Source organism: Aedes aegypti, chromosome 3 (genome assembly GCF_002204515.2).
Source record: "Aedes aegypti strain LVP_AGWG chromosome 3, AaegL5.0 Primary Assembly, whole genome shotgun sequence".
NCBI classification, from domain to species: domain Eukaryota; kingdom Metazoa; phylum Arthropoda; class Insecta; order Diptera; family Culicidae; genus Aedes; species Aedes aegypti.
Window position 1 is genome coordinate 171,456,223 of NC_035109.1, and position 487,587 is coordinate 171,943,809.

At 38.4% G+C, this 487,587-nt stretch overlaps 4 protein-coding genes and 1 long non-coding RNA gene across 7 annotated transcripts; 4 read left to right on the forward strand and 1 right to left on the reverse strand.

Annotated features, from left to right (window-relative positions):
* The first annotated feature begins 1,674 nt into the window (after positions 1-1,674).
* LOC5568650 (sodium-coupled monocarboxylate transporter 1) lies at positions 1,675-14,127 on the forward strand. Its single transcript, XM_001652434.2, has 7 exons — positions 1,675-2,294; positions 2,361-2,586; positions 4,719-4,770; positions 12,636-12,703; positions 12,780-12,934; positions 12,987-13,617; positions 13,672-14,127. Exons 1-7 carry the CDS (start codon positions 2,056-2,058, stop codon positions 14,074-14,076), a joined length of 1,776 nt encoding a protein of 591 aa, XP_001652484.1. The 5' UTR covers positions 1,675-2,055; the 3' UTR covers positions 14,077-14,127.
* A 10,344-nt stretch (positions 14,128-24,471) lies between these two features.
* LOC5568638 (sodium-coupled monocarboxylate transporter 1) lies at positions 24,472-70,218 on the forward strand. Of its 3 annotated transcripts, XM_001652433.2 has the most exons (10): positions 24,482-24,720; positions 24,838-25,013; positions 28,164-28,596; positions 28,661-28,820; positions 49,449-49,514; positions 49,587-49,638; positions 49,709-49,776; positions 49,842-49,996; positions 50,060-50,690; positions 50,753-51,260. In XM_001652433.2, the coding sequence occupies exons 3-10, from the start codon at positions 28,310-28,312 to the stop codon at positions 51,179-51,181; spliced, it is 1,848 nt and encodes a 615-aa protein (XP_001652483.1). In that variant the 5' UTR covers positions 24,482-24,720; positions 24,838-25,013; positions 28,164-28,309; the 3' UTR covers positions 51,182-51,260. The 3 variants fall into 3 exon arrangements, with proteins under 3 accessions (XP_021706833.1, XP_001652483.1, XP_021706832.1); XM_021851141.1 differs by lacking the exons at positions 24,838-25,013; positions 49,449-49,514; positions 49,587-49,638; ... (2 more) ...; positions 50,060-50,690; positions 50,753-51,260 and adding exons at positions 51,349-51,414; positions 51,503-51,554; positions 68,740-68,807; ... (1 more) ...; positions 69,334-69,714; positions 69,775-70,218 and having other exon boundaries at positions 24,472-24,720; XM_021851140.1 differs by lacking the exon at positions 24,838-25,013 and having other exon boundaries at positions 50,753-51,264.
* A 17,221-nt stretch (positions 70,219-87,439) lies between these two features.
* On the reverse strand, positions 87,440-103,117 carry LOC5568640 (proclotting enzyme). The gene is made up of 5 exons (XM_001652431.3): positions 102,738-103,117; positions 102,568-102,656; positions 102,416-102,479; positions 102,243-102,345; positions 87,440-88,237 (listed from the first exon to the last, which is right to left on the reverse strand). Exons 1-5 carry the CDS (start codon positions 102,801-102,803, stop codon positions 87,501-87,503), a joined length of 1,059 nt encoding a protein of 352 aa, XP_001652481.1. The 5' UTR covers positions 102,804-103,117; the 3' UTR covers positions 87,440-87,500.
* Positions 103,118-128,102: 24,985 nt separating this feature from the next.
* LOC110679301 lies at positions 128,103-128,816 on the forward strand. Its single transcript, XR_002502373.1, has 3 exons — positions 128,103-128,441; positions 128,509-128,621; positions 128,703-128,816. It is a non-coding gene; the product is annotated as an uncharacterized LOC110679301 (long non-coding RNA).
* Positions 128,817-170,588: 41,772 nt separating this feature from the next.
* LOC5570885 (cardioacceleratory peptide receptor) lies at positions 170,589-487,087 on the forward strand. Its single transcript, XM_021850737.1, has 9 exons — positions 170,589-171,554; positions 302,524-303,231; positions 313,633-313,764; positions 429,670-429,826; positions 465,564-465,761; positions 473,715-473,810; positions 473,930-474,094; positions 474,173-474,464; positions 486,232-487,087. The coding sequence occupies exons 2-9, from the start codon at positions 302,623-302,625 to the stop codon at positions 486,482-486,484; spliced, it is 1,902 nt and encodes a 633-aa protein (XP_021706429.1). The 5' UTR covers positions 170,589-171,554; positions 302,524-302,622; the 3' UTR covers positions 486,485-487,087.
* Positions 487,088-487,587: the final 500 nt, after the last annotated feature.

Sequence of the window (487,587 nt, forward strand, 5' to 3'; positions counted from 1 at the left end):
CAGCACGAAAGGCAGTACCGGACGGCGCGTATACATTGCAGGGAGTTGTATTTTGCACTCGCACGGTATGGACGTGCTCTTTCTAGTCTGCTCAACATTGCACACGACGTTATAGCCTGGCAAGATGAGCTGCTCGTTCTCCACTTCCTGCAGAAAAGCGATGTTTATCTCCGAGTTACGAAGAAATGTGCTTAGGGCATTGAGTTTGGTTGGATTGGTGATGGTGTTGATGTTTATCGATGCGATATTATAACTGTGGAAAGCCATTAGATCTGGGTAACCATCTCTTCGTCTGCTTCGTCTTCGTAGTTTTGTCGCAGCTTTTTCCCTACGAAACGACCACTACGACGCTTGCTTGTCGAAGTAGAAGAATTGTTGGTTGCATTACCGTCACTCGCTTGACGTGGAGGTTTTCGGCTTGTTGAAGGTTCATTTTGCGATACAGTCGTTCGGATATGAGGATCTGTTGACGGTTTCTGAAAGTGATGCCATCGGGGAAGCAGGCTGCGGCGGCTCTCTTGCTCGATGGAGGTGGTCCGTGACAATTTGCCTTTTTGGAATTCACTCCAAATAGTTTGGCAAACGGCATTTTGGTTTTTGTGGCAACGACTTTCACAGTGCTGGGAAGGGTCTCGGAATGTTTGGCCACGTTGGCGTTAGTCTTTTGAACAAGCAATTTCTTGTTTTGTACGCAAGAGATGCCATTGTGCACAAACTCTCCACAGTTGTGGCACGTCTGTAACTGCCCGAAATAAACAACATTTGTAGCTTGTCTATCTATGGTGACGTAGCTTTGAATGTTGCGTTTCACAATCATGCGAGCAATACGAGTACCGGTCGGAAGACCAGCAAAGCGGTATTTGCTGTCCCATAGCTGTTCGGTGACAGAGAGAACTTCTCCGTAGCTGCTGAGAAACTCAGATATCTGCTCGTTCGAAATATCGTCGGAGAGATCGGTCAACTTGACCTCCACGGATCCGTCCTCAAGCGTGATCCGTAGTTTGTAGACTTTGCCATTTACCTCGGTTTCATTCTTGTTATCGTGTTCAGCAACGATTTTCTGCACAAGCTCGAGGTTAACAACCTTCACGAAGGCGCAGCCGAGTGCCTTGTTCATATTGAAGGCCCAGTACAGGAATCGACACCATGAACGGCGAGCACAAAACGCGAAACGATGATGGAACAAGATCGGAAAACAATATCAATAGCTTGTGTGAGGCTTCCATCGAGAAATACGACTGCTCGGCATGGAAGTTGAATGCTAACTGACAATGGTTGTCTAACTAACAATCCTTCCCTTCCACGATGGTCATAAGTACGTGCCTATTATTGACTTTTAGAATTTGAGCTTTCAATATGTGCTTGATAAGAATAGTAAGCTAATCCTAAGTCTTGTCTGAGTTCCGTGCAATTCCGCGGAATTTCGTTTCGAAGCGTGTTTGACGGAATCATTCGGTATTTCGCATACCCTTATTTTCGAATGTTCATAATCCTAACAAATATCCTCAATTCAATTCAAAATGACTATGATCATCCTACACGTGACTTCTTCATGTTTTTTTTTAGTTTGTATTACTTCTTAAACTAACAGAAATAAATGACAATATTTTTGTATAATTTCTTAAACAAACATTTTCTTCCGGAGTTAATGTAATTGCCTTTCATCTCTTTCGTCGCTTCAAACGATTTCTCCACTAGTATCCGTGGCATATCAGTTCACCGAGTTTCGCCTTTTGAGCCCCCATTAACTATATTTAGCAAAAAAAAACACGTGAGCTTACATCGTAATGGAAAAGGTTGAAGATTCACAAGCGGGATGCTGGGCGCTTTCTTTTATCAGTGTACACTGTACAGCGTCACAATAGGTACATGACGCATTAATCCGTCCATAAATTTGAACCATTTGCGAAAACATCCAGCTGAGTTGAGCAACTTGTCCGGAAATTTTTCGCTGAATCAGTTTATCCAGAACACGGCAGTGTAACAACAGCATCGGGTGATTTGAGTGCTTTCATAGGCTTGATGTAATTACGTGTATAAACGAGATCGATTACGATGGAAGGCTTAAATGTTCAAGATATTAGCCGATCGCTTCAACGCTTTGGGCTTGTCGATTATGTGGTGTTCTGCGGAATGCTGGTGGTGTGTATTGGCATCGGAATTCTGTTTGGGTGGAAGGATCATACCAAGCATGCCAGACGCCAAAGTCTCCGTCGGGGTTCGGAAGCACTCGACTATCTGGTTGGAGGAAGACGAATGAAGATTTTTCCGGTGGCAATGTCGTTGGTGGCAAGGTAACAGAGATTTTGTAGTGCGTTCTTATTTTCTTAGTATTCTACCTTGAATTTCAACGATTTCAGTTTCATTTCCGGAATCGCACTTATGGGTGCGTCTACCGAAACGTATTTATATGGGATGCAGTTTGCGTACATATTCTCCGGGATCATAGCAATGTGTGTCGCAATGTATTTTATTTTCTTGCCCGTGTTCCAAGGACTTCAAATAACGTCGGTGTATGAATATTTACAGATGAGATTCGATAGAAGAATACGTTTGCTGGGGTCGGTGCTGTTTACAGTAGCAACAGTAAGTGTTTTTAGGCGTGCACACAGGACAACCGTAATGTTACAACTTGAGAATACGTAGAACTAGTTTTTTCATCTATTTTGAGTTGATATAAACATAACAATTTCATCATTATATTTTGTATTAGAAATCGAAAAAAATCTAGACTACCTTGTGAAAAATGCGGAGCATGCTTTGTAAGTTGATGCTTCTCCAGTCCATCACAAACACATTTCTCGATTACTTTTTCAAATCGACGTAAGTAACTTTCATACGGTTTTAAGAAAACTAATTGAGAAGAATCACAACCTGTCTTCTAAAACTGTTTTAAAATGAATCACCTTTTTAATATTTTTTCGCCGTATACATCGCTCAAATTTTGCATACATACAGATCGCGTTCAAAAACTAGGTAGTTTCTATTATTTTCAACAAAAATAATTATAACAAAATGATAAGCCGTTTCATACAGTTACTTTCGACGTTTTTCTACCAGTGTAAAATCGGCTCAAGTAGTGTTTTGTTTTTATTCGTGTTTAAGTCACTTTGTCTCTCTATACAGCGGGGCGGCGAAAGTAGAGTTCTGTTTGATCCTTCGACCTTGACGCTTGCTCCTGGGCAGTGCGTCAAGAAAGCCCGAACAGTTTTTTTTTTTTATTCTTTTTCGGTCGCGCGCTTATTTTTTTTCCTGAGTGCTTTTTTATAGCCGAGCAAACGAGTGAAGCCGAAAGTGGATTGTGGCTGCTCAGTCAAGGATAACGGATCAATTGGTGAGCTCGTTTCATGCTACTATTTCTAATCTATAAAATATGTATGACTGCACATTGAATCGTTACAATGGTGGGATGTAAATATGATTTTTCAACAAACTATGGATGGTTCGTCACTGTGAGTGTCGACACAAACTCTGATTCATGATTTATTTATGTTTAACATTTTTTTTTCAGAACACCTCTTATATACCTTTATTTTTGTAATTAAAAAAACTTTGAATGGTTCGACACTACAAGTGTAGACTTGCGAAAGGTTAACTTTATTCAACAAACTTTGGATGGTTCGCCACTGTAAGTGTCGGCATAATAATAAGAGTGTTCTATGATGTCCCCACCAATCGAGTTTTTTGTTTCTTTTCAAATGAGTAAAATATAATAACACATGCTGTCGTCCTGACAAATGTAGGAATGTTACATTTAGGTATTTGTTCAACAAACTTTGAATGGTTCGTCACCTCAAGTGTCGGCATAATTTTCCTCTACATAGAAATTGTTCATATCAAATGAAAATATTATATTTACGTATAAGCATGTATATATCTCACAAATCATTGTTTATCATGGTCTAATCGCTTATCAAAGTGAATCCTATGACCCAACGATCCTCCCCATTAACAACCATCCCTCCCAGTAACCTTTGTGGAGATGCAGAGGCAAACACGGTCTCCAAAAAGCAAAGGTTACACACTAACATTCCTTCCCCCAATCCCACCTGACTGCAAGGACGTGGCCGGCGCCGTTATTGACCCTGTATAAATAGAGGCACTGAATTATGCACACTGAAGAAGATTATGGCCAATCCCAGCCGAACTTCTAGTTGATTCTTTGTGCATTTTCACTGACTTCGGTCAATCACGGAATAGCAACCATTGATATGTGTAGTCAGTCTAAGCTAAGCTAAGCTAAGCTAAGCTATACAGCGGGGCGGCGAAAGTAGTGATTAGGTTGCGAAAGTTGAAAATCTTACTTTCGTCGTTTTGTAAATCCGGAAATTAAACGTTCTAAAAGTGAAAAATCTAGTTGGGTAGGAGCGGAACATGTGGAATTTCGCCTGCGAAACACGTAGGATCAATAAAGTAAGTTTATTCACTTTTTTGACTTGAGACTATTTGAATAATTTTTCGAGATTTCGACTTCTGTTTGAAAGCGATTAAGATACAGTTGATTCTGCTTTACCTATGAGTGGGGTAAATGCACGAAAATTGGAAAGAACAACAAAAGCTCTGGTTTGGTCGTTATTAATTGAAAATTCTTTCATCCTGAAAAAAATAATTGTTTATCCTACGTCGGTGTTTTTAAATTCTACATAAATGAAATGAGTTGTGAACCTATGGTTGTCAATACATAATAGTCTCTTATTTTAATTATATTTGTTTTACAGCTGTTACATCTACCCATAGTGATATTCGTTCCAGCATTAGCATTCAATCAAGGTAAGTGTTTCATTTTATTAAATTGTCGTTATTCCATTTTGTTTAAATGAAACGAAATGGTTTAGAGCACACATTTTAAATCCGTACAGTGTTCTGCTATGAAAATTTAATCTATTAGTCATCACCAGGAAATAATCAATAGATCCATTTTTCAGCGTGATCGATTGGTGGTAAGACTTGTGCATTTGAAATTTCTAGATCTGATTTTGTTTTATATTCACCTTAAGGCTAATTCTTCTTCATCATTCAATCTTCGAACATGAAACCATGCATCGCGATATGGGCACTTAAAAAGAAAATAAGTTATGAACAATTAAATTGGGAAGTTCAAGGCAATTCCAGCCTTTCCAAGGATGACTTCATAAATTCTTGCTGTAATTGTCTCAGAAATTGTTTGGAGAATTCCTCTAGGGATTTCTAAAGAATTCTCTAGGGACTTCTTCATGTATTCCTTGTTTTTGTTCACTGTTGTTCATATATTTTTTCCAACGATTTCTAAGTGATTTCCAGGAATTCATCAACAGATTTTCTCCTAAGGATCTTCAGGGTTTCCTTTCGTGGATTCATCTTAGGCTTCCTGTAGAAAGTTCTGCAACAAAACATCCATAATTTTTCGCACGGATTTACATATTTACCTCTAGAAATGCTACATGAATTTTTGGATTTTTTTTCGAGGGAGCCCAAGAAAAATCGAAGAAGAAACTTCAATCCATTTTGGAATCATCCAAGAGTTTCTCTTATAATTGTTTTAAGACTTCTCCCAGGAGAAGCAATATGAAAGGTATTTTTAAAGCAATTTCTGATAGATTTCCAAGAAGCAAAACAAAAACTAGCCTCCAAGACGAGGAACTGTACTGTCCATAAACGCATGTCAGTCCCATGTTTGCTGGATTTCCTATTCTCTTGGGACAATTATGCGTTTATGGGCAGTGTTTGAAACCCACGAGGAATCCCTGGGGAAATTCCTTAAAGACTTCCAACAAGTATTGCCTACAGGAATTAATGAGGGAATTTAAAAAGTAGTTCTTAGAGAAAACTATGAAGTTACTTTTGAAGAAATCTCAGCAACTCAGAAACTGCTGAAAGATTATAGAAGTAACGGCTTGAAGATTTCCTGGCAGAATATTTTAAGTGTAACATCTGGTAGGGAATCGGATTCTAAACGGCAATTACTGAACGAGTTCTTGGAGAAGTTACGGTGAAAAATCCAGAAAAACTTAAAGATTTATTTCTGAAAAAGACCATAGACGGTATCTGAATTATGGTGCTATTTCTGGAGCAATTCCTGGTGGAACTCTCAGAAGAATCAATGAAAAAAAATCGTGTTGGAATTCATGGTAAAACTCCTGTGGAAACTAGGGAAGAATTAAAAAAAATCACTGATGGAATTCTTAAAGCAATCTCAGGTTAAAGTACTGGACCAATCCTTTACAGAATTATTGAAGAAAAACCTTGTCGAATATCTTGGAAAATATCTTAAGGAATCCCTGGTGGAACTTTTAGAGGAATACCTTGTAGAATTTCTTCAGGAATATCTGGTGGCACTTCTGGAGGAATCCCTGATACAATTGATAGTGAAATCCTTATATGAATTTCTGTAGGAATCCTTCAGTGACGTTCTTGAAGAATACTTTGCGGGTTTCCTGGAGAAATCTCTGGCAGTTTGCATAGAACAATTCCTGAAAGGATTCCTGAGAGGAATTTTTAGCGAAATTCCTGGAGAAATTACTGCCAGAATTCCATAAAAATTACTAGCAGAAATGATGAAGGTTTTACTGGTGGAGTTTCTGAAAGATCCCCAGGTATAATTTCTGGAAGAATCCATGATGAAATTGCTGGAAATATTTCTGTTGGAGTTCCTGAGGTTATTGGTGGGATTACTGAATTTATCTTTAGTGGGTTTGGCAAAAGACCACTGTTTATACAACTTTCAGCGAAATTATATGGCGAGATTAAAGTGGAATTTCTTAAAGAATAGCTGGTAAAATCCTTGAAGAAATTTTTGAATGAAGCCCTTGAAGAATTTCTGAAAGAGTACCATTGATAAACTTTGAGGAAGACCGTTCTCTGGTGGAACCGTTGAAGTAATTTTCTGGACAAATTGTGAAGTGTTTACTGAAGAAATCCCCGGCGGAACTACTGGGGCTTTCCTTAACCGAGTGGTTAGATTCCGCGGCTACAAAGCAAAGCCATGCTGAAAGTGTCTGGGTTCGATTCCCGGTCGGTCCAGGATCTTCTCGTAATGAACACTTCCTTGACTTCTCTGGGCATAGAGTATTATCGTACCTGCCATACGATATACGAATGCGAAAATGGCAACTATGGCAAAGAAAGCTCTCAGTTAGCAACTTTTTTTTTCTATCTTTATTAACGAGATTTTTAGCCCTGGGCTAGTTCATCTCGGGACCAACGGCTTTACTTCCCTTCCGAAGGAAGTCGTCACGGAATTTTTTAGTGACTATCTCGGGGATGGGATTCGATCCCAGGTCCGCGGCGTGAGAGGCGTGTGTTCTAACCCCTACACCAGGTCCGTCCCCCCAGTTAGCAACTGTGGAAGTGCTCTTAAGAACACTAAGCTGAGAAGCAGGCTCTGTCCCAGTGAGGACGTTAATACCAAGAAGAAGAAGAACTACTGGGGAAACTCTGGGAGAAATGCCAGGGGTAATTCTCGGAGAAGTCTCCGGAGGTGTTCCTGGAGGAATTTCTGGAAAATGTCTGAATTTCTTTCTGGGTGGAATACTTGAAGAAATCCTTGAAATAAATTCTGGAATCCATGTAGAAATTCTCGAAAATATCTTTTATTCTTTGACGGAATGATCTTGGAGAAATGTCATGAGATAAACATTAAGTAACTTATGAAGAAATTTCGGATGGAATCCTAGAAAAAATTCCAGAGAATTCTCGGAGGAACCCCTTGAAGAATCTCTGGAGAAAATCTATGAAGAAATTTCTGGAAAATGTCAAGGTGAAATCTATGGAGGAGCAATTTTTGGACAAATTCCCGAATGAGTTAAAGGAATTCTGTGGAGAAATGCCTAAAAAAACCCTGTGAAGTCCCTTTGGGATTTCTTGGAAGAGTTCCAAGAAGAGTCTAAGTCCTTTTTGAAAATATCTAAAATGTTTCGTAGAGAAATTTCCGAAGAAATTCTCTGAAGGATTTACTACATTCTCTGGAAGAGTTTTGGAAAGAATCATTGAATCATTTACTGTTGAAATATTCCTAAGGAAATTCGTTAAGAACTCTCTGAAAGAGGTTTTGGAGTAATTCCTGAGAAAATCCTAGGACAAACTCCTAAAAGAATACGTGGAGGAATACCTAGAAAAATTGTAGAAAGAATTCCTGGAGGAATCCCTTGAGGAACTCTGAAGGAATGCCATGGAGAATTCTCGGAGGAATCTCTGGACGAATCCTTGAAGGATTTGGTAAAAATTGAATTCAGATATATGTCCAGGAGAAATCTTCGAATTCCTAGAAATATTTCAAATATTTCCCAGAAATATTTCGAAGAATTGAAAAAAAAAAACCTCCAGTAATTCATCCAAAGATGTCTTCAAACAATTCTCAAACCCAGACAACCAGAACAATTTACGCAAAAAGTCGTTTACATGTGCAAATTACATCACACCCGCACAACATGGTGAATGAAATCATTTGATTGATGAATTTCCTCGCATAGAATGCTAGTTTTCTGTGTTTATCAGTGCATTTTATTTCGTTCCGTCTAAACGTTCAAAGGAAGTCGAATCAATCCGTAGCAAATCAACTTTGCTATCATAAACTAAGTTGTAAAAGGTTACAGATTAATTCGTTATAAAATCTGCACACTCGCATTGTATGTCAATTTTCATCATATAAATTATGCACATATATTGCCTCCACATTTGTATGTACGCATAATGCTTTTTGACGACATCTTATACGGAGTCTTAGCACATTTGAGCATCGCATAATGCAAAAGGTGATTTCGTTACATTTACATTCTGGTTGTCTGGGAAGAGATTCCTTCACAGATTTCCTTATTAAACCCCATACAGAAACAATGTACCCTGGACAGATACATAATACTGAAATGCCTGAATTGTTTCTGTAGGGGATTCATAAAGAAGTCTGTGCAGGAAATATTTCTTGGAGAAAACTTTTAAGAAAATCCTTAGAGAAAGTAGTATAATCCCTGAAGAAGTTTTCGAGAAGAATTCCTTTCCCTGAAGGATTTTATTGAGGAATAGTGTAGAGGTTCAATAGAGGTTCATTTACATGGGGAATTCCTGATAAAATCATTGGTGAATCCCTAGAGGAATCTCTACGGGTATTTTTGCTGGATGAATCTTTGGTATAATTTCTGGAGTATTCTCTGGAGGAATTCCGGGTTATTATTTCTTGGTGAATTCTTTGAAGAAAACCTTGAAGTAATTACTGGAATAACCGGAAATAGAAATAGAAAAAATTCATGAAGGAATCACTGAAAAATTTCCAGGAGAAATGCCTGGAATATCCTTTTAAGAAATCCCTGGACAAATTGAAGGTGTAAATCATAGAAGAATCTCTGCAGGAATTCTGGTGAGATTCTAGAGGAATTCCAGGGGGAGTTCTCGAAAGAATCCTTGGAGAAATTTCGAGAAAATATCTTAATTATGTCAAGGTGAAATCTTTGAAGGAATTACTGAATCAAAAGATTTCGAAAATAATCTCTGAATTATTAGGCGGTGAAATTTGACTAGAGAAATTTCTTGAAAAATCGCTGAATCAGCTTCTAGACGAATTCTTGAAGGAATTCTGTAGAAGAATCCCTTGAGAAATTTCAGGACTCCCTGATGGAACGCTCGTAGAGTCCTTTCGGTATTTTTTGGAGGAATCTCTGGAGAAATCTGTGGAAGAATTTTAGAGTCTCTGGAGAAATCCTTTTAGAAGTTTTTAAAAATTATCTGAAATATTATGTCAAGGTAAAATTTTTAGAATAATTACTGAAATCCTTGGAGGAGTTTTCAAAATGATCTCTGGATTATTTTGCGGCGAAATTTTCCTAGAGCTATTACTTGGGAAGGATTTTCCAGAGGAATTCCTGGAGAAATTGTAGTAGGAATTCCTGGAGCATTCCTTGATAGAACCTTAGAGGAATCTTAGATAGAACCCTCGAGAAATCTTTTCGAAAATCATAGGAAGAATTTCTGGTCGAATCTGTGGAGAAATTTCTGCATGTATCCTTTGAGGAATTTTTAGAAAATATCTGAGTTATTTCGTGGTGGAATCTTTTAGGAAATATTTCAAGGAAACACTTGAGTGCCTAAAGAAGTTTTCAACATTATCTTTTAATTATTTCCTGACAATACTTCCCTAGAGATCATTGGGGCTTTTCTTAGCCGTGTGGTTAGAGTCCGCGGCTACAAAGCAAAGCCATGCCGATGGTGTCTGGGTTCGAATCCCGGTCGGTCCAGGATCTTTTCTTTTGGAAATTTTTTTGACTTCCCTGGGCATAGAGTATCATTGTACCTGCCACACGATAGACGAATGCAAAAATGGCAGTTTAGGCAAAGAAAGCTCTCAGTTAATAACTGTGGAAATGCTCATGATAACACTAAGCTGAGAAGCAGGCTCTGTCCCAGTGAGGACGTTAATGCCAAGAAGAAGATCATTGAGAAATTTCTGAAGAAACTTCTGGAGAGGTTCCTGAGGGAATCTATGGACAAATTCCTTAAAACATCTCAACAGGACTGTAATGAAAAATCCCTAGTGGAGTTCTTTGGAGAAGAAATTCTTGGAGGAATTCCAGGTGGAACTCTGGAGCAGTTCCAGGTAGAGTACCCTGAAAGAATCCGTTGATAAATTTCTGAAAAATGTCTGCACTATGTCTAGTTGAAGGAACTATTGAAATCATTTGAAGAGTCCTCAAAAAAAGATATCCCTAAATTATTTCATGGTGGAATTTTCCAACAAAAAATTCTTGAGAAATTGCCTTGAAGAAATCCTTGAAGGAGCTCTGAATAAATAAAATGAAGAATTCTTTGGAGAAACAGCAGGAGGAATCTCTGGTGGAATTCTGGAAGAGTCCTTTTGATTATTCTCGTAACAATCTCTTAAGAAATCTGAGGTTTAGCCATACCGAGGCTGGTTGCCTATAACATTGTTAGGGTCGGCTAGGAGAAACAGTTTGCTTACGTTACTTATGCTATACAGGTCGGACTCGATTATCCGGAGTATCGATTTTTTTTCACTCCGGATAATCGAATCCTCCGGATAATCGAATCACTATGAAATAAATTGTTATTTTTGACTAAACAACTTAAATATTATCTTTTTTCGTTGTTTTATATATATGATACTTTGCCGTAGCCAGAATTTTTTTCTAGGAACAGCAGGGGTCTTTACAAGAAAATTTTGACCAGCATACACAAAAAACAATTTTTCAAAATCCCCTTTTCTTAAATACGTTCCAACCTGCAAAACCATTCATATTGTATATTGCAATACCAAATTATCTCAGATTTATGCATAAAAACTGAAAAAAGAACATCAGAAAACACATTCCGGATAATCGAGTCTAAAATTCCGGATAATCGAATCCCGGATAATCGAGTCCCCGGATAATCGAGCCTCCGGATAATCGAGTCCGACCTGTATGTGTTAAGTGCTACAGTCGCCTCTCCACATCTCGATATCGATGGGACCATCGAGATAGGGAGAGATCGAGACAAAGAACTTTTTTTTTATGAATACTAGATTCAAAAACACTCCGTTGCCAAGAAAGTAATATACAAACAGACGACATTTTAATTTTAATTTGTTTTGAATCCCAAAACTTTGGTCTAGTAACCTTCAATATTGGTCATATCGACATACGGAGAGAAAATTGAGAACGTAAAATCAACAGAAACACACGTTTTGATTCATATTACGGACACTTAAGGCCTGTTTGAAGTATAAGCCATCTAAATGCATATAAAGTAAACAATGCTATATGACATCTCAGCGTAATCATGCTATCAAAACACTTACTTTTCGAATGGTAGGTGAAGATTTGAATTCCACAACTTAAACAAATATAAATAAATAGAAATGCGTACTTTCTTCATGATTCTTAATCCGAACACCACTTCACTTTTGCTACTTATTCCGGACGCTTTGATTTGATTTCCGGACAGCTCGTGAAAAGTAAGAAATGTTGAATCGTTGATTAAACACTACAAGCTGTTAGAAAAACGTCAGAACTAGTTGAGCATTGCAAATTTTCATTGATTGCTATGCGAAAAGCTTATTCAAACAAGTCTCTAAATTGGAAGCTTTTGAACAGAAAATTTTTAAATATTTCAATTGAAACCTTTTCCATACAAAGTTGAGTGTCCGGAATATGAAGCTGTTCGGAATTTGAATCAGAACGGTATGGGGATATCGAGATAAGGAGGATATCGAGATATGGAGAGTGAAAATGTATGCAGACTGAAGGGACTTATGAAATCATCGACATAGAGAGAGAGATATCGAGATGTAGAACATCGAGATGTGGAGAGTCGACTGTATATGCACTAGCCGCTCCCCGAAGAAATACCGTAACTGGTTCTAGCGATTGCTATAAACGAATAGTTTAATAGTGGAAGATAGAAGCATATGAGAGACACAACTACAAGTTACGAGGAAGGGGCGGGCCTGGGATTGAATCCATGATCTTCTGCTTATAAAGCAGAAGCAGTGGCGCTTAGACCACCAACCCCGTCTCGAAATGTACTGAAATCTCAACTATATTTGAAGTCTAGCTCATTTAAAAAAGTTCTATTTTTTTTCATGTAGCTACATTGAGTTGTATAAAAAACAACCAAAATTTCCAGTAGATTTTGTTTTTTTTTAAACATCGTTCTTTATTCTTTAACTTTAGTTTCAGGTGTTAACGTTCACTTTATTACCTCCGTTGTGTGTACAGTATGCATCTTTTACACGAGCGTTGTAAGTATGAGCTATTTCATGTGATTGTAATACGGACATACAGTTAGAATTCATATTGCATGGTCCTGATTTTCAGGGTGGCATAAAGGCAGTCGTTTGGACAGATGTAGTGCAGACCATTGTCATGGTGGGGGCTCTTATTTTGATAGTTTTGAAGGGAACAGCCGACATCGGTGGACTGGGAGTATTGATCGAACGAAATTTAGCTAGCGGAAGAATTGAGCCACCCAAGTAGGTAGAGATCTTTCCCAAGTATCTCAAGTTTTAACACGTATTTTTTCAGCTTTAATTTAGACCCCACAGAACGCACTACAATTTGGGCTATTTTCTTCGGCGGTGGTTCATTTTGGATAGCAAAAAACTCGATTCACCAAATGATGATCCAGAGGTATCTCTCGCTGCCATCTCTAGCCGATGCTCGTAAGGCATTGATTCTCTTCACGGTTGGAATGATTTGTCTGATGATGACCTGCTTCTACAATGGTTTACTAATCTACGCTACATTTCACGACTGTGACCCCTTGACAACCAAGCTGGCAAAGGAGAAGGATCAACTGTTGCCTATTTTGGTGATGAAAGTTTTTGGAGATTATCCCGGAATGGCGGGACTTTTCATTTCAGGAATTTTCAGCGCTTCCCTGAGCTCTCTATCGACTGGATTGAATTCTTTGGCAGCAGTTGTCCTGGAGGACTTTGTTAAGCCGTTTATGGGAAGTGAACTGACGGAGCGCCAAACCCGTTATCTGATGAGAGGAACGGTGCTACTGTTCGGTGTCATTGCAGTTGCTCTTGTGTTGATTGTAGAGAAACTTGGCACGGTTCTTCAACTTTCGATGAGTTTGGTTCCGATATCGTTGGGACCATTGCTGGGAGTGTTTCTTATGGGCATGCTACTTCCTTGGATCAACGCGAAGGTAGTTTTTGTGTTTTTAAACTATAAAAATATAATTCAAAATATCGTTTTTCAGAGTGCTCTTGCTGGAACTTGCACAGGCTTGTTGACTATGTCATATATAGTCATCCGTGCACAAATATCTATTGCTATGAAGGAGATTTCGCATCCCACAAAACCCCTGTCAGTTGATGGCTGTACATACGCTTTCAGTAATATCACAGAGACAGTAAATGGTTCGAATCACATTATAGTAGACAAATCCATCCACCACGTATCATTTCTGTATTACACATTGATTGGAGTTAGCAGTACGGCTGTTTCAGGTTTAATTTACAGCTTCATCTTTGGGCGACAAAAGCTTTCCGAAATGGACCCACTGTTAGTGGCTCCTTTTTTGAGGAACACAGTTTTTCCTAAGCAACCCACCCCTATCACTGCCGTCGTTCATAGTTTCGAAAAAGTTGACACTAAACTGTAGATAAGAGCAAACCTTTAAGAACAAATAAAATTGAATTGCTATGAAACCTAATGCTGTCGTGTACCGCAGAATTTGTGAAATTCATTATTTTACGGTATATTCTATTTAGGTAAAACAGCTTGAAACTAGCTGGGGCCCAGATAGCCGTAGCGGTAAACGCGCAGCTATTCAGCACGACCAAGCTGAGGGTCGTGGGTTCGAATCCCACCGGTCGAGGATCTTTTCGGGTTGGCAATTTTCTCGACTTCCCAGGGCATAGAGTATCTTCGTACCTGCCACACGATATACGCATGCAAAAATGGTCATTGGCATAGTAAGCTCTCAGTTAATAACTGTGGAAGTGCTCATAAGAACACTAAGCTGAGAAGCAGGCTTTGTCCCAGTGGGGACGTAACGCCAGAAAGAAGAAGAAGCTTGAAACTCATGATTAGATGTCAGAAGATGGCTTCGATAAGCTAGGCTGTGCGAATCAAGCGATAGGTCCATCTACCTTCAGTAGAGTTATTCAATTCTTGCTGCCAAGCGTTATCTCTCTAGGGATCGTGCATAAATGATGAGGCATTTAGAGGGGAGATGTGGTTTCACAAATTTATGTCGTATCAGATATCAGAAAGCTGGCTCTAGAGGTACGTTCTCTGTTAATTGAGAGATTTGTGCCATCGCCATATTTGAGCCTATTTTATCATCTACCCGATGGGGAAGGACAGGAATGGGAAAGATGGGAGGAAAAAGCGGTGGGATCAATGAAGAGAGAAAATCGCAGTGGGTTCAAACAACGCCATAAACAGGGCACTGCAAAACGTATGAGCGTAATGAGAGCCTGTAGCTCATTACCACAGTGGGTTAAACATAACGCGTATGTTTAACAGTATGTCCTGTTCGTCCTGAAGATTCAGGTTTCTGCATTGTATGGTTTGGTCAAAATGGTCAAAAACGGAATTTCTCCAAAAAGGGCTTCGTGTAACCTGTGTCACTTTCTCTGGAGTGGCCAGATCAGATGGTACCGAGTTTTTCTTCGTTTATTGATATGCTAATTAGAATTAATGAAGATTGAGACGTAGGGCGGATTGTTTTACTCATAAAACAGAAATGTCACTGAAAGGGCCCTGGCTGAACCTGTGTTAGGTGCTCTGGAGTATGGATGAATCGATGAATACTCGATACTTTTTATTCGATACCAAGTAAAATTGGAATCGATACTTTTTAGAGCGATACCAAGTAGGTATCCTGAAAAAAACTACTTGAATCGAACAGATACTTTATAATGTACAATTTTGTAAAGACTGGTGCAACCACAACGCGAGAAATTCCCAAAAATATTGATAATTTTTGTTTGAAAGTATTTTTATTATATAATTAAATCTACAGTTCAACCTTTTGAAAAATGATTATCGAAATCATTTTGTTCATTGTTTTTCTCTTGAAAAAAATTACTCATATGATTCAAGTAGGTATGGATATTTTTGATTCAATATTTTGTTGGTATCGATATTTTCATCCGATAATACTTTCAAGTTAAAGTATAGATACCTTTATGGTATTTTTTTTTCCAGTGTCGGGGACATATTACCACTGCGACCATTTATTTGATCTTTTGTGGTGTCATCCTCTTTGTTTTTGCCGCGATGAGAGGACTCATCACTATAAGAAGTGACTATCCACCCATCAGTTGGCGTGTATCCCAATCAGGTACTGCATTTCGTATAAAACTTAGTACCTGTTTGGGATGAGAGCTCCAGATTTCCCAAGGCTCTAATAAACCTTTTTCAAGATATCTACAACGCTTACGGTAAAGTGCAACACACTCGCACATTAAATGTTCAGAGCTCTTACTCTCCAACTTGCAGAAGCGACACTTATCCTCCTGCAACTTTCCAATTATTTTTAAGTGGTATTTACTAGGACAGTGACCTGTGATTAGTCCAGTATAAGTACTTAACTCATGTTTATTCAAGTTTATTAACCTTAGTGTTTTTCTGGCGTCCGGTTCTATGAATCGTTTCGCCTGACGGGAATCGGATGTATTGGTCCAGGTAAGTTTTATCTTTGTCCTTTCTAAATTCTTTAATTCTAGTTTAAAACCACATGGAGCTATTCCAAAATAAGGCTCAGGTCCAATAAATTGAGTGGATGACCCTATTTTAGCTAGCTGATCAGCTTTCTCGTTCCCTTCTATTCCGCAATGACCAGGAACCCAATAAAGATTGACCTTATTGCGACAGGACAACTGCTGCAGTAGCATGGTGCATTCCTAGACCAGTTTAGATGTATAAACGTTCGACTTTAAAGCATTGAGAGCTGCTTTACTGTCCGAACAAATACAGATATTAGCATTTTTATAGCGCCTTTTTAGACAGATGTCGGCACATTCTAAGATGGCAAAAATTTCCGCCTGAAAAACTGTTGGCCAACAACCTAGTGGTAGTGAAACGTTTACTCCCGGGCCAGATATTCCCGCACCAACAAGGTTATCTTGCTTCGAGCCATCTGTAAAAAAGATTGTTGAGCCAGAACGGAAGTTCGGTTGTCCCACTTCCCAGTCCTGACGAGTTATATCAGGAACACAAAAGAGATGATCGAAAAAGTTTCGCTTCATCATGCAATCTTCGCTTATTGAAAATATTGGATTTATATTTAATGTTTTTACGATGCTCATATGTCCTTTGAGATCGCTATCATTAATAGTAGAGGACCTTCTGAGTCGTGAAGCATTTTTAACAGCATCCATTTGTATAAAATCTTGCAAAGGAGGTAGATTCAACATTGCGTCCAAAGCTTTAGAAGGAGTGCTACGCATCGCCCCAGTTAATGCAGCTGTAGCCAATCTTTGCAGCTTGTTCAATTTGGATTGAGTTGAGATTTGTTTGGTTTTTTCCCACCAAATAACAGATGCATATGTAATAGTCGGTCTCACAATGGCTGTATAAATCCAAAGTATCATCCTTGGTTTTAGTCCCCATTTTCTACCAAAAGTTCTTTTGTAGTCCCAGAAAGCATTTCTTGCTTTTTCTATCTGTTGTTCAACATGTCTGTTAAAACTGAGCTTACTATCTAAGATAACTCCAAGAAATTTTACTTCTGAAGACAGAGACAGTCTAACATCTCCTAGTTTTAGACTCGATATGGAGATTTTGCGTCTTTTAGTAAACGGTACAATTGTGGTTTTGTTAGGGTTAACGTTTAACCCTTCATTTTGGCACCACCTTAAAGTGTAGCTCAACGCAGATTGCATTCGATCAGAAACGATTGCATCATATTTTCCACGAACAATAATGATGATATCATCCGCGAATCCAATTACTTCAAACCCTTGATGCTGCAGTTTTATAAGAAGATCATCAACAACTAGGGACCAGAGGAGGGGAGAGATAACTCCGCCTTGGGGACAGCCTTGAACAGCTCTTACCCTTACAACTGAATCACCAAGATATGCTGATATCTCTCTTTTTGACAGCATCTCTTCTATCCAATCAATAATACTTTTTGAAAAACCCCGACTTCTCATGGCTCTGCCAAAAGTAGTTCTTTGTAATCAAAAGTTTTCTCTATTTTTGTAACTAAGGAATGGAGAGCCGTTGTCGTGGATTTGCCAGTCTGATAGGCAAATTGAGCTCTATTTAACGGTTTATGCTTAATTATATCTGATTTAATATACTCATCAATTAATTTCTCCATTAATTTTAAAAATGTGGACGTAAGACTTATTGGCCTAAATGATTTCGGCAATGTTTTATCCTTTTTATTTACTTTGGGTATAAACACCACTCGGACTTGTCTCCATTTGGTTGGAATATACCTTAATAGAAAGCTGCACTTGAATAGGGTCAGCAGGGTAGGAATATTTTTTTCCTTGCACTTCTGCAAGTGTATTGGAAAAATTCCATCTAATCCTGGGGTTTTAAATGGATCAAAAGTGTCCAATGCCCATTCTATCTTAGAATATGTAAATATATGATCCGCTAGATCTGAAGCTTCTTCATTGGACATATCCGATCCATTTGATAAGCTAAATGTGCTAGTTTGATCAGATGAACATGGTAGTGACCCTGGAAAATGAGTTTCCATCATTAATTCTAGAGTTTCTTGTGTATTTTCAGTAAATGACCCGTCGTTCTTTTTAAGTGTTCCGAGATCGTTGGTATGGTCTTTAGAAAGAACCTTTTGAAGTCTTGCAGTCTCAGGAGTACTATCTATGCTTTCACACATGTGTCTCCAATTTTTCCGCTTTGATCTTCTTATCTCTATGTTGTAATTGGTTAAGGCCTCTCTATACTGAGACCAGTTCGATGTACGTTTTGCCCGAATGCTCGTAAACTAGAGCATTTCTTCTTAGTTTATCTAATCTATCATTCTACCAAGGAACATCTCTACTAGTAGAGCGTACCTTTATTGGACAGCTTTCATTATAAGCCACCATAATAGAAGTAGTAAGGCAGTCAGCTGCCTTTTCAAGTTCAACGGATGTATTAATGATGTTAGAAGTTGACTCATTTTGTAATCGTAACCGAGAATCATAAAGTTCCCAATTGGTTTTTCGGGGATTTCTAAACGTTTCCCTTACTATATCTTTGGTAGCAAATTCGAATAAAATTTGCCTATGATCTGATAGCGATATTTCATCAGATACCCTATACCGATACTTTATGGTATCGTTTCATCACTACTCTGCAGTGGCCGCATAAGTTGATACCGAGTTCATTCGTCTTATTTTTTTTCTTGTTATCTTATTAAAGAATTTTATCTTATTCTCTTTTATATTTTTTTTTTGTTTTATTGACAAGTTCTCTCAAATTCATGAAGATTAGGGCGTCGTACGATATGTTTGGTACCAACAAGTAAATGTCCCCAAATAGGAACTGGCCACAGTGTTTCGGAACGAAACATTTGCTAATTACCGTCAAACGAGGGGCAACTTGGGATCTGGTAACTTGGAACCTTCCATAGCCGTGTGGTTAGAGTCCGCAGCTACAAAGCAAAGCCATGCTGAAGGTGTCTGGGTTCGATTACCGGCCGGTCCCGGTCGATTCGAAAACTGGTAAGGTGGGCACTTTATTTTGCCTATCAGTGTATACATTTTTTCCGAAACCTGTAAGCAACATTACCGATTTTGTCAATAAAAATAAAAAATGCTTTTTGCGTAACGCGAAACCATTTGCAGAACCCTGTTCGAAGATAAACGTAACGCGGCGCTCATAAAATGAAATCAATGAGATTCTGCAACAATAGACCATTTCCGTGAAATTTTTTTAATGGCTTGTATGCTTTCTGTCAATTTACTGAACAAACTTTCCCAAGGAACCCATATATTTTGAAGCCCCTAACTATTGAAAAACAATGAAAAACTGGCGGCACGACTGTACGCCCCACGGTCCCATACAATTAATTTCTCTCCGATATTTATCCGACCCCTTTTTCTCCTATGATTTTTTCTCCACGTTGTGGTGAATATTTGATCAGCTGATTCGAGTCAATCATGACAGATACCTTTATTTATGTTTTCATCCGCCACTTCCACCGTGGCTGAAATCAACAAACCCATTCCGGAAACCATCTCGGTGCTTCTGCTGGTCGTCAATTTTTTTTTACTTTGGTTCCTCCACCGGAATTTGTAAGGTTATTATGTGCGCTCGAGCACTTTCCATCGGGAGAAGAGATCCAGCACAATGAAATCCTTCATGACAACGGTGGGTATCCTTTTCATCTCCATCGCCTGTGGCTGCTGTGGTGCTCCGCTTACTCATGCTCGGTTTTGTGGTTGGCTGAGGTTGCGAAGATTTTGCTGAAATCCGGAAGAAGAGGTCCTGTTTGGATTCCTGCAGCTTCCAATGGAATCTAGTAATTCAAACAGTATGCTGTCGCAAGGTGATATCTTCGTCCCCAGATTGCCGCCGGGCACAGGGCCGAAGGGGAGCAGAACCCTTCTCGAGCACTTTCGCGGAACACGGCAGAGGCTTCCGGCGGGAAGATGAAGGGGATATATGTTGTGGTCGAGGATTTTTCGGGGAGACCTATGATAGTGATAAAACGGGGAAGAATGTATGGTCTTATGGTTCCGGAACATAAGCGAACATGACGACATAAGCAACAGAATTGCTGGCCGTGAATCTCAAATTTCTCCATTTTGTCGTGTCGTTTCGTGTGCTTGATTTGACATTGACATTTCGTCATATCTACAAACACTCAACGCAGGGGTATGATTGAAAGTTGTGGAAAAATCTCCACTTTGTTTACCCACAGGGTTGAAACAACTGTGCCGCACTACCCAAAATGTGGTGAATTCTCAATTTTTCAAAAATTTATAATAAAATCAGGAGTGCATATAAATTAGATCTGAAAGCGTCAACAATCATTAAAAATTATTCTCTTTCGTAGAAAAATATAAAAATAGGGGGTAAGGTCTGACGGAAATGGTCTATTCAATATTTCCTTCCAGTTTGAAGTCACACTCTGGTTTTTATCAATACATAGAAGGATTGCCTAGAGCAGTTATAGGCGATTAAAGAGTGATATTTGAAAAAGTGCATTTCAGCGATGGTGTCGCGTTACGAAATGCAACTGCTTTTAGTATATGGTAACTTATACAGTGTTAACTTTCAAAATGAATGTCATTACATCAAGTACATTTAATATGCAAAATATAAAATCTGTTTAATCACATGGTCACAAGGCATATTTCCGAGAACTGGCCTAATTTTATAATGAAAGTCGGTTCCTCGTGGTGTCGCGTTACGCTGGAATGTGTCTCAGAAGAACGTGTATGTCAATATCACAATGCCAAGACAAAAGAACTCAAAGCTTAGTTTTGAAATGCTTCAGATGTACCAGAATGCTTTTTCAAATATATAAGCTGCTATCGTCGACGAGGTCAGCATGATCGGAGCGGATGTACTGAATACTATACACACGCATCTGCATGATATTACCGGAAATTATGACGAACCGTTCGGTGAAATCACCATCATTTTCTGCGGGGACTTACGGCAACTAGCACCGTAAATGCAAGAGCCGTTTACAAGCCAACTGGAAACTCTTTTCATGGTGCTCTTTTTTGGCAAGTGCTTAATTTCTTCCTGCTTGTCAAAGTTATGAGGCAGCCCGATGTTGAATTTTCCAGTATACTAACCAAGATTGTTAAAGGCCAGAAAATGACTGCTGATGAAACTAAATTGATCGCGAGTCGATTCCGTACTGTCGGATGGTGCAAGCTGAATATGCCATCGGAACATGGATGTCGAGCAGTACAATAACGAGGCGCTAACTGATCAGGATACACTGGAGTGTTCCGCCGATGACGTATTTACGGGATATAGTGATGCCGCCTAGTTAGCAAGTTCTTCAAGCTCTACAAGATGAGCGTCGTTGAAACCGGTGGATAACCGTATTTGCTACGACTGTTATTTGGTAGATTGTACCCCGCTTGGTATAAGGTCAGTTTGGAATAATGGCCTTTTGGCATAATGATTGACTCACATTGAATATCGTCATTTTCGAAACTTCTACCGAGATCAACACCTCCGAGCCCAAAGTAATAATTGTTCGTAGGTTCTCAATAAGCGTGGTGGTTGTTCAGAGATATTTCAAGCTATGAATATTAAAAATGGTAGTGACATTAGAGAGCATTACTAAATAAAACTCATGACTGGTCTGATGGAAGATCTTTTCGGAATAATAAGTTTCTCCACATCCCAGAACACAAAGTATCTTTGAGCTTTTTACGATATACATATTTGTAAAAAGTAATTTGGCAAAGATAGTTCGCAGTTATTAATAAAGGGAACACTCATAGAACACTCATTTCACTGCTGATCAAGCTATGTTCCAGTTTGGACGTTACACTTGATGAAAATTACTTGGTAAAAGAAGGGAACATTTATTTGCAAAATATAAAAAGCTCTTATCAAAAGATCTGCAGCAAAATGCAAAAATTGCCTTTATACGAGAGCAGATTATTTTTTGTTTAAAACGTTAAATGCTCTAACGCAAAAAAAAAAATCTTCTCACAGCATAATTCAAATGAACAACACATTTTTGAACGAAATTATTTGTGGGAAAAGTTTTGAACGATTCAATATAAATTTTAATTTTGGAAGTGTACATTAGAGTGATGCAAATTTTGAAATGTTTGCTCCCCTATGCTTAAACGATTTTAATTATGGTAAAAAGCATCCTCACAAAATTTGAAGTGATTCGGAAGAAATTTGACTGTGCACACGCCATTTGAAGTTTATATGAAGATTACTATGGAAAACGCCAATCTTTTGTGTTCAGCTCTCTATCTCTTCATCATAATATTTTATGGAAAAGTGAACAAATTCTTCTAATGTGAAATCCTCCCAGCTACAACATTGCCGAAGACCACTTTTTGATTGGACCTCAGGATAAATTGTTATTCATCATCATAAAGTTGGTCTGCATGTAGCATGCTTCACCAACTGTTCGGCAGGCAACAGTGGTGCTATCGGCGGGAAGAATAGATCAAAGTAATCCAGGCTACTATGTTCTACAGCAAAAAAGCAGTGTTGCTCTGAAAGTAATTGAATGATCATCTCAGCAAGGTTTAGACTTTGTTATCAATAATAACAAATTATCCTTACGTCCCATCGAAATGTGATTTTCGGCAAAGTTGTAGTTGGGAAGTTTTCACACGAGATGAATGTGTCCACTTTTCCATAGATTATTATGACGAGCAGTTAGAGGACTGAACACAAAAGGTTTGCCTTTTCAATAGTAATTTCCATATAAACTTCAAATAGCGTGTGCACAACCAAATTTCTTCTGAATCACTTCAAATTTTGGGAGGATCATTTTCATCATAATTAACATCGTTTAAGCATAAGGGAGCAAAAACTTCAGAATTTGCATCAGTCTAGTGTACATCAAAAACACTGTCTATTATCGAAAGAAGGGAAAATTTGTGATTGAAATAATATTTTTCCAGCATATCTCGAAAGGATATCACGTGTTTGCATAAAAAAATATGTTGATTATTGGCAGGTTCTAGAGAAATTATCATTCTAACAGAACATCTTGCAAGAATTGATAAAACAGCAAAATATAAAAATGGTTGACTTTTATCTAATACAATAATACAATTTGAAACAATATAAATATAACGAACAACCTATTTTTACAAGAAGATAAAATTAATGGTTAAACCAACAGAATATAGGACGCCAAAAATTATTGCGGCATAATGAAAGAAAAGACATACAACATTGTGTTCAGAATCATCGAAGTGATCATCGAAGGATTCGCGAAATAATTCGATATTGACATTGTACGTCGAAGAAGTGTTCTTCGCCCGCCCACGTAAGAGCAAGCTACGCGATCAATATATCAAACACTACTAAACGATCACGGCACCTTTTCACTACGACGCGCAACATGTTTGATCCTGCCCTCATCGCCCGCTCCCACAGGAGCAAGCGTTAAGGTCAAAGGATCAAACACTATTCGAAAAATGTTGTCAAGATTCTATTGATGATTTATTGAAGAAGTCTTCAAAGGAATTTTGTGAAATTTTCGTAGAGATTTTATAGGGGGGTAAAATCAAGGGTTTTGGAATCCGGAAGAAATTTTAGAACATATTTTGAAATATCCCTGAGGACTCGATGGAGAAACTCGAGCTACTCCCTGGAAGGATTACTGGAATACATTATTAGAATAGTTATTGAAGAAATTCCCTGAAAAAAATATGTGGAATATAACAAAGAATCCCAGAAGGAATTTTAAAATAATTTAACAAACTTTGCAGAAACCTTTCATGTTTCATAACTGATTTTTGTCAGATTCCCCACATGATTCATCGCGGGTTGTAGATAAGACCTTCGAATCTGATAATCTGGCAGTAGTCTCATTTTTGGTTTAACTCCAAGTATTATGCAAAAAGACCATTATGACGCAATTGAACATAAACATGGATGCTTCTAAAAATCGTGATCGTGTGGCAGGCACAATAAAAAACTCTGCTCTGTGAAGTCGACAAAATTTTCAACCCGAGAAGATCCTCGACCACCGGGATTCGAACCCACGACCATCTGCTCGGTCTTGCTGAAAAGCTGCGCATTCACCGCTACGGCTATTTGAGCCCCTAATCGCCTCACTTCAAGGTTTATTCTCTGCATTCCTCGCATCGCCATTGAGTCCAATCATCCCATTAGCTACTCTGATTCTTCCGGGTTGAACAACTATAGCCCAAAATTTTCAAAGCGAAACCGTCTGCCAATCATGCACTCATCACCATTCATGCAACGTGTGCCCCTCTACTTGAGCCTGAGTCTACGTCGAGTTGATGGGACATATGGACGGAATGGCGCGGACGTTGTATGTTGACTTGAGGAGATAGGTCGGCTGGTGATCATATTTTACGTCCGGAGACAGTAGTGTCGCGCGCGTTATCACGACAGTAGGCAAACTATCGTAAATCTCCGGCCCAGAATCCGTCGACACACGGATCGACGACGACGATGATGCTGCCAAAGTGACTGCGACTGGTGACGCTGGCTGACTGCAGTGGTCTAGTTTGCACGGGAACATTCGCCGGGGTGGGTGAAACGTTTTTTTTTTTTGAAAGGATATCAATGAGCCTGCGGGTTTGATACGCTGAAGTTTCCAGATTGTGATAAGTGTAGTGTATTGTAACAGGTAATAATCGGTTTTAGACAATTTTGATCGCGTAATCAATAAAAACCTTCGTTTTCTAATCGCTGAAGTATAATTGCCTGAGATTATTTGTAATTGATCGGTTCTATTCGGTTTCAGAAATATTTAGTCGTCGAAATGTGTTATCAGTAAGCATTCGAAAATAGTTCTAAGTTGGAAGGAGTTTACCCATTTTAGTTTAGTTCGTTAGCTTTTGCTGTTTTGACCACAAATTGTTACTCTGTTAAACAATATATTTTGATCTGTGAGACCGGCAAAGATATAAATTGAACAAGGTAGGTATGACGTAGGGCGTAGAATGTCCTATATGAAGATATACTATGGAGTACAAAATTACACTACGAGCATGTTATAAGCCTGGATATACATGTTCACAGTTTTTCTTTATTATTGCATAGTGCGTAATATGAATCAAAACGGTATGAACCCTCTAATACCCAGCCCCGCCTTTAGACCGGATACCTTTTGGATTTTTGTGTATTGTTCTCAGAAATCATGATTAATTTATTTTTGGCATAAACCTTGGGCCATAATACGCGTTTTAGGAAAATTTGATACGATTTTCGAAACATTTTTCTATGTTTGAAAAATGTTTGGAACACTGTTTTATATTACAACCTAAAAATACCTGGGTCTAATATAAAGTGTAATACAAAAATTTGTACATTTTATATGTTTCTACAATCAACCTAGCACAGAAGAAGAGCCTGGTGGAATTGAAATGATTTCAAATCGATTTTTCCGTTACTTCCACGGTAAACCAAATATGTCCCTGAAAAAAAAATATTTATATATTTTCAAAAGTAGGGTTTCGTTCTACTTCATCGTAAGAGCTACTATTCGTCGTATCAAACATACAATGTTCCACTACGGCGGATATTCAAACTTACCTGCAACATAGATTCATTTTCCAAATGTAATTTTGTGAAAACTTTTATGATTCGTCCACCTGTACACCAAAACTGCAATGAAACTACTGTATTTCTATAAATAACTTCAGTTCAATTAGGGCAAACGCTCCCTTAGTGGAGGTAGCTCCAATAGTGGAGGTAGTGTGTTTTGGCATGTTTCGCGCTAATAAATGATTATGTGATATTTTTGTATTATGTACGATGCGAAAATGATACAAGTAATCGAATAATATTCATGAAATTTAACCGTAAAACCATTTAAAACAATTATTTTGCTTAATTTTTTTGCTCCTTTGCACCTAAAGTGGTGCATCAGTACCCATAGTGGAGGGTCCCATAAGAAATCAATGGTTTGCGCCACTAAAGGAACCATCCTTAAAATATACCTCCACTAAAGGAACAGTGTTCCTATTATTGGTGCAGGGCTTTTTGCAGGGAAATTTCAAATGAATCGTGATTTTTATACATTTGAATGATAGAAGGATTTGAGATCTATCGAATGATACGTTAAAATCATATATTTCATGATCTTAACACCGTGTTTTAGCAGTTTTCCCTTAGGTGCACCACTAATGGTACACTTGCCCTACCCACTTTACACTTTTTCACTGAAATCGCATGGACGAACACGATTTGAGAGAAATGCTTAGCGATCGAAATCAGTCACACCACTTTCCAACACAAGTTTCTTCCCGCCCCGTGGGTGACTTGCTTCACCGGGCACTTATTTTCACTATGGAAAACCTTCGTACTTCTTCACTGGAGGATTTCATTCCAATCACACGCCGTAAAACTTCAATAAATCACCAAATTTTACGGAATTTTCTCAACCGCCGCGTATAATTTAGAATGTAAACAAAGTTCAATCCGTCGCACTGAGAAAAAAAAAGCTTGTGCGCATCAATGTGTGCGCGACGCTCGACGTAAAAAAACGGTTCCTTTGATTGTGTTGTTTTCGCTGTACTGTGAGCAAATGCCATAATTGTACGGTCAAAAGGAATTGTGTTCATATATTTGGGCTGAATTTTTATGACGAACAATTAGTTTTAAAGGAAATTAGTATATTCCGTCATGGTGAAGGAATGGAGGGAGATGCCCGTAGATCTATGTATTCTAGTAAAACATTTTATTATAGCGTTGATATATTGTGTTTTAACCACTCAATACATCACAGTAAGACGAATCTGGAAACTGATTGCGACGGAGTTGAAAACGATACGACGGATTGAGAATACGGTAAGATGTATTTACTTTGCATTATTTCAAAAAAACAGATCAAGATTTATCAAAATGTTATTGTACAATGCTAAAGCCGTTTTGAGAAAGAATTGTTTGGCATCGGTTTGTATCAGCATCATTCACTGCAATACTGGGAAAATTGCAGTTCTCACAGATCAATGCTTAATACGATGGATACTAGCACATCACCCTACTGCAAAAACTTTTTTTTTATTATTGACAAAAATCGGTACCCAGAAGATGCTTCAAGAAAAAAATGAAAAAGGATAGGAACTCAAAAATAAAAATGAGAAAAATCAAAAACCAAAATTCATTAGTTTGTGAATAAAAATAAATCATTGTCCAAAACGTGTTTAGATCGATTAAAGATAGCGAAATATTTTCATGGATTGTTATGGAAATATCATATTAAAACGAGTCTTCAAATTGGGAACTTTTGAAATTTTGAAACATTTCAAATGAAACCTTTCCCATACAAAATTGAGTGTCCGGAATTTGGATCAGAACGGTACAGCTGAGCTCGTGAAAATCAAAAACTAGGTGTGTACATACATTGAGTTAATACCGTCAAGCTACCATTCACCGTGCATTTAAAAAAATACAATTTTCCCAAATAATTTAAAGCGAACTAGAACTCCAATACGATGCGTGCAATTATACCATAATTCAGGAAAAAATCTAAAATTGGTGATTCATAACAAAAAATTATTCAAAAATTGTGTTAAAAATGTCATGATAAGGTCGCGTCGTACCGTTCTATGGGACCTTTGCACGCTGGTGCACCATTTACCGTGCGTCTAGTTTTACTCATGATTTAATTTCGTATCTTGAAGAAACGTTGTTGGTGGAGCAATCATATTGCTAGTAGTGTGCAAACTCATTTTTAAGAATATTCAAAAGTTAAATCACAATAAAAGCCATAAAACGTTGATAAAATAGCTTAACCATTAATGACTTTGCTTATTTTAGACCTTTCATCTTTAGCAGAATTCCCAAGATTAGGATAACAAACTAGAATTACGTCAAACGCATCCTATAGCTTGTTACTTCTAATCGTACAGTGCCCTTTTTTGGGAAGAATAGTAGTTAGTAACAGCATCGCGAAATAGTTAACTAGGAATCTTGTTCAAATATTTAGTGATAAACTTGGTTAATTATTGTACATGACTTTTATTTTGGACTGTAAACAGAGTCGCATGACGTAGAATCTAGCTTTGACGCCGGCCACCGAAGAACATCCAAATATAAATCATATTTTTTATCTTAATCGCACAGGTTCCTACCGCAAATATAAACGCATGCCGTCTTTCAAAATCTCGCATTTGCAACCAAGTGTTCGTTATCTGCACATGTGAATCGCTTGCGGGCGATCACTATCATCCACAGAACAGCTGATTCTATATCACACAAAGAACTTCACAATGGCAACGGAAGGACCTGACACGCTGAATCCCTCGTTGATGGACACCGGACATGGTCAGAATGTGGACGACCTCAGTAGATCACTGCAGCGATTCAACTGGCCGGATTACCTGGTCTTTGTGCTGATGTTGGTGAGCTGCATATTCATAGGGATTTACTTTGGCTACAAAGATCACCAGAAGCACAAGAATAGGAAAACCGCCCGAAGGGATTCAGAAGCACTGGATTACCTGGTGGGTGGGAGAAAGATGAAAATTTTCCCGGTAGCTGTCTCATTGGTGGCCAGGTGATGAGGATGAGGGACGTCATGGGACGTTTGCAACACTAATCGACTTATTTGATCATTTCAGTTGGATTTCTGGCATTTCATTACTGGGGACATCGACGGAAATCTATGTGTATGGCACTCAGTACTGCTATATCGTTTTTGCCATTGTACTGATGGGATTCGCGATGCACTACATTTTCCTGCCAGTTTTTCACGATCTGCAGATAACATCAGCGTACGAGGTAAATATTGAATGTACTGTTTTAGAGGAAAGTTCTTTAACGGAAGGGAAACAAATCTTTAACATGCTCGTCTAGACTAACGCGTTAAAAGAGCAATCCTTTGCAAAACAAATCTTCTACAGTATTTCACATGACTCGAAGTATGTATTTTAAACGGGGTAGCATTGATCAGAATGACCATCCTCGTAAAAAAATCTAATCAATATTTTTTGTTGAATTATTCATAGCATGAATGATATTTCTCTTTTTTCATGAACTTATAAAAGAAACTTTTGCAAAAATTTAGTTTAGTTGCGAAAAAGTGAAAAATTTTAGAAACAATTATTTCTTTGAATATAGATGACACAACCGCAGATTAATGCCGCACATAATTTCTACAAAAAAAAAACGATTCTGTTGTCAAAATATTATAAGTGTGTTCAATCAGTAATACTATACGAATTACTATAATTACCACGTGTTACGGCGAAAATGGGGTTCTATGAGACTCAAAGCCGAATTCTCCTGAGATTGCAACCTTTGATTAACGAGAGAGAAACAGCTAAAAGCTGGAATTTATTATCGTGATTATTCTAATACATGTTCTACATTTAGATTTAGCAATACTTACAAAAATAAAATCGGTCTTAGCCGATTTTGAAATATCATCCACAAATGACCGTAACAATTTTCTGATTCATCTGCGACAATAGTTTTTTTAAAGGTTAAAATTATTAATTTATACAAATTAAGGTTACTTACTGCGATAGATTATGTGATTTGTAGGATAGTTTAGATTTTTTCAAATTGCAGGCATTTTTACCATTAGATCTAAGCAAATTTGGCATTTAAACAAATTATACCAATTATAGAATTCAACTTGACGGGATTACAATCTCATTAGCTTCAATTCACTCAACTAGTTTAATTTCACATCTCTCTTCTCATTCGTTCTCTTGAACGACAATGTCAATCTGATGCTACGGCCTAGCACAGCAGTTTTGGCAGCAACACCACGGTTCAAGATTTTTAATTTGAAAAAAGTTCAAAATGTAATTAACTTATAAGAGTTTGGACTTAATATTCGGCTTTCATTATGTTAGCAAGTAACGAGACTTTTTATATCATCCCTCATTTATATTGATGATTAATGTCACCCCAAAGCAGCCAAACACAAAAAATCGCCTAATTGTTTTATACATACTTCAAACTTTCTGAATTGCATATAGTCATGAGCAATAGGTGGCAGTACTCGTTTTGAAAGTGCGACATTTGCATTTTCAGAACGAATTTTTAAGAAATATTGAAAAAACTGATAAATGTTACTCCGGATCACAGTACGACTGGTGTATATGGAAGGGCCCTGAGACGAGACTCGTGAAGACGGTCTTCTTTTTCTGGGATTGCTTAATTTTTTTCTTATTCCACTCTGTATTTACATCAATCATGCGCAAGCCGTTCAAACTTTCACATGGACATCTCAGCTAAAATATATTGCGTTTTTTTCACAGCGAAGCATCAATAGGCTTTTGAGTGAAATTTTATGCTAACAGACGTAGCAGACATTAGAAAAAACTAGCCTTGTCAGCATCTTTGGAAAAACTGGAGCAAAAGCGGAGCGCTGACTGAGATCTTTAATAACAGTTTATTTCGAATACAATACTTTCCACCTTTTCAGCTATAAAAACGACAGGCTGCATTTGACGTTTTATGACAGTGGAATCTGGGCTGCATATGACGTTGATATTTTTCCACTTCGCGAGTCTCTCTCAGGAAGGGCCCATTTAAAAACTCTATAAAGCTAAAGGGTGTCCTTAAAATGTTATATAGCATAGAAACAAAATAAAAAAATCGATTTATAAAACAACATTTTTTTTGCGAGCCACAATGCAAGACGTGAAACGTGTCACAATTTAACATGCAAGTTGAAAATGGCGCTGAATTGACAACTGTTACCTGGAGCACATGGTATCAGGTATCAGAAGGCCGGCTCCAAAGGCACGTTCCCCACCAGTTGGGAGATTTGTGCCATCGCCATATTTGAGCCTATTTCATCATCTACCCGATGGGAGAGGAAAGGGAAGGGAAAGATGGGAGGAAATAGGAGTGGGGTCCCTTGAAGAGGGAAGATCGCATAAGCGAAATGAGAGCATGTAGCTCCATACCACAATGGGTTCGAACAGCGCCCTAAAAAGGGCACTGCAAAACGCATGAGCGTAAAGAGAGCCTATAGCTCATTACCACAGCGGGTTAAGAATAACAGGATGTCCTGAAGATTCAGGCTTCTGTATTCAGTTTCACTTAATAAGTGTTTACCAAGTAATTGGAATCGCATTTGCGCAAAAACTGGACAGTTACATATCAGGTGATACGAAGTTCCATAATCGGAGTCACAACTATCACACACAAATGAGTCAGCACGCTGAATATTTGCCATGTGATAGTTGAGTCGGCAGTGGCCTGTCAACGCTCTGACCAAGAGACTGCAATTCTGCTTTGACAGATTTGTTAAATACTTCGCCACCTTTGGAGATGGCTCAGTAATATACAATTTTGTTTGACGACACGACTCCAAACTATTCCAATATTGCTTGTGCTGAGTTGCCGCCCAAGAGTTTATCTGAAGCTTCACCCAGCACTTCGAAATTGGAATAGCCGGCTCAGGGCCAATGAAGTCATGCGATGCTCCATCGCGAGCTAGCTCATCAGCCAATTCATTTCCAGCGATGGAAGAATGGCCTGGTACCAATACAAGGTTTACAGAGTTGACTGAATTCAGTTCCTCAATTTGAGTTCGACATGCGATAACAAGCTTCGACCTTGAGTTGGCAGAAGCGAGAGCTTTTATAGCAGCCTGACTATCTGAACAGAAGTATATGACTTTACCCATTACGCGCTGTTGAAGTGCTGATTGCACTCCACACATAAGAGCAAATATTTCCGCCTGAAAAACGGTGCAGTTTCTACCAAGTGAGTAAAACTGATTCAGCCTTAGCTCACGAGAATATACTCCTGCACCAGCTCTACCTTCAAGAAGGGAGCCATCAGTGTAACATACTATATTGTTTGATATACTTCTTTCCAAATAGCCAGACGTCCACTCTTCCCGTGAAGGGAATTGTGTGGTAAATGTCCTGTAAGGAAAGTGACAAGCAATTGTGAGATCACTTGAAGCAAGCACAATTTTGTCCCAATTCACCAAAAGTGGAAACAACGAAGTGTGTGTAGATCTACGATTCACTGGATTTTTCTCCAGTAGATCCAGTACCCATAAACGGTAAGAGCAAGAAAGTGCTTCTTGTTTAAGATATATGTGTAGTGGCACAACGTCGAAAAGGGCCTCGAGCGCTGCTGTGGGAGTTGTAGAGAACGCACCAGACATCGCCATCAAGCACATCCTTTGGAGATGGTCCAATTTTGATTGGATTTTTCTCACTTCGCCCTTTTGCCACCACACAAGACATCCATATGCCAATATTGGTCGAACAACTGTTGTGTAAATCCATTTGATATATTTGGGTTTGAGGCCCCAAGTTTTACCAAAGGTTCGCCGGCATTGACCGAAGGCCATACAAGCTTTTTTGACTCTGAAATCAATGTGAGCTGTCCATAAAAGTTTGGAATCTAGAATGACTCCGACATACTTTACTTGATCAGTCACATTAATCTCAGTGCCAAAAAGACGTAAAGGTCGAATTCCATCGCGGTTTCGTCTTTCCGTAAAAAGAACAATAGATGTTTTATTCGGGTTAACCGATAGGCCATATTGGCGACACCAACTCTCGACTACCTGAAGAGCACTTTGCATCAGGTCGAATAGGGTGCTTATGCACATACCAACTATCAGAGCTAGGTAGTCGTCGGCAAATCCATAAGTTGGAAAACCGCAATTATTGAGTTGCCTCAATAGCGTATCTGCTACAAGATTCCACAAAAGTGGTGACAAGACTCCCCCTTGGGGGCATCCGCAAACACTCAATTTTCGAATCGCTGCTTGACGCAATGTCGAGAAGAGATGTCGGTTTTTGAGCATTTGATGAATCCAATTGGTAATCATTGTAGGTAGCCCATGGTTTCGTGCGGCTTCCAATATGGCATCGAAAGACACGTTATCAAAGGCACCCTCAATATCCAAGAAAACACCCAAGCACGATTGCTTCTGAGCGAATGCTTTCTCGATATCGTATACAACTTTGTGTAAAAGAGTCACAGTGGACTTTCCAGATTGGTAAGCATGTTGATTCACATGAAGAGGCATGTTTGCCAAATAAACATCACGGATGTGATGATCGATAATGCGTTCCAGACATTTCAGAAGAAAAGAGGTCAGACTGATTGTTCTAAAACTCTTCGCTTCTTCATACGACGCACGTCCTCCTTTTGGGATAAACTTTACAGTAATATCACGCCAGGATCTGGGAATGTACCCGGTAGCAAAACTGCTTACAAGTAGCTTTTTCAAAACATGTTTGATAAACGCAAATCCCTTTTGGAGCAGAACAGGATAAATCCCATCCGCTCCTGGAGATTTGAAAGGGGCAAAACTATTAAGTGCCCATTGAATCGATTCAGTAGTTACGATATTGCGAGCCGAGGCCAGAGACTCGTAACTACATGAAAAGACATTTGGTTCATCCGTAGATGCTATGTCCACACATCCGGGGAAGTGTGTATTGAATAAACATTCTAAAACTTCTTCATCGGAAGAAGTAGAGTCACCATTAGGTAAGCGAATTTCGTTCACTTGGAAATCCTTAGATTTTGCAAGAATTTTGTTCAACCGACTGACTTCACTCAAACTGGAAACATTTGTACAAAGGTTTTTCCAGCCGGATCGTTCAGCAGAACGAAGAGCCTTCTTGTAAGCCTTGCAAGCTGACTTGAACGACTCTGATCCAGCTGAACGGCGTCTGTTCCAACTCCTTCTACATTGTTTCCTGAGTCTAGTCAGATCGGAATTCCACCATGGGGTCCCTCTTGTAGTCTTTACAGACCGCAGAGGACATGCTTCTTCAAAAGCTTCCATAATGTAGGATGTTGTAGTATCAACGGCATCATCCAGATCACTTGGATTTTTAATGGACGGAGAATATCCATGAAATTTGGTCGCAACCAATTCAATGTAGAGTTCCCAGTTTGTTGACCGGGGATTCCTAAAACGCAAAGTCTGCGCAGTTACATTTGAATGTTCAAAGAAGATGTAGCGATGATCAGATAATGATTCCTCATCTGATACATGCCAATTCGTCAACTCGTGACTGATTCTATTCGAGCAGAGCGTTATGTCTAACACTTCTTCTCTATTAGAAACCATGAAGGTTGGGCGATTGCCTATGTTAAGTAATCCAAGGTCTGTACTACTTAAGTATTCCATCAGACTGGAGCCTCTCAAATTGATATCCGAGCTGCCCCAGATGATGTGATGAGCATTGGCATCACTGCCCACAATCAGCGGAAGGCCTTTTGTTACGCAGTGTACGACAACTCGTTTGAAGTCATCCGTTGGGGATGGTTCATCATGTGGTAAATATACCGAACAATAGACGTATTTCCTGTTGAGGTCACCAACAGAAACATCGATTGTGACAGCACATACATCTCTGGTAGTTAACTCAGAAATGAGTGTAGCAACGATTGCTTTATTAACGAGCACGCATGCGCGGGGCATGGAGCGCGAGTTTGCCATTTCAAGCTTGCTAAAAGTAGCAAAAACTGGGTCCACAAGGTTACCTAGATAGAAGTTCCCTCTACGAAAGTAGGGTTCTTGAACTAGCGCCACTTGGGCTGCACCATTTTGCATGAGTCTGCAAAGATTGATCGTTGCTGTTCTTTTATGCTGAAGATTGATCTGAGCTAACCTAACCGTAGCCACTACCCAAACTAGGCAGGATTAAGCTTTTTGCAATCTCAGCACGAAAAAGACCAGCAACGAAAAAACCAGATCGGTATCTATTTAAAGTCGCCAAAGGCGAAAGAGCACAGAATACACTGTGTAAAACGCATAATGCGAATCCATATAGGTGATAATTTAAATTAAATGTCAACATATTCATAATCCCACCCTTATTAAGCCTCAAGATAGAGACTGAAGAAGGGCAGCCGATTATCTCGGAGAAACACAAGGTCACCTGCACCATTGCTCCGGGTAGCACAGGAAGGACTCAATACTGTGGAGGGCACCCTGGTACCCCACAGGCTCCGTTTGCGGTTAGGTTTTATTTAGACCCCCCTAACCATTCATTCTTAGGCACGGTACGCATCACACCATAAATTAGGGGTCACCTGTGAGGTGGACTTTTACCACCGGAACAGGCAGTCCGTAGTGTTAATTCTTAGCCAGTTGAAACAACCGCTACCGACACTACGCGGCTATCTAGGCTGCTCGGGAAAAGGAGGTTAATATTGATGATTAACTCCTGACGGGCCCAAGCAGACTAGCCTTGTCAGCATCTTTGGAAAAACTGGAGCAAAAGCGGAGCGCTGACTGAGATCTTTAATAACAGTTTATTTCGAATACAATACTTTCCACTTTTTCAGCTATAAAAACGACAGGCTGCATTTGACGTTTTATGACAGTGGAATCTGGGCTGCATATGACGTTGATATTTTTCCACTTCGCGAGTCTCTCTCAGGAAGGGCCCATTTAAAAACTCTATAAAGCTAAAGGGTGTCCTTAAAATGTTATATAGCATAGAAACAAAATAAAAAAATCGATTTATAAAACAACATTTCTTTTGCGAGCCACAATGCAAGACGTGAAACGTGTCACAATTTAACATGCAAGTTGAAAATGGCGCTGAATTGACAACTGTTACCTGGAGCACATGGTAAATAAAAATAACAATATATTTTGTACTAAATATATTCCGTATCATTGTATACTTAACTTTGTAGAAAGGTACCCCCTGGAAAAAAAAACTTTTCCTAAATGAGCTATGACGGAAGATCCCACCTACCCCGGATTCTCACTTGCCCCGGTTCTATTTAGTTTCCAAATCCTAAAATTTTTGAAAAAAAGATCTTGTTTTTATTGAACAACACGACAGAGCGTGTTCTAACTACCTACTACTTTGGCAAATTTTCCCGCTCAAATAACTGCTATTCAATTTTTAAATTATAATTTAAAAAATGGGTTTAAATTTGAACCTTGACACCTTTGATCATCTTTGACATTCACTTAATCGACAAAAGTACCATATAGGCTCAACTTTTTACCACTGGGGTTGTTCCTATCTGACATTTTGGAATGGACACGGAAAGCAAAATATGCCCAAAATTCGAGTTTAAGCCAAAAGTTGAGGCAAAATATTAAAAAAAAATGTATTTTTGGCCGTATACCAACTTGAAGCTTTTAAAAATTGAGTAAAAATGGGTTTTTACTTAAGAGTTTGGCACTAAAATTGGGACAGGGCCTTAGGACTTTATTGTCACAGTTCTTAAAAACTGAGATTCAGTTTTCAATTTCCATAGGAATTATAGTGACGATTTAAGCAAGTAAAAAGTTCGGATTTCAAACGGAGTGAGGAGGAAGAACAACGAAATAATTTTATTTTAAAAAGTGCTCCGCGAGACAAAAAGGCTGAAAACCTCTGATCTAGACAAACTCATTAGAATGGAGTTCTTAGATGAATAATTAGAAGGAACCCAGGCAAATCTTTCTGGTGAATCCGTCAAAGAAATTCATATTAGAGTCTTTGAAATGATTTTTTTTTTGTAAAATTCCGTAAATCCTTTTGCGGGTTCCAGATTGTTCTCTCTAGAGCACTTGATGCTCCACGACACTTCATAGCACACATACCAATGCTCTCGAATATGAATGCTTTGAAATGCATTTTCAAGTTATACATTAAGCCAGAGTCAAAAGCTAGTAGCCAGAAGTTGATTTACCGTATAAAATGCCCAAGATTCTGGCTTAGCTTCTGATACTTTGAATTGGTTAAAATCTGAATGACAAATAGTAAAAACCAGAAATTTTTCTTTTTTCATCATTACATTGCATTGTTTTTCTTATTTTCAAAGGGTTGTTTAAAGACAAAATTTAGTAACCGAGAGATTTTTTAATTCAATTCAAAAACAGTATGTTGTGGATGGTTGGTGTGTTCTGAAAATTCAACATATCCAACAGCGTAACTTTGTCGAACATATTATCAACCAAGATATTTGATAAGTGTGGTACAAGTTTTAATATACAAGTACAAGTCTCAATTAAAAATAAATGTAATAAGCGTCATGGTAGTTTGAATACTTTCACTAAAAATGTTATGGAGTTCGATTGAGATTTGCAAATTTTTTGCTTTCTTGTTGGTTTTAGAACTTTTGCTCCACATTAGTCTCGAAATATTTCCACACCGGTTTGGCAATAATTGGTTTGAAATAATAAATTTCAAAACTGTTGTAACTTAAACAAGGTAGGTAGATATTTTGAAACAGCAAAATTGTGGCAAATGTGTTTGAAACTTACTGTATGGTATTTATATGTTTTAACTGTTAAAGTTTTTCTGAAAATATTGATATTGTAAATTCAACTTTAATAACCTTTTGGTCACTTACTTTTTTCTTCAAACAATTGTCTGAAACTTTATGACAAATGACTGCAATTAAATAAATTAACAACGGAAAAAAATGTCAGGATATTTTTAGTTCGTCATTTAAATTTTGACCAATTCGGATAAACAGAAGCTGAGATTCAGAGCCTCAAACTTGCACATTTTATATGGGAGAACTTTTATCACTGACTGTACCTTACGTGCGTACTAAAGCAATCCCTTTGAACACATAACAAAACAACTGTTTATGATGAAATTTTTATCGATTGGTAACTCGTTGCACTATGTGAAAAAAGGTAGCAAACCGACGAAGAATTCTGTATCTTGTGAATGCAACGCGTAAAACTTGAGAAGGTAATCGTATCTTTTGCAAAATTGTCTGAGGAATCGAATGAAAGTGGTTCTGATGGACTCATGGCTTATTATCATGCCCATTCTACCCAAATTCCAGTTACATTCCCGCAATACATCGCGTAATCGATCATGAACACAAATTCATGTAGGTTATTTAATTTTACACGATTTGAAATGTAAATTTGCGATAATCATTCCCTTTTTGTGCATGTGAATTATATAATGATTTGTCATCAAAGATTTTTCTGAGAATTTTGGAATGTTAGCTAGAAATTTATGGAAGAATTTTGAGATTACAGCAATTATGAAATTATGAAGTTCCTAGTTTTCAAGATTCCAGTACTGAGAATTTGATGAAATAGCGGTAGAATTTTGAGTTTCCTGTGTGAGTAAAAAAAAAAACGGCGGGTCGAACTCCGATGATGGATATGGAATTCTTAGAATTTCTGTGGTATTCTTGTTATTTCGGTAGGTTTCCTGGTTGAAATAAGATTTTTTTTTTGCATTTTAACATTCGGACATTCAAAGGTTTATACTATAATTGAAGATTTCCTCTGAAATCCCAACTGAACTGAAAATCAAAGATATTTAAAGTTTACATGAATTCCAAATATTCGGACCAGAATTTGTAGGAATCTCACTGAAATCTCAGAGACTCTTACAGAAATACCGTCTTAAAGATACCCGAATAATTTCAAAAGATTAATTGCCAGATAAAACACCGAGTGTACAACATTCCCAAAAGAATCACATAATGGCTTCCAGAATCCCAGAATTGTTACAACAAATCTAGAATACCTATTGGAAACCCATAATTACTATAGGGGTTCCAGAATTTCAAAGGAAATCAGGGAATCTTGGGTATAATTTGAATTACTTTATAAATAGCTGAAATCCATCCGACATCCGAGAATTCCTAAGCAACACCATAATTATCGTAATGCCAGATTGAACATAATTATAGAAATGAGTATCTTCGTACCTGCCACACGATATTCATATATCGCATTAACAATAATAACACTAAGCTAAGAATAAGGCTGTCCCAGTTGGATCGAAACGCTGGAAAGAATACCAGATCTCTCAAATAAATACAAAATTCCTCACCGGAATCTTAAAATTCTTTTCGAAATATCAACATCTCTACGGAAATCTCAAAATACCTTTCGAAATATCAAAGCTGACATCGTTTTCTCATAATATTTACTCAAATTTTAATTATTCCATTCATTTCAACAATCTCAAAGCATGAGTAGCAATTTCTGAAGCTAACTACCAGTAGCTTTGTAGTAAATGCTACCGTTATTCATAGCAACGCGTTGTTTGTAGTATCCCGACTAGAGGCTTGTAACAAAAATATAATAAAATTTTATCAGAATATGATATGCATATCATATTATGATATAATTTTGTTAGGCTCCGCTATCCGTAGAACATAATAAAACAGAAATATAACATAATGTGTTTTATTTCCCTTTAAGATATTTTTTTGTTCATATTTAACAACTTTATAACAAAATAAATAGATAGTTATGCATTTCAATAATATACAATATTATTGTATATCGATTATAATTTTGATACTTTGTATCAAACATTATAACTTGGTTTGATATGTTTTTGATAGAATTAAAACACATTTTGTTATGTTTATGTTACTATTCATACACTTTTTGTTATAATTTTAGTTATTTTAACAACATCCTGCATCAAGTTTGTAATAACCGAAAAAAACTTATAACATAATAACATATGCTGATATAATTTTGTTATGTACAGTTAGTCGGGATGTTCGAAAGGTGTAGAAAGAGAAATGACACAAACATGTTCCACTTGTGTTCCACATATGTAGCGTCTACGGTTGTGCTACTTTTTCCCGAATGTCGTTTCCCCGAATGTCGTTTCCCCGTACGCCAGTTCCCCGAATGCCAGTTCCCTGAATATCCCGTTTCTCCGAATAACTCACTTCCACGAAAAGTTTCTTGAACTCATAATTTTCATATCTTTATACATTTCAGGGTGGTGAACGTACTGGTCATCTGATTTGTACCCTTCTTTATCTTTATCTCACGAGTTTTACCGTCCTCAGAATTTTCGGCAACATGTGTATAGCCAAGAATATTTAAATACCTCCTTCTTTAGATTGCTTGTCGTTCTTTCTAATTCACCATCCTGCCACTAAAATTTATTATTGCGCCTATTTGTACAGCTCCTCTTTTCGGGGAAACGGGTCATTCGGGGAAATGGCATTCAGGGAAACAGGTCATTCGGGGAACCGACATTCGGGGAAATGACATTCGGGGAAAAGTAGCACAATCAGCGTCTACTACTGATAATATAGTAAACTCAACTTTACTACATTTTATTCATACCGCCAATTGAAATGACATTTTCAATACGAAAGGAGTCTTAGAAAGTTAATGCTGTCATGAAAAATTAGCGCACGTATCGTTATCACAATCATTTTGCCCAAATTCTCCATTTTATCAGGCTTTTTATATTATATGCAGGGGATTATTAACAACTAAAATAACGTTTTCTAAGTGAAAACAGTGCAAGAAAATTTGTCCAGGAATTGTAACTGACTCATTTTGCCCAAATTCCCTTTTTATCAGATCTTTTTATACTTTGACTTCTCTTATCATATGCAAGGAGGCTGATTATGATCTGTTGGAATAACGTTTTTATAACGATAACAGGTAAAGAAACTATATGCAGGAATAAAATCAGATCACTCAAATCGATATTGAGTATACTTTACTTTTATTCTCCATTTTGTCAGGTATTTGTATGATCTATCGTATTATATGACGGCGAAACCGTTCATGAACTATTGACATAACGTTTTTCAAGCGATGACAGTCTAAGAAAGTAAGTACATGAATTAAAACTAATCACAAGAATCGGTATCATGCTCATTTTACCTAAATACCTCTTTTTTATTGTGCTTCTCATATTATATGCATGCAAACTGTTTATAAGCTATTCAAATAATGTCAAATAAACGGTTTTACCGCCATCTAATACGATATATCATGAGAAAAAAACTCACATTAAGAGGAAATTGGGTAAAATGAGTATGAAAGCGATTCGTGCGGTCAGTTTCAATTCCTGTACTCACATCTCTACATATAATATAAGAAGTCCTACCAAACAACGGATAAATTAGGGAATTTGGGTGAAGTGAGCATGGTAGCAGTTCGTCCGGTCAGTTTTATTTAATTCCTACTACTCACTTACTCAGACAATTATCGTTTAAAAAATGTTAATTTAATACCTTCAATACGATTTATCTGCATATAATATGAGACATCATTTTAAAACCTGCTTAATTATGGAATATGGGGAAAAAATCATGATAACGATCCGTGTGGTTAGTTTTAATTCTTGCACTTCCTTCATACACGTTATTTTATCATATAATATTATAAATCAAATGAAAAACCTGATAAAAAGGGAAATTCGGGCAAAATGGTAATGATAACGGTCCGTGCGGTCATGTCCAGCAAATTTTCGGCTTGAAACACTTTTTATTTGTTCAGATTTGTGCTCTTGAAAATTGAAGGGGCATCTTCACTTTAATACATTAAAAAGCGTCGCCTGGATGAAACGGAATGTGAAGAAATGGAGCAGCTGCATCGTTCACAAGAAACGCCAAAGCTCTACGAGAAGCTTAACGCATCCCGAAAAGGCTTCGTGACGCGGGCCGAAATGTGTAGGGATAAGAATGGAAGTATCTTGACGGACGGTCGTGAGGTGATTGAAAGGTGAAAGTAGCACTACGATGAACACCTGAATGGCGCAGAGAACGCAGACGCAGATGGTCATGACAGCGGAGGAAATGACAACGTCAGCACGGCGGATGAAGAAAATCAACCTGTTCCCATATTGAGGGAAGTTTAGGATGCCATCTACCAGCTCAAGAACAGAAATGGCTGCTGGTAAGGATGGAGCTGAACTCATCATAATGGGCCCGGAGAGGTTGGTCACCTGTCTGCACCGGCTGACTGTCAGAATCTGGGAAACGGAACAGCTGCCGGAGAATGGAGGCAAGGGGTCATATGCCCGAACTACAAGAAGGGCGACAAACTGGAATTTGGAAACTATCGTGCGATCACTATCCTGAATGCCGCCTACACCGTCGTCTATCACCAATAGCAAATGAGTTTTTGGGAAGTTGGTTTCAGCTGGTTTCATCAACGGTCGCTTGATCGGATCAAATCTTATCTGTAAGGCAAATCCTCCAGAAATGCCTTGAATACCAAGCCCCAACGCCTCACCTGTTCATAGATATTAAAGCGGATTATGATAACATCGACCGCAAAGTACTATGGAAAATCATGGACGAGTTTAGCTATCTCGGGAAGCTCACAAGACTTATAAGAGCAACGATGGATGGTGTGCAGAATAGCGTGAAGATTTTGGGCGAACCATTCAGTTCGTTCGAATCCCGGACAGGAGACTTCGACAAGGTGGTGGACTTTCGTACCTGCTGTTCAACATCGCGCTTGAAAGTGTCATGTGGAGAGCCGGATTTAATAACCGAGGTACGATTTTCACAAGATCCATCCAATTTGTTTGCTTCGTGGATGATATGGATATTGTCGGCAGAACATTTTGAACGGTGGCAGACCTGTACACCCGCATGAAACGTGAAGCGACAAAAGTCGGCTTTTTGGTGAATGCGTCAAAAACAAAGTACATGCGGAACCGAGCGCGACCGAGCATGCCTAGGAAGCAGTGTTGCGATAGACGGGTATACTTCTGAGGTGGTTGATGAGTTCGTTTACCTCAGGTCCTTGTTAACGGCTGATAACAACGTTGGTCGTGAAATACGGAGACGCATCATCAGTGGAAGTCGCGCCTACTATGGGCACCAGAAGAAGCTGCGATCAAGAAATATTCGCCCCCGCCCCCGCAGCTTACTAAGCTCTACGGCGAACTTTGTATCCAGATGGTGGCGAAAACCGGAAGGATGCGTTGGGTAGGGCATGTTGCAAGACTACCGGACAGCAACCCTACAAAGATGGTGTTCGCGTCGAATCTGGTTGGTACAAGAAGGTGAGGAGCACAGTGAGCGAGGTGGCTTGATCAGGTATAACAAGAAATGGAGAGCGTTGGCCAAAATTGAAGTTGGTGGGACAGAGCCATGGACCGAGTAAATTGGCGTATCATCGTTTACGAGATTTTATCAAACAAATTGATGTAACACCAAGTAAATAAGTAAATAGGATGAGCACACGAGACATCATCCTGCTTTATTTTTTGCTCCCTTTATACAAATTTAGACGTTTTAAACCTAAGAAAGCATATATTTCCAAATTAGAATCAACTGTTTAAAAACAATTGAAATTTATGAAAATGTGACCAAGTCAAATCACACTTCACGATATTAGTTGAAATTGCATGATCAATTTACGCGTGTCAAAAAAATCCGTGTATCAAACGAAATTGTGATAGGGTAATTTTCCTATTATTGCGGTATTCCCTATTATTGCGGTATAAGAATTAAACCGTCATTATTAATCGAAAACTCTATTTTCTATAGATATTATTGAAGATGATGAAAACTTATAGTATTCCCAAGCTGTGCTAGATAAATGCTTTGAAAACTAAACGATTTTGATCGTTGGAAGAACAGTTTTAAATGATGCATCAAGAAAAGCCTATATTTTTAACCAGTCCCTCTATCTACGGACGGGTATTCATAAGCGTGAATTTTTAAGTTTAGAACTAAAACAATTATATGCAGCGGGTATATCAGTTCAGTATGGATGTACCGTTTTGATTCATATTACGGACAGCTTCAAATTCCGGACACTCTCGTTTGTATGGGAAACATTTCACACGAAATGTTTCAATTTTCGCCGTCCAAAAGTTCTCATTTTTGAGGCTCGTTTTATTAGGTTTTTTCCATAAATATCATTGCAAATTTATAATGCCCAACTACCTTAGACGTCTCTTAAGTGGTTGAACGATTTCAATTGATGATTAGACTGTTCCATTAATGATTATCATGAGCTGTCCGTAATTCGAATCAAAGCGTCCGGAATATGAGGCAAAAGTGAGGGAGCGTCCGGAATAAGAATCATGAAAAGGTCACACGTTTTGAATTATTAAAAATTATTCAAGTTGCGGATGCGTATTCTTTACCCACCATCCGAAAGTTAAGGGCTTCCGACGCTCGATAACACTAAAAAATCATACAGAATGATTTATTTTGTATGGTCCAAGCTGGGTTATACTTCACTAAGGCCTTAAGTGTCCGTAATATGAATCAAAACGGTAGTTACATGATAGATAAAAGTTGTATATTTTTGAGAAAAAGCATATACCGCAATAATAGGACAATGAATATAAGAGTGGTTCAAAAAATCGTTTTTGCTCCACACCGCTAATTCGATTCTAGATCAAATTCTCCCAAAATTTGAGCTCATTCGGATGAAAATTAAGGCTGCACAAGCCCTTCAAAGTTTATATGGGAATTACTATGGGAAAAGCAAGCAAATCATTCAACTGGTCAAAGTATTAGCTCATGTGCTCTTGGGGACTAGAGCTACATTGATAATGTAAGATTCATTCATCAGCTACAACTTTGCCGAAGACCGTTTTCAAATCGGATGCCTCAGTAATTAGTTATTGATTTTTATATGAGTTGTAAAACTTTGGCTATAATTTTTGGGCTGATCTGCAGGCATCCCTGGATATATGCAGAAAAACATAGTAGCCATGATTTATGTGTGCTATCTTTCGCGGCAGGTGCAGCAATGTTGCCTGTTCAGAAGATAAATGAGCACTGTAGAAGAATTTGCGATTGGATATAAATCAATAACTAATTACTGAGACGTCCGATTTGAAAACGGTCTTTGGCAAAGTTTTTTTTTTTGCTTTATTAACGAGATTTTTAGCCCTGGGCTAGTTCATCTCGGGACCAACGGCTGTACTTCCCTTCCGAAGGAAGTCGTCACTATAACTTCTATGTCATAAGTGACTATCTCGGGGATGGGATTCGATCCCAGGTCCTCGGCGTGAGAAGCGTTTGTTCTAACCACTACACCAGGTCCGTCCCCTATATTTGGCAAAGTTGTAGCTGATGAATGAATCTTACATTGTCAACGTAGCTCCAATCCCCAAGAGCATATGGGCAAATACTATGACCGATTGACTGTTTTGCTTGCTTTTTCCATAGTAATTCCCATATAAACTTTGAAGGGCTTGTGCAGTCTCAGTTTTCATCCGAATGAACTCAAATTTTGGGAGGACACTCAGAATTCAATCCTGAATCGATTGAGCGGTGTGGAGCAAAAACGATTTTTTGAAAAAAAAAATTGTGGTTATATTTGGGTCAAAAAATTCATTTTCAATATAATCACAAGTGGTCTCAGATGAAAGAACCTTGCCTATTTACATTAACATTGTCCAGCTGGTGTCTGGCCATTTGGCCGATCGCCATTTGGCCAAATGCCGTTTGGCCGAATGCAATTTGGCCGAATGCCATTTGGCCGAAAGGGTCATTCAACCTTTAGTTCAGCACGAAGCTGTGAACAACAGCGTCAAGAATCTGAGGTGATGATTGAATCGCCACTGGATTACCAACGGTGTAATAAGGTTTCAAGTGTTTTTAATAATTTCATCAGAAATTTTTCGTACTTTTAAACAAAGGCTATTCTTTCGAATTATACTGGTTCCATTACCATCGGTAATAGTTTAGCTTATATTTTAATTGGGAGTTTTTCCTTCTTTAAATAATCGGTAGTTCTTTGTAGTTGTACTGATGAAATGATTATATGCATTACACTTGCTTAAATTTTCATAAGATATTTTTCCTTCTTTTGATCATAGGGTTTTCTTTCAAGAGAGAAATATTTTCCATAGTTATTGGAATTACAGCTTATAATAAGTTTTATTCAAAACGTCTTTTTTTAGCTCAAGGGTTAACTTAGGTGAGATGTTATTCTCCTCCAAGATTAAGATTACAACATGAGAACTGAACACTGCACCGTTGCTTGAGTATAGCAATTAACGACTCGACGAACACCTACGTCAATGAAGCACACTGTTTCTCCATTTTGAAAAGAAGAAGCCAAGACTTGTTGATGCCAGAATTATGACATATATTACTTAGTACGGTTTGAGAGATCGAAGCAAGCCGATCAAGCAGAAGAACGAATAAGTTTTAAACCGTTTTAATCACTGTCAAAAGCTAACTACAGACGCGATGCCAAAACATCTGCTGGTAGCTATCACCGCTGGCATCGAAGTGAACAACTGCTTACATTTAGGATCTTTCAGCACTGACTGTTTCTTCAACTAACACTTAAAAGCTTATGTATATCAATGATGATTTATCTTTTTTATGAATAAGCTGAGTAAATTTATTGGAATTCATCATAAATCCATGCTAAATGTAGTTCACTTTTGTTTTCAATTTCGTCTAAACGGCATTCGGCCAAATGACCATTTCGGCCAAACGGCATTCGGCCAAATGACCCGGAACCGTCCAGCTACAATGGAAGAGGAGACGAAACCGGCAGAAAATCATTCGATTCTGTTAATATGTTTTCGAATCGTAACATAAGGTAATTAATTAGTTTTCTTTATAGATATGTTCAAAATTACAAAAACTGACAGTACCGTGTAGTGTCTATAACATGGAGGGAGCATAATTTTAATGCCAGAACATTGTGTGACATTGAATGTATACTGAATGTAATAAAATCTTTGATTTTTGGTAAGGTACCGTGGGGCAAGTGGGATTCAGTTAACATAGTTGGGAATCTCCAAATTCTAGAGACCTTAAATTAAAACAAATGAGGTCGTATATATTTTTTAGCTTGACTCCCACCAAAAATGAGCAGTATACTGAAATTGATTTTTTTTTTGTAAAATTGAAGAAAAAAGTACAGAAAAAGTTTTTGAAAAACGTCTCCTTACTTTTTACTTGCCCTACAGGTGGGGAAAGTGAAAAGTTTATCGTTTTGAACAATGAATTCAAAAACAACCAGTTCAAGATTTCTATTACCTTTAACATTTGTCCCAATGAACAAAACACGTAAACAAAGAAAATTTTATTCTTGTTACTTTAATTTTCTTCTGTTCAATTATGTTTGTTGAAATGAATCGACAACATTATAACTGCAACATTTTCAATGTTAGTTCTTACATTATGGGACAGCAATTACATTTCTGCACCGCCCGGTTTTTGTTTTTAAGAAAATCGCATATGACGTCGGATAACTCTTCAAAAGAAATCAAACGGAATCCTTCAATAAAGCATTTAGAAACTTTTTTATGTGGATACACCTATACCCCATTTTTTATGTTTTGAACTAGCTTTACATAGACATTCCTCAAGTTGTTCGTGCGTTCTCTTATATTGGAACGTTGCAATCAACGTCTTCCTTTTAATCGGCTATCCGAAGTAAACATATTAATATCGTAATATTTGGCAACCTTTTTTTAGAGATGTTCCATGATTTGGCCATGGTAATAGCATTTAACGCTTTGAGTATAGTGTTTCTTGAATTATCAACACGTTCTGTTGTTCTATGATAATTGTGAGCCTTGTATAATTATAGCTACCTTAAGAGATAACACAAATTCAATCTCTAATGAGAAACTTTTCACTTGCCCCACGTGATTAGAAAATTGACAATTTAGTTATTTTTAGGTCTATGTCGAATTAATTCTAAAAACTTTTTTTATTGCTGTTTAAAACTGCCAGGGGACAACTTAGAAATAGTACAGAAAATTATTTTCCTCAACTTTTTTCCACTGAAAATATTATGATAAGATTGCACGCCGCTAACTTGCTACGAAGTAATAGTTGACAGGTTAACAATATTTCGCTCTATTATGCAATAATGGCTGAAAAATCTAAGAAATCTCTTACCCATCGTAATGTTCTCAATGGCCACAAAGGATTACGCATGATTTTAAATTACGTTAATTCACATTTTCAGTAAAATATACAAATTATTTTCACTTACCTCATTCACCCACTTGCCCTACGGTACCTTATACCGCAATAATAGGACGGCACTACCGCAATAGTAGGACGAAATACCGCAATAATAGGACAGAAGAAGAGCTTCAGAGTTATGTTAAAAAATGTACACACCGAAAAAATTTTAGATTTACACGTAACGTAAGTTTAGCTTTAATCATGCAAAGCTATTTCTCATGCATTATTCAATGATAAAACCTACAAGCACATCTATTATATACAACATTGCTAGCAAAATCTTTAATATTGGACACGAAACGTCTTATCTTAAAGAATGTTGCATGCAAAACGGCTCGGTTTACATGATTTTCACGCTGAAAATTCAATGATAAATAATGCACATCAAATAGCAAGCCGTCAATTTATCCATGTGCATTATATATGACAGAATATTCAGCATAGAATCATGTAAACCGAGCATTCTTGTTTGCAATTTCACTTTCTAGATGCAAGAAGGCATGCAATATTGGCGAATGTTGGATAGAAGATCATGAAATGTTTCAGTTTCTCTCAAGATTGCAAGCATTTTCGAATGCAATGAGACAGTTTACATTATTAATCATTGAATATTCAGTTATAACTCGTTTAACATGATTATCAATAAAGTTTACGAGTCACGTAAATTTAAGATGTTTTTGCTGTGTATGTTTGATTCCAAAATTTACTTTTTTACTTCACTATACTCCAGATAAAGGATAGTTTTAACAGTTCAAAATGCAAAACACTACAATATTTAGGTTTTGGACACTGGAATACGATTTTAACTTTAACACCGTGCTTAAGTCCTCCATAATAGGACGGATACCCTAAAGAATAGATGCTGTTCATAACAATTTAGCTTCATTCTGTGCTCCGCGATCCAAACAGCCTTGAAACCCCCGGGAATTACAATGAAGGATATATCGTTACAAACTGTAACAAACATAGGTTGATCGATTCGGCACTTCTTATTATCGATATTCGACTTTTTCGCGTTTTTTTTCAATGGCCTTCGTAATGTCACGTTTCACTCAAAAATTTCAAGTTAAAGATGCGGTGGGTGTCATAAACGAAAATTCCCAGACAACGAAAATGTACGTGTAACGAAATCACCTGGAGGCTCTGTATGTGCAAAATTTCACTTATAAGATGTCGCGAAAAGGCCTTCTACATACAAAAGTGGAGGCGTTATACGTGCATATAATATGAGATGAATAATAGCATACAATGCGAGAGTGTAAATTTTCTACCGAACTAACCTGTGATCTTATGCGGCTTAACTTATGATAACGAATGTTGATTTGACAGCTGCTACGGATTGATCCGATTTTCTTTGTACGATTGTACGGGGAGACACAAAATGTAGAAATGAACTCAGAAATAAAGCGTTTTATGCGAGAAAACTCATCAATCGGACGATTATATCCACCGTGTTTTGCGGTTTTGATGTAATTTGTATTAATAAACGATTTATTACGTGAACTTTCATGCGACTTTTGGTTGTCTGGGTTATTTCGTGAAATATGTGAAACTACATTAAATGTCGTAAACCTAAATCCTGCTTACGTCCATGATAGCACTAACTTAAACAATTTGACTTTTGACCTAGCTGGACCCTTAGAACTTCAACAGAGGTCAAACTGATCAATTATACAGAAACACCCGAAGCTATGTTTCAGTTGATCCCATCACATGCACACTTCCCTTCAAATATCTCAATCAAAGTTGTCCCACTTCCTTATCTCACATTTATTTCAATTGCAGTACTTGCAGCTACGGTTCGACAAAAGGATGCGACTGATTGGATCCATCCTTTTCACAATGGCTTCGGTATGTGCCTACTTAAAAAAAAACCTTTTTCGCATCCAATTTACAAACTTCGTTCTTGATGAATATTTCTAGATACTTTGGCTACCAATCGTGGTGTACGTTCCCGCTTTGGCATTTAATCAAGGTAAAATTGTTAAATTTTCTAAATCATTGCTCCATAATTCTCCATAACTATCATTATCTTCCTTTGACAGTGTCGGGAGTGAATATTCACGTCATCACGCCCATTGTTTGCTTGGTGTGCATTTTCTACACTAGTGTGGTGAGTTGTTATGAAGAGTTATTTCACGATTAATTTAAGTCTTAATCCAACTTTCCTGATTTCAGGGTGGACTTAAGGCCGTTGTTTGGACTGATGTGATCCAAACATCGATCATGGTTGGAGCAATGATCATCGTCATCATCAAGGGAACATTGGATGTGGGTGGCCTTGGAGTGGTCATTGAACGGAACTCATTGGGCCAACGATTTGACAAACCAGAGTAGGTTCCATACAATTCAAGACAATTTTTAGTTTGATCATTTTTATATTATTCAAATTGTAGCTTCAATCTGGATCCCACCGAAAGAAACACATTTTGGAACTTGTTCATTGGTGGTACATTTTTCTGGACGTCCACAAATGCAACCAACCAGAATATGATCCAGCGCTATCTTTCTTTGCCTAGTTTGAAATCAGCTCGGAAGGCATTATTGCTGTTCCTCATCGGAACGACTGCAGTACTTTCACTTTGCTGCTACAACGGGCTGCTAATCTACGCCATGTACCACGACTGTGACCCCTTAAGTACTGGTCTAGCTAAGGCAAAAGATCAGCTGGTGCCCTTGCTAGTGATGGAAGTCTTGGCCATCTATCCCGGTCTTGCTGGACTGTTTGTAGCTGGTATTTTCAGTGCCGCTCTTAGCTCACTGTCTACCGCCCTCAACTCACTATCCGCAATTGTACTGGAAGACTTTTGCAAACCGTTCGTAAAGCGTCCTCTGTCCGAAATCCAAGTGCGATATCTTATGCGAGTGACCGTGTTGATCTTCGGAGCCTTGGCCGTGGTGCTGGTGATGGTCGTAGAAAAAATGGGAGCAGTTCTACAACTATCGATGAGTTTGGGACCTGTAACTCTCGGACCCCTGTTCGGACTTTTCGTCATGGGAATGTTCTTCCCTCGAATCAATGGAACGGTAAGTCGATTAAGATTTCAAGTTTTCAGAATAAGATCCTCATGAAACTCGTTAAATTCCAGTGCGCCATAATCGGAACAATCGGAGGACTTGCCACCATGTCGTACATCGTCATCCGGTCGCAGATTTCCATAGCACTCGGAGAAATGGTGTTTGCCGAAAAGCCAGTTACCGTGGAAGGTTGCGCGTATGATTTCACTCCCCTGAACCGGACAGTTTCGTTCCCTCCGGATGGTTCAGGTACCCACGTGGAAAAGTCGCTTCACCACGTGTCGTTCCTTTACTACACGCTGATAGGGTCCCTGGTTCCGACAGTCATTGGCTATTTGAGTTCGATCGTTATGAGCTTCACTGTGGGTCTGAATCCCGAAGATCAACACGTGGACCCCCAGCTGCTGGCACCGTTCATGCAAAAGTACTATCAACCGAGCAAAGTGAGAAACATGGCGGAGGTCATACACGAGTTCGAGACGAAAGACATTCAGCTTTGAGCGAATGAAAGCTATAGCAACTGTGATTCGGTGTGAATGTGATTTTATTTTAAGCGAATAAAGTATACCGTGACTGGAGAATGAGCGAGCTTTCGAGCGATTCGTTGAGAGAAAGCCTTTTGGTTTTGCTTTGAAGCGTTTGTTACAAAGCTTTCCGTACTTTTCAGTATTTGCAGATGCGGTTCGACAAACGGATGCGAGTTTTTGGATCAGTACTCTTCATGGTGGCATGTGTAAGTAGTTCCGAATGTTGGTATGATTCGTTTCAATTTTCGATGAAATGTAATGATTTTTTATTGTAACAACCATATATTGTTTCAGTTACTTTGGATGCCTGTTGTAATTTATGTACCAGCCCTCGCTTTTAATCAAGGTAATTTAAAATTTTCCGATTTTCAAATTTGCAAGTCAAGTCCGAGAAGGGTGATGTAAGGAACCGGATCATACTCATATTTTTTTACACCCCCACTGGGTCGTAATGCCTGTTTCTCAGCTTAGTGTTCTTATGAGCACTTCCACTGTTATAAACTGAGAGCTTTCTTTGCCAAATTTTCCATTTTCGCATTCGAATATCGTCAGGCAGGCACGATAATACTTCATGCCTAGAGAAGTTTCTCAAAGGTTATTGAGCTGATATTTGGCTTCAAGGCTTCCATAATCCGATTACGGGTTGTTAAAATTTCCTTAGGGGTCATGCACAGATTACGTCACGCTCCGAGGGGGTCAAGCCAAGTGAGGGAATTATTACAAATATTTCGGAGGACTCATACAAAAAACGTGACGAAGGGGGGGGGGGGTGGTAAAAAAGTTGAAATTAAACGTAACATAATTTGTGAACAACCCCTTTTACACAGCTCGAATAACACAATAACACATGTAAATTTCCGAGGCATATAATGCACATAATTAGAGTGAGGGATATCATGGATATTTACTAAATATGTCATGTAAACTTCAATTACACTGTTCGACAAAAAAGTCGATCTGAATGCACAGAGACCGGACACCGCGGGCTTGAAAGTATAAAAATAAACAAAAATAATGGCGTTTTCAGAATGTTCGTGTTTGCCCCAGGTCATTTTTAAAATATACTTGAACTTTTAGCATTTTTTATTTAAAAATCTAATTTAATCAATAAACCGACACAGTGTTTTATATTCAGGACAATGGAATTCATGTGCCATACAATGTTTTCAACTTCAAATACAATATGAAGAGTTGTAATAAGATTTGCAGGGAGCTCTCCCCCCTTATTTTGTACCCTCCCCATTTTTAAAGTATCACAAATGATGGAATATTTGATATACAGGGGGTTGTCAAAATAACTGGAACAGGAAAAATTGGGCCAAATTTGGAATGCTGTAACTTTGACAAAAAATGTCATGAAATCCAGCAGGACCCGGTGTCATATAACAATATAACATAGTGGCATATAACAAATTTTTACATGATTTCAGATTTAAATTTACATGACATCATGTTTACATCGCATAAATCATACTGACATGACGTGTAGTCTGCATTATTCTTAACAGTGTAGTTCCTTGTCCAACGATGGCGATTGACACTGATTCAAAACGAATAGATATCGATCGCTATCGAAAAACACTGAATAGTTGACCGGGAAATGACGTAGCATTTTTTGTCAATTTTTGACACCCCTTCCTCCATCGTAGCCTATTTTTTGATACCCAATAAATGATTTGTCACAAAATCATAGGCTCCCTAAAATGCTACGTAATTTTTGAATGGTATAATGCGTCGTATTGAAGTGTTACTAACTGCAAAGTTGCAGATAATTCAGCCGAGAAAAACCTCCAATGCCAAAGTGAAACATGGAAGTGCCCAAGTAGTTCTTTGCCCATAAAAGCATAACTGGTCCATATGGAATAAGTAGGCATTGAAAACAGCCCTCAAAGTTTGAAATTTGTCTTCTCATATAAATGTTCATAATTTTCTCGTATATTTAAGGCCATAATCATTCAGCATCTCCGCCTATATAACTTATTTTGCTTCTATTGATCACCAAAAAAATATAAACTTGAACACAAATCACGTTTTGCAGCTGCTATTTGGTTTAAAAAATTCACATAGACTGTTTTGCCTTTATTTTCCAATATGGTACTGCACCAACTTTATAGTTTTACACATGTTCAAACAAAGTGTGATTATTTTTATATGCGTAATACAGTATATATTGTTTATTTATTTATTTATTTATTTATTTCGTCAATCAATAGTAGACTACACATTTGCTTAATTCTATGTTGTATTATATCTTAAGGAATTAAAATATTGTCTTAGCTTTGTTCGCGACATGGTCAGATCAATTTCTGTGCAATGCTGATTATAAAGAGACATCATTCGATTCATTGGGCCGAATTTTGCATAGTTAGTTCGATGATTATTTGATGCAAACAAATTCCGATTTCTTAACTGTCTAGTGGGCGTGTAGAAATTCAAACATGATAAAAGATTGGTGGAATCAATACGCTGCGATACAATATCATTGATAAATGAAATCATGGCTATTTCGCGACGCTTATTTAAGGTTTGAATATCGATAAGCATGCATCGAGCCTCGTATGACGGCAGTGGAAACGTTGTCCAGCCTAATTTGCGTAAGGCATATAAAAGAAATTGCTTCTGTACTGATTCGATTCTATCACCATGTATTTTTATATGCGGAGACCACACAATACTACAATATTCTAGAACTGATCTTACATAAGCAATGTACAAGGTTTTAATCGTATATGGATCCCGAAAATTGTAGCTAAAACGCTTAATAAAGCTCAACATATTGGTTGCTTTATGGATAATCGTATTATAATGATCAGTAAAGGTAAGTTTAGAATCTAATATGACACCTAAATCTCTAATCTTATCGCACTTTTGAACAATTTGATTTCCTAAAGAGACAGTAATCTGTGGTGTATTCCGTTTTCTGCTATATGTGATTAAATTACATTTTTTGACGTTTAATTAAAGTAAGCTTTTGCTACACCATTTATCAAATATACTTATTTCATTCAGATAAATGTCGCTATCTTTGTTGCTATTGATTTCCATATAAAGTTTCATATCGTCGGCATAAATCAGAATTTTAAGATGTTTAAGCACATATGAAATATCGTTAACAAATAATATAAATAACAATGGACCTAAATGCGAACCTTGGGGAACTCCTGATGTAACGTGAACAGGTTTAGACATTTTTCCCTCAAATCTAACTATTTGTTGGCGATCTGTTAAATAAGATTCAATCCAGTTGAGGAGTCTCATCGCAATTCCCATTTTATTGAGCTTGAAAATCAACATAGGAATGTCTAGTCTGTCAAATGCCTTACTAAAATCGGTGTAAAGTGCTTCGACGTGGTTACCTCTATCTATTGCATTCAAAGTGTAATTTACAAATTCCAAAAGGTTTGTTGTAGTAGAACGACCTTTATAGAAACCGTGTTGTGTATTCGTTATTCTATGTTTTATTTGGCTGAACACATTTTTATTTGTAATTGATTCAAATAGTTTTGGAATGGATGAAATAATAGCAATTCCACGATAATTTCGAACATCAGATTTTCTACCAGACTTGTAAATGGGTATGAGATACGATCTTTTCCATTCTTTTGGAAATCTGCTCATTTCAAGTGACTTGTTGAATAGCCAAAATAATGGTGCTGTAAATTCATTAGCTAAGTTTTTCAGTAAAATAGGTGGGATTCCATCTGGCCCTGATGTTTTGGTGGAATCTAAATTCTTCAGTCCTGTTAAAATGTCTTGTAAAAGTATTTGACTTACACCGATATCGCTTGTAAAATCAGGAAAATTAGAAAAATATTCAAAGTCACGATCTTTATCCGAAAAGTTAGTAAAAGTCTCTTGGAAAAAAGTAGCAAAAAGATTGCACATACCATCTGGATTATCAGCTGCTCTATCATCCAATGTCATTTTAGATGGAAAATTGTTAGACTTCATCTTCGATTTAGCATAATTGAAGAAATTCCTAGGGCAAGATTTTAAATCATTTTCTATTTTTGTGTTGTACTCTTCAAGCGCAGCGGATATTGCTTGATTAAGTTGGTTGACAATATACAAATAATTTTCTAAACTTTCTCGAGATTTTTGTTGCCTGTAAATTTTATGAGCCTTTTGCTTACGATTTATTAAACTACTTATTTGCTTATTAATCCAAACAGGGTTTTTCGACCCATTTCTACGACGTCTTCGCAATAAAGGAACTTCCATTTGAATAATTTCCGACAAAATTGAATAAAAATCCATCACTGTGATTTGTAAATCTCCCTGGTTTTTCAAAACGGATTGCCAATCTATTCTATTTAATTTTTGTTTAATTCCGTCATAATTAGCGTTTTTATAATCAAAGAAATTCTCAAAGTCACAGTTGTCAGAATTGTGATTATTGTGAACAAAAATTGAGTACTCAATAGCTGTGTGAAATGCTTCATTTTTCCATAGTGGAGAAACAAATTCATTCACACAGAAATCATCCATAATGTTTGAGAATAAGAAGTCCATATAACAGTTTTGCCGGTTTTTCACAATATACTAAAATTTCGGTAGCATTTGCTTCTGAAGAAGTTGATGGTAACACATCCCTTTGCATAACATTATTTGAAAGTTCAGATCTATTATTAGATACATTGTCATTATTTAAAATATTAACAACTAGTTGTTCATCAGCCACGATTGGATCGTCAGGGTCTACGTCTGAGGACTGCGTCAAGTTGATCGAAAACACGTTTTTTCACAGGAGCACGAGGAACAATGCTGCGAAAAGGAGTTTCTTAAGGCAGGACCAAACAACCAGTTCGAACTAGATGTTGAGCACGAAGGGAATGCATCATCGACAGGATACGGATTCAAAATTTCGCCTCTCTGAAATTTGATCCCACGTTGCTTAACTGGAGGCTTGGAAAAAGTCAGCTTTGCTGTTGCGAGTAAATCCTTATCCGAGGAAAGACTATTAGAAACCGCTCCATTGCTTCTGCGCTTCATGTTGCTATCGTTGTAGTTGAACCATTTTTGTGAAGTATTGTTTTTCATATTTTCGCGTTCATTTTTACTTCTGGTGTGCTTGGAGGGAGTTTTTGAAAAAATGGAGTTTGTTTTTCGATTGGTACTGTTGTTCAGACATGTTAGTTGCTATTAAAAAAGGTGTTGTCCCGAAAATCCATATGGGACAGTTAAGCTTGTATGGGCAGTTCTGTACCCTAATAGGATGACCACACCTACCGGATTAAACGGGAGAATGCCGTTCTCAATACCATATCGGACTGTCCAATCGTTCAATTGAAAATGCTCAATTTGTCCTGTGTTTTTGCAAATGAAGCACAGTCCTAAGCTATTTTTGCAAGTTCGGCATCCTAATCATGGATTTTTCTTGAAATTTCCCGTATGTAAAACAGAGCCAAACTTGATTTGTAAAAACCTCTCATTAAAATTATATATCATCCCCTTAAGCATAATATTTTACAAGAACTTTTTTGAGTTTGGGCATACGATTCTACATGAGTTAATGGAGATCAATTTATCATTTCTATATATAAGAATATCTCACATTACTGGACCCTAGAAGATTGTTATATTTTGAAGAATCGTAAGTGAGTACAACAAGTGTCCTAGTTCATCCAAAAACTTCCTGGAATATATACTTGTAATGTACTGGCGTATTCAGCGATCTTTCGATGTTTTTGATATGGCACATGCCCTTATCTATTCATAGCAGAAAAATGAGTATTGTTATAATTTTTGCCGATGTCCTAGGTCCTCCAAGGACTTCATCGAGTATAGGCTTTAGGATCTACAAGCATGATCAATGGTCTATAGATAGTTTTTTAATGGTACAGTCTTTTACCATTTATCTTAGTCATCGGAATATGTTATTGGTTTGTACGGATATTTTTGATCCTCCGAAGACTCCACTGAATATAGGCCTTGGGATACACAACCGTAATAAGTAATTCAGGCCAAATTTTTAAAATCTCCAAAGGTCCTTAACCATGCATGTGTGAAATGTATGTAGGCCTTAGGATCTACAAGCGTGATCAATGATCTATCAACAGTTTTCATCTATGGTACAGTCTCTTAAGCATTTATTTAAGTCATTGGTGTGTTTTGTTGGTTTTTACGGATCTTATTGAATACACAACGTAACAAAAATGACATTTTTGCATGTCTCAAGGATCAAATTATGTGTCTCTAGTAGGTTTGGGGTTGCTGTATCTGATGCCGCTCTCAGAAATGTTTCAGCATGTCACAATTTTTAGCTACAGATCACCAAAGTTGTATAAAACACTGTTTTCATTGCTGTTTACGTGAAATTTAAAGTATGTTCTGTCAAACTTTTTTGTGATCTAATCTACCAAAAGTGCAATAAGTTTAACTTTTATTTCAGATATTATTTGGTTGAAATCGTACGTTGAAATTCAGATTATATCGATTTTTTCAACATGCTTGCCATCTCCATAAACAATTCTTCGTGACTCTTGTATGGTCAAATTCAATACTTTCCTAAACCATAAAAAAGAACTTTGAGCTTCGAAAGTATTATAAACTTTGTTGATAATAATTGTTATACACATGAAGTTTGAATTCAGTGGCAAATTAAACGAATAAATTACCATACAATCTGTCAAACTTTCATGCAAGTTGGTTGAAATAGGCAATTTTTGCTTTTTCAACAGTCAATATCTCAAAAACTAGATGTGCTATGATATTTCTGAAAACGGCAATGAATTCAGCAACCCTTAATTTGGTAAATTGCGGTATTTTGGTGCTTGAGACAAAAACGTGTTCCGCAGTGATATAGACCCTGGGATGTATAACCGTAATAAGTTATTTAATAAGTCCCTAACCATTCATGTGAGTAAACGGTGTATTGTATTGATTTGTGTAGATGTGTTTGGTCTTCTAAGATCTCTATCAAATATAAGCCCTATGATCTACAAACGTAACCAATTATCAATATATAGTTCTTTTATATTGCGAAGGCCCCTAACTATCCGTATTAGTAAACGAAGAATTGTATTGAGTTGTGTCAATGCCAAGGGACTTCCAAGAACTCCACGGAATATAGGCCTGAGTATCTACAAACGTAAGTAGTTTATATTGACACTTAGTTATGGTATATAATCTTAACTCTTCATATAAGCAAATGTACTGATCTGTACTGATGTTCTTGAATTTACTTCGTTAAAAAGTGACATCAATTGAATTTGCTTAAGAAGAGAATTGGTTAATTGAAATTTTAGTGAATTGGGTTCCAAAATGGCGTGGGACATCGATTTTTGCCATCCCCCCTTCGTGTCCGTTCAGGAAATACTCAAATTGTAAAGATTTTCAACGATTTTCGCCAACCGGAGGACATTCCATTACATAATTTGCAACATAATTGTCTAAACTCAATTTACGCACTTCGTTAAAAAGTAACGTAAATTGAATTTACTTCGTGAAAAAATGACGTAAATTGAGTTAGCGTAAAAAAATACTTCGTAAATTGAGGTTTTAAGTACCGTAATCCGGGGGAACATTGATCATTTTTTTGAATATTTCTCAAATTTTTCGTTTGAAAATGCAGATATTGCAAGCTTTATATTTTTAAAACAAGTACTGCCACCCATAGCTCGTGACTATATACTACATTTTGTTTTTTGAAAGATTTAAGCATGTTTAAAAAAATGTTTTAAGTGATTTTTTGATTTAGCTGATATGGGGTAACATTGATCACCTATGTAAACAACGTTCGGTTATACTGAAAATGTCGTTACTTACTTAAACCATGGCCCCTGAAGCCGAATATGAAGGTCAAACGCTTACAAGTCATTTACTTTTTGAGTTATTTTAAAATTAAAAACACTTCGAACCACGGAATACGCCTAAAGGTAGGCAATTTCCTAAGGGAATTCTATATTCTTTACAGTAATTCGTTAATATTGCCTAATTGAGCATACTTATAAAAATTTTGACAACGGAATCGTTTTTAGCGATGCCATTTTTAGTAAGAACCGCATTTTCCTTGCTCATATCATTTGCAGAACTTATGTGAGACATGAATCTTTGGTAATGTCATCCTTAACCTTTGAAATCATTGTTTCGAAAAGTTTACAAATTTACGCATAATGTAAACGCAATTTTCGCAAAAACCCTCACTTACATTACCTTATGAATATAAGAAAGAGAAGCACCATTCGTGATTTGGAAATGTTCCATCAATAAATGATGATACGAGCTTTTTACGAGATGAGTCATTCCGATCAATGTTACCCCGCTGATCAAAGATACCCCGGATTACGGTATTTATAAAGTATTACCGCAGTGGCATACTTACTGGATTGGGCATAGCCATCAATTTTTTGGTTCGGATTCCCTTACAATTGCTGACATTTGCTTCAGTGAAGTGAAATATGAATTGTAAATATTTGGCTTTGAAATAAGGCCCTACTTGTGAAAATAACGCAAGCGTGGTAAAACCGACCACTGCTGATGGGGTAAGACCGCCACCCCTTATTTATACCAACTAAAATGTCTAAACCATTTTTAAAGTTGTAACTTCGTTGTCCATTATTATTCAAGTAAAATTAAATCAATTTTGGTAAAAATACAAGCCAAATTCAGATATTTTTCCAAAATATTAGTTTCTTAAGATGATCTCAGTATTGTGAATTAGTTAACTCTAAAAATGATTCAATATGCACGTTAATCAATGTACAATTCATAAAACATTATACTTTTTAGAATCACATGGAACTGATATATTTTTTCGAAAAATTTGGTCCAAAAATCGCAGTGGTCGCTTTTACCCCGTGGGTGGGCGGTTTTACCCCGTCGCTAAATATAATCATGATAAGAAATAACTTTTTAAAGCCTCAAGAAACAAATAATTTTATACAAATACAACATATTTTTATATTTTTTGATCCTGCCCAAGGCTTCAAACATCGACATGCTGCGTCGAAAAAGGATTTATTGATTCTTGATTTTGACACGTGAATTAAATTGATAAGGCGGGCGGTCTTTCCCCGTCTTCCCCTAGATGTCCATTTGGCAACATTTTTAAGATTAGAACACTTATTTTCAGGTCTCCTGCCAAATGCGATCTTATGGGTTGGCCATAGTAGACGTAATATGCAAATTAAAAACCTTTGGAAGTACGGGATTTTATTTTCGCTTTGCTTCTTCTTGCTTGGCATGGCATCCTCACTGGGACAGAGCCTGTTTCTCAGCTAAGTGTTCTTATGAGCAATAGCACTGTAATTAACTGAGAGCTTTGTATGCCAAAGTGGCCATTTTCGCATTCGTGTATTGTGTGGCAGGTACGATGATACTTTATGCGTAGGGAAGTCAAGTCCATTAGGAAAAGATCCTGGACCTACCGGGAATCGAACCCAGACACCTTCAGCATGGCTTTGCTTTGTAGCCGCGGACTTCAACCACTCGACTAATGGTAGATCTCAAATGATTTTGCTCTCGCTGAAGAGTTTATAAATTACAGTCACCCCACAGTTATGGATAGCACACAGATATGGATCAGAGATGGATTAAAACGGGAATATCTCGTCAAATAGAGTTGTAATTATGCAGAACACATTTTTCCTACGTGAACCATAGATCTGTACAGCATCGAAATTAATTGTAATATGCTCAAGCATTTTTCTCCCGTTTGTAGTAAATAAAATGTCAATCGTATTCCCAGAAGCGTTGATTCATAACTGTGGGGCACTAAACACCATACCACAGTTATGAATCAAAGATAAGACGATTCCGAAACAAACGCCAAAAAGTATGCTTTCACTAGCACACCATTCGATTACCTCGTAGATAAATTGCTGTTATAGGAGTTTGATCCATAATATGAGTCGATTTGATCCATAATACGGATCCTCCTCTCCCTCTGATCCACATCTGTGGGATGGACATCGTTTGAAATTTCTATCCAAATCGACACTTTTTCATACAAAACCGCGAATTTTGAGGTGTATTCTCAAAAACAACTATATTCTGCAGTACCAGGGAGGTTATTCTGTTTTATACAGCGTCATTTTGTTCTGAAAAATGACCCTTAGTTGATCCATAACTGTGGGGTGACTGTATTAAATTATCTTGCATGCAGCTGCGTAGGCAATTCTTTTGCTTTTCATGTGTTTAAGAAGAAGTTTTCACACACCCAGAATTTCAAATTTAGTTTTGTAGATATTCTAGAAGATGAAATTAGGTACCGTAAAACGGGGTATCTTTGATAGCGCGGGACCCACCACATACAGTCACCCACAGTTATGGATCAACTAAGCGTCAATTTTCAGAACAAAATATGATTAAAAATCATAGACGTTTTGCAGAACAAAATCACCACCAAGGCAGTGAAGAATACAGTTGTTTTCGAGAATATTGCGAGCGATTGTTTACGAAAAAGTGTCATTTTTTATAGAAATTTCAAACGTTGTCCTTCCCACTGATGTGGATCAGTAGGAGAGGAGGATTATGGCTCAAATCGACTTATATTATGGATCAGAGCACTATAACAGCAATTTATCTGCGCGGTAAATTAATGGCGTGTTAGTGAAAGCATATGTTTGGGGCCATCCATTAATTACGTAAGGGGTCATGGGGGGAGGGGGGGTTTGAGAATTCTTACGCGCCATACAAATTATTTTTATATTTCATACTAAAAATCTTACCATGGGAGGAGGGGGGGTTGAAAAACCGCCAAAAATGTCTTACGTAATTAATGGATCGCCCCTTTTGGCGTTTACTTCGAAACCGTCTTATCTTTGATTTATAACTGTGGTATGCTTTTCAATGCCCCACAGTAATGAATCAATGATTCTAGGAATATGGTTGACATTTTATTTTCTATGGACGGAAAATATACGTTTAGGTATAATATAATTGAATGCGATGTTGTATAGATGTATGGTGGTAAAATATGTTCTGCGTAATTGTAACTCTATTTGATGGGATATTCTTAATTTAATCCAACTTTGGTCCATATCTACGTGCTATCCATAACTGAGGGGTGACTGTACTAAACGAAATAAGATGATATATGGTGATCAGTTAAGCAAAACGAATGCAAAAGTAAAGAATGTTAGTCTTACACTTCATGTCAGAGCTATTTTCGAAACGTTTACAAACAATCTGTTCTACAGTCATTATTTGATGCAGTTACAATAGAACTGAAGTATGGTCTCAAATCTCTTAGCGAAAACGATTTTTAGAAACTGGGACCATTTTTTGATCTAAGTCAGAAATTTCCTTATAACGTTTAACGCCTAGAGGTATGCAATGCACTATAAATGTTACGCAATTCATTCTATTTTGTTCGATTTGTCAAAGTAACCCCAAAACAGAAAACCGACTTTCGATTATATGAAAAATTATGTATCCATTCAAAATAAATGTTTTGGCAATCTATCAACTGAAGTTGATAGCTAGGATCACAGTACTTGTTTTAAATATAAATTGTAATTCTTAGAAATAGCATGCATAAATATTCAAATTTTCTTCGAAAAAACTATCATAGTTACTGCGTTTTACGGTACCCCGATAGTTAGAAACATGGTTCAGACTCCCGGATTTGTAAAGCGGAACAATGAAGGCCATTTTCAATGTAGCCGGAAATGTCCTCTCACGAAGGGAACAATTGAAAATGTATGTTATTGGAATATACAATGATTGGATGAATGGATGATACTTTATGCCCTGGGAAGTCGAGAAAATTTCCAACCCGAAAAGATCCTCGACCGAAGGGATTCGAACCCACGACCCTCAGCTTGGTCTTGCTGAATAGCTGCGCGTTTACCGCTACGGCTATCTGGGCCCCATTGAAACATATTGGGCAATAATCAAACGGCATCTTAAGAAGGATGGAAAAGAAGCAAGCTCTATCGATTTTTTCAAGAAAATGTGGTCAGCAGTTCAAAAAGCAGTTCGAAAAGTTCCAAAAAAAGTTGTGAGGAATTTTATGGGAGGTATCAAAAGAAAAGTAAGAGCATTTTCCAGCAATGCTCAATAAATGTTCAAATTTATGTGAATTTGATCGAAATTACGTTGATTTCCATGTATTTTAGGTAAACTCATGAATTTGTTCGAAAATAAACAGTTTACTGTAAAAAACACGTGTCCACTCTCTTAAATGAACATTCCTTATATGGGGGTGTTATATGCAAATACCAAAAGATTTCAAAGATAACGATACTGAATGTTCACCAAAGTTGAAGAAAGTGTTGCGTGCTATACAGTCGGTCAAAACACAAATGTTATATGGCTGGTAACACTGTTCAAGAAGAATTAACTTTTGTTTAGCGGATATCTCAAGATCCTGACCACTTAGAATGATGCTTCGGCAAAGTTGTTCAGTAGCTAAAGCGCTATCATTATAAAAAACATTGAATTCGGAATATTGCCAAACAAAAAATTTCATGCTTGCTAGCACTGTCTGATAACAAAATCCCGAAGCAAGTTCCACATCTACTAGCGCTGCATGTTGGCAAAATCTTCAAGTCCTTGAGCTACTGAACAACTTTGTCGAAGACGCCATCTTCCTAAGTAGTCAGGATCCTGAGATTTCAGAAAAACAAAATTTCGATGCCCACTAGCGCCACCTAGTGGCAGAATTCCGCATTTCAATGGCTAACGCATATTACCCCATAATCTACTGAACAATTTTGCTGAACATCATTACCCTTTATTTTGATTACTTTTTAAGATATTGATCATTTATAAAAACGGTCGTTAATCTGAATTTCAGTCGTAAAAAGTGGTCGTAGAAAGAACCATCGCAAAAAGAGGTTGGAATGTATTACGTTTGAAGCGTTGATCCATAATTGTGGGGCATTGAAAACCATACCACAGTTATGAATTAGAGTCAAGCGTGTGGTAGAATAAGGGCGTAAGTCGCATGTTCGATTTCTCTTCATCGATATTCTGTTCTGTGAATGAAGGTGACAAGATGCGAGTCTGTCAGCCTATCTTCATCTTAGGACGCAAGATTGTATCGCTGCCAAGCGGTTTGAAGTGAAAAAATGCTGACAAACTTGCATCTTGTCACTTTTATTCACAGAAGAGAGGATCGATGAAGCGAAATCGATCATGCGACTTACGCCGTAATTCTAGCACACGCTTGAAATGATTACACGGAGACGGAATTCAACTCAATTTTGGGTTGTTTCAACGCAATTCCGTAGTTGAGCCCAATAACTTAATTTTGGCTAAATTTCCAAGGTCCCCACTAGGTAGTTTGGCTTTAATTCCATTAGAAAAATATACTCAATTTTGGGTTGATTTAACGCAAATTTGAGTTCTTTCGACCCAAACATAAGAAAAGTTGCATTTACCCAAATTTGGATTATTGGGCCAAAGTACCCCCATTGGGTAGATGCAGCTTTCTCTATTTTTGACAACATTCGTGTGGGAGAAAGAGAAAACCGAGAGATTTTGGGTTGAAACTATAATCGATATACTTAATTTTGGGTAAAGCTAACTCAAAAATTAGGTAAAAATATTTCTCCGTGTACGAAACAAACGCCAAAATGTATGCTTTCACTAACACACCATTCGTTTACCTCACGGATAACACAGCGTAAGAGAAATTTCATTTTTGCGTGTCTCAAGAATCAAATAATGTGTCTCTAGTGGATTTGGGTCTGCTGAATCTAATGCCGTTCTCAGAAATGTTCAAGCACGTCACAATTTTAAGCTACAGGTCGCCGAAGATGTATAAAACACTGATTTCATTGATGTTTACATCAAATTTAAACAATGGTTTATCAAAAAATATTATGATCTAATCTACCAAGCATGCCAAATAGAACTTTAACTACCATTTCAGATATAATTTGGTTGAAATTGCACGATGATTCAATTGAGGTTAAATCGATTTTCTCAACATGCTTGCAGTCTCCATATGAAATTCTTCGTTTCTCACATATGGAAAAATAAAATACTTTTCTTAACCAACAAAAAATAAATTTTGAGCATCGGAAGTATTATGAACTTTGTTGGTAAGTATTATTATACACATGAAGTTTGAGTTCTGAGGCAAATTAAGCATATAAATTGCCATACAAGCTGACAAACTTGCATGTAACTTGGCTGAAATATTCAAATTTAGCATATTCAACAGCCAATATCTTAAAAACTAGACGTGCTATGATATTTCTGAAAATGGCAACCCCTAATTAGGGGAAGAGGTGGTAAAATGAACACCTTAAGGAAATCATCTTGTTTCTGGTAGAAAACAAGTGTCTGGAACCAGAGATGGTCGAGTCTCGGGTTTGAATATATAAAAACTTTCGGGTTCGGTTTCGGGTCGGGTTTAAAAACTACAAAATTATCGGGTACGGGTCGGGTTCGGGCTTGAAAAAAGTCGGGTTTAGTCGGGTTTGGTGAGCATTATAAACATAGTAAACCAACCTGAAAGCTTCCCTATGTATCAGAAACAATGAATTTATTATCTATTCGAACTCAAGTTTCAATCGGGTTTTTCTTAGAAAACTTTTTCGGGTTTCGGATCGGGTTTGAACAGCGAAAATTTTTCGGGTTCGGGTCGGGTCCGGGTTTGCAGAAATAAAATAAGTCGGGTACGGGTCGGGTTCGGGTTTGCAAAATGTGAAACCCGACCATCTCTATTTGGAATCAGCGCGGAAGAGAGGATGTCTGGAAAATATTATCACTTATTTGTATGAACAAATGTTTTTCTCACCTGCAAGTCCAAACGTCGATTTGATTCCACGCACTTCATTATTAATAAAACATCAGAACATTGCTTTAACAACTCAGCCAAAAAATTTATTTTGTTCCTGGCTTCTACAACACAGATTTCGAATTCAAATCTGTAGTTTTATCAGTTGAAAATCAAATGTTTATCACTTTAATTTTGGCCAAATCAGAGAAATATACTGCGCTGCAGAACTATATCGATAATAGTTTAAAATTCTGTGGTTTTTCGTGCACTTGTTATGTACAATAAAATAAGCTTAAATTTCAATTGAATTTGTGTATGTTTAAACAAAAAATCCATAATAAAAATCAATTCAAATTCGCCACTTTATGGATTAACTACCCAAGAAACAATTCAGTGCAATTGATAAACATGTATGCTTAACTAGTGTTCCACAATAGCCGTGGCAGTTTAACAAGAGTTAATATTGTACAAAGCAACGAATAAATGTTGCATACAGTCTAAGCGGCGCTTTAGTTCCTCAATTTTATATCATTTCATAATTGATCGAATAAAAGTTTAAACTGTGGTGGCAATGTACATCATTAAATATGTTTTCAAAGTAATTGAAAAAGAGATGGTTTTGTAAAATAAGATGCTGTTGTTCAATATGTGGCACACAGAATAACAAGCACATTCAATGTTTAACAACATTTGCTTAGTAACTGTTCATAGCTTTAGTTAAATCACTTGATACTGCAATGATCTGATGTTTATAATATTTCGTACTTCCAAATCGAGATTTTTTTTCAGTAGTTTAATACTTACGTGCTCGGGCTTGTTACGAATCATAAGAATAAATCTCATTTTCTATGCACAGATGTTTTTTTAATTGACAATCACGCAACTAACAGATGATCAATGGATACACGACTACGGAACAATTTTTGCCTTAATAAAAGTTTATCTGCGCTGTTTTATCAAGCTATCCATTGTTTAATGATAGTCGTACCTAAAATGACATTATTATTCAAGTGTTATTCGCCCAAAAATGGAGAATCTGTTCAATAACAACTTTTTCATTGTACATGTTTGTTCAATGGGCTTACTTCGGCTATTTGACAGTAGTAACATTATAAATAGACTCTTCAATGTTTATACAACGTTTAAACCACCAGTTATCCATCGAATATCCAAAAATGCTTGTTCAGTGTTTGTCTAATACGGTTGTATAACAAGTAATTACTTAATTGTGGAAGAAAAGTTGTAGAAGTCAATATTACCCAACATCACCGTCATTCAAAATAAAAGCCCAAATACAGTATTCATTCAACCACATGTTTATATAAAGTGATTGTTCGTCTTTTATTGAACCGTAATAAAGCTGATAGCTTTGATAAGAGTTGTGTCTGAGACCTTGTCACTAACAAGGTTTAACAATGGTGTTTAGACGATGTTTGAACAACACATTTACGATAACCTGTTCGATAATCTTGCTGAATCTTTAAATACTGCTTTGAACCTGCTGTTGTGTGTAACCTTGGTTGGAGCAGTGGAAATGCAAGTGCCTGCAAATCGGAAGGTCCTGAGTTCGAGCCCCGGCATCACAACAATGTTTATTAATTGAAATTAAAAAAATCGTTCTAGGTACACAGATATGTGTATGGAATAAAGTGTATAAAAAATACGAATATTTTTCCTATATCTAGTTAAAATAAATGTTGAAGAAGCATCAAAGAAACTTCGTGTGGTACGTTTATACAATCAATTCTATAAATAAATATGGTAGCTATACCAGTCGCATAAAGCACCAAAACAGACTGTGTTCAGCATGTTTTCTGTTGAACTAATGCTGAACAAAGCCTACTATTTTGTATACCCGTGATCATAAGTAATAATGGCATCCATAACTTTTCTTCCACAATTAAGAAACAACACGTCATAAAATCCTGTTGCATAAACACTGAACAAGCATTACTTTATGTGCTATGGATACCTTGTGGTTGAAATGTTGAATAATCATTGCCATGGCTGCGTATAATCTTACTACTGTTGAACAGCCGAGGTAGGATTATTGAATAAACATGTACTATATAACATTGATAAAATGGTTGTTGTTGAATAGATTCTCCATTTCTGGGCGAATAAGGCTTGAATAATAGTTTCATTGTAACTAAGTCGATTATTAAGCAACTAATAGTTTAATAAAACAGCTCTGAGGAACTTTTCTTAAGGCAAAAATTGTTTCTTGGGTATATGAGCTAAAATTTTCAAAGGTTCTTTTCCTAATAGCAATGCATAAATCTGGGAGGCGATTCATGGAAATCAACTGTTTCATATCTCATCCATACTGAGCTGGGTCAGTCTATTTTTGGCAGATTACTACGGATTGCATGAGTTTCCAACATTTTTTCCAAACCAGATGTCGCCATCTTGGATTCCAAAATGGCGCCGGACATCGATTTTCGTCATCCCCTTGTTGTGCCAGTTCCGAAAATACCCATATTACATGGGTTTCCAACGGTTTTTCCCAACCGGAGGTCAATAATTTCCCACATAATTGTCTAAACTCAATATACGCACTGTGTAAAAAAAGTGATGTAAATTGAGTTTACTTCGTAAAAAAAGTGACTTAAATTGAGGTAGCGTAAAAAGACTTCATAAATTGAGGTTTTAGTGTAGTTTGAAATACACTCAAACGATCCCGCCCTACTTGACCTATATTGCTTAATCCAAGATTGACACCGATTTCTTGAATATAGAACATATATGTTTTTTAAACAAACGAAGTTGTATATATTTTGTGTTTCGAATTTTATGAAAGCTTTGCTTTTCAATGCAGTTATAGGTAACCATAAATAACCTTCTCTATTTTCAGTCACTGGAATAAACATCCACACGGTTACACCAATTGTTTGTCTGATTTGCATTTTCTACACAAGTGTGGTAAGCAATTTCATCAATTTCAATATACATCACTATTTTCAAAGTTTTATTTTTTCAATTTCAGGGTGGCATGAAGGCCGTCGTCTGGACGGATGTCATACAATCGGCAGTGACGTTGGGCGCCATCTTAGTCGTGCTAATCAAGGGCGTCATCGACATAGGGGGTCCATCTGTTGTGCTGGAGCGCAATTTAGCAGGAAAACGCATTGAAGCACCCATCTATGACCCGAATCCAACGTTGAGGCACTCTGTGTGGACAATGTGGATTGGAGGTAGTGTTTGGTACACGTATGGGGTTTCCTGCAGCCAGGACATGATCCAGCGTTACTTGTCTCTGCCGACGTTGGACCACGCGAGAAAGGCTTTGCGAGGGTTCATTTTTGGTATGATTTTGGTGATCGTGCTGTTGTCTTCAATTGGAATGCTCATTTATGCTACATATCACGATTGTGATCCATTGACTACCAATGTGAGATATGATGAGTGATTCTTAAAATCGACGAACTTATATCTTCTCATTCTACAGCTTGCAGCAGCAAAGGACCAGCTGTTGCCACTGTTTGTGATGGACATATTCCAGAACTACCCAGGAGCTGCAGGAGTTTTCGTTGCTGGCATCTTCAGCGCTGCGCTGAGCTCATTATCTTCGGCTTTGAATGCACTTGCCGCCATTACATTCGAAGACTTTGTCAAACCCTACTTTGAAGATAAGCTAACCGAAAAACAAATAGCCATTACCTTGCGAGGGTCGGTTCTCATCTTTGGAATCATTTCAGTTATTTTCATTTACGTCGTTGAACATCTGGGTGCCGTAATGCAGCTGACGATGACCCTCAGTTCAACTTCGGGAGGGCCTCTGTTTGGTTTGTTTGTGATGGGAATTCTCATGCCGTGGGTCAATGCTACGGTAAACAATGTCCGAATCATAACGCCTTCTGATAGTAATAAAACCATTTATTTTTCGTAGGGAGCACTTTACGGTGGCCTTGCAGGATTTCTGTCCATGTGCTATCTATGCTTCAGGTCGCAAGCATCAATGGCAACGGGACAAATAATCTACAGTACCAAACAGATGGATGTTTCCGGATGCCTCTATCAGTATTCAAACGTTACCAAACCGGATCCCACGTTCGACGAAATGGAAAAATCTATCCATCACATATCATACCTATACTTTACGCTGTTTGGGACCATAGTTTCGTGCACTGTGGGATCTTTAGTAAGTCTGCTTAGTAACCATGTGGATTCAGAACCAATTGATCCAAAGCTGTTGGCACCTTTCATAAGAAGATTCATCGAAAAACACACAAAACCCCAAGAAAAGTATCCATTGAATAGCCCAGTTCAGAGTGAGAACATAAATATGGATATTCATCAGCCGGAATAAATGAGATAAATTTCAAATCAGTCATTATAAATATGTTTTTCACCCTAAGCCTCTGAGTTAGTTTAGTACTGTTAGTTTGTCGCCCATATTATGACAATCAGACGGTGCAGACAGGCAGCCAACCTCTACGGGTCCATTATGATTTTTTTTATCAGTATCACCTCAAACATTACATTCATTCACAGCGAAATAGCGCCACGGTGTGCCAGAAACCGTTATTAACAGAAAGAAATGTCCATGAGTTCGGCACCTACCATTCGAAAGATATAGTATTCAATCATCTTCTCCGTGAATTTGAAAATATTCTAACGAGGGAATCGAAAGTTATAGTGATATGAAGGTTTAAAGCTATTTTGCATGGGATATTCACATGTTTAAAAATATTCCTCAACTTTGCATCATTATTGACTTGTAAACAAGCCAACTAACCATCAGCTTTGCATTAAGCATTCAAAAGCCAAGCATCTTGCCTGTAAATTTGAAATCATTACGTCGAGAAAATCTGAAGTTACAGCGATTTGTATATATACCATTATTTCTATGAAGTCTAAATTAGAGCTTTTTTATGGCTTTTTATATTAGTGCACAGAATTTACAAATAAAAATGTCCATATGACTGACACTCGGCATTCAAAAGATGATTGTTCAAGCATCTTTGCAGCTAGTTTAAGAATACTTTATTTAGAGACATTACTACTAAAGTACTTTGAAGTTTTAGACCTATAATAAAGTAAATTTTGAGTATTCAATTACCACGTTCAATGTTTTTACCACTACTAATTGCAAAAAATTCTTATCAATATGTTGATCAATGTGATTTAATAGCGTGATTGACCGCCTACTGTTGCTTCTTCGTTATTACAAGAGCAACTATACATGCACAAGGAACCAACGGATGTTACTTAGGATTAGTCGCAGCACTCTCAGTGTGTAGGTAATGGAATTCTCATTCCTTGTATTAAGCAATACCGCGTCTTGCTGCGTCCGAATACATGTCAATTCAGTATCTAAAGGAAAAGTCGACGCTTATAGTATCCAATAATTACCCAAGAAACAATTTTTGCCTTAAGAAAAGTTCCTCAGAGCTGTTTTATTAAACTATTAGTTGCTTAATAATCGACTTAGTTACAATGAAACTATTATTCAAGCCTTATTCGCCCAGAAATGGAGAATCTATTCAACAACAACCATTTTATCAATGTTATATAGTACATGTTTATTCAATAATCCTACCTCGGCTGTTCAACAGTAGTAAGATTATACGCAGCCATGGCAATGATTATTCAACATTTCAACCACAAGGTATCCATAGCACATAAAGTAATGCTTGTTCAGTGTTTATGCAACAGGATTTTATGACGTGTTGTTTCTTAATTGTGGAGGAAAAGTTATGGATGCCATTATTACTTATGATCACGGGTATACAAAATAGTAGGCTTTGTTCAGCATTAGTTCAACAGAAAACATGCTGAACACAGTCTGTTTTGGTGCTTTATGCGACTGGTATAGCTACCATATTTATTTATAGAATTGATTGTATAAACGTACCACACGAAGTTTCTTTGATGCTTCTTCAACATTTATTTTAACTAGATATAGGAAAAATATTCGTATTTTTTATACACTTTATTCCATACACATATCTGTGTACCTAGAACGATTTTTTTAATTTCAATTAATAAACATTGTTGTGATGCCGGGGCTCGAACTCAGGACCTTCCGATTTGCAGGCACTTGCATTTCCACTGCTCCAACCAAGGTTACACACAACAGCAGGTTCAAAGCAGTATTTAAAGATTCAGCAAGATTATCGAACAGGTTATCGTAAATGTGTTGTTCAAACATCGTCTAAACACCATTGTTAAACCTTGTTAGTGACAAGGTCTCAGACACAACTCTTATCAAAGCTATCAGCTTTATTACGGTTCAATAAAAGACGAACAATCACTTTATATAAACATGTGGTTGAATGAATACTGTATTTGGGCTTTTATTTTGAATGACGGTGATGTTGGGTAATATTGACTTCTACAACTTTTCTTCCACAATTAAGTAATTACTTGTTATACAACCGTATTAGACAAACACTGAACAAGCATTTTTGGATATTCGATGGATAACTGGTGGTTTAAACGTTGTATAAACATTGAAGAGTCTATTTATAATGTTACTACTGTCAAATAGCCGAAGTAAGCCCATTGAACAAACATGTACAATGAAAAAGTTGTTATTGAACAGATTCTCCATTTTTGGGCGAATAACACTTGAATAATAATGTCATTTTAGGTACGACTATCATTAAACAATGGATAGCTTGATAAAACAGCGCAGATAAACTTTTATTAAGGCAAAAATTGTTCCGTAGTCGTGTATCCATTGATCATCTGTTAGTTGCGTGATTGTCAATTAAAAAAACATCTGTGCATAGAAAATGAGATTTATTCTTATGATTCGTAACAAGCCCGAGCACGTAAGTATTAAACTACTGAAAAAAAATCTCGATTTGGAAGTACGAAATATTATAAACATCAGATCATTGCAGTATCAAGTGATTTAACTAAAGCTATGAACAGTTACTAAGCAAATGTTGTTAAACATTGAATGTGCTTGTTATTCTGTGTGCCACATATTGAACAACAGCATCTTATTTTACAAAACCATCTCTTTTTCAATTACTTTGAAAACATATTTAATGATGTACATTGCCACCACAGTTTAAACTTTTATTCGATCAATTATGAAATGATATAAAATTGAGGAACTAAAGCGCCGCTTAGACTGTATGCAACATTTATTCGTTGCTTTGTACAATATTAACTCTTGTTAAACTGCCACGGCTATTGTGGAACACTAGTTAAGCATACATGTTTATCAATTGCACTGAATTGTTTCTTGGGTATAGGAACTAAACAAAATATGAGGCTTGTTTCATATACATATTTTGAAAAACACGAAACAAGGTTAATTTCTACAATAAACTCCTACTAACTATTAATTGAACAAACACATATATAAACGTATCCCCTTCGCTGTCATGAACAAAATGTGAATCATCATATTTAACTTATTTAAAACACTAGCATAAAACCGATCTCACTAGTTGATAATCTAACCTCGACTGAGCAACATGGTGCCACTTTCAAATTGTTCAGGTTCGCCAATATGCTTATTTGTGCCATAACGAAACACTGCCCCGCAAAACGCGCAGAAATGAAACAAAATTCACAAAAACGAACCCATTTGCTTATCATTTAACGAAACACTGCATTTCTTCAATGTAAGATATAAGTTGAATGCAAATATGTTAAGTTAATTTGTGTAGCAATGATAAAATGTGTGTTGTGAACACTATTTTAGACGATTGAAAAAAAAAATCTCAATGACTCCAAAACTTCAAAGTACTCTTGTTATGTTGTCTTTTGATAACATAATCTAAAACTAACTGCGAAGATAATTGACTACTATATTTATTGAATGCCAAGGGTCAGTCCTATAGACATTTTTATTCGCAAATTACGTACACTTTCATAACTAAGGCATATAAATCAGCCCTAATTGAAACTTCACAGAAATAATCATAAAAATACAAATCACTGTAACTTCAGATTTTCTCGACGTAATGATTTTAAATTTGCAGAGAAGGTGCTTGGATATCACATGTTTCGAATGTTTAATGTTAAGCTGGTGATAACTTGGCTGGTTTACAAGTTAATAATAAAGAACCGTTGGGGAATATTTATAAGCATGTGAATTTACCTTCCAAAATAGCTCAAAACTTTCAAATCACGATAACTTTCGTTTCCCTCGTTTGAATATTTTCAAATTCACGGAGAAGATGCGTGAATACTATATCATTCGAATGGTAGGTGCCAAATTCATGGACATTTTTTTCTGTTAATAACGGTTTCTGGCACACCGTGAGCGCCTCTGACCACGTTAGGCGGTACCCTTTGTTTCTTCATTTGAATAAAAAAAAACCTGGGCTAAGGGCTGTTTTGATTTGGTGTTGGTAAAATTTGTATATATCATTGGAAGGAAGCGCGCCTTCCGGAGCAACGTCCTTTTTTTACATTTTTGCCACGTTTAGTTAATGTTTTAAAACCCACACTTAAGTTAGAATATTTTCTAAATAGACACTTTATAAAATCATCAATTGCATTTCAACCATCAGATTAACACTGAATACTGATTCTCATTAAAATAAGTCCGTCATACAACTCACTCTAGGAGTTGAATCAAACGGTATACTTTGCGCACTCGTGCCCATCACAAATATTAGACTGAATGTAGAACCTGTGTATTATAACCGTATATTTTAATTAAGTCAAACGTGACTCGACATTAGTTTTAATTACGTCATGTGATGCAAGCTGGTCATATCTGACGACTATCCAACATCAACCTGCATTACTGCGGAGAGATATGCCTTTGAAAAAACTGGATCGATGGATAACAAATTGTAATGCTTTTAAATGCATATAAAATCTGCTTTAACGGTCGATAATGTTGCCATAAAATAGTTTTAAAGGCGTCTCAGGCGTGAGCCACAGCCTGATCCAGAAAGCACTTGGGGAATGACGTTGATTTTTGTTGGCTCATTCTCCGATCCGGACCAAGTTATAAAAATGTTTTCACTTTCGTCAACACCAACCTTCAGAGCAGAGCGACAATACCAATTTATATAGATGTACGGTATGATGAAAGAAAAAAATATATTTTTTTGTATTTCATGTCTATTCATGTTTCGCTGAAACCAGTAGCCTATGAAGAAAAACATAGATAAAAGTTACATTTTAGTGATAATATCATGAAATTTAGGGCCTTTTTAACTTTATAGAGACATCTGCGACCTTCAAGCTACGCTGAAGATGTCTGTGTTTGATTCCAATTAGGGTGATTTATGTATTTTGGACAGGCCAAGGATATGTCTGGAAACGAAAAACGATTGATTGCATTAGATACTAATATTTTACTACGTAATGTTAGTTATATGCTTAATGTCTCATTGTACTTTGAGTTTCTGGGGAGACAGCGTTTTTGGCGGACTGTCTGTTATACATTTCGGACACCAAATATACATTTTGGACACCCTCATGTGGATATAATTTGGACAGGGGCGTTATCTCAATATCCATGCAATGGTTTCTCAAAAAGACGGTCATATTATAACATTTTAAGAGTCTGCATGTGACTTATGCATTTTTTCGCTTATTGGGTATGTATATTTGTGGTACCGTCATTGGGGGTGACAATGGGTCAAAAAGGGATATGTGCGATTTATTTTTTGAATATGTTCGGTTCCGAACGTTTGAATTTTGTTTTGCCTTGTTTTATTTTTTTTTGTTTTGTTATTCCCTGTCATAAAATCTATGTTGATTAGTTCCCTTTTCCCCAAAACGCAATAAGAAACGTAACCACTTATCCCAATTCCTCATTCATAGCTCCCTTTTCCCATTACTGTTGTCTAAATTCAATACCTTTCTGATATTAGCTATAAGTAAAGTAACAACCATCAAACATCAAAGTAAGCTTCTCCCGATTAACTCTCCATCGTTTTTGTTTTGTTTGTTTCGTCATTTACATGTAATGGGAGGAGCCTAACACCTGTCAATTGAATCTCCCGACAGAGAATGTATTAGTATATAAGTAATCCACATTGCGCAGAGCGCATCATTCCGAATCGAACTGCCGTTGTGAACGGTTGCGTTGTCTTTTTGAGTTGCGAGACACAAGTTCGAATTCTCCCCCGTTCGTGTGCGAAGTGCACCTTTCGCGATTTCCCGCTCCGGCGACTGCTCTCCGGCGCTATCCTACCTCCTAGGGGTGGCTAGCCAAAAGGCATCTCTGCAAGCAGAGCAACCGCGGCCCATAGCGATGGGTCGCAACAGGAAGCAAAAGGCGGACTCCGCCTCGATCCCCGCCCCGCTGGCCGACAGTGGGCAGACCAGCGCGCCGAAACGCGCAAGAAATGAGGATGCCAACCCGGCGGCGTTCAGCAGGTTGCTGGCAAACAACAAGTTTGCCTCCCTGCCTGTGGACCAAGCCCCCCCGGGCGCGAAAGTTCCCCCCCTCTTCACGGCGTCGAAGGACCTCTCGGCGCTCCGGTCCAAGCTAGCGGCCAACAACATCCGACCGCTATTCAAGCTGTGCCATACCGGCACTAAGATCATGTGCGCCTCCGGCGCCGATTACGACAAGGCCGGCAAGCTGCTGAAGGCAAAAGGGGTGGAATTCTACACCCACGATGCCCCCGGCAGCAAGCCGTTGAAAGTTCTCGTCCGAGGGCTGCCGGAGTTCACCCCGGAGGCAATCGTGGACGAAATGAAGGCGGCTGGACTCAAGCCGACGAATGTGTTCCCCATCCGGAGAGCACAAGGAGGACGACATCGGGACCAGCTCTACCTGGCCCACTTGGAGAAGGGGTCCACCACCATGGCGGGACTGACGAGGGTGAGAGCGCTCTTCAACATCGTCGTTGAGTGGGAGCGCTACCGCCCGAAGAAACGTGATGTGACGCAGTGTGGCAACTGCCTCGCGTTCGGCCACGGGACGAGGAACTGCCACATGAAGCCTCGCTGTGGCAAATGTGCCGGCGCGCACGCCACGATAACATGCCAGCCAATGGAGGAGGGCATCGAGCCGAAGTGCACCAACTGTGGCGCCAACCACGAGGGCAGCAGTCGTAATTGCCCTAAACGAGCGGAGTTCCTGGCAATCCGCCAGCAAGCATCCGCCAAGAAGCTGGGACGGCAACGCCAGCGCCAACCACCTCCACCGCTGACTGAAGAGCACTTCCCGACGCCCCGCTACCAAGTGCCCAATCTGCCACCGCTTCCACCAACCCACCGGCAGGCATCCCGCCAGCCGACCCCTTCCGTTCAGCATCGCCTCGCGGCCGCCGCCGCCGCCCCACCGGTGCAGAATGCGCCCCCTCCTGGATGGGGGAATCCTGGACGCAGTGCCCCCGGCACTCCTCCCTCCGACGATGGCTCCCTGTATACTCCGGAGCAAATGTTGGAGTACACCAGGGACTTGTTCCAACGGCTGCGCGCCTGCCGTTCCAAGTCGGAGCAGATCAACGCCGCCAACTCGGTGGTATTCGCCTTCCTCGCCAAATATGGCCCGTGAGGCCACCACCAAAATCCTCAATTGGAACGCTTGCTCCCTCCGGAGCAAAAGCCGAGAGTTGTCCGCCTTCCTGGACCAGGAAGGCATCGACATAGCCATGATCACGGAGACGCACCTCAAGCCGGAAGTTAACATCTTCATCCCCGACTTCCGGCTCGTGCGGCTTGACCGGTGCGGATCCGAAGGTGGAGGCGTTGCGGTTGCTCTGCGGAGGAACGTAAACTGCACCCTGCTGCCGAGCTTCCAACTCCAAGTCATCGAGGCCGTAGGTGTTCGGGTGGAAACCTCCATCGGCCCAATCACGATCATCGCGGCGTACTGCCCGAAGCAAACCAACATCAACGACGGAACATCGGCGGCCCTAAAGCAAGACCTCGCCAAACTGACACGGCGGCAGGGGCAGTTTATCCTGGCTGGCGACCTGAACGCAAGGCACGAGACCTGGGGAAACCTCCGGCGAAATAGGAACGGCCTCATCCTACAACAGGACCTGGAGGAAGGCCACTACACCATCCTGAGCCCGGATTCACCCACCCGCCTGAGCCGGTCCGGGGCCCATGCGACCATTGATATCTTCCTGACCAACATGGCCGACAACATCTCCCAACCGGTCGTTCACCAGGACCTGAGCTCGGACCACTACCCGGTGGTGGCAGAAGTTGGTTCCCTGGTCAACCGGCATCGGGTCACCCGGCGCAACTACCACCGTGTCGACTGGGGCCAATTCCAGCGGTGTGTCGACGCTAACATCCAGTACGAGGCTCCCCTGGCGTCCGCTGAAGACATCGACCGGCACCTGCAGAGCGTCGAAGAGGCCATCTCCGTGGCCCGAGAACAGCATGTACCAGCATCTGGTCAGGTGAGCAACACCCTTTTTATCGATCGTGTTACCAAAGATCTCATTCGTTTAAGGAACACCAAACGCAGGCAGTACCAACGCTCTGGTCTGCCTGCGTTGAAAAGCGAAGTCAATCGCATATCCAAAATAATCAAGGCCAGAATGGTGGACCTCAGGAACGATGATTTTTCCAACAAGATCCGCTCTCTCCCAGATTGTGCTAGGCCATTCTGGAAGATGACCAAACTTTTAAAATCCAAACCCAGACCTATTCCACCGTTGATCCCATTAGACAACACCGACTCTAAGGATCGCTTGATAACCCCTGCAGAGAAGGCTGCTGAAATAGGTCGGCATTTCGTCAGCTCCCACAATCTAGGGCTAGACATTCCTAGCCCACACGAAGCTGCTGTTTCCGAACACGCAGCTAACCTACACCAATCTCCCAACGACTTCTCGGAGGAGTTGGAGATCACTGCTGACGAGTTGCTGGCCTATCTCAAAACATCCAAAAACATGAAGGCCCCAGGTTTCGACAACATCCTGAACTTGGAGCTCAAGCAATTGAGTCTCCAGTTCTTCCAACATCTGGCACTGATTTTCAATCAGTGCCTTCGACTTAGCTACTTCCCCTCGTCGTGGAAGTCAGCAAAAGTCATCCCCATTAGGAAACCTGGGAAGGATCCTTTTTCCCCCAAAAGCTATCGACCCATCAGCCTTCTCTCAGGGTTATCAAAGCTTTTTGAAAAAGCGATCAACAGACGGCTGCTTTCGGCAGCCGATCAAAACAACATCTTGCTCGAGGAACAGTTTGGCTTTCGTTCAACCGTGCACCAACTGACTCGAGTAACCAACATCCTCAGGCGGAACAAGTCCCTTGCCAAATCCTCCGCCATGGCGTTGCTCGATGTTGAAAAAGCATTCGACAACGTCTGGCACGACGGCCTGGTGTACAAGCTGCACCGATACAATCTTCCCACCTATTTGGTGAAAATCATCAAAAATTATCTGTTTAACAGGACGTTCAGGGTTTCCCTCAATGGAGTCAACTCAGACCCTCACAACATCCCCGCAGGTGTTCCACAGGGCAGTATTTTAGGTCCCCTACTATACAACCTGTTCACCTCGGACATGCCTCAGCTCCCTGAAGGCGGCTCTCTGTCACTGTTCGCTGACGACACATCAGTCGTCTACAGCGGCAGATTCACGAGAGCACTAACATCTCGACTCCAGAGAGGTCTGAACGTCTTGTCAGATTATTTGAACAGCTGGAAGATCTGTATCAACGCAGCGAAGACCCAGGTCATCCTCTTCCCCTATTCCAAATCCCCCAGACTTGTTCCGGCTAAGGATTGTAAAATCACCCTCGGTGGATCAACGGTGGAATGGTCTGATGCAGCCGACTACCTTGGGCTAACGTTAGACAGCAAGCTCCTCTTCAGACAGCAGGTTGACAAAACGGTCATCAAAAGCAACATCTTGCTAAAAGCACTTTATCCACTCATCAACCGGAAGTCAACTCTGTCTTTGAGGAACAAGCTTGCTGTTTACAAACAGGTCATTCTTCCAGTAATTGAATATGGCGTACCAATCTGGGAGAGTTGCGCTAAAACCCACCACCTGAGGCTCCAGAGGACCCAGAATAAGTTCCTCCGGATGATCCTCAACAGTCCACCGAGAACGAGGACAACCGAGGTCCACCGTCTGGCTGAGATCAAAACATTAGAGGAACGCTTTGGTGACTCGATCGAAAAATTCAGGGCTCGTTGCCACCAATCTGGCCAGCAGGTCATCCGGGACCTCGTTCCCCCCTAGGTTATCAAATTTTTTGTAGTGTAAATAGTAGTAGTTAGGTTATCAAATTTTCTTTTCTTTTCTTTCTTTAAAACTACCAGAGCCTTAAAGGCCGATTAATTACACTAGGGTAAAACCAAATCTATTTCAATACAAAACCAAAAATCAACAAAAATTAAAGCTGAAGGACCTGAAGGTCAAACACTTAAAATGTAAAAATTGTTACTATGTAAAAAAAAAAAAAATTGACAAATAAACATGAATTTAATGAAAAAAAAAAAAAAAAAATGCAGAGCGCATCAGTTTTGTTGTATCAGTCGAAGAAGTAACATCGCGAATAAACGAAAACTTGAAGAGAAGCCGGATTTTTCATTCTCCAGAGAGCACCGTCCGATTTTGATTCCGCTGCCAAAACTGCTTTCCGTTGCTGCTGCTGTTGAACCCGTTGCCGCATTACAGTCCACCCGTCATTGAAGAACACCCGGCAAGGCAATACGCGTTGGTCCCCTCATTCCGATCCACAGTTAGATCCCACCAGTGGTAGTCTACTGCGGACACCGGTTTGATTGCACACGGACAACCGATTGCAAGCCATAGTCAATCCCGCCGCTGCTGGAGCATCGCCAGTAGCAGGATTTGACTGCCAGCTGAGAGACCTTTCCCCGGATTTTTTACGTTGTGCACCGCACAGAATAACTATCGCAATTTAAGTCCAATAAACTTCAAATTTGGTGTGTATGTACTTTGATGGTACATTAACAACTGTTCAAAAAATTAAAGACAAATATTTATTTACAGCGGCACCACAAGTGAATGAAGAATGACCAAATCTCACCCCATAGAGGGGGTGACATTGGGTCACTGTAATAAAAATAACTTGTTTTTGAGAATATGATTTCAAAACCATTCACAACTGAAAAATATTGATAAAAAACGATGCAAACAAGACAAAAAGATATCTAAGATGTTTCACAAGTATGATAAACCCACTTAAAGAAAAATTATACAGAGCTATGAGAAAAAATATGTAAACCCAACATTTATCGTCAAGTTTACATAAATTTTCTTGATTTTTCCCTCAAATTGTCTTCAAAGTCTCATCCCCATTGCTATAAAGCCCATTCAGTTTCCCCAAAGGTGTACTGAAACAGTGATTATTTTGAACCTTCGCAAATAGTTAAATTTCGGTGCGACATTCCACGATCAATAAATTTCAGGCAGAAGTTGACGTCATAATCCCAGTATTTCAGCGATCCAACTCATTTGTACCAGAGTTGCACAATATCAGTCATATCGGCTGATGGCTGATGGACTAAAACTGTCAATATCAGTTCCGAACTATCAATATCACTTTGATCTGACAACCAAGAGCGGTGATGCGACATCGCACTCTAGATCACAATCACTGCAGAATGAGTGACCACGTGGTAATTACCCACGCTATTAATGTTTTTCAGTGACCAACACACAGTTTTAATCCGTCTGCAGCACTGTCAAGAATATCGTACCGATAAATTGCCATTTTAATTGCTTAATTTAAGGCTAAACTTGACCCATCAGTGATATCCATAGTCTATCGCCATCAATGTACTGGTGATGGAGTAGACAGCATGATGTTGATGTGATACGGAATGATTAGAATTGTATCGCAGTCGGCCTGTACAAATCAGCAAATTTCAAGCGGTGATAGTGACAGCAAGCAACTCTGATTTGTACTTCCGTGAGATGTTTCTATTATATGAAAACACTGATAAACAATCAAATTTAGAAAAAAAACACCCTTTTGATAAAAATTTACGATGTCGCTGGGCACGAAACACAGTTGCTGGTTTGAGAAGCTTTCAAAATGCGTTGTATTGTTATTCAATGCACGGAATACTCAAGTAGGCTTGTTTGATGTTTCAGAGATGCTGTATATAGAAAGAATAAACACATCTTAATGAAAAAAGAGAACACTCGGCACCGTAAAATGTGAAAAAAATGGACTTGGAATTTCATTTACTATCGTTCTTGCTTGACCCAATGTCACCCCCATTTTCAACGTTTTAGACATCGTACCGAAAAACAATATTTTTTTGTGGGAAAATCAAACAGATTCCGGAAAATACCTGTGATGTGTAATGAAAAGGGGCCCAGATAGCCGTAGCGGTAAACGCGCAGCTATTCAGCTAGACCAAGCTGAGGGTCGTGGGTTCGAATCCCACCGGTCGAGGATCTTTTCGGGTTAGAAATTTTCTCGACTTCCCAGGGCATAAAGTATCATCGTACCTGCCACATGATATACGCATGCGAAAATGGTCATTGGCATAGTAAGCTCTCAGTTAATAACTGTGGAAGTGCTCACAAGAACACTAAGCTGAGAAGCAGGCTCTGTCCCAGTGGGGACGTAACGCCAGAAAGAAGAAGAAGAAGAAGTGTAATGAAAAGACTTTCAACATTCTACTAATACAACGATAGAGGCTAGAGTACATGCATGATACTTTTTACAGGAGAAATTTAATGTTGTAAATTTTATGTAGTTTCAACTTGCAAGTTTATTGATGTAGTAAACAAAAACTACTATTTCTCAAAATGTATATTGTTATGAATTAAGTGTAATAATATGTTCTCTAACATATGAATTATTAATTTTAGTAATATCAGCGTTATTAGCTGAAATATTTCACAAAACATATTTTTCCGTTTTGACCCATTGTCACCCCCATCGACGGTAATCAATAATTTCATTTAATGCAATTATATATCATCAGATCCACCAAAAACGCCTGTAAGTATGCATCCATGCGACATTCCAGTGCGTTTCATCAGATGGCCAAATTATATCAACTGGACAAAACCCGTGATCTATTTTAGACACCACCTGATGTATGCCTTATATACTCATGTTAAGATTTTAGATGAACTTAGGTTAAATTTTAAACATATTTTATCATATTGCCACTTTTAAACCTTTAATGAATGACAAGTTTGAGCGCTATAATTATATTTAATGCATGTTCTTGAAATGCACATCCTCTTGCATTCGTAGGTTTCACAGATGTTCTGTTGATACAATTTACAATTTTGATATTTTTGAAGCCAATTTGTATTTTTTATGAAAATGGTCATCATGAATAAGTAGCATAGTGTATTAATAATGCAAAAGATGATTTCCCGTACATTTATTCCTCATCATCTCATTGAAAATAAGCATAGAACGATTAGCTTGTCCAAATTATATGCATGTCCAAGTTATAAACGTTATCCTATATAAAAAAAAAGTTGTACACAACATATTTTGTTTGTTGTGTTAGAAGCACTCTGAGGTGGTAAAATAACGTTATCACATTTAACGTACTCTAAGGCAAGTGGGTTAAAAAATTAGAGCATGACAGAAAATTTGTTCAAAGTGACTTTAAGATAAAATTATTTTCTAAATGTAATGGACTCTGTCACATTCTGGCAGTATATTTGCTGGTATGTGCATGAATGGAAATAAATTTTTTCAAAGTTTTGACATTAAATCTTTATGAACAGAATTCGTTCCGATAAGTGATGCAATTCATGTAACCTCAATTCAAAAAGTTATCTATCAGTGCGTCGACGAATTATTCAATGGTTATTTTTGATATTTGGAACAAATTAATGAAAGAATGTGTATCTAAAAATGGTAAAAAATAAGTATAACGGCTTTTGCCGACACTTATAGTGACAAACTATTCATAGTTTGTTAAACAATTACATAAATGTAACTGAAGAATGCAGCGCGGGCTGCAATGCTGCAGCATGGTACGCGGCAAAACGTGGAACGATTCAGGCTGAAGCGGAAACAGCAAACCCGCCTATTCCGGGACAAAAAGCGCCGCCTGGAAGAGGGGGAATGCCAAGAGATGGAGTTGCTGTACCGTTCTCAAGAAACGCGGAAGTTCTATCAGAAGCTCAACACATCTCGCAAAGGCTTCGTGCCGCGAGCTGAGATGTGCCGGGATAAAGATGGGAGCATCTTGACGGACGGACGCGAGGTGATCGAAAGGTGGAAGCAGCACTACGATGAACACCTGAATGGCGCAGAGAACACAGGCACAGAAGGTCAGGACAGCGAAGGCGATGGCTACGTTAGCACAGCGGACAGTGGAAATCAACCAGCTCCCACGATGGGGGAAATTAAGGATGCCATTCAACAGCTCAAGAACAACAAAGCCGCTGGCAAGGATGGTATCGGAGCCGAACTCATCAAGATGGGCTCGGACAGGTTGGCCGCTTGTCTGCATCGGCTGATAGTCAGAATCTGGGAAACGGAACAGCTACCGGAGGAGTGGAAGCAAGGCGTTATATGCCCTATCTACAAAAAGGGCGACAAACTGGAGTGTGAAAATTATCGTGCAATCACCATCCTAAACGCCGCCTACAAAGTGCTATCCCAGATTCTCTCTCGTCGTCTATCACCTATAGCAAACGAGTTCGTGGGAAGTTATCAAGCAGGTTTCATCGACGGCCGCTCGACAACGGACCAGATCTTTTCCGTGCGGCAAATCCTCCAGAAATGCCGTGAGTACCAGGTCCCTACGCACCATTTGTTCATCGATTTCAAGGCGGCATACGATAGTATCGATCGCATAGAGCTATGGAAAATCATGGACGAGAACAGCTTTCCCGGGAAGCTCACAAGATTGATCAGAGCAACGATGGACGGTGTGCAAAACTGCGTGAAGATCTCGGGCGAACACTCCAGTTCGTTCGAATTTTCCGCGGGAACTACGACAGGGCGACGGACTTTCGTGCCTGTTGTTCAATATTGCGCTTGAAGGTGTCATGTGGAAAGCCGGACTTAACAGTCGAGGCACGATTTTCACGAGATCCGGACAATTTGTTTGCTTCGCGGACGACATGGATATTATTGGGAGAAAATTTGAAACGGTGGCAGATTTGTTCACCCGCCTGAAACGCGAAGCAACAAGAGTCGGGCTAATGGTGAATGCGTCGAAAATAAAGTACATGCTGGTTGGCGGAACTGAGCGCGACAGGGCCCGCCTAGGAAGCAGTGTTACGATAGACGGGGATACCTTCGAGGTGGTGGACGAGTTCGTCTACCTCGGATCCTTGCTGACGGCTGACAACAATGTTAGTCGGGAAATACGAAGGCGCATCATCAGCGGAAGTCGTGCCTACTATGGGCTCCAGAAGAAACTGCGGTCAAGAAAGATTCACCCCCGCACCAAATGCACGATGTAGAAAACGCTCATAAGACCGGTAGTCCTCTATGGGCATGAGGCGTGGACTATGCTCGAGGAGGACTTGCAAGCTCTTGGGGTTTTCGAACGCCGAGTGCTAAGGACGATCTTCGGCGGCGTGCAGGAGAACGGCGTGTGGCGGCGAAGGATGAACCACGAGCTCGCTCAACTCTACGGCGAACCCAGTATCGTGAAGGTAGCTAAAGCTGGAAGGATACGCTGGGCAGGGCATGTTGCAAGAATGCCGGACAACAACCCTGTAAAGATGGTGTTCGCCACGAATCCGGTCGGAACAAGAAGGCGTGGGGCGAGGCTTTATCAAGATAATTGATGTAAAGCCAAATAAGTAAGTAAGTAAGTAAGTATAAATGCAACTTTGAGAACAATCAGTTTAACTGAGAAATGTTTTTTTTTTGTTATATTTTTTGTAATTTTAACTACTAATCAGTAAATTTGCAACATTTTGTTGAAAACCGTGCTGAAAAACAAAATCTGCAGAATTGTATGCTGTATTCCACTGATCAGGTTCACTTACTTGTACATTAGGGTGCGGCTTATTTTTCAAAAGTTCTCAAAACCAAAAATTCGTATGCTCTACTGAATTCTAATCACATTAAAAGAGAAACCTCAAAATCTGGGCCAAAAATATTAAAATTTAGAGGTGGCACAAGCGTCTTGAAGGTAAATTTTCAGGTTATGAAAAATGACCTTCAGTGAAGTAAACATAACTTTGTTATTTTTCAACCGATTTTGAAACTTTTAGCATCAATACCTTCAAAATTAAATTTATGAAAACTCTATAGAACATCAAATTTGTCTAAAATCAAGAATAGTTTTAGTTACAAGTTTTATTTATTCAAAATTTTTCCTCATTTTTCTAAAAATTAAAACTTTGTTTGACCATAACTTTATGATTACTTAACCGATTCCAAATCTTTTTACACGATTTTGAAGTTAATTCAATTGGTATCAAACATCACATTTCACTAAAAAATGTCTTGATCAAGTTTTTCAGCAAAAACTGAAAAAAACATGATTTTTTAACGAAAAATGCCAGTTTTTTTTTAATTTTTTGCCAGTTTAATATTATCTCTAAAGCTGGAACTGGTTTTTCTCATTTGTTTAACCTTTGTGAATGACTTTGCAATAATTTTTAAATAATTCTGCAACAAAAATATTTTTGCGTATGTAAAAAATATATATGCACTATTCAACTCGTAATTAAGGCAAGATGCTTTATAAATTTAAGTTTAATAGAAAAAATGCAATTTCCGGCGAAAAAAAACTTAAATCTATATAAATAAAAATGGAATGGTGTTTGTATGTCACGAAATGACTTACAAACGGATCAGCGGATCTGAATGATTATCTCTCCATTCTGTTTGTCACGGGTTCCGACTTGTTTGTGTGTATAAAAATCCTAGGATATTCATCGGGAAAGACGAAAAACGAGAGTGAACGGAACTGCCATTTGGTATGGAACAAACCATAGCGTTTTTCAACAGCCTACTTGATGGCAAGACGAAGTTTTCCGGGACCACTAGTAATCAATAAAAATTTGATTTTTTCATTGAAAAATCATGTTTGTGGGTAGTTTTTGTTGAATAAATAAGTCAAAACCATTTTTTAGAAAAATGTGTTGTATGAACAATTTAAAAACAAATAAATTTGCTACAAAAGCCTGGAAAAAGATTCGGAATCGATTGAGTAATTATGAAGTTATGGTCAAACACAAATTATTTTTTTAGTAAAATGAGGAAAAATTTGGATAAAAGTATTTTTAACTAAGACTAGTTTTGATTTTAGACAAGTTGGATGTTCTACAAAGTTTTTAGAAATTCAATTTTGAAGGTATTTATGCTAAAAGTTTCAAAATCGGTTGAAAAATTACAAAGTTATGATTATTTCACTGAAGGTCATTTTTCATAGCTTGAAAATTCAAGACGCTTGCGCCACCTCTAAATATTAATATTATTGGCTCATATTTTGAGGTTTCTCTTTTAATGTGATAAGATTTCAGTAGAGCATACGAATTTTTGGTTTTGAGAACTTTTGAAAAATAAACCGCACCCTATTGTACATACAGTATCATCGTGCCTACCACGTGATAAATAATGCAGAAAATGGCAAATTTGCCAAAAAAAAATATTTAATTACTGTGGAAGTACTCATAGAACATTGATCTGACAATGAGAAAATCTCTTTCCGATAGAGGAACAAGCTAAAAAGAGAAAGAATAAGGAGCATGATATTTCCTATTTGAAAAAAGCAGGAATACAGACGTACACACAAAATAGTATACATTAATTACTGAAAACTAAGTACACAACTAGAACCTAATCTACAAATAAATCAACGTGATACATTTTTGCAATCTCCCCGTCGATCCAATCACGATAGTAAGGAACATTAACGTAAACTCCAGGAACACCTCGTGCTCCACAGCGGGCTCCAAATGCCACCAACCCCACCAGGTAGTATTGATTCTCCGAGTTCGGTATCCTGCAGACCAGAGGTGATCCACCGTCGCCCCGGCATGCATCTTTACCGGATTCACCTCCCGCACAGAGAAAACTCTCGTGCAGTTTGAAGTACGGACTGTGAAGTATTTTGCTCAGTATCTGCTCGCATTCATCCCTTGGCACAATCGGAAGCTTAGTCCGCTTCAAGATCGATGAATTCCTTCCGAGGGTGTCCTCTCCCCAACCACAAAACACACACTTCTTTTTGTCGAAATTTGCATTCTGAGGCGGCAGGCATACCGTGCCTACGACTTCCGTGAAGTGGACATGATCGTTGAGAAACAGAATGGCGATGTCGTTATGTAACAGTTCGTCGTAGTACTGAGGATGGGTGATCGTTTTGAGTACAGTCCGGTCCTGTGGTGGATAGATTTCCACCATATTTTCCAAATCCCATTCGCCGAACCGCACCTTCAGTTTGTCCGTTTGGATGTTCTCGATGCAGTGAGCAATGGTGAGCACCACCTTAGATTGAATCAGCGTTCCGCCACACATGTAGACTTCGTATCCAGCATCGATCACGAACACGAAAGCCATCCATGGGAACTCTCCTAGGAATGATAAAATATTCGGAATTAGATTATAATGTCAATAATTTGGCTTTGTATCAATGCAAAACTTTTCTATAATATATCGCTTTCGGCAACTAAAGCTGTTGCCGTTGATTTACTCCTCTACAAGCGATATCATTTTTTTATCACAAGAAAAAACAAAGTTAAAACGCAATAGGGTGTCGGTACCAATGATTGTAATGTACCACTATATTAGACTACGGAATAAAACGTATATTGTTCAATTAAAACGACATGCGCTATTTTTGATGGATAGATCGCCTCCAGTTTGGTCGATTTGCCAATTTTCAGCTTTTTATTTTATCAAAAAGTCATATAAATTATTAAGTTTTCGCAAAAAACCCTCCCTTGCTCCAATAGTTGCCGTCGTGTTCCAGTAGTGCATCAACTGACGGAAGCGGTGTTTTAATTAGATATATATAAATTAGGAAATGTCACATAGATGATCTTTATGCTTCATTCGAAAGCTTTTAGTTGCTGCTCCGAGGAAAAATGTTAAACCTATGTAAAAATCCACTATTTTGTTAAAAATTGCTTGAATCATTCCCGAACGTCAACTACTGGATCACTAGCGCAACTACTGGATTACGTGTACCAATAGTGGCTCAAGCGATTTTATGCTCAAAAAATAATTTTATCATTCTTTTTATATTTTTACCATATAAAAGAGGTTGAAATCTATCTGGTAATGCCAAAAAATATATGTAAAGGCGTTTCATTATGATTTTTCTTAGGTAATCCACTATAGGCAGCGGCACCCTAATTTTTTTTTATTTTTCGATATTTTTACACAAACAAAAACAAAAAAATATTTGATTCAAATGCCAAACACTGTGTGCGTCCTGTCTCATATTCGCGACTACGAAGCTGCTGATATTTCTTCGGTTTTTCGTGAAAAAAACAAGGCGAGATATATTTTTTGCTTTTTTTACTAGTTTAAATTACCTCGAACGCGAGGATCATCACTATTCCCGTAGTACACCCGATTCTGTTTTTGCACGGATTTTTTTTTACACGGCCGTGCAAAAAAAGTTTCCATACAAAATTTTCCGACAAAACCTTATTTTTGCATGAAACGTCGAGAAATGGTGTTACTTTTTTTACACGCTTTTTGAAATTTTGAACTGAAAACTTTTTTTGCACGGTACGCATCCCCCGTGCAAAAACAGAATCGGGTGTATAAAAGATGACGTTGAAGATATATTAGATAGATGACGTTGAAATTGAATTGAAATTGACTGCGTTCGGAATGCATTTTGACTACCGTAGTGTATATGACGATGCATATCCTTCCATCCGGAAGTCACAGAGAGCACATGATTTCAACAAATTCGGTGAGTTTTTTTCCATTTTGTATGAATAGCATTATTACCTATAGAAATAGGGTAAAAATTCACATGTTATTCGTTTAGTTTTCACAGAACCCAATGTGTATTGCAGTCTCGCGAACGGGTTTATTTTTTTTATTCATTTCTTTTGTAGTTGTTTAGAAATAACCAATGGGCAATGTCAGTACAGTATAGTACAGTACCTTGTTTTGACAAGTTTTTATTATATACAAACTGTATGGGAGACAAAAAAAAACAAATCTATTAGACGTAAAAACCATCTAAAAATACTGTTGTGAAGTTTGAAAACAGTAGAATCTTTTAGTATACCTACCCGACTAGAGGTAGGTAATTTTGTTATTTATTATAAAATTGTATCAGAATGTGATATGCATATCTCATTATTGTATACTTTTGTTAAACACCGTTATCCACAGAAAATATTGTAACAAAAATATATCATATTGTGTTATATTTTTTGAATATGTTTTTTTTTGTTTGTTTTTAACAATTTTATAACAAAATCAAATACAAATCTGTGCAGTTTTTGATGAAATATATTGTTTTAATTTGAGGAGAATGAAAGAAAAATCTCTTGGTTTTGTAAAACAATCCAAGCGGTAACAAAAAGTTATGATCTTAATTTAATTATTGACTAATTGCAAGTGATTAAAAAATGACTTGTTGCGACTATAATTGCTTAAATTGCTTAAATCCAAACATACATTTTTCTGCCTATTGCACGAATATGAAGTTTTATTAGAATTTTTATATATGTACAGTCAACTCGCCCTAACTCGATATTGAAGGGACCCCAGTCAACCAAAATGTACGTATAACGGAATCACCTGGAGGCTTTGTATGTGCAAAATTTCACTTAAAGGATGTCGCGAAAAGGCCTTCTACGTACAAAAGTGGAGGCGATATGCGTGCATTTATTATGTGATGAATAATAACATACAATGCGAGTGTATACATATTCTACCGAACTAACCTGTGATCTTATGCGACTTAACATATGATAATAAATGTTGATTTGACAGCTGCTACGGATTGATTCGACTTACTTTGTACGAGTGTATGGGACGAAGCAAAATGTACAAATGAACTCAGAAAAAAAGTGTTTGAAGCGAGGAAACTCATCAATCTGTCGAGTTTATCCACGGTGTTTTGCGAGTTTGATGTAATTAGTATGAATAAACGAGTTATAACGTGAACTTTCATGCGATTTCTGGTTGTCTGGGACCATCGAGTTAGAGAGGTATCGAGTTACATAACACAAATCTAGTGCAACTACGATCCAAGGGACCGTCGAGTTAGCCATAAAAACCAACTTTTACTATGGTTTTCTAACTCGATATCGAGATATGAAATATCGAGTAAGGGAGAGTCAACTGTAATTGATAAAAACACTGGTTATAACCATATAAGTTTCTGTCTATTGCACGGAATATCATGTTTTGTTAGAATTTTCATATAGTTGATCAAAAAGCTCGTGACTTAATGAGTTACCCCGTATAGTATACAGTTTTATAATTTTGATAGTTTGTATCAAAAATTATAACTGGGTTTGATATGTTTTTGATAGAATGAAAACACATTTTGTTATATTTATGTTACAATTCATACAACTTTTTGTTATAAATTTAATTATTTTAACAACATCCTGCATCAAAATTGTAACAACCTATGTTCGATAGAATATTCATATCATAGTAACATAAGCTGATATTGTTTTGTTATGTACCCATAGTCGGGTAACTCAAAACCGACTAAAATGATCCTCACCCCGCATTTGGGTCCCTCAATTTTGATACGCTAAAGAGCAACATTTTAGTTATTTTAACTTCATCCTTTGTCTCATGCTAACAGCCGTTATTAGAAAAAAAAGTTTTAACTAAATATTTCCTATATACAGTCATCGTTCTGTTATAAGGTACCGCGGGGCAAGTGGGTAAATGAGGTAAATGAAAACAATTGATATATTTTACTGAATATGTGAATTAACGTTTTAAACTCATGCGTAAACCTTTGAGGCCATTGAGAACATTACGATAGGTAAGAGATTTCTGAGATTTTTCAACCATTATTGCATAATAGAGCGAAAAATTGTTAACCTGTCTACTGTTACTCCGTAACATGTTGGCGGCGTACAATCTTATTTTAATATTTTCAGTGGAAAAAAGTTGCGGAAAATAATTTCCTGTACCACTTTTTAGTTATCCTCTGTGACAGTTTCAAACTGCAATAAAAAAAGTTTTAGAATTAATTCTACGTAGACCTAAAAATAACTAAATTTAAACACCGTCAATTTTCTTATCAGGTGGGGCAAGTGAAAAGTTTATCATTAGAGATTGAATTTGTGTTTTCTCTTTAAGTAGCCATAAGTAAACATGGTTCGCAATTATCATAGAAAAACATAACGTGCTGAAAATTCAAGAAACACTATACTCAAGCGTTAAACGTTATTAGAAATCATGGAATTTCTCTAAAAGATGTTGCCAAACATTACAATATTAATATGTCAACTTCGGGCAGCCAATTAAAAGGAAGACGTTGACTGAAAAGTTGCAATATTGGAGAACACACGGAAATCTCGTGTAATGTCTTTGTAAAGCTAGTTTAAAACATAAAAATGGGGTATAGGTCTATCCACATAAAAAGATTCTAAATACGTTATTGAAGGATTCCGTTTAATTTCTCCCGAAGAGTTATCCGACGTCATATCCGACATTCTTAAAAACAAACAACGAGCGGTTGAAATTCTACAGAGCAGTAATGCAATTGCTGTCCTATAATGTAAGAACTAACATTGGAAATGTTGCAGTTATAATGTTGTCGAATCATTTCAACTAACATAACTGAACAGAAGAAAATTCAAGTGAAAAGAATAACATTTTCTTTTTTTTTGCATGTTACCTATGTCATTGTTCATTGGGAAGCCATAATAAATGTTAAAGCTAATAGAAATCGTGAATATAACTGTTTGTTTTTGAATTTATTGTTCAAAACGGTAAACTTTTCACTTGCCCCACTTTTGGGGCAAGTGAAAAGTAAAGAGACATTTTCAAAAAAAAATGTCTGTATTTTTTTCTTCAATTTTTTATAAAAATCAATTTCAGCATGCTGCTTATATTTGGTGGGAGTCGAGCTAAAAAATATACACGACCTCATTTGTTTCAATTTAAAGTCTCTAGAATTTGAAGAATCTCAACTATGCAAATTCCATTACCCACTTGCCCCACGGTACCTTATACAGTTTCCCGCTCATGGCAATAACCCCAATTCCTGCAGTTTTCATACATCCAGGAGGATTCCCTGATTCATGATTCATGACGTTAGAGATTCCTTATATCACCTTAAGGCTTTTCGGGAAGTAAATGCAACATGGCTTCCACCACAATCATTGATAATTATTTACCAACACATACAAACAGAAACTATTTCAGAATTAAATTAGTAAAATAAATGATTCACCCCTGGTATATCCTCACAAAATTCTAATGCATTGAAGTGAATACTCTGTTGAACTCATTGAAAACTGTTTTTTCAAATTACTTTGAGATATCAGCTTAAAGCTTAATAGAAGCCAACGGTTCACTCACTGCTTCTTTATGTTTTTCTTAGCACAACAGCACGTCCCGATTTCATGACAACAATTAAATTGGTCAGTTTACCTAATATTTCCATTGGAACACTCTAGAAAACTATATCACTTCACTTGTTATACTGCCATGCTTGAGTTAACCTAATTTATATATTGATTAATTCACTAGATTTAATAATTTGCCTTCTAAACTTCCATGGACAAAACCAAAATATAATTCCATTTTCATTCATGACATACACACTATATGATCTAGTATAAGTGCAAAAAGATGTAAACAATCATTGATCATTGTAACCAGTGTTGCTAGAAAAATAAATTACAAAATAATTGAACATTAAGTTAAAACCCAATCATCTCTATTTTGTAATTTATTACAAAAATTTGATTGTGGAACTTCGTTTTAAATTTCTGAATTTATGTTTAAAATTGTGAATATGAGGCAGAAAAAAAAACTTTTTCGATGGATGGTACGATATTATTCGGTAAATTGGCAACGCTTGCATCCAGGCACTTGCGACAGGAAAAAGTGTCAACAAAAACAAATAATAACATGCCGAGAGTTTCAAAAAAGAGGAGAGCCGGGATTTTATCCTGGATTACCAGGAATAAACACCCAGAGGACAACCCGCCGGATGAAATCCGTTTAAATACATCCGTTGCGATTCGTGATACCGACCCGGATCTATTGGAAATCGCTCAACCAGAGGCAGAAATCGATGGTAAGTTTCCTTAGAATTCCAAAAACGTTTTGTAATGGCCTTATGTTTCAGCCTGGAGCACTGAATTCAGTAATGTTCCTGATGCATCACAGTGGTTGGAAGATGTGCCCCTTCCCCTTCAGAACATCGGGAACCACAAAGAAAATTGCAGCCCCCGTAGTGATTGTGAACTTGCAGAATATGTTAACAGTTTGGCATACTCTAATGCAATGGGTGATGAAGAGCTGGAGCTGCTTCTAGTGCCATCGTTAGAGAATCCCATGGAACCGATTTTTGCAAATTTTTCCGAAAATTTGTTTGCTGATTTTAATTTGAAATCACCGGATGAGCTTGATGACGCAGGAAAACGTTTGGAATTTCATACGAAAATCGATACATTTCCGAGCCAATGGATTATAGATGCTGAATTACCATCGCCGATTCTTAGTGGCGGCCAAGAAGAAAGTATGAGCACACCGGCAACCTACTCGAAAGCTAATGAACGTAAGCAATTAATCGGATCGGACATCAGTTATGGACTTGATCAAACGGCGAGTCTCGAAACAAACCATCTAGTATTGCCAACATCATCGGTGACCGCGTCAAGAGAAGCGCTGGCTGAAAATTATATTCACTTAGTCGTAACAGACAGCTCCAGCAAAAATCAAGGTAAAATTGTATTTCTTTTCTAACGAGTGTCGATGTTTATATTATTATTATTTTTTAGGCAACCGGCTTCAAAAAAGTGACAGCAATCAACATGCAAAAAGAACGGGTTGGAATTTGAGTCGATCAAAAACAACTATAATTTCAATTCCCGGTCGACCTTTAGGAGCATCCAGTTCTTTGAATATGGACTGTTACTGCGAAGCGTGTCTGAAGAGTGCTGCGCAACATCAGAAGCCACAATTTAATGAGACTACAACATCCACAAGTGTAGAAAGCATTGATAAATCAATCGAAGCCAAGATGAAGGAAATTTATGCGGAATTGAACGTTGATAAACTTCAATTGCATCCAGGAGCACAGGATGACAAACCATCTTATGCTAACGCGCCTGACCGATTCAACTCACACAGGTAAGAGTTTACTAATTGTGTAGCAATAGAGCTCATTAGTTTGAAAATATGCACAGGGAGTATGGGGTTGTGACCTATTTTTTAATAAGAGCTTTTTGTAAAGTGTTTGTACTGTACACTGCCCATGTTCACATAGTCGACGTAAGCGCCAATATGACCAAAATGCATTTTTGCATTGATATGAGTTCTTTACCTAATAATACACTTGTTGGACATGCGAACAGCACTTTTTTGTTTCGCAATACAGGTCGGACTCGATTATCCGGGATTCGATAATCCGGAACTTCAGACTCGATTATCCGGAATATATATTTTAATGTTCTAGTTCAGATATTCAAGTTCGTGTATCGCAGATTTCATTTTTTCTTTTAGTGATTCGATTATCCGGAGTGAGAAGGAAATCGATACTCCGGATAATCGAGTCCGACCTGTATTTGAATTATAAAAAAACGAATTTACATGAGCACATATACCAATTTATCCGAGCGTACACATGGTTTGCCTAGTGTTTATTCGAAAAGTTTAGCGTATAAATCAGGTTGCTATAACAGTGACCTGGTGTTTACGTCAATTCGTCCATATAATCATTTGATTTATTAAATTCACTAGTTAGACGGTTAAAATGCAGATTACAAGAGTAAGAAATTAATCAAAAAGTCTCCTCCAGTAGCTTTTGAATTTCAATCTTTAGCAAATGCACAGATAATTTGATCGAAATTGTTGAAATATTCATGCATGTAACTGGGAACACCAAAACACATTTTCTCAGCAATGATGCAATGGTGGTTACGTCGACCATGCGAACATGAGCAGTACAGTAGTCACATTATTACGAGTCACCCACTATTATGGGTAATTCCCATTTGAATCGCATGTGCAACAAGGTGACTAATAATTGTGATTAGATGACCCATAGTAGTGCGAGTAGTGTGCTATTCAGTAGTCACTATAATGGGTTATTTCCATCCAACACTGAGAGAGAGGAAACAGCTCACTAACAGTATATATGTTTACTTGCCTTCTTTGATTTCTTTCTATCATTTTTGGGTTGTGAACAACGGTTAGATTAGCATAATCAGTGTCAAAACCATATTCACACCTCAGCATTAAAAAAGGACATGAAAGAACACAAATAGTAGTATGGGAACACTCAACTATATTTAAATATTCATTTTTCAACTATATTTAAAATCTATTTTATTCTGACGAATGTAACGCTCTGCGCTTCCAATGTATAGTTTTAGTGACCTTTAGTAACAGGTTCGCCTTGACTTTTGGCAGCTCGAAATCTAAGTCAAATGTCTCATTTATCTAGATGAGTAATTATAGTGTGAACAGTGTACTATACAGTAGTCACACTATTACGGGTCACCCACTAGTATGGGTCATTTCCATTTAAATTGCATGTGAAACAGATTGATTAATAATCGTGACTAGGTGACCTATAATAGTGTGAGTGGTGTACAGTGCAGATGCGATTTTTAGATTTTTGTGAATGAACTGTTTGTATCATCAAGCATTTTTGATGATAATCATATTTCATTCAAATCTTAGTTATGTGACGACGGTTGAAAAATTTAAGGCACATAGTAGTTTTCATTATTTATTTCCTCCGTTTTTAATCTACATCTATTTGTCTGTGTAGAAGCATTGGGGAACCCGCTATAAAAGCAAAATATGTCCACTAAAAGCATTTATCTGTGGGAAGGTTCCTATAGAGTTGTAATATATGAATAAAATAAGCTACGGGTCCTATTCCTTCGTAATTGCATATCTAACCTATGTACTAGCTGTAATTGCATAGTTGTCCCAAACGATTCTTAAACTTATAATTGTAATTTGTATTGTAAATGTAAGATTTTTACACCACTGTTTTTTGCAGTTACAGATGCCAAGCGATTAATGGAGACGAGTTTACTCAAATCACAATTCCAAAATGGAAAAGCCTTGAAGGACGTCGAATTGTAGATTATAATTATTTTATTCAGTGGGTTGTAATGGCTCAGGCAACTCACTCGCGATTTTGTTGCGGTGTTTTATGTCCTCGGCAAGAAGAAGTTAAATCGATGTGTTCAAAGTTGTGGCTGATGTGTAATGTATGCAATTATATTGTGAAAGGATCTTCTGAAGAACCAAGTCGTGGTACCAGGCTAAGGTTCTGTACAGACTGGGCGATTCTAAATAGTGGCTCTACATATTCTATGGCGCAGGAAATGTTCTCCTTTATGAACATACCGTTCATGGACAGAAAAACGTTTTTTAAGGATGAACTCGCGATGGATACTGTTCTGGAAGCTGCATTACAAGAATCAATGAGCAAAGCAATTGAAGAAGAAATCAATCTTGCCTCTCGAGAATTACCAGAAAAACAAATAACGGACGATTCGCCTATCAACCTTTGTTGTGAATTGGATGGATCTTGGGGGCTGAGAAGTAACGGACATAGGTATAGTTCGGCTTCTGGCTGTGCTGCACTTATTGGCACCCGAAGTAAAAAGGTTGTGTACATCGGCACGAGGAATAAACGATGTTCGGCGTGTAATCGCAACACTGCCAATAAAAGTGCAACTGAGCACAAATGTTTTAAAAATTATTCTGGATCTTCAGGAGGGATGGAGAGTGATATCGTTATTGATGGATTTAAGACATTGTTTGAGAAAGGAGTTAAATTCACAACCATAATAACTGATGGTGATTCCACCACTGTATCTAAATTGAAAAACAGTTGTTCGTATGGCCATGAGATAAGACATCAATTATGCTGCAATCACACTATGAAGAACGTTGGAAAAAAGCTTCGAGAAGTATGATGTAGGAAACCTTTACAACAACACACGGTGTATATTATATTCTATATATTCTAGATAAAATGTCCCAAACAATTTGCTGATCATTTGTCAAGCCGTATCGAACGTATAACGAAAGGCGCTAGAAGTGCCATTAAACACTGTGCCGATTCAGGGTCTGAAGACATTGAAGGACTACGATGTGACATTAGAAATGTGCCTTACCATGTGTTTGGTATGCATAGTGCTTGTCGCGACTATTTTTGCAAACACAAGAATGAATCTGATGAAATTCCCAGCATTATATCTGATTTGCAGAAATGTGGAGTGTGGGACAAAATTTCAGTTATTATGGAAAAACTAGCATCAAAAGCAGAATTCTTGTGTGAGAACAAAACGAGCAACTTGTAAGTATTCTAGTCATTTTTCGCTTATTATGTTATTCACTATTTTCTTCTTCATCTTGACATTATGGGCTCACTGGGACAGAGCCTGCTTTTTAACTAAGCGTTTATATACAATTCCACAGTTGTTAATTTAGAGCTTGTTAATTACTTTATAGGGCTGAAAATTTGTTCTGTCGTCTCTGTAAGTACAATGTCGGAAAGCGGATTGACACTATGAGTCGTGGATCGTATCAGAGACGCGTCCATATAACTGCTCTGATGTGCAACGAAAACTATGAATGGCATAATACATACATGGAGAAGTTTACGGGTGAAGCACCGGGTTATTTTACCAAAAAGATGTTTGTTGAAAAAGCACAATCGTTAGAACGGAGTAGGAAATCTCAGAAAAATCCCAATAATAATCGACGGTCGAAACATGTACAAAAGGAAAAGGATACTGATTATGGAGAGGCAGCAGTCGAAGCAGCAGAGATTACTGCACTCGAGCAGTCAGTTGTTGATGTTGAAACAATGCGACAGAAATATCAGGTAATGCAGCAACAGGAAAAACACAGACATGTAAACGACACATTCACGTTTCTGACCAACACTATATTTTAAACGGGTAATTCAAATATGCCGTAATATACAAACTAATTCGTCTATATGTCTGTAAATTAAGTATATAAATAATATTATATTGATATTTTCAGTTGCATAATGTCACAAAACTAAGACTAGATAATTGCCTAACTATAACTGAAATGGAGGATCTAGCGAAGGGACGTATCTTGTCAAAATTTATACCTGAAATAATAAATGCACGGGATTCAACAAAATGGAAGAAATGTGATACATTACTCCAAACCACCAATACCTGGAATTTCTTAAAGTCAAACCGAGCTGTGGTTGGACTTGTGCTACGAATTTTGAAGGAAGAACATGCGCTCGATCTAAAAGAAGGCCACATGTTCATTGATCCCTGTCACGAGTTCTTGTGTTGCGTTCCGGATGGTAATTTGATTCACTGATCTTGAATTGACTTATTTATAATATTTAATGTTCAAATTGCAGCGGTCTCTGCAGATGGATCTATTATACTTTTAATAAAGAAAAAGGACTCCTCTGGGGATATAAGAGAACAAGCCGCGACAACAAAAGGCGTTTTAGGATGCAAGCTGAAGAACGGAGAAGTTATCTTAGATCGTAATACAAACATCGAAATTCAAGCTGCCATGCACATATCGTCAAGCGCAAAGTGCATAGTGTTTCTTATGTTGGGGACAAATGTTGCAAACCATCTTCTAAAGATCGTAGATGAAGAAGGTTCATTCTTTACGTCTAAGATTGAACCAAAGGTGAAAACCTTTTTTGAAGATTATTACTTAAAAAAACTGTTTGATAAACAAATTTGTATTAGGCAGTGAGGTTAAATATGAACCAAAATGGATCTGAATAGAGCAATAAACTACAATACACGCAGGTGTAACTGTTTCAAACTTACAATCTTTGTCTCTGCTGAATCGAAACTGAAACCTAAATTTTCGCTAAATCTTGGCCTCAATTTTATTCTAAAAAGCAGTTTACTCTTCTTTTTCGTCTTCTTCTTTCTAGTGTGACGTCTCAATTGGGACAAATCTTGCTATAACAATTTTACCTTAGTGAATCGTGCATCGTAAATCTCTAGCACGATGCTTTGAAATGAAAAGTAGTTGATTTTAAACATCATATCTCTTGCGAATTTGTATTGAGGTAAAATACAATGCATGCACGATGTGGATTTAATTATGGGAAACATTTATTTCTACTTTTTATTTGCAATGCTGTTATGTTAGCAACGTTGAATCCAAGAAATGTTTGATTTTATTGAGATTGAACAGTAGTGCAAATCCAAGAGCAGAACTATCGATACCAAACGTGATGATTTTTATTGTATGTCCAAGATAATTATTCCTAGATTGATTGGAAGCCCTCAATGACTCCTTAAGAAATTAAAGATTGAATTTATAGAGCAACTTTTGGGGAACTCTTTAAATTATTGACCTAAAACTACTAGAGAATTCGACGAATATCTGAAAGATTGCCATAAAGGTAAGTTTCGCTGCAGAAATAAGCGTACCTCTGAAGAAATCACTTCAATTGCTAAAGAAAAAAAAAATGGTAGACAAGATCTCATCACATTTGATCGGAAATATCTACAACTTTGCTGAAGATACCATGTAACTATTCCTTGATTTTTTTGAGTTATGTCAATTATAAAAATTTGTCAAAAAAAATCATATGTTGAAATTCAATTTATGTCTGTAGAACTGTGAAAGTTTTATTCAAATTGGTTCGTAAATACCTCAGATCTAACCCTCTACAGTTGAGCATTTTTTGCGGAAAACTGAAAATGTTACAAATGTTTTGTCCAATACTGTATCTCTTTAGCTGGACATTTGCGTTTCATTTGCCACTTAATTTGATACTTGTGTGCATAGTTAGTTATGTAGATAATTGACTTTATTATGTAAAGCATAAACCTCTGCTAGGTGAATTAGTTTTCCATGGATTGTTGTGGTAAACACAGAAAATGACAGCTTTGTTTGCTTCAAAAAAAAATCAAAACCAATGCTACGCCACACACACAGTCACAAAGTTAATGATTACTATTGCACCAATACATAGCCAATGCAATAAATCGAGTGCCTCCCCGTGTCACCTTAACGAAACTACTACATCTGTAGGGATTGACTTATGATCAAGTTCTAGTTCTATTAGAATTGCTACCTAAAAATCATTTGTTATACATATAGATTTGAGGGATAGCAATTTTTGAAAAACTGAATTGAACTCAAACACATGATTATTTTTCGTTCTATGATTTTTGATATCTTTTTTTTCTTGGCATTACGTTTTCAGTAGGATAGAGCCTGCTTCTCAGCTTAGTGTTCAATGAGCACTTTCACACTGAGAGCTTCCCTGGCTTAAATTGCTATATTCGCATTCGTATCGGTTTTGATTTCAAGGAGTTTAGGGTTGAGTCCAAATGTACACAGAACTCAACATTCATCACAAAATCCTTTAAAAACCAGTTTAGGCGTATATTGTGTAGTAAACTAAATTTTCTTTAATAATGGCAATAATGGTCGAAAATCTGAAGAACTATATTTCCAAGATGGATGATTCTGAGATGTTCTGTAAATTAAGCGATGTGCAATACCCTATAAGCATTATTTAACCTTACCTGGTCGTTTGTTTTGAAAACAATTCTTAGAAGTCAACTTCGAGTAAATAATAGAAGACCTTAAATTGTGACCAAACATTTTCTACAAACAAGCCGATTAACGGCAAACGTATTACGAACTGAATTCAATCTTGTTACTAACTGATTCAATTAACGATCTTTTGATTTTACAGTTTGTTAAGAAGTTAACCTATTTGTACCGGTACCAATGGTTGTGGATGTACCAGTAGACAGGATAGCACAAGAATTGAAAGTATATTTTCAATTCAAACGGAATATATTTTGCAGAGTAGCTTCGATTTGCTTAATTCCAGCTTTTATCTGACTAAAAAGTCATATAAATAAATATGTTTTTGCAAAAAATAGCTCGCCTGCATTAGTAGTTGCCATTGTAGATGAAGAAAGCAAAACAATCAAAATATAATTGATTATTATGCGCCATTCAAAAGATTTTGATTGCTTCTACAGATGGTAAATGTCAAACATATGTGAAAATCACCTATTTTGTTCGAAATACCTTGCATCTTTCCAGAACTCTGGAGCACTGTCCAAACTTTTGAAACATGTGTATCAATATTGGCTCAAGCGAGTTTATGTGTAAAACAATACTATCGTTCTTTTCACATCTTTCTCTTGTTGGAAGAAGTTGATATCTTTCAATTGATGCTAAAAAACATCTATAGGACATTTCGTTATTTTCTTATGAATTTTGTTCTTAGATGAAGTAGCCCAGGGCTAAAAAAATCGTTAAGAATGATAGAAAAAAATGTTCTTAGGGTATCTCCTAATGGTAGCGGTACCCTAGTTGTCCATACTGAAAAGACAATGAAATGTATATCAACGTACTTACGCATGATCTACAACATACCGTATCTAGACTGGAACTTATCCTGAGGCACCGGTAAATTCCCAATACCATTGTTATTCCGCGCAGCGCATACCAATTCCCTTTCGTCCGGCGCTTCGAACTTCTGCAAATGCAAATAAGAAAACAGCATTCTACACATGAGCGGGCTTCTTATCAGCAGGAGAAGATCATACCGGTTGCCGCACAATACGCTCGAATGGACAGCATTTCAAACTTTCGCTTCGACATTCATCTGAGCTGAAGCAAGGAAAGGAAAACATAAACAATCAGGTCGCGTGTGGAATCGGATTGACATGCGTTTTTTTTCACCATTCATAAATTATACCTGAAAAAGTTAAGATGAATCTCGTCGTAGACGTTTTCGCTTACTGGTCGACACAGCTCCGGAAGAATGCAAAGGCCGCCCAAACATTTCTGGAAGTAGGGTAGAATCAGACCTTGAGCAAGTTCATATTTCAGAATCACTGCTCAGCTGGAATACAGCCTCGCACTTACCCGATTCGCTGGAACTGTTACAAAGAGCTGCAACAAGGTCACCAGCAGACTCAATCGAAACTGCATCTGTTCGATAACGGGTGGCAAAGAGTTCACACTCGGCTTATCGTTAAATTTTCGCTTGCTGCCTTGTCTGCTGACGTTGCACACGCATTTTCACCTCAAAAGTCCATAGAATAGGGCTAATTAGCGATGAATTGCTATGCATTGACGTGATTGAGGTCGAAACTTGGTCAAAAATCCACTCGCTGGATCTCCAAATTCCACGAAGTCTCAGGCACACGCTGAAAACACTTCCGTTCTGAAGATGCAAATAGCAAAACGATTGCACGCTGTTACTGATGTGCTCTCTGCTAAACGACTGATGAATAACTGAACGCGAGTTGCGTCGTCGAAGGAGCGTCAAGGGATAATGGATGCGCCGCGTGAATGTTAATAATCACAGTGAATAAAGTTGTCGGTGGACAAAACTTACTCAAACAATGTATTACGGTTTGAAATGCTGAGGTTTGCTATTCAATTTATTTGAATCTAGAAATAAATCAAATTTTTACATTCGAAATATAAAAAATTACGAACGTTTATTTAAAAATTTATTGAGTTAAAAACATTGTCCTTGCTTTGTGATCATATGAATGGAGCATAGTTATAATGAACGAAACCACGCGAGCGACGCCGATCTAAATTCCTTATCACTAGCTCAACGTATTCATCTGCATGAATGTTTCTCTGCTTTCGCCAATAGCAACGTTTTTGGAGGTATAAATTGTTCAACTGGTGTTTGTAACGTTTTCTTATGTGATATTCCGTGATGGACCAGAGCCGGAGGGTCAAACAATAAACCATAAAAAAAATCAAAATTATTCTCATTGAACAAGATTCAGTGACCTGATTTATGTAGGAACCAACAATGGTATATTATCATATTGAATGGAATGCTGGTCCAACTCCGATCGGTGTGGTCTCAAGATTAGCATCACAAAGAAGATGTACTGAAGTGCTGGAGGTTAACTTAGGTCCGAACGTGACGAAGTAGTATTGATATGTTATTTGATTAGTGGATTGCACGGTGTCTATTTTTATGCAATTTTACAACAAAAAATCAATATGTCTTAAATTTGAACCGATGAAAGCCAATAATTTCCTTGTTCGGGGAACCTATTTAGCGCATATTTATTTATTTTTCTAAATTTTCTAGTCGAGGGTCTTTTTTTCATTTTTCAAAAACTGTAAATTGATTTAGATAAAGGAAGGGTTAAAAACTTTTGTTGAAATCTTGTAGATTATGCTCTAGGCCTCAAAAGTCATTGGCATGGGTCGACCCTGGCTGGGATCCCAGCCTACTTTTATCCAGTGTTGACATTTGTATTGACTTCACAACTACGTAAGTCAAAATAACTCTCACTTTTCAACTAGTGGTTTGTAACTCTTAAGAGGAAAATAACCATCATCGTTTTACAAATTTTCAAAACAAGTTTTTTTGTTCAAATTTGAAGCAATGTTCATGAAAATCTATCATTGCATTACACATGCTATACATAATGCAATGATAGATTTTCATGAGGGTTTCTTAAAAATTGAACGATAAAACTGGTTTTTCATTTTTGATGATTGCCAATGATTGAATGATGGATTCTTGAGCCTTAAGCAATCATTATGTTTCTTGTTTTTACTGGGACCAAATTTATTGCTCAGCTTATTGTTCTATAAGGACTTCTATAATTAGTAGCAGAGATCTTTCTGTGTAAGGTACCCCGGGGCAAGTAAGAATCCGGGGTAAGTGTGACCTTCCATTATAGCTCATTTGGGAAAAGCTTTTCAAGGGGGTATTCTTTTGGAAAGTTGAAGATACAGGTCGGACTCGATTATTTTGAGTAACGATTTTTTTCACTCCGGATAATCGAATCTTCCGGATAATCGAATCACTAAAAGAAAAATAAAAATCTGCGATAAAAGAACTCAAATATCATTTTTTTTTTTCATTGTTTTATTTATATGATGCAGTGGCCTAGCCATAAATTATTTCTGGCAGCATTTGGGGTCTTAAGAAAAAAAAGGAAATTTTGACATTGAAAAAAATCCCTTTTTCAAACCACCCTTTTCTTAACTACGTTCGAAAATGCTAAACCATTCATATTGTATATTGCAATATTAAAATTTTCTCAAACTTGTACATAAAAACTAAAAAACAAAAATATCAAAAAACATACTCCGGATAATCGAGTTTAAAATTCGATTTTCCGAATCCCGGTTAATCGAGTCTGACCTGTACAATGATATGGGTGGTAAATGACTGGACAATGCATACCATTGGTACTTCGCGTACCTGCAGGTATAAAATAGACCCCATTTGTGGTCCTTAGCCTCTTTCCAGTAACTCCTATCTCTACCTCCCCGTGGTGCCGCCTGGGGTACGAGTAACCGTAGGGAAGATCGAGTAACCAACCCTGCCTGAGCAGAAGAAAATAACTTCTGAATACCAAACTAAGGTATTCCATACCAGATAATTTCCAATACTTACAACCTGAATGAACCCATAAGAGGTAAAATACCTCAAATAATATCTCAAGCATATTCTACGAACACCAAACTGATAACTAGATCAGGCATTTTAATACCTCAATAATACTTGATGGATTTTCAAATAAAAGTGAAATTTTTCAATAGTAGTTCAATACCTCCAGCAGACCTCAATAGGTGTTTAATACCTCAATGAAGTATTTTTGATTGTTTTAAAGATTTTTTCAATACCATTATAATACCAAATTGAGGTATTGACAACTGAACAATACCTAATTTTGGTATGATACCAAAATATGGTATGCATAAGTTATTGGGGAATTATTTGTTCCTGCTCGGGTGGTGTGACCTTGGTCGTATGCTGACAGGGAAGGGGGGCTCCTCTCTTCTGAGGGTGTAGCTTATCAGAGCGTCTGTTCTCCATGTTAGGAGCGGCTGGTCATCGTTCTAGTGCCAGCGTGAGACTCTAAACAGTGCTGTGCACGATGATCCTCCGGCGATACAGGGGGTTGGTGCAGGCCTTACAAGCCAGCCGTAAAAATCATCAGTACAGGAAGCATACAATGTAAATTCGTACCGGAACTAATACGAAGTGAATCAATTCTAAATCACTTGAATATGAAGTGAATCAGTCCTGCATCATTTGAATATGAAGCCGAATCATTTGAAAATAAAGAGAATCAAACTTGAAACACCTGAATATGAAGTGAATCAGACATGAATCACTTGAAATCACTTGAACATTAAGGGTCGATTTCTTCACCTTCGCTTAAGCCGTAAACCAAGCTTACCCATATGATTAAACTAGGTTTAAAGCCTAAGCAAGGATGAAGAAATCGGCCCTAAGAGAATTAAACCTGAGACAGTTGAATATGAAGTGAATCAGATAGGAATTACTTGGATGTGGAGCGATTCAAGCATGAATCATTTGAATATAAAATGCATAAAACCTGAATCACTTTAAAATGAAGTGAATCCGACGTAAACTACTTGGATATAGAGCGAACCAAACCTTTTCCTTCTTGTTGGATTTACGTCCTCACTGGGACAGAGCTTGCTTCTAAGCTTAGTGTTCAATGAGCACTTCCACAGTTATTAACTGCGAGCTTTCTTTGCCAAAGTTGCCATTTTTGCATTCCTACATCGTGTGGCAGGTACTATGATTCTCTATGCCCAGGGAAGTCAAGGAAATTTCCATTACGAAAAGACCCTGGACCGAACGGGAAACGAACCCAGACACCTTCAGCATGGCTTTGCTTTGTAGCCGCATAAAGAGACAATCAAACGTGAATAACTTGGATACGAAGTGAATCAAACCTGAAACACATGCACATGCAATGAATCAGACATCAATCACTTGGGTATGAAGTGTATCGAACATGAATCACTTGAATACAAAGTCAATCAATCCTGAATCACTCGGATATGAAGTGGTTCTTACTTGAAGAGTTTGAATATGATGTTAGTCAGGATGGAACAACTTGACGGCAAAATTATAACTCAAACGGCTTGCTTTTCGGATGCTCATGACTTCTCAACCAATTTAGCCGAAGACTCGAACTTTCTGTCTCATCGGGTCACAAGATAGAATTTGTATGTTTGTTTAAAAAGTTTACTAGTGCCACCTAACGGCAAAGTTAAGAACCAAATTGTTTACCTGCCAGATGTCCTTGCTAATCTGAACAACTTTGCCGAAGACTGGAACGTCTTATCTCATGTGGACTACAAGATAGAGCTTGCTAAACATGTTCAATTTTACATGCACACCTACCGGCAAAATTTTGAATTACACTGTCTGTCTTCAGAGTATCCTTGACTTACTGAACAACTTTGTCGAAGACTCGAACTTTCTATCCCTTGTGGACCACAAAATAGAACATGTTTAAGTAGTTCAATTTTACATGCTCACTTGCACCACCTAGCAGCAGAATTACGAACCAAACTGTTTGTCTTCCAGATTTCCTCGACCTTCTTAACAGACTCAAACATTCTATCTGCTGTGGATCACAAGATAGAACATGCTTAAATTGCTTAATTTCCCAAGCACACAAGCGCCACCTACCAGTGAAATTACGAGCTAAACTATTTTCCTTTCGGATGCTCTTGATATGATGAACAACTTTGCTGAAAACCGCACCATAATAGATCATCCGCATCTTGAGATATAGCCTCAAGAATGTTCCTGTTATGAGGTGATGCTAAACTTTCCAGGGTGATTCATATTCAGCTGTGTGTCGCAATACTTTTTCGAGCGAGTGCGTATTTATGACGGGTAGTGTACGTCCATACAATTGGAACATAACAACAGAAAGTAGAAGAATAACCGATACAATTAAATTTTAAATCGAAAGCCACATTTTGCACACTAATTAAGGTATTAAAAGGCACAAAGCATGTGGTCAAGAACCGCCCATAGCTCGATGATCATGTTCCAACACGCAAGGTGAGAAAAAGCTTTAAACGTATGAGCGCGATAAGATGTCCAACTCTCCAGCCCGAACCCCAGTGCTACATTCGAGCGAGAGCCAAAAAAGGCAATGAAGTTGTTAATCATAATTTATAGCGCTAAATTGAGCTGCGTTCGGTGTTTTACGGTTCAACAGGTAGGCACGCTTCGCACGCTGGCTGGCTGGTTGCGATGAATTCCCAAAATGCAGTGACCGAGTGCTCAGACTCATATCCACCTACCCTTCATTTAGCTTTAACACAGTGGTTCGCAACCTATTGGAATATGCGACTCCCTTTGAAGTGTTGCAAATATCTCGTGGACTCCTCAAACGGACGTTCTGGAAATTAAAATTGATGGAAGCTTTTCAAAGGTCTAATTGTGATATCTGTTGAGTCACCCTAATCAAACCCTTGAAAAAAAAATATATGAGTAACTTAATTATTTCAAAAGACAGGATAACATTTCACAAAATATGTAATTATAATCTGGTTATTCTACTATCACATGTCTTAGGTCTTACTGATCCTACTCACTCAACTCTCATGAAATCTATAAAAAAAACATCCATGACCAGTGATATTCAAACCCACGACCTTCAGCTTGGTCTTACAGAAAAGTTGCGCGTTTACCGCTACGGTTGTGGGCCCCTCATATTTCTTTATAAATTAAGTAACACGACACATATCTACAATGGATTTGCAGATCCTCTGGGAAGCCGTTTTGGCTCCCTTTGGGTCCGCGGACTACCAGTTGGGAAGCCCTGCTTCAAAATATTGCTTGGAGGATGAAAACGATAAATCGTTGCAACCGGACTCCGGCTCGAGCATGACTCGAACGCGGACGCAGGTAATTTGGCGCCGGATGGATTTTTGACGCCTCGTTTGAGTGATTACCTTGCGCTTACGGATGCGGCAGGAGGCGTGTCACTATTTCTACGATTCCGTGGCATCCCGTTTTATTCGGGACGGATTTATTTTTAGTGTCGTCGATTTCGCTATGCTGGGCCACAAGATCTGTGCCACCGATAGCTATATGTTTTATCAATACGTATCTCCACATTTCCTTTTATGCTTGTTTACGTTCAATTAGAGCTAGCTCTTCGAATTTGATTGCCGAATGCGGTTCATTGAGGGAATCAATTTCGGGCATCGCGCCAATCCATCACCGCGGGCTGAGAAGAGGAGGCCAATCGGATGGAAATCGGTGATTGATTGTATTCAGATGCATGACTTGTTCCACATGGACACATCTCGTGCCAAAACAGAGTCTAGACACTATCTGTATCTAGTAGTTAGACGATAGTGTGACTAAGCATCGTTTATTGAGGCAAACGAACGCGGGCACTTCTTCGATTAGCATATTTCTCAATGTCAGGAATGTGCGAGTTGACGTGGATAAGCAACAAATGTACGAGTTGATGTTCATTCGTTGCTTGGAGAAATAATTTGGACTGTGAGCACTGAATTGGATTTCAATAGAAATTTATCTTTCTGTAGCTTCTTGATATTGTAAAAGCAGAACGAAAGGAATCCGTGACGGATATGCATTTCATATACAGTCGACTCATCATAACTTGATATTAAAGGAACCTGAAGCCAATACCGGCATTGAAAGAGAAAAACCAAATTATTACTAACTAATTGCGAAAAAGCTCAAAAACTTGCTATGCAGTTTGGAAGCGCGCACTATTTTAATTTAGGACTTACTAGTCCAATAGAAAATCAAGTTACTCAGGACCAGGGATTGAATCCTGAGAAAATTGAGAGAATCTCTCACGTATCGCTCTCTGTAACTATCATACCATGCTGCACATTATGAGAGACTGTTTATCGTATACTGCTACAACTTTGATCAGATTGGGGGGATAGTAGTACATGATAAAACCCCTCTAAACATGCTCCAAGCCTGGGAGGCACTATTGCTATTGGAAGTTCGTGGTTTGTTCATCGTGCCAGTAAAGAAAAACACCTATCCCCAACGGTAAACAAGCGAGAAGAATGGATTTCTCGCGTTGAGTATCATACAGGCGTATCTACAGTGATCGATTTCTCTTCGTCGATTCTCTCTTCTGATCAGTACACGAAGTTCAATCTATTTTGGTAACATTTTACGATGCACCATGATTAAGGACGATGAGTTTTTTCTACTAAATGGGAAATATTAGTCGAAAACAGTCGCCCAGCTGAGAAATTGGCTAAAGAGAAAATCGATGAAGAGAAATCGATCATTGCAGTTACGCCCTTATGATACTGAACGCGAGATTTTATCATAGCTCTCTCTTTGGGGCTCTCGCTCGCTACTTCCATTTGTCAGACTTGTTACACCTTGCGATATAATGACGATCGTGGACCGCAACAGATGGGATGTTTTTCTTTGCTTGCTTTGATCGTGCTTCATTCTCAAATGAGAGCGAATTCTGCAATGCCTGCTCAGGACTTCGAAAATATGCTCAATCAAGAGAACGTTTTCGAAAATTTCTTGGAGTAAAAACTGTAAAACATGAGCCAAAATCCATGGCCATCTACCCTTTCACAAATAATGCATTACTCAATATAACATCGAAAAAAGTTGGATGTTTGAATTGTCCCTTATTTTAACATTCCGGATTCGATCTAACAATCATCATCATCAAGTAGCAGACATCCAAACCGGAGATTCCAATGGATCCGTTTTATTATCGTTGAAATTATGAAATTGTTTTATGGTAATTGGTTTTCGGTGCATACTTTTTCCTTTTTTTTCCCGACGGCTCAGTCTGCTGGAAAGCTAGCGCGCGACGAAAAAAAAGCTCATGAAGATGTTAGTCGAAAGACGGTTCACGAAACCAGTAGACAAATAATCGTGGGGAAGGACAATAAAACTGCAGTTAATGGCAAATCAGAAGACCATCAAAGTGTACAATTAAAAATGTTTTATCTAAAGTGTGAGAGTATTCAATTGCGGGGGTGGAGCGTGTGCTTCTTCCTTTACGATTTAGAGAAACCCGAGACGGCGAACAACAAGGAATGCATCGATTGAAACGGCTTGGCTTGCGATGTCTTCTGATGGGATGTGTGTTTTTTGTGAAGATGGTGTTTTATCATCAAATCTTGAAACGCGCTGGGACGCGATCATCTGCAACGATGGTTATAAATTACCTGAATGGCGTATTGTGATGTCAGCAGGATTTATAATCATATACAGTGACAAGTGTTGCATGAGATGAAAATCGGATTTACTAAAAGGTTAAATGCACACAATTGTATGGACAAATGCTCCGAAATCTAAAGTTTCAAGCACTCGAAATCCAGCAAAGGAATGAGTTCTGTGTAAGACAACTTTATCATCCTAATTTGGTAAAACAAAAAACATTTTGTTAAGTCAGATGTGAAAATATTGTACAATATTGGTCCCAAAATGCTGCCTTGAGGAACACAAGCTCTTACAGAAAGTCTTTCAGACTTGGAGCTCTGATAATTAACCAGAAGTGTTCGATTTGAAAGATAACTTTGGATTATTCTAACAATGTATGTAGGAGTATTGAAGTTTTTTTAATTTTACAATCAAGCCTTCATGGCATACACTGTCGAATGATTTTTCTATGTCTAGAAGAGCAAGGCCATTAGAATTGCCTTCAGATTTGTTGGAACGGATCAAATTTTTTACATGTAAAAGTTGATGAGTGATCGAATGTCAATGTCGTAATCCAAACTGTTCATCGGCAAAAAATAAATTTTCATTGAAGTAGACCATCATTCTGTTAAAAATGATCTTTTCAAACAATTTACTGATGGAGGAAAGCAAACTGATTGGACGATAGCTCTAACTGATAGATTTTTATCTGGTTTTAAATTTTGTCGAAAAAATATGCCAACTGAGAATGATAAGCTACTTTCTGGAAGTTTCTTGATTAAGATGTAGAAAATTCCATGATCGCCAGGGGCTTTCATATTTTTTATTTTTTTTTTTAAATAATAGTTCTCACTTTTTCCAAATCAGTCTCCCAGGAATTTTCGAAAACGTTTTCTTGATTGAGAATGTTATGTTATGATTTTCTATTGGACTAGGTCCTACATTGAAATTGTGCGTGCTTTCAAACTGCATAGTAGGTATTCGCAATTGGTTAGTCATAATTTGTTTTCCTCTTTCAATACCGATATTGGCTTCTGAGGTTTTTTTTTTTATTTTAGATAATTTCCAGAAGGGCTTAAAGCCAGGGTCCAATTGAGAAATCTTATTTTCAAAATGTTTGTTTCTTAATTGTGAAAAAAGTGTCTTGATTTCTGCAAATCCCGCCATATAATTTTCATAGCAGAATCGCGAATGCGTTGAAATTGCCTTCTACTCATGTTTTTAAGAGAAGAGTTTAAGATCATCGTCTATAATCACGGATTCAAATTTTACTTCAAGTTTTATTTGTAAATAAATGTTAACATCAAGATTCGAGTCAATATATGTTTCATATATATTCCAGTCGGCTCGAAAATATTTGAAAGTGGAGCTGCACAGTGATTTTTTTGCCGATTTCGTGATCGAAATAGAATAGCGTCTAAACTGTTGGTTTTAGTGAAAAAGTTTGTTCAGAGAAGTTTCTTGATTTGTAAAAGCGCTTCTTTTGACACTAGCGTCCAGGTGATTAAATCACCTAAAAGTGAGATACAAAAATATTTTTTTTACCTGTTCGAGATAGACGGTCGGTGTCTTCAGCAAAGTTGTAGCACATGTTAATTCAAGACACTTTGTCAAAGACACCAAATTTCTATCTCTTATACATTACAAGATATGTAATTTTATCTTAAAATGACCCTTAAAAATCAAAATTTTAGTATAACTTTTTTCCTAAATTTTTTACATTTTTTGTGTCTTCTACAAAGTTGTTCAACTACCAAATCTACATGTTTTTGCTGAACATTGCAACTTGCTATCTCTTATGATAAAATAGTTATTTTCAAATAATCGATTTTTATATGGCTTTTTTGGACTAATAGCATTAGTTTGGACGCAGATTGACGCACATAGCGATTTGCGATTCTGAAAGGACTGTTTTTTCACTTTCAAATGACACTAATAACTTTTGGCCAGAAGCGGTCTATTGATTTTTATGTTTAAACTAGTTAAACCATAAAAATGCATTTTTTTACGCTATCACGACTTTTTTCTCGTTTTCATAACGTTATTTCATATATAAAATATTGGATTTGATACGTTATGATCATTTATATAATTTTTTATATACTACCTCATCCACAAACTTCATTTAGCATGGAAATGCTTTTATTTTTTTTTATTTTTGTTTAAGTCATAACGTTTGACCCAACTTTTGACTCTCGATAGAGCGTAACGTAATTTGTAAACGGTGCCATTCGTTTGTTACGCAACTTTTATTTGTGACGCTACCATGTAATGTCTTTGTTCCTTTCAAAATCTCGCGATACGCAGCATAGCTAATAAAAATCCTCTTTGTGTTATACAAATTCTCCTATGATATAGGAACAAAATTTAAAAAAATATCGAGAATAATATGTGTGCTGACACTTCTATAGTGAATGTAAATTTCACTTATACTAATACAGACAAAGTAAATGCTGATTTGATATAAAACTGTAACAGTAAACGCCGATTGGACATGAATCAGAACTTTAAGGACATGTAGGAATGAAATGGCCTCCTCACACATACAAACACATTTTTTCTCAAAATATTTCACTTACCTAATATTATTCACTCCCAAATTGCATTGCTAACTGTACATCAGAACACTGTTATGTTACCATTATTGTAGTTAAAGTAACTCATAACTAGCCAAATTTCACAAATCGTGCTAATTTTCAACACGAACGACGAACATTCTCTCGTTTGTTTATACTTACTCACCCGCTAACGAAAAATACTTTTCGCCCAATTTTATCATTTCCGCTACACGTAAAACTCCGTACTCAGTTTACTTTCATTAATTATTTATTGAAAGACACCTTCTCATTGATTTCTGATGGATACAACATAAATCTTTATAGATCCGTGCTCAAAACAATCACCCGTTCTCAACTTTCCGCTTTTTTTTATTTTTCTAATATCAAGTCAGCTGCACGCTTGCAGTGCTGTCAGGAATGTTGATGGTTACGCATGATATCAAGCAATACTATTCAGTTGAAATTAAAAAGACTGGAACTGATGCTGGGATTAATGCCAACGGAGTCTTATTAATTGTAACTACACTATTACCAACTAGTAAGAGAATATATTTTGTGTACCACTACTTTGAAACGGAAGTTTACGGATTCAAAGGAGTTTCACCTTAAATTCAGTGCATATTATTGAATTCTGTTATAACTGTTAGAAGCTCTGTGAATTCAGTGAGAACTGTTGAAAAATGTCTGGTCCAACAAATACACGTATAAATTTGTTAAAAATTAGTTGTGCCATTCCTTATTATCATGATTTATCATTTTCATTTGTTTGTTTAATTTGTTTACCGGCAAAACAGACCGATGATGCTCCGAGTAGGAGCTATAAAATGCATTTTTATGGTTTAACTAGTTTAAACATAAAAATCAATAGACCGCTTCTGGCCAAAAGTTATTAGTGTCATTTGAAAGTGAAAAAACAGTCCTTTCAGAATCGCAAATCGCTATGTGCGTCAATCTGCGTCCAAATTAATGCTATTAGTCCAAAAAAGCCCCATAAAAATCTATTATTTGAAAATAACTATTTTACCATAAGAGATAGCAAGTTGCAATGTTCAGCAAAAACATGTAGTTTTGGTAGTTGAACAATTTTGTAGAAGACACAAAAAATGTAAAAAATTTAAGAAAAAAGTTATACTAAAATTTTGATTTTTAAGGGTCATTTTAAGATAAAATTACATATCTTGTAATGTATAAGAGATAGAAATTTGGTGTCTTAGGCAAAGTGTCTTGAATTAACATGTGCTACAACTTTGCTCAAGACACCGACCGTCTATCTCGAACAGTTAAAAAAATTATTTTTGTATCTCACTTTTAGGTGATTTAATCACCTGGCCGCTAGTGTCAAAAGAAGCGCTTTTACAAATCAAGAAACTTCTCTGAACAAACTTTTTCACTAAAACCAACGGTTTAGACGCTATTCTATTTCGATCACGAAATCGGCAAAAAAAATCACTGTGAGCTGATAGGATTGAGAATCGCTCCTTGGTATATTTAAAATGTAACAGGGACATGATCAGAATCAAAATCAGCATGAGTAATCAATTGGCTACAAAGATAACTAGAGTCGGTTAAGACCAAATCAATAGTAGAAGGATCTCTGGAAGAGGAAAAACATTGAAAACATTATTCCATGACCGATGTTTGGCATTAAAGTCACCAATGAAAAAAATTGACTTATTAAGAGCCAATTTTCGCTAGTCAGTTTGGAGCAAATTAACTTGCTGTCCAGAGCAATGAAAAAAACAAATAAGCAGCTATGAATGTATATTTACCAAGCTGTGTTCCAACAGAAACACCTAAAGTTTAAAAAACTTTTGTTTCAAATGACGAAAACAGTTGATGTTTTATACGCCTATGAATGATGATTACAACTTCCCCACATTCCCTATCAAGTCGATCATTACGATAAACAAAAAAGTTAGGATCTCTTTTGAGTCTAGATCCAGGTTTTAAATACGTTTCATTAATAACTGCTATATGCACGTTATTAGCTTAAGAAAATTAAACAGCTCGTCCTCTTTACCATTCATAGAACGAACATTCCAATTTACAATATTTAAATTATTATTTGGATCCATTAGAAAAACGTAATCCAATACAATTTGATTAGTAAATTTTACATCGACTTGGGACTGCTTTAGTCATAGTGGTGGCTTTGAACATTGCATCAATCATTAGATTCAATTGTTCAGTTAGAAAATTGAAATCAGATGCATACATATCACTTGAAGTGGGTACATTATCTGATGATTTTCCGTTAGAATTCTCGGTAGACGAATAGGCGGAGTAGAAGTTTCCTGTGGCGGCAGAGTTTTTTTTTCATTTGATTTGAAACAATTAGAACGGGTACTTGTAGTATGAAAAGAGGAGGAGTATACATTACCTGCTACGGTATCGGCAAAGAATTTTCCTTGTCCTTCTTAATTAAAAGATTCGAACGGCTACCCAACGGATTATAATTAATTTGTGAATGAGCATGATTATGATCAACCTGATGGGTATGATTCCCAATCAAGCGATCGTTAACTGAAAAATGAGCATTGTTCGATACTCTACCAGGGAAATTATGGAAACGACCGTTATCGTAACGCATTCATGTTCATCTTCCTGGCACGAACCTCAACGACTCGCCTACGCGAAGGGCAAGCCCAAAAAATTGACTTATGATTGCACCCGCAATTGGCGCATATATCCTTTCTTCCATTGTTGCCACGTTTGGTGACAGTTTTAAACCCCACTTTTTTTTGGAGAATGCAGAGATTCACTCATCTTTTTGTTTGTAGTTGCAACCCCAAGACGGTCTCCACCGCTAGCATTCACAAACAGGTCCAACGAAAAATCGAAGGCACGGGTCCAAACAAGGATCGTAATGGGATCAATAGTATTAGCATTAGCATTACCATCAACTCGTGTAGGCCTAAGCGAAAGAAAATTGACTAAAACTCTCACCGCTCAGCGAATGCCAAATTGATTTCAATTATTTTTTGTCAGTCTACTCGTACACATATCTAGTTTCTAATGGTGGTCAAAGAATCTCGGGAATGTTCCTGTGGCCGGAGTTCTTGCGGTGAATCACTGGGTCAGGTCGGGTGACAAGGGTGTTGTGCTTCTACGCCCCTGGAGGTAGGCGTATTTTAAGTCACAGGTAATTTCTAGGATCGGCTATAATGTGGTCTCTATATCAAAAAGTTTTGAGAAAAACGCATCAGCGTAAACCTTCTGATAATCGATTAAATTGTTGATTTATGATAAAGTGAACAATAGGGTCCTAAAGCCCTGTCTCAATTTTATTACCAAACGCTTAAGTTTAGGGCAGAAACTCATGTTTACTCAATTTTTAAATGATTTTCATTGGTTTAAGTACAAAACACATTTTTTTTTATGATTTTTGAGATTTTGTCACACCCCTTGGTTTAAACTCGAATTTTGGGTATATTTTGTTTTCCGTGTCCCTTCCGAAATGTCAGATAGGAACAACCCCAGTGTTAAAACTATATGCCCTGTGGCATTTTTGTCGAAAAAGTGAATGTCAAACAAGATCACAAGTGTCAAGGTTGATATTTGGAACCATTTTTAAAATTGAAGTTAAAAAATAATATAGCCATTATTTGAGCGGGAAAATTTGCTAAAGTAGTTGCAAGAACATGCTCTTTCGTATTATTGAATAAAAACGAGAATTCATTAAACATTTTAGGACCCAATTTATATATATAATATATATGTTAAGATACATCTGTGTCAAGCTTATGGGAACGCATTTTATTGAACTATTATGTTCGATCTATACTTATAGAGATATCAAACGGTTTAATACCTAACAAATCTGGAGCCGGTTCTTCAGGACATTAAGGTCACACCCAGCTATCTATCAATCGATTAAGTCTCAGGTTAAACGGATGTTTGGTTCTCCAGATTCGTGCTCTTGAAAATTTGAGGTTTGGCTTCGATTCATCTTCACCTTAAGTTTGAGTGGCAGCATCTGGTACACCCTAAATGATGCAAAACTATTAATTTATAATGTTGAATATCAGATCTCAATGATTTATGTAAAATAAAATGAATGTAATTGGAAATAAATAAAGATAATTTGGCATGTCCCAAAAAATCGCCTTTTTCTGCCCGACTCCACCCAGTGACCCACCGCAATAACTCCGGCTACAGGAGTATTCCCGAGTTCCTCCGGTCATTTCTAGAAACTAGATATGTGGGCCAGTATACTGACAAAAAATTCTCTGAATTCATTAAGTATTCGCTGAGTGGTAAGGGTTTTAGTATTTTTGCTTTCACACAGGCCTATACGAGTTAAACATTTCTCACAAATTCGTAGGTGGTACAGTCCTAGACCATTGTATGAGAGTTGCCTCCTTCTCGTCCTTTACCAAAGTCAGAAATTTGGGACTAACCTTTAACTCTTAGACAAGATTGACGCATCCTCATAATCGAGAGCTGTCCTGGCCACGTCCTTGCGAAAACTGGGGAATGGAAAAGGATGATTGATTGAACACCTACTTAAGAAAGATGCAGAGAACTCTACGACCTCTCATAGGTGTTAGGATGATGTGCTAGTATCCTTCGTATTGAACTTTGATCAGCGAGAACTGAAATTTTCCCAGTATTGCAATGAATGATGCTGATACAAACCGGTGCCAAACAATTATTTCTCAAAACGGCTTTAGCATTGTACAATAAAATTTTGATGAATTTTGGTAATAATGTAAAGAAAACCATTTCCCGGAAACCCGTTTCCCATACATACAACTTTATTTTTCTCCCATATTGAGCTGGGCCAGTCTAATGACCATAGAGCTGAGAAGCAGTTGAAACGTCATGCCAGAAAGAAAAACAAGAAGATGATACCAATTGAAACACTATCACATTAAAGTTCAAGCTAGTGTCTCATTCCAAAGATGGGGAACGAGTTAAAGGAAGCGTCACAAGTCTTTTAAAATTGACAAGAAGACAGTTGGTCCAATATGTCAAAATTGTGCGTGACATAATTTGTGTACAATCCAGGATTGCAAAAAGTCATAGAATTCACGCTACAGTAGCCAAGCAGAGTAAATCATAGTCAGTGAAGCCAGTGAAATTCAGCCTATCGGTGCTGTAGGCAAAATGCCTAGAATGTAGTAAAACACCCGTTGCTAAAGGCAACCTAAAACTACTGTAGAAAAATATTATATTTTCCAGAGCATTTCCCGCATTTACAGCCTTCGATGACACTAATGATTTAGAATATTCATGCACCATCATCAAAATAGGCTTCATGATGAGATTCACGTTTTCAAACTACTGTAGTGAGAAGAGCTACGTGAGTTTCGTGACATTCAAGCCTACTACTAATACCATTCCCAGCCCTGATATAATCCAATTACTCAATAGAATAACCTTAGTTTGAAAGAAGGGAAAATTTCTTATATTTAATATTAGCAGCCTTCTCGCCAAAAATGTTTCTGTCGGTATGATTCGGAAGAACGGCAAATTTTCAAAAGAAGGGTGCATTTCTATGAAAATGGCAGTGGCTATAACTGAAATTTATGTTGATGGAATTATTTATCAGTTTGAACATTATTAATTGTTCAAATAGCATAACTCAAAAGAACATGTATGGAAGAAGGGCAATTATCCTATGAAAATGTAGACAGTGGAACAATAATAATTAAGCCAGAATAACACGAAAATGGACTGGGCAAAAATTTTCTCAAAGGCTGCACAAAAATGATATAGAGGCTTAAAATGTCTTGAGATTATTTAGTCTTGAAGTAAGTTTACAGCTGGAAACCTTTCTAAGGGAAATGAAATCTAGAAAATTAGTCTACATTATATATAAATAGACTTATCAATCTTGCAGTCAAAAATCCTAACTGTTGAAAATTTTGATCCTTTAAAAAACTGAAAATATGGTGGATAGCATCATGATTATATATTCTTTCAAATTCAAATATTTTTTCACGGTTTCCGCAGGAATATGTGAAATTAATATGCTACTAAATTAGCCGGTAAAACTGCTTTTCAAATCAAAATATTATATATAAGGACAAAAGCTGAAATCACGTTGCCTGTTGCTAAATTTTTAAATTTTATAATAGTTATATTCAACATAAAAAATGAGGATGCAATTAAGCATTGACATGTCAATGAAATATTACCGCCATGCGGGGTGACATTGGGCATAGAGGTGACTTAAATCATTCTTTTCGATGCATTTCGTGGCTGGTATGAACGTCGAAAATCTAATCTATGACAATCTAGTGTCTCTTTCCATAGTATTCTTGGGGCTTGCCACATTGTTTTCATAGTTCTGATATTACTTAGCTTTAAAAAATGATAAAGAACCGGAAATTACTTATTTTATTTATCATCGAGCAGCTTTTCGGGAAATGGGCCATTTCGGGAAATGTCTATCCGGGAAATGATTTCCGGGAAACGTCTTTTCGGGAAATGGTATAGAACCAAAAAAATGCATCTTGCCGTATTCTCAATCCGTCGTATCGTTTTCATTTCGGTCGCAATTAGTTTTCAGATTCGTCTCACAACTTACGGCTCACTGTTAGATAGTGAGTGGTCAAAACACAACATTTCAACGCTCTAATAAAATGTTTGACTAGAATATATAGATCAACGGGCATCTCCTTCCATTCCTTAAGCATGATGGAATATACTAATTTCCTGTAAAATACTTTGTATGTTATCAAAATTCAGCCCAAATATTAAATATTGGCGTCAAAAAGTCACTGACCTCTGGCTAAGTAGATATTCTACAACAATACTTTTTCATCTCCGTAATGTCCGATACTACCTTAAGAACAGCATTCTAATATCACATATAAACTGTCGGAATGATGTTAGAGGATAATAGGGGAACTGGGGGTAATATGCCCATAGGGGGCAAAACGCGCCACCATCGATTTGGCCGAACGATGTGTTTTAGAATGCTTTTTTTTACCCTAGATCATAGAAAATGGATAGAAATGCTTTTCCTAATATGTTTTCATGTGGTTTTCTCAACCAAATCGATAAAATCGTATAAAAACGTTTTTCGCTGTTTTCGTTGCAATTTTGTGCGATTTTCAATGTCATTTTTTAGGTCGATAAACAACCAAATTTCTGGAACTATTGCCGAGAGCCAACTTGTGCACTGTCATAGTTTGTATTACGTGCAAAACATATGTTAAATTTGCCCTCAAAAAGCTTATTGAAGGACCTAAACTTTAATCAACTCTGGGGGCAAAACGCCCACCCCTATTTCATAACACCAAAACAGCCGTTTGAATTCAAATTCTACCAAACGTAATGGCACGTTGAAGTTACGCAAAAATTGGAACCTTACAAATGTACATTTTTCGCATCAGCATGTATACTATTATTGAACAATAACATCTGAACAAACGCCCGGATGTATGCAACTCATATACAAGCATGATTGTGTGCGTTCGTTTACAGCATGACTAACGCCGAACTCAAGCGGGGCGTTTTACCCCGCAAAACAATACATATGCAGTTAAGCAAGCATTTTTAAAAAAATAATTTATAATCCCCAGAAAAGTTAAAATGGATAGATGTTTCTACTATTTGGTAGAAAACATATTTGTCTATCCGACCATAATTAAAAAAGAGCATAAAATAATGTTTTTCACATCTAAAATCGCTGTTCTCCTTAACGTGGGCAAACTACCCCCAGTCCCCCTAAGGATAATTGAGAATTAAAATTTTGTTTAAATTATATCTCTTTTCATTTTATCGTTCCAGAGAGCGAGTAATGGCGCTTAAGCCTAGGCTATGATAAGAGCCAGAACACTAGGAGGAAATTCCGGTGTTCCAACCCCTGGACCATCTGATAACTATGGAGTGCAAATAACCATTCTTAGCAATACCATTCCCAACGATCATAACCTGGTCGAATCACTCGCTTATGGTGAATCCTAGACCATCATTCACACACCCACTCACCCATCTATATCCTTGATATCTATGAGGGCGTCGGTGAGTCGCTGGCCTCTCGCTAAGTAGATATCATATCATCATTATCCTTTCCTATCCCAGTAACGGAGAAGATGGGCGTGGCCGGCAATGAAAGTTCTCATGTCTTCTCAACTCTGAACTCTAATTGGATGGCTATTCATTCCAAAATAGCCCTCCATAAGCAATTGGAATTAGATTGAGAAAGCAAAAACATGAAAGCTTTCAGTATGCAATCTACGAATTACTCCATTACTACGCAACGCAACGCAACGCAAAATTCAGCCCAAATTTATGAACACGATTCCTTTTGACCGAACAATTATGGCATTTGCTCACAATGTTACGAAAACAATACAATCAAAGGAACCGTATTTTTAGGTCGAACATCGGGCACATATTGATGCGCACAAGCTTTTTTCCTCAATACGACGGATTGAACTTTGTTTACATTCTCAGCTTCACGCGGTCGTTGAGGAAATTTCATAAAATTTCGTGAATTATAAAACTTTTACGGCGCGTGATTGGAACGAAATCCTTCAGTGAAGAAGCACGAAGGTTTTCCATAGTGAAAATAAGTGCCCGGCGAAGTAAGTCATACAGGGGGGCGGGAAGAAACTTGTGTCATGAAGTGGTGTGACTGATGACGATCGTTAAGCATTTCTCTTAAATCGTGTTCGTCCATGGGATTTCGGTGAAAAAGAGCAAAGTGGATAATTGAACTGAAGTTATTTAACTAAATACAGTTGTTTTATTGCATTTTTTTGTGTACAATTTTTCGAAGCATAATAGCATTCACAAAAAAAAACACTTGGAAAATTAATCTATGTTGCAGTTAAGTTAGAATATCCGCCGTAGTGGAACATTTTAAGTTTGATACGACGAATAATAGCTCTTACGACGAAGTAGAACGAAACCCTATGGCATGTTGTGGAATGCTGATGGAAAGGGTAGTACCATATGATACGTTCGGTAGACGTTCTGGCCGACAAATGGTTAATATTTACGCTTTGTAATCATGCGCTTCTGATCAGAACAAACTCACCAAACTTATTTTTTGAAACTCCTCTGAAATCCGGCGCTCATCTAATGATGAATCACCGCTCGAAAAATCGACATTGAAACCTCATTTTTTGAATTAACACGCTCAACACACGCCGGAGATAAAGAAGAACGAGTCGCGCGAAACGAATTCACTTGCTGAAGCCATCACAGAATACACTCGAACAAAACACAAGCAAATCGAATAAAAGCAGAAATAAGACACTTTAAACACTTTGAAAAATATATTTCCATAGAACATTTACACGTGGCATAGCGCCATCCGAAGAATTTGCTGAAAACCAGCTGCATTGAGAAAAGCAGCTTGCTGCGATCCTCAGGCGGCGCTTTGGGGTCATCAGGATCGTAATGGGATCAATAGTAGAATAAAAACTAGTACTGAAAAGTACTGTTTTTGTAGCAGTGAACAGTACTGTTTTATAACATTAGGCAGCTTTAAAAATATCCACGAGCAGAGAGAATTCGTGTACGCAAAGGTCGAAGGTTCGATTCGCATCGAAATTTCCATGTTTTGCTTAACCATGTAAAAATGATTGATTTGGGACCGGATTCATGTTCTACTATTACTGGACTGTCAGGGATTCCATCAATAATAATGATCGTAGAAGAGATTGTTTGTAAGGGTTCAAAAAATGCTAAAATCTCATCAATTTGCAATGTTGGAATATGAAGCTGCAAATGTTATCGCTTCCAACGAAAATAGTTCTGACATGAAGTGCCATACTAATACTCTTTACTTTTGCATTTGTGTCGCATAACTGATTAACCGAAATTATGTTATTTCGTCTAGTATGTTGTGGATCGACTATCAAAGTTACACGCTTTATCAATATTATCCTGCTTACGATACTTAAATTCAAAGTTTAAACCCTCGCCAAAGAATGATTGTTTCCAACATTAAATGTAGGTTTCCCGTGCAGTTAATGTAGCACAACCAACCTACAGTATTTATCGTCTCGTTTCGTCTCATGACAAACCACATTTTATACAACTTTATGCAATTACTCCATCGAAATAATTGGGAATGCATTGTGAGCCACTCGACGAAGCAAAGGGTCAATCTGGCTCGAGCCTCCAGCCAAAATATCAACCAAACACTGAGGGATCAGGTTTTTTCTTCACTGTCCGAAATTCAAGTGCACTTAAAACGGGTTCGATGTCACTATCCCACACACGCCAAACTGCAGCACCAAGAAGCCACAAAAATGTCTTGAGCCGGCTTCGCTGAGGATGCTTTTGTAAGAGAGTAAAAAAAAACACACTTCTCAACCGGATTAAGATCGCTCGCCAGATTACTGAATCGTAATAATTAATCCTCATTTAAAAATATTTATGACACCAAACTGTCATTGCATGTCCTGAATGAGGTCTTGTTTTGTTCGATAAGATTTTATTTTTATTGGCTGATTACGGTGGATGTGGGGTTCGTCAACGGATCGATCGCTGACTCAGCTGTTTCGGTTAGCATCTGCCCATGAATGGAAAAGGGCAGTCAAATTAACAAGCATTCAAAAAAGAAAAAAACTTCCGTTTTATTTAAACAATGTTAAAAATAGCGAATAAAATGATGAGAAACAAGCAAAAGTTTAAACATAATTTGCAATGAAAACTTGATATAAGTGTCATCAGTAAAATTTTAAATTAGCAAAAGAAAATGGAATAGCGACACTTCAAAAATAAATAAAATTAGCGCTAAAAACATTAAATAAATCAAGGCAAAAGTAATAATTATCACTAAAAATAACAAATCATTAAAATGCATGATTAAAAAAGAGCATTGCAAAAATTGAAAAACTCTAGAGGAATCGTAAAAATAAGCACAAGAAAAATCCAATGAAAACTGTGAATCTGTTAATATATATTTTATTTATCATCTTTTAAGTGCATTTTCATTCTGCTGCTTTGCATTTCTTTTGGAGAAGTGTTTATTTTCAGTTTTGTTTCGATTTTTTTTAATTTGGAAATGCTGATTTTCGATGTTTTATTTCTATATTTTGCGAATCTCTTGACAGAAAATATATTCCTAACGCTATTTCAGAATTTAAATTGATAGTTTCTATCATATTATTCTATCGACTGCTTCTGGTTAAATTACTGATGGTTACCCTTTTACTAAGGCATGAAAACATTTTTCCCAATAAAAAATTTATGCGACGAGCTTGACTATGCATCTTGGATACATCTCTAAGCAGTTTTGTCAACTCGGTTAACTTCCACGACACCGAATGGATGGGCGCCATTCTTTGAATTATGACATGCTTAGCATTGTATGCAAAACGATCTCCATTCAATTTGTGGCACTATTTATCTTCGTGGGAATTTTGTGCTGTGTCGTAGAAGAAGGTAAATCGTGAGTGAATTTTACCTTCTCTTCCAAATGGATACAATAGGACAGGCCTTCGCCATTGTTGAAGGTGGCGTTAAGAATAGTTGAAAGATTCTTGTCAACTCGAGCATCTATTTATTGTGGATAGCAGTGCGCGGATAAAGTAGAAGAATAAATTACTATGGATGAGGAACGTCAACAGTTCTCTTCAACACTATGTCACCGTTATATTTTTTCAATTGATTAATGGATTTTTGCATTCGATATGCTCTACCAAAAAAAAGTTGCTGTTAAGGCTATGCTGTTTCATAATTTGTTTTTATTAGGTGATACATTAATAATTTTCAATGAAAAATATTATGGAGTTTCCACTGTTTTTAAGATCGTTACACATTAACCTATATTTCTAATCAAACCAAAACTTATTGGAACACTCTTGGCAAATTCTCGTGGAATTAGCAATACTCCTGGCTAGTTTTTTCAATTCTTCATTGGTGTCATTCCAAACATTACATTGATTTCTTATATCTAGGTGTTCTTTGTTGGGCAACACCATCATTCTTATTTGGTTAAACTAAATTAAGCATTCATTAACATTTTGTTAACAACAAATTACATTTCATTTGCCATAGCATTTCAGAAATAATGCAAATTACTTTATTTTCTCAAACCAATTCAATCAAAATCTTCAAACTGTAATCCCACATAATTGAAGCTTCACAAAAAAAAATGTCACATTGGCTCTAAGAAATATGATCTATCATCAATCCGTCTGCTGCGTTGATCCCATATGACGTCGAGCTCTAGAAAAAAGCGTCACCAAACAAACCTTCAATCTTTTTCAGAAACAATCATATCATCAGAAGTGGCTCTCGTCTCAAGCTGACTGACTGCTTTAGAGTTGGAAGACTAGTAGCAACCAGCATCTCCAATTTAGCCACTCTCGCCCGGCAGTTCCAGTACCACTGTTGTGGCTCCGGCTCGGTGGTCATCAAACTGTCATATGCAGCACAGCAAGAAGTAAAATATGTGCGAACGAACATAGCAAAACATAAATTCCAATCCTTTTGAGTCGTCAATCGGTCTTTCGCCGATAACGAGCACGCTCTCCGACGCGATGTTGCTCAAATGCTCACTGCTGACTCACTCTGGGATGTTATGTGGTGGTCTTCAAATAAACGTCGTTATAGGCGGCTCTCAGCAGCGATGCCAAATTTACGGATTTTTTGGTTTTACAGAATCGAAGACTTACTACGACTTTACGGATGCTATAGATACAATCTACGGAAGTCTTGTTTTTCAACGAAAATCCAATGTAAATCTGTGAAAAGGATTACAGGGTAGACAACGAATCGGTAAAAATACGGGAATACTCGGGAATTTTAGGTACCATCGTGTGGGGTGACATTTGGCCAAGATTTTAAAGCAAGCTAAAACCAGAATAATGAAAACAATGTGGCAAGTTTCTAAAATACGTAACAAATAGCCACTGGATGGTCATGTATTAGTTTTTTGACTCCCGTACTAGCCATGAGATGCATCGAAAAAGGCGATCAAAGTCATCCCGCATGGCGGTATCTGATGTACTGCTTAAACTTGTTTGACTCTATGTTTAAATTTGAAATCACAGTAACTTCGACATTTAACATTATGAATTGACAATTTATGGTAGACGAAAGAGCCAAATGAAGCAAAAAAAAAATCTTAAGGCTTTGCACAAGATTTTTTCCCCAAAATTTTCTGGCGGTTCCTTTACAGATTCCACCAGGAATTTTTCACTGATTTCGTATTGTTTTTCATAACTTTTTTGTTTGGAAATTCTTAAATCTAATTCTTGAAAAAATCATCCAAGAAATTATCGGATGCCACGCATTGTCATGGAACAATTTTGTAAGAAACAATTTATTTTTTTTCCATAAATTCTTTTATTTTTTTCACTTATGGTTTGTGAAGAACTAATGTACAAAACTCCTAGAATTTTCAAAAAAGCCATCTTCTTTCTCTTCTTGGTATTACTTTCCCATTTGGACAAAGCCTGCTTCTTAGTATAGCGTTCTAAGAGCACTTCCTCAGTTATTAATTGAGCTCCCTTCCAAATTTGTCATTATCACATTTATACATTGTGTGACAGGCACGATGTTACCATATGCTCAGGGAAATAGAGAGAATTTCAATTACGGAAAGATAATGGACTGACCCGTTCTCCTTAAGATATACCTATCCTAAAAAAACTCAGTATGAGCCTCCGGTTGATCTCCTAAAGAATTTCGTTCAACATAAAAATACGGACGGACTGTTACGTCAACTGTATGTTTCATAATTTTGTTTCTTTTGAAATCGTTCAAAAGGTTTTTAAGCAACCGGTATGAAAGCAAACAGTTTGATATATTATGTCTTGAACAAAAAAAAATTCTGACTGGTTCAAGTTTGACCAGACAATGGAATGCGATTTCCTCAACTGTTGAAATACACAAGGAGGCTTCTGTTCACCATCACGCAGGCTACTGAGTGATAATGAAACCTGCTAGCACTTCTTTTTCATTCAAATCTAGGTATGCCTTTTTTATCTCATTCACTCATAGCTACCTTTGAAATTCTATCATCATATGGTTCCGGGTTCGTTGGTTGAACGCCATTTGGCCGAATGTCATTTTGCCGAATGTCGTTTGACCGAAAAATGACTCTTATGAGAAATTATAGTTAGCATGTCAGAAACAAAATGTGAAGCTCATATCTTGTCTAGGATTCCAAAAGCCATACGTTACACTGTGGAACATGTTTTTGTCTCAACCACCAAAGTACCGCTTTTTTCTTAATTCAGGGTTGCTGAAGCCATTGCTGTTTCCAGAAGTATCATAGCAGTCTAGGTTTTGAGATATTGACTGTTGAATATGCAAAATTTTACTATCTCATACAACTTGCATGCAAGTTTTCCAGCTTGTATGGCAATTTATTTGCCTAATTTATTACAGAACTCAAATTTTATGTTGTTCCATCCTTCGCATGACAATTTATTGAGGAACTTCGTACAAAAATAGTTTCATACTCCTAAAAGCAACATAAGAAATCATAAGAAAAAGGTAAATTTTTGGAGTTTTGAAAAACTGCTAAAGTTTTGTACGTATGGGTCTCGATTTCTGAAAGTTTTAAGGATTCCTCCTTTACGAATTAAGTAAATTTTTCGAATTTAATTTAAGTTAAAATTTTACAACAGATTTAGAAGAAAGATGTTTAAGAAACTTTAGAAGTTCTTCCAAAACTTTTTTGTATCTGTAACTCGTGAAATTATTGAGTTATTTATTGAGCAATTCCAAGAAAAAAAAATACTGAGGTGTTCCTGGAGTAGCTTTTTAACCAACCACACGGGAAAAAAACTGATCCTATTATCATGATTTACGAATCATGAAAATTATAAATTGCTCTTGGGACGAAATCATGATTCAGACTCATGATTTTTGAAGCTGAGCTACCACTATCATGATTCAGAGCAACCATTTTCATGAACTCCAAATCATGACCATGAAAAGCGTTACGCACACGGTGCACCTGTCAAAACGTGTTTAGCAAAGCTTGTGCAAAGCATAGTTGGCTGCGCATTTTTTTTAAAAAAAAGTTCACTTTTATTGCCGGTTTCCTGCGCCGCTGTTGCTCTACTGTCGTTCCTGCTCTACTATTCCGTTCCTGCTCCGTTGATATCGAGCTATTCCGGCTCTGCAGAACTACCGGTAAGTGAAAAAAACGCATGCAATTCAATACAAATGCTGACAATTTTCCACCGTCTTCTCTGTTTAGCCGTTTCATTCTGTTCCTTTCCTGCCGTGGCTGTTGCCCGTTCCGGCTCCTGTGTACCCGTTCCGGCTCTGCATTGAGGGAAAATTCTTCCGGCTCCGCTCTACTAACTACCGGTAAGTGATACAAAATTAATCCATTTTTGCGCCTGTAATCGAAATCCATTTTGACCATTTTCCACCGTCTTCTCTTTTTAGCCGTTTTATTGTCCCAGTGCCACTGTCGCCATTCCCGCCGCGGCTGTTGCCGTCCAATAGGTGCATCCGTTCCGGCTCCGCATTGAGTGACCAGCTCCGCCCTACCAACTACCGGTAAGTGATACAAAATTAATGTATTTTTGCTCCTCTAATCGAAATCAAATATTGACCATTTTTCACCGTCTTCTCTTCCGTAATAGGCTCCCGATTTTGTTGCCGTTCCGGACGTTTCGTTTTCAGCCTTGGCTGGTTCCGCCCAGTAGGTGTTCTCGTTCCGACTTCCCCCACGACTACCGGTAAGTGTTACAAAATGAATCTATTTTTGCATCTGCAATGGAAATCAAATGCTGACCACTTTCCACCGCCTTCTAATTCGTAATTAGCTTCCATTTCCATTGCTGTTTTGGGTGCCCCATTCCCACTCCTACTATCCTGTCCATAATCATATAGTCGACGTAAGCACTACTGTAGTTTTCAACACAATCTCTGTTGTCTAGCAACAAATAATACAAATTTAAATATTTTTATCAGGCAGACATTCAATCTGCAGCTCCACACATAATTGTCCCATGTTAGTTTTTGACTCTTTCTTTCTGTCTCGACGTTCCTACTAAAATTTGGCCTGCCTCTTCAACTCAGTGTTCCTTTAGCACTTCATAGTAATTAATTGAAGAGATTTCTTTGCCTGCCATTGCACGAATAATTATTGTACATTGTGTGGCAAGCACAATGATAATCTATGCCCAGGGTGTCGAGAAAAATTCTTCCTCGACCGGATCGGGAATCGAACCCGTCGTCTCCGAAATGGCGATCCAAAGCCTTAACCACTACGCTACCTGGAGACCCAAAGTAACTGCATATCAGCCCCATGATGGAATTGAACTGACCAGGAATCATCATAAGGATCTGCTTTCGAGGTCATTCTATTTTTCTATAATTTATTATAATATTCTAACTTCATTGTAACTGTAACTTTATTATCGTACATACATTATTGACCCAATTTTGTCAGCTCCTGTTTGGAGAACATGTTTTGCTCTCCTTTAAAATTTAAACATATTTTTCAACTTTTTATCGCTCTATTTTTTAGTTTTCGAAAGCAGTTTGATGATGAACCAAAAAGATTTGGAAAATTTTCATTTGTAAAATGATGACAGCATAAAGATTGTCGCAAAATGGAGCTGACAAAATCGGGTCCATGTTGTATATTGGCTAATTATAAGTGATTTTTCAAACATTTGCATGAATTATGTAGTTTGAAACTTTGATAACGATTTTCTCAATGCCAACTTTTTTCATATGGAACTGTTTTGCAGATACTGGCAATACATTACACAAAAACAATCTAATAAGAAGAATTTGAATGCTTGATACGGCTGACAGGTGAACTGTACATTGCATCCCATTCAAGATATTTGAAAAAAAAAAAACATCGTTTATAATAACTCAAACATAGTATTTTATCGAAAGGCGCAGAAGTTCGGAAGCATAATGGAGCCGAAGTAGAAAAAACATCGTTAAAAAGTTGAATGCAGTTCTCTGTCTAAGCCAATCAGTTCACAGAACAGAGGTGAGTTATTAAACGAATTAGAAAGTTGGTGAGAAAATGATTAAGTGAGGGACTTAGTGAGAATATGGGTAATTGGGTGAGTTAGTGAGAAAATGAGTTTGTGAAAAGTTCAGGGAGAAAGTACGTTAGTAAGAAAGTAAATTGGTTGGTGGGAAATATGTTGATGAGAAACTGAGTTTGTAAAACAATATGTTGGTGAAAAATTGAGTTGATGAGAAAGTGAGTTCTTAAGAAAGCAAGTTAATAAGAAAGTGAGTTCGTGAGAAAGTTAGTGGGAATATGAGTTATGGAGAATGCGAGTTAGAAAAATATGAGTTAATGAGAATATGAGTTCAAGTCAGTTGATGAAAAATGAGTTGGGAAGAAAGTGAGTTTGTGAGAAAATGAGTTGATAATAAAGTGAGTTGTTACAAAGTAAGTTGATGAGAAAATGAGTTGGTGATAAATAAGTTAACGAAAAAGTAAGTTGGTGCGAAAATGAGGTAGTGAGAAAGAGATTTAATGAGAAAGTTAATTGGTTAGAAGGTAAGTTTGTAAGAAGTTAAATTGGGTAAGACTAAGGTGATTTCTAACTCACTTTTCAATCTCATTTTTTCACCAATTCACTTTCTCATAAACTCATCTTCTCGCCAACTCATATTGTAACCAATCCACACTCTTTCCTATAAGCTCACCTTCGTACCAATTCACCAACTTACTAGTTTATTTTCTCACCAACAGGTATTCTCATCAATTTACTTTCTTATTGACTCACTTTCCACCACCAACTTTCACCAACTCACTTTTTACCAACTAATTTTCTCTTCAACTTACTATCTTGCCAACTCACATTCTTACAAAATTATTTTTTAACCAACTCATTTTACCCACAACTCACTATCTTATCAACGCACATTCTTGAGTTGAGAAAGTGAGTTAGAAAATAAGCTGGTGAAACGGGAATGGAAAAAAGAAGTTGGTGAGATACTGAGGTGAAGATGAAGTTGAGGAGAAATAAAAATTTTAGTTAAAAAGTAATAGCATAGGCATAAGCATAAGCATATACAGTGTTCGTTCGATTCTGGTACGGTTCATTTTAGGCACTGCTCGAATTTTGCACGGTTATATTTTGGCAATTTTGTTTTTCGATTTTTACACGGTTAGAATTGGGCAACATAACTGTTCGATTTTGGCACAGCATCTCCACAGTCGTCTCGGGAAGGAACTTATGTTACTAAGGTAGGATAGGCGATGAATCAGAGAGTCCTATGGCTGGCGATATGATCCACCAAAAATATAATCTCCACGATAATTGTGATCCAAACACAAACACGATTTACCTTGACCTGATGCTCACCCCACGCAGGGGCAATGAAAACAGGATAAGGGAGCGAACAATCCCCGCTGCTAGAGATACCGAAAGATGTAAACAAAACATACGTCCGAACTATTCCGCGTGAACTAATTGCGAAGAATGTGAGTCAGTGAAACAGTGAGATAATGAGAAAGTAAGATGGTGAGAAAATGAGTTGGTGAGAAAGCAAGTTGGCGAGAAAGTGAGTCGATGAGAAAATGAGCATGTTAATTGATGAGTAAGTAGGTTGAAAAGTAAATGAGTTGATAGAGTGAGCTGGTGAGAAAGATTGTTGGTGAGGAAGTGATTTAGTGTGGAAGAGAGATGGTGAATCTTGAGTTGGTCATTTAATCACAAACTATATTGTAAAAAATTGTAACAGGCGCGTATTTCAAGGACTACTTGTGTTCTTCTTCAGTGTATTCCCTAGTAACATCTGTTAGAGTTTCTTACAATATAGTAGAATTAAAAGGAAGAGTTATTTCGTAATAATTATTTTAGCATTCCACTTAAATGCTAAATCACAATTTAAAGTTTTATGATACAACGTGCTTAACAATTCTTTCGGGTTATCATCTTTATCATATTCACGTTATCGTTGGTGTATAACACATTTTTATTAGGGAAATGCTTGCACACAAATGTATGTTTCTGAGGTACTTTATAGGAAGATACATGAGAATTTTTACGTTCGTGTGAAGACTGAACTGAAATATATCTTAACGTTTTGCTCAAAAGCTGGAAAACAAGCGCTCACTGGGTTTTATCTCAATTTTCCAAGCCTGCCCAGACACCTCCAAGGAAAAACTGAGAATATGTTCCTCCTCCAATTCGTATATTCAAACGTTGAAAATCACTCTCCAACGATGTGGTTCTGCACACCTTGATTGATGAAATTATCCACCTAGAAGAAAACCCCATAAAATTTCGCGTGCAAGATAAAGAAGAAAGCATATACTTTTTGTTTGGGGGCCTACGAGGTGACAATTTAGGGCTCAATGGCATTTTGGACTACAGTAAGTCATTTGTCACCCTTGCAGAATATGCTCTATGAATTTAGAGAATATGAGAACATCAACGGTCGACAATGCTTCATTGTATCGTACAGAAGAATCGTACAACATGGCGCTTGAAAACGGAAAGTTTTCTGAAACAGGAATAAAAAAAATTCGATATTCAATACTATTCCCAACTTCCACGTCACCGACCTGAAAATTGTTGATTGCATGCATGACTATTACGAGGGATTTGCTCATGATGCTCTTGCTAGCTGCATTTCCGCTTTTATTACGAACGGATATTTTTCCTTACATATCCTGAATCAAAGAGTGCAACGTTTCGATTTCGATGTTAATCAGAGAAAAGTCATTCCCCCCGGAAATCAAGCAGGAGCATTTGGAGTCTTGTAAATTCAAGATGTCGGCGTCGCAGATGAAGTGTCTCGTGGACAACATTACTCTAATGATTGGAGATTTGGTACCTGCAGTTGAGGAATGGCGATTTATTCCTACACAGTGTGGATCAAAAGCTTTCGATTGATGTAAAAAAAGTTCTTATTTCATCAATAATTTTGTATAATAAAAAATAGTTTCTCTCAGTAGTGCTACTATAGGAACAATAGGTTAACTATAGGCGCAAGGGAGCTCAAATTTTAAGCAAAACTAATTATTTCGATCATTTTTTGAAAAAAATCAAGCTGTGTATAAATGGTACTTAGATTAATAGCTCCTGACCTTCATGTCAAAAAATATTTTGAAAAGATTTATAGCAAAACGGCCGTAAAAAGCCACTAGTGCGACTATAGGGGACTGTCCACTAAGGGAGCACCGACCCTAATATGTAATGAGAAACATTGAGTAAGTATGGTTTCTTTTACTTCATTATAAAAATAAGTATTCTGAGTCTAATATCCTTGTTATTCTTAGGCCAGTAGAAGTTTACACGGAATGAAAGTTGTACTTCCAGAGAAAAACAGTTGTATTGTTTGAACAATATCTATATATATAAAAATGAATTTCTGTCTCTGTCTGTCTGTCTGTCTGTCTGACCGCTATAGAATCGGAAAATACTGGACCGATCGGCGTGAAAATTTGCATACAGGGGTTTTTGGGGACGGGGAAGGTTTTAAAGGTAGTTTGGAGCTCCTCCTCCCTCTGGAAAGGGGAAAAATAATGTGTAAAAGTGAAAAAAATATTATTTTTCTTTTTAGAATTAGTCCGTTTGTTGTATAAAGATAATGATTAAGTGTAATATAATTTTACTTGGGTCTCCAGTTAGCCTAGTGGTTAAGGCTTTGGATCGCCAATCCGGAGACGGCGGGTTCGATTCCCGGTCCGGTCGGGAAATTTTCTCGACTCCCTGGGCATATAGTATTATTGTGCTTGCCACACAATGTACAAATCATGCAAAGGCAGGCAAATAAAGCCGATCAATTGATAACTGTTAAAGTGCTCTACTACTGTAAAAGTACTCTCTACACAAGTTGAAGAGGCAGGCCAAGTTCCAGTAAGGAACGTCGAGCCAGTAAGAAGAAGAAGAATATAATTTTACTTGCTTCAAATAAAACTATACCTTGTATTCATAGTGACAGAAGCCCTAATAAATGTAGTTAATATCAGCACAGAAAATCATGATTATCGACCATCTGCATATTCTGGATGTTACACATTCTTCTTCTTCTTCTTCTTTCTGTCTCAAACATCCCCACTGGAACTTCACCTGCCTCTTCAACTTAGTGTTCATGAGAACACAATTATATCAATTGTACCACATAATTTATAGCTGCACTTCATAACAAAGTTGTCTTTGAGTATAGTTTTATGCTTTATTATTTAATTTCGTATTTACTTTTTCTTTTTTTATACAGAACGCAGGTGATATAGATCGAGCGGCGACTGAACCATCTCCGCGAAAAATTTGGGGAATCATCGCTACAACCTCAAATTGTCGCAGTGGGCACGAGCAACTCAACAAAAGCAACGATGGTTATTTTTGGCGGCGCGGAGTATATCGCAGATAATATTGTGCATGCTGTATGCATTTGTATGCATACTCCGGACTGCAAACCGCTGTGGCTCTTTGTTCAGTCATACCTGTTCAAAATCCCGGCGTCCATTATTGAGCTCCCGAAGAGCACACGTGATTTGCTAAAAGGTATAGATAATTAAACTGGAAGATCTTTTTTTTTCTTAAAATAATCTTTTTTCAAGTGAAAAGAATAGAATAAATGAATTAAACTCAAAACCCCAAAATATGTTTTAAATAAATGTTGTACTCACAAATAGCTTAAGGTGAAGGTGCAGTGCGTTTACTTTCAAAACTATGCATTTTGCCTCGCGTTTTCTCGAGCACAAATCTGAAAATCTGCCTCAATCTGAAAATGTACCACAATGTTTACTGCGAGTGAGCGAGCAACGAGTTATATTTTCAGCTTCATAGACCTGCTGGATGATCAGATTTATGATCATGGGAATTAGAGCGGAATGAGAGGCGGCCATTGTGATAGTCATTTTTAGATTTCACAAACCATGTCCTTAATCAGACCGTCACACAGTAGTTTAGTCTGCAAAAAATGACAGACAAAACCTCTAGCTCAGTGCTTCCCAAACTGTGCGCCGCGGCGCCCTGGGGCGCCTTAAATCTTTTTCAGGGGCGCCGTGGGCCGATTAAAAGTAAGGCCTGGCAAACCTTCTCAACTTATGTTATAATTGTATTACATTGATCGAAAGCATCAGACGAAAGTTGAATACGAAAATCGAACAAAGAAGACAATTAAGCTGCTCGCCACAGAAGTTGAATGCAACTTTTTGGGAGTGAAAACATTAAGATAGCTTTGAGATATCGCTCACCAGTTAAAAAAAAAATTAATATCTATGTTCAAAGTTTTTCAAATTCCATATTCCAAATTTATGTTGACAAACATTGTAAAGGTATATACAGTAGACGTTCGGTAACTGCAACATGTTTACGTTTCACTTAGCGAACGAAATTCGATAACTGCAACGACTGACAAACGTCAACAACCCATCAACTGACGTAAAATGAACGTGAAATTCATTCGACTGTTCATTTGGGCTAACAGGGGCTAACATGGCGCACCATTTTGACGTTTGGTGGTGCGATAACTGGAGAATTGTTGCAGTGCTGGATGGAGTTACATTGTGTTGTTAAAAGCTCCACTATGATTTTTTCATCTTGCTTGCTTGCTCTTCCTCTGTTTACCTGTGTTATACTACACATTTTCATAGAAACGGAAGAACTTATGTTATTAATTGTTCAAGAGAATTGCAGCCCTAGGCTGGTTCATTTCTGCGATCATATGTCAAAAAGTAAACTAACCTGGAAAATGCCATAATTTTTATTCTCCTTATCAAAATTAAAGTCGCTTAGTTATATCGAGAAGGGGGTTTCACAACACTGGGAGAAACAATTTAACTTTTCTTATTTCTTATTCTGATGCAAAAATGTTAACCATGTTAAAATCTTTCGCAAATGTAAAGACATTTTTATAGCCTCGAATTGAAAGGAATCCTTTGACGATTTTTTTAAATCCTGCTTCGATCAAAATTTGTCGTTTTTTTCTATTTTTATGCTTTTACAATACAAGCGGCGCAAATTTAGCAAGAATTTAAAGTTCACTACAGGATCCAGAAACACCAGAAACTGTGATAGTTCAAAATATAATTTAAAATTTTTTACAGATTCCTATTTTTGTAAAAAAATGTGCAATTGTTTTTCATATCAATAATTTTATTGAATTATCAAAGAACGTGCTTTTTGCAAAAGTAGATTTTGTTCTAGCATGAAAAGTCTGGCAGAAACTTTGTCGAAAATATTTATATTTTTGTATAAAATGATAATAGTGCGCCGCGCTTCTGATAAAAAATGTCAAAGGGCGCCGTGATTACAAAAAGTTCGGGAACCCCTGCTCTAGCTAATCCATATGTAGTTACTAATAGCTGATATTACCAGTTAGGAATACTACAAGCAACTACTAAAGGTACTAAAATGACAGGTAACTTCTTAAATTTAGTACCATACACTTCTAGTCAAAAGTTTGAGGTCACCCCTTGAAAAACATGTAAAAGTTTTATGGTCATATCTCTGCGAATTTATATCCGATTTCAAATCTTTTAAGCTCATTTGAAAGATAAGGAATGAAACTAATTTTGTACAAAGTTGGCAGGCAATATTTTTTTACATTTAATATATGAAAAATTGACACAAAAGTCATTTTGGTCATCGACCAAAAGTGTTGGGTCACCCCTTAGTATGAAGCAGCCCATAAAAGTTTTAAGTTCATTTTCGTAAGACTTATAATGAGTACTATTCATTATCCTTCACCAGCAGTGTAGAAATATAATTTTGAAAAAAAAATGATAGAGATATGAACGAAAAATTGTTACATTTTTTATGAAAGAGACTCAAAACTTAAGGATTGCAACATACTAAGGGGTGACCCAAAAATTTTATCAATGACATCAGTTGATATTTTTTGGAATACCTTTTTTCCTAGATTTTTCCGCCATGATCTCTTAAAAGTGGCTGAGAGGGTATAGAACTAGGCTTCTATTACAACCTTCATCTCAAAATTTGGTAGGCGCAATTGAAAATATCAAAATTTTGGGTCATTTTTCCATACACTATATGGTCGATGGCCAGTCAGACCGGACCATGTATTTTTCAATGATTTTAGAAAAATGTCCTTCATGCACTTGGGATATCACATCAAACGCTTTATTTTCTGAAATACCATAGTTCTTTTATGTAATAAAACATCTCTAACAAAATAGCATCGAAAAATTCAGAGTTGTCAAAATTGTTGCTTGTCTACACCTGTCCAAAATATCGCCTAGTTCACTCTGACTTAACACCGACCATATGTAAAAATTATTATCTGCAAACTATGTACAAAGTTTAATTCTTTATCTTTCAGATGAGCCTAAAGGATTTGAAATCGGATGAAAATTCGCAGAGATATCACCATAAAACTTATATATGTCTTTCAGGGGGTGACCCCAAACTTTTGACCGGGAGTGTATGTAGGTACTCTATGTGTAGTAGCATTTACCAAAGAACAAACCTTCATCATTTCAATAAACAAGAAAATAATACAATATTATCTACAAATCACCAAACATGAAAAGTTAACTTTACGCACAATAATAGTTAAAATATTATTCTGTCTTTCACACTACAGTAGTTCTTTACAATAAATGAAAGTATCAACGCAATTTCGTCGTTACATCCACCTCAGAGTCATTAGCAATGCGCACCAAAAATCATTATTCCAAATTTCAAAAACGTGATTTGGTTTTATGGTGCCAACAAATTCAACCAGAATCATAAATGATGCGAACCCAAAATCATGATTCCAAATCCCAGTATCATGATTTCACTTTATGGTCCGAAAATATAATGATAATCATAAACGATGCGCACCAGAAATCATGATTTGGGATCCCAATGGCATGATTTAGCTGCATGATCCTGTAAAAAACGACCGGAATCATAAACCATGCGCACCTGGAATCATGATTCTAAAGCCTAAATATATGATTTAGCTTTATGGCGCTTGCAAACCGGACCAGAATCATAAAGATGCGCACCGGAAATTATGATTCCAAATCCCAACATCATGATTTAGCTTTATGATTCTGCCAAAAGTATAACGCACTGACTGCGTTACGGGTGCACCGAATCATGATATCATGCTTTCGAATCATGGTGTATTTTCATAAACTGAAAATACCCTAGGCTCCAGAAATCATGAGTCTTTTTTTATGATTTTGGGATCCGATTTTTACCCGTGCATTGCAATGGAGAGTGGATAGATTTCTAGATGTCATTATGGAAGAATCCCGGAATTTCCATTGAGAAAAAATATTAAGTAATTTGTAAAACCTAAAACGATAGCTAATGAAATTTCTGGAAAACTGTTTCGAGGAGTTGAAGAAAAAATTGCAAAATCCTTCAGTAAAACTGTTCAAATATTTCTTGAAAAATATCCTAGAAGAGTCGCTAGTGCTGTTCAAAGACAAAAATATCGGGATAATATCTAGATTGACTTCTTGTGAAAATTGTAATTATTCCGACTGACATTACTACTGTAAAATAAGAATTTTTAAGGATCCCCCACGCCCCCTCTAGAAAAAAAATTTAGCTACGCCTATGTTGTGGATTAGATCACAATAAAAGTTTTGTTTAGAAGAACAAATTATCTATAAAGAAAATTTAAGCAGATAAACTCAAGTAATCTCATTACATGTATGTGTTGAAACAATTGCTTGTGACTTCAGGAAGGCAAAAATTTCAAATTAAAATGTTAGTTGCCTTGATACTAATAATTATAAGTTCGGTAGTAATTGCAAAGAGTATCAGTTTGAAATTTTTACACAGGTTTTTAAAAAATGTTTGTTCTAGCATAAACATCTGTTATCTGTGATCAAACGAACAGGGAGGATTCCTTTCATCAGTCCACAAGCTACTAACCAATACTGCTACTAGCCACACACTTAATTTAAAATGCCGAATATCGACTAATTTTAACTGAGATTCGCACAGCCAAGTACCGTTTTGACTCATATTCCGAACACTTAAGGCCAACAGTGACTTCAAATGCATCTGATTGGCATAAATTAGCTGATATTTGTGAAAAATTTAATTTCTCCGCAAAGTCTAACTGTTAGCTGTTGGGTGTACCGATAATAATGTTGATTTCATTAGTTTTAGTATTGTTTTTACGTAAAAGTATGGAACAATATTTTGATTCAAATGCCGAACACTGTGTAAATTATGTCTCATATTCCGAACACCTTGATTCAAATTCCGAACAGCACGAATAAATCGTATTCAAATAAATAATTTCACAAATAATAATAATAAATTTATCTGAGCTTGTTCTACTGGTCTCAAACTAGAGAATCATCACTACTCCCGCGGTATAAATTATATTGGAGACATTAAAATTGAATTGCAATTGACTGACATTTCCTTGTCATTTGGTGACATATTTCAGCGAAACATTTTAACCAAATCGCCATACAAAAACCGAGTGTTCGGAATATGAGTCTGTTCGGAATTTGAGACAAAACGGTAGTCGACAAACAAATTTATTGGGATCTCAGGAAATAAAAGCCGAATATCAGTAAACTGTGCTTTGTTGCTAAGCAACCGGACAAACTGTTACCTGAATCTCAGTTAAAATTGGAAAACCCAGAATCCCACAGCCGAGTTCGTGAAAAACATCAAAGTGTGCAGCATTTCTCTTTTGTTCAAGACTTGGTAAGCATTTTCAATGTTATTAGCTAACTTTACAATTCTAGCCCACTGATATCCCACTACAAAGTATGTGATGCATCTACTCTTTAACACATACATAATAATTTAGATTGCTTTTTTTACGTTTACTATTCCATATAATATTAGTTTAATTATGTAAGTCAAACCCACGGTATCAATGTGCTGCAAATCTGGCATCACTGGCTTTTAGCCGAAGTTACAACTTGGGGAGCAAAGCAAACGCAATCAGCATCGTGAAAAAAAATATTTTGAGAGCATTGAGACTACGGAAACCTCATCTATCTCAACCGGCCAGGGCGGACAATTCCCCCATATAATGTAATCATACCAAATGGTACGTTTTCCGACCGAACACGAGGAGCAGGTTCACCGTTCTGATGAAGACGTTTGTCTGCCACATGTGTTCTCTGAATTGCGCCTCTGCAGCGAGAGAGTGGATGAAATATTTCAGTTGATATATTTCAAACGTCGCGCAACAAGTTTCCGACGCTCATTTCAGTCAATCTCTCCTGGGAGAATACGATCGCATTTTATACGAATTCAGCGTGAGGGATGTTTGAAGATTATGCTTATTGGTGCTGGCACGTGATAGCCACACGATTCTCCACTTGTCGGTTAGTAAGAGAGAAATGAGCAAACGACGGCCAAGCACATGTGGAGCAACGGCATGTAGAATAAAAACGCCGAGCAGCCGCAGCATAACCCGACCTTCCGCAATGAAGAGTTGCTTCCGAACCGGTTTGGGGCCGAGAGATATCAAGAAAGCACAATGATTGCGTGTAAATGGACTTATAATGAGGCTCGACTTTATAATGCAATATTTAATTAAAGTGCACGTTAACAATCTGAATAGGAAAAAAAATAATTGGATTACAATTGGTGATTAGGATTGAAGTGGGTGCTTTGTTGATTGTTCAACACAACATCTAGTTTGCTGCCTTCGTGACGAAGCATCAATCAATCAAATTAATAATGTAAATGATATGGCTTGAATGGGAAGTGGTAAAATCAATTAACTATCAATTTTGTTCTGTATGATTTAAACACTAACCAGAAGTTGCGATGCGTAGTAACGGAGCATGACCAAGCTGAGGGTCACGGGTTTGAACCCCACCGGTCGAGCATCTTTTCGGGTTGGAAATTTTCTCGACTTCCCAGGGCATAGAGTATCTTCGTACCTGCCACACGATATACACATGCAAAAATGGTCATAGTAAGCTCTCAGTTAATAACTGTGGAAGTGCTCATAAGAACACTAAGCTGAGAAGCTGGCTTTGTCCCAGTGGGACGTAACGCCAGAAAGAAGAAGTAACGGAGTACTTCGAAGATTTCGTGCTAGGAGCTTCCAGTCTTATTTCAATAGAATATTTGGGACTGCATGGCTATCGGATCATAGTTCGCACATCTTTTCCGTTGCAGGGTTAGGGAAGGATAATGAAGATGTGACATCTACTCAATAAGAGGCCAACTACCTACCAACGCCTTTATAGATATCAAGAGCTTGGGTAAGTGGGAAGGTAGTGGTCAAGGATTCACTAGAGGCGAGTAATACGTCCGGATAACAACCGTTTTGCTACGAAAGGTTATTTTCGCGCCATAGTTTTTTATAGGTTCTAAACCTTAAAGGCTCAAGGGTTGGAACACCAGAATGTGTTCCTATAGTGATCTAGCTTTTATTATAAGCCTTAATAAGTGCCATTGCTCTTCGATCTAACCTTCCCAGTATAATTAATTCGATACCTCGTACTCATTATGCAGTTCAAATGCTCTATGATTTTAACCTTTCGGTCGTCACGCAAATTTTTGTAACGCGAGTAGTTGCGCGTTGTACTTTGTACAACACCCTTGATTTTGCGAATAACTCTGGAGTCTGACTACTTAGTAAGATGATGTCTTCGGCAAAATTGTTCAGTAGCTCAAGGGCTTTCATTATTTTCGCCAAGAATCACGGAATTTTGCCACTAGGCAGCGCTAGTTAGCAGGAAACTTTTGTTTCGCAGATCTCAGGATGCTTACCACTTAGGAAAATAACGTGTGTTATTCGGTGGCTCAAGGACTATCATTGTTTGAACTAGTTGATTCAAAATGTTGCCACCAGGCGGCGCTAGTGAGCATAAAACATTTGTTTCGCAAATATCTCAGGAGCCTGATCACTTAGAAATATGGCGTCTTCGGTAGAGTTGTTCAGTAGCTCAAATTCTTTCTTTGTTTAATCCTTAAAGTTCGAGATTTTGTAAAATATTGGTAGTCCCTGAGCTTCTGAACAATTTTGCCGAAGGTGCCTGTCTAAAAAGTCAAGATCCTGCAGTATCCACAAAACAAAAATTTCATGCTCACTAGTGCCACCTGGTGGCAAAATATCCTATTTCTTGGCTCAAATAATGATAGCTCTTGAGCTACTGAACTACTTTGCCGAAGGCACTAACTTTCTAAATGGTCAGGTACCTGCGATATCAGCAAATAAAAGTTTCATGCTTACTAGCGACGCCCAGTGATATTCCTTAACTTACTAAACAACTTTGCCGAAGACGCCATCCTTCTAAATGGTCAGCATCCTGAATTACCTGCAAAACAAAAGTAAAACTTCCATGCCCACTAGTTTCTATATTATCTGGATTTTGAGATACACTTAAACCTCAATTTACGAAGTCATTTTTTACGCTACCTCAATTTAAGTCACTTTTTTTACGCAGTGCGTAAATTGTGTTTTGAAAATTCTGTGGGAAATAATTGACCTCTGGTTGGGGAAAATCGTTGGAAACCCATACAATATGGGTATTTTTGGAATGGGCACGACGAGGGGATGACGAAAATCGATGTCCGACGCCATTTTGGAATCCAAGATGGCGACCTCTGGTTGGGGAAATCCGTTGGAAACCCAAACAATATGGGTATTTTCGGAATAGGTACGATGAGGGGATGACGAAAATTGATGTCCAACGCCATTTTGGAATTGAATCAACAAGGCTACCAAAATGAATGACGGGCTACTTAGCCTTACGAGTTTAGATTTTATGCTATAAATAAGTATCATCAATGTACAACTACTTAAGTTTGTAGATACTCAGGCCCATATATCGTGGTCCTCGGAAGTACAAACACATCGACACAACTCAATACAACACTTCGTTTGCAAATATGGACAGTAAGAGGCCTTTGCAATATTGAAGATCTATCTATTGATGATTGATTACGCTTGTATATCCTTATGCCCATATTCGATAGAGATCTTAGAGGACCAGGGACATCCGCACAAATTCATACAATACACCGTTTACCCACAAGAATGGTTGAGGGCTTTTGCAGTACTTGAAAATTACCTTCTAATCACTTATTATGGCCGTAGATCCAAAGGCATTTATTCAATGGAGTACTTGGAGCACCAAAATCATCCGTATAAATCAATAAAATATTCCGTTGACTTGAATTAAGAGACTGTGCCATATTAAAAAACTACCTATAGACCATTGATCACGTTTGTTGATTCAAAAGCCTATATTCAATGAAGTCCTTGGAGGACCCAGGACATCCACACATATTATTACAATACACCGTTTACTCACATGAATGGTTAGGGGCCTGTGGAGTAATTAAAAAGTAACCTCTAATCTCTTATTACGGTCGTAGATCCCAAGGTCTATATTCAATGAAGTCCTTGGAGGACTTAGGACATCCGCACAAAATATTACAATACACCGTTTACTCACATGAATGGTTAGGGGCCTGTGGAGTAATTAAAAAGTAACCTCTAATCTCTTATTACGGTCGTAGATCCCAAGGCCTATATTTATTGGAGTCCTTAGAGGTCCTAGGACATCGGCACAAATTATAAAAATACTAATTTTACTACTATGAATAGATAAGGGCCTGTGCCATTTAAAAAAAACATCAAAGGATCGCTAAATATGCCAGTACATTGCAAGTATATATTCCAGGAAGTTTTTGGATGAACTAGAAAACCTGTTGTACTCACTTAATTACCAAAACTTGGATCTGACAATACAAACGCTTCTTAAAAATGTAACAATCTTCTAGGGTCCTGTATTGTGAGACATTCTTCTATATAGAAATGATAAATTGATTTACATTAACTCATGTAGAATCATATGCCCAAACTCCAAAGAGTTCTTGGAAGACCTTAACTTGCACACATTCTAGCCTGATTTAGAACCCAATGTATTAATAATATGTTAATGGCGCTAAAAGAGCATATTTTTTTTTCTAAATAATATAAATTAATTTCATACAAGTAGACTCCAAACGGCAAAACCTCGTTTTACGAACTGAGCTCCCTCGTTTTACGCACTGATTCAATTTACGCACCAACTCAATTTACGCACCCCCGATCTAGTTCGTTAATTGAGGTTATAGTGTATACCAATTTCAAACTGTGATTTGCTTGAACCGTATATAGTGCGTTCGTTATTATGCGACTTCCATGTACATTTGTAGATATTACCGTATTATAAAGGTTCAAACTGTAAATAAAAACTGTCGAGTATTGTTCTTAAGAAGATTCTTGAGGAATACATTTTGGTTTGGTGTCGATAAATATCTTTGTTGCAAAATGATATCATAGGGGGGTCTGTAGCCTTGAGGTTACGCTTCCGCTTCATAAGCGGAAGGTCATGGGTTCGATTCCCAGCCCCTCCACAAAAAACCCGTCCAGTCACCAGAAGACGCCTCACGGAGCACATCCATCCTCCGTCAGTATCAGATGGTGACTGAGACAAACTGACCCTCTTCGCAGGCAGCTAGCCTCACTAATAGCAGAGCTCTCTCCTACCTGCTCGTTGTGAGAATTAAAGAGTAGGAGAGAGTGAAACTAGATGTAAATATAGATAAGGTGAAAATAGATCTGTATCGATAAAGCAGATACAGATCAACTGAGTCCGGCACAGTAGTGGCCACGAGCACGGAGCGCCTTAAAAAAAAAAAAAAAAAATTTTATCATATAAATCACAACTGTTGTACAAAGTACAACAGCACGACAGCCCGAAGGTTAATGAAGTTTAATTTGGCTTGTTTACATACATTTACATGAGCGTAGCCAGAGGAGGGGGGGCTGTCTTATGCAAAAAAAAAATGAAATCGACTAATTCGCTATGAAATTTATAATACTGTTTGAACTTTTTAAAGTTTGTTTTCAGCATTAATAACATTTCGTCATTAGAGTTTTCATTCATTCATTCAATTGAGTTTTCCCGGGAATCCCGTTTCCCGGGAAATGATTTTCTGTTTCCCGGGATTCCCGTATAATACAAAGCAAAATACAAATCAAAACCGTGTTTTTACAAAACTTTTACATTTTTGCTGTAATAAGTGGATCAAAATTTCTAATTAAATTCTAATTTAATTAATTATTTCGTTTATGAAAAATAATTTTTATTAGTAGTGCTCAGCAAAAATGTGTATCTTTACTTCCTCTGCAATTCTTCTGAAGACCACATTCACGTAAAACTGAAAATAAAAAGTTAGATCAAAATAACTGATTTTTTGGGTCCACCCTAAGTTAAAACTTTCAAAGTCAATTTACTTAGCTCAAATGAAGAGTTAGATCAAAAGTGTTTTCGACAAAGTTGTTCAAAATAAAATTGTCTAAAAGTTTGCAGAAGAGTGCAGCCACGAGTTTCATCAAACAAAAAAGTTTGAGTCAACATTTTTACTTAAACAAGGACCACCCTATTCAACTTTTTTCTTAAAAGATGCAAAACTCAATTACGAATAACTTCTCTGAAGACATCGAACGTCTAAAATCGACGAGAACAGAGAAAACACTTTTTTCCGGCTAAATTGTCGATTCGGTCCATTGTGCATGCTTGGAGTTAATTTAAAAAAAAAAAAATCAATAACAAATAAATTTTGCAGGAAATAATATATGATTTTTTTTTAAGTTCTCTCAAAGATAATTTTGGGCATAATCTCAACAAAAAAAAATATAAATTTTTCAAGAATTTCTTAAACAAGCTTGAATAAACACCTAACAATACATTAACAGTATTTCTCAATCAATCCTTGGAGAAATTCCGAATGTAGTTCCTGAAGCAATTCAGTAGGATATATTGGAAGGCACGTGGTGCGAAGTATGATGTATCATAAGTTAATGTTTTTGGAAAATATTTAGTGGTATCCAGGAAAAAATGAAATCATTGGAGTCGTTTACGGAGGAATCTCTACTACAAATTTTAAAATAGAAAAAGGGATTTCATGCATTTTGTCGAATTCGATTGAATACATCGAGAAGTTTTCGAAATAATCTCTTTAAGAATATAACTTCTCGGAAGGGGAAATGAAAAACAAATTTTGGAAAAAACTGGAACAGCTCTATTGGAATTTTAAAGATTTTCAAGGGATTTTCTGTCCATTTTTTGAAGGAATTATTGCTAGATGCATGGAGTAATATCTGGTGCTGATACAATATATCTGGTGCTGATATATTCATTGCAATAACTGGCTAGGCTGAAATAGCCAGCCAATAGGATCTTTTGACTTCCTTAAATCTGGATTTTTTCAAGGTGTTCAATAGATCTGTTACTCGGCTAACCAATAACACCAAGACGCGTTTCGAATTCCATGTTACCCGCTTTGAAAAAAAAGAATGGATGTCTACCATATTTTAAACTTTAATGCAAAAAGGGTACATAAGTTATGTAAAAACGAACGTTTTGAGTGATATTTATGAAACGGAGAAATAAATTTCCAAATGGAAATCCTGGCTACGCCCATGTACACTTATTCAATCATTCCCCATGGAGTACCCATAATTAACCTATTCTCAGCCAAAGATGAAAAGCATTGCGTTGACATCAGTATATTCTCAATCAGACTCATATAACGTAAACTTGCTCATTATCGACAGCTATATCTTGTTTTAACAGATTGAGTTAAAATATTTTTTTCATCTACAGTTTCTAGTTAAATTTCACTATTTGAGTTGCCTATCGATAGGTACATTTATCATAATCATATTCATAGGTAGTAAAAAAAGTCAGGCAGCTATTTCAGGTTGATAGTAATCATTAGAGAGCCACAAAACTATGAATTCCTGTATTTTTCTCAGCAATGTCAGCAAAGCAGCTGACAAAGATTTGCAAGCACAAATACATTTTAATCAGATGTTTCATTTATTTAGTTAACTTCTAAACATATTACACTGAATCAACAATTTCACGCCACAATACACGGTTCGTGGCCGCATCTCTCCATCCTCGGTTCTGCCCCACGCTCGCCAAATCGATACGCACTTGATCCGCCCACCTAGCTCGCTGCGCTCCACGCCTTCTTGTACCAACCGGTTCCGAAGCAAACACCATCTTTGCAGGGTTGCTGTCCAGCATTCTTGCAACATGCCCTGCCCATCGTAGCTTTCCAGCCTTGGCCACCTTCTGGATACTAGGTTCGCCGTTGGGCGAGCTCGTGGTTCATCCTTCGCCGCCACACACCGTTTTCCTGCACACCGGTGAAGATCGTCCTAAGCACCCGACGTTCGAAGACTCCAAGGACTACCGGCCTTATGAGCGTTTTGTACACTGTACATGGTACATTTGGTGCGCGCGTTAATCTTTTTTGACTGCAGCTTCTTCTGGAGGCCATAGTAGGCCGACTTCCACTGATGATGCGCCGCCGTATTTCTTGGCTAACGTTATTGTCAGCCGTCAGCAAAGATGCAAGGTAGACGAACTCGTCGACCACCTCGAACGTATCCCCGTCTATCGTAACACTGATATCTAGGCGAGTCCTGTCGCGCTCGGCCCACCAGCTAGCATGTACGTTGTCTTGGAAGCATTCACCACCAGTCCAACTTTTGCTGCCTCGCGTTTCAGGCGGGTGTACAGGTCTGTCACCTTTTCAAATGTTCGGCCGATAATGTCCATATAATCCGCGAATCAAACAAATTGACTGGATCTCGTAAAAATCGTACCCCGGCTGTTAAGCCCGCCTCTCCGCATAACACCTTCTAGCGCAATATTGAACAACAGGCACGAAAGGCCATCACCTTGTCGTAGTCCCCGGTGGGATCCAAACGAACTGGAATGTTCGCCTGAAGCCTTCACACAATTTTGTACACCTTCCATCGCCGCTCTTATCAGTCTCGTGAGCTTCCCGGGAATGCTGTTCTCGTCCATAATTTCAATCTGATGTATTGTGGTTTTTTTATTGCTCTTAAAATGGTAATGATGACCTCCTGGAGATTGGGCCACTTTAATTATTATTAGTTTTATTAAACTTGTCTCTACAATCTCTTACAGTGCATCATAAGACTTGAAATGTCACTTCTGCTGCAACAGATAATCAGAAGTACACAAAAGACACATAGGAGGTTTTGCAGAAGTTCCCTAAGCACCTATAAACGTTACCAAGAGTTTTCCAGGACGTTTTGATGTTTTCTTGTTGGAATTCGCAGGTTCCCACAAGTTTCTAATGATTTCCATGAGATTTCAAAGAGATTTGGTGGGGATTACCAAATTGTTTTCAGGAAAAAATGAGGATTCCTTAAGTAGGTATCAAATGATTTCAAAGGGTCCGAAGATGTTGTGGTGTAGTGATGAATTTGGTAGTAGAAATATTGAATAACACAATATGCAATGATGAGCTTTATAATCAAATAAACATATCTTCATTCTTGTTTAGGGCCATTCAATTTCTTGTTTAGAACAATCCAACTTTCGACTGAATTCGATTAGTGAGAAATCACGGCCCATTTGGTTTAGCTGGCGTTAATAAGAATGCTATTTTTTTATTGAACGCGCATTCGAACACAAAAAAGAATAGGAATTATTTAACAATAACAATTATAAATGTCATCTTTTGATATTTTAGATTTCGTACATATCACACTATTTTCATTCATCATACGAAATATTGGTACTTGACTCAATCTTTGTGCACAAACTTTATTAAATATTCGTGAAATAGATGTTCGTCATTTAAATAACGATTTCACTACTTTCCGTTTTGATTTCCCTAGACTGAGAAAGCCATAAATCACAGTCAAAATCCTTCCAGTCGAGTATCCTAGATCTATACAATTAATTAATCGAAATGCATTTTCAGTGTTGTTTCAGTCAGGGTTGGGAAATATTTTGAAATTCATTCTACAGTAGCCAAGCAAAGCAAATCACAGTCAGCAAAGCCAGTGAATCTCACGCCCATCGCTGCTGTAGGCAAAAAGCTTCGAAAATAGCAAAATACCCGTTGAGTACATTTAGATTCTTCATAAATCAACAATTTCACGTGCAGGTTTCCTGTTCTTTTCAATCCCACAAACACGTAAGATTCCTGAATAAATACAATAGTGAAATTATTGTATAAAACAATCAACCCATTCTCAAGCCTCCACTAGTTGGCTCAGAATCACGAGTTAGCTTCACGAGGAAACCTCAATACTTGAAAAACGCTTAAGAAAAGAAATATCCGTTATTATTTGGTTTAATTTAATTTAAAATCATAACACTTACGGAGCTTAAGGGTCTATTTTGTAAATCGAGCGGATTCATGTGACTCGTCTGTAGTCACTGTCGATCAAAGTAAGCATGCATATTTCAGATGTCACCCATCGACTCCCATAGTAATCCAGTCACATAGAGTGACACCTGTCGATAAACTCGAGTGACAGAGCCGAGTCGAGCAAAATTTAAGGTCGACGGTGACTCCAGTCGAGTAGTTTTTGGTCGACTCGACTTATAAAATAGGGCCCTTAATATTGCATATCTTACCTAAAAATCAGAATTCAAATTAAAACTCTCCTGAGAAGATTCCACCCCATAACACCGAATTTCATTTCTCTGAATGTCATTAACCCGAGTATCATCATCCTGACGCAGAGAAAATGACTGGTGAGCACGGATTTGATGGAGATTTTTTTCTGTTAATAACGGTTAGGGAAGCACCGTGGCTGCATTTCTTGATTTTACATACTTCAATAACACTAATAAATAAATGTTTAATGATTTAGGAAATTCATGCACCCAACATAGGTTACTTGATGAGATTCAAGGTTTTGAACTACTGTACTGGGAAGAACCACGTGAGTATCTCGAAATTCAAGCCTTCTACTACAGTCGACTCTCCACATCTCGATGTTCTACATCTCGATATCTCTCCCTATGTCGATGATTTTTTCGGTCCCTTTATTCTGCATACATTTTCACTCTCCATATCTCGATATCCTCCTTATCTCGATATCTCCTTATCTCGATGTGATTGTCGTTCCCAATTTTCTCTTCGTATGTCGATATGCCCATTATCAAAGGTTACTAGACGAGATTTTAGAGATTCAAAACAATTTGCGAAGACGAAATGACATCTGTTTGTTTTTGATTTTCCTGGCAACGGAGTGATTTTCAATCTAGTATTCGTTAAAAATTTGTTCTATGTCTCGATCTCTCCCTATCTCGATGGTCCCTTCGATATCGAGATGTGGAGAGGCGACTGTATTATCATTCCCAGCACTGGTTTCAGTGTTTTCTCTATTGATGGGAGACGATTCAATAAAGATATTATTCAAGGATAGTCAAGAAAGAAAAAATAATTTTATCCACTTTATGACCAAAAATGTAGGTGGAAAAGCTTTCCCACATATTTTGTCGATTTAATCTATACAATTTTTACAGTACCTCCAAGGGGTCCAAATTATCAAATTTGGGAGGCTTAACTTGAAATGTTTGTAGTTCAATAATTATGAGCCGCTCTAATCCATATGCATCGTCAAATTGACACTAGAGCACAGAGCTGGCAGAGCCTGCTTCTCAGCTTAGTGTTCTTATGAGCAGTTTCACATTTAATAACTGAGAGCTTTCTTTGTCAGTTGACCATGTTGCATGTGTATACCGTGTGGCATATACAAAAATATTCTATACCCTTGGAAGTCGTGGAAATTTCCAACCCGAAAAGATGCTCGACCGGTGGGTTTCGAACCCACGACCCTCTTTTTGGTCTTGCTGAATAGATGCGCGTTTACCGCTACGGCTATTTCGGCCCCCAAATATGCAATAATACCAAGAACAGTTCTATCCGCTTATGAATGAGCAACAGTCATCAACATTTCCACCGAGAAGATCCACGTTGGGTGTGCTCTGAACAGTGTGTTGCTTCCTACGTTTCAACATGTGAAACAAGCTCTGCTCTGCGTAAAGCTTCGTGGAAAATGATGTATTGATGCTGCTCTCTACCCACACAGATTATCTACACAGATGGACGCACTTCCATTGAATCGTATTGGTTCAATTGGTTACTAAGTAACTGATTTGCATCATTTTGAAGAAACTATAGCGGCAATACGTATTCATTTTCGAAAATGCGAGAAAACAAATACGTAATGAGCTCGTTTGAAGGGTAAATCTAAGAATTCAAAAGTTTCTTCCAAACAAAAATTGGGTTTAAAACTGTCACTAAACGTGTCAAGAATGGAAGAAAGGACGTTTCTCCGGAATGCGAAGTTTCTTCCAAGGGTGAAATGGATAATGTTGATAATTGCGTCGAAATGAGCAATCAGTTCGATGCTCTAGACCGATTTTCCGAACACCAAATCGAAACAGTCTCTAGCTCAGGCTCACTGATTCAAATGAGGAAGCAAAGAGTGCCGCCTATCGTGGTCGGTTGTTCTGAATTTGGGGGATTTAGGCAGGAGATCTTGAACTCCATTAAAGGAATCAAGGTCTCCTTTCAAATCGTAAAGAAAGGAGACTGTCGCGTTTTGCCGTAAACTCTTAAAGATCGCGAACTTCTTCTCGAACATCTTGAAGAGAAGAAGCACATTTTTTTTATTTATGACGACAAAACTGAACGTTTGGTAAAAGTAGTCTTTAAATATTTCTCATGTGACTGGAGAAGCGCTGAAGAGATTAAAATGGAATTAATGATTTACTGGGATTTTCCCCAGTCCAAATAATCATTATGAAAAAGAGAACCCAATCTGACATTGTTCGGAAAGGGCTTTCTCAAGAATATTATTTAGTTCACTTAAACAAAAAAGATCTGAATAATTTTAAAACTTTAGAAAAAGCTAGACTTATGTTCGATGTCTGGGTGACATAGGAACATTTCTAGAAACCTGGAGGAAATTACCAGAACCCCACTCAGTGCCGTCGGTGCCAGAAGTGGGGCCATGGTACAAAACATTGCCGCATGGATGCAAAATGCATGATTTGCGGAGATTCTTCTCACGCTAAGGACGCCTGTCATGTGAAGGAAGATACCGATAAGTATATATGCGCAAATTGCGGGGGCAATCATGAGTCGTCGAGGCTCGTGCTAGGCAGATGAAAGATAATGTCCGTTACGATAACGGTCGTTTCCGGAATTTCCCTGGTAGAGTATCGAACAATACTCATTTTTCAGTTAACGATCGCTTGATTATGAATCATATCCATCAGGAAGATTATTATCATGCTCATTCACAAACCAATTTTTATTCTTTGGGTTGCCGTTCGAATCTTTTAATTTTAAATGTATCTACCCATGAAAAATCCTTTGCCGATATCGTAGCAGGATTTTTGAACTCTTCCTCTTTTCATACTACGAGTAACCATTCTAATTGTTTCAAATCAAATGGAAAAACCCTGCCGCCATAGGTAACTCCTACTCCGCCTCTTCGTCTACCGTAACGGAAAATCATCAGATAATGTCCCCACTTCAAGTGATATGTCTGCCTCTGACTTTATTTTTCTAACTGAAGAATTGAATCAAATGATTGATGTAATGTTCAAAACTACCACTATGACTGAAGTAGTTCAAATTAGTAATGATCGACTTGATGAGGCATGTGGGGGAGTTGCAATCATCATTCATAGGCGTATAAAACATCAACTGTTTTCGTCATTTGAAACTAAAGTTTTTGAAACTTTAGGTGTTTCTGTTGAAATACAGCTTGGTAAATATACTTTCATAGCTGCCTATTTGCCTTTTCAATGCTCTGCACAGCAAGTTAATTTGCTCCAAACTGACTTGCGAAAATTGACTCGCAATAAGCGAAATTGGTGACTTTAATGCCAAACATCGCTTCTGGAGTAATTCGCAAGGTAATTCCAACGGCAATATTTTATTTGATAAGTGCTCTTCAGGATATTTCTGAGGAGAAGGCAATTCAAACGCGCTCGCGATCCTGCTATGAAAAATATATGGCAGGATTTGCAGGAAGAAACCAAAAAACGTTTTTCACAATTAAGAAACACAAATTTTGAAAATAAAATTTCTCAATTGGACCCTGGCTCTAAGCCCTTTAGGAAATTATCTAAAATTTTGAAAAAAAAAACTCAGAAGCTTATACCGGCATTGAAAGAGGAAAACACATATTTACTAACTAATTACGAAAAAGCTCAAAAACTTGCTATGCAGTTTGAAAGCGCGCATAATTTAATTTAGGATATGTTCGAAAATTCCTGGGAGACTGGAAAAAGTGAAAACTATTATCGACAAAATCAAAAATATGAGAGCTCCTGGTAATGATAGAATTTTCTACATCCTCATCAAGAAACTTACATGAAGTAGCTTATCATTTTAGTTGATATATTTAACAAATGTTTTTAATTAGCATATTTTCCTGACAAATGGAAAAATGCTAAGGTTGTACCAATTTTTAAAACCAAATTTTCAGATTCGCCATTCAGATTCATTTCATAAAGCATATTCTGGGAAAATTCTTCTAATTATTCCGAAAGAATAACCATTAGAGTCTTTAAAGATATTCCTTTGGAGAGAAGAAAGAGAAAAATAGAGACTTAGGAAATCATTTCGGTTAAAATAAAGGCTTCTGAGACCTTCCGTTATTAATGAACTCTTTAGAGGCTTACATTGAAATAGAGACCGAATCTCTAAAAAGAGACTTGCTACCAGTGTTAAACTTTTTCGTAGTCCGACTGGAACGCGGCTCGACTGAAATTATATTTCATCTTAGTTGTTATTAATAATTCGTAACATCATTACTTACAATTTAGTTTTCCTATGGTTGAGCGTATTGAACCTCAAACTGGTATGATGCGATTGATATTTTCGACCTGATACAATTTTGTGTCTCCATAAATTCACAGTTCTTGTTAACAATTTTAGTTATATTGATACTTACAGTCAAATATTTAGGACCATTGACTAGAGAGACTACAAAAGCTGATTTTATTTCGAGGAATGCCTGAACCTATACGAAGCAATTGATGCATCAGCGATATGATAAGGAGTAGCGTTAAGTATATATTTTTTGATTATACATGCTCGAATTCACACTATTGATTTCGATAATCGATAATATAAACTAAGAACTCAATTCAGTGCAATTCACGGTTATTTAAGAGAGTAGTTTAAGAAATTGTGCGTACAAATCGTCCACGCTATAGCTAACTAATGATAATTCTCTATTGTTCTTTCTGCGATCGTTGCGGTGACGTGGATAGCGATCGTAGTAGTAGTAGTAGTAGTATTTTGAACGACTGCGAATCCAAAAAAAGGGCGTATTCGTTAATCGCGTCAACAACCAGCTTTGAAATAATGTTGATAGAAAGATTTTCACCTTGCTTTTAAAATTCCAATTGTAAAATAGTATAAAACACTTGAAAAGTAATAGTTCTTCCAAACGAAAAATATTATTGTTCACAGCTTAATAGCAAATACAACAGTCAAATCTCTCAGTGCAATTTCTCAGCAGTTTTAATAGAGTAAAGTGAATTTTTGGTTTGTGAATGCCGCATATGAGTTTATGGCCTACCAAATTTCATCAGAATCGATTGGAGGACAGCTGAGAAACTATAGTGGGCGTAAAATAAATGGTAGAATCTAGTAGGTATGGGCCATGTCACCCTCTTTTGAAACTTACTAAAAAACGAGTTTGAAGTTTTTAAAGCAATTTTTCATTCAATACAAATGGGAGTCAGAAAAATACGAGCCAATTTTCAGTGAGACGAATTCCATGTATAATCGGACAGTTACATAACTCGACCATCTTCGATTTGCAGTAAATTTTGAACGTGTTTTTGGTATGGTAGAATAAGTGTTTTCCATAGAAAAATTGATCATTTTGACTCGAGACTAACTTTTGAAATTGGCCTATAATTTTTTGCATGCAACTTATTTGAAAATTCTAACTCTGTACTTATTTTTCTTGATGGAGAATCGCGAATAACTAATAAAAATGGTCTATTTCATCATTTAATTTGTATTTTTCTCCATTAAATTTAAGATAATTCGGAAATGACTACTTCTAGAGAAGTGATCTAGCTAATCATTATGGTTCTGAATAATTTCAAGATTCCTAATCAAACGTATATTTTGTCATAAAAAAAAAATCAAAATTTTGAAAATCGGCGGAAAGTTGTTCTTAGAAAAAAATTAATATAGAATTTTTCCATCATGAAACTTTGTCCCAAACATCTGTTCACTATCAAGATTCTATGACGAAAATTTAATAAATATAAAAAATGGGGTTTTTGTGTAATTTAAACATTAAGTTTTATTTTTGAATTTTGATTGAAAAAAAAAAAAAACAAATAATAGTTATTTATGCAACAAGGTGCAAAATGATGATTTTTTCAGCACGAGTTGTACATTTATCCAACGAGCTTGCCGAGTTGGATAAATACAACGAGTGCTGAAAAAATCGAGTTTTGCAACGAGTTGCATACAACATTTTTTGCGATTACGAAAAATGTCGTTACCGCTGGATTAATTATTGGAGCATAAACATGTTTCAAGAAATCCCACATGTGCATCAATGCGTAGTAACAACTCAGTATTCCTCAATCAGGTAGGCCTTGAAATGATTGTCACAAATTTTCACATTTCCGTTGCTGACTATATTTTCAGGCTGATCAGGTAAGATGCCGCTTATAATTTTCTAATAATAAGATAGCTATTTTTCATGTGCTGGATTGCCTACATAAACGGCTGCATAAACATCCCGACTTTATTGAGAATGAACCAACAAACTCTACTGTCTCCTCTATGTCCGCAAGATGATCGTGTTCCAATTGGCTTCCGATTCTATATTCGTTGCACTCTCCAAATCCGGCTCAATTCAGATCGTGGGGGAATCAGAACCTATATACAATGTTGAGCCATATTATAAGTCATTCAAGTGCTGAATTGTCTATAAACCCACCAAATTGTCTACGTGAACGCCAATCGCCCCATAAAGCTCCCGTCTTTTTTGTAGTAAACTTTCATATTCTACCGCCTCCCTCACTCAATCCCTCACAGTCAACTAACTAAAAGTCAATTCGGTTCGTCAAACGGATGTAGATTCAGAACCTAGTTGACTTAGCCATTGAGACATTCAGAACAATTGAATAAATGACGTATGGATGCAATCCGACGTCATTTTGATAATTCCCAGAACAGTACTGAAAAGTTCTACTTTTCGATACTGATTTCAGTGCTGAAAAGTAGCACTTTTCAGCACTGTTTTTTTCGATAGGAAATGTAGGCCGTTATGTTGTCCATTTTCTTGATAAAAAGTAGGCTGATTTGCAACGGAATTGCAAAAAATATTTTTTTGCAATTCCGTTGCAAATCAATGAACTTTTCATTGAGAAGTTGATCAACATAACGGCCTACTTTTCCTACTGAAAGAAACAGTGCTGAAAAGTGCTACTTTTCAGCACTGTTTTCGGTGCTAAAAAGTAGCACTTTTCAGTACTGTTTTGGTAGGCGTCAACCGAACAACCCAGTCTCTTCATGCCATTAGTGCTTATTTGCGTGGCGTGTGAGTCGAGACGAGTCGTTCTCACCTCGGGTGATGTGAGGTGACTATTGTTAATCCAATCGGAGCGAGTCGACAATTGTCCCTCATTCGACTCGTCTCGCCTCCATGCCGCGCAGAATAAGCACAATTACATCTGATTCTAGATCCGTTGTGCGATCTGATTCCGACAGAGGCTGTCCATTAATCACGTGATCAGTTTTTTGGGATTCCAGGCCACCACCTTCGTGGTCATTTGTCCATACAAAAATTTTAAAATTTGTGTGGACCGAAATCATTTGCCAGACCCCCCCTCTCTCCATGAATGACCACGTGATTTATGGACGACCCCACACAGGCTGGCGATTCTGATTTGGAATCGAATTGTCCAACATTTGTAATCAGCTACTGTTTGTGCTGTCTTATCATGGGTAGGTAATACTGTATCACAGCCTACGGGATTGAAAAATATTGAATTGATACTACGCATGGATGTGTGCCCACGTGGGTTCTCTTGAAATGTTTGTTTGTGCTTTTAGAGTTCATCCAGCTGAAATGGCATTTTTCGAAATAGCAAAAAATGTTGTAGGCAACTCGTTGCAAAACTCGATTTTTTCAGCACTCGTTGTATTTATCCAACTCGGCGAGCCTCGTTGGATAAATGTACAACTCGTGCTGAAAAAATCATCATTTTGCAACTTGTTGCCTAAATAACTATTCGGTGTACTTTTTTTTATGGTCCAACGGTTCGCTACAACTTCTCCATAGAATATTTTTCTCTTAAATCAACAGTTTCGGATTGAAAAAAATTCAAATAAGGCTGATCTCTTCTTCTTCTTATTTGGCTTTACATCAATTATCTTGATTAAGGCTCGCCAATTCACTCGGTTCATGGCCGCTTCTCTCCATCCTCGACTGTGACCCGCGCTCTCCAGGTCCTGGTGCACCTGGTCAGTCCACCTAGCTCGCTGCGCCCCACGCCTTCTTGTTCCGACTGGATTCGTAGCGAACACCATCTTTACAGGGTTGTTGTCCGGCATTCTTGCAACATGCCCTGCCCAGCGTATCCTTCCAGCTTTAGCCATCTTCACGAAACTGGGTTCGCCGTAGAGTTGAGCGAGCTCGTGGTTCATCCTTCGCCGTCACACGCCGTTCTCCTGTACGTCGCCGAAGATCGTCCTTAGCACTCGGCGTTTGAAAACCCCAATAGCTTGCAAGTCCTCCTCGAGCACGCCTCATGCCCGTAGAGGACTACCGGTCTTATGAGCGTTTTGTAAATCGTACATTTGGTGCGGGGTGAATCTTTCTTGACCGCAGTTTCTTCTGGAGCCCATAGTAGGCACGATTTCCGCTGATGATGGAATAAGGCTGATACAAATATTAAATTTCTCTTATGTCCGAGACCACTTGGAAGGTACGACCCCTCTCGACAAAAAATAAAAATGAAAAAAAAAGTTATATATTCAAATTTTTATTTTTAACAATAGTTGTTGGACTTTTTTCAATCGGCCTCTTGACCATTATTTTACTTGTTTTTTACTTTAAAAATTTGAAAAAAAAACTAATTTATGTCAAAAAATGATGAATCTCTTTTTGTCCTCTCAAAATATTCGGATGTAATTAATATTTGTATCAGCCTTAGCAGCATGCAAAATTTAAAGGCCATTTTCAAAAGTTATTCTTAAGTCAAAAAGATCGATTTTCTATGGAAAATACTTATTCTACCATACCAAAAACATGTGCCAAATTTAATCCAAATCGAATTCATCATGAATGTTACTTTGTTACATTGAATGGAAAACCAGCTAAAAATACCAATGGATAGCTTGAAAACAGCAGATAGCTCAGAATACTTAGCTCAAAACCAATCAAAATGTCATTTACACTCCTTTACGTTCGGGCACCTCATGTGTATTTCATACCTGTGAAACCTTAAATTCTAAATATTAGACAGGCTAAGCTCAGTATGGGAGAAAAATATAGTTGTATAATTCCACGCGGCCCCACAGGATTATATCTTAGGCTTAAAAGAAGACTTCCTGAAAATTTCAGCTCATTTGGTCGTTCCATGCCACCTGCATTTCAATTGAAGTTAATATGGGATTTCCAACTTGAACATGCTGCACAAGGCGCATGCATATATGTGATTGGACGGGAGTGCTGGCCTAAACCTAACTTTCAACATCTAAAATGTTAATGAAAAGGAGGTTATATTCTGATACAATCTTCATTAGGGTGTCAACTAGCGTATTTGTCATTCTAGGCCCAATTGAATGCGATCAATTGGTGCGATCGTATACTAGGGAACAAAATAATGACATACACTCCCGTGCAAAAGTTTGGGTTCACCCCTTGAAAAATATACAAAAGTGTTTTGTTCATATCTCTGTGAATACGCGTCTAATTGAAACTCTCTAAGCCGCATTCGAAAGGCAAAGGGTTATTCTTACTTCGTATGTATTTTTCCAAAAACATTTTTTGAATTTTGTATGCTGAATTTTTAACTCAAGTTGTTACATTTTTTAAAAAACACGCTGAAAAAACATAGCTAGTTTCCTTAGCATTGGATCGACCAACATTTTAAAACAAGGTGTCATTAGAATCGTAATCTTATATTCTTTGAAGAGCACTCACCAATTTTTTGCGGAAAAATCTGAAAACTATTCAAAATCATTGAAACAGTCATTCAAGTCATCGTGCAAAAGTTTGGGTTCACTCCTCAATATGATGCAAATCGTGCAAAAGTTTGGGTTCACCTGAACCACACGCAAAACATTTTTGTCAATATCTCAGCCATTTTTAACCGATTTTAATGAATCATAGCTTTTCCAAACGCAAATAATGGTGCGTACCTGATTGGTTTGATATTTTACATATTTTTCGTGTTTTAAGTAAGTTCAAGTGTACCAAAACTTTTGCACGATACACCATACTGAGGGCTGAACCCAAACTTTTGCACGATGTGGAGATCTCCTTGCAATATTCTGTTTCACTATAATAACGTTAATATTTGCTCAAATAAGCATATTGTATTCTTTAGAAGAATTAAAAATGAAACAGAAAATATGACTGAAACTAAAACAGTTCGTTCTATGTCTTGATAAAAAATGGGAAAACATTGTTTTTCCAAATCGATGAAGCCTAGATTTTTATTCAACTAATTAATCTTTTAATTTTTGACGTAGAAGTACGTCTTTCTTCTCTATACAGGAGTGAAATTGGAATTTCAAAACCAAGAGCGTTACGCTGGCATGAAATATTTTAAACGCTTATAACTTCTCGCTGGTTTAACGAAATTTCTTAATTAGCACCTCAATCGAAAGATAAGACATCAAAGCTTCATGTCGTTTACTTACTGAATCCCACATACCTGTCCAAATAGTTTAATAACTGTTTTAAAATAGAACGTTGATTTCAAGCAAATCTATAAATAGGGGTGGCTAGAGAAAATTTGACGTCATTTGCTTTTCACTCTCCGATTGGCTCGCATCTCAGCAGGCGACAGATCGGCTTGCTCTGACCGGGCCTGCTTCTCAGGCACAGACATCGATAGCGAAGGACCTCCCCGTTTGTCTTGCTTCGCTCAAATCAAACTGTCGAGCGAGCGAGAGAAGATGCCGTCCGAAGCCAAAGCCATCACCGATGCCGCCGCCAAGAAGAGGAAGCAGTCCACAGGAGAATTTGCGGTTGAACTGTGAACACGGTCGGGCGAGTCATTCTCGCTTTGTGGTTCACCGCTTGTTTGCGTTCACCCAGCCATCGTCATCGCCGCCGCAAATTTCATCGGCCGAGGAGCTGTTGACCCGCGCTTCAAAATTTCGACTCGTGATGAAATCATCATTGGTGGTCAAGAAGCAATCCCGTTAGGAGCAAATACCAGAAGCCCCCTGAGTTTTGCTGGTCCGAGCAGTGTTATTGATCCGTAACAACATCGAAGCTAACAAAGCCATCGGTTCTTTTCAGAGCCATCAAATTTGTGGAAAAGAGTTAAAAGAGAAATATTTCCGACTTTATATATATAACTTCTAATATGCCTAAATCAATTTCACGGCTTCATACAAAATTTCATTGGTCATGAATAATTTATGGCTCAACCATTTTAGATTGTACTCGCGGACGCTGCTGCAGTGCCGTCGGGGTGAGTGCTCAACATTTCACAACGATTGTAAAATAGAGTGGCTTTTCCAACAGCGCCTTTTATGTTCCATATTTTATGGGAACACTTTGATTAGGAAAATTATCCCATGTAACAAAATTGCGACAAATTTAGAATGCTTTTGATAAGACATTCTCATTGAACAATTGTAATAATTTTGGCACCCATGGATCCGAAATTTACCGTCATAATAAAGAAAACTATTAATTATCAATAGCTCGTATTGAATATTTAGGGAATGTCAATCATTCCAACAATTCATGTTCGAGCAATTTCTCACGTATTAGTATTCTCCGCAATTTTCAATTAATTCCAAACCCAACGCATTATTGGCACATACCCATTTCCCAGATTGGTCGATCAGAAAGCGAAGAGTACAAAAGGGAGGAGCATCATCTGCTATTCCAAGGTTATAAAACATGCTGCCTTCGTTGGATTCAGTTTCATTCCATTTCCGCTTTCGAGCTGGTAAGATCTCTTGCTTAGCGAGAAGTACCTCGCTGCTAGAAGCCTGCTGAGCTGTTAATCCAGAATCTGGTTTGTGAAATCGCTCAAGATTTCAAAATTGAGCTACGTTTCCAGATTTCAACTAAATCCCTGTGATCCGCTACCCTGTTGCTTTTGTGCACCCATGAAATATTTAGCTGGTTTGTCGAATAAACAAAGAACTTATTCACATCTTCTTCTTCTTCTTCTTCTTGGCATTAACGTCCTCACTTAGACAGAGCCTGCTTCTCAGCTTAGTGTTCTTATGACACCTCAACAGTTATTAACTGAGAGCTCTCTTTGCCAAAGTTTCCATTTTTGCATTCGTATATCGTGTGGCAGGTACGATTATACTCTATGCCCAGGGAAGTCAAGAAAATTTCCATTACGAAAAGATCCTAAACCGACCGGGAATCGAACCCAGCCACCTTCAGTATGGCTTTGCTTTGTAGCCGCGGACTCTAACCACTCGGCTAAGGAAGGCCCCAACTAATTCACATGCATTTGAAACTTTTTCAATATTCCATACAAAATGACCAACTTTGGTAAGTTAGATCTCAGTTATTTATGGAAATATTTTCGAATGAAACTTTCACAGAACATCAGATGTAACTTGAGTTTTAATATATATATTTGAATATTTTTTCCAATCACAAGTTTATAAGTAATAACGGTTTGACTAAACTGTAATTTTCGACGAAAAATTCAAAACTTTTTATCTTAAAATTTCATAGCCTTACACAAAAACTGTCTTCAGCAAACTTATTCATCTCGTCAAAGTCTACAACTTTGCTGAAGATACCATGAAGCTATTCCTTCAATATGTTTAGTTATGTCAATTATAAAGAATCGTCAAAAAATTCATTTTAGTCAAACCGTTACTTCTTTTCATCGTGTGATTGGAAAAATCACTCAAAAATATATGTTAAAATTTAAGTTATGTCTGATATTCTGTGAAAATTTCATTCAAATCGGTCCATAAATAACTAAGAGATAGTTTATCAAAGTTGGTCATTTTGCATGAAAAATCAAAAGAGTAGCAGTTTTTTTTTCGCAGCGAAGAATCACACCATCAACGAAAATAGCGCGAAAGCAATAACCAATCGCGTGCGAGTAGGAACGGAGTGACGAAACAACCAAGCGAGAACCCCACCACTCGCCATCGGTGAACGGAGCTCGGGCAAATAAAACCACTTGTTCTGCTCCCAGCTCATTCACAAATCGAACGGCATAACGAACGGATCAAGCAGCGGAGCAGCAAAGAAGAGCGCGTGAAAGCCACAGCAGTGTGCGAGTAGCGAACGGAACCAGAGAGCAACGAAGCTAAAGCAACAACTGAAAATTATTCAGTGGACGGATTAGTAGTCAGCGCCAATCGGCGACCTGTTGGAAAGTAACGCCAGCGAAATATACACCATCTGCCTCTCCTTACCATTCAAATTCTTGTACTTGATGAATTCAATGAAATGGTTTGGTTTGGCGATGGAGCAAAGAGTTATTTAGGATGATTTTACTTGACAAAGAGTTGTTGATAAATATTCCAATGAAAAAGAGTTGTTTTGAAAAAGTTCACTTTTAGCAGATTTTTCCTCGGAAAATATATGTTTTACCAAAGAGTTGTTAAGGAAATTCCTGCAGCAAAGGGTTGAGTTTCTCCCCACGAATATTTCCAGCCAGGACCAGTCATGGCTCCCGCTTCCAAAATTCTCGAGTACGGAAATTGGAAAATGTATTAAAATTGCGACAGATTTTAAATACTGTTAAAAAAACTGTTTCTTGACCAAAAAAAAACTATTGATCTAAATTGATTTTTCTACATGTTGTCTATTGCGTTAATCTGAGAAACAAGCTATATGAAATTGATGTCTTGGCAAGGGATGTACAAGATGAGCATTATGCTGTTATTGCATCACGACGGCACTGCAGCAGCGTTCTCGGATCATCCTAAAATTGTCGTATTGTCGATTATTCATGACAAATCAGATATTGTATGATGCTACGAGATGAATTAAGAGATTATAGCAAGTATGTGGTAAGCACATTAAAAAATATTACTAGCTATACTGTGTTTATCATGAGAAGTTCTTACTAGCTCGAAAGTGTAAATGAAATGAACCGAATCCTGTTGTTGTTACAGAGGGATTTTAATCCGAAGGTCATTCGTCCCTTAAATGAACCGAATCTGTCGAAGATAGTATGTTTTACATAATTTGAATTGCAGACGATGCTCCTCCCTTTCGTATTCTTCGCCTTCTTCTGATTGACCAATCTAGGATAAGATACATGAAGTTGATGTCTTGGTTAGGGATTTACATATCTTGGAAAATTCACATGCGCGTTCGTATGTACAGTAAAAATATCAACATTATTTTAACAGCTTACAATAAATTAAAATCACGCATGTTTTGGTTTCGTGTAAATTTAAAATATTTCTGATCAATGTTCAATGTGTTCTGATATATACTATGACATTTGCAATAGACTAACTTGTAGAAAAATTTCAGATCACTAGTTGCTCATTACAATTGGTCAGGAAACAGTTTATTGAACAGTATTTAAAATCTGTCGCAATTTTAATACATTTTCCAATTTCCATACTCGAGAATTTAGGAAGTGTTCCCCCATTATATGATAAATCAACGATGCTGTTAGAAATACCATACAATGCTGAGTAGTATGATGTTATTACGGTCCGACGGTGCTGCAGCGGTAAATTCTCAAATTCATGTAATTATGTGGGGTAAATGATGTGAACCAAATTATAGTATACCGCGATATTTAGATCATTATAGATAAATCAGTAAATATCATCCAATAAACCCTTTTATGAACGTATGTTGGCCCTGAAAAGGGCCGATTGAGCTTGGATGTTGTGACCACGAGTTTACCACGAGTCGAAATTTAGAAGCGCGGATCGGTCAACCTAGAAATCTTGAGCGATTTCACAAACCAGATGCTGGATTGGCAGCTTGAAGATTAACAGCTCAGCAAATTTCTAGCAGCGAGGTACTTCTCGCTGAGCAAGTTCGGAGGAGCTCTCACCAGCTCGAAAGCGGAATTGGAATGAAACTGAATCCGACGAAGGAAGCATGTTTTATAACCTCAGAATAGCAGATGATGCTCCTCCCTTTTGTGCTCTTCGCTTTCTGATCGACCAATCTGGGAAATGGGTATGTGCCAATAATGTGTTGGGCTTGGAATTACTTGAAAATTGCGAAGAATGCTAATGCGTGAGAAATTGGTCGAACATGAATTGCTGGAAAGGTTCACATTAACTTAATATTCAATACGAGCTATTGATAATTAATAGTTTTCTTTATCATGAAGGTAAATTTCTGATCCATGGGTGCCAAAATTATTACAACTGTTCAATGAGAATGTATTATCAAAAGCATTCTAAATATGTCGCAATTTTGTTGCATGTGATAATTTTCGTAATCAAAGTGTTCCCTTAAAATATGGAACATCAAAGACGCTGTTGGAAAAGCCACTCAATTTTACAATTGTTGTGGAATGTTGAGCACTCACCCCGACGGCACTGCAGCAGCGTCCGCGATTACAGTCTCAAAATGTTTAGTCATAAATTATTCACGACAAATGAAATTTTGTATGAAGCTGTGAAATTGATTTAGGAGTATTAGAAGTCATATATAAAGTCGGAAATTTTTCTCTTTCAACTCTTTTCCACTAATTTGATGGCCCTGAAAAGGGCCGATGGCTTTGTTAGCTTTGATGCTCTTACAGATAAATAACACTGCGGGATGTTATCAGTTGATTGCCATGGTCAAACGGGGAATCCTCATCTCAAATGTATAAATTTGAGCAAGTTATTTGCTTATACGACGAACCGAAAGTTTCGTGGCGTGGATGGCGCACAACAGTAACAGGTAGTGGATCACCGGGCTTAAGTCGAAATCTGATGATGGCGGCGATGACGATGGCTGGGTGAACGCAAACAAGCGGTGAAGCACAAAGCGAGAATGACTTGCCCGACCGTGTTCACAGTTCTACCGCAAATTTTCCTGTGGACTGCTTCCCCTTCTTCTTCTTCTTGGCGGCGGCAGCGGTGATGACTTTGGCTTCGGACGGCATCTTCTCTCGCTCGCTCGACAGTTTGATTTGAGCGAAGCAAGACAAACGGGGAGGTCCTTCGCTATCGATGTCTGTGCCTGAGAATCACGCCCGGTCAGAGCCAGACGATCTATTGCCTGCTGAGATGCGATCCAAGCGGAGAATGGAAAGCAAATGACGTCAAATTTTCTCTAGCACTCCTATTTATAGATTTGCTTGAAATCAACGATCTCTTTCAAAACAGTAATTAAACTATTTGGACAGGTATGTGGGATTCAGTAAGTAAACGACATGAAGCTTTGATGTCTTGTCTTTCAATTGAGGTGCCATTCAAGGAATTTCGTTAAACCTGCAAACAGTTATAAGAGTTCAAAATATTTCATGCCAACGTCAGGCTCTTGGTTTTGAAATTCCAATTTCACTCCTGTATAGAGAATTTTCATTTTACTTTCAAACTGTGCGGCATAATCAAATGCAAACGCATTCAGTTTCCGATGGTTAGTGCCTGTGCTTTTACTGTTCATAAGTCGCAAGGTGGAACTTTCCCCGAGGTCGTGTACGACTATGACAAAAGCCAGGATCAGCAATTGGTATATGTTGGTTTGTCGCGGGTTACTTCATTGCAAGGACTATTTTTGACAAACTCTACTTTTTTCAAGTTCCATCACGCCAAAGGCAGCAATTCTCCCAAGAGGGTTGACTTAAGGAATGAGCTGCAGCGCTTAGGCAATCGCTTTGAGACGAACTGCGTGAAATACTGGATCATAGCGGCCAAACCTGCATATTGATGAGTATCGATGTACAGAGCCTAAATGCTCATGCAATGGATATTGCTACAGACCAAAGCACTGGACCGATTCTATCGATTCTAACGATCGAAGCACCCGAGCTATCAAACATCTAATCTACTGGATGAGTTTGGCGAACTACAGCTGGAGCCAGAAACCGATCACCCAACCAAGCAACACAAGGAAGCAACGACCAAACAAACAAATTCAATCATCTGGCCTTATTCCTGGAACACCAAACACTGGTTCTCGGAACCACAGAACGACAAATGGTTCTTTTCCGGACTACCAAAATGAGTCCAAAAAGAGTTAACTTCTGAAAACTTCATCCGATCAATAACAACACAAAACTAGCACACTTACAAATTCATACACATGACAAATCAAATTATTGATCATCGTAGTTCTACGTCAACCCCGCGGTAATGTAATAGACATTACCCACCCCAAATTTTTTTATTCATACGTTGAATAGTTTGAACACGGAAACAATAAAATATTCACTATTGAAATCTTCACATAATTTGTTTTATTGTATTTATCAGGAAAATTTTTAATTTCTTAGAAACAATTTATTATTATCATATTAATGTTTTACAGCTGAATCATCTATTTATAACCTAAGTTTAATACGTCAGACAAAAAAGTTTGATAGAAAAACTATTTGTAATTTTTTTACTCTACTCTTTTATACCAAAATTATTAAAAATGCTACGTCCACTAGGTATGACCCCTCCCTCCCCCTCGTCACACATCGTCACACATTCGTGAGTACCCCCTCCCTCCTAAAATGCTACGTCATTTATGGACGACCCCTTACGAAAAGATCCTTGATCGACCGGTAATCGAAACCAGACACCTTCCGCATGGCTTTACTTTATAGCCGCGGACTTTTACTACTCGGCTAAGGACGACCCCTTTTTCTTTTTCTTAGATGTAAGATGAAAAAAATATTGAAATAATCGAATTTATCCATGAAATTCAATCATAAACCTTTTCAACACAATAATTTTGCTAAAAAAAAACGGTCCTTTTTTTATCTCTAGTGGTGCACCAGTACCGTGAATGGAGGATCCCATAGGAAATCGATGGATTGTGCCATTGAAGGAACCATGCTTAAAACATACCCACGGTGTCTTTGTGGAGTAACTTTATTACAAAAAAATAGGTAAGTCTGAAATTTCGAACTAAAAACAATTAGACTTTGCTCTTTCATTTGCGACCAAAACATTTTTTTTTATTTTGTGTGAAGTATTCATGGATATGTGTTTTTGTACCGACACACATTGCGTTGAACATAGATACGGGACAAACTGCAAGATCAAACCATTTGAACACCTTGGCTTGGGAGGTAAAGTTGTTCTTGCTCAAAAGAGCTGTAATAAGCATAAATGACATATGATATACGCATAATTGCAAAACTGTCTCAAACGTCATTTTAGTTATTGTCCACGAAAAACCTTAAAAATCGTTCCTAAATTGATCATAATGATGTAAGAAGTTAATAGGAAATATTTTTAATAGGTGAAGATGCATCGATATCAAATCTCGAATTTTCAAGAGCTTGTTTGTAGAACCTGGCAACCTTTTGCGTTGAACATTTTATTGATTAGTCACCACCAGCGAGTGACCAGTGAGTTGTGCTTCTCTAGACTTGTGCTTTTGAAAATTCGAGGTTTGGCTTCTATGTATATTCACCCTTAAAATCATTGATAACCGAGTATGTAGCTCGTTGTTATTAAGCAGATAAACGGACCAAAATAAAAACTGTCACCGCTGGGAGACAGAGGAGGATCTTCTCTTCGTCGTAGCATTATTGTGAAATAAAGTGTTAATCCATTCGTTTGCTCAGTAATAACAAGCTATGGCTTTTAGGACGAGATCATAAATTATGCGAGATTTCTCTTTTTACTCGTACAAATACAAAAGTGACTTATCCGCCTTTCAAACAACACAATTTCAGTTATTCGAATTAACTAGTAGAGGGCTTCGCATGTGATATACCTTGTTATAAGGCATGTAATATACTTGCCCAATGGTGCTGAAAAATACGCTAATTTGGATGGTATTTGAGAAGTTTCAAATCTTATATTTTTTATGTTATTTTCTTAATGGCACAGTGCTTATGAAAAGATCAGAAACTAACATCATGAGGCTAAAATGGGTTTGGGATTTTTGTACTTGTTTGCAGTACTATAACCCCATATTAACCCCTCTACCGGCAGCTTCATTTTTTCAAAATATTCAAATCGCGACAACTTTTTTGTTTCTCAATATTTTTGAAAAAAATTTCCACAACTTCTCAAAAAACTCTCTTATTTTCAGAATCTGTATCGGTTTTGAGCATTGGTCATCTATATTTGGAGATATTCCAAAATTCCTTTGAGGAACCGACGCATAGCCATAACTCTCGAAATTATCTCTGGCTACAGATTTTTTCTCATATTCGGTTATTCGCTTTTCAAAACTAAACTTTGATGAAAGTCTATTGTGAAGAAATTAAACAAATCGGTGTAACTGTTTTTGAGCAATGAGCTTTTATGTTTTTGGTACCACTCTAGCCGTAACTAGATCTTGAAAACTTTTTAAAACATCATATTGAAATTTTATATGGGAAGTGTCGGTCCCCCAAAGAACACCGAAATATTTTTAAAACCAGTTGACCAATGGTCAATACCGACATAGATTCCAAAAGTAGAAGAGTTTTTTGAGAAGTTGTGAAAAAATGGTGGAAAATATAGAGAAACAAAAAAGATATCGCGATTCAAATATATTTTTGTGCTGAAAAATGAAGCTGCCGGTAGAGGGGTTAAGCTAAATAATAGCAAACAAACTCATGAATATCTCTTCTGCTATCTGTCGAATTAAATTTCTCTCTTCAGCAAATTTCTTTATTATGGTTTGAAGAATAAGCTTTTACAATGGGATAATAAGTTTGTACTTACATTACAGTACAAGCATGTTTGGAACATACCTCAAAATTTCTTCATAGTAATTTCCATATTAACCTACATTGTCTTTGGGCCACCTTAAATCACCACCTAGAAAGCTGCGAATTTCACAGAACACTATTTTTATAGAAAGGATAGTAAGGAACATATGTGAGATTGAATTCTCAATCATTTTTTAATTTTGAACCGCCCTAATGCACATAAACACATAGATAGGCAAATTCAAACATATGTGCAAGTCTCTCGAAATCAAGCAAAAAAAAAATACTCTGGACCCCCCGACCGATTATTTTCGTTTTAGCAGCAAATGAACGCGAGAAACCTAGACTTTATTGTGGAGAAGTTTCAGACTTACCTATTTTTTTGTAATAAACTTGTTCTACGAAACACACCGTGATACCCCTACTAAAGGAAGCGTGTTCCTATTATTGATGCTAGGATTTTAGCAGGGTAATTTTGGATGAATCGTCATTGTCATACATTTGAAATCTATCGAATGATACTACCGGGTACCCCCGTTGGTTTCACCACATTCAATCTGAACACTTTTTAATCTGTACCCCGCTAATTTGCACATCGTTCAGATTAAAAATGATTCAAACGTCATTTGGCTCATGGAACGGAGTGAAGTGAGATAGAATGCTGTGGAACGGAATGAAGAATCAAAACAAAACAATGCAAGAAGTAACCAGAGACACATTTCTAGGGTGACTAGATGTTCAAAATAAAAATGAACCCCGATGGTTTGCATGAGGTACCGTTCCGAGCCGAAGAGAATGATAGATTTTGTATATTATATACATACATTTTAACAGTTCGTTGGAAACTGGGGACGGCTTTTCCTGGCATTGAACGCAAAGAACAATTCCGACTTTTTAATAATAATATAGTAACAGGTGGTGTCAATTTTTTTTATCGATTTCGGTATAAGAATTGTTTCAAACATTACTTCAATTCGATCGATCGATGTACCATTGGTGGAAAAACAGCTAAAATATATAATTAAGGTGACTTTAAAACGAAGCCAAACTTTGAATTTTCAAGTGCACAAGACGAGAGTATCTGACAACAGTTCGCGTTGAAAACCAATAAAATTGCTTCCTTGCTGGTGGTGACCAATGGGATAGATTTTCTACGCGGAGCGCTGTTTGGTTCTCAAGTCTTGTGCTCTTGAAAATTTGAGGTGTGGCTTCGTTCTATAATCACCTTAAAATAATGAAAATGTTATTTTATACTGTGCACCCCCGCAATCGAAATCGATAAAAAAAATTGACACCACCTGTTACTATATTATAATTAAAAAGTCGGAATTGTTCTTTGCGTTCAATGCCAGGAAAAGCCGTCCCCAGTTTCCAACGAACTGTTAAAATGTATATAATATACGAAATACATCATTCTCTCCGGCTCGGAATGCTGCCGCCCCGTGTGTTGCGATTTGCGATTTGTTTGTTTTGACCGATCGTGGCATCATCCCGGGCCAGCCAGTCATCGTCGGAATCGTAATCGGAGGAGAGATGACGACGACGACGACAACGTTGGCGAAAAACCATCAGTCGCTGTCGTGGGATCAAGGAATAAAGACGTCGTCGTCGCCCGGTCTGTATGAGTGAGTGCGTGGTGGACGACTCAACGAGTTGCATCTCGCAGCAGCAGCAGCAGCACAGTGTTCTCTCGACTCGACCACGCTGCCGCCCTCCAATGGGTTGCGGCTTTTCTTTTTTGGCTACCGACTAACGGACAAACGTCGCTCGCTTGACGAAGAAAGACATCGGCGAGGTGCTGCAGAGTGCAGAGGACCCAATCCATACCGTTGGTCGCTGGTGGCGCGTCAGTCAAGATTTTGCGGTCTCCGTCGATGGTTGGAGCGCGCCGTGGACAGAACAGAACCAGAAGCGCGCCCTCGGGGTTCCAAATCGATTTATCCGCAGAACGGATGAAGACGACAAAATTGACGCTGGTCATGGTTGAGTCTTGAGTCCGCTGACGGTGAATACGAGTGTTGTTTATGGTTTGGCATGATGGGCTAATGCGCCATGTGAGTGAAAACGGGGGAAATTCTTCTGTCGTGAACGACATAAAACGAAATTGGTTCTTCCGGTCATTTAGAGCAGTCGTCGGTTCACCGAAAGCGACAGGCGTCGTTAAGTGATCGATCATACAGAATTACGGTGATTTAAACAGTGGAAAAAGTTGTTTACCGAAAAATATGGAACGTGATTTCAGAAGAAAGTAAATGGAAGTGTGGAATATGCTTGAATATAATCCAGTACTGGGCAGTGGGAAGATGCAGTAAACCTAATGTTTTTAGATGATATCATCTAGATTATGGAAGTCGCCAGTTTATAAAAGTGTTATGCATTTAACAATCTGATGTAAGAAGCAAATTAAGTGATTTGGAAAACAAATACATACGAGTGTCCGGATTTAATCAAAGTGCGACAAAGTTTAAATGATAAATCATTGAAAAGTGGTAGATTTACACTTTGAAGTTCACGTTTCAGAATAAGTGATGAAATAATAATTCAAAAGATGGGTGAGTAACATCGTTACATAAGATCTTCAATTTAAGGAAATATTTTAATTTGTCCAAATGTTTAATTTTTAGAAAAATGAGTGAATTTAGATGAGTTCAGAAGCATTCGACGGCAAATTTGATTAAGTTCCAGCAACTTACTCTATGCCTATTAGCCACCGGATACCGGAGATATTCGAAATTTTCCAAGGTCATGTCTCAATCATATTTTTCTGCCGCATGTTTTTTGTGCGGTGTTAAGATGTATAGATGTTTACAATTTATCTAGAAAATAGAATCAATTAAAAACTGAATGCGGGCGGACACATTATGATTCGTTGAAATCTTCCGATATACAGTCATTTTCGTAAAATTGGATCCGGAAATTATCCAAAATTATATCCAAGTTGACATTAAACTTTAAGATGATGATTCTGGAAATACAGTACTGACCCGATTTTGTCAGCTCCCGATTTTGTCTGCCTCCGATTTTGTCTACCCCCGATTTTGTCAGCTTTTTGACCCGATTTTGTCAGCCTGTTTTAAATTTATCAAAAAATTGTTTTCGCCATGTTTTACCACATTTTCATTAAAATTGATGATGATTTTTCATATCACGCACGCATGGGCGTAGCCAGAGGGGGCAATGGGAATGCCTCTTCTCCTTTGGACGATGCTAAAAACAATATTGCGAGAATTTATCATGTGTTTGTTTATTCACAACTTCATTTTATGTAATTTATGAATACTTCTGCGCTAAAAACCCAGCAAAAAAAAATCCATGAAAACTAAAGAAAATTTCTTGGTTTTCATACAGTAAGAAATATTTTTACATACATTCCATTTCCAAACATTGAGTTTTAAAACAATGTTTAGGAAAAATTATGTGAAAACTCCGTATGAAACATTCTTTGAATTATACTAAAATGAATTCCAAGAAGAGCTTCGAGGCAATTATTTATGTTATTTCGAAGGAGTTTCTAAATCAAGAGGAATTTTAATATGAATCTCTCTAGGAACTTCTGTGTTCTGTGAGAAATTTTTAGATAATTCATTGATCATGTATAACTAGGAACTCAGGTTGATTCCATTTGTCTTACTGGACAAAGCAAAATTGCCGATCAAAGGGACCACAACGAATCGAATCTTTGGAATTTTTCCAATAGGTAAATCTGCAAGACTTTAAATAGACCCGTCACTCAACATTGAAATAAGACGCGTTTAGGACTTTACTTAGCTTACTATGAAAAATACGGTGGGTATCTTGTATACTTTTATGTTTCATGCAAAAAGAGTGTAATGTATAATGATCGTTTTGTCGTGAAAATCGTGAATGAAATGTTAAGAATCGATCTTCTCAAAAACCAAACCCCCCCACTGATGAAAAAAACTTGGCTATGCCAATGGTCATCGACCCCTTAGGGACCGTCCAAATATTACGTAACGCAACAGGGGGAGGGAGGGGGTCTTACATAGTGTTACGGTTCATACAAAAATTTAAAATTTTCTATACAAAAGTTGTTACGTGGAGGTGAAAGGGGGTCTAAAATTGACAAATTTTGCGTTACGTAATTTTTAAATGAACTCTTAAATGTCCATACAAGTTCTTGACGCGGTTCACAAGCAATCATTAACACGTCGAAGTTTGAAAAACAGGAACATAATAAAATTACCCGATTTTGTCACGTTCCCCATTTTGTCAGCCTAAAATTCATCGAGGGGCTGACAAAATCGGGTCCTCACTGTATATTCAGAACAACATTCCCCGGGGCACCTGGAACCTGTTATAGAGTTGTCATGGCAACCATTGGTTCTGGCTTTCGGAAGCATCACCTTCAACAATTTAGAAGTCTGTCTGACTTGATATGGTTCGGGACATGTTCCTAACAGGCTGCTTTCCCTAGAGCACCTAGAACCTACTATAGAGCGGTCAGCGCATCTTAAAGTTCTGAATATACTTCCTGAAGCATATATAGTGAGGAACCGATTTCGTCAGCCCCTCGATGAATTTTAAGCTGACAAAATGGGGAACCTGAAGAGATCGGGTCATTTTGTTTTGTTCCTGTTTTTTTTTCTAATTTTGACGTGTTACATGGTTACTTGGACTTTTAAGGAGGCGTTGGATATGGGCGTAGCCAAGTTTTTTTATAAGGGGCTCCCCTCCCCCCTTATCGATTCTTAACACTTTATTTACGATTTTCACCCCAAAACGACCACCAAACGACATGATTCGTTATGGTCCCTTTGATTGGCAGTTTTTCTCTGACCAGTAAGACAAACGGAATCAAACTGAGTTCCTAGTTATAGTAAATAATCGTTCAATTGTCGATGAATTTATTCCAGAGCACTAACATTCATAAAGAGCATCGTAATAAAATTCCTCTATTTTTTAACTCCTTCGAAGTAGCATAAAAAATGCCTTGATACTCTTCTTGGGATTCTTTTTAATTCAAAGAATGTTTCATCTGGAGGTTTCCACATAAATTTTCCTAACATTATTTTAAAACTTACCCAGAAGCATTTAGAGCGTTTAAATAAAAAGATTTTCATGAATCCTAGGTCAAACTTCATCATGAATATCCTAAGAAAGCTTGGGGGATCTTATAAAGAATTTATGAAGTTATTGTAGGCACAATCCAAATAAAACTTTAAGAACCAAATTTTGAAGGAATATCTCGAGACATATTGAACAAAAGAAAAATGTAAGAATTTAACAAGGAGTAAAAGAAGATAATTATTGAAGTAATCCCTTCAAATATAAAATAATTCTATAGGAATTTTGGGTGTAGTTTGTGGTCGAGTTCAACAGAGAATGCATGAAGAAACTTTAATTTAGACTAAAAACCCGTTCAATGTACTTTGTTTCTGGAGGTTTAGGGACAAAATGTCGAAAGATAAAACGTCGAAAGTGATGAATTTTCAACATTGTTTGCCAGATCTAATTCTCTCAGATCGGGGTCGATTAAATATGGTATGAAAAAGGTTTGGCACATAATAAAATATTTATTCTTTCGGAAATGAATCATTCGTTCAAACAATTTCGTATCCTTCAATTTTTAACTTTTCGACGTTTTGTCATTCCGACGTTTTGTCCTTTCGACGTTTTGGCATTCGACGTCTTGTCACCTAACCGTTTCTGAAACAATTTAAAAAATTATGTTTTAAACATTAAAAAAAAAAAGGATTCTGCCGGATTCTATTGATTTATTTTTGAAATAGTACTCAGATAAATTTCCGGAGGAATTCAGTTTTTTATCATGAGCTCTGCTGTGTGAATGTCGTTTTTTTTTTCAATTTACTATATTAGGTTTTTATGGAAGAATTCTAAGAAGCATCTACAAAAATACCTTAAATTTTTTGTTGAGAAATCTCTGGAGAACTTCGATTTACTCACAAGAATTATTTAAAGAATAATTTCAGCAATAATTGGAGAAACACGGTTGAGATATATCTAGATGAAAATAAATGAAATCCTGAGAGGAATTCTTAGGGAAAAACGAGGAGCTTCTTCTAATTACTTCAATGACACTATTCTGTCGACAATATATTTGCAGAAACTTTTTTTTATTTTCAACAGATTTGATAAAGCCTTCGAATAATTCCTGGCAAGATATTTTTCAAAAGGCTGATTGTTTCCTGGATTCCATAAGTTTTCAAATCTATCATGATGTTATTATTGCATAAATACGAACGCTGGAAACAGTCTTTGAAACATTCAAACACAAGATTAGTTCCCTAATAAAAGGCATTGCCATGGCCCCTCTGGCTACGTCCATGCGTGCATCACATGAAACATCATCATCAATTTTAAAGTAAACGTGGTAATACATAACGAAAGCACTTTTTTGACAATTTTAAAATAAATTGACAAAATCGGGTCAGTAGTGTACTTGACTGAAAATACAAACATGATTTTCAACGAATCTTAATGCATTTGCTAGCATTCAGTTTTCAATTGTTTCTTGTTTCTAGATTGTAAACATATATACAAAAGTACATGCGGCAGGAAAATATATCTTCGAATATCTCCGGTGTCCGGTGGCCAATATGCATGGTCAAGAATGTTAATGGTACGAGAAATTTGCTGTCAAATGCTTCTGGATTAATCCAGTTTAACTCATTTTTCAAAAAGTTATATGTTTTTGAATTTTGGGCAAAAAAAATCCATGGAAAAATCTATCAAATCAGCATCAGGCAACGTGATTTTAACATATGTCTTTATATTTGATATTCTGATTTGAAAAACAGCTTTATCGGTCAATTTAGCAGCACAGTAGTATGACATGTTCCTGTGAATCCCTATATTTGCAGTCATTCCTTCAACAGATACACAGTAAACAAATTTTCATCGAAGAAATTTAAATTTTGAAAATTAAACCTGCTCTTGATGTTTCGATGATGACGATGATTACGCTGATGGATTCTTGAACGTCCTTCTTGAGCACTCCTACAATGATTATCTGCAAGCATTCCTAGTCAATAGACAAAGAAACTTTAGAACTACTATTTTAACCCATTGAAAACTCTAGAGCAGTTCGATGGAGTCACCCAGATATAAATTTGCCAACTCCCAAAACATAACTGAAGTATATTACCGAAGTGCTAAAAAGAAGCACTTTTCAGTACCGTAATCCGTGAGCAAATTGATCATTATATTACAACATTTTGTTATGCTATCCATTGGAATTCAAATATGTTCAATATTATTTCGACAACATAAGTACCTGTCATCGATTTTTTATGGAATAATATTTGACATTTGATTTCCTTCGAACTCAGCAGGTTATTAGAGAATAAACGGTTTTATAAGCGACCAACTACGATTGTAATGCTGTTTGATTGCAAAAAATCTTACGAGCATTTTACTTTCGAATTAAGGGGAAAGATTTTAAATCCGCAACATAAAAAAAATAAATAAATTGAAATGTGTGATTTTTCATGATTATTATACGGGGTCGTCAATAAATGACGTAACATTTTAGGGGGGTCTTTACGAATTTGTGACGATGTGTGACGATGGGGAGGGAGGGGTCTCTACTAGTAGACGTAGCATTTTGAATCATGTCGGTAAAAATTGTAGCACTGAAAAAAATCATTGACAAACAGTAATTAATCACTTTTTTTGGTTGAGTTTTGAAAAGGGGTTTTAATATGATGTTTCAGCTTCAAAACAATCATTTACTAAGATTACAATTTTTAATAAAATTTTCAATTTCCGTAATATATGCAATCCAATAAATTTTGAAAATATGATATTATGCTCGTGTCTAAATTTATCAATTGGTGAACAAACAATTTAAAGTTAACTATAAAACAATGCTTCATCGACATGAAAAACATTGTTTTTTCATTTGTTATCAAGACATAGAATGAACCGTTTTAGTGTTATACTTATTTTGTGTTGGAGTTTCATTTCTTCAAAAGAATATAATATGCTTATCTAGGTAAATATTCATATTATCACAGTAAAACAAGATATCTATTCAGTGAATAATGTGTTCAACGTCGTAGAAGATCTCCGCCCAAGCAACTCATCGATTTGTGTTGACATATCATCGTTCTTGGTGGAATAGCTTGAAGAATAACGAAGAAATCAAATTCGAGTGTTATAGAAATTGCCCTATCAATTATCTAAACCACTCAATTTTTTCATTATTTGTAGCTGTAGCATCAGCAAAAGTACTACAAATTAAATTGAACCTATATGAAACTGGAAAGCAAAATTATGTTACTCAAACAGGAAATAAGTCTGTTTAAAACTGTTTCCAAATGACTTTCGACTGGGGAGTGACTGGTGTAGTGGTTAGAACTCATGCCTCTCACGCCGAGAACCTGGGATCGAATCCCATTCTCGAGAAAGTCATTCATGACGAAAATGTTATCTTAAATCTCGTAATAAAGATAAAAAAAAAGACTTTTGAGCGCACCGGTATATCAAACTACTATTCGTCAGATTATCCTGACGTTTCACTCAAAGTAATTATTAAATTTCTTTTTCCTTTTTTATGGTTCCCTTTTAGCCCACTTGTTGAGGAAAACAAATATAATTGTAGAGGGGGGGGGGGGGGTGAAAAATGCTACGTAATTTATGGACGGCCCCAATCGAACGCTTCCTTACTTTTGCCTTTAGCTCTAGACACTTTGATTCGAATTTCGGAAACTCATGAATATCATAAAAAGAAAAGCCGTAAGCGTTTTTGTTTTTTTTCTCCATAGTGATTTCTACTATAAAGAATAATAAAACAAAAACGAATAGAAAAGTCTAATTATCAATAGTGTTGGGTTACCGGACCCTTCCCAACATCAAATAGGGGGTAATTTATTGCACTTTATTGTTTGGGTGACCAGGGTTTGGAGCCATACCGTTCTTTCCTGGGGTCCAAAACATCTTCTTTACTCACAATATTACAAGCGCATAGTCCAACACTTAAAACGTTTATTATTCACAAATTTTAGTATATTATTCCACATATATTAACAGGTAATTTACAGCTAACACTTAACATAAAACACATTAAAATTCGTTTTGGCTCTTCTCCTACCGTCCTAGCTAGAGCCTACTGAGGAGTAAAGATCCAAATTAGGTGACGATCATACTGATGACGTCATTACTTTACTTGCTCTATGGGAGCAGAGAAATATTCCTAGGAGAGATTTCAATCATTTACCAATGATGTAGCTAGAGTGGGTGGGCTTACTCCCAAACAAATGGAAATAGCCAAACAACTTAAGAGACGTCTAAGGCTATGAGGCTTTATAAATTTTCGTAACTATCCATGGAAAACGCTTATAAAAACGAACCTCAAAAGTAAGAATTTTCAACGGCAAAAATTGAAACTTTTCGTGTTTCTATACAAAGTATGAATCAAAACGGTACTAAAAGTGGATATTCTTTTACATTTTTATAATCGCTTGCGCCAATATAGGTACATCGTTCCAGTAAATGCGCTAGAGCTCTATTAGTATCTGTTCGGTAATGATGCCTCGATTTTCAATCAAAATAGTTGATTTTCATATAGGGAAAGTGCACTAGTTATGGCTATAGTGATTCCCTATTTGGCCATATATATTTTCTCTAGCACTTTCTCCTTTTTATTTTTTTAAATGTTTTATCATCAAGATATATATATGATATCAAACTATTCAAACACACAGAATGATAAAAAATTGAAGATAATTAAATTACCAGGTATGGCGAAATAGGGAACCATTATGTCCATATTTGGTACACCTACCCTATGAGTAACATGTTTCCCTCGATGCAGCAACTGAAATCTTTCGAATAATGCATACAAATCTCGCGTTAAGTATCATAAGGGCGTAACTACAATGATTAATTTATCTTCGCTGATTTTCTTTTCAGCTAACGACTTGGGCAGGCGACTGTTTTTGATTGCTATTTTTGATTCACTAGAAACTACTCATCGTCCTTTATAATGCTGCATGGTAAAATATTATGAAAATTGATTGAATTTTGTGTACTAATTCAAAGAGAAAATCGACGAAGAGAAATCGATCACTGCAAATACGCGTGCATGATACTAAACGTGAGAAATCATCTTTAGGACTCTTCTTCAACTTTATATTACTGGAACACGAAGGCGACTACTGGCGCAAGTGAGCTATTTTTATGCGAAAAGTTAATTATCTTTGTGATAAAAATCTTACATTCGTCAAACTTGGCACTTAACTACAATACGACTACGGTTCAAACCCACCGGTCGAGAAACTTTTAGGAAGGCAGTATCTTTGTACCTGCCACACGATATACATACAAAAATATGGTCTATTGGCAAAGAAAGCTGTAAAAGTATTCATGAAAACATTAAGCTGACAAGAAGACACTCTCCCAATTGGGACGTAACGCCAGAAAGAAGAAGAAGCCGTTTAATTCCAAAGTCAAATCCATTGGTACATCCACAACTATTAGTACTGTCATCATACAATTGATGAAATACTTTAAGGCATAGGTTCCCAAACTTTCCGGATGCAGGACCCACCTAGCCCGTAAGCTAACTTTTCGCGACCCACCAAAATGAAACAGTAAGATAAAAGTTTTTGTAGAACAATGCTATTGTTTTTCAGCTTTTATGTTTCAGTGATTGACAATCGTTTCGCATGCTTTCCCAAAACAAACTAAAAATGAAATATATTAATATCAAATTGAGCTAAATAGAAATGTATATCAAAATAATATTTTAATTTGTTTATACCTTAAAGTAAAATAAGGGTCATCGATGAAAATTGAAGATTTTTTGGAGAATATTTCTAGCAACGTAATTAAATTTATTTCATTGATTCATTTTGTTTCCTATTTTTTCGAGTGATGTTATGGATGTCAACAAATCATCCGTTGAACTTCATGGAGAATAATTGATGATCTCGCTCTAAAAGCCAATGGTAATCGAGTGCGTAGCTCGCAGTTTTAAGCAAACGAATGAACTGAGATAAAAACTGTCACTATTTGGATGTAGGGGAGATCTCCTCTTCATAGCAGCATTTTTAAATAACTTGTAAATTCATTCGGTTGCCCAACAACATGCTACACACTTGGTTACCAATGGCTTTCAGGGCGAGATCAAAAATTAAGCGAGTATTAAGATGAAATATTAAAATCCATACGCTTCCTAGCTTTGGTTTCGTTCAGATTTTTTTTTGGAAAATAGTTCACCTGGTTAAAATTTTATAACTTATCGGAAATTTTTCAAATATCGTTTGATTTATCGATTCAAATTTTATGGTTAATATTTAAGTTAACTGGAGTGTTGGAAATTTAAAACTTCTTGAGTTAGTCTATGTTTCGATAAATACTTTGGTTTCATGGAGAGTTATTGATCAACTAAAATTTTTGAGAACTATAGATAATTTTTCAAATATTAAAATCTCTCGAAAAAAAAACTGGCTGGCTTGTCCTAAACAAATATTCCATACAAACCATCAAAATAGAGTTTGTTGCAATCCTGAACGTGATGCAGAATCTTCAAATGGACTATGGCTTAAAACTTTAGCTTTCCTTCTTCAAACTCAACCTTGTGCAAAATAAAATTATTGTCTTGGTAACTTTTGTAAGACAGTTTACAAGTTTTTTAGTATACGAAATGGTAGGCGAAAGAACACGAAACAAGAAATTTTTTCGCGACCCCCCTGGTAAACGCTCACGACCCCCCAGGGGGTCGCGACCCACAGTTTGGGAAACTATGCTTTAAGGCTAAGTAGCCCGTCATTCGTTTTGGCAAAAATGATGACTTTTCAGCTTGCATTTCAAAGTGATAAAACTCAGTCTTGATAGTTTAACCTTTCGGTCGTCGCGCGAATTTTTGTAACGCGAGTAGTCGCGCGTTGTACTTTGTACAACACTGTTGGTGTTGCGAATATCCCAGGATTCTGACCACTTAGAAAGATGATGTCTTCTGCAAAATTGTTCAGTAGCTCAAGGGCTATCATTGTTATAGCCAAGAAATTCGGGATTTTGTCACTAGGCGGCGCAAGTGAGCATGTAACTTGTGTTTCGCTGATCTCTGGATCCTGACCACTTAGAAAGATGGCGTCTTCAGCAAAGTTGTTTAGTAAGTTAAGGACTATTATTGTTCGAGCTAGTTGATTCAAAATTTTGCCACTAGGCGGCGCTAGTGAGCATAAAACATTTGTTTCGCAAATATCTCAGGAGCCTGATCACTTGGAAAGTTGGCGTATTCAGCAGAACTGTTCAGTAGCTCAAATTCTTTCTTTGTTTAATCCTTAAAGTTCGAGATTTTGTAAAATAATGATAGTCCCTGAGCTTCTAAACAACTTTGCCGAAGGTGCCTGTCTAAAAAGTCAAGATCCTGCAGTATCCACAAAACAACAACTTTAAGCTCATAAGCGCCGCCTGGTGGCAAAATATCCTAATTTTTGACTCAAATAATGATAGCCCTTGAGCTACTGAACTACTTTGCCGAAAACACCATCTTTCTAAGTAATCAGGCTCCTGAGATATCTGCAAACAAAAGTTTCATGCTCACTAGCGCCGCCTAGTGGCAAATTTTTGAATCAACTAGCTCGAACAATAATAGTCCTTAAGTTACTAAACAACTTTGCTGAAAACGCCATCCTTCTAAATGGTCAGGATCCGGAAATATCTGTAAAACAAAAGTAAAACTTCCATGCTCACTAATGCCACCTAGCGGTCAAATTCAGAATCAAATGAGGTACCATCAGATAGCGCTTCACCTCCAGAACAATTTTACTAAAGACCCCAAGTTTCTATATTATTTGGATTTTGAGATATACCGATTGCAAACTGTGGTTTACTCGAACCGTACATAGTGCGTTCATTATTATGCGACTTCCATGTATTTTTGTTGATTTTACCGTATTATAAAGGGCCATACTGTAAATAAAAACTGTCGAGTATTGTTCTTAAGAAGATTCTTGAGGAATACATTTTGGTTTGGTTTCTATAGATAACTTTGTTGCAAAATTATAGCATATAAATCACAACTGTTGTACAAAGTACAACAGCGCGACAGCCCGAGGGTTAAATTGACTTCAAAAAGTATCACTGTACGCGCTAACATGCATAAAGTATGCTGATACTTTTTCAGCTGTGTCAGTGCAAATCCAACTGATTTTCTTTGATTCTTAATCATGAGATGAATTAGCAATAATCATCAACGACGCGAATCAATGACAAAAGGTCGAAAGACACAAGGTCGAAAGGACAAAAGGTCGAAGAACAAAATAGAAGGGACAAAAGGTCGAAAATATTTTTTCAAAGAAGGAAAAATTTCCCACCAAGCAAAACACTTTCGACCTTTTGTCCTGTTGACGTTTTGCATTTCGACCTTTTGTCCTTTCGACGTTTTGTCTTTCGTTTTTTGTCCATAAACCTATCCACATAGGGCAAATTTACCATTCTTGGTGCACCTAAGGAAAACAGATAAAATATGCGGTTAAATTCCTGAAATATGTGATTTTAACGTATTATAGTTGATAGATTTGAAAACCTTCTGTCATATGTATGAAAATGACGATTTATAAAAAAATTCTCAGTAAAAATCCGTTCACCAATAATAGGAACTCTTTTCTGGCGCAATCCATAGATTTCATAGGGGCTGTCCATTAATTACGTAAGACAATTTTAACCGTTTTTAGACCCTCTCTCACTTCATAGTAAGATTTTTGGTATGAAAATTAAAAATAATTTGTATATGACGCGTAAGAAATCTCAAAGCCCCCTTTTCCCCATAAACCCTTACGTAATTAACCCCTCTACCGGCAGCTTCACATATCACTGCTAAAAAAAATATTCCAATCGCGATAACTTTTTTTGTTATTCGATATTTTTGCACCAGTTTTTCACAAGAACTCTTTTAGAATATGTGTCCATATTAATAATTGGTAATCTGGATCCGCAGACATACCAAAATTCATTGGGGAACCGACACGTAGCCATAACCAACGTAAATGCGAGTAAATATGAAAAAAATAAGCTATTTGGTGCATCCCTATCAAAGTAGACTTAAGATTAAGATTTTTGAGAAATGTAGGTACAAAAAATGTTTTAACTAGAGGCCTTGTTTTTAAGTCTCCCGTGAGTGAAAGTATTCCAAGTAGCACGTGAAAATTCTTCCAAAGAGATGCGTTCCAAAAATGGTTTCAAGCACGTATCAATAAAAGCATCTGTAGCTTACCTAGTTCTAGTTCGATTGCATAATCGATTGCATGCATATCAAAAGCTCATAAAGTTTCATTGCCGTTCCAAAGAACATGCATTTCACTTCGTGTTTGATGTTAAACCTTTCTGATACTTTTAAATAAAGTTGTAAGCAACAAGCTTCGATTAGGCAATGTGATAGCTATAGTGCATTGGCGAAATAATTGTTTGAAGAGCTGGTGGAGTAATAGGTAGAGGAGAAGATTACTGATCTTGAAGTCTGAAGTTCGATTCTCGTTTACATTTTTGTTTTCATTTTTTTCAATTTTGATTAGTTTTAAGAGATGATTTTATTCTTGAGTTGAAACAAGCTGTGCAAATGTTTCGAATATTATTTCCTTCTATTTTCATTGCATTCCATTGTTCGATACCATGGTCGACAAATTTCTTGAAAAAAAGTGTACTTTGAGTCCCTGGTGCAAAAATTATTATCATGTAAAAATGTTATCATACATATTCGGAACGGAGGGACAGTATACGTGAGATTGAAATAATCAAAGACAAATTAAAGACCCCCATGTCCCTTGCAGTTGCCCAAAATTTTATGGTTCATAAGGTAATCTAGAATGCCGTTCAAAGTGTACTGCGATCTGTCAAACTTGGGTACCTTTTGCACTACCGAGGGACCAAATGCAGTACTAGAAGTGGTACCCAATCTGAGCCCGAGTGGGACGGACCTGGAAATAATGATTTGTCCACATTTCGTTCAAAATATAGTCATACTTTCGAAATAATAATAGTAATGATTGTATTTCATCATACTTGCGTGATCCATTTTTTTTTTCATGTTCAGATTCAGTTAGAGTAAAGTGGGGCAAAAGTTCGAACGGGGCAAGAGTTTCTTTTTAAGATTTCTAGCTCAAATCAAATCAAAACTTAGAAATGTCATGGTGGTTCAAATGCTATTCAAGTAAGAGACTTTCACTCCAAATATCATAAAAATCGATTAAGATTTGGAAAAGTTATGGCTATTTGTTGTTTTTTGACGTAAATATTGTAATATTTGGTCAAACTTTCGATGCATGGAACCAAATGAAGATAAAATATTTTTCAATATTTTATGTAAAGGCGTTTCTAGGCCTATCATAAGGATGCTTTGACGTGTATTAGTTTTTCCATAAATAGTTGGAATCAATTTTTGGCCCGTAGCGGGGCAAAAGTTCGAATCTGCGGGGTAAAAGTTCGACCCATGTATAAACCCACGGAAAATTTTTCAAATTTCCTTAAATCTACATATTATCTTCAAATTTTGCGAAATTTGCCTGATCGTGCGAAAAATGTCACAAATATTTTACATTTTCACTTAGTTTTGCGAAAAACTGCTATTTTTTGGGTGTATTGCAACTACCGGGTTAGTGGGTGGGCATTTTTTGATGAAAATTTAGTGTGTATTTTTCGGTAAACATAAGTTTACGGCTGGTATAAAATATGCCTGGCATAAAAGTATTGATATTTTGTGTTTTAGCCAACGAACTTTTGCCCCACACTAGATTCGAACTTTTGCCCCACCGGTGGGGCAAAAGTTCGTTTAAGACAATCAATTTTGAAACTGTTATAACTAAAAATGGGTAAATATTTTCACACAAATTTGTTCAGCAAAGTTATAGCCAATATGTTGAAGGTTCGCTGTATGGTGTTTGTTTTGTTTCATCTGCTATTATTTTCCTGGAAACTTTGATTATACCACTAATGTCGAAGTTTTGCCCCACCTTACTCTATGTTCAAATATAAGATGATACGTAATTTTTTTGTAGAGAAAAAAGGGGCAAAAGTTCGAACCTAGTGGTATAATCAGTTTCCAGGACAACAATTGCAGTTGAAACAAAACAAATACCATACAGTGAACCTTCAAGCTATTGGCTATAATTTTGACGAATAAACTTGTGTCAAAATATTTTCCCATTTTTAGTTATAACAGTTTCAAAATTGATTGCCTTATACGAACTTTTGCCACAATATTAATATTATGATTGCAGAGAAATACACACTACATTTTAATCTTAAAAATACCGAAAACAGGGTTAATTATAATACAGTGAAACCTCCATGAGTCGATATTGAAGGGACCATCGACTCATGGAAATATCGAGTCATGGAACAGCAATCCTTTGGAAAGCTGCTTCTAGGGACCATCATAGTAACCATGAAATTTTGTTTTTAGTATGGTTCCATGAGTCGATATCGAGTCATGGAACATCGACTCATGGATGTATCACTGTATACCCAAAAATAAACAGTTTTTCGCAAAACTATAGGAAATTGTTAAATTTTGTTAACGTTTTTTTTTTTGCACGATCAGCCAAATTTCGCTTAATTTGAAGATAATATGTGGATTCTAGGCAATTTGCACCTATTTCCTGAGTTTATACATGGGTAGGGTTACCATTCGTCCTGGTTTAGCAGGACATGTCCTGATTTTTTAAATTCTTATGAGGTGTCCTGATTTACTTGTTATATTCTAAGTTTTGTCCTGCTTTTTTTCTGCTAGCCTAACAGCAAAACACAGCAATAATGTTTAAATAGCATTTATCACAAAATCCAGTTTGAGTTTTGTGTTTCAGTGATTGACTTCAGCTGTATGAGTAGTTTGGATAAGTTTTCCATTGTATCCCAACAGCTTCAGATTCAGTTGATGTTCAGGTACTGACAATAGATGAAAGTTTAAGCCAAAGTGTGGCAAAGAGGAGTCCTCTCGCGATTTTTTGACTGACTCTCTAATAATTACCTTGAAAAAATTCTCTTCAGATATCCATCAAAATCATTGATGGGCTTCTGTCGAGAGTGTGGCGTATTAGGAATCTATACTCATACCCGCCAATGAGGAGTTTCTTGAAATTTTTTGAGAAATACAACGAATCATTTAAAAGCTGGAATTGGATTGCTTAGCGAAGGAAAAGTTGCAGTTTTAAAAGCTTGATATAAAGAATACATTTTTCTAAGTATAAAACAATTTTATTACAGTTCAATATCATGATTTTGATATTATCAATGATTAGAGGTGATTTCAAACTGTAGACTCAATGTCATTTCAATTCACTTAATGATAGCTCATCTCAAAGTAAAATTTAGCAAGGAATGGTTCAAAAGTGATGATCATACTGATTTCAAACGCGTTTCAAAAATAGTTCCAGAGTACGAAAAAAATTGAAACTTTGGATTCTAGTTCAATTTTTAACGTAGAATCAAAATGTGTCAAAAACTGGATGCCGCTGAGCAAGCCAATTAATTGTGTTCAACAAAACTAATATATTTATACTTTTTAAAAGGAATGAAATGTCTCCTTCATTTGTTAATAACAAGACAGCAAAAAATAAATAAAAAAAAACATATTGTCTAAAATTTTTATTATTCCGACCATTCATCTGTCTTAATTTCTCAAGATTATCATTAAAATTTCTTCAGAGAGTGATCAAATCTTTTACATTACATGTCTTCAACATTGAAAATTCAAAAAAGATCTTTGCTATCGATGATGTTTGAAATTCGAGTAAAAACGAAACTAACTCTGAGGTAAAATGTCCTGATTTGGAATCTTTAGGAGGTGGTCACCCTATACATGGGTCGAACTTTTGCCCCGTTGATTCGAACTTTCGCCCCACTATGGACCAACAATTGTTTCCAAGCGTTTATGCAAAAACATTTACATCTCAAATAATCCTTTTAATAGGCCTAAAAACGCCCTTACATAAAAGATTGAAAAAGATTTTATCTTTATTTGGTTTTATGCAACGAAAGTTTGACCAAAAGTTACAATATTCACTTCGAAAAAACAACAAATAGTCTTAACTTTTGCAAATCCCAACCGATTTTTATGATGTTTGGAGTGGAAGTATCTTACTTGAATGACATTCGAACCACCATGACAATAATGAGTTTTGTTTTTAGTTGAGCTAGAAATCGTAAAAAGAAACTCTTGCCCCACTCGAACTTTTGCCCCACTTTACTCTATTGGTTTTCAAACATCCATAGAGTAAGGTGGGGCAAAAGTTCGACCTTAGTGGTATAATCGAAGTTTCCAGAACAACAATAGCAGTTGAAACAAAATAAATACCATACAGTGAATCTTCAACATATTGGATATAATTTTGCTGAACAAACTTGTGTCAAAATTTTTACCAATTTTTAGTAACAACAGTTTCAAAACTGATTGTCTTAAACGAACTTTTGCCCCACCGATGGGGCAAGAGTTCGAATCTAGTGTGGGGCAAAAGTTCGCTGGCTAAAACACAAAATATCGATACTTTTATGACAGGCATACTTTATATTACCCGTAAACTTATGTTTGCTGAAAAATACACACTAAATTTTCATCAAAAAATTGCCCAAAACCGGGTGAATTATAATATACCCAAAAATAGCAGTTTTTCACAAAACTTAGTGAAAATGTTAAATTTTGGTAACATTTTTCGCACGATGAGGCAAATTTAGCTAAATTTAAAAAAAGTATGCGGATTTTAGGCAATTTGCACTTTTTTTATTAGTTTATACATGGGTCGAACTTTTGCCCCGCTGATTCGAACTTTTGCCCCACTATGGGCCAAAAATTGTTTCCAAGCATTTATGCAAAAACTAATTCACTTCAAAGCATCCTTATGATAGGTCTACAAACGCCCTTACATAGAATATTGAAAAAGTTTTTATCTGTATTTGGTTCCATGCAACCAAACTTTGGCAAAAAATTACAATATTTACGTCAAAAAACAACAAATAGCCATACCTTTTCCAAATCTCAATCAATTTTTATGATATTTGGAGTAAAAGTCTCTTACTTGAATAGCATTCGAACCCCCATGATAATAATGAGATTTGTTTTGAATTGAGCTAGAAATCCCAAAAAGAAACTCTTGCCCCACTCGAACTTTGCCACGTCATGACAAAATGAAGAAGGTGAAAATATTCCAAACATTTGTTCAAGGCTGCTTTTTTCAAAACAATAAAAAGTGGATTACTTATTAACTATTTTATGTATTCATTTCTTACCGATAAGTGACAATGTCAAAACGATATCCATCTAGAGCTCGTTCCGAACTTTCATTGATATGTAACATTGACCATCCCGAAAGGCTACAATTTATCAATAAACACAATGCTCAAAATCATTATTCACTGACCTCACTCGCGCAGAATAATGCCTCCATAATGATCATTATTATGCAAATAATTATTCCTCTCTGTGCCTTAATTGACGCCGACGTGGGGTTATCATGTGAACCCGTTTTCCGAACTCTCTCTCACCTGCTTGGGAAGGGTAGGTATATGGTACGTTTTTTGTCGAATAAAAAGCAGAGAAGCGACGTACTGCCAGTCATGTAAATCACGTGTCGAATCCTTCGCTGGACAGCCGTTTAACTTTTTGACGAGCAGCCAGCCAGTTTTCGAAGTTTGAATATCGTTTTCCTCGAAGCGCTGCTGCAGAGTTGCCTTGACACGGAAGCACGTTGCCATGCACATGAGAAGAATAATTGCGGCGAACTCTCAACCCATGAGATGTCGGCTATAACTGCCACGTTTATTCGCTTGTTTGGCCCAAAGAACGAACGGAACGTCAAAGTTACTCGACAGTGCTGTTGAGCTCTAAAGAGCGCATATAAGCAGCATTGGTACCTATGTTTATCTTAAGGTGGCCCATTTTATATGGAAAAATCGTACTTAAAAATCGTCAGTACAACACTTCCAAATTTGTTTATTTGGACTCCCAGAAGCTACTGTGAAATTTTAAGCAAAAATCGTCATTTCTAAACGAGCTTAAAGTCTGTATGGAGAAACCGATTAAATATCTGGGAAAATTGTTATAACTATATTTTTATCAAAAATTGCACTGAAGTTTCAACTGTGACTTCAAAATTCTGAGGTCAAAAGAGAAGAGACTGTAACAATCTGGTTAACCGCAAGACTTTCGTCAAACTTTAAAGCGGAATTTGAGGCAATGGTGCCATAGGGGCAAGTAGGCGATCACTAATTTTTATATCGAGGAGTAAATGTTCTTTTTCTCTTTAAATTCAACAGGCAGTATGAGTCTGAATATGATGCAAAAATCGTTTCGTTTATCGTAATGACGTATCAAACATCAACTATTTCGACATTTGAAACCGAAGATTTTGAATGTTTGGATATTCTTGTTGAAACACAGCTTGGTAAATATACTTGAATCGCTGCCTATTTGCCTTTCCAATGCACTGAGTGGCTAGGTTTTTGCTTCAAAATGACTTGCGGAAATTGACTCGCAATGAGTCAAAATTTTTTGTCATTAGTGACTTTATTGCAAAACATCGCTCATGGAATAATTAGCTAAGTAATTCCTACGGCAGAACTTAATTTGATAAGTGCTCTTCAAAATATTTCTCAATTCAATACAATGATAGTTCTACTTGTTTTTCCTCTTCTAGAAACCCTTCAACGATTGATTTGATCTTAACTGGATCTAATCACCTTTGTAGTCAACTGGTTACTCAAGCTGATTTTGACTCTGACCAGGTCCTTGTTACATTCCAAATATCCCATGAATCGGTTCTCAATCCTATCCAACTCCACTTCCATTTATTTTCGAGCCAGCTGGAATACATATGAAACAGAAATCGATAGTGATCGTGATGTTAACATTTCTTTGCAAACAAAACTTGATATTGACAATGCTCTCAAAACTTTAAGAAATTTCATTGTTGAAGCAAGGGGCATTACAAAATCCGTGATTATAGACGATGATCTTAAAACTCTTAATCCGTCTTAAAAACGTGAGGAGAAGGCATTTTCAATTTCTCTTGGCTCTAGTAGAGTTGACGGTTTCCAACCAACAGTTCCTGGATCTTTACGGGCCACCCTACTTTACCTACAATACCTACTTTAGTCGAGGACTAAAGTTTGGTCGTTAAATTTAATGCGTGCACTTTCTTCGCCGGAGCAAACGAAACCGAAGGCGAAGACGACGACGAGCAAAGTGAATTGTCGTCGCGCGAAACATGATTTATGCTAATACGACCGAACGGGCAATAGCGTGGAAGTAATCTTGCGTGTGAGAGTGGTCAGCTGGAATGAACCTGTTTGTAGGTCGATTTTTGGTGAACCGTGGTTTGTTGAACTTCTACGCTGTTTAAGAACTATGAATAGCCTTATCGGCTGTCATTAATGATGAGCTTTTAGTGGGAGATTTCAAGGCAGAGAGCAGAAAAGTAATAGACTTAACACGTACGTATCTTAAAATCTCATAAACTACAAAACTTTTTGAACAATACAAAGTGCATTTTTTTAATTAAATTTATTGATGTTTTTAACAAATTATGAATTGATTAACCTTTAGGTTACCGGTAAACTGGTTTGTGACGATCGATGCTACTCGGCCTGGTCCCCGACGGTGGAGCTAGCCTACTCCGGCTACGCTCTTCTTCATGCTTCGATACTGGCCGCTGGAGTGTCGAAGTCGATTAAGCAATTCCGGTTGGAGGGTGGATTCCGGTTCACTGGCGCCCCGACGACTCAAGCCAATGATACGCTACGTACTACTCAGAGTAGTCCCCGGCGGTGGATCTATCCTACTCAGACGAAGATTTCCCCGGCGGCGAAAGATTTCCCGAACCGATGCTATCCGGGCAGATGCCGAGGTCGGTACTGCGATTCCGGTGGTGGGAAGTTTCCGGTTCACAGGCGCCCCGACGACCATTTGCCGGTGCTGTTTCGCGAATTACTCAGCTAGACCCCGGCGGTGAACTCAGCTCCGACTCGACGTTGGTCGGCCAAGTGCCAGGGTCGGTTCTACAATACCGGTTGGAGGATGACTCCCGGTTTGCAGGCGCCCCGAGGACTTTTAACCGATACTACGCTACGCCTGCTCTACTTGGTCTAGTCCCCGACGGAGGATCTAGCCTACTCCGATTGCGACCCAGAGCTCTCTGGTCTTCACGCCATCTCTTTTGCAACAACGACATAATCGCCGATATTCCCATGTTCACCGCATTCCAGGTGCTTTCATGTTCTGCACGATGTTGTTCGGATTTAGGACGCTGGCGGTTTCTAGCCCAATCTTGCTTCGTATATCCTTGAATCGAGAGCAGTCGAATATAACATGCTCCGGTGTCTCCTCGATATTTGGACAGGCAGGACAATGTGGAGATTTGGCGTGTACGAATCTGTTCAGATATTTCCGGAAGCAGTTAACTTCTCCATGTTTTCTGGTCGTCCACACCGACACGTTAGGAATGAGTCTGTGGGTCCACCTTCCTTTCTCCGAGTTATTCCACTCCTGTTGCCACCTGACCATTGTGTCCAACTTAATGGTATTCCTCACATTCCTAGTGTCCCTTTGCTGGTAGCATGCGATGTCCTTAGCCAAAGTTATGCATATGGGGATCTTTCCGGCGATAACGCACAGTGCCTCCGACGATATAGTGCGGTAGGCACTAGCCACCCGTATAGCCATGAGCCGGAACGTACCTGCCAGCTTATCTCGGTTACGTTTAGTTTCCAACGCTGTACCCCAAGCCAGGACTCCGTACCTCAATATAGACGATGATACTTTTCGCAGGTGTAGTCTACGTGGCTGTTGAAGTTTAGCCTGTCGTCGACCATTACTCCAAAGTGCTTTAGAGAGCGTTTCGATGGGATTGCGTGTCCTTCGACGTTGTTCTCCAACTGCTGAACCGCCTTGCAGTTGCTGACCAGCACCACCTCCGTTTTGTGATGAGACAACTGCAGCTTAACTCCAGTCATCCACGATTCAATGGTATCTAGTGATCCCGCATCCCGATTACCGCAAGAACGACGACATCTGCGAACCCGACGATCTCGACTCCATTCGGCAGTGACAAGGTTAGCACTCCATCGTACATCATGTTTCACAGTATTGGACCAAGTATGGATCCCTGTGGAACTCCCGTCGTTACTTTTATTGACATCCGTCTCTGGTTTGTGTCGTAAACAAGTACCCAGTTCTGAAAGTAGCTTTGCAGAACTTTACACAGATATTCGGGAACCCGCATTCTGTGTAGGGCTGTGGCGATAGCCTCCCAACTGGCACTGTTGAACGCGTTCTTAACGTCTACCGTTTCCACTGCGCAGTATCGATTGACTCTCATCTTCTGCTTGGATGCATTCTCCGCGCACGCGATGACTGTCCGTGTAGCATTCACTGTTGAAGTCTTTTTATGGCATCCGAACTGCCTTTCCGACAACAGCTGCACACGAGATCCATTAATTTTAACGATCACGAAACCCTCGTATGAGCGTTCGACTACTTCTTGGGTAGAATATCGGCCCATTACTTGGAACGTCGCCGTTTCTACTCTGTCTGCTACCCAATTGCCGTAATCGGGAGGAACCTGATACGGTTCTGCAATGATCGCAATGTCGCACTTTGTTTCCGTTGTAGACTGCCACAACAGTTGTTGTGCGGCGTCGTAATAATAGAGGTTCACCTGCGTCATCTTCATCATCGTTACTGCCCTGCCTTCGCCTTCTGATATTTTGGGTATTTGAAGCCACCCGTCGTATGGGCGTTACCATCCTCCGCTTTACATAGCATGCACACCTAGGTGTCCTTAGGTCCCATTTTCACCACATTTCCTTCAGTGTTCGGACCTGTCTGGGCCTTTGCAGTGTATTTCCCGTTGGGCGAAATCCATGCATCCGAGGTATCAATTTCAGCGGGCAAACCGACCATCCCACCTTGTTTTTTTTTTTTTTTTTTTTTTTTTTTTTTTTTTTTTTTTTTTTTTTTTTTTTTTTTTTTTTTTTTTTTTTTTAATGGCCCACCAACTATCCCAGCACCAAAAAGCTCTACAGAGCCCCCTGGTAGCGGACACCATATATTAATAACGATAAAAACAAGACAGAGTAACATTGAAATAGGAGTAGTAAAGTCAGTTGAAGTTCCAGTGGATAAAAATCCTTTGAAGGAACTCCGGAGATATATAGGAATACAGTTATGATTATGGTTATTAGATCACACTAAACAAATTCATGAATCTTTTCTTTTAAATGCATTCTCAATCTGCTTTTGAAGATGTTTCTGTTATTTACTGATTTTAAATAATTAGGCAGTACATTGTATTTTTGTGGACCAATGAAAGTAATCCTTTTTTGTCCAAGAGTGGTTTTTGCCTGAGTTCGCAATAAGTGATGTGCTTGCCGAATGTTTTGCAGCTGATTATTTAACATGATTGGTAGATTATTATGCGTATTATCATTATATACTGCATCATAGACAAATAGGCAAGTTTGAAGCTCACATAAACCACGAATAGGAAGAATGCAATGATTTCTATTTGTATAAAGATTGACTGTGGAATACAAAGGAGAGAAATCGAATATATGTTTTAGGTAACGATTTTGCAAAGTTTGCAGTCTTTTGAGTTTAGATTTGCAAGCGTATCTCCACATTATATTCAAATACTGTAATAAGGAATGAATGCAAGCATAATAATACTTTAACAAGGCAGCCTGAGATACAAATGATTTAACTCTTCTGATAGAACCACAGAGAATTACAACTTTCTTCTCAATGCTCTTGATGTGTTTATACCATGAGAAAATTGGATCCAAAACAATTCCCAAATATTTAAATTCCGAGACCAGCTCAATAACTATGTCTTTTAATTTTGGATGATTTCTTGGTACGGGTTTCTTCCTTGGTGAGTGGAATAACATATATTTGGTTTTTGCTAAATTGAGCGAGAGAAGGTTCAAACAAAAATAATCATTGAGTATGCAAAGATCATGTTCAACGTGCGAAACAATTTCATCTGTGGATGCTCCGGGGTAAAACAAAGCAGAGTCGTCGGCAAAAAGTCTTGGTATTCCTTTTAGATCGAGCTTCCCAATGTCGTTGATGTATACAAGAAACAGAAGTGGACTGATGTTGCTCCCTTGTGGCACTCCTGTATTTAATCCTAAAGTTTTGCTAGTTTTGCCCTCAACTGCTACAAATTGCTTCCTATTGGTTAAATAACTACCAATGAGACGATTGGGAAGACCTCGAACACCACAGTATTCCAATTTTTTCAATAAAATGTTATGGTTCAGAGTATCGAAGGCCTTTTTCAAGTCAATGAAAAGTCCTCCAACTATTTTCTTCGCCTCTATTTGTTTTATTACATACAGCCCTGTAGTCCTGCTTAGTCGCGCTTAGTCGACGACTAAGAAGCTTTCTCAGACTTTTTTTTTACAAATTTCGCTCAAATTCATAAAAAAATAAAAATTTTGACATATTTGCAAGAATATTTGCTGCTTAACGCCCTTGATGACATCAACCGAAATTTTTAGCTGTATCAACGCCCTAGTGTAATTTGAACTTATCTGACGTAGATCTCTGCGAAGTCATAAGCGTATAAACGCCCTGTAGAACATCAATCAAAATTTCTTAACTGTATTAGCGCCCTGTAGCATTTTGACCTTATCTCACATAAATCTCTGCGAGGTCATGAATGTTAACGCCCTATAGGAAACCAACATAAATTTTCTCGCTGTGTCAACGCCCTGGTAAATTTTGACTTAAGTTTACGTAGATTTTCGCGAAGTCATGAGAACTTTATAGTCCAGTAGACTATTATACGAAATTTTCTAGCTGCATCGGCGTCCTGTAGTAGCGCCCTTATATCACGTGTATTTTTGCAAGGTCATGAATATGTTAATACCCTGTAACAAATCAATCAAATTTTACCAACGCCCTGGTGAATTTTGGGCTTATCCTACGTAAATTTTTACGAGGTCACTAGGAAATCAATTCAAATTTCCTAACTGTATCAGCGTCCTGGAGTAGTTTGCTCTTGTCTCACGTAGAACCTTGCGAGTTCATAAATAAATTAACGAATTGTTTGACATTAACCGAAATTTCCTAGCTGTAACAACGCCCTGGAGTGATAAACCTTATCGCCCTGGAACGATGTAATCTTAACTCACGTAGGTCTTAACGAAATCATGAGTATCTAAATTTTCTTGCTGTGTACGCTTACGCCTTGGTGAATTTTAACTTTATCGCATGTGGATTTTGGAAAATCATGAGCATGCAAATGCTCTGGAAGACATTAATCGAAATTTCCCTGCTGTTTCAGCGCCCTGGAATGATTTAGCCTCATCTTACGTAGATTTTTGTTAATCTTACGTAGAACATGTTAACTCTCTGTATGATTTCCATTAAAATGTCCTAGTTATATCAACGCCCTGGTGAATTTTGATCTTATCGAACATTGATTTTTGCGAGATCATGAGCATGTTAATGCCCTGTATGACTTCCATCCAAATTTCCTTGCAGTATCTTCGCCCTGATGAATTTTGATTTCACTTCACGTAGAAATTTTTGCGAAAGCAAGAGCATTTTGACGTCCTGTAGGACTCTATCCAAAATTTCCTCTGCTGTTTCAGGGGCCTTTAATTAGCTTATCTTATCTAGATCATTGCGAGGGCATTAACATGTACGCCCTGTATAATTATAATCGAAATTTTCTAGCTGCATCAACGTCCTGGTGAGTTTTGATCTTATCTCACATAGATTTTTTGAAGTCATGAGCATTTTAACGCCCTATACGACATCAATCTAAATTTTCTAGTTGTATCAGCGTCTTGAAGTGTTTGTTTTTATCACACGTTGATCTTTGTGATGTCATGAGCATGTAGTCCTACAGGAAATTAATCGGAATTTTCGAGCTGAATAAACGCCCTAGTGATCTTTGACCATATCTCACGTAGATTGTTGTGAAGTTATAGAATGCTTTGTATCACATTAAATTTTCTAGCGATATCAACGCCCTTGTGAATTTTGCCCTTATCTCAAGTAGATTTCGAGGTTATAAGCATGTTAACGCCCTGTATGACTTCCATCGAAATATCCTAGTTGTATCTACGCCCTGAAGAATTTCGACCTTATCTCACTTAGATTTTTACGAAGTCACGAGCATTTTAACGCCCTGTAGGACATCAGGCTAAATATTCTAGCGCTCCGAAGTGATTTAACTTTATCTCACGTAGATCTTTACGAGGTCATGAGTATGGTAATGCCCTGTACTACATTATTCGGAATTTTCTAGCTGCATTCACCAGGACATAAATATAAATATTCGCGAGTAAATGAACATTTTGTTGCCCTGTAGGACAGCAATCGCTCTGAATTGTTTGACCTTATCACACGTAGATCTTTACAAGGCCATAAGCATGTCAACGCCCTATAGGACATTAAAAGAAATTTTCGTATTATTAAGTTTGTTTTTTTGCCACAATTAGCATTTATTTTAACACTGTGTGCTAAAATTGGATCCAGAAATAGTATCCAGGTGATTTCTAAAGTCTATTTCATGATTAAATTGCATTTAAAATTGATATTGAATGATGTGCTTTATAATTACCCCAACTTTTCTTATGCTTGAACACAGGTTGCACATGAAAAAAAATGTTGGACATGACGATACATTAAACTGCTTAAATGGTACAATGATTAACAAATTACGAGTGGAATTATGGGAAATATCCTTGTGCTCAGGTGGGCTTCAAATTACGGCCACTCTACTTTATATGGGAAACATTTCACGTGAAATATTTCAGTTTTTGTAAAACTCAAGTTCTCACTTACCAGGCTCGTTTTAATAAGAATTATTTATAGATATCTATACAAATGTATAATTCCCAGCTGCTTGAGACGCCTCTCTAGTAGTTTGACGATTTCTTTTTCTTGTTCACATGAGCTGTCCTGAATTCGAATCAAATTGGCCGGAATATGGGGCAAAAGTTAGGAAGTGTCCGAAATAAGAATCATGAAGAGTCCACATATTTTTATTTATTTGAAATTGTTTATGTTGTTGAATTGAAATCTTCACCCACAATTCGAAAGTTAAGCATTTTGAAGGGTCGATGACGCGAATTTATCAAACAGATGATTTATGATGATTTATTTTATATTCTTTTGATGAGTTATACTTCACTGAGGCCTTGAGTGTCCGTAATAGAAATCAAAACGGTAGAGAAAAGAAATAAAGATCTAAAACATATATCTAAAATTTACCCCTGGAATACCATTAGCTCATCATATATAGCTTTTGTAAGGTCTAACCAATAACAGCAAGCTATTCATTAGATGTGCAAATATCAAAATTTGCAATGGCTCCAAATGGCCAGAAATAAAATTTTGATGTTATCTTTAGATCTTTTATCTGTTATTATGTCAATCCTCAATAAGTGTCAAATCGAAAATTTTCGAATTATTCATACAAAAATTGCTCTAAGCATTTAATTCATGAATTTTTCTTTAGGAGTTCTGTCAAAAAATGGTATAAATGTTTTTCTTAGAATTATGTCACAGTTTCCTCAATGTACTTTTCCAAAAATAATTTTATTCAAAAAAAAAAAACTCCTCAAAAATCATGTGAAGAATTTCTTCCGTAAATTCCATTTTAAAATTCCTCAGTAACATTCATATAAAATCCAAAGCAAATCGTTCAATTTCTCTGGAAAATACCTTCCGAGCTACTGAAGTATTCGCTGAGTAATTTTAGGAGATGTGCTTGAAAAAAATCTCGGGTGAGTAAATGAAATTTATGAAATTTTATCTAGGGCTTCCCTAAACGAGACGTAGTCCTAGAGCGAAATCCTAGGCGAAATCTTTGAAAATTTCCGGTATGATGTTTGGAAAAACAGCTAGTAATACTTGATAGAACCCAGATAGCCATAGCGGTAAACGCGCAGCTTTTCAACAAGACCAATCTGAGAGTCGTGGGTTCAAATCCCACCGGTTGAGGATCTTTTCGGGTTGGCAATTTCACCGACTTCCCAGGATATAGAGTGTCTTCGTGCTTACCACACGATATACACATGGAAACATTTTCACCGGCCAAAAAAAAATCTCAATTAAAAACTGTAAAAGTGCTCAGCTGAGAAGCAGGCTTTGTCCCAGTTGGGACTTAATACCATAAAGAAGAAGAGTATTTGATCATTTGTTTCCAATATTTCTGGACAGGGCTAGGGATGATAACTAGTTGGCCTAAATTTCACGAAACTAGAGTAGTTTAAATGCATTAATCTCATCAAGTAGCCTTTATTCTGCGCATTAGATTTCCAAAACAATCGTATCCATACAAGTTCTGGGTTGTCTCGAGCAACCGGTGCTGAAGAAATTGTTGGAGAAATTAGTGGTGATATTGCAGGAAAACTCCACAATTTTTGCAAAATTCATGAAATTTGTAAGTTTTTGGAGAAATCTAAAGATAATTCTGAAATAATCACTGAATAAGCTTCTGAACATCTCTCTATCATTTTTCGAGTAACTTGTTGGTAATTTAATCTGGATCTGAACAATGGTACGATCGACGATGAGGGTTTTCGAAGAATTTATAGGGTAACCTTAAAATTTCATGTAAAAATCCGAGAACATACAACTCACTCAAGATTAATTTTTGTTGTATGCAAGACATATCTGTTAACTGGAACTGTTTCTTCGAAATGCAATTAAAGTTCCTCGGGTGGAAAGTTGTATTAACAAGCTATTTTTTTCCTTATTTATCTCTATTTAAGTATTTGTGATACTTTTATGGCGAAACGCCCTCATAAACGTCAAGGAATAGAAGCGCCCTCTAGGCTATCAAGACGCCCCCCTTCAAAAAGTGACGACTAAGTAGCTCAAATTTTACGACGACAGGGCTGATTACATAGTCGACTAACTCTACCACTGCAGAAGTGGTACTGCAACCTTGCCGAAATCCGTACTGGAGTGGATTTAGAACATTATGCAGCTTGAAGAATTGTATTATCCTGTTCACGATAAGCTTTTCGAAAATTTTGTTAAATACTGAAAGTGTGGAAATTGGACGATAGTTGCAGGCTAAGTTAGGATCCCCGGACTTAAATATCGTAGTTACCTTGGCTATTTTTAGACAATCTGGATATTCTCCTGATGTAATAATTTCGTTGAACATGTTGGATAAAATTGTTGAAAATTTGGCATAGTTCATCTTAAGTATTGATGGCGGAATATTGTCTGCACCGGGACATTTGTTAGAATCTAGATCGTTAATAAGGGAAATCACTTCGTTGGGATTAGTGGGACGCAGGAAAATGGAACTATTTATAGGTGTAAGATGATTAAATGGATTTGTTCCTGGGAGTCTAGGGATTTTCCTAGCCAACTCCTCTCCTACTGTCGTGAAGTAATTATTGAGAATTTCACAAGATTCCTCTACAGAGCTTGATGGAACATTTTGTGCATTATTGATACAAATTTTCTGTTTTTCTTTTGTTCTTCCAAAAATTTGATTGATATTGCTCCACAATTTCGAATGGCATGTTGTGTTCAATAACTTTTCAAAGTATTGTTTTTTACAGGCAATTTTGGTATACTGCACCTTTTTACTTATATGATTCAACATTGCTTTAAGATTAGCGTCGTTCGGGTTGCGTTTCGCCTTTTTTAGGTAACTATTTTTAATCTTTATCAACACCGAGAGATCAAAGGACATCCAGGGACAATGGTTTATTATTTTAATTTTCCGCGACACAGTTTTTGTGCAATGATGTAAAATGTCATTGTAAACATTTTGTATTCTACTCAGTGTAGCCGATACATTATCAATAGCATCAATTGTATTTAGGAATGTTTCAAATTCAAACTCTGCTTGCCGATGGTTTACTATGGTTTTTGTAACTGTTGTTGATTTTCTATCCACAGATGTTTTTATAGATGAAATAATTTGCGTGTGATCACTTTTATCTTAAAATATCGTATCATTTCGAATGCGTTCTACGTCATCCAACCGACAAAGTACGTGATCCAGCAGATTGTTACTAGACGGTCTTGTTGTGAAGGTGTTTGAACAAACCAAGCCGTACGATTCTATTAAACTTCTATATTTCACGACAATATTATTATGCGTGAGGTTAATCGGAATGTTGAAATCACCTAGCATGGAACATACATGATCTTGATTAGTATTATTGATCCAATCTTCGATTTTGTCCAAAAAACAGTTTACATCATATGACGGAGGTCGATAGACTCCATGTATTTCATATTGATGTTCATGAACTTTCAGCTCAATATGTATATGGTGTAAGCCATCCAAAGTTTCTGATGCTATCAATCTGTAGTTTATTTGATTTGAAATATACATTGCCAGACCACCACTCGAAGAGTTTCTACAAGAGAAAATAGACTGATATCCTGGTATACCATATAAACACGTATTTTCCGCTTTAAGCCAAGTTTCGCTAATGACAAGTACATCCAAAGGGACATCACATTGGTCCAAAAATTCAAGAATAGAATCAAATTTGTCTAAATTATTCAACCCTCTTATATTCCACTGAAAAAACCTTAAGGATTTTTCTGTTTTATTAGAATAAAGTTTATTAAAATCATCTATTGAGTAATGGAAATAGTTTTGTAATGAATTAGCCATTGTAATTGACATGAATATGATAACTGATAACAACATAGGCACATCGAAATTTGATGAAACTATTTGAGCAACTTGTTCAAGTCAACTCTATTGCGAATTTCATGGGGTTTAGAGTTTTCATCTGTTTTTTGCCAAAATGACGCCACCTCTACCTTGCCAGACATACTTTAGATTAAGTTTTCCTTGAGCCTGTCGCAATTCATTTAGTAAGTAAGTTGATAATGGAGTGAGCTCATCGCGAATTGTAACTGTAGTAGTTTTGTTTTCACACATTAGCTTGGGATCAACCATAGTTGAAACCAGTTGACCAAACTGTTTTTTCTTTTCGAGAACTACATCTTTCGATTTTTTATCTTTAAAAACTATCCTGATTGGTGACATTGCATTTTTATCATTTGCCTGAATTCTGGCTACAGAAACTATCGAGTGGTTGTATGATTCAACTCCTATTGGTTCAAATATTTTCTTACAGATGCCGGGTAGGTTTTCAGTTTTTTTAAAAGGGACACCCAAAATAACTGCATTATTCATTAGGGATATTTTGTTTTGCTTATCCATTTCCACCTCCGTTTTGTAAACCAGAGCCGTCAAGGAGCTTTGTGACGATCTCATCTCTTCAATTTCCTGTCTTAATCGAATGTTTTCTTTCTTAAGAACATCGAAATCAGTCAAGATAGCTTTGAATTTTGAAGAAAGGAATTCCTGAGACGATTCGATTGCACAAGTAACAGCTTTTACTTGTTCTACAACAGTCTGCATATTGGCACGCACAGCACTTTTAGGTTCTTCTAATAGCTTGGACATATCCTTACTATTTTGCATCCGCGAATTGATAATGCGTTCGTACATGCTTGAGCATTTGCTAGAACAAAAATGAAATTTGCTCTCATTTTGCTTGATAGATCTGCCTAAATTTTTGGGACATTTAATGTGTATTTTTGTGAAGCAATATTTGCACGCAATCAATTTATTGTCATCTGGCTCGATTTTGTGACAATTGTTGCAAAGATTTTCTGAGTTCATCTTCAAAAACAGATACTTAAAAAGACAAAAATAAACAAAAACAAAGTGGAATGTGTATACACAACACATGCAATATCAAATACAAAAATCAAAAGGAATGTAATATATATGACCAAAACACAAACGCGAGCATCACTTGGTGTACACAGCTGCAAATATCAGCGATCTAAATTGCAAAAACAGTATCTCTGACTGAGTGTGACTTCAATGTGTTTTCTGAGTGGTTATAGGGTCTCTACTATAAATTATCAATCTAAGGTATGTTCGGTGTACTCACTAAGATCCCACGAAGCTACTCACTACTAAAGTTTCAATGTATAGCTAGGCACACCCTTTCCATGACAGTGTCAAATCTACTCTACAAATACAACGGCCGATCGCTAGTAATGGAGCCAGAACCATACATGCGTATCGTGTTTTTCAACGACACCTCACGATGTACATGCGACGTACTAAGGTATAGCTTTTCCGTTACAATGTTAAATCTACCCCGATGGCGAATTTGGCTACTTGTCCGTAGAGCCAGAACCTCCTAGAATATTGTTTTGGTGGACAACACTACGAGAAGTACCTGCGTCGTACTTGGGCAGGGCTAGCATCAATCGAACCTCTTTCGTTTTCACAACACGGAACTAATACAAAGTGTGTCCATCGAAGCTCCACCAACAACAGCAACAACAGCAACCACTATCAGCCAGAATGCACTACTACTAATTGTACATTGTTATCAACGTTTTCAAGAAGATTTAATTTTATTTTGCATTTTACATCACTTTAAGTAGCAGCATGCATAAATCATTAACATCATTGATGCGCTTGTCCATTTAACTTCACTATTCAACACCAATATTAAATTGGTGGACTTTAACAGAATCGACTAGTTTTTTTTGGCTGCTGTGACTGGTAATCGGATCGTCGCTATTTGCATACCCCCGTACGCTCTCCTTAGCCGGATGCACTACGGTGCTTCTTCCAGGTCACATTGAGACAACAGTGCAGCCCTCACGTCGTCTTCTGTTGTGATCTCGTCCAGTTCTCTACATTCGATCATTGCCTCCTGGGATAAGGCTTTCACGCTTGCCTGATTGCCCTGCGACTTCGCGACGAGCTCCTGGCAGGCCAAACTCTTGAGCGATGGATCTTTTTCGAGCTCAAAAAGCATGTCACCTTTCTGCACGCTAAGACAGCTTCACGCAGTTCATATGTTAAAACTACACAGAATGAGGCAACCAATGCAGGACTGGCTGGCTGAGTGAAAATTCTGTGTAAGTCGCACTCATGCTGTGTGTAGCCGATGTGTTAGCCATTGGCTGTGCGCGGATCGATGGAAATGGAAATGTCAGTCATCTCCCGCGCGGCAGCAAACAGTTAGCCATTGGTAGGGTGAGAAGTTTTTCGGGATTTTTTCTGGCGAAAATCCACAAAATGGTCGCAAATGTGAGAGTTGTTTTCCCATTTGCTTCCACTTCGGCTATTCCAATGAAAAAATCTCTGAAAAACTTAAAAAATTGGAATGTTTTTTCATGTTTTAGAAGCAAAACAAAAATGGAAGCGAATTCCGCATTCCAAGCGTTCCTCCTCTGTGCGCAATTCACTCATTCGGTTTGTTTAGCACCGTTTGCACAAAACTGTGTACAGCCCCCTTTGCACAGAATCTGCGCTGCATGAAGATAGGCCGATTTTGTGCGCTCGGCACTCATTTCTGAGTCTAGCAAGTTTAGGGTGATTGCTCCTAGGCGTGTCCTGTGCAACGGCTGTTGCAGTCACCGAAATCAATGCTCTTTCGGCTTTTTCCGCTCTACTCCGCAATCCCTCTTGTCCGCGTTCTGCGGCTGTAACGGCCGACTTGATGCTCGTGACCAGCTGCTTGATCCTGAGGTGGACGTTGGTTTTCATCTTGACGAATTCATAGAGTTCATTGACCTTCCTCTTCACTTCCGACAACGTTGACTTCTCATGCTGCCAATCGTCTTTAACAGTGCTACTCCCCGACTTTGGTGTGAACACTTGATTCAGAAAGCCTGCATCCCGCTGGTTTCCCGGTGGCTCACTTGGATTGAATTTTCGACGCATCGGTGATGATCAAATTTTTAGTCAATAGCATGTCGTTTTTAAGATCTGTGCTCTTGAATATTTTAAATTCGATTTTGTTTTATCTTCAATTCAAAGATCTTGGCTGATTAAGGCGAAGATGAATCGAAGCCAAAACTCAAATTTTCGAGAACACAAATCTGGAGAACCGAACATCCGTTTGAGCAGAAAACTTAATCGATTGGTCACCACCAACTAGGAACCAATCGATTAAGTTTCCAGCCCAGATGGATGTCTGGTTCTCCAGATTGGTGCTCTTGGCAATTTGAGGTTTGGCTTTGATGCTTCCTCACCTTAAACAACCACCGCTGGTATTCACCATAGAGTAAGGTGGGGCAAAAGTTCGACCTTAGTGGTATAATCAAAGTTTCTAGGAAAGCAATAGCAAATGAAAAAAAAAAAAAACAATTACCATACAGTGAACCTTCAACATATTGGCTATAATTTTGCTGATCAAACTTGCGTCGAAATATTTATCCATTTTCAATTATAACAGTTTCAAAATTGATTATCTTAAACGAACTTTTGCCCCACCGGTGGTGCAAGAGTTCAAATCTAGTGTGGGGCTCGCTGGCTAAACACAAAATATCGATACTTTTATGCAGCCATTCCATGAAAAACCGATCTAGTGGGTCTCCGAATTCCATGCAAATTTGCTATTTTGTTCCTTATCCGAAATAAGGATACACGTATTTTTGGATTTTTTTGATTAGGGTGACCACAAAAATAGCGATTTTGCAAAATTTTTATTTTTTAAAAAATATAACTTTTGAACCGTTTGACCGATTTTCAATCTTTTTGGACGAAATGAAGGCTAAAGATTTTGACTTTTCGGAAAATTTCACAAAAATTGTGTTTTTTACATGAAAAAACTCAATAGTTTCCGTTTTTTTCGTGTTTTGAAGGCCTCGGGATCAAAGGGGCTATTGCTGCTCTCATTTTTTTCTTCAAAGTTCAGAAAATTTTACGTAAACTGTCAAATTTTCAGCGATGTATGTTTTTTAGTTTGTGAGATATATTTTTTTGAAAATAAAAAATCAGTCATTTTTTATCGGCACACACTGTAGATCTTAGCGCATTAGATTTGTAATGTTCTAAAAAAAAATCATAACTTTTGAACAGCTCGAACGATTTCCAATCTTTTTTTATGGAATGGAAGCTTAAAGTCTCAACTTTTCAGAAAAAAAAAATAAAAAAAAATAGAAAACTTTGAAACAAAAATTTTTTCACATTAAAATTTATGAAAATTTCTAAAAAAAACTAGAAATTTTTATATTTTTTCACGTTAAAACATATTTTTATCAGATTTTTCAATTTTGTCTGAATAGTTGAAATTTTAAGCTTTCATTCCATACAAAAAGATTGGAAATCGGTTTAGCTGTTCAAAAGTTATAATATTTTTTAAACATTACAAATCTAATGCGCTGAGACCTACAGTGTGTGCCGATAAAAAATGACTGATTTTTTATTTTCATAAAAATATATCTCAAAAACTAAAAAACATACATCGCTGAAAATTTGACAGTATACGTAAAATTTTCTGAACTTTCAAGAAAAAATGAGAACAGCGATAGCCCCTTTGGTCCCGAGGCCTTCAAAACACGAAAAAAACGGAAACTATTGAGTTTTTTCTTGTAAAAATCACAATTTTGTGAAATTTCATATTTTTTCTGAAAAGTCAAAATCTTTAGCCTTCATTTCGTCCTAAAAGATTGAAAATCGGTAGAACGGCTCAAAAGTTATAATTTTTTTAAAAAATAAAAATTTTGCAAAATCGCGATTTTTCTGGTCACCCTATTTCGGAAATGGTCACCCTAATCAAAAAAACCAAAAATACGTGTATCCTTATTTCGGATAAGGAACAAAATAGCAAATTTGCATGGAATTCGGAGACCCACTAGATCGGTTTTTCATGGAATGGCTGTATGACAGGTATACTTTATACCAGCCGTAATCTCATGTTTGTGGAAAGATACACTCTATATTTTCATCAAAAAATTGGTGGGGAATGGGGGGTGGGGAGATGTAAAATTTTGGTGACATTTTTCGCACGATTTTGTAAAATTTGAAGATAATATGTGGATTTTTGACAATTTGCTATTTTTTCCGTGAGTTTATACATGGGTCGAACTTTTGTCCCGCTGATTCAAACTTTTGCCCCACCATGGGCCAAAAATTGCTTCCAAGCATTTAAACAAAAACTAATACATCTCAAAGCATCCTTATGATAGGCCTAGAAACGCCCTTTCATAAAACAATTAAAGATATTTTATCTTTATTTGGTTCCATGCAACGAAAGATTGGCCAAAAATTACAATATTTACGTCGAAGAACAACAAAGAGCCATAACTTTTCCAAATCTCAATCGATTTTTTATAATATTTGGAGTGAAAGTCTCTTATTTGAAAAGCATTCAAATCACCATGACATTTATAGTTTTTGGTTTGAATTGCGCTAAAGAAACTTTTGACCCACTTTACTCTAAAGGTTGTACTGGAAATTTAACCCAGAAACATTCTGCAAGGCTTTACTAACGGACGTACTACATGGATAAGGAAAGCAATGGAGATAAAAAATTGGCAAAGACAAGCAAACCTTAGTTTATTTTAACCAAAACTTCACTTGAAATTTTGCTCAAAAATGTATTTTGCTTTTTCTCTCTGCGTTTGTTAAAATAATGTAAAATTAAAAAAAAAGTGAATATTTGTTTGCAACAACCATTCCATTCGATGTTTCGTTTTAACAGTTTCTGAAACAAACGGTGGTAGGTAATTAAGCATAAAATCGTTTGACATAAAGTCGTTTGGCATAATGAGTCTGCAACCAATTTTCCAATTTCCAATTTCCAATTCCTCATTTTTTTTTTGATGACATCAGGCTTGTTTTGGAGTCAATTGATACGAAATGACGAAATGACAATTGATACGAAATGAAATTTATCCAGAAAGAAGGGTTTTCAAATATTAATGCTTCTTTTGAGTTTCGCTATTGGAACTTATTTTTGCACTGAAGTTTTTTATATATTTAGCACAAATATACCCTTCTTTTCATGGTTCTGTTTTTTTCTAAATATAATGTAACTATAATTATAGGTATGAAGACTGTTGATTTAAAATATCAATATACTTCTTCTTATTTTATGTATAGGCTGTTCTTTGGAGCTTTATTTTTTAAGTATTTTTTTGTTTTTGTTTCAAAAGGGCGGCAATCGATAACATTGATCTGCTCAAATTTTCAGCGAAAAGATAAATCGATTACTGCAGTTACTTCGATGGGTTGTGCTACTTTTCCCCAAATGTCGGTTCCCCGAACGCCAGTTCTCCGAATGCCAGTTCCCCAAATTTCCCGTTTCCCTGACTAGCCCACTTCCCCGAAAAGTTTTTAGCACTCATATTTGTCGTATGAGATTGGAATAAGATTTCAATTTCTAATGTCTTATTAAATAAAACACAAACTTCACATCTTAGGAATGTAGTACTTCCCTTATGTTATACACTATCTGAAAGTTTAGGGTTCAATATTTTTATCGAGCACGAAAAAAGTGTATTTCAGACAAAAAAATTAGAGCAAGCTTAAGTTTTGTTAACATGACAAATATTTCAAGTAATGTTAACAAAACATTTAGTTCGGTCAAAACTAATCCCATAGTATTATTGTTTTTTAATGGTTAAAAAACAATTCATATGGAAGATTGGAAATTAAAAAAACATTTCGTTTGTTTTATAACATACAGAATTTTCCCGTGAAGCAGTTAATTCTCCAAAGGAGTTTCCTGATGTTTCCGACTCACAATTGAGCAACCCACGCGGGCACTTTCAACAATAATTAATGTTCGCCACAATAAAAAAATACTTATCTTGAGCTCTCATGTTGATATGCCTATTAGATTGGCTCAGCTGAGCGACACACATGCTAAATATTTATTTCAATCGACAGCATTCGGGCGGTTTCTGTGAAAACCGTCAACATGGTAACTTGCACGATAGGGTGGTTGTTTCAAGTTGGGTAATTTTTTGACCGCAAAAAACTCAACAATAGCACCTTAAAATATTAAATTACAATAATCAATCATTGTTTTAATTTTTTGAAAATATATTGAATGTGGACAAGTCAGTAAATTTTGTTTGCTTCATATAAGCATACAGTGCATTTTTATCATTTCAAACAGCCGTATTTCAATGAAACCTTTACCAGTATGATCTCAACAGGTTTTATTTTTGAAATAGGTTACCCCAACGCTTTAATTTCATGATAGTTGAAGAATCTTGTTTTTATTTATTGAGAATTTTCATAACTCTGATCGTCTTAGTTTCTGTGTAATGTTTAAATATTACATAAGTTCTGCTTCAAATATTTTTGTATGAATCGATAAAAAAATGTCATTTGGAGTTTTAATTTACTTCGATATCTGTGCAAGTTACTTCAAACATGAAGTAGAATTCAAGAAGGTTTTCTTTTCAAAAAGTTTGAAGAAGGTTTTTTTTATTGTGATTAAAGCCAAGTAAAAATGTCATAATTACAACATTCACCCTATCTACCAATCACAGCTTGTATCCAAAATAAAATCGAATTGTGAAGGAAAATGGTCATGGCATTTCCTGTGAAAAAAAAACCCGTGGCACGCGAGAGGTCATCAAAATAGGTCCAGCAGGAAATAAAAAGTGCGTGATACCGCTGTTGCTCCCATGGTAGCAAAAAGCTCACCAAATGGTCATCCAGTGGCGATCCACTACTGTCGTAAATCATGTTATTTGAGAGAGCACAATATAACCTCGATTACATTTTCGCACATATGACACAAACAGCCGTAAAATACGGTGGAATAGCATACTTTTTCAAAATTTGGCAACTATTTAGGATAAGATGAACGTAAAATTCATGGGTGAATTGTTTAGGCTTCACAATATTTGCAGATTCAGTGCACTGGATGATTTTGCAGAGTCTATTCATGATCTGTTGACTGCCTGCAGTGTCATTCAATGATTCGTACTTGATTTCTGAAGGCGTCCTGTATTTTTTTTTAATGATTTCTCCAAGGAATCCATTAAAAGAGGCTCAGGATCTATCTTGACATTTCACGAAGATTTCTCCAGGAATTTCGTCAAATATTCGTCCAAGAAGGTAAATACATCTTTGAGTATTCTATCAAAGGTAATAATGAAATAACTTCATTACTTTTTTCAGAGGTATTTCTTGTCGTGTTTTTTTCAGGAATCGTACCCAGAATTCGTCTAAAATTAATTCAGGGATAACAGGGATGATATGTTTTCTGGAATAATTTTAGGATTTACTTTTGAATATATTTCAAAACTAATTTAACGCTTGTCTTAAGTTATCCTCAGAACATTTCACTCTATGAATATTTCATTGGATCCCTTTTTTGACAAAATTCTCAGGAATTCTTAAGGTAAACCTCAAATTTTCAAGAGCACAAATCTAGAGGCAACCGTTAATGCTGAAAATTTAACTCACTGGTGATGACCAATCGATCAAATTTCAAGCGCGAAAGGTTATCAGGTTCTCTAAATTTGTGCTTTTGAAAATTTGAGGTTTGGCTTTACAATACGTTCGAACATTAGTTAAATGTAACCTTTGAGGACAGAGCGTTAAAGGAGTTCATTAAGGATTTTTACTTTATCTCTTTTATAATAAACATCAGTAACTTTTTCAGTAATTTGGATACTTCTTTCTGTTCATCTCTCCAAATATTTTTTCAAGAATTTCTGCAATGGTAACTCCAGATAATCCTCCACACTCTGACTTACAAAAGTATTGAGAACTGCTGTAGCTCTCAATCCTAACTTCAGAGGAAATGAATCTCTTTAATCTGCCGATTTTATTTCCCCCCATTCAGACATATTGAGCGTTTGTTGCATGATTGAACTGATTAGTCGCCCATTCTAAACGTCAGCCGCACAGAAGCCACGATTGCCACACATCAATAATAGGCGAATCCGATGCTCACCGCATTTGTGACGGATAAAACCGGCCATAAATATTTAAATATACGACCATGGGGAACGCGTTGCTGCTTAAATGGCAAGAACGAATGGATACCGAATCGAACACACAGCGGAGAGCAAGCTCATAAAGAAACGATATTAGCACCTTTCACCGCCTTTCTGTCGAGGGTTTCTACCAAGCTTGTCGTCATCGATTCTTTCGATTACAGTGCTGACCCGATTTTGATCGTCCCTGATTTGATCTACCCCCGATTTTGTCATCCAATTCAGGAAATGGAAAATATGTTTGTTTTATTTCTGTTTTACCAATCCAGAAATACAATTTTGTTGTAATTCTGTGGTCGGAATTACAACAAAATTGTATTTCTAGATTTATTTAAGATTTCAACTAGGAATTTCTTCAAAAAGGGGCTGTCCGTTAACCACGCGATTTTTTTATAATCCCCCTCCTTCTCATGGTCATTTGTCCATACAACAATTTTGAAATTTGTATGGACCGTGGTCATTGGTCAAAAAACGGGTCGCCACTGCATTGACTTTTCTCCCAGCAGCGCAGACTTCGAAGATTGGTGTGGCCGTTCCGAATCAAAGCGTTTTTTATTGCTCGATTGGTGTTTTTGATTGGTGATGGTTCTATCAACCCACGTGAAGTGATTTGCGTTTATGGCGTTTCATTTAATCACCTGGGTTTCGGTTTGGAGGAACATTGATCTGCCATCGATTCGTGGATTCGTTGATCTTCGGAAGAGACGTTTAAACATCATTTGCTTATCTCCGCACACATCGAGTGTCCAAACTAATCTTGAATTATTTGACTTTGGTACCTACGACTCTTTTGCTCAGAATGATGATCTCAGTGGTAGGTCCTTTGTACTGTTAATCGCCGTCTTGGGTATGAAATGTGTTTGCGTATACGACATGATGGAATGGAAACGAATAACTTCAATTCTCTTTTCAAAATTCAACATTTTGTTAACATTATATTACATTTCATTTGCTGAGCAGTTCAGATTTTTACAGGTTAGTTGATTTCCCCTGCTTATAAGAGAATAAAGGAATTCATTGAAGCAATGGAAAATTTAATAGATTTTTGTCTAAAATTATTTATTTTTTTTATTTGACATTTGTTCCAATGTTTCAACATTGGATATTCTATGTAACTCATATGGTTATATCCGCAAACAAAGATTTTTGACATCCCTGAGGTAACCAGGTAAGTCAGAAAAAAATATTGTATAATATTGGTCCCAAAATGCTGCCCTGAAGAACACCAGCTCTTACAGGAAGTCTTTCAGATCTGGAGTTCTGAAGATTAACCTGAAGTGTACGATTTGACAGATAACTTTGCTACACTTTTTTATATTAAACTTTGGGAGGGATTATTAGAGTATGTTTAAAACTACAAATGAACTTTAACACTTCACTTTTTGCAAAAAAAATAAAATACTAAAATCACTAAGGTGAGCAAATACCTTTAAACTCTAATATGTGTTGCTTATCTTGACAGATGGGCCTATTTCGTCTGCGACTTACAGACTTCAGTGTCGATTGCTCGACTGGAACATCGCATGGATCTATTATTTATACTAGAAAAAGTGTGTGGGTATGTTAGAACTAGATTTTACCTGTAATCGTATACAGGAGGTCATTTTTTAATTGTGTACCTAATCAAATGAAAGGATTGTCAAAATTACAAATTCCTGCTTGTTTGGCAGGTGGTCAATCAATGTGTTTATGTATTGTGTGTGTGAAGGTTCGGTATAAGTCTAAACAGCCAAGAGTACCCATTTCCTTGATCTTTGTTTAGTAATTTATTGTGGTTTTGTTTGAAAATTTCTATGCTTTCCGCTACGTCAAGTTTCCAAGGATTTGAAATATGTCGTAAGAGTTTGATATTTTTTGTGTTAAGGAAATGTTGTTCATTGTAAATATATTCTGCAACTTTTGATTTGAAATGGTGTACATGTCCTTTTTCTGTGTCTTTGTGTGCTTTAGTGACTTCTGCTACGTGTTCTTTAAAACGTGTATTGAGAGTCCGTTTTGTTTGTCCTATGTAAATTTTATTGCAGTGGTCGCATGTAATTTGGTAAACGCCTGATTTATATAAACTGTCAATTGGGTCTTTTGTGGAACCTAGGAGAGTTTGGAGTTGGTTGTTTCTACTGGTAAAAACTAACTCGAAACCAAACTTTCGTAGGATTGGGCGTAGCTTTTTTGTTTCATCGTTGTAATTGACGGCTATATGTTTGAGTGTTGGTTGTTCTTGCGTCAGAGTAGTAAGTGAACGTTTGTATTGTTCTCGTGTTCTTTTGTCGATGAGTTGTTGTATTGTTTGTCTTGTGTAACCGTTTAATTGTCCTGTTTCAAAAATGTAGTTAAGTTCCTTTCTTCTACCAATTTCACTGAGGGGGATTGTTAGCATTCGATGTATCATGTGATTGAAGGAAGACATTTTTTTTGCAAAAAGTGAAGTGTTAAAGTTCATTTGTAGATAACTTTGGATTATTCTAACAATGTAGGTTAGAAAATTGAAGTTTTTAAATTTTTCAATCAAGCCTTCATGCCAAACACTGTCGAATGCTCTTTCTATGTCTAGAAAAGCAACCCCAATAGAAAAGCCTTCAGATTTATTGGAACGTATTAAAAAGTTGATGAGTGGTGGAAAGTCCATGGCGGAATCCGAACTGTTTATTGGTAAAAATTGAATTTCTATTCATGTGGACCATCATTCTGTTCAAAATAACCTTTTCAAAAAGTTTACTGATGGAGGAAAGCAAATTGATTGGATGATAGTTAGAAGCTTCTGCAGGATTTTTTCTGGTTTAAAAATTGGTAGGGGGGTCCGTAGCCTTGAGGTTACGCTTTCACTTCATAAGCGGAAGGTCATGGATTCAATTCCCAGCCCCTCCAAAAAAAATTACCCGTCCAGCTACCAGAAGACGCCGCACGGAGGACCTTGCTTAGGGGAGCACATCCACCCCCCGTCAGTATCAGATGGTGACTGAGACAAATTGACCCACTTCGCAGGCAGCTAGTCTCAAACGAACCACCGCAAGAACAATGGACTATGGCTTATGGAAATCGATTGGACCAACAGCAGAGCACTCTCCTACCTGCTCGGAGTGAGAGAGCAAAAGAACAGAACAGAGTGAAAGCAGATGTTAATATAGATTAGCTAAAAATAGAACTGTATCGGTAAGGAAGATACAGACAAACTGATTCCGGCACAGTAGTGGCCATGAGCACAGAGTGCCTTAAAAAAAATGGTACAACCTTAGCATATTTCCATTTGTCAAGAAAATGTGCCAACTAAAAACAAACCAGCCATCTTGCCAGACACCTGCCCGCCCCAAAAAAAGATCGCACCTAGCACCTATTCTTCTCAATCAGGGAGTCGTGAGTTCGATTCTCACTGAGAAGACGTGTAACTTTTTCGCAAAACTTCACATCAATTTGTCCATTCAATCCAATTGCAAAATATATGTAATGTTTAGCTTTCGGTAGTTGTTATTATGTTTTTCACAAATTACCAGTTTTTGAATGCAAACACGTAGTTATTGCTGTGATTTGAGTTGTAAAATACCACGCACTACCGAATCACTTATTCTTCACGCACCGAGATATTGTTTGCTGGCTTTTCGGTGCCCAATCTAAAACTCACTTTAAACCGTATTTCTACTCACCGTAGCAATTCCAAAATCTAATGCGATACCTGAAACACTTTGATTTTTCACGCACAATACTCCTAGAAGCAATAAATCAAATAAATTCGTCAATTTGTGCTCGAAAACGGAACGCGAGTTCACTGAGCCAACATTGTTTATGAATCGGATGCGCCGCCCTTACTGATTGGAAGTGATGTCAGTTTTAATGTTTGGAATTAAATTTTTTTTTGCTACAATCACATATTTGACAATAAAATAATACTCAAAAGGTGTACAATATCACAAGTGTTGCAAAACATTTTTATGCGTGAGAAAAACAATGTACGACGTAATTTAACAGCAAAAATGAATATAAGATATTATACAGTAGAATTAACTGCAGAATCCAGATGCATACTGCTGGCAACTTTCTCCGTCCGTGAGAAGCGAGAGAAGAGAGGAGAAAACTGCCAAAAAAGTAAATAACACACGCATGGTGTTCTGAACGACGAGAAATCAGCACCCCGGTGCGACAGGGTCACACGATCCACACGCAGGAGAAATCCGTAGTGTATGATATCGACAGCGCACATGTATGCGCACCAATCCGTCATGCATAATACATAGAATTAAATTTGTTCCTACCTAGTACATGCAGACACAAGAAGTAAAATTTGCTTACCGCTAGAACACAAAACATTGAATTGCTTAAATATATCCTTAAATACAAAGATATCGACCGTGATAATTTTATTGTGAATTTGTTTTATCGGTATATCGGTCCATTTTGCTCGAAGTAAGAGGGAGCATGGAGAAGAAAGCAATGAATACTAGATGGATAGGTACCGTAAGGGAACGGCGAGAGAAATTGGATTAGATGTTGAAGAGGGCATACCATATTAAACAGTATTACTTGAAACGTCACTTCCTTGTGGCTAACGTCCCCTATGGGAACGGCTTGGGTGTGTTTTGAGAATGACACTACCAAGACAGCCAAAAGGAAGGAGGTTTCAAGCGCCCTAATACTGTTTGGCGATCAAGCAGGTTCTATCGATCGATGGCTTATATTATTGGGGAATCATGATTCCCCAATAATATAAGCCATCGATCGATAGAACCTGCTTGATCGCCAAACAGTATTAGGGCGCTACCACTACCAAGACAGCCAAAAGGAAGGAGGTTTCAAGCGCCCTAATACTATTTGGCGATCAAGCAGGTTCTATCGATCGATGGCTTATATTATTGGGGAATCATGATTCCCCAATAATATAAGCCATCGATCGATAGAACCTGCTTGATCGCCAAACAGTATTAGGGCGCTTGAAACCTCCTTCCTTTTGGCTGTCTTGGTAGTGTCATTCTCAAAACACACCCAAGCCGTTCCCATAGGGGACGTTAGCCACAAGGAAGTGACGTTTCAAGTAATACTGTTTAATATGGTATGCCCTCTTCAACATCTAATCCAATTTCTCTCGCCGTTCCCTTACGGTACCTGTTGGCACAGGTGATGGGATTTCGGACCATCCGTTTAGCAAAACTCGGATTTTGTGGTAGAGTTCGCTTTTAGCTGAAATTTCATTTTAATCCATTAGATTTAAGTTCACATTTGGTAAGTTTAGTTCACTAATTTTAGGTTAATGTTGCATGATTAGTTGTAAGTCGTAAGTTGGTTAGTGTACATATTTGCATGATTGTTTGTCTTACATTTTCAGTCCTTTTCGTGTACTAAGTCCTGTCCTGTCCAACAAACTAACAATTTATAATTCACTTTTCGTATTTTCGTCCAACTAGCGTGTGTGATTGCTGTGTTGTCTCAAATGGTACTGAGTGTGATATGTGTGGTGTGCAGAGTCAGTTTCTCTCGTTGGACGGCCGGTCACTCAGCCGTTGCTGGCGCTCGCCCCGCAGCTAATAATTCGGACGACTGGGTGCCGTCCTGAACAGTACCTATCCATCTAGTATTCATTGCTTTCTTCTCCATGCTCCCTCTTACTTCGAGCAAAATGGACCGATATGCCGATAAAACAAATTCACTATATCCTTAAATTAGTAAAAGTTGAACTTAAAACTAGTGTAAAATTGTTGGACAGTGAACAAGTTTGCTATTAAGGACTAGAAATGTATGTAAAACTGATTTTCCATGCAAAATAAGATAATAATTCGCCTCTAATAAATTGCAGCTAAAAAACTGATTCATGTACACCGTACTTACGAGTCATGCTCTAAGATCTTCCGAAGCATATTTCCGTAGCTGTCCCAACAAAACTTTTTAGATTTCTATGGTGAAATCGCGCGGAGATGTCGAGCTCTACAAACCTCCCCAGCGCTGGGGCACCGTCAACGACGCAGCAGCATCCAGATGGTGTAAACCCACAGCAGGAAGGCGTTCTTAACCTCAACTCTGGCTCTCATCCGGAAGGTTCCGACAAAGGTGTTAGGATGGACACACCCATTGCACCGTCTGTCGGTCGATCAAGACGAAGCCGTTCATCAAAGGGGAGCTCCCGTGCTTTACGCACTTCGCTAGAACTCCAGCAGCTCGAGGAGCAAAAGCGGGTGGAAATGGAATTCATCGCCAAAAAGTTTGCTATTCTGCAGGCCCAACTGGAGGATGATGATGGAAGCAGTCGCAGCAGCAAGACTCGTCGATCTTCCCATGGCAGTTCGCAGAGAACTCACGACTGGGTTCAGAGCCAGGTAATCCGGACTACGTGTAGTACCACCGAATCCCAAACGATTCCCGTGATCACTCAGTCCCGGACTGGCACCATTCCCAAGGAGATTCCAGCAGTGAGCAATGTCATGGATGAATCGATTGCGCTTGCCATGCAGTCGTTGTCCATCAATCCGGTGGACCGAGTGCAATCGAACGCACTACCAACGGACAGCACCTCTTTCGCTCCAACACGTAGTCGGCTAGCCCATTTGCAGGCCCGAAACAAGGAGAAAACTGCTGTAATGAATAGCGCGACTGATGGCCTTGGGGCTGCAGGTGGATTCACAACGTTTTCCACAGATCACCAGGCGCTTCCGATTGCACCCAACTTTTCCATCTCACCGGAAAACTCGCCGTCGGCACTGATAGAGCAGCTGTGTGACCTACAAAAGCGTGCGGACAGACTCCAGCAGCAGTTGATGGTCGGAACAATCCGTCAGAGCCAAGATTTCGATCGAGTTCCGGAACAAACTCGGCAGTTCCAGCCGACCAAGTCATCGACAGTGGTTCGCATCGCCGCCAACAAGCTATCAGATGAGCAACGACCAGTGCGTAACGCTGCCTACGAGTTCCCAGTCAGCGATGGTAATACCAAGGTTACCAGTTCAACCGTGCTCTAGTTCCACCGTTACTTTTGCCCCACAATTAAATATTGTGAGCTCGGCCGAGCTGATGAAATAAATAAAACGCCCCCTCCGAATACCGGACCATGCTTGCTTCCCCCTATTCTGCAATTCGTTCCGGCTCATATGAGTACACCACAAGCCCATTCCACTCCCCCCTCCGTGCACACAGTTTCCTCTCGATTGTCTCCAATCATGTCGTCGATGGTTCCTACATCTGCACCCGTCGTCGCAGCTGTGTCCGCTGCCAATGATGTTACTCGGCGGCAGCTTTTCGGTGGACCCAGCCCACAGCAACTCGCCGCCAGACAAGTCGTGCCCAGGGAGCTTCCTTCTTTCTCCGGTGATCCTGTCACGTGGCCGTTGTTCCTGAGCTGCTTCCAAAATACCACCGAGATGTGCGGTTATTCCGATGGGGAAAATCTAATGCGGCTGCAGCGGTGCTTGAAGGGGAATGCGTTGGAGGCAGTTCAGAGCTATCTGATGCAACCATCGTCCGTACCATTGATCATCGACACGTTGAGAACGTTGTATGGTCGGCCAGAGCAAATCATCAACTCGCTTCTCGCCAAGGTACGGTCAACGCAAACTCCCAAGCCGGAACATCTGGAAAGCCTAGTTGGATTTGGTTTAGCGTGCAAAAACCTTTGCAGCCATCTCCAAGCTGCGGGTCTACACGATCATCTTTCGAATCCGTTGCTTCTTCAGGAGCTAGTAAGCAAACTTCCAGCTACTCTCAAGCTCAACTGGTCTCTTTTCAAGCGTCAGCATGTCAACGTCGACCTTACCACGTTCGGCTGCTACATGGACCAAATCGTTTCAGCAGCTAGTGACGTGATCTTTGTCAACTATGCGGACGGACCTGGTGGCAAGCAGGAGAAACCAAAGGCGAAAGAGAAAACTTACATAAACACGCACGCTGTAGAGAAGAAAAGGGAGGAGAACGATAACAGCGGCGATCGTAAGAACAAGTCTAAGCCCTGTGCCTCCTGCCGGAAGGATGGTCACAAAATAAGAGATTGTTACGCCTTCCGCAAGATGATACTAGGAGATCGCTGGAAACTCGTTCGAGAGCAGTACCTGTGACGTCGCTGCCTGGGTTCCCACGGAAAGTTCCCTTGTAAAGCAAGCATCTGTGGAGAGAACGGTTGTGAGGAGCGCCATCACAAACTTCTTCATCCTGGAAATCCACATACAGCAACCGATCCTCCGAAGACTACAAGCACGGTTACAGTTCATCTCCAATTCAACCAATCCGTTCTATTTAGGATACTTCCAGTTTCTTTACATGGGAACGGCAAAACCATCGAGACGTACGCGTTTCTGGACGACGGTTCCTCCCGGACGCTGGTGGAGACGAAGGTGGCAGAAGAGCTTGGAGTGGTTGGTGACGTCCATCCACTCTGCCTTCAGTGGACGAGTGGTATTGAACGGGTGGAAGACGAATCGCAGCTGATAAAGTTGCAAATTTCAGGTGTCGCAACCGGCACACGACATGACTTGAAGGAAGTTCACACCGTCAAGAGCCTGAACCTTCCAGTTCAATCGTTGGATTTCGGCGGGCTCTGCAAACATCCGCATCTTCAAGGCCTTCCGGTGCAAAGCTACACCAATGCTGTCCCCACGATCCTAATCGGGTTGGACAACTCGTTCGTCATGGCAACCCGGAAAAGCAGAGAAGGACCCAAGGGTAGCCCGATCGCTGCCAAAACTAGAATTGGATGGACGGTCTATGGAAGTTCCGTAGCGGAAACTGGGCAGCCAAGCAGTCATCAGCTATTCCACATCTCGGTTCGTTCTCCTGATCAAGAGCTGCACGACCTCGTGAAGGAATTTTTCGCGCTAGAGAGTGTGGGGCCTGGATCTTCTACGATGGAAAGTGATGAAGACCGCCGTGCGAAGCAGATCCTCGAAACTACCACTGTGCGTACAGAGTCTGGCAGGTTTCAGACAGGCTTGCTGTGGAAATACTACAACGTGGAATTTCCGGACAGCAGACCCATGGCGGAAAAGCGATTCCGCTGCCTGGAACGTCGTCTAGCTTCGAAGCCCGAACTGTACGACAACGTAAAGAACCAGATAAATCAGTACCAGGTCAAGGATACTCGCATAAAGCGAGTCCTGATGAGCTAGCCAGTTTCAACCCAAAGCGGACTTGGTATCTCCCGTTGAACGTCGTCACGAATCCCAGGAAGCCAAACAAAGTACGACTGGTGTGGGATGCAGGTGCCAAGGTTCAAGGCCACTCGTTCAATTCCGCCCTTCTTGCTGGGCCAGATCTTCTCGCTCCGCTGCCAGCAGTATTAAGTTCGTTTAGGCAGTTCGAGGTGGCCATCAGTGCAGATATATGCGAGATGTTCCACCAGATTACGATTAGACCAGAGGACCGGTCGGCACAGTTGTTCCTTTGGAGGGATGATCCGTCCAAACCTTTCGACGTCTTCGTGATGGACGTAGCCACGTTCGGATCCACCTGTTCGCCATCTGCGGCCCAATATGTGAAAAATCGGAATGCCGAGGAGTTTGCCGAACAGTTCCCACGAGTAGCAGAAGCGATCACAAAGCATCATTATGTGGACGATTTCCTATGCAGTGTCCACACGGAGGATGAAGCAGTGGAACTGGCCGAGCAAGTAAGGCTTGTGCACTCGAAGGCTGGATTCACCATTCGAAATTGGATTTCGAATTCATCCAATGTTCTCACACGGGTCGGGGAACAGCAAACAGAATCGCCGAAGAAACTTCTGGTCGATAGGTCGGCCGCATACGAACGTGTCCTGGGCATGATCTGGAAGCCAGAACATGATGTGTTTGTCTTCCAAGGTGTATTCCGGGAAGAACTTCAAGTGCTTCTACAGGATGACTCGATTCCGACGAAGAGGGAAGTTTTGCGTGTCGTAATGAGCGTCTTCGACCCCATCGGACTAGTAGCTGTTTTTGTCGTCCACGGAAAGGTGCTCGTTCAGCACATCTGGCGCTCTGAAGACTACCGTGCCGTAGAGCTGCACATTTTCGTGGACGCATCCGAAGAAGCATTTGCTGCGGTAGCGTACTTCCGCATCGTCGAAGGATCCCGAGTACGATGTTCTCTGGTGTCGGCAAAAACAAAGGTGGCGCCTTTAAAGCTGCTGTCTATACCAAGGCTGGAGCTATCGGCAGCTGTTCTCGGCGCAAGATTATCGAAAACCGTTGCCAAGAATCACACGATTCCAATTAGCCGCAAAGTCTTCTGGAGCGATTCGTGCACCTTCTTCTCTTGGTTGCGGTCAGATCCCAGGAAATATCGACAGTTCGTCGCATTCAGGCTAACAGAAATCCACGATCTAACACAGGTCAACGAGTGGTGGTGGGTACCATCCCGCTCGAACGTGGCGGACGAAGCCACAAAGTGGGGAAAAGGTCCCAACATCGCCTTTGACAGCCGCTGGTTCCAAGCACCGACGTTCCTGTACCAACATCCGGACCTTTGGCCTCAGCAAGCAACAAAAGGAGAAGAGAATCAGGAGGAACTTCGCCCAATCCACCTACATTGCGACTTAGTCAAGGAGCAGCTACTTCAGTTTGGAAGATTCTCCAAATGGGAACGTCTGGTCCGAGCTGTTGCGTATGTACACAGGTTCATCGACAATCTGCGATGCAAGGTCAAGAAGCAACCATTAGGTAAACGGGAATGGCTAAGTCGGGATGAGCTGGTCAAGGCGGAAGCAACCATCGTCAAGCTGATCCAGCAAGATGCTTTCGGCGATGAACTCGTTATCCTCAAGATTAACCAAGACCTTCCAGTTGGGGAACAAAAGAGGATCGAGAAGACCAGCAAGATAATCAAGCTTTCTCCCTTCCTGGACGAGCAAGGTGTTATCCGGATGGATGGAAGGATTGCAAGCGCGCAGCGGGTCTCATTCGACTTCAAGTTTCCCGTCATTCTTCCCAAAGGACACGAAGGGACGAAACTTCTCGTAGATTGGTACCATCGGCTGTACAAGCATTGCAATGCTGAAACTGCAGTCAACGAGATGCGTCAAAGGTTCCACGTTCCGGAGATGAGAGTTGCCTTGAAGCAAGCCGGAAAGCTTTGTCAGTGATGCAAGGTCGCGCAGTGCATCTCGAGGTGGTGTACAACCTGACCACGGAGTCCTGCAAGATGGCGGTTAGGCGGTTCATTGCACGGAGGGGGGCGCCGAAAGAAATATTCAGCGATCGGGGCACCAACTTTGTGGGGGCTAGCCGGGACTTGAAAGAGGAGATACAGCGGATCACTACCAATCTCGCAAGTACGTTCACCAACACCGATACCCAGTGGCATTTGAATCCACCCTACACGCCGCATATGGGAGGGTCTTGGGAACGCATGGTCCGGTCAGTGAAAAGCGCGCTGGCCTTGTTATCTACCAGCGGCAAGCCGGACGATGAAACACTTCGTACACTCCTGATCGAAGCAGAATCTATCGTGAATTCGAGGCCGCTTACGTACCTGCTGATTGATTCCGAGGAGCAGGAAGCACTCACCCCGAACTGCTTCTTGATGCTGAGCACCAGCGGAGTGAACCAACCGGCTAGAGAGCCGATCGACGAGAGAACAGCGGCACGCTGTAACTGGGACTTGTGCAAAGTCCTACTGGACAAGTTCTGGGCGCGATGGATCAAGAAGTATCTCCCAACGATCACTAAGCGCACGAAGTGGTTCAAGGATCGCAAGTCCATAGAAGATGGAGATTTGGTGGTTGTGGTTGAGGACCGGATTCGGAACGGATGGCTGAGAGGACGAGTGCTTCGTGTGTTTCCAGGACGTGACGGCCGCGTACGGAATGTGGAAGTCCTGACAGCCAGTGCTGAAATGCTGGTTCGGTCAGTTGCGAAGCTCGCCGTTCTCGAAGTTGGTGGTACAGCTGAAGTAGACTTCAAGCAATACGGGTCGGGGGATGTTCTGAACGACGAGAAATCAGCACCCCGGAGCGACAGGGTCACACGATCCACACGCAGGAGAAATCCGTAGTGTATGATATCGACAGCGCACATGTATGCGCACCAATCCGTCATGCATAAAGCCTGTCCACGTTAAATTTCGGACACCCAAATAATGGCAGCAAAAAAAAGTTACTCATAATTCAACAAAAACAATTGTTTATTTCAGAATAAAAGAGTTATATCTACAAAATAAACAGTTGACAAGGATGTTAATCCTTCTTTCTGTAAAATTCTCGATTTTTCTGTGGTACACCCGCCATCAGTGTCCGAAATTTATCGTGGACAGGCTTTAATAAATAGAATTAAATTTGTTCCTACCTAGTACATGCAGACACAAGAAGTAAAATTTGCTTACGGCTAGAACACAAAACATTGAATTGCTTAAATATATCCTTAAATTAGTAAAAGTTGTACTTAAAACTAGTGTAAAATTGTTGGACAGTGGACAAGTTTGCTTTTAAGGACTAGAAATGTAAGTAAAACTGATTTTCCATGCAAAATAAGATAATAATTCGCCTCTAATAAATTGCAGCTAAAAAGCTGATTCATGTACACCGTACTTACGAGTCATGCTCTAAGATCTTCCGAAGTATATTTCCGTAGCTGTCCCATCACATGGTGTGAATAATGCTTATTATTTTGGTCAAAAGACATGTTTCACTACCAAATGAAATAAAATATGATTTTGAGCTTTTATGAAGTTGTTGATGAATTCATATTGACAATAATACCTTTGTATGAAACGTGTGCTAGTAATACTGCCTACATTATTTTATGGGTGGAGGTATACATAGAACATGGTGATTTATTTTTAGCCGACGCACATAACACTGTGCTCCGCCTTGTTGGGTGGCTCGAGAGGGTGCTTAAGCGGATAGCTCGAGTGGGTGGCAACATTATGTTTACGTGCTCAATGAACTTTCACCTTAAGAGCAAATTATGAAAGTTTCAAGAATGCTTTAATTTATTGAAAATTTCTAAATATTCATGTTAAAACAAGTTTGTGAATTTTCTTAATGCCTAATTTTAGCAGAAGGAACTGATTTGAAGTTCACGACAGCTTAAGCGATTTATAGCCATCTTTCAGAACAACATTAAATGAAAAATCTACCTGCCTTTATCCACCGAATTCGGAAATACTGTCTACAATAGATGGCACACGGCGTGTCTGGTAGAACAATATGATCACAAAAAAAATAGGCATCGCTAAATCTTTCACCAATCAATTGGTTTTTAGCTTTCATTTGACGTGTTTCCCAAAAAAATCCACCGTGGGATTCCGAACATTATTTTCAAATGTAATCATGATAAAAGGCATTTTTATACTTAGCTCGATGGTAGCCTAAATGTCTAATGAAAGTTAATTTAACAAAGATATATAAGATTACATGTTGTAATGGACTAAACTGTCCTTTGTGATTTTGTGGATTTGATATGCCTTAGGACACTTATTCGTACAGTGAAGGACACACTCAGATGAATTCAAATAATTTTCTTTCTTTTACCAAGATCCATACAGCTGAGCGTTCAGAAAATTAATTTTAACTGATATGTCAGCAAAAAAATAATATTTTTCAGCACCTTTGGGTGCCGCTGGCATAAAACGTCACTTTTACTGAAATGTCAGCAAACGACCGTTAACTGAGATTTGCACAGCTGAGATCGGCATTCTGATTTAGGTGAATATTTGATTCTGAACTTTTCATTAATTTCCTCTTTCTTCTGTCTTACACCTTTATTGAGATAAAGGCAGCTTCTCAGACAAGAGTTCTTCGGTTACTCATCAACTGAGAAATTGGGTACCCAATCGTTCATTAATTGATTTTTTATATTATATACAAATATTCTCAACCGATAAAATCGAACCAACTACCCTGAAAAAAAAAAACGTGGTCCATAACAATTTCACGTAGGTTTTTTCTTCAATTGCATATTTCAGTGTTTAATTCCGTGCAAATTCAAGTTGAAAACGATTGATACGAAATTGAGCTCTTTTAAATTATTTTTGCACATCAATAACTTGCTGTGTTGTAATATGTTCATATTTTTCACAATCAATGTAATGCACAAATATGCTTGATTTACTAGTTTTTTAGTGAAAAAATAAGGGAGAGGAGATAAATCTTTCATTCGTCCTTCCTGTGGTTTTTATTTTGTATAATGGTTGACTGCCGTTCTACGCATATTTGTCCTGTGGTCTATAAGGTTTACATAGAACATGGGCAGTTGATGTGCTATTAGATGGACGGGGCATGAATCTATGACATTTGGTCGAAAGACATTTGGTCGAATGACATTTGGTCGAGTGACATTTGGTCAAAAGTACATTTGGTCGAACGGACATTTCGTCGAATGGACATTTGGTCGAAAAGGTTGAATTGCAACAGAAAGCATAACATATTTCGAGAGTAGCATTTTGTCGTTAATACAAGAGTGGTTGAATAATCGAAAAAGCATTATCCATTTTACCAATAATCTCCATGCGATTAGCAACATTTTGTTATTCAATTTGATGGATGCTCTCCCAACATATTGATCATATGTTCTGCGATTCGAGATAAGCTTATCATAGATGGAAGTCTCAGTCAACTCGTCTTTACTTACCCGATACATAGAATTAGCATAATTTTTAATTTTCTACAACAAACTCTGTTTTTCACCCGATGTCATAAACACTGCCAGCAAAGCCATATGTTTGTTTTTGGAATGTTATTAAGCTGCAAGTCATAATAAGCCAATTGACCATAAGTAGAGTTACCGACACCTAACATTCACTTCGTCCTGAAGAATTTTCTAAAGCAATTTTTTCCTGCCGTTTTAATTCTGATTGCCGCATCCAACAATCTTACCCACGTCCGTAAGCTGCAATTCATTTCTCTGAATTCGTCCATCAAATGAAGATCAGCAGTTAATTTCGAAGATCGACGACATTTCTAAAAAATAATAAATCATGAAAACATTATGTTCACATCATTGAGTAATAAAATCAAAACTTGATGAGCAGCCGAAGAATGATGATATTTTCAAAGAATAACAAAATCACTAGAGCTAAATATTTCAGTCAATGTAAAAAAAAACTACGTCTAAAAACTTCATTTGAATAATCATCGAAATCCTAGATTTTGGCATAACATCAAATAACAAATCAAAAGATGGATTAAATTTAAAATTAGGACAACATGAAATGTTACTTGAAAACAGTTAATGATTCAGATTATTCCAAAGAACACGTTATCTTGCCAACTTCGTAAAACTTAGAAAACAATAATCAATTTTACCAAATTATCTTCCAACGAAGCAGTTCAAAATAAGCTTTCAATCATTTTTTCGTTCAACTAACCGTCATTCGACCAAAATAAATGTTCCAAAGCAATTCGACCAAATGTCCATTCGACCAAATGTCCTTTCGACCAAATGTATTTTCGACCAAATGTCATTCGACCAAACGTCATTCGACCAAATGTCATTCGACGAAATGTCCTAAAGCCACGGGGCATATGGACCTTATTAGTAAATCAGTAAGTTTTCCAATAAAATGTTGAATTATAAATATTTTCCACGAATCTATGACATTTGATCGAATGACATTTAGTCGAATGACGTTTAGTCGAATGACATTTAGTCGAAAGTACATTTGGTCGAATGGACATTTCGTCGAATGGACATTTCGTCGAATGGATATTTCGTCGAATGGACATTTGGTCGAAAATAATGTTATTGCTCATAGAAGCATATGATATTATGTTAAAAGGATTTATAGTCGAAAATTTAGTCGAATAGGGATTTTTCAGTTAATTTTACAGAGTGTAGTTTTGACGATAAAACTCAGTGATAGAATCATTGGAAAAGGTGACGGTCTGTATAGTCCTATTACTAGAGGTTGCATATGCTGGTACAACATGATAGACTGCAAGAAATCTGCATTGGTGTATTGGTATTTCTTAGACAAACGTCAAAGCTTCAATATGCGACATGCATAATTATGGAATTTCAGTTGATAACACAGACTCCCCCACAAACTCGACTTCTTGCGTTGGGAGCGTTACTTGATGTCATTTTTCTCATTCAAGATTATTCTGCGGGTCGGATGAATCGCGACAAGCTGATATCAAATGAAGGCAAATCAACTTGTTACATAGGTCAACTCGTCTCACCTCACACAATACACAGGATTAACACAATTCTTTTGTTTGATTATTTTCGATTGGATTATCAACTTATTATCAATTGAATCCATGGATACCGTTTTCAAATCCACGTGTTAACCCAAGAATTGTAATGTAGCTTGAAGTCACAATCATAACAATTAGTAGGAAAACGAATTATAAAGGTTATACTTTTAGTTCACTTCGTCAAAATCGTTGGAAATAAAATTGTTATAAAAGTACATTATATGCAGACAACTCAAGATGACGCAATTTTTTAATGTACATCTGTATCAGTTCTAGTTCCCAAATTTCAAATTCTTACCCTGAGTCACATTGCCATTGGATAAATATCAGCAGTTTTATGTAAAGAACGATGACATTTTGAAGGAATAATAAATTCAACAATGTTTAATATTTCTGCACGACACAAACATTTTAAGGAGGTTTTTTTACAAAGAATGATGATATTTTGAAAGAATAATAAACTCAACCTAATGATTCAAAGTTGAGCATGAATATTTTTGAACTTCTACAAAATTGGATGAAACAAAACGTCCCGTTTTCAAATTCAAAAAGGCTGCAGAATAATAACATTATCAAGAATAATTTATCATATATAGACGCTAATAGTATATGTTCTAGCGTCTATATATGAAATTTTTGTCTGGGAAATGTAATTATGCTACAGCCTCACCACGTTGCAAAGCGTAGGCAATATTTATCATGTATAAATATTCGTGTTTGTCTTCAGATGAAAAATATGTTTGCCCAAAATAAACTTAAGATCATCCATTGAGCGAAAACTCTAGCTTGATTTTGGTTCTGCTGAATTAATCGATTTTCCAATCAACCATTACTAAATAAAGTTTCGATGAAATTTTCTAAAGTCATTCGACCAAACGTCTAAATGTCCATTCGACCAAATGTACTTTCGACTGAATGTCATTCGACCAAACGTCATTCGACCAAATGTCTTTCAACCAAATGTCCTAAAGCCATTTTCAACATGTAATGGATCAGTCACCTTGTAATAGCATACGGGGTGCGCCATCTTTTATGTCGGTGTGTGAATATTGAATAACTAAAACATGTATTAACCGGTTGATGTGGTTTAACATGTTAAGAAAACGTCAATTCATTACACTTTAAACAATTAATAACTTTACACCGAAACAACATGACAAAATAGTGATTCTTTGAATTGATAATATTCTTGCAGTTAACATAAAACCTAACTTTTATATCCTGAAAATATCGTGATCAACAAGCACCATCTGGCTTCATAAGTAAGCACATTTGAGGAACAGAAAATCTATTCGAGATTCAAGAAACGGCATTTCATGACCAAGTACCGTTTTAACTCATATTCCGAACACTTAAGGCCAACAGTGATTTCCAAAGCATCCAATAGGCATAAATCAGCTGATATTTGTGAAAGAAATTTAAAATTTTCTGCAAGGTCTAACTGTTAGCTGTTGGGTGTGCCGATTGTTTTGTATTGTTTTTACGTAAAAGAGTGGAACAACATTTTGATTTAAATACCGAACACTGTGTTCATTCTGTTTCATATACCGAACATCTTGATTGAAATTCAGAACAGCACGAAAATTCGTATTAAACGGTACTAAGAGTTAGAACAGTGTTCGCGTCAAAAAAATCATTGTGTCATTTTTTTCAAAGCAATATGAAACAGTCGATGGGATTCGATATCTCTGGAAGTTTGTTCATTATGTCTCTGTAATGGAAATTCCATGGACATCTGATATCAAAAATAAGGGACATGTGATTTGATTTTGGAGATCCTAATATGTTTCCTCCTGACTTAAGTTTATGGAGCTACTTGAAAAGCAAAGTGTATACTGATTTTATCTTGGACTATTGACGAGCTCAAGGTAGACTCTTGTGCCGATGTCATCGCAAAACCCCCCAAAAAGTTCCAAAAGGTTATGTAAAAATCAGCAAAAGGAGCTCATTTTGCTACGACCAATAAATGTAGCCATTGGATTGATGTTGTTTTCATGAAATAGCCCAAATAAATTGCAAATGCTTAAATTAAATAAAAAAAACTCATATATAGAAATTGACCGACGTAATAGATGGCGCTTCCTATACTTGCTGATGTACGAACGAATGGGAGATATATTTTCGAGATATTGAAATCCTTAGAAGAAAGCCTTAATGATCTAATGTAAATTGCAGTTAATCTACTCTGCGGAACAAGTGGGACACATGAAATTCAACTTGTTAATCTACCTCATAATAATAACATAATTAACCATATTTCAAGTTGAAAACATATTTTATTTGAATATGGCATCAATCTAAAAGGAGAATAAAATGGTAAAACTTTCTTGTTTTTAGGCTGCTTACATGTTTTAATTACTGCAGTAATTGTGAAAATTTTGTTATTGATGCTAATTGATGCTAATGCTTGTCAGAAAACCCCTTACACGGTGGAATACTTTTTTAAGGTTTGATTGAACAGGAAATATCTTCTCCTATATTCGTGTTAAATTTCGAAATTCTATGTTGGAAACATCAGAATAATTTCAATACTATTAAAAAAGTCTTTGGATTGTCACTTACTCTGGGGTGCCTCAATAATATGTTTAATGAGGATTTTTAAGCTTTTTTCTAAGGCTTGGGATATAGGGCGTTCCAGCATATTCCGTTTCCTTTCGCAGGCTGTTGTAATGTTGATCTGTTCTACTTTTTTATGAACCTCATAGTAAAACAATACGGACAGTAAGTTATGAAATTACGGTTGATTAGCAAATAAAACTCTCAGTTAATAACTAAGTACTCAACGAACTCTAAGCTAGGAAGCAGATTATGTCCCAGCAGAGATGTAATGCCAGACAGAAGAAGAAGGAATTTAATGTATTCTATCCATGAAAGGAAACAGTGCTCGGTTCGATCTTCCACAGTACGAATAAGTGAATAGTTGAACTTCCAACATATCTAATTGAATAAGTGTCTTATAGCTCATTAAATCCTCAAATCACATAGGACAGTTTTGATTTTTAACAAAATAAAACTTAATATATATGTATGTTTATTTATTTTATGAACTTATATATGGAATTGAAATTTTCATCAAGCTTAAGGTGATTATAGAACGAAGCCACATCTTAAATTTTCAAGAGCACAAGACTTGAGAACCAAACAGCGCTCCGCGTTGAAAATCTATCCCATTGGTCACCACCAGCAAGCAAACAGGTTGATTGGTTTTCAACGCGAACTGATGTCAGATTCTCCAGTCTTGTGCAATTGAAAATTCATGGTTTGGCTTCGTTTTATAATCACCTTAAGACCAAGGGAACTGTCTTTCACAATGATTACATATGAAAACAATGTACTCTAAAGAACAAAACTTTTAAATAAAAAAAATGTTCGGGATCCCTCTGTGGATTTTTTTTTGGGACACGTCAAATGGAAGCTAAAAACCTATATATTCAAATGGTGAAAGTTTTAACGATGCCTATTTTTTTGTGATAAACCTTTCCCATATAGGGAAAGTGTACCAGTTATGGCCATAGTGGTTCCCTATTTGGCCAATGGCAACAATTTATCCTGACGTCCAATCAAAATGTGGTCTTCGGCAAATTTGTAGCTAGGAAGTTTTCACATGAGATGAGTGTGTTCACTTTTCCATAAAATATTATGACGAAGAGTTAGAGGGCTGAACACAAAAGATTGGCGTTTTTCATAGTAATCTTCATATAAACTTCAAATGGCGTGTGCACAGTCAAATTTCATCTGAATCATTTCAAACTTTGGGAGGATGCTATTTACCCTAATTAAAATCGTTTAAGCATAGGGGAGCTAAAATTTAAAAATTTGCATCACGCTATTGGCCATACGTAAAATTTTGATAACTTTCACATTTTAAATCTTTTTGAATGTTTTAACATCAAGATCTATCTTAAACCTAACTACTACTACAAACAAAAATTTTCAAAATTTGAAGACATGAAAGTAATCACGTATCGCGAAATAGGGAACCATTATGTCCATAACTGGTACACCTAACCTACACGCCGTGCGGCACCTTTTGCTTCTTCATTTAAATCGAAAAACCTGAGCTAAAGGCTGCTTCGATCTGCTGCTCGGAAAATGTGTCTAAAACATCGAAATAATTGCTCATTTTGATGCAATTATTGTCATTATCCGTTTCACCCACCGAAAATGAACACTTTTCTTTTTTTTGTCCCGTTAAGTAACAGTTTAAAAAGTTTTTTTAGAAGAAAGTTTAGAGTTTTAGTAGTCAGAACTAAAGAGCTATCTCAAAAAGTGTTTCTTTTCTGGACAGTGGCCAAGATGGATTACCACCATAAACGAAACTTTACTTCCATCAGCGGGTCCAATGAGTAATTGCACTGATATTTTTCCAGATGGTTTGCTCCTACTTTCTTATCGATATTAGGCGTGCAATCATAACCGTTCATTACATATCATCATAGCATCACCAGTCTCGATAAAACTCCATCATATCTGCGATCAAGACACAATAAGCTTCCGGTCACGCTGGACATAATCGATTACTCATTAATAGCCCTCAAGTTTACCACCAAGCTTCTTGTTTTCCTGTGAAGATGAGTACCCATCAATATAAGGTGTGAATTGTGCCACGCATCGATTTGTACGCTTGGGTACAAGTGGTAATTTTCTCAGAGTGGGATGTTTTATGCATAATCTAGAAGAGCGAATCATCAAAAAGTTTCCACGGAAAGCGTATTTTTGTATCGTCTTTCTACCTTTTCTATTTATAAATCGATTGTACACAGCCTTAAGTTGTTGTCGTCTGGTTTTAGCATCCAGTGTTGTTGAAAATTACGGAATTAGCCAATCGATTTTTGTCCTGTTGAACAAATTCAATTGATGTGACCGATTCGAAGAGAATCACTCTCGATTGAAGTCGTACGCATTTCCAAATTAATTTCAAGCCATTTAATATTTGCACAAGAGTGCTCGAAATTCAGAATTAACGAAGGCAACTGTCACTGGAAGCCGGATCGGAATTGCAGAAAAACCGCCAAGTGCTTTGCGGTTCCTTCGAGCAAGAAGTGGTTGCCGGCAAATTGTATCGCTTGTGGTTGAACATTCAATCGGTCGAGTTCAACAGCGAGAAACGAGCAGAATCTGCACACAGAGAGAGAGAGACCCGATCAGAATCACATAACAAGATATAAATCAATTACAGTTAGATTTAACAGAAGTTGATACAATTTTCTTATCAAGATGCACACTGTTACGTTTTTAATAACAGATACATAACAACATGTGTTATATTTTCAACATGTCATTTGTACGATTGTTATAAACAACACCCAAAGTTTTAAACAGTTACAAAATGTAAAATATCTTTAATAATTTAGAACAATGTGCTTCAACATTATGTAATAAATTTGTTATAATTATTATAGGGTTTGTTATGCTCTTGTTGCAATGTTTGTTAGACTTTCTATTAGTTTCACTACTAACAGTAAATGTTACAGAACAACTGATCATATACAAAATCATATTATATCATATTGTAATAATCTTATTCCTTTTGTCTGATCAGGGAGGGTAACAAATAGGGTTGTTAATACTTCCGAATCGAGTCACTCAAAGGGACAATAGCCTATCTACCCGATAATTGAACAGCTTCTGTCACTCTACGAAGGGAATTGGGAATGGGATTCGGTTGGTTTCGGATCCAGTGGGTCGTATGCAATTCAATTATTCAGTTAGTGGCTCATTGGTTTTCAATTCAGTTTACCACTCGAGTGAAGAGTTTTTCAAGGGAGAAATAGTTTGGTTAAGATGCTGCCCTTTTTCGAAGAGCTGTCCCATCTTCTTTTTCTTCTTTGCATTAGTCCTCACTGGGACAGAGCCTGCCTTTCAGCTTATTGTTCTTATGAGCACTTCCACAGTTATTAACTGAGAGCTAAAGTTGCCATTTTCGCATTCGTATGTCGTGTGACATGTACTGTCAAGAAAATTTCCATTACGAAAAGATCCTGAACCGAACCCAGACACCTTCAGCATGACTGTACTTTGTAGCCGCGGACTCTAACCACTCGGCTAAGGAAGGCCCCCTCCCAGCATGCTCATACTTAATAGCTGCACGTTTACTGCTATTCCTGTTCGTGCCCCAAATTCAAGTACGCATCTCATTCGAAATCATTGACATTTTCTCTCTCCTGCAATTATTAATGCCACAAAAATCCAATGAGCCACTCATTAAGACAAACCCCAGCCGACTAAAAGTCAAATGATGTTATTATGCCAATACGCACTTTTTAAAGCGACGACATCTGACATGAGTGGCCAAACTTTCACAAAGCCTCTTTAATGAAGCCTTTTAAAGTTAATTAAAGTTTGTCGTAAATTATCATTAACGCTTATCTGACTCTTTCCGTCTTGCGCACATTGTAGTCGCGCATTACGTTGACAAATTTTTATTCGCACCGCAGAAATCTCCAGCCGGGCGAAGAGTTTGGCCGTTTTCTTGTCACATATGTATGCATCGTCACTCTCGTGCGGGTCCCATCATCGGATTATTCCCTTGGCGCAGAAAACTGAGGTCCGTCGTCTGTTGGGCAAATCAACTTATCGCAATCGGCAGATTTACACATCCAAATGAAATCATAGCAATAAATTTGAGGTTTAATTTCAATTATCGCAATGACTGAACCGGTCCGACACATTGTGGGCCAGAAAACCAAACTGCACGACAATAGTCCAAAAAACGTTTTTCAACGAAATGAATTAAAGTGATGAATGTCTCATTATTGGAAACATATGTCCTTGACCAAGAGGTTAGAGTCCGCGGCTACAAGGCAAAAGCCATGCTGTGGGTTCGATTCTTGGTTGGTCTAGGATCTTTTCGTAATGGAAATTTCCTTGACTTCCCTGGGCATAGAGTATTACCAGTATTACGTACCTGCCACACGATATACGAATGCAAAAATAGCAAAATTATCTTAGAAAACTTTTTGTAAAAAACTGTTGAAGTGCTCATTGACCACTAAGCTGAGAAGCAGGCTTTGTCCCAGTGAGGACGTATTGCTAAGAAGAAGAAGATCTTCCGACAATTTTGTTTGATTTATCACACAATTTGATTGCACATTATAGAGTCGAATTTCGTTTAAACGGTAAACTTTATTTTCCGTCTATCTTAACCCATATCCGCCCAGAGTCCTAAAAATAAGGCAGAAGACTCGAACATTCAGCGTTCTACGAATAGGACAATACTTGTAGAACTTCATTTGAAGTTTAGGAAAAAAACAGATTTCTGCAAAGTTGATCGCAGAACTGTTGATTTCCACTCAAATTGGAATACCGGCCTTATGAGCGTTTTGTACATGGTACATTTGGTGCGGGCGTGAATCTTTTTTGAACTCAGCTGCTTGTGGAGGCCATGATAAGCCCGACTTCCACTGATGATGCGCCTCCGTATTTCACAGTTATCGTTATTGTCAGCCGTGAGCAAGGATCCAAGGTAGACGAACTCGTCGAGCACCTCGAACGTATCCCCGTCTATCGTAACACTGCTACCTAGGCAAGCCCTGTCGCGCTCGCCCCCACCAACTAGCACGTACTTTGTCTTGGTCACATTCACCACCATTCCAACTTTTGCTGCCTCGCGTTTCAAACGGGTGTACAGGTCAGACCCTTTTTCAAATGCTCGGCCGACAATGTCCATATTATCCGCAAAGCAAACAAATTGACTGGATCTCGTAAAAATCGTACACCGGCGGTTAATCCCGGCTCTACGCATAACACCTTCTAGCTCAATATTGAACAACAGGCACGAAAGTCCATCAACTTGTCGTAGTTCCCGTCGGGATCTAAACGAATTGGAATTTTCGCCTGAAACCTTCACACAATTTTGCACACCTTTCATCGTCGCTCTTATTAATCTCGTGAGCTTACCGGGAAAGCTGTTCTCGTCCATGATTTTCCATAGCTCTACGAGGTCGATACTATCTTATGCCGCCTTGAAATCGATGAAAAGGTGATGCGTTGGGACCTGGTATTCACGATATTTTTTTTATATTTGTCGTACAGTAAAGATCTGGTCCGTTGTTGATCAGCCGTCAACGAAGCCGGATTGATAACTTCCCACGCACTCGTTCACTACAGGTGACAGACGACGGAAGATGATTTGGGATAATACTTTGTAGGCTGCATTTAAAATGAAGATCGCTCGAAAGTTCTCACAATCTAAATTGCCGCCTTTCTTGTAGATGGGACATATTACCCCATCCTTCCACTTGAGACCGGCACAGCTGTTCCATTTCCTCGCACTCCGTCTCCTACAGGCGGTGTTTTTACTCCCGAAAGAGGCGGGTCTGCTTTTGCCATTTCCATCTATAACGTTCCACGTTTGTCGGGTCCCTTGCTGCAGCATGACCACTCGCGCTGCATTCTACACCTCCAGAATATGCCTACATTCCTTGTCGAAACAATCGTTCAGTTGACTCCGTTCCACGTACCGGACGTTGCCTCAGCTGCATTGTGGATGGCTGCTTTTACTATTCTCCTGTAGTCCTCAAGAGGAGCTTCATTCAGCTCTCCCGCTTCCAGTAATGTAGCCTCGAGGTGCTGCACATCTAGTTGCTTGAGTCGCTCTAGGTCGTACCGGGGCGGCCGTCAGTACCGTACGTTGTTAACGGTGCACATTGGTCCCAAAGCCATATCTAGGAAGACAAAAATGATTGCGCCTAAACCGTCAATTTAAGATATATGGTGTCTTCGGCAAAGTTTCTGCATATTTTTCAGACATTTTTTTCAGAGATGTGAAATTAGGGTGGCCCACATGGTTTACGAGATCAGCACATAAACTTTTTTGCTGGCGCATTTAGGACTACACAATGTTCTACAATGTTTTAGAACAACCGATTTGGAGCAACTTTGCCAAAGAACTCAAATTTCTATCTCTTATAGTTCGCGAGTTATGATTTTTTTTAACAAAAAAGTTAGGGTGGTACTGAAAAAATAGTTTTTTCTTGATAACTTTTTATACGATAATTTCTCGCAAAAACTTTGTTCCAAGGACTTTTAGAACTTTTGATTGCGCAACTTTTTGCCGAAGAAACTACTGTTATATCTCATATGGTTACAGAGTAATCAGAAATTTTCTTCGAAAAAATGGTTATTTTCAAATGCCGATATCTCCGAAAGGCGCAAACGAATTTTAAATCTTTTGTCGGCATTAGAAAGATTATTTCTTTTCTTTGTTTATGGTGAAAAAACTGTGAGGACGTTTTTTGTTTGAAAAAAATGACAAAATTTTGAAAATGATATGTTTTTCAACCGAAAATTGTCCATAACTTGAAAAATATTCGAGATAGCTCTTTGGTGCCTTCAGCAAAAATGTGCAAAATTGAAAGTTCTGATAGTGCTTCATACAAAGTATTCATAAAAAATTATTGCTTTAAGATATATTCACCATTAACCGAATTTTGTAAGGTAAAGAAAGCGAAAAAAAGAGATACTTGTTGGAACAACTGGAATAACTGTATGTAAAGTCATTTAAAATTGAAAATATATGTAATGCAATAAGATCGATCACAGTAAGCGAAATGTTTGGAGTTAGGGAAAGTTAGTTGCTGAAGCAGAGTTTTAACAGTGATCCATGGAATATTAATCTATAAACGATGTCTTGTTATTTAACGCGACATAATGTTTGTCCAGCTAACCTATGCCGTGGTTGATTATAAATTGCTACCGCTTCGGCTTACTAAGCAGAAGGTCATGCGTTCAATACCATATAAAATTCGGTTTATGGTGAATATATGTGTAAGCGTTGATTTTTTTATGAATACCTTGTATGAAGCACTATCAGAACTTTCAATTTTGCACATTTTTGCTGAAGGCACCAAAGAGCTATCTCGAATATTTTTCAGGTTATAGACAATTTTCGGTTAAAAACATATTATTTTCAAAATTTTGCCAATCTTTTCAAACAAAAAACGTCCTCACAGTTTTTTCACCATAAACAAAGAAAAGAAATAATCTTTCTAATGCCGACAAAAGATTTAAAATCCGTTTGCGCCTTTTGGAGATATCGGCATTTGAAAACAACCATTTTTTCGAAGAAAATTTCCGATAACTCTGTAACCATATGAGATAGAACAGTAGTTTTTTCGGCAAAAAGTTGCGCAATCAAAAGTTCTAAAAGTGCTCGGAACAAAGTTTTTGCGAGAAATTATCGTATAAAAAATTATCAAGAAAAAACTGATTTTTCAGTACCACCCTAACTTTTTTGTTAAAAAAAAATCATAACTCGCGAACCATAAGAGATAGAATTTTGGGTTCTTCGGCAAAGTTGCTCCAAATCGGTTGTTCTAAAACATTGTAGAACATTGTGTAGTCCTAAATGCGCCAGCAAAAAAGTTTATGTGCTGATCTCGTAAACCATGTGGGCCACCCTAATTTCACATCTCTGAAAAAAATTTCTGCAAAATATGGAGAAACTTTGCCGAAGACACCATATATCTAAAATTAACGGTTTAAGCGCTATCATTTTTGTCTTCCTAGATATGGCTTTGGGATCAATGTGCTGTGGAGAGTTTTGGGCTCAGTTTAACCATCACCAGATAGTGGTCAGAGTCGATGTTAGCGCCACGATAGGTCCTGACGTCGATAATGTCGGAGAAGTGCCGTTCATCAATCAGAACGTGGTCAATTTGTGATTCTGTCTGCTGTGGTTATCTCCAGGTGTATCGTCATGGAAGGCTGTGCTGGAAGTAGGTCCTACGAATGGAAATATTCTTGGGAGCGGCGAAATCAATTAGACGTAGGTAGTTTTCGTTCGTCAGCCGGTGGGCGCTGAGCTTTCCAATAGTCGGTCTAAATTTCTCCCCCTGACCAACCTGAGCGTTTAGATCTCCTATAATGATTTTGACGTCGTGGCTTGGGCAGCTGTCGTTATCGCGTTCGAGCTGCGCGTGAAAAGCGTCTTTAACATCATCAGTGCTTCTGGAGTGAGGGCTGTGCACTTTGATTATGCTGAAGTTGGAGAACCAGTCGTTGAGCCTCAACTTGCACATTCTCTCATTGATCGGCCACCACTCGATCACGTGCCTCTGCATATCACCCATCACTATAAAATATGTTCCCAGCTCGTCCGTGTTGCCGCAGCTCTGGTAGATTGTATGGTTACCTCTAAACGTTCGCACCACTGATCCCTTCCAACACACTTCCTGCAACACTACGATGCCGAATCCACGGTCCTTCAGCACGTCGGCGAGTATGCGTGTGCTCCCGATGAAGTTGAGAGATTTTCAGTTCCACGTACCGAGCTTCCAATCGCTAGTTCATTTACGTCGCTGTGGACTTCGCAGATTGTCCCGGTTCGCATTCTCTCGTTGATTATTCGTAGCTCGATTTTTTACGGCTGGCTTGCAGGGCCTGACACCAACCTCCTAGATTTCCGGAGGACCATTCCACCTAAATGTTCGGAGGGCCATAGTATACAGTTTAGCTTAGAGTCCTTCTCTGGCACTCGGACGATGATCGGCCACCCCTGACATGGGGAACAGACACTATTGTGAGCCTGGAATACTGACGCTCCAGGTTTGCAGAAGCATACGATCAAAGTTCCCACCGGGGGTTGGTTTCGTCCCTTAGGTGTTTCGTGCCCCGGCCAGTACCGCGAGGAGAAAGGGATAGGAGTTGCTGGGCAAGAGGCTAAGGACCACACAAAGGGGTCTATTTTATAATTTGGCCACCGTGTTTTGCTTGTCAGTCCAGTTTGGCGCCTTCCTGACCTTAAAAACACGTAGCCCAGCTCGCTTCCTCGTCTGCTGGACGAACCACTTCGACGAATTGACATTTTTTGCCACGTCTCGGTTGGAAAGGTTCGGGTTATTCTTAAAGTTCTGCCTTATCTTCCGCGCCTTCTCTGTGTATTCCATTTTAGGTTTTAGGTCGCTTCCAGCGCGCCACTCGAAGGTATTCGTCTCATGGAACATCTTCATAACGTGGGACACGGTGGAATGGTGGATTTCAAGCCTTTTGACGATCCATCTGTGTGACTGACCAGGATTATCGACCACTGCGCCTGTTGGCGCGTTAACCGTGGTCAACTCCGGTCGGGTCGGGGTGGACTGTATTTTTCGGATGAAGGGAATCAACACCACTGATTCTGATAGTCACTTTGCACTCTATTACACTAATTTACACTACACTGTTCAGTAATCACACAACTGCTCACTTCACTTTCACTTACTCGGATCGGGTTATATTCGCGGCGAAACATGACTCACTCACATGGTAGAGCGGTCGCCTATTTATATCAGTGCGTTCGTTTTCTAGAAGTTTCGACGGTTCTCATTCTCGAAGGTGCTCATTTTCGAAGCTTCTGGAACAGCACTCACTGACGGAACTCTCCTTGTGGATATACTCACTCATAGGGAACTCACGGCATTTGAGTTCCTGTTGGTAACTCACATGGTACTCACGCTCACTGTTGGTAACTCATATGGTACTCACGCTCACTGTTGATACTCGTGCACTCAGTGGCGTAGTCAAGGTGGGTCGAGAAGGGGCCACATTCGGATGCACTTTAAGTCGCACATGTTTACGGCTCGTTCCGTACGGAACAGCGCCCAAGATTATCTGGCATAGCTCTTCTTGTTTCTAATGCATCTTGAAAACTACTTGACAGATCGCGAAAAATTGCACACATAAACATAACACTCTAAACTAGTATTACCTAAAATTTCATTAATTTTTACCCACTCGATAAAAAATTACACCCAAAACAAAGGGTCGATTTTTTTTTCAAGTCCAATCTTTAGTAAAAGTTTTAATTCAGATTTCACTCATCAAGTGGCGTATATACTTCAACCTAAATCGCATGTAGAAGCAATATGTGAAAAAAGTTTTCGGCGTACAAATATTTGCTTTGCTAATACCTCAGTCCAGCGACGCAATTGGTGTCTTTGATAAAGTTGAACAAATAATTGAAACCTGTCTGCCTCTAGAACCTTATTAGTTGGTGTCTTCGACACAGTTGATCAACTTCATGAGAGATATTTGTCTACATCCTTACTTCTTCTTCTTGGCATAAAGTTCTCCTGAGCCTGCTCTTTAGCTTAGTGTTCAATGAGCACTTCCACAGTTATTAACTAAGTTATTAACTAAGGTGCTACTTTCGCATTCGTATATCATGTGGCAGGTAGGATTATACTCTATGCCCAGGAATGTCAAGGAAATTTTCCTTACGAAAAGATCCTGGACTGACCGGGAATCGAACCCAGACATCTTCACAATTGCTTTGCTTTGTAGCCGCGGACTCTAATCACTTGGTTAAGGAATGTCTAATTTAGGTTGCTTTAAATTCCTCATAAAAGTTCTTGGAATTTTGCCGCAAAAATTGAATCTCTGGCCCATAGTGCAACGGTCCCACGCAACAGGAGGGCAAAAAGAATAGCAAGAGCGAAAAATTGTAGCCCTTATCCCTTCGCAAGCAAAGAAACGATTAGCATTAAATCCGATACATCGATAAAAAGGAAAGGATGCCTTTCAACACGTATCCGATATCGGTTCGATGATGGTAAGCACTTCGACAGACATTGCATTGTTTAAATTCCTCTTTTAACATGGGATGCTTTGAATTACGATGCTAGACGTGTAAGCATTGATAAATGCTTGGCGAATGTAACTGACGGTCATCGAGATTGATTTGGGTATGAATTCCTACTCTTCAATGGATTCTGAATATGAAAGCTATTAAGTCTGTTCAAAATTTATGCATTTTAATATAAAACTTGTATGCTTAGATAATTCTTTTGAACTTTTAGTTTGGTACTGGTAAGCGTTAGACATCTGATAGATCAATTACAAAGTCAAATCAGGACCAATTAGCCAAAGGACGAAGCCTATGTGTCATCTGTAGTAGATTGCAAAAAAGTTTGGATATTTTTTTCTTCGTATTTGCAAAAATGGAAGATTTCTTCGAATGCTTCCAAAACTTAACTTAGAATACCAAAAACAACTTTATCTTAAGAACAAGCCTTCGATCTTCAAACAAATTTTCAGGCCAGCCATGTTGTATGCTGTACTATTATGGACTAGCTGTTTTAATACCAAGAAGAAAACTCTAAAGAGGATTCAAAATAAAATATTGAAAATTATTTTGAAGCTCAGTTGCATCAAATATCCAAAGTTCAAATGACGAATGAAATTTTTAGTAATTTTAGACAAAAATTGTTGTAACCTTCTATTGCCACGATTAATGCGTTATAAATCTAGGTTAAGGTTAGGGTGAGTTAGTAAAATCAACTCACCTGTATAAATTCTGAACTGCAAATGAAATGTAATATGTTGTTAACAAAAGCTTAATTTAGTTTTACCAAATTAGGATGATAGTGTTTTCTAACACATAACACCTAGATATAAGAAATGAATGTAGTAATTTAAATGATACTACTAGAGAAATTAAAAAAAAAAAGAACACAGTCGTGAATATAGCATTTGTTTCGTTGTTTGCATTCTTGTACAACAAAAAGCATACTCGTGTTTCTTACCTAGAAATACCATTTCTAAATCCGCTTCAAACAATCCCACCGGAATTGATGATTCTAATCAACTTCGATTGCTCCATCAATGCTAATGCGGAGCACCACAGTTCCCTGGAAAACAAATCGATTAAGACGGTTTTTTTTTTCAAGTACTTCCTCTTAGCATTTTCAGAAAGCTATTGTAGACGATACGACGGAGTGACTAAACAAATACAAGAAGTAAAAAAATCCACTCATCCACTGTGAATGACGCTGTGAATGCGAATGGGAATAATTGGAAATTGATATTGTCTTTCGTTTCTCGATAACCACAATTCTCCAGAAGAAAGCAATTTGCTCGGTTGTTCTCTGTGGGATTGCGTTTCTTTATTGCTAGCTATTTTACAGAATAATTTTCACTTGCAAGGGAAAAAAATGCATCCCATTGGGCAAGAAGAATGCGAAAATAGAATGGGTGAACATATTTCTTACGGCAAACTAATTATTGTGAGAATTTCTGCGGAATGCTTCCGTAAAATACCACTGCGTTGGCTTTAGGTTTATTTGTCTATTTGAGTTTCGTTGCTTGCGATTGTGGGAATTACGGTTTTTGGCAGTTTTGCATTCTTATCAGTGGATGTTTACGTTTTTGTAGTTGCTTGTTTCGAGAGTTCTAAGATACCCAAATTCTTCAACTATATCAATCCTATCACCTCTTACTATCTACAATTTATCAATTAATACATTCGGGATTGTATCGTTCGCAAAGGCTAGGATCTGTGACGATCTTACCTTTACTAGACACACAAGATCCGCTAGAATGCGGCTCCTAAAACTTTGTTTAACAAGAAAATTTGAAAGTGCATCGATTTTCTTCCATCCTTTTTACGAAGTAGCTATTGGTAGCTCGGAATAATTCCTTGTATAATTCCTTAAGGAACTCCTCTCTCGAAAATTTTCTGGTAGATAATAAGACAAAATACTAGTGAAATCTTCAAAGGAAATACTGGTGGAAAATTCACAGGAAATCGTAGTCGAATCTCTGGAGAAATTCTTTGTAGGATCCTTGTAGAATTTCTTGGCCGAACACGTGAAAGATCATTTCAAAATTTTTTGTAGAACTTCCGGTAAAATCACCGGAGTATCTGAAAGAAAATCTAGCGTTAACCTTATCTTCTTCTTCTTTTTAGCATTACGTCCTCACTGGGATAGAACCTGCTTCTCAGCTTATTGTTCTTACACATTAAATAACTGAGAGCTTTCTTTGCCAAAGTTGCCGTTTTTGCATTCGTATATCGTGTGGAAGGTGCGATTATACTCTATGCCCAGGGAAGTCAAGGAAATTTCCATTACGAAAAGATCCTAGACCGACCGGGAATCGAACCCATACACCTTCAGCATGGCTTTGCTTTGTAGCCGTGGACTCTAACCACTCGGCTAAGGAAGGCCCCTAGCGTTAACCTTATATGTTTGTGGTTATGGCTTTTAGCCTTCAATCAAACTCAAATACGGATTTTTTCTTATATCCAACGTTTCGGATACATGACACAATGCCTTTTTTTAAGGAAGTGGCTGTGTTACATTTTATCGTATTGGACACAGCATAGGCAACATTTGTCCTACAACATAATTTTCCGTTTGGGTACTGTTTGGACGTAGAAATCTAAAAAACTATCTGGGTCGCAGAATTGAAATTGCCAGTTTTGGCGCCACTCTTACTCTTGTCGTATCGATACATGGTGGAATCCCCAGAAAAAAAAACTCTTGATATAGTCTTGATGGAATCTCTGAAGGAACTTTAAATGGAATTTCTGTAGGAACTCCTAATGAAATCCCTAGAAGAATCCTGATGTATAACTAGGAGAAACTTGTAATGGAATTTCTGAAGGAACTCCTGGTGTCATCACAAAAGAACTCCTTTTGAAGTACTCCTGATATAATCTTTGGAAGAATTTCAGGTGAACTTCTCACGTATTCCTTGATGAAATACGTAGAAGAACTCTTGATTTTATATCTTGAAGAACTTCTGGTGTAATCCATCGAGGAACTTGTAATGAAATGAGTTGTGTTTGATCCTTCGACCTTGACGCTTGCGGGGGCGAGCGATGAGGGTAGGATCGAACATGTTGCACGTCGTTCACGTATCGCTAAACACTTGTTCGGCGTACAATGCGATTATATCGCGAATCCGATTAGGCGTGATTATATCATGGATCGCATCACCAATCATTGGTGACTCCCAGATCTCTACCTTATCCCACTAACCCAATATCCTTTCCATGACAACTGTGGAGATGCAGAGGTGATCTCGGTCTCTAGTAAAAATAATATTCCTTCTCTTCCCCGATAACCATAAGGACGTGGCCGGCGGAACTCCTGATCCTTAGGGGAACTCCTGATCTTTAGGAGAACTCCTGATGAGATTCCTGTAGGATTTCCTGATGAAATTCCTGGAGGTACTCCTGATGTAATCTTTAGAGTAATTGCAGGTAAATTTATGAAAGAATCCCTACAAGAGCTTCTGAGAGAACCCCTGGAGGAATTGCAGATGGAATACCCGAAAAAACTTCTGACGGAATCTATGGAGCAACTCTTGATGAATTCTCTAGAAGTACTCCTGAGGAAATCCCTAGAGGGGCTCCTGATAGAATCCCTGGAAGATCTCGTGATGAAATTTCTAGCACACCTCCTGATGGAATCCCTAGATATATTCCTGATAGAACCCCTGGTAGAATTCCAGGTGAAACCTCTGAAGGAACTCCTAATTGAATCACTGAAGAAACTCCCAATGGAATCCTCCTGGAGGAACTCCTATAGAAAATCCTGATTGAACCTCTGGAGACACTTTTGAAAAAATGCCTAGTAAAACTCCTATTGGTATCCCTCGAGGGCTTCTGATGGAATCGCTAAAGTAACTTCTGACAGAAACCGCAGAATAACTCCTGGTAGAATCCTTGGTGGAATTCATGGTAGATTCTTTAGAAGTACTCCTGATATAATCCTTGAAGGAACTCGTTATGAAATTCGTAGAAGAACTTCTTATCCCGAGAGAAATTACTAATGGATCCCTGTAGGAACTCCAAATGGAGTCCTCCTGGAGGAACTCTTATAGGAAATCCTGATGGAACACCTGGAAGAACTCCTGTTGAAATCCCTAGAGCAACTTTCGATGGAATCCTTAGTGAAGCTCCTGATCGAATCCCTAAAGGAACTCCAGATGGAAACCGCAATATAACTCCTGGTAGAATCCTTGGTGGAACTCATGGTGGAGTCTTTAAAAGTATCTTTAAAAGGGATGAAATCCCTGGAGGAACTTTTGATGAAGTTCCTGGTGGAATTCATACAGGAACTTCTGATAGAAACTTCTGAAGAACTCCTAATGGAATCTCTGGAAGAACTTCTAAAACAATCTTTTTTTGGATTTTTTTTATTATATCAAATGAGGGATTCCAGGTGAAATTTCTGAAAGAAGTCCTCATTAAATCACTGGACAAAGTCCTGATCATATCCATGGAGGAACGACAGGTGGAATCTGTAAAAGAATAACTGATGAAATCCATGAAGGAATGTTCGGAAGAATCCCCAAAGAAATTGCTGAAAAATCCTGTTGCAATCCCTATAGGAATGTTGTTGAATTGTTGATGGAATCCCAGGATTCTCTGAACATATTTCTGGAGAAATCCGTGATGAATTTGCGGTTAAAGATTGTTTGGAAAACGCTAGTTAAATATATTGAAACAACTTAAGAGCGCACATTCGCTACATCACCATGGCGTTGATTCTTCGTAAGTTCATTGATTTTGACTTGCCACCCATCTGCATCGGCAGCTCGTGAGGCGACGAAGTTCCAATTTAACGAGCTTCTTGTTATAGACAACGAGCATGCCACTCTGCACCTCTTTAAGGAGACCTCTCTATGTTACAGCTCTCTGTAATTTGGCTCTTTAGCAACAGCAGCATCGTGTGCCAAAAAGTAAAAGTGTATTTCTACAATGTATTCGAACAGTAAAGATCGTAATTTGTAAAGTTCCGTTTATTTCGTTAGTAAAAATACGCATTTCATTCCGCTGTGACCTCAACTTAGCGTTGGAAGTGCTTGAGTTTTAAGGACATTTGTCGCGTGACAGTGGATTTTCTCGCCGGTGAATCGTTTTTTTTTCGGATCGGGAGTGTCGTCGATGTGCTTGTGAAAAACAAAATGGCGGGCACAAAAGCGACGGTCAAAAAGTTAACGGAAATCACGCGATGCGTACCTTAGTTTAAAAAGCGTTTGCTTCTGACGAAGGAGAAGCTGCTGAGAGCGGTCATCCGAAATCGGAGACTGCTGATGCGACCTGGACCAAGCAAGTCGAAAAGACGCAAGCACAGATCGGGCTGGCTTTGAAGGATACGCAGCTAATCCATGTATTCACGAAGCAAACGGCGAATGGGAGATGTGGGATGGGCTGAAGGATTATCACGAGCGCTCATCTCTGTCCAGTATAATCCACGTGGTGCGACCGTTGATTATCATCCGGATGGCAGAAGATGGTAACATGGCGAAACATCTCAAGCAGATGACGGCGTTACGGCTCCGCTTGTATGCTCTGGGTGAGGAAGTGGAGGACAACTGGTTCGTCGCGTTGATGTTTCCGAGGCATCCGCTATCGTACGACGGTTTGATTGTGGCACTTGAGAGTCGACCAGGTGCAGATCTTACAGTGGAGTGTAATAGTGACAATAAGGCTCTGGTGATAAACTTAACAAAATTGAGAAATGTGAGTAAGCCGAAAGTGAAGAAGGAGTAGTGCCATTACCAGAAGCTGGCACAGGACAAGCGTGAGAAGGAGAAATCCAATGGTCCGATTGCAGTTTCGAGGTGTGTTTAGCAGAGGGTAGAGTCGGTGGAACCGGTTACTGATAACTGAATTCTGGTGCAACGTCACATGACCAGAAATGCAGCGTAGTTGGTTGATGTGGATAGGTCCAAGGCAACGGCAGTTGGACTGGCAGATGGAAAATCTATTAAATCATCGTGCAAAAATGAATGTGCGGTTTCGGGGACGGACCTGGTGTAGTGGTTAGAACACTCGCCTCTCACGCCGAGGACCTGGGATCGAATCCCATCCCCGACATAGTCACTTATGACGTAAAAAGTTATAGTGACGACTTCCTTCGGAAGGGAAGTAAAGCCGTTGGTCCCGAGATGAACTAGCCCAGGGCTAAAAATCTCGTTAATAAAGTCAAACCAACCAACCAATGTGCGGTTTGATAACGTTCTGCACGTCCCGTCCTTTGCTAGTAACCTGCTGTCGGTGTGTAGAATCACGAATTTGAGGTTTCGGGTACTGTTCGAGCAGAAGGAGTGCCATATTCTGAAAGGAGAATAATCAATGCTAGTTGGACAACGTAAAGGAGGGTTGTACCACTTGGTGCAAGCTCCGGAGAAGGTGTTTCCAGTGAATCCAGTCGGTTTGTGGTCCGTTTTGTGAGGGGAAAAAGGTTCGCGAATCGTTCCCAAAAGTATCGGACAGTAAATATTGCGCGGTGGGAGATCTTGTACACATCGACATGGGTGGTCCGATGGAAGAAAAAACACCCAGGAGAAATCGATTCTTTATCGTGTAGGAAGACGACTACTCGCGTTACAGTGCCGTTTACTAGTTACGGCGTAAATCGAACGCTGATGACTAATTTGGGAATTTTAAAGAACCAGTTCTTTCATTTTCCAAAAAAGTTACGGTCCGACGGTGATGGCAATATTTGAACGATTGGTTGCGAAAGTATTTCGCGGAGTGTGATTTGCCACAACAGAACGGTGTCGCGGAACGGAAAAACTGTCATCTTGTCGAGATGCTTCGGTGTATACTTGTGGAGTCGAAGTTGCCTAAGCGGTATTGGGGCGAGACAATTACACTGTAAATTATTTACAGAATCGACTGCCGTGTTCCATCGTGACCAAGACACCGTATGAGCTCTGGTACGGGAAGAAGACTTCGTATGGACATTTACGGATCTTCGGTTCGGAAGCGTATGTGCATATTTGTAAGGAAAAACGACGGATCACAAGGCAGAGAAGATGGTGTTCGTGGGCTACGCTGATGGTTGGAAAGCGTCTCGATTCTTGTACTCTGAAACGAATATAATCAAAATTACAGGAGGAGTACTGGAAGTACCGTTGACGAGGCCATCTGAGGATGAGCGGCGATGTGAGCCGGAATCGGCTGAAGTAGAGCAATTTGAAGATACCCAGGATCTCAACGAGGCGTTCCAGGATAGTGTTTAGGAAGGCGATGGATCATTCCATGGGTTCCTTTTGGACGACATAGCGCGGCGTTCGAGTCGAGCTACAAAATGAATTGCACCGCATTAGTTGATTGAGGATTTTTTTTGCTGCGGAATCGCTAAATTCGGACGAGGTTGAACCGAAGACCTTGAAGGAAGCGGTGATCTATGAAAAGCAGGAATTGTGAAAAGCGGTGATGGTTGATGGGCTGAAGCCTCACCAGAGAACGGAACGTTGACTTACCTGCTGGATGAAAACCAGCTGGTTGTCGCTGGGTGTACAAGTTGAAGAGGAATGCATTCGGCGAGATTAGCCGTGGCAAGCAAGAAGGTCCTCTCACACTAATCGAGGACAATCAAAGCTGCATCCAATTCGTTAGCTCGGATCGCAGAAGTTGTCGGTAAAATCATATTGAAGTGAAGCAGCATTTGGTGAAGCAATCGTGTGAGGAACAAATCATGAAGCTAGAGTACTGTCCAATGGAGGATATGGTGGCTGATGTACTCACAAAACCGGTGGATGCAGTAAAGATGCAGAAGTTTGCGAACATGGTGGATTCGTCGCCATAGGCTGGCAATGTTCGTTGAGGAGAAGTGTTGATATAGACAGAATGCATGTCACTCTGCACCTCTTTAAGGTAACCTCTCTATGTTGCACCTCTCTGTAATAAGGCTATTTAGCAACAGCAGCATCATTGTGCATCATGCGCCAAAAAGTAAAAGTGTATTGGAACAGTAAAGATCGAAATGAATAAAGTTCCGTGTACTTCGCTAGTAAATCAAACTTGGTATTTCAATTACCCTTAACGACAAGAAAGCAGATGTCGTTGTTCGTGCAACAGCCCTACAGACAGTACGATTCGTTCGTCAAACATTTAGCTCCGCCCACCTGTAGTTTGAGTCAAGAAAGTTGGTAAGTTGGAGTGTAAGAACAACGGAGCAATCACTATTCCAAAGTGTTATACTATATTGCTTAGTCCTAGATCATCTACCGTCATCTTTCATTTCTTTTTAACAGGTAAAGAATTTACAGTTTAGCCATGGTTGCCGTTGTTGTAATCGAATTACAGTTCCCTTCATTCCCAGATTAGAGGGTAGACAAAGCTCATTAAATAGCAACTACCGAGTCTGTATCTATACTATAGCTTCGTACTGAATCACGTTTTAATTGATATATTTTCATTGCGAGTATACACTAAGCATACACAGGTAGAATTCAGAATCCTAAAATCATGATCATGCACTCGGATATCATGATTACAGTGTGTTTTCATTTAATGAAAATACACCATGATTTGGACTCACGATATTATGAGTCAGATTGTCGTAACGCAACACAAGTGTTATTTTTTTATAGCTGAGTCCTCCAAATCATGCATCAAATTCTCGAAAAACATGATTCGCGCATCCATTGCTGATCTATTTATAGTTCTGTGAGTCAACCCGACAAAATGAAAAAAAAAACGAATATACTAGAGCAAGATTCGAACCGTGAACTTTCTGATTGACTAATTAAGAGCCACGTTTTTTACCAATTTATTGTATTGAACTATGGGTGATCGATGCAAATGAGTTGAAGCAAAGTACACTGATTAGTGTTGTCACTTTTGATTGTACGTTCATGAAGAATCAAGATTATGACTCCAGTAGGTTAATTCCGGCGAACCATTTCTTCGAAGAAAATAAATGTTCTTCCATAACTCACCAGCAAGAAAATTTTCTTTTCTTCCAAGAAAATACGCACCAGAATTCGCCTACAGGAACCATGATTTGATCTAACCAATTTATGAATTTCATGACTTGTAAATCATAATGCAAGAATCAGATTTTTATCCGTATTATACATATTCGATTGCGAACGTCTTCTTACAGCAAAATAGGAAAATGTGCGTCTCAAAGGTTCTTCTTCCCAGCCTTCACCAAAAGATCAAAAGGGGCTCTCGAACTCGATATTTCCCCAACTCGATAACTCCCCTACATTCAATATCGAATTATAGAGAGTTGACTGTATTGCAGCTATGTAGGCGTACGAGTAATGGGCATGATTTTGTTACAGTTAATTACAGATATACTGTTTTTTTTTTCTAATCACAATAAGTTAAATATCCGATTGAAAATTCATCTCAATTATTCATATTACAGCATGCTAGAGTAGAGCATTTTGTATGAAAATTGTCTTACACTACTTTTATTCTAAACGCAATCATAGGTTAAAATCCCTTCATAACCCGGCAGCTGAAAAATGTCAATGCCGATCAATTAATGTACGTCAATTTCCTTCCCTAAACATTCCTCGAAAACGTAATCTACAACATCCCGGCGACCAGCCATCGAACTCGATTAGTGTCAATATTCATTCCACCAATTTTAGCATCCTTGTAGCTAGAGATAATAAATCAAAACCGCGTTGCCAACGGGCATGTGTCACCGCATCACCGGCAATGACTGTCCTGTTTTATTAGGTTTTGGTTTCGTCTGTCACAAAGTGTTGCTCTCCGTCGCCATAACCGGCCACGGATAGTAGGGGACGTACACAGCAAAAAATAAATGAATATTGGTCCATATTATTTTTTGGCTATGCATCAATAAGGCAGCATCCATTCATTACGTAACGCTAAAACTGGACATTTTAGACCCCCTCCTTTACATCTATCGGGATAAATTTATAAACCTCTTATTATATCGGCTGCTAGACAGCGATTTTCAGTAATCATGATGAGACTGACGTGTATATAAAATTACGCTATTCGCGTCTACGAAGGTAATTACCACAGTTGACCCTATGCGTGAAGCTCCGATTATTTAACATGGCAAAGCATAGGAAGTCAATTTTCAAATGCTTCTAAAAAATTCAAAACACTTTTTAATTAAATTCTGTTAAGTGTACGGGGTTAGACTATTGATCAACTATAGAATCAGCAGCATATTGAGAAAAAAATATAAAACTCAAAATTATATGCCTATGATGTAGTCCATTAAAAGTATATAAACCTATACTGAAAAGATTTTAAATAACTATTGTAGTTAATTTTATATGAGCATTTGAAATTTCGATTCCTATACCTTGCCGGGTAAAATTTTCGACGCTTCACGCATCGAGCAAACTTTTCCCAGATGGCAGCACCGTACCTTCGTCTACTCAAATAAAACATTTTTTTGCTGTGTACGTTACGGGACGATTCGAAAAGAAAGAATTTCGGTAATTTATGGCATTTTGTCCGATTCTCGCTCTGTTCTGTCGTTAGGTCGTGTTCCCGGTCTGGCGCTTTTCGGTCGTGGCTCCACTTGTCGATGGTCGATGGCTCAAGGATTAACTGTAGCTATCTCACGACATCATCAGCCAACGCAGCAAAGCACTTGAGGCTTTGAGCCCCGAAAACACAAAACAGAAGAGATATGCCGGCTATAAGAAACCGACGCGACTGAGACGACGTTGAAACAGATGACGAGGACGCCGTGCAATGCCCAGAAGGGGATATCCTCTTCAACGTTCTCCTCGCAAACTAAGCTTACTGAAGTGGTTGCCTCGCGACGACGTCAATATTGTATGTTGCGCATTTTGAAGGATTAATCCTTGGAGATTAACGTTTCGGTGCTCTGAAATAACATAGTTCTTGTTTTTGATAGGAAAAAAATAAAATATTACACTAAACTCAAGTGCGCGATTTTTTTTTATCAAGTCATGCTTATTTTTTTTACTCTGGGCTGATGTAGAGGAAAGGGGCTGCCTTGAAATTTTCTTGTATCTGAAAAAGCAAAGATTGTTCAAGTCCAGATATCTCACTATTTGAATACTGGCCATGATGTTTTTCTGCTTTGAGATACCGAATGCAGTGATAGAAGTAGGAAAAAGCCTTCTAAGCCTGACTACTATGTCTTCATTTCGTATTACGTATAACCTTTTGTTTCCTGATCAACTTTGCTGATAATTCCTCTTCATTATTTATTCAACATCTCGAGATTGTATTTTTAATGCTACTGGTTGCTACTATTAAGGAAAGTTTTTGAAATGGAAGCAGAAAGAAGCCAAGTACCGACAACCTAATTGTTGAGTTGTGGTCGATGGTTAGAAAGCTTAAAATTGGTATGACGATTTAACGACCAAATTTTAGAATCTTTGGAATGGTCCGATACAGATCAAAATGTTGGAATAAGATAACATATAATTATTTTTGATCTCAAAATTGGACTGAAACGCCAACAAATCTAACCAACATCTTGAGAGTGGAAAGCATAAGAATTCCAAATGTTCATTTTATCAAATGTACCTTTTAACGTCTTCCCATACTTGAAAGAATATTTCGTTTAAATTACGAGAGTTGTACTAAAATCGACTTAGACTTACAATTTTTACCACCGATAACAATATGAATATTATAAATTTTGCACGCTCTAAATTGTCACCTAGAAGCAATATTCAAAAACAATACGCTTTAGATCACCATCTGGCGAAAATGTTCAGCAGTTATCGACCCAGTTAACACAATCTAGTTGACGTCCGAGGGCTAAAAAATTCGTTAATAAAGATAAACAAAGAAAAATGGCGAAGCTACACTCCCGTCGTTAGGGGGTGAACCCAAACCCCCTAAAAACATGCAAAAGTGTTTTGTCCATATCTCTGTGATTACACGTCCAAACTCTTTAAGCCGCATTCGAACGGCAAAGAGTTATTCTTACTTCGAATGTATTTTTACAAAAACATTTTTTAATTTTGTGTACTGAATTTTTACTTAAAGTTGTGACATTTTTCAAAAAACACACTGAAAAAACATTACTTATTTCCTCAGCATTGGATCCACCAAAATCTTGAAACAAACTGTCATTAAAATCGTAATCTTATATTCTTTGAAGAGAACTCATGACAATTTTGCGGAAAAACGTAGGAGCAAGCGACAAGATCAAAGGATCAAACACTACTAACGTGTTCCGCAACCCGCGAAACTATTCCACCGTGCTACGCGAGCGGCGCGCGACACGATTGATCCTGCCCTCATCACCCGCCCCGTAGGAGCAAGCGTCAAGGTCAAAGGATCAAAAATCTGTAAAACTACATACAAAGTAAGAATAACATTTTGCCTTTCGAATGCGGCTTAAAGCGTTTCAATTGGACGTGTAATCACAGAGATATGGATAGAACACTTATCTCTGTAATTACACGTCTAATTGAAACTCTTCTGGGTGTCTTCCTTAGCCAAGGTTAGAGTCCGCGGCTACAAAGCAAAGCCATGCTGAAGGTGTCTGGGTTCGATTCCCGGTCGGTCCAGGATCTTTTCATAATGGAAATTTCCTTGACTTCCCTTGGCATAGAGTATCATCGTACCTGCCACACGATATACGAATGTGAAAATGGCAACTTTGGCAAAGAAAGCTCTCAGCTAATAACTGTAGAAGTGCTCTTGGAACACTACACTGAGTAGCCGGCTCTGTCCCAGTGTGGACGTTAATGCCAAGAAGAAGAAGAAGGACAGAGCACTTTTGTATGTTTTTGAGGGGGTGAACCCAAACTTTTGCACGGGATACATAAATCCTAGCATTCTAGTTCCTAGCATCTAGTAAGAAAATTCAGAATCAATCGAATATCTAAATCCGGGTGAAATTGATCGGTAGCGTGATATTTATCACCGTATTACTCGATTGTATTTTTTATTAGGCCGATACATTTTTTTACGATATTACCTCCACCTTCAAAAAGTCGTAAACATTGGTGGAGAGAGAAAAACAATTCAAACCCCTGTAAGGTATATTAATTTTTTGTTAGTCAAAAAAATGTGAAGCAACAATAGGCCATAGGACGATTAAAAAAAGTGCAAAGAATAATATTATTTTTTCGTCATTTTTTTCCAGAGAATTGATAATAAAATGAAGTTGAACAAACCTTTTTTGCTGTATACTTGTTGTTACTTTATACTTTTTGTTCCTATTCCCCCTTTCTTGTTACTTCCAAGTGGTCTCGCTATAAAAGAACATGTATCAGCCAATTCCTGAAACGTCGGAAAAATAAAAAAGAAAACTAGCGTGTGTAATTCTCAAAAGACTGCTTAGCAAACATTAGTTCAATATAAAAATGATGTTCAATTCCTGAACCATGTTTATTTTATTTTATTTCGCTGAAATCTTGTTTTCACATTTCATAATGGGTCTGTTAAGTGATATGATATCTTAAGATCATAAGTATCCAAATATTTGCAACTGATTCTTTACTCTGACAAATATGTTTATGAATGCTTTGTATAGGACACTGGTTTTTAGTAAATGCTTTATCAGTGAAATTATTTTTTTTTCGATCTCTAAGGAAAATTAAATTACATAACTGATGAATCTATGACATTTGGTCGAATAACGTTTAGTCGAAAGTACATTGGTCGAATGGACATTTCGTCGAACGAACATTTGGTCGAAAAGGTTTTAGTTGCTTTTGACGTTATTACACAGTGATTTGGGGGAAAGTATGTATGATAGGTGCTGGAGGTTGCATACGCTAGGACAACATGATAGAGTGTAAGAAATCTGCATTGGTGTATTGGTATGAACAATGAACAATCATCAAGTCTTCAATATGCGACGACCGACATTTTGGAATTCCAGTTTATCACTCAGACTCCCCCCACATAACCGTTTGACCCCTTATTGACGTAGATAATGTCATATTTATGATTCAGGCTTCTACACCAAGACGGATCTCAAATAAAAACAAGTCAACTTTTGTTACCTAAGTCGACTAGTCTCACCTCGCGATACATAGGATAAACATAATTCTTTTGTTTGATTATTTTCGGGTCAATTAATTATCAACTTATTATCAATAGAAGTCATTAACTCCATTATCAAAACCATTATCATCATCCGTTGTAACAATATTTGAATTGGCTCAGAAAAATGGCTTGCCGAGGCAACTTTTGTTAAAGGGCTATATGCACATATCCCACAGTAATTCCACCTAGGTCCTGAGAGTATATTTATAGATTTGGCGCACTTTTAGCCAAGCTTAAAACTTTCACCTACCTTGACCTTACAAGTACCAATGTGGTTTAGGCTTTGGGTTGGTCTACTAGCTTTATCAATTTGTATGTACCACTTCGTTAACTTTAATAACAGAGAAAGAAGGAGAAAATAACTTTGTACCATGTAGGACCAAAATCCGTACACCCAAGCACTAAGGCAAATGAAAGCCTTTGTTAAAATAATTTGTAATAGGCAATTGATCAGTTTTTTTTTTCAATGACTTTCACATCTTTTTAGACATTATTAATCACATCGTGAGCCTATAGTTGAGTAGAAACCTTGAAAACGGGAATTAAAATCACTTGTCTTGAATCGAAACCTGTACACTCTAATGTGGTTGTATCGTACAGCTGCCCAAAATTCAAAACATTAATGCCAAATGGCATTTTTTCTAAGTATTTTCATTCCTGATGTTATTTATGCTTTGCAGTGATTTCAAACAGAGAATGTTTGAATTGTAAGGTTTCATTTATTGTGAGGCACAATTTAGGTGGCTTCTTTTTTTTATTGAATTGACAGTCTTTTATTGTAGCCATGTGTTTAAAATACTAATAACCATATGAATCTACATACATTAAATAAATTAACTAGGCTAGGGATTTTTGTTGCTTTATTATAGAAACTTTTAGCACTGAGCTGGTTCGTCTCCAAAGACTAGGAAAAATCAAATTGGTAAATTTTTTCGAGCATAATGAATAATATGAAAACTGTTTAAATACGTTATCTCTGTTAATAGTTTCATCATGATCTCGTATCTGGGTTACATCAATTCATAACACATGTGATTTTGCTTGCGCAAACACATAAATGAAATTTGTAAATCCAATGCCGGACACAGACACGTTAATGTTTCCAGTGGACGATTTGCTCTTTGAATAAAGCACCACACTAGACAACGGACTAGCATGCAACGTTCAGTGGCACAGCCAAAATACGTTTCTGACGAAAAATTTTCCGGAGTGAAGCGGGAATCGAACCCACACTCCTTGACGCGATGCGGCTAAATGCTTGGCAACACTAACCTCACGACCATGAAGCCCACAAATGGAAAATTTACAGGAAAATGACCATCGTATAAGTTTTGAAGCTGTTTTTTCCACCAAATACTGGAAAATGTTGGCATTAAAATAAGAACAACATACAGCATTTTTTTCATATAAAATTGAATATATACACTCCCGTGCATAAGTTTGGGTTCACCCCCTCAAAAACATACAAAAGTGTTCTGTCCATATCTCTGTGATTACACGTCCAATTGAAACTCTTTAAGCCGCATTCGAAAGGCAAAGAGTTATTCTTACTTCGTATGTATTTTTCCAAAAACATTTTTTGAATTTTGTATACTAATTTTTTACTTAAAGTTGTGACATTTTTCAAAAAACACACTGAAAAATCATATTGAATTTCCTCAACATTGGGTCGACCAAAATTTTAAATCAAAGTGTCATTAGAATCGTAATCTTATATTCTTTGAAGAGACCCCACGATTTTTTTGCGGAAAAATCTGGAAAGTATACAAAATTAATGAAACAGTCAGTCAAGTCATCGTGCAAAAGTTTGGGTTCACCCCTCAATATGATGCAAATCGTGCAAAAGTTTGGGTTCACCTGAGCCGCACGCACATCATTTTTGTCAATATCTCTGCCATTTTTCAACCGATTTTAATAGTTTAAAGCTTTTTTGAGCGCAAATAATGGCGCGCAGATTTAAGTAAGTTCAGGTTAACCCAAACTTTTGCACGATACACCATACTGAGAGGTGAACCCAAACTTTTGCACGATGACTTGACTGACTGTTCCATTGATTTTGAACACTTTTCAGATTTTTCCGCCAAAATTTTGGGGCGTCTCTTTAAAGAATATAAGTTTACGATTCTAATGACACTTTGATTTAAAATTTTGGTCGACCCAATCCTGCGGAAATTAAATATGATTTTTCAGTGTGTTTTTTGAAAAATGTCACAACTTTAAGTAAAAATTTAGTATACAAAGTTCAAAGAATGTTTTTGGAAAATCACATACGAAGTAAGAATAACTCTTTGCCTTTCGAATGCGACTTAGAAAGTTTCAATTGGACGTGTCATCACAGAGATATGGACAGAACACTTTTGCATGTTTTTTAGAGGGTGAACCCAAACTTATGCACGGGAGTGTAAATGAAAATGGGAAAACACTAATTCAAGCATCGATATAGTTCAAGTTCTAAAGCAAACCTTAAGTGGTACAAATCAAATGTCAATGTTTTAATTTCGTGTTTTTTCCCATTTCAATTCAAGGATATGATTTTTTTGTCTTTGTAAACTGATTAATTTGGTTTCCGTTCACAATTCACGGTTTTCTAATCAGTTGTGAACATTGTTGGAGATTATTGGCGTTCCGATTTATTATCGCATCTCTGACGTTGATTTTCAAAATACCAAAAGCTTTCAGGAGTTATTGGCCATTGTGTTTTGCTTCAACGCTTTTTCTTAAATCATCAGCTATATATTTCAGCTTCATACTATCATATTTATAAGCTAAAACATTATGAAATATGTTAATGTTTGGCACTGTATGGATTAAGATTCAAATTGGAATTTTGAACCAAAATCCGTTCAGCACAATAATCCCCTCCCTTCTGTTATGCGACCTTGCCGCGATAAGAAGGCATAATCCTTTAGCCTAGTAGATGGAAAAAAACTATGGAAAATAAGACGCTGTGGTTGGTCATTAGGCTACACATGCTTGTTTCGAGAAATTGTTGAACAGACAAGGAAAGCGACTCATTTCTTTAAGAAGATATGTACGTAGTGATCAATTAATACTTTCAACAACAAACATCGAAATGAATTAGTAGTTCTAATTCACTTAACAGCCTAATTTTGTTAAGGCACGACGACAATTGACATTTAAGACTCTAATCTTACGTAAAAGACAGGAGTAATCAGAATAGCATGACTAAAAAGGACAGTAACTGTTTAACTGTTAAACGACAAATGATTCAAAATAATTTCGACTCGGCATTTTTTAGAAATGGCACTACTACGCTACTATTTAAACAAATTCTGATGGAATTGCTGATTTTCACAATGCTTCCAAGGGAATATGGGTATGTTTCAAAAACTACCACGTTACAATACTAATAAAACAGTGTTCATGTGGGCACCATAGCCTAGTCCGCCTGAGTATTGGACCTGGTAGAGGGGAAACTTGGCAAATCCAGACCGAGGGTTTCAGCCTTGACAAGTAAAGCTGTCTGGCAGCTCCAATTGAAAACCATACAAAAAAACTCCGTACTGCACAACAATCTTCCGAAACAGTTATTGTACTCTTCAGAAATAGCATTTACTCAAGCGGAATTACAAATACTCACTATGATGAGTCATCCTGATCAACAGTTGGTTCAGAAAAATTGCAAATTTGACTATTAATATGTTGGAAACTATACTCATTCTTCTTAGAAAATCATCAAAAACACACAAATCAATCATCACAATGATAAGCAGTCATATTTTGATTTTTACAATTTTCAAATCATGGCCTTCTTGCAAAGACACATTAAAGACCTCCATGTCCCTTGCAGTTGCCCAAAATTTTATGGCTCATAAGGTAATCTAGAATGCCGTGGAAAATGTACTGCGATCTGTCAAACTTGGGTACACTGAGAAAAATCCACACGTTTGATCCGTGTGCCGAAAACTATGGATCGATTCATGAACGTCTATATCGATTTGTTGTGATTTTATTACAAACCTCGTGTGTGTTACACATTCAATTCTTTAGTTTTGCTTCATGGACCGATTCATCAACCGACAACATGAATTCCATAATATTCCACATAAGTTCCTGAAGCTTTCCATTTCAAATTCGTGTGTGTCAACCTATGTTTGCATATATCATCATCCAACACGGATTCAGTGTGTTTAACTTATGGTTATCTTGTGTCATGCTCATCATGTTCAAGTTGGTCGATTTGAAATCGATGAGCTTACTGTCGATTTCCGTGTTCCAAATTTTTAAATTGTTAGTGATCAACCCATAGTGAACTAAATTGCGGTCGAACTTCGTTTCGAACGACAGTCATCATCATGTTCCAAAGAGAAGAAGCAAATTCTGAAGCTGAAAGTGTTAGAGGAAAATTTGCGGATTCGTTTTTCTTTCAATTAGTGAAGATATCTGAGTGAAGATGATGAGTTCATTCTAATTTTCTATAAATGAAATGCATTACTTCCAGCATTGGATATAATGTATGGTGTAAGAGAATCGAATTCCACTAACAGATTTTACTTGCTTTCAGCTTCGAATAAAATGAAATATGCTAATCCCGGACTTCCTAAAATATGGATTTGCGGCGCCACGCTTGTTGCTGACTCACTTGCTTGAAAACAAAAAACATTCAAGTGAGCTTGTGACAAGCAGAGGAGCCTCGAATCCATATTTTGGGGAGCAAGAGTTCTTCTACCAAATTTCTTCTTTCAGTCTCATGACATTCATGTTCTATCACACATAACTATCTAAAGCCACTACATTTCGAATTCAATAAGCAAATCAGTTGGTTTTCATGATTTAATATTAAGACATTCATGTTTGTTTCACATGACAACCTAATGTTGATACACATGTTATTATACCGTGAAGTCAAGTACGAAATCCATATGGCTACCACACTCAAGTCATGTGGTTATCCTCTTTGCGCAAATCTATAAATAAAACACACGACCTTGACGTGTAGATTTTTCTCAGTGTACCTTTTGCACTACACTGAGAGCAGCGTTGCGGTTGAAAATACTATATCAGAGGGTTAAATTAAATACACAACGCCACTTGATTTGTGCAGACTAAATTCGCATTTATTTAGAATATTTTGTGTATTCAATTTTACCATGGCACCATTTGTATAGTAAAAATTACTATATTATGGTTAAAAACTTGCAGCAGACCAGAATCGAACCGAGGATCTGGCGATTGCCAAGCGCGAACGCTAGCCGCTCGGCTATCGACGCGGTTGAATTGAGAGGGAACAAAACGCAAATAAAAAGCGTTCATGATAGCTCAATCGTGGTTGGAATAGTAAATTTAAAAACACGTTCATAGTTCTCATTACTGCAACACTTGTTTCAGTGTACCGAGGTACCTAATGCAGTACTAGAAGTGGTACCCAATCTGAGCCCGAGTGGGACGGACCTGCTTCTTGTATTAGCATGAACAACAACTCAACTCATTTTAATTTTAAAATAATGAAAATTCAATCAGTGTATGGATTTCGGTCAATAGAATTATAAGTAGTAGAACGCAAGTGGCGCTGTTATCATAAATAGTTTATTATTACTTAATGTTGAAGTTTTTGATTGCTTGTTTAGTGCCATGTTGTAAAGAATGTTTTATTTTGGTCGAAAAAATTGATTTGACACTTATAGACCCGGTACTCAAGCTGTCAGAGCGTGGCAAACTAGATGTTGGTCACACGAACAGTCGCGACATTAGCGTTCTACGGCTAATGCTTCTACGGTCCCACACGGTATCACATCGCTTTTATTTCCTGGGCAACAAGTCTTATTGGAGACTTTCTCTTGATCACGGTGTACTATATTAAGAAGGTGATATATTCCGAAAACTTACAGCTATTTGACGACGTCATTCCTATCCATCTCGAACAAATTTACGAAAAAAAATGATCTAGTGATTTGGAAGGTATATGGTATGATAGGATTGACGTCACATGTTTACAATCAAATTTGATATTTACATCAAAAGAGAGTGAGACTTGTTACACGCTAAGCCTGCTCAACGCAGCGCATGTGTTAAAACTACACAGAATGAGGTAGCTTATGCAGGACTGGCTGGCTGAGTGAAAATTCTGTGTAAGTCGCACTCATGCTATGTGTAACCGATGTGTTGACCATTGGCTGTTCCCGGATCGATGGAAATGGAACTGTCAATCATCTCCCGCACGGCAGCAAACAGTACACAGTTAAACATAATGAAGATTACACGTCATGTAAACTTCATTTATGCGATGTAAACATGACGTCATGTAAATTTAAGTCTTAAATCATGTAAAAATGTGTTATATGTCATGTAATCACACAGAATTCTGCTGGATTACATGACATATAATTGAAGTTTACATGATATGTCATGTAAATATCCATGATATTCCACGCTCCAATTATATGCATTATATGTCTCAGAAATTTACACGTTTCGTTCGAACTGTGTAGGCCATTGGTAGGAAGAGAGGTTTTTCGAGATTTTTTCTGGCGAAAAGCCGGAAAATGGTCGCAAATGTGAAAGTGTTTTTTCCATTTGCTTCCGATTCGGCTATTCCAATGAAAAAATCTCTGTAAAATTTTGAAATTGATATGTTTTTTCATGTTTTCAGAAACAAAACAAAAATGGAAGCGAAATTCCGCATTTTAAGCGTTCCTCCTCTGAGCGTATTTCACTCATTCAGTTTGTTTACCACCGTTTGCACAAAACTGTGTACAGCTTACTTTGCACAGAATCTGTGCTGTATGAAGAGAGGCTGATTTTGTGTACTCGGCACTCATTTTTGAGCGTGGCAAGTTTAGCGTGTGCAACAGCGGGGTATATTCTTGGAGCCGTTAACGCCCTGGATCCCTGAACAACATGTGCTGTGTTACATAGCTCTGCAACGAGTCACTGATAATGTGCTGCTGCTCGTTATATCCAGGATAACTTGGATTTGGATTCCGAGATAGCTTCCTTTTTTTTTTTTTTTTTTTTTTTTTTTTTAATTTCTTTATTAGTATCATTCCAAACATTACATTCATTTCTTATATCTAGGTGTTCTATGTTATTTGACAACACTATCATCCTAATTTGGTAAAACAAATTTAAGATTTAATTAACATTTTGTTAACAACATATTACATTTCATTTGCCGTAGCAGTTCAGTTTTTTTTTTTAACAGGTGAGTTGATTTCACCTGCTTGTAAGAAAAAAAAAATGTTTTTAATATACTTAACCTAACTTAACCTAAACATATAACGCATTAATCGTGGCAATAGAAGATTGTAACGATTTTTGCCTGAAATTATTAATGATTGTATTTGACATTTGTTCCAATGTTTCAACATTGGATATTCTATGTAACTCGTTGGTACTATACCAGGGAGGAAGCCTCAGAATCATTTTCAAAATTTTATTTTGAATTCTCTGCAGAGCTTTCTTCCTGGTATTACAACAGCTAGTCCATATTGGTACAGCATACAACATGGCTGGCCTGAAAATTTGTTTGAATATCAAAAGCTTGTTCTTAAGACAAAGTTTTGATTTTCTATTAATAAGGGGATAGAGACATTTTACATATTTATTACATTTGGCTTGAATGCCCTCAATGTGATTTTTGAAAGTTAAATTCTTATCTAGCATGAGCCCTAGATACTTAACTTCATCTGACCAATTTATTGGAACCCCTCTCATCGTGACAACATGTCTACTTGAAGGTTTCAAATAAAGAGCTTTTGGTTTATGTGGGAATATTATTAGTTGAGTTTTGGAAGCATTAGGAGAAATCTTACATTTTTGCAAGTATGAAGAAAAAATATCCAAACTTTTTTGCAATCGACTACAGATGACACGCAGGCTTCGTCCTTTGGCGGAGAGGCCTGTGTCATCCGCAAACAAAGATTTTTGACATCCCTGAGGTAGCGCAGGTAAGTCAGATGTGAAAATATTGTATAATATTGGTCCCAAAATGCTGCCTTGAGGAACACCAGCTCTTACAGGAAGTCTTTCAGATCTGTAGTTTTAATAATTAACCTGAAGTGTACGATTTGACAGATAACTTTGAATTATTCTAACAATGTATGTTGGAAAATTAAAGTTTTTTAATTTTACAATCAAACCTTCATGCCAAACACTGTCGAATGCTTTTTCTATGTCTAGAAGAGCAAGACCAGTAGAATAGCCTTCAGATTTGTTGGAACGGATCAAATTTGTTACACGTAAAAGTTGATGAGTGGTCGAATGTCCATGGCGGAATCCGAACTGTTCATTGGCAAAAATTGAATTTTCGTTGATGTGGGCCATCATTCTGTTCAAAATAACCTTTTCAAAAAGTTTACTGATGGAAGAAAGCAAACTGATTGGACGATAGCTAGAAGCTTCTGCAGGATTTTTGTCTGGTTTTAAAATTGGAACAACCTTAGCATTTTTCCATTTGTCAGGAAAATATGCTAATTGAAAACATTTGTTAAATATATCAACTAAAAATGATAAGCTACTTTCTGGAAGTTTCTTGATGAGGATGTAGAAAATTCCATCATCGCCAGGAGCTTTCATGTTTTTGAATTTTTTAATAATAGTTCTCACTTCTTCCAAATCAGTCTCCCAGGCATTTTCGAAAACGTTCTCTTGATTGAGAATATTTTCGAACTCCTGAGTAACTTCATTTTCAATTGGACTAGTAAGTCCTAAATTAAAATTGTGCGCACTTTCAAACTGCATAGCAAGTTTTTGAGCTTTTTCGCAATTAGTTAGTAATAATTTGTTTTCCTCTTTCAATGCCGGTATTGGCTTCTGAGGTTTTTTCAAGATTTTAGATAATTTCCAAAAGGGCTTAGAGCCAGGGTCCAATTGAGAAATTTTATTTTCAAAATTTTTGTTTCTTAATTGAGCAAAACGTTTCTTGATTTCTTTCTGCAAATCCTGCCATATAATTTTCATAGCAGGATCGCGAGTGCGTTGAAATTGCCTTCTCCTCACGTTTTTAAGACGGATCAAGAGTTTAAGATCATCGTCTATAATCACGGATTCAAATTTTACTTCACATTTTGGAATTGCAATGCTCCGGGCTTCAACAATGGAATTTGTTAAAGTTTCAAGAGCATTGTCAATATCAAGTTTAGTTTCTAAAGAAATGTTAACATCAAGATTGGAGTCAACATACGTTTTATATATATTCCAGTTGGCTCGTAAATAATTGAAAGTGGAGCTGATAGGATTGAGAATCGCTTCTTGGGATATATGAAATGTGACAGGGACATGATCAGAATCAAAATCAGCATGAGTAATCAGTTGGCTACAAAGATGACTAGAGTCGGTTAAGACCAAATCAATCGTAGATGGATTTCTAGAAGAGGAAAAACATGTGGGGCTATCAGGGTATTGAATTGAGAAATATCCTGAAGAGCACTCATCAAATAAAATTCTGCCGTTGGAATTACTTTGAGAATTATTCCATGACCGATGTTTGGCATTAAAGTCACCAATGACAAAAAATTTTGACTTATTGCGAGTCAATTTACGCAAGTCAGTTTGGAGAAAATTAACTTGCTGCCCAGAGCATTGAAAAGGCAAATAGGCAGCTATGAAAGTATATTTACCAAACTGTGTTTCAACAGAAACACCTAAAGTTTCAAAAACTTTAGTTTCAAATGATGAAAACAGTTGATGTTTTATACGCCTATGAATGATGATTGCAACTCCCCCACATGCCCCATCAAGTCGATCATTACGATAAACAAAAAAGTTAGGATCTCTTTTGAGTTTAGATCCAGGTTTTAAATACGTTTCGGTAATAACTGCTATATGCACGTTATTAACCGTAAGAAAATTAAACAGCTCGTCCTCTTTACCATTCAGAGAACGAGCATTCCAATTTAAAATATTTAAATTATTATTTGGATCCATTAGAAAAACGTAATCCAATAACTATTTGATTTGTAAATTTTACACCAACTTGGACTGCTTCAGTCATAGTGGTGGCTTTGAACATTGCATCAATCATCAGATTCAATTGTTCAGTTAGAAAATTAAAATCAGAGGCAGACATGTCATGTGATTTCCCATTGGAATTTCCGGTAGACGAAGAAGCGGAGTTACCTGTGGCGGTAGGGTTTTTTCCATTTGATTTGAAACAAGTAGAATGGGTACCCATGGATCGAACAGGGGAGGAGTTCAAATTTCCTGCTACGATATCGGCAAAGGATTTACCGTGGGTAGATACATTCGAAATAGAAAGATTCGAACGGCTACCCGACGGATTAAAATTAGTTTGTGAATGAGCATGATTATGATCTTCCTGATGGGTATGATTCATGATCAAGCGATCGTTAACTGAAAAATGAGCATTGTTCGATACTCTACCAGGCAAATTCCGGAAACGACCGTTATCGTAACGGATATTATCTTTCATCTGCCTGGCACGAGCCTCAATGACCTTTTTGCGTGAAGGACAATTCCAAAAATTGGACTTATGGTTAGCCCCGCAATTACAACATATGAATTTGGTGGTATCTTCACTGGACAGACGTCTTTGGCGTGAGAAGAACCTCCGCAAATCATGCATTTAGCATCCATGCGACAATTTTTTGTACCATGACCCCACTTTTGGCACCGACGGCACTGAGTGGGGTTCTGGTAATTTCCTCCAGGTTTCTGGAAATGTTCCCATGTCACACGGACATCAAACAAAAGTTTTGCTTTTTCTAAAGCTTTAATATTATTTAGTTCTTTTTTGTTAAAGTGAACTAAATAAAATTCTTGAGAAAGCCCTTTCCGAACAATGCCAGATTGGGTTCTCTTTTTCATAATGATTACTTGGACTGGGGAAAATCCAAGTAAATCATTTATTCCATTTTTGATCTCTTCAGATGATTTATAGTCACTTGAGAGACCTTTCAAGACAACTTTGAACAAACGTTCAGTTTTGTCGTCATAAGTAAAAAATTTGTGCTTCTTCTCTTCAAGATGTTTGAGAAGAAGCTCGCGATCTTTAAGAGTTTCCGGCAAAACGCGACAGTCTCCTTTCTTTGCGATTTGGAAGGAAACCTTGATTCCCCTAATGGAGTTCAAGATCTCCTGCCTAAATCCCGCAAATTCGGAACAACTGACCACGATAGGCGGCACTCTTTGCTTCCTCACTTGAATCAAAGAGCCTGGGCTAGAGGCTGCTTCGATTTGGTGTTCGGAAAATTTGTCTAGAGCATCGAACTGATTGCTCATTTCGATACAATTATTCATTTCACCCTTGGAAGAAAGTTCGCATTCCGGGGAAGCGTCCTTTCTTCCATTCTTGCCACGTGTAGTGACAGTTTTAAAAAACCCACTTTTTTGGAAGGAAGTAGTGAATTCAGAGATTCACCCTTCCTTTTGTTTGTTGTTGATACCATGTTTAATTAATAAACGAAAGAAGACGTGACCTTCGAAAGGTTTTTTCCCAAGACGGTGTCCAAGAAGGATTACCACCGCTAGCTTTCGCCAACGGGTCCAACGAAAAATCGAAGGCACGGGTCCAAACAAGGATCGTAAAGGGATCAATAGTAGAAAAAATAGTACTGAAAAGTACTGTTTTAGTAGCACTGAAAAGTACCGTTTTTAATTTTAGCACTGAAAAGTACTGTTTTTGTAGCACTGAAAAGTACTGTTTTATTGCTTTAGGTAGTTTTCAAGAAAACTTCCAAGAGCAGAGAGAATTCGTGTACGCACAGCACGAAGGTACGATGCGCACTGAGATAGCTTCATTGATTCCTGTTAGAGAATGACGTCGGCTTCAATGGCGCCCAAAGCTGGTTTGTTCGTCACGGTCACGGAAGAGCTGCTTGACTCACTACGGATTACTCGGAATAGCCCCGACTATGAATCTTTGCTATACTGTAGAGATGGTCGGGTTTCACATTTTTCAAACCCGAACCCGACCCGTACCCGACTTATTTTATTTCTTCAAACCCGGACCCGACCCGAACCCGAGACAATAATTGAAAAGCAAACCCGGACCCGACCCGAACCCGAAAAATTTTTGCTGTGTAAACCCGAACCCGACCCGAAACCCGAATTTTTTTTGTAAGAAAAACCCGAATAAAACCCGAGTTTGAAAAGATGGTAAATTCATCGTTTCTGATGCATAGGGAAGCTTTTAGGTTGTTACTCTGTTCACAATTCTCACCAAACCCGACCTAAACCCGACTCAAACCCGACTTTTTGTAAGCCCGAACCCGACCCGTACCCGATAGTTTTGTAGCCTCGAAACCCGACCCGAACCCGAACCCGAAAAATTTCAAATTTTCAAACCCGAACCCGACCCGAACCCGTCGGGTTCGGGTTCGGGTCGGGTTTCGGGTTTGAAAACCCGAGACCCGACCATCTCTACTATACTGGTGAAAAATTTCCCGATTCGCGATCTACTCGACTAGTCCCCGATAGTGAACCTAGTCTATTCCATGGGAGAAAATTCCCGACGAAAACAGTTCTCCAGAAACCGTATGGATATTGATCAGTCAAGTGCCGAGGTCGGCTCTGCAATTCCTGGTAGAGCAAGACTTTCCACTCTTTCTACGCTGAAGTACCCTCCGAAAGCAGTCACCACTATGACATATTGGACCTTGCACAACTCAAGACAACATGTTCCAGCGTTTCTTCACTCTCGCAACATTCGGGACAAAATGATGACAACGCGTGACTGGACCAATGCAGATACTGCTTGAAGCAGTCGTGATTCCTAATCCCTGTATTTGAGGCCGAAGGTAATGTCCATACATAAATTAATTGTTACACCTACTTGTCATGAATCACAAGGTACTGGAGGTATTTACCCATCTTGTCGAGCTTAGTTGACATGAAATGTCCAATAAATCAGAGGAAGATCAACCAGCTCCAGAATAATTCACTCCGGCTTCAAAAGCAAAACATGGCTTACATTCGTATAAGAATAAACTAGCAGCCTTTCTCTAGCAACTGCAGCTTCTGAACTCAGTGCTCCATCTTTCCCTCCGACAACGAACACGCATTCAAATTAGTACCGAACGTAAATTCCACGCCGACGTTTATGACACCCTGTTGACAAATTCAGAATATGTCACGTGCTTAATCTTGGCTTCACTTAACAAACTGCCTCAACTGCGCATCGTTACGAGTAGTTTTTCGGATGCCCCGTTGGGGCAAGTGTATAAAACTATAATCCTCCGGTGGACCAAAACAAGCAATATCTGTCAGCTGGCGACGGTCGGACGGTCGGTCGGACCGATTCCAAAACGGCGGCATAGAAGCGCTTCGCTTTACATCCCAGAGACACGGTGATTTACATTCTTCCATTACATTTCAATTAAACCGGCACGCAAATTTCGCCTCTTTCGCTTTGAAGATTGTCTAATTGAACGATTTCTCGCTGCCTACCTCATTTTTCGCGGATTCGAATTTAGAACAGGCCCAAAGGCGCTTACGTACCGTAATAGGGGGTATCTTTTATGATGTTGGTAACTTTGATAGAGCGACACGAAAGAACATAGTTATTTTGATTATTTGAGCAAGACTAATGCAAAAGTAAAGGGTATTAGTATGTCACTTCATGTCAGAGCTATTTTCAACTGCAAAAGTGTCCAAAAATAGTTTGGTTGTGAATTTCCATGCGGTTACACACCCATTATAAAAGTAACCCCAAGACAGGAAGTTGACATTCGATTATATAAAAAATATATATGTTCATTCAAAATGAACCTATATGCAAGATACCAGTACATGTTTAGAAAATATAGTATAAAAATCTTCAAAACAGAATGTAGAAATAATTCTCCGAAAAACTATAAAGCTACCCCGTTTCACGGTACATAGATCTTCCGAATGCCGCGCTGCTGGTCGTGTGGGTTTCAGAAAATTCTACGAAATCGTATCAATTTGTTTTCCACGGTTTAGCGACTGTCCAACGTTTCTGCTGACATTTCGGTAAAATGAAAATCAACCGCGTAATCGCTTTGCAGTGAGCACCCGATGGCTCTCGGTAAACTGGGTCTGAAAAATGGGGAGACAAATTAAAGCTCATTTGTTTCCTGGGTTTTGCAGTTTATTATGGTTGGGATTTACCTTGGTGGAGCGTGGAATGGGATGATGGTAATTTTTACGCATTTGTTGGGAACTAATTATGCGTTTTTCAGTTATTGTGTATCCTTTGTTGAGTGGCAAAGGTGAAAGGTACTGTTTCCTTTTACAACATTATCGAAATTCGTTGATTATCACCTCAATCGAAAGGCACGCCATCAAAGTTTCATGTCGTTTACTTACTGAATCTATTACGAACTGCTTCAAATTCCGGACACTCTGCTTTGTATGGGAAACATTTCACGCGAAATGTTTCAATTGTTGTCATCCAAAAGTTCTTACTTTCGAGGCTCATTTTATTAAGTATTTTTCATAGATATCTATGAAAATTTATGATGTCCAGTTGCCTCAGACGTCTTTTCAGTGGATTGACGATTTCAATTAATGATTTGACTTTTCCAATTATGATTTTTACGAGCTGTCCGGAATTTGAATCAAAACATCCGAATATGAGACAAATGTAAAGAAGCGTCAGGAATAAGAATCATGAAAAGTGCACACATTTCTATTTATTCAAAATTATTCATGTTGCGGAATCAAAATCTTCACTCACTATTCGAAAGTTAAGTGCTTTAGAGACTCGATAACGCGGAGGAATCCTACAGATTAATTCATTTTATATAGGTATTAAATTTGTTTTACCAAATTAGGATGATAGTGTTGTCTAATAACACAGAACACCTAGATATAAGAAATAAATGTAATGTTTGGAACGATACTAATAAAGAATTTAAAAAAAAATATTTTTATATGCTTTTTGCTGGTTAATACTTCACTGAGGCCTTAAGTGTCCGTAATGTGAATCAAAACGGTACATCATTTGGTTTATTTTTCCATGGGGTGAAAGCCGGAACCTGGTCTGGAAGTTCTTCTCGGGTAGGACCGGAGCCAAGGAACAAATGTAAATTTGACCCGAAGCAACACATACGGCTACTGGAACGTCATGAAATCATCTCAGAAACTCAAAGCAATACATCAACTCTCAGTATTGTCAATTTTACTGTATGGTCGTATCTGGTTTGTCCACCAGGTGTCCGGATTTCGGGATCCATTCTGCTGAATCAGGAAACAAATATGAAAAATTGAGTTCTTTTATTAGAAAATGGATTCGAAATACTTGCAACTCGTGTATTTGATAATTGAGTTGCAAATTTAACAACAAAGGAGAGCTGAGATGAATTCATGAAGTTTGAGTAACTGCGCACCTCTTTTAAACATTTTGGACCGATGCGCGAGTTTACTACTTTGACGTTTGAGCGGTGCCGCATTCACTCGTTACCATGGTCGCATAAATAACACGGCACCACTCAAACGTTAAATAGCGAATTTTTGCATCGGTCCATTCATGTTTGTCTTCTGGTTCACCGGAAAAGAGCTCAGAATTCGGTCATTGTCTGGTTATGTTGTCGAATTGCCAATACAGGCAAGTAGCATGTGCTTACATCAACGCTAAGGTTATTTCATGAAATTTTAGCATTCGCATGTTCAGTTTAGCGCTCAATCCATGTCCTGGTTTACTGGAAGTGACCCTACAGCCAAGATTTGGCCATATGGAAAAATTGATAATTTTGAGAGTTGGTGTCTTGTATTGGGTTTTAAAGATGATTTCCTGACGTTCAAGTAGCCGCATTGTTGCTTTGGGTTAAATTTCCATGTTGTATTTGGCCTCGGGTAGGAGCGGAACCAGGTGCCGGCTTTCGTCTCATGTAAGTCAATAAACCAAATGATGTATTTTTGCATTGGTCCGTTACTTAAAGTTAAAAAAGACTGAAACCTATCGTTAAACATAAGTTTCGTTGTTAAAGGTGTAAAATATATGACTTGGGAACACTTAGGCTGATACAAATATTAAATTTCTTTTATGTCCGAGACCACTTGGAAGGTACGAGGGGGGGGGGGGGATACAAATAAATAAGGAACAAAAAAATAAAAATGAAAAAATAAGTTATTTTTTCGAATTTTTACTTTTAATGGTAGTTGTTAATTTGTTTTTAATCGTCCTCTGGATCATTATTTTACTTGTTTTTACTTTGTAAATTGAAAAAACCTAACTGATGTCAAAAAAATGATGAATCTTTTTTTCTCCCCTTCAAAATTCTCGGATTTTCGAAGGGGGGGGGGTGACATAAAAGAAAATTAATATTTGTATCAGCCTTATTTCCGATTAAAAAACATGTCCAGATCTGAACTTCCGATTTGAAAACCCCCTCGCAGGAAGCCTAACCCATCCCATCGATCGTAGTGAAAACTGCATTTGATTAAACTTTTTATTTCTGAGCACCAGTGGATGAAAAATAATATATCTGTCCTGGTGCTTTGGGCTTTGGAGGTGCAACAAAGATATTGTTATCTCCTATTATTGTTGCAACAATCAAATTCCGCAACAAGCGATTACCACAACTGGAACAATTATGATAATGATCACTCACCACGTGTGTAGTGATTTTCTAGGCTTTGCATTTCAAATTTGCCACATAATAAAATAACAACAAAAAATAAACAAATTTGATATTGTGTTTAAAATGACTGAACTATTACGAGTTGAAAAGGTTGCAACAATGTTGCCCCCTATGTTTGTCATGAAAATATTTCTTGAGAAAGTATCCTAATCTGCAAAATTTGGGACGAACGATCGTAAGCACGTTTGCTTTGTTGTTTGTTTCAATAACAATTTCATTCACTGGTTTTGAACGATTATTTGGAAATTTTGAATGAAGTCTTTTCAATTTCACAGCGTAACAAAACTTTTATTTTTGAGTGTCTCTAAGATTAAATTATGTGTATCTAGTAGATTTAGGGTTGCTGAAACCGATGCCGTTCTCAGAAATGTCCCTGAACGTCATAATTTTAAGCTACAGGTCGCCAAAGTTGTATAAACTACTGGTTTATTTGATGTTCACATGAAATTTAGGGTATGATTTATTAAACTTTTTTTTTTTATTTCAGCAATTCTTAATTAGGTAACAACACATAAAACTTTCATTCTTCACACACAGAATCAACTCGGTGCTTTGGTTAAAAAGATTTGTTCGTTGTGAAAACCTCCCAATTTGAATAACCATCATAATGAAGCTCACGTTCATTTGTCAATATAATTGTTGATAGAATTCAATCGTGGTACATTTTTGTTGAAATGTGTCTATCTCAATAGTTATCGAGCAAGTTATCAATGCAATCATCGAATGTATTGATCGCATTTTTACCTCAACGGCAATGAACAAGTCTGTGTTTTACGGTAATTATGCTATAAATCTATGCAAAACGTAGCACCATACTTAATCCTCAGACTAAGGAACTATTTCGACAACTCTAACGCGATCTAGAACTGTCAAAAGCTGGAAAAGCAAACAAAAACAAAGTATGTCTCTCCGTTTTTTCAGATGATGTAATTTTTCACTTGTGGAATTTAAGGTTTTTATGACTGAAATCATCAAAAATCTACTGAACAGTGTAGCACATCATATCTTTAAAGTATTTATGATAAGTAGACGGAGATTGAAAGTATTTTCATCTTCTAAATTCTTAGAACAAATTATTTGAAGATGTTGATTCTTTGGGGGTAAAATGAACCATTCGAGATGGGGGTAATATGAACACCGGGGCAGGGCGAATACTACCGGATTTTATTTCAGATACCGAGAGTTTTCCAGAGAAAATACTAGTACAAACGTGGACAGCCATCCAAATGGTCGCGACTAAACGTTCCATCAATTCTGGAATGTCTGTGTTCATGTACCAGATGAAGAGAATCATACCGCATCCCTTTCAATTTCGAGTGGTGTTCATTTTACCCCCAGCATCTGTTCATTTTACCCCCAGTATATGTTCATATTACCCCCATAACATGTTCATTTTACCCCCATAACATGTTCATTTTACCCCCAAGAATATGTTCATTTTACCCCCGTTACATGTTCATTTTACCCACATGTTTGGAACATGGACTCTGTGGAAAGATGTTTCCAAAATTATAATAATGTTGATAAAATTTTATTTTCATCACAATATTTCAACTTGTTACATTGCATAGACATCTTTCTTCAATTCTGAGCTATAAAAAGAATCTGACAGATCCATAAGCAAGAAAACATGAAAATTGCTTAGGGTGTTTATTTTACCCCCAGTTCCCCTATATGTTTAGTAAACATCCATACGCATTCTCGAAAAAAAAAATGTTGAACTTAAATAACACCATTCACAAATCATGTATTACAGAAAATAATAAATTGAAATGAGTTGAAATTGGTTAACCTTCATTTTGTCAGCACCACGCTGCTGCTGTATATGAAGAGCAATGGGTTTCCACCTGTTGGTGTACAAAATACAACACAATGAACATTGAAGCATAACGATAGTCTGTATGCCATAAAGGCTTTACAAAGTTGCTTGTATTGCTGTGTGCGTTTGAAATGCAAATATCAAATGCGGGAACACCAAATGCGGTAAGATTTATTTGAAGGAATTGTTCTTCCTGGAGGAATCTCTGACAAAAGCCCCAGTGAAGGAATTGCTGTAATGATTACGATTGAAATTATCCCTGAAGGAATCGTCGGAATAATTCCTGGAGAATTCTCTGGAAGAGTCTCTGGCGATATTATGAGAGGAAATCTTGAAGGAAACTCTGGAGGTTTTCCTAAATGACTGTCTGGTGCCTTATTTGAGCAGGTCTCAATATTGCGATTGGTGCCAAAAGTTATAATTTGCTAGTAATGAAATGTCGTTCTATTCCTCCAAAACATGAATTATGGCTTGTCAAATGATTTCGATTCCTTATATTACATTTTTTCCAATTTGGTAATAACGGAACACATATGAGTACGATTACTTCATGTTTGAGAAGCCTATGTAACCTTAGCGGTAAACATGCAGCTTTCCAGCTAGATCAAACCCATGTCCCTTAGGGGTTCAAATCGCACCGGTAGGGGATCTTTCATAGGCATAGAGTATCATCGTACTTGCCGAGCGATACACATGGGCAAAAACAGTCAAATGGCAAACCTCGCTGTGGAAATACTTATAAAACACAAGGCTGAGAGGCAGGTTCTGTTCCAGTAGGGGCGTAACGCCAGTTATGTGGCATGGTGTCCATTTACATTTGGCTGAAAAATCGTGTATTTTGAGCCGTCGCATAATGGAACTATATGATGGTCTGAAAATGTCCACATCACTCCCTAGCGGAACCGGTTTCGGAGTACTCCGAAAAACCGGCCAAATCTAAATGTTGGTCATCTTGCTGCTCTTGTAAATCGGAATGAAAGACCATGCAATTTGACCTGTTTTTATATACATGTGTATGAACTGCTGAATATGATATACGCCAGTTCCTTCTGCAACAGGTTCCAGGTTCCCCTTGTGTCCTTGTGCCCAGGATGGCCATACTGACAAACAACTTCCAGGGTTCCATTCTAGAGTTCCATATCTTTCATATAAAGCTAAAAGAACGAAAATCGGTTCAAAAATTGATTTTTTTGAGAGCATTTTAAAATCACGGGTCATTTTTGACCCTTAATGCATAATGTGTCACTTTTTTTGTAGCGCCGCTCCTAGAGGTCGCTGAAAGCTCCTTATAGAACGAAAATGTTTGTTTTCAAAAGTTAGGAAAAGTCAGAAAAGTTCAGATTTCTTTATCTTTTCCCTACAAAGTTACAGCTCATTTACCGTGCCGATTGGCCAATGCACAAGGAAGGTTAAATGTGGAGTTTTGTCAACTTAAAAAAAAATCTGAATCTCTGTGCGTTACTCCTTTTGGGGTGAAGAACATTTCATTGAAAGGTTGCATTAAGGAATTCCCGGGTCTTATGGTTACCGCTTCTGCTTCATAAGCAGGTTATGGGTTCAATCCCAGGTCCATCCCGCTTTCCCTACTCTTCCATTCTCCCATTATTATAGCAAGTATTTCCTTATGCCTTATACATAGGCAGTAGACCGTCTCTTATTTTTCAAAAATGCAAGATGTTATAAGTTTATTATTGTAAAATGCTCATTTCGGTTAGATAAAAAAATCGGGTAAAATTTTGAAATCCGTACGTAGACGCTAAGTGCCCCCCCATGCAACGGCCCTGAAGGTATTAAGTGTAGATGACCCCGTACGCTAAATTGAGCTCGCTGCCCTAGTGCACGCAACATAAGTACGAAATGCCACTAGTAAAAAAAGAAAGCGTGCCTTGATAGTCAGCATAGAAGTTTATTTTCTTTGAAGTTCGGCCCGGGACACGGTTGAAAAATATAACTTTTAGGATTATAATTTGGTCCCAAAACAACTGTGAAAAATTTCAGCTCGATCGGTGAAACTATATTTTACCGCCAACCTATGGGAAAACCTAATTTGTTAAACAAAAAATCACCAGAAGTCGTCCATTGACTTCTATTAAACTTCTGTATACAGACTTCGATAGGTATTTTTACGTTGAAGAATATTGTCAAGGATCGGAAAACAATCCTATGCTTGTAAAGTAGGTTATTAATGATTGACTATTAGGAAATTTTGCCATAATTTGTTATTTTTGTTCCTGTGTGTGAATCTACGAAATGTGTTCCTGAATCTACGTCACTTTGCCAATCGATTATAATTGAATAACTTTTTACAAGTGTCGGATTGCTTTGCGGTCTTAGGCAATGCTCTTCGTGGTAGAAATACCTATTAAGACATTAGAATTTTTATAGAGGCAATGGGCAACTTCTGGTGATTTTCCTTCGCAAAAGTAAGTTTCAAACTTTGAACGGCTGGTGCTAAAATATAGTTCCATCGAACGAGCTGAAATTTTGCACAGTTGTTAGGGTTGTTCACGAATTTCATAACGCCAAAAAATTCCATTCTTCACACCCACCCAGGGATTGAATCCTGAGAAGATTTTTAAGAGAATCTCTCTCGTATCGCTCTCTGTAACTATCATAACATGCAGCACATTATGAGAGACTGTTTATCGTATAAAGTAAAACACCAATCCCCAACGGTAAACAAGAGAGAAAAATGGATTTTGTCCTCGCTCTATATTTGGGGATCTCGTTCGCTGATCATATTTATCATACTTGTTGCAACTTGCGATATATTGTCGATCATGGACCGCAACAGATGTGATGTTTTTCTTAGCAATCAAATAAAAGCGAATTCTGCAATACCTGCACCCACCCATTCCCTTGTAACGCATTTTGTAAGAATATTTTTCAAGTTTTGTGTGAATTGTAATACTTTCAGGATACTCACCAACCTAGTTTAGTGGTTTGAAATTTGTGAATAGGCCCTTACGGGACCAACATACAATTTAAAAAGTGAGCTGGAGTCAGAATCGGAATTTTGTTCCACAGTAATAGGCAGTCTGCAAACCAAAATCAAGCTTCACTGCTATAAAATTGCCTTATCCCTATAACTTCCCGCATAGAGTTTTAAATTTTCCCGGGATTTGACTTCCCGGGAAACGGGAAATAAAATCGCCATTTCCCGGGAAATCCCGGGATCCCGGGAAATTCTCAAAAACGTAAAACTAAAGCAAATTTGATGGATTTTTTTATTTAAATTATACGTATTCATGTATACGCTACCCATCATAAGTATGGAATCGCGTATTGAAAAATTCATACTGAATATTGCAGCACCTTGAAAAGTTAAGCATCTCCTAAAATGAATATTATTTCGGGATTGCAAGGAGAAATTTCAGATTGTTTTTCGGGAATGTCTTTTAATATGCGGCCTTTAATCATTAATATTTTTGATTTTAGGTGATTTTTGGTGATGCTAAATTTAAAAATGCTGCAATACTCAGTATTACAACGATTCGATACTTTTGGTGGGTAGTGTATTTATTTTATACCAGTAAATTTGCATGTTTATTTTTGTTTTTTTGTGAGTAATGTATTGATGTTTCCCAAAAACAAAAAAAAAAAACTGTTGACTTCGTTTTAAACCCTTAGGCTTCAAACAAGAAAGTTCAAAAAAAAAGTCAAAAAGTCAAAAGTCCTTGTGAAGTTTCCCAGCAAACATTTTTGTGAAATAAGAGTTGATAAAATCACTCTTAAGCATATTTTAGCTGAATAAACTTGCGTTGTTTTCGATAAATCGTATGAAGATCAGATAATTCCTCGTAAATGTTCGGAGGGCCATAGTTCACAGTTAAGCTTAGAGTTCTTCTCTGGCACTCGGACGATGAACAGCCGCCCCTGACATGGGAACAAACTCTGTTGAGAGCCGCTCCTAACATGGAACATTGAATTAATCCTTTCAAGCACTAGAATAAAAATCCAACTAGACTCTTATGTTGAAATTGTGACTGTTACATCGATTAAAACTAAATAAGTCTACTCAATTTATTAAAAAAATGGTAAAGCATTTTCATAAACATATCGTCAAAAAGATATCAATTGTATCAATCACTATATGATTACGAAGAACAGCAAATCAACATCGAATTATAACTAGTGATCTAGTGAGGTCATTGTTTAGAATGATATGAAAAGTAAATTGTGCGATGGCTTTGTTTGAAAATGAATAATCGTTTTTTTAATACAAATACTCGGGAAATACGGGAATCCCGGGAAACAGAAAATCATTTCCCGGGAAACGGGAATCCCGGGAATTCTCATTTCCCGGGAAATGTTCCCGGGATTGCAAACTCTATTCCCGCATGAACTGGTAAAGATATTTCTTGAAACGTCCCTACTGGGACAGAACCTATTTCTCAGCTAAGTGTTCAATGAGCACTTCCAAAGTTATTAACTGGAATTTTCTTTGCCAAATTTGTCATTTTCGCATTCGTATATCGTGTGGCAGGTACGATTATACTCTATGCTAAGGGAAGTCAAGAAAATTTCCATTACGAAAAAATCCTTGACCGACCGGGAATCGAACCTTGGCACCTTCAGCATGGCTTTGCTTTGTTGCCGCGGACTCTAACCACTCGGCCAAGGATTGTCCCTAAGCAATGTCCCATAAATAATGTAAATTCACATGAAGTTATAGTTATATTTTACTCTCGAGCGCATTCCAACCGAAAAACAAATGTTAACGATGAAAAATTATAGTCGCAAAGAAATCATTATAATTAGCCTGTGATTGCCAAGAGAGCAAGTGATGTTCACCAATCACCCGGAGGATAGCTAATGTGTTTCCCTAGGCAAGTCCCAACCTAAGCAACGGAGAAAACCAAAATGAATCATCGCAAACCATCTCCAGTCCATCATCACACGTGGAATCGTGAAGGGTGCGTTACCATGGTCCGACTAACCCATTGGATGCAATAAATCTTTCGAACATTCGCAGACTCCCCAACATTATCACGCTGGCGGCCATGTACGTACATGTGGTACCGTACAACGGGTTAATTTTTAAAGTTCTTTGAAAGAAAATGTGACACTTAGCATGATTTTTATTTTATATGTTTCTAGTACTGGTATCTAATTTATCGACTACAGATTGAAGATTACGCATTTTAAAGCACATCTTATACAATCAAACATCGTTTTTCGGTTTTGGGGTAACTTCGACAATTGACATCAATGTAGTTGTACTTTTAGGAACAATTACATACTGAAGTAATAAGTGGTAAGCTAAAACATACATGACAAACACCAATAGAAATCTATGAGAGTTTATTTAAAATTATAAATTCAAATAGATATAGCTTGATTTTCATGTTTCGACATTAAATTTAGGCATTGCATGTTATTTGAAAACTTCTGACTTTGATTACAAAAATATCCCCAATTTGTACAAATGCTTTTCGATAAGGATTTCAGGACCGAATTCCAGTTTCACTTTAACTTGGCTGTCAACGATAAGTGTCGAACTCTTTAAAACTTCCATCAACTGATGATCGTAGAACACACGGTTTATAAGCGTTTCAAAAATGCTCATCATTCTTCATTTATGGATGTAGAGCTTTAACCCTTGATTCCTATGAAAAAAGCTGTGCATGATGTATCATACTAATTTTTTAAATTTTCCATTCGTATTGCTCAACTGATGAACCGAAACTATATTTTTGCGTTTAGTATGTTGTGGATACCGCACTATCAATGTTACCCGCATTGTCAAAGAAACACCATTTTACGGCACCCACATACTGAACCAAGAGTAGAAGTTCATGTTCGAACCTTTCCTGACACAAGTACTTTTACGCCTCGAACGCCGATGGGTTCGGTGGGAAAGTGCTACACGACAAATTGCCAATACGACGAATGTGCGAAATGGATGATGCAGGTTGTATTGGGCCATCCGAAGGAGGAACACTCTTAATTTACCCCCAGCTCACCTCTTCCCACATTCTGATCCTAGGAACGATGGTTCATCAAGTGCCATAGCCATCGCTATAAGCCTCCATTACATTCTTTACCCTTGTAAGAGGTCGAACAAGACAGCAAAGATCTGGAGGAAATGTTTGCCATTCTTCATCGGTATGCTATGCAGGCCAACTTCGAGCGCTGGCACTGTTTTTCATAATTACCGAATGCTGAAAGGAGCGAGCACAGTCTTTCACACTTCACGGATCATGATTTAATTGCGTTCTTCATCTAGCATTTCTTATTTTCACCTCTCTGCTAATCCGTGCCCGTTGTGTCCCTGCAGACAGAATGGCCACCGACACGATAGCAATGCTAGAGTAGGTACGTTGTCCAGAGATTAATGTGGGCGTTTGCCATCGATAAAAAAGCTAACTATTTGGTAATGAGGTTTGCTTTTTTTCATGCTGGATTTTGTTAAAATTTTCACACTTTCTCAAAAATAATTTTTGAATATTGTAATGATTCAGGATCGCCTTGAGGTACGACACAACTGCGACAAAAAATATCTCAAGATACTGACCTTGTTGTTGTTTTCGGCACATAATGTTTAAATGATCCCAATAAATTTATTTAAAACCTTAATCCGAACACGAAAAAGTTACACATTTTTTAGTTTATCGAAAGGATAGCCTGGATGAGGCCTTCTTTAGCCGAGTGGTTAAAGTCCATGTCTACTAAGCAAAGTCATGCTGAAGGTGTCTGGGTTCGAATCCCGGTCGGTCCAGGATCGTTTCGTAATGGAAATTTCTTTGACTTCCCTGGACATAAAGTATTAACGTGCCTGCCACACGATGTACGAATACGAAAAATGGCAACTTTGGCGAAGAAAGCTCTCAGTTAATAACTGTGGGAGTGCTCATTGAACACTTAGCTGAGAAGCAGACTCTGTCCTAGTAAGGACGTAATGCCAAGAAGATGTAGAAGAAGCTTGGATTGAGAATGTGATGGAGCTGTTATCATAATTCATAGGCGTAACTCTTTTCATCATTTTAGACCAAAGTTTTTGAAACTTTAAGTGCTTCTGTTGACAAAGGGAACTGGGGGTAATTTGCCCATAGGAGGAAAAACGCGCCAACCTCGATTTGGACGAACGATGTGCTTTAGAATGCTTTTTTCACCCTAGATTGTAGTAAATGAAGTACAGTTTGGTAAATATACTTTCACAGATGCCTATTTACACTCCCGTGCATAAGTTTGGTTTCACCCCCTAAAAAACATGCAAAAGTGTTCTGTCCAGGGTAGACAATCGTCACCGTCAAATGGAGAAAGTCGGCGATGAAATTAAAAAAAAATCGTCATCGTCGCTCAACCAGCGTTGGATGACGATTTGCTGCAGTGGTTCGCCACAAAGGCTCGGCGTCATGACGAACACATAAGCCTCCTTCGTCGAATCTTTGTTCGGGAGCTCTGAGCCGACTAAAAATATGAACCGTGGCGTCGATAGATTATGAGCCTATTTTGAAAAAATAAAACAAAAACAAAGAAACAAAACGTGTCCAGAATTAAACAAACGATCTCTGAATCGCTTACTAACAGAGCTATATTGTTGAAGCTTGAGAAGAATGGGTTCAATTTCCAATACAAGCAGTTCTGGGATGGCATTCGCCGTTTTGCTCATAGCAAGCGAATATACAATAAACGCCTTTTTCGTTTGAGAAGGGGGAGCGAACGGAATGAAGACAAAGTTGTTCGTTGACGATTTTGGATTAACGTTCGTCGTGCATTCTTTCGTCGATGACGAGACGACGACCTGCCAGAGTTATTATACTGGATGACGATCAGTGTTGATAGACTCACACTCAAAATCTCAATCAATACGCTCTCTCGTGAGAGCAAACTCATTAGAGATCTGCTTCGCAAATCTCACGCTTGAGATTTTGATGCAAAATCAACTCAATCAACTCAAACCGTAAAAAATTATTCAGTCGCAAAACCCGGCAAAAACTCGTGAAACCCGAATGTTGTTGTTTACGATAGAATGGATTAACTTAATTTTAGCCGACTAACAAGAAATTATTGCCGTGTGTGAGTAAACTGGGGAAATACGAGACAATGAGTTAAAAAGGTGAGCCAACTCATCCATGATTTTTTGACTGCTGAGTTGCATGATTGACAACTCACGCATGAAAAATCTCAAGCGTGAGTTGTGAAAAATTGAGTTTTTCACAACACTGATGACGATGTCTTTTTTTATTTCGTCATTGTACTGTGACGAATCTGACGATTGCCTGCCCTGGTTCTGCCCATATCTCTGTGATTCAGAAGGCAAAGAGTTATTCTTACTTCGTATATATTTTTCCAAAAACATTCTTTGAACTTTGTATACTAAATTTTTCCTTAAAGTTGTGACAATAAAAAAAAACACATCGAAAAAAACATAGTTTATTTCCTCTGCATTGGATCGACCAAAATTTTTAAACAAGGTGTTATTAGAATCGTAATCTTACACTCCCGTGCAAAAGTTTGGGTTCACCCCCTCAAAAACATACAAAAGTGTTCTGTCCATATCTTTGTGATTACACGCCCAATTGAAATTCTTTAAAGCCGCATTCATAAGGCAAAGAGTTATTCTTACTTCGTATGTATTTTTCCAAAAACATTTTTCAAATTTTGTATACTAAATGTTTACTTAAAGTCGTTACATTTTTCAAAAAACACACTGAAAAATCATATCTATTTTCCTCAGCATTGAGTCGACCAAAATTTTAAATCAAAGTGTCATTAGAATCGTAATCTTATATTCTTTGATGAGACCCCACGAAGTTTTGGCGGAAAAATCTGGAAAGTATTCAAAATCAATAAAACAGTCAGTCAAGTTATCGTGCAAAAGTTTGGGTTCACCCCTCAGTATGATGCAAATCGTGCAAAAGTTTGGGTTCACCTGAGCCGCACGCACATCATTTTTGTCAATATCTCTGCCATTTTTAAACCGTTTTTAATAGTTTAAAGCTTTTTTGAGGGCAAATAATGGCGCGTACATGGATTTCACAGATTTAAGTAAGTTCAGGCGCACCCAAACTTTTGCACGATACACCATACTGAGGGGTGAACCCAAACTTTTGCACGATGACTTGACTGACTGTTTCATTGATTTTGAATACTTTTCAGATTTTTTCGCAAAAATTTCATGAGTGATCTTCAAAGAATATAAGATAACGATTCTAATGACAACTTGTTTCAAAATTTTATTCGATTTAATGCTGAGGAAATTAGCTATGTTTCTTCAGTGTGTTTTTTGAAAAATGTCACAACTTTACGTAAAAATTTTGTATACAATGTTCGAAAAATGTTTTTGGAAAAATAAATACGAAGTAAGAATAACTCTTTGCCTTTCGAATGCGGCTTAGAGAGTTTCAATTGGACGTGAAATCACAGAGATATGGGCCGAACACTTTTGCATGTTTTTTAGGGGGTGAACCCAAACTTATGCACTGGAGTGTATATTATTTGAAGAGTACTCACGAATTTTTTGCGGAAAAATCTGAAAACTATTCAAAATCATTGAAACAGTCATTCAAGCCTTCGTGCGAAAATTTGGGTTAACCTGAACTTACTTAAAACACAAAAAAAAAACAGCGAAATCTCAAACCAATCATGTACGCGACATTATTTGCTCTCGAAAAAGCTCTAAACTATTAAAATCGGTTGAAAAATGGCATAGTTCTTGACAAAAATGATGTGCGGCTCAGGTGAACCCAAACTTTTGCAAGATGACTTGACTGACTGTTTCATTGATTTTGAATACTTTTCAGATGTTTCCGCCGAAATTTCGTGGGGTCTCTTCAAAGAATATAAGCTTACGATTCTAATGACACATTGATTTTAAATTTTGGTCGATTCAATGCTGAAGAAATTAGACATGTTTTTTGAAAAATGTCTCAACTTTTAGTAAAAGTTTAGTAAACAAAATTCAAAAAATGTTTTTGAAAAAATACATCGAAGTAAGAATAACTTTTTGTCTTTCGAATGCAGCTTAGAAAGTTGCAATTGGACGTGTAATCACAGATATATGGACAGAACACTATTGTATATTTTTCTACCCCGGATTACGGTAGTTCCAAGGGGCAAATTCCTCGGGCACCTCGCACGGTGCTTCATTTACCATTATTATGAAATAAAAAAAGTCATCAAAACGTCAAACATCAGACAGTTTATATCATATTCTACAAATATGGAAAGATTTTTTTAAATATCGTAGGTCGAAATTTTGAGTTACGCCATTTCGAAGGTGTAACTGTGAAAATCGTTAATTTTAAACACATTTACGTAGTATTTTAATATCTAAAGCTGATTTGAAATGTACCCGAATACATTCTTCTTCTTTCTGGCCTTACGTCCCCACTGGGACAGAGCCTGCTTCTCAGATTAGTGTTCTTATGAGCACTTCCACAGTTATTAACTGAGAGCTTCCTTTGCCGATTGACCATTTTTGCATGTGTATATCGTGTGGCAGGTACAAAGATACTCTATGCCCTGGGAATCGAGAAAATTTCCTTTACGAAAAGATCCTCGACCAGCGGGATTCGAACCCACGACCCTCAGCATGGTCTTGCTGAATAGCTGCGCGTTTACCGCTACGGCTATCTGGGCCCCTACATACAATCATTCAATATTATGAAGAATTAACATAATCAACCGGTTTTATATAGGCTCAAGCGCTATGAGGCATTACGAAGCCGTTTCATTGTATTATTTACTTACAAACTCGGTTTATCGACATAACAATCTGATTAGTTTGAAGATCATTCTGATGTTCAAAACATAATTTTCATATGCACTTACTTAGCACATGTTGTATTAAAAAGCGTATGTTTGTTTCAAAAAATCCAGTGGGCCTATAGGTTTTGGCTCACGTAGGGTAAACAACTTCTTGGAAACCTCTATGACCCATTTCAAATGATTTATTTTTGTTCCAGCTACGTATGATTTGCAGTACAAAGTTTGTACAAAAAAATCAAGCTTCTGTAAGTAGGGATACACAATTCAAAATGTAAATTCCCGAAGTATTCACCAGTATATGAGCCATTCCAACCCAAGACTTTGTATGTGATATACTAGCTTGCCAGGCCTACTTACTAGGCAACATGACAAATTATGGAACAGGACCCAAACTGAAGCCAAAAAATCATTGATTTCTTTAATGATAAATTTTCGAGCTTTTTAGTGGAATACCGTAATTCGGGGTGTAGTTGATCAGCGGGGAGAAGTTGATCATTCCTGTACCCACATCCCAGACAACCAGAAAATCGCATGAAAGTTCATGTTACAACTCGTTTATTCATACTAATTACATCAAACTCGCAAAACACCGTTGATAAATTCGTCAGATTGATGAGCTTCCTCGCATAAAACACTTTTTTCTGAGTTCATTTGTACATTTTGTTTCGTCTCGTACACTCGTACAAAGTAAGTCGAATCAATCCGTAGCAGATGTCAAATCGACATTTGTTATCATAAGTTAAGTCGCATAAGATCACAGGTTAGTTCGGTGGAATGTTTATACACTCGCATTGTATGTTATTATTCATCACATAATATATGCACGCATATCGCCTCCACTTTTGTACGCAGAAGGCCTTTTGGCGACATCTTATAAGTGAAATGTTGCATATACAAAGCCTCCAGGTGATTTCGTTATACGTACATTTTGGTTGTCTGGGATGTTCAGACTGTTATAAAATCTATGACCCGATTTCAATTATCACAATTTCTGAGTTGTGACATTACCTGATAGCTAGATTTTCATTAATTCGGTTTGGCATTCAAGGTAATTATTTCATGGGAAAACTGATTTTTTTAAGAAATGTTTGATGAACTGTTAAAGGGTTCTTCTCCAAAAAATCGACTATTTCCACGGATATACAAAGCTACAATTTTAAAAAACTGTTTCATACATTCCAGATATGTTTTGTGTACGCAGTTATGAATTTGTATTGAAGATAAAAATTCTTTTTTTTAGAGAAAAAATGATCTTTTTGCAAAAGGGTTGCTAATTTCAATGAAAATTGCCTACCTTTAGGCGTTTAATGTGGTGTAATCTGTAATTCACAACTTCCAATTAAAAAAATAACCGATTTATCAATAAGTTGTGAGATTTTTGAGTCTTGATTCAGATTCAGAGACCCCAAATTTAGTGAATAGCATACTTCTTTATTTTAGGAAACCTATCGCAGTAGTTGATCAACTTGACCCCGGAATCAAAAACACCACTTTTTGATATCCAAAAATGTTTTTGTTATTATGATAATAATTCGTCATAATTTCGTTTATATAATTCGTTAAACATTCAACCAGTACAGGTTTTGAAAATATTTGGATGATAATACATGCATCCCACTAGGAATTGTAGCACAGAATCGCTCAAAAGTGATCAATTTCCCCCCAGTTTACGGTACCTATAAGTAAATGCAAACTGAATTTAATACTATACCATTAAAATGTAACTTGCTACTATTAGGCCGTCTTCAGTGTCTTGTACACGACACTAACGACGGCCTTACAGTTGAGTTCGTAATAGGCGTATCTGCCAAATGGTACAAACTCTACCATCCCCTAGTACAGAATAGTACTAAATTCGATTTTCATGTACTTATGAATGTCTTTTTTTACTGGGTTCCTTCTCATGTGGCTAAGATATCATCACGCTTCCTTTTTAACCTACTAGTTAGCAATGTCGAATGTATATGTGTTAAGGTTCAATTCTAGACGAACGCGTACTTACTTTATTACCAGTTATTTCGATTCGATTTTCGATCCAAATATGCTTAATCCTCTTTATTTTACTCCAAAGATGTAACTGAAAATTACTATCACGTTTTATCGTCTCCGCAAATTATTAGATTCGTCTGGTGAAACGGCTGATATAGTTTTTGAAAAAAGTGTATATTAGCTGAAAAAATTTGGTTTATCCTGCACGCGTTCTGCTGGACGATGCTTCGTTGAAGCCCAAGCAGAAAGATTGATGTTTTTTTCTCGTTTTAGCTTGCACGCGTTCTGAGTGCAATCGTGTTGGGTTTCGGTGGCCAAGAAAGAGAGGTCTTCTGAGATTTAGAATATTTGTTTATTTTTTACTATGATCGCTCTCTTCTCAATTCGCCTTGTTTACAATAGAGATGATCAAAATGAATCGGAGCCATTCAAAAGATCCGAATCACTCAATTGAACGAGTGGTCCGCAGCTCTTTTTTGGCGGTTCATTCGATCAACCATCTAGACCACGTGACAAAAATCACTTCGAAATCACGTGGCCGTGGCAGCGAAACAGTAACGAAATCGCGGCGATTTTTCGTCGCTGTTGCTGAAAATAATCGCGTCGATTTGGGGGAGCCTTTATTATAACGCTTGGCACGTGCCTTGCTTTGCGCGCCAAGTCACATATGCAAATATAGTTTGCTGCAGCTCCGCGCGAGGGAATGTGCTTTTTTTTTTTTGCTTTTTTCGTTTTGTTTGGGAGCTGAGTTTCTGGGGATGAATGAGGAAGTGAAAGATTATACACTGAGCCAAAAATTACGTACGAATTTCATAAGAGAATGCTTGTGAATTGATTTTTCGATTGGTTTACTCTCCTTCATAAGATTCAATTTGCTTATTGCGCCAATAACAATATCATAAAATGGAGCAGCAAAGTTGAAAAAATAATAATATAATCTTTAGTATTGTTATCCAAGTCTCAATGAATCATGTAGTCTTGATTTCATCTGGAACATTCTTATTTTTAGACTTGATTGAGTCAAAAGTCATTTAGATACTGGCTTTAGATTTAGTCTAGATTCTGTCTTTGATCTATTCAATACGACTTTTCAAGAATTTCATGCTCATGTATTATTTTACGCAACATTCACGAAGAAATGGCTTTGATCAAATTCGAGTTATACCGTTTTGATTCATATTACGGACACTTAAGGACTCAGGGAAATATAACCCAGCATAGAGCATACAAAATAAATTATTCTGTATGATTCCTTAGCGCTATCGAGCGTCGGAAGTCCTTTACTTTCGAACGGTGGGTGAAGAATACGCTTCCGCAACTTCAATAATTTTAAATAAATCAAAATGTGTGGCCTTTTCATGTTTCTTATTCCAGACGCTTCCTCACTTTTGCCTCATATTCCGGACACTTTGAATCGAATTCCGGACAGCTTATGATAATCATTAATGGAACAGTCAAATCATCAATCGAAATCGTTAAACCACCAAAGAGACATCTAAGGTAGTTGGGCATTATAAATTTTCAAAGATATTTATGGAAAAAGTTTACTAAAACGAGCCTTGAAATTGAGAACTTTTGAACAGCAAAAATTGACACATTTCGCGTGAAATGTTTCCCATACAAAGTAGAGTGTCCGGAATTTGAAGCTATCCGTAATATGAATCAAAACGGTACTTCAATTTTTGGAGTTTTTCAGATATTTTATTTTATTAATACCTAACTTTCTTATGCTAAGCGTTTTCCGCTCATTTAGTGTCCATCAGGAGATCAGAACCGGGCCCTTTGAAGTCAAAATCTGGCACTGGTCATGCCTATATTTACTGAGACACCCTATACTAAGAGCACATACAGCATCAATATTTGTCACTTTGGCACCTATTAAGCATGACGATCTTAAGACCGATATTCCAGGAAGTTCTTGGATAGCTCAGAACGTTTCTCAAATACGACATTGCAATACATCAACAAAATCAACATATTGAACTGGACCTCTTTGCATATGCAAAAATTATGAAAGCTTCATAGATCACGCTTTAACACCTGGAGAGTATATTGTAGAGTAAATTGAAGTTTAGGTCGGCTATTACCAAGAATATGTATTAATATTTCATAGAACAAACTCCTCACAACTAAACTACAAAGCTTTTTTTACAAAGCTCGTTTTGACTCAATTTACGAACATTGTAAAAAAGTTACGTAAATTGAATGCAAGTCAAAAATGAATATCGAGATTTGTGTGTACTATGTTAGTACATAATTTGAAACACAACGTGTTGGTGTCATTTTAGAATAAAACATTCTGCAAACTATGTATAACTGCATGGTCACAAAGCACGAAAACTGAAACGATCATTCATAGACTGTCATACTGCTTAAACAACTCCCACTGCGCTACGACCAAAGAGTACAGGTCTTTATAACACACAATGAGCGCCACAAAAGAAATTACACTACAAATAGCGTAGAGTGACTTCCAGACACCAACAACATCCACCCGATTATGTTTCGTATGAGTCTTACAGAGCACCCCACCGAAACGTGAATAATGTTTACAAGATGCTTTCCTGGTGGGGTGCACTTGGTATAATGTACCACAATAGAAACCTCTTGCACATGAGTCGGAACACTTCACTGGTGAAGTTTTCCATTCATTTTACTTTCGACTATAGAGCTGTTGAAAATGCATGGGTTGTTTCGTTTGAAGTAGTGGTTATGTGAAAAGCTTTTCATTAAATTTTCGAGTGTTATGCGACCCTGAACTTCGTCCACTACCTTAATGACAGCATACGTTTTCAAACCCCGTTCGAAATTGCAGACATTTGGAAAGCTCCATGACGCAAAATACCACAATTTATTATCCTGACACCTTCAATTGACATCCTCCAATCAATTTGTGTTCAAATCACAGCCGAATAACCCACAATCAAATCTCGACACCGTGCGGACAATTTTGTCCTCTGCAAGAGCCGACAGCCATGTGACACTGATGCTCTGTCTGTGCTCAATTTCTGGTCCATTTCCCCATTCGCAACTGATATCCACCTTCTGCGCCACTTGATGATAGTATCTGACAGCGTGGAATGGCTTCACTGCCTGGTTTCATCGCTTTTGCTGCAACAAGGCACGCTGCCTGTTGTTCTGATGGGGAACTGCATCGTACAAGGGAAAAGTGGTTCAGAATGCACTCACGGGGTAAAATAGTTTGCATTTTAATGAAATTAAATTATTATTAGTATTAACAATACTTACTGAGTAGGAATTACTGAAAATTACTCAATTGGTAGTATGATACCATTTTTGATCTTTCTACCTCTACTATATGAAAAAAATATAAAAAGAGTGATAAAATAAATTTTGATAAAAAAAATTTTGAGCAAAAAATCGCTTGTGCCACTGTCGGTACACGTGTTCCAGTAGTTGTGCTAGTGCTCCAGTAGTAAACGCTCGGGAATGATACAAGGAATTTTAAACAAAATAGTCAATTTTTACATAGGTTTAACATTTTTCCCTCGGAACAGCAACTAATATCTTTCGAATGAAGCATAAAGATCATCGCTGGGGCTTTTCTTCATTTTTATACATCCATTTTAAAAACTACTTCTATCCATTGATCCACTACTGGAACACAACGGCAACTACTGGTGCAAGGGAGCAAATTTGTTGCGTTAATTTATTTTTTATATGACGTTTTGATAAGATAAAAAGTTGAAATTTGCCAAATCGACTTGACTAGAGGCGATCTATCCACTAAGAACAGCGCACGTCGTTTTTTTTTTTCTAAAAAAGTACGTTTTATTCCATAGTCTAATCTACTGGTACATTACAACCATTGGTACCGGTACCCTAACAAATTTTTGTTTTCAAAATGTTCATATAATCCATAACATAACTCTTGCTGAATCCTGGGAAGAATTTTAAGATAATACATGGTACGATTCTCGAAGAATCTTTTCCACTTTTCAGACCAAATTTGGTGTATTATTATTGAAAATTATAAACAGAATTCTAACAAAATCCAGAGCTGCAATTCTAAAAGAATTTTAGAAGATTCTGATGTAACATAAGTACCTACAATTGTCATAGAATCTTGGGTAACAGTATATCAACTTTCTGAGAAGCATTCTCAAAACACCCTGCGTAGAATTGCATTTTCTTCTAATTATTTTTTTATTGATTTAAAAAAAATGTTTTGGGGGCTATTAAAAAATGGCCCGCTATTGGCACATTTTTGTTTCTAAGATTTGTCTTCGCGGTTTGAAAAGGTTGAGCAGGCCTGCTCTAAGGATTGTGCCAGAGGCTCTTCCAAGGATTTCATCTGGAATTTACCCAGGTAATTCTCCAGAATATGCATTAGGAAAACTTCCATGGCTTTCAGCTAAAATTATCATATGGGTTTTACTAGATTTATTTTTTTTTTTCAAAAGCTCTTCCAATATTTCTTCGGTGATTTTAACGGGAATTTAAAAAATCCTCTATAGGTTGAACTATAAAATTTTCCTCTCTCTTTTCTAAGTATTCCATCAGGAAGCTTCTACAATTCCAAAAGATTATTCCTCCAGGGATTCCATTGATATTTGCTCAGAGAATTAAACAAAGCATTTCCCTGAATTCTTCCATGTTAAATTCCTAAGTAACACCTGGAAGATTTATTATTGGAAAATTTCTTTAAGAATCCATGGAACAATTTCTTTTAGGAATTACCAAAGAAATCTCTGGCGAAACTCCCAGAGAATTCTCTGGAATTCCTTAATACATCTCATGCAAGGAGTTCCTTATAGATTACTTGGTATCCACCTTATAGATCCATGGAAAAAATCATTCAAGAAATACTGGAAGGAATTGATGGATGAATCCTCGGAGAAATTTGAGGTAGCTACTTCTAGTAATTCCTGCAGAAATCCCATGATGAATGCCACGTAGGGTCCCTTCAGGGATACAAGGAAGGATCTTTGAAGAAAACACTGGAGGAATTTGTAAAAGATTTTTTTCAAGATTCCCTAGAAGAATACCGGAGAAAATCCTTATAAAACTTTACAAAAAATTTCAAGCGGAATTTCTAAAGGATTTTCTGATGATATCTCGTTATCATTTATTGATTAAGTTGGTGTTACATCAATTAATTTGAAAATACCTCGTTAACGATGTTACGCCAATTTACTCGGTACATGGCTGTGTCTCTCCGACTTCGATTTTGGCCAGCGTTCTCCAGATCTTGTTGCACCTGATCAAGCCACCTCGCTCGCTGTGCTCCCCGCCTTCTTGTGCCAACCGGATTCGACGCGAACACCATCTTTGCAGGATTGTTGTCCGGTATTCTTGCAACATGCCCTGCTCAGCGCACCCTTCCGGCTTTCGCAACCTTCTGGATAATGCGTTCGCCGTAGAGCCTATCGAGCCCATGATTCATTCTCCGTCGCTACACACCATTCTCCTGCACTCCGCCAAAGATCGTCCTAAGCACCCTTCGTTCGAACACTCCAAGTGCTTGCAGGTCCTCTTCCAGCATGGTCCATGCTTCATGTCCATAGAGGATCACCGGTCTTATAAGCGTTTTGTACATGGTACATTTGGTGCGGGGGTGAATCTTTTTTGACCTCGGCTTCTTGTGGAGCCCATATCCGTATTTTACGACTAACGTTGTTATCAGCCATTCTGCCGACAATATCCATAGCATCCGCGAAGCAAACAAATTGGCTGGATCTTGTGAAAATCGTACCTCGGTTATTGAACCCGGCTCTCTGCATGACACCAGCAAGCGCAATATTGAGCAACAAGCACGAATGTCCACCGCCCTTCGTAAAGGGGCCTTCCTAAGCCGAGTGGTGAAATCCTCGGCTATAAAGCAAAGCCATGCTGAAGGTGTCTGGGTTCGATTCCCGGTCGTTGCAGGATCTTTTCGTAATGGAAATTTCCTTGACTTCCCTGGGCATATAGTATCATCGTACTTGCCACACGATAAACGAATGCGAAAATGGTAACTTTGGCAAAGAAAGCTCTCAGTTAATAACTGTGGAAGTGCTCATAAGAACACTAAGCTGAGTAGTAGGTCTGTCACAGTGGGGACGTTAATGCCAAGAAGTAGAAGAATTCCATCGCCCTGTCGTAGTCCCCGCCGAAACTCTAAAGAACAGGATTGTTCGCCCGAGATCTTCTCGCAATTATGCACACCGTCCATCGCTGCTCTAATCAATCTTGTATGCTTCCCGGGAAAGCTGTTCTCGTCGATGATCTTCCATAGCTCTACACAGCCAATACTATCGTATGCCGCCTTGAAATCGATGAACAGATGGTGCGTAGGGACCTGGTACTCACGGCATTTCTGGAGGATTTGCCGCACGGAGAAGATCTGGTCCATTGTCGAGCGGCCGTCGATGAAAGCTGCTTGATAACTTCGCACGAACTCGTTTGCTATAGGTGATGAACGACGGAAGTGAATCTGAGATAGCACTTTGTAGGCGGCGTTTAGGATAGTGATTGTACGGTAATTTTCACACTCCGGTTTGTCCATTATGCGAAACGTCTTTATGCGAAACTTCCCTCCCCCTGCATTGAGCTTCTGATAAAGCTTCCACGTTTCTTGTAAACAGTACATCAACTCCATCTATTGGCATTCCACCTCTTCCAGACGGCGCTTTATGTTTTGCCGCGTCCCATGTTGCAGCATCGCAGCCCACGCAGCACACTTCTCCTCCAAAACCTACTGACACTTCTCGGGTCGACGAACATTGCTTGAACTCCGTTTAACATATCCGACAATGCTCTCTGTAGTTCCTATCGAGCTCGTCCTCGTCCGGCAACGCTGCCTAAAGATGTTGTTTCAGATGTGCTAGATTTAGGTTGTACCGTGACGGGCGTCGGTCCCTACAATGCAGATGACGGATAGTTTTAGACGCAGTTTCACCATCATCAGGTAGTGGTTGGAGTCGTCAATCTCAGCGCCACAATAAGTTCTAAAATTGTGTTTCTTTTTTTTAATTTCTTTATTAGCATCATTCCAAACATTACATTCATTATTTCTTATATCTAGGTGTTCTGTGCTATTAGACAACACTATCATCCTAATTTGGTAACACAAATCTAAGATTTTAGCAGTTCAGATTTTTTACAGGTGAGTTGATTTCACCTGCTTATAAGAGAAAAAAAAAAGTTTTTAATATACTTAACCTAACTTAACCTAAACATATAACGCATTACTCGAGGCAATAGAAGATTGCAACGATTTTTGCCTGAAATTATTAATTATTTTATTTGACATTTGTTCCAATGTTTCAACATTGGAACCCCTCTCATCATGACAACATGTCTATTTGAAGGTTTCAAGTATAGAGCTTTTGCCATTTTCGCATTCGTATATCGTAATGCAAGAAGATGATACTCTATGCCCAGGGAAATCAAGGAAACTTCCATTACGAAAAGATCGTGGACCGAAGGGGAATCGAACCCAGACACCTTCAGCATGGCTTTGTTTTGTAGCCATGGACTCTAACCACTTGGCTAGGAAAGGCCCCAAGTTTTGACATAATACACTACAGTAATAAAAAAAAATACATACACGATTTATTTTAAACTACTGTGATACGTTACAAGATTCTTATGAAACTTCGTTATTCCTTTGCCAAATATGTTACAGGCATCTTGACCCATCTTCCCCTACTTTAACCAGCTCTTGTGGCTCGCAGCCGTTGATGCGTCGTCGTCATCGCCCGGTCATCCCTTTCGCAGGAACCACCCGTGGAGTCAGTGAAAGAAAACATCGTGTAACTGAAATTGAGCTGAGTAGGGGAACATGGTCCAAGACGCACTGATGGGGTAAAATGGCCCACGTCATTAAATCATTCCTCGATCGTTTCAATTTGTATTCTTTGCCAAACGAATTTGAAATATGTTTAGCTAAGAGTTGCCGCCACAACCCTTGGACATAAACTTATAGATTTTTCCTCAATTTTCCGGTGAAATTCAACATTTTTCCCTTTTTTGCCTAAACATTAAGGTTTTCCGATGATTTCATAAAGGAATGAGCGTTTCCATACCACACAGCAAACTCATGGAGAAACATGGTTGCTAACTAGTAGTTCTCCATACTAAATGGCATTCTACCCCATCCATTTGGTCATTTTGAACCACCCCCATTTTTCAACCAACTTTTCTACACGATTTAAACCCGTTAAAAAACTCAAATTTGGGAAATGTTTACATGATGGTAGCTAGAAAATATTGTAAAGTTACTGTTAGGACTTCGAATGGCGTTAAAATGTGGATCTCATTAGGAGAAAACGACACAAATCCTTAAAGTGGCATTTCGGACCATTTTGCCCTACACTTTTTGGCACACCATCAGTTAGTCGCGCACTTAGTTGGTCTTCGGGGCCAAATAGCAGCTTGAGCTCGGGCGATGTCACGACGACGCGTCTACAGATGTCAGCTTGTTTTGTTGTACAAATTTTTGCGCGCATTTGGCTCGCCTTGGTGCAATGTGGAATCGCTGCTCGTTGGTCGAATGGATAAATATCAGCTCAAGTGAGTTTTATGTAGAACACTAACAGTATCATATTGTACGTCTCTCAAAATGGCATGCAATTTCAGCAATGCGTACCGGCGAGCTGTGAATTATTCGTTTCTTTTTTTTTTCCTATTGCTGGTTGATGTACAAGAACAAATCGGGGTTTGTGGACGAAATTCCTTGGGATAAAGGAACAAGCTTTTATTTTCGAGACAACACTTTTAGACATGAATATGCTGATGTCTATAGGAATCACACGAAATTTGAAAGAAAACGGCTGCACACACTTGACGTAGCCAGGATTTTATTTTCGCGGCCTTGTTCTGATTTCTGGGAAGCAACATTTATAGGGATAATCGCGGTTTTCCAAAAAATGTGTTTTGAGCAGGCATTGCAGAATTCGTTCACAATCAAGGCAAGGCAATGTTTCGCAAGTTGTAACAAGCTTGTTAAATGACAGCAGTGAACGAGAGCCCCAAAGATTAAAAAAAAACTCTTCTTCTTCTTTGCATTACGTCCCCACTGGAGCAGAGCCGGCTTCTCAGCGGTGTTCTTTTGAGCACTTCCATAGTTATTACTCGGAGATCTTTCTTTTCCAAAGCCACTTTCGCATTCGTTCATTGTGTGTCAGGAACGATGGTATTTTATGTCCAGGAAAATCAAGGAAATTTCCTTTACAAAATATCCTAAGCAAACGGGGATTAAATCCAGATACCTTCAGCATGGCTTTGCTTTGTAGCCGCGGACTTCACCACTAGGTTAAGGAAGGCCCTTAAGATAAAACTCATGTTTCTCTTATATTCATCATTGCGGGTAGGTGTTTTATTCAATTGACATGATAAGCAATCCCAAAACATCCGATAGCAATAGTGTCCCCCACGTTTGGAGCTTGTTTAGATGGGATTTATCATGCACTGTTATCCCCCGATCTAATAAGAGTGGTAACAAAAGATGATAAACAGGCTCTCATGAAAACTTCAAAATCATTGTAAAAATTTCATTTTAAATCCTCTACAGAGCTTTCTTCCTGATATGATGAAGATCAAAAGCATGTTCTTAAGACAAAGTTTTGATTTTTTGTTAATGAGTGGGTAAAGACATTTTATAAATCTGTTACATGTGATTTAAAAAAAAAATAATTAGGGAGACTTACGGCTTTGGCACCATTCGACTATTATCGGCAACCAAATTTCAAACGTCAAATATACAGTATTTTTCTATCCAAACACATCAGTAGAAACATTCTGATGATTCTTTGTTCTGCCCACTTTCCGCTGGCGAGATTTCCGAGACTAAACAAACGATATCGCCGGAGATGTCATCAATTCAAATGAGCACGCCTCAAAAAGCGACTGATTTGGAGCTGCCGAAGAGATTCACCAGCAGTTGTTATGGGAAAACTGCCGAAGAGATTGAGGCTGCCGACAATAGTCACACTGACAAGGGATGTTCACAGCGTTGTAAAAACGTTTCCAAAAGCATTTTGACAAGTCTGTCGGTGTGAATCGATAGAGGATTGAACAACGCATAAATGTAAATAGACAAACACGGAATTTGTCTGCTGATGTCCGAGAAAATTACAAAAGAAGCACGGCATCGGCTTAAGCTGCCGAGAATACGTATGTTCCCCTATCTAGCAAGAGCCCTAGCTACTTAATTTCATCAGAACTATTGATAGGAACCCCTCTCATCATGAAAACATGTCTACTTGAAGGTTTTAAATAATAAGTTTTTGGTACATGTTGAGTTTTAGAAGTATTAGGAGAAATCATCCATTTTTGGCAACTTTGAAAGAAATATATCCAAACTTTTTTGCAATCTATTACTGATGACACGCAGGCCTATGTCATCCGCAAACAAAGTTTTTTTACATTGCTAAAGTAACGCAGGTAAGTCAGATGTGAGAATATTTTATAAAATCGAGGAAAACCACAAGTGGTAATGTGTGACAATGCCACCAACTTTGTTGGCGCCAATCGAGAGCTTGAAGACCTTCGCCGTCAGTTCCTAGACCAGCAATTTCAGCATACCATCCTTTTTTTATTTTCTTTATTAGTATCATTCTAAACATTACATTCATTATTTCTTATACCTAGGTGTTCTGTGTTATTAGACAACACTATCATCCTAATTCGGTAACACAAATCTAAGATTTTATTAACATTTTTTTAACAACCTATTACATTTCATTTGCCGTAGCAGCACAGGTGAGTTGATTTCACCTGCTTATAAGAGAAAAAAAAAACGTTTTTAATATACTTAACCTAACTTAACCTAAACATATAACGCATTAATCGTGGCAATAGAAGATTGTAACGATTTTTTCCTGAAATTATTAATGATTTTATTTGACATTTGTTCCAATGTTTCAAGATTGGATATTCTATGTAATTCATTGGCACTATACCAGGGAGGAAGCCTCAGAATCATTTTCAAAAAAATGAACACCGTGCCTTTTACCGAGATAAAACAAATTTTGATTAATTTTTATCACGCACGGAAGATTCAGAGCATAAATCTGCGTGTTTGAGTTGAATCGTAGGTCAATTGAAGTGAAAATATCAACGAAAACTAAGATTTTAGGAAACCACGTTTGAAAATTAGAACTGACGTAATTTTTGGCTCTAAAGACTTAAGGTTTTTCAGTGAGGTGAATATCGTCATGATATGATGTCAAATCTGATACCTTGAGAATTCTTTTTTAATGGGTTACAATCATTAATGGATGTATTTTCGGTGGGCCAATGAGAATTTTCAGAAATATTTGTTTTGCTCACGTTTTTTGCGTGGTGTTCATTTTACCACCAACCGCTGTTCATTTTACCCATATAGTGCAGGTAAAATGAACATTTGCATCGCTTTTTGATAGCGATGAAAATATGTGAAAATTTAGCTATTTTAGTCTGAATCCATGTCGCTGCTATATATAAAATCCCTATTTTTGATGTTGTGCGACAGAACTATACAAATTCCTCGTTTTTCTATCAAAAACAAGATGATTTCCTTAAGGTGTTCATTTTACCACCCCTTCCCCTAAGGGGATAGAGACATTTTACATATTTGTTACATTTGGCTTGAATGCCCTCAATGTGATTTTTGAAAGTTAAATTCTTATCTAGCATGAGCCCTAGATACTTAACTTCATCTGACCAATTTATTGGAACCCTTCTCATCGTGACAACATGTCTACTTGAAGGTTTCAAATAAAGAGCTTTTGGTTTATGTGGGAATATTATTAGTTGAGTTTTGGAAGCATTAGGAGAAATCTTCCATTTTTGCAAGTATGAAGAAAAAATATCCAAACTTTTTTGCAATCGACTACAGATGACACGCAGGCTTCGTCCTTTGGCGGAGAGGCCTGTGTCATCTGCAAACAAAGATATTTGACATCCCTGAGGTAACTCAGGTAAGTCAGATGTGAAAATATTGTATAATATTGGTCCCAAAATGCTGCCTTGAGGAACACCAGCTCTTACAGGAAGTCTTTCAGATCTGGAGTTCTGATAATTAACCTGAAGTGTACGATTTGACAGATAACTTTGAATTATTCTAACAATGTATGTTGGAAAATTAAAGTTTTTTAATTTTACAATCAAACCTTCATGCCAAACACTCGAATGCTTTTTCTATGTCTAAGGGAGCAACACCAGTAGAACAGCCTTCAGATTTGTTGGAACGGATCAAATTTGTTACACGTAAAAGTTGATGAGTGGTCGAATGTCCATGGCGGAATCCGAACTGTTCATTGGCAAAAATTGAATTTTCGTTGATGTGGGCCATCATTTTGTTCAAAATAACCTTCTCAAAAGCATACGTTCGTTCAGCAGAAGACGAAGGCATACAATTTGATTTCATCCCCGCACAATCTCCCAACTTTGGAGAATTGTGGGAAGCGGCCGTGAAATCCTTCAAAGGGCACTTTAGGAGGTCAATTGGAACCAGAAAGCTCAGCTACGATGAATTATACACCATTATCCAGCAAGTCGCAGCTGTTTTGAACTATCGCCCGCTGACCCCTTTGAGTAGTGATCCCAACGACTTTGCGGCATTAACTCCAGGCCATTTTCTCATCGGAAGACCTCTCACAACAGTACCGGAACCTGATCTCCAAGACATTCCAGAGAATCGTTTGTCCATCTGACAAAAAACCTAGGAGGCTGTTCAACAGTTGTGGAAGACATGGATAACCCACTACCTGTCCGATTTGCATAACCGGACCAAGTGGACGAAACAGCGTTAAAACATTCAGATTGATGGTTCTTGTAAAAGAGGACAATTTGCCGCCGCAGCGACGGCAGCTGGGACGAGTTGCAGAAATATTCCCAGGATCGGACGGCAATGTTCGAGTGGTTACGGTTCGCACGAAGGATGGAAGCTTCAAGAGGGCCATTTCGAAGATTTGTGTCCTTCCCATCAGGGACAACGCGTCCTCATCAGGAGAGTTCTAAGACTCTTCCATCGCGGAGGTCGTTCAAAAGGAGGCCTCCGCTTCCCACTTCCCATCATTGTTGCTCCTTCCGGGACAAGAATCAAGATCTCCATCGCATAGCCATCGTTCAATTGTCAATCCCTGGGAGACCGTCGTTTTGTATCGTCAAGCAGGCTCTAGTTGTGGCGTCGAAGCAGTACGATTCGTCTCGATTTCCTCAATCCATTCAGGAGCACCTGTTTCCCATGTTTGACATTAATCGCTTCATTTAGTCAGCATCACAGTTTGTCATCACAGTCCGGAGTAAACCCTTCCGAGCATTAAGTACCTCATCAAAACCTTCTTCGCCTAGGGCACCGTTCGATGCAGGCTATTCAATTTTCGGCTTCATACAAAGCACACAATCCGCGATGGCGGTAACGAATGTCTGATTATCCGTTCTATTGTTCGTGGTATTTTCCGCACTAAAACTTCTTGGCCACTAGTGACTTGACCACCGGTCAATTGGCCATATCCGGTTTGAAGGACCAGTGACCTATGGATAATTTGCTTGAATGAGTGGTTGTGGTTGATCTTTGTCGTCTGCTTGAATGGATGATCGTTTGATTGGGGCTTGCTTGGATTCGATGAGATTTGGATGCTTTCATTCGACTTGCTTGGTGTGGTTCGAGGATGCCTTTCTTCTACGGTTGGGCGCTAAGGCCCGGACGGTAGACGCTGGGGTCCGACGGATGAACGCTTCGGTACAACAGGTGGACACTTCGGTCCGGATGGACGCAGGGGTCCGACGGGTAGACGGCCAGGTCCGGCAGGTGGACGCTAGGGTTTGCAGGGGTCCGGTTGAACGGTAACGGTTCGGGATGGAAGCTATGGTCCCTCGGGTGAACACTACTTTCCGGATAGACGTTAATGGTCTTACAAGTGGACGCAGGGGTCTGGTTGGACGGCAACGGTCCGGCGGGTGGACGCTGGGTCAAGTGATGATGAGGCTGTGTCGAGTGTGGCTTTTATAGCTCTGACTCGTAGTACGGAATAATAATTTGCATTGTGCTGTGCACTTTGCACACGTTACAATGGAGTGAAAAGAATGATGCGCTACAGCATGATGCCCGATAGCTTGCTTTGGGCTGTTACGAGAAACGGTAGGACAATCGATGAATGGCAGTAGGCTGCTGCTGTACTGTAGCGTTGTTACCGGAGATGCCAACTGCGATACGAGATCGAACAAATTTGAAGGAATCATTTAAGTGATTGTAAGACATTTCTCAGAATGACGTTCCCCAGAACGACATTCCCCAGAACGCCATTCCCCAGAATGGGACATTCCCCAGAAAAACCCAGAAAAAAAAGAGATATTTGGGGTGTTAAAATTCAGTTAAATGGTTAATAGTAAATAGTGAACGCATTTAACTGCAAAATTCGAGGAAACCAAATCATAGTTTTCATAGGTAAAACATTTTCGTATTTTTTTAACGACAGGTTTGTTGCAGTCTTCTTTTTTTTTTTGACTGGAGAATCATTAAATCCAAAATTCTAGAAATTCATCAAATACAGCGCCACATATGGTCAATTCGAACCGTTTGGACAATTTTTATATATTTTTGACGATTTTCTCAAGCACGTTTAGTCCCTCCTTAGAGTTGATGAAAGCTGTTCAAATGTTTACAGTATTTTATTGTAGTCTGATTAATATGGGCCACCCTCGTGCACAAAGACTACGATCTTTTGTAGCTTAAGTTTTGCTATGAAAGGAAATTACCAAAGTCAAGAGAAATTTTCTAGTGTAATTGTATTCCGTTAGTCTACATAATTACGAAGACTATAAACCTAGGAAGAACAGCATATGTTCAAAAGAAGGGAGAATATTCTATGAAAGCAGAAAAACAAATTCCATCAATTTATTTTGAATACAAATTACCCTTTGAAAATTCAATTAGAAAGAACAGCCAATTTTTAAAGAAGGAAGAATAACTATGAAAACAAAACAATCCAATAGCTTGGGTCAGGTTTGATCATAAACATGGTATGACATATGTAGGAGCAGCTTATCTTAAACGGTTGTGCTACTTTTCCTCGAATGTCGGTTCCCCAAATGTCGTTTCCCCGACCGCCAGTTCACAGAATGCCAGTGCCCCAAACAACCCGTTTCCCCGAATAGCCTAATTCCCGAAAAGTTTTTAGCTCTTATAATTGTCATAACTTTTTGTGTTTCAAAGTGATGAACGAACCGATCATCTGATATGCACCCTTCTTCAATTCATTGGGTTTTTTATTTCGAGTTTCACCATCATCGGCATTTTTGGCAAGATGTATTTAGTCGAGGATGGCGTTATAATCTATGTTGTCTTCTTCTTTTAATTGCTTATCGTTCATTCTAGTTCACCACCCAGTCCTTCAAGACTATTGTTGCATCTGTTTGAACTGCATCACTTTTCTGAGAAACGAGTCATTCGGGGAAATGTCTTTTGGGGAAACGAGTCATTCGGAGAGGTGGGGACAGCACGCTTTTTTTTTCGCTTGCATGAATTGGCAAACTTGAAGTAATCAGCCGAAACATCATTTTTGGTGCAAATTCAGAAGATTAGTGTCATAATTACACTCATGATCATGGTGAATCTTGGTATCTAGAGCAGGTGAATCTTGGTGATAGACCAATTTTAAAAGGAGAATGTGCTGTGGTTTTCCAAACGTTCCAGTCTTTCGCGATATTATGCTACGAACCATTGGCACGGAAGCTTGCGAACCACTTGAACCAGATGAACCGATCATTTTTAACAACAGATACCCGATTTGGGGATCTGGTGAGTTTGTTCCATGATACTCTCTAAATTTTGTTTAAAAGAGTTTAGGTAAATCGTAATAACTGCTACGCGAGTGAATCGTTTGTTTTATTTGTTAATTTGGCTATCGTCAGTACGGGATCACGCATAAACGGGTAGACCGCGTTTGGAACAAAATACGTTTAGAATTTGCTACAGTTTTCACATTGTTTCTGTTTGAAAGGTTTTTTTTATTTTCACGTGAAGAGCAAATTTGTTTTTTTTTCTTGTATTTTGTTTCGGAAAAAGAGATTTTACGCACAGCAGGTTGCTTTTTATTTCATTTATTGTCCCAGTATTGAAACTTCAATAGTTCCACAAAAGATCGGTTCGCGATAAGAATCGCAGAGCAGAAGACTTTTCTATTCACGTACTACAATACATATTTCATTCTTTGGTTTAATTACACGCCAACCTTTTTTTTTATCAACAAAACCAGTTTATATTACTATTAGAAACGAAATAATGTATACAATAAATAAAACAAATGTCTTCTCTTTTGATTGCCGGCATTCAAAAGATTAATCCTAAAAAACTTAAACAACATATGCCCTCGGTCTATCGTCAGCTTTCCAGGCAAATCGTGACCATATTATACCTATCCCAACCTCCAACTCCGTAGCACTTATGAGGGCGTCGCTGAGTCGGTGGCCTCTCATTAAGTAAGTGCTACGTGCTACATCAACATTTCCTTTCCCTATCCCAAGTTACGGTAAAGATGGGCGTGGCCGGGAATAGCGATATTCGTGCTTTTGATATTCTTGTTCAAGATTGGATCAAGGTTTATTCCCCGGCTTTGTTTCTGAAAGCATTCAGGATGAGATTATCAAAAAGAAACATGAATGTTGCTAGTATCCAATCTACGAAGTATACCGTAACTACGCTAACGCTAACCAGTCATTCGGAGAGGTGGCATTCCGGGAAATGATATTCAGGGAAATAACAGTAGTACAATCATGTTAAGTTAGTGTAAAATTGTTAAACAGCATTTTTCCCTTAAGACCGCGCTTCACCGCGGCGCATCAGCTTGTTGCGAGCTCGCTTGAAGATCAACGAAAAAGCGATCCGACTAGTGCGCCGCGAAAACAGAGTTTGGGATGCTATGCCTTAAGATTTTGGTTAGGTCTGCCGATGTACCACGTAGGTAGTCATTTATTTTAGATTTTCAGAACCACCTCCTACTCCCTTCGTGATCTTTTGTCCGTACAAACGTGCCTTTGGCCAAACCATGCCCCCCCATAGATGACCAAGTGATTTATGGACGGTCCCTCAGATGGTTTGCCTAAGATAAGGGCAGCAAACACTCGCCGTTTAAAAGGTTTTTTTTTGAACTCAATTCCGATGTTATTCGCTTGAGATCCATAATAATGATTTTGACAAAATTATATATTGGTTGATTTGACGTCTGTGTCCGGAATTCGAAGCTCCTGGGAATTCGAACCAATTCAGTAGGTACATTTTTTAACGACAAAAAAACTGAATAACCAATTTTTTCCACTCTTTAAAAACGTATAAAAACGATTCTGGGAATATCCCATTCTGGGGAATGGGTTTCTGGGGAACGTCATTCTGGGGAATGTCGTTCTGGGGTTTGACTTTCTGGGATAAGTCCTACAACCATTTAAGTTACAGAAATTTTTCTCAGATGCTTCACAGAGAATCTCATCCTAGTCCTGCTGTTAAGTTATTGTCAGGGAACTGTAAAAAACTCGGGGCTTATTTTTAACAACAAAAGTATTTAAAACTAGGAGGCTCGTTCAGCAATAAGAGTTCTCGCATGCTTTTTGAATACCGGCAATGGTCAACTTTTGAAGAGCTGGTACATTTAGAGATCATTAACCCATTTTCATCAATTGTGTCAAGTTTAGCTTTGGCTAAGTTGCAAGTCTTTTAACTATCTACATTCTACAAGACAAAGTTAAATTGTTGATTTTGAATCCAAAGACTTTACCGGGAAAAATGATTAAAAACTGCAAACTTTCAAAATACCACAACGATACCAGAAAAAGATGATTCCAGTGATCGATTCGTAAGATCTTATCTCGTAGCGCACTATGTAATGTAGTGTGATTTACCTGCGTCTCAGTAAATAACTGAGGATATGCTCATAAAACACTAACCTGAGAAGCACGCTGTGCTCTAATTAGGACGTACGCCAAAACTAAAAAGAAAACCACTTTCCTTCTAATCCCCTCAATTTAAATCATTCTAATTTTATATTCAGTTTTATCCTGTTTAGTGAAAAGGACACGCAAGTCAACATTCTATTTAAACCAAACGCTCCTCCATAATACATAAATAAGCTTCATACTCATTGCAGGGGGGTCAGATAAAATCACTCTAATATTTCCGTTCAACTGTGGTCACGTCTTTCAACGTGACCCATCCAGTTCAGAACTCAGCCATTATTTTATTAACCCTCTCAACACCTGTTTATTTGTTTGCAGATCGCTGCTCCCCGTCTTCTGGTACCTGTTGCATGCCAATAAAATCCACCCCATGAAAAGACAGCAGTACAGTTCGAGCTCTAAAGGTGGCATGGAACAATGCTGTCACTCGTTGTCTGGGCTTACCTTCGCCATTACGCCACCACACATTTGCTTGAGCAACATTCCAGCCTCAACGAACCTCAGCAAGAATTCCTCGATAAGCTCGGGACCCACTTGGACACCCACCATCATGTCGCTACCGTGCAAGGCAACCAGAGTCATCAATATTGGCGTAATGATACCACCACTTCTGGCTGCAGAGTGAATTTGACCTCGTTCTTCCGTCATATCCCGCTGAGTGCTCGACGAGGTGTCAACTTGTGGACTTGGGTGGACTTGGGCGGCTGGATTGGGGTCGTAAATCTTAATCACTGCTGTGCCGCCAACGAGGGTCCTGCTTCTACTATTATGAGATTTGGTGATAACAGCAGCAATTTGTCGTCGTTGCTAACCGAACAGAGTGCTAACATTGAAGTGAGTGCCGCAGGAAGCACTTCCGGTGGTCAGGTGTCGTCTTTGGTGGATCACGTCGCCTCCGCCACGAGTGCCACGAGTGCTAGTGAGACAAACATTAACGACAGTGTGGTGGGTGTAGTTGGGCGTCCTTCCGGTGTCGGTGGGGCAGAGGATGCGTTTAGTATGAACATCACTCCGGCACTTTCTCAGGTAAGGATGGATCTGGAGGACTGTTATGATGAAACACACGGTGTCTCTGGTGTAGTTGATTGTAATATGTAATCCTTTTTGAAACTTGTTCAAAAGAGATGACTCAACCAACAGTTCTAGAAACTTTAATCAAACACTACGAAAATATTTATGTGATACTAGTTGTTCCGAAAAACTTCGTCTTGCCATCAAGTAGTTGTCATACAAAATGCCACATTAGTCTTCTTCCATTTTCCCAATTATTCCGGAGACTTTCTCAAACTTTTTCCTCGCACGATCACGTTGCATCCCTTGTCAAGTATATGAAAACCTTACGTCAATCCGTTCATCCGTTTTCAAGCCATTTTGTGGTATATAAACACCACTCCATTTTAATTTATACACTCCCGTGCAAAAGTTTGGGTTCACCCCCTCAAAAACATACAAAAGTGTTCTATCCATATCTCTGTGATTACACGTCCAATTGAAACTCTTTAAGCCGCATTCAAAAGGCAAAGAGTTATTCTTACTTCGTATGTATTTTTCCAAAAACATTTTTTGAATTTTGTATACTAAATTTTTACTTAAAGTTGTGACATTTTTCAAAAAACACAATAAAAAAATCATATCTAATTTCCTCAGCATTGGGTCGACTAAAATTTTAAATCAAAGTGTCATTAGAATCGTCATCTTATATTCTTCGAAGAGACCTCACGAAATTTTGGCGGAAAAATCTGGAAAGTATTCAAAATCAATGAAACAGTCAGTCAAGTCATCGTGCAAAAGTTTGGGTTCACACCTCAGTATGATGCAAATCGTGCAAAAGTTTGGGTTCACCTGAGCCGCACGCACATAATTTTTGTCGATATCTCTGCCATTTTTCAACCGATTTTAATAGTTTAAAGCTTTTTTGAGCGCAAATAATGGCGCGTACATGATTGGTTTGAGATTTCACAGATTTAAGTAAGTTCAGTTGAACCCAAACTTTTGCACTATACACCATACTGAGGAGTGAACCCAAACTTTTGCACGATGACTTGACTGACTGTTTCATTGATTTTGAATACTTTTCAGATTTTTCCGGAAATATTTCGTGGGGTCTCTTTAAAGAATATAAGATTACGATTCTAATAACACTTTGATTTAAAATTTTGGTTGACTTAATGCTAAGGAAATTAGATATGATTTTTCATTGTGTTTTTTGAAAAATGTCACAACTTCAAGTAAAAATTTAGTATACAAAGTTCAAAGAATGTTTCTGGAGAAATACATACGAAGTAAGAATAACTCTTTGCCTTTCGAATGCGACTTAGAGAGTTTCAAGTGGACGTGTAATCACAGAGATATGGACAGAACACTTTTGCATGTTTTTTAGGGGGTGAACCCAAACTTATGCACGGGAGTGTATATAGCAAATGTGATAAAATGACGATATTCGATTCATAGCTTATGATAAAAATAATGTTTCAGACAATGTGATTTCCGTGAGATGAGTAATATAAGTTTTTTTCTTAGTATTATTTCAAATATTACATTGATTTCTGGCTGGCCTGAAAATTTGTTTGAAGATTAAAACAAAGTTTTGATTTTCTATAATGAGTGAATTTGGACATTTTATATTTTTGTTACATTTGGCTTGAATGTCCTGAATGTGATTTTTGAAAGTTTAATTTTTATCAAGCAGACACTTAGCTTCATCTGACCAATTTATTGGAACCCTTCTCATCGTAACAAAATGTCTACTTGAAGGTTTCAAATAAAGAGCTTTTGGTTTATGTGGGAATATTATTAGTTGAGTTTTGGAAGCATTAGGAGAAATCTTCCATTTTTGCAAGAATGAAGAAAAAATATCCAAACTTTTTTGCAATCGACTACAGATGACACGCAGGCTTCGTCCTTTGGCGGAGAGGCCTGTGTCATCCGCAAACAAAGATTTTTGACATCCCTGAGGTAACTCAGGAAAGTCAGATGTGAAAGTATTGTATAATCTTGGTCCCAAAATGCTGCCTTGAGGAACACTAGCTCTTACACGAAGTCTTTTAGATCTGGAATTCCGACAATTAACCTGAAGTGTACGATTTGACAGACAACTTTGAATTATTCTAACGATGTATGTTGGAAAATTGAAGTTTTTTGTTATTTTACAATCAAGCCTTCATGCCAAACATTGTCAAATGCTTTTTCTATGTCTGGATGAGCAAATAAGTAGAACAGTCACACGTAAAAGTTGATGGGTGGTCGAATGTCCATGCCGGAATCCGTACTTTTCATTGGCAAAAGTTGAATTTCAGTTGATGTGGGCCATCATTCTGTTCAAATTATCCGATAACCATTATTTGTAAAGAACCTAATTTTTACTTGATAAATTTAAATATGAGAGTCTAGTTTTTCAATAAATTGTTGAACCATGACATTAGAAAAGAATTTATAATAACAGCACACATTGTATCTCATTTGAAAGTTAATTATTCAGAATTTTGAAAACAAAGCTTAATCTAGATATTTTACACAAACATGTTATCTATCTCTTCAAGAGACGACCATTTTGAATACACTTCCATGCTTCTACAAATTTTACATAACCGCTTCTGTTTTTAGAGGGTTTTAAGTATTGATGTTTTTTTTATTTTAACTTTCTAAGTTTCAATCCTCATTCGATTATTTCTATAAAAATATCTTTGTGTGCATAATTGTATCACAGAGAATTACAATACTTGACAGAATGAAGTTCGATCTAGCCGTGTTTTAAGAACGTTTCCCAGAAAGTCAAACCCAAGAACGACATTCCTTAGAATGACGTTCACCAGAAATCCATTCCCCAGAATAGGACATTCTCCAGAATCAATTTTATGCATTCTTGAAGAGCGGAAAAAAATAAATTTGGTTTCATTTAGCTGTTTTTGTCGTTCAAGAAATGAACCTACCGAATTGATTCGAGTTCCCAGAAGCTTTGAAGCCGGATAGCGACATCAATTCAGCTAAAATATTATTTCGTCAAAATTATTATTATAGATCTCAAGCGAATAAAATCGGAATGTAATTAATAAAAATCTGTCTCTGGCAAACCACCTAAGGGGCCATCAATAAACCACTTGGCCATTTAGGGGGTAAGGGTTTGGCCAAAGACTACGGCTCATACAAATTTCAAAACGTTTGTATGGACAAAAAATCACAAAGGGGAAAGAACGAGGTCTTGAAAATCCAAAATAAATGACAACGTGTTTCATGGCCAGAACCGACCAAAATCTTTAAGAAAATGCTGTTTAAAAACTGTTTAACATGATTGTGTAACTTTTCCCTGAATAATTTCTCCAAAAGCCAGCTCTTCAAAAGACCCGTTTCCCCGAAAGCCATTTCCTCGAATGACCCGTTTCTTCAAAATGTGATGCAGTTCAAACAGGTGCAAGCATTGTCTTTAAGGACTGGGTGCTGAACTAGAAGGAATTATATGCAATCAAAAAAATTTTATAGATAATAAGATCAACCTCGACTAAACAAATTCAGCAATACACAGAAAGAAAAATTTATGTGAATTTCAGCGTAAAATCATGCACATAAAAGTAATGCCTGATAGGTCGCAAATTTACACGGAACATCGTGTAAAATTACAATAACATCGTGTGAGTTTCCGCTACACATAGTACATGGATTTTTCTTGTACTTCTGCCGAGGACGGTAAAACCTGAAAGTACCGCCAATCAATTGAGCAGGGTGCTATCCGGTAGTTACCGAATTGTGTAACACCTTGAAACGCAAAATGTTATGACAATTATGAGAGCTAAAATTTTTCGGGAAACTGGCTGTTGCGTCTGTTTAAAGAGTGTTTCAGTAAAACTGGTGACACTGTAATCTGGAAGTCTTATTCTTCGTGAATAGTGTATAGTAGACCTGTTTATATTTAAAATACTGTCTGGAATTCTACCGGTCAAGCAGTACTCGGAAATCTCATGCCAAGAACAATGTCTGGTTAAATTTTCAGCTCATTTGATAAAGATTTCAGTATGCTTCAAGTTGAAAATGTGTTTTTGAGCTTATTTCAAGGTTTGAAAAATCATAACTAGCATGTGGAAAATCAAAACAACTTGCTATTACCACTATTTGAAAGCTAATTCTATTCTGTTAAAGTATGTCGAATACGCTAGTGAGATTAAATTGAGTTTTAACATTTTTTGATCCAAATTTGTTCGCCACAGTACCCATAAATTACAGTTTTCTCAATATACATGGTAAATAAAACACCCATTGATATTATTTTTTCAGGTCCAAGTCAACGGGATTCAAACATAATACATTTATGAATACATTAACCATCAACAGCTTACATATTGCTTAAGGCGAAGTAGGCCGATGATTCTTGTTGCTAATTCATCTCACGATTTCGAATCAAAGAAAATTAGTTGGTTTTGCACTGACGCAGTTGAAAAAGTCTCAGCATACTTTATGCGTGTTAGCGCGTACAGTGATACTTTTTCAAGTCAATATAAACTATCAAAATTGTTTTTTATCACTTTGAAATGCAAACTGAAAAGTCATCATTGTTGCCAAAACGAATGACGGGCTACTTAGCCTTAAGGCAATAAATTACAATATTGCAATTTTAGGAAAAACTTTCCGTTTTACGCTTCAACGAAAAGCTACCGCAGCAGTCACATCACTGATTTGCACATGTAAATCATCAGTAGGCTTCACTGATACCTTGGATACCGTCTTGATGATTGTTGTTTGTTGCTGTTTTTCATAGCGTTTTCTCTTTCAAGCATACTATGATTGAATCGTTTGCTTCAATGATAGAATGATTTCGAGGCCTGCAGTGCTAACGTATTTATTTTTTGTATTCTTTGAAGCTAACAGGGGTGCCCTTGGCTCACCCACAGCGGATTTACTAATGAGCTTCATAATCACCTATTTTTTACAATTTATGTTCATAAGATAAATGGTAACTTTGAACGGGATTGACTTTAAGATATGCATAGCCATCATGTCTAGAGATTAAAAATCCTAAATTTTAATGCAGGCATGCTGTTCAGTGAAAACACTTCCCGTAAAAAGAGATTTTCGAGAACCTCGAGATACAAACCTCAACCAAACTATGTTAAAACTTGCTCCAATCTAGAAATCATGTTCGGCAAAAGTTCGTAGAGTTGGATAAACTACTATGTACAGGTATTTCCGATAAATTTTTGATGTTTCGTTCGGTTGTTATGATTTTCTCAAAGCTTGAAAATAGCCCAAAAACACACATTTGATTTGAAGTACACCTAAATTTACTCTAAATTGTGTGAAATTCTGGCCAGAAGTTCATTTCGCAATGAAAAATCATAGTGTTGGTTGACTGAGGAGTTTCTAGACATTTTTGAAAATATAAATTGGTCTAGTGTATAGTAATCAGTCGGTTGGGGAGTATTTGTCTTTAGAAGTGTCGATTTCGGAACTATCATGTAAGTCATTAATCATGTTATTGGAGTAATTGAAATGAGTTTAAATAAATAATTACAGAATTGAAGCTGATGTAAAGTAATGCTTTCAATATGTATTCATCGGACTAGAGACGACTGCGCCCAACATGGGCTATTCGAAGAAACCGAACACTCGGGGAACTGGCATTCGGAAAACTAGAGTTCGGAGAAACGACATTCGGGCAGCTGAAATTTGGGGAAAAGTAGCAAAACCGTTTAAGATAAACTGCTCTTTCATATGTCATACTATGTTTTATGATCAAACTTGGCCCAAGTTATTGTTTGTTTTTTGTTTTCATAGTTATTCTTCCTTCTTCTAAAATAAGCTATCCTTTCTTATTGTATTTTCAAAGGGTGATTTATTTTAGTGTATTATTCTTAGTATTTCTAAAAGAATTTTGACCACAGAAACTACATGAATTTCAATCAACTGAGAAATCGCGATATATAAATAAGCATTTTTTAAATTACACGAAATTTCAAATTTTGGGAAAAATATCATAAATTAATATTGGAAATGTTTTAAAAGTTTTTTTTTTAAGTATTATACGACAAACTGAGGTGTCTTATCAAAATGTGCAATAACTCATAATTTTTTTTAATGAAAAGCTCTGAATTAACAGCTCAGCATCAAGTCAATTCCACTTCTAGAAATCGAGATCTAACAAACTTACTACAAATCACTTGGATTCTCAGATAATATCCCAATAATGTTCAAAACTCGAATTTGAAGTAGTCATTTATTATGGAATTCTTTTAAAATTACAATTACATCTCAATTTAACGTAACTCAAATTTTATTTTCGTTACGTTATATAAAAGTTACATTATATCGTAGCGGAATATTGTATTTTTTAAATTTTATTTTGTATAATATGTATATGTATCCTAAGATGATTTAAATGTTTCCCTTGTTTTTAAATTGTATATTGTTTTTTGTTTTTCCTTCGTTTCTACCTTTTGTGGCTTGATTAGTTCACGAATTTCGTTGTTGAACTTGTTGTCATACAACCTTCGGATAATGCATATGGTCTATTCCAGTGGTCTTCCTCCTCCTGGCCGTGATGGACCAGTTGCAGGAGAGGAGTTTGATTGCTGAATCCAATGAGGTGTACTTCAATTATTTAGTTAGGCGAGCCTGTTGGTTCATCCTTCGCCGCCACACGCCGTTTTCCTGCACACCGCCAAAGATCGTCCTAAGCACCCGACGTTCGAAGATTCCATGTGCTTGCAAGTCCTCCTCGAGCATCGTCCACGTTTCATGCCCGTAGAGGACTACCAGTCTTATTAGCGTTTTGTACAGGGTACATTTGGTGCGGGTGTGAATCTTGACCGCAGCTTCTTCTGAAGGCCATAGTAGGTCCGACTTCTACTTATGATGCTCCTCCGTATTTCACGGCTAACGTTATTGTTAGCCCTCAGCAAGGATCCAAAGTAGACGAACTCGTCGACCAACTCCAACGCATCCTAGTCTATCTTGAAGCTTTACGAAAGCTTAAATACTCAGCATCACCCGGACCAGATGGAATCCCGTCATGTTTGTTGAAAGGTGTTCAGCAGCCCTTTTAGTGCCATTGATGAAATTGTTTAAGGCCGCACGGGACGTCATCATAATCACCCTATCCATTTCAAGAAGCAAATCCCAAGAACCATTCCATATATCGATGCGAAAATGTATCACTATGATTCTATATATGTAGTGCACAACCCGATAAATTTTCAGCTTCATCGGTTCACTAAAACTCGAGATTTGCTTCCACCAAGTTTTGATGATTATTGTTAGAGTGAGACGAAAGATAGGGAAAATAACACGGTCTCCCGTGTCCCCTTAATTGCTCGTTACAACGAGGATCCTTTCCCGCTGCGTGGAAGACTTCTTTGCTTTCTCTGATTTTTAAGAAAGGCGACAAATGTGACATTGGCAACTACAGAGGAATTACATCTTTAACAGCATGTTCAAAAGTTTTTGAAAAAATAGTGAATAACGCTCTTTTCGAATCATGCAAGAACTACATCTCTACTGCTCAACACGGATTTTTTCCAAAACGGTCAGTGACTACTAACCTTATTGAGTTTACCTCGCTGTGCATTCGGTCAATGGATACAGCAAAGCAGGTCGATGTCATCTACACGGATTTCAAATCAGCAGTGAATCATGCTCTTCTCCTTCGAAAGCTTGAGAAGTTGGGGATGTCGCCAGGCCTCGTTAGATCGGTTCGAATCGTATCTTTTCGGCCGATCTATTAAAATACGGATTGGGGCAGCTCATTCGGATTCTTTTGCTATTTCTTCAGGAGTGCCACAAGAAAACAATCTAGGACCTCTCTTGTTCTCTTTGTTTATCAACGATGTTGCCTTCATTGTGCCTCGCGGAGAACGAGTCCTCTATGCAAATGACGTGAAGATTGTCATGATGGTCAATAGCGTTGAAGATTGTTTGGCATTACAGGCGACCTTAAATTCTTTCCAATATTTTAGATTGCAGAAGGTTTCTCGGATCCTTCATGCTTCAAATCATTATACTGTGCCTTAGTTCGCCCTATTTTGGAAGCTAGTAGTAGTTTGGTGCCCGTACAATAGAGTTTGGATCGATCGTTTCAAGGTTGTGCAACGGAAGTTCGTGCGATTGGCTCTCAGGAATCTTTCGTGGCGTGATAGAATTCATCTTCCTCCGTATGACCACCGATGTATGCTGCTTGGGTTGGATACTTTGGAAAGTAGGAGAGTTTCGATGCAATATATTTTTATGGGCAAGATCTTCAAAGGCGAAATTGATGCTCCAGCTATACTCCATGAGTTGCGTATATATGTTCCAGAACGCCCTTTGAGACGACGCAATTTTCTAAGTATGGATGCGCGCAATAGCCAATACGGGCAACTTGATCCTATTAGACACATGGTTTGCTCGTTTTAATGAAGTTTTCGAATAGTTTGATTTTATTTAAAGTATTCAACTTGTAATATAAGGTTTTTAACACTATGTTTGTTAGTTTTAGTTTTTTAGTGACCTTTCTTGTAATTTGTTGTGTTACTTGTTTCAAGAAGATGCGGGTTTTATGCCTATTTCAGGCTTTCCCAGCCATACTTCTTTAAGACCTAGGTCAGATGAAGAAATACATATAATTATATATATAAAATAAAATAAAAATTCCCTTATCCGGCAATGAATTATCTGTGTTTACAGACCTGGCAATTACCCATTATGACAACTGAAGGCAAACGACTTACCCAACATACTTTCGTGTGAAAACTACGACATTAAACAAGTGGGTTAACTTCGAATCCTGAAGAGGATCCAAACCATAGGATCGAAATGTCGGTGATGAAATAAAAGTATTACCGCTTTTGAATGTGATTGCAAGCCGTAATTTAAACAAAAATTCACAAAATACAATTCAATATTTTTTTTGTTCCCATTTGAGCAGACGCAACCCCTTTAATCTATTACAGTAGCTTATGTGAATCGAAATGAATTATTTTGGAGTCTAACTTACAGTTTGTTTTTTTTTTATTGCTGTGTGCGTTTGAAATGCAAATATCAAATGCGGGAACACCAAACGCGATAAGATTTTCCACAAGAAATGCGATGTCAAAGATACATTTTTCTTGCTAGGTCGACGGTGATTTGTATGATCGTTGCTAGGTGTCCTTTGATAGTTTTGTGTTGCCGCATTTGGAGGACGTTTATTGAAGATTTGCACCTCAAAGGCAAACAGCAATATAAGATGGCCCAACCTGCAGTGCTGGAAGTTTAAAAGGTCTCTCGGATGCTGCACTACAAATATTTTTTTGCAATTTCTCATCGTAATAGGCTGTTTTTCATCACGCCAATCTGTCATGAAATGGCCTACTTTCCTGTACTGAAGCATGCAGTGCGGGAATAGTCATTACCTAACTGAAACCAGTGCTGTAATGATTCATTACGCAACGCTTTCTCATTATGCAACTGTTTTGAGTTGCGTAATGAATCATAACACAACAATATCTCAGAAATTTAAAATAATGGTGAATGCATTCCGATATAATTTATGATACCCTCAAGTGGTCTTTTACGAAATTACAAAAAATGTTGTACGTAACTTGTTACAAAACTCGATGTTTACAGCACTAGTCGGAATTATCCTACTCGGCAAGCCTCGTAGGATAAATTTACGAATCGTGCTGTAAAAATCATTATTCTGCAACTTATTCCGTAAACTGCTATTATCACACTACGAATTATTTGGGAAATATTGGTCTCGAAATAGTCAGCGAATACAAATCACAGATGTAAATGTTTCGTAAAATATGTAAGCCAGCAAGGTCTTAGAGATTCAACACATATACCTAAACTTGTTTAGTTATGTTTCGAGGCTGACCGAGATAATACGTACAATATAGTCTAAATACATAGTCATAAGATTGAAAATGTAGAAAAATCACGAAAAACGCCACGGCTGTCTAAAAAGGGGAGGGTTCAGAGGTTCACGGCACGCTTGTAGGCATAAGCACAGCAAAACTTGTATCAAAAATCATTAAAAAGTCACCGAGTTATCTCAGTTTTAGCAAGGTTTGATCATCCTGTGTTTTTAGGGATAAACAAAAATCGTGTTTTAATCTGAATGCTTTTCCGAACAAAAAATAAATAAAAAGACTACCTCAGTTGATTGATTTCTTAGGAACGAGTGTTAAGAGTATACTGACTACAAGGACAAAATTATTCATAATTTCATAACCGTCGATTTGAAAAGCAGCAATTATAAGTTGTGATGATGGATGTAAATAACTACAAGCTCTTGCCTGCGCATATAAAGTTTTGCATATGAAGAAGTTTCTAAAAAAAGGTGCAACGTATGTTTTAATTACCTGCACGCCAGTATGATGCAACCGATGTAAGATTTTCAAATAATTTTGTCCTCCACCAGAGACACTGTGCGGTAACGGTTTGAGAAAATGTTCACCTTTATTGAATCGTAAAATTTTACAGGTTTTATTAGCGCCAACCTCGGCGAGCGGTTCCGGAGCCATCATATCGGTTGCTGCTGCCACGGTCACCAAAGTCGGTCCTGCCAATGACAACGTGACGAGTGAGGAGATAAATTCATTTTATTTTTATGAGGTAAGTTTAGTTTTACTTTAAGTCAGATGACATCAAATCGCCCGCCTTTGATGGGGATCGCAATACTTGGCTGGATATCAGCCGGGTGCCAGCTTGGGGAGTCAGTTTTCATGAAGCGGCAAGTGGGTATAAGTACACTTTTATCTCGTTCAAGTACCTCGTTATATCGTTGTTAAGCGTGTCATCAATTTACGAGGGTTATTCGCCAACGGATGACATTCACGGGAGTTTGGTTTGGTTTTGATTAAGGTTTTTCACCCCTTAGGATTGTTAAAGTGTTCTGTTGATTAATAATAAATATTGGAAATTTCGCACTTCCACATGAAAGGGGCCGCCCAAGCAATCAATAGATTGGATATTACTTAAGCAGTGAAATCAAAAGTGCACTTCTAGTAAATTTTGGGATCCATTTAAAATAAAAACTGTTCATTGAAAAAAAAAATTCCGTTGATGTGGACAACCATTCTGTTCAAAATGACCTTTTTAAAAAGTTTACTGATGGAGGAAAGCAAGCTAATTGGACGATAACTGTAAACTTCTACAGGATTTTAGTCCGATTTCAAAATTGTTACAGTCATGAAATTTGCCAGGAGAAGATGCCAACTGAGAATATTTGTTATATATCAACCAAGCTCACTAAGCTACTTTCTGTAAGTTTATTGATAAGGATGTAAAAAATTCCATCTTCACCAGGGGCTTTCATATTTTTTATTTTTTTTAATAATAGTTCTCACTTCATCCAAATCAGTCTCCCAGTAATTTTCGAAAACGTTCTCTTGATTGAGAACTAATAAGTCCTTGATTGAGAGACTAGTAAGTCCTAAATAAAAAATGTGCGCGCTTGAGTTTTTGAGATTTTTTGCAATAAGGTAGTAATCATTAGTTTTCCTCGTTCAATGCCAGATCTGACTTCTGAGGTTTTTTATTTCAAAATTTTAGATAATTTTAAAAAAAGGTTTAGAGCCAGGGTCCAATTGAGTAACTCTATATTAAAAAAAAATTCTCAACTGAGAAAATCCTTTCTCTAATTTCTTTCTGCAGATTCTGCCATATAATTTTCATAGCAGGATCGCGAGTGCGTTGGCTTCTCATCACGTTTTTAAGACGGATCAAGAGTTTAAGATCATCGTCTATAATCACGGATTCAAATTTTACTTCACATTTCTGTACTGCATACACATCCCGAATAAACTTCAGCGTGTTGATTTTCTCAGACAATTGCAGAAACTTGGAGCATTCATTCGAAACCCATCAATTAGTTCCTATGCTCCCAACAACATTTTTCTCGCCATCTTGCCGCGTGTCCGATGTTGTTCGCCGTTTTAATTAATAAACTCAATGTTTCTGATTAACTGGACACAATTATCACTTTCCTGGAAAAATTTCCCGCTGTTTTTCCCATAATTTGACACTCGTTCAGACCTCAAAGCAGAAAGAACATTTCCTTTAAATGGAACTCGCGGCGGAGCAATATGCCATTCGTCTGCAACCGATACCAGGTAATTAGCGATACCGATCATTTGTACCTTGCGGCTTTTGCGAAAATATTCCGCGAATCGAACGGGCGCAAGCAAAGGAGGAAGATAAATATCTTCATTTCTCACAAATCGTTCGAACATTGCGCATAGCTGCTCGAATGGTACGTGACTGCCTGGAGGAATATTAATTAACACGTCTTGGGTTGGCGAAAAATGCGAGCAGCATCTCTGTGCGGAGATGTCCACTTCCCTAAGCGAAGAAGAGCGCATTTTCTATTTTTCCAGCAGTCGCAACATGCCAACTGGTTGCGCTCTATAAATGGGAGCACTATTTCAACAGGTTACACACGAAGAAGAGTGATGCGAAAATAATGACTGGAGATGAGCTGGTCACATCTAGCTAGGAAAACAAGGTTTGTAACAACGGGGACTGTATTTATTCCGGAGCACTTTTTCTGCTCTTCGTGCTTCGAATTGCTATTGCAGTTACTTTGGGAGGGTTGCCAGAATCTTTTAAAGTGGCATGTATCAAAGAGTTTACTCATCATAACTTGGTATTTGCTCATTGGCAGCTATACGGTGCCCTGGATTATAGGTCAATAGATCTACATACGTAATAAAATAAAAAGTGGATTATTATTATTGCAGTACATGCTCTTAGCAATTCAATGAAGTTATAAGTTTCGTTAAAGCCAAACAAAGTTAATTGGAAAACTAGTTTGTGAACAATCTGGTTAATCCAAAAACTTCCCGAATAGTTTTTGATCCGTTGAACGCGTCTCTTGCTCCTGCGAGGGGCGAGGGATGATCACTTGTTCAGTGTGAAAAGAGTTGATAGAGCAATATCCCGAATCTGGTTAAGCGTGGATACATCATAGATCGCATCAGAAACCATTAGTGACTCCCAGATCATAACTTTATCCCACTAACCCAATATCCTTTCCATGACAACTGTGGAGATGCAGAAGATTCTTTTGTAACGAATGCTTCAGGTTCAAGACCAGCAGCAGCTTAAGCGCCACTCACCGAAAGTGAGGCTGCTGAGGCTGTTAATGGCCCGGCAAAGGCTCTTATCTAGGGCGGGTTGAATTTCTCCCTCAAACACCGATCACACCTAGCTAACCACAAGGTTGGTTTCAAAGTGTACCCAACTGAACTAATCAAATTAGGAAAATATGTACAAAAAGTTTAAAGTTATTCAATACGCAAAATAATAAAGCTAAATGAGACAAATTATTTAAGTTTTCTTGGTAATTCAAATCGTATAACTCGTTAACCTTCGAAATAGGGTCGGCCTAGTGTTTTCAAATCCAGTTTATTGCAGTTCAAAAGAGTATACATAGGCCTAAACTTGCTTGAAGGTGACGTCACCGAATTTGGTTTAAATCCTAAACCTATTATTTTTGGTTCTTACAAACTAAAAGGAAAAAAAAGTACAAATAAAATCTCTGACCTTTCTATCAGCAAACCTGCCGGTTGTCAGCTGTATCCCAGGAATCCTCCAATCCACTGATGAGGTCACTTCATCGGCGATAATCCTCCCACGTGATCTCCTTTCCACGTGATCGCATGCGCATGCAAAAGTGCAATTCCTAAATCGATTCGAGCCTTCGCAACTAACTTGCCCACGTACCGATCAAATCGTTGGTCGCGTACTCCCTTAGCAGTACGGAAAGTTGTCACTTCTCACCTGCAGATGGCACACTCAAAAGCTTCGGTGCCTCGTGTCTCTTTCGTGCGATGTTTCGAGAGCGACAGGGAGCTTGCGACGAGCGTGGTGAGCGAGTTACTGATGCGACACAAGACGATGCGAAGAGAGCTTTCGGATGTTGCACGCTGGCCAGCCGCTCGCAATAGAGTTCGCTAGGGTGGTTCGACTCGAAGACGGGTAATTCCAGTCACGGTTTCTTCAGTTAAGTACGCACTTCACAACCTAGCATAAACGCCCGCAATGACCAGCGGGATTCACCTGGTCATTCGATATTTCGATATTAATTCAAAATACATTAAATTTAACAGAAAATTCACCTTACCTCGAACCAATTAGGAATTCAATTTACTGAAAAGGTGAATTTCAAAATGGCGTTCTTGGCACTGTTTTTTTTCTAAGGAGAATTATTTAAATTAACGAAATATTAGCACATTTAATTTTAAAGGAATTTCACCTGCACTATTAGAAAAGTTTTAGGAACTTTTAACTATTTGCACAATTCCACTTGGATTTGCTCTGAGTTCTTCAACTATTCAACTCTTCGTTCAACTTTTCTTCTAAAATCCGATTTCGAATCGTTGACAAATCGCACGAGAATAAAATGTCCGCAGCAAAATTTTAGTTTTTATAAAATCCCCCCAATTGCGTACCTATTTTTGGTTGAACGCAATTTAGAAACACCCCATCTCATTTTGCCTTACTCATTTATATTTTTCCGATCTCGCTCTACCTTTTTCGCTGTATAAATCCTATACACACAGGTAGCAGATTTCCGCTTGCAGTCCAAATTAGTTCAAATAGGTTCTTCAAATTTGTCTTTTGGTCAGCTAAATGAGATCCTGTGGAGGCTCTCACCGGTTATTTGAAACGATCAATCGGAGCTTTTGAATTTCAAAGCTTCAGATGTCTCTGCTAATACGGGAGATGGCGCATGTGTTGCAAAAGGGTCTAAATTTATAGAAGCTTTGGTTACACTGTTAATTTTATTAACGGTGAACAAGATCCATGTTAAAATTTATTGTTACACTTTAGTCTCGAGTAGCAATGGGTGTGTAACTAACACTCCTTTCCTTTTCCTGCTGACCGTAAGGATGTGGCCGGTGCAGTAATTGATTTCAAATTTTGAGCTCTCGATCAGCATGTACTTACTTGATACTTGATGGGCTACAATCTGCAACGTAGAATCTACGCCGAATAAATATTTCTTCTCCACTGGGCTCGGTCTTGAGTCAATCGCTTCCAGTCGTCCTGAACGTTAAGTGCCCTTAAGTCCTCTTCACTGCAAAAAGCCAACGTGTGCGCGGCCTACCACGAAGCCGACGACCTCGTCCGGGTTCTCTACTGAATATTATTTTTGCTAGTCGTTCTTCTGGCATTCGTACCACGTGACCAGATCAAAGCAGCCTTCCGTATTTTATGAGCTTGATAATATCCACTTCTTTATATACTTGCGACGCCGCCAAATGCCATTTTCTTGTTTACCGCCGAGTATTGTTGGCAGCACAAAAACTCTAAACACTTTCCAGTCGACCTCTTTTACCGTCCAGGATTCATGGCCGTATAGAGCAACCGGAAGGATTAGTGTCCTATATAGCGCGAATTTGGTTTTCGTCTGTAGGCTACGGGAATAAGCTGGTTACGGAGCCTGTAAAAAGCCCTATTCGCAGCTGCAAGACGCCTTTTAACCTCGCGGGTAACATCATTATCGCACGTCACTAAAGTACCAAGATATACAAATTCTTCGACTACTTCAAATTTTTTACCACCCAGCACCACTTATCTACCAACGTCACGATTGGAACCACGCTGTCTACCAGCGATCATGTACTTAGTATTGCTAATGTTGACGGTAAGTCAAATCCTCGCTGTCTCTCTTTTAAAAGGCACGAATGCCTTTTCTACGGCTTGACGATTAATTCCTTCTTCTTCTTTTCTGGCGTTACGTCCCCACTGGGACAGAGCCTGCTTCTCAGCTTAGTGTTCTTATGAGCACTTCCACAGTTATCAACTGAGAGCTTACTATGCCAATGACCATTTTTGCATGCGTATATCGTGTGGCAGGTACGAAGATACTCTATGCCCTGGGAGGTCGAGAAAATTTCCAACCCGAAAAGATCCTCGACCGGTGGGATTCGAACCCACGACCCTCAGCTTGGTCTTGCTGAATAGCTGCGCGTTTACCGCTACGGCTATTTGGGCCCCCGATTAATTCCTATTATATCGATATCGTCCGCAAAACACAGGAGCATATGCGACCGGGTGACGATGGTACCGCTTCTTTGCACGCCCGTTCTCCTAGTAGCTCCTTCGAGAGCAATGTTGAACAAAAGGTTTGAAAGCGCATCTCCTTGCTTCAATGCATCTGAAGTTACGAAAGAGGTTGAAGTCTCATCTGCAACCCGCATGCTTGATTTCGTTCCTTCCAACTTTGCACGAATCACCTTTTACGATGTCGCGTCTAAAAGACAAGGCGATTGGATTCGATTTAGAACATTCATCTTCATTTACCTAATTGACATTGTCATCGTTTCCGAGACCTTCGAAGAACATGTTCCTGAATATAGTGGAAGAAAGACTCAATAAGGCAGGGTTAACGATTTCGATATAAAAGTCGCGTTTTTGTATTTGTTGAACGAGAACGGGGTAGAAGGGGGCAAGAAGGACACCCGGGGCAAAAGTGCCACCCCTAGAAAAGACAAAATTGAGTACTAATTGAGGGTTGTGTAAATATTACAGTTAAAAATGTTCAGTACAAAAAATAAGAAAAATGTATTTAACTCACCAACGCAAAAAATGCGGAATATTATAAGAATGTAAGACTGGAAAACAAGGTTTGACTCCCAATAAATACAAAACATATTTGTTTTTCCGCACAGTATTGATGATTTTCAATTGTTTAATATAGCTGTGAGGAAATTTTTACGAAAAAGATCTTTTGACATTAAGTTTTACATATATAAAAACAGTATGTCTTATGGGGCAAGAGGGACACCGCAATTTTCTCATATAAAATCATATGAACTTTTATTTTTCTTGTTTAAAATTGCATTAAATCAATGCTTCCTACTAAATAAAATCAAAATAAACCATCTCGGACATTCAAAATGGTTTCTGAAATTTTTGACTATTATTGTTACAGCCAAATAAGATGAGAACTAAATTAATTTCGTAAAATTACTTTTCAACTATAAATCAACTTTTATCCCTCAGTTTTTATCTTTACATACTCTAGAATGTATCGTTTAGGTGGGGAAATAATAATATACAAAATTTGTGGAATTTAGCTCTGGTGGTCTTCTTGCCCCATACGAGTGGCACTCTTGCCCCGTGCCTCGTTGAAAAATCTCATAAGAAGGGACATTTTCAAAAATCTCAAATCATCATGTAATTCTTATATTTTTGAAATCTATCGATAACATCATTTAGAACAAGAGGTAAGCTTGCCCCTACACTGGAATAATCTTCAAAAATTGTGCTAATCAACCATGATTTGAACCTATATATCTTAAGGTGTCCTTCTTGCCCCCAGCCCCCCTAGCAATCGTATTCAACTCATTTTAGACTATGCTTGGCTTATTTGCATCTGCACTTCTATTACGTTTTTGATGTTTTCCCGCTCTGTGTTCTTGTACTCTACGTAGTTTACCGGTGGTTTGCTCTTGCATGTTGGGCAGATTGCCTGTTCATCTTCCTCCGCTTCTCTGTCTCCTTCCGTCGTTCATCCCCTTCTTCCCTTCTCGCCTGACTTCCCCCGGCGTTGGAGGTTATTGTCACCAGTACCGGTTGGGGAGACGTCCCTGCTGGTAGTACCCCGACTACCGGCGGGTATCACAGGGAAGATCTTCGGTTTCTTTCTTCGTCAGGCTGACTTGAGTGGAGAGGTCGGTCAAACGATTCCGTTTGTTGGTTGATTTCCGGTTCATTAGCGTCCCGACGACCCGATGCCATCTTGCTCTCGGATCGCTGGTCATCCCGGCAGTTTCTCTGCAAGATAGACGTTATCGCCGCCACCATATTGTTCATCAAATTCCAAAGCGATCCTATGCTTACCGTTTTGCTTACTATTCTGTCTGCATTGAAGTCTTGTGCAAAAGCAGCCACTGCCGCGCTTCGTCCCATGTTGAACCTCGGGCAATCGAAGACAACATGTTCCGGTGTTTCCTCTCTCTTATTACACACGGGGCAGAACAACGGGTGACAACGCGTGGCGGAACTGAACAGGAACTGTGTCAGGTGGAAGTTTACTTCGCCATACTCTCTGTTTACCCAGGTCGACACATTCGGGATGAGTCTATGGGTCCACTTACCTTTCTCAGAAGTAACCTATTCTTGCGGCCACTTGACCAGCGAGCCGATCCTCGCCAATTTCCTCACCTGCCAAGTGCCTCTCCCCTGATAGCACTCGATGTCTTCTACCAGAGTGCTGCAAATCGGAATCATCCCGGTGATCGCACATACTGCCTCTGACGATATTGTTATGTATGCGCTTGCTACTCTCATGGCCATGAGTCGGAACGTGCTGTTAAGCTTGTCCCGATTACGCTTGGTTTGAAGTGATGTACCCCAGGCCGAAACTCCGTATCTCAGTATTCACGATGATACGCTAGCCAGAAGACGCCTCGTACAGCTTCTCGAACCATGAGCGTTCGGCATGATCCTTGTAAGTGCGTTGATTCCATTTACCGCCTTCTCACATGCATAGTCGACGTGACTGCTGGTATCAGGTATCAGAAGGCCGGCTCCAAAGGCACGTTCCCCACCAGTTGGGAGATTTGTGCCATCGCCATATTTGAGCCTATTTCATCATCTACCCGATGGGAGAGGAAAGGGAAGGGAAAGATGGGAGGAAATAGGAGTGGGGTCCCTTGAAGAGGGAAGATCGCATAAGCGAAATGAGAGCATGTAGCTCCATACCACAATGGGTTCGAACAGCGCCCTAAAAAGGGCACTGCAAAACGCATGAGCGTATAGAGAGCCTATAGCTCATTACCACAGCGGGTTAAGAATAACAGGATGTCCTGAAGATTCAGGCTTCTGTATTCAGTTTCACTTAATAAGTGTTTACCAAGTAATTGGAATCGCATTTGCGCAAAAACTGGACAGTTACATATCAGGTGATACGAAGTTCCATAATCGGAGTCACAACTATCACACACAAATGAGTCAGCACGCTGAATATTTGCCATGTGATAGTTGAGTCGGCAGTGGCCTGTCAACGCTCTGACCAAGAGACTGCAATTCTGCTTTGACAGATTTGTTAAATACTTCGCCACCTTTGGAGATGGCTCAGTAATATACAATTTTGTTTGACGACACGACTCCAAACTATTCCAATATTGCTTGTGCTGAGTTGCCGCCCAAGAGTTTATCTGAAGCTTCACCCAGCACTTCGAAATTGGAATAGCCGGCTCAGGGCCAATGAAGTCATGCGATGCTCCATCGCGAGCTAGCTCATCAGCCAATTCATTTCCAGCGATGGAAGAATGGCCAGGTACCCATACAAGGTTTACAGAGTTGACTGAATTCAGTTCCTCAATTTGAGTTCGACATGCGATAACAAGCTTCGACCTTGAGTTGGCCGAAGCGAGAGCTTTTATAGCAGCCTGACTATCTGAACAGAAGTATATGACTTTACCCATTACGCGCTGTTGAAGTGCTGATTGCACTCCACACATAAGAGCAAATATTTCCGCCTGAAAAACGGTGCAGTTTCTACCAAGTGAGTAAAACTGATTCAGCCTTAGCTCACGAGAATATACTCCTGCACCAGCTCTACCTTCAAGAAGGGAGCCATCAGTGTAACATACTATATTGTTTGATATACTTCTTTCCAAATAGCCAGACGTCCACTCTTCCCGTGAAGGGAATTGTGTGATAAATGTCCTGTAAGGAAAGTTACAAGCAATTGTGAGATCACTTGGAGCAAGGACAATGTTGTCCCAATTCACCAAAAGTGGAAACAACGAAGTGTGTGTAGATCTACGATTCACTGAATTTTTCTCCAGTAGATCCAGTACCCATAAACGGTAAGAGCAAGAAAGTGCTTCTTGTTTAAGATATATGTGTAGTGGCGCAACGTCGAAAAGGGCCTCGAGCGCTGCTGTGGGAGTTGTAGAGAACGCACCAGACATCGCCATCAAGCACATCCTTTGGAGATGGCCCAATTTTGATTGGATTGTTCTCACTTCGCCCTTTTGCCACCACACAAGACATCCATATGCCAATATTGGTCGAACAACTGTTGTGTAAATCCATTTGATATATTTGGGTTTGAGGCCCCAAGTTTTACCAAAGGTTCGCCGGCATTGACCGAAGGCCATGCAAGCTTTTTTGACTCTGAAATCAATGTGAGGTGTCCATGAAAGTTTGGAATCTAGAATGACTCCGACATACTTTACTTGATCAGTCACATTAATCTCAGTGCCAAAAAGACGTAAAGGTCGAATTCCATCGCGGTTTCGTCTTTCCGTAAAAAGAACAATAGATGTTTTATTCGGGTTAACCGAAAGGCCATATTGGCGATACCAATTCTCGACTACCTGAAGAGCACTTTGCATCAGGTCGAATAGGGTGCTTATGCACATACCAACTATCAGAGCTAGATAGTCGTCGGCAAATCCATAAGTTGGAAAACCGCAATTATTGAGTTGCCTCAATAGCGTATCTGCTACGAGATTCCACAAAAGTGGTGACAAGACTCCCCCTTGGGGGCATCCGCAAACACTCAATTTTCGAATTGCTGCTTGACGCAATGTCGAGAAGAGATGTCGGTTTTTGAGCATTTGATGAATCCAATTGGTAATCATTGTAGGTAGCCCATGGTTTCGTGCGGCTTCCAATATGGCATCGAAAGACACGTTATCAAAGGCACCCTCAATATCCAAGAAAACACCCAAGCACGATTGCTTCTGAGCGAATGCTTTCTCGATATCGTATACAACTTTGTGTAAAAGAGTCACAGTGGACTTTCCAGATTGGTAAGCATGTTGATTCACATGAAGAGGCATGTTTGCCAAATAAACATCACGGATGTGATGATCGATAATCCGTTCCAGACATTTCAGAAGAAAAGAGGTCAGACTGATTGGTCTAAAACTCTTCGCTTCCTCATACGACGCACGTCCTCCTTTTGGGATAAACTTTACAGTAATATCACGCCAGGATTTGGGAATGTACCCGGTAGCAAAACTGCTTACAAGTAGCTTTTTCAAAACATGTTTGATAAACTCAAATCCCTTTTGGAGCAGAACAGGATAAATCCCATCCGCTCCTGGAGATTTGAAAGGAGCAAAACTATTAAGTGCCCATTGAATCGATTCAGTAGTTACGATACTGCGAGCCGAGGCCAGAGACTCGTAACTACATGAAAAGACATTTGGTTCATCCGTAGATGCTATGTCCACACATCCGGGGAAGTGTGTATTGAATAAACATTCTAAAACTTCTTCATCGGAAGAAGTAAAGTCACCATTAGGTAAGCGAATTTCGTTCACTTGGAAATCCTTAGATTTTGCAAGAATTTTGTTCAACCGACTGACTTCACTCAAACTGGAAACATTTGTACAAAGGTTTTTCCAGCCGGATCGTTCAGCAGAACGAAGAGCCTTCTTGTAAGCCTTGCGAGCTGACTTGAACGACTCTGATCCAGCTGAACGGCGTCTGTTCCAACTCCTTCTACATTGTTTCCTGAGTCTAGTCAGATCGGAATTCCACCATGGGGTCCCTCTTGTAGTCTTTACAGACCGCAGAGGACATGCTTCTTCAAAAGCTTCCATAATGTAGGATGTTGTAGTATCAACGGCATCATCCAGATCACTTGGATTTTCAATGGACGGAGAATATCCATGAAATTTGGTCGCAACCAATTCAATGTAGAGTTCCCAGTTTGTTGACCGGGGATTCCTAAAACGCAAAGTCTGCGCAGTTACATTTGAATGTTCAAAGAAGATGTAGCGATGATCAGATAATGATTCCTCATCTGATACATGCCAATTCGTCAACTCGTGACTGATTCTATTCGAGCAGAGCGTTATGTCTAACACTTCTTCTCTATTAGAAACCATGAAGGTTGGGCGATTGCCTATGTTAAGTAATCCAAGGTCTGTACTACTTAAGTATTCCATCAGACTGGAGCCTCTCAAATTGATATCCGAGCTGCCCCAGATGATGTGATGAGCATTGGCATCACTGCCCACAATCAGCGGAAGGCCTTTTGTTACGCAGTGTACGACAACTCGTTTGAAGTCATCCGTTGGGGATGGTTCATCATGTGGTAAATATACCGAACAATAGACGTATTTCCTGTTGAGGTCACCAACAGAAACATCGATTGTGACAGCACATACATCTCTGGTAGTTAACTCAGAAATGAGTGTAGCAACGATTGCTTTATTAACGAGCACGCATGCGCGGGGCATGGAGCGCGAGTTTGCCATTTCAAGCTTGCTAAAAGTAGCAAAAACTGGGTCCACAAGGTTACCTAGATAGAAGTTCCCTCTACGAAAGTAGGGTTCTTGAACTAGGGCCACTTGGGCTGCACCATTTTGCATGAGTCTGCAAAGATTGATCGTTGCTGTTCTTTTATGCTGAAGATTGATCTGAGCTAACCTAACCGTAGCCACTACCCAAACTAGGCAGGATTAAGCTTTTTGCAATCTCAGCACGAAAAAGACCAGCAACGAAAAAAAACAGATCGGTATCTATTTAAAGTCGCCAAAGGCGAAAGAGCACAGAATACACTGTGTAAAACGCATAATGCGAATCCATATAGGTGATAATTTAAATTAAATGTCAACATATTCATAATCCCACCCTTATTAAGCCTCAAGATAGAGACTGAAGAAGGGCAGCCGATTATCTCGGAGAAACACAAGGTCACCTGCACCATTGCTCCGGGTAGCACAGGAAGGACTCAATACTGTGGAGGGCGCCCTGGTACCCCACAGGCTCCGTTTGCGGTTAGGTTTTATTTAGACCCCCCTAACCATTCATTCTTAGGCACGGTACGCATCACACCATAAATTAGGGGTCACCTGTGAGGTGGACTTTTACCACCGGAACAGGCAGTCCGTAGTGTTAATTCTTAGCCAGTTGAAACAACCGCTACCGACACTACGCGGCTATCTAGGCTGCTCGGGAAAAAGAGGTTAATATTGATGATTAACTCCTGACGTGCCCAAGCAGCCAGTAAAAAAAAACTCCGTATCTCAGTATTCACGATGATACGCTAGCCAGAAGACGCCTCGTACAGCTTCTCGAACCATGAGCGTTCGGCATGATCCTTGTAAGTGCGTTGATTCCATTTACCGCCTTCTCACATGCATAGTCGACGTGACTGCTGAAGTTTAGCCGATTGTCTATCATCAAGCCCAGGTGTTATAGCTGTGATGCTATGACATGCCACCCGACACGGCATTCTCAGCGTGTTGAACCTTTTCGCCGGAACATATTCGGATCGCCGCTTTAAGTGTCACATTTGGTATTCCATATGGTCCTGGGGCCTTTTTCACCTTCAATGCTTTCACCGCTGCTACAAGCTCGTCATTGAAGACCTGACGATCTACGGCGTTTGCTTCTTCCTCAGCTTATCAGCACACGTTTCAACCGACATTGATGGACCCTTAACTTTCGCCATGACCACTCGATAAGCGTCCCCCCAGAGGTTGGCGTAAGCTGCTCGGCACACCTCCTTGTAGCACTCTGATTTGCTCAGCGTTATCTCGCGTTTCAAAGCAACTCTGGCTGCATGGAATACGACCTTTCGCTCCTCTTTGATTTCTACTTTTCTCTGGTAACGGCTCCTGGCTTTAAGGCAAGCATCGAGGAGGGAGTTGAGTGCATCGTTCCACCAGTATGCAGGACGTCGATCATTGCGGAACTCACGTTTTTGTGGCATCGTTGTATCACATGCCCTTGGCATCGCTGTTGTCAGCCCTACCCCATCCAAGTTCAGGGCATCGCTATCGGAGCGAAGTGCCTCTACGAAGAGATATTTGTCAGAAGCCTTCGTCTTTCACTGCCGGTTGCCAATTGTGTTGTGACGTGTGGTGAGTGGTACACGATACGGTTCAGCTATTATCGCAAAGTCGCACATAGTTCCTGTTATCGACTGTCACAACAGTTGCTGTGCGGTGTCGCAGTGATTCAGGTTGATCTGCGTTACCTCTGTTACCGTTGGGCTGCGATCGCTTTTTGATACGCACGGCAATTGAAGTTGCCTGTCGAATGAGTGTTTCCTTCCTCCGGTGAGCAGAGCAAGCACACTAGTCGATTCTAGCAGTATTTCCTAAAAAGACCTCTTTCACCACATTTCCTTCAGTTCAGTCCGGCCCTCTACAGCTCGCCGCCAGGTGTTGGAAGTCCATGCACCTGAAACATCCCATCAGTTGCCTATCTGCTCGTGTGACGAGTCTCATTGAGACTTTCGACCGGTCAATTCTCATCTTGCCTTTTTACATCAGTTTGTACGCCGTGTCAGCTGGTAGCTGAATCGTCGCTGACAGTGTGCCGTCTTACGACTTCCTCAGACGGATTGCCATGGTCTCCTCTCCAAGGCTGCATTTCTTACGCAGCTCCTTACTCAACTCGTCCACGATTGTTATCTCGTCTAGATATCTGCACTCAACAACTGCTCCCTAGGTAAGTGCTCTTACGTCCGTCTCGATCGCCAAAAATTTCGTGATAAGGTACTGATAGGCTGAGCTCTTGATAGCTGGGTCGCTCTTCAGCCCCTTTCTGGGTGCGCCGCGTTCTAACCACGTTTTCTCCTATGTCCTTCAGGTTCGAATCGTCCTTAACTCTTCGAAGTATATCTGCCTACGTTGTTTAGTCATTTGCCTTAAGGTGAAACATCTCGGGATACAAAGATGGCCGGCACAATGGCTGACTTCTCCCCCTACTCACGTTTTCAAAAGCACAAAACTGGAGAAATAGTTGGCAAACGTTCCTGATCTTCTTATTTTAAGCTTTCTGCTAGAGCACAAAGCCAAAATAAAAAGTACACTGTTGTAGGATGCTTTCTTCGCGAGATTTGTGCCTTTGAAGTTTGAATGCAATCTTAGAAGTTGATTCCAAACTGTTTCACCTTAACAAGTATGGCATCCCCTTTCGACCGCTCACGCTGCGGGCGTCTCTTCGCTTTCTTCGTCTCGTCCTTTTTCTTCACCTTCTATTTCTGTTTATTTTTTATCTTTGGCCATGATCTTAGGGTCATGAAGTTACCTGGAATCTAACAGCGACTAGCAAAGGACTACAGTGGAATAACAGCCCCAGGTTGGGCTCAAAATATAATGAGCCAGCCGGTCGAGCTTACGGTAAGAATGGCTTACGCGCTGCTCTGAAAGGAGACCATCCAACAAAAATATACGTTACCCATCTTGAAACCTTCTGGGTTACTGTTTTACAAAGTAAGGTAACTATTTGAATCAAAAAGTTCGTCTTGCCCTTATTGGACGGCTCTAGCATAGAGTTCCTCAGAGAGTGATTGATGGTGTGAGCCCCCAGAAGTGAATGTCAGAGTCCGGAGCGTGAAAAGAGCAGAAGATCTCGCGCGTTCAGTGCGTGCCGAAGGAAATGTTTGATCCTCACACACAGGAATAGCTAGAGAGAATCAGTGTGAATAAAAGCAGTGTGGCCTTCCTTAGCCGAGTGGTTAGAGTTCGAAGCTGCAAAGCAAAGCCATGCTGAAGGTGTCTGGGTTCGATTCCAGGTCGGTCCAGGATCTCTTTGTAATGAACTTTTTCTTGACTTCCATGGGCATAGAGTATCATCGTACCTACCACACGATATACGAATGCGAAAATGGCAAATTTGGAAAAGAAAGCTCTCAGTTAATAACTGTGGAAGTGTTCAAGCAGGCTCTGTCCCAGTGATGATGTAATGCCAAGAAGAAAAAGAAGAGAGCAATCTATGCCTAGGCAATGTAGAAAGCAAATAAATAATGTAAACCTAATGTTGGTGCAATCCATGTATATTTGTTTCCCCAGTAAAATATAGTTGGTTCATTCACGGAGGAAAAAAACTCTATGTGTTTTGAATAGTTTAGTTAGTGTCTTTTAAGGTCTCTATGTTGCTTCACGTTCGTAGGGTGGGTGAACTTTTTGAACTGGGCCTGTGAGGAAAACCATGGCCTTTAGAAGTTGTCCTCAGCCGTTTATTGGAGGAATTTATTTGAAAGCTTTTCTGGAGTTTTTGTGTTCGCTCGGAATCTTGATTTACGATGGACTATTTGAGTCTGCCAGCAAGATAACTTTCAAAAAAAGTCACACTTCCCCCAAGAAGGTCTCAAGCCGGGAAAATCTCATCTTTGTTGGATGGTCTCTTTTGGAGTGGCGCTTAAGCCATCCAATTCATACCGAAAGCTTGACAGGCTGGCCCGTTATAAGATGTGACAATATAGTATAAATTTTACAATCAAGCCTTCATGCCAAGCACTGTCGAATGCTTTTTCTACATCTAGATAAGCAAGACCAGTAGAATAGGCTTCAGTATAGTATGTTCACAATGTTTAACAACAACAGGTATAATTCCTTGTTTGGAGCTACTAGTTTATGGATGACTGTCAATACCACACCGAAGAGGATTCTAGAATTTTTCATCATTTTTCATCATTTACTACATATTACATTGATATTGGTGATCTATAAGTGAGAAATTGAATTTAATGACATATTGATCAATTTAACCCTACTGATCAGTTTCTCCCGAATTAACGGTACTCTGTCTGCTTATGTGAAGCGAATGTGACATAGAATTACAAAAAACTATCAACAGACTCCTGATTACACTTTTAGACCCTAAGGCCTATATTAAATGGAGGGTTTATGGACAAAAGGTCGAAAGACAAAAGGTCGGAAGGACAAAAGGTCGAAAATGATTTGCTTGGTGAAAAATTATTTCATCTTTGAAAAAAATGTATTCGACCTTTTATCCCTTCTTTTTTGTTCTTCGACATTTTGTCCTCACGACCTTTTGTCATTCGACCGTTTGTCCTTCGATCTTTTGCCATAGATTTAAAGTACGCCATCATTCAAAACCATCAATATACAACTGCTTCCAGCCATGAAGTCCTTAGATAATCGGTGCTTATTCATGCAATACTCCGTTTGGAAAACCATCAAAAGATTATTTGTCACAGCAGACTGATATTATTTATTCCAAGAAGTTTTCAGATGAACGAGAGCACCTAGGGAGGCGGATCCTATCCTTGGCACATTTGATTCACTTCGGCAGTGTTTTTTTTTTGGTAATAGCTTCTTCTTCTTTCTGGCATTACGTCTCCACTGGGACAGAGCCTGCTTATCAGCTTAGTGTTCTTTTGAGCACTTCCACAGTTATTAACTGAGAGCTTTCTGTGCCAATGACCATTTTTGCATGTGTATATCGTGTTGCAGGTACGATGATACTCTATGCCCTGTGAAGTCGACAAAACTTTCCAACCCGAAAAGATCCTCGACCGGTGGGTCTTGCTGAATAGCTGCGCGTTTACCGCCACGGCTATATGTTAATAGCTACTGAGTTTATATTTGGACACAATATGCGGTCGCATTGAAGTGCTTCTTATTGCAAAGTTTCAGACAGTTCGGCCGATTGGTAACTCCTAGAAGGGTGCAGAGATACTTGGGTACATTCATGATTCACTTTGGCAGGGAATTATGAATGTACCTAAATATCTCTGCACCCTACTAGGATACTTATTGAGTTACCAAAACAGGGATCTTGATGAAACAAATGATTTTGCAGAACATAAAAATCTTCAAGTGACGCGAATTAGGAGGTACCTTGTACAGTCGAAGCTTGTTATAACGACATCGCAAAGGACCGTCGTAATAGAGAAATGTCACTATAGAGAATAGTTATAACATTGAAATTTGTTTTTAGGAACCGAAAAATGTCGCTGTAGAGAGCTTTTGTCGCTATAAAAGTTGTCGTTATAACGAGCTTCGACTGTACTTAGAAATCTTCTATATAAATAAAAATGGAATGGTGTTTGTATGTCACGAAATGGCTTACGAACAGGTTAACGGATTTGAATGATTGTTGCTCCGTTTTGTTCGTCAAGGGTTCCGACGTGTTTGTGTGTATGAAAACCCCAGGAAATTCACCGGGAAAGCCGGAAATACGAGATTGGACGAAACTATAATTTTGTATGGGACGATCCCTAGCGAATTCAACAGCCTACTTGATGGCAAGACGAAGTTTGCCGGGATCACTAGTTATGAATAGATCTTTATTTACGTATACAGAATCATACGCCTAAACTAAACGATTTTTTGGTAACAAAGTTCAGAGGTCTGATCTGTTTTAGGCTGGGTAAAAGTAGTTTTTCCAAAATTTTTGGAAAAACGATTCTACCCAGCCTGAAACAGAACAGTTTAACCAAGTTTTCCATGTAAAACGTTACTTTATCAAACAAAATACATAAACAGTTAGAAAATAAAATATATTCAAGAATAATAAATATTGAAATATTTGTTTGCAAAAAAATACTATGATTCTCGTAATCAAAGTCTGACCATAGTTTTTGGAACACCCTATATTAGTCATACACAGTTCGAACGAAACGTGTAAATTTCTGAGACATATAATGCACATAATTGGAGCGTGGAATATCATGGATATTTACATGATATGTCATGTAAACTTCAATTATATGTCATGTAATCTAGCAGGATTCTGAGGAATTACATGACATATAACTCATTTTTACACGATTTCAAACTGAAATTTACATGACGTCATGTTTACATCGCATAAATGAAGTTTACATGACGTGTAATCTTCATTATTTTTAACTGTGTATGTTTCACAATCCAAAAATATCTTTCTAGATTTCAAAGTTTGGGAACACGGCGCCATATCATCCGTTAATAATATTTATTTATTTTCCTTTCACACCAAACTGTCAGCTCGAAGCTCATACCTTCACTTTTTCCTGCCATGCAATCCACAGTTACCGATCTGCGGCACAATCTCGACGCTCTTGTCAGTCCCGTTCAATATCTCCGCGTGACGTCTACTCTGGATCTGCTGGATTGGATCACATTGTCTCCGGAGGAAACCTGTTGACGGTGGCTCACGTAATGAAGTGTTTGGTAGATTAGTTAATTATATCTGCAACGATTAAATCCGTTGATATGTTGTGTGCGAGTGTGACACATCGCAAGAGACCAACGGGAAATATGGGCAACCAGAACCAACGCCAAAGGTGGACGCACCACAGGTTGCATTGCAGGTGGTTTGAAACTGATGACATGGGGCCGATAACGATCAAAGAGCTTGTGCGAGTGGATACACGTGAAGTATCCGGCTTCGAGAAAATTGTTCGATGATTGGCTTCAATGATTTTTGGGTACGGGTAGTTTTAGTTAGGCTTGGGAATCTAGCAGAAGATTGGCGTTGTGCAGTTTAGATTCAAAATTCTTTGATTGAAATGTCATCTAATTGAGTTAAGATTAATACAAACATTATCGACAGTGCATCAAAATTGAAAAGTTTTCTAATTAATCATAACAAGTTTTTTTTTTCTATTGTTTAATTCAATCAGTGTTTTAAGATGACGTTGATGGGGGTGACAATGGTTCTAGGGGGAGAGATTGGGTCAAAAAGGAAAAATATGATTTATGAAATATTCAAGCTCATATTACTAAAATTAATAATTCATATTCTTGGAAACAAATTATAACACATAATTAATTAAGATTTACACTTTTAGAAATGGTATTTTTGTTTGATATATCAACAAACTTGTACGTTGAAACTAGAGAAATTTTACAATATTTAAATTCTCCCGTTCAAAGTATCGTACATGTAATATATATTTTGATATATTAATAGAGGGTTGAAAGTCTACTCAATTAACTTCACTCGTATTTCCCGGAATCTGGAATACGGTGTCTTAAACATTATAAATGGGGGTGAGACTGTGTCAAACAAGTACGATAGTGGCTACTTTTTTGACGTTTTATAGTACCGTTTGTACTTTTTCCTCCTTCACCAAATAAGTCTATTTGTGGATTCCATGCATTGAATAACAATGCAAAGCATTTTGACAGCTTCAAACCAGCAACTGTTTGTCCTGGGCAACAACATCGCTAAATTATCTTTTTTTCGAATTCACTTATTTATAAGTGTTTTCATGTTTAAGAAACACCTCGCGGAAGCACAAATAATTATTAGATCAAAGAAATACCAGGGCAACTTGTCAAACTGCTCGCGTAATGTTGCACCGAAATTTAATAATTTGCGAAGATTTAAAATAATAACTGTTTCAGTACACCTTTGAAGAAACCGAATAGACAATGAGGGTAGGACTTTGAAGACAATTTTAGGGGAAAAAAACACGAGTAAATTTATGTTGACTTGACGAAAAATGCATATTTTTTTTTTTACATATATTTTGTTCATAGCTCTTCAGTTTTTGGGAATAATCATACAACGAAGCGAGTTCACTGCCCATAACTGCATATTTGTCACATTCGATATTTCTGACAATTTCGAGTTAAAACCGTGGAGAATCATCAAATGATAAAAACTTTCGATCCACTTACTGAAATCTGGACATTTTTCAAGAAAATTTGAAAAAAAAATCAATTACCAATGTGAAAATTATTTTGTCACATTGGTAATTGTAATCGCATAATTGTCACATTGAGATTATACATAAGTCTCGTAACGCAGTAGGTAGTAATGAAATTTCTCTCAGAATTGTTTTCTGACTATTCACCCAATACGCGATATGAGCTGAATAAATTTTCAGCCTCAAATAAGCACTTTTGAGGTTTTGATATTTTCTGAAATTTTAGATTCTTCCCATACTGCTCTAAAATGCAAACTTTGTATTCCATTAACTTAATGCCTACTTTTGTCGAATGTTACAAATATGCAGTTATGGGTAATTAATCATCTTTTTAAAACACCTTAATAATATTTTGTTTGCATCGTATGTTATCAATTTTTTTCAGCTGTGAAAGCTTTTGCAATCATATTCTCAAAAACTCAATGCCAAACAAGAACATACACAATAAATTTGAAGTTTATTGGATTTAAATTGCGATTGTTGTTCAATAAATAATTCTTACATTTAGGGGGTCCGTAGCCTTGAGGTTACGCTTTCGCTTCATAAGCGAAAGGTCATGGATTCAATTCCGAGCCCCTCCACAAAAAAAACCCGTCCAGCCACCAAAAGACGCCGCATGGAGGACCATGCTTAGGGGGAGCACATCCATCCTTCGTCAGTATCAGATGGTGACTGAGACAAACTGACCCTCTTCGAAGGCAGCTAGCCTCAAATGACTTAGGAACACGGCAAAATGAACAACCGCAAGAGCAAAGGACTATGGCTTATGGAAATCGATTGGACTTGAACAGCAGAGCTCTCTCCTACCTGCTCGGTGTGAGAGTAAGAGAGTAGAAGAGAGTGATAGCAGATGTAAATATAGATTAGTTAAAAATAGATCTGTATTGGTATAGTAGATACAGATGAACTGATTCCGGCACAGTAGTGGCCACAAGCACGGTGTGCCTAATAAAAAAAAAGATGAAGATGCTTCGAAATCAACCTCTAATTTACAAGATCACAAATTGAAAAAAAAACATTTAGAGGACTATCTGCCATATGAGCGTTTTGTACATGGTATATTTGGTGCTGGTGTGAATTTTTTTTGACCGCAGCTTCTTATGGAGACCATAATGTCCATATCATCCGCGAAGCAAACAAATTGACTGGATCTCGTGAAAATCGTACTCCGGCTGTTAAGCCCGGCTCTCCGCATAACACCTTCTAGCACAATATTGAACAACAGGCACGAAAGTCCATCACCTTGTCGTAGTCCCCGGCGGGATCCAAACGAACTGGAATGTTCGCCTTAAACCTTCACACAATTTTGCACACTTTCCATCGTCGCTCTTATCACTCTCTTGAGCTTCCCGGGAAAGCTGTTCTCGTCCATGATTTTCCATAGCTCTACGCGGTCGATACTGTTCTATGCCGCCTTGAAATTGATGAAAAGGTGATGCGTTGGGACCCATCCTTATCCCTGCACATCTCGGACCGCAGCACGAAGCCGTTGCGGGATGCGTTGAGCTTCTGATAGAACTTACGCGTTTCTTGAGACCGGCACAGCTGTTCCATCTCCTCGCACTCCGTCTCTTTCACGCGGCGTTTTTTCTTCCGAAAGAGGCGGGTCTGCTGTTGCCGTTTCCGTCTTTAACGTTCCATGTTCTGTCGAGTCCCTTGCTGCAGCATCACCGCCAGTGCTACATTCTCCTCCTCCAGAATCTGCCTACATTCCTTGTCGAACCAATTGTTCCGTCGACTCCGTCCCACGTACCCGACGTTGCTCTCAGCTGCATCGTTGATGGCTGCCTTCACTGTTCTCCAGCAGTCCTCAAGAGGGGCTTCATTCAGCTCACCCACTTCCGGTAATGCAGCCTCGAGGTGCTGCGCATATGCCGCTGCGACATTGCTTGAGCCGCGCTAGGTCGTACCGGGGCGGCCGTCGGTACCGTACGTTGTTAACGACGGAGAGTTTTGGGCGCAGATAGGTCCTGACGTCGATAATGTCGGATAAGTGCTGTCCATAAATCAGAACGTGGTCGATTTGTGATACTGTTTGCTACGGTGATCTCCAGGTGTATCGGTATGGGAGGTTGTGCTGGAAGTCTACGGTGCTACGAATGACCATATTATTGGAGGCGGTGAAATCAAATAGTCGTAAGAAGTTTTCGTTCGTCGGCTGGTGGGCGCTGAACTTTCCAATAGCGGGCTGAATTCCTCCTCCTGGCCAACCTGAGCGTTTAGATCTCCTATGACAATTTTAACATCGCGGCTTGGGCAGCTGCCGTACTCGCGTTCGAGCTGCGCGTAAAAAGCGTCTTTATCATCATCAGTGCTTCCGAAGTGAGTTGTGCACGTTTATTATGCTGAAGTTGAAGAACCGGCCTTTGAGCCTCAACTTGCACATTCTCTCATTGATCACGCGCCTCTGCATATCACCCATCACTATGAAAGCTGTTCCCAGCTCATGTGTGTTGCCGCAGCTCTGGTAGATGGTATGGTTACCTCTAAATGTTCGCACCATTGATCCCTTCCAACACACTTCCTGCAACGCTACGATGTCGAATCCACGGTCCTTCAGCACGTCAGCGAGTATGCGTGTGCTCCTGACAAAGTTGAGAGATTTACAGTTCCACGTACCGAGCTTCCAATCGCTAGTCCCTTTACGTCGCTATGGTCTTCGCCGATTGTCCCGGTTCGTATTCTCTCGTTGATTATTCGTCGCTTGACTTTTTACTGCTGGTTTGCAGGGCCTGACACCAACCCTCTAGATTTCTGAAGGACCTTCTCCCTAAATGTTCAGAGGACCATAGTGCACAGTTCAGCTTGGAGTCCTTTTCTGGCACTCGGACGATGATCAGCAGCCCCTGACGTGGGTAACAGACGCTGTTGTGAGCCGCTCCTAACATGGAGTACAGACGCTCAATGTTTGCAGAAGCAAAAGCAAAAGCAAACCCCTCTTCCCTGTTAGTATACGACCAGAGTTCCCACCAGGGGTTGGCTACCCGATCGTCCCTAAGGTTACTCGTACTTTGGCTGGGGTAGGAGTAGATGGGCAAGAGGCTAAGGACCGCTTAGAGGGATCTATTTTATTCCTTCAGGTACTCGAGGTACCAATGGTACGCCATGCCCAGCCTCCCAGAATTCTTCTAAAATTAAAAAAAAAAGAAAAAAATCTTTAGGAACTATAGCAGTATTACCGAAATTATTGAATACCCTGAATAAATGCTACTGAAATCGTAGATTTTCCATCCGAAATCAAATACACCAATACTTCAGAAATCGAATTTTTTTCGAAATTCCATCATTCCTTCAACAGTTTTAAGATTCTCTCAAATGTTCTAGAATGAATCAGAACTCCAGAATTCACACAAAAACATCCAAGGACTCCAACTGGATGCCCAGAACTCGCGCCAGAATCTCCAATTAAAATCTAGCATTCTCACCAAAAATGTAAAATCTGCACGATTTCTGTAGTTTCCAATAAATCTCAGAATTCTGACTGAAAATCCAGAACATTAATCAAAAACACAGAATTTCCTTTGAATTTTCAGAACTTAGAAGTTTTGCTAACTTAGAACTCCTTTTGAAATCTCAAAAGTTAAACCGAAGTCTTAAAGATCCCTCCATCTGATCACCACTTGGGATCCAATATTCAAAACTTTAGAAAATGCACCATAGACCACTAGAATCCCAAACTCCCAATAACACTCACTCCTATCGAAAGTCTTAAATTCCTTTTCATTCTAATATTCCTAAAACCAGAATCGAAGAATACCCTGGAATGTCTACTTGCATCCAAGAAGAATTCCTACTTAAATCCCAGGATATCGAATTTCACGAATTTCTGCTGATTTCCAGAAATTCGTATAGTTACCCTAAAAACATCTATCGGATCTTTATAAGCACTTCTGAAAAATTCCATATTCACTGCTGCCCAGATCAGTTTCAGAAGTGCCAGACAGGTCATCGTATGCCAGGAAGGAATTCTTACATCATTGCGATATACTTGGCCGAATTCCGTTTGGCAGAAATAGTCATTTGACCGAATGCTGTTTGGCCAAAATTGAAGAAAAAAGTTAACTACAGTTAGCACGCATTTGCAATGAATTTAAAATAACAGGTTTTTCACAAAGCTTAGCTTAGCTTAGACTGACTACACATATCAATAGTTGCTATTCCGTGATTGACCGAAATCAGTGAAAATGCACAAAGAATCAACTAGAAGTTCGGCTGGGATTGGCCATAATCTTCTACAATGTGCATAATTCAGTGCCTCTATTTAAACACAGGATTCACTTTGATAAGCGATTAGACCTTGATAAATAATGATTTATGAGATATATACATGCTTATATGTAAATATAATATTTTCATTTGATATGAACGATATCTACGTAGAGGAAAATTATGCCGACACTTGAGGTGACGAACCATTCAAAGTTTGTTGAACAAATACCTAAATGTAACATTCCTACAGCTGTCAGGACGAAAGCATGTGCTATTATATTTAACTCATTTGAAATGAAACAAAAAACTCGATTGGTTGGGACATCATAGAACACTCTTATTCTAATGCCGACACTTACAGTGGCGAACCATCCAAAGTTTGTTTAATAAAGTGAACCTTTCGCAAGTCTACACTTGTAGTATCGAACCATTCAAAGTTTCTTTTTAATTACAAAAATAAAGGTACCGTTTTGATTCAAATTCCGAACAGCTTCAAATTCCGGACACTCTACTTTGTATGGGAAAGGTTTCACTTGAAATGTTTCAAAATTTCCCGTTCAAAAGTTCACAACATTCAGGCACGTTTAAATATAAATTTTCAATAGCAATCCATGGAATATTATAATGTGTGATTAGTTTTGACGTTGCTCTAACGGGTGAGAAAGATTAATTTATAATTTAACCATTTTAGTTTTGCTTTTCGTGAGCTGTCCGGAATTCGAAACAAAGTGTCCGCAATATGAAACAAAAGTGAGGTTGCGTCCGGAATAAGAATCATGGAAAGTTCACTAATTTCTATTTATTTCAGGTACCGTTTTGATTCATATTACGGACACTTAAGGCCTCAGGGAGGTATAACACAGTGTAGAGCATACAAAATAATTCATTTTGTATGATTTCTCAGCGTTATTGAGTGCCGGAAACCCTCAACTTTCGAATGATGGATAAAGAATACGCTTCCGCAACATGAATAATTTAAAAAAAAAAAAACGTAACATGTGGCCTTTTGATGATTCTTATTCCGGACGCTTCCTCACTTTTGCCTCATATTCCGGACACTTTGATTTAAATTCCGGACAGCTCATGAAAATCATTAATAGAGAAGTCAAATCATCAATTGAAATCGTTAAACCACTAAAGAGACGTCTAAGGCAGTTGGGCATTATAAATTTGCATAGATATTTATGAAAATAGCTTATTAAAACGAGCCTCGTAATAGTGAACTTTTGAACGACAAAAATTGAAACATTTCGTGTGAAATGTTTCCCATACAAAGTAGAGTGTCCGGAATTAGAAGCTGTTCGTAATATGAATCAAAACGGTAATTCAAGCTGTAAAATCCGAATCTTCGGCCGCCATTTGAAAGATTAGTGTGTTGAAAGCATGATAACGCCGAGGTATCATATATTATGTTTCAATTTATATGCTTTTCGATCGGTTATACCACGCTCAGGCCTTAAGTGTCCGTAATATGAATCAAAACGGTAAATAAGGGGTGTTCTGAAAAAAAAATGTTAAACATAAATAATTCATGAATAAGAGTTTGTGTCGACACCCACAGTGACGAACCACCCATAGTTTGTTGAAAAATCATAGTTACGTCCCACCATTGTAACGATTGAATGTGCAGTCATACATATTTTATAGATTAGAAATAGTAGCATGAAACGAGCTCCTTGACTGAGCAGCCACAATCCACTTTCAGCTTCACTCGTTTGCTCGGCTATATAAAAGCATTCAGAAAAAAAAATAGGCGCGCGACCCGAAAAGGGAAAAAAACTGGCGGCTGCTCGGGCTTTCTTGACGCATTGCCCAGGAGCAGGCGTCAAGGTCGAAGCATCAAAATGAACTAACCGATCGCTGCACTTGTTCACTTACTCTAACCGAACTTACCGATCACGGCACTTTTTCACTTACTAGTCCGACGCGCGATATGTTTGATCCTGCCTTCGTCGCTTGCCCCCGCAGTAGCATGTGTCAAGATCGAAGGATCAAACAGAACTCTGTAAGTATTTGAAACGTAAGGTTAATTACATTAAGTGACATGTTCCTTATTCGGTTTGAGTTGAGATTTGGTGTGAAATTGTCACTATCAATTAATAAGTATTTTAAGTATTCATTTGAAATGAAAAATGTTCTTTAGCTTTTAAGATCCACATACCAAAAATTGGCTTTTGAGCATGTGAAGCGACTCTGTGCGGGTAATCTTCTCGAGTTGGATAATAGTGATCCTGATATATTGCTTTCAATGTAAACATTTCATAGTACTTATCAATAAAATATTGAATACTATTGTTAATCTTGGACACGGAATTGCAAAGTCGGGTTTATGCACATATAATAATTCATATAACAGAACATTCACAATATGATCTCCGCATCCTAATCAGAATTTTTAAAGTGATATCCATAACGACATCAACATCGATGGAGTTTAAATAGTCAAACATAATCAATTTGACAATTTTTGATGGTATTTGCCATCTGATATTGAGTAAAATGATTTATGACCGCTTCGTAGAACGAATGGAACCACTGTAGGATGTTACCATTAGGTCAAGGGATGGTCCCTCGCCCTGGATCTTTGGAGTTGTACATAGCAAAATATAATCCCATCATTTTAGTTGCACATCAGTCCCGTCAAATGTGGTGTACAACGACTTCCCTTAAGGGGGCAGGATCCGTCATTGATTTCGGAATTTTCAAAAGCAGTTTTTTCGCTCAACAACAAGCAAATTTACAGGAAAATGTGTTCACTGTTTTCTATACTCCAACCGAAACACAGTGAACATATTTTCTTTGAATAATTTTCAGTTTTGAACAGTAAAACTGCTTTTGAAGTTTCGATGATTACGATGAAGGAGCGTTGAACGTTAAACGTACAAAAATTGTGTAGCATCTAATATCGATCGAATTCTTAGTTTAATGTCCAATGAGCACTTCCACAGCTATTAACTAAGAGTTTTCTTTGCCAAAGTTGCCATTTTCGCACTTGTGACACGATGATACTCTATGCCCAGGGAAGCCAAGGACCGACCTGGAATCTAACCCAGACACCTTCAGTATGGCTTTGCTTTGTAGCCGTGGACTCTAACCATTCGGTTAAGGAAGGCCCCAATTTTCATAACATATAAAAGACACGGACACCGTCTTCAGCCCTTTTGCTGCACAGACTGTAACTTAACACTAGACAACGGACAAGCATGCTCCAGTGGCACAGCCGCGAAACATTTTTGACGAAAAGTTTCAATGGCTGAAGCGGGAATCGAACTCATACCCCATGACACAATGCGCTCACTGCCTGACGACACTAACCGCTCGGCCACGAAGCCCGCATAATATGGACAGTTAAGCAATGACAGAACTGTCATTCAAATACATTTTTTTGTCAAAAAATGTATGTGATCGAATGAAATTACCTCCAAGTGTTCTTGCATAGCTAGACATAACGTTGACCATATTCATTTTGTTTTTGTATGTGTATGCCAAGTTCCAGTGGATACATAGAACTACCAAAGGGAAGGTAAAGTCACAACTTCAGCATCTAGGAAGGCCTTCCTATGGTAATATGTAACAGCTCCCCGTCCTAGCAAAAATTCACCTGAGCCCAAACAAATTGCAACAAAACACATCCGAGCATGATAAAGCAAAAGTTATCAATTTTAATATGTAAACTACATATAATTTCTAACCCGTCAAACCACAGAGATGCGGGAAATACAGAATACCCGACAGGAAGCCCCAGCAAACATTTTTCCCGTTTTCTGCGAAACCTTAGCCACCGACACACACACACTGGGTAAGCACCGGAGACGAGCAGCACTCATTGTTGATTATTCACCCGACTGAATGATAAATTGCATACGTCTCCACGTTGTCACTCCAGAGCGCATAATTATCCAGCCATCGGGCAGATGATGTCGGGGACAGTTTTGCTAGATGTGCTAGGAGATGCACGTCCACCTTCTCCTGGTTTTCTGCGGGACTCGTTGCACAGACGTCTTGTTTTCTAAAAAGCTAACAAAACATAGTTTTCCAACGCCAATTTAATTTTTCATACAACAATAATTTTGAACACAAAATTATCACAAATTTTTATGAAATATGACGAGTTTTGTGAAGCTTCCAAAAATATTCCACAATATGTGAAAAAATCATTCGCGAAGGGCAAGCCCAGAAATGAGACAATTGGCGCTTATGAACTTATCGGTATCTTCCTTCACTGGACAGACGTCCTTAGCGTGAGAAAAACCTCCGCAAATCATGCATTTAGCATCCATGCGGCAATTTTTTGTATCATGCCCTCACTTTCGGTACCGACGGCACTGAGTGGGGTTCTCCAGGTTTCTGGAAATGATCCCATTTCACACGGAAAACGAACATAAGTTTAGCTTTTTCTTATACTTTAATTTTATTTAGATCTTTTTTTTTTTTGGTCAAGTGAGCTAAATAATATTCTTGAGAAAGCCCTCTCAATACATTGTATAGAATGCCAGATTTGGTTCTCTTTGTCATAATGATTATTTGGACTGGGGTAATTCCAAGTAAACCATTTATCCCATTTTTGAGTTCTTCAGGTGACTTATAATCACTTGAGGAACCTTTCAAAACGACTTTGAACAAACGTTCAGTTTTGTTGTCATAAGTAAAACAATTGTGCTTCTTTTTTTCAATATGTTCGAGAAGAAGTTCGCAATCTTTAAGTGTTTCCGGCAAAACGCGACAGTCTCCTTTGCTTTGCGATTTGGAAGGAAACCTTGATTCCCCTAACGGAGTTCAAGATCTCCTACCTAAATCCCCCAAACTCGGAACAAGTGATCACTATTGGCGGCACTCTTTACTTCCTCACTTGAATCAAAGAGCCTGAGCTAGAGACTTCTTCGATTTGGTGTTCTGAAAATTTGTCTAGAGCATCGAATTGATTGTTCATTTCGATGCAATTTTCAACATTATCCATTTCACCCTTGGAAGAAAGTTTGCATTCCGGAGAAACGTGCTTTCTTCCACTCTTGCCACGTTCAGTGACAGTTTTTAAACCCACTTTTTTGGAAGGAAGTTGTGAATTCAGAGATTCGCCCTTCCTTTTGTTTGTAGTTGCAATCATGTGTAGTGAATAAACGAAAGAAGACGAGACCTCCTAAGAGGTTTTTCTTCCAAGACGGTGTCCAAGAAGGATTACCACTGCTAACTTTCGCCAACGGGTCCAACGAAAAATTGAAGGAACGGGTCCAAACAAGAGTCCTAAAATAGTACTGAAAAGTACTGTTTCAGTAGCACTGAAAAGTGCCGTTTTTTTTTATTTTAGCATTGAAAAGTACTGTTTTACTGCTTTAGGTAGTTTTAAAAAAACTGTTAAGAGCAGAGAGAATTTGTGTACGCATTGAACGAAGGTACGATGTGGACTGCTGAGGGTTTTAGTATTTTTGCTTTCACACAGGCCTATACGGGTTAAATCTTATTCTACGTAAACCAAACTATAGTGACTATGCTCAAAATAGGGTCAGCAATCCTAAAACATGTTCCACAACACATATCACGATCAAAATTTGTAAAATTTTAAGAGTGTATAAATTTTGCTATGATTTTTCTCAAATCAGGACCACTCTGCGTTGGTAGCCACCGGTGGTGACCAGACGTTAATTTGAGAGAGCTGCGTGTAACATGTCTGGATAGAGTGTTCGGTCGGAGTTGCTCGATCATAGAACCATACTCTCGGTCGATGGTAACGATGATGATGCGATGATGCAGTCGGTGGTGGTTTCTCCATAGATGTGATTGTTTTATGTATTCCAGTCGGTGTTTCCTCGCATCTGCAGATTGTGTAGTCTAGTTTGAAGGATGCATGTCTTGCTGGTCTGCTTCTTTTCGCTAACAATCATCCTCTGGTTTACATGGATGATGAATGGACACCACTTCGAGATGGTTCATTTTTTACGATAATATTTTTAACACTAGTTTTCCTATTAAGCTATAGTATTAAAATAGGGATAAACTTTCAGTACTGGACAATTAAGCCATTAAATTCAAAACTTTATAAATGAATACCTCTTGTTCATACCTAAAATAGCTTAAGATACCAATGGAATGAAGATATGATGGTATCATACCATCATCCCATAGTTATGAATAAATATAAAAAATATAATATGTTAATGTAAAAGCAAGAATCATAGCAAGAATGGTCGTTTCAAATTGGAATTACGGTTGGTGAACTATTTTGTGTGTGATATTTATTGAGGATTGATTGATATTGATTTTCCAGCATAGTTGGAGCGATATATATTGGCAAAATTTCTTTTTTATGAACAACTGTTTCTTTTTCTTGACATTACGTCCTCACTGGGACAGAAGCCTGCTTCCCAGCTTAGTGTTTTTATAAGCACTATATGAACAGTAAGAAACACAACGTGCAGAGTGTGACTGTGAGTCTCAATATATAGTTAGAGAATAGCCGATATAAAAATAAGAACAAACCTCTGATGAAAGTGTTGACACGTATTTTACCATAATATAATTCTGAAGAATAGTAAATATTTGAAAAAAAAATGATAATTTTTTGATGACTAATTTAGCAGCTGAGGGATTCCACGGAGGCATGCAAGTCGATTCTGAGTTTTTCAGTTTTTCAGTTCCATCTAAATCGTCATTTTCCGATGTCAAATCTTCAAGTTGAGTCACGACTAACTTTTCAAAAGGGTGTATGTGAAAATGGTTCAAAAATATTCAAAAAGCTGCACAGCAAAAACGGTTCGTTCGATTGTTAGACAACTAAAGAAACAAAGTTAGACAACTAAATAAAGATTCCAAAAAAAAATACACACAGTAAAAACAATTTTTTTTTTGCTTTAAAAAACATCATTTTTGTCACAAAAACTCAAATATCTCAAAACCCTATCGGAATACCAACGTAATTTTTTGAGCGAAAACGGTCCATTATATTAGCTATCTACCATATTTTTTTTTTTTCATTGTTAATTTTTTTAGGACCGCAGTTTGTTGTTGAATTTTTTGTTAAGGGTACCACATGAGGTTAACAAGTTGTTTTCATGATATTTTATTTAATTATTCATAACTATTATAGCATCTATTAGAAAGTTAGACGCGATCCAGTGTTGTGATCTAAAGTCTTAATAGTGTCATATTTTTTATTGTACGTAACTGAAGAAAAATTCTCTCAATAGTGTTGAAACCTTTTGATAAAAGAAACCTATAAGAAATCTAATATTGAAGACAAAAGCTACAAAAAAAGTTTTCTATACAGGTATACGACTAGTTTACCTGCAAAAAGTTTACCTCGTAGAGAACAAGGCGGGTCTATACCCAGGTGATCTAGTATACGTAAATCAGGTCGGTTTTCTCGGTGCTGGTTTTCTCCACAAAGTTAAAATCTGATTATACCTGGGTATAGACCCGCCTTGGTAGAGAATAGACTTTGTTAATCATATTTGAGAGAAAGCGAGTAACTTCAACAACATCAAAAACATGATAGGTACATACCATGAACATACTCACGAAAAAGCTAAAAATATACTACCACTATGGTTATAAAAGATTTAATTGTAAATTTTTTCTTCAGTCAAGCAAACGACACCAAACTAGTCAGTAAAAACTTAAAAGTGATTTTGTTTATTAAAATCTAACGAGCAATATGAGTAGTCGCTTTCTCAACTGTTGCAGGCCGTTTGCAGAAAAAAAAGTGTTCGAAAGAGCTACGAAATCTCACCGAAAGCACCATAAATAAAACCAAGATAAACTGAAAGCGGCTGGTTATGCTCCAATGTCTACATTGAATACAAATTTACGCATTTGTATGTCCTGCCGTTTAAACGTTGACAAACGGGCAATCTGTACATCATCGGTGGATCAGGTTGCAGGAAGTTCGAAAACAACAACAACTGAGGAATTACTAGATGCACCGACAACAACTGAGGAGTTACCAGAAGTACCAACTGCAGATAGTCTTGCCACGGTACCATCAGCGACATCTGTTTCAACAAATCAATCAGAAGATGAGTGCATCCAGAAGGTCAACATCGAACGCTTCAACGAAGGGATAGCTGGAATAAAAGTGACTCCGATTAAATGGACGAAGATGGGTTACGTCAATTATCCCGAGAAAAAATACCGTGAAATCAACGAAGCTGTACGAAGAAACCTCTTCAAATTAGGACCTGAGGATGTGGAAAATACAGACTACGATGAGGTAATTATGAATATGAAGGAAAGGTTCTCGAATCTAGCCACGACAAGGAAAGAAAAATTATTGATTTTGTCGATGCTGCCAAGCTCGTGGTCTATTCAAGACGCCATTGATGAGTTCAAAACCAATAGAATTACAGCAAAAGAGGCAAAACAATTCAAAAATAACTGTCTTGCAACCAAAAATGCTAGGTCGAGTACTTCATTAACAGATGAGACAAAAGAAAAAATAATTCAATATTTTGAAGACGATGAAGTAAGTAGAGCTATGCCTGGCCAAAAAGATTATGTATCTGTAAAAAAAGATGGAAAGCGTCAAGCAATCCAAAAACGATTAATGATGACTACTTTGAAAGAAGCGTATACACGCTTGAAGAAAATTAACGAAAATATTAAGGTAGGTTTTTCCTCATTTGCAAGCCTTCGTCCAAGGCAATGCAAGCTTCTATCCAATTCAGGAACACATAATGTTTGTGTGTGCACAACACACGAAAATATTAACCTTATCTTACATAGTTTGAAAAGAATCAATTTATCAAAGGATATTAAAATGTTAACTGGTAGTCTTTTGTGTGAAAATACAACATCAAATTGCTATCTACGATCTTGTTCGGATTGTCCAGATTCTTCATCATTGGAAAATACTTTATTCGCTGAGTTTGAAGAAAATTATATTGATCAGTTATCATTTGAGCAATGGGTGACCACGGATAGGTGTGACCTAGAAACTATTGTAAAACCTGTAGATGAGTTTGTGTCATTTTTTTGCTTGAAATTAGAAAGTTTAATTCCTCACGACTTTATTAAAACAGAGCAATCCCGCTTTTTAAAAAATACGAAAAATACATTACAAGATGGTGAATTTTTAGTCATTTGTGATTTTTCTGGAAACTATAGCTTTGTATTGCAAGATGAAGTGCAGTCCCATCACTGGAACGTACAACAAGCTACAATTCATCCATTCGTTATTTATTTCAATGGAAGTACGCAAATTGAACATTTTAGTTTTATTGTAATTTCCGAAGATTTAAGACACGACTCAGTATCTGTAAATTTGTTCATTGCCAAAATGATTAACTTTTTACGCGTTGATAAGGATAAAGAAATCAGAAAGATATATTTCATATCTGATGGAGCAGCATCGCAGTACAAAAACCGTAAGAATTTTTCGAGCCTATGTCAATTTAAATCAAAGTACGGAATTGATGCAGAATGGCATTTCTTTGCTACGTCACATGGCAAAGGTCCTTGTGATGCTATTGGAGGAACCATAAAGCGCATGGCCACAAGAGCAAGTTTAGCCAAAGAACGTGAGCATCCAATTAAAACTGCAAAAGAACTATTTGATTGGGCGAATCGCAGAAAAGAAGAAGATTTAACAAAATTATCATTTTGTTTTACTACTACTGAGGAGTACGAATTAACGGCATCAGAGCTCAGCGAGCAATATAATAACGCGAAAACGATCCAAGGAACCCAAAAATTTCACTGTTTCATTCCATTGTCAGAAAATAAAATTAAACTAAAACTATACTCGAACTGTACTGATAATGATGCAAAAGTGTTCGATATTGTAAAAAAATTGAATAACAATAAATAAATAAATAAGTATTAATAAAATGTTTTCATGATCTCATAACGCATACCCAAATCCAAAACTTTTAAAGTTTATATATAACATTTAGAAACTCATCAATCATACTCTAAAAAAAATATCCTGGTAAAAAAAAAATTATTTTCGTGTAATTTGTTAATTCATTTTAATTTATACATATATACATATACATATAATATTTATACATATACATAATATTTATACATATAATATACATAATACTAATGAATACATGAAAACGACTTGTTTAATTCACGCAAGGCCCTTAACAATAAAATCAGCAACAAACTGCGGTTCCAGTAATAATTTACACCGAAAAATTTTTTTTTTTCTACTAAATGTGAAAATTGTGACATGTTTGAAATATCATAACTTTTTTGTTTATTGGTTTACCATCACCAAATTTTTATGGTTGATAGCTAATATGATGGACTGTTTTCCCTCAAAAAATTACGTTGGTATTCCGATAGGGTTTTGAGATATTTGAGTTTTTGTGTCAAAAATTATGTTTTTTAATGCACTTTTTACTGTGTGTATTTTTTTTTGGAATCTTTATTTAGTTGTCTAACTTTGTTTCTTTAGTTGTCTAACAATCGAACGAACCGTTTTTGCTGTGCAGCTTTTTGAATATTTTTGAACCATTTTCACATACACCCTTTTGAAAAGTTAGTCGTGACTCAACTTGAAGATTTGTTATCGGAAAATAACGATTTAGATGGAACTGGAAAACTGTGCAAAGTTTCAGCTCAATAGAAAAAAATGAATTAAAAAATTTACCAAATTTTGGTGCTGTTGCTTGCAACCACTCAGCTTATCGCCAATGTTTATTAAACAGTATAAATCAGCCGATGTTCGAAGATGGAAAAATCTCTTACGGCAATATAACATGGATATCGCTAATAATTACTATAAACGTATAGATAGTGTAGGAGAATCGCCAAGAAGAAAAAAGTGAACGCTCATAGCATTTTGACCGCTAACATTTTCAGAACAAACTGAAGCTGAAGAATGGCCTATGTTCAAAAGAAGGAAAAAACCTGATGATGCCCATATCATCGAACATTTATCATAGTAGCATTACTTTGAAAAATTGTTTATATTCAAAAGATTGGTAAATTTGTGATGAAAAAAGTCAATTTGAGTTCAATCTGAAGATAATTTGCAAGCTTTCTTTCTGGTTTAATTAAATATATATTTTGTGTGTTTAAATTTAATGTATTTAACAATTATGCAACATTATTAACTACACATTCACTGCTATGGCTTGTATATAATCATACATATTATTACTTAAAATTTAAAGTATAATTTATCAAACTTTTTTGTAATTTAATCCACCAATCATGCAAAATAGGACTTGAACTTTTAATTTCGATATAATTTGATTGTGAATTTTACCATTAAATTCAGCTTAAATAGATTTTTCAACATGCTTGCAGTCTCCGTATAAAATTCTTCGTTTCTCTTATATGGCATAAGACAATACTTTTCAGAACCACCAAAAAATAACATTTCACCAGCGGAAGAATTATGAACTTTGTTGAAAAGTATTGTTTAACACATGCAGTTTGAATTTTGTGAAAAATTAAGCAAATAAATTTCCATACAAGTTGGAAAACTTGTATGCAATTTGGCTGAAAACGTCAAGTTTAGCATTTTCAACAGTCAATATTTCAAAAACTAGACGTGCTATGATATTTTTGAAAACTGCAATGGATTCAGCAACCCCTAAATGAGTAATAAGTGGTATTTTGGTGCTTGAGACAGAAACGTGCTCCGCATTATCATGTTATCATAATTATTACCTATTTTAATTAGTTTGGAGTCTTCCTGCTGATATTCCGCCTTTTTCGACGGTCCACTACCTGCCAAAATTACTTCAGCTCTATCAGCAGCGGCTTTTTGTTCCAATCGAAGTTCTTCTATCTTCCGAATAGTTCCGACATGGTGAGCTTCCACAATTTTTGCAAAACAACTGTACCATGCTTCAACTAATTTTGTCGTTCTTGGAAATCCTTCTTTGACGTTTTCATACACGGACCATAAAGAACGAGGAAACAATGGTTGCGTTCGAACTGACATTCTTCCGGGTTTTTTACGTCCCACACAGTTCGAACGAAACGTGTAAATTTCTGAGACATATAATGCACATAATTGGAGCGTGGAATATCATGGATATTTACATGATATGTCATGTAAACTTCAATTATATGTCATGTAATCCAGCAGGATCCTGAGTGATTACATGACATATAACACATTTTTACATGATTTCAGACTTAAATTTACATGACGTCATGTTTACATGAATGAAGTTTACATTACGTATAATCCTCATTATTTTTAACTGTGCAGCGCATAATTTTCTTCCAAATTCAATGAAATTGTAGAAACAAATTTCTGGAAATTAGGCTTACAAAAGCTTAAATCCTTTTGGAATCTCCTTCAGAGGAAGGAACGCTAACGCTTGTTTTATAGTAATGTTCATACAAGATTCCGCCAGAAGAGCTGAATTCCGGAACGAGGCCATTTGCTTGGACTCTTCCAAATGTTCTGCGACAAATGAAAAAAAAAAAACAGCCTGAATGACGGGGCTCAGGGAATTCTTCTTGGAACGCGTTTATCATTCCCCGTTCAAAATTTGTCAGAATTACGGAAGGGTTCAGCTCGATATCCAATCGCGAAGCAACCTCTGGCACTTGCTCCAGCGCTTGTTGATATAGCACTTCCGTTTAAGGACATATAGGAGAGAATCCCTGTCATGGCAGGAAAGATGGCTTCCTCACGCATACAGACACATTCAGCCAGCGGTTTACTCTTTTTCTCATATTATACAACTTACCAGTAATTAATCACAGCTAAATTGTTAAAACACTGTAAGAACTATATTATCCTTCCATTTTACTCATTTTCTCAACTAAATATGCTCGATATTTGACGATTCGTGGTCATTTTCAACACGCACGACGACTATTTCGGTGCTTGTTTACACTAATCCACTTTCAAACGAAGGACATTTTTCACTAAATTTCCTAGTTTCTGCTAAAGGTAGTCCGTTCAGCACGATTTACTTTCACTTATTGTATATTTAAGAACACGTACTAGATAATTTCTGGTAGATATAACTCAAAACTTAGCAAAACCGTGGTTAAAACAATCACGATGTTAGAATATTTCACTTTTTTTATTTTTCTATTTTTTGATCGCTTTCGTTGTTGCAGTGTTGTCAGTGTCGTTGGAAGGTATGTAAGACATCCAGCAGTTTGAAAGCGAATTGAAAATAAACGCCAATCACAAAAATAAAATGAACACCAATAGCTGGCAACGATGTACATTTGAATTAATTTGAATTAAATTTCACTACTACCCGGAAATAAAAGAATAAAGTTTTGCGTACCACTACATTTACATTAAAATTTGTGGATTCAACGGAGTTTCACCTTAAGCTTGCATTAAGTAGGGGAAGATGGCCCAATACGCACAGATGGGGTAAAATGGCCCGACTCATTGAATCATTCCTAGAATGTTTCACCCAGGAAGTGCTGCTACAATCCATGGACATAAACTCATAGATTTTTCCATAATTTCCTGGTGATATTCAACACTTTTCACTTTTTTGCCTAAATATTAAGGTTTTCCGTTGACTTTATTAACGAATAAGCGTTTCCATGCCACAGAGCAAACTCATGGGGAAGCATGGTGACTGACTCTTCGAACTCCATACTAAATGGCATTCTACCCCACCCATTTGGTCATTTTGAACCACCCCCATTTTTTAATCAACTTTTCCACACGATTTAAAACCGTAAAAAAACTCACATTTGGGAAATGTTTTCATTGTGGTAGCTAGCAAATATTGTAAAGTTACTGATAAGACTTCGAATGGCCTTCAAATGTCGATCTTATACCAAGAAAACGACACAAATTCTTAAAGTGGCATTTTGGACCATTTTGCCCTACATTCACCATCGATGCGGTATTTGTGTGGTCAGGACCAATGCTACCGTGGATGCTGAAAAGTCTGGATCAGTATCAAACGTTGCAGCCGCCACCCAATACCGAGAGCAAGCCAGGTTTATCGCTTCGGCAAGCCTCGTAGGATAAATTTACGACTCGTGCTGTAAAAATCATCTTTCTGCAACTTGTTCCGTAAACTACTATTCCCGCACTACATACTCCAGTGCAGAAAAGTAGGCCGTCTCATGACAAATTGGCGTGATGAAAAACAGTATTACGACGAGAAATTGCAAAAATTGAGGTGACAGTGTACCGAGATAAAAAACATCTATTTTTTTATTTTTTTTTGGAGCTTTTTGTTATTTTGCTTGGAATGCTACATATTGAATTATTGCATATAGATATAGGGTTGTTCGGGAAACTGAAAGATACAGCATCAAGTCTTGGCACATCAAGTTGGAAAAGTATCGAAACACATTTTAGGGTCAAAGTACGTAATATCCCTTTCGGGACGATGCAGCACGATTGTGCTGGACATGATTTTTTGACACGGCTTGTTCAGGGCCGGTTCCAAATATACTTTTTTCCCGTCTTCAATAATGCATAGTCAATGAGTTAAAACCCCATGAACATTACAATCCATTCTGGAGCGTTAACACATAGCAAGATTAGTTGGATCATAAAGTTGAAAAATCGTCCGTCCCGAAAGGGATATTGAAGTGATTATAAAATGAAGATAGATTTCACATTTTCATGTTCAAAGAGCAGTGTATCGGGTTAGGGATAATTGATTGTATTGTTCTCAGCACTCGTAAACGGTTTTTTTGTATCGTATTTAAAAAAAAATTGAAAAGCTATATCTAAAATAGGTTGTGGTATTACAGATTGCTTTAAACTATGGATTTCGATGCACTTCGTTGATGACACTCATTTTCTTGCTTGGAGGCTTTTGCCGATAATCATTTCGTAAATTCATTCAAAAATAAACTTATTCAACGGAATTAATGAAAGAGATCGCATAACTGGCAACCTTACTCACCCTTCGGTGGTGGTGGAAGATCGAAAACCAAAATGAAACCGGGAAAGACAAATACAAATTTCTTTTTGTCAAAATGCTGTCAGATCGTAAGGTTGCACTTTGCCGTCACACTTCTAAGTGTCACACTTTCAAAGTGTGCTATTCGATTTGGTGTAAACAGTGCAATATTAATGGAGATGCTTTTCAGGTAGCTGATTTATTGATTCCTTTCTTTTGTGGTCTACCGTATTTCTTAGATTTTTTCAAAGACTTTTCCTTGATCGTAACAGAAACAAAGGCACCATCCATCAATATTACAACTTCTGTGATTTTCTAGCAAGTCGAGAAGACTTTCACGGGGAGCAGCTTGTGAAATAGACTGACTGCTCGTCTAAAATCAAGTGGGCGGTATTGAAACATATCAAATGGTCCGGATTTGACCAACACACATTTTGAGATTTTCAAACTAGTTGAGCGGACAAACCATATGGTCAGATGAAAGCTTAGGCTTGGGGCATTCGATTAAAAAATAACACAGAAAGACTGGGGAATTATTGTCAATAACATAAGCTTGGAAATAAAACTAACCGATAGCACACTTTTTTCTTCAAGGAATGTTTATTTCTATGAAAATTTTGTATAATTTCAGAGTCATGTATGGTGAGGTATTAAAGAACATCCATAATCTTCTAGTTTTGAACAAGAATTTGAACATGGCATCAACCTGAAAGTCTTTGAGGACGCTTGAAATATATCCCAAACCAGATTTAAGAAGATAATCTAGCAATAATCACATTGACCACTGACAAAAATTCCTAGAAACCACAGTAATCCACTAGAAAAGAAACCTTGATTTCCCCAACAGAGCTCAAAATCTACTGCCTAAACTTACCAAATTCGGAAATACTGACCACGATTGGCAGTTTATCATGCATCTTTACTTGAAAAAAAAAGAGCCTACGCAAGAGGATTCTTCAATTTGTTGCTTGTAAAGTTTGTCTAAAGAATCGAACTGATGACTCATTCCGATGCAATTTTCAACATTATCCCTTCGAACTTTGGATGGAAGCCAAAAGGAAGGTGATATTTCAATTTATGTGTCGTTGTTAAGCGTTACCCCTTGCACAAAATGATCCCGAATTATAAGAGGATCACAAGAAACATATAGATTTATTTTTAGGTGTGGTTGTCATGGTTATTATAAACCTTTGCCTTTTATATCACACATGCATACGCTCATTCTTGATTCTGCGATCTGAGGCAATTGGTGTACCGTTTTGATTCATATTACGGACAGCTTCGAATTCCGGACACTCTACTTTGTATGGGAAACATTTCACACGAAATGTTTCAATTTTTGCCGTTCGAAAGTTCTCATTTTCGAGGCTCGTTTTAGTAAGCTTTTACCATAAATATCATTGAAAATGTATAATGCCCAACTACCTTAGAAGTTTTCTTAGGGGTTTGACGATTTCAGTTGATGATTTGACTGTTCTATTAATGATTATCATGAGTTGTCCGGAATTCGAATCAAAGTGTCCGGAATATGAGGCAAAAGTGAGGAAGCGTCCGGAATAAGAATCATGAAAAGGCCACACATTTTGATTTATTTAAAATTATTCAAGTTGCTAAAGCGTATTCTTTACCCACCATTCGAAAGTTAAGGGCTTCCGACGTTCGATAACGCTAAGGAATCATACAGAATGATATATTTTACGCTCTGTACGCTCTATGCTGGGTTATACTTCACTGAGGCCTTAAGTGTCCGTAATATGAAACAAAACGGTATTTGACTTGACATTCCGAGCCATCTACCGTTTTGATTCATATTACGGACAGCTTCAAATTCCGGACACTCTACCGTTTTGATTCATATTACGGACACTTAAGGACTCAGGGAAATATAACCCAGCATTGAGCATACAAAATAAATCATTCTGTATGATTCCTAAGCGCTATCGAGCGTCGGAAGCCCTTTACTTTCGAACGGTGGGTGAAGAATACGCTTCCGCAATTTCAATAATTTTAAGTAAATGAAAATGTGTGGCCTTTTCATGATTCTTATTCCGGACGCTTCCTCACTTTTGCCTCATATTCCGGACACTTTGAATCGAATTCCGGACAGCTCATGATAATCATTAATGGAACAGTCAAATCATCAATCGAAAACGTTATACCACTAAAGAGACATCTAAGGTAGTTGGACATTATAAATTTTCAAAGATATTTATGGAAAAAGTTTACTAAAACGAGCCTTGAAATTGAGAACTTTTGAACGACAAAAATTGAAACATTTCGCGTGAAATGTTTCCCATACAAAGTAGAGTGTCCGGAATTTGAAGCTGTCCGTAATACGAATCAAAACGGTACTTTGTATGGGAAACATTTCACACGAAATGTTTCAATTTTTGCCGTTCAAAAATTCTCAATTTCGAAGCTCTTTTTAGTAATCTTTTACCATAAATATCTTTGAAAATTTATAATGTTCAACTAACTAAGATGTCTCTTTAATGGTTTGACGATTTCAATTGATGATTTGACTGTTCCATTAATGATTATCATGAGCTGTCCGGAATTCAAATCAAAGTGTCCGGAATGTGAGGCAAAAATGAGGAAGCGTCCGGAATAAAAATCATGAAAAGGCCACACAATTTGATTTATTTAAAATTATTCAAGTTGCGGAAGCGTATTCTTTACCCACCATTCGAAAGCTAAGGGCTTCTGACGCTGGATAACGCTAAGGAATCATACAGAATGATTCATTTTGTATGCTCTATGCTGGGTTACACTTCCCTGAGACCTTAAGTGTCCGTAATATGAATCAAAACGGTATTGGAAATCCGTTTTAGGGTGAACATTTAACCTTTTCATACATATTGATGATTGATGTACAAGAAAGGCAAACACATTATTTCGATCTTCATCAAATGAAATCACCACCACTGTAACAAAGATTCTTTTGTGCATTCTCTGTTCTAATCAAACTTCTCCATACAATGGACAGCGGGAGGCTATGCGACAAGTATGTTTTGCTATCAGCTGGCACAAAACAGTTATTTGAAAGTTCTCATTCGATGTATAAGAATTATCCTGTGATAATATAGCAAGGAAAAATACAATAATATAAACCCCCTATAACCCGTTTTACACTGTATTACTACTTTCATAGAATGAACTTTGATGCAACTCATCGTTTATGCTAAGGAGCGCAGTGCATTTTATTTAGAACAGCTTCATCTCAATGTCATTTGCTTAGACAGAGGAGTGGCCCTCTATCAGTTAAGAAATAGCATTATGCTGCATGTAGCTTGTATAGTAGAATGTTCAGATACATATCATGTTCGTTTACACCATACACTGACTGAATTTCAATCACCACTTTGACGGTTATTGAATCAATGAGATGAGATAGTCGTGTCAACTTCAAAAGAAAATTTCGAGCAGAAAAAACCTTCCGGCTAGACAGAATCGTTTCTTATATCAGAAGCTTTGTTCTTTCAATCGCAAACTTTCCAGTGATGGAATCTCTTTAACGAAGGAGACGTTCGATCCTTCGCGTCTTCACATGAATATCCTCTTCATATCAGCTCAAACCGCGATAGCAATGCAGAGTTCTAACAAAGTTCAAATTGGTCAACCAACGACGATAATCACTGTCGAAATAAATCTCCGTCAACAAGCCAATTAGCATTTCCCGACAGTTAAGAAAGCGAAAGAATCTCCAAAATCGGATACTACTGCTTGCTTGAGAAGTCGCCACCATTACTCATGGTGGACCAAGCAATGACAAACAATGAAAGGGTCCGAAGAAAAACTTTTCTCATATCTCGCGTGCACGTGTCCAAGTGTCTCTGTCGTCTGTGTGTATGAGAACTCGCCTGTGTGCAATCGAGTGTGATTCTTAAAAACTTACCCAGTCAGCGAACTTTGGGCGCATTTCCCACTCCCACTTCCCACTCTATGAATTTTGCGGTATTTATTTTCCGAGACGTTTTTCCAATGATGCATGGATGGAAAGTGTTCACATCCTCGGCAGCTCTGTGCTTCAACTTTTTGCTAAACGCTGTTCACATCTCTACACGGCATGGACTAGTTTCGATAAATCTTGTTTTGATGATGGCGTGTGATTTCAAATGTCACTCATACCCAGCTGGGAGACTTTTTGCAACGATGCTCCTTCTTCGCGATTTGATGCGTGTGGGTGTCACGCATAGTACCCAATTGGATTGGTAATTTACTGGTTGGATAAATAATTCAGTCTAGACAAATGGGTTTCTCTGGAGTAGGGATTTTGAGACGCTTTGTCTCCGCCGAAAAACGTGCTGGGGTGAATGATGTGTCAAAATGTAGGTTATAAGAGCTGGAATATATTGTTACTGAAATAAGTGATTCCTGCATTAAAATTGAATTGACCTGATTGTGTTGCCAGGTATAGTGGCAAAAATGAATAGCAGACATAAAAACGTGTAAAGTAAAGTAATAAATATAACCTAATTCATCGCATCAATCAATCAACCTTTTTTTGTGGTAACGTCCGCGGCTATGAAACAAAGCCATGCTGAAGATTTTTGAGTTCGATTCACGTTCGGTCCAGGCCCTTTTCGTACCTCTGTGTCTGCTGCTAATCCTCTTTGGTTTTTGGAGCTCTCCATGTTTGACCAGTTGGATGCCGAGGTTGGTCTAGCGATTCCGGTTGGAGGGTAGCTTCCGGTTCACTGGCGACCCGACAACCCAAAACTGGTGGTTTGTCACGACCGATGCTACTCTGCATAGTCCTCGACGGCCTTCTCCAGCGATGAGTGCTCGACGTAGGAAGATCTGCCGAAACTAGGGTTTTGGTACCGGGAGTACCGGTACCGAAAGTACCGGTAATACTGACCATTTTGTGGTACCGAAATACCGGCACTGGAAAGCATTGAGTACCGGTATTTTCGGAACAGGTAAAAATCTTATAATCGTTTGAATAAATATAATTTCAATAAATTTCTTCACAATAAATGGTAAGTAAGTTTGGTGAAGTTAGATGATGGAGAATTTCTCAAGTCAATCAAGAAACACATTACATAAAGGCTTATTCCACTTATCATCTTTTCATCACTAAGTATGATTTATTTCCGTTTCTGGGTACTTTCGAAGTGGTGGACAAGTTCGTCTACTTCGACTCCTTGCTGACGGCTGAAAACAATGTTAGTCGGGAAACACGAAGGCGCATCATGAGTGGAAGTCGTGCCTGCTATGGGGTCCAGAAGAAACCGTGCTGAAGAATGATTCACCCCCGCACCAAATGCACGTTGTACAAAACGCTCATAAGACCGGTAGCTCTCTACGGGCATGAGACGTGGAATATGCTCGAGGAGGACTTGCAAGCTCTTGGGGTTTTTGAACGCCGAGTGCTAAAGGCCATTTTCGGAAAACCGGTGTGTGGCGGCTAAGAATGAACCACGAGCTCGCTCAACTCTACGGTGAAACCAGTATCTTGAAAGTGGCTAAAGCTGGAAGGCGCTGGGCAGGGCATCTTGCAAGAATGCCCATCAACAGTCAGTCGCAATCGAGGATGCAGAGATGCGGCCATGAACTGAGTGATATGGTGAAATATTTTTGGCGAGGTTTTATCAAGTTTATTGATGTAAAACGAAATAAATAAATTAATATTGTTAGTGTTATAATTCATAAGAATGAAAAGTAAGGTGCAGAAAACTTATGTTTCTTGATGAATTCTAAGAAGTTTCAATTTTTTTGTCCAATACCCTATGCTTTAGGTGTATTGCAAAAAAAAAATCTTCCAGTACCGGTATTCCCGGGTAGAGGTGAATAGCAAAATAATGGTAAAATAAGAACAAATTTTGCAATCATATCTAGTTTAACCATTATTATGTTATTAATATATGACATAAATATCTCATCAATAGCAAAACATACAATCATAGCATAATTTGTCATTGGTATGTTATACTTGAAAGTCATGTAATGACTAATCAATAACAAAATATACTATCATGGTAAAATTTGTTATTTATGCAAAAATACTTATTTAGTTATTATTTTGTTATCAATATCTAAATAATAACATATTTTGTTATTTACGGTTGCCTATATTTTTGCTATTATGTTGTTATTACAATGGCAAAATATGATATTATTTAGTTTTTATGCCATACAAACTTAGTTATTATTTTTGTTATTTTATCTCTTATTTCAAACAAACAAAGAACAAATTATGCTATTCAAACATTCTATTTTAATTGTAAGTTTTGTTATTCTTTTGCAATTCTCCTCTACCCGGGTTTTACCGGTACTACCGGTACTGAGAGTCACAGTACCGTAGAACTGCTACTCGTCAAAAGGAGTCGGTACTAGGAACCCTAGCCAAAACCGTTAAGGTAACGCGTTTGTTCCCGCTGCACTGCTACTGACCGGTGAAGTGCTGAGGTCGTTTCAACGATTCCGGTTAGAGGATAACTTCCGGTTCACTGGCGCCTCGACAACTTATGCCGGTGACTCGCTACGGACTCCTCAGAATAGTCCCCGATGGTGGATCTATCCTACTCCGACGAAGATTTTCCCGACGGTGGAGGATCTCCCGAACCGATGCTATCCGGGTAAATGCCGAGGTCGGTCTTGCGATTCTGGTGGAGGGAAACTTCCAGTTCACAGGCGCCCGACAACTTTTTGCCGGTGCTGTTTCCCGGTCCCGAAGTCTACTCCGACACGGTGTTGGTCGGTTAAGTACCGGGGTCGGTCCTGCAATTCCAGTTGGAGGATGACTTCCAGTTTGCAGGCGCCTCAACGACCTATTACCGATACTACGCTACGCCCACTCTACTCGGTCTAGTCCCCGATGGAGGATCTAACGTTGGTCTCTTTATATGCTCCTCTCCAACAGACTGACTTGTCGAGTGCCGAGGTTGGTTCGACGATTCCAGTTGCCCCAACGACTCAGAGCCATGTGTTGTCCGCTGCGTTAAGTGCCGCTGATCCTCACGCCATCTTCGTTTTAACAGAGACATCAACTGGACGATTGTCCTGTTTACCTCGTCCCATTTTTCTCCGACAGTTTACATTCGACAATATTGTGCACATTACCGTTATTGCCGACGACGAATCTCATCTCGGCTCGCTCATGCTTGAAGCGTGGATATTTGAAGACAACGTGCTCAGGCATTTTCTCAACATCTCTAGCTCTTTTCCGAACTCCCCACGTACCTCGGTTCCTGTAGGACTCGCTGTCTTCTTCGAGTTGAAGGCTTATAGGGATCAATCCTGCAATCACATAGACTGTCTCCGATGATATTGTACGATACGCACTCAACACACGCATGTTCATCAGTCTGAACGTACTGTTCAGCCGGGAGCTATTCGTCTTCGTCTGCAGTGCTGTCACCCACAGGGGTCAGCGTATCTAAGTATCGATGTAGACACGCTCATCGCTTCTTGCTGCTACTGAACGCTGAATTGTTGGGCATGATCAGCAATGATATCACCTTCACGGCCCTCTCACATGCATGATCGACATGGTTGTTGAAGCTAAACCGATCATTCTCGATCACTCCCAGGTGTCAGACTTCCTGCTTTGAGTCGATATTCTCGCATGCTGCACTGTCTTTCGGTTGCTTATCATCACCACTTTGGTTTTGTGATGGGCTATAACAAGCTTCTTTCCTCGCATCCATACTTTCACGGCGTTTACTGCCACAGTAGCAAGTATTTCTACTTCATCTAGTTATTCGCCGAAGACATACACAGTGCTCAAGAGAGTCGGGCCAAGAATAGAAGCCTGTGGTACGCCCACCGTGATTGTTGTGCACATTTTCCCAGCATCTGTTTCATAGATCTGTGTACGATTCTGAAAGTAGCTCCTCAAAATCTTACAAAGATACTCGGGGACCTCCAATCTGTGCAGCAATTCGGCGATCGCAGTCCAGCTGGCACTGTTTAAGGATTATTTTACGTCCAGAGTGACCACTCCGCAGTACCCATTACCTCTTCTCTTTTGCTTCCGCGCCGTCTCTATAATTACCACGACCGTTTGGATGGCATCAACGGCGGATCTACCTTTCCGAAAGCCGAAATGCATGTCACACAAGCTGTTTTCTCCCTCCGTATATTTCGTAAGCCTGCTTAGGATTACTCGTTTCAGCACTTTTCCAAATGTGTCGAGCAATCATATCGGTCTAGGAAGGATCTCCAGGAGGCTTGCCTGGTTTTGGCAGCAGCACCAGATTTTGTTGCTTCCAAATGTCGGGGAAGTTACCTTCATCGATACATTTTTGCAACACGTTCCTGAACATATCCGGGTTTTCTTGGATTGCTGCTTTCGGAGCTTCGTTGGGGACACCGTTTGGTCCCGGAGCCTTCCTAGATTTGAGGCTTTCGCCACCGCGATCAGCTCATCATTCGTTATCAGGGCTTCTTCTTCATCGTCCGTACGGTGTGGACGCCAGCTCGTCGGTTCATGCTGCGGGAATAGCGCTTCAATGATAGTTTTCATCTTCTCCGAATACCTATCGGGTGGTACAGGTGCTCCCCTTAACTTCGCCATTACAATTCTGAAGACGTCATCCCGCGGGTTTGAATTGGCGTTGCGACAGAGCTGCTTCAGGCAGGCTTTCTTCCTTAGCTTGATTTCCCGTCGGTTCTTCGCTCTGTCAGCGTCGTTGCGGACTCTCTGCATCCTTCTCCTAGCTCGAAGGCAGCTTGCATGCAGATCGGCAAGCGTCGAGTCCATCAGTAGGCTGGGCGGCGACTATGGCTCGGTTTACTTTCCCTGGGCATACTTACATCGCATGCTCGTGCTAATGCCGCTGTCAACTCATTCGCAGTAAACTGCTGAGCATTGCGCTCTAACGTCAACGCCAAACTGCGACGTTTTCCACCTCCGCTCCTTTAGTTGAGTCGCACGCGCTTCCAACTGCTGTCCGCTACCAATATTGTACCGAATCGCTTGGTGGTCACTGTGGGTATAGTCCTCACGCACTCGCCAGTTTTCACTTTCTGACAGCCCAGGGCTAGAGAAGGTTACATCAATAATTGACTCTCGGACATTCCGACAATCCGGACAATCTTGGTACCAGTCGGCCTCCATCCACTGTGCACATATACAAAATCCTATAGAATATTCATACAATTTTCACAAACTATTCTTTTATCAGCAACATAAGATAAAACTGATGAAATGAAGTAGTTCTTATCACAAATGATTTTGAAAAATTTAGTTTATGTACTCAAAGTTATGTGAATTCTGTTTACTAATGGGATTTTTTAACACTCTTAGTAGAAATGGCAAAAAATCATATTTTTCATTTTAACATTAGAGTATCAAATTTTTAATAATTTTAACTAGTTTTCGCTGTAGATACTTTTTGTAAGATGTATCGTATGAACCATGAGATTTTATGCAAATTAGATTTTTTCATTGAGTTTCAGTCGAAACACAAATGCACGGGACCCTTTTCAATATTTATGGTTCCTGCTTTTTTTTCAAAATTTCAACAAGTTTTCCCTGTGAATACTACTAGTAAGATGTATTTCATCGTATGAGCAATGGGATTTTATACAAATTAGAATTTTTATTGTGCTTCAGTCGAAACCCAAATGCACGGTAAATGGACCCTTTTCAAAATATATGGTTCTTTTTACCGTGCATTAGTGTAAAAGGTTTGAAATTATTGGGTAATATTGGATGTATTGTTATGTCGTAATTTAACTACTCCATATTAAGTTTTTGAGCTAAAATGAAATGGTTTGGACAATACAGTCAAACTTCCTATAACGATTTTAATGAAAAAATAATAATTTAGCAATTTTTTCAACTTTCTATGGCTTTTATTGTAAAATAAGATTCGAATGCTCTTAAATATGAGTGCGCACACTACTAGCAATATATTTGCTTCACCAACAACGTTTCTCCAAGTTACAAAATTCAATCCTGACGAAAACTATACGCACGGTATATGGTACAGCAGTGTGCACGGTAAATGGTGACATAGAACGGTACGAGGCGACCTTAACATGACATTTGTAAACATAATTTTTGAGTATTTTTTTGTTATGCATCACTTATTTTAGATTTTTCCCTGCATTATGATATAATTGCAAGCTTCGTAACGGTATTCTAGTCCGCTTCAAATGTTTTGGGAAAATTATATATATTTTCAATGCACGGTGAATGGTAGCTTGACGGTATGTTAAAAGCAAACCTAATGTAGGAATTGAGTTCAAAACGAAGCTTATTAACACTGTTTGCGGTAGCATTCAAATAAATAAAGTACTAATAGATAAAATGGGATAAATAAGGGATTTGAACAATTTGATGGACGTAAAGAAGAGAATTCACTTTTGAATAAACGGATTGGTATCTATTTGTGAGATAAGTTTCTATTAATTTGACAGCAGTACGGGAGAATCCAATAAGAGCACCAACTTTATTTAACAGTTTTATATGTGAAACACGATCAAACGCTTTCGAAAATTCAGGAACTGCTATCCCTTTTTTATCAATTGATGAAGCAATAGAATAGAACTTAAGAAATTATTTCTGTTCACTTAGTCAGAAATTTGAACAGATACTATTTTTTCGAAGGCTTTGGAAAGTACATTTAATGTGCTAATTGGTTTGAGGTTTGAAATGCTAATTGAACGAGGCTTCTTTTTATAGGAGTCTCTTTTACACATTTCCAAGCTTGTGGAAATTTGGAAGTTGTAATGATTGTTTTGAACGAATTAGTGTAAATGGAAGGGCTAGTGGGAGCATTATTTTGAAAAATTCTATTGAAAGATTGTCTAGACCACTGGCATTAGACTTAATTGGAAACAATGCATTAACTATTTCAAATTCTTCTACACATCTAAAACCAAAGAGACCTTAGTTTATGTTTAAACGAGAATTTTCATCAGAAGAGTAATTTTCCGAAAAGAAATCATTGATTTCATTAGCTGTTGAATCACAATTAACAGTAGATTGTTTTTTGTTGGCTATTCCTATACTTTTAATGTTTTTTTTTTCAGAGTTGCTTACTGGAAACATTTGTATTAATCCAATGATTATAGTAATTTCTCTTTGCATTCCTGATAATTGTAGTTACCCTGTTTCTCAGTGTTTTGAATAGAATATTATGAAATTGTAAGCGATAGGCCTTCCAGTTTCTGTAGATAAAATCTCTATCAATAATTAAGCCTTTTCATTGTCTTCATTATACAAAGGATTTTTTCTGTATATACTGAACTTTAGAGGGAAAATATAGCAGAATCACTTATGCTGTAGAAATAATTAAAATGAATGTTATTAAAAGCAGTTAATAATCCTTGACTGTCAAAGTTTTTGTAATCACGATGGAAGAAACCTTGTTCGGATGAGTCGAAGAAATTATCTAGAACCGCAAGAATCATATCATGTCTGGATATACCAGGCATAGATACCTAGTTAATTCTGAAGACAATCCACATTGGTCCCAAAGCCATATCTAGGAAGACAAAAATGATTGCGCCTAAACCGTCAATGTATGGTGTCTTCAGCAAATTTTCTCCATATTTTTCAGACATTTTTTCAGAGATGTGAAATTAGGGTGGCCCACATGGTTTACGAGATCAGCACATAAACTTTTTTGCTGACGCATTTAGGATTACACAATGTTCTACAATGTTTTAGAACAACCGATTTGGAGCAACTTTGCCGAAGAACTCAAATTTCTATCTCTTATGGTTCTCGAGTTATGATTTTTTTTTAAACAAAAAAGTTAGGGTGGTGCTGAAAAATCAGTTTTTTCTTGATAACTTTTTATAGGATAATTTTTCGCAAAAACTTTGTTCCGAGCACTTTTAGAACTTTTGATTACGCAACTTTTTGCCGAAGCAACTACTGTTCTATCTCTTATGGTTACGAAGTTATCAGAAATTTTCTTCGAAAAAATTGTTGCTTTCAAATGCCGATATCTCCGAAAGGCGCAAACGGATGTTCAATCTTTTGTCGCCATTAGAAAGATTATTTCTTTCTCTGTTTATGGTGAAAAAACTGTGAGGACGTTTTTTGTTTGAAAAGATTGACAAAATTTTGAAAATGATATGTTTTTCAACCAAAAATTGTCCATAACTTGAAAAATATTCGAGATAGCTTTTTGGTGCCTTCAGCAAAAATGTGCAAAATTGAAAGTTCTGATAGTGCTTCATACAAAGTATTCTTAAAAAATCATTGCTTTGAGATATATTCACCATAAACCGAATTTTATATGGTAAAGAAAGCTAAAAAAAGAGATATTTGCTGGAACAACCGGAATAACTGTATGTAAAGTCATTTAAAATTGAAAATATATGTAATGAAATAAGATCGATCACAGTAAGCGAAATGTTTGGAGTTAGGGAAAGTTAGTTGCTGAAGCAGTTTTAACAGTGATCCATGGAACATTAATCCATAAACGGTGTCTTGTTATTTTATGGTGAATATATGTGTAAGCGTTGATTTTTTATGAATATCTTGTATGAAGCACTATCAGAACTTTCAATTTTGCACATTTTTGCTGAAGGCACCAAAGAGCTATCTCGAATATTTTTCAAGTTATAGACAATTTTCGGTTAAAAACATATTATTTTCAAAATGTTGTCAATCTTTTCAAACAAAAAACGTCCTCACAGTTTTTTCACCATAAACAGAGAAAGACATAATCTTTCTAATGGCGACAAAAGATTGAAAATCCGTTTGCACCTTTCGGAAATATCGGTTGTAATATACACCAAGAAAAAACTTGCGATTGCTTGTAGCAACTTCGAATAGCAAATATTCGGTAATATGACTAGGTTCAGACGGACTAAAAGTAGACTTTTTAAGGAGCTTCATGCTTAGATTTTGCCTTAAGTAGACGCATAGTCCACCACCATGACGGTTTCGATTGTTACCAATTAAATTGTAGCCCTCAATTTGAATCATCGAATCATTGATTGATTGATTCATTCATACAGACGATGTGAGCTTTACTGTTGAAAAACATCGCTTTCAATTCATCAAACTTGGAAAACCTTCGAGCGCAAAAGCTCTGAACATTTATATGGCACATAATAAATTTATCAGTCCTAAAAACTGAGTCCATCATCGCTTTAGAAATGATGTTGCTTGAAGATGTATTGTCAATTGGTGAACTAGCCATAATCTCCTATAATACAAACACCGAGCCAAAAACGAACACCTATCCAAGAGCTAAGGGAGGGTAGTTTAAATAATCGATTTTACTCCTCACCGCTCAATCGATTCTAGATCAAATTCTGAGGGTCCTAAATTTTGAGCTCATTTTGATGAAAACTAAGACTGCACAAGCCCTTCAGAGTTTGTATGGGTAATTCCGAGTCGTCCGATTTGAAAATGGTTTTCGGCAAAATTGTACCTGACTAATATATCTAATAGTATCAGCGTTGCTATAACCCTCAAAAGCACGTGGGCAAACACTATGACCAATTGAATGAATTGCTTGCTTTTCCCATAGAAATTCTCATACAAACTTTGAAGGGATTGTACAGTCTCAGTTTACATCTAAATGAGCTCAAATTTTGGGAGGGCACTCCGAATTTGAACTAGAATCGAGTGAATGGTGTGGAGCAAAAACGATTTTTGAACCAGCTTAGTATCATACAGACGTGTTTTTCTGCCATTATTTCCATCAAAATTTGAGGTTTATGTTGCAGAAATAGAGCGAATGAAATGAGAAGTACGTTAGAGATGCGTCAAATAGATATATGTTGGTTGTTTAGGGTTATTTTTCACTGTAAAATGCATGAACTTCATACATTTATTGTGCCTTGATGAAATCGAACGGAAAACCGTGCTTAAATCGAGAGTTATATAAATAAGCGATATTGAAACGAGCAGCAATAAAATTGAGAAACAGTAGTAGATATGTATAAATGTATGGATAAAAAAATGAATAATTGTTTGAATAAATATATGTATGATTATCTGTAAGTAAATATTTAAGTATACTGGGGATTGGACAAGTGACGACGTAAGATAGAAAAAGATAGTTATTAGTAATAATTTTACGAATATGAGAATGAGACGGCTCTGGGATGGAGCCCACGACCACCTGCTTGGAAAGCAGAAGCTATAGCCGTTAGACCACCAACCCTGTCATTGAGTAGAGGTCCATTAATCCTTTTGCAAAGTAATTTAGTGCAGGTTACAAATGAAAAGGGATGGTCGATTCTATTTTGCCGTCATCTGCTGGCCGATTATCCTGCCAAGGTCGGCCCATCGATTCCGGATGAATTGCACCCCGATGACCTTCAACCAGTTTATCGCGAACTTTTTGAATAGTTCCCGACGGTGAACCTAGTCTATTCCTACTGAGAGTTTCAGGCGATCAAGATATCTGAAACTACTGCAGTACCTAGTATATTATTACGTTCTACTCAATTAACCTTCGACGAACAATTACGCGATGACGGAAGTTCCCCTGAAAGCGATTTTCTTTGTTTAACGACGCATTTCACTACTATTGTCTGTCTATTGAGTGGAGCATAGCTTCCGGTTCAGTGGTGCTCCGTCAACTCGAAGTCAGTAATTCTATGCTGATCTAAGATCCTCAGTTTTGGTCGATAGCACTAGTATGCTGGTCATTTATTCCTTTTCACAATATCGCGATAACTTCACAAATATTTTCCTTACGGCACAGCTCTGGCAATGACATTATCTATGCTAAAAATAAAAACATATTAATGTTCTCTTTTACAATTACGATATTATAATTTAGACTCCCGGTACGCAGCACAGGCGTTACGTTCTTAATGCTGATTGTTGGAGCGATGAACACTTGTTCGGCGTGCAATGCGTTAATCGATTAACATCGGGAATCTGGTTAGATGTGAATATATCATTGATCGCATTACCAACCATTGATAACTTCCAGATCCTAGCCGTATCGCACTAACCCAATATATTTTCCATGATAACTGTGGACATGCAGAGATATAATCGGCCTTTATTAACAATCGTTGATTTTCAAAATTTGAGCTCTTGATATGATAGAGGATGATAAAATGATCCCGAGCCCCGTTCATTGAATCTCTGTCCAACTTCGATTGTTCAGGTCAATCACGGAATAGCAACTACGATCATCTTATGCTCATGCTAAATTTACAGCTAAAATTTGCTTTTAACAACATATACAGCAAAATACAATTTCACGCCACATCTACGATGTAGGTGATGTGCAATAACATTGACAAGGGCTGTGTTGTACATTTTACTACTTGTTGCATAAGCAGTTGTCGCGCTACAGTATGAGTGCGGTGCAAAAACGATAGGATCTTCTGTTCTGAGTCCGAACCAGACTTAACGAATCACCTCTAATCTAATAACATTTTCTGATTCCAGGTGGTCCAAATTGACTCCCTCGTCCAGTATGATCAAGATTTACATTCACTTTCAATCAACATCTGATGCAAATTACTCGCAATGAATAATTGCCGCTGACATGAAAAATTGCCCCCGCGTGAAAAAGGACCGAAGACGTCGACGAAGGCGGTGGTGTCCGATCTGTCGTCTTTTTAGTCGAAGCCGTCGCTCTGGTGGAAGCAACTAGATGGCGGCGGCGTTGTTGCATGTAGAAAAAGCGAGCCTTCAATCTAATTTCTATCTTGCACGAAGTCTTGCAAAACCCATTCCGGCACGCAAATGTTTCCCATTTAATTTAATTATAAAGAACAGAGAGCACATGCAATCAGAAGACGTTGTCTGTCGGTTTCTTCGCCCGTCGTTGATGCGTTTGCTACGGATACCTACCTAGGAGGCAATCGATACAGATGGATGCGCATAAGTAGAGGCGTAAGGTAGGAATCTTGCTCGAACCGATGATTGCTTGAGTTCGATCTTTAAGTGCGCTCGATAGGAAACTGTTACGGGAAATTGTAGAACCTAGTTCTGCTCAATATGGTGATGAACACATGTCTCAATTTCTATTGTATATCTACCTCTGTTGGCTTACTATAGAGTAACCAGGGGCGTCGATAGGTACAGTGATACTATCTACGAAACCTTGGCATAAGTTTCAGTTAGTTAATGTGCGAGGCTATATGACGAATTCTATGTCAAATCGGTCAGAAATCGACGATTTTGCACATGTTTTTGGTATGGTACAATAAGTGTTTTCCGTAGAAAAATCAATCATTGCGACTCAAGGATAACTTTTGAAAATGACCTATACATTTTTGCATGCTGTTTATTTGAAATATGAAACTGTTGATTTTATCGAAAAATGTTTCACGCAGAAGATGTAGTGAACCGTTTGGGCTACAAAAAAAATATACACACTATGTTTTTGAATTAAAAATTGAAAAATAAAACAAAAATTTAAAATTACAGAAAAAAATCCATTTTAATATTATTTAAATTTTCACCATAGAATCTTGATCAGGGTTGGAAAAAATATGAAATTCACAATACAGTAGGCAAGCGTAGCAAACTTAGTCAGCGAAGCCAGTGAATCTCACGCCTATCGCTGCTGTAGACAAAATGCATTGAAAGTAGCAAAACTTCCGTTGCTAAGGGAAATCCAAAAAAACTGTATAAGCGACGGAATCCGGATCAATTGTGTCCGGTTCGCGTTGCGCTTGTGAAAAAAAACCGAAGTGTACGGGTGTAAAACAAAACGCGTCAGTAGTGTTTGGTCCGTTGAATCTGTTAATCTGTTACTTGCTCCTTTGTGGGCGAGCGACGAAATCCGGATCAATTGTGTCTGGTTCACGTTACGCTGGTGAAAAAAAAAAAGAAGTGTGCTGGAGAAGAAAACAAAAACAAAATGATTTATTAGGATTTTGTTCATTGAATCTGTTGCATGCTCGTTTGTGGGCGAGTGACGGAATCCGGATCAATTGTGGTTGGTTTGCGTAGTAACCGCACTATCGGTATCGATCATCCATTTAAATGCTTTCGTATCCATTTCAAATTATATCTTTATCATTTACCAAAACAAATTCCGAATCCTTCTCATATCCAAAATCCCAGTGTTTTCTTGTGAAAGTGCAGAGGACTTCTCGGTTTCTATAAAGCAGGTAACACGTCAACATTTCCCTCCCATCCTCAAATTGACCTGCATTCGGACGTAGCCGGCGCCGGTATTGTTTGTTATAATAATGAGAACACCAGTACTTACACATTGAAGATGCTGCTGATCCCGAGTAATGTCTGTTGGTTCCATGTGTAAGTACAGCTGTTCTTGCAATAGCGGAGTAGCAACTACGGGCGGTCAATCATGCTCATGCTCAAGTACATTGGATATGGACCTTGTATGCTATTGCAGTTCCTCATCTATCAACAAAATTTCATCCACATCCATCAAATTAACGAAGGTCTTCAATGAGTTAATCTTATTAGTGTTTGAAATGTTGTTCAAATTGATTGTCGTTATACTGTACGATAGCAATCCATTGTTTATGTTGTTAGTAATGTTAGTATTCATTTCGTCTTACTGTTTCGCTTTCCTATATTCGATGAATCCGATTTGTGATCAAACGTCAACATCCCACCGCAAAATCGCTAGTGTTTGGAGGTGATTTTAACCTCCAAATTGCCAAATAACCTCCAAAACATCACCTCCAAGTTAGTTCTAATAACCTCCGTTATATGAAATACGGTGGCGCGTCGATCGTCGCAAGTTTATCGTTAAGCAGTCAATACCAAGGCGGCTGCAGCTCTTCCTAAGGTGATACATTATGCTCACTTTGTGGAGAAAACCAGGAAGGGTAGGTGAGGAAGGGCTGGCCGTTTTGTTTACAAACATCTGAGACAGGTAGTCGGACAATCGACTTCTGATTGGTTGGAAAACAGTGTTGTCAATAATTATTCTAATATGGTCGCATCTGCTCCATGCGTGCTCTATACTTTTTTCTCTATTTTCTACAATTTCGTCCACACCTATGGCAGCACGGTTAGTTCAAGTTTCAGCATCTTGCGGGCCAGGCAGTAATGACTTCTGATTGGTTGGAGAAAAAGTGGTGTCAAACATTATTCTAATGCAGCCGCATCTGCGCGTAGCGTACTCTACTTTTACCTCTCTTTTTAACTATTTCGTTCGCACTATTGGCAGCACGGTTAGCTTCAGTCTGAGCGTTATCCAGTCCAGGCAGTAATGTTTGTAAACAAAACGGCCAGCAAGTTAAAGATGGCCTCCTAGCCATCTTCGCCAAGTGGGACCACCTTACTCTGGCTACAGAGTAAAATCCACACATCTTGGTCAATACCATCAAACTATCACTGAAGTACGGTGATTTGTCGTCGTCTTCGGACATCAACACTTCAAACTGATTGATGTTGGTATTTTCTGACGGTCCACTATGGGCCAGAAATCAATTTCGCGACAAAAGTCCAAAAACCTTTTTTCATAAAAATGAATTATTGAGATGAATTGTATACCAACTATCTTATTTGATTAATTACATAATTTCATTGCACTTTATAGTGATCAATATTGTCTCAATTGAAAAAGTCTTATTTCAGCCTATCATAAAAAAAATGTTTAAGGGGAAAAATGGCAAGAAAAATTATTGTGTATACATTTTCAAAAAGCAAATTTAGTGCATTTCACATGTCTGGTATACAAATTATGTTAATTTTAAATTCTTGCATTGATTTTACAATGTACCAATAAAATCTACTATATTTTACTAATCCACCATACAAGTTAAGGTATTCTATCGTATTCGGCTTGAAACTAGTTTGAGGTAGAAGCCTAGACTCCACTCTTTCATATGCTACCAAAAGTTTTTGCATATATTTGCGGATGGCCGAGATACATCAGTTCAAGTACATGTGATAATTTTGTAGAGTTTTCAATTCTTTTTTATTTTAAATTCGCAGCTGTTCAAACAATCAATAAATTCATTAAGTTTGATTGGTATAAAAACAACTCAAGCAGTCATAATCCACTACTTTTAAGCATGTTTCCGTTCATGGACTAAGTGACATTCAGATATCTACGTTGAGTCGGTTGAAATATTACAAACATTCATAATTTTTCTTATTTTCTTCGCGGTCATGATTTATAAGGTATGATAAGAGGAATCTGTTTGAGGTTCCCAAAACTTATACAATTATAATGAAAATATATAAACGCTGCTTAGAAGAATGTCAGTAGTTTAATCATGTGAACTATTCAATTGTGCATAAGCGAATCATGTAATTTCTTTGAACAGAAATGAAGATTAGGAATTCTACTTTATTTATTTCAATTCAAAAACAATCAAATACTAGATCTGGATAACAATTTATGATTCTCTAATAAGAATTTGCTGCACTTAATCATTTAATCGATTCCATAAGCTGGTGTCCAGCAGGGGCCCAGATAGCCGTAGCGGTAAACGCGCAGCTATTCAGCAAGACCAAGCTGAGGGTCGTGGGTTCGAATCCCACCGGTCGAGGATCTTTTCGGGTTGGAAATTTTCTCGACATCCCAGGGCATAGAGTATCTTCGTACCTACCACACGATATACACATGCAAAAAATGGTCAATCAGCATAGAAAGCTCTCAGTTAATAACTGTGGAAGTGCTCATAAGAACACTAAGCTGAGAAGCAGGCTTTGTCCCAGTTGGGACGTAACGCCAGAAAGAAGAAGAAGAAGAAGCTGGTGTAAACCAGATGCTCTGATGTTTAACATTAAGTAGGGCCTCCATTGCAGCTAAAATTGTTCTGACAGTAATGTTTCGAAATTGATTTTGATTGGAACGCTTCAAACAATGTGAATTGTCACCTTTCAAAATAGCATAGCATCTACAAAAATGTAATTCATATTATCTTGTTCCATTTTGGACCATGCCCATATGACTTTGTGATGATTTTATGGCTTTGTCATAGGTTATGTACAATGGAAATAATGCGTTATTAAATTTGATAGTGCAAATGATGAATTAAGTACAAATGTATTGTGAAGAACCAATCAATGTATTAAATAAACAAATGCCAATATATTCCAAACAACTATGACAACACCATGACCCAAACCAAATAAAGTCAAATAAAGTATGACAACATGTGTTAGGTATTTATCAACTATTCGGAGAAACTTTATAGAGTATCTTCAAAATACTTAGTAATATATGAATCATATCTTTGAAATGTTCTTTGTATTTTGTAATGTGAAAAATTAGCGAAATTGAATTAATAATGCCTTAATTAACATATTTTTCCAAACATTCATGATCCTTGCAAATATTCTCATTTCAATTCAAAATGCAACTTAGTGGTCCCAAATATTTTTTTTCTTTCTTTCTTAAGTTTGTATTACTTTCAGGTTGATTTTTGTTCATTGTATGGAATTTTGTCGAGAAATTTTGATTTCTGGCCCATAGTGCGGTCTTTCGCTTGTGTTGGCCATTTGATCACTACCACCGATAATGTTGGAAACGCGTGCTGTTTGCTAGGAATTTTGAATTCTGACTGTGGTTGTCGTTCTGTCACCATGTCTGTTGATGATGTTGACGGTTGATCAGTGGTAGTGATGGGGGATCGCGAGGCCCACTTCTTGTTTTACGAGTTCAGGTTAACCATGTTCAGTCCAATCCAGCAATCTGACGCTACTCGTTTCTTTTGACCTTGACCTTGCAGTACATCAGCGTAGCCCGACGTACCTCTCTGAAGCCGAGTATTGACGCTGCTCTGTGAACTGATAATTTGCACCGTTTCCGCACACTTCGCTTCGTATTGAATCTGTCGTTTGAAATATTTCATGCCAACGTAATGCTCTAGGTTTTGAAATTCCAATTTCACTCCTGTATAGAGAAGAAAACGTAGTCCTACGTCAAAAAGAATTGCAAAACTCATGAGCGTAAAGAGAGCCTATAGCACATAACCACAGCGGGTTAAGAATAATAGAATATCCTGAAGATTTTGGCTTCTGAAATCATTTATTGTGTGATGGATTAATAATAAGTTAAATCATGAAAAAAATCACGTACTCAAGTGGGATTCAAACCCAAAACTCTTGTTTGCTAGACGAGTGTTTTATCAACTTAGCTACCGAGTACTTGATGACTAAATAACTCAGAAGTTCACAAGTTTCGAAATTAAATCCTAACAGTTCAAGCATAAGAGTGTACAGCCTCTCTATTGTAACAATGTCGTCACTTGAGGACGAACGACACGTTGACAGCATTCCCCCAATCTACACACTACTAAAAACTACAACGATGTGGAAGCGATGTTGGTATGATACACAAACAGCTCGAACACTAAAGTCGTTTTAATTTTTAGGAAATGGGTCAGCGATCAACACATATACAAACCAAGCAAATTGTAGTTTAGTCGAACCTGAATCAGGTTAGGAATGAAGTTATGATTAAGAACATATTCTTATTATATTTCTTTTTGGAATCATGTCCTCGCTGGGACAGAGCCTGCTTATCAGCTTAGTGTTCTTATGAGCACTTTCACAGTTATTAGCTAAGGCTTTCTTCGACAAAGTTGCCATTTTTGCATTCGTATATCGTGTGGCAGGTACGATGATACTCTATACCCAGGGAAGTCAAGGAAATTTCCATTACGAAAAGAACCTGGACCGACCGGGAATCGAACCCAGACACCTTCAGCATGGCTTTGTTGAAGGATAACATGCGGTGGTCTCCATGATGTGGAATTCTGCCACCAGGGGGAATTCTGCGCTAGTGGGCATGGAAATGTTGTTTTTTTTTTAATATCTCAGGATCCTGACTACTTAGTGAGATAGCACCTTCGGCAGATTTGTTCAGCAGCTTTCGTTATTAAAGCCATGTGATCCGGAATTTTGCCACCAGGCGGTGATTGTAGCTCAAGGATTGTAATTTAAACCAAAAGATTCGAGATTTTGCCATCGGGCGAACATATAACTTTATTTTACTGGGATATACAAAAGATTAATGTTCACTAACGCCACCTAGTGGCAAACTTGACTTACTGAACAAGTTTGCCGAAGACGCCATCTTCCCAAGTAGTCGAGATTTGGGGATATTTGCAAACAAATAACACTCACAAGCACCATCTGATGGGAAAATATTAAATTTCTCAGCTAAAGTAATGATAGACCTTGACCTTCTGAACAAGTTTACCGATGGCGCCATCTTTCCAAATAGTATAGCTTCGGAGATATTTGCAAAAGAAAATAATACTCGCTAGCGCCACCTGATGGTTAAATCTTGAATCTCTTGGATAGAATAAAGATAGCTACTGAACATACTTCCTGGAGACGCCATCTATCTAACTGGTCAGGCACCACATATATCAGCAAAACAAGAGTTTCATACACAACAGCGCCATCTGGTGATATAGTTTTGAGTCAACTTGCTCGAGAAATGATAGCCCTTGAGCTACTACCAACTTTGCCCAAGACGCCATCTTTCTAAGTGATCGAGGTCCTGAGATTTTTTATAATTGGAGTATTGAGTCTCTTGAACTGAATCAATAAAATAATTATAGACTGAACAATTTTGTTGAAGACACCATCTTTTTTAGTAGTCATGATCCTTAGATATCCGCAAAATAAACATTTCATGCACACTAGCACTGCCTGGTGGATCAAGAGATATGTTCCAAAGGTTACATTCTTGTCCTTGTCTGGTGAAAGTACGAAAAAGCGCCCCCACCGGCCAAGCTCTCAACTAAGGATTGTTCATTTTATAAAGTGGACACCTTGTACATGCAATATCTTTTTATTTTATCAATGAAATAACAATCGGTTTTCTGTACATATTTCGACTAATATTGTACAATGTTGTGATAATGAAAAAACACCAAAATAATTATAGTTCACACCAAAAAGGCACAACGTTTAGTGCGGTCGATTTTTTGAAGTTATCATAATCAATGATTATTGGAAATTGGTTGTAAAAATCGACAATCTATTTTTTTTTTATTTTCATTAACGGCTTGTTCTTTGAAAGTATAACCATTATTAAGTTATTTTTAGAGCAACCATTTTCCAGACATCATAAAATCATGTTTCACTGGTTTTTTTAGAGAAAAATATTTTGAATTTAAATTAAACTGATATGAGTAGAATTTTTAAGCTCAAAGTACGTTCTGACGGAAGTACCAATATAGTATTAATAATAAAAAAACAAACGCCTTCTTTGAGTTGTTTATAAAGTCCCTGCGTCATATTTTATGCACAATTGAAAATCATATACTTTATTTTTTGAAGACCTCTCAAAGCCCAATGACAATAATTTAAATTTAGAACACTGCTGTAATAAAATCGAATATATTTTCCGTGCATTATTTTCATAATGTGTAATTCTGTGATAACCTATAAACATTCTAAAAAAAAAGATTTTGAAAGTATGAGCTTTTTTCATAAAACGACCAAAAATATTAAAATTTATACATAAGAATCCTGTTAAAGCTCACGATTTAGCTTTCTATTATACAAAAATAGTTTATTTAGTAATATAAACCAATTTTTAACACGCTTTTACTAAACTTCTTTGCTGAGGGCCAAAAGATGGCGTATCAGATTGATTTTTCTTAAGCTCTACCTTTAGTAGAATAGTAGAGGATACCAACACACAATCTGTTCGTAAAATGAGGATTTTGTTACCCGAAAAATAATGCTTAACTTTGACGAACAGTTTTTATTAGGAGTTTTTGGAAAAACTATTTAGTTCTTCGATCAAAACCATTTTGTAAGATTTTATATTTTCATAACATTGTAGAATAATAGTTGAACGATGCACAGAAAACCAATTAGGATTGTATCAATAAATAAAAAAGATATAGCATAAACAAAGTGTCCACTTTTTAAAATGAAGGATAATCCATTTCCAAGGATATATCGCACTGAGTACTGACACTTCACCGAAGATAGTACTGCACAATCTCTGAAAGCATCACCCCAAAATTGATGAAATCCCATAATCCTTTAGTTCCTATAACGCCTCCCAATCATTCTGTTTTTCTTCATTCTTTTTAAACAATGTTGCCAGCCACATGAACATTTTTGCATCGGCCGCATGTATGTTATGCAACACTTCCTTCAGCTTTGGAGAGCATTCGGTATCGTTATCTTTATATTGTGTAAGTATCGGCATATAACACTCCCAAATAATTGGCTCTTTTGTTAACAATCAAGCATTGTTGCCATCTATTATCAGAATATGAGAACTCAAAAGTCCTTCGTAATCCATGCTTCAACTTTGCCGAATACCTCGGATCAGTATTTCCACATCTATAAGTAGCTTTAAAAAAAAACCCAAGCAAGTTGTGCGACAGTAGGTAATTTGTGGACCAAGTTCAGCAGGATAATCTATCTATAATTGGTGAACTTCAACCTGTACCCTTTCTTGTAGACTGGGCATATGAGGCCATCAAACCAATCGGTACGACTTCTACGAGAAGCCTTCCTTAGCCAAGTGGTCAGAGCCCGCAGCTACAAAGCAAAGGCTTGCTAAAGGTGTCTGGATTCAATTCCCGGTCGGTCCAGGATCGAAATGGAAATTTCCTTGGCTTCTCTAAGCTTAGAGTATCATCGTACCTGCCAAATAATAAACGAACACGAAAATGGTAACATTGGCAATAAAATCTCTCAGTAAATAACTGTTGGAAGTGCGTTAGGCCGAATGCCGTTAGGCCGAAAGGGTCATTAGGCCGAAAATGGCATATAGTTATAATGAACCGTAAGGTCAAATGGGTAACTAACAGGGATAGGTCAGGATAATTTAATTTAGCACTAGAAACCACCGAATGAATTTTCTGGTCGAATGGATTGTTAGTGATTAGATCAGAATAATTTGCATTGTTTAGAAGCCACAATATACACTGTAAAATTTAATTAGAAAGAACAGCCTTTGATTGAAAGAAGGAGAAAACACTAATGAATGTGTTAGCCATTCAAAGTAGTAGTAAATTATCAAATTTTATTTCGGCCTAACGACCTGCACCCCGTTAAGGAAAATGCTTCAAAACATAGATGCAAAAATTTAGTGGGTAACTTTTCACACACCTTGACACACCCCTGAACAGCATCATCAGGCAGCATCAGATCGCGACAAGGCTACTTTCCCATCCATTCGAACTAACGAGAATCGAATGTTTTGCATCTGCGAGCCACACTGCGCAAAAACACAAAGTATCAATCCCACAATGCATATCAGCGCTCAGAGATGGCATTCTTCGGTCCAAACCAACGGCACTCATGAATACGTTAAAACCCGGATTGGCACGACTCTGCTTCAGGATTATTTATCATTTCCATCAGATTGAACATCGACGAAGTTCGCTTTCCTTATTGGAAAACTCTGGCCAAGTCGTCTTCCCCGTGTCTCCATTCGCTTCCCACACGTGCCTTTGGCAGTTCGACGATTTGCACTTTTTTATGACATTACATCCCCATTGGGATAGAGCCTGTTTCTCAGCTTAATATTCTTGATAGTCAATGTAATCAACTGAAAAGTTTCTTTGCCGATTGACCCTTTTAGCATTCGTATATCGTGTGGCAGGTACGAAGATATTCTAAATTTCGACCAATGGAATTCGAACCCACGACTCTCAGCATAGTCTAGCTGAATAGCTTCGCCCTTACCGCTACGGCTATCTGGGCCATATTGACGATTTGCGCCGTTGGTGGCTTTGCAGTCAATCCGGGAACGCATAAAAGTCCAATCGAATGTGTCCCAAGTGTAAACAAACACGATACGTCACAGCAATTTTTTCTCGCGATGAAAAATAAGCTGCCACTTGTCTTTCTATCCAAATATAGCCTCCGCTCAGCCCGGCGATTTCAACTTGACTCTCGAGGAACGTCCGGAAACGGTTATTGTGTGCTCTGCATGCAGATTGAGATGTAATCGGGACGGTGTTTGCCTATGGAAACAATCCCACCTTGCCATGGTGACTTTGGTGTGAATCGAAGGCTCGGAATGCAGGATTAATCGAATCCATAGTTGTCTAGTCTGTGAATAAAATTTCGAGAAGGATAAGGTCACGGAATCTTATCTCTTCTTTTGTCGAAATGCTTTAAGGCTTGCTGATAATTTTAACTCAGAACATATTTACATGAACCCTAGCATATATGATTTATATAAGACATTCAAGTATGCAAATGGAATTCTGCATCCTTCTTCTCTTTTCCTTCTTATTTTTTTCAGGTATACGTCTCAACTGGCACAGGCACTGCTTCTCAGCTTCTTCAGTGTTCTAACGAGCACTTCCACAGTTATTATCTTGAAGCTTTTTTTTCCAATTGCCCATATTTGCATATTTATATTGTGTGGCAGATACGAAGATTGTAAAATCAGATGATTTCTCTTACCATCATCACCCTCAATTGATTTTGAAAGGTTATTTGCTTTATTTATTTTTATTATTATTATTTTTTATTATTGTTATTTGCTTTAGATGGGACATGCCATGCCGTAGATATTCTGGATTGAACTATGGTCACTTAAACTGTACATAAGAACATAACTGTTCCAAAATGAATAAGTATTCATTGAGAAAATAGCGTTCAAAGTTTAAAGTTTGTCTTCTCATAAAAATGTTTATAATTTTTCGGTACATTTCAGCATGCCATATTCATTATGCACCGCTGCTCATACAACTCACTTTGCTTCTACTGGCCAGTAATAATTATAAACTTTAACACAACTCATGTTTTACAGTTGCTATTTGAGTTGAAAGTAGATGTCATGCCTTAATTTTTTAATGTGGGACTGCGCCTACTTCATATTTTTCCACAATATTTTCAAGTAAAGTGTGTTAATTTTATAGACTAAATATTAAAACATGCATGTTCGATGACAAGCCCATGGCGGAAAACCGAATGAAATTCTTGTAGCGTTGGTAATTACGAAACCCTGAGCTATTCGACAACATAAAGTAGAAGATTTCGGATACGTAAAGCAGGGATATGCGCATAAAATTACCACCGAAGAGATGCTCAACTCAGACCCAAGAAGATTCTGGTATCTCTCTTTGGAAGATGTAGTCGCATACCCTAAGAAGTCTGGCAATGTTCGCATCGTATGGGATGCAGCGGCGAAAGTTAAAGGACAGTCACTAAACTCCGCTCTGCTTGCTGAACCAGATCTTCTAACATCTCTTCCATAAGTTCTATCCCGTTATCGACAACGTCAGAGCAATAATTGGCGATATGCGGGAGATAGCCGTAGCGGTAAACGCGCAGCTATCCAGCAAGACCAAGCTGAGGGTCGTGGGTTCGAATCCCATCGGTCGAGGATCTTTTCGGGTTGGAAATTTTATCTACTTCCCAGGACATAGAGTATCTTCGTACCTGCCTCACGATATACGCATGCAAAAATGGTCATGGCATAGTAAGCTCTCAGGTAATAACTGTGGAAGTGCTCATAAGAACACTAAGCTGAGAAGCAGGCTTTGTCCCAGTTGGGATGTTACGCCAGAAAGAAGAAGAAGATGCGGTAGATGTTTTACCAGTTCCAACTCAGAGCGCAGGATAGACAGGCTCAACGATTCTAGTTTCAAAGCGACTAATCCTAGGCGCAAGAAACATACATCATGAATTTTCAACCTTCGCGAAGCTTCGGCGTGACCTGTCTCAGCCTCCGCGGTACAGTTCATAAAGAACCGAAATGTGAAGGACTGCGAAACTTAATACCCTGATGCGGCTACCGACATCGTCCACAAACATTATGTGGACAATTATTTGGATAGTCTGTGTTGTCGCACATAATAGCATCTGTGGTGGTCGGTATCGGTCGGAGAATCATAATCGTGGTGATAATGAGCACTGAGATGACGATTCAAATGCATATTAACTAATTGTTCTAAATTGTTATTAAAGGCTATTCTGATGCGGTCAGTCACCTCTCACTGCTAGATAATTGTGCATTGTAGTCGAATTTGGTGGTAAAACTACTGGAAATGTTGAGAGTACATGAGAGCATATCACTTCGTGTGAAAGCGTTACGGTTACATAACACTACAGCTAATTTAACCCGAACTTTTTTTTTTTATACAGGCACTCTGTGCTCGTGGCCACTACTGTGCCGGAATCAGTTGATCTGTAGCTTCTTTACCGATACAGATCTATTTTCAACTTATCTATATTTACATCTACATCACTCTCTCCTACTCTTTTACTCTCACACCGAGCAGGTACACCCAAAATAAATCGGATGGCGGATTTCCCTCCTAGCGTATTAGGTGCTAAATCCACCTATTGATGGTAAGATTCGCCTCCTAAGCGTAGACGGGCAAACCCGTCAATTGAAATCGAGCACATTGGACTTGAAAATTCGAGCAATCTAAATGTTTACGCCCGACCCACACAATTGCACAACCAATCCGAAGCCAAATGATGGCATCGGAAACGCACACTTAGGCAAATGGTCACGCGCCAAATGGATGGTGGACATGTCAGAGGAATGGAATGAATATTGCAATATAAAACGCTTTATATATTGCTTTTGTCACATCTCGCATCAAGCCGTTGATAGGTTCGTGGAGTTAGTACTGGTTTATGAATCGGGAGGTCCTTGGTTCGTTTCTGAATAAGCGCGGGTATATATTTTGTTTTTATTTTTTGGTTCTTCAGGCAAATTTATGAAATTCAACCCGATTTCTTGTGGCGAATTATCATAATAGATTCCGGTCCCTATATTTAGATAATAATTTTGCTTGAGTGACTATCGAAATAAGGTACCGTGTGACAAATGGGTAAAGGAAATCGTATAGAGAGGATTCTTAAAAAAAATGAATAAGATCGACTATATTTTTCAGATTGTTTCCTACTAAATCTATGCTATATTTAAATTTAATGTTTGTGCCAAAGTTCAAGGTAAATACAGTGAAACTTCCATGAGTCGATATTGAAGGGACCATCGACTCATGGAAATATCGAGTCATGGAACAGAAATCCTTTGGGAAGCTGCTTCTAGGGACCATCATAGTAACCATGAAATTTTGTTTTTAGTATGGTTCCATGAGTCGATATCGAGTCATGGAACATCGACTCATGGAGGTATCACTGTATTGAAAATTTTGGACACTAGCGGCACAAGTGAAAATATTGTCGTTTTAAATGACTGAACTGAAACTAAAAAAATAACAGTCAGATCTGTGGTTTCAAATGGCCTCATTTGTTAGTGTATGAATACACAAAAAATCACACATAAATACATAATAAACATTTTGTTCTTTTTAAAACAATTTTCTTGAGTTAAGTTATTTTTTTAGCAACAATGTTACTTTTATTAAAAGTAATAACATCGTCGAAAATCAAACACCATTCTATTTTACCGATTTTCTACTACTCATTTTATATAAAGTTAAGTTATCTCTTTTCTAAATAATGTATTTATTGCCTTTATCGAGCGGATTTAACCCGGTCAAAAGTGTCAACATTCTTGTACCTACTGAATCAGTCATTATTTGAGCTTAGTATCCAAACTCATGCGTCATCCGTTGAAGCCATTCAGAACATTACGATGTTTTTTTTTTTAATTTCTTTATTAGTATCATTCCAATCATTACATTCATTTCTTCTATCATCCTAATTTGGTAAAACAAATTTAAGATTTTATTAACATTTTGTTAACAACATACTACATCTCCCTGGCTCTTCACCCGAAAGGCTTTGGGGTTTTACATATTTTGACATGTTGAATCCAACAAAAATAGTCCGGTTGAAAACCCCGTGTAACACCATCGTGACCTTCCCTTGTTAGCTACCCCATATACCCGATTGCCCCAAGGCTCCGCCACAAGAAATTTGCCTTAGACACCAAAATATGAAAAACAAAAAAATAATAACAAAGACTGGATTGGAAACCGCAACCTTTGGATCCTTAAACATAAACCCACACCACACATCTATCATAGTTTCTCATGGGAATTCCATTTCTTACTTATACCAGAGTCAAAATCTATATGTTTGTATATCTATATTATCGGCAATAACTTATACATTTGCAGTGGAAATAGAATTTCATGCCGTGCGTGTTGGATTGGGTAATATATTAAGGAGAAATAAATAATCACACTTGACTATAACAGTCGGGCGTTTTATAAGCAGAATTTTATCGTTGACGTTTGCTGATTGATTTACTTTTCATTTATTTACATTTTGGTCTCCTATTAGTCGCATGGTTGGGGACGGTATGAGACTCCTCGAAGTAGGAGACCCAGGGTTTGTGGGATTCGATTCATTTGACGATGTAATATTGTGATCAAACATCTAAGTGTGCATACAGCAAACTGGATTACCGTAATTCTTTCGCAATATTAGAAGTGGAATAATTATCACGACATGGATGTTTTATGTATCTTTTAACAATTACTTATCAAAATAGAGGCCGTTGATAAACCATGTGATCATTTAGCGGGGAGGGGGTATCTAGCCAAAGACCACGGTCCACCCATTTGTGTTTCAAAGAAAATTCCACCATCAACTAAACCTGAAAGGTTTCATTAGCATTCGGATGGTTCAAATAAAAAAAAAAGTTTTAAAATTCAATATTTCATATCTTCTTTACCAACAACGATTAGAAGACGATTAAGATTTCTATGGAAATTACTATGACAAAATTTGAAAAAAATGTTCCCCACATGTTAGTACTGTAATGTTAATACAAAATTATCTCTAAGTCAGTGGCGTCTCGTCCTAAGGTGCACTTGGTGCACTGCACAGTCAAAGATTTCGAACTAACAAATTAAATATATATTATAATTCTCAATACTTCCAACATTCATAATATGTAGTTGCTTGAAAATGTTGTTTGATTTCCTCACCTTCAATTGGTGCATCGCCCTCAGTGAACAAACCGTTTGATTGTCCCTTCCATGGTCAACCAGCAAACGAAAACAGCAAAGCAAACAAGACAAACTGCCATGCGTCTCCATCGTATTGCAGAGAATGTTCATTTCAGCCGTGCACTCTTTCTTGTGCACGAAAATAGCGTGTATGGACACAGCAGGAATATGCATTTGTATTGGCATTTCTAGAGCAACAGTGGCGTTGTATAGGTAAAATCTGGTTCACTCCAATTTGTGCACCCGAGAGGGAAATTGCCCATGACGCTCGCATTGGTTTGCAAGAACTGAGAAAGCGCGCGCAATTGGCGTCACGACGTCTGCTGTTGGAAGAGAAAGCGTCAACATGCTTTGTGTGTATGTATTATTATTGTGTGTATGTATGTTGCATGGAGCTTCCAGGTGTCGCGCGATATTTACTAGGCGCAATATTGATTGGAACCAAAACTAGATGTTATAAACATATTGGCCAAATTGATTATGTTTTATCTTATTATATAAACCAAACTTATGTGGCTTTGAATTGATTTTTAAACTATGTGTGAATATAGCTTTTCTTGCTCAACAGACCGACAACTGATAAATTGCGGTGGGCGTAAAGTGGGTTTCAGCATTCAACAGTCAGTCATCATTTCACTTAAAAGCTTTGATGTATCAACAAAATATAAAAGGAGATGTACCAGCGCTGGACATCGTCAAAAGCTAAGATATCGTGATACAATTAACAAGCTGTAAATAATAAGAATTATTATATAGAATAACATCGTTAGGAATAATGGAGATACGGAATTTTGCGAAAGCCACAAAATCCACGGAATTTATACTTCATCGCGAGACTTGGAAAATGACGCGTAAATAGTTGAATTCTGAAGGTTTATATGATAATCTCAGAATTTTGCTCATAAGAATGGTTTATTTATTTGTAAGCCGAGTTTCATATAAAAAATGTGCTAATCGTTTAGTTTCAAGTTAAACGTCTTTCTTCTTGTTTTAAATTTTGCATCGATAATATGATATTAAACTTATTATCTGAGTTAGCAAAATACGAAAAATGCTTGAAATTTACGCATATAAAGGTCATTTTTACTGTAAATATACATTTTTATGTCAAATATGATCAAACTATGGGACTGCGATTAATACGCAAAAATTTTCTTTCATCGCCTTGGTATCAGCGAAATTTTGAGAATTTTCCTTGTCCCTAAATATTGTGTGAGGAATCATCCAAAATTCTTAAAACTTACAACTAGTGATTGAAACGAAGAAAACAAACAAAAAATACGTCCAATGAGCAACAAATATAATAGCTTCCAGACACTTCAAGATTGCATACAGTATTGGAAATTACATTTTAAGGTGTTAATGATATGAAATTACATTTTAAGCTGAAATACATTTTAAAAAATCAATTGAAAAATTCGTATTCATAATTCAAAATGAACGGTTTGTGCGAGTCAGTGCACAGGTAATCAAATTCCTCACGGGACGCCTCTGCTCTAAGTGAAAACTAATTCCTCAAACAATAATAAGGAACACTGCAGTAGAAACAAATCTTTTTTGAGCTATTTTTGTTAGGGATTTTTGCAGAAGTTTGTCACACTGTAATCTCACATTTCGCTTAACCAATGCATAAATATCTCTTCTCCCATTTTTCAAATTTCTGTTTCATTCATGAACAAATGAAACACATGATCATTGGGCGAGCGGGGGGTTATTCGTCAAAACCACACAAAAGCACGAGGGGGGAGGAGGTGACTGAAAAGTCAGGAAAAATGTTCACGTGGTTTATGGACGACCCCTAAGAAAAATATGGGGATTTGAATTTCAAACTTTTTTTAAATTTTAAACCGCTCTTATTAGCAGTCATTTACATTTACCGTTATATTTTTTTTGTAAAGAAGATGCAATAGTACCTAAATGGAATTTACAGAAATTACAATAAGGTTTAATTATCGCACTCAACATTTTACACCAAAGCCAGATTTTCTAAAATTTTGGAATTGATATACATAAATAATAATTCTCAAAAAACTTGTGCACAACATAATCGCAAAATAATGGTGAACGCGTCACGAAATGATTTCTTATACCCTTAAGTGGATATTTTGGTGTTGCTGTTCGTTCAGAGGTTTGCCAAGCCGCATAACTAAATAAAACTCGTAAAGTGTCACGCTGTCGGCCGGAAGGTGAAAAATTTGATGCAATTGATTTTGCTCAACACGTGTGTTTCCAAGGAAACTGACTGTGCTGACTTGTCGGCTTACTAGGCCTGCTATGATACGTACATGGTATATGAAGCCTTGTGAAGACATAACTTCTAAGAAGAAAAAGTGTGGTATGATCAGTTTACATATTTGATGTGAACAGAAAATGTTCATTTTTTTCTAATGCGTTGCATTATTTAGTCTACCGTTAACGGGTAATAAAGCTTTTGTTAGAGTTAGTATGTGTTTGATCGAAGAAACACTCAGGTAAGATAATAAAACATTCATGTGTCATTCATGTTGTCCCCAAATTTAGTTTCTGCTGCATAAGAATTGATGCAGAGTTGCAGTTTTGGTGAAAAATTTCAAAATACTTTTTTTTTGTTCAATCTGATGATTTTGTGGGTTTTTATACACATTTATCTGAATTCACAGCATAATAGGAGAGGGATCAGATTTAAATTTCTTTTCGTTTCAGAGAGCGAGTAATTGTGCTTAAGCCAAGGCTCTAGAGCCAGGACATACGGGGGAAATACCTGTGCCCCATCCCAGGAAAAGGAACACAGCGATGAAGTGTGCATTAACTTTCTTAGCTCAGTGCGCATCGTACCTTCGTGCTGTGCGTACACGAATTCTCTCTGCTCTTGGAAGTTTTCTTAAAAACTACCTAAGCAATAAAACAGTACTTTTCAGTGCTACAAAAACAGTACTTTTCAGTGCTAAAATTAAAAACGGTACTTTTCAGTGCTACTAAAACAGTACTTTTCAGTACTATTTTTTCTACTATTGATCCCTTTACGATCCTTGTTTGGACCCGTGCCTTCGATTTTTCGTTGGACCCGTTGGCGAAAGCTAGCGGTGGTAATCATTCTTGGACACCGTCTTGGGAAAAAACCTTTCGGAGGTCACGTCTTCTTTCGTTTATTAATTAAACATGGTATCAACAACAAACAAAAGGAAGGGTGAATCTCTGAATTCACTACTTCCTTCCAAAAAAGTGGGTTTTAAAACTGTCACTACACGTGGCAAGAATGGAAGAAAGGACGTTCCCCCGGAATGCGAACTTTCTTCCAAGGGTGAAATGAATAATTGTATCGAAATGAGCAATCAGTTCGATGCTCTAGACAAATTTTCCGAACACCAAATCGAAGCAGCCTCTAGCCCAGGCTCTTTGATTCAAGTGAGGAAGCAAAGAGTGCCGCCTATCGTGGTCAGTTGTTCCAAATTTGGGGGATTTAGGCAGGAGATCTTGAACTCCATTAGGGGAATCAAGGTTTCCTTCCAAATCGCAAAGAAAGGAGACTGTCGCGTTTTGTCGGAAACTCTTAAAGATCGTGAGCTTCTTCTCAGACATCTTGAAGAGAAGAAGCACAAATTTTTTACTTATGACGACAAAACTGAACGTTTGTTCAAAGTTGTCTTGAAAGGTCTCTCAAGTGACTATAAATCACCTGAAGAGATCAAAAATGGAATAAATGATTTACTTGGATTTTCCCCAGTCCAAGTAATCATTATGAAAAAGAGAACCCAATCTGGCATTGTTCGGAAAGGGCTTTCTCAAGAATATTATTTAGTTCACTTTAACAAAAAAGAACTAAATAATATTAAAGCTTTAGAAAAAGCAAAACTTTTGTTTGATGTCCGTGTGACATGGGAACATTTCCAGAAACCTGGAGGAAATCACCAGAACCCCACTCAGTGCCGTCGGTGCCAAAAGTGGGGTCATGGTACAAAAAATTGTCGCATGGATGCTAAATGCATGATTTGCGGAGGTTCTTCTCACGCCAAAGACGTCTGTCCAGTGAAGGAAGATACCACCAAATTCATATGTTGTAATTGCGGGGCTAACCATAAGTCCAATTTTTGGAATTGTCCTTCACGCAAAAAGGTCATTGAGGCTCGTGCCAGGCAGATGAAAGATAATATCCGTTACGATAACGGTCGTTTCCGGAATTTGCCTGGTAGAGTATCGAACAATGCTCATTTTTCAGTTAACGATCGCTTGATCATGAATCATACCCATCAGGAAGATCATAATCATGCTCATTCACAAACTAATTTTAATCCGTCGGGTAGCCGTTCGAATCTTTCTATTTCGAATGTATCTACCCACGGTAAATCCTTTGCCGATATCGTAGCAGGAAATTCGAACTCCTCCCCTGTTCGATCCATGGGTACCCATTCTACTTGTTTCAAATCAAATGGAAAAAACCCTACCGCCACAGGTAACTCCGCTTCTTCGTCTACCGGAAATTCCAATGGGAAATCACATGACATGTCTGCTTCTGATTTTAATTTTCTAACTGAACAATTGAATCTAATGATTGATGCAATGTTCAAAGCCACCACTATGACTGAAGCAGTCCAAGTAGGTGTAAAATTTACAAATCAAATTGTTATTGGATTACGTTTTTCTAATGGATCCAAATAATAATTTAAATTTTTTAAATTGGAATGCTCGTTCTCTGAACGGTAAAGAGGACGAGCTGTTTAATTTTCTTACGGTTAATAACGTGCATATAGCAGTTATTACCGAAACGTATTTAAAACCTGGATCTCAAAAGAGATCCTAACTTTTTTGTTTATCGTAATGATCGACTTGATGGGGCATGTGGGGGAGTTGCAATCATCATTCATAGGCGTATCAAACATCAACTGTTTTCGTCATTTGAAACTAAAGTTTTTGAAACTTTAGGTGTTTCTGTTGAAACACAGTTTGGTAAATATACTTTCATAGCTGCCTATTTGCCTTTTCAATGCTCTGGACAGCAAGTTAATTTGCTCCAAACTGACTTGCGTAAATTGACTCGCAATAAGTCAAAATTTTTTGTCATTGGTGACTTTAATGCCAAACATCGGTCATGGAATAATTCTCAAAGTAATTCCAACGGCAGAATCTTATTTGATGAGTGCTCTTCAGGATATTTCTCAATTCAATACCCTGATAGCCCCACATGTTTTACCTCTTCTAGAAATCCATCTACGATTGATTTGGTCTTAACCGACTCTAGTCATCTTTGTAGCCAACTGATTACTCATGCTGATTTTGATTCTGATCATGTCCCTGTTACATTTCAAATATCCCAAGAAGCGATTCTCAATCCTATCAGCTCCACTTTCAATTATTTACGAGCCGACTGGAATATATATAAAACGTATGTTGACTCCAATCTTGATGTTAACATTTCTTTAGAAACTAAACTTGATATTGACAATGCTCTTGAAACTTTAACAAATTCCATTGTTGAAGCCCGGAGCATTGCAATTCCAAAATGTGAAGTAAAATTTGAATCCGTGATTATAGACGATGATCTTAAACTCTTGATCCGTCTTAAAAACGTGAGGAGAAGGCAATTTCAACGCACTCGCGATCCTGCTATGAAAATTATATGGCAGGATTTGCAGAAAGAAATCAAGAAACGTTTTGCTCAATTAAGAAACAAAAATTTTGAAAATAAAATTTCTCAATTGGACCCTGGCTCTAAGCCCTTTTGGAAATTATCGAAAATCTTGAAAAAACCTCAGAAGCCAATACCGGCATTGAAAGAGGAAAACAAATTATTATTAACTAATTGCGAAAAAGCTCAAAAACTTGCTATGCAGTTTGAAAGTGCGCACAATTTTAATTTAGGACTTACTAGTCCAATTTAAAATGAAGTTACTCAGGAGTTCGAAAATATTCTCAATCAAGAGAACGTTTTCGAAAATGCCTGGGAGACTGATTTGGAAGAAGTGAGAACTATTATTAAAAAATTCAAAAACATGAAAGCTCCTGGCGATGATGGAATTTTCTTCTTTTTGTCAAGAAACTTCCAGAAAGTAGCTTATCATTTTTAGTTGATATATTTAACAAATGTTTTTTTCAATTAGCATATTTTCCTGACAAATGGAAAAATGCTAAGGTTGTTCCAATTTTAAAACCAGACAAAAATCCTGCAGAAGCTTCTAGCTATCGTCCAATCAGTTTGCTTTCCTCCATCAGTTAACTTTTTGAAAAGGTTATTTTGAACAGAATGATGGCCCACATCAACGAAAATTCAATTTTTGCCAATGAACAGTTCGGATTCCGCCATGGATAAATAGTCTATAATATCAAATCATAGAGGATCGTAGTGTGCTGTGCGCGTGTACGGACGCATTTTTTCAGCTTGCGTGCTTTTTCTTCGTTTCGCGTATTGCGATCCACAGTCAGCCGAATTCCGGCTGGTCATTCTAATCGCGGACGCCGGAAGATCTCTCATTGAATTTAGTGAATTTAGCGTTTTACCATTGGTGTATGTGGCCTGATATTCAGTAGAAGCAAGTAAAATTGAGTAAAAAATTCATCCGAAAGTGTTGGTCGACGCGTGTGTTGCAGTACGAAATATCCTTCCAGTTTAGTGTAATGATCAAATGGGAAAGAAATTAAAGTGAAACTAGGGAACATATTAAGATTGAAGAAACATTGAGCTACAATCAGTAATGTTTTGCCTATATGAACTGTTAGAGGAAGACTTGGCTTCCCGCAGCCAGCCGGAAGGGGAAAAATTGATGCAGACCACGTGCTACCAAGGTGATGGTGTGTTGGTTGACACAAAGAGGAACCTTATATTCAAATGCGATGGGCTGCTTTGATAAGTTTACGGTTTTGAGTAAATTATGAGTATATGACACTTAACATTATGTGTGACAAGAAGACATAGAAGAAGTTTTTGTGAAACAATTTTGAACTAAAGCGGAATTAAAATAAGTTTGAAGTGATAATGTGAAAAATTAAATGCGTGTTTGCTAAAAGACCCATTCAAACATGAATTTGTCAACATTCTGTTGTGGGTTTGCTGATGAATTTCGCTACTGCTGTGCATGCGGATTAAAGCTGAGCTGCAACTTTGGTGAGAGATTTCCAATTTATCCTTATCTTTTCAACATTCTAGTAAACTTGGGGATTTTACATACGTTTATCTTAAATGGATGAATAATGGGAGAGGGATCAGATAGCTTTCTTTTCGTTTCAGAGAGCGAGTAATGGCGCTTTAACCAAGGCTTTCGAGCCAGGGCATACGAAAGAAATATCTGTGCCCCATCCCAAGGAGAGAATAACAAACAGCAATGGAGTGTGCATTGATTATCTTAGCTACGCCACTTCCAACGATTACCTATTCCCCCTCACTGGAACGGTTGGTACGGTTGTCCCCGTTTCTTCTCTTGTAAAATTGAAAAGTTTTCGCTCATCATGTTATTCATTCGTGAATAACCTGATGGTCGTGAATTTTTTAATTATCTTCAAACCCAAGTCTGCACAGTAGGCCTGGCCATTTTAACATTTGTATCGTATTATCGATATTGTCAATTTTGCACCCTATCGGACGCGACGATTTGTAATCGTCGCCGGTGAAACCGTCGCCAAAATCGTCGCCAGCCAAGCAACCGCTGTGAATTTGACGTTTCACCAGTCTTGCCAACACAAAGGCAAAGCACCTGCTTTGATTGGTTTGCTGGCGACGATTTTTTCAGTCTGTTCGAAAGTTGACGGCGCGTTTTGTTGTGAAGGAAACAGACAATATGATGCAAATATTAATGTCGACAAGAAAATACAAGAATTATTTCTAGTATTTCCAGGATGCTCTTCAATACTGGCTGTGCAAGCGCTTAGATAGATAGATAGATAGATGAACAGTTCGGATTCCGCCATGGACATTCGACCACTCATCAACTTTTACGTGTAACAAATTTGATCCGTTCCAACAAATCTGAAGGCTATACTACTGGTCTTGCTCTTCTAGACATAGAAAAAGCATTCGACAGTGTTTGGCATGAAGGTTTGATTGTAAAATTAAAAAACTTTAAATTTCCAACATACATTGTTAGAATAATTCAAAGTTATCAGTCAAATCGTACACTTCAGGTTAATTATCAGAACTCCAGATCTGAAAGACTTCCTGTAAGAGCTGGTGTTCCTCAAGGCAGCATTTTGGGACCAATATTATACAATATTTTCACATCTGACTTACCTGAGCTACCTCAGGGATGTCAAAAATCTTTGTTTGCGGATGACACAGGCCTCTCCGCCAAAGGACGAAGCCTGCGTGTCATCTGTAGTCGATTGCAAAAATGTTTGGATATTGGATATATAATACTTACAAAAATGGAAGATTTCTCCTAATGCTTCCAAAACTCAACTAATAATATTCCCACATAAACCAAAAGCTCTTTATTTGAAACCTTCAAGTAGACATGTTGTCACGATGAGAGGGGTTGCAATAAATTGGTCAGATGAAGTTAAGTATCTAGGGCTCATGCTAGATAAGAATTTAACTCTCAAAAATCACATTGAGGGCATTCAAGCCAAATGTAATAAATATGTAAAATGTCTCTACCCTCTTATTAATAGAAAATCAAAACTTTGTCTTAAGAACAAGCTGTTGATATTCAAACAAATTTTCAGGCCAGCCATGTTGTATGCTGTACCAATATGGACTAGCTGTTGTAATACCAGGAAGAAAGCTCTGCAGAGAATTCAAAATAAAATTTTGAAAATGATTCTGAAGCTTCCTCCCTGGTATAGTACCAATGAGTTACATAGAATATCCAATGTTGAAACATTGGAACAAATGTCAAATACAATCATTAATAATTTCAGGCAAAAATCGTTACAATCTTCTATTGCCACGATTAATGCGTTATATGTTTAGGTTAAGTTAGGTTAAGTATATTAAAAACGTTTTTTTTTTCTTTTATAAGCAGGTGAAATCAACTCACCTGTAAAAAACTGAACTGCTACAGCAAATGAAATGTAATATGTTGTTAACAAAATGTTAATAAAATCTTAAATTTGTTTTACCAAATTAGGATGATAGTGTTGTCAAATAACACAGAACACCTAGATATAAGAAATGAATGTAATGTTTGGAATGATACTAATAAAGAAATTAAAAAAAAAAAACTTTCTTAGCTACGCCACTTTCAACGATTTTACCTTTCCCTCTTAATGGAACGGTCGGTACGGTTGTCCCCATTTCTTCACTTATAAAATTGAAAAATGTTCGTTCACCATGTTATTCATTCGCGAATAATCTGATGGTCGTAAATCTTTCAATTATCTTAAAACATCAGCATTTGTGACAAAACGGTACGAGAGGGGAGGGGGGTGTAAAAAATCAGTGAAAAATGCTATGTTATTTATGGACGGCCCCTTATAGAAAATTATAAACAATTGTATGAAAGAAAAACTTCAAAGTTTGAGCGCTATTTTCTCAGTGCCTACTTTTTTCAATATGGGCCTCTATGGGCAGCATAAGTTGTTCTTAGAAAAACTTTCTTATCGAAAATGTCTCCATCATGAAATTTTGTCCTGAACAACTAATTCCTATCACAATTCATAGATAGTCAAAATTAAAAATGATAAAAAAAAGATTATTGCGTTATATAAAAATGAAATTTTGTTTTCATATTTTTCATAATAAAAAAATCAGTATATATGTTCTCTTGACTTCTCTAAACGTTTTACTTCAATCTCCCCACTGAACGTTCTTTTCTAAAATCAACATATTTATGCCAAAATTCTTAAAATAAATTGCTTGCAAAAACTCATAGCCAATTTGCAGAAGTTGTTCTTGAGTCAAAATGATCGATTCATCTATAGAAAACTCTTTTAATATTATAGTAAAACCATGGTTAAAATTTAATCCCATATATGGGGCACGGTTTCTTATAATCGGCTCATTCTGGGTAGCATTCATCAGCATTGGATCGATATCTTTTATCAATGTGAAAGTAGAACCGTGATCTTGTTTTCTTTGAATAGCACCAGCAAAAGATTCCACAGAGTTTTCATGTTTTAAAGACTATTCATTTTATAAAGAGGACACCTTGTTTATGCTATATCTTTTTTACCATGTATATAAAATCCCAGAGTTTTCTGTCTGTCAGTAACGCTTTGAAAGGTTTAATTGAGCAGCATTCAACAGCAATTTGAGAGCACAACAACAGTCAAATTAAGAGCACTGCAAAAGTCCATTTGAATGTTACAACATTACAATAGGGTCCTAAAGCCCTGTCCCAATTTTAGTGCCAAACGCTTACGTTCAGGCCAAAAACACATCACAGGTAACCAATAAGCATTTGAATAAGCCGCAGATCAGACTGAAAATAACATTTGATATGCTTAAAGCCCTATTGAAGCAGTTTGACTGCTTAGCTGTCTAGTGACAGAACCCGCACTGCTGTTCAAAATCTGTTGGCTACTAACCAGCATTTTAACTGCACAAGCTGTTTTCGACTCAAAGCAACTAAAATGCTCTTCCGTTGCTTCCCAATAGCAAAGAAAGAAGAGTGTGGATGACACGTTATCAATCTGACAGTATATTCCTTCTTTCTCAAACACATAGTACGTTCATGTGGCTCACATCGGCTTCTGACGATATTGTTTCTATCCTTTTCCCTTCCTCTTGTCTTATAGTTGACCAAAATGTTGGGACAGAAGGCTGGGAAGAAAGCCAACGATAAAATTTCATCTGGGTTTTGATCCTTATGAATATGACTAGCTAATTCTATACTAAAAGTGTGATCCTTGCTGATGGGTATGAAATATTAAATCTACAAAATTCTACAGAGGAACTGAAAAACTATGTTTACTGCTATTATTTCTAATAAGAAGCAATATTTCTGATTTGCATGTCAAAATTACTCTGCTCCAGAGATTTACACAGGAGAAATTATCAAAATGATGGTTTAAAAACGGCATCAAATCAGCGCTGCTCATCCTATCAAATGGCACATACTGGAGCGCGGCAGAACAAAATCATGATACCGTCGGGTGTACGTACGAATCGCAGTCGTTATTCGAAGCAAAAAAATATACAATCAAATGGCTGACAGCGTGCGGACGCTGGAGAAGCAATGTAGAAATGGGAGAAGTGGTGAAACTATTTTTGTTTTGGTTTCTTCTATACCGAGGCGTTACGCTTTTTGACGGCCACAAATAAACGTTGCTGAAGGTCTAGCACTACGACAGCCCATTATTTCGCCAAAACCTGCATTGGTGCAGCATTATCAGCAGATATACGGCTGACAAGCATTTAGTTCCATGCCTTCAAGGCGACTATAATGCTAAAATAAAACCATTTTAAATGCTTCATGGTTACTTGGGATGTTTACTCAATTTTTTAATGTTTTTCATTTGCTAAGTACAAAAAACATTTTTTTATGTTTTTATAGATTTTGTCACACTCCTTGATTTGAACTCAAATTTTGGGTGTATTTTGTTTTCCATGTCCCTTCCGAAATGTCAGATAGGAACAACCCCAGTGTTAAAACTAAAACCCCTGTGATATTTTTGTCGACTAAGCGAACGTGAAACATGATCTTTAGTGTCAAGGTTCATTTATGGATCCAATTTTGAAGTTAAAGTTTTAATATGATATATCCGTTATTTGAGCGAGAAAAATTGCTAAAGTAGTTGCAGTAATATGATCTTTCGTGTTATTAAATGAAAACAAGATTTTATTAACCATTTTAGGACCCTATTGCAAATTGTTGAGCACTATAACAGCTATTGCACAGGGTGTTCTAGAGTTTTCCGGAGCCTTGTCCTTCCTAATTCGTATAAAAGTCACGATCTTTTTATCATTGTAGTTTTCCGGTTTTATGAACTTGGACGGTAATCAAAATGTAAACAAACCAACTTTATGCTGTTTGACCGCGCTTAAATTCCGATGCAAGTTGAAAATGTGATTCATTACGGGTTTCGTCATTTCAATATAAGGTTCAAAAACAAATAAGATATATGCAAAGGAAAGATAAACATGATTGTGGGACGAATATTCTAGTTCTTTTTTATTTACACAACCTTCTTGAGTCGATGTTCCATGGTTCGATATCGACTTATGAAGGCAAAATAAAAATATTTTTTTATGGTAACTATAATGGTCCCCTAAAAGAGCTTTCCAAAGCATTCCAGTTCGATGACTCGATATATTAATTAGTCGATAGTCCCCTAATTACAATTCGATTCGTTTTAAATCGTTGACGATCGCCATCGCAGCACAAAGATCTATACAGAAATTGTAGCCCTGGTTAATCGGGATTCAATAGAATATTCTAGAATTTTCAGTCAGATTCTTCTCTCTAATTTATAGAAGCTTTTGGAACTTTTGAAATATTTCACAACAGCATTTAGGGCTGTAATTATTTCAGATCAGAATAACGGCACTATAACAATGGAGTATGGTTAGAGCATAAATTTGGGCGATTTTGCGTTCATAAATATCATGCGTGTCTCAGCTTATTATTCATACACCAATGGCATATTTATCAACAAAGAAATTTCTCTGTCCATGTTATCATTTTGCAATTGAACATAAACATTATTAATCTTTGAAAGAGGTTTTTGCTTGAAAATTCTTATGGAACGTGACTAGCCACGCTGGGTTGACTAGTTTATCAATGAAATCATAATCGGTTTTCTGTGCATCGTAATACTATTATTTTCCTCTTGTATGGAAATATAAGATCTTACAAAGAAGAACAAAGAAGTTTCGACAAAAACTTCCAAAAAAAGATGTTCTTCAAACTTAAACAATATTTTTCACAAACCAAAAATTCGAATTTGCATGAATGAATTGTGTTTTGGTATACTCAACTATTATACTTGGCTCCAGACCTACCAGTCTTTGACCATTCTAAACATTGTTCCTTATTCGTGTGAATTATAATTATTTTGATGGCTTTTTTGTTATAACACCATCGTGCAATAATATAATAGTCGAACGATACTGTATACAGAAAACCGATTACGATTCTATTGATATATTATAAAGATATAGCATGCACAAGGTGTCCACTTTATAAAATGCATAGTCCTTAAGTAAGTTCTACAATAGAGAATGTGGCTACTCTGGTAGGTGATAAATTATTATGAATATACATTAAACTTGTTCAACATACGATGATTAACGCTTTAAAGGAGACTTGACTGTATATCTTTATTTTGCTGGGGATAACACATGTTCACATGTTTATCAATAGCATGAGCATTCATGCATATGAAACGTAAAACCACATCGACTTTGGTTGCACATCATTTCAGTAGTAAGTTTGGAGCAGTAGATACATAGTGTGCTAGTCGATCCGATGATTATGGTTCAAATCTGGTTTGCACCCTTTCGGTTTTTTGCGTATTTCCGTACTTCCAATACATGCACTTAAAAGAAGGCATATGTGTGGAAGTTTTATTTTTTAATACATGTGTTGGTGATGCACGCACATGAAAAATAAATAAATAAATACATACGACATCAACCAGGATCGATCCATGGCCATGAGCGTGAGAACCAAATACTATACCACAGCACTTAACCCGCTTGTTGGTATACGTGGTGCAAAAAGCATATCAAGTTGTACTTCCCCATTTGTACCGTAAAAACTGCTCGACTCAATGACCGGATTATCTGCCTATCAATAGACGCTCAAAAACGTCATGTCGCTCAGAAGAACACTTTTCCGCCATCAATAGACGCAGAAAACGCCTATAATGACGGTTTCAACTTTTGGGTGTAGGAGAGAGCTCTGCTGTTAGTGAGAGGCTAGCTGCCTGCGAAGAGGGTCAATTTGTCTCAGTCACCATCTGATACTGACGGAGGATGGATGTGCTCCCCAAAGCACGGTCCTCCGTGAGGCATCTTCTGGTGGCTGGACGGGTTTTTTGTGGAGGGGCTGGGAATCGAACCCATGACCTTCCGCTTATGAAGCGAAAGCGTAACCTCAAGGCTACAGACCCCCCTTAATCCGAACTTATCGTTTCTGACTGAAATTGGGCGTAATTAGTCTGGATCCTAGAGAATAGAATAGGGCAAAATGTATCGGAGTCGTTCAAAAGAACCGAATCACTCAATTGAACGAGTGATCCGTAGCTCTCTTTTGACGAGAGTCAGTTCATTCGATCAGCGTCACACAACGGATCAGATAAAAAGTGACCCGTAAGCGTGAACGAAGTGGTTCTTTTCTCATATTCTTTTTCGTTCGTATCTCATTCAGCACGTGCCTTGCTTTACGCGCCACACCACACATGCAAGCACAATTTGCTGCTGTTCCGTGCTCTTAGCGCTCTCAGCTTAGGCAGACAAACTTGCCTCACCCACTTTTTTTTTGTTTTTTACAAGGGGGAAATCTGCAAACAGATCCCCCAAGAAGGTAACTCAGGGAATGCGGGGATGACGCACCAACGATGACCCGCTAAAACCAGCCTATGCACTGTGCTTGGGCAATTCTTTTAGAATTGCTCAAGTGGTGAACAGTGCATCGGCATGACCCTTGGACTCAGACCCTTATCTCCCCGGAACCACTTTACGGTATTTCTTCGGGGAGGGACCAGTGCATATAGCACAACACGTGTAGCAGAAGTAGCCTAGGCAAACTGCTTCGCCTAGCCGACTCACACAATATTACAAGGGACCAGCCTCAGCAGGGCTAATCCTCTGCAGCCAACTCTTGGTCGGCGCGCCATAGGCGCTGAAAATCTAATATAATGTGAGTGACAGCCGTAGTTACTGCATTCCAGCACTCGACATCCGCACACATTCTCTCTGACACATTTGGAATTAGCCGATGGGTCCATCCACCCTAAGTGGAGTTATCCCATTCCTGCTGCCAGCTTCTGAGCGTTGATGAGCCCGATGGGCGTCATCCCGGCTATGATGCACACGTCCGCTTTAGGTACCGTCCGGTATGCACTTGCTACTCTTAAGCAAATTATCCTGTCCATGCTTTCCAACCGCTTTAGGTTTCTGCTCGTTCTAAGCGCTATTGACCAGATTGGTTCTCCATACCTTAGTATGGATAGCGCCACGCTTGCCAGTAGCTTGCGTTTGCTGGAAATTACAGCAGAGTTGTTAGACATCATCCTCGAAAGCGCCGCTATAGCCGTAGATGCCCTTTAACAGGCATATTCAACGTGGCTAGCGAAGCTAAGCTTGTCATCGATCATCACCCCAAGATGCCTTGGAATCTATGGTGCAATCATCTACCGTGATAAGCGCCCGTTGCTCGGACTTGCGGTTGTTGACCACCACCACCTCAGTCTTGTGACGGGCCAGTCATAGTTTCCTAGACTTCATCCATTCCTCAACTGTGGAAATAGAGTGCGCTGCTGTCAACTCTACTTCCTCCATCGATTCACCATAGACCACTAGGGTGATATCGTCGGCGAAGCCAACTAACTTAACACCCGTCGGAAAGGACAGCTGGCCCAGGATTAAACCTTGAGGTAATCCCGCGGTAATTCGAACGCTTCTCTGCCCCTCCTCTGTGTCATACAGTAGAATCCTACCATCAAAATAGCTTTCTAGAAGCTTACACAACTGCACCGGTACCTTGAGGCGGTGAAGCGCGTGTGCTATTGCTTCCCAGCTTGCGCTGTTGAACGCATTCTTCACATCCAGAGTAACAACCGCGCAGTAACGGATGCCGCTACTTTTATGTTCGATTGCCACCTCAGCTGTCTGAACGACCGACTGGATGGCGTCCAGAGTAGATTTACCTTTTCTGAATTCAAACTGGTTGATGGACACGCCGTCCGCACTCTCCAGTTGAGAATCAACCTCTCCAATAACTTGCCCATCGTATCTAGTAGACAGATAGGTCTGTACGCCGACGGGTCACCTGATTGTTTCCCCGCCTTTGGTAGTAGCACCAATTTCTGTCGCTTCCATACATCCGGGAAGATTCCTTGATTAATGAAGCGTTGCATCGTGGTTTTGAACATGTCCGGATCCGTATTTACTGCCGCTTTTAAGGCAACATTCGGGATACCATCGGGTCCCGGTGCCTTGATTCGTCACTCTCGCCACTTCTTCTCCTTCATCTGCCGCATACGGCGCTGGAGGCCATGGCGGGAAGAGTACATCGTTTATCGATCGCAGCAACTCGGGCGACTTCTCTTGGGGCACTATGACACCTTTGGTCTTAGCCATTACCACTCTGTAGGCGTCCCCCATGGACTAGAATTGGCACTCTCGCATAGATTATCAAAGCATGCTCGTTTTCGACTCTTGATATCCTTTTTGAGAGCCAACTTTGCCTCTCTGAATGCTGCACCGCGTTCTTCTCTTTGTGCTTCTGTGCGTGCGCGTTGCACTCTTCGTCCAGCCCGAAGGAAGATTGCTCGAAGATTTGCAATTGATTCGCACCACCAGTACACCAGCGGTCTGTTCTCTCTAGGAGGGGCTTTTCTCGGCATGGAAGCATCACACGCAACTAGCTTTCATCGTTTAGGTCCAGAGTGTTCGGTCCGCGCCTCAGGGCTTCATTGAATACTTCGCCGTCGAAGCGCGCTGTTTTCCATCTATGAGTATAACCATCATCAACGTGCCAGTTCATGGTACCTTAAAGGTTATGACTACAAAACGTCACGTCGATAATCGATTCTGCACCATTTCTGCGGAAGGTACTCACTATACCCACATTTGCCAGCTCTACATTTAATGCGGCCAGGGAATCCAACAATAGCTGGCCTCCTTGATTGGTGCAGCGGCTACCCTATTCCACTGCATTAAAGTCACCAGCTGCCAATTAGCTAGTTCGGCTGATTCTATGACACTACCCCGAACGCCACTACCCCGAATGCCACTACCCCGAACGCCATTACCCCGAAAGCCATTACCCCGAATGGGTCATTACCCCGAACGCCACTACCCCGAATGGGTCACTACCCCGAACGCCATTACCCCGAATGGATAACATTTTGAGACATATTCTAGTTAGATAGTGGAGAGATAATTGTACGATTCCTTTTGACAGTTTCACGAGTTTGGCTCAAAAATGTATTTTTCAAATATCAGAAGATATAAAAGCAGCTAGTTGTTCAGCAAATAATTTTTACACACTAAGTTTTGTCCTCTAATTTTGGGAAGATTCACACAGCCACATTGCAATACTCTGAAGAACAGCCTATTTCGAAAAGAAGGGTGAATTTATTATGAGAAGGATAGCTATAATATGCACAAAATTAGGATGTAGTAAAGTCTCTTATTGAACGTCGGTAGCCACTTCCTTTACTCATTTTTATAGGTGTCGGGCATTAAGATTAAGATCTTCTTAAAGATTTTGTTTCGTAAACGATGATAATGGAAGTTCACCCTGAGATAGTCGCTTCAAGTGTTGCTCTATGGAACCCGCCTAAAAAGCAACCTAATAGACGACCGTTCCGCTATCGCACTTGTACACTTGTACATGTTAGAAAAATCGGCGGCCTCTGATTGACGCTACAGTAAGAACTTTTGTTGATATGTGGGATCATTAATTTGAATTTCTGCGAAATAACCAAAAAAAATAATTTTTTTTTTTGATTCAAGATAATGAAGAAATGATGCTGACAGAAAAGTGGTGAGTAAATCCATAAGAGACCTGCCTGTTTTAATACAAGGAGATAAAAGAAAGGGAAAATTTCCGATTAGAGTTATAGCAGGAATCACTTTAGTGAATGCCTTCAAGATATATTCCTTTATAAAAAGCTGTTTTATATGGAAATATTAGTGACTAGCTTATCCAACAAAACGTGAAAGAACAGCCTATTTAAAAAAGAAGGGCAAATTTCTGGTGAAATGTTTGCAGCTATGACGTGAATGATCATTGAAACAACGTGATGCTATGACACAACCTATATTCATAAGAAAGAAAAATATTTGTTCAAAAACAAAATTGAAATATGAACGCCACCAACAAGTCCAAATACCGGTGATTACGCATCTGTTAAGCAACACCATATTGAGGGTTATGGATTCGAATTTCTTTCAGTCAATAAAAGGCTTATTTTATTAAAGCCCATTCACAAATTTCGAAACGCTGAAGGGAGCAAAAAAGTTTGTGGGTGGTTGTCCTCAAAATATTAAAGCCCATTCACAATATGTAGAATTTCCATACAAAAAAAAAGTACGAGGGGGTGGGTAGGTGTTAAAAATGGCAATTTTTGGCGAAATGAAATTTGTGAATGAACCCTTGAATTGCGAATGTGCCCACTGAGCTGATAAACAGGCACTGTCTCAGAAAGAATGAGAAGAATATAGTTGCCATCAAGATATTTCGAAAGAATAGCTGGAATATAAAAAGAGGGAAAATATATGATGAACATTTTACCGACGAATTTTACGTACCATTAATTACCAGCCTTCATTAGAGACGCATTTTTGCACGCAAAACAAGATACTATACTGTATCTCATACTATTCGGGGTAATGGCTCATTCGGGGTAGTGGCGTTCGGGGTAATGACCCATTCGGGGTAATGGCTTTCGGGGTAGTGACCCATTCGGGGTAGTGGCGTTCGGGGTAATGGCGTTCGGGGTAATGGGATGGAGCCGCCGTTGATTGTTGTTATCTCAAAACCGCTTGTCGTGGTAGTACATGGAAAAATCCTCCTTCAAAACGTTTGGCGAGCACTGAGTGGGACGAAAAGATCAATAGTGAACAGCTAAATGACTGGCGTCGATGGATCAAGCTATTGGGCTAACTTGATGCCGTTCGAATACCACGATGCTACTTCCCAGAATATCAAAATGTATTCCCGTATTTGCGTATGTCAACGAGGAGCCATACGAGGCGGCTGCTTATTATCGGATAGTGGGCCTGAGTCAAGTTCGTTGTGTCTTAGTTTACTCAAAAGCCAAGGTGGCTTCACTTAAACCATAGTCAGGTCCATATCGTAGCGTTCCGTGTATCGGAAATTCTAGATTTCACAAAAGTTAACCAATGGCAATAAGTTCCCAAGCGAATGAATGTGTCAGATGACGCCACAACGTGGAAAGAAGGGCACCAAATCAATACTGATCATCACTGGTTCAGAGGACCGAGATACTTGTTTGATCCCCCAAGCATATGGCCACAACAGAAGAAACTTTCTTGTCATACTTTGGAGGAGCTTTGACCCATACGCTTTCGAGGCGTTTCTACAACTCAACCGCTTCTCCAAATGGGAACGATGACCTGACCATAGGTTATGTGTAGTAGCTTATGTCCATCGATTCATCGATCAACTTAAGCGAAAGAAACAGGGAGATGCACCTGAAGTTTAGTTTTTGCTCAGTCGTGAGGAACCACGATGAACATACATACAATTTTCAGGGTGGCACAGTTGGAAGCCTTTGCGAACGAGATTGCAACGATGCAATGATACCAATCATTGCCACCAAATCAACGTCATCGGCTGGAAAAAAAAAAACTAGTGAGCTCTACAAGTTATCGCCTTTTCTGGATGAGCAAGGGGTCGTATCTATGGGTTTGTGCATACGAGTTCAAATATCCGGCCATGCTTCCGAAGAACCACTATGCTACGCTGATCGTAGATTCGTACCATTGCAACCTTCAGAGATCTACAGTAATCGGGGGACAAATTGCGAGAGCAGCTGAGAACCATCAACTAGCTACGAATTTCACCAATTATTACCCAATGGCGCTTCAATCCACCAGCTGCACCATATATGGAGAGGGGGTCTAGGGAACGTATGGTTCGGTCAGTAATGTGTGCACTTGCTTCGCAATATGTTGATCGCAAACCTAGCGAGGAAGTACGTTGCTCGTTCAGGCGGAATCGATGGTGAATTTGAAACCGTTGACCTACATGCTTATCGTGTCTGCGGAGCACGAAGCTCTATTTCCGAATTGTTCAATCATGCTGAGTACAATCGGAATGAATCAACCTCATTAGACGATTGTTTGCGCCTGCAGCTTTCACTGAATCTGTTTGCTGACTGGTGTCATAGAAGCAAACTGGTAGTAAGCATGCCAGAAATGCCAGATGATAACTTTTCATCGCAGTTTTATTCAAATACCGTATTAAGAGCAATACTGTAACCAGAGTTTCTAGCGTGAATTTTTTTGGGGATCCAGCTAGACTCGAGCTGGACTCGGACGCCAATAAGGGTTCATCTCTAAAGTGGCGAGAGATTTTTCGAATCCTCATTGTTGGAAATCATTATACTGTGCTCTTGTTTGTCCAATACTTCTAAATGTGACTGTTGTATGGAATCCGTATCAAGTAACGTGGAGTCTGAGGATTAAAAGAATTCAGAGAAGATTCGTTCACTCTGCCCTGAGGAACCTGCCGTGGAGAGATCATGTCAACTTACCACCATATCCAGATACTAATAGTCCAGAACAACTTTGTAGAATACCGTTTTTGTTTAATGTTTCATTCTTAAGCTCAAAATTCATCTTTCTGCGTAAAGCTACTCTTTGGACAATAGTGCATTGGCAAAACACACAAATTTTAGCATTAGACGTACTCTTGACTTTGTTTTTCATCGCGATTTGTTTTTAAGTGTTTATGAATTATGATTAGATATGCTATGGCGATTAGATATGCAGATGGCGATAGTGTATAAACGTCAAACGCGAACAAAAACGATTCTAGCGCTGCGGATGGCGGTTTGACTACCTACAATATATTTATATCTTAACGATCGATGAACTGTGATGGAAATGTGATGTCTGTTTATCTGTGCTGCATGAAAAACATTTCTTAATATGCTTTCCTTTACAGGCTCCAGAATCATGTAAAACTTTGTAAGCAGCAGGCTTTTTTCAAGCTGTTCTTGTTCAATGCCTGGAAGTGTTATAGCAAAAAGTCCCATCAAGCCTAATTGATAAGGAGAACAATGTGGCGCGCTCAAAACGGTGATAATCACCACCTCATTTCGCCAGGCGGCGCCAAATTAATGAATTACCAAAATTAAGAGCATCCTACTTTAAGCCGCAAACACGAATCATACGCTAAGCAGTGTCGGTTGAGTGAATATAGAATAAATTTGCCAATAATCCTTCCTGTGAATGTTCTCCTTTCTTCGTGGGCAGCTTTTTACGGCCGAGGTCAACGAACCTCTGTCGGATTCAGATTCTGCTCGCATCCACAAAATGTAGTCCCACAATTTATAAGCCTATGGGTACCTCCCACGACGATGGCCATGGCATTCACAGATCTGGTTCAGCCGGCAAAATTGCCTATGCTTGCCTGCTTAGCATTAGAGATGCCCGTCTAATGTTACCACTAAGTGCGTTTGCCGAAAACCAGACCCCCGAATGGAACTATAAAAGTGGCTTCCACCATCCGGAAAAAGAAGTCATAAATCGTCACGAGGAATGGTAATCGAATAGGCCCATTTTCCGGCCTTGTTGGTGTTTAGTGCAAGGCGGCCTTTCCGAGAAAAGGATGCTACAATCCATGTCCGGCACGTTTGCTCAGATGAGTTGGTTGAACGCCCTCTCATCCTTTGTCAACCGGGCAGCAACTCTGTAACCGTGACGGATCATGTGAACATATTTCTAGCATCGGGTTTTACGTTATTTATGTTGGCCAAAAAAAAAAAAACTGTGATTCATTGTATTTTACTGGTTCATTGACCACGCCAGAAGGCTTTTGTCTGAATGACGTCAATGTGCTTGGGGAGAACTATCTTCTTTGTTGTTCTGTTATATATGAGAGTTTGATATAGTTCTGGAGATTCATCTTAAGATTATATGAGTGCAATCAAATATGCTAAATAGGATGATCCATAAATATAAAACTACAAAAGCTTTGATTACATCCTCAAGTTTGTTCATTTAAGTCCGCAGAAGCTGATGTGAAAATTTGAGTGGAATCCTTAACGAGTATAGATCTGAGTGAAAGCAAAACTGCTTAAATCCTCACCGCTCAGCGAATACTTAACAGATTCCAATAATTGTTGGGAATATTTCTGTGGCCGGAGTTATTCCGGTGGATCACTGGGCCAAGTCGGGTAAAAAATGACTATTTTTTGGGACATGCCAAGCATTTTTTTATTTACTTGCAATGACAATCATTTTAATTTGCATAAACCAGTAATCTGACATTCAACATTATAAGGACAACTTTACCGATGGTCCAAACCACTGGTTGGATCCAAATTTTTGGACCATGTTAAAAATTTGAGCTTGCACCGGTGTTACAAATTATGTTCCAATTTTATTTTATACCAGTTTTCTGGTTTATTTTTGTTTGGAACTGGCTAACTGTTTGGTCCATTTTTGGTCGGATTTGAAACAATATTTGAGCTGTTCCAAATCTGATTTGACACACAATTGTTTACCAGTTTGAATTTTTCTCCCTTAAACAGCTAAGCTGGGGGGGGGGGGGGGAGCTTGATAGTCTATAGACTATCGTGTACGAAGGCAACGAAGTGAAAAAGAAAAGTGACTTAAGAAGGAACGCCGAAAAACAATCCTCCAGGAATTATTAGATTTTTTCTCTAGGGAATCCTCCGGGGAAGTCCACCAAAAAAATCTCCAGGAGCTCTTACAGGAATTCTAGCGAAGTTACTTCTATGTGCCTACAAAGATTTTAACCAGGAATCTCTCCTTCGATTGCCTCTGGGGTTTTCTTCCAGACATTCGTCCGGGGATTTGCTGCAAGAATTACACCAATTCTTCTCAGGCTTCCTTCAGAAAATCATTTTAGGATTTCCACCAGGAATTCTTCCGTGGATTTCCTTCGGGCATTTTCTCCAGGAAAACCTCCGGAGATTACCTCTAGAAATCCCTCCGAGGATTTCCTTCAAAAATTTCTCTGGGGATTTTTCCAGGGGAATTCATCCGAGAATGTTTCTAGGGATTTGCAGCAAGAATGTTTTCGGGGATTTTGTCTAGGAATTCCTCCGGGGATTTCAATATGAAGTTCCTCCAGACTTTTAATCCCGAAATTCCTTCGGAGATTTATTCAAAGAATGTTTCGGAGATTTCCTCCAGGAGTTTTTGGGAATTTACACCAGGAATTTCTCCATGGAATGTCGTCCAGGAGTTTTTCCGGAAATTTGCTCCGGAGATTTTCTCCAGAACACTTTCGAGGATTTTCTCCAGGAATTTCTCAGGAGATTTCCAATAGCGATTCCTACGAGAATTTTCTCCATGTATTCTTCCGGGGATCCCTCCGGGAATATCCCCTAAGAACTTCTCCGAGGATTTTCTCTAGGATTTTTTCAGGGGATATCCAACAGCAATTCCTCCGGGGATTTCATCCAGGAATTCCTCAGGGGATTTCGTTCAGATGTTTCTGCATGATTTTTTCTAGGAATTCATACGTGGATTTCCAGGAATTTCCCTTTTGGTTTGCATCAAGAATTTCTGCAGGGATTTCGTCAAGAAATTCCTCCGAGAATTTCCCCGTGGAATTGAGCCAAGAATTTTTCCACGTCCAGGAATTCCTCCGGTAATTTGCTGAGTTTTGTCCTAGAAATTCGTCTGCGATTTTCTGCAGGAACTGCTCCGGAGATTTCTACCCAATAAACATTTTTACTGAATAAATGTCATAAACAAATCACTCATCACATCACATCTCACTCAGTTTCTCTGGGGATTTGCTCCAGAAATTCCTCCGGCGATATCACGCAGGATTTCCTCTTCAGATTTTCACCAGAAATTCTTCCGGGGATTTCCTTCTGGAATTTTCCATGGGATTTCAACCAGGAATTTTCACAAAAAATCTCCTGGATTCTTTCCAGAAATTTCACCGTGGAGTTGCTCCATGAATTCATCCGGGAATATCCTTCAAGACTTCGTATAAAGATCTCCACCAGGAATTTCTCCAGGATTTTCTCATGGGATTTCCACCACGGATTGCCTCCATAAATTTTCGCAGTGATTTATTTCAGCAATTCCTTCGGAGATTTTCCAGGAATTCCTACAAGCTCCTTCAGGAATTTCGTTGAAGATCCTCCCGGATTTTCTTCAGAATTCTTCCGGGATTCCTTGCATGGTTCCATCAGGAATTTTTCCGGAGTTTCTGTAAAAACTAATCCTTTGGCAGTCCCTTCGAATTCTGTGCAGGAATTTCTTTGAAAGTCCATCAAGAATATATTCAGAGTTGGTCTTGGAATTTCTGCGGAGTGCGTCCGGGAATTCAGATTTCTTCCGGGAATTCTTTAGGAGGTCCACCAGATTTACTCCAGGGTTCCTCCTGTTTTTTTTTTTCAGAATATCTCCAAGAATTGGTCCAGAGCTCCTCCAGGAATTCCTTTGGAGTGTCTCTAGGATTTTGTACAGAGTTGCTCTAGGAATTCCTTCAGTATTCCTCCGGAAATTCCTTTGGAATTCATCCCGGGAATTCTTTCGAAGCTTCACCGGTAATACTTTTTGAGTTGCTCCAGGAATTCCTCCGAAGTTCTTTCAGAAATTATTCTGATTTTTGTTTAGCATTTCATCCACAGCTCCACAGGGAAACCATATGGATTTCCTTCACAGTCGCTTTTTGATTTTTTCATAGTTCTTTCAGAAATTTCTCCATAGTTCTACCAGAATTTTTTTTCCGGATTTCCTTGAGGAGTTCCTCTGCAATTCCTCCAGAAATGCATCCGGACTTCCTCCAGGAATTCCTTAAGAGTTCCTCCAAGAATATTTTCAGGAATTCTTCAAGGCTTTCTCTGGAAAATCCTCAAGAGTTCTGCCAAGAATTCTTCCAGAGTTACTCCTAGCGTACCGCTAAGAATTTCTTCGGGATTCCTCTAAGATTTGCTTCGGAGTTTCTTCAGGACTTCCTTCGGATTTTGTCCAGGAATAATTTCTGAGTTTTTCAAGGAACTTCTTCGGTGTTCCTTTAAACGTTCCTCCAGGAATTCTTTCAAAACTTTTGCCGTGAATTCCTTTGGAGCAGGAATTCTTCGGAGTTCTTCCAGAAATTCCTCGGAGATCCTCCAGGAATTCCTTTGAATATGCTCCAGAAATTTCTGCAGAGTTCCTCCAGGATGTTCTCCATAGATCTTTTAGGAATCTCAGTTGATTTCTTCAAAAAACTAACCAGCACATCTTTCGGAGCTCCCTACGAATTTTTTGAAGGTCCTTCAAGAATTTCTTCAGAATTCTACATGGACTTTCTTTGGAGTTCCTCCGGGAATTCTTTCAGATTTCCTCCGGAAATGCTCTTGGAGCTCTACCGGCAATTTCTTCAAATTTCCGCCTTTGGAATTTTATTGGAGTTTCTCCAGGAATTTTTCAGAGTTCCTCCAGCAATTCCTCAGAAATATTTCGCAGTCTCCCAGGATTTTTTTCTGGAGTTTCGAGAATTTTCCTAGATCCTCCGAGAAACCCTCCAGAGTTCTTCCGGCAATTTCTCGAAAGTCCTAGAATTTCTCCGGTATTCCTTCTGAGTTCCTCCTGGAATCCCACCGGAGTTCCTCCAGAAATTCCTTTCTTTCCGAAATTCTCCTGGATTTCATCAAGCAACTCCTCGGAAGTTCCTCTCGAGTTGAGTTCAACCGGGTATTGCTTCGAAGTTGCTTTCATAAATTCTTCTACAGCAGTTGTTCTTCCACCTATCAGTAAATATCAGGTGAAAAATTATAGCTTCCAGAAACTTTACAGTTTTGCAGATTCAATACTAATTGTTTGTTTTAGTTGAATACATTCAAATTGGATTGAAAAAAGAAAAATCAACAACCGGTACATGGAGGGAAGCAAAGGATGCTAAAAGAAAGCTGACGATTTCTGAAGCATTCGAGAAACGGAAAGGAAAGAGGAGGATTTTTTAAATAATATGCTCCAGGTATTTCTTCAGGGATTTCCACCAGGGATCCCCCACAAAAACTCCTCCGATTATTTTCTACAGGAATTCCTCAGGGGATTTCTAATAGCACTTCCTACGGGAATTTCATCTAGGAATTCTTCTTGGGATTTCGTCCAGAAATTCCCCTAGAGATTTTTTCAAGAAATTCTTCCAGGGATTTTTTTTTTCGGAGATTTTATACAGAGATTACCTACAGGATTTTTTCTTGGGTTTTAAGGAATTTCTCAGACAATTTCCTCCAGGAATTCCTCCGAGAATTTCTCCGGAAATTCCAAAAAGAGGATTCTTCTGAAGATTTCAAGGATTTCTCCGGTGATATCCCTCAAGAACTTCTCCGGGGATTTTCTTCAGAAATTCTTCCCAAAAATTTACACTGGATATTTCCTCCAGAAATTCTTACGGAAATTTGCTCCGGGTATTCATCCGGGAAATTCTTCCAGGAATTCATTCGAGGATTTCCTTCAGAAACTCCAATAATTTGCCCCAGGTATTCTTCCGGGATTTCGTTCAGAAAGTCCTTCGAGGATTTCATCCAGGAATTCCTTCGTGAATTTCCTCCAGAAATTCCTCCGTAGATTTTTTCAATAAATTCCTCCGGAGATTTTCTCCAGAAATTCAAAGAATTTCCAATAGCAATTCCTCCGGGGATTTCGTCTAGGCATTTCTCTGGAGATTTCAATAAGAATTCCCCCCGGGGATTTGCCCCAGGAATTTCTTCATAGATTTCAGGAATTTCTCCGGGAGTTCCCTTCAGGAAATCATTCGGAGATTTTCTCCATGAATTCCCTTGGGGATTTTAAATGGCAGTTCCTCCAAGGATTTCCTCTAGAATCTTCTCTGGCGATTTGCTTCTGGAATCCCTCCGGGTATACCAACAAGAACTCTTCCGGGGATTTTATTTTCAGGAATTCCGAGGCGATTTGTTGCAGGAATTCCTCCGGAGATTTCCTCCAGGAAGTCCCAGGGGGTTTCCAACAGCAGTTCCTCTGGAGATTTCGTTCAGAAATTCTTGGAGGGATTACCTCCAGAAATTGCTCCGGGGATTTCCTCCCGAAAGTCTTCCTGGGATTTTTTCCAGAAATTGTTCCGGGATTTTGCTCAATAAATGCCTTCGGAAATTTTTTCCCAAAAATTCCTCCGGTGGTTTTCTTCAGGAATTCCTCCAGAGATTTCCTCCAAGAATTCCTCCGGGGATTTTCTCCGGGAATTGCTCATGGAATTTTCAATAAAAAGTTCCTTCGGGAATTTCGAACAGAAATTCTACCATGGATTTTCTCCAGGAATTCTATCGGGGAATTTTTCAGAAAAATTTTCTGCAAATATCCTCCAGAAAGTTTTTAGGGATTTGCACCAGGAATTTCTCCGAGGACTTTTTCCAAGTATTCATCCGAAGATTCCGATGATTCCTTCGGGAAGCCCCCAAGAACTCCTCCGGGATTTTCTCAACGAATTCCTTAAGGATTTCCCAAAAGCAATTCCTTCGGGTATTTCCTCCAGGAATTCCTCCAGAAAGTTTTCCGGAGATTTTCTTCACAAAATTCTTCCGGGGATTTTCTACTGGAATTCATCAGGGATTTCCTCATAGAATACCTCCGAGGAGTCGCTCCAGAAATTCATCCGGGGATTTCCTCCACGAATTGCTGTGAGGATTTTCTTCAAGAGTTCATTCGGAGCGCCACCGGTAATTTCCTCAGATTTTCTTCATGGTTCCTCTAGGAATTTCTTCGGAGTTTCTCCAGAAATTCTTCCGGAGTTCCTCCAACAACTCCTTTGGAGTCCTTTGGAGCTCCGCCACGAATTCTATTAGAATTAGAATTGATGATCATCAATCGATTCGCTATAGTAAAATACCAGGCGGGCGAAAGGCAGAGCGATGTAAGTTGACGAAAGCCCGAGGTTGGAAAACAGTGCGCTTCGACGGCGAAGTATTCACTGAAGCCCTGAGGCGCGAACGGAACACTCTGGACCTAAACGGTGAAGAAATAGTTGCTGTGATATCACCAGCGTGTGATGCTTCCATGCCGAGAAAGGCCCCTCCTAGAGAGAACAGGCCGCCAGTGTATACTAGTGGTGCGAATCAATTGCAAATCTTCGAGTAATCTGCCTTCAGGCTAGACGAAGTATGCAACGCGCACGCACAGAATCACAGAGAGAGAGAGAAAAACGCGGTGCAGCATTCAGAGAGGCAAAGTTAGCTCTCAAAAAGGAAATCAAGCGTCAAAAAACGGGCATGCTTTGATAGTCTATGCCAGAGTGCCAATTCCAGTCCGTGAGATGATGCCTACAGAGTGGTAATGGCTAAGACCAGTGGCTAGTGCCCCAAGAGAAGTCGCCCGAGTTTCTGCGATCGATAATCGATGTACTCTTCCTGCATCATCCTACAAGCCCATGGCCCCAGCGCCGTATGCATTTGACTAAGGAGAAGAAGTGACGAGGGTGACGAACAAAGGGCCTGCAGAAGTCGTGAAATCATTCGCGTCAAACAATACACCGGGACCCGATGGTATCCCGAATGTTGCCTGAATGATTCTCAACAGGCTGGTACCGTATACGGAAGGTGAGAACGGCCTGTCCAACAAGCTGTTTGGATTCAAGAAAGGTAAATCAACTCTGGACGCTATCCATAAGGTCGTTCAGACAGCTAAGGTGGTAATCGAGCATAAAGGAGCGGCATCCGTTACTGCGCGGTTGTCACTCTGGATGTGAAGAATGCGTTCAACAGCGCAAGCTGGGAAGCGATAGCCCATACAGTTGTGTAAACTTCTTGAAAGCTATTTTGATGGTAGGATTCTACAGCATGACACGGAGGAGGGGCAGAAAAGCGTTCGAATTACCGCGGGAGTACCTCAAGGTTCAATCCTGGGCCCGCTGTTATGCAATGCGATGTACGATGAGGCTGCCCCTTCCGACGGGTGTTAAGATTGTTGGCTTCGCCGACGATATCACCCTAGTGGTCTATGGAATCGATGGAGGAAGTAGAGTTGACAGCAGCGCACTCTATTTCCACAGTTTAGGAATGGATGAAGTCTAGGAAACTAGGACTGGCCAGTCACAAGACTGAGGTGGTGGTGGTCAACAACCACAAGTCCGAGCAACGGGCGCTTATCTCGGTAAGTGATTGCACCAAGCGATCGCTTAGGCATCTTTGTGTAATGATAGATGACCAGTTCAGCTTCACTAGCCACGTTGAATATGCCAGTAAAAGGGCTTTTACGGCGCTTTCGAGGATGATGTTTAACAGCTCTGCTGTAATTGCCAGCAAACGGAAGCTTCTGGCAAGCGTGGCGCTATCCATACTAAGGTATGGAGGACCGATCTGGTCAAAAGCGCTTAAACCGAGTGGAAACCTAAAGCGGTAAGAAAGCACGTACAGGATAATGTGCTCAAGAGAAGCAATTGCATACCGGACGGTATCTAAAGAGGCCGTGTGCATCATAGCCAGGATGACGCTCACCGAACTCATCATCAAAAATGAGGTTCAATGCTTCAATCAAAAAGGTACCAGAGGAGTCCGCGAGACGTGTGAAGAGGCAACACTCAAAAGTTGGCAGCAGGAACTGGGATAACTCCACTAAGGGTAGATGGACCCATCGACTAATACCATATGTGTCAGATTGGTATGGTAGAAACCATGGGGAAGTGAACTTCCACCTGACGCAGTTTCTGTCAGGACATGGTTGCTATAGGCAGTATCTGCATGGGTTCGGGCTCTCAGAATATTCTGCGTGCCCCAATTGTGCTGGTGTAGAGGAAACAGCGGAGCATGTCGTGTTCGATGATTCTTAAACGATCCACTACGATTACAATTAACGCTATGGCCAAAACCGGTGCTTCTATCCATCTATAAAAAAAACCCCGTCTGACGCTGTTTTGGGATCACTGCCGTCTATAGCCTTTTTCTCTTAGAAGTGTGACTAATATAGTTGATATAGTTGATCTTTTTCTTGACATTACGTCCTCACTGGCACAGAGCCTGCTTTTCAGTTAAGTGTTCTTGTGAGCACTTCCACAGTTATTAACTGAGCGCTTTCTTTTCCAAAGTTTCCATTTCCGTATTCGTATATCGTGTGGCAGGTACGATGATACTTTATGCCCAGGGAAGTCAAGGAAATTTCCATTACGAAAAGATCCTGGATCGACCGGGAATCGAACCCAGACTCCTTCAGCATGGCTTTGCTTAGCCACGGACTCTAAGCACTCGGCTAAGGAAGGCCCCCAATATATTTGATTATTACTTGATATATTTTATATAATTGATACAGTTTCAGAGATTCACTTTATTATTATATAAGTACAATCACAAATGCTTAATGCAATACTCTCTGATTCGTTTTCAATTTTTATCACCGGCTGATCATGATTCGTGTAATTACTTAATCTCGCATGAAAGCTAACAGCACATAAATCAAATTAAAATCAGATCCGATGATAAGCCAAGAAACGCCCAACAATGTCTGGGCAGATAGCGTACGTAAGTGAAACGACAACGAGCGGATCAACAATAATGCAGTGTGCGCCTGGATAGTGTTGCTACAAAGTCATAATTCAATTTCCTACACTCGGCAAAACGGCAGTAATTATGTGGGATTTAATAGCATGTTCTCGTGATCAATTGCCTCAATTTTCTTCACTGCCAGAGAGTCCCACAGCTGCAATCACGTCTGTTGAGAATGTTGGCGGCACACAGAGGAGTGACTAGTACAAATTCATGGCCACGTTTTCATATTTTGATAATTGTAATTTTTAATTGATCCTGGTTATTTTTTAAACGAAATGTCTTAACCCACTTATTAACAGGAAAGAAAAACTTTGTCTTAAAAACAAACTTTAGATTAACAAACAATTTTTCTGGACGCACATGTTTTTGTCTTCTAATATGAGCTAGCTTAATTTGAAATTGATTCTAAAGCTCCATCCCTGGTAAAGTACTAATAATTTAATAAGAATGCAATCCAATGTTGAAACATCGGAAGAAATTAAAAAATATATATCTTTAATTTTAGACAAAAGTCGTTGCAATCTTCTTTTGTCACTATTGATACGTTATATATTAAGATTAAGTAAGGTTAAGTTAATCGAAAGCGTTCTTCTTTCTCTTAAAAAGTAGATGAAGTCAACTCACCTGTAACAATCATGTAAACTGCTCGGCAAATGAAATGTAATATGTTGCTAACAAAATTTTAATGAAAGCCTAATTCAGTTTTACCAAATTTGGATGATAGTGTTGTCTAACACTGAGAACCTAGATATTAAAAATGAATACTCATGAAAATCATTTATTTAGCTCATAGTAGGCAATATAAAGGGCTTTAGGGGCCACGATTGACCCGTATTACTCCTGTGTGCGACGGCGGTGGCGGCCGCATGAGACATCGGTATGTAGGGTTCGTGGCACAGGACGATAATTCTATGTTTTATGTGATATGTTACACGTCTTCGAGTTTTACCAGCAAGAGCCGGTTGGATGAAGACGGAGACGCACCCCCGGAACGGAACCGACGAGGAACGCCAAAGTATGCGCGGTAGCTGCGGCAAAGCTTAGAGCTCAGCTACTGTAAAGCGATCGTGCAAATTGCTGATCGTGAGGAGATAGCTAAAAGTCGGGAGGCGTTTACTGTTTGTAAAATGAAAGGTAATTATGATGCTAGGTGCTTGTATATTTGTTTTACTGGCCTTTAATGACCCACAGAAGGGAAATCAGAAATGTGATTAGTTGACCAACGGGTCCGTGAAAGCTGGAAGATTTGTTCCATTTGGTATAAAAATGTAGACGACGTCATTATACCTATGTAATTCATGTAAACATGGTTCTTTTTTAATGGAGATTTCACCAACGTTTACTAGCTACCGTTTGTGCTCCCTTTTATGCCTTTTAACAAAAAAAGTTTAGTAGTACACCTGATATAGCTTCTATCTACTGATCTCTCTTTCTCAGCATGACTTGAAATCTGCTAAGTCCCACAAACGAACTAGAAGATAAAATTTCTTCAAATCTTGAAATATGTGTAATATTAAACGATAGCTGGGAAACTAGCCATCACGCAGACGACCGTTGGAGAAGTCGCTCCATTTGACTAGCATAAAGTTATCATTTACATTTTCTGATTATTTTGTGACTAGATTTTAACCACTATGGATTAACATTTTAATAACGAGTGAAATTGTTTTACACATAATTCTGACATGAGAAGATCGATTTGGAAATCATTATCAGAAAGATTAGTCTTGTTAGAATTGAAACAATATTTTTCTGCGATGTTGCACGCGGTTCAAAAAGGTTGGGCAGGTCTGCTCTTTACTCTGCGAGGATCAAATTCCGTACTATCAAAGAAACTTCCTATAAACTGCCTAGTTGAGATCCTGGAAAGTGTCAGACATCCTGAACACGTATCAAACCCATGTCAAACATCAAATCCTGCAACATAATACCGATACCCCTTTGGAAAAACCGTTCCACTGTAGTTCCCGGATCCGCAATCATTGTTTTGTGGAGTACAACTTGGAGCACTTGGTGCTCCGCGAAACCGTGGCAGGTGCTCCGCGACAGTTTTGAAAATTTGGAACTATGCCTTGAAATATCTCAACTTTTTGCTTTCAAATACAGATTCAATTATATGAAAACATGCCATACCTAGAATTTTCTGTTACACACTTAAATGATTTCACCGACCTCAGTAAAACTTTTCGCCGAGAACCCAACAGCTGAGAATTCGGTAATTTTCAATGCCGAATCTCGGTACTTATTTTACCGAGACTTCGGCAATCCAATTTTTTTGCCGAGATCTCGGCGAACGTTACCGAGATTCGGTAAACGTTTACCGAGATCTCGGTAAAATTTTTGCCGAGAACGTCAAATTATTACCGAGATGTCAACTGTTGGGATTTCGGCGAAACCGTTTAAGTGTGTAAGACCACTGTTTGGTTCTTTAAATTTGTGCTTTTAAAAATTTAGATGTGGTTTTAATTCAACGTTGATCTTCACCTTATGGTGTTTTCGACGTTATGGTGGATGATATAATAAAGTTTTTACGAGTCTTATACACATCGGTGTCAAAATCTCGATCATTTTTTAACATTGATGGTTAGAAATATTCTGTTCAAAAATTTGTACTAGCATAAGCGTTAAATTTGTAGTTGCTACTCCTTGATTGACCAGAATAATCGAGGTTGCACAAGAAATAAAGAGATGTAGCTTGGGAGTCCTTTCCATCTTCAATGTACACTTTCGAGAACTCCAAACATTAAAAAGTCAATAACGGCGCCAGCCACGTCCTTACGGTCTTCGGAGAAGGAAAGGAATGATAGTGTGACATCCATTGTTAGTAGAGACCGAGATCACCTCTGAATCTCCATGGTTTTCACAGGAAGAAGTTTTTTTAGTGGATCATGGAAGGATCATAGCTGCATGATCAGGATTCGCCTTGGTAAGTGATGCGATTCATGCAACTTCATTTCAAAAAATCATCTGTGAGTACTCTAAACACAACGTCAACATATGGCAAGTCGACACTTTAAGCGTTGAACCATTCAAAGGTTATTTTTTAAAATGATATAAATCAGGTAAATGGAAAGGTATGGGGTTTTGAATGTTGATACTCACAGCGACGAACTGTTCACATTTTGTTAAATCAATTCATCTAAGTAACATTTCCACTGTTGTCATGATAAAATACGTATCATAATATGTTGTTCATTTAAAATAGAAGCATGAAACGATCTCACCAAATTGATCCTCATTCATCCTTGATTGGGCAGCTGTAGCTACTTTTATCAGCATGCTCATTTCACAAAATCAAAATATCACTCCGACGACGTGAAAACCTGAGCTCGATTGCATTCAAACACGTGTAAACTAAAACGAAATAAAACAACTTCGGTGATTTCTCTAGTAAAGATGAATGATGAACGAAGACAAAACTCAAACCTTCAAGAGCTCAAATCTAGGTAACCGGACAGCGGTTTAAGCTAAAAAACCAATCGATCAAGCCCTCAACTCGGTCCTGACCCGCGCTCCTGAAAATTTGAGGTCCGGCCCTGATGTATCTTCACTTTCTGCTTGGGCTTTAACGAAACCGATTTATTTCCGCTATAGACACTTTTTCACAAACTGCACCAGCCGAATCCAATAATTTGCGGATACGATAAAAACGTGACAGATCAATTTTCAACACATCCGTTCACGCGCGATGCCTACTGCGATCTCTCTTTCTGTTCGAGAAATTTGTAATATATATTTTGTATGAGATAGTTTAAGCTGCAAATTGGGTTTTCTTGAATTTAGTATGGAAAACAATTCTTAAAGTTGGAGAGCCAATTTACCCCGCATTGGCGTAGCTAGGATTTTTTCCTGGAGGGGGCCTAGGGGGGGCTGGAAAATTCTTGGTTTATCGACGAAATGTCAGTCACAACCTTTAGAAATTTCGTAGCTTGCATAGATTTGTATTAATTTTATTTGTTTGTGATTTTGTCTCACAGCAGTAATACTTGTAAATTTTAATTTTCACTACTAAAAATATTCATTTTTTGTCCAATCCAGATGAAAAATCTTTCAAGAAGCCTTCCACGATGAATATGTCGTAATTCTTCAACGAATTGTGCAGGTCGACAATTTCTTCATGATTTATTTCCATACTTTTCCAGGGCATTCTCCAAAAACTCATTTACTAGTTTTCACTGAGTTCTCCTTGTGTTTCCCATGTAAATCATTTTCAGGATTAGTAGTTATTATTCAACATTTTATTTCCTGAAATTTCTTTAGGCTTTCTGATCTTAATAAAAAAAAATCTCGAAGAATCTGTACCACATTGCTTGAAAGTATCTCTTAAAGAATTTCGAATTTTAAACATTTCTCCATGAAGGTCCTATAAGTACTTATTACATATCAATTCTAATCGTTAGATTGAAATATTATCCAGTTATTCCTTAATAATATAATAATCACCAAAATTGTCTTCAAAATCACCAAGTAAGGATTCTTCCTACAAATTCATCAAAGATTGTCCTAACAGTTTTCTTAACTTTGCCTTTGGGGTTCTTTCTAAACTTTCAGAATATGTTTCTCATAGAAATTCTTCAAGGATTGCATAAAAAAAATCACAGCATAAATTATTCAAGACTTCTTGCAAAAAATATTAAATGACTCTTCCAGGTTACTCTAAGCATTCCTTCTAAAATTCCACAAGATTTTTATAAACAATTAAACAATATTCTATTGCGAAAAGGATTTTATCGATTGCTAAAAGAAGTTCTCCACAGATACATATGCACTTTTTTCTTCCAAAGAAAATTCTAGAATTGTTTTATAAGTTATTTATCTAAAAATCAGTAAGATATTGCTCCCCGCATTCCATCACAATGCTATCACGAAAATAATGTTTAGAATTTCTTTAAAAAATGCCTCCCTGAGAAAATTTTTAAAAGTTCAAACATTCCTTTAAAGTTTAATGTGAAAAAAGACGTTCAAATTTTCTTTTAGAAACTCTTTCGCGAAAATACTCTAAAGTTTCCCGAGCAATTTGTTCACGGATTCCTTCGGAGAATAATATTATTATTATAATGTTTCTCCTGAGTTTCGTCCTAGAATTCTACCGATAAATTCATCAGAAATCCATCCAAGTATTTTCCAGAGTTGTTTTACTTCAAACATCATTAGCGATTCTTCTGGGGATATTTTAATACAAATTCTCCAACAGAGTTACTAAAGGATTTTTCCATTCATTCTCGAATTTTTTGAAAAAAAAAAACGTTCTCCAGAAATTTCATCAAGGGTTCTAAAAATTCCCCCATATTTTTCCGAATTTTTATTCAGGGATTCTTCCACAGATAAAATTTAGAAATCTATATACTCTTCATATTTGGTTCAAAAAGTACTCCAAGAATACCTCTATATTCTTGTTAAAGATTTCTTCACAAATTACTCTACGGATCACTCAATTTTCGTATCCGATTTATATCAAATGTGTAGAGTTTTGGAAGAACTTCTAAAAATTTGTTTAGGTAATTTCAGTTTACATTGAATTTGTAAAAAAATTACTAAATTCTTGTCAAAAAATTCAAGAATTCATTTAAGAAACCATCTGAAATTATTTGACAAAATGCCTATCGATGTACCTCACTGAAAAGCTTAGGTGGTTTTGTAGAATTTCAAACAAAAATTCTTGTTATTTTTTGACTCGTCCCTAATAACGGACAATGATTTACGTTAATGGAAATTGAATTTTAACTGCAGGTATTTGCATCTAACATATTAGAAAATATTTTGCATGTACTTCGAAGTTTCGTGATACTATGAGGATTAGATTAAAGTAAATACCAATTTCTTCGTACACTAAGCTTGGTGTCAAAAAAAAAAATTGGTCAAAAAAGCGACATATGATGGAAATAGAAACAATAAAATGTTGGAACAAATAAAAGATGGACAACGGAACAAATAAAGATAAGTGATGATATATCATGTTTTCCCAAGAGGACAATGGCTACAGGATAATTGAAACCTTTCTAATGGATTAAAAAAAAAACATATTCCTCAAGAGTCTCCATTGAATCTGTTTTGAAAATTGTTCTTGAATTCTATTAGCATTCCGTTTTTTGATTTCTGGATTCCCAAGAATTCTACCAGAAATCACTATGAATTCCGTCTAGGAATTGCACATGAATTAAATTCCAGAATATGGATTATTGGCAGAATTGATGAAACTATTTCGAATGTATTGTTTTAAGAAAGATCCTTACAAATTTCTACACAAATTTCCCAGTTATTTAGTTGAATGTTGTTGTACCAATTCTTCTACCGTTATGCTAATTTCGGAGCAAAAGTATGTTTGGGGGTTTTCAACATTTTTTCTTAAGATTCGAAGACGCAATCCAAACATACTGTTCGTAGATAATTCCTGTATAATCCGGGAATTCGAAGTAGAATATGTAGATCAAAACATACGAGAATTTGTGACGGAATTTGTGACGTATTTTGAAAATATTTCCGAAGGACTTCGCAAACTAATTTGTAATATTATTTTGAGAAAACTATATAAAATAATTTGACAAAATCAATGATTTTTTGAAGGAATTGCGAAGGAAAAGTTTGAACTTTTGAAAGGTTGAGATTTTTTTTAGTTGAATCCATGAAAAAAAGAAAAAAAAAAACAATTTACACCGTCTTCAGCCATAGGCTGCACAGACTGAACATAACTTACATTAGACAGCGGACACACGGAACGACCAGTGGACCAGTGAAGAATTTTTCGTTTTGACGAAAAGTTTTCTCCGACTGGGACGGGAGTCGAACCCACACTCCGTAGCACAATACGCCTAAACGACTGATGCCGCTAACCACACGGCTGCGAAGCCCACCATATAACATATATGTGGATAAAAAGTACCCATATGAGGAATGGTTGTTCTCCAGAAGGAATTCACGTTGTGAGTATGAACTATTCTCACTATATTATTTGAATATTTTTAAAGAAATTTGTAGCAGCAGGTATGAAGCCACTCTCTTCTTGAGAAATTTGATTATACTAAAATTTTTGAGGATATAAAACTTTTTCTTGGAAAAGTTGCATTCATGCAAAATTGTTTGAAAATAATTGAAGCGAAATCAGAGAAAGAAATTAGTGCAGGTATAAAAAAAAATTATGATCAATTTTTTTTGGACTTTTCTTAGAACCCTAACCCACGCTGAAATGTCTAAGAAATTCTGTAATGAATTTAGCCTTATTTTCGCCTAAAATTTCAGCCATCTTTTTTTCATTAAGGTTCCTTCAGTTATTTTGGCTATTTTTTTCATTTAATTTTGTCGGACTTTATACGAATCATAAATAATGTGTGGATTTATTTAAAGAGCTCTTATACGGGTAATCATCATCATCGGATACCTCGAGCATCCTTAAAAAAAACTTGGGAAATCATAAGGCAGTGAAAATGGTGCTTTATGCTTGAACATTATTCAGAAAATACAAATTCAAGGAACCAAATTTCCGCGTTTCAGTATCACGGTATTTTTTGCAAAATAAATGTCGAAAAATTGCGCTTATCGCATACAACAACAAGCTGGTTCTTGCGGTAACCAATTGAGCGACAGCCGGACGATCAATCTTTCGGATGTCGCACGATTCATCAAAGTTAGAACCGCCACACTGATGTTGTGTACGGCAAGCGAGGTTTTCCCAAGATTGTTGTACATAACAAAAGAACGTTTGTCAATTCATTCAGAAGATCTTAGTTCACGTTAGAATTACGTAAATTATTATTTCTTCAATTTTCATATTTTGTATATTATCATCAAACATTTCTGGGGGGGCCTGAATGATCCTGGAGGGGGATAAGACCATTGAGCTCTCGCCGAGTGGTGTCACAAATACATGCGCAAATTTGCTGGTGGGAAATACTGCCATTTGATTTTGCTAGGGACAGCTGATCTTTGTTTATATTTTCAACCAGCACTCTTCAAGTAGTGTTGGTGACATGAAACGTGTATGTACACGAGCGCAGAAACCACTATGGTCAGAGATCATCAAAATGAGTTTTCTATTGTATGCAGGAGAAAAATGATGTTCAATGTTCGACATTTTTTCTACGTCTAGCTCTATGTTGGTTATGTACTAATCAATGCATAACCAATATGATATAACATTAACATAGTATGTACGTTTAAGACTTATCGGGGAACATTCCGTGACAGAATGCAGAAAGGTATGGAGGGGTCTTTTAATGGCTCATGACACGTCTCGATAAACGCATCAACGTAAAAATAAGAGCACAAGAGTTCGTGAAAAGGCAGTCAAGAATATTTCCGGATGCATCAAGGGCTGTCTCATTTAGTAAATATATTTAACAATATCCGTACTTCTTCTTTCTGGCGTTACGTCCCAACTGGGACAGAGCCTGCTTCTCAGCTTAGTGTTCTTATGAGCACTTCCACAGTTATTAACTGAGAGCTTACTATGCCATTGACCATTTTTGCATGCGTATATCGTGTGGCAATTAAGAAGATACTCTATGCCCTGGGAAGTCGAGAAAATTTCCTTTACGAAAAGATCCTCGACCAGCGGGATTCGAACCCACGACCCTCAGCATGGTCATGCTGAATAGCTGCGCGTTTACCGCTACGGCTATCTAGGCCCCAATAATATCCGTACACGACCACTAAATTCGTTAAATGGTGTGAAATATTTAAACTTTAAGTAAAAAATCAATTCACCACCATTGCGGTACCATTTCCTTAGCTCCATCTGAAGCTGATACGCAATATTTATGTCGACAGCAATCATTGCACAGACACAATTGAATCCAATTTCTCTCACATGCTTCCACCAATCCTAGGCATAAATCACTGACACAAACCTAAAATAATAGATCCATTCATTTATTCAGATAACATCTAAACAGATAACATTGAGTCAACAATTTCACGCCACAATACTCGGATCGTAGTCGCATTTCTCCATCCTCGGTTCTGCCCCACGCTCACCAAATCGATACGCACTTGGTCCGCCCACCTAGCTCGCTGCGCTCCACGCCTTCTTGTACAACCAGATCCGACGCGAACACCATCTTTGTAGGGTTGCTGTCCAGCATTCTTGCAACATGCTTTGCCCATCGTATCCTTCCAGCTTTGACCACCTTCTGGATACTGGGTTCGCCGTAGAGTTTGGCGAGCTCGTGGTTCATCCTTCGCCGCCACACACCGTTTTCCTGCACACCGCCAAAGACCGTCCTAAGCACCCGACGTGCGAAGACTCCAAGTTCTTGCAAGTCCTCCTCGAGCATCGTCCATGTTTCATACCCGTAGAGGACTACCGGTCTTATGAGCGTTTTGTACATGGTACATTTGATACGGGTGTGAATCTTTCTTGACCGCAGCTTCTTGTGAAGGCCATAGTAGGCCCGACTTGCACTGATGATGCGCCTCCGTATTTCATGGATAACGTTATTGTCAGCCGTCAGCAAGGATCCAAGGTAGATGAACTCGTCAACCACCTCGAACGTATCCCCGTCTATCGTAACACTGCTACCTAGGCGAGCCTTGTTGCGCTCGGCCCCACCAGCTAACATGTACTTTGTCTTGGCCGCGTTCACCACCAGTCCAACTTTTGCTGCCTTACGTTTCAGGCGGGTGTACAGGTCTGCCACCTTTTAAAATGTTCGGCCGACAATGTCCATATCATCCTCGAAGCAAACAAATTGACTGGATCTCGTAAAAATTGTACTCCGGCTGTTAAGCCCGGCTCTCCGCATAACACCTTCTAGCGCAATATTGAACAACAGCACGAAAGTCGTCGTAGTCCCCGGCGGGATACAAACGAACTGGAGTGTTCGCCTGAAACCTTCACACAATTTTGCACACCATCCATCGTCGCTCTTATCAGCCTCGTGAGCTTCCCGAGAAAGCTGTTCTCGTCCATGATTTTCCATGGCTCTACGCGGTCGATACTATCGTATGAAACCTTGAAATCGATGAAAAGGTGATGCGTTGGGACCTGGTATTCACGGCATTTTTGGAGGGCCGTCAACGAAGCCGGCTTGATAACTTCCCACGAACTCGTTTACTATAGATGGCAGATGACGGAAGATGATCTGGGATAATACATTGTAGGTCGCGTTAAGAATGGTGATCGCTCGAAAGTTCTCACAATCTAATTTGTCGCCTTGTAGATGGAGCATATTACGTTGAGCTTCAGATAGAACTTATGCCGCTGCGACATCCGCTGCGACATCCGCTGCGACATCCGCTGCGACATCCGCTGCATCATTGCTTGAGCCGATCTAGGACGTACCAAGGCGGCCGTTGGTACCATAGCATAGCATAGCATAGACTGACTGTACATGTCAATGGTTGCTATTCCGTGATTGATCGGAACTGGTAAGAATTGCACTACGATCCAAATGAATAAGGGACGGGAATTTCCACTTACTCTCGAAGTGCAATTTTAGCAGATCTAATATGATTGATCAATAACGGCGCCGGCCAAGTCCTTACAGTCATTTGGGATAGGGAAGGAATGTTAGGGTGTAATGATTGTTGCTTCTAGAGACCGAGAATACCTCTGCATCTCCACAATCACCACAGGAAGGGTGTTTATTTATGAGGGAGGGAAAGATCTGGGAGTCACCTCTGGTCGGTGATGCGATCCATGGACAAGGGGGAAATATACGACTTGTATTTTAAGCTAGTTTTGTATTTTTGTCTCGAGAAGTTTTTGGAAAAAATACGTCAACATCTATAATGTCGAACAATTCAAAAGACGTTTTTATTAATGACGAAAACTGAAAATTGCATGTATATATTTTAACTTATATGAAACAGGAATAATGCCGACACTTGTAGTGACGAACCATACATAGTTTGTTTGAAAATAACGTATGAGTATTACTGTGCATTTTGTCTCGATATGGTAAAAGTTTTAGAAAATACGTCAACATTCACAATGTCGAACAATTCAAAAGATAATTTTTAATAATGTCAAAAAGAGAAAAATATATGTATATTGAAATTGTATAAAAAAAAGCATAATGCCGACACTTATAGTGACAAACCATACAAAGTTTGTTTTAACATTACATAAAAGTTACGCTTTCAAGAAAAAATGTGTTATCATAAGCATGAAACGAACTCACCAGTTGGTAATCCATTCTCGACTGAACACAAAACTGACACTGACAGCAAAACTTCTTGGCGTCCCGAAAACAAACCGTCTTGCTTGGGCCTTCCCAAATACGTACCCAGCAAGACGCCCCAAAACAGGGAAAAATTCTCCGGCGACGAAAACACGCGTGAATTCGTCAGCAAAATCAATCGGACCTACCAAGGCGGCCGTTGGTACCATACGTTATTAACAACGGAGAGTTTTGGGCGCCGTTTAACCGTCACCAGATGGTGGCCGGAGTCGATGTTAGCGCCACGATATGTATTGACGTCGATAATGTCGGAGAACGTGGTCGATTTGTGATTCTGTCTGCTGTGGTGATCTCCAGGTGTATTGGTATGGAAGGCTGTGCTAGAAGTAGGTGCTAAGAATAGCCATATTCTTAGAGGTGGCGAAATCAATTAGTTGTAAGCCATTCTCGTTCGTCAACCGGTGGGCGCTGAACTTTCCAATCGTCGGTTTGAACTCCTCCTCCTGGCCAACCTGAGCGTTCAGATCTCCTATTGTGATTTTGACGTCATGGTTTGGGCAGCTGTCGTACTCGCGTTCGAGCTGCGCGAAAAAAGCGTCTTTATCATCATCAGTGCTTCCGGAGTGAGGGCTGTGCACGTTTATTATGCTGAAGTTGAAGAACCAGCCTTTGAGCCTAAACTTGCACATTCTCTCATTGATCGGCTACCACCCGGTTCGCATTCTCTCGTTGATTATTCGTTGCTTGATTTTTTACGGCTGACTTGCAGGGCCTAACACAAACCCCCTAGATTTCCGGAGGACGATTCCCCCTAAATGTCCGGAGGACCATAGTGCGCAGTTTAGCTTAGAGTCCTTTTCTGGCACTCGGACGATGATCAGCCGCCCCTGACATGGGGAACAAACGCTGTTGTGAGCTGCCCCTAACATGAAGTACAGACGCTCCAGGTTTGCTGAAGCAAAAGCAAACCCCCTCTTCCCTGTCAGCATACGACCAAAGTTTCCACCGGTGTTGGTTACTAGATCTTCCTTAAGGTTACTCGTACACCGGCCAGCATCACGAGGTGGTGGGGATAGAAGTTGCTGGGCTAAGAGGGTAAGGACCACTGTTTGTTTGGAGATGGAATGGCCCGTGAACGATCCTGGTCGCGGCACCAATGTTTCGTCCGAGGAAGGGGGCCTACGTTATGTTTGAAAGGTGACGGCGACAACAGAAGAACAAGTGGACTTCAACTCAAGCTAATTAACTTTATTGCCACCGAGAGGCAGCGAGCCCACTCGGTGGGGAAGGAAAGAAACGATATACATTTCATACAAACTACTGTCGGCTTTTATAGGAGACACAATACGGCGATAGATAAAAAACCGTGCGCACAGCAGTGCGCTGGATGCTGCATGGATGATGCCTATCGCAACGTTGGGCTGACGATGCGATGAAGCAAAGGAACCAAACAATTGGCAACAAATTAAATGGTTCAAATTGCGCTTGGCTTGGATGATGCTGCCGTTGTAGATATGAGATCGAACAACCACACAAAGGGATCTATTTTATTTCCTGCAGTTACGCGAGGTACCAATGGTAGGGGAACTGAGGGTAAAATGAACAGGGAGGGGGGGGGTTTGTTAAAATGAACAGGTTTGTGTTCTACGGTAATTCTGCTATAAATATATGCAACCTATAGTACCATCCTTAATCCTCAGACTAAGGAACTATTTCGACAACTTTAGCGCGATCTAGAACTGTCAAAAGCTGAAAAAGTAAACAAAAATAAAGTACACCTCTCCGTTTTCTCATATGATGTAAATTTTCACTCGTGGAATTTAAGGTTTTGATGACTTAAATCATCAAAAATCTATTAAACTGCGTAGCACACCATATCTTTTAAGTATTTATGATAAGTAGACGGAAATTGAAAGTTTTTTAATCTTCTAAATTCTTAGAACAAATGATTTGAATATGTTGATTCTTTGGGGGTAAAATGAACCACTCGAGATGGGGGTAATATGAACACCTTGCCAGGGCGAATACTACCGGATTTTTTTCAGATGCCGAGAGTTTTCCGGAGAAAACACAAAGACAGACATGGACAGCCATCCAAATGGTCGTGGCTAAACGTTCCATCGATTCCGGATTGTCTGTGAGATATGCATTGATCATATACCAGATGCCGAGAATCATACCGCCACCCGTTCAATTTGAATGGTGTTCATTTTACCCTCACTACATGTTCATTTTACCCCCAGGATATGTTCATATTACCCCCATTGTATGTTCATTTTACCCCCAAGTGTATGTTCATATTACCCCCGTCACATGTTCATTTTACCCACATGTTTGGAACATTGACTCTGTGGAAAGAAATTTTCAAAATTATAATAATGTTGATAAAATTATATTTCCATTACAATATTTCAACTAGTTACATTGCATAAACATCCTTCTTCAATTCTGAGCATTTGAAAAATAATCTGAGAGCTTCATACGCAAGAAAACAAGAATATTGCTTAGGATGTTCATTTTACTCCCAGTTCCCCTACGCCATGCCCAGCCGTTTACCAACCAAAATAATAGATCCATTAGTATATAATGAGAAAATAGGAAACATTTTCCTTAATATCTCAAACCCAGCTAACAACAAAATGGAAATATTTGGTGTTTTCCTGTCAACATAAAATTACCCATGAGCATATGCATGCCATAAAACGCTTGACTTGTACTGTGCGCCCTGTTTTCAAGTTGTCCATGAGAGAGAGCGAGGCACCACCAATACACGGCGCACAGTAAAAGTGATGAAAACAAACGAAATTATAGCTCGTACAGAGGCTCATTACTCACAAAGCTTACTACGACCCAGGGGCCGTCCATTAGTTACGTAAGGGTTTATGGAGGGAGGGGGGGTTTGTGATATCTTATCCGCCATGCAATTTATTTTTTATTTTCATACAAAAAATCTTATCATGGGGGGAGGGGGAGTTGAAAAATCCGAAAAGTTGCCTTACGTAATAAATGGACCACCCCCCAGCTATATAAATTATAGTGTAGGCAAGAAATTTCAGAAAGGGTGAATCAAAGATTATAACAAGCAAGCGTAAAAAACTGGATTTATTTATTCACACCCTGATTTCGTTCAAACATGATCGAAATAAATAGTTTCGATTCAAGTTTATGCTCCCTTGCACCCACCAGTACTGCTTATAAAAGTATAACTGTCCCCTAAGGATTTTCGAATCAACACCTTCTTCATCGCAAGCTTCATGTTTCAATGTAGGGGATGCGGACTCGAAGGTTTTGGTTGTTCAAATAGAACACAATCTTTTCCATGAGTGCTAACCGTTGTGTGCTTGCTTGTCTCGTAGGAAACCACTTTTAAAATGCACACTTAAAATACTTTACACAAAGCTCCAATAGTTCATAGACTTAATCAGAAAGTTTCTGGCCGTATGTTAGTCAGAAACATATTATGAGCAGTTGTACAAGACATATGCATAATTTGGACCAAGTACAACAAATCTTAAACAGTTGGTGGTCTTTGTGTTACATCTGTTCGCATTCCCCAGGTTTCAATATATACTTTACTATGCATAGTTAAATAAACACACCATGTTGCGGAGAAATATGAAGTTGGTGCAATGTAATATTAAAACATAAAGGCATAACAGTCTCTATATGAACTTTCAATCCAAACAGCAACTGTATGAAGGGAATTTTATACTTTTGGTTGATCTTCTTCTTCTTTGAATTACGTCCTCACTGGGACAGGGCATGCTTCTCAGCTTAGTGTTCAATGAGCACTTCCACGGTTATTAACTGAGAGCTTTCTATGCCAAAGTTGCCATTTCGTATTCATACATCGTGTGGCAAATACGAAGATACTCTATGCCCAGGTCAGTCAAGGAAATTTTCATTATGAAAAGACCCGGGACCGACCGGGAATCGAACCCAGACACCTTCAGTATAACTTTGCTTTGTAGCCACGGACTCTAACCACTCTGCTATGGAAGGTTGTCACAAAACTATAAATAAATCATAAATGGATGCGCGATTCATTTTCGATGCATGATTTCGTTACGGCAATCTGACTTATGATACCATGGATCCGATTCATGGTGCATGTTCATAAGATGAAAACCTTGATGAAAACACTGTGGAATCATGATATCAGAGCGCATAATCATGGTTTTGGAATTCTGATTTCTACCCGCGATAAGTTAGCAGTAATCATCTATCATATATATTCAAATTGCAGTTCATGTTTCATTCAAAAGATACTTGATGCATAAGAATTTCAAGGTGTTAAAAAATATCGCACTTCATATGCACATCAACAGTCCTAAGTACAAGCCTTAGGAACCTTTTCATGGAAAATGTGATTTTTCCCACAAATTAAACTATTCTTTGGCAAATAAGCGTCAATAAGGTATTCATCGAATTGAATCAAAACCATTGAGTTTAATTCGAGAGGTCTCCAAACTATGAAAAGCTGGCATTTCTATTGAACAGAAACTCGATCATTTGTTTCAAGCACCAACCGCTTAATTTTCTCGAATTGGAGAAAAGCATCTCTCTATTTTCCAACGTGGCTAAAACTAACGATAACAGGTCCATCGTAGTGCTTAGCAGAATCACAACAGGAAAACAGAAAACAGTTTGATGATAGCATTCCATCACACACCATAACAGATATTCAGAGTTCTAATTGTATTTATCTGTGGATGCTATAGAAGCAATTGAAAGTTTATGGATCGGTATTGAGACTCAAAATCTGTAAGCCACACAAATAAGTTAAGGGGATATGAGATACATGTGCATGCTAGTTCGTTTGTTTTCAAGTACTTTAGCAAGATTTTTCAATAATGTTAATTGTTCGAGTTGTTCTACATAATAAGATTCTATTTGTTTAGCCTTTGCTGCTCGAAGTTCAAGAAAACTACATGAAGCAAAACTCCACATCGATTTCTATCAATTGATTGAATTTTAATATTCTATCACTACAGAGGTGAACCCGTCTAAACCTCATATATATAAAAAAAACATTAAAAACAATGATAATTTTATTCATATCCATATTTTTTTTTCTTTCCAGACTGAACAATTTGCAGTATTATGGGCACTTTTCACCGTGATTGTGCTGGGAAACTCGGCCGTGCTGGTCACGCTGCTGCTGAACAAGAACCGCAAGTCCCGAATGAACTTCTTCATCAAACAGTTGGCGATAGCAGGTAAAGCTCTATTATATATCTTCTGATTTGGATTGGATTGTACGCGCTTGTAGAATAGGGTATCCCCGAAAAATCAATGTTCGAAAACTCATATATGTTCTTTTTCCAAGAAGTTGTGCAGCGCGTTTAAGTATTTGAGGTTTAAGCAAAAAATCGGTCATATATTTTATATTATATGTTGAAAAAGGATGACCCGAAAATGGGCTTTCAAAAAATTATGTTTTTTTGAGAGTTGAATTGTTCTATTAAAAAGCGATAAATAAGCACATTTTTATTGTAGAGTTGACATTTTGAACAAAAGAATACTTCCATTTAAAGTCGAAATCAAATCCCAGCTTTCATTTGGTTGTTGTTTCGGAAATACCTCATTTTAAAGATGATGCTTTCTTCCATAGAGACCGAAGCCAGAGTCGCTAATTGTAAAAACATGTATGTTCAACTGCAGGAAACCAAATAAAATAGTTATTGCAACAAACGGGATTCGTGCTACGCTGGATCCTATGACCGTTAATATTGCATACCAATCCATTTAACAACTCCAGCATATTGTTGGTTTCCTAGAACTGCACTCAACCCGTTTCACTTGAAATGGATAACACGAGTTTCAACTTTTCGATATATAATACGAAAAGCACATTCAAACAGCAAGAATTTCGTTCAAAAACAACTATGCAATAAAATCAGCCATGCACAAAAAATCGCTCTTATTGCACCCTAAATCATTTCCTAGCCAACACTACTGACTGTCACTGCATGCGACGAAATTCAATTTTCAACTAAATTGCCACCATCATAGCTGGGACGGAAAGCATTGTTCGACGAAAGTGTGTCGTCATACCATCGTCCGTCAATGGTCGGTGTCAGTATTCGTCGTCGTTGGTCCTGTTGAAGAAAAAAATATCAGTAAATCTAGCAGTGAAAAATGTTCCACACAACTTCATACAGAGCGCCCTGGTTTCCCTATAGCTTGGAGCCGATCAACAGTGGTTCCTCTATAGGACATGATTCCGTAAAATCAACTGGAACAAAATCATTATATTCGTTTAATGATATCTTGTTAAATACTTGTAAAACAAGGTTTCATTACATTGCTTGATAAATTCTTGCCTTCACTTCTCGATATAGGCCATGTGAGTGAGAAGAGGCTGGCTAAGGTTGGCTACAAATGTGACTAGGGACTGGTTAAAACGAAATCAATTGTAGAAGAGTTTCTAGAAGAGGACTCAAGTAGGGCTATCAGGGTATTTAATAGAGAAATATTCTGAAGGGCGCTAATCAAATAAAATGTTGCCGTTCATTGAGCATTGTTTGACATTAAAGTCACCAACGACAAAAAAAAACGACTTATTGCGAGTCGAGAGTTGATTCTGCGATGGAACGCAACAACGGACCTTTTTTGACGCTTTTATTCGGGGAATAGCATACAAGAGGGGGGAAGGGACAAAATTTGTCCATCGACAATGTTCTCAATGGAGCAAGCAAAAGCTGTGATACGGACAATGTCCGATTTATCGTAGTCCTCCCGTACAGCGACCCACAGTGGTTCCTGCTGCAGAGATGGGCGGTCATCTCTGCAGCAGGAACCACTGTGGGTCGCTGTACGGGAGGACTACGATAAATCGGACATTGTCCGTATCACAGCTTTTGCTTGCTCCATTGAGAACATTGTCGATGGACAAATTTTGTCCCTTCCCCCCTCTTGTATGCTATTCCCCGAATAAAAGCGTCAAAAAAGGTCCGTTGTTGCGTTCCATCGCAGAATCCTTTCCTTCAGTCTGCTTCTACGAAATTTCCCCGCTACGTTTCCCATTTTTCTCCGCTCAAAGTGTTAGACAATAAGTGCATCACTTCCTGTTTTTAGTCGGAACGACAAAAAGAAAGAAAGAAAGGGAAAACCATTAATGACATCATTAGTATTCATTGTCCGTACTTTTTCCGGATGGCGATTATTGTTTCTACGCAGCACCCGGCTTTCGGCGTTTTTCCGCTTTTCTTTCCTAGCAGCTGCTTTGGCGCGCCCAAAAAGAATACTAAATAATGTCAAACTTTTGCAATCATCTGTGTGTGACCTATTTCTTCTTATGCTTTCTCGTACGGAGGGCTTTCAAAGGAATTGGAAAAAAGAAGTAGAGTAAGCTTGATAACACGTGAAGACCCGGAAGCAATGAACTAGAAGGCTTAAGCTTCGTCACAGCTATAGCGTGAAATTCAGTTTGAAGCTTTATTCTAATTCGGAAATTGCAGCATTTCATTTATATTAACCTCAGTAAGGACCTTGGGTCTTTTTCGACCCAAATTCAAATCAATGTAACTTTTGAGTGACATAACCCAGCAATTTGAAATTTTCTGACAATTAATTTTTTGTGTGAAATTTTGTTTTTGCGGAAACAAAAGTTTTGAATGACCCCTAGGGAAGCGTCCAGAAAAAAAGTTACAAATTGTGACTTAGGGTCGTTTTCCACCCGAAAATTAAAACAGCAGTCGCAAAAATCAGTATGTTGACCGAATTTAGTTCTGTTGGGCTTAAATGAAGGGCACGCATGTCTAGTTTCAGAAACCCTCCCGAAGATCCGGATTCGGTCACTGTGGCCACCGGGAACCTGCTACATATGAAAAAAGTCCATTTAGAGGCCCTCACTTTGACAACCTGTAGTTTCGTAACTAAACAAGTAATGTGAACCGTCCTCATATTGTTAAAGGTTCTCCAACATTACCCGGAATGCTAATTACCGGAAGACCATTTACCGGAAAACTATTTACCGGAATGAACCATTCACCGGAAAATCATTACCCGAAAGGACCATTTACCGGAAAATTTTATCTCCATTTCTCATATTTTTCATTAACGTTCTTTTAGACATTTAACGGTCATTCAGGTCAGAATGTTGACTTAAAACATATTTAAAATGACCGCCAACGATAATGAACAGGGGAAGTTCTTCTTTCAAAATACATAAGCATCGTGTCAATATGCACCATCTTCATATATTTGCATTTCATAGATGATTCATCCTTCTTTTAAAAATAATCTGTTCTTTCAACTTATCTTTTCAGCTTGTCATGGCTGTACTGGCTAAATCTGGCTACAACTATTTAACTTTACTTTTAACATTGGACCATCGGTTCTCAATCCAAACGATAATAAATAAGCAATGATTAGAATGTTTAATACGATTGGTTTTTGCTACTTTTCGCCGAGTGTCAATGCACCGAATGTCGTTTCCACAAACGTCAATCAACCGAATGCAAATCCCCCGTATATCCCTTTTGAAGTGACCTATTTCGGGTCATCTGATATTCACTCTTTTTTATTTGGGTGGCGGTTATTTCGAGTTGCACCGATTATGGCCATTTTGGCAAAATGTGTTTAGTCGAAAATGACAAAAATCTTCTTCTTTTGATTGTTTATTGTTTTTTCTAATGTATTACCCTGGGATTCGGGGTACAGACAAATAGCACAATCAAGCAAATTCAAAGGAAAAGTAAATCTGTTGAGGTTTAATATTTCGGAATCCAAAGACGGTCGTCATAATGGTGAATAGTGTCCCTACTTTTAATCACCAAGACGCTCTTCGTTTTCGTCTTGATTTTTTTAGTTTTCCTCAAACCATACAGCTGAAAAGTGAATAACACTGCTGTATGTCGTTTCCTCGCAAGATCAGTGTATTTTTTAAATATTTTGATACAACATTGAAATTGGATACTAAACTGTTTGAATTTAGGGGAATAAGAAACCCATCAGAACTCCAAACATTTTTAAATGCTGAGATGTTCCATTTACTCAAATGCACCCTACCTTATTTGTAAGGCGTTTATTTCTTTGTTTTATAAACTGACCTCATTAATTTTTGGCATCAAAAATGTATAAAGCTGACACAAATATTAATTTTCATTTACGTCTCCCCCCTTCAAACAGTCCAAAATATTGGAGGGGAGAAAACAAAAATCCATCATATTTTTAAATCAGTTAGATGTCATTTATTTAAAGGCACAAAAATAAGGGAAAATAGCGATTCATAGGATGAATGAAAAAAGTTCATTAATTAATGTTAAATATTATTCGTTTATAGCTTAAGGCCTACATTGCGACAAAATGAAGCTAACTAATCAGAAAGATCAAGCTGAGGTTGGCACAATTTATACCGCCGGTTCAAAATTATTTCTGGTTGGCAAAGTTGACGACGTTTTGGATCTAGAGTACTTACATACTTGTCAAACTATGAACGAATGCAAAATGGCTCTCAGCTATTAACTGTAGGAATGCTCCTAGAACAGTTAAGAAGCAGGTTTTGTCCCAATTGAGTCGTAACGTCGGCATGAAGAACAACATATTTTGAAAAAGTTTTTATGGAAACTGAGGGAGTCGAGAATGTCCATGGTTAGCATGACATAATTTGTACTGAGCATCAATGAAAGAGAATAAAAATTGTATACAGATTTGGTATTCCGGGTAATGGTGCATTCCGGTAAATGGGCTTCCGGCAAATTGCATTCCGGGTAATGGTATAGAATCGTCCAGTACGGTCCATGCGGAACCGCTTCCTGGAGTTCCGGAAGCTGGCCAATCTGGACAATTTGATGAAATTACTCAGATTTATACCCCAAAACCAAATAAATTGTGTCCAATTTTTTACGATTTCTTATGTTTGGATGAATTTTGCCAAAAGGATGAATGGATGGTTATTCTAGTCCTTTTGGAGCACCGGAAAACCCGTAATATGAGACCACAAAGCTTTAGCACCAAAAATAGGCATGCGACGGCTGAATCTTCAAGATTTTGGATCCCTGTGATTCTGCTAGTTCAATTATAGATAAATGGCCACTTTGGTTTTTCAGGGCCACTGAAATAACCCAGGAATGACCACCGGAGATACCCGTGTATTGCGATATTTAGGTTTTTGTACCAAAACTAGGCATGTGACAGCTCATTCTTCATGATTTTGAATACCTATGACACTTCTAGTTCAATTCTAGTTCTAGTTATTACCGGAGATACCCGTATTGTGGGATAATTCAGTTAGTGTGCCAATATATTGAGATTACTTTCCTAATGATTACTCTTACTTACGCACAAATAAATAAATAAATAAATAGTTGTTTTGAAAGAAAAACTATTTACTTTAACACAAAGTTTACCGTCAAATTAAATTGGCACACTTCATTGATACAGCTTTCCACTTGTACTTATTTCAATTATAGTTTTATTAATTATCAATATCCGAAAACATTTACATTATTTAACTTCAAGCCATGCACATAAATCTACTCACTTCTAACTTGAGAGGAATAGTTTAGGTGATAAAATAACGGACTTTCAAGCAGGAGTCCACGTATCAAGTCTAAGTTTTCCGATGCGCACTTTGTTTTGATTTTTACAATTGTTTTTTTTATGTCGATAAAGCAGATACGATTTTTTTTGACGATATGTTGCAAATATTAATATCGACAAGAAAATACTGGAATAATTTCCGGCATTTCCAGGATGCTTTTCAATATTGGCTGTGCAAGCGCTTAGAATAAAGCAGATACGTTTTTTTTGATATGTTATTATTATTATTATTATTAGCTTTATTAGGGAGATTTTCAGCCAGCGGCTGGTTCATCTCCATTTGGATAAGTTGATTAAGCAGAGCAGACTGCTGTATAAACACTGCAAAATATAATATATTCAACTATATTTACCTACTAACCCAGGAATGACCACCGGCGATGCCCGTATTGTAGGACATTTTAGTCTTTGTAGCAAAACCAGGCATGCGAGGGCTCAATCTTCATTATTTTGAATCCCTTTGACTCTTCTAGTTCAATTATAGATAAATGAGCACTTTGACCAGGAATAATGAAATTGCCCAGGAATGATCACTGGAGTTACACATATTGTGGGATATTAAATTTTAAGTGCCAAAACTAGGCAAACGAGGACTTATTCTTCATGATTTTGATTACCTGTGACTCTTATAATTCAATTTTAGCTGAATGTGCACTGGTTCCTCGGAAATTTATTAATAATTCAGGAATGGCCAATAAAGATACCCGTATTGTGGGACATTTCAGATTTTGTACCAAAACTAGGCATGAGGCGGCTCAATCTTCATGATTTTCAATACATGTGATCCATCTAGTTCTATTATAGATAAATTACCATTTTGGTTCTGCTATGCTACCAAATTAACCCAAGAACGACCACCAGAGATACCCGTACTGTGCGATATTTAGGTTTTTGTACCAAAACTAGGCATGCAACTACTCATTCTTCTTGGTTTTGAATACCTGTGACTCTCCTAGTTCAATTATAAGTGAATGACATGCCTAGTTTTGGCACATAAACTGAAATGTCCCACAATACATGTATCTCCGGTGGTCATTCCTGGGATATTTCTATGGTAACAATTTGTCAGAGTGGTCATTCACTTATAATCGAACTAGAAGAGTCACAGGTATTCAAAATCATGAAGAATGAGTCGTCGCATGCCTAGTTTTGGTACAAAAACTGCAATTTTCCACAATACGGGTATCTCCGGTAATCATTCCTGGTTTATTTCGGTGGCCCAGAAAAACCAAAGTGGCCATTTATCTATGATTGAACTAGCAAAGTCACAGGGATCCAAAATCATGAAGATTGAGCAGTCGCATGCCTAGTTTTGGCACAAAAACTGAAATGTCCAACCATACGGGTATCTTCAGTGGTCATTCCTGGGCTATTTCGGTGGGCCAGAAGAACCAAAGTGGCCATTTATCTATAATTGAACTAGAAAAGTCACAGGTTAGCTTAGCTTAGCTTAGCTTAGACTGACTACACATATCAATGGTTGCTATTCCGTGATTGACCGAAGTCAGTGAAAATGCACAAAGAATCAACTAGAAGTTCAGCTGGGATTGGCCATAATCTTCTTCAGTGTGCATAATTCAGTGCCTCTATTTATACAAGGTCAATAACGGCGCCGGCCACGTCCTTGCAGTCAGGTGGGATTGAGGGAAGGAATGTTAGTGTGTAACCTTTGCTATTTGGAGACCGTGTTTGCCTCTGCATCTCCACAAAGGTTACTGGGAGGGATGTTTGTTAATGGGGAGGATCGTTGGGTCAAAGGATTCACTTTGATAAGCGATTAGACCATGATAAACAATGATTTGTGAGATGTATACATGCTTATACGTAAATATAACTGTTCATATAATTTCTATGTAGAGGAAAATTATGCCGACACTTGAGGTGACGAACCATTCAAAGTTTGTTGAACAAATACCTAAATGTAACATTCCTACAGCTGTCAGTACGAAAGTATGTGTTATTATATTTTACTCATTTGAAAAGAAACAAAAGACTCAATTGATTGGGACATCATAGAACACTCTTATTCTTATGCCGACACTTACAGTGGCGAACCATCCAAAGTTTGTTGAATAAAGTGAACCTTTCGCAAGTCTACACTTGTAGTGTCGAACCATTCAAAGTTTTTTTAATTACAAATATAAAGGTATATAAGAGGTGTACTGAAAAAAAAAATGTTAAACATAAATAAATCATGAATCAGAGTTTGTGTCGACACTCACAGTAACGAACCATCCATAGTTTGTTGAAACATCATATTTACATCCCACCATTGTAACGATTAAATGTGCAGTCATACATATTTTATAGATTAGAAATAGTAGCATGAAACGAGCTCACCAATTGATCCGTTATCCTTGACTGAGCAGCCACAATCCACTTTCAGCTTCACTCGTTTGCTCGGTTAGCACTCAGAAAAAAAAAAAAAAAAAGGGACTCGACCCGAAAAAAAACACGGACGACAGCTCGGGCTTTCTTGACACACTGCCCAGGAGCAAGCGTCAAGGTCGTCGAAAGATAAAAAAGAACGAACCGATCGCGGCACTTTTTAACTTACTCCAACCGAACTCCCCGATCACGCCACTTTTTCACTTACGAGATCGACGCGCGACATGTTTGATCCTGCCCTCGTCGCTCGCTCCGGCAAAAGCAAGCGTCAAGGTCGAAAGATCAAACAAAACTCTATAATTGAACTAGAAAAGTCACAGGTAATCAAAAACATGAAAAATGAGCCGTCGCATGCCTACTTTTGGTACAAAAACCTAAATATAGCAAAACACGGGTATCTCCGGTGGTCATTCCTGGGTTATTTCGATGGGTCAGAAGATCTAAAGTGGTCATTCGTCAATAATTGAACTAGAAGAGTCTCAGGGATCCAAAATCATGAAGATTAAGCCGTCGCATGCCTACTTTTGGAGCTAAAACTTTGTGGTACCATATAACGGGTTTCCCGGTGGTCATTCCGGTGCTCCAAAAGGACCAGAATAACCATCTATTCATCCTTTTGGCAAAATTAATCCAAAAATAAGAAACCGTAAAAACACAATTCATCTAATTTTGGGGCATATATCTGAGTAATTTCATCGAATTGTCCAGATTGGCCAGCTTCCGGGACTCCAGGAACCAGTTCCGCATGGACCATACTGGATTGAATTTTTCAGGGGATGTGCGCCGGTAAATGGTTTCTTATTACAGAAAAAGTTAATGCCAAAATATCCATGAACCGAATAGTACCGATGGGAATTACATATACAAAACTGCGATGGAAACTTACTCTTCAGATGTTCCGGGTTTCTGGAACCGGGAATGAAAAACTAAGGGATTTGAGAATCTCTATTCATAGTCCACGTGAATACCTATTCAACAATATGAGGACAGTTCAGATTACTTGTTTAGTTACGAAACCACAGGTTGTCAAAGTGAGGGTCTCTAAAGGGACTTTTTTCATATGTAGCAGGTTCCCTGTGGCCACAGTGACCAAATCCGGATCTCCGGGAGGGTTTCTGAAACTAGACATGCGTGCCTTTCATTTAAGCCCAACAGAACTAAATTCGGTCAAAACACTGATTTACGCGAGCTGTTTGAACTTTCGGGTCGAAAACGACCCTAAGTCACAACTTGTAACTTTTTGTTAGGGACTAAGGAAGGTTAACTTGATGACTACAGTGTATGGGCCTTCCTTAGCCGAGTGGTTAGAGTCCGCGGCTACAAAGCAAAGCCATGTTGAAGGTGTCTGATTTTAATTCCCGATTGGTCCAGGATCTTCCCGTTAAGGAAATTTTCTTGACTTCCATGGGCACTTGCCACACGATATACATACGACTGCGAAAATGACAACTTTGGCAAAGAAAGCTCTCAGTTAATAACTGTGGAAGTGCTCATAAGAACACTAAGCTGAGAAGCAGGCTCTGTCCCAGTGAGGACGTTATGCCAGGAAAAAGAAGAACATACATGATGAAATCGTGTTACATTGTCAATAAAAACTGAGATCAAAACATTGAATTGAAATTATATTTTTTACAATCGTTCACTTCTGCGAGAATCTCTGACAGAACAGAAGCCATATTCCAAAGAACTGAAACTCATATCCGGACGGAGCATCCCGTCGAATTACGCCAACATCAACATGAACAAAGGCGGCAATAAATTCGAGTGCCAATAAAATAACGAACCAACAATGATTCCAAACAAAAGAGAGATGATAAGATGTCCTCCTGCCGCTGCACTCGCCAAAAGTTTGTCTGTGAAGGACTTAAGAAAACATGGTATATAAAACAGGAGATCAGCGCATCATAAGCGCCGATGGTGGCCTAGTGAAGCGGAATCACTATCCGGCCAAGACAAGGACGGAAAGCGGAAGGAAATCCCTTCCTCGGATTATTGGCACACTGTTACTTCGCAAATTTGGGTAGCAGTTTGGGGGAGATCGATTTCTGAGACTGTCTCAGATCGATTTATTGCCATAGTGAAAGAAAGGTATGTTTTAGCCTATCTATGATAGGTGGAAAAAAATGTAATTCCCGTGGCGGCAAAATTGAGATATCACTAGCAGTTTTAGATAACTATTTTTTCTATGGGTGATGTTTTCTAAGGATTACCAATTAAAAGTTGTTAACGAAAACTAAATGACGTTCAACTGACATGTATAACTTATGTCGTTCCTATTATTCAGGAGATCAATGCACCCTATCCCCAATTTCTCTATAAAACATTCCATTCCGATGTCAAAGGATGGGCTGTATCTGGGGATTTAAAGCACAAGGAAATGGCTGGAAATGAAGTACATAAATGATAGATTTATAAATTCATATCGATTTATAGCTTTGCGATTCCCCTGTTATTACCACATCTGGATACCTTTGCGATGTACAACCTGCAAAACAAACCAGATGCCATTACTGGGTTGGCTATGTGAAGACTAGAGCTTATAATCTCTCAAATCGATGGTACACCAGTTTGTGACTGTAAACGAAGGAAGGATTAGCACATTATACTGACAGATACCGATCATAATCAGTGGCAATATTCCGTTCGTTATCTAACTGTTTTAAGAGTTCTGTGCTGTATCATACTTAATCCTCGACATTGAGTTCAGATAACAGAAGGCACGTTCCGCTCCATTTGGAAGATTTGTGCAAAACGACATGATTAAATAAGGTCATGTTCTATGATTGTGCTGATTGAAATATATAGATTATAGCAATTTTTTAGCACTCATAATTATTGTGGTGGTGAACGAACTGACAGTCTAATATGCATCCTTATTTATTTAAATGGCGGTTCTTTTACCGTTCTCAGCATTTTTGCCAACATGTGTATAGCCGAGAATGACAGAATACTTTCTTCTTTTGACTGTTTATCGTTTTTTCTCGTCTCCGCTTTTCGGGGAAAAGTACAGCAATAACTTCGATGATTCTGAACGCACATTTTTATGTCTTTTCATTTTGTTATGAAGCAATAATTTTTGGCGTCCATTCTTCTATTGGTTTAATTATGAATTTTTCCTTCTTTTAAAAATATTCTGTTCTTTATATTTAATCTGTTTTAAATATCTATATAAATAAAAATGGATTGGGGTTTGTATGTCACGAAATGGCTTACGAACGGGTCAACGCATTTGAATGATTCTTCCTCCGTTTTGTTCGTCAAGGATTCCGACATGTTTGTGTGTATAAAACTCCCAGGAAAGTTGGAAAAACGAGAGTGCACCGAACTGTCATTTTGTGTGGGACGATCCATAGCGTTTTCCAACAGCCTACTTGATGGCAAGACGAAGTTTGCCGGGACCACTAGTTACTAAATAATAATAAATATAATAAGCTAAATGTTAACCAATTTTATATTTTGCTATTTTATCAACTCTTGCCAGATGTGTTGTTAGAATGATAATTACTTTAGAACCAGCCAATATTCCACATATACTTTTTTGGGCAAACGAGTGATCTCCTTCCGAGATATGCTGGAACAATTTTATTTAAATCACAAATTTTCCCTTCTCTCAATAATCGACGGTGTTTTTGATGTACACTTCCAAAATTAGAACTTATATAGGACCGTTGGAAACTTTTGCACAAATATTTTCTTTCAAAGATAGGATGATCATTTGAGCTATGCTGTGAAAAGATTTTTTTGCGTTAGAGCCTTAAACATTTTAAACGAAAAATAATCTGCTCTCGTATATAAGCTATATTTGCATTAAGTCGCATTGATAGATCTTTGAATTAGAGGTTTTGATAGTTTGCAAAAAAAATCCATTCTTTTATCAAGTAATTTTCATTGAGTGTTACGTCCAAACTGGGACAGAGCTTGATCTGCAGCGAAATATTCTATGAGCGTTCTCTTGATGCATAACTGTGAACTTTCTTTGCCAATTTACTGTTTTCATATATGTCTATGTTCTGAGATGTAGATACCTGTCACGAGTTTTATTTAGTAATGCTCTTTAATGTCACAACAATTTTTGAAATTCTTAGCTTGGAAAATTTCTGAACGAACACTACGCTTGTTTAGAACCTACAAAAAAAGTCTATGGGCTCGATGGTGTTGATCTCGGTAGAAGCTAATAAAATGCCGATAGTAATTTCAATTCCATCATTATGCCAAATGGCCATTATCCCAAACGACCATTATGCCAAACGGTTTTATGCCAAACGACCTTACGCCAAACGACTTTATGCCAAACGGGGTACAATCAAAATGAACACCTTAAGGATGTAATCTTGTTTCGAACGTGGTTTTCTAAAATCTTAGTTTTCGATGATATTTTTTAACGAAGTTCAGAGCAATATGTTGCTTTGGTTTTGAGGTTGTATTGCTGCGTTGTATTGAGGAGAAGGTCTCAGCCATTCAATAAATTTCTGGAATATAGGTCTTAAGATCTACATACGTAATATATATATAGTTGTCGATTATAGATGCAGTAAGTACGTGCTCTTAGTAATTCAATGAAGTATGAGACTAACTGAGACTCACGCTGATGCTGCTCTATAGGCTCACGGCAGAACCAAGACTCCCGGTTAACTAGCTCAGTAGCATGAGACCCCTGAACTGTGTCGCAGGGTCGGCATGCTACTGGGTAATTCGGAGGGGCTACGCGGAACAACGGGTGCAGAAACTATGGAATTTTTAAAGATTATAATGAACTTGAATGTGGGTTGCAATGTGGGATTTATTCAACTTTACTAATATGGGTTTATTGGGCTATTGTGGTCTAAAAAGGGAAATTCTAGAACTAGATGGTTTCCGTTGTTCGGTACGTACCGGTGGTGTTGCTGGACGACGTTGGCGAGCGCTCGCAGATGGTTCCGTGGATTGGTGTTCTGGTGAGTTGGTTCGGTAGCTTGGTCTTCTGGAAGATGGCGGTTTTCTAGCTTGGGCACGCACAAAGCAATAGTGGATTACTCTGGCAGGGTACAATGGCGGCTTGCCACTATACGGCTACTAAAGTAGCTTGGGGGTCTACGGCGTTCCCTTCGTTGACGCTATCGACGGACCACGGACGAGACCGTATAAGCCACGCCGAGAAGGGTTCTCCTTGGTAATTAGAATCGAGAAGAGCTCAGTGGCGGATACGGAGCCGGAGAGCACAGGTTCAAGACTCAGCTAGTCCTATCGTGCAGCGTGAGGCTGTGGTAATCAAAGATTACGCAAAAGCAAGAAAAAAGGTCCTGAACGAACTATGGCTGGCTCTACTGGTCGTTCACTGCCGTTTCACAAATGGTTCAACTCACTCACGACTTACTATCACTGACGCCGGATTGCTAATGAGCAATGGTTGACTCTCCAAGTCTTACAAAGCCCTCCTTTTCCTTCGAGGTTTCCAATCGTTCCTTATCCCTCCATTATCCTTCCTTGTAGGTCGCTCACCACCCATCCAGTTCTATTTTCGCCCATTTTACCACAGTTGATTTCTTCGCTCTTTTCTACCATCGAGCCCCACTATGTTCCACTAAACATGTAATTACCATCTGCTTATCCTACTATCACAAACATTTTATCCTGAGTGAAAGTAAAAATACTTAAACCGTTACTGCTCAGCGAATTCTTAACGGATTCAGATGATTTTTCGTCAGTTTACAGGCACACATATCTAGTTTCTAAAAGTGGTCAGAGGAACTCGAAAATATTCCTTTGGCCGGAGTTGTTCCGATAGGATGCTGGGTTAAGTCGGGTTGAAAACGGTTTTTTTGGACCATGAAAAGTTGTCTCTATTTATTTGCATTGACATTCATGAAAATTTGCATAAATCATTAAGAGCTGATATGCAACATTATAAATGAAGAGCTTTGCACCATTTAGAATTTACCGGATGTAACCACTCGGATCTTATGTCCGAAAGAACCGGCTATAGATTTGTTGGATACTAAACCGATCCAATTCTCGAAAAGTGAAGATTAAACATAATAGTTTACTATATCGCGTTCCCATAAGCTTCACACAGATGTTTACATACAAAATGGCCACTTTATCGTAAATTTGTGGGACCAGAAAATGAACAATTGTAGGATCAATCAAATTTAAGAAACATGGTTATTCAAAACAATCGTTTCTCAAATGGTTTACACTGATGCGGTTTTCTCAAAACTCCTTGCTATAGTGGCCACATTATAGCCGATTCCGGAAATTATCTGTTACTTGAAATTAGCCTACCTCCAGGGGCACAAACGCACAGCACCCTTTTCACCTGACCTGACCCAGTGACCCACCGGAATAACTCCGACCACAAGAACATTCCCGAGATCCTCTGGACACTTTTCGTAACTAGATATGTGTACGAACATACTAACAAAAAATAATTGAGATTCGTTAAGTATTCGCTGAGCAGTGTGAGTTTTAGCTGTTTTTCTTTCACTCAGACCTATACGGGTTAAAAAATGCTTGCGGGCAATTAGGGTCATCCAAAAAAATTAGTGAAATAAAGGTCTTCAAATTAACGAACATAGTTTGATAAATTTTCTTTTCAAGAGGCTTTTAATTTGGTAGATGCTAAGAAATGTTTCAAGAATGTAACTGACAATCTTGATGAATATAACGGAAGTTCCTAGTCATCCAAGAAACTCCGAATAAATAGGCCATGCGATCTACAAGATGTACCAGTATATTAACTAATAATTTGATTAACAGTACACGTGGGGGCCCAGATAGCCGTAGCGGTAAACGCGCAGCTTTTCAGCATGACCAAGCTGAGGGTCGTGGGTTCGAATCCCACCGGTCGAGGATCTTTTCGGGTTGGAAATTTTCTCGACTTCCCAGGGCATAGAGTATCTTCGTACCTGCCACACGATATACACATGCAAAAATGGTCATTGGCATAGTAAGCTCTCAGTGAATAACTGTGGAAGTGCTCATAAGAACACTAAGCTGAGAAGCAGGGTCTGTCCCAGTGGGGACGTAACACCAGAAAGAAGTACACGTCCAGTTGACTAATAATACAAGCTGTCAATTTGTTGAGTTCGACGGTGGCTTTTATTCATTCAATAATTCTCTCAAATGTAGGTCATAAAATCTACGGGAATACAAGCAAAATAAAAATCTTATACAAAAATTGCAAGGTCATACCTAATACAATCTCTGCATAAGAACAATACAAGAATTGTATTGTGCCTACCGACAGCTCATTGTATTGTAACGTTATATTTCATTTTATCCAATAAATACAAACGTCACTTTTTAAACTGAAACGCACGCAGCCATGTCTAAAAATAACTTCAATTCTCTTTTGGATGAAGCGGGATAGCATTATTTAGTTGGTTTTTAGTTGGCATTCGAATACAGTCTGGTTTCCCTACTACGCAAACTTTAGAACCAGGGCTTATGAGATTTCATATTTTGGGCTATTGTTGAATATCTTATATGTGGTATAAGATAGCGCAGTACTATCTACGACGGAGTTTCAGTACTCTTTCTGATCCACCTTAAAGAGTTAGTGATCATTCTTTGTTTCGTCCAGGGTTGACCAGGCCCTACGTTGTGTAATTTACTTTGATCCCGGAGGGGCAGACGAATAACGACGACTTTCTTCTACTATACTGATTTATTGCCCACCACCGAGAGGCAGTGCTCCTGCTCGGTGGGGGATATGGAACGTAACGATAACAACTTACAACTAATATTACATGGAAACGGTCTCGCTTATATATGCGAGAGGTAGTACGGCAGAGTGTAACATCACAATACTGTAATGCGCCGATCGGCTAGCATCACGCAGCTCAAAGCAACAGCATGAAAGCAAACGGGCTGCTTGCTGCTAGCTGGGGCGAAAGGAGACAAATTGAATGCACACTGCAGCGCTGCTGCTATTGCTGAGTGCGCCCGAACATTCTTTTAGTTGAAAATTTAGCCAGTATGGGCACTGTTTCCAACATAATTTATATAACCTCATGGGGCATATACACGCAAAAAATATGCAATACAAAAGATAGATCCTACCTAATACAATCTCTGCATAAGAACTATACAAGAATTGTATTGTGTCCACTGACAGCTCATTGTATTTGAATGTTTTATTCCATTTTATACAAAACATGCAAACATTCAGTTTCAAAGTGAAACGCACCAATCCATGTATAAAATAACTTCGCTCCTCTTTTACAATACATATGTCTGCTTTTATTTATTATTTATTTTATTTTTTATCGAACAACTCGTATGTATGTATGAACAACTTTGCCGAAGACGTCAATCTTCCAAATAATCACAATCCCTACTTTTTTTTTTGACCAATCTCGGCATTTTTTATTAGTTATATAATGAGATACTGAGTACCGAGTATTGAAACTTTGCAGAAGATAGCACTGTGCTATCTATTAATAGCACAGTACTATCTTCTGCATTGTTTTAATACTCGGTGTGGTGGACAGCGCATGCTATAGGTATATACAACGATACTCGGTAAGTACCACTTGTGTATTAGTATTAACTTAATGCTATCGATGGTCTGACTAACTAGCGAGCGAACACAGCTATTCATTCTTTGAGTTAGACGCGTGTGCCACGGATCTCGGTACCACAAGTTGGCGACGAGGGTAAAAGAAAAAAAAAATATCGGAGTGAAAGCAAGGCAAAGAATATCATTTATTGAATATATTGATAATCTGTGTTTCCAGGTAAAATAATCGAAATAAAATTTCAAAGAATACTGTGAAATTGAACAAAGAACGGAAAGTTTTCATCACCCACGAATGTGACGCCAATTATGAATGTGAAGAATAAGGCTTTGTGTAAAAAGTGAAAAACGGGGTACGAATATGTGATGCCAATTACGCATGTGAAAAAAAAATGAAGCCTTGTGTAGAAACAAATATGGAGAAACGTGATTATTGATAATGAATGTTTGGGGTACGAATATGTGATTGCATAAAAAGTGTGGTAATGTGAAAATGATCGAAAAATGGTAGAGTGTTGAATGCTATTGTATGATTATATACTGTGAATTTTTGATCATTTCTGTTGGTAAGTGAGCGAATGGAGGTTGACTGGTATCTTCAATTCAAGGTATGTTGCCCATATTAATTTGAAAAGAATAGAATGTATATACATAATTGGAATGTCTCATTTTCGTTGATGATTTGTTTGCAGTACTTTCTTTCGTACTGGCGTACAAAATGGCGTTGCAGTGACCATCACTAATCATTCAACCAAGATTAGAGGTGGCACAGGAGTATTTGTGACCGAAAATCACACTACTCTGTATGCAAGAGAAATTATTGCTTATTCATACGCAGCCGCCCATACAATCACTTATCTAAGCAGTGCGTTCTGTAAGTACGTATCAACGCGATAGTAGCTATAACGAAAAAAGAAGCACGCGAATATGCAAGCGTGCTGAATCTATATTCCACACTAACACGTGTTCGCACATCGATATAACCACGGGAAAAAAATTAGCGGTTTCGCTTTGCGGCGATGACTGCGCGTAGGGTGGAGATAACATGCAGTTGCGCTCACTGCCGTTGGGAGAAAAAAAAAACCCGAAGCGAAGAGCGAAAGAGAGAAAGAAACAGTTAATCTCGTTCTCCGAAGACCGTACACTGCTGAGTTGAGCGAGGTGTCTCCAGATAATGCTCCATTCCGAGTGTGGATGTGATTAAATTCACTAGTTTATATTGGCATAGGCAAATGAGAGGAATCCAATAAGAATGAAATGCAATACTGGTTGTAAGAAGGACGTGATTGAATTCACTGAATGAAATGAAGTTATGAGAGAAAAAGAGACGGCTTGATCTTGAATAACCAAGGGTTGTTGTTAGTATGAACTGTGATGATGAATGATTGCCGTAGGGCTGTATGGACTCCAATCCCTAACAGCTGGGATGTATGTATGTATGTATGTATGTTTGATTTTCTTTTTCGAATGCTGCTCTATTTTTTTTTTAGCTGTATATTAGGGTGATTGGTTATGAGTGTATGTCAACTTTGTCTGTTTTTCCAACGGAATAATTATATACTGTGATTGAATTCACTGGAACTTGAATGGAAAACTATGGAAAACGTGATTTAATTCACTATTGAATATACGGAAAAATAGAATCGATGAATGCTTTTGTGCAATGATGAGTCAACAAGGAGCTTAGAAACTGAAAGAAATGTGATTTGATTCACTGTTGTATGAATGAGCTTGTAAATAAAAGAAGAATGAAATGTGAAAATAAAATGTGATTTAATTCACTGATTAGCTAGACCATAACAGGCAATGTCAGGCTGGGCTTTGATGAAAATGATTTGATGATTTCCATTACAGTTTTGTTAGAATGATAGAGCTATTATGTTTTGTTCAATAGGAAAATGGATTCGTCTGCAGCAGAAATAATTCAAGAAGTACAGGTGACTCCAGTCTTCAACCCGGCTTCGTACAATCTACCCCCTTTTAAGTATTCTCATCTTCCGCCATCTGAGATAAGAAATGCTTGGATTGGATGGATACGTTGGTTTGAAAACGTGATGACTGCCACAAACATTAATGATGGGTATTGCCGCAAAGCTCAAATGCTTGCAATGGGAGGCTTGGAGTTACAAAACGTATTCTACGGTATACCAGGAGCTGACGAAATCGCAGTTGACGACCCTGACTTCAATCCATATGAAAAGGCCAAACAGAAATTGACAGAACACTTCTCTCCAAAGCAACACGAAAGTTTTGAACGATTCCAGTTTTGGTCGATGTCTATGTGCGATGATGAACCAATTGAGAAATTTCTTTTGAGGGTACAGCAAAAAGCCGAGAAATGTTTCTTTGGCCATACCGAACAGCAATGTCGACAAATCGCAATTATGGACAAGATTATCCAGAACTCATCGGAAGATTTGAGACAGAAATTATTAGAAAAGGAACGATTAAATCTTGATGATGCTACGAAAATAATTAATGCGCATCAATCCATAAAACAGCAAGCATCATTGATGAATTCTGGTTCTAAGGTGGATATTAATCGTCTTCTGGTGGATAAGCGAAAAATTCCATATTATAAGAATAGTGGAATATTAGCGCATAAAGCAAGATGTACACGTTGCGGTAGATTTCAACATCGAGGAAGCGAAAAATGTCCTGCTATGGATAAAACTTGTCATCGTTGTCACATGAAAGGACATTTTCAGTCAATGTGTAAATCTAAGGATGGACGAACAGTAAGAGATTATTTTTTTTCCGAATAGGTGTTATTTCATTATTATGTAACATTTTTCTTCGTTTATTTGTAAGGTGACAAAACGGAATCATTCGCCTTATAGGTTTGGAAGTGAATCTAGCTATTCGAAGCGAGGGAGAATGGTGAGAAATGTTGAGATGTTTAACGTTGACGAGGTTAAGGAGGAAAAGTTGCCAGTCTACAATATCGCTGATGAAGAAAATGAACTTATCAAATGTCGCATAGGAGGAGTAGAAATAGAAATGCTTATAGATTCTGGTTCAACGTACAACCTAATCGATGATACAACATGGAATCTGTTGAAATTGAAAGATGCTAAGTTTGCAGCTGAGAGACATGACAATTCCAAGCGGTTTCTCGCATATGGGCGTGTACCCCTGCACCTTCTAAAAGTGTTCGATGCGGTCCTCGATGTTAGAGATGGAAACGAAACAATTTCAACAGAGGCAACATTCTACGTCATTGAAGGCGGTCAACAGTCGTTGCTAGGGAAAAATACCGCAAGAAAGCTAGGTCTTTTGCAAGTTGGTCTGCCAAGCACGTTTGGGAAGAATGTCAATCAAGTGGAAGCAACGAAAGATTTTCCAAAAATCAAAGATTTTCAGTTAATTCAACCTATCGATCACTCAGTTCCTCCCGTGATTCAGCCTCTTCGTCGTTGTCCGATTCCCATTCTTGGTAGAGTGAAGTCGAAGCTAGATGAATTGTTACAAATGGGAATTATCGAACGTGTTACAAAACCAGCTTCATGGGTGTCTCCCCTAGTACCGATTTTGAAAGATAATGGTGAATTGCGATTGTGCATTGACATGAGGCGAGCAAATCAAGCTATCCAACGATTGAACCATCCTTTGCCCGTTTTCGAAGATATGCTATCGAGATTCAGTGGAGCAAAATACTTTACGACATTGGACATCAAACAGGCGTTCCACCAGGTTGAACTAGCGGAAGATAGTAGGGACATCACTACGTTCATAACGAACTGGGGACTATACCGCTACACTCGTCTATTATTCGGTGTTAATTACGCCCCAGAATTTTTCCAGAGCCTAATGGAAAGCATATTAGCAGAGTGTCCCTATACAGTGGTTTTCATTGACGACATTTTAATATGGGGTTTAACAGAGGAGGAACATGACAAAGCGGTAAAGCATACGCTTGATGTGCTACACAGACATGGCTTATCACTCAACGTCAATAAATGCAAGTTTAAGCAAGCAGAAGTTCGCTTTCATGGACATATGTTGTCTGCGAACGGCGTGCTTCCTTCTGATGATAAGATGAAGTCTCTGTTAGAATGCCGATCACCACAGAACAAGGAAGAGCTACGCAGTTTTCTTGGGCTTGTCACCTACGTTTCCCGCTTCATTCCCAACTTGGCAACTGAAAGTCAACCTCTTCGACAGCTTTTGAAAAATTCGAATAATTTTCAATGGCTACAGCAACATAAGAACTGTTTCGAAAAACTCAAGCAACGGATTGCAAATTTGAAACATCTAGGATATTACGATCCAAAGGACGAAACAATTCTAGTGACGGATGCTTCAGGAGTAGGTCTCGGGGCAGTTTTGGTCCAGTTGAGAGACAATCAGCCACGAGTAATCAGCTATGCATCGCGTAGTTTATCAGAAGCAGAGCAACGGTATCCTCCGATAGAGAAAGAGGCCCTAGGAATCGTTTGGGGTATTGAAAGGTTCAAGATCTACCTTATCGGAATATCCTTTACTTTAGAAACTGATCATCGACCGCTGGAGGTTTTGTTCACGCCAAATTCACGTCCAACAGCTAGAATTGAACGCTGGATGCTGCGATTGCAAGCATTCAGGTTCAGAGTCATATATAGGAAAGGCTCGTCAAATATCGCAGATACTTTGTCTCGGTTAGCGTCTCATGTAGAAGATCATTCATGGCAGGAAGACTCAGACGTATACAGTAGACGGTCGATTGCTACAACGTTAGCTGAACTATCCGAAGCATCAGAAGAGTCAGATTATGACGCAGACATCGAGAGTACGATTCGATCAATCCAAGAGACGGCAGCAATTGACATTTCCGAGGTGACTGAGGCCACTATGAATGATAGAGAACTACAGGCAGTTAAAGAGGCTATTATGTCCAATAATTGGTCATCCTTGCAATTGAAACCATATTCAGCGTTTCGTACCGAATTTTCGTTTGCTAATGATCTAGTTCTTCGAGGGTCGAAGTTAGTCATTCCATCGGTTTTGAGAGGCCGAATGCTAATGCTTGCTCATGAAGGGCACCCAGGTCAATCTTGTATGAAAAGGCGTTTACGAGATAGATGTTGGTGGCCAAATATGGACCAAGAAACGGTGAAAGTGTGCGAAAAATGTGAAGGATGTCGATTGGTACAGGTTCCGGATCCCCCAGAACCAATGCAGCGCAGACCGTTACCGGATAGACCGTGGGTAGATATAGCTATCGATTTTCTTGGCCCACTACCATCTGGAGAGTACATTCTGGTAGTGGTCGATTATTTTAGCAGACATGTTGATCTTGAGGTTATGACGAGCATCACTGCTAAGGAAACTATAAAAAGGTTAGACAAAATTTTCCGCCTTTGGGGTATTCCGCGTACTATTACTTTAGATAACGCAAAACAGTTCGTCGCTACCGAATTTGAAGAATACTGCCGGATAAAAGGTATCTTTTTAAATCATACGTCACCATACTGGCCTCAAGCTAATGGTGAAGTTGAACGCCAAAACCGTTCTCTTCTGAAGAGATTGAAGATAGCTAACGCGTTGTATGGTTCATGGCGTACAGAAATGGATCGATACTTGGAGATGTATAACAATACGCCTCACTCGACTACCGGCAAGACGCCAAACGAGCTTCTTCAAAATCGCAAGATACGTTCAAAACTCCCAGATCTGGCTGACATTTCAACAGCAGTTCCTTCGACTGATTACGCTGATCGTGATAAAATTCAAAAATTTGCGGGAAAAGAACGAGAGGATGCACATCGTAGAGCAACGCTAAGTAACATCACGGCTGGCGATGTTGTACTTATGCGAAATCTTCTTCAAACAAATAAACTCTCGACAAACTTCCTCAAGGAGAAGTTTCTAGTTGTAGAACGCAATGGTTCTAACGTGAGAGTTCAATCGTTGGAAACAGGAAAATCATACGAAAGAAATGTTTCACACCTGAAGAAGATTTCGGAATCAGCAGAGACAACTAATGAAGTCGCGATTCCTGAAAGTGATCATCCTAATAGTGCAGCACCCCGACGACCAGAAAGATCGCGGCAAGTACCCAACAGATATGATTCCGGTAAATAATAGGATTAAAACATTTATTTGATTATCTTGTTTAACTCTGAAGAGTAAGGAACTATAATAAATATGCTATGACTCGGTGATAAGTAATAATGTCTTTGTTTTATAAAAAGGGGGATGTGGTGGACAGCGCATGCTATAGGTATATACAACGATACTCGGTAAGTACCACTTGTGTATTAGTATTAACTTAATGCTATCGATGGTCTGACTAACTAGCGAGCGAACACAGCTATTCATTCTTTGAGTTAGACGCGTGTGCCACGGATCTCGGTACCACACTCGGTACTCAGTATCTCGTTATATAACTAATAAAAAATGCCGAGATTCGTCAAAAAAGTAGGGATTGTGATTATTTGGAAGATTGACGTCTTCGGCAGAGTTGTTCATCAGTTCAAAGGCTGATGACATAGGATGGTCCTTTAGAGACGGAATTGTGCCAACAGTTGGCGAAGTGAGCATCTGAGATATGATTTGCAGATATCTGTTTACTTAGAAAGATGGTGTCTTCGACTCGTTTTCCTTTACTTCATGGGCGACCATTATGCAAGCTTGTAGATTCGAGATATTTCCTTCAGAAGGTGTTGGTGAGTGAAATTATCGGTCACGGCGATAATCATAAGCCTATCGTTCAAGTCGATTTTTCGGAGGAAAGAGACGTGCGATTATATTCAAAACCGTCCAGCACTGCGAGAGTGTGCTCTCACGAGATCAGCAGCAGCGAATTTATATTATCACCATGAACGAAAAATTGGCTTCCATCTTTTTTACTCTTGTTTCGTCGTTTTGAGTGTCCTTCGCTTCCGCATGTAGGTTTAATATAACAAATTTCTTTCTCCCTTAATTCAGCTGACGTAGTCTAGTGGTTAAATGGCTGGCACGATAAATGGCTGGGCATGGCGTACCACTGGTACCTCGCGTACCTACAGGAATAAAATAGACCCCATTGTGTGGTCCTTAGCCTCTTGCCCGGCAACTCCTATCCCTACCTCCTCGTGGTACTGGCCGGGGTACGAGTAACCTTGGGGAAGATCGGGTAACCAACCCCCGGTGGGAACTTTGGTCGTATGCTGACAGGGAAGGGGGGGTTTGCTTCTGCAAACCTTGAGCGTCTGTACTCCATGTTAGGAGCGGCTCACAACAGCGTCTGTTCCCCATATCAGGGGCGGCTGATCATCGTCCGAGTGCCAGAGAAGGACTCTAAGCTAAACTGCGCACTATGGCCCTCCGAACATATAGGGGGAATGGTCCTCCGGAAATCTAGGGGGTTGGTGTCAGGCCCTGCAAGCCAGCCGTAAAAATACACCAGCACAGGAACGTCAACGAGAGAATACGGACCGGAACAATCGGCAAAGACCACAGCGACGAAAATGGACTTGCGATTGGAAACTCGGTACGTGGAACTGCAAATCTCTCAACTTCATCGGAAGCACACGCATACTCTCCGATGTACTGAAGAACCGCGGTTTCGACATCGTAGCGCTACAGGAGGTGTGCTGGACAGGTTCGATGGTGCGAACGTTTAGAGGTAATCATACCATCTACCAGAGCTGCGGCAACACACCTGAGCTGGGAACAGCTTTTATAGTGATGGGTGATATGCAGAGGCGCGTGATCGGGTGGTGGCCGATCTACGAAAGAATGTGCAAGTTGAGGCTCAAAGGCCGGTTCTTCAACTTCAGCATCATAAACGTGCATAGCCCTCACTCCGGAAGCACTGATGATGACAAGGACGCATTTTACGCGCAGCTCGAACGCGAGTACGACGGCTGCCCAAGCCACGACGTCAAGATCATCATAGGAGACTTAAACGCTCAGGTTGGCCAGGAGGAGGAGTTCAGACCGACGATTGGAAAGTTCAGCGCCCACCGGCTGACGAACGAGAACGGCCTACGACTGATAGATTTTGCCGCCTCCAAGAACATGGCCATTCGCAGCACCTACTTCCAGCACTGCCTCCCGTATCGATACACCTGGAGATCACCACTGCAGACGGAATCACAAATCGACCACGTTTTGATCGATGGACGGCACTTCTCCGATATTACCGACGTCAGAACCTATCGTGGCGCTAACATTGACTCCGACCACTACCTGGAGATGGTTAAACTGCGCCAAAAACTATCCGTCATTAACAATGTACGGTATCGACGCACGCCTCGGTATAACTTAGCGCGACTGGCCCAACCGAACGTCGCTGCCGCATACGCGCAGCATCTCGAGGTAGCGTTGCCGGAAGAGGGCGAGCTTGACGAAGCCCCTCTTGAGGACTGCTGGAGCAACATAAAAGCAGCCATCAACAACGCAGCCGAGAGCATCGTCGGGTACGTGGAAAAGAGGACATGTGACGATTGGTTCGACGATGAATGCAGGCAGGTTTTGGAGGAGAAGGATGCAGCGCGGGCTGCAATGCTGCAGCATGGAACGCGACAAAACGTGGAGCGATATAAAAGAAAACGAAAGCAGCAAACCCGCCTATTCCGGGACAAAAAGCGCCGCCTGGAAGAAGCGGAATGTGAAGAAATGGAACAGCTGCATCGTTCACAAGAAACGCGAAAGTTCTACGAGAAGCTTAACGCGTCCCGACAAGGCTTCGTGCCGCGAGCCGAAATGTGTAGGGATAAGGACGGAAGCATCTTGACGGACGGACGTGAGGTGATTGAAAGGTGGAGGCAGCACTACGATGAACACCTGAATGGCACGGAGAACACAGGCGCCGAGGGTCACGACAGTGGAGGAAGTGGCTACGTCAGCACGGCGGATGAAGGAAACCAACCAGCCCCCACATTGAGGGAAGTTAAGGATGCCATCAACCAGCTCAAGAATAACAAGGCCGCTGGTAAGGATGGTATTGGAGCTGAACTCATCAAAATGGGCCCGGAGAGGTTGGCAGCCTGTCTGCACCGGCTGATTGTCAGAATCTGGGAAACGGAACAGCTGCCGGAGGAGTGGAAGCAAGGGGTCATATGCCCCTTCTACAAGAAGGGCGACAAACTGGAATGTGAAAACTATCGTGCGATCACTATCCTGAATGCCGCCTACAAAGTGCTATCCCAGATTATCTTCCGTCGTCTATCACCAATAACAAATGAGTTTGTGGGAAGTTATCAAGCTGGTTTCATCAACGGCCGCTCGACAACGGACCAAATCTTCACTGTACGGCAAATCCTCCAGAAATGCCGTGAATACCAAGTCCCAACGCATCACTTGTTCATCGATTTCAAAGCGGCTTATGATAGCATCGACCGCGAAGAGCTATGGAAAATAATGGACGAGTACAGCATTCCCGGGAAGCTCACAAGACTAATAAGAGCAACGATGAACGGTGTGCAGAATAGCGTGAAGATTTCAGGTGAACATTCCAGTTCGTTCGAATCCCGCCGGGGACTTCGACAGGGTGATGGACTTTCGAGCCTGCTGTTCAACATCGCGCTAGATGGTGTCATGCGGAGAGCCGGGTTCAATAACCCAGGTACGATTTTCACAAGATCCAGCCAATTTGTTTGCTTCGCGGATGATATGGATATTGTCGGCAGAACATTTGGAACGGTGGCAGACCTGTACACCCGCCTGAAACGTAAAGCGACAAAAGTCGGCCTGATGGTGAATGCGTCAAAAACAAAGTACATGCTGATAGGCGGACCCGAGCGCGACAGAGCCCGCCTGGGAAGCAGTGTTACGATAGACGGGGATACTTTTGAGGTGGTTGATGAGTTCGTCTACCTCGGATCCTTGTTAACGGCTGATAACAACGTTAGTCGTGAAATACGGAGACGCATCATCAGTGGAAGTCGCGCCTACTATGGGCTCCAGAAGAAGCTGCGGTCGAGAAAGATCCACCCTCGCACCAAATGTACCATGTACAAAACGCTTATAAGACCGGTGGTCCTCTATGGACATGAAGCATGGACCATGCTGGAAGAGGACCTGCAAGCACTTGGAGTGTTCGAACGAAGGGTGCTTAGGACAATCTTTGGCGGAGTACAGGAAAACGGTGTGTGGCGGCGGAGAATGAACCACGAGCTCGCTAGGCTCTTCGGCGAACCCAGTATCCAGAAGGTTGCGAAAGCCGGAAGGGTGCGCTGGGCAGGGCATGTTGCAAGACTACCGGACAACAATCCTGCAAAGATGGTGTTCGCGTCGAATCCGGTTGGCACAAGAAGGCGAGGAGCACAGTGAGCGAGGTGGCTTGATCAGGTGCAACAAGATCTGGAGAACGTGGGCCAAAATCGAAGTTGGAGAGACACAGCCATGGATCGAGTAAATTGGCGTAACATCGTTAATTGATGTAATACCAATTAAATAAATAATAGTCTAGTGGTTATGATGCGCGCGCTATGAAGACGTTTTTGTTTATCGACATGGTATCGAATCCCGTCAGTGCAAAGATTTTTGTTATTTATTTACCTTATGATTATTTTCGCGATAAATTTTGCATAGCATAGTATAGACTGACTGTACATGTCAATGGTTGCTACTCCGTAATTGATAGGCACTGGCAAGAATTTCACTACGATCCAAATGAATAAGGGATGGGAGTTTCCGATTACTCTCGAAGTGCAATTTTAGCAGATCTAATATTATTGACCAATAACGGCGCCGGCCAAGATCTTACAGTCAGTTGGGATAGAGAAGGAATGTTAAGGTGTAATAATCTTTGCTTCTAGAGACCGAGAATAACTCTGCATCTCCACAATCCCAAAAACAAAAACAAGCATAATGCCGAACACTGGTAGTGATGAACCAAACAAAGTTTGTTTGAAAATTACATAAAAGTAACGCTATCATGAAAAACTGTGTTATCATAAGCAGTTTGCTTTTGCGTAACGAATAATCAACGAGAGAATACGAACCGGGACAATCGGCGAAGATTACAGCGACTTAAAGGGACTGGCGATTGGAAGCTCGGTACGTAGAACTGTAAATCTCTCAACTTCATTCGGAGCATACGCATACTCGCCGACGTGCTGAAGGACCGCAGATTCGGCATCGTAGCGTTGCAGGAAGTAGTTGGAAGGGACCAATGGTGCGAACGTTTAGAGGTAATCATACCATCTACCAGAGCTGCGGCAATACACATGAGCTGGGAACAGCTTTTATAGTGATGGGTGATATGCAGAGGCGCGTGATCGGGTGGTGGCCGATCAATGAGAGAATGTGCAAGTTGAGGATCAAAGGCCGGTTCTTCAACTTCAGCATAATAAACGTGCACAGCCCTCACTCCGAAAGCACTTAAGATGATAAAGACGCTTTTTACGCGCAGCTCGAACGACAGTTGCCCAAGCCACGACGTCAAAATCATCATAGGAGATCTAAACGCTCAAATTGGCCAGGAGGAGGAATCCCGACCAGGCGGAAGAACCCAGATTATAACAGAATGTTATATGATTTTTTTATATCAACAGTTGTTATAAAACATGTACCGTTAGTAGTTAAAATAACAAAAATTCTAACAAAATTTGCACCAAATTAAACTAAAATATAACAAACCGTGTTACAATTATATCAAAATTATTACAGAATGTGTTGCAAGGATGTTACAAAATGACAAAATTATTGCAAACTGTGTTACTGTTTATGACATCGGATGTTATTTGCAACAAACTTATAAATGCGATGTCAAAAATATAACAAATTTTGTTATAAATTTGTTACTAAAAATATAACAAGTTGAGAACAAAGCCATCTTGATAACAAAATTTTATCAACTTCTGTTATTTTTAACAGCTGCTGATAGAAATGTGTTATAATCTTGTTATTTGGTTCTGGTCGGGATTCAGACCGACGATTGGAAAGTTCAGCGCCCACCGGTTGACGAACGAAAACGGCCTACGACTAATTGATTTTGCCGCCTCCAAGAATATGGCCATTCGTAGCACCTACCTCCAGCACAGCCTTCCATACCGATACACCTGGAGATCACCACAGCAGACAGAATCGCAAATCGACCACGTTCTGATTGATGGTTGGCACTTCTCCGACATTATCGACGTCAGGACCTATCGTGACGCTAACATCGACTCCGACCACTATCTGGTGATGGTCAAACTGCGCCCAAAACTCTCCGTCGTTAACAACGTACGGTACCGACGGCCGCCCCGGTATGACATAGAGCGGCTCAAGCAACCGGATGTCGCAAGAGCATACGCGCAGCACCTCGAGGCTGCATTACCGGAAGAGGGTGAGCTGAACGAAGCCCTTCTTGAGGACTGCTGGAGAACAGTAAAAGCAGCCATCAACGATGCAGCTGAGAGCAACGTCGGGTACGTGGGACGGAGTCGACGGAACGATTGGTTCGACGAAGAGTGCCTGGAGGCTTTGGAGGAGAAGAATGCAGCACGGGCGGTTGTGCTGCAGCAAGGGACCCGGCAGAACGTGGAACGCTATAAACGGAAACGGCAACAGCAAACCCGCCTCTTTCGGGAGAAAAAACGCCGCCTGGAGGAGACGGAGTGCGAGGAGATGGAACAGCTGTGCCGGTCTCAAGAAACGCGTAAGTTCTATCAGAAGCTCAACGCATCCGTCAACGGATTCGTGCCACGAGCCGAGATGTACAGGGATAAGGATGGGAGCATTCTGACGGACGAGCGTGATGTGATCGAAAGGTGGAAGCAGCACTTCGACGAGCACCTGAATGGCGTTGAGAGCATAGGCAATGAAGTACGGGACAACGGAGGAAATGCCTTCGTCAGTACTGCGGAAGATGGAAACCAACCAGCCCCCACTTTGAGGGAGGTTAAGGATGCCATTCACCACCTCAAGAACAATAAAGCTGCTGGTAGGGATGGTATCGGAGCTGAACTCATAAAAATGGGTTCGGAGAGGCTGGCCATTTGTCTGCACCGGCTGATAGTCACAATCTGGGAAACAGAACAGCTACCGGAGGATTGGGAGGAAGAGGTAATATGCCCCATCTACAAGAAAGGCGACAAGTTAGATTGTGAGAACTTTCGAGCGATCACCATTCTAAATGCGGCCTACAAAGTATTGCCCCAGATCATCTTCCGTCTTCTATCACCTATAGTAAGCGAGTTCGTGGGAAGTTATCAAGCCGGCTTCGTTGACGGCCGATCGACAACGGACCAGATCTTTACTGTACGGCAAATCCTCCAGAAATGCCGTGATTACCAGGTCCCTAAGCACCATTTGTTCATCGATTTCAAGGCGGCATACGATAGTATCGACCGCGTAGAGCTATGGAAAATCATGGACGAGAACAGCTTTCCACAGACGATGTGCAAAACTGCGTGAAGATGCGGCGAACACTCCAGTTCGTTCGAGTCTCGGCGGGGACTACGACAGGGCTATGGACTTTGGTGCTGTTGTTCAATATTGCGCTTGAAGGTGTTATGCGGAGTGCCGGACTTATCAGTCGAGGCACGATTTTCACGAGATCCGGACAATTTGTTTGCTTCGCGGACGACATGGATATTATTGGGAGAAAATTTGAAACGGTGGCAGATTTGTTCACCCGCCTAAAACGCGAAGCAACAAGAGTCGGGCTATGGTGAATGCGTCGAAAACAAAGTACATGCTGGTTGGCGGAACTGAGCGCGACAGGACCCGCCTAGGAAGCAGTGTTACGATAGACGGAGATACCTTCGAGGTGGTGGACGAGTTCGTCTACCTTGGATCCTTGTTGACGGCTGACAACAATTTTAGTCGGGAAATACGAAGGTGCATCATCAGCGGAAGTCGTGCCTACTATGGGCTCCAGAAGAAACTGCGGTCAAGAAAGATTCACCCCCGCACCATATGTACGATGTACAAAACGCTCATAAGACCAGTAGTCCTCTATGGGCATGAGGCGTGGACTATGCTCGAGGAGGACTTGCAAGCTCTTGGGGTTTTCGAACGCCGAGTGCTAAGGACGATCTTCGGCGGCGTACAGGAGAACGGCGTGTGACGGCGAAGGATGAACCACGAGATCGCTCAACTCTACGGCGAACCCAGTATCGTGAAGGTAGCTAAAGCTGGAAGGATACGCTGGGCAGGGCATGTTGCAAGAATGCCGGACAACAATCCTGTAAAGATGGTGTTCGCTACAAATCCGGTCGGAACAAGAAGGCGTGGGGCGCAGTGAGCTAGGTGGATTGACCAGGTGCACCTGGAGAGCGTGGGTCACAGTCGAGGATGGAGAGAGCCATGAACCGAGTGAATTGGCGAATTATTGTTGGCGAGGCTTTATCAAGATAATTGATGTAAAGCCAAATAAGTAAGTAAGTAAGTTGAGGGTCGTGGGTTCGAATCGAGGATCCCGAAAAGGGTTGGAAATTTTCTCGGTTACCCAAGACAAAGAGTATTTTTGTACATGCCACCGATATAAATTTACAAAAATGGTCAAAAGGCAAGGTAAGCTCTTAGTTAATAACTGTGGAAGGGCTCAAAAGAACACTAAGCTGAAAAGCAAGCTCTGCCTCAGTTGGGATGTCACACCAGATATAGGAAGAAAATACTTGTCCTCAAGGTTCATATTAATCATGTTAGAAAAAGCGCTCTTACTGACCAAGTTCTTAGCTAAAAGGATGATTCTCAAATCTTCAAGGTAGGTCATACTGCATACTAAAACATCTTCGAAGACAATACTGGACTATCTTTCAACACATATCCAGATATTCGACAACATTCCAAAATAGATGAAATCCCATTTATAACGCGGATATTTATTACGCTCCTCAACCGTGTGTCTGTTAGAAGACCTGACTGTAATTACTTCCACTGTACGATTCCGCCAACAGCAGCTGCCCAAGTAGTATAGTACAGCATAATGTATTAGTTGTTATGTAGCTATTTTCAAGTGATTTAACCTGCAAAACTAGTAATCAAATTAACCACGTGCAAAGCAGAGTAAATTTAAGGAAATAAAAATATGTTTGGATTATTCATGGCTTCTTAAAGCCAACAAATAATTCCGAGTGATGAAGTCGAAGACTCCTAGTTATAAGTCATAAAATATAAAAATAAACATGGTATCATAATCATCAATGAAGGTCCTGTTTCCAATGCGGTTCGAGATGTTTGGGGCAACTTTTGATTTTAAAAAGATTGAAAACAAAAATGTAAAATCGCCAAAAAATCCTTATTTTTGTATAATTTGTTTTGAGTCACAAAAAAAACAATATGGCACCTAGCTTACAGTGCCGTTTGAAAATATTTAGAATAGTTCATGTGCATGAATTATATATCCCAACTAATAACTCATTCCAACAACCTAAAATTTATTCATATTTATAATTTATTCCATATATAACTGTCTTGATCAAAATTATTCTATATCCAGACCGCATAACCAGAGTGAATACAGCTCCCTTACCTTAAATTTTCAGTATTTCTTACTCGTTGGCAATGTTTTATGTTTTTAGACGGTACTGTCATATGTGTCAATTCATTCAACACAGTAAATCTAGTTTAGATTGAGAGGTTGTAAAATATGTACAGAAAACTTATAATATACGTTAATAATACATCATAAGAGCATGTCTGCAAGCTACTTTCAAATAAGTTATTGTTTTGTTTTGCGATAGTTATTATAACATCTTTATAACTTAATAACAGCTTCCTCTTCAGTGAATCAAAAACAAACAAATGTCAAAATTTAGTTTATTTGTAAATAATGCAGCAAAAATTACGAACGCAATGAGTAAAACGGCTCGAATTTCATCAAATTAATTTGCATTTAGAACGCGAAAACACTAACTACGGCTCCTAAATCAATGTATAGGATGTGCAGTATGTAGTATTTTTGAGGTTCTCTGTAAAAAGGTGAATATTCAATGAATTAGGAAGGAGCGGACTGCTGGAAATAAAATGGAACATAGTGATACACAGGAAAGTCATTCATGTTCTATCCTCAATCTCGAAGGAAAGCTGTATGTTACCAACAAAAAGCCATTGACGGACCAGAACGCTTGCCAATGGATTAGATGCCGATGCCATTGAAAAAAAAAACGCCACTTGTGTAGTACACTACATTCCATTTTCTGTATGATTCAGTATGCCAGCATCCAGCAGCTCCACCTTATAATAAAACTCTAGCAGGTGTTAGAATGTTGCCAAAAGATACACAGCCATATTGTTATCTGTTGTTTTCCTACCAGCTGGAGATAATATTCTATCGCCATCGCGAGCAGGGTTGCCATTATGCCAGATTAATCTGGCACTGCAAGACTTTTAATCGAGGGAAAGACAAAAAGACAAACTAGTCGTTTTGCAAGACTTTTTCAAATTCAGCCAGACTTTACAGACCGACGGGTAGCCATTAATTACGCAGGATATAGAATTTTTCTTATGATTGGTAAATTCGCTTTTCAAAACAATAGTTTGATGAGCGTCTGTAGTGTAGAAATGAAGAAAATCGACTATTGAGTATTCATGGGTTTGGTTCCAATCTGACCGTAAAGAGATCTTGAAACCTTCGAAAAACATCATTTTGTAATTTATAGTTTTCTTGAAGATAACTCAACCAATCTAAATGATTTTTTAAAGATAATCTCCTTAAAACCTGACATTGTTTTGCCCATGTATTTTTTATAAATTAAGTAAAAACAAAAGGGTTGTTTAGAACTGCTAAACTATTGAAAAACAAAAAAGTCATCGTGAATAAAATATTGTTTTGTGGTAGATAAATGATGATGGTAGTAGAGAGGTCATCCTATCCATTTGATTATTATGCAATGGTATTTCAGCATTTAGACTCTTCTGTTCATTGAAAAACTGACGGTAGTTTAAACTATGTCCAGATCAACTCTACTAGAGTGCAATTCTCATTTATAAATTTGATATAGAGTTTTGAAAACAGACATGGTGAAACTTTCTCAGCGATTCATCGTTTTGATATTAATTTTGTACAATCATAAGAATCTATGTGGCAGAATGTAAATAAACATAAAGGACTTATTTGATAAATAACATAGCTGAAATACTAGAATGTTTTCCAATACAGACTTAAACATTTAGAAAAGGCCATGTTTTAGTGCTGATGTGAATTTAGATTTTTTTTCTATGTTGTATTTTTTTTGTTACCGTCGAAATTGGAGTCTAGTAATATACCTGCACAATGGTGTCTGCCAGACTTTGCAAGACTTTTTATTTTGAACTCGCCAGACATTTTCAAAAATCTAGTGGCAACCCTGATCGCGAGACAGAGCCTTCAGAATTTTGTAATTAACCACCGGCAAACGGGAGTGGGTAATAATTGTGCAGTTTACGTCATAGATCATGGTGTTAAGAATAAGTTGAAACCCATTTGAAAATACATCTGTAAAGTTTATTGTTGTTTGATGGTAAAAGGTGCAATATGAATCCTATATAAGTTATATTAATGTCCTTTGAGTTATAATTTCACCTAGTCTATATGTTCCATCTCGTTTTGAAGTTTGGACAAAATATGTTTTTTGAAAACTATTCTATAACTTTAAAATTACCAACGTTGTTATAGATTTCACCTATAAAACTCCTATTTAACAATATCTTCTATCTACTGCCAAGAAAGATGTTTTCGGTGTTACTTGGGTGGGTGTTGTTTATAATTGTCTTCAACCATGTTCTCGTACAGCGACTGATATTGACTGTTTAACGATAAACTTGCGACGATCGACACGCCACCATATTTCATATAACGGAGGTTATTAGAACTAACTTGGAGGTGATGTTTTGGAGGTTATTTGGCAATTTGGAGGTTAAAATCACCTCCAAACACTAGCGATTTTGCGGTGGGATGTTGACGTTTGATCACGAATAGCCGTGTTGGCTGTCGCGAGCCATATGGTTGATGATGAGGCTCAGACTACCGGTTCGATTCCCGACCGCGGCAGGAAAATCTTTATATATTCATTTAAACTCATTACGCAGCCATGAGAGTCATGACGCAGCCAACATGTTTCCCATGCACCTTGATTTCGAAATCGGCGCGAACACAAGCGTATTTTTTAATTTTCTTTCGTTTCTTTTCATGTTCTTGGTTCTACAATGCCTTGTATTGTCGATCATTACAATTTCTGTATATGTAACGATCTGATACAATTTTTGTACTAGAATCATGCAAAATTGTAATGAAATCTTACAGGCCCCGATTGCATGTAATAAGTTCGTAGACAATTTTGGTCAATTCAAGCATTGGTTAGATATAAATCATCAAATTTACGAGCATGACTTGTAATTATAATTGCGTAATTGTAGTTGCGGGCGTAAACCCCTAACTAGTTCGTAAATTGAGGTAACGATGTATCAATAGTTCCGGAAACGGAGTATGCAAATTACGCGAGAATCGGAAGTGCAATACGGTTAAAAGTGTTTATCGGATTCTACGCCAGGACTCACGTTGCATGAATCATTAAAAACAATAAGGATATGTATGTAATTGGTAAATTATGCTACACAAGGACTTGAATACTCAGTTGGGAATCAGTGAATTTCATGTTTCCGGTTTTAGGAACCTTTGGAATTCGTGGAATGTGGAAATTGGTTTGTAATATTTTTCTTAAGCGGGTGCCATCAATTAAACTGTTTTTTTTTTTCAAATTGCAGTAAAATCGATGTTTTGTTCGATTTTAATATTTGCGATTTGGGTGTCAATATGACCCCAAGGCACAGACAACGTACTATTTTCAAGAAAATTATTTTTAAAAATACACTCGTGGAAACGTACCAAATGTGAAAATATTTCACAAATCGGCTCACTAACAAAAAGGTCCTCTTTTGCTTGGCATTAACGTCCTCACTGGGACAGAGCCTGCTTCTCAGCTTATTGTTCTTATGAGCACTTCCACAGTTATTAACTGAGAGCTTTCTTTGCCAGAGTTCCCATTTTTGCATTCGTATATCGTGTGGCAGGTGCGATGATAGCTATGCCCAGGTTAGTCAAGGAAATTTCCAACCCGAAATGATCCAGGACCGACCCAGACACCTTCAGCATGGCTTTGCTTTTTGCTTTGTAGCCGTGGACTCGAACTACTCGGCTAAGGAAGGCCCCCCATAGCCGAGTGGTTAGTTATAGCCCTTCAAAGTGTTCTGGGGTTATATTGACAAAGGGTTAACAAGCGGAGATTTCAGTAAATACTTGATAAGTACAAAATAATTCAAGGTAACTGAGACGATCTACAAGCACGTTGAGACGTCTCAAGATTGTCCTCGCAAGACATTTTCGCACAATGTTCAGTACCATGAAGAAAAAGAAGAAAATCAGAAGAAGTTCGATGAATTTGTTGATTATTATTTAACACAAAAGAAGCAGATTGAAAATACATCATAACAATAGATTGTCGGAAATTGTTAAAATAAATCAAAGGAAACATTTTTAATCAAACTTTTAGCTGGAACCTTCGCAGCACGTACGCCTTTGATGGCCCGCGTTTTTGTTTCACGCCAATTATTATTTTTCCACTTTCTAGCTCAGCAGCATCGTTAAATAAAATTCAACAATTTACATTTACTTAGCGTGATTGCTTTTCTCGTCTCGATTTCAGATTTATGCGTGGGTTTGCTCAGCGTGCTGACGGATATTATTTGGCGGATGACGGTATCCTGGAAGGCCGGAAACGTCGCTTGCAAGGCAATCCGCTTCGCCCAGGCCAGCGTCACCTACGCATCAACCTATGTCCTGGTGGCTCTCAGCATCGACCGGTACGATGCCATCACGCATCCGATGAACTTCTCCGGCTGTTGTAAGTTTACTCACTGTGTAGGGCGTCTGTACCAGTGATAGTGGCAATAGTAACAGGCTGAGGAATAAAAAATCGCCAGGAAATAACGGAAGCTTGTTTTCCATATCTGAATACGTCATTCGAAAGCTCTTCTATTCTATTTTACGTAAAAAATAATCTTAGAATGATAAAATCATTGAATCTCTCAAAAAAGCATTTCCTCCATAACTGGAACATGTTCCAGTAATAGTGGTATTTGCTAACGTCTGTTCCTATAATAGTGGTTTACATTGATTTCCCATTGAAACCCACTATTATAGGAACGTCCCACTATTACTGGTGCAAAGGAGCAAAAAAGTTAAGGTTTTTAATTGTATTCTACTATTTCCTTAGTAATTTCCAAACAAATTTTGTACACATTCATATCAATTTAACAAGGGCCATGTTAGAAAAATACACATAAAAATAAAAACTGCCTATAACACGCTTGAAACCGCACTACCACTATTATTGGTACACACACTACCACTGGATCAGCCACCCTAGTGCAGTTGGAGAGTTAGACGAACGCTCAGATTAATCAATTCACTCTGACTGGGATTGAAATTCGGAGAATTCGTTAGGGTCATTTTTGTTCAATCGACATAGTAAAGACAACATAACTTTGTAGAGAAAACCCTTCTAACTTTGGTAAATTAACATGAAAGGTTAGAGTACCTTAAATTCGGGTGGAATTGATTACCGTGTCACGCCATTTTATTTCTTACTATTAGTTCACCAAAATCAATGCAGTAATCAGTGCGGTTCTGGATAATACATAGTGGGAGAGATTTGCGTATAAATTCAACAGTGAGACAAATTGACTTGGTATACTTTTCAGACAATTCAATGTAGGTTGAAATGGACTTTTTCTCAACAAAAAAGACACATGAGACAATTATGCATAAAATGGCAGAAAGTGAATCATGGAAGTGCCCAAGTAGCTCAGCACCCTATATGGAAATTTTGAATTGTTTGAATAGAAAACATAACTGTTAACTATTGGGCGTGTTGATCAGAAAGATGATTAAATTTTGTTTGGTAATTAATATTTTGCGTAAAAGTTTGGAGCAACATTTTGATTCAAATGCCGAACACTGTGCTATATAAAAATTGAATTACAATGACTGCCATTTCCTGAAAATTCGATGACATGTTTCAGCGAAACATTTCATCCAAATCGCCATACAATTACCGAGTGTTTTAATATGTTTAGAATTTGAGACAAAAAATATTGGGGTGGGTAATGTCTTTTACATTACCGCGGAGTTGACGTAGAACTACGATGATTAATAATTTGATTTGTCATGTGTATGAATTTGTAAGTGTACTAGTTTTGTGTTGTTATTGATCGGATGAAGTTTTCAGAAGTTAACTCTTTTTGGACTCATTTTGGTAGTCCTGAAAAGAACCATTTGTCGTTCTGTGGTTCCGAGAACCAGTGTTTGGTGTTCCAGGAATAATGCCAGATAATTGAATTTGTTTGTTTGGTCGTTGCTTCCTTGTGTTGCTTGGTTGGGTGATCGGTTTCTGGCTCCAGCTGTAGTTCGCCAAACTCCTCCAGTAGATTAGATGTTTGATAGCTCGGGTGCTTCGATCGTGAGAATCGATAGAATCGGTCCAGTGTTTTGGTATGTAGCAATATCTGTTGCATGAGCATTTAGGCTCTGTACATTGATACTCAGGCAGGCTGGGCCGCTATGATCCAGTATTTCACGCAGTTCGTCTCAAAGCGTCACTAATCGATGATTGCCTAAGCGCTGCAGCTCATTCCTCAAGTCAACCCTCTTGGAAGAATTGCTGCCTTTGGCGTGATGGAACTTAAAAATATTGGAAGAGTTTGTCAAAAATAGTCCTTGCAGTGAAGTAACCCGCGACAAACAAACATATACCAATTGCTGATCCTGGCTTTTGTCATAGTCGTACACGACCTCGGGGAAAGTTCCACCTTGCGACTTATGAACAGTAAAAGCACAGGCACTAACCATCGGGAACTGAATGCGTTTGCAGTTGATTATGCCGCACAGTTTGAAAGTAAAATATAAAGTCTCTATACAGGAGTGAAATTGGAATTTCAAAACCAAGAGCCTTACGTTGGCATGAAATATTTTGAACTTTTATAACTGTTTGCTGGTTTAACGAAATTTCTTGAATGGCACCTCAATTGAAAGACAAGATATCAAAGGGTCATGTCGTTTACTTACTGAATCCCACATACCTGTCCAAATAGTTTAATTACTGTTTTAAAAGAGAACGTTGATTTCAAGCAAATTTATAAATAGGGGTGCTAGAGAAAATTTGACGTCATTTGCTTTCCATTCTCCGCTTGGATCGCATCTCAGCAGGCGACAGATCGGCTTGCTCTGACCGGGCGTGCTTCTCAGGCACAGACATCGATAGCGAAGGACCTCCCCGTTTGTCTTGCTTCGCTCAAATCAAACTGTCGAGCGAACGAGAGAAGATGCCGTCCGAAGCCAAAGTCATCACCGCTGCCGCCGTCAAGAAGAAGAAGTCCACAGGAAAATTTGCGGTCGAACTGTGAACACGGTCGGGCAAGTCATACTCGCTTTGTGCTTCACCGCTTGTTTGCGTTCACCCAGCCATCGTCATCGCCGCCATCATCAGATTTCGACTTAAGCCCGGTGATCCACTACCTGTTACTGTTGCGCGCCATCCACGCCACGAAGTTGAGAATTCCCCGTTTGACCATGGCAATCAACTGATAACATCCCGCAGTGTTATTTATCTGTAAGAGCATCAAAGCTGACAAAGCCATCGGCCCTTTTCAGGGCCATCAAATTAGTGGAAAAGAGTTAAAAGAGAAATTTTTCCGACTTTATATATGACTTCTTATATTCCTAAATCAATTTCACAGCTTCATACAAAATTTCATTTGTCATGAATAATTTATGACTCAACCATTTGAGATTGTACTCGCGGACGCTGCTGCAGTGCCGTCGGGGTGAGTGCTCAACATTCCACAACGATTGTAAAATAGAGTGCGATTTTCAACAGCGTCTTTGATGTTCCATATTTTATGGGAACACTTTGATTAGCAAAATTATCACATGTAACAAAATTGCGACATATTAAGAATGCTTTTGAAAAGACATTCTCATTGAACAATTGTAATAATTTTGGCACCCATGGATCAGAAATTTACCGTCATAATAAAGAAAACGATTGATTATCAATAGCTCGTATTGAATATTTAGTTAATATCAACCCTTCCAGCAATTCATGTTCGACCAATTTCTCACGCAGTAGCATTCTCTGCAATTTTCAAGTAATTCCAAGCCCAACACATTATTGGCACATACCCATTTCCCAGATTGGTCGATCAGAAAGCGAAGAGCACAAAAGGGAGGAGCATCATCTGTTATTCTGAGGTTATATAACATGCTTCCTTCATCGGATACAGTTTCATTCCAATTCCGCTTTCGAGCTGGTAAGAGCTCCTCCGAACTTGCTCAGCGAGAAGTACCTCGATGCTAGAAATCTGCTGAGCTGTTAATCTTCAAGCTGCCAATCCAGCATCTGGTTTGTGAAATCGCTCAAGATTTCTAGGTTGACCGATCCGCGCTTCTAGATTTCGACTCGTGGTCATGATTTATCTATAATGAACTTAATATCGCGGTATACTACAATTTGGTTCACATAATTTACCCCACATAATTACATGAATTTGAGAATTTACCGCTGCAGCGCCGTCGGACCGTAATAACATCATACTATTCAGCATTGTATGGTATTTCTAACAGCATCGTTGATTTATTATATAATGGGGGAACACTTCCTAAATTCTCGAGTATGGATATTGGAAAATGTATTAAAATTGCGACAGATTTTAAATACTGTTCAACAAACTGTTTCCTGACCCATTGTAATGAGCAACTATTGATCTGAAATTTTTCTACTTGTTAGTCTATTGAAAATGTCATAGTATATAAATCAGAACACATTGAACATTGATCAGAAATATTTAAAATTTGCACGAAACCAAATCATGCGTGATTTTAATTAATTGTAAGCTATTAAAGTAATGTTGATATTTTTACTGTCCATACGAACGCGCATGTGAATTTTCAAAGGTATGTAAATCCCTAACCAAGCCATCAACTTCATGTACCTTATCCTAGACTGGTCAATCAGAAGAAGGCTAAAAATACGAAAGGGAGGAGCATCGTCTGCAATTCAAATTATGTAAAACATACTATCTTCGACAGATTCGGTTCATTTAAGGGACGAATGACCTTCGGATTAAAATCCCTCTGTAACAACAACTGGATTCGGTTCATTTCATTTACACTTTCGAGCTAGTAAGAACTTCTCGTGATAAACACAGTATAGCTAGTAATATTTCTTAATGTGCTTACCACATACTTGCTATAATCTCTTAATTCATCTCGTAGCATCATACAATATCTGATTTATCACGAATAATCGATAATACGGCAATTTGAGGATAGTCCGAGAACGCTGCTGCAGTGCCGTCGGGATGCAATAACAGCATAATGCTCATCTTATACGTCCCTTGCCAAGACATCAATTTCATATAGCCTATTTCTCAGATTAACGCAATAGACAACATGTAGAAAAATCAATTCAGATCAATAGTTGCTCATTACAATTGATCAAGAAACAGTTTATTGAATAGTATTTAAAATTTGTCGCAATTTTAATACATTTTCCAATTTCCGTACTCGAGATTTTTGGAAGCGGGGGCCATGACTGGTCCTGGCTGGAAATATTCGTGGGGAGAAACTCGACCCTTTGCTGCAGGAATTTCATTAACAACTCTTTGGTAAAGCAGAAAATTTCCGAGGAAAATTCTGCTAAAACAACTCTTATTGATTGGAATATTTATCAACAACTCTTTGTTAAGTAAAATCATCCTAAATAACTCTTTGCTCCATCGCCAAACCAAACCATTTCATTGAATTCATCAAGTACAAGAATATGAATGGTAAGGAGAGGCAGATGGTGTATATTTCGCTGGCGTTACTTTCCAACAGGTCGCCGGTTGGCGCTGACTACTAATCCGTACACTGAATGATTTTCAGTTGTTGCTTTCGCTTCGTTGCTCTCTGGTTCCGTTCGTTACTCGCACACTGCTGTGGCTTTCACGCGCTCTTCTTTGCTGCTCCGCTGCTTGATCCGTTCGTTATGCCGTTCGATTTGTGAATGAGCTGGGAGCAGAACAACCAGTGGTTTTATTTGCTCGAGCTTCTTTCACCGATGGCGAGTGGTGGAGTTCTCGCTTAGTTGTTTCGTCACTCCGTTCGCTACTCGCACGCGATTGGTTATTGCTTTCGCGCTATTTTCGTTGATGATTCTTCGCTGAGAAAAAAAAAACTGCAACTCTTTTGATTTTTCATGCAAAATAACCAACTTTGATAAACCATATCTCAGTTATTTATGAACCGATTTGAATGAAATTTTCACAGAATATCAGACATAACTTAAATTTTAACACACATTTTTGAGTGAATTTTCCAATCACACGTTGAAAAGCAGTAACGGTTTGACTAAAGTGAATTTTTTGACGATTTTTTATAATTGACATAACTAAACAGCAAAGTTGTAAATTTTGACGAGATGAATAAGTTTGCTGAAGAAAGTTTTTGTGTAAGGCTATCAGAATTTAAGATAACAAGTTTTGAATTTTTCGTCGAAAATTACAGTTTAGTCAAACCGTTATTACTTAAAAACTTGTAATTGGAAAAAATTATTCAAAAATATATGTTAAAACTCAAGTTACATCTAATATTCTGTGAATGCTTCATTCGACAATATTTCCATGAATAACTGAGATCTAACTTACCAAATTGGTCATTTTGTATGGAAAACCGAAAAAGTTGCAAATGCATGTGAATAAGTTGGGGCCTTCCTTAGCCGAGTGGTTAGCGTCCGTGGCTACAATGCAAAGCCATGCTGAAGATGTCTGGGTTCGATTCCCGGTCGGTCCAGGTCTTTTCGGAATGGAAATTTTCTTGAATTCCCTGGGCATAGAGTATAATCGTACCTGCCACACGATATACGAATGCAAAAATGGAAACTTTGGCAAAGAAAGCTCTCAGTTAATAACTGTGGAAGTATCATAAGAACACTAAGCTGAGAAGCAGGCTCTGTCCCAGTGAGGACGTTAATGCCAAGAAGAAAAAGAAGAAGAAGAATAAGAAGATGTGAATAAGTTCTCAGTTTATTCGACAAACCAGCTAAATGTTTCATGGGTGCACAACAGCAACAGAGTAGCGGATCACAGGAATTTAGTTGAAATCTGGAAATGTAGCTAAATAGTGAGCGATTTCACAAACCGGATTCTGGATTAACAGCTCAGCAGGCTTCTAGCAGCGTGGTACTTCTTGCTAAGCAAGTTCGGAAGAGCTCTTACCAGCTCGAAAGCGGAAATGGATTGAAACTGAATCCAACGAAGGCAGCATGTTTTATAACCTTGGAATATCAGATGTTTCTCCTCCCTTTTGTGCTCTTCGCTTTCTGATCGACCAGTCTGGGAAATGGGTATGTGCCAATAATGTGTTGGGCTTGGAATTACTTGAAAATTGTGGAGAATACTAATACGTGAGAAATTGGTCGAACATGAATTGTTGGAATGATTGGCATTCCCTAAATATTCAATACGAGCTATTGATAATCAATAGTTTTCTTTATTATGACGGTAAATTTCTGATTCATGGGTGCCAAAATTATTACAATTGTTCAATGAGAATGTCTTTTCAAAAGCATTCTTAATATGTCGCAATTTTGTTACATGGGATAATGTTCCTAATCAAAGTGTTCCCATAAATTATGGAACATAAAAGGCGCTGTTGGAAAAGCCACTCTATTTTACAATATTTGTGAAATGTTGAGCACTCACCCCGACGGCACTGCAGCAGCGTCCGCGAGTACAATCTCAAATGGTTGAGTCATAAATTATTCATGACAAATGAAATTTTGTATGAAGCCGTGTGAAATTGATTTAGGAATATTAGAAGTTATAAATAAAGTCGGAAATATTTCTCTTTTAACTCTTTTCCACAAATTTGATGGCTCTGAAAAGAACCGATGGCTTTGTAAGCTTCGATGTTGTTACGGATAAATAGCACTGCTCGGACCAGCAAAACTCAGGGGGCTTCTGGTATTTGCCCCTAACGGGATTGGTTCTTGACCACCAATGATGATTTCATCACGATTCGAAATTTTGAAGCGCGGGTCAACAGCTCCTCGGCCGATGAAATTTGCGGCGGCGATGACGATGGCTGGGTGAACGTAAACAAGCGGTGAACCATAACGCGAGAATGACTCGCCCGACCGTGTTCACAGTTCGACCGCAAATTCACTTGTGGACTGCTTCCTCTTCTTCTTCTAGGCGACGGCAGCGGTGATGGCTTTATAGCTTCGGACGGCATCTTCTCTCGCTCGCTCGACAGTTTGATTTGAGCAAAGCAAGACAAACGGGGGCGTCCTTCGCTATCGATGTCTGTGCCTGAGAAGCACGCCCGGTCAGAGCAAGCCGATCTGTCGCCTGCTGAGATGCGAACCAGTCGGAGAGTGAAAAGCAAATGACGTCAAATTTTCTCTAGCCCCCCCTATTTATAGATTTGCTTGAAATCAACGTTCTATTTTAAAACAGTAATTAAACAATTTGGACAGGTATGTGGGATTCAGTAAGTAAACGACATGAAGCTTTGATGTCTTATCTTTCGATTGAGGTGCTAATCAAGAAATTTCGTTAAGCCAGCGAAAAGTTATAAACGTTTAAAATATTTCATGCCAGCGTAACGCTCTCGGTTTTGAAATTCCAATTTCACTCCTGTATAGAGAAGAAAGACGTACTTCTACGTCAAAAGGTACTCTGTCCTGAAGTTGAAGCCGTTAATTTTGACTTCTTTCGATATTATTCCAAATAATCTTAATCTTTTGATATTGCAGGGAATCGCGCACGTCGGTTGGTAGCAGCAGCCTGGAGTTTAAGTGCACTTTTCTCACTTCCAATTTTTTATCTCTATCAGGAGAAATCAATACAGGGTGAGTGCACTTAATCAACTGAAACATCAACAAATCTCATTTCACCATGAAAAGCTCATTGCATTTCCATTTCCATTTCCATTCTTTACATTCCACTCCAATAACGGTGCCATCTTCAGGAAGGAAACAGTGCTGGATTGACCTGGGCGAGGCTTGGCGGTGGCAGGTTTACATGTGCTGGGTGGCCAGTTCCCTGTTTGTCCTGCCAGCACTGATCATCTCAGCATGTTATGCAATCATCGTCAAGACAATTTGGGCCAAGGGAGCAATTATGGGACCAATCGGTACGACCCTCTTCCCTCGTGTGCAATTATTCTCCGAATGCGCAAACGGATTCCTAACCTCTTGAAATCTTATTGCAGATCGAACTCGAAATGGAATGGCAGATTTAGCCAGCAGACGGGCGAGCTCCAGGGGCATCATTCCAAAGGCAAAAGTAAAAACAGTCAAGATGACTATTGTGATAGTGATAGTATTCGTCCTCTGCTGGTCGCCGTACATCGTGTTTGACCTGTTGCAAGTGTTTGGCCAGATTCCGGACACGCAAACCAATATTGCGATTGCAACGTTTATCCAAAGCCTGGCGCCGCTCAACTCGGCTGCCAACCCACTCATCTACTGTCTCTTCTCGACGCAAGTGTGTCGAATGATAAAGTAAGTATGTTTTGGGTTTAGATTGTGTAATCAGTATTAATGACCATCAACACTATACTGGTGTAAGTGAAAAACAAAATAGAAGGTCTGTTAACAGTGCGCATCGTACCGATGTGGGGTATTTAGAGGTGCGGGCGAACATCAAATTAGTATTTGTGATAACATCAGTTTTGAAGTGGTAGTTGTGCAATGCCAACTTCGGCGAGCCGAAAGTTCACGAACTAGCCGAAGATGACGTCACGTTGAGAAAGCTGCGAACAAATTTTTTCGCAGCCTTGTCGTCACCATCAGCTGATCGTTTTGTTTACATCTTTTTCGCGACTAATACAAGCAAACACATACTAAGAGCCGGACCTGTAATATATGACATTGGCATCGTACCCTCGTACTGTGCATACACAAATTCTTTCTGCTTTCGGGAATTTTTAAGACTACTTCTTCTTCTTTTCTGGCGTTACGTCCTCACTGGGACAGAGCCTGCTTCTCAGCTTAGTGTTCTTATGAGCACTTCCACAGTTATTAACTGAGAGCTTACTATGCCAATGATTATTTTTGCATGCGTATATCGTGTGGCAGGTACGAAGATACTCTATGCCCTGGGAAGTCGAGAAAATTTCCAACCCGAAAAGATCCTCGACCGGTGGGATTCGAACCCACGACCCTCAGCTTGGTCTTGCTGAATAGCTGCGCGTTTACCGCTACGGCTATCTGGGCCCAAAGACTTTTAAGACTACCTAAGGCAATAAAACAGTACTTCTCAGTGATTGTTCTTCTACTTTTAATTTATTTTCAATGCTTGTTTGGACCCGTGCCGATTTTTCGTTGAACCCGTTAGGAAACACACGCGGTGGTAATCCTTCTTGGTAAATAAACCTTCTGGCGGATTCCATGTCAAATCGGTCAGTCACAGAACTCGACTATCTTGAATTAGGATTAAATTTTGTACATGTTTTTGGTATGGTAGAATGAGTGTTTTCCATAGAAAAATTGATTATTTTGACTCAAGTGTAACTTTTCAAAATGGCCTATAATTTTTAACATGCAACTTATTTGAAAAATTCCGAAATTGTTTATTTTAGAGAAAAAGTTCTATGAAGAACTACCGAAAAGCTAAACATTACATATAATTTGCAATTGGATTAGATGGACAAATTGATGTGAAGATTTGCGAAAAAGTTACACGTCTTCTCAGTGAGAATCGAACTCACGACTCCCCGATCTATCCCCGATAGCGTTACCACTACGCCATGAGAGGACTCATGAACGCAGAAGTTAACCTGAATTCGATTTCAGCTCAATAATCACGTGGTCCTTTTTCGCAAAGTGCACCTCTTTCGGAAGAATTAGATGCCCATCCAAACACAACGCTTTCTATATATATATCCAATGCCTAGCCCGAGAGCGCATTGTTTTTTTTTTCTTTTATTTAATATTTGTAACCCCCAATAAGGCATTTCCCATTGCTGCCATTTAGTCGATACCGCCAAACGGGGTAACTTTTCTTTTATTTAATATTTGTTGCATTAAACTCGGTATAATTCGAAAATGACTACTTTTAGAGAAATTATTCACATAATCATTACGGTTGAGAATCATTTCAAGATGCTTGTTGTATCATCAGAACGTATTAATTTTAACAAAAAATCAAAATTTTGAAAATCGACCAAAAGTTGTTATTAGAAAAACTTTTTTTTTTAAATTTCTTAATCATGAAACTTTGTCCCAAACATTTGTTTACTATCAAGATTCTATGATGAAAATTTAAAAAAATATTAAAAATGGATTATAAAATTTAAGATTTATTTTTGATTTTTCTATGAAAAATGAATCAAATATTTTTTCAGTGTATATTTTTTCTTATAGTCCATACCGTTCACTACAACTTCTTCATAGAACATTTTTCTTTAAACAGTTTCGGAGATACAATTTTTCAAATAGGTTGCAAGCAAAAATTTATAGACCATTTTCAAAAGTTACACTTGAGTCAAAATGATCAATTTTTCTATGGAAAACACTCATTCTACCATACCAAAAACATGTGCAAAATTTAATCCAATTCGAAGACTATCGAGCACGATTTCTATTTTTTTCGACTCATTCTGGATGGAATTCGTCTCCTAGAAGGTCACTTTTTCTTTCGTTTATTCACTAAAGATGGCTGCAACCACGAACAAACGGAAAAGTTAATCTCTGAATTTACAATTTCCTTCAAAAAAGTGGATTTTGAAACTGTCAATCGTGGCAAATATGGAAGAAAGGAAGTTTCTCCGGAGTGCATGCTTTCTTTCAAAAATTGAATGGTTGATAATTGCATCAAAACCTCTAACCCAGGCTCTTTGATGCAAGTGAGGAAACAAAAAGTGCTGCAAATCTTGATCAGTTGTTTCAAATTCGGAGGATTTAGGCAGGAGATCTTGAACTGCATTGGGGGAATCAAGGTTTTCTTTGAAATCGCAAAGAAAGGATACTGTTGCTTTTTGCCGGAAATTATCAAAGATCGGGAACTTCTTCTCAAACATCTTGAAGAGAAGCACAAATGTTTTACTTATGACAACCAAGTTGAACGTTTTTTCAAGGTCTTCTTGAAAGGTCTCTCAAGTGACTATAAGTGAACTGAAGAGATTAAAAATGGAAAAAAATATATACTTGCATTTTTCTCAGTCAATCATTATGAAAAAGAGAACCCAATCTGGCATTGTTCGGAAAGGGCTTTCTCTAGAATATTATTTAGTTGACTTTAACAAAAGTGGTCTAAATAATATAAAAGCTTTAGAAAAAGCAAAAATTATGTTCGATGTCCTTGTAACATGGGAACATTTCCAGAAACATGGAGGACATTTTCAGAACCCCACTCAGTGCCGTCGGTGCCAAAAGTGGGGTCATGGTACAAACCATTACCGTATGCGGAGGTTCTTCTCACGCTAAGAAGATATCTAAAAGTTTGTATACGCAAATTACGGGGGCAACCATAAGTCTAACTTTAAGGATTACACTTTGCGTATACGAATCGTTCAGGCTCGTTTCAGGCAGATGAACGGCAACGTTTTTCGTAGCCGGAATCCCCCAGGCAGAATCTCTAACAATTCTTATTTTACCAGTTAACGATTGCTTGCTTAACTTTTACGTCCCCAACCCCCAATAAGGCATTTCCCATTGCTGCCATTTAGTCGATACCGCCAAACGGGGTAACTTGCAACAGGGGTGAAATTTGCAACACTTGGACATGTAATCGAATTGTCGTTTCGTTCAGCATTGAGTTAAATTATTATAATTTATTCCGCCATTTGTTGACCTCAGGTATACTACGGAAGGTTTCATCGAGGGTTTGCTGTGTAGTTTCCGGCTTTTTTTTTTTGTTTTTTACAAGGGGGAAATCTGCAAACAGATCCCCTGAGAAGATAACTCAGGGAATGCGGGGATGACGCACCAACGACGACCCGCTAAAACCAGCCTATGCACTGTGCATGAGCAATTCATTTAGAATTGCTCAAGTGGTGAACAGTGCATCGACATGACCCTTGGACTCAGACCCTCATCTCCCCGGAACCACCTTACGGTATTTCTTCGGGAATAGTTTCCGGCTTAGAATAGAACTACGGGTGACCTGTTCCGGTGGTGAGAGTCCACCAAACGGGGTAATCCCAATTCAAGGTGTCAAGCGACCCGTGCCAAGGAATGAGTGGTCGAGGGGTGAAAAAGATGCTCGATCGTTAACGGAGCCTGTGGGGCACCTGGGCACCCCTCACAGTAATTTGTCCCTTACCGCGTTGATGCAGGGCTCTGGCTTGATGGACCTTAAGTGAGCACATACTTAAATCAAAACAACAGTAGTATCGTAGGTAGCGGTAGTAGGGAAGCGAACCCCTTCGCAAGAAGTGGGTTATGTAGGTCTCCGTTGAGGAGAGCGGAAGCAGGAGGAGGCAGCTGCGCACGTAGTGACAGTGTTGGACACCATATTTCATCCTCGGCTAACTCATCGGGTGAGGTTATGGATGGAGCGTGGTTGATGGGGGCCATCAATAGAAGTAGAGATGGGCTCTCTGCAATGGAAGTGGCTGCACAGCAGCTTGACTCCATCATTTACTTTGCGTCCTCGAAATCCAACATCAGCAAGGACCTCAAGCAGGCCCTGTTTAGACTTTGTAAGTCGATGATGGCGGCCAAGCAGAACCATGCTGAACCCATGGCGACTGTGGCAGCGCAGAACCCGTGGAATTGAAGGTGCCGAAGTCTACCCAGACGGAGCCCTTCGTTTTTGCGGGTAGCCCTAAAATGCGGAAGCGAATGCTTATAACAAGCAATCGCAAAAGCGTGCGAGGCAGCCGTTAGGGGAGGAGCTACCCGGCGGCAATCGCAAGGCTAGACGGATATTAACCCCGAAAGTTGGCAGCAGTGCCGGAAAGACGAACCCCAGCCAGACGTCCCGGAAAGCTGCGAAGGGTGGGCCCGAAAAGGCTGACCCCTCATGGATTAATGGGAACAGGGGGTTGCGACCTTTGAGAGGTCCTCCATCACCACAGGTCAGGGCGGAGCAGGGGGGGGGGACGCCCCCTGGACAACCGTAGTGAGGAAGAAGAAGAAGAAGAAACAGGAGAATCAGGAGCGCAGGGATACCAGACCTAAGAAAGGTAGGAGGGTAGGTGCCAAGCGCGAAAAGGGTGATGCGATCATCATCAAGACGGAAGAGTCCAAGTACTCGGAAGTCTTGAAGGCGATGTGCAGCGACGCGAAGCTCGCAGATCTAGGAGCCGACGTACGCAGTGTCAGACGCACTCGTACAGGTGAAATGATCCTCGAGCTCAAGCGTGACAAGGAGCGCAGGGCGCCGTCTACAAAAGTTTGGCGGAAGAGGTCCTTGGCAAGGGTGTCGAGGTGAGGGCTCCAACACCGGCAGTGACTCTGAAGGTAATGAATCTAGACGAGATCACTGACGCAAAAGAGCTCGTCACGGCACTGCGGCAATAGGTGCCTACCGCAGCCGTTCAGCTACGGAAAGGTCCGGCGGGAACTCAGGCGGATGCTAATAAGTCCGCTAAGGTAGGAAAGATCAAGGTAGGTTGGTCAGTTTGCTCATTGACCATACACGAGCAACCGGTGATCTGCTTCAGGTGTAGGGAACCGGGACACATGTCCTGGGGCTGTAAAGGCCCTGATAGGACCAAGTTGTGTAGGCGTTGTGGTGAGGTAGGCGTTGTAGTGAGGTCATAAGGCACTAGGCTGCAAAAACTTTCCCAAGTGTTTGATTTGTTCCGTGAAGTCTGTGAACAAAAAGCATCCAACAGGAGGCTCAAGGTGCCCGACCTTCAAAAGAGCCAGAGGCCCTGGCCGTGCTAGATGTCGATCTGGCTAATGTTGGTACCAAAAGTACCTTTATCCGAAACGGAGCGGAGTCAATCGAAGTTACTTTTTGTAGTCCAGGCCTAACAAGTAGTTCGAACTGGAGGGTAGACAATGCCTACACTCATAGCGACCACCTGGCGGTTCGCTACAGTATCGACTACAACAACAGCAGGCAGCGGGTAGAGGAAGCGGCTAGGTCAAGGCCAAGCCCTCGTAGGTGGAAGACATTGTACTTCAATGACGAAGTTTAGGCGCAATCATTTTTGTCTTCCTAGATATGGCTTTAGGACCAATGTGCACTGATCATACCACAGCTGTGGTTTCAATACAAAATGTATAAAAATGGTTGATTGTGATCATTTGAACATAATTTGGAATAGTTGGCCTGGTCAAGCAAAATAGAAGTAGCCAGAAATGAGTGATCGATCATGTTCTACAATTACCGTACCACGTCTTTCCTGTTCTGGTACGTGTGATATATTAGTCCGTTTCACTTTACGCGATCGATGAGTACGAAGCGAATATGTAATAGGCTTTAGTATCCGATCGCTTCTCGGTGGCCGGTTAGCTGGTCCGCAAAGTAATATAACTAGAACAGATACGCAGAAGTAAATATACCGTCGCGAGAACTAGACCTCATACGTTTAATAACATTGCATTGTGTTCTATGTCCGCGCAATAAAAAGTGTAGTTTATATCACAGTCCGTCGCGAGTTCCATTACGTGTCCGAAGTACCGTTTCGGAACATCGTGTCCGGTTCCGCCATGGACCCTTTGGGAACATTTTCTTTTTATGTCCAAAACATATCGTGCGACGTCTTAATCTTCATGAATTCGAGAGAACCTGTCAATAGATGAAGAATAAACACGTTATCAATTGAGGTGGCCACTCCAGAAAACCTGGCATAGGTTCCACGAGAACATACCATGTGACGTCTCAATCTTCGTGAATTTGAAAGAGCATTCGGTATGGGATTTAGATGAAAATGTTGTGAATACTTTAGATTAAAAGCAGTTCATTGAAAACTTTAGATTTTGAAAATAAGTGGTCTATACAATGTAGCACTTCTTTTCTGAAATGCACCAATGTAACATAAAAACGACATATCGTCTTAAGTTAATTATTGAAACTAATAAATGAAATGAAATGAACACAGATTCTCTAAGTGCTTAAGGAATGATAGAATGAAACACATGAAACACAGATTCTCTTAGCATAAAACATGTCCAAGGGGATATGTTTTCACTTTATGATCTAAACATCAGCCATTCCATGAAAACCCGATCTAGTGGGTCACGAATTCCGTGAAGATTTGCTATTTTGTTCCTAATCCGAAATAAGGATACACGTGTTTTTGGATGTTTTGATTAGGGTGACCATTTCCAAAATAGAATAACCAGAAAAATCGCGATTTTGCAAAATTTTTATTTCTAAAAAAAATTATAACTTTTGAACCGCTTGACCGATTTTCAATTTTCTTGAATGAAATGAAAGCTTAAGATTTTGACTTTTCAAAAAAAATATAAAGGGGGCGATGTGGCGTAGTTGGCAACACTTTCGTTTCATAAGCGGAAAGTCATGGGTTTGATCCCCAGTCCCCCACCAGCCACTCTTCGTTAAGGCGCTGGAAGACGCACCACGTGAGACGTTGCAATGGCAGGGAGCATCCGTCCACCACGGCTATCGGACATCGACTAACTTTGTATTTCTCGGATGACAATCATCCACCACCACACCTGGAATAATGGCAACCGACAACGAAGCACACACACATGGACTTTTCTTGATGGAATCGATATAACAACGGCAACATTAACACCAGCGGCGATTTCTCATCTACATCGGTAAAGTAGAGGTGGATCGATCAACATATGTGATAAAAATAGATAGGATGAAATGTAAAGTAATGACCAATAGCCTGAGACATGGTTGTATGAAAAATTTGGATTCTCGCTCCAGTCCACTTTTTGGATTGCATTTAGGTCCCATAGCAACTGTGCAAAATTTCAGCTCGATCGGAGAAACTATATTTTAGCGCCGGTCGTTCAAAGTTTGGGATTCACTTTGGGAAAACTTACTTTTGCAAAAAAAAATCGCCAGAGGTCGCCCATTGGCCTCTATAAAAACTCTGAACACAGACCTCTATAGGTATTTGTACGATGAACAACATTGGCGAAGACCGCAAAGCAATCCGATGCTTGTGAAAAAGTTATGCAATGAAAACCTATTCGCAAGGCGACGTTGATTTACACGTAAGGGAATAACAATAACGTTGTCGGCTCTCACGAAAACCAGCTTGGTATTCGCCGACGAAGGACTCTTCGAGCAGTCTCAGTATGTTAAACAGGATGCGCGACAGAATTTTGTACGCCGAATTCAGCAGGGTAATTCCTCTGTAATTGGCACACTCCAGTATGTGCCCTTTCTTGTAGATAGGGCGGATGAGGCCATCCAACCAGCCGGTGGGCAATTCTTCGTCCTCCCATACTTTCAGCAGTACTCGGTGGATCGACTGGTAAAGCTGCTCGCTTCCGTGCTTGAGAAGCTCGACCGGGATCTCGTTCTTCCCAGCAGCCCTACAGTTCTTCAGCTCGCTGATAGCCTTTATAACCTCCTATGGTTGGTGGGTCCACAGCTTGATCGTCGTCATCTATGTTCATCCTGTTCCTCGCTACATTTCCATTCTCACCGTTCAACAATTGCTGAAAGTGCTCCTTCCACCTGGCAGCCACCACCGTTTTATCGGTCAGCAAATTCCCTTCTCGATCATTGCACATGGCGGGCACTGGTACCGCTCTCGCTGCCCTGTACCGCTCTCTGTTCTGTCGGGTACCGGCCACAAGCATACGGCTTCTGGCGACATTCTTCATGTCTGTCACCCTCCGGCACTCTTTATCGAACCAGCCGTTTCGTCTTCGTCGTTGACCAGTGCCGATCACTTCCCGCGCCGTTGTTGTCACAGCTTCGTGGATAGGGTCCCACAGGCTGTCGACGTCTCCAGCAACGTTGATTCTTCCCAACTGCTCGTCTAGTTGCTGACGGTATTGCGCAGTTACCCCATCAGTCGACAAGCGTTCTATATTGAAGCGCAGCGTTCTGTTTGTTGTGGAACTCGTGACGCTGGATAACCGCGCCAAATTTTAGCTACAACGAGATAATGATCTGAGTCGATATTAGGGCCTCGGAAGGTCCTGACATCAAAGACATCTGAGAAATGTCGCCCATCAACCAGCACGTGATCTATTTGGGAGCAGGCATCGCCACTCGGGTGTCGCCAGGTGTGTTTGCGGATATTCTTTCGCGCGATGTAGGTACTGCTGATTGCCATCCCTCTAGCAGCAGCGAAGGCCACTAGCCGCAGGCCATTATCATTGGTAACGGAATGAAGGCTTTCCGTTCCAATGACGGGTCGGAAGAAATCTTCTTTCCCGATCTGCGCATTTGCGTCGCCGATGACAATCTTGACATCTTGTTTTGGGCACTCTCCGTAGGCCTTATCCAGGCTCTCATAGAACTCATCCTTCATGTCGTCGGGCTTATCGTTCGTTGGCGCATAAATGCTGATCAGTCTGTAGTTGAAGAACTTGCCCCTCATTCTCAACACACAGATTCAGTCGCTTACCGGTTTCCACCGAATAATTCGCTTCATCTGCTTCCCAATCACTATGAAGCCAACTCCACGTTCTGCTCTGTCGCCACCGCTGTAGTAGATGTGGTACTTGAATGAAGTGTTGGCGATGGTCCACCGCTCGGAATTCGCGTTCTCTGGTTCTCGGCCAGTGTATTTCCTGGATAGCTGCCACGTTCACGCCGACATTCCGCAGTTCACGAGCCAGGAGCCCAACACGCGCGGGTTCATTCAAAATTCTCACGTTCCAAGATCCATCTTTTCAATCGTTGTCCTTTATTCGTTGCTGGGTCTGTTGCCGTAAAATCAATCCGTTCGCTCTACTTTTGCCTTTCTTGGTTGGTGAAGAGTCTTCGATAGGCCACCTAACCAGGGTTGCGCTACCTACATCGTGCTAGAGGGGCTGCCTCCTCGGTGCTGACACGATACAGCATTGTCCGTTTGTTCTTTACATGATGACCACTAGACTGATGCAAATTTTGAAGTTTTTGCTCCCCTATGCTTAAACGGTGTCAATTATGATGAAAATCATTCTCCCAAAATTTGAAGTAATTTGGAAGAAATTTGGTTGTGCACATGCCATTTGAAGTTTCTATGAAAATTACTATGGAAAAGACAAACCTGTTGTGTTCAGTCCTCTAACTGCTCGTAATAATAATTTATGGAAAAGTGAACAAACTCTACTTAGGTGAAATCTTCCCTGCTACAACTTTGCCGAAGACCACATTTTGATGGGACGTAAGGATAATTTGTTATTGGTGATAATAAAGTCTTAATCTTGCTGAGATGATCATTCAATTACTTTCAGAGCAACACTGCTGTTTTGCTGTAGAACATAGTAGCCTGGATTACTTTGATCTATTCTACCCGCCAGAAGCACACTGTTGCCTGCCGAGCAGTTGGTTAAGCATGCAAAATGCAAACCCAGTTTATGATTAAGAATAGCAATTTATCCTTAAGTCCTATCAAAATATGGTCTTCGGCAAAGTTGTAGCTGGGAAGATTTCACATGAGAAGAGTTTGTTCACTTTTCCATAAAATGTTATGTCGCAGAGATATAGGCCTGAACACAAAAAGTAGGCGTTTTCCATAGTAATCTCCATATAAATTTCAAATGGCTTGTGCACAGTCAAATTTCTTCTGAATCATTTCAAACTTTGGGAGGATGCTATTTACCATAATATAAATCGTTTAAGCATAGGGGAGCAAATATTTCAAAATTTGCATCACTCTAATGACCACGGTCATAGCCATAATAACCATCCACCTTTATCAAGGCTTTGGACCTGTAGCTCTGGTTCTCAATAGTTTCAAGTTCTTTCGGACATGCTACTATGGTGAGCCGTCATGCGCTAGCGGTGTATGCGGACAATAGAAAAAAAAAGAGATATATAAAATTTCACACAACATATTTTTCTACCTGAATTTTCGTTTTTTCGTGTTTTGAAAGCCTCGGGACAAAAGGGACCATTTCTGTTCTGATTTTTTCTTGAAAGTTCAGAAAATTTTACGTTTACTGTCAAATTTTCAGCGATGTATGTTTTTAGTTTTTGAGATATATATTTTTTTTTCGAAAATAAAAATCAGTCATTTTTTATCATCACACACTGTAGGTCTCAGCGCATTAAATTTTTTATTTAAAATAAAAAAATCATCTCTTTTGAACAGCTCAACCGATTTCCAATCTTTTTTTATGGAATGAAAGCTTTAGATTTCAACTTTTCAGCAACAATATATAACTCTGAAACATTTTTTTCACACAAAAAATATAAAAAATTGAAGTTTTAAATTTTTTCAGCGTTCAACAAATAAAAAACTAATGCGCTGTGACCTACAGTGTGTGACGAAAAGAAATGACTGAATTTTTATTTTCAAAAAATATATATCTCGAAAACTAAAAACATACATTGCTGAAAATTTGACAGTTAACGTTAAATTTTCTGAACTTTCATGAAAAAAATGAGAACAGAAGTGGCCCCTTATGTACCAAGGCCTTCAAAACACGAAAAAACGGAAATTTTGGATATTTTTTTCATGTAGAAAACTATTTTTTGTGAATTTTATATTTTTCTTGAAAATTCAAAATCCTTAAAATCGGTCAAAATTTATATTATTTTTTAAATAAAAATATTGCAAAGTCCCGATTTTTCTGGTCATTCTATTTCGGAAATGGTCATCCTAATCAAAAAATTCAAAAACAAGTGTATCCTTTTTTCGGAGAAGCAACTAAATAGCAAATTTTTATGGAATACGGCGACCCACAAAATCGTTTTTTCATGGGATGGCTGATGTAGTACCAGGTGCTTCTATGTTTTTCGAAATATTTTCTTGTTTTCGTTTACTTTTCTCGAAATTTATATTACGTGGGCTTTTTATTAGTCTGACATCGGTTTAGTCGTATTTGTACTAAAAACTCTTACAAAAAGTAGATCTTCTGTTCCAATCTTGTCCAAAATCGAAATAAATTCCCAGTTCGAACAAAACGGTCGACAGTAGCTTCCAAACATCTATTTTATTATGAGTGATTTCGCTTTAACAACGACAAAAGCGCATCAGGTCGATGCTAACATCAATTTTATAGTAAAATAAAGCGAACCCTCCCGCGTTATAAAACTTGCTCAATAATATTTGGAATAAAACAATAATCACAACGAAATAGTGACATCAACAGCATTATTCCCCGACCGAATGCAATGATGCAACAAAATGTCCCCACACCATCCCAGACGTCGTCGTTCATAAGAATTCATTTTTACAATCGTTTGCTCATCTTTTCCATTGCACATTTTATCTTTCAGACGACTTCCCCCATTTCGGTGGCTGCTGTCTTCGGAATGGTGCTGTAAAAACCCGGACGGTTCCTCGGGCCGAGGTCCACTTCGCAACGGTATGGTGCTAAACGGGGGCCAAAGGCTGCAGAACAACAACAGTAGCGACTCGATGCGAACGTTGACCACCTCGCTGACGATTTCACAGCGGTCCTGCATCAGGCCATCGCGGGTCGTCATCGTCGAGCGACCGAAAGTTGCCCTCGCCATGTCCGAAGTTTGAAACACCGCTATTGCTATTGCTATATTGCATATATGTATAAGTTTTTAAATGGCGGTCGGGTCACCGCCGCCAATTGTACTGTCTAATAGAGTTTAAGTATTTATTGACGTGTAAATATAGGAAACTTGCTGCCGCAACGCTCGGCGAAGACTGGTTCGGAAAATGGAAGATCAGCGCGTGTTGAACTAAATGAATGAATAAAATGAAAATGCGGTGATGCTGACTAATTGTGTTGTAGGTGTAATAAATGCGAAGAAAATTAGATCTGTTTTTTTTTAGAAAAGTCCAACAAACATTTAGGTTTTTGATTGAAAGAGAGAACGTTCATGTATGACTTCAAAACAGCATCGAAAATGTATGAAATATCGGTCGATATTAGTTGGATAAACTACGCATTATGTTTTACCAATAAATTTATTTGAGGCTCAATCGAACTACGCATTCGATACTCTATAAGTTAAAATAATTAAAGGGCCGTGAAACGGGGTATCCTTGACAATGCGGGTAGTTTCAATAGTACATCTTAGTCACTTACTTTTGACAGCTTATTTATACAGTGAAACCTCCATGAGTCGATGATCCATGACTCGATATCGTCTCATGGAACCATACTAAAAACAAAATTTCATGGTTACTACGATGGTCCCCTCAAACAGCTTTACATAGGGATACTGTCCATGACTCGATATTTCCATGAGTCGATGGTCCCTTCAGATATCGACTCATGGAGGTTTGACTGTAGTAGAACTTGAGTTGAGTTTCGTATATTTTAGCGAAATTGAGTCCCTTTTTGTAATAATAGTCAAACATATCCATACATCGTTAAACGCTTGCAGAAGTGCAACACCCTGTATACTTGATCTAACTAAGTCGAAGCTTGTTATAACGACTTCGGATTGGACCGTCGTTATAGAGAAAACTCGTTTTAGAAAACGGTTATAACATTAAAATATTTTTCAAGGGACCGAAACATGTCGCTATATAGAGCTTTTTTCACTATAAAAGTTGTCGTTATAACGTAGTTATAATTCTTGCAATTTTTCAACAGTAATCGATAGCTAAACGAGTACTTGTTTAAGGCCCAAAGAAAAATGGTGCAAATG

What these genes read in the sequence shown, in the direction of transcription:
- LOC5568650 (XM_001652434.2), top strand. Translation starts at nt 2,056, where the DNA reads ATGGAAGGCTTAAATGTTCAAGATATTAGCCGATCGCTTCAACGCTTT. An exon ending in GCATCTTTTACACGAGCGTT is followed by an intron (nt 12,704 to 12,779) that starts GTAAGTATGAGC and finishes CCTGATTTTCAG; the next exon opens with GGTGGCATAAAGGCAGTCGT. An exon ending in TTCCTTGGATCAACGCGAAG is followed by an intron (nt 13,618 to 13,671) that starts GTAGTTTTTGTG and finishes ATCGTTTTTCAG; the next exon opens with AGTGCTCTTGCTGGAACTTG.
- LOC5570885 (XM_021850737.1), top strand. Translation starts at nt 302,623, where the DNA reads ATGCTGTCACTCGTTGTCTGGGCTTACCTTCGCCATTACGCCACCACA. An exon ending in CAAACAGTTGGCGATAGCAG is followed by an intron (nt 429,827 to 465,563) that starts GTAAAGCTCTAT and finishes TCTCGATTTCAG; the next exon opens with ATTTATGCGTGGGTTTGCTC. An exon ending in AGCAATTATGGGACCAATCG is followed by an intron (nt 474,095 to 474,172) that starts GTACGACCCTCT and finishes ATCTTATTGCAG; the next exon opens with ATCGAACTCGAAATGGAATG.
- LOC5568638 (XM_021851140.1), top strand. Translation starts at nt 28,310, where the DNA reads ATGGCAACGGAAGGACCTGACACGCTGAATCCCTCGTTGATGGACACC. An exon ending in TCCTTTTCACAATGGCTTCG is followed by an intron (nt 49,515 to 49,586) that starts GTATGTGCCTAC and finishes GAATATTTCTAG; the next exon opens with ATACTTTGGCTACCAATCGT. An exon ending in CAACGATTTGACAAACCAGA is followed by an intron (nt 49,997 to 50,059) that starts GTAGGTTCCATA and finishes TTCAAATTGTAG; the next exon opens with CTTCAATCTGGATCCCACCG.
- LOC5568640 (XM_001652431.3), bottom strand. Translation starts at nt 102,803, where the DNA reads ATGCAGTTTCGATTGAGTCTGCTGGTGACCTTGTTGCAGCTCTTTGTA. An exon ending in ATTCATCTTAACTTTTTCAG is followed by an intron (nt 102,480 to 102,567) that starts GTATAATTTATG and finishes TCCTTGCTTCAG; the next exon opens with CTCAGATGAATGTCGAAGCG. An exon ending in AGCGTATTGTGCGGCAACCG is followed by an intron (nt 102,346 to 102,415) that starts GTATGATCTTCT and finishes TTGCATTTGCAG; the next exon opens with AAGTTCGAAGCGCCGGACGA.